Raw genomic sequence first — 487,685 nt, forward strand, 5'->3', positions numbered from 1 at the left:
TATACTGATAAATATATTAGAGACAGATGCTCTTCCAAAGAATACAATAAAGTTTAAAACAACACAGCACTTAGAGCCCTTTGTTACACGCCTTCAAAAATCTGTAAAAATCTGTCTGAATAAATAAGTCTTCATTTACCAATGGAAAGACAGCAATGAAGGGGCCATTCTAGCTTCCTTGGGGAAGGAGTTCCAAAACACAGAGGCGGTCACTGAGTGTCTTTCAGAAACACTGGCTCCGCATAGACCAGCACTTTGTGCCAGCCTGTGGCTGCAGTCAGGGCGCAGCGTCCTGATGCTGGACACCTTGACTCTGCCCCCAGGGTGTCATGATGCTGTGCACCATTCCAGACGGCGTGTGGCATCAGGGCACAAATCCAGTGCTGTATCCAGATGATGCAGCGCTGAAGGGTGCCATACAGCCACAGTGCTATGGCTATGGTGCCATTTGGAATTTTTTGTGACTCCATTTTGCACCCTCCAGAGGCCAGATCCATGTCACGATGTGAGGTTACCATGGTCCCGATCCAGCCAGGAAAGAGGCAGCTGCAGATCGCCCTTTGGTGCAGTCTGTATAGCCCCTCTGTCTCTAGGGTTCTCTGTAACTGTACCTGTGAGAGTGAAGGGACCGGGATGAAAGCCTCTTTCAGGGGCTGGGCAAGCACTATTGGGAGACACTGTCTGTCAAATAGACTGGACCAAAACCATATAAGGATTTACAGATAATAACCAGTACTTGGAATTGTGCCCAGAAATAGACCAGCAGCCAGTGGAACTGTGGAAGCAGAGTTGTATGATATATGTAACCAGCCCCAGTTAACACTCTATCTGCAACTCTTTATACCAAGTGAAGTTTACAAACATTGTTCAAAGGCAGCTCCACATAGACCATGTAACAGTAATCCAAACAGGATGTAACCAAGATATGTATCACTGTGGGTACAGATGGTGCACAGACTTTAAGTGTGCAAAATCACTTCTGGCCACTATGAAAACCTGGCCTTCCAGATTCAAGGTTGAATCTAAGAGTATGCCCAGATTTCAAACTTGAGTCTTCAAGGGGACTGTGACTCCATGCAACATAGACTGTATTCCCCTGATCTGCCTTTTGACTGACCAGGAGTACTGCTGTCTTGTCTGGATAGATCTTGAACTTGTTTGCCATCATCCAACCCATTACTGATGCCAGACACCAGTTTAGAACAGAAACAATTTACTTGGAGTTAGGGGGAAAAGAGAAATAGAGTATCATCAGCATACTAGTAGCATAGAATCCCAGACCTCTGGACAAACTCTCCCAATGGTTACATACAGATATTGAATAGCATAGGGGACAGAACTCAGCCGTGAGGGTCCCCCACATACCAAAGACCAAGGACTCAAACAGGAGTCCGCCAGCACTTGTTACTGGGTTTGCCCTTCCAGAAAGGTATAGAGCCTCTGGAAAATAATGCCTTCAAGTAGGGCTGCCATAATTGTCCACTTTTACCAGGGACAAAATGTAGGACAAATTCAAGACCAAACTGTAGGGCAACTGCAGGACAAAACTCAGCTCAAAATGTAGGACATTTAAGGTCCACCATTTTTCTTCAATGTCCTACATTTTGGGCTGAGTTTTGTCCTGCAGTTGTCCTACAGTTTGGTCTTGAATTTGTTCCACATTTTGTCCCTGGTAAAAGTGGACAATTATGGCAACCCTACCTTCAAGTACCAACCAAGCAAGGCAGACCAGAAGGATACAGTATTCAATTGTATCAAAAGCCATTAAAAGATCCAGCAGAAGCAATGGAGACACACTTCCTCATATTTCTTGGTGTAGGTCATCTCCCAAAGCTGTCTGTGTCCCATAACCAGGCCTAAAATCAGAATGGCATGGATCAAGACATGAATCTGTTTCAACCAGGAATCGCTGGAGCTGGGAGGTATGCTTCTTAGATTCCAGATGAGAACTTAAAGTACCACCCAGGAATGTTTCTTCAATTGACAGACATGTCAAGCATACCTTCCAGCCATGCACACAGATGGATCCATATGACATGAGTCCATTGATATAATAGAAGAATTCCCATCCCTAAAAGATGTCCTGAAACAATACAACAGAGACAGAACAAGATTGTGTGCTACAAGAAGGTTTTTTTTTTTAAAAAAAAAATGTTTAGGACGTTGACCACTTCACAAGACACAAGTATCACCACATGTTGTCCCATATTACTATGGAGGGATGTATTATGTACACAGAATGGAATGTTTTTTAAGGGAGGCAAGGTACTACTTCCAGCAGCTCTGAGGTGTGATATTATTAACCAGCTCCACACTTCACATCTGGGCATAGAATCATGCCTAAGATGACCACAGGAATGCATCTTCCAGCCAGGGATGAATATCACTTGGGAACATTTTGGAGTCATGTGAGGTAAGCAAAGAATACAGTGATAAACAGGATTAAGGGACATTGAACCCACATGGCATTCCCTCCCAGCCTTGGAAGAAGGTACGAACTAACTTATTCAACATCAAGGAAAGAAGTTATGTGATCAATTTAGACAATTGCTCTACTTTTTGGGAGGCAGCTCACCTTAAAGCCAGCCAGACAATCATAGCAACCAGGAAGCTAAAGGTCCTTTTTGCAAGACAATCAAATATCAGATACCAGATATTCTGATTTCAAATAATGGCCCACAATATATCTTGAAAGAATTCAAATAATTGTGCACTAAAGTGGGGAATTCAGCACAAGAGGTCATCCCCATAGTATCCCCAACGGAACGGCAAGACTAAATTCTAGAACCATAGACTCACAGAGTGGAAGGGGCCCTATGGGCCTAGAATCCAACCCATTGCTCACTGAAGGATCCACAGCCTCTTTTTGAAGCTGATCAGAGAAGCAGACCATCACTCTAGACAATTGGTTCCATTGCAATATCAATCAGCAGTGAAGACAGCCAAAAAAGTGTTGAAGAGAAATAAGACTGAAAGGGGATTTGTACCCAACTTTTTATATTATAGCAATATACTCTTGCAATAAATGGACAACAGTTAAAACAAGTTACACAGGGTGTTAAAAGTGCCAGAGTTCTGAGACCACTCTGTAAAGCAGATAAGAGCTGGGTAAAAATTATCAACTTTACATGTAAAAGAATGGCAAATGGCCTCAGTTCAGAATACAGTCACAATCAAACCCTATAAAGCTGTTACAGATAATGGATAGTAACTGAGATGTAACTGAAGGCAACTGCAGAAGTGGGCAAAAGAGAAACAGAGGTGGGATACAGACTACCCAAAAAAGGCAGTCTGCTGCTGCCCTGGTTTGCTGTGTGAGGGAGCCGCAGCGGACAAACCACATGGCTCCCTCACGCAGCAAAAAGAACCTGCAAAAAGCAGGTTCTTTCTGTGGTGCCATTATGATGCCGCAAGGTGCCAATGGCACACTTGCGGCATCACAAAAGCGCCGGCACATGCAGATGCTATGCGTCTGTCATGTCAAAATGGCGGCGCCCCCGTATGTACAGGGCGCCGCCATTTTGACACCCTCGTCACGTGCGAGGAGCAAGTCATGTTTGGAAGCGCCGCCCCTCACACGTCACGACGGTGCCCCGTAGGGCCCCTCTATCCAGCGCCAGAGTTGCACAAACAGACTTAGGACAAAGACAGAGATAACTTTGACAACTGGCCATCTGCCTGTGAATCCCACATGGGAGAAGAAGATACCAGAAACTGCACAAAAAGCGAGAGAGATCAGCAGAGTTCAGCCTACAAAAATGTTGCTAACAGTATAGAAGAAAGCATAACATCCAGAACAACAAAACAAAAATGAGCAGGAGGCTGATACAACAGCCAGCATGGATAATAATAAACCCTACAAGGTCCCCCATGGTATTCTTGCAAACATGCTAGTAAAATGTGGGCTAGACAATACAACTGTTAGGTGGATTTGTAATTGGTTGACCAGCCGACCCCAAAGTGTGCTCAACAATGGCTCCTCTTAATCCTGGAAAGAAGTGACCAGTGGGGCCCACAGGGTTATGTCCTGGGCCCAGTGCTATTCAACATCTTTCTCAATGACTTGGATGAAGGAATAGAGGGCAAGCTTATCAAATTTGCAGATGACACCAAATTAAGAGGAATAGCTAATACCCCAGAGGACAAAATCAAAATTCAAAATGACCTTAATAGATTGGAAAGCTGGGCCGAAACTAATAAAACGAACTTCAACAGGGAGAAATATAAGATACTGCACTTAGATAGAAAAAAGAAAATGCATAGATATAGGATCGGGGACACCTGGCTGAATGAGACTACATGTGAAAGGGATCTAGGAATCCTAGTAGACCACAAGTTGAACATGAGTCAACAGTGTGATGTGACTGCTAAAATGGCTAAGGCTATTTTAGACTGCATCAATAGAGATCAAAGAAAGTAATAATGCCACTCTATTCTGCTTTCGTCAGGTCTCACTTGGAATATTGTGCCCACTTCTGGACACCACAATTCAAAAAGGATGTTGACAAGCTGGAGCTTGTCCAAAGGAGGGTCATCAAAATGATGAAGGGTCTGGAAGCCATGCCTTAAGAGAAAACACATAGGGATATGGGTATGTTTAGCCTGGAAAAGAGACAGTTAAAAGGTGAAATTATAGCTCTGCTTAAGGATTTGAAGGGATGTCGCATTGAGGATGGAGCAAGTTTGTTTTCTGCTGCTCCAGAGGCTAGAACATGGAACAATGGATGCAAGCTCCAGGAAAAGAAATTCCACCTTAACATTAGGAGGAACTTTCTGACAGTAAGAGCTGTTTGACAGTGGAACACACTCCCTCAGAGTGTTGTGGGGTCTCCTCTTTGGAGGTCTTTAAACAGAGGCTGGATGTCCATCTCTCAGGGATGCTTTGACTGTGAGTTCCTGCATGGTAGGGGGTTGGACTGGATGGCCCTTGTGATCTCTTCCAACTCTATGATTCTATGATTCCATACAAAGATATAAGCCTTAAACGCTTTATAGAAATTGTAGCCTCAATTGCCAAATGATATTTTTTGTTAGAAGCCACTGAAAGGAAATGTCTAATAATATATAAAGGCCTCAGAAGTAAAAGCAACAGTATCAGGGACATGGAAATTGAAGGAGAATCCAGAGGAACAGCCACTCAGAGTGTGGATGCATGGTTAGGCAGGGAGAAAATAACAGTCCCTGTAACTGCTCTGAAAGACTTATAAATAAAGCACATAGTTTACATTAACTTGAGAATTGTGCTTCTGTTATACAACAGTGTCACATGAAACAGTGCATACTATTCTGAACTGTCCTGGTTCCATCCCAGATCATTTCTCTATAAAATAGGCTGATAACCCCAGCATTCAATCTCAGGAGAGTTTGTTTGTTTGTTTTTCTAAGCTGAGCATGTTCTGACTGCCATCTGTGAACAGTTTAAGGCAGCAATTACAATATTGTCTTACTTTTGCCAAAAGAAGCACAATGTTTGTAAATAACAAAATATTTGGTCAAAAGAGTTTATCTAGAATTTAGCTGTCTAGTTATTAAAAAATCCCAAAGGGACACATGGCTGAAAGCATCTCTTGCTACTTTCAGTATCAGTGATGAGAGCAATACAAGAAGCTCTTATAAGCCAAGTATATCTAAGGAGATTATCACATTAGCTTTGCTGCCAGGATTGACTTGGGATGTAACTTTCTTAAGGCAGATTTCATTGCATTCTCCCATTGCCAGGCAGTATGCAGCTCATTCTTGAAAAGATGCAGGACAAGCTGAGAGAAGCCTGGGTTGCATACGGGCTGCATACTGTCTGGTGAGGGGTGGATGCAATAAGTTCTGCCTTACAAAAGTTACATCCCAGGTCTATCCCAGCAGTGAAGCTAATGCAATAATCTCCTAAAACAGGTTTTCTAACATTAAATTGCCTGTGCATCAAATTTATTTAAGAAAAGCAGGGCAACCATCACACCAGTCCTCCTGAGAAGCCCACTTCATTGCACTCTGCCTCTCCCATAACTGTTGTAGTAAACATTCAATCAATTTGAAGTTGAAGGCTTTCATGGCCGGCATCCATAGTTTTTTGTGGGTTTTTCAGGCTATGTGGCCATGTTCTAGAGGAGTTTATTCCTGACATTTCGCCAGCATCTGTGGCTGGCATCTTCAGAGAATGTTCACATTCTCTGTACAGCCACTTACAGTTAGTTGGACTACTGTAATTCCCTCTATGGCAGCATCCACACTGTAGAAATAATCCAGTTTGACCCCACTTTAACTGCCATGGCTCAATGCTATGGAAATTCTGGGAATTATAGTTTTGTGAGACATGTAATCTTCTCTGTCAGAGAGCTCTGGTGCTACAATAAACTTCAATTCCCAGAATTTTCATAGCATTGAGCCATGGCAGTTAAAGTGGGGTCAAACTGGATTATTTCTGCAGTGTGGATGCTGCCATAGAGGGAATTACAGTAGTCCAACTAACTAACTAAGTGGCTGTACAGACAGTCCTGTAAGGGACAGCTCTATGCCGCCCCTGCAAGTGCTGGACTAGGGCCCCAATCCGGCATTTTTCCAGGCCAAGGAGAAGCAGCAAAATTACGCTTCTCCTTGGCCCAGAAAAGGGGTGCCCTTACACTTCATGCCCCCACTGGACCCCAACACAAAGGAGGAGAAAGGAGCTGCTCCTTTCCCCTCCAGATTGTTGGCGTGGCCATTGCTACACCAATGATTAGCAGGCAGGAAGAAGCTGCCTAGAGCAGCTTTTTCCTTGCGACATCATAAGGGCTGCGTTACAGCCCTATGACGCTGCTTCCTCTGTGTGACGTGCCAATGCTGTGTGTCACGTATGTCACCATCGTAGCCCCGATGTGGACAGGAGGCTGCCATAATGATGGCAGTGGCACGTTCTAGGGTTCTGGACTGAGCAGTTGCTGCATGGCCCGGAACTCTAGAATTGGCACCACCATGCCGCTTCCTGCCCATATGTATCGTGCCTAAGGCATGAATGGGGAAAAGTGAGGCTAAATTATCACTGAAGCCTGACAATATTTATGAACACCTATTTTTCTTCATCTGTGTATCTGTTGTCCAGCACCTATGAAACCTGGTTTATCAGAAACAACCAATAATTTACAAAATAGTCCACAAGTTTGATTCTTCTTTTAACTGGATGTTGTGTTAAACAAGAATAGGAAATGGAAGTGGTGTATGGCAGAAATGTCCCAGTGTCAGATGTGAACCTATTTCTTTATCCCATTAGGCTATTTTTGTACTAAGATATACAGAAAATGTAATAGAAAATACAGAAAACTTTGTTTTCTGAGTCACAAAACTGGGATGGGATTGTAGGATGTGCAAGGAGAAAAAAGCAGGACTATAAACATCTATACACCCTCCAACTTTGCTGTTTGTGCCCTGGTTTTGTTGCATTTTCCAAAACATGCAAAAGGACAGGCCTTGGAAATATTACTTTTTTTGGATTACAACTCACAAAATCCCCCAATCAGCATATGTGTAATCTAAAAAAATAACATTTTCTGAACTCAGAACAACTGTGATGCAAGGCTGGATGACACAAAAGTGGCAGTATCTACACCATTAAATTAACATGTAACTTGGGCCTTAGAACTGAAGCCTGACACTCCTTAAGCATAAAATATTGATGGCTCATAGTTTTGTTTTGTTTGATTTTGTCTTTTGTTGTTACCACGAGGAGAAAGTTCAAAGCTAGGCATCTGTATGGCATATTGGACAGCTGTGTCCTAGTATTGCATATTTAAAGTTAGAAGATCCATATGGGGAGATACTTCAGTTTCATTTAAAAAAAATGAATGGGAAAGCATAAATAGTCTGTTCCTTCTCTGTAATGTTAAATGTTCTAGCAAGAGTGAGGCAGCCCTAGAACCACCCCAGCTCTCTAAGGCTTTTTGCAGAACTCAAATTACCCCAACCATTTTTTACTCTGAAAAAAAATGTTCCACTACCTATACTTATGGAGCTTCCTAGAGCAGCCACTTGGCTTTTGAATACATTGCATGACCTTCCTGAACTGTTTAATATTTCAAATAAAATACACAGTTCAGAAGTGGACTTTGGGCCATTTCTACTTTTCAGTGGGGAGGCAATTTTTGCAGCCTCTGAGACTGCCATAGCTTCTTGGAACAGAATGTTGGCCCTTAGATCTGTCAAAGCTTCCCAACCACAAGTAAGACCTTTCTGCAATCAAAGAGAAGACACTGGACTTGAAGGTCTATACAACTGAAGGAAGAATGTTGACAAATTGAACTGTTGATACTGGATGTGATAATAAAAATCCAAAAAAGGGGAGGAAAAAGAAGAAAGAAGAAAAACAACTGAAAAAACTAATAGCTATGGAATGTGAAATCGTGTACTATTGCTGTAATATCGTTGTATATATGGAATCACAATAAAAATTATGATTAAAAATTAAATAAAATAATAAAAAAAGAACTGACCCTGTATGGTTCCTGTTATGTCACAGCTTTTCAAGAACCTCTTTCAAGTGGTTTCAGGATTCTCTTTTTGAAAAGCATGGTGTCATGAGCATTTTTGTTGCTGTTAAGGTAGTGTTCATCTTTGAATCATAGCAGGCAGGCACTTAAAAATGAATTCCTAAAGCAATAAAGATAGCCACTGGCAAAGGTGAGGCATCAGTGAAGCTGATCATAGCCTTGCTTCCTGTTCTCATATAGAAGTGTTCTGAGTAAAGTGACACACCCAGCTGTAACTGCTGAACTTTTTATTTATCTTCCAAAGGGGAAAAAAGTCTTCCTTCCTCTGGGTTTCCCCTCTTCTCATTCGCCCCCTTAATCTTACCCTGCCCTGTCTGGTACGTGGGCTTCTTGATTGTTTTTTGTTCTGTTTCATTTTTTTAAAATAACAAATATAAGTTATGTTATTACCTCTGATGACTTATCCGACACCTCACCGTGCTACTGGATTCTGATTGCTATAATGGGTTCTGTGTCACCAACTGGCTGGGAGCCAAACCACCGGATGTTGTTATGGGTTTTTTTTAAAATGGAATTGCATTCCCCAGAATTTCCTCTTTAGTTTTCATGAGAGAGGGACTTGGTGGTTGGTACTTCAAGCAAGAAAAATGTACTATATTTACTCTTCTTCTGCATCACACCATGTCATATACAGGATACAGACTGATAAAGCAGTGGGCTCCCTGCTGTAAAGAAAAGCAGGCAACACAGAAGTCTTCCTAGACATTTCCAGGGCTGATAAACTACAGTGTCATCATAACTTTCTGCTGTCCAGACTTATGAAACATTGGGCACAGGCCCAGCTTCCTGCTAAGACCAACTAGTTCATGACCTCAGATGCACCACAGACATAGTATTTAAAGGGATAGTAAACTTTATTTATTTGTTTCCTTTCAAATAGTATATAACCATAAAACTGCATTCTGAATACCTTTGCCCATACTGAGTTGGCTTGCATCCTTCCGAGGTCGCTAAAATGAGTACCCAGACTGTTGGGGGCAAATTAGCTTATTTGCTAATTAGCTTACTTGCTGTTCACCGCTATGATCTTTGGAATAGCGGTATATAAATAAAACAAATTATTATTATTATTATTATTATTATTATTATGTCAAGTGACCTACTGAAATCTATAGGAATTTAGTAACTCATGGGTAAAACACCATGGAATTGATAGGGTCCATTCTAACTATGACGGAGGCCTAGATCCCATATAATTTTAGAGTAGTATCCCCCATTTGCACAACTGACTGTGCATAGTATTGAGCCCACACATTGGGGAAAAGATAATTAACTTTCCACCCACCAAATAAAAAATGAAAGAAAGCTGTGTGTGTGCATGCAAAATGATTGACTATGGGACTTGACAGACGGGCAGCGTGAAGCTGCATCAAAGGCATGCTGCAGCACTGACACACTGCAAAAAAGAAGCTGCCTAGAGCAGCTTCTTTTTTTTTTTGCAGAGCCGCAAACAGGAAGGGTCGCTGCCATGACACCTCCTCCTGCCAGTGGCTTCTGGATTCTGCACGGTGCTTGCATCATCATGGTGCCCCCCATGTGGATGGGAGGCCACCATTATGGTGCCGCTGCACACTAGGGTTTGGGAGTGTGCAGTTGCTGCGCACACCCGAACCCTAATTTTGGCCCAACAACCGGGACTTTGGTAGACAGCACCCAGAGCCTCTGTGAATCCATTTCCCATCATGCACTGCAGAGCACTGAGAGTAGGAGACATGATGCTGGCCTCCATGGTAAGAGGCCAACATAAATATATCACAGCACACTGTGCTGTGACTGAGAACATAAGGGGTGGAGACAGGAAAGAGTTTATAGGTTCCTACCACCACCTACCCACCCTCTTTGCTTGAACCTGATCAACCCATCCTTCTGCCTCTGATACAGTATAAGCTTTGCTGATCACTATGGGGTTGGATAGTAATTTCCCCCCTTTCTGCAGGTGTTTTTCTACCCTACCATCCCCTATTTGGGGATTGTGGCAATTAGCTTGTGGTGGTCACCTGGCAGGTAGTGTGAGGGAGATGAGTAGGAATTTGGTGAACATCTATGGCACCCATTTGGTGAAGGGGAGGGCTCTGGAACTGCTTCTTTAGATCATGCAGCAAGGTGGTGGAGAAGGAGGCTTCCCTTGGGGCTGGCTTGAGGGATGCACCCTCACTTAAGTCATGTCTCTTTTCCAGTTCTAAGCTGGTTGAGAAGTAACCCGAGTTTTTGTGTTCCCCTAGTTACTCAGGTGTTTCACCAAGGAGGAGCTTGGGAGTAGGTCTGGGGGAGACCACTGGCCTCAACTGCTCCCACACTATATTGCTCCCCCCTCTTTGCATCTCTCAGGGGCCAAAGTTTGAACAGATTGTTAGTTAAAATAAAGTGGCCCTTTACAACCCAATCTCTGCTGGTCTCATTATTTCCATGTTTTTTAAAATAATTTTTTATTGATTTATAAAACATGAAAAACAATCTTTCAAATCTAAACAGATAAATCACAGAGTATATAAATCATATCAGATATAAAATATAATATTAATCTAGTTCTCCAGGTGTTTTGGTCTTCAACATTCAAACAGTCTGACTAGTGATCAGGGATTCTGGGAGCTGACGTCCAAAACACCCAGAGGAGCACTGCTTGAGAATTACTGTGGAGCATGCACAAACTTTATGTCAATAAGGAGAGGAACACTAATTCCATGGTAATTTGGCATGCATTTCATTTCATTTCTTGGAATCTTCAGTAGAGATGGGTGAGGGATGGGATCATACTGTAAATGATGAGGAAGATCATTGCCTCCTGAGACTTTGGAGTCTCTGGGACCCTTCACACTATACAATTGTAGCACTATGATTCCACTGCCATAACAACATGCTTTGGAACTCTCGGATTTGCAGTTTAGGGAAGGTTATTAAAAATTCTAGACCCAGTATGGTTTAATTATTTGAGTGATGCTCAATAACTTAAGTAAACGTATTTAGCATTCTTTCATTAACATGAAAGAGATGTCTCTGTCTTGGGATGATTGGATATGTGACTTTTATATCAAATAATATTTTCTACCTTTTGTGCTTCCATTGGTCCCTGACCAACCAGATTCCTCTGGGGCTATCCCTGACACACCACTTCATCTCTGGTTCTACCCACCATTGTTTCTGCTTCTCCTTAGTGCTACAGAGAGAGTGCAACATTTTTTTTAAAACAAAAACAAGAAACTCTTGGAGTCATTGTCAAAACAGTAGCATCACCACTAGAGATAGTAAAAAGAGAAGAAATGTGAAACAGTGAGTTGCAAACCCCAAAGTGAGATGTAGATTAGCAAATTACATAAAAGAATAAAAGAAAAAGAGCCATCAATTGGAATGATCCATCTTGTTCCACAGACAGTTTGTGAAATATGTTGGAGGCATGTGTTGGCCATATGTTCCGATGTATCAGTCCCTCCTTTTTGGTTAGATTTTGAACAAATGTGGCTCTTTACAATAATAAAAGGTGCCAGTTCTGAGTCATATTTAACTCACTTCTTGTTGAGGCAAATATAGGTTGACTAAGATCCATCCAAGGTCTTTAGAGTAGTAGTATCACACTGTGACGAGTCACTGAAAAGTTCAGACATCCACTCCACCCAATGCTCCAAGATGAGCAACAGCTCTCCCAGCTCCTGATGAGCAAAAGCCCCCTCTATTGTCTAACTCTTGGAAGCACAGCTTTTAGATTGATCGTGAAATGTTAGGGGTTATTCAGATGATGAAAATAATCCAAGTAAAATCTGGATTGAATCTTTGCTGTCCACATGTATTTTGAATGCATCCGATTAAGTGAGAGGAAGGGGGCTGCCCAAAATCCACTTAACTCAGGATAGTAGAGAGATCTTGTAGCATTTTTGAGACTAACTGAAAAAAGAAAAATCGATCTTGGGTATTTCCCCCGAGTTTTTAAAAAGATTTCCATTGTCGGCTGTGTGAATAGCCAATGCTAATAGACCTGGGATAAACCAGGATAAAACTCTGCATGCCTTGAAAATGCTTGAAATACATCTACATCATCAACTTCATCTTTATTATAGTGCTGTCACATGTGAGCAACCATTCCTTCCAGCCTTGGCTAGCTAGATGGTCTAGGTAGAAGATTTGTGTCTGTCATGATGTGGGAAAGACCATGTCATAGGTTAAAGCTGTACCCCAGACAAAATCCTCCACTAACATCAGTTCCTACAACATGGACCCTCCCACAACTATGTAACTATGGTATTTATCACACTATACTCGTATAGTGCTACTATTCCACTTTAACTGCTCTAGCTGCCTCCTGTTGCATTCTGGTATTGGCAGTTTTAAGGAGGGGCATTTAGAATTCTCAGGCAGAGAACTCTGCCTGAGAATTCTAAATACCCCTCCTTAAAACTGCAAATCCCAGAATGCAACAGGAGGCAGCTAGAGCAGTCAAAGTGGAATAGTAGCACTATAAGAGTATAGTGTGATAAACACCTATGTTTAAAAACCTGTGGCTTTAATATCACTCTATCAGGGCATATCAAGAAATCGATTGATATCCATGAAAACTCATGATGACATAAAGCACTTAGCCCTGTAGATTCAACTCTCCTTTCCCTATCCCCCCTTTTTTTCTCCAGTCCTGTGGCCATGTGTGATGTCATTCAGGGGCTATACACACCTGCAGCTGCCCCTTTTAGCACCAGACTATGGCGCGGCTTCCCTCCGGAAGAAAAAGAACCCAGAAAAACTGGGTTCCTTCTGCGCCGCAGGCCAGGCGTCACAAGTGTGTCAATAACGTACTCATGATGTGAGTGACATGCAGCACCGTATGGATGCTGCACGGCACATGTCACAATGGCGGCGCTTGTGTACATGGGACATTGCCATTGTTATGCCACTGCACTGTGCTAGGGTTAGGGACCTAGTATTTCCGGGAGTACAGCGCTTTTGGGGGGGTCTGTACCACGCCTATATTTCAGTGGAAGGAACAAGCAAACCATCTCTGAATATTTCTTGTCTAAGAAAACCCTATGAAATTCCTGAGATCACCATAAATTGACAGGTGACTTGAAGGCACAATATAGCACCAAGACCTTAAGGATTAAAGTAGTCATCTGACTTGCTGGCTTCGGTTGTGTACATACACAATTCATATATACTGAAAAATAATCAAATAAATAAATAGTTGTGTTACATATACCAAAGCACTGACTTCCTGAAGAGTCTGAAATACAGTAGAAGGGGCTAAACCTTCAAAGAACATTCAGAGCAGCAACTATTCAGTTTAATTGTTTTGCAAGATTTTATTTTTATTTTATTTTTATCTTTTAGTTTCCATAAAAATGTGATCATGCAACAATTACATATAGGGACACGTGAAGCAAAAAGTCTGCATATAATGTGCCACCTGTGAATACGTTAAACACACCAGCTGAACCCTGAATACCTTTGTGTTTTTCTTCTTTCTGGACACAGATATTTCCTGCATTACTACTGCCGTTTTAAGAGCCAGTAAATTTTTGTTGTGTCTAGTAATGCTTCTTGGATGACTTTTTGGCTCTCATTTATTTTCTATATCTTTGGCATAGATCGCACTTGATATTTTGGACGTGAGCGGAACCCGGAAAGTCATTAAGTTATAGAGCAAAATAAATAACATAAGAGCCAGCCCATGGTGTGATTTCCCATCCCATCCCAGCTTGGCCTTGGATTGAGGTTATTGGAGGGTCAATGGGCAAGGCCTCCCAACCTGTGGAGTGCATGAGAGGGAAAAGGGAGAGACAGAAAGAGAGAATCTGTGCATAAAGACACAACCAAATGGAATATAGCCTACAGACTGGGGATTTCACTGGCTTTGTTATGTAATAACAAGCCACTGAGTAATAAACATATTTACTCTGGAAAAGAATGCAAAAGAAGGATGGACTATGAACAATGCCTTACATAGCTGACCTTATGTAAATGCTAAAACTCAAGAGGAAAGAGCTGTAAATCAGGGTTTTATTTTGTTTTGGTTTTCTCTACTCCTCTTTCCCATTAGACAATAAGAGAGCTTAGAAATGGCCTTGCTGGCTGGGGTATAGAGGCAGCCTGGGATCTGTCACACAGAAAAGTAATTTTTCCAACCTGCAGCAGGAATAATCTTATTCACACCCCTCGGGGTTGATGTTCTGTATGTTTTTCTTTCATTTCACTGGACAAAGATCCAGGGGTCATCCTGACTGTGAAATTTTGTGAGAAGTGCTGGAATCAATATTGGCATGTTGTACCTGACAGTGACCAATTTTCTCAACCACTGTCCAATCAGACCATGTGAATTCCAGTGTCTCCTGCTCCATTTTGTCACTGGTTATAACTGAGTTTTTGACTTCCAGAAATGTGTACAGACCCATTCATCCCAATTTATTTTTCATTCGGGGCAGAATTGTCCCAGACCTCACCCACTGCCACACCAGAGGTCTGCTGGCCCAGGAGGGCCCAGGAAGGAGTCATTATAGTTTATCGCACAGCTCCCTGGAAGGAGCCTGGCACATTACAAAAGGGGGCGGGATGGAAATGGAAGGCAGCATAAGATGCAGTTTATCGCACAGGAGAACGCCGACACCAGAAGTTCTAAACAATTCCCGAAATTAAACACTTTGAAACAGTTCCTGAAAACTGCCTCCAGGGGGACGCATCTGGAATGGAATGGGAAGTTCTGGTGGCAGTGGCAGCATTCTCCTGTGTGGTAAACTGCATTCTATGCCACCTTCTGTTCACATCCCTCCTCCTTTGGTAACGTGCCAGACCTGTTCCAGGGCCTGTGCGATAAACTCCATTGAGAGGATGGAATGGAGGGCACTGGGTCATCTCCACCCCCTGCCACCACACCAACAGAACACCCACTGTTCCCATCCTCACTGAGCAGTGCAGCCAGAAGGCTGTAGCTGCATGAAAGAAACTAAAGTAGGGAGGACACGAGGGGAGGAAGAACAAAAGGAAAGACAAAAAGACAGACAGACTGGTGGCAAATGAAGGATCAGAGGGAAAATAAGAAGCGGGAGAGAGATTTGAGGTTTCAGGTTGGGGAAGCAACTAATCATAGAACAATGAGATTGATGAAACAGAGTAACAGCTACTGGGCAGTAATAGTGGTGGTGGGTGCCACTGATGTGAAAGAACAGCAGTAACATCATAGCTCACACACATTAGCACTGTGTGCAGGGAGGTAAAGGTGAATCTTCTTGTGATGCCTTCTAACCAAGAAATTCTTGTGTTGAGACAATCCCAAATGTAACAAAAGGCAGGACTCGAATACAAACTGTGAGATAGAAAAGAACATCAGTGGGCAATCACAATAGACATATGAGCAAGAGCATATGTGAGGGAGTGAACCACTGGATCCCTTTCCCACCACCATTCTCTTCTCTTTTTGTGTTGTGTCTTTTAGATTGTAAGCCTGAGAACAGGGAACCGTCTAATTAAAAATAATAATTGTAAGCCACTCTGATATAGCCTTTAGGGCTGAAGGACAGGGTATAAATACCATAGATAGATAGATGATAGATAGATAGATAGATAGATAGATAGATAGATAGATAGATAGACTCAAAAGATGGGAAGATAAACAGCAGACATGTTCAACAATGCACATGTTGTCTGAAACAGCACTACATACATTGTAGGAATGTGGAATGTGATAAGCGTGAGCCAGGGAAAGCTAGAAATAGTTTAAAAAAGGAAATGGAAGACATAAACATAGCAATGCTAGAGGTGAGCGAGCAAAAATCTATAGGAATGGATCACTTTGATTACATAGTATTCTACTAAGGAAATTTAAAGTCATGAAGAAGCAAATGGCCTTCATACTAAGGAGAGATGTGACAAAAGTGATCAAAGGATGCAATGCAAAGTTGAACTGAATCATGTCAATAAGGCTTCGGGCAAAATCTATAAATATCTCCATTATCGAAGTATATGTGCCAACCACAGAGGCAGAGGAAGAAGAAATTGAGAGATATTGTGTAGGAGTACAGGAGGAAATTGGCAACACACCAACGCAGGATTTCAAGCTAATCATAGATAACTGGAATGCTTAAGTAGGCAGTAAAGAAGAATAAAAAACAGTAGGAAGATTCAGACAAAGTATAAGAAATGAAGCTGGTGGGCATCTGATAGAATTTTGTTAGGCTAACAACCTATTCATTGCAAAGACCTATTTCATACAACCAGAGAGAAAATTATATCCATGGACATCACCAGAAAGCCAATACAAAAATAAGAGAGATCATATGATTGGAAGCAGAAGATGGAGAAGCTCCATTTTGGCTGCTAAACTAGACCAGGTGCTGACTTTGGTACAGATCATGAACTACTTATAGAATAAAGCTGAAGAAGAAAACAAAACCAGTCATTATACCAAAATATGATCTGCACAATATCTCAGCAGCATTTACTGACAAAGTAAGAAATAGATTTGTGTTATTAAGGATAATTGACTGAGAACCAGAATTTGGGGGTAAGATTGCTGCCTATGCATATAAAACTGTTGTTCTATCGATAAGTGAACCATTTCATGATTTATGAATTATTTAGGACAGTTGCTAAAAAAACAAACCTGGTTTGCTAAATATGCATATTTCAAAATTTGTATTTTTAAATGTATTATTGTTCAAAATATGGATTTAAAAATGTACTTTTTATGGGATAGGCAAGCCCATTCAAGATACATCAAAGGCTGGAGAATATCTAACTTCCAGTCTACAAGTTGATATGGAAGACGTGGGGCTTTCTAGGGCTGAGAATGTGTGACTGACCCAAGATCACCCAGTGGGTTTCCATGACTGAACAGGGAACTGAAGCCTGATCTCCAAGCTACAATATTTCCAAATAGTTTGTTATTTTGAGAAGATAGATAGATAGATAGATAGATAGATAGATAGATAGATATTTTGAAAAATCAATGCTTTTGTCCTTGTTTGCCCCAAGTAACAACTATTTAATTGGTAATATATTTGAATTATTATTTATTATTATTTATTCCCATCTCTGTCCTGATCATTTGAGAAAAGAATAGGTACTTCCATGCCACCAACATTTCCACTTTCCATCTTGAAAGTCCTGAAATGTAGAGAATATTTGGAATGCATACTTTTGCAGTGAAAGATAGCAAACAGTAATGATGGCTTGAAAGGAAAGGGTTGCCAAATTTGGTGCTTGTGTGGGCCCATTACCAGAGAATCTGAGATTCTCACAACAGTAGCAAGTTCATCCTACAAACACTCCACAGAGGCAGTAAAGTATTATTACCCCATTTTCAAGTGCTTTGCCAAAAATGACAGAACGCTGAAACAAAACTGGGAACAGAACCAATCCATCCTGAAGTCTAGTTTAATGTTTCTGGTAACCACAACTCCCTCTTTTCCCATGTTTGGTCTGGACACCTGTTCTTTGGACTAAGTTTGGCCACTATATGTCTGAATTGCATTTGCATCAACAGAGATGGAAGGCTATATATTCCATTACCAGACCCTCCAGAGACAAAGTGCTAATCAATGCAAATATGAGCTGGTAATTCCACCAGCTTTAAATCACTAGGATTCAGCGCATAATGCAATACAGTAATGGGGCTTTCTTTCCTTTCCCTTTTGTTTCTTTTCCTTTTACTTCCTTTCCTTTTTCTTTTCTTTCCTTCTTTTTTCTAAAGGGAACTTTAGAAAATCAACTGCAAGGATATGACCGAAGTTTAAATGTCAGCTGAAAAAACCAGCTGCTATTTAAAAAAAAAATCCTATTCCAATGAGCCAAAAAGTTGGGTTGGGAGGAAGTTGAAATGAAAGATGTTTAGCTCTTTAATGCTCCCGTGTGAGGATAAAAGGGCGAGACGGAGGGAATCTTCTTTGGCATGAGGTTGTTCAAATACTCCGTGCATTCTAGAATTTTTTGTCCTGCAAAATCCACTCTCTCCATATGGCAGATCTGTGTGAGGAAAGTGGTCCAAGCATATGTGGCAGTGATGTAACAAGGCTAAGAGCTCAGGCACCTGTGACTCTACAGTCATTAAACTCTCCAGAAGATGCTTTGTGAGTTGCCAGAGCACAGTTTTCCATCACAGATGTGTAAAACATTGTAGCAAATATGGATTTCCTGGCCTGTTCCAGTGACTCTCTCCTTCCCTCTCTCTCTCCTTCCCTCCCTTCTTCTCTTTCTGTGTGTGAATATGGAAATTAAATTGCTTCTGAAATGGAGCTTGTTTTCTGCTTTAGAAGTTACCATTCACTGTTCTTTAATTCAGTGCCACATGTCAGTTGTCAGCTCAGAGATCGTTGTTGTCAGCTCTCTTTTTGGCAGTCTGAGTTAAACAGCAAGCAAAACAACAAAGAGATCAATGGTACCTTAAAGACTATTACATTTACATTTACATTTGCTTTTGTAAACTGCATCCTGCTTCATGTGATCAGTGATAGAACATACAGATCCCTATGAAAGCTGAAGGATCATTCATATATATATATATATATATATATAGAGAGAGAGAGAGAGAGAGAGAGAGTAAGCCCTTTTTTGTTTTTGCATGGTTGCAATAAAATGGTACTTCATAATTCAGCAAAAGTAACAGCTAACAGTTCTGAGCTTCAGATAATTCATTTATGCTGTAAATGAGGGGGAGGCAACAAAAGGCTAACATGATGCATTCTGCCTGCTGATGCTTTTTCTCTGCTATATGGAAGCTTATTCACTAGGGGAAAGAAGAGAAAAATGTTCCTTGAAGGAAAGCAATTTATTGATGTGCTGCACATTACCTGAAGAAAGCTGGAGGCTGATCAGCTTCTCCCTCCAGCTGCAGCTCAAGCTGAAAGGCATAAGAGATCATGACTTCCCTGTTTTTGATTAGATTTAGGTGAGCAAAGGACAAGAATTGCTGGATATAAAAGGCTACAACAACATCCCTCCAAATGTCCAAATTGGCAGGAACAATCTCAATAAACCATCTGCCATCCCACTTTTAAAATGTCCTAATTTTTTTCCCTTAGGCCCTCCTGGCTCCATATCCAACAAATTACCTGATTTGTGACCCAACTAGTATGGTCAGGAGAAACCCCTAGATCCTTGACTATACTTGAACAAATGTACACTGTCCCAGGTCCACCAGTGAAGGGAGGGTCAGTTGCATTGCATAACTGGATAGTTGAAAACGCCTATGGGAGGGGTACTTTCCTAAAACAGGATGGAAGTTGGATATACATTTGGTTATTTCAGATGTCGAATGGCAACATATGTGATCATATCCTCCTTATATGTCCAAACCATTTGTCCTATGGGAAAACACATTGAAGGTGGTATACAGATGGTACCTGAACCCTGTTCAGCTAGCACAAATGACAAGGAAGACATCTCCTTTGTGCTGGAGGGGTTATGAGGCAAAAGGTACATATCTACACATGTGGTTGGGGTGCCCACATGTTCAACAATTCTGGACACAGATTGTTCAATTGATTTCAAACATTCCTAAACCAAAGGTCCAGTCCACCCCAGAGTTCCTTCACTTATCAATATACCAATCTAATAAATTTCTCCATCACAAAGAAATCATAGCTTTTTAGTTGCTACAGCTAGACTAGTCATTGCCAGGAACTGGAAACTTGGAGGCTGTGCAGACCGCCCCTTGAAGGCTGCGCTGGATTGGGTCCATGACAACCACATGCCACATGCCCCAATCTCTTCTCTCCATGGTGAAAAAAGGAGCCACAAAAAGCCATGCCCCTGGAAAGGGTGTGATAGCCACGGCGCCATGACTTTAAGGTGCTCCTTTGGCGCTGCATCATGTGGATGCAGTGCCAGAGGAATGCCGTGATGCCACATGTTGTGTGGAGTGGCGCATGGCATCACACCTTAATGCCAGTGTGCACAGCCCGTAAGTAATGTATCCATGGATCAATGGTAGTTGAAGTTCTAGGAAGGATGGTTAATGGAGAAGCTTACAGATGATGTGAGGAGAACCTCTGAGGCAAGGGACTATAGGCAGTTAAAGGGAAAGTGACTGCCTCTTATAGAATATATAAACTTCAACTGTCATGCTCAAGTCCCACAACAGCATCATAGGAGATTTTGGTCTGGAGTTCTGAATTTTTGTAAATTTGTATTTTACAATTTTGTAAATTTGTACATTTGTGTTTTAGTTTGTGGTTTTTAAAGCAGAATGGTGATTTAATTGTGTTTTATCTTTTGTAAACAATAAATATTTTTTTTAAAAAAATGTCCTGGTTTTTCACTCTTCCCTCTTCTCATCTTACTTCAGTTGCTACAGACTGAATTTGAAGTGAAAAAGTAGTACGCATTCGATTAACTCAGGTGGGGAAAGGAAGGTAGAATCTTGTCCTTCCCAATAGGCTCAGTCCAAAGCAAATTAGCTTAGCTTTTTCTTCATTAATATATGTGTCCCGACCCCTTCCAACTCTATGATTCTATGATTCTGTCCACCAGCCATGCTAAGTCAGGGGCTGTACAAACAGCCCATAAGGAGTGGCTCTATGCCACCACTAGAAGTACTGGATTGGGGACACGGCAACCACATGCCACGCCCCCAACCTGATACAAAATGGGGCTGTGAAATGCGGCTCCTATTTCTGCCGCTACAGGGGTGCCATAAGCATCGCAGCATTGCCTTATGAAGCCCCTTGTGCACAGTGCTGTTTGGACACTGTGAACGAGCAACGTCATCATGGCATGCACCGTCTGGACGTGTGTGTGCCAAAATCGCACCCGGTGCCACCACAAAGGCTTTCAGCATGTAAACTCTCAGCCCTCGTTCAGGTCCAGGCTGGCACAAAGTGCCAGTCTGCACACCCTCTCAGTGAACCAGATGCATCTCTAGGCCGGGGGGGGGGGGGGGGATACTTTTTATACCTACAATTCCCAGAGTCCTCCAATAGTGAGGGACATCTTCAAAGAAATACCATATATTTTATTTGTTTATTTATTTTATTTATGGTATTTATACCCCACCTTTCAGTCCTAAAGGCTCTCAGAGTGGCTTACAGTTATTATTATTTTTAATTAGATGGTTCCCTGCCCTCAAGATTATAATCTAAAAATGCATGAACATAGTAAGCTCAGTTTAAATATTATGCCCCACTGCATGGAGTGCCATCATAAATTATGTTCTTGGAAGGCTCCATGTAAAATAAAGAAAATAGAATCTGGATCAACCATTATGCTTAGATTTTTAAAAAGAAATACCTGTTTAGACATTTCAAGAAGCACTGTGCATCTTTCTGCCTATTGATAGCCTCAACTAAATCACCTGCTGTTTGAGAAAAATGTGTGCATTTAATGTGTTTCTATTCAGAGAGAGAGAGAACCTAGATCAGATGTCCCCTACAGTGTGCAACTGCTGGGGAAAATCCTCAGCCCATGCTTAGCTCCAGATCCAACAAGTACTGAAAGAGTGGGCACTGTAAAAGAAAGATCCTGTGACTGATACCACATCTGCTTAGCTGGGACAAGTTGTCTTTTAACATGCCAGTGCAAAGGTCCATTAACCTCCACTGACTCAGAGCTCTGAGTGGCACTCATTCAACATTATCCCTAACTCCTGTTACAACTAAAAATAACCATCTGAGTTCAAATGCCCCCTGCAAAAAGTCATCTTCTTTCTGTCCTATTTGAGTTCCATCTTTATCAGTGTAAGTGTATACCTACAGTTAAACTGATATTACATCAGCCCCGTGGCTCCATCCTGCAGGATCCTGGGATTTATAGGCAAGGGAGATATTTTGAATTGTCTCTGCTAGAGAGCTCAAGTGTATCCTTTAGAATACAGCAGAAACTCTGAAATATAGCAGACAAACTTCAGATCCCAGGATTCCATAGGAGGGAGCCAAAGCAGTTAGAGTAATATCAAACTGCTGCTAACTATGAGCATAGAGAACACTCCTTTCAATTTAAAATATGTCTAAATCAAAACCTGATACAGTGGATTAAGGATCGAGGCCCTCCTAATGTTTTCCCCATATGACTTTCTGGACACATGGACAAACATACATGAAATGAAAAGCAAAGGGAGGGAGGATTTTCAGTGGAGAAACAGCTGGTAGAGAAAAATCTAAGAAGTTTTCTCTCACTGTACCAGTCCTCAATTAACCCTGAAGCCAGTCAGGCTGAACTGTATTTTAAATACACCACCACCTTTGGAGAACTGCAGGACTTCATATAATTTAATAATAATGCATTAAGTACACAATTAATTACTGCCAAAAATGGAAAGTCATTGCCTGCTCTGTGTTTCATATTAATTTGAATAAGGGCTTAGCAGGGCATAGAATTGCTTTAAAGTGAAATTTTTCTCTTTTTAAGATGAGTTGGGGATTCTGCAGCACAGTCAGTGGTTACATCAATGGGCTTCCTAAGGGAAGAATCAAGTTCCCATCTCTGCAGCTGCTGCAGGTTAAGAGCAGCCCTATCTGCATCAAAAGGACATTTTATTAACCGCCGACCTTTCATTCATATATATATATATATATATATATTCTAATGTTTTATACATTTATCCTCAGAGCTCCCAGACAATGCCATTTAACACAGGATGGTTGCCTCAACAATTTCCTAAGCAATGCATCCCACCTGCATATGTTTGTGTATAGCTTCACAACAGCCCTATATCTTTGTGGATTCCAATGTGTATTGATCTGCTCTGGGCCTCCTGGACTAGTCTGCAGGTCAGAAGATAGTTCCCTACCAGCTTTCATGCTTCCCAAATGTCGCAGTACTATTCGTGGCTCAAAACATAGTACGATGTGTTCTTAAAAATAAGGTAGAAATGCAGATTTTCAGTGTGCAATGAAAGGTACATATTAAAAAGAAATAGACTGGAATTAGACTGTTTCATCCTGGTCAGTAGGAATCTCATTGCCAACAGTCATTGTTCCTTTCTTTCCCTCCTGCATGCCTGTCTTTGGCATTGGTCATTGGAAAAGTTGTAGTCCAAAACACTCTTTCACATTCTGCTGTGCTTGTTGATATAGTGCTATAAAAATCTATTTTTCACTGTTAAGGAGAAAATGTGCACTTCTGACCTTACACTTGATTGGGAGAGTATTATTATTATTATTATTATTATTATTATTAACCTTTATTTATAAAGCACTGTAAATTTACACAGATTTATGATCTCATCATAGCACTGAGAATACCGGAAACTTACATTTTGCAATAACTTCCAGAAGGACTCTGTGACTGTTCTGTCTGGGAGATTCTGGGAGTTGTAATCAAAAAGAGAACTTTCCAAAGCTCTGTCAGTGCTACTGAGTTTAGGCAGAATGGCAGAGTGGGATGTTCAGAAGAGCTGATGATCAAGGAGCTCTACATTCTTGTTTGTCAAGTCCAGTCATTCCAGAGCAGAAAGGCTCCTTCCTTTTTCATACCATATATAGGCAAGTTGGTCAATTCCTGTGTCATACCTTGCATGACTATGTTTTGAAGCACATCCCTCTTGATGACATCAAAATACTTTGTGTGAGTGCAGGATCTAGACACTGGAAGAGCTGTTGGCGGTTCAGCACAAAGGAAAGTTTACTGACATTTGACATTGTTTGTGGCCACACCAGCAGGGAATCATAAGTGGATCCTATCAAGGCTAGCTATTTGTGTGTTAATGAGTCACATTAAGGCCCAGTGCATAATGGCCAGATGTCCCAGTTGACCCAGACAAGGCGCTCAGACAGATCCCACGCGTTTCATGTGTCAGTTGTCCCCATTCATAAAAACAGCTCCCTCCTCAGATCTAATTCGTTGGTAATGCACAAGAGCATTGTGCAATTTTCAAGTCTCCTTTCCATTGATTTCCTGGTTGACCTCTCCCTCTCTGCCCCCCCTCTTTGACGTCCACACAAATTATCATGTGGTTAATAAAAAGGGAGGGGCAGGAAATATTGTCCGTCAGAGAAAGAAATTCCAAAAGAACAAGTAGAGCATCTTGGAAAAAATAACATTATTCTGTGCTCTTATGAGTGTGTTACAGCTATAGAAACAATCTCCTCGACAAAGTCAGACAGATGTTTTTCCTTTTTTCCCCCCTCCTCCACTCCTCCTTCTCCCTTTCAAAAGAGTTTCTCAATAGCACAGCTGAAAAACTTTTGGGGAAAACACACACAGAGAGAGACTCGGGTGTTGGAGGTGTCTGGGGTGGAGGATTACAGAAGTTCAAGCTGGCTCTCCATGTCAAAATTACAGCTGCACAAAAGATGGTACAGTATCTCAGCCCAGAGCTCAAAAAGACTTTTCCGGTTCTCAGGAACGAAACAGGCCAGTCTTGAAAAAAAGCAGCTGTTCTCTGCTCATTCAGGTTCTTTTGGCTGAACCAAGATGTTTCTTTGCTCTCTGCTGCATATTCTGAAGGATGCCAACCTGTTCAGAGCCCAGATGGCAAAACATTACTTGTCCTCAAGATAAGCTTACTAATAGGACCTTGCCTTCAGATAGTTTGAAACAAGATGAGAGCCTGCTAAAATGACCCTTTCATGCTTGGTTTCCCTGAGTCCAACAGCCAACAGTGGCCATATTGGCTGAGGAATGTTGGAGTGTATACTAAAACATTACCTTTTCCTGCATCTGATCATGATCAGTGAGCATGATATTTTGTAGAGTAACAATAGCAGAAAGAGCTGACCCCTGCCTTGAAATAGCTTACACTCCAAATCTTGATAGTAGTAAAGGACAATGGGAAGAAGAGAGAAAGCAAAAGGGGAATGGCGAAGGTATGAATCCAGCCTGTCTAGCACCCACAGTATCTCTCTTTGACAATTTGAGGCATTTTTAAAGAGGTATGACTGCTTCTGGTTTATGCGCTGAACACCTTCTCTTCACTTCCAGTAAAAACAAAAATTCTCAGGTTTTTGCACTGCTTCAAAGTCCTTCATAAGCATATCGCTACCAACAGAAATTAGACAACAAGAGCAGACTCTGTGCATATATAACCTAACCAGATTGTGATTTAAGCACATGCATTAACCCATTTGATGACAGCAGACTTTCTTAATCTCTCCTCCCTCAGTACCTTTTCCAGACCTTCCAAAGTGCTGCACTGCAGGCCAGGGAACTCTTGAATGGAGTACACTGTAGAGGAATGGAGTATATCAGAAGATGAGGGAAAAGGGATTTTTTTTATTAATGCAGCCTTTCCATCCATAGCTAACAGATCCTAGATCCAGTCCTATGTGCAGTCATGGACTCTGTTTCTTGCCTTGTGTAGCCACAATATGTCTATTCATACATTGTACAATATCAGTATGCAAAGGGATCTTGTAGCACCTGAGGAAGTAGACCAAGGGAATGTAATCTTATCCTACAACTTATTTTGCTCAGTTAGGGGCTGTGTAGACCACCACTAAGGGTCATCCTGCAGCCGCCTTCAGCTGCGCCTGATTTTTGTGCCCTGGAAGGGATGCAATAGCCATGGCGCTGCAGCTTTAAAGAGCTCCTTTGGTGCTACATGTGGATGCAGTGGCAGAGGAGCGCTGTGCAAATGCGTGCCATATGGAGCAGCGTGTGGCATCACGCCACCCTGGAGGTGGAGTCAGGGCATATGTCATGTGGACACCACACCCAACTCCACCCCCAGACTGGCTTTTATGGCCGGTGTGCACAGCCCCTAAGTCTCAAAGGTGGTACACGATCCCTTTGCATACTGATATTCCAGACAATATATTAGGGATGTAATTCTTCACTGATTTTCTTCTTGAAGGAAGCAACAAGTAATTTTGGCATTTTTCTTCCAACTGCAGGAAGGTCTCCAAAAGCTTTGCATTCTTCAAAATCCATTCACAAATTCAGGACATATTCTGTGCAAAATGTGCTTGGCCCATGTGTGGATTTTCTCATAACTCCCAGTTACAGCATTTTCTGCACAGAAAATAATATTTATGTGTAGTACCAGTTTGTGAGAGAAGGAAATTTGATAGAGACATTGGTTGTCATACTCATATCTTTTGTACCAGTATGATGACTGAACAGGTTCCCTAACATGACAAAACCCTGCAAAACCTATTTGACCTGAGACAATGGCCTGGTACAGACCTGTGAGAAGCACCGTCCCCAGGCCGAAACTATGGTTCAGGAGTGTGCAGCGATCACACGCTCCTGAACCCTAGCACATAATGACAGTGCCATAATGGTGGCTTCCCATCCACATGGGGGCCACCATCATGATGTACGCAACATACAGCATCATGAATGCATGACAGTGAGCCAATGGCAGACTCATGGCATCCAGCACACGCAATAAAAATTACTACGGAGACCACACCATTTGGCTGCTGCAGCCTCCATCAGGAGTAAAAATGGGTGGCTCCAGTCTACCCTTTTGGGGCAGTCTGCCAAGCCCCAATGGTTACAATATAGAAATATTGTGACGTTCCTTAAAGTAATGTTCCTTCTGGCACACCTCATTCAGTTCTCTGAGATATGCAGTAATCTTTCTGCAACTGTACTTTACACTGACCTTTTTTATTGTTGACAGATGTGGACTAAAGTTACATGTCCACATTCTTTAACACTGCATTTATTTACATAGTATTCACATGCACATAGATAATGTGCATTGCTCTTGTTCTTTTTCTTCTGAGTATTGCAACATAATTCCTTTTAGCAATACCTCCGCCATATCTTTGTTTCTCATCCAGATGAAGGAAGTGGGTTAGAATTGGTAGGTCTTCATCTGAGGTGTCATTTTAACAACACAAAGAGGTTTCAGGGCTATTGTTCTCATCCACACTCCTCCATCCCTGCAAGTAACCCTGTTAATCTCAAACTGCAGTGCTTGGGCAGGTGATGACTGTTAAGGGACTCCCTTTATAAACTGCACCATACCACAGCTTGGTGGCTGCCTGTTTTGCCTGTTGCAGTTAGCTTGGATCTCCAATATGTCACTTTCAGATATAAGAACATTCACAAGTTGAAGGCAGGTGACTACACTTTCAATTATTACAGTCACTTTTCCTGACAGCTGGTGTAATGTAGTCACTAAAGAGTGAGCTAGAAAATCTCCAGTTTCAGTCTCACTGCAATCATGAACTTTTTAGGTGGCCTTGGAAAAGCTGCCACTCAACTGTCCTTTAGTCCCCACCTCATCGGTGACCCCTTCCATCTATTTGCTTTCAAAGGCCTGTTACAGACTGCCCAAATAAAGCTGCTTTGGGTCTCTTTGGAGGTATGCTGCTTAAATGATGCATGCATCCTAAGAATCCGGAAGCTGCACCAAAGCTGCACTCCAGTGCTTAGGAATGGAGTGTGGCTTTGGCGCGACCTTCAGACTCTTAGGACCCATGCATCATTTAAATAGCATACCTCCAAAGAGACCCGAAGCAGCTTTATTTTGGCAGTCTGTAACAGGCCAATGAGATCCAAACTGGTGTGTAGGATGTAGTGTGCTAGAACCATATGAGAAAGATTCATGCTGAGATCTCCACCAAGCCATAAAGTTTCTTTCAAGCTGCATCTACACTGCAGAATTAATGCAATTTGACAGTGCTTTAACTTCACTGACGCAATGCTATGGAATCTTGGGTTTTGTAATTTGTTTTGGCAACAGAGCTCTCTGATAGAGAATGCTAAATGTATCACAAAACTAGAAATCCCAGTAATCCATAGCAGTGAGCCATGCAGTGTAGATGCATTGCAGCCTGAGAGAAATAGACTGAGGGCCCGAACAGACAGGCCAAAATAAAGCTGCTTCAAATGACATTGAAGGTATGCTGTTTAAATGCTGTGTGCATCCTAAGAGGTCGGAAGCCACGCTAAAGCCACGCTCCAGTCCTAAGGACTGAAGTGCAGCTTTGGCACAGCTTTTGGCTTTTTAAAATGTGCGTGTCATTTAAACAGCATACCTCCAAAGTGATCTGAAGCAGCTTTATTTTGGCCTGTCTGTTCAGGCCCTAAGTTTATGGGTTGGTGGAGATCTGAGCATGAGTCTTCTGGGTATTGTTCTAGCACACTACCCCCTACACACCAACCTGATCTCTTTGAACACAAGTAGACAGAAGGGAGACTCAGCCTAAAGTACCAGATAGTGCTGACAAAATTTTAAAAATCCATTTGCTGCTGTTGTTTTGGTGAAACCAATATTATAGACTACAGCTCCCCAGAAACATTAGCCAGTATGACTAAAGATAAGGGATTATCAGAGTTTTAGTCCAAACTGTCTGGGCAGCTAAAGGCTCCCCTTCTCTCAAGCAGAGGGAAAGACCACATCTGCTAATCTATTCCTGTCAGGGAGAATACAATAAAATATAATTAATAAATTAAACTGACAGTGGAATAAAAGTGCTTTGAATCTGTTAAAGGCATGCTATTACTGTTCAATTTTAGAAGCACTGATGCTGTCCCTCATCTCTCTAATTTTGTTTGGTAAGAGCTGTAAGGAAATTCCTTTTCATAATCATATTTGCTCTTATGATGCCAATGAAAATAAGAGTCAGTTTTCCTGGCTTCTCACTATTTTTATGATGGCCTTGGGATCATCTTTTTAAGTTCCTTGTTTGGTAGTTTGTGTCAATGGTTGACAATTGACTTTCATATCTATTTATTTAATATAAAAGTAACAACATAAAAACAGCGGAGCATTACAAATAAAATGTATCACATCAAGCTACTAAAGGGTTGTTTTAATCACCATATTCCAATGTTCTTTCTATGCATAAAGATGAATGATGAACATCATCAAAAAAGGAACTTCAGCTTTTTCCTCCCAAATTTCAAAATCTTTGATGAAGGGCCATGTGGAGAAAATTATGTTCCAGCAAACACAATAAAGGGATTCCACATATCCAGAAAAATGAAATTAATCATGAACATTATTTAAAAAATGATTAAAATACTTATATTTAAAAGTTTACACACAACTCTACACACTGCAATTCCATAGTTAAAATTCAAAAGCCTGCTTAAATAAAAATGTCTTCACCTGCCGGGGGAAAGACAGGAGGGAAGGAACAAAGCAGACCTCTGCTGGAAGGGAGTTCCACTGCCTAGGAGCAGCCATGCAGAAGGCATTCTCCTGAGGCTGTGCCTGCGAAATGGTGGGACTGCGAGAAAGCCCTCCCCTGCAGGTCTTATAGAATCATAGAAGCATAGAGTTGGAAGAGACCACAAGGGCCATCCAGTCCAACCCCCTGCCATGCAGGAACTCACAATCAAAGCATCCCCGACAGATGGACATCCAGCTCTGTTTAAAGACCTCTAAGGAAGGAGACTCCACTACACTCCAAGCGAGTGTGTTCCACTGTCAAACAGCCCTTACTGTTAGAAAGTTGCTCCTAATGTTGTAGTGGAATGTCTTTTCCTGTAGCTTGCATCCATTGTTCCATGTTCTAGTCTCTGAAGCAGCAGAAAACAAGCTAGCTGCCACCTCAATATGACATCCTTTTAAATATTTAAATAGGGCTATCATATCACCTCTTAACATTCTCTTCTCCAGACTAAACATCTCCAGCTCCCTGAATCATTCCTCATAGGGAATGATTTCCAGACCCTTCCCCATTTTAGTCACCCTCTGGACACGCTCCAGTTTCTCAACATCCTTTTTGAATTGTGGTGCCCAGAACTGGACACAATATTCCAGGTGATTATGTGGTGTATAACGAGGTACAGTCTTCAAAATAGTCTAGAACCAAAATTAAAGAAATCAGCCAGTCTAAAATCCCATCTATTCCTGGCTAAAGACATTCAGCCTTTGTTACCTGACCAGATAGCTCATTATTTGGGGCTGGTTTTAAGGTATATATATGGTCCCAAAATGTAACTGCTGTGCAGACAGCTGGAATAGACACCCACACTCTGTGTATGTTCTGTGTCACCCTCAGACCTCCCAGTCTGAATGACTTTCAGCAGTCTTCTCATTGGTCAGGTAATTATAACACCTCTGCAAACCCCTAAAAATTCCGCTATCCAATTTCCATATTTCCATTTTGGTTAGCTCTGTATGCTGTGTCTGTTTGAATTGCTATCTTGTGTGTATGATTACACTTTGCATTTTTCTAAATGAAACCTTCTTAATTCACCCAAGACCTGCGTGCACTGGTATAAACTGGTGCACATGGTCCAAAGGTTACCCAAGCTCCTTGCAAAAGCCAATTTCCCCAACATTTGAAGTAACACTGACAGTTGGTGGGGACTCCCAAGTTCCCCCATCTATTCTTTGGGTAACACTATCCTGTCAGGGCCATCCACTTTCAAGTATATGTACACACATTCAAACCCAGCAGACTATGAGATGTGGCACCTGGTGAGGGAGATGAACTCCTTATAGACCACTGCAACTTCACCTTTCCATCTGCCAGGCCTCACCTACTGCTCCACAAAAAAACAGGTGGACAAAGCTGGGAGATGTTAACCACCCCCCAGCTTCATCCAGCCAGGTCTCTGTGATGGAGACAAGGTCAGCATGTTCCTCCAAGATCAACTTCTGAATCAGGGATATTTTTCCATTGACTGACCCAGCATTAAGAAGCAGCATTTTCAGCCCAAACATACATTTGAACATATGCACACACGCACACATATGCATACATTTTCCAGAGAAAATAAATAAACGTAGGGCCTGTACAGATGGATGTTTTGCGCCAGCCTGGGCCAGAACTAGGGGTGCACGGGGGCTCAGCAATGCTACCACGCACCCTGGCCACCATCATGATGCGCACCCATCCATACAGGGCACGCCATGATGACGTTTATGTGGTGCAGCACCCAAACATTGACACGCCATGTGGACATAATCATGGTGCATGAGCGTGTGAATGGCATGGAAGTGCATGAATGGTGCCCCGCACGTGGGGAGCAGGTTCTTTTTAGGCCTCCTGCAGGCCACCTGTTTGGTTGCCACAGTGTCCATCTGGTCTCCATTTCTGCCAATCTGTCCATCTGCTAAGTCTTCTTTGTAAAACAGATAAAAATATATTTAATTACAAATTGGTTGTATATAGTCAAACACAGAGTATAATGGAGGAAGGTGAGGGAGAGAAAAAGGCTGTAACTTAGAGTGAAACATTAAGAGAGTGGGTGTGGATAAGCAAACAGGAAGTCGCCATAATGTAAATTATCAGTTAGTGATCGTAGGCATGCAAAAGTTGTTAACTCCAACACCAGTTGGAGAGTCACCACAAGGAGAGTTTGTTTTCAGTCAGGATCTCTGATTCATCTGTCATAATGATTCACAGTTCTTTTAACATTTGTGAAGTTCTTCTCCCAGCCACATGGGGGAGGAGGGGGAAGGTGTCTGTGGGCCCAAGGCTTTACTCAGGTTCATTCTAGCACGCTGATATAACATCAATCCACAATAGAGTTATATGAGAACTAGCCCATGTATGTACTGCCTCCTCCATGTTTGAGATTACATAGCAATAAAATATAATTTGCAGTTGAATAATCACAAAACAATTACGTGTGTCAATTCAAATAACTAAAAAGTATGAGACAATAAACGGATCTAGCAGTTTTCTACTCTAAAAATTGATTACAAAGAACAAGTTCTTATCTAATAGACCAGGCTTACATGTACAGAGATGTAGATGCACACTCATCATCATCATCATGTTCATCATCATCATCTCTGATATTTTCCTAATGAGATGGTCCCTATTTTGAACTTGTCTCCAGTATGACCTCATTAGGTCATGTCAGGTGAGCCACTGTTAGGCTCAGCGGTGATAATAATAATAATAATAATAATAATAATAATAGTTTTATTTGTATACCGCCCTTCCATAAGATCAGGGCGGTTTACAGCAGTTAAAATACACAACACAATATTCAATTAAAACCAAACCAAAATTACATAAATCATACAGTAAAACGAAATCAAAACAAAAACAAATAATGATTTTACTTTACAATGTGGTTGAAAAGATTGCAACAAGAAAGTGTATGCAAGTATTTTTGAACATTCACAGTGCTACATAAATGTGAAATAGTGGTGCAAACCTTTTTAAATATCAGTTTCTCAGGTACGACTGAAGAATTATCTCATGCTTCTACAGGAAAATCATCAAAAATTGCACAGTTTTCAGACTATTCACAGTTCAGGACATATTCTGTGCAGAAAAAAAGTGTAGGAATTTTTTAAAGAAGAAATACAATAAATATTATTTATTTTATTTCATTTCTATGCTGCCCCCACCCAAAAGGAACCCAAGGCAGCTCACAAATAAAACCATTTTAAAACTTTACAATAAAAAATTCAAAAGACAATTAAAGTCAAAAACAGTATAAAATTAATAAAAATATAAAAGTTAAAGATATTGGAATGAAATTAAATTAAATGCATATAAGTGGAGGAAGGAGAAATGATGATCATAAGGAAATCAATGCATTCCATATGATGTCTCACTTAGCCTGCAATCCTGTAAACATTTGCCTGGGAGTAACTCCCACTAAACCAATTGGAGCTTTCATCTGAGAAGGTGTGCATGTGATTGTATTGTTAATGTAATTTCCTCCTTTTCACTCCATCACAGAGATACAGAAACACACACACATACTTGTTGCCCAGATGCACTCACACATATCCCATTGCTCCCCCTCTCCATACACAGGGACACAGAGATATAGATTTCTCATTTCTCTCTAACACCCACATACACAAAACATATCCCATCTCTCCTCCTCATCATCACACACACAGGTACACACATACTCAAACATATACCTTTCCTATTCTCTCACATGCAGAAGCATGCACACACACAAAGGGATACACAAACATAAACATATACATACATACATACATTCCCATACATATAGATGCATACATACACAGACACACGCACAGACACATGCACATACCTTCTCTCAAAGAGTTACACACAAAGACATTATTTCTCTCTCTGTCACACAAATGCAGACACTCTCCCCCAGCTTTCACACTGACACATGATAAACACTGAGAAGAAAAACGTTCAACTGCTCCTTGGTCCCCATCCCCACTCAATCTATTCCCCCCCCCCTTTCCCATCTTTGAATCAGCTAAGGCAACAGGAAATAGAGACTGCCAAGACCTATCCATTTTTGACTGGTTTCTGTGGAAGTCCCTGAGCGAAACTATCTCTTACCCACCTTTTGGGGCACCTCAAGGAGCATTCAGTAGTTTCAATGGCAGTGATGGTGGGTGGGTAGATGGGAACTCACACTGGAGTTCTGGATTCATTAACCAACTAGGACAGACAATATATGGAGAGCCCTTTGGATTCTCAGGGGCATTCCTGTACCTTTCGGGACACTTATAGGGTATGTCCTTTACTGTACCAGAGCTGTTGGGGAGCTGTTGCTGCTGTTTTGTGTCTTCTGACTTATGGCAACCTGAAGGCAAACCTACCATAGGGTTTTCATGTCAATATTTTTTCAGAGGGGATTTGCCTTTGCCTTAAAGCATGCTAATAGTGTGATCGGAGGAAAGATTATCACACTCCCGCATGCTTATCCTTCCTTCTGCTGTCCAAAAAGAATAATGGAGCCATCATTGGGTATTAACAGGAGTTCTTGTTAATACCCAATGATGGCTCCATTACTCTTTCCAGAGAGCAGAAGGACAGGATAAGCACATGGTGTGTGTGATACTTTTCCCCCCGATTGTGCTATTAGCACACTTTAAGACTGGAGCAAACCGTTTTGGTCCCATCTGATAATTTCCATAGTCCAATCAAACCTTGGTCTTCAAAGTTGTAGACTAAACATAGAATCATAGAATTCATAGAATCATCGAATTAGAAGAGACCACAAGGGTCATCCAGTCCAATCTCCTGCCATGCAGAAATTCTCAATCAAAGCATACTCAACAGATAATAATAATATTATATATATAATATGTATATAATTATATACATATATATTATATATATATATATATATTAATATTATATAATAATATTATTATAGATGACCATCCAGCCTCTGTTTAAAGGCCTCCAAGGAAGGTCTCTCAGAGCACGTGGGAAGATTCAACAACAGAATCTACAGAATAGTAGACTGAATAAACCTTTTGCTTGATCTAGCATGGCTTCTCTTATGTGAGTTGGTTCTTACTGAGAGATATTGAGCTGCCCAGTGAGCTCCATGATTAAGGATTGGGGAAATTTCTTTCAGTCCACATTTTAGTGTGAACTTACCCAATTTTGCAGGTGCAAGGCAAGATACAGACTGAAATGTCATTATCTTTTGAAATTTTCACTTCCCTGAAGCTGTCCAAATAAAAATGTATACAAAAATGGGCACATAATGGGAAAGTATGCATAAAGTTCATATATTCATGATAATATTTTTTAAAAATATATTATTTTCAGAAAACATGTACCTATCATTGTTTAAATTATTTGAATTATGTCTGATTGCTTTTAGATTGTGCCTTCACTGTGAGTTCTGCTATTATTGAGTAAGTTAGACATATTTAGATGAGTGAGGTTGAAGGCACATACACAAGAGTGGTGAAACTTCATACAAAAAAATGCAAGTATTGAATTAAATGTGCACAAAAATGAATGTATACTTTTATGCAAACATTTTTAAAAATGCAAAAGTTCAAACCGTCAGTCTTAAAATGGGGTGGATTCAGTACTTAGACAACATCCAGAAAAATGCAAAAGAGAGAGAAACTACAGCTTACAGAGCTATCCCTCCCTATTCATAGCCAAGCAAGAATCTGAAATCAAAGATCTCCCCAGGACTAAATCCACTGAATAAATTTGACTGCAGTTCTAGGTACACTTAAAATTAAGGGGAAAACAGAAAGGTATTCTAAACTGCTTTCTAATTCAATGGTATTTTAATGTTATAATTTGTTTAATTATGGCCCATTACAAACAGGCAGGAAAGTACCTGCTCAGCACGTACTAGAGTTAGAAAGGGGCGTCTCTTCCAGATGCCCCTAACCCTAGTACGGACTGAGTCTGTACAAAATGGCAGTGGCCGTTCCACACTGCTGCCGCCATTGTGACGTAGCGGACGTGCTGCGTCCGCACGTCGCGCCCCGGAAATGACGCTGCGAGTGCGCACTTCGGCACTTGTGGCGTCTCTTCCGGGGTGCAGGAAGGAGCGCAATTTTCGCGCTCCTTCTTTGCAGCTTCCGGGAACCGCGCCATTTGGCTGCTGTGGTTACCAGACGCTGCAACCGGCGGTGGCAGCAGACAGCCGCTTTTCAGCGGTCTCTAACCCGCCTATGTTTTAACATAAGTTTGCGTCCATGTTTAGCTATATGTTCCTAGCTGTTTTTTAATCTCTGCCTATTATAAGTGGAAGCTGCTTATTTACTGTAACAAATATATTTGTACCTTTAATGCATAATCACATACAATATAATGCTCGTCTCTTCTAGCTAACTATTTTTCTTAGTAAGAAGGTCCTGAAGTATTTTGTTTTTCCTAGAGCTATTAGCCAGCTATAGAGGTACTATGTACACATGGGAGCCATATATGTGATGAACTGCAGAACTGTAGGATAAACTGTATTTAGTTTGCTCTTTTCAGTTCCTCATTTGACCTCTGCCCACTCCACTACATCCCCAGGCATTCTTTCTAACATTCCAATCCCTGGGGTGGTTTGGAGCAGCTACACTTAAAAACACACATCATCATCAGAGCAATGTTTCCTGCTTGAGCCGATTTTAATGGAAAGCAAGGCACTTTAGGGTGGTTTTGTCCTGCTTGGTGGGGAAAAAATAGTTTTTGAAATCTGAAGATGTCTGTCTGTCTGAATATTTCTTTTGCTGTTAAGGAACAACACCAGTTGGCAAGTTTTAAATGATATATTTACATTCTAAGCCTTGAATTCAGCACACTATGTGGCACAAATGACTTCCCCACTTCCAGTTGTATGATCTCTGAAAATCAGTTTGAGTTGTTTCTGTGTCACTTCCAAAATTCTAGCCAGTGTGGTGTAGTGGTTTGAGAGCCGGACTTAAACTCTGGAGATTAGAGTTCAATTCCCAGTTCATCTATGAAACCCACTGGGTGATCTTGGACAAGTCACACTCTCTCAGCTTCAGGGGAGGGGAATGGCAAACCTCTTCTGAACAAATCATGCCAAGAAAACCCCATGATAGGGCTGCTTGAGGGTCACCATAAGTTGGAAACAACTTGAAGGCCCATAACAGCAACAGTCCCTAGGTGTATGGGCCTCAGTCTATGGTTTCTTCAAGTCTCTGACAAGACCATCAGCTGTCATTTTTCATTTTTTCTGTACCACATCTGTGTTCTTGGTCTATGCCTAAGATTTCTTATAAGGATTTTTAATTCTGGCTTACATGAGAAATGAAAAAAAAAAATAGTGTTTGTTTTTCCCCCGATTTCATTGTAAGGTGCCACAAGATTTTTGGTGTTGCCTTTTGCCTCAAAGAAAATATGTGCATTTTCACTAGTGTTTTTTGTTTATTTATGTAAAAGTGAGTATTGGAGAATGAAACAATTTCTACTGTCTAGTAAAAGCAGTAGCATTTGATGGTTTGCTTGTGTCTTTGTGACCAAGTAGCTTGTCCTCTTACATGTGCCAATGTGCTTTGTTTGAGAAAGGGAACATACACTTGTTATGCACAGTGTCAGAAGCAAAGTAATTTTTTGGCCAAATTATGGAAACTTCACTGGGGAAAAATATTTGTCATCTTGGTCTCAAACTGGAACAAGGCGCTCAAAAAGGCAGTGGAGCATCCTTCACTTGCCATGCTTAGATGGCAAGTCGCAATTACAATCATGATAATGTCAAAATCTTACCACATCCCTACTGCTAATGTCCATGCATCTCCCTTTATGGTCACATATGTTTGAATTACAGCAGCCATTTTAATTCCTCCACATTGGCATTGATTTTTTTAGACCCTAAATACCACTGCAAACTCTGAGTTTCTTTACACAGTATGTGCCTAGGGAAAAAAGTGTGTTCAACTTGAATTAAATTGCTGTGTAGTAGCCCAGAGTCTTCTGCATTTTGAAGATGATAATAATAGTAATAATAATAATAATAATAATAATAATAAGTTTTATTTTTATCCGGGCCTCTCCCATTGGATCGAGACGGGTTACAACAGTGATACATAAATAGAAAACATAAATACATACATAAATGAACACATAATCCTCTTCTCCCCATTCTTAAAACTAAACCACATAATTATAAAACAACAACATTGTAAAATACAGACAAAGGCGGGTTGCAGACCGCCGAAAAGCGGCGGCCTGTACCTGCCCCTTTCCCCGCCAGACGGGGCCTCAGTGGCCAGAGTGGCAGCTGCTGAGGCCCCGATCCGCTGCTTTCCAGGCTGTGGGGAACCAGGAAAAGGCCCCTTCCCCGCAGCCTGGAAAGAGGTGTCCTTGGGGCCCAAGGACACCCCGCGGCGGCAGGGAGGAGGAGAAAGGGGCTGCTTGGCCCCTTTCTCCTCTGCGTCGCTGGGCACAGCCATCTGAAGGCTGCGCCCAGTGACGCAAACAGCAAAAGGAGCTCCATTTCGGAGCTCCTTTTGCAGCCGGGGAAGGGGCGCTCTATGCGCCCTGGTGTGGCGTGATGATGTCATGTCCGCGTCGCCCTGTATAGAGGCGGCGCGGTCGTGACGTCGTAATGGCGGCGGCCGTGTGGTTGGCCGCCGCCATTTTGTGTGCGCTCTGCGTGTGCTAGGGTTGGGGGCGTCCAGAAAGGATGCCCCTTTCTAACCCTAGCACGCGCAGAGTGCGCACTTTAAGGCCCGTTTGTAATGGGCCAAAATCACTTTAAAATAGTCATAACTGGAGGGAGACACCATGAGGCAGACATCGGGCAATCCATATCAGTGGATTGCCCAATGAGTGAGGGAAGGCCTGTCAGAAGAGATCTGTCTTGACAGCCTTTTTGAAGCCGTCAAGATTGGTGATATGTTGGATCTTTTCTGGCAGGCCATTCCATAATTTAGGAGTGGCAGATGAAAAAGCCTTCTGGGTAACTGCAGCCAGCCTGGTCTTCATTGGCTGCAATAAATTTTTCCCAGAGGACCTGAGTGTGCGGGATGAATTGTATGGAAGGAGGTGTTCCCACAGGTAAACTGGACCCAAGCCATGAAGGGCATTAAAGGTTATTGCCAGCACCTTGTACTGTGCCAGGTAACTAATAGGCAGCCAGGGAAAAGATTTTAAAATCAGTTTTATGTGGTCGCCTCTAGATTTTCTGGTGACCAATCTGGCTACCATATTTTGAACTAACTGAAGTTTCCGAACTAGGCACAAGAGTAGCCCCATGTAGAATGCATTGCAGAAGTCAAGTTGTGAGGTTACCAGCGCATGTACTAGCATTTCTAGGTCCCTTAACTCCAGGAAGGGTCGCAGCTGGCATATCAGCCGAAGCTGATAACAAGTTCTCCTGGCTGTTTACGAGTACCTACATCTTATCTAGATTCAGTTTTAATCTGTTTTTCCTCATCCAGTCCATTACCGCTTTAAGACATTCATTCAGAGGAGAAATGCCATCCTTAGTCACTGTCGCAGTCCGAGGCATGGAGAAATATATTTGGTTGTCATCAGCATACCCCATGTCTCCGGATGATCTCTTCCAGCAGCTTCATGAAATTATTAAATTGCGTTGGAGACAGAGTGGCACCCTGAGGGATACCAGGGTCCCCAAGCATCTGTTCCCAAGCATCATCATCTGGAGTCTGCCAGGATTGAAACTACTGCAATGCGGTGTCCCTGACTCTCAACTCTCCCAGGCATTCCAGAAGGATACCATGGTCGATGGTATCGAAGAGTACCAACAGGGTCACACTTACCTGTCGATACCCAGACAGAGATCATCAACTAAGGTGACCATAGCAGTCTCAACTCCATATCCTGCCCCAAAGCCATTTTGAAATGGATCCAGATAATCTTTCATCTAAGACTCCTTGGAGTTGAAAGGCTCTCTCTCTCACCTTGCTCAGGAACGGGAGGTATGAAACTGACCTTTAGTTATTTTTGTCCAGTGAATCTAGGGAAGGCTTTTTCAGAAGTGGCTTCACTGTTGCTTATTTTAAGCAAGCTGGAAATCGGCCTTCCCTAAGAGCTGCATTAATAATATATCTTAAAAACATCATTATTGTATCTCCACCCTGGTCAGCCAGCCATGATGGGCAAGGATCGAGGGGGCAAGTTGTCTTTTTCACTCTGCCAAGGAGCTTGTCCATGTCCTTGGTACTCACAAACTCCAACTGATCCAGTATAAAGTTGTTCACGGAGTTGCCGGACACCTCACCTATCACTTCTGCATTAATGCCAGCATCCAAGTTGGCTCCTATTTGAGAGATTTTATCTGCAAAATGGTTGTTAAATGCATCACAGCAAGCTATAGTAGAATCTAATAAGGGTTTCTGGGTGGCAGGTTAGATCCCTTACGAACCTGAATAGCTCTGCTGGGTATGAATTCGCAGATGTAATGCGTAATGATTTATTCGGTGCACGTATTGCCACTCCATAGGAATCACGAAAATTCCTATGTGTGTCTTGTCAGATATGAGTGGAGTTTTTCACCAGTGACGCTCTAGTCGTTGTCCAGTCCGCTTCATATTTGTAAGATCTTCTGTCTACCAAGGTTTACAGTTTGAAGTGGGCTGGAAAGGACGCATGGGAGTGATTGTGTCTATAGCCTTGGTAAGGTCACTATTCCAGGTGTTAACCAGGGCCTCAACAGAATCACCGGTGTTACCAACCATTAAACCCTCTAGGGTTTTTTGGAACCTTACAGGTACCATCAGCCTTCGTGGATGGACCATTCTAATGGGTCCTCCACCCCTGACAGGATGAACAGTGGCCTTCAGTCTGGTCTTGACCAGGAAATGATCCGTCCATGACAATGCAGTGATATTAACTAACTCCACCGATGGCTGTACCTGTTCCATACTAAAGACCACATTAAGGGTATGACCTGTACAATGTGTAGGCCCAGAGACTAATTGGGATAGGCCCATGTTTATCATGGAACCCATGAACTCCCGAGTTGCACCCTTTAGATTTGTTGAACTGGCCTTGAGTGGGATGTGGAAGTCACCCAGGACTAAAAGCCTGGGCGACCCCAGCACCAACTCAGAGCCCAGTTGTGTCAGCTCAGCTAGGGAATCTGTTAGACAACGGGGTGGATGGTTTACCAACAGAATCCCCAGATTATCCTTAGTCTTCAAGCTTAGGTAAGTGTGGTCTAAAGTCGAAGGCTTTCATGGCCGGCATCCAAACCGACGAAGAAAATCCAGCAAATGCTTCGCTCAGCCAAGGACCAGAGAGACCCTCTCACAGCTGCAGGAGTTTACCGCATACCATGCAGCTGCGGACAAGTCTACATAGGGACCACCAAACGCAATGTGCAAACAAGAATCAAGGAACACGAGAGACACTGCAGACTGGGCCAGCCAGAAAAATCAGCAGTAGCAGAACATGCCACTAACCATCCTGGGCATAAAATACTGCTTGAAAACACTGAAGTTCTGGACCATGCCAACCACTACCATGTCAGGATGCCCAAGGAAGCCATTGAAATCCACAAACACCTGGACAACCTTTAAAATGAACAAAATTTGGCTACCAGTCCTGAGGAATAGCAAAATAAGGACTCAGCAAATGCAAATAGGAAACCAGGGGCTTTCCCAGCAGATAATGATCACCAATTATCCAACATTAATCTGCTTTTGCATTAGCCTCCCAGCCTAAGGCCAGCCATCAGCACATAACAATACACATGCAAATCACTCCTGCATTCCCAGGCTCACACAGTATATATACACCCAATTTTTCCAGGCAAAGCATTCTCTGAAGATGCCAGCCACAGATGCTGGTGAAACATCAGGAAGAAACTTTTCTGGAACATGGCCATGTAGCCCGAAAAACCCACAAAAAACTATAAATGTGGTCTGTTTCAGGACACGTATCCTGACCAAAGTAAAATTATTTTTTATGGACTAAGGCCACTCCCTCCCGCTCGCTCACTTCCCCTTACCTGCTTATTGATGGAATACCCAGCTGGTAGGGACTGGGTCCAAGTAATAGTACTATCATCCCCCAGCCAGGTTTCTTTAAACATTCCTGGTCAGCTTCTTCTCCAATCAAAAGTTAGTATATGCTATGAGTTTTATTTTGAACCGACCTGGCATTGCACAGGAGCAGGGAAAAGTTCTCTGGATGGATTGGCTCACTCTCCAGTTCTCTTGGGGTAACAGGGTGAATGGAAAGTGAGATAGATTTCAAACATTGATCTCTAAGGGCTGGAATGACTGAATTCTCACATTCTAAGCAAAATGTGTGTGTGTGTGTGGGGGGGGGGGGATCAAGTGAAAAGGGTGATGGGAAAATTAGGCATCGTATTGATAGAGCTGCTGAGTGCAACTGAGAATATCCCTCAGCTGGAAGGTCCAAGTGTGCAAGAAGCTTGTCAGTACATTTTTTACATGCTACTCTCTGTGGTTTTGGAAGAATTACAAATGTTTTCTGTGATGACATTTTCATTAATGAGCTTCCATTTTGCTCATAAGGGAATATAAACTAGTTGTCTCCAGTGGAACACACACACATACACACAGAGAAAAAGAGAGCAAGGAAAGGCTATGAGCCATTTTTGCAAGTAATTCTTACAATTCAGTCCTCCAAACAGTTTGCATGGAAATAATGCTCCTTTTGTTTAATGGCTCTTCCCCCATCATTGCACAGGGCTGAAGTTTACATATCATTTTGCATTCTCAACACAATATTATTTCAAGTGGAATACATACATTTGTTAACATGTCATCGCAATATAAATATGTTTTATCAAACAGATATTTCACAGCTTTTATTTTTAACTTAAGGAAGAAAAGCCTAGACAATTGTCCAGTGCTAAACCCATATTTAATTATAAATAAATATTGTTGAACCTATATTTAAATACTACAGTTAACAACCATGATAATAATATGTTTTGCTTGTATGCCACTTTAAAAAGTTTGTTGTTGTTGTTGTTGTTGTTGTTGTTGTGTGCCTTCAAGTCATTTCCAATTTATGGTGACCCTAAGGTGATGGATGCTATCTCAGGTTTTCTTGGCAAGATTTGTTTTTTGGGAGGTGTGAGTGTGGTTTGCTCAAGATCAGCTGGTAGGTTTCCATAGCTGAGTACTGGTCTCCGGAGTTTTAGTCCAATATTTAAACCAGTCCAATAACTACCACCAAGTTAATAGAAAAGGTGCACAAAGAGACCAAAAAGGTGCACAAAAAGAGAGACCCCCCCCAAAAAAAGATGGTAATTCAGACATCCAAAAAAGGATGTCTGAATTACCATCTAAGGGTTAGCTAATAGTTATTAGGATGGTCGTTCCCCATAGCCTAATCTTTTGTTTCACCTCAAAACTCTTTCTCCACAAGAGGCCAAAAACAGGTACTTAGCAGGGGGAGACAGACAAGCTCTTATGGATGGATGGAATGGGCTCACAGTTTTTTGTGATAAAGAAAAGAACTGGGCTCATGAGATGTGAGGTTTGCATATACACATCTAGCTACAATCATCATTAAAGCTGTGCTATAGTATCAGCAGGTAAAACTACTGTGTCTGTATTTAATAAATATGGGCAGGGGGAATGAGAAGCAAGGTTTAACCCCCTTCGCTTGCCATTGGTGCCTTAGAACATTCCACCACTGTAACGAAGGAGTTATCATCGCCTCCATTTTTGTATGGACTTGGAATCTTTTAGAAAGTGGATGCCTGACAGGCTTTCGAAATCCCAACTCCTGACAATATCTCTTCAAGAGGAAATATAATAGATCCCACTTAGGTTCTAAAATGTGTGGGTAGAAACACTTTATCTTATGATTCATACAATAAAGAACCAAGGAATGCATTTTGTCTTTGCTTGGATACTGTTGATAAAAGTGACAGAATCAAAACATCACTGTTTTACACTGGGGTGAGAATTGGGTGGCCCACAGGTACATGTGGCCTGTGATGGGCTGAGTAGTCCTTGGTTCCCTAGCCTCTGAATTTGTTCTCAGTCAAAATGCCCCCTTCAAAACACTTTGGGTCATGAAAAAATAAAAACTCCAGGAGGCCATTTTTGCTTGCAAATGTTCTTTTCAGCCCACCTTCACTCTGAAACACACACATGTATGCACAACCCTAAAATGGTTAAACATAATAATAATAATATAATATGTTTTATTTATAGACCACTATTCTGCAATGATCATAGCGGTGTACAGTAAAAATCTTAATGCAATACAAAATACAAGGTGACAAAGGAGGGAGAAGTCTCGTCCTTCAGGCAGTCCCTGATGTTGCTGGGTCTGCCTGATCGCTCCCTCTGAGGCCAAGATGACAGTTGAGGAGGGAGGGGCCTCTTCCTTCAGACAGTCCCTGATGTTGCTGGGTCTGCCTGATGACTCCCTCTGAGGCCAAGATGACAGTTGAAGAGGGAGAGGCCTCTTCCTTCAGGCAGTCCCTGATGTTACTGGGTCTGCCTGATTGCTCCCTCTGAGGCCGAGATGACAGTTTAGGAGGGAGGGGCCTCTTCCTTCAGACAGTCCCTGATGTTGCTGGGTCTGCCTGATGACTCCCTCTGAGGCCAAGATGACAGTTGAGGAGGGAGGGGCCTCTTCCTTCAGGCAGTCCCTGATGTTGCTGGGTCTGCCTGATCTCTCCCTCTGAGGCCAAGATGACAGTTGAGGAGGGAGGGGCCTCTTCCTTCAGGCAGTCCCTGATGTTGCTGGGTCTGCCTGATGACTCCCTCTGAGGCCAAGATGACATGACATCCAGTCACCTGAAATGTCACTTCTGTTTATGGCCAAGTGCCCCAGTTGACATCACCAAAGACAAGAAGGTGCCAAAATTGGTATTGGGCAAAATTTCCTTCCTATTTTAAGTCCATGGTCCTTTCATCTGGGCTCAAGGGACTCAGAGAGAAACTAGATTATACATGTAGCACTTTTTCTTTTTTCTTTTTTGGAGAGGTACACTTCCAGATGGAGAATGACATAGTCACAGTACAGGATTTTCCTCACCTGTGTATTATATTTAGCTTGCTTTGTTAAGATATTGGTCATTGGAAGTTTAATACAGATTTAATTCTTCTTCCACAAGTCTGTTGAGGCACATATCTCTAAGAAAATTCTATTGGGGAAAGGGAAATGGATTGTAGCATTAGTATTAGAAAAAAATTAACAGGAACAAGTTAAGATAGCAACGTTTCTCTGACAATTCTGACTAATGCAGAATAATAAAGTATATAAACGAAACCTGCTTATATTCTAGAGGCTGACTAAAGTACAAATGAGAATGCTGGAGGCAGAGGTGTTTTGCTGCTTTTTTTTTTCATTTGGGGGTGGTCTGACTAAGACATGACTAAGATTAATAAAGGAGAAAGTATAGTAAGCAGAAGCATACCCAAGTGTTTCTGCAAACAACTGGCACAATATAACTTTTAGAAAGTCAAGTGACTAATATAGACATCACTAACAACTTTGCGTGGCATGGATTTTCCAGGTCTTTTTTCACACTTACGTATATATACAGTGTGTAGGCTTAAGATGATGAAAAATTCTATGAAAAGCTAGCTGCTGAGTGAACCGAGGATGCATGGGCGAAGGTAGCACTAAAAGTTTAGTCAAAAAGGCATGAGAGATAGTGAAGTAATTCTCCATCATCCTTTACAAGGATTTTCTGCTGTCATAAAATGAAAATGTTCTACAGGTTGTCTTCACCCATACTAGGAGGGAGGGCACATGAGCTTACTTATCCTCCTCCATCTTGTGTCAGTCAAGTCTCTGTGTAAGACTCTGTGAGCTGGCACAAAAGATAATTAAAAATGGGCAATATGCCACAGAAACTAAGCTAAAGAAGCCAGTTTACATGGTGCCTCTTCCTTCCAAGCTTAGCTATAATCACTATAATATCTGGAAAATATCTTCAGTGCCTTAAAGAGCTCCTATAAAGTACAGATTCATTCCTGAAGCAGATCTACTGTCTCCACTGATAAAGAAGCCATCAAGTGCCTCGGGAGTTAGGATGGAGAACTGAGTTTCCAATAAACAGTTTCTTGCTGCGAGCTATTCGTATTGGAATGCAAAGTATTTTTTGGATAGCCTGATCCTGAATGGACAACTGAGACCCATTAGCCTTACTAAAGACCAAGAGTTAGTGGAAATTTCAAGCCTTGATTTGATGGTACACATAGAGACATCTGACTGCATTTTTGGACTTTACTTTGGACATAGCTTTGGGGACTACCAGGTCAACCATCTAACTTTAACATTTATTCCATGTCTGAATGACAACACTTTTTGATCAGTAGAAGGTTGCCAAATAAAATGGCATCTCCATCTTAAAGCCTTCTTCAGCTTTGTCATTATCTACAGTAAAACCTGAGTGTGTCATACTGATATTCATACCCCACCCACCCACTTCACATGGTTACTTGCTTGTTGTGGAGGGAAGAAATACTGTGATGGCAGATGATGGGGATGTTTTAGTTAGTACTACAAGGGAGAAGGTGATATGAGGCAACTTTTTCATGGTGGGTTCATGTTTCTCATAACACTGAGGATCAGTTCTTAGTGCGGTTAAAAGTCTGTGAGGCAAGTTGTCATGCTTCAGAGGCCTTCCTTTCAAAGTTTTTTTTTGTTTAGGCAGCACAGCAGAGTAGTATGAAGCAAATGGCTCACTCAGCAAATGCCAGATGAAAGGCACTCTTTTCCAGGTTCAAGTCTCTGTTTTCCATGTTCCAATTTTTGCTTATGACTTGAGAGAAACCACACATTTAACTAGAATAAAGCTACACATATATCATCTTCAAACACAAAAAACCTAGATATATCTGTGAGATCATTCCCATGTTATGCATGCTTGTGTGCCACCTGTAAACTGTTCAGCTATATCTCTCTATGTCTTCGACTGTTACAGTGACTAGGGATGGCACCTCTCCTCTGGATGCCTGCCTTGGGTCAGTAATGGGTTTGATGAGGGAAAACAAACTCAAGTTGAATCCAGAGAAAACGGAGGTACTAGCGATAGGCACCCTAGATCCAGGGATGGAGATTTGTCAGTCAGTCCTGGATGGGGTCACACTTCCCCTACAGGACGAAGTCCGCAGTATGGGAGTACTCCTGGATCCATCACTACAGTTGACATTTCAAGTAGATGTGATGGCCAGGAGTGCTTGGTACCAACTTCGATTGATGTGCCAACTTTGTCCCTACCTGGGCCAAAAGGACCTTGAAGCACTGGTACATGCACTGGTAATCTCTTGTCTAGATTTCTGTAATGTGCTCTACTTGGGGCTACCCTTGGACCACGTTCAGAAGCTTCAATTGGTTCAAAATGCTGCAGCCAGATTGGTCACTAATACATCTAGGTCTGACCATATAACACCAGCGCTAAAAGCCTTTCACTGGCTGCCAATCAGCTTCCAGGCGCAGTGCAAGGTGTTGGTTATTACCTTTAAAGCCCTACATGGCTCGGGCCCGAGTTACTTGCGGGAACGCCTCTCCCTAGACAATCCTCCCCGCACACTCAGAACATCTGGGAAGAACTTAATGGAACACTATAACACCAGGTTAATAACAACTTCCCATAGAGCATTTACAGTTGCAGCCCCTAAATTGTGGAATAGTCTACTGGTAGAGATCCGTCTTATTACCACCTTAGATGACTTTAAGAAGGCACTTAAGACGGATCTCTTCCGGCGAGCATATCTACCTGATTCTGTATAAGACAATGATAAATGTTCCAATCTTGATGATGATTGTAGGATTACTTAATGATTAGATATTTTAAGGAACTAATAGGAATGCTGTAATTCAGTATTAGTATTTTATAGTTGCATCTGTACTGTGTTGTATTTTTAATGATGTAATCCCACTTCGATCCTTGGGAGAAGCGGGAAATATAAATAAAATTATTATTATTATTATTATTATTATTATTATTATCATTATCATTATCATTATTATTATTCAATAAGTTGCTGTAACCCAAGAACAGGAAGTCCCTGGGGCTGGACTAGATTGATCTAGGAAGGTTTTACTGTCCAGAACAGATGGGAAAGTATTCTTGGATACAGTGAATTATAGCTTCACTTCCACTCATGTAATTGAGAGTAGTTTTCATTCTGACAAAAGTTTCTTCCATTACTTATTTTGAGTGTCTTATCTCGGATGCTTACTGTAAGTTTGGTTCACTTTATTTTAGATTGATATATTTTCCCAAGAAATTTCATAGGTGGAGATGGGGGGGGGGGTGATCCATTCCCTCTCCCATTACTGTCACTCCTATCCCTACATTTTTCCATCTCCCTAGCTGCACCTCCCTTTCATTCCCCCCTCACTCCCCCATGCCTTCTGGTGCTCGCCAAATGTGTAGGGTGGACAAGTGCAAGAATGTCTTCTGCATTAACTAGAGGGGGTGTGGTGACATTTAAAGTTGCAAGAGCATAACCTTTGGATGGTGATAAATTAATCTGCTTAACTGACGTAGGAGAAGATTCCTGGGTGATAATTAAAGCACGTTAAACATGCTTGCATGTTTCCAGCCTGTTAGATGATATGTGTATTCAAATGCACATCCAATTGACATTCCCCTCCTCCCCCTCCCCTGTCTTCCAAAGAACAGATCATCTTCTGGGTTAGAGTAATATGGACTTTCCAAAACATGCAGTAAATGCAACAGAAATTGGATAGATTTTAAAGATTCAAATCTGAAGAGGAAAAAAACCTGACTGATTCATTTATTCAGGCAGTAGGGATTGGGCTTTGAGCTCTTAAAAATCTGCCTTTGGATTCCTGTATGTTCAGCTGTATTTGCTACCCAAACCCAGAATAATGAGACCAGACAATGAACTGGGATAAAACAGGGCCATTTTTTGACCTGTTTATTAAATTCGTAACGGAACTGCAACTAATTTCTAAAAACAACCAAGTGTGGGAGAAACTGCATCCAGTGTCTTTCTCCAGACCACCTTTGCAGCTTATCTGGATGATAACACCTGAGCCTTCAACAACAACCCAAAAGCTGGGCTATTCACTAGCTGGCCTGCATCAGGAAGTCTAACAGAAAGCCCTCATCCCAATCCATGAAGATTAACTATGGGTTTATTTTTCAAGCCAGACCTAAGGGCAATTTCTTTCTGGCACCTCCCAGGTCTCAAGGCTTATAGAGATGATTCTAGAAATGTCCCTTCCATCCAAATAGTGTCCAAGGTGCTCGCCGAAATATAATCCAAATATTTATGCCACAGATAAAGGCAAGCATCTACTTAGCCCCTATCTCCCACTTCAGCACTGAGCACCTCTTTAATACCTTGCTGCAGATTTGTTAAGAATATTGCATTACCTGTGTCAGAACGATGGATGCCGTTTGCCCTGTAGAGCTCCAGCCTCTAGAATACAATCTGAGGGTGGGTCAGATAGTAGCCTAGCCTGGCCTCAAGGGCCTTTTAAATTTCTCTATTAGCTCACTTTTGTGCTGTATCAATGGCTACTAGGTCACCACCACATTTCCACTCAAGCTGGAAGAGCATGGCAGATCAAACAATATGTACATTTGGCCAAGACTGCTTGATAAGGCAAAACACATGCAGGACCTGCAAAATAAGTGCCCTACCCTTCAAGAGCCCTAAATAATTGCCACACAGGTGAACCACCAACACCTGGGGTGGAGGCCCACAGCGCTCCTTGAACAACGGCAACAAGCCATGCCAACAAAGACCCCACTTGCCCAACCAATGCAAACAAGCAACATCACTAAGCCCCAAGTGAGTACCAAAGTGCTGCAATCTTTTATATCTCCTATTTTGTTGATGAGGATGTATATTGATCATTTCTAATTTGTTGGCATTGTTTTGTTTTCTATATCTGTTGATATATGTTGGTTAGTACTGCTGTTGATTCTGTTACAGTGGATTGAAGCAATTCAAGTGGAATATCATCTGTTCCTGGTGATTTATTTTTTCCCATTTCTCTAATTGCAACTTCCATCTCTGTTTTTAGAATTAGGCATTCATCTTCATATGGCTCTTTGATCCATATGTCCTTCATTTTGTTATCCTTTTTATATAACTCTTCGGTATACTGCATCCAGAGTCTTTTTATTCCTTCCTGATCTTGAATTGTGTTGTTTTTGTAGTCATAGTCTCCCAGTCCTTGGTTTGAATTTCCCTTTGATTTCCTGGATCATTTGGAATAGATCTCTTGTTCTTCCTTTTTTGTTGTTGTCCTTTCTCTTCTGCATTAATCATTGTAGTATTTGTTTTTATCTATTCACACCATTTGTTGAACTGTAGCATTCATGGTTCTAAGTTTGTTCCTGTCTCCCTTTTATTTTGCTTCTCTTCTTTCCTTTACTGCTTGTAGCATTTTATCTGACATCCATGGTTTCTTCTCTTTCTTTTTGACTACTGTAAGTGTCTGTCTGCATTCTTCTTTTATTATGTCCCTGGCTTCTGACCATAGTTAAATCCTAGCTGACATGAAACAGCAAGACAACTTTTTTTTTATGAACTGGGCTAATGACACTGTCTAATAAAGAACTGGAATAAAAAGATTTCATCATCACTTTGTTTTTTGTATAGCATATATCATCCCATTACAAATTTAAAATACTGCCTTTTCATAGTAATATAGTGAAATATAGACTCCTAAAATCTGCATCCTTAGTTTATTGCATTATAATTATAATCCAACAGTGCCATCCACTGCCTCTCTAAATAAACTTTCCTTAAAATACCCTCCAGTAATATCTTCTATGACAACTCAGCCACAGAATTTATACATTTTTGGCTTATAGAGATTTCTTTTTTCCTGATCAACTAGGCAAAAATATAACATTGGGATTATTGGACAGAAGTGTCCAACAGTCAGACTTCTTCCTAATGTAGAGCATGGAATGGCACGGAGAGAAACCCTATATGTTAGTCTTCATATATATGATCCTTTGTCCTTGTGAATCTTCTGACCTCTATGGTACCTCTCCATGGTGGGAGAGGGAGGGGAGAAGTTATCAGGTCTTGCAGGTATCTTTTCTGGTATGTAGTTGCAAGATGTCCAGTGACATTTGTAATGAACGAAATGACTGGAAAACTGACATGACCAGAACTACCTCCTGAGTGGGCTTAACTGTACTGGGAGGCTGACGGGAAGGTTCATCACAGGCAGTTGGTTCATGGGATCATAAAAAGCCAGCACTGAACTAGCTGGTCAATGCATTTTTATTTTATTTTTACAAATAGGGGATTGTCAGAGCTTGCAAAAGGTTTTTTTCAGTAGGGTGGTTAGACAATACTTTTCACAGTATCCCAAAATCTCATGTCCATGCTAGCTAGCAGGATTTAGAAACCGTAGTTTAAAAAAACACCTTTATCCCCTGGTTTTCTACCTCATGTTACAAAATTGATTGATTACCTTGAGGGAAAGATGATGGTAAGAACAGTTTGATAGTGGAACAGACTACCTCTGAAGATGGTGGACTCCACAACAAGTTAGGTATCCACCTCTCAGGATGCTTTACCAATGGATTTCTGCACTGTCACGAGATTGGGGCTCTTGAGGTTACTTCGAACTCTGTGATTCCATGACTCCTTTGTAACTTGACGGAAAGGAGCACCTTTTGCTGCTCTAGTATCAAAATGTCTTGGACTTGCCCTGTTCTGAAGCAGTCCTGTTGATGGTCACAAAGGAGGGTCTATGCATGCACCCTCATATCATTATTTTTGAGAAGTATAGAATGACCAGAATCCTGTTGGTGACATATGCAGACATGCATTGCATGACTTCCTCCCACCCCCCTACAAATGAGGAATAGATGTATCTATCTGATGGCAGTGCACATGGACTTCTACATGTTGCAGATGAGCAATATGGCACTATTTATGAACTGGGCATTGTTCATTACAAAATTGTGCAAGGATGTGGCAGTTGTATGCAGTCACCATTTCTCATGAATTATGTTACATTGGTATGTAGAATAGAGATTGCAAAGTGCTATTGTACTTTGCAATCTCTATTCTATTCCTCCAGTGGATTTTTGTGCTATGTCAGAGGTGGATTTGCCAGTTCCTTCTTCTGAAATATAGCGTACAACACCTTGTATTCATTTCCATGTAAATATGCATATACCCATAGTAGGGTAAAAGCCTACAATTATTCTTGTTATATGACTTCAAGTTGATTTCAACTTCTGGCAACCTAGTGATAGAGTTTTCTTGGCAAGATTTATTCAGAGGAGGCTTATCATTGCTTTCCTCTTTGGCTGAGAGAGCATGACTTGCCCAATGTTATTCACTGGGTTTCTGTGGCCAAGTGCAAATCCTGGTGTCCCGGAGTCTGAGTACAATGCTCAAACCACTATACCCAATGGTCCCTCAGTAAAGAAAGATTATTTTAATGGGTTTAGCTCAGCCTTAAAACAGAACAGAATAAAAACATGCCTAACCAAATGTCTACACACAAATTGTAAATATTTAGAGAGTATTCTACAATATTCTACAATATGCAGAAAATTATTAGTTAATGGTAAGAGAATAAAAAATTTTTCAGAATGCCTTGTGAATTATTTTGGTTTGGCTCTCAAGTGCATGGCTTATTAAAATACCGTACTTAACCTCCTTGTTTTCAGGTGTACCAAAGCAAAATGTGTAGGTTGTGATCTTCTTACCCAGGCATATGCAGGATGAAAGACTTCTACATTTATATGTAAAGGAGTACAAAAGAATTCAGGAGCCGGCAATCTTTCTTTTAATTAAAAATATTCTATTTATAACAGTGCTGCCTCTTCCAGCTCTACCTCCCACTACAGTGAATTTATCTAACCCTTGAATCATCACCATCATAAGCACCAACTAGCAACACCTTCCTGGCGGCCTTTCAGCTCTCCAGAAAAAAAAGTGTATGGACTGTTGTATCCTCTGTCTTAATGAACAAGCATTTTAGTTAGTCACTTTATTTATAGCTGTAGTAAATGAAAAATATGTAATCCTCACTTCAGTTAGCAAAAGGAATTCTGGAAAAGTCTGAGTTTATTCTATATCTGACCTCTTCATTTTCCACAGAAATTAATTTAAAAGAATGATTATGAGTAAAATGTGTGGCAAAATAAAAGGAACAACTGTGGTGGAGTGTGTAAGTGATTTGGGCTGCTGCCATGCTGCAAAATTAATGCAGCTTGACACTGCTTTGTCATGCCTCCATCCTATTGAATCCTGGGACTTGTTTGTTATGGCACCAGAGCTCTTTGACACAGAAGGTTAACTATCTCACAAAATTACAAATTCCAGAATTCCAAAGCTATACCACATGGCCCACAGTACAGTGGGCCCTTGTTATACGCCGGGGTTTGGCTCCAAGATCCCCCGTATATAACAAAATCCACGGATGCACAAGTTCCATTAAATATAATGACATAGCAAAATGGTGTCCCTTATAAAAATGGAAAATCAAGGTTTGATATTTGAAATTTATACTTTGACTGAACATTTTCAAACCATGGATGCTTGAATCCATGTATAAAAAATCTGTGTATAAGAAGGGCCAACTGTAATTCATTGTTGGGTATAGCTTTTTTATGAATATGTGAAAAATGTCATATGTAATGTACAATCAATGAGGAAAATAGATGTTCACAAAGCCAGAGGAGAAACAAAATGGCTGGTTAGTTATTTTCTCTTCCTTCTCCTGGCTACAGTGCTTCTCTACTCTACTGGCTGCACCTGTCAGCACATAATTTAACAACCTTTTAAAAATGTCACTTTCCCATCAAATTCCTCAGTCACATCTGGATATCCCTTGCACTCTTTGGGTTCCAGACTCAGGATCCACATGAGCTGGACACACCTATTTTCTGAACCCCAAATCCAAAATATTTCCAGGGACCTCAAAGGACATCTATGGTAGTTCAAAGAAAATAATGTTTACTTGGCTTCTGAATAAAGAATTCCATCTGTGTATGGCATGCCAAAAAACGATCATAAATATTCAAAACATTTCTAGGGACTTTTGACATTTTTTGGCCATACAACCACTTTATTTTCCCAACTGTTCTGATTCTGCAATGAATTTAGCTTGTTAGTAGCTGCTGTATCCCTGCTAAGTACAGAGCAGGTGGCTTCTTTAGCTGGCAATCACTTGTGTAGATTCCCTCCTTCCCCACATTCCAAAGTCTCCAACGTCCATGCAATTTGGATTCCAATCATTTAAGCAGAATAGAAAATTCAGGAACACTGCCAGTAAGTTGTTAGTATGAATATGTCTGAGGCATTGTTTGTAATTTCACTGTGTGTGTGTGTGTGTGTGTGTGTAAAGTTCTCATTGTTTTCCCTCCACTTCAGTTGTTTGAGCTTAAATGCCAGCTGGTGGATTCAGGGTCAGCCTTCCACCTTGTTTTCACAGCAAACTTTGTTTTAGGAGTAGCCAAGGCTGGCTACTCTGGTGTTTGCGATCAAAGAAATTGTATTCCTCTCAGTCTGTGTCCCTTCTTGAGATTTTGTGTCCTTCCAAACGGGGGCAATTGGAGGGTGTGCTGCTTGTATTTTTGCTTTAGCAGGTGGATTTCTAGTATGCTTGCATACTGACAGCTGTTACCACTACCAAACAAAATGCATACCTTGCCCTCCATAAAGGACTTTCTTTGGTAAGAAAATACAGTGGAAGAAGTGGTGGCCAAAAAAGGGGGGGTTACAAATGGAAGACAGTTAAGTTTATCACACAGTCCCCTGGAACGGGCCTGGCGTGTTATGAAAGGGAGCGGGATGGGAATGGGAGACGGCATAGAATGCAGTTTACCGCACAGGAGAACGCCGCCACCGGAAGTTCCCATTCCATTCCAGATGCATTCTCCAGGGGCCGATTTTCAGGAACTATTTAGAAGCATTCCCAAAAATCAGTCCTTGGCGAACACATCCAGAATGGAATGGGAACTTCCGGCGGCGGCTTTCTCCTGTGCAGTAAACTGCATTCTATGCTGCCTTCTGTTCCCTTTCTTAATGCATCAGGCCCGTTCCAGGGCCTGTGTGATAAACTATTACAGATTCCTTTCTGGACCCTACCATAAAACTCCCCGAATGAGGCAGTGTGATTGTGCAATAAAAACCTTGTCTGGAAGCACCACTAGGGAGGAGGCAAAATCAAACCAGAGTTTAAAATGTTTAATTCTTTTCATTTCAATGTGCTTAACAATGTAGGGCTGTCAATATAGGTTTCCTCAAATTTTGCTGCCATGAGGAAAACAGACAGAATTCCTACCTGGATGTTAGACTTTTGAAACTCACTTGTTTCTGGGTTAAATATCTTTAAAGTGCTTTAAGGTGATAACCCTAAAGTAAACAAATATAACAAATAAGCAAGCATAAGAAAAAAAAATAGAGCTCCGATCAAGCAATTGTGTCAATCCACAATTAGCAACTTAGGTTCCATTGATTTCAATGGGGCTGGAGTAAGCTGAACTTTGAATAGTGCCCAATGTCCGCTGACTTTAGACAGTATGAGAAGCAGTGGCTCAGACTTTTTTTTAAATACATGGAACAGTTGGAAATGTTTACAATAGCTCAAATATTTGTGTGTTTATGTGATCTTCTCTGGATTCAAACTCACTAAGGAATTCAGCTGAAAAGAAAGAAGAGGATAATTATTGCTGATGTGCTATCACAGGATATTATCTGTCTGGGGTGACCATCCCAGAAGGCAGGAAAACAAGGCAGAAAATAAGAACTGGCAAGATGTTGAGCCAAATGTGTCTCTGTGGCTAGATTCTCAATAAGCTATGCATGATCTGGCATGCCAACATTCGCACGAGAAGCAATTTCTGAAGTAAGAATGAAAAACTTTGGCCTACACCCTCAGTGTTTCTCACCTCATAAACAGATGCTGTGGGGAATCATAATCCTATCAGAACATGCTGGGCAGCATGACATTTAAGCCTCTTTGAGAGCAAGTTAATAAAAAGTTTAAAGAAGAAATCTACATTCCAATCATAATAGAAATGCAGATCAGTGCGTGGCTGAGATAGGTACACATTTGTTCATTATTTAAGTGAAACATCTCACATCAACGTTGACATGAGATCTTGAATAACAATGAACTCAAATGGACAGCCATGTTGACTATTCCATGCAGAAGAGTCCTTTCACATCCACAATGACTGAGAAGTTAACATCAAAATGTAGATCATTCTTGGTAGACGCCGGTATTTCTGGTAGGTGGAGCAGCTGGAATTTTCTTCATCCAAGGATTTTTGCTTTCCTGCTTTACGAAGCCCAGAGACACAGAGCTCAGGGTTTTGGTTTGGGTTGTTGTTGTTGTTGTTGTTTGTCATTCAATGTCATGGTTTTCAAACTTTTCACTTTCAGGGATATCTTTCCATCTCGCTTCATCAGCATCTGCCACACAGCCTCTGCCTGCTGTTGGGCCTGAGTGAGAATTTTGTTATAGTTTGTTTTTGATAAGAATTTGCCAAACTTTGCAAACTTTGTTTCTGATAAGAATTTACTATGCAACATTCTTCATATTTGAGACAAAAAGAGCCTGAACATAGGAAAAACTAAAACATAAATTCATCCTTTGATGCCTAGGAGTTTGAATACTTACCTTTGAAAGAACTGGATTTGAATTCTGTGTTTTCAAGTATGTTAGTACCAAGTTAAGTTTGCCATGTCTTTAAAAAGCTCCCCACCTTAGTATTTATAAGACTGACAAGCATAACATGATCCTCTTTATGGTGAGTACAACTATACCTACTGAATTTGTCTAGTGTGGGTGAGTAAGAATTATGTTTCATATTCATTGAAGAATTTACCCAGATTCATTTTTTTTATACTTTTGATGGAAACAATTTTGGCTTTAAAAAATTGATGGGGAATAAACTGCAACCGACAGTATCTTCCATTCCTATTTTTTTGCAGGTTTTCTGAGTTGTTATTGCTGCTGCTACTGCTGCTGTTGTTGTGTGCCTTCAGGTCATTTCCAACATAAGTAGACTCTAAAGTGAACCTGTGGGATGTGGTGGCGTAGTGGTTAAGATGTTAATTCTGACTATCGGAAGATCAAATGGTTGGCAGTTCAAGGCCTGAGTGCTGCATGATGGGGTGAGTTCCTGTCACTAGTCCCAGCTTATGCCAACCTAGCAATTCGAAAGCATGCAAATGTAAATAGATAAATAGGTACAACTTCAGTGGGAAGTGGTACGACCTTTAACTTTACCTTTAAAGTGAACCTATCATGGTGGTTTCAGCAAGATTTATTCAGAAAAAATCGGCCTTTGTCTTCCTCTGAGGGTGGGAGACTGTGTCCCAGTTCTGGGGAAAAGACAAGGTATAAGTAATGTTCAGAGGCAGCACATGAGACATGTCATTGGTGTGCATGCCATCTAAATGCATGCACCTCCAAAGTGGCGCGAAGAGAATGCAGAGCATGTGGACGCTCTGCACTCCCCAGTCCTCATTTTGGCCCCAGGCTGCCACAAAGTGGTGGTCTGTAACAGGCCAAACTTATTTGGCAAACCCCTCTGAACAAATCTTGTCAAGAACACCCTGTGATAGGGTTGCTTTAGGGTCGCCACAAGTTGGAAACAACTTGAAGATACACAACAACAACAAACCTTATTAAAAGAATACCTTATAAAACACAAGCTCTTTGTTATTACACAGAAGGCCACAGAGGGAACAAGAAGAGTCTCCACAGGAATTGGTTCCAGAGTAAGGGTACAACTACCTAATAAACTCCATAGTACCAACAAGTTGGAACTTTGGGACTCATGGGACATGTAAGAAATCCCCTGTTGATGCCCTTCACAATGCACAGGTTCATACAAAAGACATTCAGGCATCTTGGGGCCCCACCATAAATGGCTTTCAAGATAATCACCAACACTTTTAATTAAACCTGGAGACAAGCCAGAAGCCAGTATGGCTGTTACAGTAAGTGAGTTATAAGCACTCAATAGGTAGCTTGCATAATAACTTTAGCTGCCTTACACCAGACAACTGAGATTTTCCAGACACTTTTCAAAAGCAGCCCAACATTGCTAGATAATACAAATGGGATGTAACTCAGGCATGTGTTACTATGGCCAAATCTACAGTCTGTAGGAAAGGGCATACCTGTGACATCAACCAAAGCTGAGCAAAGTTATTTCTGGCCACTACTCTCCCCTGAACTCATTGAGATAGGATTGAGTCCATGGGAATGGAGACTTTGAGGTTTAACTGTATTTATTTTTTAAGAAAGTGTAGTCCAAAGGAAGCCGAATCCTTATTCTCCAGTTATGAGTGCAGCTGGCCTGGAGTGTCTCAGTCATGCCTGACTTAATTCACCCCCAGATAGTCTTGAATGAAATTAATTACTTAGATACAAAATTGGGTATGAAGTATTTCTCTTTTAGCTTCCAGGTAGCCAGTTGTGATTTCTATCAGGATAACACAACCCCCCTCCAGTTTCCAGTTTTCTTCCAACAGAAGTCATTATTTTGGGTCCATGCTTAGTTTTCCTTGGGCTGTTTTGAGGGTGCCATCATCTCACCCTAAACCTGTAGATATTTCCCTCTTGTGCACGGCTGGTAACATTTTGTCTGCTGAAGTGATAGAAAAGGAAATACAGTCTGAAAATATATTTTTTAAAAATGTCTGAAGAACAGGTTTTTGAGTGTTGGGAAAGGCTGGTGAAAAGAATCAGATGAGAAACTTTACAGTTTGGGACATGTACATGAGTGCAGAATTGCACAGTAAGTGGCATTTTCAGCAGAGAAAATGGGAGGGGGGAGGTTTCAGAAAAATAGGTATTTTCTGTGCAGTAAATGTTGTTTACTTCACAAGGAACTTGTTTTCTATACAGAAATGTTCAGTAAAGAAAATACTATTTTCAGCATAGAAGGCCACATGCATTTTTTGCACAAACTCAGTCCAAAGCGCAAATAGTCTTCAAATATCCTACTGGTGACTTTCTTGCAGCGAGGAGAAATGGGATAAAATTATTCCTTCTTGCCTGCAAGAACAAAATTTGCAAAATTTGTCAAACAGAGTCACCAAAAGGACTTCTGGCAGATAGGATGCTTCTTCTTTTGCACTTATTAGTAGCAGCAGTGGTTACTGGTGTCCAATGAAACTGGCAGGGCAGAAAAGGAAGAGCCACACCAGTAATAAATGAAGGCACTGCCAAATGTTAAAGGGCCTTGCAAAGCCTACTTCTGCCAGCTTTGCAGAGCTGGCTTCTGTCCTCGTTCTACAGGGAAGGCCAGGACCAACTTTTGCATACTGCCTCTTCAGGGTATGCTGTGTGCAGCACTCAAAAGAGCTGTCTTCTGCCAGTCCTGGATTTTCATACAATTCAAAAGTAATCCAAAATTCCTGAGCAAAAGAAGAGGATGAAGGTTACAGCCATCAATGGCCACAGATTTTCTAGTGGCATTTTTTTAGTGGTTTCAATATGCTTCTTCTCCATCCTTCCAGGTAGCCTGATGAAAGCCCCCCTCCCATTGCATTTCAGTTCTTCTAACCAGTGAGAGGCACATTCTTTGGCATCTGATGAAGGACCAGTAGAAATTTTGGTTGAGTAAGGCATGGCCCTACTCACTGCTCCAGTGGATATTACAGTGGACCCTTGGTATCCACTGGAGTTTGGTTCCAGAACCCCTCATGGATAACAAAATCTGTGGATGCTCAAGTCCCATTAAATACAATGGCATAGCAAAATGGTGTCTCTTATATAAAATGGAAAATCACAGTTTGCTATTCGGAATTTATACTTTTTAAAAATATTTTCAAGCTGTGGATGCTTGAATCCATGGATAAAAGTCCATGGATAAGAAGGGTCGACTGTAGTTATAACAATAGCAATAGCACTTTGCATTTCTATAATCCTTCATAGTAAGCTAAGCACTATCTAAGTGGTTTACAATGTGTAAACTAATTGCTCCCAATACTCATTTTACCAGCCTACAAAAGGATGGAAATTTGAGTCAGCCTGTAGCCCTGGGTTCAAACTTACAACGTTGTGGCTGCAGTACTAGGATTTAATCATTGCACCACCAGAGCTCCATATTTACGTTGGCCTGATTCATCTCCTCAGACTATATCAGGATCAAAGATGAAAAGTGGCTGGTTGCTCGTCTTCACTGCCTCTAGAATACATTTAGAGTAATCTAACATTCTTAGTATGTGTATATACAGCACTTGCCCAAAACATAATGGCAATTGTTGCACTCAGTGCCAGAAACACTAGAGCATTGAACTAGCCATTCCCTATCAGTGAATCCCAGGTGGCAGTAATAGTCACCATAGAGGAGGGTGGGGGAGAGAGAAGATGAGGTGGAGAAAAGGCGCAGTGGGAAATTGTAGAATGGCACCCCTACTATCCGAGCAAACAACTCTCCTTACACAGGTGGGGTGCCTTGAAGAAGGATCTAATTAATTTCATAGATCAAATTCAGTAATACATTATTTCAAGTTAAAGGTTTGAACTAAGGATGTATGTAAGTTTAAAACTTTGTGGGATGGCATGGGGGAATGAATAAGTTATGATGAAATTCAGGACTCAAACCCCCATTCTAGTCAGATGAATTTTTTTAAAAAATGAACTCAAAAATCATAAGCCTTTTTATCATATTCAACAGCAATACTGCCAGAAATGTCTTGGAAATTAACACAATAGAATCCTGCTCCAGTAGGAATCCAAACTCAATGGTCTATGTATTTCATAGATAGGTGAACATAGAGATGAATTCCACATATGGCTCCATGGTGACAGCTTAAGATGCCAGACAGGACTGATGAACTGAGTTCTTGTTTGGCCTCCATCTGGATAAACCCAGAGACATTTCCTTATGTGAAGCCAATTGTTCAAAATGATATAGCTGAACTGCATATGACATCACTGAAGCATCAGAAAGAAGAAAAGTCATACTGTTGGGATTACTGCCATGTTTGAAACTGTACAGAAGAGAAGAGTGTCAAGGTTGTTGTTTTCTTGAAGAAGAAGAAAAAGTATCTCCAGCACTGAAATTGTTTTATTTATGCATGCCTCCTTTTTCTCAATTTCATTCCTGTACAAAGTGTTCTGTGTTTAATGGACAGTTTGGGTGCTCGTTCAGTGCATTAGGCAAATATTCGAACCATGTGTTAACTTCCTGCCTCAGAATTAAACATTTTTGGGTGACCTTGTGCAAGTAGCATTCCCTAAACTAACTGCGTTGCCAACATTCCTTCAACCTGAAAAACTGGAAATGGCTAGCACAAATAAAGCCACCCAATGAGAAACCAAGGAGGGAGAAAGGATACAGTATCTCTTGTTCTTTCTGACTGCCAGCTGCAATGATTTGTAATATTTTTAATTAATAGAACTATTTTACAGAAAAATAAGTAAATAGAAGAACAAAGTAGCAAAGTGAGGAAGTGCATAAAATGTATTACATGAGATTTCTCATTCTGCAATAATATATGTTATTATTATTATTATTATGTAATTGTGACCTCTCTCATATCCATCATAAATGAATAAATTTAGTCATAACAGTGATATTTCACACTCTGTAAAGCTGACTGAAATAGGAAATCTTGCTCTTCTAGTTACTGTCAAAGAGCTGAGAGTCAGTGTGCTGCTGAGGCTAGAGTCAGGATATTGCATCTATGATTGGAGAAACCAAAGCCAAAACCCTTACTAAGGTATGAATCACTGAATGACGACCTTGTGTCAGTCACTATTTCTCAGCCCTACCTGACAGGGTTGCTGTGGGCATGTGTTTGTAATTCTCAGTAGAGTAACTTTTCTGATTGTGGGTGATATACAGGCAAAGTAAGACATCTATTAACAGGATGGTTGTACAGTATCAATTATTTTGGTGGAAGCCCAAGATTTGCTGCAATGCTACATATGACAGCGAAGCTGTCTGTCTGTCTCTCTGTCTAGCAATTATCATCTATCTATCTATCTATCTATCTATCTATCTATCTATCTATCTATCTCATTGTTGATATATACTTCTTCTTCTTCTTCTTCTTGGCTTTACTTCGCGAACGAAGATTCAGGAAGGACTCATCCGTGCTTTCTACAAGCGCGTTGGTGACGTTGGATGTATCCTTTGAGCCTGTGCAATGGATTTTTCTGGTTAAGTGCAGTGTGCACAGAACTGGCCTCACCCTTTAAACCAGAGGTTCATCTGCTGAGGCCTTGACAAGGATGGACAGTGACAGCAAGGTCATCGGGTCGTAGGTTTGATTAGAGTTTCCTTCTCTTAGATGGTTGACCTTACAGGGTTAGAAGAGCACCATCTGCCCGGGTTTGGGATTAGAGTTTTCCTTCTCCTAGGATGGTTGCCATAAGGCTAGAGAGCCCATCCTGCCCTTTGGCGCTCTTGGTCAGACGCTGTCTGGCATGGGAGGCCCTACCGGTGGCTATGATACCACTGCCAGCATAGCTCACAACTTCATTAGGGTATGCAAGCCTCTCCCCCACAAAGTCAGAGCATAGCTGGAGGGGAATTGGAGGCCGGAAGATGACAGTTCAGGAGGGAGGAGTCTCTTTCTTCAGGCTAGCCCTGATGGAGCTGGGTCTGCCTGATCACTCCCTCTCAGGCCGGAAGATATATACTAATTAGCAACTAAATAACAATTCTTTATGCTGCAATGTTATGTTGCTGGTTCCACCAGTTTGTCACAATTTCCATATTCAAAGTACATACAAGGTCTTTCTCTATCCACTGTTTGCATTGGTGACATTGTGGTTAAATGCCTGTGTTGCAGCCACTCACTCACAAACCAGAAGGTTGTGAGTTCAGTACCAGCCAGGGTTCAAGCTCGTCTCAGGCTTGCATCCTTTTGAGTACCCAGCTTGTTGAGGGCAATTAGCTTACAGTTGTAAACCACTTAGAGATTTCTTAGGTGGTATATAAATGAAGCTGCTATTGCTATTGCTATTGCACATGGTTGGCATTTGCAATATTATTAACACCATTGGCTGGTGGTTCATGTCTCTTCTTAAACTTAAACAGCATGTGGAAGTTACAGGCCTGTAAAAAGTTTCAGATGGTGAAGCTTTAAGGGAGGGAGTCAGTGTGGTGTAGTGGTTTCAGTGTTGGACTAGACCAGGGGTTCCCAACCTATTTGACCTAAGGGCTCCACAGAGCACAGGTTGGGAGCTAGATTACAGGAGAGCAGACTTTGAATCCCTGTTCAGTCAGGAAAACCAATTAGGTGACTTTAGGCAAGTCACACTCTCTCAGCCTTGGAGGAAGGTAATGGCAAACCTCCTCTGGATAGATTTGTAAAGAAAACCCTGTGATATGTTGCCTTATGTCAGAATCAACTTGAAGGTAGATAATACAGTCAGCCCTCAGTATTGGCAGGCTAGTCATCCATGGATTAGAGCATCCACAGATGGTCCCACTCCATTATTATCAATGGCAGTGTATGCACACAGCCATGCCAGTGAGGTTGTGTGCACATCACATGTTCATTAGCAATAAAGAGACTTGAGGTTCTGCATTTTTCCTATCCATGTGGAGTGGATGAAATAGATATGGAAGGTCAACTGTAAAACAAAAACAAACACTTGAAGACATCACAAGGTAATACAAAAAAGGGGAGGGCTAGATTAAATTACTCCTGTTGGAGGCATTATTTCAGTCATGAGTTATACAGCACCATCAATATATTTAACACCTTGAGACAGTTAGGGCCTCTACAGACATTCAAGAAATGCTGGCATCAAGGTAGAATGGGTGGGTGGGTGATGACATTTGCCTCATTCCATGGTGACAGACGGTGGAAGGCCCTACCTGTTCTGCAAGCTGTATCTCTCGGACCTGTCAGCCATTTTTTCTGCAAGTTGTATCTCTCAGACCAATTGGTCACTATTTCATTGACTATGTAAATAAGGCAACAGAGAGGTCATATAAGTATTGAAAGTGTGTAGGAAGAGGAGAGGGAAAGGGTTTTCTCCTGTCTCCTATATTGCCTGGACTAACCAAATGAAGCTGCTTGGTAGAAAATTCAGAATAAAAAGTGGTATTTTCTGACAAAGCACATAGTTAAAATATGGGTTTTGTTTCATGGGATGTTGTGATGGCTGCCAGCCATCACAACATGAACTTGTCTAGGAAACTAGGCATCGAAGATAAGATTCTGTATAGCTACTGACTATTATGGCTTCACATAAAAAGATGTATCAAATTCAAAAGGCTGGAGAAGAGAAGCAACTAGCTGGTTCTTTACTATATGACAAGAATACTGGACCAGAGAGGCCTTTTGTCTGATCTAGCAGGCTCTTCCTATCCATTTTGGTGTAGAGACCATCTGGTTTACACCACCTTTAATTTTAGTACAATAAAATAATGGTCTCAGATTTAGATTTGTGGTCTGAGATTTCTTCACTGTTTTGCACTGAAGAATGTCTTTCCTTTTTTGGCACAGAACTTCATAAACATGAAATCTTCTTAAAACAAAACAAAAAAAATGCTGTTGTTGACATCTCTGTATTTGTGGTTAAGGAATTCTTGAGGAATTACTTGTTTGTTTCTTTTTCAGTGTGCCAACTTGAGTCAGCATTTTGTTTGATAATCTCCTGGATAGTTACACCTGGGTGGAAACAATCATCAGGAGTTATATTCCAGTTTAGAATCCTTGCACATGTGTTCTCAGTCATTGTCTGTTTTTCATTTTAAGCTGCTGGGCTGGCTATTTGTATGAAGATGGCAAAGATCTTTCAGTAAACAAAAGAAAGTGTAATCTAAAGTTTCTTGGCTGAAAGTTGCCATTGCAGAGCTTTGAAATGTACTTTTGAAAAGAATGGAAATGCTGTAGTGATATTCTGAAGCTAGCTATAACTGAGCTATGGCTGTACCCTGTGGCTAAGAACATCATTATCAAAAACTTCAACATGTCATTATAGTCATTCCCAAATATTAACATGCAGGTAAATATAATAGATTAATTGAATCTACTCTAGGCAGGGCTAACAATAAGTTGGAGGCCACAGTGTTGTAACTGTTCAGCATGAAAAGGTCCTAGACTGTATCTTGAACCACAGCTCACCTGTTCAGCAGAATCTATGGGCCTGAACAGACAGGCCAAAATCAAGCTGTTTCGGGTCACTTTGGAGGTATGCTGTTTAAATGCTGCATGTATCCTAAGAGGCTGGACTAGAGTGCAGCTTCTGGCCTCTTAAGATATGTGTGTCATTTAAACAGCATACCTCCAAAGTGACCTGAAGCAGGTTTATTTTGTCCTGTCTGATCAGGCCCTATGTGTAGTATTTTCAGGGACATAGAACAGCTGTCTTGAGAAGAAGTGGTAGAAAAGTGCACATCTGCCAGCCCAGTTGCATGTCCCTTAATGTGGATTCAACCCGTTGTCAAGAAATGGCTTTCTTTAGCATTAGCTGGCATAGTGCATGTCATTATAGAAAAACAAGATGGAAAACTCCATAAATGGTATGAGGGAAGGACTGAACTAAATAGTCTCAGCAGTTAACATTTTTGGCTTCTCCAGGTCTGCATGACACATATTATATTATCAACATTGTACATTGTCCTTTAAATTAAACCTACAGTAGGTGTTTTGTATTTAATTTCCTTGCCATTACCCCCACCCCTATGGAAGGAAAGAGAATGGGAGAGATTCATGGAAGGTTATAAAACACACATTGTGTATGTGAGAGACTGGGGCAGCTCTTTTGGAGCCTTTGCAGTCTCCTGGGAAACTACGTAATTAGGCAGTTTTTTAAACATGTGTATTATGTACTGAATTACATGTATTTATACGTTTCTCAAAGGAGTATTGCTTACACAATAGCCTGGAGCAAGTCTTTTGGAACTGTTTGGGTCTATCATATAATTATATACTTAAGACCCATTTATAGAAAATGTTGTCATGCCCACATAGGAGCAGGCCTTTTAAAAGGGTAAACTTCAGTGTTTTTTGAAAGGTGCTACAGTGACAAACCCAGAGACAGAAGTCTTCTGATTTTTGCATAGAACAGGTACTTCATGAGTAGAAATGGTAGAAGCCCTACCACCCTCACCCCTGATAGGTACATTTAAAATATCTCACTCCTCAAACGAATGAGAATATCCACTGTGGGTGAGATCATTCCTACTATTCATAGCATATGGTTGTGGTAATAACAGGGTTTTGTAATATCAAATAGAACACAAACTGAGTACTATCAATCTTTAGCACTCAACAAAAGCTTGAAATGGATTTGGTGTTGTTGTTTTCTTTGCTTTTGGACTATATGCCCTGATTCAGACAGCCAACATGGTCTAGAGACATACTGCCATTCCCTTCTCCTTTTGTGTCATATCTTTTTAGATTATAAGTCTGAGGGCAAGGAACTGTCTAATTAAAAATTTGTAAGCTGCTCTGAGAGCCTTTTTGGTTGTAGAGTGGGGTATAAATATTCCAAATAAACAAGTAAATAAATAAATATTCTTAGTTTGTAAAAGACTTTGTTGTTGCTGTTGTTGTTGTTGTTGTTGTTGTGTGCCTTCAAGTAATTTCTGGTTTATGGTGACCTTAAGACAAACATAACACAGGGTTTTTCTTGGCAAGATTTGTTCAGAGAAGGTTTGCCATTGCTTTTCCCTGAAGCTGAGAGAGTGTGCCTTGTCCAAGCTCACCCAGTGGGTTTCATGGCCAAGCTGGGAATCAAACCCTGGTCTTCAGAGTCATAGTCCAGCGTTCAAACCACTATGCCATCCTGGCTTTAAAAGACAAATCAAGGCAACACATTACGTGTCTATACAAGACTGTCTCCCCAGAGCTAAGGCTAGACTTATAAAGCAGATGGGGAACCTCCTGATTCTTAAGTCTCAGCAAGACATGATGATCAGTATGTTCTGAACTGCCTTCTCCTTAGCAAGATGATCCATTCTGCCACAGTAGCCCTTTGACATTACTGACACTAGGATGTGTCATAGTAATAATGATTATAATTATTATTTTCATTAATATTATTAAATATTATTAAATCACTCAATTATTCTCATTACTATTATTGCTGTTGAATCAAGCACCAAATAAATTGGGCGCCACATATTAAGTAAATGCAGATGACGGCGCTGCCCACAGGTATATAATCTAAAATCAGGCAAAAGAGAGGAATAAAACTGAAAGATCAGAGAGTTAAGCAATTAAACTTTAAAATACAAAGGAGAAGAAGAAAGAGCCCTCAGGAATTAGGGCAGAAGGAAAATACTAATCATCTATATAGCCGCAAACAGAAATTCAATGTGGAAATCATGTTTGAAAGGTTTTGTTTTAGGGTGATTTTCTTTCTTTTCTTTTTTTAAAGGGAAGCATAACAGCAATATCAATTTAATATGGCAATGAATTACAATGATGTATAGATGCTACATAACCCCAAATAAGCTTTCAAAAATGCTTCATTTTCGAATGTTTCAAGTCAGTCTTGGAAATGTCAAGATAAGAATCATAGAATCATAGAGTTGGAAGAGACCGCAAGGGCCATCCAGTCCAACCCCCTGCCATGCAGGAACTCTCAATCAAAGAATCCCCAACAGATGGCCATCCAGCCTCTGCTTAAAGCCCTCCAAGGAAGGAGTCTCCACTACACTCCGAGGGAGTGTGTTCCACTGTCGAACAGCCCTTACTGTCAGGAAGTTCTTCCTAATGTTGAGGTGGAATCTCTTTTCCTGTAGCTTGCATCCATTGCTCCAGGTCCTGGTCTCTGGAGCAGCTGAAAACAAGTCAGCTCCCTCCTCAGTATGACATCCCTTCAAGTATTTAAACAGAGCTATCATATCACCTCTTAACCTTCTTTTCTCCAGGCTAAACATCCCCAGCTCCTTAAGTCATTTCTCATAGGACATGGTTTCCAGACCTTTCACCATTTTAGTCGCCCTCCTTTGGACACGTTCCAGTTTTTCAACATCCTTTTTTAATTGTGGTGCCCAGAACTGGACACAATATTCCAGGTGGGGGCTGACCAAAGCAGAATAGAGTGGCACTATTATTTCCCTTGATCTAGATACTATACTTTTACTGATGCAGCCTAAAATCGCATTGGCTTTGTTAGCTGCCGCATCAAACTGTTGACTCATGTTCAACTTGTGGTCTACTTGGACTCCCAGATCCCTTTCACACGTAGTCTCATTCAGCCAGGTGTCCCCCATCATATATCTGTGCATTTTATTTTTCCACCCTAAGTACCTTACATTTCTCCCTGTTGAAGTTCATTTCGTTAGCTGTGGCCCAACTTTCTAGTTTATTCAGGTCATTTTGAATTTTGATCCTCTCCTCTGGGGTGTTAGCTGCTCCTCCTAATTTGGTGTCATCTGCAAATTTGATAAGTATGCTCCTAATTCTGTCATCCAAGTCATTGATAAAGATGTTGAATAGCACTGGGCCCAGGACAGAGCCCTGTGGGATCCCACTGGTCACTTCTCTCCAGGATGAAAAAGAGCCATTGTTGATCACCCTTTGGGTCTGGCCAGTCAACCAATTACAAATCCATGTAACAGTTACGTTGTCTAGCCCACATTTCACTAGCTTGTTTGCAAGAATGTCATGGGGACTCCTGTCAAAAATCCTTACTGAAATCGAGATATACTATATCCACAGCATTCCCTTCATCTACCAAGCTGCTAATTTTATCAAAAAAAGAGATTAGATTTGTCTGGCATGACTTCTTTCTCTGAAAACCGTGTTGACTTTTTGTGATTATGGCATTGCTTTCTAGATGTTCACAGACTCTCTGTTTAATGATCTGCTCTAGAATCTTTCCTGGTATTGATGTCAGACTAACTGGACGATAATTGTTGGGATCCTCTTTTTTCCCCTTTTTGAAGATGGGGACAACGTTTGCCCTCCTCCAGTCTGCTGGGACTTCTCCTGTTCTCCAGGAGTTCACAAAGATTATTGCCAATGGCTCCGATATTACTTTTATCAGCTCTTTTCATACCCTTGGATGTAGTTCATCTGGTCCTGGAGATTCATATTTGTCTAGATTAACCATATATTCCTGTACTATCTCTTTACTTATTCTGTGCTGAAATTCCCCTATTCTTTCCTCCACTCCATTATCCTCATGTTGAACACCCTTTTCCTTTCTGAGAAGACTGAGGCAAAGTGTTGAGTAATTCTGTCTTTTTTCATATGTGGTGGACTTATAAGAAGGCAAAAAGTTACTGGTCTAAAATTTACATATTAATTCAAAAAATTCTAAAGGTAAATTTTGTAATGTTACCAAAAATGTTTCTGCTTGGCATTATGGATAAAGAACCAAATAGTAGATATGGATCACTTCTTCGCTATATAACAACAGCAGCAAACTTGGAAACAGACTGAGGCACTGATAATGGAAGAATGGATTGTTAAATCTGCTGAGTTAGCTCAAAACGCCAAATTAATGTGGCTGAAGACTTTTTGAAAGTTCAGAAGCCATTTTTTGATTTTTTGAGCAAAAAAAAGTCTAACGATGTAAAATTCTATGGTTATTAGTAATTTTAGTAGGATTATTTAGATAGTTCTGTAATGGTAGAATAGTATTTTCTCTTGTTTATATTTGTTAGCATTTCAGACAGGATGGGAGTGGGTGGGTCTTACTGCATATTAGGTGTATGTCCTTCTTTATCATCTTCATCCTCATCCTCATCTTCCCTCTCCTCCTCATTTTCTCCCCCTTCTGTTTTTTTTTTATCTTTGATTGCATATTATTTAAATTGTACTTTAAAGTGTTCATTCTGAAAACTAACAAAATTGAATCTACAAAAAATGGCAATGAATTCCACAGGTACAGATTTCTGTCCATTTGGTAAAGAGAACTGAAAATATTCAGCTACAGCCAATGTTCTAGAAAATCCCAAAACCAGATAACTTGAGCCAAGAGACTCTTGCAAATTGTATAGAATGGATGGGGAGTATGTGGCTCTCCAAATGGTTGTTGGGTTGCACCTGCCAATGAATATGGACGGCAAAGTCCAAAAACACCTGGAAGGCCATATGCTATCCAGCCTCACTGTACATTATAACATGATCCCCAGTTCCCTAAATGAAAAAAAAAAAAAGTTCTAGGAGCTCAGTATCCTACATCTGATTTCTGTTAGATAAGTGCACATGGGACACTTAGGGGATTCTAAAATCTCCATAGACATATAAGGAGACAATAGCTGGGATACTGTATAATGCTGGAAAAGTGTAACATTGGGCTAGCATTTCCATTACTAATATATCAAAGGGCCCGAACAGACAGGCCAAAATAAAGCTGCTTCGGGTCACTTTGGAGCTATGATGTTTAAATTTTGCATGTGTCCTAAGAGGCCAGAAGTCACACCAAAACCACGCTCCAATCCTAAGGACTGGACTACAGCTTTGCCACAGCTTCTGGCCTCTTAAGATGCATGTGTCATTTAAACAGCATACCTCCAAAGTGACCCAAAGCAGCTTTATTTTGGCTTGTCTGTTTGGACCCAAAGACTAGCATAATGTGTATACTGGAGATCGTAGTTGTGATGGGTTTGATGTTGCTTCTTCCCCCTCCCTCTTTTGTGGAACTACAACCAGATGCTGCTCAGGCACCCCTCACCCCTCTTTGACCACCGACTGACTGTGGGAGCACACTCCAGTGCTGAAAAGGTCCATTGCAGGGAGGGGGTGATCACTGCACATTTATATTTATTACCTCTTTCCATGATGACTGAAAAAGAACATCAACAACATGAAGCTGGCCAATTAGTATCAACCATAGCTATGAAACCATCAACCCACAATGAAATCCAAAGTCTCTGCATTGAAGGTGCCATCAGCTAATTTGTTGCTCTATCTCTGCATCATGTTTGAAATGAAAAAATGGCTGTTTTAACATGCAGAGTTAAATTTGACAATTTCTCTGTTCCTAACAAAAGAATGAATAAATAGAAGTCATAAAATGTTTTAGATTTTTTTTTAAGAAAACCTTAAAAGACACCATCTGGCATGCTTCTAGTATTTACAAGATTGTAAACCAAATGTAGAGCCAGTGTGGTGCAGTGATTTGAGCACTGGGCTATGACTCTCAAGACTAGAGTTTGAATCCCCACTCAGTCATGGGAACCCACTGGATGACACATTCATCTCAGCCTCAGTGGAAGTTGAAGGCAAACCTCCTCTGAAGAAATTTTGCCAAGTAAGCCCCATGATAGATGCACTTTAGATGTCATCCAAAGTCAGAAATGACTTGAAGGAAACAACAAGCCAGATTTATGATCTCATAATTTGGGGGATTAACATCTACACTTGTTAACATTGCACCTCAAACCTACCTCTTAAGACAGGCAACAGCCCAGCTGAAAGTTTTCTGAGGCACTGCAGATCAGGGCTTTGGGAGATGATGACTATGACACTTTCCTACTTGTGGGTTGCTTTGAGACAAGCAGTTGCAGCAAGGCTCTGAGTGGTTTCTCCAGCTGCCCATTTCCCAGAACCCCATGGGAGCACTACAGTCAGAGCATTACAATTGGGATACATCCTTCTTAAGAGGTAGGTTTGGGGAGGTGGCATCAACAGAAGAAACAATGATGATGGAGCTCTGTCACCACAGTGACATCTGGCAATGCAGGACCTCAGCCTTTCTTTTCTTTTTTTTAAAGCCTTTTTAGAGGGGAAATGACTCTAATTGGTAGCATTGTTTTGTAATAGCATTTTTTTTTATTTTTAAAATTGCTTTCCTATCTTTTAGAGTTCTTGTGTAAACTGATGTGACTAATGATCTTCATCAAGAAAAATGAAGATAATTATAATGAATGAACCAACCACAAAACGTAATTGAAAGTCTTGCAGAGATGCTAAGGACTGGAGTGTGGCTTTGGCGTGGCTTCTGGACTCTTATGCATCATTTAAACAGCATACCTCCAAAGTGACCTGAAGGAGCTTTATTTTGTTCAGGTCCTTAGTTAAAGCTTTACTCTGGCACATAAAACCCCACTTGTTCCCCACCCTCCACATTTCTTTGGATAGAGCATGTACTGTGCAATCACTATGGGCCCTATCACATTATATTTGCACACTCACCTTTTCCTCCTCCAATGGGTGAGAAAACCACAATGAATCTCAGGTCAAAAGCAGTGTGCCGGCACCAATTTTAGGGTTCTGGAGCATGCAGCAACTGCACGTTCTGGAACCCTAGTTTGGGCTGGTGGTGCCATGACTGTGTGGCCCTGCTCACAGAGGGGGCATGTGCACATCCGGGTGCCACACTTGCATCATGGACATGCCACAGCATGCCAATGGTGCACTGATGACGTTGTCCAGGCACACCATAAAGAACCCAGCTTTTTCGGGGGGGGGGGGGCTTGGGATGGAGGGATGGAGTTCGGCTGCTGTGGGGTCCCTCCTGAGGAAAACTGGATGCCTCCAGCCCGCCATTTCGGGGCGGTTTGGAGAGCCCCATAGTTTACACACTTTAAGTCTCCCACTTCAGCTCTTCTTCTCCTTCTTGAGTCTAGCCTGATAGATATTGTGCTAGTGCTGGCAGGAAGGAGAAAGAGTGAAGTCAAGTCCTCAAGCAATTTTTCAGCCTTAGCCCCAACGACATCAGGAAATTTGGCCATGCCCCTTGAGATCATCTGGCCCATAGAGTGATTGGAGAGGAAATCTACCTCCCTACTCCAAGGAAATGATCGCATTAGCTTTGCTGCTGGGATAGACCCAGGATGTAACTTTCTTAAGGCAGATCTTATCACATTCACGCATTGCCAGGAAGTATGCAGCCCATATGCAACTCTGGGTCTGGGTCTATCCTGACAGCAAAGCTAATGCAATAATCTCACAAGTGTTCTCACCCCACATTAATATAGGCTAGTGTAAGAAAGTGAAGAACAGCCACATGTGAACGAGCACAAAGCTATAGGGGGAAACTTGGAGTATCTGTGCTATATCGTATTGAGCACACATAAAACCAAACCTAAAAATGAATGCCAAATAAAATTAATTTAAGAAATCATGATTTTAAACCCAGTATTTCATCATCATAATATTGGGAGACAAATATATCATCTTCAATATTACTAAATTTCTGTGGAATACATTTAGCTGCAGTGGGGGATACATATGTGAAGGGGGGAATACATAACTGTTTCAAGTATAATGGTGCACAGTGTTGGTACACATAAAAATGTATACCTTGTCTAATAGGCTTATTGTTTTATCCTCATAAAAATGATTCTCTCCTCTCAAACCATCTGAAAAGCAATTTCCATAGCAGGATCCTGTTGATTATGTTTTCTTCACAGGAAACATGTGAAGCTTAAATGAAACAAATTAAGCTGGAGGGGGGGAGCAATGTTCCAGAGTCCACTTGGCTTCACCACATAATCTTCACAGGGAGGCATCCCCCCACTGCTGTGGGATGGAGAAATCCTCCTGGTTCCATATTGCAACTTCAAAGGTTGGGATATTGTCCCAGGCTTTAGCATACTTTTTACTCTGCCTGTCATCCAAATTCTCTGAGTTATTCATATTTGGGGTGCCAAAAGAATATCAGCTAAATGAAATAAAACAACACAGCAGTGGGTAGGGCACTGTTTGTTTCACTCTAACCAACTGTGACAGCCTGTATGGAGGCCAGAGCAGGCAGCAATTGCATTGCTCACGCACATCAAGTCATTCATTGCTATTTGGGTACCACAAGTTCTCTCCCAGAATGACTGCAATAGACTGTTTTTGCACTTGCATTCCTCAGCTGGAGTGGAAACACTTATCCCCCTGCAGTGTCAGTTTCTGTTGTCTATGAAGCCATTCCTACCAAGTCCACTATCCTGATGAGATCCACTCCTATGTGGTCCATTTTGAAGTTGAAGCCCCATAATCTGGAGGGGAAATTCTACACAAGCTAGAGATAGGAAGCTAGGGGTAGACACTAAGTCAGATGGCAGCTGAACTACTGGTGATGTGATATTGAAGAGGCAAGCTAGGAGTTTATCGCCAGACCCCTGGAACATTACAAAAAAAGGACATGATGGGAATGGGAGTTTACCGCACAAGAGAATGCCACCATTGGAACTTCTTATTGCGTTCTGGATGCATCCCAGAAGGGGGCGATTTTTAGGAACGCTTCTAAACAGTTCCTGAAAATCACCTCCTGGGGAATGCATCCGGAATGTAATGAGAACTTCCAACGGCAGCGGCTGCGTTCCCCTGTGTGGTAAACTGCTCTCTATGCATTCCCATCATGCCCCCTTTTGTAATGTGACAGGCCCGTTTCGGGGCCTGTGCAATAAACTCCCTAGATTAGAGGGCCTGTGGCACATTGTGTAGCAAACAGAGCTCTGTCTTCCAACAGAAGCGATCCGTTAGAGAGTTCAAGAGCAATACTTGGGAGGCTGCTACTGCTGCCCATGGGAGTCACTTCATCCTGCCTAATGGTAGGGCCAATCATCTGTACGCCAGCACTGCCACACCAACACTCCTCCAGATTTTCATTACTTCATTGTTAGATTTTCCCATCTGTACTTCTGGAGGTGAAACTCCTTTTCACCAAACCAAGATGTTGCAGCTAAAAAAGCCAATGTGATGCTAGGCTGCACCAATAGAAGTACAGTGGTACCCCGGGTTACGAAATTAATTCGTTCCGCCGCCGCTTTCGTAACCCGGAAACTTTCGCTAGCCGAAAAGCCCATAGGCGCTAATAGCGAAAGCCGCGATTTCGTGTGAAATCGCGCCGAAAAGCACCAAAAATTTTCTTCGTAACCCGGAATAACCTTCGTAACCCAGAAACATTTAATTACATGGATTTTTTTCGTAACCCGGAAATTTCGTAAGGCGGCGCATTCGTATCCCGGGGTACCACTGTACAGTGTTTAGATCAAAGGAAGTAATAGTACCACTCTATTCTGCTTTGGTCAGACCTCACTTGGAATAGTGTGTCCGATTCTGGATACCACAATTCAAAAAGGATATTGACAGGCTGGAGCATGTCCATAGAAGGGCGACCAAAATGGTGAAGGGTCTGGAAACCATGCCTTATGAGGAGAACCTTAGGGAGCTGGGTATGTTTAGCCTGGAGAAGAGAAGCTTAAAAAGTCATATGAAAGCCCTGTTTAAATATTTGAAATGGTGTCATACTGAAGATGGAACAAGTTTGTTTTCCACAGCTCCAATAAGTAAGATCCAGAGCAATGGATTCAAACTACAGGGAAAGAAATTCCACCTCAGCATTAGGAATAACTTCCTGACAGTAAGAGCTATTAGACAGTGGAATATGCTGCCTCAGAGTGTGGCGAAGTCTCTTTTTGGAGGTTTTTAAACAGAGGCTGATTGGCCATCTGTTGGGGATGTTTTGATTGTGTATCATTACCATGAACGATTCTAGAGCAGACCATTAAACAAAGAGTGTGTAAAGATCTAGAAGGCAATTCCATAATCACAAAAAGTCAACATGGGTTTCAGAGAAACAAGTCATGCCAGACAAATCTAATCTCTTTTTTGATAAAATTACCAGCTTGGTAGATGAAGGGAATACTGTGAATATAGTATATCTTGATTTCAGCATGGCCCTTGACAGGGCTCCCCATGGCATTCTTGCAAACAAGCTAGTGAAATGTGGGCTTGACAAAGTAACTGTTACATGGCTTTGTAATTGGTTGACTGGCCAAACCCAAAGGGTGCTCAACAATGGCATCTTTTCATCCTGGAGAGACATGACCAGTGGGGTGCCAAAGATTCTGTCCTGGGCCCAGTGCTAGTCAACATCTTTATCAGTGACTTGGATGACAGAATTGGGGACATACTTATCAAATTTGCAGATGACACCAAACTAGGAGGAGTAGCTAATACACCAGAGGAGAGGAGCATTCAAAATGACTTGAATAGACTAGAAAGCTGGGCCAAAACTAATATAATGAACTTCAACAGGGAGAAATATAAGATAATTCACTTAGAAAAAAATGAAATGCATAGATATAGAATGGGGAACACCTGGCTGAACAAGACTACATGTGAAAGGGATCTAGGAATCCTAGTAGACCACAAGTTGAACATGAGTCAACAGTGTGATGTGGCTGCTAAAAAGGCCAAGGCTTTTTTAGACTGCATCAATAGAAGTATAGTGTCTAGGTCAAGGGAAGTAATATTGACGTGGGCGCACTGTACTTGAAGGGATGTCACGTTGAGGAGGGAGCAAGTTTGTTTTCTGCTGCTCCAGAGACCAGGACCCAGAGCAATGGATGCAAGCTACAGTAAAAGAGATTCCAACTCAACATTAGGAGGAACTTCCTGACAGTAAGGGCTGTTTGACATTGAAACAAACTCCCTCGGACTGTACTGGAGTCTCTTTCCTTAGAGTCTTTAAACAGAGGATGGATGGCCATCTGTAGAGGATGCTTTGATTGAGATTTCCTGCATGGCAGAATGTGGTTGGACTGGATGCCCCTTGCATTCTCTTCCAACTATATGATTCTATGATTCTATTCCTGTATGGAAGGGAGTTGGACCTGATGGCCCTTGATGTCTCTTCCAAATCCATGATTCTGTTATTCTAAACCAGTCTTTAAAGATGATCACTTTGGGCTGTACTGGCAGCCCATACATATGGGCCAAAAAAAGTGATGACATGATCAGTGTTGAAGACCTGTCAAGAGATGGGCAGCAGCATTCTACATTAGTTGCAGTTTCTGAATCATCATCTTCAAGATTTGCAATACTATCATTGAAATTCATGCCAGCTCTTCCTCTGATGTCAGCAGTGCATGATAAAACCAGTGCAAGTCTTTATGTACCCAACAAAGCAACTGCCCAGGCAGTGCTTCTTTCATGTGAATCCAAAATGCTTCTAGATATACACTCCTTAATAGTGACATTTGAGCATGTTTGGAAATAAACAATATCCCACACTAGCCTCAGCACTATCACATGATGCACCATGTCAGTGAGGTGCACTCCACCCATCCAAATTGCTAAGTAGTAAAAGATCAATGGCAAACTTTTGTAAAATAAGATCAGATTTTTATGGTTATTTTAGCAACAATAAAGTAGGTGGGATGAGATCAAAAGAAGAACTTGGATGTTTGCCGAATTCCTTGTGTGAAGTTAAGAAAATTGCAATGTAAGACTGAAAATAAATGATGTAAACAGTAGCCATCAGAAGTTGCTACGTCTTTATTCCCCTCCAGAAAATCTGGCATTTAAGTAGATCTAACTGAAATCAAAACTGTACAACTTTAGAACATTGGAAGCTACTTTCAACTAAATCATTAATTTGTCCATTTAGCCTACTACTGTCTATTCCAGGCTTCCCGATTTGGCACTCTCCAGATTGTTGGACTACAACTCCCATTGTTCTCAGTCCTCAACTAACAAGGTAAGTGCAGTCTAGGAAAGATTTGCATTTCAGTTTAGCACATCTGTAGGGTGCCATATTAAAGGAAGCTGTCGAACTCTAACTACCAGTTCTCTTTGGGCAGGTGATTTCCATATCCTCTGCTACATTATTTTATTTCTTTTCACTTTAAGATTCTAGAGATTGAACAGGCTGTGAATAACACACCAGGCAAATATTGTGGTTTAACAGGCTGGCCCTTTGGGGTTTACAGTCCCAGGCAGATAGCAAGAACAAATAACCAAGCTTCCTCTGGATTGTCAGGCACTGCTAACTCCAGAGCTTTATACATAGGGGGGAAAAACAGATGGTAAAATTTCAGCAAACATACAAATTATCCAACAAAAACAAAATTATTATTTTAAACTATCCCTTTTAAAAACATTGTCTAAAAACAGTTACTATATTCCAGTAACATTAATTATATTGGTACCATAATCTAAGATTCCCAGTTTCGTGCCTTCTAGAAACCCAAATGGTGGATTATGAGAGCTGTATTCCCAAACATCTGGAGGCCACCAGACTGAGAAAGGCTGCATAATCCATGTATACGAGAACAATGGAAACACATCAGTTTGAAAAGCACATCTTTCAAGTCTGGAAAATACCTTGCCATTTACCCTCAGATATATATATATATTTCTCTGTGAAACAACAATGTAATCTGAACACAAAGTGAGACAGTGAAGGAATTTATAAATGTCTGAAGGTCAGGCTTCTTTTACACTCCATTCCCGCATGGAATAAATGTCAAAAGTCTGTTTGTTATTTTAGTTTGGGAAGTAGAATAATCCATCTGAAACTGAAAGGTCTTAGGTGTTTTTCCTGTACATAAACTCAGATGTACATGCCAAAATAGATCACTTGTTCACAGTAAAATATAGCTAGTACCATCTTGCCAAAAGGATAATGGGAAATTTTAAAAAAATAAAATAAAGAGGCAATTTGATAATAATCCAATTTTACTGGAATGATGAAACCAGTTTGCAAGAATTTGATAGAGTAATCATTTGTCCTGCACATTTCCATATTCACAAAAGGAAAAATAAAATATAGATTCGATAAGCCAAACTTATGGTTTTGCTATATTAGATTCTGTAGTTGAAAAGATGACAGCACCCCAATGCGATCACAGTTCTGACTCTGGTTTCAGTAGCAAAGTTAAGACTGGAACAATAACTTTTTTTAATTGTCTGTTTGTTCACTGAGAATTCTAACCAGCCATTACCAAAGGAATGCTAGAGTGACTTGCAGTAATGAAGTTTAAATGTATTCAAGAAATAGATCATAGTAAATCATCTTTCAGAGAATCATAAGACTAAAATTAACAAGGCCATACAGCTATGAATAGAAGCAACATGAACAATTCAATATACATAAGCTAATTGATTTGGCAACAAAACAACTGTAGGGCTGGTGCTAGTCACACTTTCGTAGAGACAATGTTCTAATGTTTGGGGGGGGGGGGTGGAACTGGCCGGTCCCTCACAACCTGGCCAGACCAGCCTTCAGAGTCCTATGTGGTGGCTGCCATGTCCGTAGGACTCTGCATGCACTGCTGTCCCCCCCCCCCCCGCCGCCCAATGAGCATTCCAAACCCTACCAGACTCAGAAGTCAGCCAAACCCTCTCCAAAGGCCTTCCAAGTCCAGAGTAGCGGCAACCACCATGCCAAACTCAGAAGGCAGCCCCCTCCCCAGGCATACCTCCCCATTGAATACTGCCCTCTGCGTTGTCACCCAGTGCACTCTGCACCCTCCTAATAATAATAAATAATAATAAAAACTTCTATTTATATCCTGCTTTTATTAAGACAATCAAAGTGGCACCACATCACCAATGGATGGTATGTAGAGAAGATTTCATTCTTCACAGACAGGCAAAATGAATCATAGAATCATAGAGTTGGAAGAGACTGCAAGGGCCATCCAGTCCAACCCCCTGCCATGCAGGAACTCTCAATCAAAGAATCCCCAACAGATGGCCATCCAGCCTCTGCTTAAAGCCCTCCAAGGAAGGAGACTCCACCACTCTCTGAGGAAGTGTGTTCCACTGTTGAACAGCCCTTACCGTCAGGAAGTTCCTCCTAATGTTGAGGTGGAATCTCTTTACCTGTAGCTTGCCTTCATTGTTCCATATCCGGTTCTCTGGAGCAGCAGCAAACAAGCTTGCTCCCTTCTGAATATGACATCCCTTCAAATATTTAAACAGGGCTACCATATCACCTATTAACGTCTCTTCTCCAGGCTAAACATCCCCAGCTCCCTAAGTTGCTCCTCATAGGGCATGTTTCCAGACCCATCACCATTTTGGTCACTCTCTTTTGGATATGCTCCAGTTTCTCAACATCCTTTTTGAATTGTGGTGCCCAGAACTGGACACAATATTCCAGGTGAAGCCTGGCCAAAGCAGAATAGAGTAGCACTATTACTACCCTTGATCTAGTCACTATACTTCTATTCATCCAGCCTAAAATTGCATTGGCCATTTTAGCTGCCACATCACACTATTGACACATGTTCAACTTGTGGCCTACTTGGACTCCCAGATCCCTTTCATATGTAGTCTCATTCAGCCAGGTGTCTCCCATCCTATATCTGTGCATTTCATTTTTCCATCCTAAGTGCAGTACCTTACATTTCTCTGTGTAGAATTTTATTTCATTAGCTTTGGCCCAGCTTTCTAGTCTATTCAGGTCATTTTGAATGTTGATCCTGTCCTCCGGGGTATTAGCTACTCCTCCTAATTTGGTGTCATCTGCAAATTTGATAATTATGCCCCCAACTGTGTCATCCAAGTCATTGATAAAGATGTTAAATAGCACTGGGCCCAGGACAGAGCCCTGTGGGACCCCACTGGTCACTTCTGTCCGGGATGAGGAGGAGCCATTGTTGATCACTCTTTGGGCATGGCCAGACAACCAATTACAAATCTATGTAACAGTTGCCTTGTCTAGCCCACATTTTACAAGCTTGTTTGAAAGAATGTCATGGGGAAACTTGTCAAAGGCCTTACTGAAATCAAGATATGCTATATCCACAGCATTCCCTTCATTTACCAAGCTAATAATTTTATTTTTTAAAAAAAGAGATCAGATTTGTCTGGCATGACTTGTTTCTCTGAAAACCATGTTGACTTTTTGTGATTATGGCATTGTCTTCTAGGTGTTCACAGACTATCTGTTTAATAACCTGGTCAAGAATCTTTCCTGGTATTGATGTCAGACTAACTGGATGATAGTTGTTGGGATGGGAAGGTTATGTCATTGCCTCTGGTCTTCCTTTTTCTCTTTCATTCTTTTTGTTTCCCCATCTGCCGAAGAAGCTGTTTCTGATTAGAGGGAACCCAACAAAGCAGACGGTTTGATATTTCTCAGCCAGTCCTGAAAGAAGACTTCACCTGCCTCCACAGGAGCTTGCTTTTTGATTGGCTGCTCCTTCTCATTCTTCTTTCTGACCCAATGAATTTGCAGGGACTCCTGGTGAAAAGAAGTCTTGCTGCAGTAACATTTTCCCAGCTGAGCTAAGGTCCCTTTGTAGCCCAGTTTGCAAATGGTGATGTCCAAGTAAGTCTGGGCAACCATGCTTTTCAAGGACATCTCTAAATACCAAGCATTAGCTATCAAAACAGAAAATTATCATGGATCACTGTAGCTATGTGAGCCCTGTCCAGGAAAAAATGCAGCTCAGTTATCAGCTAGAGCTATTTTTTTTAAAACTAAACTAAAACTAAAACTAAACCTCTATGCTGTTTTGGCCATGTATATCTCCAAAGCAATGATGAACAAAGAAGGAACTACAGACTACACACCTTCTGCTTCTCTGTTTCTAAGTAAGCTCTGCATCTACAAATTATCTTGCTCAGATAGTCTCTAAAGTCTAAGTTTGCATATATTCTGGAGGCAAATGTTTTAAATAAATTTTAAAAGCTAGAAAGGATTGAAGGAATAGCATAGAACAATTAGCATATTGTTACTGGCTCTGAGCACCTGTAAAAGGATGGGATATAAAGTAAATAATAGAACATCAACATTTTGTGCAAGAGCAAGTGTGGGATAGAGTTAGAGCAGGGGAAGTAGGACTACAGAGATCCAAATTCAAAGTCCCACTCAATTATGGTGTTCACAGAGTGATCATGGTCAGGGTGCTTCTACCAATCTAACTTGCATCATTGAATTGATATGAGAATAAAAAGAGGTGTTGAGAACAATGTTTGCCATAAGATCTGTTTTTCCTGAAAAACAAAGGGTGGCTGGATAGCTTGATGGGTTGATGCATGCTATATTCATTTTTTAAAGACGTAGCCATGTAAGGGTGAATCTACATGGCAGAAAGAGTGCAGTTTGACACCACTTTATGTGCTGTAGTGCTATCCTGATCAGCACATGCTGATTTTCTTTTCAAATTCCTTGGTGCACTCCATTAGCCATCATATATTTGCAGTATGGTCCCTTGTGCCTCTTCCTTTCCTGAACCCCGCCTGGACCTCTGGTATTTCTCTCTCTAAGTATGGCTGAAGTCTATGTTGTAGAATTCTGAGCATAATTTTGCTTGCATGAGATATTAGTGCTATGGTCCAATAGTCGCTGCAGTTTTTTGTGTCTTCTTTTTAGTGGATGGGGATGTACACTGATCATTTCCAGTCTGTTGGCCATTGTTTCATTTTCCGTATCTTTTGACATATGTTATTTAACACTATAGTTCACTCTGTCAATGTGGATTGCAACAGCTCATTTGGAGCATCCTTTGTTCCTGGTGACTTGGTTTTTGCCATTTCTGTTATTGCAGTTTCCACCTCAATTTTTATAATTTGGGGTTCATCTTCATATGGCTCTATGTTCCATGTGTCCTTAATTTTGTCATCTCTTCTATATAGCTCTTCTATGTATTGCATCCAATGTCTTTTTATTCCTTCCTGATCTTGAATAGTGTTATTTTTATTGTCATAGAGCGTCCCAGTTCTTGCTTTGAACTTTCCTTTGATTTCCCTAATCTTGTGGAATAGGTCTCACATTCTTCCCTTTTTGTTGTTGTTTTCTATTTCTTTGCACTGGTCATTGTAATAGTTTTCTTTATCTTTATGCACTAGCCATTGTTCTGTTGCATTCATGGTTTTTAACTTGTTTCTATCTCCTTTTTGTTTTGCTTCTCTTCTTTCCTTTATGGCTTGAAACATTTTATCTGTCATCCATGGTTTCTTCTTCTTCTTTTTGCCTATTGAAAGTGTATGTCTGCATTCCTCTTTTATTGTGTCCTTGGCTTCAGACCAAGGTTCTTCCAGTTCTTGGTCAATTATGCTTAGTAGTGCAAATCTCTTCGTTATGTTATCGATGAATTAAGTGGAAATATTGTTTAGATCATATTTTGGAATGATGACTCGTTTTGTTTTCTTCTTCTGTTTTACCCTTATTTTTGATATGAGTAATTTGTGATCTGTACCACAGTTGGTGCTTGGTCTTGTCTTGGCCACTAATATGGAGTTTCACCATCTTTTGCTTCCAATTATATAATCTATTTGGTTTTTGTGTTAGCTATCTGGTGATGTCCATGTGTATAACCTTTCTGACTGGATGAAAAATGTGTTAGCAATGAATAGGTTCTTGGCTCCACAAAAATCTATCAGACGTTTACCTGCTTCATTTCCTTATGCCTAATCTGAATCTCCCTACTGTTTTTGAATCCTCTTTGCTTCTGATTTTAATGTTCAGATCTCCAATAATCAGCTTGACATTCTGTGCTGGTGTATTGTCAATACGCCTTCATAGAATCTATCCATTTCTTCTTGTTCTGCATCTGTGGTTGGTGCATATACTTAAATTATGGTGATAGTCATAGGTTTTCCATGGAGCCTTATTGAGATGATTCAATATGATTTTGCATTATATCCTCTGACTGCTTTTGCTACATCTTTTCTTAGTATGAAAGCCACCCCGTTTCTTCACATCTTTTCATTCCCTGAGTAGAACACTGTGTAGTTGTCTGATTCAAAGTGGCCCATTCCTGAACATTTTAACTCCCCCAATACTGCTATGTTAATGCATTCCATTGCCATTTTTACTATGTCTAGGTTTTTTTGGCTCATGGTTCTCACATTCCATGTCCCTGGTTTATGTGTGATGTTACTTCAGATTGCATTTGCCTTTCTGAGTGTGTCTACTATTTGTCTTGCCATCTTTATTTTTTCCTAACTCTCTGCTCTGATCCTACCTGTGTCTCATTTGGAATGTCTCATCGTAGGGTTTACTGGGTGAGGGAGTTACGCAAGGAGGGCCACCTTCACCTCCCTGTGCACAGTGCTAACAAGTGTTAGCTATGGTGTCACTGTTGTTATTTTTCTTTAGTGAAACTCATCATTGCGGCTGCTGCCCAGTAGCTGTTTCCTATTACACACACTCCCCTTTGTTGTTGAATTCTTTCTTCCTCTAACCATCTCCTCCTTCCCCCCTTTGTTTCCCTTCTCCCCTCATGTTCTTCTTTCTTTCTTTCTTCAGCTGTCTCCTGGGCTCTTTTTGCATTTCCTCTGGATTTTCTTGTTCTGTCTTGTCTGCATCCCTCCTTTGTCTGTTTCCCTTTCTAATTCTGCTGGTTGTTCCCTTTTCCTTCCATGGGGCTGGGAACACAGCATATGTGCTTACAAAATGGAGGATGTGAAGATTTTAGGCTCCAGGCCATAGAAATGGGGTAGTGTATATTAAATTCCACCTTTTCATTTTTACTCACATTTACTTGAACACAAAGTGAGTGCATTCACACAGAAATTGCTACTCACATTCAAATGAATTTACATATATGACTCCTGTCAAATCCTTCCTGCTCAGGGCATGGAGGTGACAATGAAAGTGGAGTCACTATGCACAGTGCCATCCCTGTCACCACTTTTAACTCTCACACATTCTTCTGAACAAATTATGAGGGAGAGCTAGACAAACAAGTGGACTATTAGACCAAGTGACCTAAATTTCCAAAACATTGATTCTCAGCATAACTGCAGTACTCTCAATGCTTTAAAAATGCAGGCACTGAAAAGGTCTAAAGGGATATGAATCAACAAACCAAAATTCTTTAGAGTATGCTTTGAATAAAGACTTGCAAGTCAGAACTGCCATTTGCTGAAAAGGAAAGAGTTAGTCATGGCTTAAACTACTTAATACTTTAAGCAGTTGAGTAGATAGATGTGCTGTAGCACGAGCTACATCTTTCACCGGAAAGCAAGAAAAAACAAAAAGAAAGCCAGAGCAGTATATTATCATTCTACTGTAGGAAAAATGGCCTGACCTCTTGAGACATATGTTATTTATGCATTTGTTAGAGGCACTAAATAACTTTAATAACCAATATTATGTGGAGGGGGGAAATACAACCATCACTATATAAGAATTACAAAACTGTATCTCCAATTATTTAAAAGAAAGAGGAAGTTTTAAATAACGTTAGTTATAAAATCTGGAAACAACCAAATCCTTTAATTCCATGTACTTTATCCAGATTTCCACTTGATTGCATACCCTGAAGTTAGCAGTATTAATTCTAATACAGGTCATTGCCAATTTTTCTAAGAAATCTTGAGTATCCTGATATTCTGCAAAATAATCAGGGGATAGGGAAAAGGTGGGAATAAGATCAGAAACAAAAAGACAGAATCATCAAAATGCCCAAGGGATCCATAAGTCTTTGGAGAGATTATGAAAGGAAATTCTATACAAATAAAACAATACCTTAAAGGCCAACATATTCTATTTGGTACAAACATCATTGGACTGCAGACCACTTCAAGATATGCTTGGAATGTTAACTGAACAGAGTAGGTATTTTTAGATATGCTTTGGCAGAAGGGAGCTATACAATGAATAGAAATGCAAAAAGTACAATTATCCTAGCAAACTTCCATTGGGAGAAAACAAGGACACTCCCACCAAAGGACTGAAATCCCGTATCTATTACCAACTAGTGTTCCACAGGATCCAGAAGGAGTGAAATGGTCAAACTCTCCTAATTTCTCTCCTGACACAGGACTAGAATGGACCTGTAAATGTGTCTGGCCTTGCTTCATTCTGTTTTCACACTTTTAATTAATCTAGTCCCGAAATGTTCTCCATTGGCAGACAGGAGCCCTTCTCTACTACATAATTATTTTAAATAAAAAAGTGAATTTGGGATTGTTTTGCATGCAATAATGTGGTCTATTCTCAGGAGTGCCCTCTGATCTAGTTGGTAGCTGATGAGTGCAGAGAGCTCCACATCACAGACCATGAGGTTGGTTCCATTCTGCCACTAGGTAGTAAAATGAGCTTGGATCCAGCTTAAGGACTGGAAGCTGCCCTGGGTGTCCCCATGACTTCCATGCTCTGTGGTGATGCTGGGTGGCTGTCCACACACACATCCCACCAAGTTACCCCTGGTGCCACCACTGCTGATGCAATTCACTCCTTCTGAAATGAGAAATAAGACACCCAGTATTGATCACATGGATGGGCACCTTGTAACCTCAGAGGAAAGTGCCAGCAGCAGTGGCACCAGGGGGCACAGTGGAATGCCATACAGCATCACTACAGAGTGCTCCAGGTTTTCCTGCAAAATCTGAAGCAAAAGGTGAGGGTTTTTACACTAGTTTAAGGGATAGAACAGATGGATTTGGTACAGAACTGGCCTCACATTGTGAACAATCTGCACTCAAATCAGGGATTTGCCCTGTGTTGTAATAGACAGGTCACAGCAAAGACAGGGGGAAACCACTTTAATTGGACTGTGTAGTCACACTTAAAAGAGATCTACTGAAATATCTGTACATTTGGTGTCATGGCTTACTTGTCCCATTGGCTCCAATGCATAGCCTCTGAGATTAATAAATCTAGATCCAACTCATAGTGTCTAACTGGATTTGTTTTATAAATGTTCCTCAAAACTAGTGAATAATTGTGACAAAAATAATGGTGAATTCATGTAAAATAAACATTTTCTGAAGCATGAAGGGTCTTAACTACTTGCCCACCTTTGCAGCCCCATTGTGGACCCGTTTTCATCAGAACTTTAGTCAGAAAACAACAATAAGGGAGCATAAGAATATGATTTTGGAGACAAAAGAAAGTCCCCAGTCAGCTGACCAATTGCACCAAGGGAGATGTTAGTAATATTTATTCAAAAAGCACAGCTGAAAAGCTCTTCAGTTTCTCGTATTGCTCCCCATCTGCTTGTCTGCTCTGGCTTTGCCCTGTTTCTAGGTCACTAACAGTATCCGAAGTTTTTCTAAAGACCTCATGTGTGGTAATTCTGTGACGTGGAGCATTTGTCTCCAAATTGCAGCAATATCCTGAGTCATGGCTCCCCCACGTATTGGCCTCTTTCCTAAACCATGGTCATTTAACAAGTGTCAGCGCACAATCAGTGTTGTGTTTGAGGCCTTCTTTCTCATGCGAAGGAACTGGATTTCTGGTTACATTCCAGTTGCTTGCTTTTGGTCATGGCATTGCTACAGAAAACAAATGTCCTCTTTTTGGATGAAAAGTTAATTCCTAGGATAGCTGCTGCCAGAGGAACGCCTGGAAACAAAGACAGAGAGGTGAAGGGTAGTGTTGCACGGTCAAACTGGCACACACCCCAGTGGTTGCTCAGCATTTTTCAGGGATCACCATAGAAAAGCAAACAGTGGGAATGCAATGTCGTCAGTGTGAGGCAGCAATAAACGATCTCGTAAAGGACTGTCTGTGCATGGAGAAACTCAAAACCAACCTGCAAGCTTCTGCTGTCAAAACTAAATTAACTTTTACATCAAAAGCAGTGACCCTATCTAAATTTTTACCTTGTAAAGACTTTGGTCATGATCCAGGACAGCTCACACAGAGGCAGTGAAGTGGAAGCTATTCTGAATGGTATGAAATTGCATTTTCATCCCCTTTCTCTGAAACTACCATTGAGTTTCAATTACATGACAGAGAACTGCAACTCCCAGAATCATGTTGACTGAGGAAGTATGGAAATCTGGGTCAACAATAACATTCCTACGCTCTACATACCTCATGATAGAGTACTATGGTGTAGGCCAACATAATAATTAATTAATAATTTGTTTTATTTATATACCGCTATTCCAAAGATCATAGCGGTGAACAGCAAGTAAGCTAATTAGCAAGGAAGCTAATTTGCCCCCAACAGCCTGGGTACTCATTTTAGCGACCTCGGAAGGATGCAAGCCTGAGTCGAGCTTGGGCCCTTTTGCTGGTCTTGAACTCGCAACCTTGTGGTTTCGAGTGAATGGCTGCAGTACAGGCATTTAACCACTGCGCCACCATAGTTTTATTAAAATTAAATGCACTACTATACAGTGGCATTGCTGGGGGGATGTGGTGGTGCGGCCTACACCGAGTGACACCCCAGAAGAAGGGTGACACTTGATCTGGCCCTCCTCCCATGGGGGGGGGGGGAGGAGTGAGTGTGCCCCTCTTGGTTTTGCCACTGAAGCAATGGCTGCTTCAGGAGTGAGACACGCCAGTGGTTTTATTATGAGTAAGGAGCAGCCCTAGCACTAGCAATAGCAGCTTCATTTATATACTGCTTCATACCACACTAAGCAGTCTCTAAGCAGTTTACAACTGTAAGCTAATTGCTCCCAACAAGTTAGATACAGTCAGCCCTCCTTATAGGTGGGCTTACCCTCTGTGGCTTTGAGCTTACGCGGAAGACAAGCCCAGGCAGAAATAATGGGATGTGTACTCACACTGCATGCCCCGTGCACCACTGCAAGTACGTGCCCCATTATTTCCTATGGGGCTTGAGCATATGCTCTTTTCCCCATATGCGGGAGGGGGGGGTCCGTAATGGATCCCTCGCATATGGGAAGGGCAGACTGTATTTATTTTAGTAACCTTGGAAGGTTGCCAGGTTGAGTTGGCCCTGAGCCCCTGGCTGGGATTGAACTCACAAGCTTGTGTTTTGTGAATGAGTGGCTGCAGTACTGGCATATAACCACTGCACCATGGTGGTTTACCCATGGCTAAGGGGGGTGTCACCTTCCCTATTCACAAATAGACTACTAGGGTTAATCCCTACTCAGGAGTAGACTACCACTGCTGCCCCCTTCACTGTGGGGAAGGAAAAGGGTCCTTTTGGCCATGCCCCACAGCAGCCCCCACCCCAGACTAGGTGACACCAGAGGGTCAACGTCACTGCTACTGTAATAAACAAGTATCATTCATTGTATGATCTGAGTATGTCAGGGCTGGTCCAAGATACTTTGCTGCCCGATGCACATCATCAAATGGTAGTGCAGCCCCACCCAAGCCAAGGTACACAAGTACTCACCCACATTAATTTCCTACAAGAGAAAAAATAAAAGCAGGGAGCAAAACATCTGTGCCAGTAAAACTGCAAGAGTAACAAAGTAAATAACACTATGCAGCCCTCTTAGGATGCCCCAGATTTGCTGTCTGAGAGAGCTTCCCTGGTGTGTGCATGAGAGAGGCAGAGAGACATATACCCAAAGTTTAGAAATGGCTCTGTCGGTTTGGGGAGTTATGGGGGGAAAAAACAAACCTTAAATTCACCTGAGATATGGATCTCTATAGATTTTAAGTTTGTGCTGTGTTTTACACTGTTGTGGGGCAAATTCTGTGAGTGAAACATATGTCTACTGGTATTTCATACAATAAAGAGAATAGGAAGAAATTCCCACAGTTAAGCCCTAATCGAAACCCTCCTCTCTCTCCTCCTCCTAAGACAGACTAAGGGAATGCCCAATGCTTGTACTTAACCTGCCAATTAACTCATTAAGTTATTAATTTGTGAGCATCTTTTAGCAATTTCCTGCAAATTGCTCAATTCCCCATTAAACAGAAAAATATGCTTTTGTGAATTTGGTTGTAAGTATTCATTATACATCATTACGGTGGATGCTTTTCAATCTGTCAAATACAGGAAAACTGGAAGGTGTGCTGCTTCAGGAGAGAAAATATTAGAATTAGAGGAAATTAGTCACATGGCTTTGTTTTTAGGTAGTCTAGTCTCACAGCAGATTTGGGTTTCAGAAAGAATAAAAAAGAATTTGGCGTGGAGTGATTTGTTTGCTTAGCAGGAAACCAAGGCCCTCAAATAGCCAGGGACCTTTCAAGTATCAGGCTTTATATAACTTCCATTTAACAAGGGGGTACATTGAATGTATCATATGTAAAGCAGGGTTAGAGAAAAGAGGCATAAAAATTGGAAGAAGGAACATCAACAATTTAATATATGCAGATGACACCATACTAGTAGCAGAAAATAGCAAAGACTCGGAATAGGTATTTTTTTATTACTTTATTTCACAGTGTAAGACATACCAGATCCTTCAGTTGACATAAGTTCAGTCAAAACAACTTGCTTTAACAGAGAACTTTTAAAAGAACAATTTTTATTTAAGGTAGCAGCCATAACATCTGACTTGGAATAGGTATTGAAGAAAGTCAGTTAAGAAGGTGCAAAGCCAGTTTTACAGCTGAACATTAGGAAAACAAAAAATAATTACTATAGATGATTAGCATAATTTCAAAGTAGATGAAGAAGACATTGAAATAGTTCAAGATTTTCTATCTTTTCTCAATCATTATTCAGAATGGAGACTATAGTCAATAATCAGAAGAAGACTATAACTTGGAAGTGTGACTATGAAGGAACCTGACAAGATCCTAGTATGTAAAGATATAGAATGGACCTTTGGTATTCACTGAGGTTTGGTTCTAGGACACCATGTAGATACCAAAATCAATGGATGTTCAAGTACTATTATATACAGTAGCATAGTAAAATGGTGTCCCTTATGTAAAATGGCAAAACCAAAGTTTGCATTTTGGAATTTATTTTTTAATATTTTCAGAGTGTGGATAGTTGAATCCATGGATACAGAATCTATGAATACAGAGGGCCAATTACACAATTGAATACAGTGTCCCCTTGGTACTAGGAGTACATGGATACCAAATTCCATGGATGCTCAAATCCAATTATATACAATGGCATAGATAATGGTGTCCCCTATATTAAATGACAAATGCAAAGCTTTTCTGGATTTTTTTTAAAAAAATATTTTCAAGTTGTGGATGGTTATATACATGGATGCAGATTCTGTGGATATAGTGGGCCAGTTATACTAAAGTTAGAACTGCCCATGCCATCATATTTCCAGTTTCTATGTACAGATGTGAAAGTTAAACAATGAAGAAAGCTAATAGGAAGAAATGTGGTGCTGGATGAGAGTTCAATAGATACACTGTGGACTGCTAAAAAGACAAATATATGGGTCCTAGAGCAAATCAAGCCTGAACTCTTCCTAGTAGCCAAGGGAACTAAAATGAGACTGTCATACTTTAGACATATCTTGAGAAGACATGACTCAGTATAAAAGACAATAATGCTTGGTAAGATAGAAGCCAGTAGGAAAAGAGGAACACCATTTTACAGATGAATAGACTCAATGAAGGAAACCATGGCCCTGAGAGTGCAAGACCTGAGCAGGGCTTAATGACAGGATATTTGGAGGTCTTTCCGTCATAGTGTTGCTATAAATTGAAATCAACTTGATGACACATAACAAGAACAAATGCTTGGCATTATGGGCTCATGCAGACAGGCCAAAATAAAGCTGCTTTGCATCACTTTGGCGTATGCTGTTTAAATGATGCATTTGTCCTAAGTGGTCAGAAGCCACGCCACAGCCATGCTCCAGTCCTAAAGACGGCAGTGTAGCTTTGATGCAGCTTCTGGCCGCTTGAAATGTGTGTGTCATTTAAACAACATACCTCCAAAGTGACCCGAAGCAGCTTTATTTTGGCCTGTCTGTTTGGTCCCTAGGAATGAATCCTCAATTCTAATGCTCCAGCTCTGAGACTGCAGAGATGCAGGTTCAAATTCTCTAGGAACAGCTAAGCTTGCTGTAAAGATAAAATAGGTGGTAATGTTCTCTGACCTCTCTGAAGGAAGGCTGGGATAAAATTTAATTTAAAAAATCACCTTGAAGTAAATTAAGCCACATTCCTCATAAAGAACCCATCTAGAAAGTCCACCTCATCAGCCAGTTGGAAAATCTCTTTTCTTCTGAAAAAGGGGATTCACGCTGCAGAAAACAGAGCTTTTGTAAAGTGGTTTGTATTGGATCTGTCACAAAAACAATAACCACAAAATATACTCCAGTATAAACCCTTCCATGTCATCAAATTTCTTAATCCCACAACAAAACATTGAAGGGTGGAATCTTGCAAAATCAAGTGGACAAGATGGGTTTAGGCATTTGAATATTAAAAGAAGGAACAGTTGTATGCAGCCTGATACATCCCAGTCATTTGCATCTCTAGACTAAGGTGTAATTGAAAAAGTGAGACCAGGCAGCCAAATTTGGACTTTCCCTTTTTTAAATATTCCATTGCAAAGACTCTACAAATCCAGTAAACTGATCCCCAGCATATACTTGTATACTTGTCTGACTTACCTTATTTCACAGTGTGTCTTAGCCATGGAAAAGTTTGTGTTTTAATATGTTGACTTGGCATGTACATCCCCATTTGCAGTGGTGCCCCATGGGCAACACTGCTTCGATGGTCTTGAAATGAATGCAGATGCTGTGCATCAAACAAAAATTTTCAGCTGCTTCCACAGGGGAATTCACGTATCCATATGACACCAACAGGATATCTGTTTGTTTCCAGTGTTAATGCCTTTGCAAATGCATGCATGACCTGCAGCACTACATATGTGTAAATGTCATCCCATGTTCTGAATGGCTCCAGGTTTAGTGATATGTATTGAGCTTTGGTTCACAAGAGTAGTAGCTAAGTGGCAGGGCTCATCTATTGCACATAAAAGGTCCCAGGTTTGTCTCTAGGTGCCTGCTGAAGACCGGCTGTCATGGCTCTTTCAGCCACACTTGAACATCATGAAAATGTGCTACAGGAAAGTGGCTCTGATATTCTGCAGCTGTCCTTATTCAGCATGAACAGCTCTGACTAACCTTCTGTTGTACCACTTTTTCCCACTGCTTTTAAAATGTCCCAGTTTCTCTCTTCTCCTTCCACTTTCTCTTTTTATCTTAGATTTACTTCAATTGCTGCAAACTGAATTCAAAGTGCAAAAGAAATTTCTACTCAATCAACTCATCAGGGGGAGAGGAGAGGAGAAGGGAAGACGGGGCAGAATCTTGCCCTTCCCAAGAAAACATAGGCAAAAGCAAACTGCTGCAGTGTCTCGTAGCTTGTGTGTTCTTTTTCATTAATAATTCTTGACATCTGGACCACACTCTGATATTGCTTGGATACACATGTACCAGTTTTCATCTGTGAAATGGAGTATATGAGATCTGAAACATTATATTTTCATTGCTGGCCAATGTAACCAAGGTAAGGAAGTTGCTGCATCTTGATTCCACTTCATCAGCTGAGGTCAAGCTCCGAACAACCAGTTCAGGAGGTTATATCACATTTTTCTTCATTCAGTTCTGAAGCGCTTTATGAATATTAAATACTTCACTTCAGTGTTTCCACAATTCTCCTTTGAACATCTGACCCTGCTTTCAGGGAACTCTGTGACCCATGAGATATTTGCAATGAATTCCTTGCAAATCGTTTTGAAACACTATCTGTAAAAGAGCCCCGCAAGTGTAAAACACAGCTAGGTGAATAATTAGTAACATAATATTTATCTGGCAAGTGTCACCTTTTCAGTGCTTGAGAACTGATTGAGACCAGATCGTGGCCTTCTCCAATGTATTCATTATTTTAAGTTATTTGCAGAATCAGCAAATAATGTTGGGTTTGCGGATCACCCGTGAATTGGGAATGTTCATAATTCACACTGTGTTGCTTACCATGGGACTTAGACAAGTTCTGTTTTCTGATTCTAGCCTGGCTGACATACATAATTAGCCACGAATCCTATGCAAATGGCCATTTTGTGAGTAGTGCTTGCTTGCTCTGCTTTGAAGAAGCACGTCTATTTTATGGGGTTTAGTAAGAGGCATAAGAGACTTGTTCATATGGTAAAGGTTTGCTTCACTTCCAGTTTCACATGTTTTCCTGTGAAAGGTTTTGTTAACTGAAGGACTGTCAAGGCCAGGGCTTAGGGGCATCTCTGTAAATAAGGTGACCACAGCGGTTGATGGCCCTGAGAGAAGCTATCCATAAAAAGGGACACCACCACATTCTGGAACAGAAGAAGGTGCTGAGAATGAGGATACTTTTTCTCTAGACTTCCTTAGATGAAGAACCTCAACAGACCATGTTTAGTGTTCCTGAGAATGTCTCTTTGACAGAAATATTTGAGGGGTGTGGAGGAGACCCTGAGATATTCCTGTAACCCAATAACTGCAACCCCCCCAACTCCTGGTGTTTGACATTGTTGTTGTGTGCCTTCAAGCAGGGATATAGCCGGGGGGGTTCATGGGGTCTGGACCCCCCTTCTGTTAGATACAATGAATGGTGTGTGCCGCCGTGCCGCAACACCCAAGCCCCATTATAATGGTGGCACTCAGTCTGGACCTCCCCCCCCCTTCCCAAAATCCTGGCTACATCCCTGCTTCAAGTCATTTCCAACTTATGGTGACCCTAAGGTGAAGCTATCATTTTTTGGGCAAGTTTTTGTTTGTTTGTTTGTTTGTTTTTTATATACCGCTATTCCAAAGATCATAGCAGTGAACAGCAAGTAAGCTAATTAGCAAGTAAGCTAATTTGCCCCCAACAGTCTGGGTACTCATTTTAGCGACCTCGGAAGGATGCAAACCTGAGTCGAGCTTGGGCCCTTTTGCTGGTCTTGAACTCGTAACCTTGTGGTTTTGAGTTAATGGCTGCAGTACAGGCATTTAACCACTGCACCACCAGGGCTCCTGGTGTTTATTCAGAGGGGGTTTGTCATTGCGATCCTTTAAGGCTGAATGATTGCGACTTGGCCAAGGTCACCCAGTGGGTCTACAGGCTGAGCTGAGATTCAAACCCTGGTCTCCAGAGTAATAATCCAATGCTCAAACTACTACTGGTGTAGGAACAGCCTTCTTTCCGCATTTGGCTGACTTGTCTCTCTATTTCATCATAGACCTAGGACAATCTCCCCAGATGACTTCATGCTTTGGTGATCAAAATGGCACTCTGCCATGTGAATAATGTGAGTCATACTTTTTGTATCCCAGTGAGCAACTTGGGTCTGCGTGTTTTCATTTTCTCCCAAAATTTGAATTTTGTGGTGCAGTGTTTTAACCACAGAATAGGTTTGAAGATCTTAGCATTTTCAAGTAGGTTCTGATTCTGGTAGCATTTCTAGCCAAACAACTTCTGGAAGTCTTTCACAATATAGCAACCAAGAAGCTTAGGCTCAGTTTCAGTAAATTAAAGTTTTGGAAACTGTTGTTTCTGACATTTGGATCTGAAACAATTAGACTGAGAATGTTAGGCAACAATTTGCAATCTGAGCATGCATCACTTCTGTGTGTCAATACCAATTTTTAAAATAATGTGATGCCTTCTTTGAGGCCAACTGTTCCATGTTATTCTATACCATCTGAGGATTTCACCAGGATTTAACAGAAGCTTTCTTTCTAAAAAGGCAAACCTTTGGTCCCCTCTTCTGGGACCTCCTCTCTACTGGATTTATAGAAATGTACAACCTACAGTCCTGCAGACAGCATGATCACTAACTATACTAGCTGGAGTACTTTCAAAACAGTCGTTCAAGAAAGTAAGTTTTCCAATAACATTTTAAAAATATTATTATTGTTGTTGCTACTGAGTGGTGAGAATTTTGTTGGGTTCACACTGTGATGCAAGGTTACCCAATTCACATACTCCACTGCCAATGAAACTGAAACTCAATGCAATCTGTGATTCAAAGGGCCCAAACAGACAGGCCAAAATAAAGCTGCTTCAGGTCACTTTGGATGTATGCTGTTTAAATGACACATGTATCTTAAGAGGCCAGAAGCTGTGCCAAAGCTGTGCTTTGGTGTGGCTTCCAGCCTCTTAGAATACATGTATCATTTAAACAACATACCTTCAAAGTGACTCGAAGCAGCTTTATTTTGGCCTGTCTGTTCAGGCCCAATATTCCTTTTCCCTCTCCCAGTTTTTTCAAAAATGGTTGGACTCTTAGTGGATTACAGTTTTATATGTTGGACACAGAGCAGTGCCACTCACTTTTTTGTGGAGATTAGAATTAGTTACCTATTTCACAAACACCAAAACACATACCTTATCTCAGCAGCAGAGCCCCAAATGGAGCTATTCACTGGTTGGTGGAGAGCTTGGGTAGCATCAAACAAGTGGCCAGCTATTTTCCCCATAGCTGGAAAGAGAGCAATTACACCATCTGCAGGGGCCTCCAGATGATTTCCTGAGGTCCCTGCAGTTCCTGTTGCTGTGTGTTCATCTGTAAGAAGATAGCTGGATTGTCTCCAGCCCTCCACTGATCAGGACATTGTTAGGTTTGGGGTGGAGGTTGCCAGTAAGAGAAGGGGGGGGGGGGGGTAGAAAGAAAAGTAAAAGAAAAGAGCTTGCCAGTAAGAAAAGTGCACAGGAAATTGTCATACTTATGTCTTGTAGTTACCTTTCCCAATGGAGGATCTCAACCGATGTTTTGGGAGAAGGTATTTCAATAATGCACACAGAGAAAATTTATTTGGAAAATACACATGAATACTTTATGCAGAAAAAAGTAATTTCTGAGAAACAGGCATTAAATCAGTCCTTTAAAAACATGCACACAGAAATACATGTTAATTTATGGGGAGGGAATTTGTAAATGGATGTGAGTTTTGGGATGGAAATTAGAGACTTCTATGAATTTGACTTTGGCAGATCTACTCATCTCTAATCAATAGGACTAGTATTCAGTATTCTGTATGCCTGTATTACTTAGTCATGATTGTGACACTATTGTCGGCACTGTAGTTCCCCCAACCTATTTACTGGGGAGAAAGGGGTTCTTTCTGCCAGTGACCCCAGCAGGTGGAAGCAGGAGAGATAACTTTAAGTAGCTGATACAGAAGATGCTCTGAACCATAACATGTTCTTCTTGTTGTTCAATGGCAACAGACAGTTGTAGTTAAATATATTAAATATATTTATAGATGATACTTGTAGTTAAGGTGAAATATATCCCCATTGTGTTCTATAGGTTTTCTAGTACCCGCTTCAATTGATGATGAGGGTTGGGCATTTAAATGCTGTGCAATTGTGATGTGAAGGATTATATACAGTTTTAACACACTTTAATATTTTTAACTTTTAAAAATGTTCCATTGGTTTTTAAACTTTATATCTACATTTTAAGACCTTTGTGTTGTTTTTAAGTTGTACTTGTTAGTTTGTTAGTCACCTTCAGTTCCTATATCAGAAGAAAGGTGGGATATAACTAAATAATAATTAACAACAACAACACGTGATCTTGATAGATAACAAGAAAAGTTTTGAAGGAATTACTGCAGGTGATGACTAAGCATTGTCTTTTCTTCTCCAACATTATTTATTTCCACCTCATTGTCTTGCATTTTAGCCCAGCCTCAGACCGGGGGCTTTACCACATGAGCCCCATCGTGTCGGGAGGGGTAATGGAAACATACAATTAAAAGCCTTTTTCAGAATCAAGCATCTGCGACTACTGTCACTATTGCGCTCTCTTCATGAGTCCCCTTTAACCACACCTCCCTGATTCATGCCAGTTATTTATATATTTATTTATTTAAACTCATGCAACTCCAGATCTCTGCTACAGCAGTTAGTTGAAAAGGTTTTTGAAAGAAAGAAAGAAAGAAAGAAAGAAAGAAAGAAAGAAAGAAAAGGGGGTATAATAAGGCTACTTAGGAAAAGCAAGCTAGGAGGGGGGTAGGGGTAGAGGAAGGAACACTGACACTATATGACTGGCAATAACACAACTGCACCAGCAGTGACACTTCACACCTAGGCACTTGTGTTATTAGCAGCTTATCGATGGCTTTCCACCATCAGTGAAAAGGAAAGTGGCATCAGTATCACGCAATAAATATCAGCAAAGCTGATTTTTTTCCAGGCATAACTGTAGTTTAAAAACCATTGCAGTAATCTCCCAGACCTGCCTGAGTGAACTGAATGCATGTGTTCACTGGTCTGTGAGTAACTAATTTCTAATTATTTCAAATGGTGGCTGATGTCAGTGAGAGGCCATACAGACCAGCACTTTGTGCCAGCCTGAGGGTGTACTAGGGCTGAACTAGGGTGGATCATTTACATGCTCTGAGCCCTAGTTCTGCCACCCCACCACCATCATGGCGCGCACCCATCCATACAGCGCATGTCATGATTATGCATGGGTGACACAGCACCCAAATGGCTCTGGCCAGAAGGGGTGTCATCATGGTGCGCAAGCATACTTGTGATGCCCCTTTGAGGAAGCTGCTCAGAGCAGCTTCTTTTGAGCTGTGGGTCGGTGTTGTAGAGCGTGGCTGCTGCAGCACCGATCCGGGGCAAACAGGGACGACATTTAGCTGCCCATCTGTATAGCCCCTGAGACAGAAAATCTTCTCTGGGGTTTAGTCCAGACTTTAAAGGAATACTATACTTCAAACAAGTTCAGTACCATCAGTTCAAACCCAGAGTGATTCAGCACTGCAGTTGCCATTGATAACAGTGAAAAGATAACCACATTATAGTATGACTGTAACTTTTTGACATATATTTTTACACATTTTGTGGTGTAATTGTAAAAGATTAGCTAATGGGGTGTGACTGCACTACATGGCAGAGGAGGAATATTATATGGTTCAAGTGCTTGCTCACGTTCCTGCTTTGTTGTTGGTACTGAGGCAATGCTGAGGTAGACAGAAGAAAGACACGTTTTGCACAACACCGTAGTATTCAGATGTTAACAGTAACTATTTTGAGTTACCTTTGAGAAACTGAAAATATTACTTTGTACAAATTCCCGCTATGGCAGTAATTAAATACTCTTGGGGACTTGTACCTGACTAATGCTTTATATGTGTAACTTTCCACATTTGGGGGTAGGGGTGTGGTTGTGTGAGAGAGGATCTGACTATCAAATGCTTTTGAAAATAATTAACAAAGTATTTAATTATTTAATTAACAAGTGAATATCTTAAGGCCAAATTAGGCCTGGCATCCCATTAAGGAATTTAGTGTAAGAGCCAGCATGGTGCAGTGGTTGAACATTGACTCTGGGGACCTGGCCTCAAATCCCCACTTGGCCATTGAAACCCAGTGGGTGGCCTTTGGCAAGTCACAGTCTCTCAGCCTCAGAGAATGGCAATACAAATGCCCCTCTGAAGAAACTTGCCAAGAAAACCCCATGATAGGATCACCTTAGATAAGCCTGAAATGACTTAAAGGCACACAACAACAACAACAACAACAACAACAACGAAGTCCAACTTATTTTAGGCCCAACTAGGATGTCTCCTTCAGCACATCTAGCTACTGGAAAATATCTGGATGCATCTCTGTTGCTTCCCCTGGTTTCTAAAGACACTTAAATGGACATATTTGTGTGTGGAGGGGTGGTATATTGCTTAAAAGGTGGTGTGGGGTAGCACTGGAAAACATACCTGCAGAGCATAGCTGCATGTCAGATGTAAATCTCCTAATGCAGGTTCTGAGTGATCATCTTAGAGCCTTGTCGTATGAGAAAAGAAAGTCAAAATGAAGAGGGAGAGTAGCAGCTTTCTATGTGCCTCTCTTCATGATGTCGTAGCACTTCCATTCTCTTCCCAAGGTTAACAGTTGTAAAAGTGTGCCTTTTGTCATTCTGGAAAAATCTGTTTGGCAAAAGGCACACTGTTATGAATGCCTCTCTCTGGAAGGAGATCAGAAGTGTTAGGACAGCACATGGAAAGGCACAGAGAAAGCCACTGCTCTCCCACTCCATTTCCGCTTCTTTTCTCATGTAATAAAGCCCTTAGTTAATTAAGTAGTATGCACCTCCTCCATTCTTGAAGTAAGCACACAATGTTGTGATGCTCCTTATGAGGGAACTGAAGTGTTATTAACCACTTCCGAGCAACTTTCTATCTTCTAGCAGCTAGGATGGGAAGAATTAAAGTTCTCCTCTTGGAGCACAGTAGTCACAATTTAATAGCCACTGGGTGTGCTTGTTTATGAATAATAAAAACAGGAGGAGATGCAGGCTATACCATTTGTCTATAGTAGCTTAGTTTAACTCTCAGTCCTTCTCGGCGGACTTCATCACATGGGGAAAATTGGGCAAAATCAGGGGTTTAAACAGCAATTATCTCAGGTAAAACGTGAATTCGCAATTAGGATTTTCAGATGATGTCACTCTTAAAGAGGCAATAAAGAGGCAATAAACAGCAACAAATCATTCACGGGGAAATCCCCAAAGTGATTTGTTGCTATTTATTGCCTCTTTGTTGTCTCTTTATTGCCTCTTTAAGAGTGACATGTTTTGCCTGGGATAATCGCTGTTTAAATCTCCGATTTCCTCCCAATTTCCCCTGTGTGATAAAGTCCAGTGGTGGTACCTGAACAGTTCCGAGGTTAGCAAAAAATAAATCAAGAACCAGATAATTTGTAACTGTTCTGGGTCAGAATTAATAAGCTTGTCTGTGGTGAACACTCCCTACTTAGTCTAGTTGGTTTCTGTCCTCTCAGCTTAGATTGCTTCAGAGAAAAAAGGTGTCTGAGGCTGTGATTCTATTCATTCTCACAGTTGTGTGCTTAAATATGTTTTAATATTACAACTTTTGTGTTTTTAGTTAATCTTGTTGTGAGCCTCTGTGAGTAACTGGAGACAGGTAGGGTTAAATCAAATGAATAAATAACAAAACTGAACAAATTCCATTTAGCCCACTATGAGATCTGTACAGTTCAAATATTTCAGTAACACCGTGGCTAGGAATATATATATATATATATATATATATATATATATATATATATATATGAGGGTCTCTATTTTTGCACCTAATTTTTGTATTGCACTGAACCAAATAAACTATGGAATGAAAATGTCAGCCTTTGTGATCCCTGACAGTTTTTTTTCCTGCAGGCTACTGAAAGCATTATTTTAGAGGGCCTTGAATGAAGCTGAGCATCGTTCTCCTCTATCTTATTTATGTATTCTTCTCTTGGAAATGAGAAAGAAATGGTGTCACTCAAGAAAAACAGCATGAATATTTGTAAATATGACTTTGGAAGCAACATTTTTCAACAATACTTGGTGCCCAGTGTATGACCAGATCATTTTATCTAAAACTGACTTCCAGGCATTCACTCATCCATCTTGGCTGCTCTTCTTGGATTAAAGGTGAATTATGCAATTACCCCTCCCTACTCCATCCCTGGTTCTTTTCTCTTGCCTCTACTCCCCCTCCCCTGGCACTCACTCCAAACTTTTGATGCTTAGAGGCATCTCTCCATCCAGAATCTCATGATGTATTTAGCACATGGGCAAAGTATTGACTCTGGTATTGAGATTGCAATTCAGCTCACACACATGCAGAGAGGGGAAAAAAGATTAGTAGGCAATCTGAAAATGAGAGCATTTAAAAATATACAAAATAGCCTAACAAAAGAAGCCCCTGTCATAAGACTTCAAACACTGGCAGAATTGTCAAGCTCCATTGTGTAATAACCCCCCCCCCCCCCGGAAAGCAATATATATTTGTGAAGTTCAAATCTAACTTGGGGGATGTTGTTTGTTAAACTGGAAACAAAGTGACAGACCACTTATAATGGCAGGCCTGTTTCCGATCCTTTGAGTAAAATGTGGTCATTATTTGTTAAGTGTCAGTTTGGGTTAGTTTTATTTAGTTTCTGAGAGGAGGAGGGCAATACCTCACTTTAACACACATAGAAAGTTCAGAATCTTCTTGCTCAGGATTTACTTTTGATCTAAATTATATGCCTGCGGGATTGAACAATCATGCCCTCTCCCCACCAGGCTTGAAGAAATGCCATATTGCTATGTATACAAAAAGTGGTTCTCCTTTCATGTGTCGCATGCTGTTAATTATGGCCTAGATTCTACTAGCTTTATTCATACAATTAGTAGCTCTTGACATGAATGTCAGATCATGAAATTCATCATTGTGTTTCCAGGGAAAGACACTCTTAAAAATAAGATGAGAGTATGTATGATGGATTGTTTTTGGGGGGTCTTAGTTAAACAAACAAAAAATATGTCGCTGGATGTTATACCTGGTGGCAGATATACATTTTGCCAGTTAGGAATACTCCGACGACAGGCTTCTCTAGCTAAGAATGGGAAACAAGCTTATTTTACACATCCATTTGGAACAGGTATAGATACTGATGTTGAGAAGCACTGAGAATTTGATTTCCCAGGTATCCAGGCAACAATGGATGTTCCACTGAGCCTTCTTGAGAGCATCTGTTGGGTGCTGTCCTTTTGCATCTGGTAATATAATCTGAATTGCAAAAGGACTTAAGCTCTGAATGGTTGCACCTTAAATGATTTATCTGAACTGGATCCAAACTGATCCCAAATTACATCAGTGAGTACAATAGATTCCTAATCATGTAGGTGAGGGGATTCTTATTGTCACTATGCAGAAATTTCTTAAAGCAAGCAAACTTTTGTTCTCATCCAGGAAATATATTCAAGGGCAGCCATGCTGGCCAAGCGGCAAAAACGCAAAACCCACAAAAGAGTGATACCTTTATTGGCCAACCAAAATAAACAAAATACATCATGAAAGTTTTTGAAGCTCCACTGGCTTCTTCATTAGGCAAAAGTTGTTAAAAATCATACTGAAGATGAAAGCGGAGGGGTTGATGGTGTTGGAATCACAGGCCTACATTTTGTTACAAATGTTATTTCTGTCGATGCTCGGTTGATTTGAAGGGTTCTCAGTGCAGGAAGAAGCTACTCCCCTCTTGGCCATGTGGAGACCCAGATAAAAGACAGCAAAATTTAAACTCTTATTAGCAGCAGTAAAGTAACTCCTCTTTGGATCCAGGTTGTCTCTGAAGATTTTCAGACCAGCGATTACCATGGGGTAAGTGCTGGTAAAACTCTGCTAAAACATTTAGGGAGCGTGTGTGTGTGTGAAAGCCTAACATGCTTTCTAAATGACAGGGAATTGTCTGCTCATCTCCAGTGTCCCTGAATTGTTCGGGGAGCAGTCATTTCCCATGAATGGAAACTTTGCATTCATGGGAAATGACTGCTCCCCGAATGATTCAGGGACACAGGAGGTGAGTGGATGATTCCCTGCCATTTAGGAAGCACGTCAGGCTTTCACACACATGTGCTTCTTAAATGGTTTAGCAGGGTTTTACCAGCACTTACTCCATGGTAAGCGTTGGTCTGAAAATCTATTCTGTTTTTGTTTCTTAGGTATCACACTACTGTGGATTTTGTTCTATTGTAGCTCTAGAATCTTCTTCTCACCCTCAGCTGTTTATGTGATGATTTTTAGATGACATGAAGCTGCTGGTGAAATATTCCACAGGCCTGTTACAGACTGCCAAAATAAAGCTGCTTCGGGTCTCTTTGGAGGTATGCTATTTAAATGATGCATGGGTCCTAAGAGTCCGGAGGTTGCACCAAAGCCACACTCCATTCCTAAGCACTGGAGTGCAGCTTTGGTGCAGCTTCCGGATTCTTAGGGTGCATGCATCATTTAAACAGCATACCTCCAAAGAGACCCGAAGCAGCTTTATTTGGGCAGTCTGTAACAGGCCACAGAATGTTTTCATTTCCCACTGTGGTAACTGGTCAGGATTTTACCCATAATTTGTAACTGAAGTCAGCTCTTAAATGTCATTTCCTTATTAAGAAGTCAGAAAAGATTTTCTAAGTCAAATTACTTGAGGGGGGGGGGGAACCTTGCTTTCTGGAAGGTGATGCCACTTGAAAACCTAACAGTATAGGCAATAGAAAATGTGTATATTAATAAAAGAAATCAGCAAAACTGAAGAGCCCTTAGGAAATGAACACCATTAATTTACCAACACCATTCAGTACTTTCCTGGGTTTAAGTGTATGTAAAGAGAGAGGCCACAGATGAGTTTTTACAGCTGCCATCAAATGTAGTGGAAAGAAAATACCACCACAAGCAAACCTGATCTTAGCTAAATTAATCTTATCAGGGTCTCTCTCCTCTCCCCATATAGGTCTGTCTCTCCCTACAGACACACACACACACACACACACACACACACACACACACACACACACGCCACATAATAGATCAACAAAGTTTTTGAACTCCTGGTTCAAATGACTCATGAGGATACCTATTTTTTCAAATCCTTGGCTTTATGCTAAAATGTTTTAACCAGAAAGACACCTTCAAATGTACTGTTCAAATATGACTGTTACCTGTCCATTTTCCTGTGTTTTTGTGGGCATCTAATATTTGGGATTATTACAACCATAATAAAATCATATTCCCTAGAATTATAACTGTTGGGCAGTGTGAACTTTACAAAAATATGTAGTTATGTTTTCATGTAACAAAATCAGATTATTTAAAACCCAGCAGCTTGGTAGATAGATGTTCAGTGTATTTTAAATCATAGCTAAAGTAATATAAAGAAGATTTATCATATTTCTTTCATTAGGTTGTGAAAAGTGAAGAGATAATATCTAGTAGGATTCAAGAAGATTTCCTTTTCATTGCGGATGGGAGCCAAATGCATTCATATGTGTTCATGTTGAGCAACCACTCCAGAGCTAAGTAGTTCTTTTATGTCATCATCCTTGTACCCCAATGTGCCCTTCAGTATCTCCAATGTGTGCTGACCAAGAAGAGGTGGTGGCTTTGGCTCAGAGACGTCAAACTGGCTGTACCTCACAGCTGGCCCTGTCAGAAAAGAAAATAGAACAGTAAGAAATGCTGTGCTCAGCAGCTGCCTCTATCTGGTGTCCCTATGCATAAATGGACTGATGTGTATCATTCACATTGCCTGATCCCCAGCATAGTAATGTCACAGCAGCCCCTTACTGGATCTGGACATTAAAAACTGTCCAGTTATTATGCCCACAGACATAAGTCTATTTATGGAAAAATTAAGGCCCCCAATAGGATTCCAGCCTACATCTAGAGAATTCTTATAGTGCACTATCACTCCAAAATACACTAATTTCAACAATTCACACATCCAGCTGTGACTTAATAAATAATGAGGTACTGTATATCATGTTTATATCAGCCCTAGAAAGCAATGGAAAGTTTCCAGCAACACCACAAAACATGTTGTTTGCCTAATAGTTTTAACCAAGCTAACTTTAATGAAGGATGTCAGTATTTCCTTCTAACAGAATACACAAATAATCAACAAATAGGAAAGCACCTTCCTCTTGGTTGACATTGGCTTTTTGTTTAGATCATCACTGGACAGCGTTAGCTCCAAACCAGACCCATGAAACTATGGAAACACTTCCATAGTTCATGAGTTACACATCCGAGTTTGCTGTGCTTTCATTCCAACCAGATCTTTTCATCTATATTCCAAAAAAGATATTGAATCACAAGAGTGCTTATGTGTGTTTAGAGTGCAAAATGAATAGTCCTAAGTGACCATATATTGAAATGATCTAATCTCTCTTCAATATTTGTTCACAGACCTTTTCAAGCTGATGTACATTATACAAATTCCATAAGGTTTTATCATCTGACATACAATCTCCAAATTGGTCTAGGGACTTGCAGAACTGGGACCAGTAACAAAGCCATTCAGCCTTGGCTATCTGACTGTGGAAATAATTCTGTGGGTTTTTCTGTTTACAATTTTACTTCCATTATTTCCAGCAGGAGTTCCAGGAGGACATTTTGTACACTGATTATAAATCTGATATGCTAAAAGAACAAAAAAGGAGAAATGTATCTATCTACAGACTCGCAGTTTAACATGATGAAATCTTCATGACATAGCCCTTTCTCCTAGCATCTAATCTTGGATTGAAATATTGAGTCTTATCTTCCTCCTGCCTCATCCTCTTCGCTCTGTAACAACATCATAACAGATTAACAGGATGCTGTCATATTTTGTACAAAAATCTTATTTTTGTTTTATTCAAAACTCAATCACAATGTTTTTTGCAAACAAGTCCCAAAATATGAAAAATTATCAAAATGGGCACATAAACTTTTGTAATTTTCCCCAACTGGAGAAAAGGGGGGGGGGGGGAACCCAGCTCCCCATATTTTTCATCTCTGCATGCTAGAACAAAGTAAGTAAAGGTTTATATCCCTCTTGGAAAGTGTCTTGCAAAGTTACTTATGAATGGATTCCTCATGTCACTATATTACTTCATCAACTGCAAAGCTTTTTCAGGCTCTGATCCTTAGAAATTGTCATTGGGTGCCTTCCAAGATTTGGTGGTCTAAGATCTGGTGGCGTCTGGAATAGGCCAGCTCTTAAGTTCAAAAAGTACAGAAACTTTTGGTCTGCAAGAAAGTAGAGTCCACAAGTCACAGATGATGTCTTTTGCATGAGGAGGCTATTGTGCCTGAGAAACAACAATTTATTAAAAATGACTGTATTAAGATTTTGATTTGTGTGTGTGTGTGTGTGTATTCCTCACATAACGTTCTACACATTAATATTCATATTTTGACTTCTTCAGCAAGTTGCTGAGATACATGGTCCAGATAACTCTTTATCATCAAGGTTTCCTACTGCTTCAGATAAACATTATATCAGTTATTCTTAAAGTACCAAATTGTCTCAGAGTTTTCCCTAGTACTTGAACTCCATGTCATCATAATAAATTTTGTTTATTTGGCGCCTTTCTGCCATAACATCCCGGGCGCCAAACAAAGTCATAAAGTTAAGATACAGAACACATTAAAACAGAAGATATAAAAGGCAGATAAGACAGTGGAAGCATCATTTTGCTGCATTGGATCCCAAGAGGATTAAAGGATTCTTTCTTTTTAAAAGGCTATACAGCCCAGAAAATTTTATAGAAGATTTTTGAGATGAAAGAGAGAAATGGCAAAAGCCAGGGACTTTTATTGGCTATTTTTCAAAGACTAAGTAATTCTGATTGCCCAGATTAATTTTGCACTTGTTTGAGTATGTGCCTGAGCATACACTGGATTTCCTGGGGGGGAAAGGGGGGATTGATAGTAGCAACTAAATTCTGTGGTTGTTTTAAAATTATTATTCAGAATCATACCAATTATTATTCATGTTTCTCGTGCTAATTATATATCCCATGCTGACCTAGTTTGGAAATTAGGAACAGGACAATTTAAAAGGCACAACATATCAGTATTCCTTTTACTATTTCATGTACCAGTGAAGATATAAGGCTTTTGTTTTGGCTAAGGAATATATTATTCCCTTTCCCCCCCCCCATTCCTTCCCATTCCACTGCTTTGGAGGGTATAATGAGTAGTTACACCTGTATGAATTGTTCTCTAGACATTTACAAATATCTATGACATGTACACACTTTGGCTGATATCCTACATTGCTCAGTGTAGTGAGAGTTCTACAGGCAGTAATCTGCTAAAGCTCCCCACCCTCAAGATTCATGGTTTTCCTGTGACAGCCCTCCTGAGCAACCATTGCATGACTGCTGGGGAAAGGGGAGGAGGGATCAAAGGACCATCTTGCTGCACCCAATAGTCAGATACTGAGCAATGGCATCCAGAATATCTATTTGGAAGGCCACTGCAACAAATTCATGATTTGGGGGGGGGGGGGTGGTGGTGGTGGTGGTGGCTTAGACTGTTGCAGAGAGGGGAACAGAGCACAGCCCCAAGAGGAGTCTCCTTCCCACACACCCTCCACCACAATGGGCCACCAAGGTATACACCGATCTATAAGCCCCCCCCCCCCCCACTACCTGCCAAGGGAAACCTATTTAATGACACCACCCTGAACCAATTGTCCAGTTCCCAACAGTTACAGTATGGGGTAGGCAAACCCCCCTGGTAATAGGGGGGAAATCCCTACACGGACCATAGATGACGAGCAAAGCTCACACTGCACTGAGGGTAGGAGGGCAGGCGGGTGGGTCGCAAAAGTGGAGAGCTGATATTCTAGGGGGCAACAGACATATTTTTGTGGGTATTTTGGGCTTTCTCTGAAGATGCTGGCGAAACGTCAGGAATAACCTCTTCTAGAACATGGCCACATAGCCCCAAAATACCACAAAACACTATGGATGCCGGCCATGAAAGCATTCTGAGAGTTGTTGTTACTCTCTGGCTTCTCTTCATGGAGGCCAACAAAGAGGCCCCTTCTCCTGCCGCAGATTTACTGCACAGCTCAGGGACCAATTGTATCCAGGCCTCAGGGACCAGGACTGAGTCTGTGATATGTAAAAACAGGAGGACAATAACAACTGGGTAGAAATGTTCCAGTTTCTGGAGGTGACTCCACAGCTTGCACCACCCACATATCTGCATTATCATTTTAATCCCTTATTTGTATTTTTTTTTAAACATATCGTGAATTTATTGAACTCCATAGGCCAAGATCCTGTTCATCAGTTGCACAGAGTAAAAACTAATCTGGAGTTACTGGAGTACTCTTTTGTGCAGAACAGACAGTCAGGCCATCCAGTTCTTCAACCACCATTAAGAGCCACACATATAGAACCCCCTTAACATATTTAGACCTCTCTCTTGCACAACCTCTGAAAAAGTGAAACTGCTTGCAAGCAGCATTTATGTCAGCATAAAGCCACAGCAGGAGTCTTACTATGGATTGCAAGACTAGGCATGAACTATAGTGGGCAGGGGAAAGACAACTTGCATGCCTTTGGCTACTGTTGCATTGTACACCCGCCCCCCCATCCACTCTAGCCAAAATAGGCATTGGTGAGGAAAAATGGGTGCTGCAGTCCCACAGTTTGTGGTGGTCAGTACTGCACATATTGCACGTACTGTAACAATACACAGAGTTCCATATTGTATATATTGCAGTCCAAAAAATGCTCTGCTCAAACTGATGCAGAGACAATGTAGGCATAGCAGAGGCAAACAAAAGAGTTATACAAATAAAATTATATCTCAGTTGTGTTATACAGAGGGCTTTTCAGAAGGGAAGGTCCTGGGAAAAGTTGTACCATCTTTTGAAGTTAGACCACCTGCCCAGAAGGAGGGTGCATTACCAAAAATATTGCCTACAATATGGAGAAGGTAGACATTGAAATGTCAAGCAGAATGATGCTACCTGGCTCTGCCTAACTCTCCATTAGGGTTGCCATAATTGTCCACTTTTACCAGGGACAAAATGTGGAACAAATTCAAGACCAAACTGTAGGACAACTGCAGGACAAAACTCAGCCCAAAATGTAGGACATTGAAGAAAAATGGTGGACCTTAAATGTCCTACATTTTGAGCTGAGTTTTGTCCTGCAGTTGCCCTACAGTTTGGTCTTGAATTTGTCCTACATTTTGTCCCTGGTAAAAGTGGACAATTATGGCAGCCCTACTCTCCATGCCAGTTTAGCTGCTGTAGTGCAATCTGATCTTTACAACTGAAACAGCTGGAATGCCCTAATCAAAATGGCCTCCCATCTGTCAGGCTGCTGCCATTATCCTGCTGCTTCCCATTCCAAACCATCATCTGTTTCATTTTAATGTTAAATTCTTAAAAGAATATTCAGCATTAGGGTTTGGGTAGAAATAAAAGAAGGCAAATTCCACATTCAGACCCCCATTCAGATAAATTTACAAACTGACATTTTGATCAATACCAACTTTATATGAAGGACAAGCAAATGTGCTGACTTTCCATTGTCTGCCGCCAACCCTTGTCATGTAATATGCAGCTCATCTGAGCTGGAAAATATCAAAGCAACATGGGGCCCTTGGTGGAGCCTTTGGTTCAGGTTGTATGGGTGTGCACGGGTGAGCAAACATGGAACGGCTCTCCTTTGTATGTCCAAAACATTTGCCAGTCTCAACAGAGATTTTTCATTCTATTTCATAAAGAGCAAAGAGTTCAGAAATCATCCTTCTTCACCCATAAGGGATAAAGTAAGTCTGAGAAAGTGAAATGCAAGAACCAGACACACCCATGAAAAGGAATGAAGTATAAAGCTAGTAAGTTATGGAAAGCCAGAACATTTACTTGTCTCATACACACACACACACACACACACATTTTGCTTATGAGAGGGAGGGAGGACTTTGCATCCAAAAGAGCAACTAAAAAGCTTGAGAGTATAAATTAGAATCAGATTGGAAGCAATCACACATAAGCAATATTCCATCTCAAATATGCACAGATCAGTTTCATTAAAACAATTCCCCATTTTCCCTGATTTTTTCCACCTCCTGATGCTTTGGACTAGTTCCTTTCGTATTCCCTTTAACTGTGGAGCAAAGTGCTTTAGCTTACTTGGGTTCACAATTGTAATGTTCTAATCATAAGCAGCAGGTGCTTGGTTGAAATAGAATTTTTCCATCATCCACTGTCTGAGAGGATCAGCAGCACCTTCCTCCCACACACCCCATCACCTTTGATCCTTTGCCACTTGCACTTGTGGGTTTCACATTTGACTGATTTTCTTTTCCCTTTTTGGAATGTTTTTCTTTTTCCCCTGCACTGCCTTCAGCCTCCCCAGTTAATGCATCTTCCTTTTGCCACAATAGTTGAATTTAGGCTTTTGCTTGGATAAAATGGTTGAACTCCATTATCTTTAAAGACGTTGTAAACATCAAAAATCCAGAGATTACATAAAATGCCCTTATGGTATGTCAGTCTCTAACCCCAGAAATTGCATTTGTTGCCTTTTAAATGTATTTGTTGTACAATTCCTACTGTCCCTTTGGATAAACTCAAGGCAAGGAATTTTGCATACTGCAGTCCAAAAATAGTAGGTAGGGTAGTTGCTGATCCATGCCCTATATAATGCCCTAGGCTTACCCCATGTTGTGATTTCTTGACTTGTATGGTTTCAGATCCTAGCAATGGCAGTCAGTGCTGTGGGAAAAGGGCTGGGAAAGACTAAATGTGATCATATGACAATACTAGGTTACGTCACACTATATGGAAGACTTTAATAGACAGACAACATTGTTTGCGCTAATGTCTCCCCTAATCTAGGTCTTTCTATGCATATTTACATCTTGTACAAAATCAAAACACAGTAGTAGTTACCAATGAAAAATAGGTTTTGGGTCAGGTATTCAAGAAATGTTATCTACTGTTCACCTATGGGAAGATAAATGAATGTTCAACTGCACATAATAAATAATATATTAAACAACAGGATGGACAGACACAAATAATATGAGTGTTTCTTCAAATATGATTAGTAGTTGCATGATTTCTCATATAAATTGATTACTTTGGCAAAGAATGGCTTAAAATATTAAACCAAAATAATTCTGCACACAGACACTACAAATGGAACTTGTCATTTCTTTCAGGTGCAGAAGGACCATGCATGTTGGAAAGCTCTAATCACAGTGCTATAACTGGCATCACAATGCTACAACTGTGCAGTGTGGATACACTCCATGAGTGTTTTTTGTGAAGATGTAAAATGAGCTCTTGTCAGTTCTGGTTGTCAGAACAAATTCAGAATGCTTTAATTCTAAATGTATTTCTCTTGTGGGACCAGGGTGGTGCAGTGGTTTGGCCACTGGACTATAACTCTGGAGAACAGGGTTCAAGTCCCTGCTTGGCCATGGAAACCCACACAGACTCTGCCCCAGAATTCCCCATGATAAGTTCATCTTAGGGTTGCCATAAGTTGGAAATGACTTGAGAAGGCATACTAAACAACAACAACATTTTGTACTACATTGTATAATATGGTTTTGTGATTCCAGTTTCAAGCAAAAAACTTAAATTGCTGCCCTAAGTCTGAAGGCCACTCATATTCCTCTTATCCAACAGTCCCAAATCACTTGACTAAATGCCAGCTCAGATGTCAAATTCTTCTTCACGTATTCCTACATATGGATTCTAACAGTCTAATTTCTAACATGTAAGTTTATCGCACAGGGCTCCTGGCACGCAAATGGAACAGTGCAAAAGGGGCTGGGAAGGAAATGGAACAGGTGGGGGATGCATTTTACCGCACACTAGAATGCCGCCAAACACCACCCAAAGTCCCCATTCTGTTCCATTCCATTCCCCATTTGGCCCAGAGGAGGCGATTTTTGAGAACTCTTCAGAACAGTACTTAAAAATCACCTCCTCTGGGACGGATGGGGAATGGAATGGGAACTTCCAGCAGCTGCGTTCTGGTGTACGGTAAAATGCATCCCCACCCATTCCATTCCCTTCCTGGCCCCTTTTGTACCGTTCCATTTGCATGCCAGGAAGCCTGTGGGATAAACTTAATGGTATGGAATACCCATGGGCATGTTCTGGTTCTTAGAGCCTGAGGTTCAAGCAAAAAAGCAGGAGATACAAATTTAGATTCTTTGGACTACAATTCCCAAAACACCCAGTAAGACTGGCAACTGGCTTTTCTGGCTGGAGTAATTCTAGAACTGCAGAGAGAAAAGCCACACTCTTCAGAAAATAGTTTCTGCTGTTATGGCAGCAATAAGATCCGAGTCTGGAAATACCACATGTTATCCACATCAATGTGCTCCAAATATTACCAAAGTAGCTAGATCCTGAGGCAAACAGATATCAGCTTCATAAATCTCAAGAAAAACTCACAAAATACAAGATAGTATTTCCTGTCCCAGAACAGGGCATCATTTGTTCTGTAATTCCTCTCCTTTCGAAACAAGATCGACCAATTTTGCTTATAAGCTGCAGTGCATTTGGCCTGTGCCTTGCCTTGCTAACATGTCAGAACTGCAGAATTCTCCAAAATGTGCCCCCAGCTTGCATGTTTCGCATACTCTACCCTTTAGTGTATTGAAAGGGCAAAGCAGTGGTTTCTTTCTGCTGCCATAGAGGTAATAATAATAAATAAAATCTTTATTTATATTTCCTGCCTCTCCCCATGGATCGAGGCGGGAGTACAACACATAAAATCAGCATTACAACAAGCACAAAGAGGTGTCAAAATCCTGAGCTGAACTTTATCATATGCTGGAAGCACTGGAATGTGCCACACACAAAAGACTAGAAATAGCTGGATCTATCTGTCAATTTTGCTTTCTCTCACATTTGAACTTTTAAAATCAGAAGTTCTATCTGTTATATTTATGAATAAATAAATCAAATATTGGTAATATCTAATCAGAAAAGAACTCAATAAAATTCTCATCTAAATTCAACAGGTACAGCTGCTCCCATCACTAAGAGGACCGTGTTGTACACACCTGCCATGGAGTTCTTAAAAGAGAATATTCACATATTTTAACTCATCAAACTAATAATGCTGCCTTAGCCTGTCTGGATTTGGAGGCCAAAGACTGGCTGACTGATCACTTGGGCTGCATCCACACTGCAAAAATACTCCAGTTTGACACCACTTTAACTTCCATGGCTCAGTGTCAGGGAATTCTAGGAAGTGTAGCTTTGTGAGACATTTAGTCTTCTCTGAGAGACAAGGAGAAACAGAGTGGCTTTCATGCTAAGAAAAATGTGGCAACAGAAGTCAGAGAATACAATGCAAAAAATCAGACCAAATCATTTCAGTAAGGATCCATGGTAAACCTATGATTATTGCCACAATTCAAGTATATGCACCAACAACAGAGGCAGAACAGGAAGAAATTGATAAATTCTATGAAGGCGTACAAGAAGAAATTGACAGCACACGTACACAGGATGTCAAGCTGATCATTGGCGATTGGAATGCAAAACTTGGAGACAAATAAGAATCAAACACAGTAGGCAGATTTGGATTAGGCAAAAGAAAGGAAGCAGGTGAACGTCTGATAGATTTTTGTGAAGCCAACAAGTTATTCATTGCAAACACATTTTCCATATACAACCAGAAAGAAGACTATACACATGGACATCACCAGATGGTCAACACAAAAATCAAATAGATTATATAATTGGAAATAAAAGATGGCAGAACTCTATACTGGTAGCCAAGGGAAGACCAAGCGCCAACTGTGGCACAGATCACAAATTACTCATATCAAAAATAAGAGTAAGACTCAAGAAAAAGACAAAACCAGTGATTATACCAAAATATGATCTACATAATATTGCAACATAATTCACTGACAACATAAGAAATAGGTTCGCACTACTAAACATAGTAGACCAAGAACCAAAGAAACTATGGTCTGAAGCCAGGAACATAATAAAATAATGCAGACAGACACTTTTAATAAACAAAAAGGAAAAAAACATGGATAACAGAAAAAAACAGTACAAGCAATAAAGAAAAGAAGAGAAGAAAAACAAAAGGGAGATAGGAACAAACTAAGAATTATGAATGCAACAGTACAACAGCTTGTGCGGAAAGATAAAGAAAATTACTACAATGTCCAATACAGAGAAATAGAAGACAACAACAGAAAGGGAAGAACAAGAGACCTATTTCACAAGATCCAGGAAATCAAAGGAAAATTCAAACCAAGGACTGGTATGCTCTATGACAATAAAAATAACATAATTCAAGACCAGGAGGGAATAAAAAGTCATTGGATGCAATACACAGAAGAATTACATAAAAGAGATGACAAAATGAAGGACACATGGAATGAAGAGCCATATGAAGATGAACCCCAAAATCTAAAAAGTGAGGGGGAAACTGCAATAAGAGAAATAGTGAAAAACAAATCACCACGAACAGATGACATTCCAATTGAACTGCTGAAATCCACATTGACAGAGTCAACTCTAGTGCTAACCAACATATGTCAACAGATATGGAAAACAAAACAATGGCCAACAGATTGGAAGTGATCAATGTATATCCCCATCCAAAAAAAAGGAGACACAAGAGACTGCAGCAACTATAGGACCGTAGCACTGATCTCCCATGCAAGCAAAATCATGCTCAAAATTCTGCAACATAGACTCTGACCATACATTGAGAGAGAAATCCCAGAAGTTCAAACAGAATTCAGCAAAGGAAGAGGCACTAGGGACCACATTGCAAACATAAGATGGCCAATGGAGCCCATCAAAGAATTCCAAAAGAAAATCAGTATGTGCTTTATAGACTATAGCAAAACCTTTGATTGCATAGATCATAAAAGGCTATAGAATGCCCTTAAAGACATAGGTGTGCCAACACATCTTATAGTACTGATGAGGGATCTGTACTCAGGACAAGAGACTACAGTCAGAACAGAACATGGAGAAACAGAATGGTTCCCAATTGGAAAAGGGGCCATTCAAGGCTGTATCCTTTCACCCTATCTGTTCAACTTGTATGCAGAACATATTATAAGAAAAGCAGGATTGGACACAGAAGAAGGAGGAATGAAAATAGGAGGAAAGAATATCAACAATCTAAGATATGCAGATGACACCATAGTACTAGCAGAAAACTTCAAAGACCTGGAACACCTACTAGGGAAGATCAAAGATGAAAGTGAAAAGGTAGGCTTAATATAAAGAAAACAAAAATAATGACCACACAGGACCTTCACAAGTTCAACCTCAACAAAGAAGAAATAGAAATCGTAAAAGAATTTACATACCTGGGATCAAGCATTGATAGAAACTGGGACTGCAGTCTGGAAATCAGAAGATTAAGAATAGGAAGAACTAGAAAAGATTCTAAAATGCAAAGATACAGAACTGAGCACAAAGCTTAGAATCATACAAGCCATTGTATTCCCTGTTACCATATATGGATGTGAGAGCTGGACGGTTAAGAAAGAAGATAGGAATAAAATCCATTCATTTGAGATGTGGTGCTGGCGAAGAATGCTAAGGATCCCAAAAGGACAAATAAATGGGTCCTAGAGCAGATCAAGCTGGAAACCTCTCTGGAAGCCAAGATGACCAAAGTGAGGCTGTTGTACTTCGGACACATCATGAGTAGAAAAGACTCAAGAAAAGACAATAATGTTGGGAAAGGTGGAGGGAAGTAGGAAGAGAGGAAGACCACATGCTAGATGGATGGACTCTATTAAGGAGGTCACAGGTATGGGGTTGCAGGAATTAAGCAGAACAGTGGAGGACAGAGGGCCATGGAGATGTCTCATCAATAGGGTCGCCATGAGTCGAGGTCAACCTGAGGGCAGTTAACAACAACAAAAGAGAGCTCTGGTGTCATAACAAACTAAACTTCCCAGAATTCCATAGCATTGAGCCATGACACTTAAAGTGGTGTCAAACTGGATTATTTTGGCAGTGCGAATGTAGCCCAAGATGCAAATATGATTAAGACCAGGTGCTCACAAGAACAAGTCCCTTGCTCCAGGGACCTATCCAAGGTTCTGAAAGACCTTCTGACCATCTTCTTTTCCTTATTCTGTATTCTCCATCTTTGAATAAAGATGCAGTCTCTCCCTGTTGGTCTCCTGCGCTATGTGTTTCAGTCCTCTCCCAGAATTGCTCCTCCTCATGCCTCCACACAACAATTTTCAACCTAGCAATATATTCAGCTCATAATGCAAAGTAATACAATAACTAGGACGGCAATTCCCCCTCTCAAACTTTTCACATAATTCTCCCTTAAAGTATAGTACTCTGCTTGCAGAAACCTAGATCATTAAGCAGATAACAGAGAAGGGAGGGGGAAGTCCTCAGATTTCACCTATATAAAATGTGCAGAGTTAAGAGCTGTCCTTCTACCCAGCAAGCATACAAAAATGTTTAATGTGAACTTAGATACCTTTCCCAGATTGTTCAGATTCTCATTCTGATTCCTACACCAGCTGTTCTCTGCCAGATTCAATGTGCAGATTTCACTTTAATGCACTAACTATTCCCTAGTGACCTGCCATATAATGGTATCTTACAGGTGGAAGACATGTGTGTAATGGTAGTTCATCCACTTGCAGGAAAATATCATAAAATAAAATATTTTGGGTGGTGTTCCTGGATTCAAATGTGTTTCCCCAAATTTTTCAGATACTGTATCAATTAAAGAATGCCAAGAGTTACTTCATCTCATCTACATGTACCAGTTGGAGAATGTATTTTTTTTTCTTGAAAATCAATTTTTAAACCAGCTGTTATTTCTTTTGTTATGGAAATTTATATTGTTGCTTACGGGGAACTGGTTGCTATCATACGTAAGCATTTCAACCTGGGCTATTTAATTTTATTTTTGTTGCCTCACCATTCTATTTTTGGAGATTCACCCACAAAAATTAAAGCAGATTGTTTGTCCAGTCTCTTTTCAAAATATTCTACAAAATTTATTAAATTTCTTATATTTAATTTGTCTTTGGGGTAGAAATCCACATTGGTCCCTATTAAGCTAACATTTTAGTATATTTTTCAATCTCGATGCTAAAATTGCCACAAAAAATTTATAATCTACATTTAATATGGCTATAGGTCTGTAATTTCTAGGATCATCCATTCCTTTGTTTTGTTTAGGAATTAAGGTGATAAATGATGTTTTCCACGTGTCTGGTATTTTCCCCTCTAATATTTTATTCATTACATTTTGCAGTGGTTTAATTAGATTATTAGTTAGTTTATTGTAATACAAGACGGAGAAATCATCTGGGCCCAGTGCTTTTCCTGATTTAAGGTTTTTGATTGTGTCCATTATTTCTTGTATGGAAATTATTTTGTTTATAGTCTCTTGTTGTTCCTTACTAATTGTTGTTCCTTACTATCTTTGTTTAGAAGGATTTTTTCTATTTCTTTTTTATTTGTTGGTTTTTCCGAAAAAAGGTTTTTAAAATAGTTTTGGAATACCTTTTTAATTTGACTTTTTTTTTTAATTTCTATCTTCTTTTATTTTCCAAATAGTGCTTTTTTCTCAATACTTTTTTAGTTTCCAGGAAAGCCATTTTCCAAATTTATTGGTGGATTGAAAGTATTTTTGCTTTGTGTACCTATTTTTTTTCTCCATTTCATCCACTAGGATCAGTGATCATTGTTTTTGCATTATCTGTATTTCCTCGATTAATTCTTTATTACCGAGTTTCTTTTTTAGTAATTTTTCTTTCTGTCTTATATCCTGTAATACTTTAATCATTTTTAATCCTTGTGCTTTCTTTAATTCTGTAATTTTTTGTCTAAAAAAACCTCTCATTACAGCTTTTGAGGTGTCCCGTACCACCCAGTCTTCTACTTCTTTATTCAAACTCTCTTTAAAAATAAATCTAAGTTTTTTGGGGCTTGTCTCACTACATTCTCATCTTTTAGCAAATTTTCATTTAATCTCCAATTATAATCTTTCTTACCAGATTTAATCTCCATTTAAATTGGGTTATGATCAGACAATATTTTAGGGAATATATCCACTTTGCAAATTTTGGGAGCCATCATCGAGGAAATTAGATACATATCAATTCAGGACAAAGATTTATGGTAAATTGAAAAATATATATAATCTTTTGCATTTCCCATCCTTTCCCACCAGATAGGGCAACCACATACCATGGCCCCAATTTTGCTTTTTGCCAGCCCAAAGGAAGTGCCCATAGTGTGGTCAGCAGCTTCATGGTGGCTTCCTGCCAGATTGAGGGCTTGTGTCATACTCATAGAGGCCAATACAGATTGGTTATTGAATTTAACATTTTGTAATCCATGGACTCCATGAACTTGCCACATTTTGTGGCAAATGATAATCTGCCCACTCCAGATCAAAGAGCATAGTGCTCAAAGGTAGATAAATTATTCTGGGAAGAGGCAGAAAAACCCAGAAGCACTTCTCATGACTTCGACAATAAAAATGCAATGATTACAAGTTAAACAACTAAAAATTTTGAGCCACCTCAGTCTGCCTAATGTCATGTCCATAATGTCATGTCCATTCCTGGCCTGCAGTCTAAATCAATCTGGAGATGCATCTCCAGTGTGGATTGGTACTAGACCCACATCCCATGTTTCTTATAATTGATTCAGTTCCTTAAATTCATTCTACTTGTTGCACCCAAGTTCTCCTTACAGAAGTGCCTTCTACAGGCCACAAAGGCAGTCATCTTGTTTATGAGTTACCGAAATGGAGGTCAAACTTATATCTATATAACTCACTTTATGGTTGTTGTAAAGACTGTAATCCTCTACCAACCATGCAACAATCAAATCCCACCACCTAAGCCACCCACCTTTTAGCTGCTGCAGGCCTGCTGAAATAGCCTTTTACTCAATGGAGCGTTCCTATAACTGGATACGCAGAAACAGGCATTTGCTAGATCTTTCCAAGAGTTCTCCAGAGATCCCAGAGGATGATGTTGTTGTGCATTTAGCTACAGAAACACAGCTGGACACTTTTTTTGCCACTGCCACTACCCACTCTATCAGGCAGTAAATAGCTGTATTGGGAGGGGTCTGCAGCAGCTAAGAGGTGAGTTGGGAAGTAAGGGAGAGAGGTGTGTTGAACTTTATGATACATCTCCCAGTGCAGGATCTTAGCCTATATCTAAATGTATAACTATGAGGTACTATATGTCATGCCAAGCTTGAAAGCTTTCCCAAGGTATTTAGCTGCCAACGACTGGAAACAGAAAATGGCACTTGATTAAGACAAGTAACTTGTCAAAGGCCACATAGGAGCAGGGCTGAGCTAGCAATATATGGTATATGAATTCTAATGTGGAAAGACCTAATTCACACCTAATGTGCAGTAGTTATCCTTTGGATTTCACACTTTCTTGAATTTTGCAGTGCAGTATTTAGCTGGAAAATGTATCAAAATTCATTTTAAAATGCATGTGTGCCTTATAATAAAGTGTATTTCCTAATGTGCAAATTAGGTAAAATATTTTAGGGACATGTTTTTTGAGGAAATATTCAAATTAAAAATCAAAATGTATTTAGGCCCATTAATGTACACATTATAATGCCTGTTGTTGTTGTTGCATGCAACTGTAAAACTAGGATTGAATGGAGTTATGAATGAACATGTAAAACTGATACAGGGTATAAGGAGTCTTGAATAACAAGCACACTTACCACTAGGGGTGTGCACTAATCACATCATTTCCTTTAGTTCGGTTTGACTATGTCTGGATCCAAACTACAGTCTCTAGGGGGATCTGGGATGGAAAAGAATCTCTGAAGAGAGAAAGCATTTTCAGTACATGTGAAGCAGAAGTTTGGTTCCTGGATGAGAATATAAAAAAATTCTGCTGGTCCAAACCAAGGTCCATCCAGTCCAGCATTCCTGTTTCTACCCCTGCACAGCCAGATGCCTCTGGATTCATGGGGCATAGAACTAATAACCCTTCCTCTGTTGTTTGTTATTTCCTCCCAGAAAATGAGGGTATTTGTACAGCTTGTCCTCCTTGAGCCCCCTCTCTCCAGCTGCTCCATTGGCAACAGACATTCAGCTTGTCAGAAAAGGAAGCCATTGCCTTCTCAACAGCACGTATGAGTGCAGCTGTGCCTCGTAGAGCCAAGAAAATGCAGGAACGGGAAGGGAACTTTGGTGCCAAAGCAGGCTGCTAAGGAAGCAGTCTGCTGGAGTGCTCACGCAAGCGCACTCAGCCAGTGCACATCGAAAAGGAACATGTGGGACATTCCATGCCCATGGGAGAAAAAAACAGAGCTGGAAATACTATTTTTAAAATGTAATTACTTACAAATATTCAAAATAAAGGGCCCAAACAGACAGGCCAAAATAAAGCTGCTTTGGGTCACTTTGGAGGTATGCTGTTTAAATGATGCATGTGTCCTAAGAGGCCAGAAGCTGCGGCAAAGCCACACTCTAAGGACTGGAGCGCAGGTTTGGCACAGCTTCTGGCCTCTTAAGATGTGTGTGTCATTTAAACAGCATACCTCCAAAGTGACCCGAAGCAGCTTTATTTTGGCCTGTCTGTTTGGGCCCAAAGACTAGTTAGTTATTGTTATAATTACTTTTGTGAATTAGCTCTTTACTTTTCCTAAAAGGTATTTGGTCTAGTTACATTTGTTACTTGTTTTGAAAGGGGAATGAACTGGTGAGTGCTGGCCTGTGGGATAAAACGCACTTTCCTCCCATTCTCCCTGTTGTCTCCTCTATACCACTCACAGCACCTGAATCATGCCAGATTTCTCTTCCACTATTGAGTGAGGCCACACATACCAAAAGGACCAGTCTAAAACATTACACTACCTGAGATGGAGCAGCAAATGTTACAATCCACCCACCCAGTTTCAATTACAGAGGTGCATAGTCCCCAAAATTCAGACAAATTATTTTGGCTACAGAGACAGAATATCCCATATGTGCCTTTCTCCACCTGCATAGTAAAAAATAATCCTAAGAAATTCAACAGAATCCTACCTTTTCATGATATCTCGAATCTGCTGCCTGAGGCAGCCACTCTTTACTCTACTAACAATAGAGCTGGCTCAGAACAAAAGAAATGAATGTGTACCACAAAGATGAGGCCCACTTATCCTCTTTCTCTTTTGAACAGTTCCCACCACTTCCCCTAATAAAAACTGTGTTTTGTCTCTATATGTTTTGCTGCAGGGACAAGGAAGATGGTGAGAATTTCTACAAGGATCCCTAGGCCTCTGGCAGAAGTCACATCAAATGGGGGCAGAGAGAGGAGGCACAGGTCAAGAGACCAGTTTGGTGGAAGCACATCATCCCCACAGGGACGTAGCCAAGGGGTAGAGGTCCGTGAGGTCGGACCCCCCCTTCCGTTAGATACAATGAATGGTGTGTGCTGCCGCACCACTGCGCCCAAGCCCCATTATAATGGTGGCACTTAGTCTGGACCTCCCCTTCCCAAACTCCTGGCTAAATCCCTGATCCCCAGCAAGATGTTAAAGGAGAAAAAGGATGACTTTAAACACTTCCAAGATCTCGCCCTCCTCTTCTCACCACATCTGAGGTGAAATCCTGCCATCCACTTATAAATACCAATATTTATTTTTCTGAAAATGGCAAATTTTCATGTATGGGGGAGGGAAACTAGGGAGGCAATGCAAACATCTTCTCAGATGAAGCAAAGACTAAATTATTTACATGACAAGTGCCCCCCCCCCATTATTTGACTAGGAACTTTATCGCACTGCGTCCTTCCTGCGTCCTTCCATTCCACGAGTGCAGAACTAGTGGGGGACGGATTTTACCACACACACCCGTCCTTCATTAGTTCTGTTCCCCCTCTCTTCTGTTCTTAATCCGTTCCAGAGGGGGCAATTTTTGAGAACTGTTCTGAACAGTTCTCAAAAAGCATTCCCTCTGGAACAGAATGGGCAGGGAAGAGAGGGGGAACAGAATGAGTGAGGGACGGCTGTGTGCGGTAAAATCCGTCCCCCACTCATTCCGTTTCCTGCCGGGCTGTGCTGATATTGGCCCTCAAGCCCAATGTGATAATCTTCAAAGGCTGCAGTCCTTGACCTTTAAAAATAGTGGAAAGAGGTTGTTGGCTGTGACATGATTCGGAGTCATGTGGGCACCTCAAGCAGCCGATCCAAAAAGACCTGGGCGTAGGGCTCATTGAACAACATGGAATTTACTGCTGAAACAGTATGGCTGGGATGGACTGTCAATGAACCAATTCAACTGCAAGCAAAACGCATGCAAAGCCAATGTGAAGTCGAAGGCTTCCATGGCCGGCATCCATAGTTTTTTGTGTTTTTTTCAGGCTATGTAGCCATGTTCTTATATGACTCATGGATAAGTCAAGGGTAAAACTCAGTGGCATGTAACAAAGGATGTAAAGGATTAACCAAAGGAAAACAATGCTAAAAAATCTTTAAAAACTTTCACAGGCCTAACTCTCTGTGCTCATCCTAAAGGCTGGATGGATGAGAGAGTAGAGGGGGTTGATGCTACTTTTAGGTGCTCCAAGAAGAGATTAAGCTTTCACCGAAGCATGGCTCCCTTTTTGATAAGAGTTAAAATATAGTACTTACATTGACCCGTGGATAAGTCGACCCAGGTGTTTTGGGTCAATTTTTAACTAAAATACCTGGCTTCAGACTATGATTATTAATAGGAGGAACTTCCTAACAGTAAGAGCTATTTGACAGTGGAATGCACTCCCTCGGAGTGTAGTGGAGTTTCCTTCCTTAGAGGTCTTTAAACAGAGGCTGGATGCCCATCTGTCGGGTATGCTTTGATTGTGATTTCCTGCATGGCAGGGGGGTTGGACTGGATGACCCTTGTGGTCTCTTCTAATTCTATGATACTATGATTCTATGAAATCCTAAATAAACGAACTTCTTCTTCTTTTTGTGGAAGTCTTCCAAATTTCACTCAGATAATGTCAAAGGTGATAATAATCATGGTGTAATTGTTTTAATGTTGGCCTGCAACTCTGGGAGACAAGTGTTTTCATCCCAATGCTGTCATGAAAACCCACTGGATGACCTTGTGCAAGTCAAACTCTTCCAGCCTCTGAGGAAGACAATGGGAATGGAACTCTAAGCAAATATGCCAAGACAACCCCATAATAGAATCATCTTAGGGTCATCAAAAGTTATAAATGACTTGAAAGCATAGCAAAAATAATATTAATATAAGGAAAATGGGAGGAAAATGAGAAATATCTTTATTATCTAAGTAAAAATGCAAGTTCATAGATACCAGTCCATATATGAATTGCACATTATGAATTGCACATTTAAGTCAAGGCAAACAAGAAGAATTAAAGGAAAGTCAATTTCCTCTCCACTATTCACTCTCCTTAGTGGCCTAAAGAGTACTTTGAAGTTGGGACCTATCTATAACTTTTAAAAACATACTGTATTTTACAGCATGTACTGTATTTCAAATGCTTTAAAGCAAGCATGAGTAGGTTTAGCTAAAAACTGGTGACCCTTAAAAATGTCAGAACACTCTGAATCCACACTGAAAGATGCGATGCCAACTTAATTTCTAAAGCATGCTTTTTGTGAAGATGCTTTGAAGTTTGACCGCACACAAAACTTAAAGCAGCTTTGGATCAAGAAATGGAATACATTTTTTTCTTTTGAAACAAATAAATAAATTGAATGGCTTTAATGAATCAAAGAGTTTTCACACCTATGGAATCTGTTTTCGTGGCATTTATTGCATTCCTACAATAATGAATGAAACTGTTTTATTTCACTTGGATACAAGGATGTGAGAATAGTGAGAATCATCTGTCCTAATAATAATGTCATTAATTGCTATACTTCCTAGCTTGCTAAGTGTGTTCAATTACCCAAGGAACATTATTTTGGCTTAGCACAGGAATTGTCACATTTGCAGCTGAACAAAAGAGTTGCCATGTTGGGATAGAACAATGACCTATTTCACAAAATCTTCTGTCCACTGACCGTGGCCAACCAAATGCCACAAAGAAGTTCACAAACAGGCCATCTTAGCCCTGAAACCTAGCAGCCAAAGAAATCCAAGCCTGGTTTAGACATAATGCTAAGCCATGACTTAACATTATGTGAATGATCCTAGCCTTGACCCTAGCTGTGCCTCCCAAACTTGTTTATTGACTTAACTATTTATGTACTGCCATTCAGGGTATATTGCTTTTCAAGGCTAACTGAAGGGTAAAAACAATAAAATGTATTTATAACAACCTGAAATGTGTCTATTATAATTCAATGTTTGCTGTGTGTTTGTACTTCAGTATAACTCTACATGCTTGATAGAGTCATCAAATCTGATAAGGATTCTTACAAAATTTAATGGAGAATGTGAATATATGTACAGTGTGTGAATACCAACTATACAGTTGGCCCTTGGTATACGGGGGAGATCCGTTCCGGACCCCCCCATGTATACCAAAATCCTTGTATGCTCAAGTCCCATTGTCCCCAATGGTGGTGCACATGCACGTGTGCCGCCATTGGAGACAAATGTCCCTCTCCTCCCTTCCTCTCCTCCCCACCTCTTTCCCTCCCTCCCTCCCTCCCTCCCTCCTTCCTTAATTCTCTCCCTGCCTCCCTCCCTCGTTCCTTCCCTCTGTACTTATCTCCTCCTCGCTGCCACCGCAGAACCTCCTCCTCATTGCCGCCGCCACCTCGACCTTCAGCAGCAGCACCCAGCCTTTCCACAGTGGTGGCGAGGAGGCCAAGGCAGTGAAGAGGCCTCTGGCGCTGCTGCTCTGCCTCCTCTCCACTGCCACTGTTGCGGAAGGGCCGGGTGGCAGGCTGGTGGCTTCTTGGCCTCCAACATCCTCACCCAGCCTTTCCCCCAGCCATGGCAGCAAGAAGGCGGAGGCAGCGGCGGCGGCAGCAAGGAGGATGTTCCATGGCGGCGGTGAGGAAGAGGTAAGTACAGAGGGAAGGAATGAGGGAGGGAAGCAGGGAAGGAGGGAGAGAAAGAGGAGGGGAGGAGAGGAAGGGAGGAGAGGGACAATGGCCAGGTTTGCCATGTGTGTATGCTCAAATCTGCACATGGCAAATCTGCGTATAAGGAGGGCCCACTGTATACTATAAGCATATAGATCAACTATCTCAGTCTACACGTACCAAGACAGTACCTGTGTTGAACACAGGGATGATAAATCTCAGTTTCGCTAAATCCTGAGAGATGTTGAGAACAATGAAACATATTTTTTTCTCATTTAGCTTTAAGACACTTGGGAATGTGCCCCATGGAATGATGGGAAACTGCAGCTTTGCCAGAAAACTGTACAGTCCTCCAGAAGCAACTCAGCGTCTTCTGAGAGCTACACAGCGTTCCATGAAAACTGCACAGATTTTTGTTATGGAAAGGACAGATTTCAGGCAACCATGTGTGTGTTTTGCACAAGACTGTTTTTTCAAAAAAATAATAAACAGCAATATTGTACAACAGTAAACATTGTAAAATCAAGCACAACAAAACTACGTGTGGCTGCAGCTTCAGTCAGGCCGAGTTTCTTTTCCTGCTGCATAATATTTGGGTTGTGCAACTTTTAAAAATGGCAAACACTGCAGCAACATCAAATTATGTACTGCATTGTTTGAACAATGGTATAGTGCGCAATTTAGTTTTGTATTTTCTGCACTTTTCTGGAGTATATAGCAAAAAATGACTTAAGCAAGTGGAGGGTCTTTTTCTTTGGAAACTGTGCAATTTTTTATGCAAAAGGACTGAGAGGTTCTCAAATTCTTGTGCAGTTCTCAAAAACTGTACCGTTTATGTTGTGCTGGGAACAACAACAACAAAAAGGCCCCACAATGTGTTTCTCTTCCTGCTTAAATTTCTTGTTGGAGTTCCATATTTGACCCTGGGGCAGAACAGACAGGCAGGAAGGAGAGGCCAGAGGCCACTTCTGCCCAGAGCACTGCAGGACCACAGCAACCACATGCTACAGTCCTGATGTCAGCCCTTGTTGCGGTTCCAAATGGACTGTGGCGAAAAGAGCAGAAAAGCTCTGTTCCTTTTGGGGTTGGAGTTTGGCCACCTCAGGTAGCCTGGAAGCAACCTTGGTGTGGCTTCCACACGTTGGGGGCGTGCATCATCTAGATGCCCCACTCCCAAGCCATGCAGAAGCCGGCTTTATATGCCCATCTGTTTTGGGCCCCAGTCAGGTAATTGATGAAGTTCCATTCTATGTGTAAACACTCCTTTGTGTTTTGGACCTGATCTGTCAATTATTTCTAGTATTTTCTAAATAAACTGCAAATTGGGGAGCAGGGTGTTTGTTTTAGAATGCACATTTATGAATAAATTTTGATCAAATTTGAAATTCAGATATAGGTTGGCACTCGTTTTGGGGACAAACAGCAAACATTGGCCTTTTTTTTTAAAAAAAAAAAAGGAGGATTGATGATTTAGTCTGTCTTGTAAAGAACATTGTGGGAAACAAATTTGAAAGACTGTAGCAGCTGACACTCAACCTTCTGTTTTATTCAAATCAAGACTGAAATCATCAACATCACCCTCTGGCACTACTACATAAATTTCTTAACTGCAACAATAACAATAACTGTACTAGTCTTTTATCACTTAAATTAAGAACTATGCTATTAAAGCTTATTTAAAACCAGTGAGGAAGCTAAACATCCCATGGTATGTATGTGGGGCCAACACAAAAAGGCATGCCACCTTGAAAATGCAGTATGCATTTTATATGAGCCCTTCAGTTAACATAATTCTAAGTGATTTAAATTTCAGAAATAACAACCTGCACTTTAAACTGGGCCCATAAATGTATTGGCAACTGGTACAATTGCCAATACCATTGGGGAGGATGTTTCTAGCAAACACAAGTCTGAACTTTATGAATCAGAAGACACCATGGGGTGCTTGGACCTTCAGAGACAGAGGCAGAGAGAGCTACACCCGTAGGAGGAGGAGGCTTGGACCCAGAAGGAAAACCTCCTCTTAGATGAAGAGAATGGCATAGGATTAAAGCACAGCTGGTCTAGAAATTCCTCATCTGCAAAGAATGGCTTCTCAGATCTAGGGGCCTCATTGGTATAAGGTGTCTCCATAACAGAAGGGCCCTTGTGCTTAGGGAGACCTTTGGCTGAAGTACCTCCAGGCAACTTGGCTAAAGAAGCTAGTTCCATGCTGCGAAAGATGCTACAAATAATCTGGACCTGACATTTGTGTCTTCATTCCTTAGGTTTGATCTGCTAGCTCAAGAGTGAAGATTATGGAGCCCTCCGGATATGGCTGGTTTGCAACTCCCATCATTTTCCAGCTATGCAGACCAGAGATGCTGAGAGTTGCATTCCAATCACATTTGGATGGCTGTAGGATTCCCACCTATGTGCTAGATCCTAACCCTGGACTGTGTTTGACTTGACTCCTGGGCTACTCTGTTTGGTTGCTACTTGAGCTTTACTAGTATAAACTCTGGACTACTTCATAGCTCTGGATCATGCCAGTTATCTGGTCTCTGGTAGGATTCAGCTACTTTGACTCCTGTACTTTCTTGAGATCTTCCTTCTGGATTTGTGCTAGATGTCTGTTCACTGTTAAGATTCTACCAGCTTAATTTTGAACTTCTTTTACTTTTATTCCAGAGCCCAGCCAGCCTTGCAACATGATCAGCAGCTGTACAATCTTCATATTTATGTCCTAATTGCCTAGCCCACATAAGTAACTACATAGCTTGCACAATTCCTTGTCCCCAATTCTCTGGCAGAACTGAGGAGGATGTAGGCAGTTTTTCCTCCCATTCCAGATTAAATGGCAGGTGAGAGTGTCATTTGAACTAAAAACTATAGTTTATCTTAACTATAGTCAAATTAAACAAGCCAGCTATGCAGGGTCATTCAGGCATTCCTCTCTCCATTATGTTTGTACAGTTTTCAAGCTACTGATGCTGAATGAGTGCTTGTACCATGGGAACAATTAGTTACTCCCACTAAGAACAGAAATATCTGTACGCAGCTTGTGAATCTCCTCCACCAAAGAAATGTCAAACTGAACTACTGACATAAAAGAAGGCAACATCCTTGGTTTTTGTTACATATATTTTGAGCCAGTATAGTGGACTGATAACTTCCTAATGCAGGTATATTGTCTTCATTTCCTACCAGATAACTTCCATTGCATATTTTAAGATGAAGACCAGAGATAGGTACTTCAGGCAAGGATTTCCTAAGATTATTAAATACGCTGCCCTAATCCTTCACTGCTTTAGCTGACAAATTTAATAAACTACAGGATACAGAACTCTGTAATTCCACTGGGATTTCTTTCTATTTATTTATTTATTGACTTTGCTCAACAATCTTTACAGAGTAACATTTCAGAGACATGTTCAAGTGCTATAAAGCTAATCCATAGCAATTTCCTCTTTCCTCAAATACTCCAAATATCTTATGACTAGTAAGGAGTTTCGTATATCAGAAGAGAATTGCCTTTCTTGTGTATTGGACATTCTTGAGGAAATGCATTTTAATGAAGCTGAAGAAAAAGTGGTGGAGGGACCTGAAATGTTTACAAGAGATTCATTCGACACTCTTCTAATTACATCAACTTGTAATTAGAGTCAGGAAAAGATTAAGTGGTTGAAGATCTGGTTCCTATTTCCATTTTGCTGCAGATTTCTTTGTCACCTTAAACAAATCAAGTCAGGACTGATTTTTAGTGGTGCTAAACATTCAGTATTGCCATGATGTTTTTGGATGTTCTCTCCATTATAAATAACATGAGGAACTTACAACAAAATATTGCAGTGTGGAGTGTGCCTGTTTCGTGTGTGTGTCAACCTTGGGGTTCATCCAAGCATACTGATACCTCCTCCTTGATGCCATTTTGGCTAAATAAACAATGACATTCTCAGCCTAAACATCAGAAATAGAGAATGTGATGGTGCCAATTCCAAGGATTCTCACAGAAAAAAGACAGAAAAAACTAGGACTGATAACCATTTAATAAATTTTATCAATTCAGTTTTATCAGGTTCTATTCTGCTGCCTTCTTGTGGCATGCAGTTGACCCTGGGCTCTTGAAGGCTATTCCAGTGGCGCACAAGATCTGGCAGTTTCTAGCCAGCTGGTAAGGTTTCAAGTATGGGCTTGGCAACAGACCAAATGTCTGCTGTCCGAGGACCAGATTAGCTAGGTACTGAGGGTCATCACAAGGTTATCCACTGAGTAATGAATTTATCAAAACAATAATGAACACCACAACAATATAGAATTGTTGCATTTGCATTTATTGAGGGAACACTGGCACCAATGGAATCAATGATCTTCAAGATACTCGTGGTATAAATTTGGCATCTGCCTTTTCAGTTACCCATGGATTAATGGATATTAAAATTAATGAATTAATTACATCGATGGCATTTGGTTTAATTAATGAATTAATTTCATCAATGGCTTTGTATATTTCCAAAATCCCTTTTTAAAAACAGTTTTGAAATATTCAAGGAAGTATACATTAGTGTATAAATAAAAACTACTAGTAAGCATAATCTAGCTAAAACATCATACTATTGCATGTACTACTACTACTATTACTATTACACACATCATACATGTATGGTCCCTCTGACTTCAGAGGATTTGCACTTGCGTAAACATACTGAGCGAGTCAGAGTGGTGTAGTGGTTTGAGAGTTGGACTAAAACTAGGGATCAGGGTTCAATTCCCTGCTTGGACATGGAAACGCACCGGGTGACCTTGGGTGGATCACACACTCTCAGCCTCAGAAAACTCTGTGATAGGTTCATCTTAAAGTTGCCATAAGCTGGAAATGACTTGAAGGCACACAAAAACAAAACATACTTAATATTATAGTGTAAGCTTCATAGCTTTCTACAGTACCCTGGGAAGGATGGAGAGGTGGAATTTTATATCCCACATTTCTCCTGAATCGGACCAAGGGCAGCAGTATTCCTAATATTTTAAAGGCAGTATAGAAATTATCTAAATGATGGGTGATGAGGCTCCAGTTTGCAGGCCATATTTGGTTTATCCATCTGGTCCCTGTGGTCTATATGTAGTCTTGCCTCTCCAAAGCTCAGTCTCTTCAGAAGAGAGTGAGGCAGAGATTAAGAGAACATAAAAATTACATCTCAATCAGCTGTGCCCTTCATTTTCCATCAAGATCATGGCTGAATCTGTCTCATTTCATTTTTACCTTCCTAGACTGGGGAATATATAGGACAGGAGTATGCAAAGTATAGCCCTGGAATCACATATGGCCCCCAATCTTGATTTTGCAGATTACAACCCCGCTGGACTCACCAGATTGCCCTTTTTCTCCAATCACTAATGAACTGCTCCTTTGTGAAGTCTCTAGAATAGGCTTGTACCTTTTAAATAGGACTCAGAGTTTTATGAAACATAAAAATATATATTCTTCAAAACCTGAAGTGGATTTTGGCCATATCTGGTTTTTCTTTTGGATTGGGGGGCGGGTATTTTTGGTGGATCATGGAGAGTGCTGGGGGCAGAAGATTGCCCCCAAGCATGCTCATCCCAGTGTAGAAGGAATGAAACCAGCTTGAGAGTCAGTCAACACTTGAAGGAATGGGTCCTCCTGGCACCAGTCAATTGCTTTGCTATTATAGCCTCTCTATTAGGATGACAAATGATGACAAATATGGGACCATTTAACACAGTATATAGTGAATGTACTATCACTCTACTTTTGCTCAGGCTGCATCCCACAGAATTGCAGGGTTTTTAGTCTGGGGAGATCCAAGACTACATCCCTAAATTGCAAATGCAGATCCAGGGCTTGAACAGATAGGCCAAAATAAAGCTGCTTCAGGTCACTTTAGAGGTATGCTGTTTAAATGATGCATGCATTCTAAGAGGCTGGAAGATGTACCAAAGCCACACTTCAGTCCTAAGGACTGGAATGCAGTCTTGGGGCAGCTTCTGGCTTCTTAAAATGTGTGTGTCATTTAAACAGCATACCTCCAAAGTGACCCGAAGCACCTTTATTTTGGCCTGTCTGTTTGGGCCCCCAGTGTGGTATAGTGGTTTATGTGTTCAGCTAGGTTTTTGGGAGACCAAATCTAGAATCCCATTCAGCCCCCCCAAAAAAAACCACTGTGGACTTTAGGCAAGTCACACTTTCAGCCCACGAGGAAGGCCATGGAAAACTGAATAAATCTGATTTATTCCTAAGATAGGGTTGCCATAGGCTGTTGTCAGTGTGAAGGCATTTATCAACAACAAATTGCAGATCCAAAGATTCCATAAGATGAAACAATGGCACTTAAAGTGATATCATAATGCTATAATTATGTGGTTGGACATGCAACACAATCAGCTAAGTCCCTTTGCCTGTCACTGGCTGCCTAAAGAGTAATGAGGAGCATTATTAGCAGGCAGTCAAGACCCTTCCTCCATCCACAGGGTGTAATGGGATGAAGAAGGTTCATGATATCATGACTTTGGAAGAAAGACCACAGAGCATCATCTGGCCTGTCAGATGCATCCTAAGAGGCCATTTGGCTTTGTAAGACAATCCAATTCCCTACCTCTGCTTTAATTGAAAAGGCTGGAGTGTGAACAGTAGCAAGCAGAAGGCACTTTTTTGCTGATCAAGCAAGGTAGAAAACAGAGGGTTTGAGTACAAATCATAGGGCCTAAATAGTCAGGCCAAAATAAAGTTGCTTCAGGTCACTTTAGAGGTATGCTGTTTCAATGATGCATGCATCCTAAGAGGCTGGAAGCTGCACCAAAGCCACGCTCCAGTCCTAAGGACTGGCACGCAGCTTTGGCATAGCTTCTGGACTCTTATGATGCGTGTGTCATTTAAACAGCATACCTCCAAAGTGACCAAAAGCAGCTTTATTTTGGCCTGTCTGTTCGGGGCTATAGTTTTGCACACTATCTAGAAATAAGTTTGTTGCTGCCTCTTATATGTGTACTTTCCCCTAATTTGTGAGCAGTCAAAGTTTCAGCTGGAACACATGAGAATAAATTCTTTCTATTTTTTCTCTCCTTCTCCCTCTGTGTGTGTATGAAATTTCTCCTCATCATTTCTAATGTTATTTGACCAGTAAATAACAGAGTTGGGTTTTTCACTCATATTGTTTACAGCTGGAGGAAAATGAAGAACAGTAATTTTCTAGATGTCAAGGCCATTCAAAAACATTCTTTGGAGGCGGAAGAAATTTTTAAAAATGCACTGCCACACAGAATCATAAACAGATTAGAATTTTTAAAATAATTGCAGCCGGGGGGAGGCTTTTCAAGCACTGCATCAGAGGTGCTATTTAAGAGAAAGCAAAAGGGACCACATGTGATTATTGCTCAGGCAGGCCTCTGATTATTGATATAAAAGGTAGGCAGAACAACTTATCTTATACTCTTCAACTATTTAAATCTTGAATCTTTCCAAGAGAAGATCCCTAGGAATACATTTCCTGTCCCTTCAAATCTGATATAGCATGTGTGCATCCCATTTGGAATTTCACAGAAAATTAAGCTTTCATGAGGCTTGATAGAAGTTTATCACCCACTATAACTACCTAGAGATGAAATACAGTCTAATATTCTGCTGCCTTTCTAGCAGAATGATGCATATGGCAGTTCAATGGTGCAAGTGAACACCTGCACACAATTATTTCCATCCTTACCCCACCAGACAGATATTTGGCACCCTCTGAGCTGATCAGTTATCCTTAATGGGCAAATGTTTCTACCTTCTAAATTTGGTGCTAACAACATTTTACAATATGTGTGGTTTGGATACAGCACTAGGAGCCCTGCATGATGAATACATCTGGCATTAGCAGCTGCATGCAACTCACCTTTTTAAATTTATGAAGCCCAATCCAGCAAGTGAAGCACAGTCAGTATATATGCACTGTGCTTTTTGCACTCTCTAAAGGGTGTCACAGCTGCGCCATGATGCCATGTGCTATCTAGAAGGGTGCATGGCATCATGGCATGTTATACTATGGCACTTTGTGCCGGTCTGTACCAGGCCTAGTCATTTTGAGGTAATTTAATAATAATAATAATAATAATAATAATAATGAAATTTATTTATATCCCACCTCTCTGTGCAACACAACCGGGGCAGCTTACACATTAAAACAATACAGACCCATATTCCAAAATCCCACCCTCCTTAAAATACAATTAAACAATTTGAAGTTTAAAACATACCTTAAAATGACAAACAAAATTAACAGTTTAAAGCATTGGCTGTGACAGGTTATCTATTCAGGAAAGGCCTGCCGGAAAAGATCCATCTTAACAGCTTAATGTGTTGGATCTCTTCCAGCGGGCCATTACATAATCTGGGAGCAGTTGCTTAACATGTAGAAGTATTAAGATGTGCATGGTGTGTGCATGGTAATTAGCTTTACTGAGAATATTTATAGGGATGGGCAACTTCTGCAGAAGTTGGCTAATGCCATCCCTCACCACTGCCTAGGGTAGATGGAAATTGTTGTCCAATGACCTACAGAAAGGCAAACATTTCCTGAAATTAATAATTATGCACAAACACAACAAGGAGGACTTGGTTAATGGGGTGCAAGTAGTGGGATCATTAGGTGGAAGTGACCATGTTCTCCTGGAGTTTGTAATACAGTGGAAAGGAGAAGCCAGGCATAGTCAGACACGCATCCTAGACTTTAGGAGAGCGAATTTCAGTAAACTTAGAGAAGTATTGAGGGCGATTCCATGGTCAGAAATACTAAAAGATAAAGGAGTTCAGGATGGATGGGAGGTTCTCAAAAGAGAGATACTGAAGGCACAATTTCAAACAGTTCCAGTGAGAAAGAAAAACGGGAGGTGTCTCAAGAAACCAGGATGGATGACTAAGGAACTTTCAACTGAGCTAAGTTTGAAACGGAACATGTATAAGAAATGGAAAAAGGGGGAAATCACAAAAAAGGAATTCAAAGAAATAGCAGGCATGTGTAGGGGTAAAGTCAGAAAAGCTAAAGCGCAGAATGAACTCAGGCTTGCTAGAGAGGTTAAAGACAACAAAAAGGGCTTTTTGGGATATGTCCGCAGCAAAAGGAAGAAGAAGGAAACAGGAGGGCCACTGCGTGGAGAAGATGGCGAAATGCTAACAGAAGACAGAGAAAAGGCAGAATTACTCAACACCTTCTTTGCCTCAGTCTTCTCAGAAAAGGCAAAGGGTGCTCAACCTGAGGAAAATGGAACAGAGGACAGAATAGGGGAATTTCAACACAGAATAAGTAAAGAGATAGTACAGGAATACCTGTTTAACCTAAATGAATTTAGGTCTCCAGGACCAGATGAGCTACATCTAAGGGTATTAAAATAACTGGCAAATGTAATATCGGAGCCATTGGCAATAATCTTTGAAAACTCCTGCAAAACAGGAGAGATCCCAGCAGACTGGAGGAGGGCAAACGTTGTCCCCATCTTCAAAAAGGGGAAAAAAGAGGATCCCAACAATTATCGTCCAGTTAGTCTGACATCAGTACTAGGGAAGATTCTGGAGCAGATCATTAAACAGAGAGTCTGTGAACATCTAGAAGGCAATGCCATAATCACAAAAAGTCAACATGGGTTTCAGAGAAACAAGTCATGCCAGACAAACCTAATCTCTTTCTTTGATAAAATTACCAGCTTGGTAGATGAAGGGAATGCTGTGGATATAGTATATCTTGATTTCACTAAGGCCTTTGACAAGGTTTCCCATGACATACTTGCAAAAAGGCTTGTAAAATGTGGGCTAGACAAAGGAACTGTTAAATGGATCTGTAATTGGTTGACCGGCCGAACCCAAAGGGTGCTCAACAATGGCTCCTTTTCATCCTGGAGAGAAGTGACCAGTGGGGTCCCACAGGGCTCTGTCCTGGGCCCAGTGCTATTCAACATCTTTATCAATGACCTGGATGACAGAATTGGGAGCATACTTATCAAATTTGCAGATGACACCAAATTAGGGGAAATAGCTAATACCCCAGAGGACAGGATCAAGATTCAAAATGACCTGAATAGACTAGAAAGCTGGGCCAAAGCTAACAAAATGAAATTCAACACAGATAAATGTAAGGTATTGCACTTAGGGCGGAAAAATAAAATGCACAGATATAGGATGGGTGACACCTGGCTGAATGAAACTATGTGTGAAAGGGATCTAGGAGTCCAAGTAGACCACAAGTTGAACATGAGTGAACAGTGTGATGCGGCAGCTAAAAAGGCCAATGCTATTTTAGGCTGCATCAATAGAAGTATAGTGTCTAGATCAAGAGAAGTAATAGTGCCACTGTATTCTGCTCTGGTCAGGCCCCACCTAGAATATTGTGTCCAGTTCTGGGCACCACAATTCAGAAAGGACATTGAGAAACTGGAGCGTGTCCAAAGGAGGGCGACAAAAATGGTGAAGGGTCTGGAAACCATGCCCTATGAGGAACGACTTAGGGAGCTGGGGATGTTTAGCCTGGAGAAAAGAAGGTTAAGAGGTGATATGATAGCACTGTTTAAATATTTGAAAGGATGTCATATTGAGGAGGGAGCAAGCTTGTTTTCTGCTGCTCCAGAGAACAGGACCCGGAACAATGGATGCAAGCTACAGGAAAAGAGATTCCACCTGAACATTAGGAGGAACTTCCTGACAGTAAGGGCTGTTCGACAATGGAATGCACTCCCTCGGAGGGTGATAGAGTCTCCTTCCTTGGAGGTCTTTAAAGAGAGGCTGGATGGCCATCTGTCAGGGATGCTTTGATTTGGATTTCCTGCATGGTAGGGGGTTGGACTGGATGGCCCTAGTGGTCTCTTCCAACTCTACGATTCTATGATTCTATGAAACTTATATGCATGTAAATAGTATTTTAAGCTATTTCCACTGAAAGCATGGACTATATTTGTAGTAATTCAAGCTGCACTTAACACCCCCCCTTTAAGCCCTAGAAAAATGCCAACAATTTCATTTCATAATAGTCAAACCAGTTATGTTAGAGGGAGAAAATGAATCCATTTCTTTTCAAAACCTGAAAATAGGACATATCTGCTTTACATACTATTTTCTATTTTTGGCCCAAAATCCACTTGCTAAAATGTTGAGGAGTTAATTAATTATATTATGTTGAAATTTCAATTACTGTAATTACATTACCTTCAAAATGATCTCTCATAGAATCATAGAGTTGGAAGAGACCACAAGGACCATCCAGTCCAAGCCCCTGCCATGCAGGAACTCTCAGTTCTTATAAATTCTGTTACTTTGATTGGACCATGGCTGAACCCTATCTCCTTTATTCTGGCAATGAAAAATGTGGGATACAATACAGCAAGCAAAAATGCTCTTGTTCCCTGGAACATGCACTAACTTTTATTGGAAGAAAACACATTTTACATTCTGATTTAATCTGCCCCCCCATGTAATTTAATGTACAGTCATCCCTTTGTATCCACTGATTCTTTATCCACAGATTCAGCCATATTTTCATATTTCATATGAAAATATTTCACTTCATATGACATGTTTCATATTTTGAAAACATTCTAAAGATATAAAAATTCCAAAAAGAAAACCTTGGTATTGCAATTATACTTAAGGGACCCAGTTGTACTATACCACTGTATTTAGTGGGACCTGAGCATCCACAGATTTTGGTACCCACACGGGGGCCTCAAATCAATCCCCAGTACTTATTAGTACTTGGTTTACAATCACTAAACATGGTCAAGGAGCAAATAAGAATGAGAGCGAAGACAGCTGGTCCAAAAAAAGTGGCAGCGGGCATGGAGAAAATCATGATTTAATGAAATAAATCATTGTTTGCCTCACTCTCACATGCAAAAATGATTAACATTCTTGTTCTCTCCTTGCCTGTGATGCAGTGATATGTTTTCTGTTGGCAGTAAAACATGGTGAGACTGAATGCTTTTTGAAAACTGTATAAATTAGTGATATTTATAGTATAACAATCCTGCTATTGCACTCCTGTTAGTTACCTATTGATATAATCCAAGAGAGAGGGTTTTTTAATTATGACTCTCATATACTCCCCCATAGCATTCCTTGCAAATATGTACACTTACATACTGCATGTAGGAACCAAAGGAACAATGTAACATACAGATATGGGATCATCTCCTTTTTTCAGCTTCAAAAACTTGTTTTATTTTCTTTGTAAATGAAATGTGAGATATATCTTGACTTAAATTCTCGTAGTGTAAATCTGAAATTTTGGTGCACTCCCTCCCTCCACTTTGCATTAGAAGCCACTGGTGGCTGCTTGAGAACACAGATAGGAACCTATCTTAGGAGCTTAGCACACAGCAAAATAAAGTGACTTACTGCTCCCAAATTCAAGCCAAATTTGGGCTGCCCCTTGGTTTTATCGCATGGCTTTTGCCCCCAAAACTGTCACCCGGGTACAGCCCAGCTCCAATTCTGGTCCTTTAACTCTCTTCAGTAGCCATTTTTCAAAGTCAGAAAGTTCCCAACTTTGAAAAATGGCCACTGAAGATAGTTAAAGGACCAGAATTGGAGTTGGGCTGTACTCAGATGACAGTTTCGGGGGCAAAAGCCATGCGATAAAACCAGGGGGCAGCCCAAAATTGGCTTGAATTCAGGAATGGTAAGTTGCTTTATTTTGCTGTGTGCTAAGCTCCTATTAGTATCCTTGATTTAAATCAATATGATTGTGTAAGTTTGACCTACATAGAATGTAGTTTCTTACAAATTTGCAAGTTCTGACTGCTCCCAGTGATTTTTTTAAATTAACAAATAAAAATACTGGATTCTCATTATCACATAGCTAATAGCATTGTTTTTAAATACAGGACAGAAGAGATGCCGTTTTGAGATTAATAGCAGGAGAAAGAGATAATATAAAAAAGTATCCTGTTCCACCCTTCAGGCCTAATGGTAAAAGAAATGAATTCTGCTGCTATGAAGAGCTTTGTCATCTGCTAAGAAGTTTCTGAACAGTGATGGGGCTCAAGAGTTAACTCACATATCTTGAGACATAAATGAGGCTCTTATCCACCTTCTGGTCCCTTTTGGCAAACATGCTACATCTGTCTCAATGGATATCCCATGCAGCATTATCTGAGTTACTAGAATCCTTCCATTTCCTTCAGGGGTCACTCTAGCATCCCTTTTTATTTCCTTGCATTCAAAAGCTTTGGCCATTTCTAGCTGCTTTCTTGCACATGTTTTTATATTGTTAGTTGGGAAACACAGCACGTGGAACTCAACACATATTAATGGATGGAACAGGATACTCTATTACATGGCCTTGGATCTGGTCTGTTCCTAGGCATCAGTAATAACAACATGCCAACATTTTCATCCTTGGTTTTCAACTGTATTTATGCAGTTTATCATTTTACTATATAAGGCAGATAAAACAGACTATGTATAAATCCAGATATAGTCATACTTAGAAAGGTCTTGCTGAAATCAGTGGAACTTAAATAAATTGTAACCTATCCCCTTGATTTTAATGGACCAAAATAGTTGAAATACTGTATGACTAAGAGCCGGAACAGACTGGCAACAAGAGGGGCTTGAAGCCGTCCCTGCCGAAGATGGATTGGAGTCATGGCAAACACACACCGTGGCCCCAATACACCTTGAATCAGGCCCAAATAGGAGAGGAAAAGATCTGCTCCTATTTGGGCCAGGAAAGAGCCAGCTTTCCTGGCCCTGCCACAACCCAAGATGCTCCTGCAGTGTGTGGCATCTAAATGCTGTGTCACCAGAGTGACTTGAAGCTGCCCATGTCTAGGCAGCCACTCATCTTCTGAGCATCACTGGAGCATGTGGTATGTAAACGCCATGCTCCTTAGACATCTGGAAAGCGCCTTTAATGGGTGATCTGTTCCAGCCCTAAATTTTGATCCAATCCCAATAGTTCAGAGTCAGGTTTTAGTTTTTGTTCTTTTAAACAAAAATTTTTAAATGGGTACTTTTCAGATGATTTGGTGACAAGAAAACTAGTGTTAACTTTTTAATGTAGATGTGTGCTTAGTTTTTAGACACTGTTATCCTGTATAGAATTAATCTACAGGAAGGTAGGACTATATGTGTGCGAATTAGTTTAATTAATTTCAATTTCTAATTTTTCCAGTGTTATGTTTCATTCATTCTAAACTTTGAGAATATGATCCATCTGAAATTCTGCTCATCTCAAAGCATAGATGGAGTCCATAAATCCATTCTAATAGAGAATTAAAAAAACAGTTTTGTGCACATTTCACATGTATACATTCTCTTAATACGTTTTTGTATGCATTTTTTCTAACACACACGTTTATGAAGAATTTTCAAATGCAATGCATTTTTTGTTTATTCGTGTATTTAACCTATAATTAAATATTTAAATAACTAAATAAATACATTTTTGCAGGCACTTTCCTGGCTATATGCATTTTTGTGTACATTAGTCTGTGTGGAGAACTGTATTACAAAATTTGGAGAAGTGTGAAAAATTTAATTTACAATCAAAGTAATATACAATCAAAGATATAGAAACAAAAAGGAGAAATAGAAGTAGAACAAAAACAAGACCAGTCATAAAACTAATACACAGTAGAGCTCTGACACCCCACTCCTGATTGTAATGTAAAGAAAAAAACCCTACCATTATAAATCCAGTCAAATAATCCTTAATTTATTGTTATTATGTTTGCTGTGATTTAATTCACAGGGGGGTTATTTTGTACTTTGTATCTGTATTTTTTGTTACTTTTGCTTGTAATCCGCCTTGATTCCACAAGGAAAAGACAGAATATAAATAGATCAAATCAATCATCCTACTAAAATTACTAATAAGCATTGCCACAGATTACGAAATGGTTAATTTTCTTATTGCTCAGAAATTCCATAAACAGTGTCCAAGCTTTCAAATTATCTTCAAATGGTTTATCTTTTAAAACCAATTTTAATTTGGCCATTTGAGCTACCTCAGCAACACATCAAGAAGTGTGAATTTTGAAGGATAGTGGGATTCTCATTGAACAAATGATTTGAATGTGCAAAATTGAGTAGGTTTACACTAAATTGCAAACTGAAAGAACTACTGCAATATAAGACCATAATATTATAATATTATATTATAATATTATATAATATAATATAATATTATAAGACCATAAGGGAGAAGTTTTCATTCAGGGCCCTGAGTCTGTTCTCAGAAGTGCTGGTGTTATCAAGCCCAAATTATGTAATATAAAGAAAATCTTTCATGAGAGGGAAGCAAATGCTGTGAGATATTTCAAAATTATGTACCATGTGGAAAACAGATAAGAATCTCATGGTAGATGTTAAAAGTGAATTATTAATATCAAACGATATGAGTGCAAGAAGTCACCATCTCTGGCAAACTACTTCCTTTGTGAACATATCAGAGGAATTATATCCCATTTTCCTATTTTCAAAATTGCACATTTAGTTGTTGCCTTACTCAACAGCATGCGTGCCACTGATAACGGTTTCCTCAAAACGCTTAGAACTATTGTAGTTTTTGTTTTTTAAAAGCAAAACACCATGGACCTCAAGTCCTGCCAATTTTCCTTGCTGCCAAGTCCTATTAGCACAAACGAACAGTTTATTTTAAGAAATGTCTGATAAATTACTTTACACAATCAGTAATGAGGGTACAGTCGGCAAAGGAGAATAATTTCCAACATTTACTTGGCACCACTGTGTGGTTTACGCTCACAGCCATATTAAGCGGACTTGCTCCTGCTCTGTTCCACAAATCTGCCTGATCATTTCAGTATAAGAAATGTATTTATTGAAAAGGCACTTTTATTCTGTTCATATTTCTTGGTTTGTCTGCAGGTTTTCTATAAATATAATGGTGCATTTTCCGGCATATAAGACGACTTTTTACCCATGTCTTATATGCCAGATTCTGACCCCAGAGACAGGCGAATGGTGTAGCCACCTCTCTGTCTCTGGGATCCTTGTGGTTCCTTTCCCAGCAGGCACCGTGGCTGGGCTCTCTCTCACTGCCATTGCTGGAAAAGGCGGTGGAGAAGTGGCTCCAGAGCCAGTCAAGCTGAGGGAAAGAGGGAAAAGCTGGCCCCTTATTCCTCGCCGCCGCCGCCACTGCCACCCGGGATACTCCGCTCCTCCAGCGGCTTCTGCGGCATGTCAGAAGTCTGCCACGGAAGCCGCTGGAGCCGCAGAAAGCCACTGAAGTGGCTGTAATGAAACATGCTCATTCCCTCCAAGCTTGTCCTTACTACATAAAGTGACACAACTATTGCAATGATAATAATGGTTTTTCATGATACCTAATAATCAGCTACCTTTCGCCCTACTCTCCCTATTTATTTTATTTTATTTATATCCTCGCTTTCTCTCAAATGTGACTTACAATGTAAGTTTCAAACAGAACACCTAGAACAATATGAAGTACACATGTTTAAATAGCATTAATCCATCAGTTGAATTAAAGCAATACTTTTAAGACATCATCTTAAAAACAGACATGAAATGCATCTTTTAAAAAGCATACCTGCTACATCTTCCTCTAACCTGGTTAGTTCAGGCTGAAGGCCTACTTGAACCTCCAGCAAAAATAAGCAAAGAGGGAGAATGGGATGAGCCAGGGAGGGTAGTGGGAGAGTACTGGGACTGTAAAGTTTTCCATCAAAATCAGAAGACCTGGGTAGTCTCATATGGCAAGATATATGATTATAGACTATCTAGATCTAAACTATACAGGACTTTACAGGTCATGTCCATCACTTTGAACTGAGATCAGAAACAAACTGGCAGCCAGTGCTCTTTCAGCAGGAGAGTTACATGCTTCCTATAACCAGGACTGCTCAGCAGTGTAGCCAGAGAATTTTGGACTGGCTGCAGTTTCCAAACACTTTCCAAATGCAGCCTTATGTAGAGTGTGTTACAGTAATCTAAACTGTGTTTCCTGTTAACAGTATGTAGATTATCATTGGCAGAGAAGAGATATTCTTTCTTTTTTAAAAAAAAAAAAATATTTTTTAAAAGTAGTCAGAAAAGTAATACAGCACACCCTTGCCATCCACGGCAGTTCAGTTCTAGCCCCCCTCCCAATGAATAATGTGCATGCTCAATCCCCATTATGGCCAACGAGAAGCAATGTGTGTGCGGATGCATCACTGTGACCATGTGCATGCACTTCCATTAACAATAATGGGGTGGGGGCAATCTGAAGACACTCAAATCCAGCAATGTCTAGCCTGATAATACTGTGGGCCCACTATCTGAAAGGCATGAACTGATTGTATAAACTAGTATAGACACTAATGGTAACGAAAAGTGCAAAACTTTATGTTCACTCAGAAGTAAGCATATTTCATATGTCTACATAAAGCCGAATGTGTAGTTCACCATTTAAGAGACAGTGTTTATCCAAAGTGAGTCTGGAGGTTTGTGAGCCAGACAAAAGGCATGCAACAAGAAAAGGCCCCACAAAGCTTGTTTTGCTGTGAAAAGATATGCTCTAGTTTTTCCTAAGGGATTAATCATGAATCTCACATTGCTTGTCAACACAGAGAAACTGTAATGTCAAAATCCACACTACCTTTAAGCATTATTGGGGGAGGGAGAGAATTTGAGCAGTCTAATGGATTGACCTGCACGATTCCAGCACAATGATGTTGCAGACTCAGCTCTGCAATCAAAATAAATTCATATTCAGGCATTCACCTTACTGAAGCAATGAGGAAAAGCAGGGATGAGTGTACTTTCCCATTCTTATAGACTCAGAACCCTGATTTTCCAGGGTTCTAAAATAGAAAGGATTCCACAAGTAGAAGAGCCTCCTTACAGCATAGCATTTATGTCAGACCCATGGAGGTTGATGTGAATGGCAATATGGAAAGGTTGGGCAATCACACTCATCCCTACTTTCCTCTCTTGAGTGAATTATTTGAATACATACCTACATATGGGTCTGGTGATGAGTGGTTTCAGAATATGAATTTTGCTTTCTGCATTTGTGGAAAGCTTTGACAGTTTCCTTTAAATATGAAGAAAGAAACCATGTCCTTCACTTATTATACTGTTATTAAAAGAATAGCAGAAAATAATTTTACTTTTTAAAGTAGTGCTATTCCCAGAAATTCTCACCAATATTCAAATTACCCCTCTTCTTTCCAATGCAGAACCCATGCATTTGGAGTCCTCTGCTTCATCGTGTGCGTGTGTGTGTGTGTGTTTTTTTTTTTTTTTTTTTAAAAGCTCTACATTTTATACAGAACTGTGTGCATTATGCAAACAGCTGTACCTTTGGGTTTCTTCAATTCACTCTTTATTACCAAAATACATCTTTGAGCTGATAATACACTGTCAACCCCATCAGTCTTAATGTGTTGCAAAATGCGGTTTATAGTCCTATTAAGACACTTTTTACGTGGTATTTTTACAATGTGCACCACTTTTGTATTGCATACAAAGAATCTTGATGTACATTGGTAATATTAGGGAGCAGGAGGAAACTGAAACAAACTACACATGCTTCCATTCCAGGATCATTCTGAGATTTATTCATTCATTGGTATCTTGCCCAGGAATGCTATAGATCCAGAGGTCCCCAAACTGCGCATCCCAGCACAGGGCACCTCATCAGGCTCACAGGAGCACCACTGAGCAATTTTAGATTGCCATTTCTTGGAGGTGGCCAAACTGGGAGAGAGGCTTCATTGTGTTGGCTTGGTTGCAGCTACTGCCAAGGAAGCATTAGTTTCTAAAGCCCCATGTGACAGTGGTAGCAACAGAACTAGGGCATCCACATTTCAGCTAAAGGGAAGCTGAGCCCTGTGATTAAGGGGAGTGGAAGCAGAGGTTCTGAAATGGAGCAACTATGGCAATTTAATTTTAAAAACTAAAGTTTTAAAGAAGAGCAGAAAGGCAAACCTCACTCTCAGCAAAGGAGGCTTGGGAGAAGTAATGGCAGAGCTCGATTTTCAAGTCTACGTTCTTCTCATCCTTCTCTTCTTCATTAGCCCATCTACACAGAAGTATGGAGAGGGTAGAATTCCATTCCAAAGAAATTAGGGTTAACATGGATTGGGGTTAATGTTCAGATGTTAGGATTTTCAGTACATTTATTTGGGAGATCACTAAGGTAGATTGGTGAGGGGGAGGAGAGGGCATTCAATCCCAAGTACAGTGCGCCAGAGTTTTACGTGGGCGCGCCATATGCAGCTTTCAGCATACGCTGAAAGCCATGCGGGAAAAGCCCCTCACGCGCCCCAGTAGAAGTAATGGAGCACATGCACATGACGCACATGTGCACCGCCGTGCCACTGTGCACCATGGGCGCAAGCTCCATTACTCCCAATGGGGCTTGAGTATACACTGATTTCCCCTTACGAGGAGGGATCCAGAACTGTACTTTGGCAGTGACATGGATTGAGAATAACATCCAGATATTAGTATATTGATTTATGAGACTTCTGTGTGGCGTGGACTAGTCTGGAGGAGAGAGTGAAAGATGGGTCAGGCTGTGTGTGATTCCATTGCAGTGATTATACAGTCTGTAAACTGTCCTGAGTCACTGGTCTAGGAGAAAAATGGGATAAAAATCAGTAAAATGGCAACAATGGAAACACGCATTAAGCTAAATATCCAGATATTGGCTTTTTCAATATACTGATGTGGGAAACTTCTACATGGAGTAGATTGGTGTGGAGAGGGAGAGGAACAGGGAGGAGAAATAAAGGCCTGTTACAGACAGCCAAAATAAAGCTGCTTCGAGTCACAGTGGAGCTATGGTGTTTCAATGATGCATGCGTCCTAAGAGTCCAGAAGTCACACCAAAGCCACGCTCCAGCCCTAAGGACTGGAGAGTGGCTTTGGTGTGGCTTCTGGACTCTTAGGACGCATGCATCATTGAAACACCATAGCTCCACTGTGACTTGAAGCAGCTTTATTTTGGCTGTCTGTAACAGGCCAAAGTTAGCTTGATTCTCAGAAATGGATGTTTTATAGACATAAAATAAATACTCCAGACCTCTGTGACACTCCTCTCCTCCTCCTTCTCCCCTCCTTCTCCTCCTCCTCCTCCATACAAATGTTTTCCCAGAACAGATCCAAGAAAGAGAATTGGGGAGGAGAAATCATAATAAGAATGATACAGGATTCATTGAGGTCAATAGGACTTGCAAAGTAAAAATGATAAGAATCAAACTAATATCATCTCTCTCTCTCCTCCTCCCCCTTCCTCCTCCTATACATTAATCCATCCATGCAGATGTATCCTGAATCATTGTGCTAAAAACCCTAGTATCTGGATCTTAACAAATTGGAGTTAACATCTCTGAAATAACTCCAATTCATATTAATTTACTCTCATGCCCCTCACCAATTTACACCATACAGAGGTCTCCAAGATCAGAGTCCTGAAAACTCTAACACTAGATTCTATTGTTAACCCTAATCCATATTAGACAATCTATGTTTTAGAAAAACACTTGGAAGAAACAAATCACCAGGAACAGGTGATATACCAATATTGCTGCTTCAAGCTACAGAGATAGAATCTATTCCAGTTCTAACTAAAATCTATCAACAAATATGGAAAACAAAACTATTACCCACACAATATGCATTCCAATCCTCAAGAAAGGGGACACCAGGGATCACAGTAACCACAGGACCATTGCATTAAACTTCCATGCAAGCAAAGCTTAAAATTCTACAAGAAAGATTTTAGCTATGTATGGAGCAAGAAACACCAGATGTCCATGGTAGGTGCAGGAAAGGGGCACAAGGCATCATATTGCAAACATATGTTGGATAATGGAGCACACTAAAGAAATTTCAGAAGAAAATCAGCCTGTGCTTTATAGATTACAGCAAAGCCTTTGATTGTGTGGATCATGAAAAATGTTGGATTGCCCATAAAGAAATGAGCATTTTATTGTCCCGAGGCATAACCTGTACTCAGAACAAGAAGCTACTGTTAAGATAGAATACAGAGAGACTGAATGGTTTCCAGTTGGCAAGGGGGTCAGACAAAGCTGCATTTCATCACTCTAGCTGTTTAACTTGTATGGTAAAGATATAATACATAAAGTAGGATTATACTCGGAGGAAAAAGGATTGAATATTGGAGGAATGAACATCAATGATTTAAAATATTCAGCTAACACCATACTACCAGTAGAAAACAGAAAAGACTTGGAAGGACAACTGAAGAAATTCAAGGAAGAAAGTGTAAAGGCAGGTTCACAGTAAACATTAAGAAAAACAAAAATAATGACCAGAGATGATTAACATAACTTTAAAGCAGATTATGAAGACATTGAAATAGTTCAAGATTCTCCACACCGTGGCTCAGTCATACATCAGAATGGAGACGGCAGTCAAGAAACCAGCAAAGGGTTAGGACTTGGAAGGGCAGCTACGAAGGAACCAGAAAAGATCCTGAAGTGCAAAGGTATATCATTGAATAGATGGTCCATGCCATCCTATTTTCAATTTCTATGTATGGTGGTGAAAGCTGGATAGAGAAGAAAGCTGGTAGGAAGAAAATCAACTCATTTTAAATGTGGTGCTAGAGAAGAGTTCTATGAATATTGTGGACTGCTAAAAAGACAAATAAATGGGAACTGGAGTAAATCAAATTCTCCCTAAAGCTGAGATGACTTAACTGAGACTGACATAGTTCAGATATATCATGAGAAGACATGACTCACTAGAAAAGACAAAAATGCTTCGTAAGGTAGAAGGAAAAGAGGAAGACCAAATCAAAGAAGCCATGACCCTGAATGTGCAAGACCTGAGCAGGGCTGCGGATGATCGGGCGGCTTGGAGGTCAGTCATAGGATTACCATAAATCAAAGTTGATTTGATGGTAGTCGCAGCAACAATACATGTTAACCCTAAAATATTTAGATTAGAAATCCCCCCTATTCTGCCATTCTCTCCTTCTCCCCCAATCCTCCTCCAAAACCATCACCACCACCACATTAGTCCATTTCTGCATAATTATCCCAAATAAGTGTAGAGAAAAAACTGACACCTGGAATGTTTATCCCAAACTATGTCAATCCTAATTTTGGGGGGGATATAGTCCCACCACATTTTCTTCTTTCCTCCTCCTCCCCAGTTGCTCTAGTCTACACCACAGGTTCTGCAAGTCAATACACTGAAAACTCTTGCCATAGCTTTTTTTTCTTTCATGCAGTTTTTACATAACCATGGCCTAGTACACACGAGCCATTTGCACCAATACTAGGACTTGATGTGGCTCAGCATCCATATTCACCAAGCCCTAGTATTAGCACCCTTACATCACATGGTTGCAGCCCCATCCACATGGTGTGCAGCCTCGTGACATAAGGGGGCCTGAGCACCCAAATGCCTGTGGACGGAAGAGGTGTTGGAGCAGCTCCTTTTTGACGGCGCGTCTGTGCAGATGCTGCAGCACAGACGCGGGGCTTACAGGGACAGCCTCTAGCCGCCCATCTGTACTGCCCCTATATATACAATGAAAAATACCATTAGCATTTTTCCCTAGAAAGCTGCACATTTTCCCCCTCGCATTGTCAAATTTCTCTGCAGTTCAAAAGTTCATCCCTACTCAAGAGTCATTTTCAGGTTGACCAGTGGAGGAGATGTTGTAATGGATCCGATAACAGGTGGCAGATGAGCAGTGTTTTTGTGTGTTTATGTGCTAAGTGCAGGTTTTGTACCTCATTCCCAAAATAGGGAAAAGGGCTGAACTATTTTTTTTTCTGGTCTCCCGACTTTTTAAAAAAACAAACCTGGCCTATCAAAGTCTTCCTTCTGGTTTCAGGAGTGGGTTGTGCCTTCCTGGATTCCCATCCTTTTTCATTTCCTTGTTGGAATGTATTTCCTTCTAGGTCCACTCCATGTCTTCCTCACCTTTTCCAGCACTTCGGCGCACATCCAAAACAAACAAGCAATGCCTTTGGTCTCAACATTGATCAAGTGAACTAGCTTTCCATCAGTTTTTGGTTTTTCAAAGAGACTTTGCACATGTAACGTTTGAGGTAGAGATCTGAAAACAGAAAAATGTAATTGGGACAGGTGTGTGTGTGTGTGTGTGTGTGTGTTGCTTATCAGCAAAATGTGATGGATTGTAGCTTTTGCTGAGGATAGGTATAGTGCCAAATGTGGTACTGGAGAAGAGTTATACAGCTACCATAATGGCTAAAAAGACCATCAGTCGGTCAGTATGAAAAAGAGGTGATACCTGTCATTTGTGGGATGTAGCAAAAGAGGAAGACTGCACTGCAGATGGATTAATTCAATAAAGGATGCTGCAGTCTAGATACTGCAAGACCCAATTAACTACAGGATCACTTGCAGGTCTCTCATCCACCATATGCTGAATCCAACTTGACAGAACACAAAAACACAAGAACAAACCTACAGTTTTGAGAAGTGGAGATGGATGCTGAAGTCTTTTCAATTCCAACAGTTTTCCCCACTTAATGTTTAAATAGTTATTAACTTGTTTGGACTTAACTACTCAGTAAATGGAATGGTATCTTCTTTATTTCTTTTGGCCTAGGGGAGCAGTTAAAAAGTTACTGAAACACTAAGGCAGCCATGAACCAAAAAAGTTTTGGAACCTTGCTCTAGATGAAGGATGGTTACGAAACATCTAAATTCTCCACAAGGTGGATTTTTTTTAAAAAAAAAACTGGACTGAATGAATTTGTGGGATTTCATTCATTCATTCATTCAAATCATTTTTGTATTGTCTCTTATCCTGATATATTTAAGATTAGCAGTAGAGTTACACGTGGCAGAAAGGTAATTTTACATGTCTTGTATTTCCTGAACCCACTGAGAATTCCAGTGGCTCATCCCAACAACAACAACAACAACAACAGCAGCAGCAGCAGCAGCAGCCCCAAATGAGACCAATATACTGAAGTCCAAAATAGATTACTTGTATTTCACAACCATAAGGTTCACCAAAAAAATGTAATGGGGATTTTTCTCACCTGATACAGTACATCGGTGAGGACAAAAGAAGGAGTGGGGAAGAAGAAAAGGAGGATGTCACAAATAATGTAACAAATTAGCTAGGACAATTTTGATCATACTCCTTTTTGCCTAGAAGAAGATGAAATTGAGGGACACTGTTTACAACTCCTCAAGTGACAATGTTGTAAATGCCTATGAATTCTGTAATTAACTATGACTCAGCTTAGTAAAACCTAGCAAAATGTTCCCTCCAAATGGGTGAGGATTAAAAAGAGAAGCCTGCAACAATATATTGTGGTGCAAGTTCTCTCTATTCCATCTTCACCACCATCCAATCCACTGTTTCTCCTCCAAGTCAATATTTTTTACTAAGTGAAATAATCAGGATGTACTGATAAAATTTTTAGGTTTGATTGCAGTGTACCATTGTTGTTCAAAGAAGATGCAAAAAAGATCTCTGTGGTCACACTCTTTTTCTCTTAGACTTTTTAAATAACTGTCACATGAATCAGTTCAGTACATTTTAGATTTTTTCCTTGTAAACTAGTAATAGTAATAAAATTTATTCGGTCTTTGACCAGTATAAAAACAAAACCACACAAACAGCGTATCAGTATAACAGTAACAGGTTAAAATATAAACTGATAGTAGACTATACATATACAATATCCAAACAGATCTTTCTACACGGTAATAAAATGACCATTTGTCAGTTGAGGGCGCAGTTTACAAACAATGTAACAAAATTTAGCCACCTTATGGGATACTGTAGAATCATTGTTATCCAATAGGAGGCGTAAATAGAAGGAGTCAGTTTTACCTGGGAATTTACTCAGTAGTGGGCTAATCAGTTGGTGATGAATGTCTCTATAGAATTGACAATAAAGGAGAACATGCTCATTGGTTTCAACAGCGCCTGAGCCACATGGGCAAAAACGAAGTTCAAAAGGTGTTTTTTTGAATCTATCTTCCAACATGGCCGTGGGCAACACATTGAAACGTGCCAGAGTTAAAGCCCTTCTAAACTTCAAGAGGGTAACATGGAACAGATATGGAGCTGGGGAGGGGACCAAAGTTTGAACACTGAACATGGCATATTTTGAGAGGGAAGCGAAGTCCATGTATCTTTCTACTTCTAGGATTTTTTGTTTAATAATAGATTTAGCTCTATCAGCATCAAGCTTTAGAATTTCATTTTTGTTGAGACCTAGCTCATTTAATTTCTTGAGAAGAGAAATTTTCCAAGAGGATTTAAAAGAATCCAGAAAAATTAAATTTGTCAGACCTCCAGAAGTTTTGTGCAATTTTTGCCAATAGGTAAGTATACTGATCCACAGACTAGATTTTATTTTAATAGTCCCAGCCTCCCTTCTAAGAACAGCATTCGGAACACAAAATTCTCCTAAGGAACTTAGTTTGCACACGTTCGATTATATGAAAAGCAAATACTAAACAGACTCAACGCTGTTAAATCTATGCTGATGTCCCTATAAGCTAAATGTTACAAAGTGGAAGAGCGCTGCTGGTAGGCAAACTGTGAATCCATTATATCAGGATGTTTAAGGCAAATCTGAGTTTAACGCTAACATTCCACTATCATTACAAGTCACAGCTGCTGTATTTAGAAAAGATTTGAAATCTGAGACCAGAGAAATAAGCCAATACATAATCAAAACTTATATATCTTTCCAAGAGTGTTTAAGCAGTATACAAATTATATATAAAAAAAAACCCTACGGTATTAAATGTAACTGCCAGGCTATCTCTGAATGTGTGACTGGTTACTTTTAAACAACATTTCAATGCAAAATAGACATTGCTCCATTATTAAATGCCAAATATGCAGCTTAGGCATTCAGAGAAAAAAGTATTTTTTTTTGGACTACAACTCCAAGAATCTTCCAGCTAACATGGATGGGATGGGAGAATTCTGGACGCTTGAACCCAAGCATCATCATCATTTTCATCAACCCTTTCCCAAAATCTAGTGTGCACAACCCAGCAAGGAGTTCCTCTCTAGGTTCTCTAAAAACGTCTGCAAAATCCTGTCAAAGTCATGGAAATGTATGGAACACTGAAAAAACCCACATACTGTAGTTGCTGCCAGGGATCCCAAAGAAAAAAGGAGATTTGAAGAGCAGTCTATTGGAAACATGTTTCAGTTTTATAATCTGGCCATGAACAGATCCTACAGCAGAGTTTATCGGGGCTTTGATTTGTGGAGCAAATGAAAGCCAGGAAGTAAGAATTCTCTTTCAGGAATTAAACCACTAAACTTTGACTAGCAAGCTAGGAAAGTAGCAAAAGTAAATATACTGCCACTATTAAATCCTAGTCCTCATCCTTAGCTTCTATATTCCCCAGAGGGACTACAAACACAGAAATTTGAATCTTAGCCAGAATCCCTTCTTTTTCAAACTTATGGAGTCCAAATGTAGCCAGGGATTGGGGGAGGGTGTTATACTTATAATTGTTAAAGACAGATGGTTAAAAAACAGCAACCTGTAGAGCATCTTTCAACAGAATCATTCATTCATTCATTCATTCATTCATTCATTCATTCATTCATTATTCATTTGATGAACAGAAGTTACAGTATAGATGGATACATTACCAGTCCATGTCCCTTTCACATCACTCATACGTGTGTCAATCTATGTCTCCCCCCCCCCAAAAAAAAACAGCATGGAAATTTGTTTGTCAACATGCATTTCTGTATATATACTGATACGTCCCCCCCTCCCAAATATATCTCTGTGTTAAAGCATACAAATACTCTAAATACTCATGTGCTCATGTCAAGCATTTTTATCACAGTAAATGAACAAAAGGCATGTTTTTGTACAGGGGACCCTTGTTATATTCTGGGGTTTGCTTCCAAGATCCCCTGTGGATAACAAAATCTGTGGATGCTCAAGTCCCATTAAATATAATGACATAGCAAAATGGTCTCCCTTATAAAAAAAATGGAAAATCAAGGTTTGATATTTGAAATTTATACTTTTTTAAACGTTTTCAAACTGTGCATGCTTGAATCAGTGTATAAAAAATATGTGTATAAGAAGGGCCGACTGTATCACCCTCGATCTTGCATTATATATTGTTGTCAACACAACAGAAAGGGGTTTGGGGGGAGGTACTGGGGGAGGGGGATTGTTTGTGGCTGTTGTTCTAGACACACTGCACAGATAACTTGCAGGGAGGCTGCAATTAGGTTTCATTTAAATGTGCTGCTAAGGCTTCTGGGAGATGAAATCCAAAATCTCTTAAAGAGCACAGTTTGAGGACCATTGTGTTAGATAGTACAGGGTCTGGCTTATTTTGAATCCTGCTTAGACATTTTAAAAGGCCAGCCATGTAAGTGAACAAGGAAAAGTGGTGAGACTAAAACTTAAAGCCATTGAAACAGCTCACAAAAACACAAAGATTCATGTATTGTAAATGATACTGGGTGATTCTCTTTCTTTGGGGAGAATCTGATGGTATTGAACTCCATTAGGAAGAAATATAGGAAGAGTACATGAAAGAATGCATTTAGCCAGCCTCTAGTTGTCTTTAATACTTGAGCAGAATCATCTAAATATTGAAAACATATTCTTACTTTTAGTGGAATGGAGATTCATTGTAGCCAGTGGAAAACATTTTTTCCTACCCTCTAATTATGAAAAATCATAACGATACTTGAAATTTATGTGTGTTGAAGTAATTTGGTTATTTTACAATGCACATGGGGCCTACATGCATGTTTTACAACAGGCCACAAAGGACTGTCCAACCACCTGGCTGAGCTTGTCACAAGGAAGAAAAGGAAAGCGCTGGATGATACTGTAGAAACAAAGTTAGAAATAAGCAACTTCAGATCTAAGATGAGTTGCGATGGTAGAAATCAGAGCATCACACAGTATATGTATTTGTGGCTAGAAATTGTGGTAACACCTTTGACTACTGCACATGACAGTTGTAATGTAGTGAACCGTACACAGAGTGGGCTTAAAAAACACACAAACGCAACAATAAAATTCAACAGGATTACATGTCACCAATTAGTGCTGCTGACAGTGATGCCAGCACAAATGCTTAGAATCAAGTTGCTGGCCTATTAAAAATATTTACTTCTGGAACAATTGGATTCTGGAGAGTAAACACTTCTATTTAACATGTCCTCTTGTCATGGCCAGCCAAGAGCAGGTCTCGGAGGAGGAGGAGGAGGATGGGGCTCCTCCAGAGCAAGAGGCAATTGAGGCTACACCAGGTGCTCATCCTGCTCTGCCAGAAGCCAGCCCTGATCTCCCAGCCCCAGAGGAGGAGGATCAGCCAGGTCCTAATGCTGATGGGATTCCTCTGGTGACACAGTAGCCTAGTGGTGACTCTGGGGAGGAACCAGGCTTGGAGGTTCCCTCCTTCAGGCAGCGCAGGGCTGAAAGTGCTGGCAGATGCAGGTTCCAGAGAATTGCTGCAAGACAATTAGCTAACCAGCCTCAGGTGGCATGGGGAAGAGTTTCTCTTACTTAATGAACAGAGAGACACCAACTCAGTGCTAGAGTTTATTGCATGATCCTTTGGTGTGACTGCTGCCTGCACTGGCTCCCTTCTACCTTCTGGCTGACCTGACCCTGGACTGGACTGACTATTGTGACCTCTGTTATCCTGGCTTCGGCTTTCAGTTTGCTTTCTCTTTTTCTTCCTGCAAGGTTTGTGGACTACTTCCAGCTCCATAGTTAATTGCCTTCCTTATCGGCATGTGTCTGTGTGTGCTGGCTGCAGTCCAGGACACTTCTTTGGTGGGAATATATCTCAACGTGAATATCTGATAAACAAATCCACGTCCTTCAACTTATTTGCAGGATTTATTTCCAGGATTTTCTGGAAATAAAAATAAAATTTATGAAAATCTAGAACATAGTGATGTTAAAAACAACTCTTCTTTGTTAATTTGCTATCCAAAATATGTTTATACTATAATTCAAACTATTCAGTTAACACGAAGAACATAAATACATTGCTGGTGGAGAAAAATATCACTCTTTGATAATGGAAGGGATTTGTCTTCAAGATAAAGTCATAAATCTGAAGGCAAGCTACTGACTGATTGTAATTATTTTATATATTTTGCAAAAATTAGTTAAGAGGAAAACATACCTTTTCTTTGGCTGCAACTACTGACATAATTGTACAGAGGCAGTAAGATAAAATCCAAACACCGCCCAATTTTTGTGGATGTAAAAATAAGAAAATAAAGTTGTTTACCATATGCTGATCTGTAATTGCTCCAAAATGACCTTCAATGTGGGTTAGGCTGCTTATGCTATCCTATCTAAAGGAAGGGTCATTCCAAAAAAAGGGACCCATTGGAAAGAAGAGAATTATACAAAGCCTTTAAGCATAATGATATAAAGACTGAGAACAGGTTAACCAAAGACTTCCTTTTCACCATGCAATGTATAGCACATCAAGAAAAAAAGATAAAATAAATAAGTTATCTCTGCCTCTGTATGACATGGCTTTCCTCCCATAGTACAAGATGAAGGAGGCTAACTTCGAACATTTAGAACACATGCTGGGGAGGAAGTATAACCCACCTGCATTTTCTTTCTGGGCAGTTGTTTAGAGTGTTCCAAACAGTCTGCAAAGTACTTCTTTCTGGTGATATAAACTTAGACAGAGAATTAACTTTCTCTGCTATACTTTAAAGACTTATTGTCCCTATCACAGCTAAGATTGCCACGGGGCTAAATGAATGGCATGAACCTGGCCCAGGAGCACATTTTTATTAGGCAAATCTATGGTGCAATTTTAAAATGCCTTCCCGTACAGTAAAATCTGTTCTGGTGCCTGGAAATTTTTAAAGACAAAAATAGAAAAGAAAAAGAAAGAGATAAGATATTAACCTCTGACGCAAAGGAGCCAATCCATTGAAATCATCTCTGTCACTAGCCATATTCAAATTTAATTAACTTGTCATTAGGACTACATGTCAGAATTGTTTGTTGTTTGTTGTTAACTGCCCTCAAGCCAACCCCGACTCATAGTGACCCTGTGGATGAAATATCTCCAAAACTCTGTCTTCTACTGCTCTGCTTAGGTTCTGTAATTTCAGGCTTGTGACCTCCCTAATTGAATCTATCCATCTGGATAGATGCCTCTCTTTTTTCTTCTCTTTCTTCCCTTTCTAATGTTCTCTACTTTTCTACTGTCTTTTCTAATGAATTTTACCTTATCACGATGTGGTTGAAATATGACAGCCTCAGTTTAGACATCTTGGCTATTTTTGTCTTTTGGGCTTTCACAGTATCCTCAGCACTCTTTTCCAGCACCACAACTCAAATGAATTGATTCTCTTCTTATTTGCTTTCTTCACTGTCCAGCTCTTGCATCCATATATGCTGATGGGGAATACAGTGATTTGGACAGTCTAACTTTAGTGCTCAGTCATACATTTTTATTTTTTTAATGCTCTTGTCTGGTTCTTTCATAGCTGCCCTTCCCATTCCTAGGCGGGATACAAACGGGCAGGGGAAGACGTCTTGGAGGTGTATTCTGCTGAATACGGAGCCTCCAGACCGCCCGCCCCGGGGGCGTGGCTCAGGAGATGGGGCTTCCACATGGGGGGCAGTGAAGACGCCTCACCTGGGGCCATTTCTGATCCGCAGTTTCCAAACCACCGCCTCGGAGGACGCTGCAAAGAGAGAGGCAGCTTCCTCACGGGTGGCCAAAAACGGGGCTTTTTTTTTTTTCCTTTGCCGGCTGGCGGATGCGCAGCTGCAGCGCTAAGCAGCGGCGGCAGAAAGCCTATGTGCACATTTAAAGTGCCCAAGCCCCTTTAAAACTTTTTTCCCTGCTTTGCCCAAGAACAATGGTGGTCTCCTGCCAGCTGGTGATCAGCTGGTGTTGGCATCCTTGTCCACTTGCACTTTGCCAGTGTCACCAGCATCATGGATGCCTCCTCTCCTTTGGTCCCCGCGCTCTTGCTGAATCTGCAGTGCACAGCCACAGCTGTCGCTGCTGCCACCGCTGTCCCCCTGCCATCCCCCATCACCTTCCTTGTACATATGTAAATATTTACAGTTTTAGCGGTTTTTATTGTTAGGTGAAAATGGCACAGGAATGTGTGTAGGGGCTCACTTTAAAGTCCAAACTTTCCAAGCAGCGCATGCGTACATGTTGCTCTAGGGTTAGGGTTAGGGTTAGGGTTAGGGTTACGAGTCTTAAAATGCGCTGCAGCTGTGCTACAGCTTCCACACCTGCATGGCAGCTGACGCTGCAATTAAAGCCTGACTGCAAACTGCGCATGTTCCAGGACCCCGACTCATTATGCGACGCAGCAGACACGGAGCTTTTAAATGGGCAACTTAAATTAGTGGTGTAGCAATTCTGACGTACCGGTGCAGCAGCTTACAGACGGAGCTGCGCAGCTGCGCATCAAATGGAAAAGAAGCGGAGAAAAGCAGCACCTTTTTAATGCCGCTTCTTCCCGCTTGGGGCATGCAGGGGGCGTGTTCATGGCGGCATTCAGGTAAGGCCCGTCTGAAGGCTCTACCTTCATGACGTCATGAATACACCCCTTTTTGCCCGTCTGTATCCCGCCCTAGTCTTCTGATTCACTGACTGCAGTTTCCATTTTGACCAATGCTTGATCCAAGGTATGGAAACTCTTTAACTATTTCGATTTCCTCATTGTCTAGGCTGAATTTACGTAGTTACTCCATGGTCATTATTTTTGTTTTCTTTACGTTCTGCGTTAAGCCTGCCTTTACACTTTCTTCTTCAACCTTCCTTAGTAATTGTTCCAAGCCTGTGATGCTTTTTGTTAGTAGTATGGTGTCGTCCGCATATCTTAGATTGTTCATGTTCCATCCTCCTATCTTCACTCCTTCTTCTGAGTCTAAACCTGCTCTTCTTATATTATTTTCTGCATACAAATTGAACAAACAGGGTGAAAGAATGCATCTTTGCCTGACTCCTTTGCCAGTAAGAAACCATTCTGTTTTTCCATATTTTGTCCAAACAGTAGTCTCTTGTCCTATGAAGATTTCTCTTCAGGACCAATAAATGTAGTGGCGCTCCCATTTCTTTATGAATTGTACATGCTTCCCAAGTGGTTTAGCTACATATTCATGAAAGCTATTTTTTCATGTACATGGTCATATTGGATGTACATGTGCACATGTAGGGACACTGTGTGCATGCTATTTCTAGGGTCAGATTGTCACACAGAGCACTAGGAATGTGTGAATGGCTTCTCTGTCTAGATGGGAATAGTGCACACAGATGATTAGTACTGTCAGGTATGATAGTTCTGAACATCATCTTTTGGGGAATTTGAACTCAGACTTCCATTCCCTTGTCATGCAAACAAATGATTCATGGTATTAAAGCTGACATTGTTGAATGTAACAATAAACTACAATTAGTTGAAACAGGAAGGAGATGCTCCAATCTGTTCCTCACCACCAGCTGTGGTGGATTAGTGTTAAGTCTGAACAAGGTCAGTATCTGTTTGTGGAGTTTGGTTACTGATTGAAAATGTTTCAGATTAAAATAAATCACAGAAATCAACAGAAATTGTTAGTTACTAACAACAACTTATCCAAGTCCCATTTCCTTCAATCTACTACTATTTTGATTCCAACTTTTGTTTCAGCCCTGGACATTATGTATTCCATATTCAAATACTGCAAGCTTAAAAATATTCATTTTTATTTTTTTTTTTAAAAAAAAACTTGCCTTCTTCTCAACTAAAAGTCCTGAAGCAGCTAAAACATCTATAAAATTTACTTGTGAATAATAAAAGACACAGTTAAAACTACCATCAACCAAAAACAAGCAGAAAACAACATTAAACTTTTAAAAAATACTTAGATTTTTGTCTTCATTTACTCCCTCCCTGCTTCTCTTTTTTTTTTTGGATCTATGATCACTAATCAATGTCAGTAAAGTTATTACATATTTATTAAAGTAGTTCTCCCTATCATCCCCCTCTTCCAGCTTTTAGAGCATTTCCAAATGAGGTGACATGCATCATTTCTGCTGAGTTCCTGAAAAGGCACTGAATTCCTTAAAATTGAACTCAGCCCGGTGAATGTAAAAGACATAAGCAGTCAGCACTGATGACTAAAAAAGATGAATGAAGTAATGGTGATGCTGGTGAGGCTGTTTGTCTCCAATGTGCCATAAATAGTGAAGCAAAATTAAAATTTCTCAAGCAACATCAGCTATGCATGAAAAAAGGAATGTGTGATGAGAAGCAGACAGGATCAGAAGTTCAGGGAGAGGTGCTCACTCTAAATGGAAAGGAATATATCCCCCACCACCCCAAATTCTGTTGTTGTTGTTCCTATTGTGTGAGATCTCCTAGCTGCAGGAAACAATGTCACGCCGTGCCGATTTCCTTAATTTCCTGCAAAATCCCTCAATGGAAGTCAACATTGTTCAAAGAACATTCTTCTCTGTCCATAGATCTAATCCTCCTGGATCTTCTTCCAACCACAACTCTGGCCCCCCACTGCATTGTTAACAGCCAGATAAAGAAGAACTACAGTTAACAAATTATATGTTATTGCACATACACTCGCATTCAGTCAAATGAAAGCCCTACCCCCACCTCCATTTTTAATGACTTTTTCTTTCTGAGAACTAGTAACAAACTATAGCAATCACTTAATAACTTTAATGCACTTCTATGGCCCTGCAAATTTTATCAACATTATGGTTTATTTTTTATTTAGTATTTGTATATATACCACATCTTTCTCCAATGAGATCAAAGTAGCATATATGGATCTTCTTCTCATTATACCCACAAAACAACCCTGTTTAGTTCATCAGACTGAGCTAAGTAATTGGCCATGTGAGAACCTTAAGATGCACTCTAACCACTGACCAACTCCCCCCCCCCCCACTTCCATCTCTCCCTATCTCTGTCCACATGATGGCAAGTCAGACAGATCAGCCGTAGATATAGACAGAATTTTTTACATGCTTCAGTAACTGAATAATGCAGGTAACTAGATTGTGAGCCACGTGCACATTTTGTGCTGTTCAAGGACTGCAGAGAGTATTTCTTGCCAGTTATCTTCTGAGTTTAACAAAATAGTCCAGACCAGAGTTGGGTCCTGACAGACACTCATGGGGGCAAAGCTGATGGACAAAAAGAAGCAGCCAGAAGCTGTTCCCAGCCTGATTGCCCCAGGGCCACAGCAAACACATGTCGCAGCCCTGAGAAAGCCTCCTGCCACAGCCCCAAATGGGAGCGGAAAAGATCTGCTCCTTTGGGTCCAGATTTGGGCTGTCTTAAGTGGCTCCAGAGTGGCCCCTGGGTAGCAACCAGGCATGCAGAGGGCATACATCATGGAAACGCCATGCCCCATGAGCACCTAGAAGCTGCCCCCATCAGCCCGTTTGTTTCACACCATGATTTTATGTGCGAAAGTCTCTATTCTCATAGAGTAGATGGTGAGCACATAGTCATCCAAGTGCTTTTTATGTTGTTTGGAGAAGGAGATGGAACCTCCTTTGGTGTCGTTTTGATTTCTTCCAGTTTTGTTCTCTCTGAATAATGTGAGTAGTAGATTGCTATGGAAGAGGGAGCCCTGCACAATCAGGGATTTATGTAATGTCATCTGAGATCCTACTGGTGGCACTGACAAGAAGCCAACAGATTCCAATTAGTCACCATAAGAGCAACACTTTGGGCTGTATTGCAGTGGAGTCAGTGAAGGTCAGATCCTTTTTCTTTCCTTAGAAAGATCAGTAGCCCATTTCCACCACAGCTTGTCACCATAAGAACTGTATAACATTAAGAATTTAGTTTTCTTATTTTCTGTCATATTTTTTTGTGTTGCACCTTTTTAGACTGTAAGCCTGCGAACAGGGACTGTCTTGATTTTATTGATCTGAAAAATCATACCAGCTGAAAAGCAGCTTACATACGCTTTAAACTGATAATTGACTCAGTGACTGGATCCATTGGAGATTTGCACACAGAGGCTTTCCTGTCTCAGCTGTTTGGGCACTGCAGCATAGGCAACATAGTCTTGCTGAGATAAAGTCATAAACATAATTTGAATAATGACCAGAAAGCCACTAAACAGTGTGACATTTCATTCCTCTTGGACCTTTCAAGGGAAAATGAAATGTAGCTTCAGAACGAGTACTAATATTGCTTCTGGAAGCAGCTCATCTCAAAATCACAGTACTGGAAAGTGCTCAAGGGAGTGAACACTAGAAACTGGTTGAGCAGGGCTCGAAATCTTCCACTGGCAGGGAAATTAACTCATAATCTTGGAACAATCAGAGGAACAAAAGGCTTAGGCAAGTTCATTTTAGTCTGGTATCCTTTTATTTGCTTTGCTAACAAAACGAATCTCCTTATGGACCTCCACAGACAATGACAAAATTTTGGAGGAAAGAATCCTTTTAATAAGCCTATGTTTAAAATAGTCCAAATGCATTTAGGTCTTTTTTCAATATTTCTATAAATATTTTAATTTTAAAAACAAAGCCATAAATTCCATGCATGCTTTCCCTCCGAAAGGGTGCTACTGTAAAAGAGAAAGAGGGATTTCACAGTGCCACCAGCAAATAAAAACCTTGTCAAATGTTTGTTCTTCCTGTAATTCTAAGAAGCACCAACACTGGAACAAAGTGGCAGAAACTGTTTCACTGTCTCCTTCCTTTGTGTTCTTTTAGCAAGTGGTTTTCATTTGCTTCTTAACAGGCCACAATAACAATCCAGAAAGTCCTGTGAACAGGGCTGGTTGTACCATTAAGAAGAATGAGGCAAGTACAAGAGGCAGCAGGAAGATTTGCATTTCCAAAGCACAGTAGGAAGACAGTTGTAATTCCTTTTAGCCTCCTGGGTCTCTCTGTCACACTTCTACATCTTATGGCCAGGCTTGACTCAACTATAGCCTTACTATGGTATGAACAGGCAAAGGGGTAGTCTAAGCACAGAAAGCCTTGCTAAGATGTGTTCCTTCCTCAGCACCAACCCATATTGCAAAATGGCAGCTGGGAATGAGATGGTGAATATATGGGCATTAACTTTTGCTTTTGCTACTCTAGGTCTGCCTCTGGATAATCATGATGCCTCACAACACCTTTACAAAAGGTTACAATCTGTTCAGTCTGGTAAATCCACAGGGAGAGGAGGGAAATATAAATTATTATTATGATGATTATGATTATGATTATTAGAAGTTACAGAAAAATTTGCTGGAAAAGGTTCTTTCTCCTGCTCCATGGACAGAGGGAGACTACTATGCTAATAGCAGTAAAATGAATTAATTCAATGTATAAATTGTTTGATACAACTTTAATGGCCATGGCTTCATTCTATAGAAACCTGGGATTTGTACTTTTGAAGGCACCAGCACCAGCACACTTTGGCAGAGAAGGCTAAAGACATGGTAAAAATACAAATCCTAGGATTTCATAGGCTGGAGTTACAGCATTTACAAACTACAATGTTTCTACAGTGTAGATGGACCCGTAGATAGAGAATGTGGTTTCATGGCCAACTGTCTGAAAAATTTTGTTACAGTCTGCCTTCTTTAGTCTGCCTAAAGAACACCAATTGAAATCAAGGGAGACTGGAGAACAACTTTGCATCCAGCATATATAATAATGGCATTTATATCCAGATTTAGTATGGTAGGCTGGCAAAGGACACATGCAAGCTATCAGCCAATATGAGTATGACTGCTGCCAATAAACTTGCAGACATGAGCATTTAGAGGAATGTGTAAATGGAAAATTCTATCAAAGGGAGCTGATAAGACTATGTGAACTATTTTTGCACTTTATATGCTTGGGACATGACCACACTGGCTCACTGTATTCATGCATATTCAACCCTTCTCAGCCAGGAAAAAAATACCTGTGCTTCTTCTGCACAACTAATAAAAACATTTAGCTGTCTACTTCAGTATAAGCCCTTAACTGAAGCTCATCAGAATGGGACGTCATCAGAGAATAAGACCGTTCATTTTAACCTCACTACACTGTTGCAGATTTTGACTTTTAATAAGTGGATAATAGTGTGGGTGAAAAACCACTTTTCTTCCTATTTTTGCAGTCCTCTTGACAGCCATGGCAACATCCCTTTTCATTCCTTTCCTGTTCTTGCAGTATGATCTTGTCTCACGAGGAGTATCTCTTTTCTCAAAGAGAGACTGTGGGCTGCATGTAACATGAACAGGTTATTGCTACCTGATATTTTCTTCTGAAGGAATCAAGACGTTGTTTGTTTTTGTTTGTGGGGGTTTTTGTTGGGTTTTTTGTTTGTTTTGCTAGTTTGCTTCTTTTTACGCAGTTAAGATGGCAGCTTTTCAAAAGTGACAAATGAAGCTTTCAAATATATTACATGTTTTTGCAGGCAAGGTGATTTCTTATTGAAGTACAACTCTATCCATTTCTAGCCAGAAGGAAGCCCCACTTAGTAAATGTTAATAGGATGCAACTTTATGCTTGGGTGTAAACTATTATTATTCAGTTCAAAAAAAGGAAAATAGATTTGACCTTCACAGTGGATAAAAAGCAAATACCTTTGGAACAGTAGGCCTTATCTTGGGTACCACCACAGAAAAAAGCGGCCGCCCGACTCGGCGGGCAGGCCGCTTTGCCACAAGAGCAGCAGCAATCCACCCCAGAGTTCCTCTGGGGTGATTCCTCCACCCTGATTGGCTTGCAGGGCGGAAGGGAAGGCCCTTCCACCCCGCAATGCTCTAGGACGGGCAGAGCGGAACTCTGTGGTCAGGAGTTCCAGTCCTCCAGAGCAGCTCATTGGTGGAGCTGCTCTGGAGGAGGGACTCCCGAGTCACGTCATCGGCCAGGGCCGGGTGCCTATTTAAGGCGGTGCGTCCCGGTCCCCGGCATCATTTGCAGCTTGGCTCTCCCACCCTCCCACTGCTTGGGTCTGTGGGTTTCTTGTCACAACTATGGTTCAGCAGCATAGGCCATGGATCTGCATGGTGTGGTACCAGGGCTACGGAGTTCTGGTTTGGGAGTCATTCGGGACCCAGGGGCGAATAGGGCAGGCGTTGTGGCCATTGCGGGGGCCATAACGCCGGAGCGCCTCCCGGTGACTAGGGGCTTAAGGAACAAGTGAGCCCATGGTGGCATGGTGGTCATTTGGCGTTCCTTAGCCCCTAGGTCATCCCAATGCCTGGCGGTTACCAGGCTTATTGCTGATCAGACAAACATGGGGTTGTCTGATCTCGCAGATCCTGACCTTATGCTTTGTGCCAACCCTACCAATTGTTTGAGTTTGATCAATACAGTTGTGGCCTTTCCTCCAGCTCTGTGTCTTGGTGGTTATTTACAGCAGCCTCTCAGGCAAAGGTCCTACACTCCCCAGACACTGCTGAACCTCTGAAAGTATGGCAACTCAGAAAATAATATCAATTAACAGAAGTGATCATATGACCAATAAGATATGTTCAAACTACTTCATTACTGTAAGTAATCTGATTCTTGTATTCTGCACTGATGTCTCTGAGTAGTCTTCAGAGGTATCCTCCAATACAGTGGGTCCTTGTTCTCCGCTGGGATTTGGTTCCAGGATCCCCTATGGGTACCAAAATCCATGGATGCTCAAGTCCAAATACAATGACATAGCAAAATGGTGTCCCTTTTATAAAATTGAAAATCAAGGTTTGATATTTGGAATTTATACTTTTTTAGTATTTTCAAACCATGGATGCTTGAATCTGTGGATAAAAAATCTGGGGATAAGGATATATTGATAGAAAATAAATTTGTTAGGTTTGCCTATCTTAACAAAAATATCCCTTTCCCATGGCATAAGCATGACAACAGGGTGGATACGTGCCTCAGAAACTCAAAATCCCCAGGGCTTACAGTAGATTTAAATGAAGAAAAATAACATCACATAACCATATGGACATTTGATAAAAAATGTACACAGCTGAAAAATATGTTTATTTGAAAAATGCACAAAACTGTAAGCTAGAAAAATATGTTTAAAAAAGTGGATGTTGGGAGGAAATGCATACAAAACCTATTGTTATGTGACTTCAAGCTAGCTACAATTCATGGTGACTCTATCCTAGGGATTTCTTGACCAGACTTATTCAGAGAAGTTATGCCATAGTTTTCCACTAAGGCTAAGAGTGTAGATGCTCATGGCTATCCCAGATTCCTCCTTCAGCTCCCAAACCAGCATGCCACACTGTCTCTTTTACTGTATATAAAATGTATGCAGTAGAAAAAATGTTCAAGGAAAATGTATATGTAAATTTCCATGTAAAAATGATGGGAGAGTTCTTGTAACTCGTTACAGAACTGGAATGGATGAAAATGCTGGTGGGATTCTTCAAAATATAACAAAGGTAATTTTTGAGAAATTTAACTTCTTAACTTGATATCAAGGGCTTAAATACCCTAAAGGCACCAGATTCCATATGATCTGGAAGCAAAGCAGGGGTAGCTATGGTTAGTACTTGGATGGGAGACTACCAGTTGCTGTAGGCTATATTTCAGGGGAAGGAACTGGCAAAACCACCTCTGAAGATTCCCTGCCCAAGAAAACCCTATGAAATTTAGGGGATGCCATAAATCAACATGCTACTTCAAGGCACACACAACTTGACGTCATCGGATTAGAAATGTATATCTGATGATGGCATATCAGATTATTTTTAGGATCTATTCTTCAAAAAAATTGAGTCCTGACCAGCAATAGTTTAAATAAGGACTTTATCCCACCAGGCACGTAAGGCACCCCAATTACAGTTAGTCTAGGAAACATAAGCATACCAGGTTGGGGGCAGTCATTATTGCACAGCTCTTCCAAATTGCCATGGTGCTGCTTCCATACCAGCCTCTTTCTTCTGTATGCCAGCATCCATAGCCCCATGTCCCTGCCCTATTACCCTCCTAGCATGCCTTTGGGTCTGTATTTATTAATTTATTATTTCTAATTTTAGTACAATTGCACAATCATGGCAATCCATTAATTAAAAACATAAATAAATAAAAGAAACTGGAAAAAAGAAAAGAAAAACAGCTTGCTTTGGAATAGTGACGGGGAGGGGAGGAGGAACATAACCATGCCCTCTTGCACCATGTATCTGCCTGCACATTGGAACAGCGCTGTGTAAATTTACAGCGCTTTATAAATAAAGGTTAATAAATAATAATAATAATAATAATAATAATAGCTTCAGAAGGATCTTATCACATTCACTCAACAGTGGAAAAGCAGTGCAATTGTGAGTCATTGATAGACTCTGACTATCAATGAAAAAGAGCACCCCAGCAGTGGATGGACTACATACCAACTACTGGACAGATACTGCATCCTGTGATAAGATATGGCTATTAACACTACTATTCTAAATCCACTTTTCAAACTTGGTGTGATAAAGTCCTGAGTACTCTCTTTTTCTTAATGTGCTTCACTCAGTTCAGCATAAAATATGATTATGCAGTCAAAGCTAGTAGAAAGGACTCTATTTGCATCACAAATTACTCCTGCACCACATTTCAAATTTACTTTATGTCTATCTCTAAGTCATCACAAAAAGTAACAATAATTAACTTTCTTTTAAAAAAATTATTCTCAGGAGACTTTCTTTCTTTTTATCATAAGGGAAAATTCCGTCCTTCTGATTCAGCCGTATTTTGCCATTTCATACAAACACATGAGGCCACAATTTATGTAAGGCTCAAGGTAAACCTAAAACAAACACAGATGTGCAAATACACACTGCTTTTTTTCCAGATTAGTCCAACTGACTCCAGGGTAAGCAATTAACTTCAAAGGGACTACTGTGGAATAAATGGTTTGAGGATTGCCATTCATAGATAGTTTAGCAGAAACATTTGTAAAAACAAAGAGTAAGCATTTCATCAAATCTATGCTCAAGATTTTTTCTAGATAAGGGTCCTCAAACTTGTTCAAGAAAGTTTTTCGTAAGCTATGCAAATTGGAAGGACTCCTCTCTTCCCCAGGAACTGGAGAGATATGGTCACAGGAGACAAGGAATGCTATACACTCAAATGAAAAAGAGCTAGATAACTAATGCAGTAATAATGGAATGGCCCTTAATAATTTATGGCGCCTTTGACTGGTGCAAAGCATTGTTAACCACCTCCTGATAAAAACATATGTTACTGGGCAGGGTTTCCAAAATATTCACTGTCTTCCAGGCAGAACGTGAACTGTTCTGACTAGGGGGAAATTCATGTCAACAAAGACTTCCATGTCATAGTCTATGAGTCAGGCCAGGGCAACTAAGGCACAGAGAAACAAAACAGGCCATAATTATTAAATTCCCACTTTCTGGAGGCTTGCTGAACTCAAATCTCATTCAGAAAAGAGCCCCACTGGATCATAGGAAATCATCTGACCAGAAACATGTTTCCCTAAGGAGAGCCCTCTCTCCTTTCGCCGCCTACCTGCCTTACCCTGAGGAGTGACAGGGGGTGCCAAAATATTTCTTACCTAAGATAGCCAAATACCTAGAGCTGGTCCTGCCCTCCCAACCCAAACAGTTGCCCCTAGTCCAAGGCCCACTATCCTCACAGCCCAACAGTATCTTACTGGTTAGCCAGGACTCCATTTACAAAAACATCTCAGAAGAGATAGAATTCAATCAACATGGTGCTCAAAAACAATGTCACCATTCCAGAGCACCAAAGTATTCACTTTCTATCTTGAGAATCTGAATGGTAAGATTACTGATTGCGAGCATATGGAATTTACTGGTATTTGCATGTCAGTCTTATGCCTGTTTAGCTGAAATAATTTTCTAGATATTTCAACATCTATTCCAGAGAAGTACCAGTGCATACTTTCCTAATTCAGAAGTGGGGAATATTTCTAGCCCTAGAGGATTCATGCCATGCTATTTGGCCAGCTGAGGCTATACATAAGCACATATAAATGCACACCAGGATACACACTGTGTGAAACAGTGGGATTGATTCTGCAAGGAAACATGATGCATAAAACTGACTGTCCATTTCCCTTTGCGGTTACAGTGGCAACTACATCAATAGCAGAGTATTCAAGCTGGCCATACCAGTGGTCTTTGAGTGCCACATTTATGTGACAGATTGCCCACTCCTTTCCTAAAAGTTGGCACATCAAAATGGACAATATCAACCAAATATTTTTGAAGATTGGGGATGAAGCTGTATTCAGAATGTGGGAAAGACTTCCTTGCAGTATTTTGGGTTCCACAGGCACAATGGTTTGATTGAAGGTGCAGAGATCCAACTGTTGATGCAGGACATAGAGCACATTCTGTTGCATGCAAGGTATTAGCCTGATTTCAAAAGTGCTTCACTTTAAATCTTAAGAAAACAGACCAACCTGGAACAGCAATCTTCCCTGCAGTTGGATGATTCATCGCCATAACAAGTCCGTTGTGAAGAACCTAAAAAACAACAACATATATAGCATTATAATAATAAGCATCACTGGTTTTTTAGGTGTTACAGTCAGTGATATACAAAGTTCTAAATTAAAAACAACATTCTAACTCCAGTCTCATTAGGTGAGGAAAAAAGGATACATTAGAATTATATGTGCAATACTGGAAGCTGGTGAGTTTTCCATTTTTTTCAAAATTGTTACTGTTCTGTTCAATTATTATATCTCTATTAACTGAAAACAAATGAATACAGATGCAAATATCTTGTCAATGATGGTGAACGATTTCTCTAGAATTTCATGGCTTCATGACAATTAATTTTACTTAACAATTCATATTCCAGATTGTAGTTTTACATTCCCCAGAAGGGAAGTAATGGAACTGTAAACTTTGCTCTTTCCATTTTGCATCGCTATATCAATTTAAAACCTTTAGTTATACAGAATTTTCTTTTAAACATTCCTCCCCTGAAAAAGAAAATGCATCCAAAAAAGTCACAAGTGAAATATTTAAGTGAAATGTAACTACTCAAAAAAAGGGGGAAAAAGAAAAAGAAATCTCTCCCCATCTCTTCAAAAGAGAGCATGCATTAGTTTTATGAAAAATCTATGGAATGACATCATTACGATACATCAGAGGGACATTTCAGTTGTGTTGGCCCATTTATTTCAGGAACTGAAAAAGCCCACCCAAGTGAGAGAACGACTAAACACAAGTACCATTTAGAGAGCGAGAGGAGTCTCTCCCAGTGTAGACCACAGGAAATGGTCATTGCGAATCTCACATATTCTTCACTGGGGTTGGGGAACCTGTGGTACTCGAGGTGTTGCTGGACTTCAAATGGCAAAAGCCCTAGCACCAGAACCAATGGCAAAGAATCCTGGGATTTTTAATTCAAAAACAATGGGAAGAATTTAGACTGCCACATATGCATTATTGCATGCCTCATCCCTGTCCTTTGTATTCTTGATTTGTTTCTGCTGGCTGTAGCCATTCATGCTGTATGACATCATTCACTCTACTATTCAAAATCAGAATATTATATCTTATAATTGTTTGACTGTACTGTTTTTAACTGTTTTAATGCTTGAAAATTATATTTTGTATTCTTGTATCTTATTGTTATTGTTGGGTTGTAATCCCACCTCAATCCACCTGGGAGAGGCGGGAAAATATTATTATTATTATTATTATTATTATTATTATTATTATTATTATATTGAATGCCAGTTTTCTGCTCTTTCAGACTCCCTACCCTTTTTCTAGCCCTCCCAAAAGATGAATTGGCTCTCCTGGAAACCTCTAGAAGCAATGATTCAATTTTTAAGGCACTCCCCTCCACACACACAGTTTCCCATTTCAAAAATACATTTTTTAAAAGTAAAAGCTAATTTGGTGTTTTTTGGCTGTCTGTAGGCAGGGACGTAGCCGGGGGGGGGGGAGGTTTTTGGGGTCTGGACCCCCCCTTCCGTTAGATAAAATGAATGGTGTGTGCTGCTATGCTGCTGTATCCAAGCGCCATTATAATGGCGGCACTTAGTCTGGACCCTCCCCCTCCCAAAATCCTGGCTACGACCCTGCTGTAGGCCATCTAGAGAATCCAAAGGGGAGAAGATTGGCCAGAACTGCCTACCTCTGTCTGTAGGAGCCCTGGTGGTGCAGTGGTTAAATGCCTGTACTGCAGCCACTCACTCACAAACTATAAGGTTGTGAGTTTAATACAGAAATGGCACTATGTCCCAGAAAGAGTAATGGCATGTGCACCCATCCCCCTGCATGCCGCCGTGCCACTGCGCCATCACGCGCACGAGCCCCATTAGCTTTAAGGGGCTTGAGCTTATGCTGCATTTCCCTTACACGGGGGGGAGGGGAGGCCGGAATGAATCCCCCGAGTAAGGTAAGGGACTACTGTACCAGCAAAGGGCTCAAGCTCGACTTAGGTTTGCATCCTTCTGATGTCACTAAAATGAGTACCCAGATTGTTGGGGCCAATTAGCTTACACTTTGTAAACTGCTTAGGCAGTGGATGAAACATCTCCAAGACTCCCTATCCTCCACTGGTCTGCTTAGTTCCTGCAAATTCATATCCGCAATCTCCTTAATAATGTCCAACCATCTAGCATGCAGCCTTCCTCTATTTCTACTTCCCAGCACCTTTCCTAGCATTATTGTGTTTTCCAATGATTCATGCCTTCTCATGATATATGTATACATATATGTAAGTGAATTTGAGGCTGTGCATATGACCTTGTAATTTAAAAGTATCCTTTTGATTTTGCTAGTTGTTTAGGTCACAGCTATTGTAATATACAGTAATTACACTCAGTTAGTACCATGAGTACAAAAAACATACCTAAGGATTCTGTAGTGTGTAATACAGGAGGAGGTCAATGCATGGGTGGGAGGTGACACCATGAGTTACTGCGCTGGGTGACATTAAATCTAGTGATGCCACTGTGACCTGCCAAATGTGTATGTCCTGAAACCATCCAAATAGGCCCATGCTTGGCATGGATATCATGAGCTTCTGAGCTGCACCTGATAGGCTAGTCTCTAGCAGCATGTTGAAGTCACCCAGAAGCAAAAGTCTGAGGGACTCCAACAACAGCTCCAAGACCAGTTCAGGAAGCTATTAGCTCTCTGCTTCTTAACCAACAGACCTCCATTGATTCCAGCAGCTGCTGTGAGCAGGCCAGGCTGGGATTCATTACATAGCAAAAGTTACAGTGCTATATAATCATACAAAATTCCACCTTTCTCTATTTAATATGTGTCCTCTTTTCCTCTCAGACCAGTTGCTTTCAATTCAAGCTTAGGTTTTTCCAGTTGCCTCTTCAGCAGTGTTGAAAACCTTTTTCCCTGCAGTGTGGCTCCACAACACACCAGTAATATTTGTAAGCAAAACAATAAATGGGATTAAACAGCTGTTAAAAACTAAAGAAGCAAACTATAACAATCGTCCTTTAAAATTATTTTAAAATCGTTACCAGCCCTGGAAAGTCTTTTAAATGAAGGCAGGATATAAATAGAATTAATTAAATAAACAGATACAGTTGAAAGCAAACAAATAATAAAGTGAGCATCTGTAATCATTTATGTGCCCAGTTAGCTGCCCCAACCATAAAATTACAAAGGAAAAAAAAAAGATGCTACAGCAAGCAGTGCCTGTTGCAAAAGCTCCTAGCATACTTGTGCAAGAAAAGGTCCTGGTGAAAGGCATGTTTGTTTGAATCTCCATTGTTTTATGTTCTTTGATTGGTCATTTGAGAGCTCTGGCCTTCAGTAGTCTGGGCATCCATCATAAGTTCACCTGTGCATTATCTATCACCTTTAGGTTTCTTCTAAAAAGACTCGGTGGTTAATTTTAACCATTTTCTTCCTGTATTTGAAAACTATACAGTTCTTGAACTCTATTCACAGTTCAGGATTTATTCTGAGCAAAATATGCTTGTAATTATTTAGTGCAGGAAATGGGCTTTGCTGCACCGAAAACAGCTTTTTCTTCTGTGCATAAAATAATATGTCTATGCAGAAATCGTATTTCCTGTGCAGAAAAACTGTTTCCTGTAAAGAATTTTGTGCACAGTAAGTCCCCAATTACAGCATTTTCTGCACAAAAAAACAGCTTTTTCTGCATAGAAAATAATATTTCGGAATTGAAGCCCTGGTGGCGCAGTGGTTAAATGCCTGTACTGCAGCCATTCACTCAAAACCACAAAGTTGCGAGTTCAAGACCAGCAAAAGGGCCCAAGCTCGACTCAGGCTTGCATCCTTCTGAGGTAGCTAAAATGAGTACCCAGACTGTCGGGGGCAAATTAGCTTACTTGTTAATTAGCTTACTTGCTGTTCACTGCTACGATATTTGGAATAGCAGTATATAAATAAAACAAATTATTATTAATTATTATTATTTTCTGCACACACAAAACATGCTGTTTCCTGCACAAAACAACCACCTGTGAATTTTGCATGCATCAGTCCCTGCCCTGCAAATATTCTTGTCAGTCCTGGAGTCTTCTCATCAGAGTTTCTTAACACTCAAAAACATGTTTTTTGACCATTTTTAGAAATATTTTCAAATTGTATTTCAATTCCTAATAAAGTAGAAGCAGAAATTTAAAATATTCCACTGTGCATATTGTCAGCTCTTTCATCATGTCCTCTAGTCTTCTGATGAAAACATCCATAAAGATATATTAATGTAACTGTAATGAAACTAAGTGAGAACAATAAACGAAGATCAATGTTACACACTAATTATACAATTTCTTTGACAAAGTTAATGACTGTATGCTCTTTTTTTAAAATAAATTGCTACAGTTTCTGTTAAGAGTTAAAAGATCTATAGACCTCTAAGCTTTCAACCATGTATAATAAATATTTATTTTAATCCTTGCTGTTCCCCATTTTCTAACCTTTAGAAAACTAACAGTACAAAATAATCCAGAGTGTTAAGTCTAATGTTTGTCATGCATTTGGTAATAATCAATGAACACTCAATGTCTTAAACAAAGACAAGATCTTTAGATGCCTGTGTCTCATTTGCATTTGTTCATTTTATAAATCTGAGATATTTCTTTTTTCAGATAACTATTTGATAACTAATGTCTAAGTCAGATTACTTCAATATGATTTATGTCCTTAATGATGCTTCAGAAATCACAGCTACTACAGAATGTGGCAACCAGACAATTGACCAGAAAGGCAGACCCAGGTTTTCTGAACATAAAGCTCCACTTTGGGCCAACCTCCACTTGTTTCCTTTTTCCTTTCTTTATTTGTGTCATACACTTAACAATTTTGCAATACAGTGAATTGTGCATATTGAAATCATAACAGTTCATCACTCTAGATGAAATTGATATTTATATTTTACTCTCAGTTCCTTCTTTCTAACACATCCATATGATGAGGTCTGACCAATGAGCTTGAGCTCATTCTGCACTTTAGCTTTTCTAACTGCTACCTTAACTATAGATAACCTGGTATGAACTTAGAAATTTTAGCATAAATAGCATATAGTTCCTACATATCCCTAGATGTAAGCCCACCAACTAATACTTTCTATTTACATCCAAAAGTAGGCAGACAAAATGCCATGCCACAACAAAAGTCACTAACGCTATAGAAAAGAAATAAAATTGGAGCCTCATTTCATTGCTAGAAGTTTGTCTGTGTTTTTTCCACAGCATCTTACTCACATGAGCATCTCTTTATGGTTCACATTGTTTCCAATACATTTCTGTGTTTGTACATACAAAAATTATTGCAATCATATGTATCTGAACCTGTGCCCCTTGCTAATACAGAGTAGCCTCGCTTAGCAACATTCTGCTATTATATCTTTCCTGTTAAAGAAATCATGCGCAACCTCTTCTCTATGTATGTCTCCATAGTCAGAAAGTTTTGAACACTCGCAAAGTCACTGCCTAACCTAATAAGCAAGTTAAAAAAACCTACAACGGCATGGTATTATTCATATTTGTATTGCACTCAGTTTTACAGTCCACAGAGGCTTCACCTGTTTCTCTATGCAAGACGTATATCATCAGTATATATTTTCCAACACTGCATGCTGTAGTGAGTTCCCAAGAGCCTTTCTTTAAGTACTACATCCTTCACCTGCCAAGTGTATGTTGAGGCTTGTTTATATATAGTTTTTAACTTGTGTTGAGGTCTTTCTGTCAGTTTCAAGACACCCATTATATGTGGCCAAGTCTGGAGTGAGCAGGAAATCGACAGAAATAAAGAGAGGGATCCAACATGCTGAGTTCCCAGGGACATTTCCTTGTTTCTGAAGTCTCACTTCTCATTGAAGCCCCTCCAAAAACAAAACAAAAGTCATCGCAAAAAGTGTACAGACTCTTTCAATGAACCACTGCAAAATGAGAAACACAGAAAAACCTTAAGATAGAGTGGCCACCAATGCTTTGCCAAACATGAGGCAAAGCATAATCATCATCATCATCATCATCATCATCATCATCATCATCAAAAGAGAGGCATCTGAAGTGCTGATGGGGGCGTGACAAAGGGAGCAGGATGAGAACAGAATGGTTGCTATCAGCCATTTTACTGCACACCGGAACGCCACCGCTGAAAGTTCCCATTGCATTCTTGATCCGTCCCAGAGGAGGCGATTTTCAGGAACTGTTCAGAAGCGCTCCTGAAAATCGCCTCCTGTGGGACGGATCGGGAGAGCAATGCAAACTTCCGGCGGCAGCGTTCCAGCATGCAGTAAAATGGGTAATAGCACCCATTCTGTTCTTATCCCACTCCCTTTCGTCATGCCCCCATCACATCCCCAGGGGCAATGCAGTAAGGTCCAGTGTGTGTGTGCCTTCAAGTCACCAGTCAACTTATGGTGAATGTCACTTTTTCACCATACACCCAGCAAGAAAGGCAATAAGCAAATCAATATACTTGGAGTGGACAAGTCTTCTGCAGGGGCTATGCAACATTTAAAAAAAAATAAATCAAATTTTCTTGGAGCAGTAGTAAGGAAAATTGTTTAAGACACTTTAATAAAAATATATGGCCTTTCAAATGTAAAATATGTCATGCTGTGAAACATGGATACAGACACATTAGTTACTTTCTTGTGCTGTGGTTCCCATATGGGGAATTATAAAATGGGCAGATTATATGTCAGATGTTCAAGATCACATGTTTACCAACTGTTGGAACTGAAGAGCTTGTAAACTTAACTGCCTATTCCTATATATTTATATTATCTACTGGGCAGGAGGGCATGTCTTTACTTTTAGCATCTGGTATACTGTGTATGATAAATATATACCCTAATAATTTCTTATTTATATGTGATGTAGCAAAATTCTGGCCTCTTTTCAGACAAGCCAGGGAAGAAACTTCTTGTGGATTTCTTATTTATCCAAATACAACTGTCTGAAACAATTTTCTTTACTACGGCTCCAAGAAAATTTGCTTCAGTGAATGATTCTGCATAGCGCCTGCAGAACTGCTACATATGACTTGTTCATGCCAAGTATGTTGATTTGCTTATTGCCTTTCTTGTTGGGTGTATACTGAAAAAGTGGCTGCTCCTTTAAAAACAATCCAGGTTGACACCACTTAAGCTGTCAAGGTTCAATGCTACAGAATTCTGGGAACTATAGCTTTCTGAGACATTTAGCCTTCTCTGTCAGAGAGCTCTGGTGCCAACACTAACTGCAAATCCCAGAATTCCATAGCATTGAGCCACGGCAATTAGAGTGATGTCAACCTGGATTATTTCTGCACTGTGGATGTGGCCAATGTTGAAAATATTTTGACAAAGATCCTAAAGCTACTTAAGAGAACTTTACATTCCAGGCTCTTCACTCCAAATAGAATTCACACTGTTTGAATAATGCTGTATAGATAACACAATGTTTGGGTCAAACTAGTGATAGAAACCTTCACCCATATCACTTTTGCCCAGGATAATGAAACATTTCAAAGTATTCTCCCTGTCAAGTAAAAGTACAAGAATGTTTGTGCATTTTTTGATCATTTTTCACACTTATGAGAAATGTTTTCAGCTGGGCATCACCAATGGGATGCAAACCTCACCAAGTGAGACCCCAGAAAGGGGTGTCATTCAGTGGGGTGGTGCACTCAGAGGGACTGACATGGCTACTGGGTAAGTGAGAAAGTGTCCTTTCCCACTTGCACAGCAGCCTCAGAAGACCTTAAACAGGCCATCCGGGGGCCGCAACGCTGCCACCCTCAACTGCTGGGGGCGGGCAGGTGTGCCTTCAGAGTGTAGTGGTGCTGCAGCCATGCCATACCCTGAAGGTCTTGGTGGGGGCAACAGCAGTCTGGATGGCTGATGGAAACCAAGGCAGTTGGCCCCTCCCCTCATCAGGTGATACCAACCTCAGGGACACCACTGGTTTCCAGCAGATTAATCTGTGCAAAGCCATTGTAATTTGTGCAAATCAGATAAAACATTGCAATATGTGTGCAAAAACAACAAAACCCCAAAAAGCTCACTCTTATATAGGAACAAAAATCTTGCAGTGTTTGACAATCTTTTCAATCACATGCTGTGACTGACATCTTTTCTCACTGATGATGAGAAAAATATTCTTTATATCTCTAGGTCAAACAACACTTTACATGAAGTGTGCAGCAAGAAACTACACCTGGGGTTTTAAAAACACAGTGGGCCCTTGTTATCCACCGGGGTTTGGTTCGAGGACTCCCTGTGGATAACAAAATCCATTGATGCTCAAGTTCCATTGAATACACTGGTATAATAAAATAGTGCCCCTTATATCAAATGGAAAATCAAGGTTTTAGAATAGTTTCCAGCCGTGGATATTTGAATCTGTGGATATAAAGTCCGTGGATAAAGAGGGCCAACTATATAGTTAGTACTGATCAAGAGAGAGACTACTGTTTATGAGGAAGGGAGATTTAACCCTTTACCTTCAGGACAGAGGGTTTTCTGCTATGATGAACTGTAACATTGGGAAAGGAGTGTCTATTAATATTGTAGGCTTGTGATGGAAGGATTAAACCTCTCCTTGTCATGTACTAGATTCCTAGTGAAACCAGAAGCCCTGAGTTCAGAATTACACATTTCAATGTAATGTGCAGCTTGACCCTTAGTCTCTGAAATGGCTTTCCATAGTTTGCCCTGGAACCCAGAGGACAGGTAAGAAATGATTGCATTGCTGTAAACTGTCTGGCTATATCCTTTATAGGCTTTTACATAGGGCATCTACCTAATTTTTTTTATTTATAAGCACAACTGTATCTATTTTCTTTGTCATTGCTCCACATTTAATATTTTAACTACTTCAATAAATGAATACCTTCTTTAGTATCTTTGTTTACAGAGGTTTCCATTTTCAAAGGAAATATTCAAATCTTCAATTTTAGATTATGGGATCCAGTTTGGGGGTTTTCATAGTCATTAGCACATTGATTCCTCCAGAGCTCTTCTAGTGGAAGCTTTTCCAAATGTGAATCTTACAAACTGTTCCAAAAAAAAAAAAGGGGGGGGGGAAGCCCCAGAATGTTGGAGCAAGCTTCTGTCAAGGGACAATCACCATAACAGGTACTTAACATCTTTTGAAAAACATCTTTTTTACTAACATGGAGATAGTTTCACTAATTTCTGTGGGATTTGAATCAGAGCCTTCAGGTGTTTAGCCCCTCTTCAAGTTGCTGTTATTCATCAGTAGAGTCAAGCTATGGAAGACACTAGAACTTGATTTGTCATAAGGCAAATGAATTGAGCATATGCTCGACCTATTTATGATATTAAAAAAAATTAATGCACCACGAAATAAAGCCAACAATATGTCAACAAGGATTCACATGCCAAGAAACTCCTGCAAAATTATTCCAGAAGAGAGGAAACAAAATTAAGAATGCTCACTGTCTACTTGTTGATTGATGGTTGCAGAAACAGCAGTAACAATATCTTGGGTTTTTTTTCAGAGTATTTCTCCAGAGATCTCTCAGAGATTAAACTTTTTCGTTTCTGATATATACATTATGTCAGATTGCATACATTTCTGTCAAGAGTTAACATCTGACACTATTCTTGTTAAATACAAAATTAAAGTTTTTTGGGGGGGAACAGATAAGCACATTTATTTTGAATTTATCGGACAAGGCTGGTCAGTTTATTTCACATCCTCTTTTAATGAAACAAAGCCTTTTAAGACATAGAATACAATATTAGAAAAATATTGTTCTCATAAAGTGATTGTTTAAATGGCCACTGGGGCAAACAAAATGGACTCCAAAGTATAAGAATATATAAAACACTGTCCAATTGATATATTCCTTCCCACAGTACAACTGGAAGTGGTGTTCACAAATTTGAACAGAAAGGCAAAATCCCATATCGCTCAAGTAAAATTGCAGTGACCGACTTTCGACAAATGAAATAATAATGATCTCTCTCTCACACACACACACACACACAAATATACACTGGGAGATTTCTGCCTAAGTGGCAGTCTGTAGAGAAATTTCAGTTAAAGAAATATTTAATAGTTGTCAGCATCTAGGTAGAGAATGCATATTTAGTTTGATTCATGAGGCTATAATGAAGAACAAGGATAATTTGGAATGGGAAAGATGAAGTATCTGTAAATGCTTCCTTTTCAAGTGATATATTATGCTTAAGATTAGTCTCTGGCAGAAAGGTTCCTGAAAGCCTTATTGCACTGACTATATAGATCTAGAGCAGAATTAGGCAAAATGCAGTGCAGGGCCCAGATGTAGTGCCCAAGGCTGTTTTTGCAGTGAAATACAAAGTGTTGGTCATTACTTTTAAAGCCCTACATGGCTTGGGTCCGAGTTACTTAAGGGAATGCCTCTCCCTACACAATCCGTCCTGCACTCTTAGATTATCAGGGAAGAAACTACTGGAATACATGAAAATCAGATTATTTACAACTTCTCGTAAAGCTTCTACAGCCGCAGCCCCTGAACTATGGAACAACTTGCCAGAAGAGATCCGCCTTATTACTACACTGGAAGCCTTTAAGAAGGCACTTAAGACGGATCTTTTCCGGCGGGCCTATCCATTTGATCTGCTATAATTGATCCTAAAGAACACCCCCACTTCCGACTCAACAGTATGAGAACAGACGACGACTGGATATTTTAATGATTGGTAGCAGTATTGCTGACTGTTTATTGCAGTGGTTCCCAACCTTCCTAATGCCGTGACCCCTTAATACAGTTCCTCATGTTGTGGTGACCCAAACCCATGAAATTATTTTCATTGCTACTTCATAACTGTAATTAAATAGGTGTTTTCCAATGGTCTGAGGCGACCCCCATGAAAGGGTCATTCGACCCCCAAAGGGGTCCTGACCCACAGGTTGGGAACCACGGGTTTATTGTTGAATTTTTTGCTGTAATCCCACCTTGATCTGCAGGGAGAGGCAGGAAATATAAATAAAACTTATTATTATTATTATTATTATTATTATTATTATTTAACTCCCCCCTCCTGACTCCCAAGCCACCCCCTTTTCTGGCAAAAAACAGGGGGAACTACCTTTAGGAGCTGATCTACAAGGGACATTTTGGGTGCTGTGATATACATGCTCTAAAACTGTTTATAGACATCAAAATAATGAGTGGTTTCACTGGCTAGTAAAAGTGGTGTGTATTATTTCTCTGCAGTTGAATCCACAGTCCCAGTCTCTGTTTTAAATAGCTGGACTCAATCCTGGAAAGTATGAAGTAATAACACGGAAAAGCATGCCTCCAGCAGTGTTAATTCTTCTCATCACTGGGAGACAACACCTATCCCACAAAGGAGACAGAAGGCATCACTGCCAGGCTGGATTAGATCCTGGCACCTCTCCTTTTAGTACTGCCACAAAATAATAAAGGTAGTTCAGCACAACACATTCTAGGTGGGAAGGATGTTCACATGGCAAGCAAATATCACCTTATATTGAACCTCTTCACAAACGATTCTGACAATTGGGTTTTAGACCAGTATTTCATTTTAATTGCACAGGCACTGGATCATAAATTTTCTCTGTATTATTAAGGTTCTCAGTATTCCACCCCATTACAGTTTTTAAAGTCCCGTGAAGCAAATAGTCTAAGGTTTTAAAATATCATTGAGTAAATGGGGATTTCTGAGAAATATAAGGGATCAGCAATCTGTTATAGCCCTTAACAACAATGTTTACAACTACAGTTCTGATAGCTCAGGGCCAAAACAGACCTGCAGTACCTGTATTTTTCTCACAGCAGCAGTAATAAATGTTTTAGAGGAGGGGGCCTTAGATTAGGAAAATGCCATGTGGGAAGCTGTTAAAAATACAAAAAGAAAACTCTTCCCTGAGCCCCACTGCTCTAATCAAAATCAGTACTCCCAGCTCCTGATCAGGGATCTCCCAGTTCACATCTGTTTTGATAATCTGAAGGTCCCCTCAGCACTGGGAAATGTGTCATATTTAGGGTCAGTTCACACATGGAAACCAGCTGCCTAACTTTCCAGGCGATCATTTTTTATATGGGGCTTATGTAAAGAAACCTCAGTGTGACTTGAACTTTACACGGAGCCAGCGCATAACTGTTTCAGGAATCCATTAATGGGATGGCGACAAAAAGTGCACATCAAATTAATGTGGTCTATCTTTATGTACCGAGTTCTTCACACAATTGTATACATGGGAATGGAGGGTGAACCATCCCCTCTTATGTATATATTGTGGCAAGTAATGATGACAAGGGGGTAGTACCGTGTAATTATTTACTTATTTATTTATTATGGAATTTATACCCTGCTCTTCGGCCCTAAAGGCTATCAGAATGGCTTATAATTATTATTTGTAATTAGATGGTTCCATGCCCTCAGGCTTACAATCTAAAAAGACACGACACAAAAGGAGAAGGGAATGGTGGTGGGGAAGAGGATCAGGTCCAGCAGTTCTTCTCTCCCTCTGAGGCTTGGACCATGACAGATGGACTGGAGGGAGAGCTCTTGAGAATAGGCCTGATGGCACCGGGCCTGTCTTTTCACTCCCTCCCAGGCTGGATGGAGGGAGGGCTCTTCTCCTTAAGGATAGGCCCAATGGCGTTAATCAACCAAGCAAAAATAACTTTTACAGATTGACTGTAGGAAAGATACAGAAGTCCTATAGACAGGAACTGTAGGGACAACTAATTATTTAAGATATAAATAAATAACTAGAACACTAAATAACAAGAGATAGTAAGTTGCCCGACAGCTAAATGACCAAATAGTCTAAGGTCCTTTAGGCATTTAAGTCTTTATTGTAACTTGTTTGGTATGCCACTGGTATGCCAAAATAGGGGGAGAGGACAGATTTAAAATTCACATACAGTTTAAGTACACCATTTTGAAATGATCACATTTCCCTACAATATCCATGGTTAAATGTGCCATACGTCACTTTATACATGAGAGGCTAATAGGCAGTTTTGGAACCATAAGTGGCAGAGCAATATATGGAGTACGGCTGTTGTTATGTCATAGATCCGGAGCTACTCTTCTCCTTGTCTTTCAGTGCTGTGCCGCCACTTGCTTCCTGGTTTACTCCACAGAAACATGTAGTAGCAGGTAGATATTGCATAGGTGTATATTATCACATGCACTAGATTAATGTTATACAAAGCTATTTTCTTCAAAGCTCTTACCATTTTACAATGGCAGTGCTGTGTTCAAGGAACTGGGTGTGGGATGGGGCATTACTGCTTTCCATCAATTCCTTTCCTATATTTTCTCACTGATGCTTCTGTCTTATTCTGACCATAGAAAATCTATTAAAGAAAAATGGCAACACTCATTCCTTTTGAGCTTTTGAATTGGTAGCACTTGGAGCCATCCATCTGGAAATGCCTGTCATCTAGACTTAACCCCAAAGCACACTTGCTTTTAAAAAGTTTAGTACTACCGTTTTCTACTTCTATTAGACAACTCTAAGGATATCAGCAAAGCTTACAAAGAAATCCTGGTTGAGTATTGCCCAAAGTTGAGTACCGCACAATATATGCCTGCAAACACCAACACATACCACCGCACGGTCTGGCCAATTCAAGGCATGGCTTTTTAAAAATGTGTGGCACCTAACAAGATCCAGTGTAGGAGAGATGGTGACATTTACAATCAAAAGCAGTGTGCTTTATGACTTGTCATAGCACTGAAATATCACACTATCTGCAAGTTGTGACTGTCATGTGACTGGCTGCAGAGGGAATGGCAATCCTACAATGCACAACTGACCAACAAGATACTAGACCACATCCATCTTTAGAGTCCTACAAACCACAGTACATCTTTCTGAATAAAGACCGGGAAGAAAGGCACAGTGCAAGATCCTAGAGGTTCCCACTACATTCAGTAGTCCTTGATGCTAGGAATATACAGTATTGAGGTATGGATACATAGGATTTCAGCCATAGCTGCTTAAACAAGTGACAGCAACCAAACTTAGTTGGAAAATCCAAAATGTTAGTCTCTTCCCATTTTTCTCCAGACAAGGGAAGCAGGTCAGAAATGCTAACATTTCAGTTCTCAGGAAGGAGAAAAACATATCATTTGATGAATTATGATTTGGGGAATGGCTACAACTGTTTTTTGAAAATGTATATGTTTATACAGGAAACAAAACACTAATACATCAGTTTCATGTTATCCCTCTGTGCTTGTGATGACTTTCACTGGATCTTTTTCTCCTTCTTGTTAATGAATGCCAAAACTTTCAGATGAATTGAAGGCAAGACATAAAACTGTAAATTATTCCTGGAAATACTACAATAGTTACTCATCACATCCTTCCATCCAGAGGCTGAATGGCCATTTGTCGGGAGTGCTTTGATTGTGTCTTCGTCTATGGCAGGGGTCTCTTCCAACGCTAGGACTCTATGGTTCCCCCATTTTAGCTGTATAGTAATCTATATAAAATGCCCCCCCCACAAATCATCATAACAATTTCATAATCCTTGTCTAATGAAGAAGATAAGAGTCATGCATCTAGAAATCTACAATGAAATTGACACTGTGTAGTGAGCAATGAAAGAAGAATTATTAGCAGGGAAATAGCATCCTTACTTAGAGCAGAATTTAATCACAAGTTGTGCATTTAAAAATTAATATTTCAGCCCTCAATCTCAGTTAATAAAAATATAAATGAAATAATGTCTTCATGTGAGCTAGGAAACAAGGAAGAAGCCTTCATTGAACTACAGTTCACCATTACATTCTAACTGGGTAATACAGATAACGGATTCTGAACAGGGCAAGATTATAACCAACTTTAATACTATGAGTCCATACACTGCCTTACTGGGAGACCACTAGCTCTAAATTAGTCTGGAAGTAATGTGTAATATGAATAACCAAATACTAATGGTTTACTTGTGAACTTATTCTCATGAAGGGAGGTGCAAAGCAGCTGCACACATGGATATGAAGATCATTCATAACTTGTAAGTCAGTACTATGAGAGTTGTGATTTATAGAAAAGCATTTAGTTTTAATGTGTGATATTTAATTTTAAGTTCACTGAATAACTGAGGGCCTATACAGATGGGCGGCATCCAGCTGCCCCTGTACTGGCCAGATCAGCGTCTCAGCATCCGTATGCAACAGCACCGATTCGCTCCCTGTAGGGAGCAAAAAGAAGCCGCTACAAGAAGCTTCCTGCAAGGGGCGTCATAAGCACCAAGGCATTGCATCATGACGCCACTTCTGTGCTGTGTCGTTTGGGGGCTGCGCCACCTGTGTATCATCATGGTGTGCCCCATGTGGATGGACGCGTACCAAAATGGTGCACAGGTGGTGTGGTGAGGGCTTGGAGCATGGGGACGCTCAGCCCTCACCCTGCACACAGGCTGAGGCTTTTTGCTGGTCTGTCGAGCCCCTAAAATAAAAGTTCTAGTTATTTTTAAAGCAATATGAATGTAGCAAGCAGTTGGTCTGTGCTACAAAATGCCCTCTCATTTCTACCAACACAGTTGTCATCTTTGCACCTCAAACAAACATAATTATCACCTTGGCACCTCAAACAATTACATCTGAAACATGTAATATTACTCCTCCATCATTTAGTGAGGCCATAATAGCATAACTACAACAGTAACTTAAAAGTTGCATTGCAAAAGGAGTGAAGTTAAGTTATTGTTTAGTCGTGATCGTGATGTAGTTATTCCTTCATTGTTGGAAACATGAATTAATGGCTAGTGATTTCCAAGCCCTGGAAGGTAAAAAATAATTAACTTTGGTCCAAAACACACTGCAGAAATAATCCAGTTCGAGACTACTTTAACTGCCCTGGCTCAGTGCTATGGATTTCTGGGAACTGGAGTTTTGTGAGATATTTAGCCTTCCTTGTCACAGAGCTCTAGTGCCACAATAAACTACAATTCCCAGGATTCCCTAGCACTGAGCCAAAGTAGTTAAAGCAACCTCAAACTAGCTTATTTCTGCAATGTGTTTTGGACTTTTATTTTATTTAATTCTGCTGCATTCTTATATACATTTCCTGGGACCCCACTGATATTACTCTAGTGGTTAGGTTTTTCAAGTAGACATTCATAAGACTTTACAGTTATTTGTACTCCTTTATCAACTTGTGCATGGCAAATTCTAGCATGATTGTTTCTTCTCACAAGCAAATTGATTAAGGCTTTACAGAAGTTTTTGTGCTGGTTGCCGTCCCCTCCTCTCACCTATTAAGAAGTGCCCCCTGTCGCCTTGATCTAAAGATGCCTAAAATATGTGCAAACTAAGGGGCTGGACAGATTGGGGAAAAGGGGCAGTGAGATGCCACCCCTTTCTGCCCCGGATGGAGACCGCAGAAACTGAACATTGTGGCCTCTGGGAGGCCTAAAAAGAATCTGCTCCTGGTGGGTTTTTTTTAGGCTGTGCACGGGGTGCCATTGGTGCACCCGCGTGCCATGATGATGTTCACATAACACGGTGCTGTTTGTGTACTGTGCCACGTGGACGTCATCATGGCATGCCCTGCATGGATGGGCACACACCATGATGGCAACCAGAGTGTGTGGTAGGGTTGCTGAGCATGTAAATGCTCAGTCCCCACACACCCCTAGTTTGGACCCAGGCCGGTGCAAAGAGCCCGTCTGTACACACCCTACATCCCACATCAGGACTACTCAAATTGGTGGTTCCTGGACCTGCGCCGGTCTCTGAGCCACTAGCTGCTGATCCCTGGGAAATTTCCAGGCAGGAGAGAAACAATCTACCCAGCGGGCCCAAATATAGTGACAGCCCCTGGTAAAGTGGTAAAAAAAATAGCTGGCCTCCCTCATCACATAGTCTGAGAAGAACTGCCCTATTTAACAGACCAGTTGTTTAAAACATCACCTTATTCCCACCACAAGTAGAAGCCCACCATCTTCAAAAAATAACAACAACAACAACAACAACCTCTTTACCCTAAATATAGTACTAAATAGTACTAAAAACATTAGCAATTATTTACCAAATTAATTAAAAATTAAAATAAATCTTAAATTCAATATAAGCTTGATTTAAAGAACAGTTAGATCTTCAAAAATTTCTAGCAAAAAGAAGGAGAATGAAAAGAAAAGAATGGTGATGTTTACAGAACATGCCAAATTTGTCCTACAATTGCCAGAAAGAGATTTTATATACTTTAAAATGTACATCTTCAGTTTTTAAAATTGGTGTTTCCCACTGTTAGACTTTCAGTAGACAGTATGGTGTTTTCATTAGATTGTCTAAACACTAAATAAGAGATAAGGTTAATCACAAAACCTAATAAAGTATCAAAACACACAAGAGTAAAATAATAAGAAGAAAAGGGGATAACGATGCTGGTTAAATGCTGAACAATTCCTTGCCAACCATGTACACATTATACATTTGTTCTCTATTTTACTGCAAGAAAACCAGGCTTTGCTCTAAGACTGTTGACATTTTTCAGCAGGAAAGAAGATTCTATGGCTACTCAGTAAACAAAATGTTACAAGGTGGAAAACCTTTTTGACAGTTGAATACTGCCATCTCCTGAGCATCCAACAGCAGTATGGTTCAGCCAGACTTGATACCCTGGTGATATGATAGGCTCCCAACACTCAACTATCAGTTCATCAAAGAAGTACATAAATATAATGGTCTATCATCTTATTTGGACATAGTAAAAACTTGGTATGAAGAATTCCACTTGTCCAAGTCATGAGGCCATGTTGCATTAGTATTTAACAATGTGTCATATGGAACAGGCCCTTCTACACAGTGTCTTATTATTATTATTATTATTATTATTATTATTATTATTTTAGAGACAGACAGCTTAAGTAAGTATGGTTTGTTCCTTTGTATTTAAATTTGCATTCCAATTTGCTGGCATGACAATCCTCCTCAACAATTTAATTACAATGAAATAATTCAAATAATGCACCCAGGTTTACAAGAACATCCTTAAAATTATTATTATTATTATTATTATTATTAACTTTATTTATAAAGCGCCATAAATCTACATGGTACTGTACAAAACCAAGTAAAATCAAGACTATAAAAGCCTGCCTATGGCGTACAATCTAAAAGTTAAAACAACAAATTAAAAACATCATATGAAACAAGTTAAAACAGCAATCTCGACTATTGAGTCAAGCATCTGAACAACCAGGACACAATCACAAACTCCCTGGGAACGCTTCCCTAAACAATATGGTCTTAACTCGGCTTTGAAGCTGGTTAGAGACGTGTTGAGTCGTGCTTGTAAGGGGAGGAGGTTCCACGAGTGAGGGGCGGCCAGCGAGAAGGGACAAATCCGGGATGGAGCAGTGGAAATCCTGGGCTGGGACAGGAGACCTTGGCTACCAGAACGGAGGGAACGAGTGGGGATGTAGAGAGAAAGTAGTTCAGAGAGATAGGGAAGGGCCAGCCCATGCAGGGCTTTAAAGGTGAGCAGGAAAAGCTTGTACCGAATGCGGAAGGGAAAGGGGAGCCAGTGAAGGGATGACAACAGAGGGGAGACATGGTCATACTTGAGAGCGAATGAGATAATACGAGCAGCTGAGTGCTGAACAGAAATCAATGGGTGGAAGTGAGAGAAAGGAAGTCCTGCCAAGAGAAGGTTGCAGTAGTCAAGTCGAGAGACCACTAGAGCATGGACCAAAGTCTTTGCAGTAGAAGCAGAGAGATATGGATGGGTTTTGGAAATATTATAGAGGAAAAATCTACAGACCTTGGCTGTGGCCTGAATCTGAGGGATAAATGACAGAGAGGAGTCGAAAATGAAACCAAGACTGCGGGCTTCCTGAACCGGCTGAATAGAGATGTTGTTGACAGAGATAGAAAAGGAATATTGATGGGTGGGCTTAGGAGGGAAGACAAAAAGCTCCCTCTTAGACATGTTGAGCTTCAAACGCCGATGGCGCATCCAGTGAGAGACAGCTGTCAGACAAGATGAAACTTGCTGCTCAAGCCCTGGCGAAAGGTCAGGGGTGGAAAGATACAACTGGGTATCATCGGCGTACAGATGATAAGAGAAACCGAAAGAGCTGATGAGTTTACCAAGAGACAGTGTGTATTGAGAGAACAAGAGGGGACCCAAAACAGAACCCTGAGGAACTCCAACAGATAGGGGAACAGAAGACAAAGTCTGGCCACCCGAGACCACTGCAAAAGATCTATCTGACAGGTAAGATTTAAACCAATCGAGAACAGAACCTGAGAAGCCAAGGTCAGAAAGTAAGTCAACTAAAAGACAGTGGTCCATGGTGTCGAAGGCCGCAGACAGGTCAAGGAGGACAAGGATGGAGTAAAGGTCATTCGCCTTGGCCCGCAGGAGATCATTCAAGATCTTGGTGAGCGCTGTCTCTGTGGAGTACCATGGGCGGAAACCAGACTGGAAAGGGTCCAAAATGGAGTTGGTTTCAAGAAACTCAAGACAGCAAGAGTAGATGACTCATTCCAGAACCTTAGAAAGAAAAGGAAGAAGGGAAATCGGATGATAGTTAGACAAGGAAGAAGGGTTGAGAGAAGGTTTTTTTCAAAATAGGGGAAACTAAAGCGTGTTTAAAGACCGAGGGGAAGGAGCCAGATGAAAGAGAGAGGTTAAAGATGTGGAGGAGGGAGGGCAAAAAAGAAGGAGCTATGGAGATTAGAAGACGAGAAGGGATTGGGTCAAGAGAACAGGTTGTGGGTTTGGAAGAGTTCAGCAGCGCAGAAAGTTCATCCAGAGAAATGGGAGAAAACACAGAGAATTTGTTAGTAGGAGGAGTCAGGAGAATAGTGGGGGGAACCAAATCAGAAAGAGTCAACTCCAACCGAATGGTAGTGATCTTTGTAATGAAATAATTAGCAAAATCGGAAGGAGAAAATAATGAAGAAACAGGAGGAACAGAAGGTTTTAGTAGTGTGTTGAAACAAGAGAACAAACACTGCGGGCACCTCTCGTTGGCACAGATCAATAGTTTATAATAATTCTGTTTTGCCATAGCTAAGGTGCATTTTGCCATAGCTAAGACTTGGACAACTGTTCCATAATACAACACCAACATCAAAAAGTTCTACTCTTAGTAGGGGTGGATTTCTAACCACCCAACAGAAGCATATGCTTTTGAGATAGCAACAGAACCACAAACCGGGTAGGGAAGGGAAGGAAAAGGGCCAGTGCCCCATCCTGTCCCGTCCTGTCCCTGCAAGGCTTGACTCTCAAGGCTAGCAAGGAAGGGAGGGAAGAAAAGGCCCAGTGCCCCTGTGCCATCCCTGTGAGGCTTGACTCTCAAGTCTGGCAGGGAAAGGAGCAAAAAGGCCGGCACACCCATCCTTGTGCAGCACAGGTTTACTTTAGAGTAAAACCATGAGAAGTAGGGACGGGGTTGCCGTGCCCTCTCCCTCCCTGCCCCGTGCAGCTTTACTAAAGCCATGCAGGGCAGGGAAGGAGGAACCTCTTTTGGCTCCACCCCAAGCCCTATCCCCAAAGCCCCCCTCCGCACTCAATGTGGGACGCCACTGCCATAGATGTACTTGAATTGTATACACTTATGGATAGAGTAATAATCTTATAGAAGACATTCCCTCATGGTTCCCTGGTGGCGCAGTGATTAAATGCCTATACTGCAGCCACTCACTCACAAATCGTAAGGTTGCAAGTTAAATACCAGCAAAGGGCTCAAGCTCGACTCAGGCTTGCATCCTTCCAAGGTCGCTAAAATGAACACCCAGATTGGTGGGGGCAATTAGCTTACACTTTGTAAACTGCTTAGGGAGTGCTTAAGTGCACTGATAAGTGGTATAGAAATGTACTTGCAATTGCTATTGTCCATGGGTAAGAAGCAAAGGAAGCACAAAGGAAACAGTGGCGGGATACAAACCGCCACTTTGCGGCGCTTCCCCGCCGCCGCCGTTTGCTCCGCGCGGGAGCTGCAGCAGCCAAACCGTGCGGCTCCCGCGCGGAGCAAAAAAGAAGCTCCAAAATGGAGCTTCTTCTTGAGTCGCGTTTGTGACGTAGCGAGGCGCCAGGGGCGCACTCGCTACGTCACAACACCCGCGACACGTACGGACGCTCAGCGTCCGATACGTAAAGATGGCAGCGCCCATGTAGAAGGGGCGCCACCATCTTGTACGTCTAGGATACGTACTAGGGTTAGGGGGGTGCGGAAGCACCGCCCCTTCCTAACCCTAGTACGTATCCTATACGTACTATATGGCAGTATGTATCCCGCCAGTATTTGCCTTTTGCAGTTTTGCTAAGCATTTGTATTAAAAATAATATATTTTAGCACCCACTGTCTAATCAATTAATGGCACCTTTGCACTTCATTAAAGTTTTTAAAATCACTCTAGCTGATCAGCTGATCATCCACTGCAAGCCTAGGCAGGCTACAGACTCTTTTAATAAAAAAAAATCAGGTGGTATTACAGAGCCAATTTGGCCTATCAACTCTATTAATGTGTTTTGCAGAGGGTTGTCAACTTTTATTTCTATTTAAAAAAAACTTGCAAAAATACAGTTCACAAGAGAAGCCAGTGAAACACAAGATATTCCTCAGATGAGCAGAGATTTGCAGCAGCAAGGAATGACATCAACTGCAACATGTAACGATAGGACTGACATCATTGCTTTTAAAAAGTAATGTCGTGACTGCTAATGTCATTAAAGTTTAGTGTACCCACAGAACTTTATTTTATTTTTATTTATTCATTGGATTAATACCCCGCTCTTCTCCTACAACAGGATCAACTCCCATCTTGGGAGAAATGGTATTTACTTATTACTCATAAAATGCAACTTTTGAGTGATCATTTTGGGGGATTTTGGTCATTTCCATTTTTAAATGCTGTTGTGATCCTACAGTAGACCTATCTTGGGGGGCCTGGGGGGGATCCTCAGAGGGGATTTGCCATTGTCTTCCTCTGAGATTGAGAAAGTGTGACTTATCCATGGGGGAGTTTCCATGGAAAAGTGGAGATTTATACCCAGGTCTAAATCTGTCTTATTTTGAAGTGTACTTTAACAAAGAAAAGGACAGCAATTAGCAAATAGTACAATAGCAATGATTAACTTAACAAGTGATTTTCCTACTAACAAGCAATAATGATGACCTTTTTTAAAGTAACAAATAACTAATTCTAAAAAACAACATTCTGTGCTCTGTAAAGAAGAAGGGGAAACCATTGTCTGTAACAAAGCCCAATGTGCATGGTAGGGCCTGAACAGGTAGGCCAAAATTAAGCTGCTTCGGGTCACTTTGGAGGTATCCTGTTTAAATGACACACACATCTTAAGAGGCCAGAAGTTGCGCCAAAGCTGCGCTTCAGTCCTTAGGACTGGAGCATGGCTTTGGTGTAGCTTCTGGCTTCTTAAGACACATGTGTCATTTAGACAGCACACTTCCAAAGTGGCCTGAAGCAGCTTTATTTTAGCCTGACTGTTTGGGCCCATAGAAAGGAATGGCCATTTTGCTTCGTTATCACATTAGTTCAGTGTTGCCCTTGGCTAGCACTGTGTCTACACTGTATTTATAACATTTTGATATTTGGCTATCATGGTTCTATCCTATGGAATCCTAGGACGTGTAGTTTGGTGAGATACTTAGGATTCTGTGCTAGAGAGCTCTAACATACTCCCCTGAAATACAGCACTAAGAATTCCAAGTACATCAACAAACAACCAGTCCTAGGATTTTATATGAAGTAGCCAGAGCAGCTAAATTATCAAACTGCTACAACTGTGTAGCACAGGTCCACTCTGAATGTTAAGAACCAGAGATCCTTTCACACTAAGGGATTGTAGCACTATGATTCCACTTTAACTAGCTTAGGGCCAGAACAGATAGGCCAGATTAAAGTGCTTTGGTTCACTTTGAAGGTATGCTCTTTAAATGCTGCATGCATTCTAAGAGTCCAGAAGCTGTGCCAAAGCCACAATCCAGTCCTTAGAACTGGAGCGCAGCTTTGGTGCATCTTCTTGACTCTTAAAATGTGTGTGTCATTTAAACAGCATACCTCCAAAGTGACCCGAAGCAGCTTTATTTTGGCCTGGCACTTGCCATTTTTGGAGCGGCATTTAGAATTGTCAGCCAGAGAGTTCTAGTGCCTCACCAAACTACATACCCCAGGATTCCAGAGGATATGGTCATGGCAATTAAAATATATCTATTATGCCACAACCGTGTAGTGTGAAAGCACTCAGATCTACTCTTCTTTATTCTATTCCATATATGAACACCTTCAAATGTTACAAAATATGCACATGCTTCTATGTTGCTTCTAGTGTAAAGTCCAAAATCACAGTCACCTATCCATTCTTGTCATTGTTTAGAGCACATAGATCTTTCAGTGAGTGAGATCCAAGAGAATCAGTCATGATGCTCTAATGGGGAAAGTAGAAATATGAATGGTCCGTATCTTCTTGCTCTACTTAGTAGTCATGCATGAACTACTACTGTCATAAACAACAAAGGGTATGGCAGATGTCCTGTTAGCATACATTTGTGTTGATATTATTAACATAATGTTAACACTGTGGGTATAAGGAATATTTCAAGATGACCTGCTATTTGAATCCGTCAAACCTACTGCTTGAGATCCATAGCATCCAAATATAGTTGCTCAACAACTTCCAACAGAAAGCTCTCATGAAGTTTCATCATTATTTTCAGCATGTGTAAAAGTAACACTATATGGCGAGGGAATGTTTTATTCTTGTTCGGGTGATCTAATTCTATGAATTTAAGCAAAATCCTTTAAATACTAGAGAAGAGATGAAAAAGAAAGTTTAAGGGAGAAAACAGGCACATGGTTTTCATTTTTGTTTTTCCAGAATCTGCTATGAAATTTACTTTAGTGCTTCAGGCAATACTGATGGATTAAACAAAAACTATACAAACCTTAGTGTATAGTTTATAAAGAGTGCTCAGTCTATAAAATGTTCTCATAACACCTTTTTCCATAATGAAGTTTAACTAAATTCTGTCAGCAAGGGAAGTCATTCACATGTTTTAAGATGTGTCTTGCTTTTATAAATCCAGAAGCCTTTCCTCATATTGTTCCATTCAGCTTTCATTGAATACGGTCAAGGAACTGGCTGATAAAGAAAACAATTCACCTTCCAAAGTCTTTATGGCTCCCAGCCATAGACTTTTAGAAATGTATAGTAAAATAATTATTTACATCAACTTGTCATATTCATCCTAACTTTGCACCTATTACTCTCAGTTTGTAATTAATACTGTACACCATTAACTGTCTGTGGATATCCTCATAATAGTATATACCTCATGTCAGGTTTATGTGGTTTGCTAAACTACTGTGTGTATAAATGACCACTTTCCTCATTTAACAGTACAAAACATACTGAAGCATTTCATGATCTCAGCAGTATTAAAATGTATTAGGCAATATTTTCTAGCTGTTCTTTAGCTGTGGCTCAGATATGGAACAAAGCCTTTATAGATGTGGTCCTGCTCAATGGTTCTTCAAACCTCTCTTATTTATTTATTGCAAAGATTGCAAATGCCACTGCCCTTGTGTACAGAGAGAAAGAAGAAAGTTCTGCTATTATAAAACCTACTGAATATGACCCCATGTATCTCTCCTGTCTCATACTGTCTCAGAGTGCAGGGCAATACGGAGTTGTGTCCTCCTGCCCCTATCCATGGTAAGGGTTCTTCTTGCTTGTAGTAGTGGCAGTCAATCTTGACTTGTGCAACCTAACCACTGCCAGTATGCCCTTACTCTGCCATTATGAATTGACATCTGTATTTAAATTTAGGATAGTCATATGAAAAAGAGGGCAGGGCTCCTATACCTTTAATAGTTGCAGGGAAGAGGGAATTTCAGCAGGTATACCTTGTCATACCTTGTGTTAAAAGTACAAAACCCATGTTCTCTCTCTTCTTCTTTTCTCCTATGTGGCTATCTCCTTTAAAAAAAAAACCTTTGCAACTTAATCATCTATTGTGGGGCATAGTATGCTACTACTTTCCTAAACCATACCATGTATAGAGGTTGTGTTCTGAAGTACCACATTAGTTCTCACTGATAGATATCACATAGGCATCCTGCTACCTCTAATTTTGCAGAACAAAATAGATAGAAACTGTTGTGTAAATTGGCTACTTTGTATGAAAAAAGGCTGCTGGATGTACACTGAAAGGAATGGTTCACATCATACTTTAGTTATTACTAGCAATTGGAGGGAGGGATAATGGGTTTTATTGAGTTTATTGGATATTTTATTATATTCTGCATTGTATTTTATTCTTACTGGAAGCCATCTCAATCCAACCAGAGAGATGATGATGATGATGATGATGATGATGATGATGATGATGATGATGATTACTAGTAGTGGTGGTGGTAGTAGTACTACATCTAAAAGACTTGCTTGCAATATCCTTTTCACCATATATTTTCTAGTCTGTTTTAGTCCCAGCAGTACCAATTCATGCAAGGAATATCTACAGTATTCAAATATAATTTACAAGCGAACACTGGCACCTTCTCAGGTGCCCCAAGCAATTTAATTATCAGAATAAGAGTCAAGTAACACTGCAGATCCAAGGGGACTTATATCCCATGTAATTGATAGAAAACAGGAAGAAATAACTGTGATTAGCTGGGGGAAAGTGGTCTGAATTTGGTTTTGTAAAGAAAGAAATGCAACACCTCTGACCACTTTTGGACCAATTCTTCACAAAGCCTATTAACACATTTATTGGTTTGAGTGGTAATTGGATTTGGCTCTAAATCACTATGAAAATGCTTAGACCACTGAAATCAAAGGTTTGGATGTCTGCAATAAAAGCTACTCTATATTTTAAAAGCCTATATTTAGACTTCCAAATAATTAGCCTAATTTTCAAGCACTCTTAAGTGCTTAGCAACTTTGAATAAAGTGGATGGATTTTCCCCCTGACACCTTTATTCATTATTTGTTAAGTGTCAAAACTGTACCCACAAGGCTTTTTCTTTCTCAGTTCTTCTTCGTCAGCAATATTATCCACTTTAAAAAGGTTTTGGCCTTTTTGATGTTTCTCCATATATGTTTGGACAGTTCTCCTGAACATGCCTCAGTGTGTGTGATGATTGAGTAGACAAGCTCGTGGTCGCTGCAGATAAGGGTAACCTGAAGGTAAGCTGAATTTTTCCGGTCAGTGTAGACATACCCTTTGTTGCAAACCTTCTGTTTTCTCAACCTCCGGCTCTGTCCTTACGGCCTTCATGGTAATAGCCTTGGCACTTCAGAGCTAACCATGCACTTTCTAGCATAAGACCAGGCCCATTCTCTTGACCTTTCTCAGCTTCTTGCCTCTTCCTTCTCAAACACTTTTTACCATCTGTTCTTTCCATTGTCTCATTTAGTGTATTCATTGACCCTATATACCTTCCATCAAGTTCCCAGTTTTTAACCATTCTTAACTTTTTTTATTAACATGTGGCTCTATCTTTCTACAGTTCTTTTAGAACTGTACACTTGGCTTTCCTTTGACATATTGCTCTGTTTTTGGACCCCACTGGCACTCTCAGCTCACATTTCATATGCATATGTAGACTGGCTCTCGTTACTGAAATAAATGGGATTTTTCTGGATGACTAACATTTATTAAAGAGCTAGGGTGTAACTTGTTTTCTAACAAATTAATTTGTTACTAGTCACTTTACAGTAATTAGCTGGAATGTAATTACAGTGGGCCCTCCCCTTACGAAGGAGATTCATTCTGGGAAATGGATATGGGGAAATCAGTATATGTTTGTGCCCCATTGAAAACAAAGGGGCGGATGCTTGCGATCAGGGTGGCGCACACACCATTACTTTCATTGCAGCGCAGCTTATGCATAAGCTGGAAGCCACATATATTGTGCCCACGTATGGTGTGGGCACAATGTACTACTGTGTGTAATGGTCATACCTATAACTCACTGTTTTTCAATGAAAGGGGTTGTTACTCATTACTGGGTTATGTGCTGACTTGATCCAAAAAATTGGGGGGGGGGGGGGGGAGGTTGGAAGGATTCATGATAACTGTCCCTGACTGCACCCAGGAAGATTTGTAACAGTTGTTTTGCTGTTGGGAACCTTCAAGTCATTTTCGACACATGGCAACCCTGTCGCGGGGTTGTCTTGGCAAGATTTATTTAGAGTGGGCTTGCCTATAGTCTTCTTCTGAAGCCAAGAAAGTATGACTTGTCCAAGGCCACTCAGCAGGTTTCCTAGGCCAAGCAGGGATTTGAACTCTGGCTTCCAGTCATAGGAGTTTATCACACGAGAGGAATTTCTCTTAATTTCAAATGAAAAGAAATTAGGGCCAGAACGCATTCATGTGAATTCGCTGGTTCAGTGAATTTACGTGAATTCGAATTGAGTTCGAACTGATTTCCCATTGCCCGAAAATGTCTTGCCATTGCCCAAAATTGTGTGTGATCTCCTCTCACGCAATAACATGAAACCCTATGATTGCGTTTGGATTGCCATTGGATTATACTTCCAATTTCCCTTGTCTGATAACGTCCATAGTGCCAACACTGAGATCACCACACCATGCTGGGTAGGAAAGTTTGTAATGCCTTTTGCATTTTCTTCAGAATTTCAAAGCAACAAAATGAGAACTGGCCCATTGGGGAAACTATAAAGCATTTTCTGTATCTGTGAAGCCATACTTGAGAGAAAAAATAAAAATAGGCTCCCTATTTGTCCCCCTTCGCACCTGCCCTGGAGCCACCCTGTTTTATCTGCAACACTTGTCTGTACCACTGTTTCTGTGGTCCACTATCTGCTCTTGCCCACCACCACTGCTTTTTCCCTAGCATGCAGAACCAGATTGCTGCCTGGCTGGGGACACAATTTACCTTCCCCATGTAGAACGACATTAAAATAAAGATTTTCCTGCTTATGAAGTGGGAGTGCTCACTGTAATCTCAGAGGATGCCACTAGGAGTGGCATGGAGGAGGGAAATCCACCCAGAATGATTTTTTTCCTTTCCCACACAACTCTTGACTGTGGACTTTGAGGTTAAAATGAGGCATCTCACAAGCAGGAAAAATCTTTAACTGAACACCATTCTGGGTGGGGAAGATAAATGGCAACCCCTGCCAGGTGATCTATCTTTCTTCCCCTCTCCAAATCCAGCATGAATTGATGGGATTCACACAGAAAACATCTGAGTTTCCTGTAAACTTCGCAAAAAAGGAAAGTTGAGCATTAAGGCATTTCACTCCAAGTTTGCTGCTGATTGGGCCCTGCCTGGTGTGACTTGATTGTGCCAGATTCAGAGAAAATGCCATGCAGTGTTTGCCCTGATCAGCACAGATTCGGGGGGAAATTGTTTTTAGCCTTTGTGTAGACTTGGCCTAATACTTCAAATGTCAAAAGTAGCTGCTTGCATTGTATCTAGAAACTAAATGGTTGGTAGTAAAGATCTTCCATCACCAAAATAAAATACTAAGTATGGCAAATTGTGGATAGTAGCTGGACTCCATTCAGCTGTTTCAGTTTTTCAAAACATTTTCCAAAGACAGCTCTACAGAAAATACAGCACAATGATCCAATCTGGATGTTACCACAGCATGCATTACACTGGCAAGCTCCTTTATGATTCTCAGCACTCACATTTATTTCCCTAAACTTCACAAAACTACTTGGTTTGTTGTATCAGTCAATGGGGTTAGAATTATAAATATTTCTTCACATAGGACTGAAATATTGTATGTATTCTGAGGAACCCTTGTAGTACCACAAACCCTTTAGTGTAAATACTGTCCCTTCAGGACACTATCAAAGTTTTTCTCACTGTCACTTCTGCCTTTCTCTGCACCAAGACCCCAAAACATATTTTAAGGCTTCTGACAGAGGTTTCTGTTTCTTGGTTGCAGTGCCTAGAATACCTTTGAGTCATGAGAATAACAAGCCACTCTGATGTCCTTTCCTGGATCCCATTGAAAGCAAACAATATGAGAACATATGAAATAAGTATGAATGAAATTACGTATACACACACATACCACCACTGCAGGTTTTGTAAAGAACACTAAAGTAACTTATTACAATGGTACCTTTCCCTTCTAAGTTAGCTATCATAAAGGAAATCTGTTGCAGAACTCGTCTTAGACCTTAAAACTCAATACTGGCCCTCATATCTTTCTCATCATTCCTTGAATTATTTTCAGTAACATAGTGAATGTTAATCCACACTAAAACCACATTAGTGCTGCATGCCAGTCTCCCACCCAGCTGTAATAGACAGCCCTCCAGCTCTAAAACCATGTCAGATGGCACTTTTTCAAATAATTGTGTTCAGAAAGACCTTTCAATTAATTATCCCTCTTACATTCCAAGTTCTTTTTTGCTAATTGATAATTACATGCTCATTTTCTATACAAAGCTTGAGGCAAAGTGGATAATTTTAGAATTTGTATAATTTCTCTTTGCTCATAAGTTAAATGTGGGATTTTTTTTCTTTTTCCATTTCAGAAAAGCAAGGTTCTCAGCAACCACCATTTCTCTTCTGTAATATTTTTTGAACAAATATAAATGAATGGTTTTACTGGAAAGTATGTTGTCATCACAGAAAGTTGGAACAGTATTGCTTATGGCCAAAGTTATGTTTCTGTCCAATTAATAAATATAATCTGAATAAATATGTGATGGATCCAAACCATGTTGTTTGTACTTGGGTTGCTTATAGCTAGAAACTAACTACTATCTTGTGCGTGGGATGACAACGACTTTTTAAGATACCTGAAACAAACAAACAAACAAATAAAACTGTAGTATAAGGCTTTCATGGCTGGCACCCATATTTTTTTTTGGGGGGGGGGGGGGAAGGTTTCAGGCTATATGGCCATGCTCTAGAAGATGCCACATGCTTCTGAAGATGCCAGCCGCAGATGCTGGTGAAACATCAGGAATAAACTCTTCTAGAACATGGCCACATAGCCCGAAAAACCCACAAAAAACTATAAACAAGCAGCTCTAGCAGCCATTGTTACCTGATGGATACCAGCTATGACCCTTGTGCACATACTTTCCTAAGGAAAGTGCCAGCTCCAACCTTTGCAATCACAAGGTAGGGCTGGGAGAGACCACAATCTGAAATCCAAAGAGCTCCTGCCATTAGTGAGCTAGCTGGACCGATGGTCTGAAATGGCATAAGATAGTTCCATATGTTCCCACAGATAAGAAATATTAACTGTGGGAAATTTCTGGTGTAAAACAGTGCAAAGCTGTTGGCTGAAGCTAGATTCAGGATATGTACAGATCATCATGTTCATCATACAGTGTTGGTTCACATCATTAGTCTCCCAGCTAGGGTTGTGCTCTAAAATTCAGAGTTTAGAGGAACATGTTATATTGAAATTGGTATCCTGAAATGGGGAGGGTGACAGAGGTTTCTGTCCAGATGAATCACTTGGAGGTGGTCAGGAAGCTTAAAACCAGTGTTGCATAATTAATCAATCACCCATCAGCCTTTCTCTCCTAAAAGAATTACCTTGTTTGATGTTGGTTGTATGTATTCAGGACATCCTTGGCCATTAGTTTGTAATTTTTCAGAATACACTGGTGAATTGGACATTGCAAAGTGCCACTGAGATTCCTTATGATCTCTTCTATAGTGTTGCAGAAACAGCTACCAAACCTCAGCAAGAACATCAAAGGCCTTTGCTGGATAGTGGACTTTTTCCTGGCCCTCGCCCATTTTTAAGCATGCTTCTTTGCTGCCAGTTAGTTGCAAGTTTTGTGATTTTTAACCATTTTTTCACTTCAGGGCTTTTTGAGGGGGGAAATTGTTCATGCAAAAAAGCAAAGGAAAGCGATGTTTTGTACAAAGCCAAACATTTTTTGCAGAAAGTATATTTTATGAAAAATAACACTGCTTACTGCACTTAAGTTGAGTCTTGCACAAAGAAAATCGCACAAAAGTCCATTTGGCAAATACAATTTTCACAAAAAGTTATTAAATATAATATATCTCATGGCAGTTGTCTGTTTTCTCAACCAGGAATCTGGATTTATTAAGATACCCTTTTTCATTAAGGATGAGAAAATTTGAAAATCTCTTTTATATCCCCAATCCTGCAAGATTTTATTTTATTTTATTTTTGCTTTTGTGACATTTTTTTAAAATGTTATATATTTTGGGAGGAAATGTTCAATATATGGAGGGGATGTGCAAATTCTTTATTTAAGATACAGTGGTCTTAATCCTAGATCCCCTCAGCATAGCGTAAATATTAGCATGTGGGCCTAGGAAAAGGAACACAAACCTCACAGCAACCTCAAAAAAGGACATTTGCATGTATTAAGGGAAACTACAGGTATGGATGTACCTAACAGATTTCTGTACAGTAGCTGTTGTTTTAAAACCAGAAGCACAGGGTGCATTGCTTGTGTCTTTTTGATGCATCGTCCAGTTCTTCTGTGCTTGCTTGGCAAAGGGAAAAGGTAATAATTTTTCTTCAGAAGCACTTTTTTTGTGCACTTTATAGATGACTGAATGCAAAGCTAGGGACTTTTTTGTCTGTTTCTCATATTGGAAACAAGAACACCCACAAAAGCCATTTCTCAACATCCTATCTTGGCAAGTGAAGACAGCCTCTCTCGTTGAGAACGAGAAACTGTGCAAATATTCTACACATCCCTAAGTCAAAATGGGGCAGATATAATGCAGCTTATTTCTGTTCTGATCTACTCCAGACATTTGTTTCATTTATGGTAGCTTCTTCTTAGTTTTTTGTCTTCTTATAACTCATTTTATAGGAAATGTTTAAAAAGTACAATTTTCTCCTTTCGTAATTTGATTCTATAAAACACTGCAATAAAGTAAGTAAACAATTGAAAGTGGGCACAATGACCTTGTAGTCTGTTCCAACTATATGATTCCAGGACAAACTGACCTGTAATTTTATTTATAATAAAATCTAATAAAGTACAAGAGTCTGGAAGTATTCTAGGAACACAAAGACAGTTGACCATGTTTACCATGAATACATACAAACACTACTTGTTTCTAAGATAATTAAAGTTTTTGGATTAGATTAATTTTCTTATTTGCATTGCTTGTGCCCTTATTTTAAAGGTCATCTCTTAAACTGGGGAATACCTTCTTCTGTGTAAATATTTTGGCTATAATTTGCAAAGATTGTCTACACATCCAGAAAAGGGACCAGAAGGTACATGGAATAGTTGGGTAGGTCCCAGGGCTTCCAAATCACGTCTGAAGGGTGACTTTTGACCTGCAGGCAACAATTTGCCCATTCCTTCAATAAAGGATGTCCATCTTCTTTCAAGACCTTTCCTCTAACTTTTTAACTACAATTCTCAGAGTCCCCTGTCAGCATGGATATGCTGGAAAGGGAATTCTTGGAGTACCTTTTCCATAGAGCTAGACTGTCAGTCCTGCTCCAGACTTGAAATCCAGATTGAGCATGGACATATAAGGATGAGAGGCCTATGCATGTGGATCTCTGCATGTTTTGGCTTCTGTGGAAGCAGAAACCATATTGTCCTGGGTTCTAGTAGATTCTATATAGAGTTATATTATGAATAGGATTCAGGATTCCCCTGTTCAGTACATGAGCCAGAGTGGGTAGGATGAAGACAGCCATATAGCATTGGTTCAAGACCACCACTAAAGCTGTGCTGCGCTTTTCAAAGCACAGAGTGCCCTCAAAGCAGGGTCTAATCCAGAGAATCACAGTCACCTTGAGTTCTATTTTCTCTTTATGATTTCTGGGGAATGTGTGATCCTACAGATATCGTCCCACTGCAAGTCCAATGATTCCATACCATTGAGTATCTACATAGGGATGATGAGAATTGCTTTCCAGAAACCACCAGAATACCACAAATTCCCCACCCCCTGCTTTAGAGACATACACTTTCCCGCCTGTTCTAAGTGGATTCCTATTATGCTCTTTTGGGGTTTTCATAGGAATGAAAGGAGAAATACTCTAAAGGATAAAACTGTGACTTAATAAAAAGTTAATTTGCCCAAGGATGTAAAAAAAAAAATCCGTATTTTTGGATGGACCAGTTTTGCTTCCAAAACACCCATGTTTGCTATCAATATTACATAAATGGCACTGTGAATGCCCTTTACATGTGCATTGCACTGATTTAATTGCCTAATAGGAGGTCCATGACTTAGGCCCGGTACAGATTGGCACAAAGCGCCAGCCTGGGGCCAATTTTAGAGCTCAGGAGGCAGAATGTCTGCATCCTGAGCCCTACCACACCATAACAGCTCACCCCCATCCACATGGGGGCCACCATGATGACATACATGCAGCACAGCATCCAAATGGCACTGTGTGAACATCAGCAGCATGTGTGAGGGCACCGATGGCACCCCATGCATGCCCTAAGAAGTACCCGCCAATAGCAGGTTCTTTTTAGAGCTCCCAGAGGCCACACAGTTTGGTTGCTGCGGCCTCCGTCCCAATCTGTATCCCCCCTATATCACCCAATAAGAGACCTGGAGGAGAGCTGCAATTTTAAGCAGAGTAAGAATCCGGGGGCAGGGGCATCTCATCCTACTCTTCCCCTGCCCCCAGCTATTAGCTGTGCTCTGGAAAAATACAGATATCTACATATGTAGGGAGACAGTAAGCAACTGTAGACTTCCAGATGTTTTGGACTGCGATCTGCCCACCCCTCCTATAAACTACTGCTTGATCAAGATTGAAATGCACAACATACACATACACCCTGTGGCTGCTTAATGAGTCACAAGTCACCCCAGAAATCACTTAGTTCAGTAGGAGTGCTTCCAGATAAGTGGAGACAAGGACTGTAACCTTCAAGTTTTTTGCGGAGTTTTTTTAAGTTGGGAGAATTTTGGATCTAAGCTTAATTAAAGCTGGAAACAAGTTTCCATGAATAAACGCAGACACACAAACAAGAAGGAAAAAAGAAGAAAGCAATTCAACTGGCACTAAGCAAATTATGCAAGGTTTACATTGGAATATTAGTCCAAGTCCTCAGCACTACCTTTAATCAACTCCCTCTCCTCTACGGCATCACAACCATCAAAAAACAAACAATTCTCTAAGGCGCTTGAGCAATGGAGCTGAACATATGGGCCTGCGCTGTCTTACAGTTATGTGCACTCAAAATGCTTGTGCTGTTGCAGGGCAGGGCCTTAATTGCTTCTCATTTTAGCTGCTGCCCAGCATGGAGTTACTGGAAACAGTAATGAAGTGATGATTCTGTAGACTTCCCTGTGCTAGAGGTTTTCCAGCCCCGGACAGGTAACTGCAATATCCATCACATCAGGACAATTACTTTTCAGAACGGAAGGAACTTTCTCCCTCCTGCTTTTCCCTTACCCTTCCTAGCTTAGTTTGCATGTTACAATCCAGAAAATTTTCAGATAATACGCTGACTGTGATTCTCGACATAACTGGTGCTACAGGAAATTGAACTGCAAGACAGCAAAGTATTTTTTTAAAGAAAACTATTCGCAAAGCTCGGTCTGGGAAACAGATCATGGAAAATGTTATGAATAAACTTTTAGTTCTTTATGTTTTGAGTGGGGAGATGGTACTCTGGTCCCCAAAGAATAAGCTTTCAGAAACAGTCCTCAAGGCATGTTTAAAAATTAGGGTTTAAATGTAATATCTACACACATCCCTCGCAAATAGGGAGTGAAGGAGGGGGTGTAGAGTGAGGTGCACACAGCACATGCAGAGATGGAAACGAAAAAGACTGAACAAGAAAGAATAACTTAAATATACACTGAAAATCACCAGGATATACCACAGTTTTCATGCCTGCAACATTTTCAAATCAAATTGAACTTTTATTTTCAATTATCAGAGATTGCATTTGCCATTACAATACATTATACTTAGGCCTGTCACAGACTGCCAAAATAAAGCTGCTTCGGGCCTCTTTGGAGGTATGCTGTTTAAATGATGCATGCACCCTAAGAATCCGGAAGCTGCACCAAAAGCTGCACTCCAGTACTTAGGAACGGAGTGTGGCTTTGGTGCGACCTCTGGACTCTTAGGACCCATGCATCATTTAAACAGCATACCTCCAAAGAGACCTGAAGCAGCTTTATTTTGGCAGTCTGTAACAGGCCTTATTCTTTATTATGTTGCTTATTGAACACATAAGAAGTCACTTGTAGTGAATTCCTTTTTCAATAAGAAATGTATAACTACATATCATTGCAGTTATAAATTAATGGTGGATAAGTCAAAGCTTGACAATAGCTAATTACATACCTATAACAAGTAATGAATTCATTTTCCTGTAATGAAGGTAGAATTAAGTTACATTGTGGTTGTAACTCAGTAAGGCATAACTGATAAGTGGTAACATTATTTTTAAAGTCAATAGCTTACCATCACTAAATTACAGAGGAAGAATATCACATGCTTCAAGCACTGTTTCATGCTGTGTCTTGTGCCAGTGCATTCATTAAAAAAAAAAAAATACCTATTTTAATTAGTTCTGAGAAGCAGGGGGATTTTTTTTTGTTCAAAGTTAACTATAATGGGTCCTAGAACCATAACTACAAATATGTATTTTTCCAAACTGATTTTCCAAGCTCTGGGAAAACTGCACTCCATGCATTGTTACTGTAACATTTAGAATTACAAGACTGTGTCCTCACTAAATTATGGAGGAAGAATATCACATGCTTCAAATGCTGGCTGGTACTGTGCTTCATACTTTGTTGAACATGATGAGATGACACTGAGGTATGAGCCTTCATGGTGCAGTGGATAAATGCCTGTACTGCAGCCATTCACTCACAAGCCACAAGGTTGTGAGTTCAGTACCAGCCAGGAGCTCTGGGTTAACTCAGTCTGGCATCCTCCAGGGGTTGCTAAAATGAGTACCCAGCTTGTTGGGGGCAATTAGCTCGCACATTGTAAATGGCTTAAGTAGTACTTAAGTGCACTGATAAGCAGTATAGAAATGTTCTTGCTATTACAATTGAGGTGAATGGAAGGAGGGTGTGTTTTGTAGCACAGGCTAATAGCTTGAAGCATTGAAGTTCTTAAAAGTAAGTAAAGTAACAATTTTAATTACTTCTTTAAAACAAAATCCAAATAAGTAAACCATTGCTTTTTCAAAATTGTAATTGCAATAGTAACAAACTATCATTATCAACTATAACATAGGGCCGGAACAGACAGACCAAAATAAAGCTGCTTCGGTTCACTTTGGAGGTATGCTGTTTAACAGATGCATGCGTCCTAAGAGACTGGAAGCCACGCCAAAGCCACACTCCAGTCCTAAGGACTGGAGCATAGCTTTGGTCCAGCTTCTGGCCTCTTAAGATGCATGTATCATTTAAGCAGCATACCTCCAATGTGACCCGAAGAAGCTTTATTTTGGCCTGTCTGTTTGGGCCCCTAGCCAAATACTTTTTAAAATTATTTTGTATGTTCATTTCTATCCTCCCTTATCCACCTGCACGGAGCAGATCATAATATGACATAGTTGTATAATTAACAAATAAACATTTTTTTAAAAAAAAGCACAAAATGTTGGTTCATGTGACTGTTTCCACTAAAGAAAATCATTCCCAACTTGTAAATCTGGTGCACATATGGCATTAATGAAGCTCAAACCAGGGGGTACTTACATGCTTCCACCACAGGATGCTGGACAAAATGCTGCTACAATTGCAGATATCATGTTTGGAAATATCCATGTTCACACTACAGTACTTATTTGTTGTATAATTGGAAGCACACAAACCTCCAAGCAGAAGTTAAATGTAAGAACTATGTGGTTTTTTCCCCCCTTGAAGCCTTTTCTTGAAGCCATTTGTAGTCATCTTTAGGCTGAATTTACTGTCAATACTGTAAAATGTATTTAGATGTAATGATGAAAAAGGTGGCAGCTGTAATTAAAGGATTTTGGTGTGAGAACAGCTGGACTGGGTTCAATTTGACTCAGTTCATTATCCAACATGGAAAGGGGATGGCCAGTTTTCAGAAATTCTGCCACCACTTCTTCGCAGGCAGGCAGCTCTGTATAAAGCCCACCTAACATACTGCCATTTTTGGTATAGACAGAATCTGGCACCTGAATGTGTGATCAACAAGGGGGTCCCTCTACCCGGATGCATCCTGGGTCAAAACCTTGCTCAGCCAGCCAATTTTTGAAGTTGGAAGCTCCCCAACTTCAAAAAAGTGCTGGCTGAGTGAGGCTTTGGCCCAGGATGCATCCGGACAGTGGCATCCCATGTTGATAGCAGCAATTTAGGTATGATAACATCTGGGGGCATCCCAGATCCTGAATTCAAGTCAGAAGAGGTAAACTTTCTTATTTGTTCATGTGATAAACTTAATGCCATAAATGGTCTTACATAGTGGTGTATTGGTAAGTTTTTATTTTAAGACACTCAGCATGACACTTCCCATAGCCATATCTCCAACAAATTCTAAAGTGAAGGGCACTGTGTGAATTCACACAAGGATCAAGTCATCTGTAAAGTCTGTGAGTCGTAATTATCCACTCAAGACAAAGTATCCCAACATACTTCGCATAACAGCATACCTCAAAACAATGCATAATAGAAAGGATAACTGGGGTAATTCATTCACATGTACAGACACACATACCCAGCTAATATGTGAATTACGGCTCCGTTCAGAAGGAACTCTGAGGCCAGGAGTGGATGGTATCATCCCTGCCAATCAAAAACTCTCCCAGCCATGGAAGCCTTGTACCACTGTTCTTGCAGTCCATTTAGTTTCTACAAGGCATGCCACAAACATCCACTGCAATTTCTTCATCCAATTTATTAAACCAATCTCAAAATTAAGCCCTTTTCTTCGTCTTCACTTTTCACTTAAGGAAGCAAGTTAGAGGAGGAGAGCCAGCATGGTGTAGTGGTTTGAGTGTTGGACTATGACTCTGGAGATCAAGCCTTGATTCCTTTATTAGCATAAAAACCCACTGGGTGACCTTGGGCAAATCACACTCTCTCAGCCTCAGAGTATGGCACTGGCAACCCCCACTGCAGAAACTTGCCAAGGAATCCATCAGAAATAAATAAATAAATAAATAAATAAATAAATAAATAAAATTAATCACTTAGAAGCACACAACAACAACAAGCAGCAAGTTATACTGAAGGCAGCACTTGTAATAATAGTGCAAGGCTACTACATTATTCCTAGAAAAACCTATTGTTAATAGCACAGTGCATTAATTAATTTTGAGACAAATAGCAAAGAAGGGGGGGGGGAGATTGCAGCCCTTCAGATGACAGCAAACATTTTTGGAAAATGAGCCAGTATCCTTCCTAGCCTGGTGCTCTCTCTTGCCTGAGACAGATGGGTGGAAAGGGGCATGTCCGCACCAATTTAAGGGTTTGGAAGCATGCAGCAACCACACGCTCCTGAACCCAAGTCTGTATGGATGCTGCCATCATGGCAACCTCCCGTCCATCCAGGGGCCACCATGATGATGCAAACACGGCGCCGTGTCTGCACATTGGGGTGCCACACTTGTGTCTTTGACATGACACAGTGCACAATGGCTCACTTATGGCAGTGCCTGAATGTGCCAAAAAGAACCTGCGCGGTTTGGTTGCTGCGGGCTCCCTCCGGAGGGAAAACCAGAAGCTCCAGATCGCCCCTTTGGGGGCGGTCTGTTGAGCCCCTCTCTCTCACTTTCTCTGTCACACACACCTTGTGTCATATGGAGGGATGGGAAAAGAGAGCCAAGAGATGATGGTAAAAGGCTATAGTTTCCCTCACCCCCTGCCATGCAATACCCAGAGGCTGAGAGGGAAATCAGATAATGATCAGGATGGCGACTGACTACCACAGTCTCCTCCTGCTCCCATGTGATATTGGGAGGGTGAAGGATCTACCTCCCACAGTTTTCTCTTAGATCCTGTCTGCCTGACTCCCATGCAGCTTCAGGGCAGGGGAAATCCAAATGAGGATCAGGGAGGCTAGAGCTTTGCCTCTTGTATTTGGACTTTGTCATCATGTGCCAACTATTGTGGGGGGGGGGGGGGGGAGAAGCTCCCAATAATCCTCCTTGTTAGGCTGCCATGCACTTGCCGCCTTGAGGAGACAAACAATAGGTGAGATTCAAACCTAATCAAAAGCTGGGGGAGGGGGAAACTTAATACTTAATGTAATACTTAATACTTAATACTTAATACTTAAAACGCAATACTTGGATACTTAAAAAACACTTTCCTTTTCTTTTTCCCTTGAATATTCAAACATACTTTCCATCTGGCTCCATTCTCCTTCCTTCCCAAGAGCATTTACAAGAATTTTTGTTGCTGTTCACCTGTCTGAAAAATGTGTGCGCATTTGGGAAATGTGGTAGATCTCTAGGTGTGAAACTTTTTCCAGAAACAAGGAATAACACAAAAGAAATAACGCCAGCGGTACCAAAAACCGAAAACATATGGAACTGTAAATACCCACTACTAATACATGCAATTTATATAAATATAATGTATTCAAAACTTATAATAATATATGGAATAATATATTCAAAAAGATATATACAAAAGTGTACAATAAAAGGCATCTGAGACCAACTGCAGTCACTGATTAACTTGATGGTGGCATGTAAGCTGTTGATCCATTTAACAATATCTGAAAACTTGCTACTTCTCATAAAATTAGAAAGATATAATCAACAAAGTGACAATAACTACATATATGTGCAGGAAAGGGATTGGAATAGGATGAAAAATATACTTATCTTCAAAATCAGTGATGAATAAATTGTCTATATTGGGAGATATATTATTATATATTAAATAACAAATGGGTATAAACATACAGTGGACACTTGGTATCTGCTGTAGTTTTGGTTCCAGGACCCACCCACTCCCACCCCTACTCCTGAATTGAATGAGACTGCAACAGAGATTGAGATGGAGGTGGGGTAAAAAGGGGACAAAGGTGGGATACAGAACACCCAAAAAGGGCGGTCTCCCACTGCCTTGGTTTGCTCCGTGAGGGAGCCGCAGCAGACAAACCGCGCAGCTCCGTCACAGAGCAAAAAGAATCCGCAAAAGCGGGTTCTTCTTGTGGGGCCTTTGTGACGCCACAAGGTGCCAATGGTGCAGCGTCACAAAGGCGCCAGGAAGTGTGGACGCTATGCACCTTCAAATCAAAATGGCGACACCCATATGTACAGGGCGACGCCATTTTGACACCCTTGTCACATGTGAGGGGCGAGTCACGTCTGGAAGCGCCACCCCTCACACATAACAACGGCACCCTTAGGGCCCGTCTGTACAGCGCCAAAATTACACATAGTATAAAGAAGGGTTTAAACATATAAGTGTCAACTGTGAATATTAATGGCTATGTGGATGTTTCTTAATTTTTCCTAAATTGATTAATTGTATAAGGTATTGAAAAAATAGAATTTTCTTTTCTTTTTCTTTCCTTCTCTCTTGCACCCCTTCCTTTCTGAAGCAAACTTAAAGTGGAAATGAATAGACTTGAAGAAGGGGGGGTGAACAATAAATATTAAAAAATTGTTCAATCCATATGTATATTAGCTTTTTGAGCCTCTGTTAAAATCAAAAATATATTGGATATAAACTGCAAAGCCGAAACTAACAAATATAAGTGTTTAAAGAGTTGATATAATTATTAGAACCAATTGTTAAATAATTGCTTAAGAATACAAAAGGATTAGTTATGACTATTGTTTGAAAAATATATTTTGAGATCTTGTGCTATATAACTTATATATAGATGGTATATATAAGGTAGGAGGATATGCAAAGAGGGTTAGCATCTGTTTAATTAGTGATCATTGTCTGCTGGGAAAACCCCTGACCATGGGTGGTTTTCATTCACATTTTACTGGGTTTTGATTTTAATGTTTTTCAGAACTGGTAGCCAAAGTTTGGCTCGGTACAGACTGCCAGAAAGCCACGGTCTGAGGCCAATTTTAAGGCTCAGGAGTGCAGAGTTACCACATGCCCCTGAGCCCTACTACGCGCCAGCAGTGCCATCATGGCTCAGCTCTGTCCACATGGGGCCTGCCATGATGACACAAGCACGGTGCACTGTCTAAAGGTCACTGTGTCATCGCTACGTACAAGTATGCCATTGGCGCACTCATGACACCCACTGTTCAGACTGAAAAGAACCTGCTTTCAGCAGGTTACTTTTAGTCCTAATGAAGGTCATGGTGTTTGGTTGCTGCAGCCTCTGTCAGAAGTAAAAACAGGCGGCTCCAACCAACCCTATTGGGGTGGGCTGTCAGGCCGCTTTGCTAACTTTAGGGGTTTCTTCTTTCCTGTTAAAATTGTCTTGGTTTTTGTGGATTTCAGTGGGTTCCCTATGCATTCAGACCTGAAAGCTGTTGGCATGGTCAACCGAAACTAATCCTCTTTGCTTATCCTCCCATCCTGAGGCCTTGCCATTCAACAACAGAACAATACACAGATTAACATGGAAATCACTCCTCCCTAACCAGGGTAACACAGCATGTGTGTGTTGTGTGTGTGTTGTGTGTGTGTGTGCGTGTGTGTGTGTGTGTATACCCCACTCTCTTCCATGCCAGCATTCTCTGGAGATGCCAGCCACAGACGCTGGCAAAACGTCAGGAATAAACTCTTCTTGAACATAGTCACATCACCCAAAAAACCCACGAAAAACTGTAAAAATGGGAAAACTCAGAATGAACTAAAAGAAGAGGGATTTGATATAAATTGGTTCCCAAATTTGCAAAAGATACAAAATGGATAATAAATTATTTGGATTTGAAAACAAGGACTCGGAAATTGGCAAAATGTTAAACGGAGATCCAAAAAAACTAATAGGGAAATTTTTACAGTGCTTTATTGAGGATAGAAATGGAAGTAGTAGTGAAGGAAGAGATGCTTAAGTGGGCCAGAAACGTGGGATATCTGATACAATTAAAATTATACATTTAAATTAAAATATCATATGCACAGCCTAAATGTATTTACATATACATAGTTTCATGTGCTTAAAGTGAAAAATTGATTTAAAAAATTGATGTTTTTAAAGAAAAATTAAAAAATTAAAATTAAATTAAAAATTAAATTAAAATTTTATTTTAAAAAAACAAACCTGGGGCTTCTCCTTTCTTCTCCCACTGAGCCTCACCCCACTTGCACCATCTCTATGGTGTTTTAATGGGACACAAGTGAATGCCACAGCCTCTTTCTGCCATTAGGTAGATGTTTGAGGAACAGTGGTGTCACCTCCTCCTAAGGTATCACCTGGTGTGGTCCACAACTCTTGCACCCTCCTAATGACACCACTGATACAAGTAGCAACAACCAAAAGTCAGAAGAGTTAGAGAAGACTCTTCTAAATACATAAGTTGAAGTGACTATGGATGAAACAGTCAAAAGTTATTATAAATCAGTATAAATACACCAGAATACATTAGACACAATAAATGCTATTGACTCAGTTTCTGAGAAAGTGACTGTCTAGATCCATGATAAAATCAAGGTTGCACAGTAGAACTGAAATTTAGTTTGCATTTAACAAGCTTCATTCATTCCCTGAAAGCACTTTAGCATGACCAATTATATATCAACCAAAAAGAATAAATAGAACAAATATATCAACAAAAAGGAGGAATAGAGAGAAGAGAGACTTGATATATGTTGATTTATATTTTTGGATTGAAAAACAGAAGTAGTTTCATAGTTTTTTGTGGGTTTTTCAGGCTATGTGGCCATGTTCTGTAAGAGTTTATTCCTGACGTTTTGCCAGCATCTGTGGCTGGCATCTTCAGAGAATGATAACCTGGAAGTAATTTCTATAATTTCATTAAAAATGCATCTCAACTGTGTGACGAAGACTTTGTCAAGGTGGTGCTGCAGTATTAGACAACTACAAGCTCCCTGCTCTGCTTCCTTTTGGCTTTTTATATTTAAAGTGGACTTGGGACCCGTTAATATTACATAATTTTGGAGCTATATTCCATTTTAATTTCCATGATTCCATTTTATGGTATCCTTGGATATTCTGAAGTTTAAACATCAGAATGTCATTGGATCATAGAATCATAGAGTTGGAAGAGACCGCACGGGCCATCCAGTCCAACCCCCTGCCATGCAGGAAATCCAAATCAAAGCATCCCCAGCAGATGGTCATCTAGCCTCTGCTTAAAGACCTCCAAGGAAGGATCTCCAAGGATGTGGCCATGGCAGTTAAAACAGAAACATAATGCTATGTGTGTGTGATGTGAATTGGCCTTTGGACTGAACCACTCTCCAAGCAGAGGAGGACACCTTCAAATAATTACTATCTTCTATGGCAACCCTAAGTCAGCTATAAAAGTATACCTTCTTTCATCATGTATGTTACATTGTCAACTGGTTAGCTGTCACAATCCTCACAAACATGCCACAAGAAAGCTCCCACTTCCCCATACATGATATTCTACTATAGTTTAATATCATCAAACTAATGGCCAGGGCTAGAATATAAAATAGCATGCTCTTGAGCAGCACATACTCCATCTTCTCATCTAGGTGACAAGAAAGAATATAAGACTAATGAGGCAGAAAGAAGAGCCTGACTTGTTCTGAGAGAAACCTGCTCTTCTTCAAGTATGCCAGTTTTCTACTGCATGACTAATTTTGGCACCTTTGTACACTCTCATCATCAATGGGATTAAACATATTCCTAACCTTTTTTTGTGAATTAAAAAAATTGCTAGATTATGCATAGATCTTTTAAATGGCAACGGATAATTTAAAATATGGGCACTGTTCTTCATTTAGTAAAAACAAAAATTCGATCCAACAGTGAACTTGAAGGTCAAAGCTTCAGAAGAATATCACAGATAGCGATGAAAGGTTCATGTGCTGGATTTCACATTTGGACTTTTGAATAAGCTGAAATATGTGTAACAATCACATGGAGATCAATAGCTCCCCAATGTCTGCACATCTGACAAGTCTCCTGTGCACTGTTTATTCCAGCAAGCACTACATATGGAATGTATCACACTGTTCCAAGCCCTCTAATAATTTCTACAAGGACTGTAAGGGGCTAACTGAAAGAGGGTTGAGCACAATGAAAATCTTATTAAGTACACTGGATCACAAGTCTGACGTAGAAAGCTGGAATGTTGATCTGAAACTGGCCATTTAGAAGGGATGAAAAATCTAGTGGTGTCAAATTTCTGACTGAAATCCTATCATTTATTTCCCCATAAATAAGGGATATGAAATCAGCATAAGATTTGAAAAATAAACCATTGTGTTGCAACAGTGAAAGTTAGTCATTTCAGCTATATGGTTCCTATATGAAGTGTTCTGACTTAATGTGAAAGATCCAATCAAGATCAGATTTCAGAAGGAAGAAAGAAGCTTTCCACCTAGTATTAGCTAGACACTTTCTTTGACACATTTAACAAAAGGAAGAAGTTGAAACCCAACATGTAACGAGGACCATCATTCAAATGAATGGTGTTCAGCCAAATGTAACATCGCAAACAGAGAAAATCTTAAGTTACACATATTTCCAGAAGGAATAAACCCGTGTCTGGCAAAGTTGTATAAATCAAAAATTGTGAGCATCTGTTGATGTGCCAAGTGTGTTTGGGCGCCTCTTGTCTGATCAAGACTGTCGCCTCTTCTGTCCTTAGGGTGAAGACAACTGCCAAGCCATACAATAGGCGACATTTAATCAGACAAGGTGTGGAACCAAGTCTATTAATAATCGTTAAAGAATAAGAAATAGTATGTTTGCTGAAGTTTGGACGCTTCAATAAGCTTAGATGCTTAATAGAAACAATATGGATAAGGCAGGGTCAATGTCTGAGGAGGATATTATGTAACGATGCAAAAATAAATGTACTAAATAAAGTACAAAATATTTAAAAAGAACTATCATGTGTGTTCAGTCACTTTGAAAAAAAGACTTTACAGACTTTAGTTTCACAATACATTAATCTGTCTAAATTTTGTTACCACTGTATCCATGCAAAACACTAAAACACAACAAGAAGGGCATTGCACCAACATGGAAGGAAATAGTGGGGAATTGTATTAAAAATTTACAACTCAGCAAGTTGACAAAATTAAGCATTGCACACACATAACTAAACCTGGGATGTTTTACTTTTGGTCACCCAATATGACTCTTGAATGTAGCCAAATGTCCTACTAAAAATAAGCAACAGAAATGTTGGCACAAATTGCATTCTGGTGCTTATGTGCAGTGAAACAAAAATAATTCTGAGCTGTTACCTTAAATTAAATCATAATGAATTACATGGAACACTTTACCAATCCAGGTTCAGTACAGGGTATACTTGATATTGAAATAAACAGTAGCACTTAACTGTGTGAGACAGGTCAGATGCTAGTAAATCATGTGTAAACTCAGTCTGGTGAACACTGCTTGTACCGATGGCACCTGAGAATTAAAGTAAATTATCACACTGCCAAGCTCTGATCTATCTCATTCATATACACAGAGTGGTCAGATCTGTGTTTCACAGCAAAGAGGAGAAGAGATTAGAAGTCTTCCACAGCCTTGTTCAGTTTACCAACCCTTTGTCTGTCTCCCTATGCAGTTGTCTCCTCATCCTACAAACTGTTTCAAAGACAAGAAGCTAATACGTTTGAAAATGTTGAAGAGTGTTGTGGGTTCTAATTTCAACCTTATTAACAATGCTGAAACTTAATGAGTCTTTTAATGGATTGTTGCCAGCAATTCAAAGCGGTAAGTGCTACTGAATTGGGTTGTGGGGAATGCCAACATCTTTATAAAAATCATAATGAAAAGTCCAAAAAATACTCTTGCCGTGCTCCATTTAAGGAATTAGGAGCTGATAAATTGTTCTATTAACTTGATTTATAAGACATATAAAAAAGAAATGTGTCAATAAAATTAAGTTGGTTAAACAAACAAAAGGCCAATGGAAACAATGATCTAGGGAGAAAGATAATAATTAAATGGAGCACAGCAGAGGTATGACGTATCAGACTCACACATACACAGAAATTACATCCATGTCGCTCTGTCTCAACACACAACAAACAGATGTCTGGCTTTTTCTTCTTCTTCTTTAGTTCCCCCAAAAGAAGTTTTATCTTATTGTTTGCATGCATATGGTGGGTGGGAAAGTTCACTGCATAAAGGGCTGCAGTGTGGAAAGACAGGTTATCATTAAAAGAAATTATAATAAAGATTTTGGGGGGAAGTATTCCATGGAATTAATCAGCCCATTTTTATGCTAAGATGTAAAAAGTTTTTTTAAAAAAACCCTCAGTTTCTTGCTTACATTCTAACATGAAAAATTAAATATTGTCACAATTAAATATTATGGCTCCCGCAAACAAGCAAGACTATAAACCCATTCTTCCAAAGAAAACAGAAAAGAAAAAAAGAATTGCATAGGTAATATGGGGACCATTTTTTTACACCCATCTTCAACAACACCCCTCCCAACACAAAACAAAATATTCATTTCCTTTTTCTGTTTCCATTTCTGACATAACAAATTGTCCTTATTAAATGATAATTTACTATGCGAACTTACTGCTCAGACCTGAAATAACTAGAGTTTATGGATGCAATCCTACATTCAGTTACTCAGCCTTAAATGCCATTGAAGTCAGATGGACTAACGTTTGAGTAAGCATGCATAGGAATGGGCTGAAATAATGCAAGTCTCTTCAAAGTGCTAGGATCCCAAGCAAAGTAGCCTATTCAGATAATCCTAACCATTTTATATATTTGGCTTTCTCTTTCTCCCACCTTTACTCCTCAAGGGCAGATAGCAGTCATTGTGCTATATAGCTAATGAGTCTGATTATATGATTATAAGTGCCCTCCTTTTTGAAGGACTGGTGGAATAAAATATTTTCCATGCAGCAACGTCCATTTTATTTATGCTTTCCGCAGACAAGCTACACATTATATGGTACACTGGCTGCCCAGTACAAGGTGCTGGTGATCACCTTTAAAGCCCTCAATGGCTTGGGTCCAACCTATCTTCAGGACCACCTCCTTCCATATAATCCTCCCCACACACTTAGATCCTTGGGGAAAAATTTGTTACAGCCTTGTAAAACAAGGCTGTCTACGACCTCCCAGAGGACCTTCTCAGCTGTTGCTCCCAGACTGTGGAATGGCCTGTCGGATGAGATCCGTCACATTGCCACTCTAAATAGCTTTTTAAAAGCTATAAAGACGGATCTCTTCCGGCAGGCCTTTCCTGAATAGTTCTCCGGCTATCAGAAGGAAAATCTAATTGCTGACCTCTGACTTCACCACAGCTATTGTTTCGTTTTTAAATATGTTTTATGTTTAAATTCTACATTGCTTAATTGTGTTTTAAGGGGGGTGGGTTGAGGGTTTGGTCTGTATATTTTAATCTTGTAAGCCGCATCGATTGCATTTTGTAGAGAGGCGGGATATAAATAAATTTTATTATTATTATTATTACTTTTGAAAAAAGTAGCACAGTGTTGAATCCTACATCTTTGTTCCTCAGAAGCACAACTATTCCTCCAACTTCATTTTACTTCCAATTTATCCAGCCAATGCTAACAAGGAAAAATTGTTAGGAGGAGGAGGGGGATGCAAGAGAGAGAGAGTGAGCACCCTAGGTCTAAGACCATGACACACAGGAGATTAGTGCACTTTCTTTTAACATGCCTTATCCCTGATGTTTACATCCTGGATGCCAGCCAGGCTTATCCTGCACATTTTCATGAAAGGGAAAATCCCATTCTTGAAAAGCTGCAGAATAAGCCCACCTGGTATTTGGGATGCATATGGGATGCATTCGCCTAGCTACAGGTGAATGCGATAAAACTTGTTTTAAAAATAGATGCACCTTTATCCTGTCAAGTTAAAAGAAAGTACACTAATCTCCATAGACATTTTAAATATACCATGCAATATAAGGAGTATACACAAGTCTATAAAGGTAGATAATGGAGAATGTTAAATGCACCCCTGTGTTTAAAGCCTGAAAATCCAACTTGAGTCACTAGATGGAGAATTTTCTTGACAAATACAGTGCGCCTGCATCATATGCAGGTGCCCCATACTCAGCTTTCAGCTTATGCTGAAAGCCATGTGACATAAAGGAAATGGTGCCCGCACCCATGGTGGGTATGCTATACACAGCTTCCATCTTACGCAGAAACCATGCAGTAGTAGAGGCAATGGCATGCGTGCGCACTGCCAGGCCCCATTGTTTCCAATGGGGCATGAGCATACGTGGATTTCCCCTTACACGGGGGGATCTGGAAAGGGTCCCCTGCATAAGGGGAGGGCCCACTCTATAAATATCTATCACAGGCATCCATTACCATCATAATGGGAAACATATCTATTTGTTGTTGTGTGGTTTAAAGTTATTTCTGACTTATGCCAACCCTAAGGCGATCCTATTACAGAATTTTCTAGGGATGAGAGTGTGTGGCTCACTCAAGGTCACCTAGCTGATCAAACCCTGATCTCCAGAGTTATAGTCCAATGCTCAAATAACTACATAACGCTTGCTCTATTTAGCATAGCCAAATTGGAAGGAAAGATTATCTCTTGTCAGCATGGCTGGTTTTTATCAGTCAAGAACAGTGCTATCTGCTCAGGCTGCCTAACAGCCATATCTGTGTAGGAGGTAGACACTTGGTTGACTCCGATCTGTCTTCTCTCAGCTTGCATTGTATTTTTCCTGGCCAAGGCTCTGTCTGTAATGGAACAGGGCAGCCCAGAGTATCCTGGTCCTAGAGCTGCCCTGATACAATGCAAGCTGAGAGAAGACAGATAGGAGTCAACCAACCATCTACCTCCTACACATAGTAAAACCCTCTGTGAACTCATGCACATTCCACTCAGTCGCCATACACATCCTCTGCAGGAGCCCTGATGGTGCAGTGGTTAAATGCCTGTACTATAGCCACTCACTACCACTCAAAACCAGCCAAGGGGCTCAAGCTTGACTCAGGCTTGGATCTTTCTGAGGTCGCTAAAATGAATACCCAGTTTGTTGGGGGCAATTAGCTCACACATTGTAAACTGCTTAGGGAGTGCTCAAGTGCACTGATAAGTGGTATAGAAATGTACTTGCTATTGCTATTAGGCTGCTTCACTCTGAGGTCAGAATGAGATAGCTGCATTGCTGAGCCCCTTGTTCTGCTCACAAAAAAGTGGAGGTGCTGGGCAGCTGAGTGGGATACATTTCAAACAGCTGCTCAGAATCTTCCAGGAAGATCCAGAATAGCTGGTGAGTTTTTTAAATGCAGGATAAGTGGGGTAAAACCTGTTTCTGGTGCTAAATGAGACAGACATCATCCAGTCTGTTCACCCCATAATCAAATTTTGGGTAAGTCATCATCCAGTCTCTCAACCTAGGGAGGGCCATTGTACTTGGTCATGCAGATAAGGCTCTAATCAGCTGAGAGATCTTGTCCAATAAGATAAGAACCACTTCCTGTTCCCTGTTTATGTAAACTCTTAGACTTGTCTCTAGAGCCGATATAACTCACCTCACACAGTTGATTGCCATCACATCACAGCAGCATCTGATTGCATCCGATTCCATAACTTGTTCCCTTTAATGCAACACATGTCTAGAAGCTTATCTACATGTCAGCTTTTGCAGCACATTGATGTGAATATTCTCTTTATACATTCCACATTTGCTGTTCACACATTCCCCCCCCCCCCCGATGTACATTTATGTGCATCTCTGTGAGTTCTGTTGCTCACATTTATCACTATTTTTCAAATAAAGATGGAGTGTGTGATGTGGATGTGGTTGAAACATTTGTGCCACACACATTGTTCCGGTGCAAATAATTTGGGAGGGGCTGCTTATCAGATGATGCTTCTTTTTGTCACAAAATCCCCTCTCTTCTCTCCATGTGCTCTGAGAATCGGCCATTGGCCTTTAATTTAAAGGTGACTGAAAACAACAATCCCCACATGGCAAGAGAGAAATAGGAACTAGAATCAAAGAAAGGAAAATCAACACAGGACACTTAGGAGAATAAGGATTTGCAGAGGAAGGATATGAAATGCTTTAGAAGCAAGCAACGGTCGCCCGCCTCGCTGGGCAGACCGTTTTGCCGCTAGACGCGGCTGGACTACAAGCCCCAGAGTGCTCTGGGGCTTGTCCGGCTCCCTATTGGTGCGCGGGGGCGAAAGGGGCGGCCCTTCTGCTCCGCGATGCTCTGGGAGCCGGTCTCATTGGTGCGGGGCTTCTGGTCCTCCAAGGCTGCCCATTGGTGGGCTGGGCCTTGGAGGCAGGGCCCCGCACAGCACGCAGGGAGGGAGGGGCCTAGGCCTATATAAGGCCGTGCTGCTGGCTCCTTCCTTCAGTCGGTTGCTTGGCTTCGAGCAGAGCGGAGCCAAGCTGTGGAAGGGAGCAAGTCTTGGTGCTTCTCCCGCCCGCCCACCGCTGTTGTTAGGTGGTTTTTAATCACAACTTGGCGGCAGCATAGGCCAGGATCTGCACGTTGTGGTACCAGGGCTATGGAGCTCTGGTTTGGGAGTCAATAGGTACCCGGGGGCAAATAGGGCAGGCGTTTGGCCATTGCGGGGGCCAGAACACAGGAGCGCCTCCCGGTGACTAGGGGCTTTGTGAATTGGTGAACGCAAGACAAGGTTTGCGGTCAAGTTGTGTTCCTTAGCCCCTAGGTCATCCCAAGCACCGGGTGGGTGCCCGGTTTGGATAATCAGACTACATCGGGTGGTTTGATTGCACAGATCCTGACCTTATGCTTTGTGCCAACCCTACCATAGTGACCAACCAAATATTTTGAGGACACTCACAAGTGGGGCATTAAGGTTACAGCCCTCGTCTGTCTTGTTTGGAAGCCAAGTATGGGAATCCTGCAGCCCCTCTAATGCTGATGAAAAGGAAGTCCCATCAGCCCTTGTCTGCATAGCTAAAAACTGCTGGGAGCTGTAGTTCACATCAAGAGATTTGCAAGATTTTCAATCTTGTTTGAATGTGAAAGGCTGCTTTTTCTGGCCCCCAGGGTGTCAGATGTTCAGCAGTCTTCCACCTTCAGCAGTGGTAAATCTGAAAGCATAGCAATATGGGGGTAGCTGTGAAAGAGGGATGGCACTCAGTGAGTTTCAGCAAGATACAATCTGCCTCTTATCCCTTGAAGTCTTGTAGCCCTTGTTTTAAAGGCATCTAAGCTTCTCTCTGTTTTGTGGCAGTGACTGTCCTGGGAGGAATGAAGATCCCCGGTATGAAGTTTCCACTTAATGTCAGTTCCATCTTTCTCATAAAATGTAATTTTGCCCATACACTTTCTCCTACCATACCTATATTTCACTTTTCTCATTGCTGTCTGAAAGACTGTTTATTCTCTTTTTCCTAGCAAATCTCTATTTTTCCTCTAACTGGAGACATACCACAGACATAAGAAATTATTTATTCACCAATCTGCTCCCACCCTGTGCTACCCTCAGACACAATTCACTATTTGGGGGCATGTCTCTTTATTCAAGTGCACATCTGAAGTTTCACTTCTGATAATGATGCTTAAACTAGCTGTAACTGGATTTTCAATCACATTGTATGCTGAAAATGAATACAAACAAGAAAAAATGTATCATAGATTGATGGAATATGTATTAAAATGATTCACAGCCTTAAAAGCTACAATGAGTTTTAAAGAAAATTTGGATTTCAGCACTATGCAATAAAAGCAACTTTTTCCTCTTTCCCTGGTTGCCAACACACACATAAAACAGATTCCATGGGCAAAAAGTCAGTTTTACTGCACTTCAGACTAACCATTTAATGAATTCCTTCTCCGAAAAAAAAATGTTATAATTATCACATCATATCATTCTGGTTAGTTTCTAATTTTATTCTAAAGGGTTCAGCCTGCAGGATATTTTTTTAAAATATATATATATATAATAGTAACACTAAATTCTCCAGAAATAATCCAATTTAGGGTTTAATTCAATTAAAGCAAAACTTTGTTCTTCCACATGTAAAAATTCATAATGAAGAATTTCACTCAAACCCTCTGTTTTTGTTTTAAATCTTTCATTATGCTGGTTCTTGGCCTACCTTCTTTATCCAGCAAAGGATGTCTATTAATAGCAAAGGAGTGAACAGATCAAATAAATTGGGGGGGATGGGGAATATGTACTTTATTGTGGCCTAACAGGCATATTCAGAAATAAAAGACAATAGAAATCCTGTGTCTAACAAGACCTGGAATAAAATATCTAAGTCAGGTGGTGCCCACTGTTATTTTCAAATATAACTAATATTTATTTACTATCATTGAGAAAATGTTCATCATTATGATGACAGTAAGAGCCATTTGCTAATGGAACCAATTACCTAGAGAGATGGTGGGATCTCTTTCTCTGGGTGTCTTCAAAAAGAGTCTGGGCAACTACATGCGGGAGATGTTGTAGTTCCTCCATGTTTGACTCTATGGCCTATGGGTCCCCCTCCAACTCCATGGTTCCATGAATCTATAGGGCTCGACAGATGGGAAGAAAGGGGCGGTGGGATGCTGCCGCTTTCTGCCCTGGAAAGAGGCTGCAGCAACCAAATGGTGCAGCCTCCAGGAGCCCTAAAAAGAACCCGCTCTTTTTAGGGCATGTGCGTGGTGCCATTGGTGCTGTTTGGGCACTGTGCTGTGCAGATGTCATTGTGTTGTGTGTCCCATCTGTATGGGGGCACACAAAGATGGCACCTGTGGCACACGGTTGGGCTTGGGAGCGTGCGGATGCTCCAATCTCCTGAGCCCTAAAATCAGCCCCAGGCTGACGCAAGGTGCCAGCCTTTACTGGGGCTAAGATACTAAGTAGAAGGGGAGCAGTGTTCCACCATCACATCAGTCCACCAAAAAAAATATTACTTAAGTTCCTGCTACAAGTTATTTCCTGTCCTCCCATTGCAGGGGAAGGGATGAAAATTCCCACGAACTGGTTGCCTACCCAATCAACTAATTAATAATAATAAAATGTGGACAGTTTGCATATGTCTGTTACACTACACAAGAAATCCTAATTGTAAAAATATTGGCACATGTCTTCATAGTACGGATAGATGGGAATTCTCTTTCAGAACAAAATTCATCAAATTTTGCAAAGGCTGAATATGGGAAAAAGTGAAAGTGATAGAACTTCCTGAAGTTGTTCAGTTTTTCTAGGGAGCTCAGTATCGGACCGGAATAGGGAATTCCAGCTTCACATCCCCAATCATCGATGAAACTCACTGATAACCTTGGACAAATTGCATTCTTTCAGTCTGACCTAACTCACAGGGTTGTTGTGACTTGTGAGGGTGAAGAAAAACCACGTGTGCTGCCTGGAGTTCAATGGAAGAAAGTCAAGATAAACATGAAACAAACAAATTCTTGTAAAAGAAATATAGTCATCTGTGTTAAAGAAACATGCTTTAAAATAGAATAGCTGCATATGGTTCTATTGAACGTATGGTTCTATTGAATGCCCTTTTCTTTTCCAAGAGTTACAACTCTCTTTGTTCATAGTGCTAAGTAATACATTCCTACATTTGCAGCTAAAACTATTAATTCTACTGCTTCAGAATGTCTGAATGTAGAAGAAAAAGTCACATCTAGATGAAATACCATTTCTTCTTAACAGTGTTTGTAAACAACAGATAACACATTTTTAAAACAACCTACAACTTTATCTTTCAGTGTTTGGATGACTTTTAGATATTTTCAAGGCAAACACACTAGCAAATGCTTTAAAATCTTTTCTGTATTTATTTAGTATCTGTGTAAAATATATCTTCAGAACATTTGGCCTCCACATGCACAGAGCTGTGATTTAAAACTGGCTAAATCCATCAGACAGTTTTCTCACTTAACATACATTGGAATGGGAAGATTAGAGAGAAATGTAAGTACTCCTTTCTGCTGCAGCTTTTTGAATTGAGGGGCAAAACAGACTGGCAAACTCAGGGGCAAAACAGACTGGCAGTAACAGCTGGGTTGGGGGCAGTGTCTGAGCATGGTCTGACGCCACTCCCATGCCACCAGGAAGCTGCACGGCTGGTCACATGTATGGCGGCTTCACAGCATTTCAGTGGCATGGTGTTTACATGCACTGTGCCACCACAATGCCGAAAAGCTGTGGCAAGGGCACTTTTTTTCTGCCCCCAAAAGGAGCTATATTTTGCCGCTCCTTTTGGGCTGGAAAAATGCCATATCAGGGCGATGGTATGCATTTGCCGCGACCCTGATTCATCGCTCAAGGGGGTAGCGTGACACAGCCCTTTTAGAGCCGTCTGTTTCACCCCTCAGTATTTCTTTATTGGCCATGCTGAATTGTGCTTTTTGTAAAGAACCAAATAAAGCATATGCCTAGTTAAAGCTCAAAATTCTAATAATCAGCCTAGTCAAGGAAATGCCACCAATGAAGACCAGCATTCTAAATGCATTTTGATTCAAATGTTATGGGCAAGCCCTAGTAGTGTAATATCTTAAATACCAATTTAGCAAACTCTCTTTCATTATTTGTTACATCATCTTGTTAGATTAGCCCCAAAGATCAGATGACATATCTCCCTAAGGTTACATTCTTGCAGGAAATTATGTTCAGAATGTAGGCAAAACCATTTCCCTCACCTCCACCTAACCTTCAAACTGGCAACAATCTGTTCCAAACTCTTATACAGGCCTTGGTCCCACGTAGAATAATTTTTTACCAAAAAAATCAGAGTGAATGTCCAAGTGTGGTGTTGGTTGGCATTCTCAGAAAGATGTGGTGAATGGCTGAATGCTCAGTGACATACCAGTGGTTATTTATGTATTTATTTATTTTCATCTTTATACTGTCTTTCTCCCAGAAAAGGATCTAAGTCAGCTCACAAAGAAAAACATTTGTAAACTTTACAATAAAAACAATTAAAAATATCCGATAACAACAGTATAAAATTGCAAATGTTAAAAACTACAGTGCACACCCCATATAACAAATGCACCATATAAAAGCCATCTCCATGATTATGTATTAAAAGCTTGCCTAAATAAAATAGTTTTTGCTTGCTGGCAAAAGACAAGCAGGGAGGGGACCAGTCTAGCCTCCTGTGAAAGGGAGTTCCAGAGGGTGGGAGCAGCCACTGATGTCCTCACCAGGTGAGCCTGTGATGGTGGTGGGACAGAGAGAAAGCCTTGCCCTTAAGATCTTAAGGCTCTGGTATGGGGAAATACAGGCCCGGGACAGATTCAACCTTACACTCCGGAACCCTAGAACATACTGCCACTGCCACCATGCCGGCCTCCCGTCCACATGGGGGCCACTATCTTGACGTAAGTGACACACAGCATATAGATGTCATTGTGCATTGCTTACATCACGAGTGCACCAATGGCGCATTTGTGACGTGTGTGCGGCATTCGAAAAAGAACCCAGTTTTTCACGGGTTCTTTTCGGGGCAGAGGGACACCGGGCAGTTTGGCTGCTGCAGCATCCCTCCACAGTAAAACCAGCTGCTGCCAGCCCAGACTTTTAGGGTGGTCTGTTTCGCACCACAGTCACTCAAATGGTCTGGACCTAACTGTTTACAGTTTTATAGGTCACAACCAGCATATTGAGGAAACAAACTGGTAGCCAGTGAAGATGTTTCAACAAGGGAGTTATACGCTCCCTATAACTGGCCCCAGTCAGCATTCTAGCTGCAGCATTTTGAACCCGCTAATGAATGAAAAATAGTTCTGATTACTAATTGTGAGTAGGGTGGCATACTGGAAAAACATCTCAGTTGCTCAATTGCTAGCATTTACAGATGAATGCTGACATTCACCAAGAGTTAGACACTTATTCTAATCCAGTATGGCTCACTTCTTTTTAACTCATCCTGGGCTGCTTGTCTGAAATGTGATGCAAAGTTAATTGAAGGAAAGGAAGGGGCCAGACTCATGGCTATTGAAGGTCACCACATAGAGGGACAAAAAAGACAGTGGAGAGGGAAGTGGATATCCTTCTCGCTACACACATCACATGTTTTCCAGGAAAAGGCAAGCACCTATTCAGCCTTTGGCACCCTCCCAATATTATTTGTCTCAGATGTGTTCCAGACTCTTGTGCAAAACAGCAAAACCTATGCAGCAATTTGCACACATGTGGGAAGGTTGCATAGGAATGAAAGGCACAATGGTGAGATGTGAGTTGGGTCCCCCCCCCCTTTCTTTTTTCTTGCATGAATGTGAATTGTTGGCTATGTCTGCTTTCGGTTGGAATTATCTGATCTGTATCGCAGTCAGCTAATAATATTACATTAAATTTGGCAAACAGATTGAATTTGTAATCAATCACTCTTTAAAGAGATTGCTGTAGGCAGACAATTGTTGCCATGGAGAATGCCCCCCATCCCCACCTCCCTATCTATGTCTGAGTGTAGCTCAGAAATACTTTCTTGTTTTCCCAAAATCCCCAAGGGTTCACTCCACCCTACCTCTATGACCTCATGTTCACCTATTTCTCCGCTAATTCTGCATTTCCAGTCTTGGCCTCCTCTCTCTTTTCTCCCTCTGGCCTTTCGCAGTTGGGTGTCGCTCTCATGCTCATGTTGTTCCATCCATCTGGAACGCTCCCCTGAACCACTGAGTCACTTCCTCTCTTTCAATCTCACCTTAAAATCTTCCTATTTTCTTTAGCTTAGGACTGGGGTGTTTCATGATCTTTTGCACTAAAAAATGTTGTATATAGAAAACACATGAATTGCATAACTGTCCATAAAGATTTGTGGGTAAAAGTATAACGGACAAATAGAAGGGTTGCAAACTCGCAGGTGTCCTTTTGCAGTCACATGTCACATAATAAATGTGCACATTTTAACCTGAAACACTTTTTTAAAAAATTACATATGGCTCATCAGGGGACGACACTTGTCAGAGAGCCTATAATATCAATTACAGATATCTAGAAAGATGAATGATTTCCATTGGCAAAAGCAAAGTAAGTTTTTTGAGACCTAACTTAATTTTGAGGGAAAGGAATGCTTACAGATCAACATTTAGTCTGTAACCTCACTTTGATCCACTGGGAGAGGCGGGGAAACATAAATAAAATTTATTATTATTATTATTATTATTATTATTATTATTATTATTATTATTTTCTGGAACCATGATGCCCACATGGACACACAGGCAGACACACATTTAGAGGTTAAATGAAAAGTAATTTTCCAAATTTTAAAATTCTTTTCCCAAGACAGTTTGTAATTACCTGTTGAAGAGTAAAGTAACATTTTCTCTTGAAAAATGCATTGCTTAGCAAGAGTGACTGCTTCAGAGAGAATCTTTTCTCACACTATACAAGCTACAGAAATACACAGCTTACTTCAGAGCATGAGCAGTGTTGCCACAACTCATTTCCTCTACTGATATACAAAACTGTAAAGGGGCAGTTATTATCTGCTAATTAAGATACTATAAAACTCTTTATATATGTAGTACAGATATATGTATGTGCATGCATGTGTGAATACATACACATGTACAAACTCACACAAAGATAGAGTCTTTCCAAGTAAGAAGAGCACTTTAAACTATGCTCAGAAAAGAACTAGGGGCCAGGGCAGATTAAACAGGTTTGGAGTAACACGCACTGAAAAATGGGTTTCAGAAACTACTCTAGCTGTCACATTTTGCACCAGCTGAAGTTTCCAAACACACTTAAAAACAACCCTTTAAAAGCAGAATGACATCACTTCCATCCTGGTCACTACATGGCTCATCTTTCTCTCTTCCCCCAAGTATCATGGTATTTTGCACTATACAAACCGTTCATCTTTTCTTGCCTACTTAACTCTTCTGGTACCATGCTAGATCTGCTTCCTAAATCCAGGAAGACACCTTCAGTGTGCACTTCTGGAGTGTGCATGTGTGCACATGAGCACATGTGCATACTTTATATGGAATCAATAAACAACTGACAGCATGTACAATAACATACAGAAGATGAATGATTCCAGCCTTTTCAAAATATTCCCTTAACCCAAACCTTCAGTTGCAGGTGCACACAGCACAGTTCTGTTATGACAAGGGCAGTGTATCTCTGTATGCAGTGCTTCACGTAATGATGTGTGAAATAAAACTAACTGGGGGGAAAAGGAACAATAGCCAAGAAAATCCCAGATGAGATTTATGTATAGAAAAGGGACTAATGCATGTAAGGTAGAGGGGGGAAAGGGGAAGTCCTGTTGTTTGCTGTCTGTGGGAACTTGTGACATTTTTTCCTTTCTTTCCCCACCCCTAGAAGTGTTTTGTTAACAGGATGTTAACAGGAGCATGAGCTGCACATAAATAGGATTTCCAGTTCACAAAGCTGAGCTTTGGGTGTTTGTTACCTACCCATCAGGGAAACTAGTTGAGGAATTGCTAAGCAGGAAGTGACTCCAGAGATTTGGGAAAGAAAGAGAACACACACAGGCAGAAATGCCTTGAGGACAGCTGGGATACACACCGAAGAGCACAAATTACTCAAACAATTTCCAAGTATCCAAATTTTGAAAAGCCTGCATATTGCTCCAAGCAAGAGTTCACTAGACATTTGGATGAGCTAACACCTTTGAGATTTCTCCACTATTTTCCTTTCTTATTCAGGAATCTAAACTAAAGAAGATAAAAAAAACTTCTACATAACCTAGGAACACATTCGGGAATTACAGCTAGGAAGCAAAGATGTGTAATGCACCATTACTGCTGCCACTTTGGGGGGCATTTCTTTCCTGCACTTCCTACAAAGAGCAGACTCAAGCTGAAATTAACAGGTACAAGTTCCATTTTGTATTCAAGTCAGTCACAGGGAGTTTAAGAAGCACTGTTTCCATATTCCATATTATTTACTTGGCATCTCTCAATATGGAAAAATGATTTTACCTAAACATTAGGAAGAACTTCCTGACAGTAAAAGCTGTTCAACAGTGGAACATGCTGCCTCTTAGTGTGGTGGAATCTCCTTCTTTGGAGTATCTTTTAAAGATCTGTTGGGAATGCTTTAATTGTGTATTCCTGCGTGGCACAGGGGATAGACTGGATAGCCCTTGTCGTCTCTTGCCAACTATATAATTCTATGATTCTGTATGACCAAAGCTAATTTTTAAAAGTAGCTTCTCTCTCTCTCTCTCTCTCTCTCTCTCTCTCTCTCTCTCTCTCTCTCTCTGTAGTTTCCTTGCAGCTCCCCATAGCTGGGGCTGGGAATTTTAGGAATAAGAATCTGGATGCAGAATTCTTTCATTGCATCGAGCCACAACTACAGTTCCACTTCTTTTGAGAAACCCTCTGGTCATTTCCATTTAATAGAAGGACCAACCCTATTACCAGTGAAGCAGAGTAAATCAATCCCTTCATGTAGCAAGTTCTAGAGGTGAAATTTTCTCAGGTGTTCCTCCTGAACTCCCTGGATGGCCTATTCTGAGTGTAGATAGAGTGGTATTGGCTGCACAAGGTATTCTGGGACCCCTAAATTAGCTGTGTGTAGTGGGGAACACAGTCCCCTTACTAGTAATGAAGTAAGGGCCAACTGTCAAGCCAACTGGTTTCTGTATGGGAAATGGGGAAAGCCTTTTTGTCCTGAGTTGGGGCATTTTAAAATGCTACCTTAAATCAGCAACAACACCAGCATGGGCAGGGATCACCCAAGAAGCTCTGGGTGTCACGTTGGGATTTCTTTGCCCCTCTTGAGTTCATCATTCAAAAGGCCCTTCTAAGGGCTCTGTAGAAGCAGCCCACTTGGGGCACAGGGGCCATATTACTGGATGCAGTTAAGCTGGGTGCACATGCATAGCATTAGGGGACAGCTTCACTGTGGGGGCTTGGGAAATTACAACCATCCCACAAGTAGCAGGAGAACCAGATAGCTGGCACAGCCAGGTATTAGATTGCATGTAGGGTGGCATTCTTGTTTTTTCTTCTTCTTCTTCTTCTTAAATGATTGGCATAGCTGACACCCTAAAGGATTTTTAGCCACTTTTTTATCAACTGGCAAATAAAAAGGAGCAAGTTAGTTTTTATTTTAATTGTCTTGCATACTTCCCTGTTGTTGCTAATAACCTGGGTTCAAGAGTTATTTGCTGATATCCACTTTTCATTTAATAGCCCGGGTAACCTTCTGGGAGGATATTTCTTTTGGTTCTAATCCAGTAATATGCCACCTAAGAACAAGAAGGACCAGCCTCAGTCACATCAATTACTCCCGAGGACCAGAGGGCAGGCAGGTCAAGCAAGGAAATCATGGACTGAGCTGTCCATGACTATAGCCAAGAAAAAAGCCAACAAGCCCCATGAGTAGGGATGCCATATCCCGGTGGCCCCCGGGACAAACCCGCTTTTGGGGCCCCCCTGCCTGCCCCGGTCTGGTTCCCCCCAACCCCAGCCTTTGTCCCGGCTCCGGGCCCCTGCTCATGCGGCTGGCCGCCAACCCACCTCCTCCTCCTCCTCTTCTTGGGCAGCGCCACCTTCCTGCTCCTGGGCAGCGCCGCCTTCCTCCTCCTCGCCACCGCCGCCACCGCCACCACTGCGCCACCCGCGGTGGGGCTTTCCCGCCTGTGCGCGGGGCTATAACGGAGGAGCTTGTCCCCTTGGGCCAGCCGGCCATTGGCCAGCTGGCCCAAGGAGACGGGCCCCTCTTCCCCTGAGCGCGCTGCCCCGGCTGCAGCATGGGCCACTCAGTGCGCGCGCATCCCCCACTTGTGGACCCTCACGTGGGGCTTCCCAAGGAGCCCTTGCGCCGAGGAGGAGGGGGAGGATGAAGAGGAGGAGATGGGGAGGATGAAGAAGAGGAGGAGGTGGAAAAGTGAGTCAGTGGCCATTTCAGGTCTGCCTTGGGTTTGTTTGTTTTTAAATTAATTTTTAAAAATATAAAATACTCATTTTTTGTTTTTTTTAATTTTATTAATTTTTATTATTGCTTTTTTATTTTATTTTATTTCATTGATTTTTATTATTGCTTGTTTTTTATTTTATTACATTAATTTTTATTATTAAATATATACACCTCTGCCTTGTTTTTTATTTTTTTTTATTTTTTTTATTATTAAATATATGCAAGTACATTTTCTGTGTATTTATGGCGCTTTGAATGCTAACAAGTCTGCCTTTCTTGGACAATTATAGTGATGATGATGATGATGGTGATATTGATATCAACAAGCCTCTGAGGCACGGCCAATGTAACTTGCTGTGATTTTTACAAACTCATGCGCAGTGAAGAAAAACCACAGTCCCTTGCCCAAGTACATACTTCTGAGAAGTACAGTTGAACCCAAGGGCAAGTACATTTCTGCCATCTGTCTAGGAATAATGCCAAAATGTCCTCCATTTTGGTCATGCCTAAAAAACATGCATTTATATTAACATTTTTAAAAAAATCCTCAAATTTTTTCGTGTCCTCCATTTTTTATAAAAATGTGTCCTACATTTGAAAATGTTGCCCTACATTTGTCCTACATTTGTCCCGGTTTGGAGGTCCTGACCCATGGCAACCCTACCCATGAGCCAAATTCTAGGAAGGAGAATAAGCCAATAAAATACAACAACATTGCCTTCAAAGGCCTTTCATATACACTGGAAAAACTGGTGGAGTGGTGGAGCAGTTGGAGTCTCAGGCTGCAGCTTCAAGGTTTCATGAAGAGGCAGGCAGTGACTACCAGTGGCATAGAGGCAGCCTGACAGGGAGCACCCAAAGCCACATATACCTTCCAGCAGCAAATATGCCAGTTTATCAAGCCAGAAGGAGGAGGCCAGCAGCAATCGAACAGCCAAGAAAAAGAAAACGAATGGTGAAGGACAGCTCACTCTCAGGAGGACTTAGATGGCATTAAAACCTCAGGTGACTCTTCAGATGGGGAGGAGAGAGAGGAATACTGGGGGTGGGGGGGTGGCTGCATATGTCCTGGATCTTCCAGAAAGGGGTATTAGAAGGCAAAAAGGGAACCAAACAGCTACTTCCAAGGCCTGCATGAGAAGAGGGGAGTGAGGCCAATGGAGCATCCAAGCTTTTCACTTTCAAAGATCATGAGGATCCTCTAAGACTAGGTATTCACCTGCCTGAAAAGCTTTGAGAGCAGATTTTTGATGAGTACCATGTTGATGTTTTCTCACTACTAAAACCTTATAGCAGGTAAGAAAGGAAACCCAAAGAAGGTGGAAAGGACCAAAAAAAAAAAAAAAAGGTGGGGGATAGCAGTGGGTCATTCCTTTAATAATTGGCTGGGAGATGACATCATCTTTATTCAGGTGGTAGAGACAGCATACCCAGAACAGAATGGCATCTTTCAAGCCATCTTGAGAAAGAGTTGAAGGCTTGGGCCCTAGCAGGAAGATTGGCAGCTTTCAAATATGATACTACCTTCCATGAGAAGGCATTACAGAGTGAGTGGGTCAGGTGGGACCCTATTAATGACAAGCTCTGTTTAGTCCTGGTAGGCCCACATACGAGGCAAAAAGTAGAGGCCCTAAGCCCTTTCACTGGAGCGGGAAAAAACATTGTAGGCGATAGGTCTGCTGTGAGTTTAACAAGGGGAATGCCAACAGGCCCACGGCAAATTTAAACATAACTGTGATGCTTGCCTCATCTCACATCCCAGGATCTTGTGTACATGCCCCTCAAGCAGCCAATAGCCCTTTCAGCACAGCCACCCCGTTGCTAACACCAGAAGAGAAGGTGGAGCCATCTCAGGGTGAGCTGGCCCCACTCCAAAGAATAAATAGTGAATCAGGGTAAGGGCTACTTGGGAGAGGCCTGGTATGCACAGCAGGGCACTTAGTAGCCATGCTTCCCCTCCTGGACCAGCACCCAGACAGAAAGGCTACCCAGTACATTAAGGACACTGAATTTCATATACCATATCGTGGTCCACACATTGCTTTTGTCTTGGGCAATTTAAAATCAGCAAGGGGTCTTTTGGAGGTGGTGGCCCAACAAATAGAGATGGAGTGCAAGATCAGTTGAGTAGTGGGGTCTATTCGATCAACCCCTAATCAGGAATTTATGTGTCCTCATTGAAGATTGTTCCAAAGAAAGCTTCTGGGGAATATAAACTTATGCTAAACTATTTATCTTACCCGAAAGGGTCTTAAGCCCTATGAGCCCGAACAGAGAGGCCAAAATAAAGATGCTTTGGGCCACTTTGGAGGTATCTGTTTAAATGACACATGCATTTTAAGAGGCCAAAAGCTGCACCAAAGCTGTGCTCCAGTCCTTAGCACTGGGGTGTGGCTTTGGCACAGCTTCCGGCCTCTTAGGACACATGCAGCATTTAAACAGCATACCTCCAAAGTGACCCGAAGCAGCTTTATTTTGGCCTGTCCGTTTGGACCGTTTATCATCCTTTTGGAATGTTGTTCAGTTAGGCATGCTTCATTTGACCAAGCAGTGCAGCTGGTATGCACATGTGGCTCAGGAGCACTGATGTGGAAATGTGACATTTAGTTGGCATTTCACTTGCTGCCAGTTCATCTGAACAATTACTGTCTTTGGGTTTTAAATTCAAGGTGTGGTGGTATGTCGACAGAAGAGATGCCTATGGGGTGTTTGGTCTGCTGGATCCCTGGTCCATTTGGGTATTCAGCTTGATTCTGTACAGGAAGATTAACTGCCCTAAGGGAGTGATCAGCCACACTACTACAAAAGTGTAAGGCAAACCTGAGGGGGGCACAGGTCAAGCTAGGATTTCATAAGCAGAGCTGTGTTACTAGACAGGGAACTTTTGAGCTTGCCTGGCTAGAATCACTATGGGAGCTGATGCCCCATTTCATTGTATCCGAATCTCTAACAGATTGAGGGAGGATTTTCACATCTGGGCAGAATACTATTAAGTATCTCTCTGGCAAGACTCATTGGAGCCTGGGGAGGGCTTACAGATACAGTCAGTCATATTGGGTAGTATTGGGTTCAGGGTGTATTTCCAGGGAAAGTGATGCAACATTGACTAGTCCATAATCTCACCTTTTTTAAAATTCTTTTCCATTTCAGTGACAGTATCCAGAAGGCATTTTTGATTAAAAGGGTTCATTTCTGGTGTGATAACCAGGCAATGGTCAATGCTATTAACAAGCAGTCATTACATTCTGATAGGGTGATGAGACTGGTTTGTTGTTTTGTCCTTCTGTATCTTTAATTTAACATAACATTTTCAGACTGTTATTTTTCAGGACTTGAAAATGCAATTATGGTTGCATTGTCTTGGTTTCAAGATGACAGGTTTTGGTACCTGGTGCCAGAAGCAGACCTACACTCAGCTGCTATTGCACACCTACAGGAGAGCAGTGGAAAGTTCTTTGCTTTTTCCACCCAGGACAGCAGCTTGGCCATGTCTGTGCAGGTGATGTTAAAACACCTGCCTTTCCTCAGGGATCAAGGCATTGCCTCATGGAGCATGGCAGTACACCTTGCCATAATAACTTTCTTTATCTGCAGGTTTTTATAGGCTGAGTATCCCTTATCTGGAATTCTGACTGAAATACTCCATAATCCAGAATTGCCCAGATGAGTGGCTGAGATACTGACATCTTTACTCTGTGATGGTTCAGTGTACACAAACTTGGTTTCATGCACAAAATTATTGAAAATATTATGTATAAAATTACCTTTGGGCTATGTTTATAAGGTCCAAAGGAGATCCATCAAGCTCCAAGTGTGCAAGTCCAAAGCAGATCAGCTGGGCCATGGATCCATGCTCATTATACATGGCTTGAACAATCAGGGCACTACAGAAATTTGTGAACATCCATCCTACTGGGATTGGGTTGCTCTTTGTCCATGCTGACCAGTCCCTCTTTCTCAGTTCCAATTTATGTTGGTTTTCAGGGTTTGCCTGAAAGCTTTGGGGTTTTCAGTAGCTAAGTTTGGCGGTCACTCTGTTAGAAGACTGTAGACAACCTCCTTCCCTCTAAAATTCCTTGCTCTTCTATGGATGGAAAGAAGGGATGGTGGTCTTCTACCTACCATCTGACTAATAGCATGGTGCCAGATTTGCAAGTCAGGGGCAGAACATTATTAATACATTATTATGGTATGGATTTTCAAAAGGAGCCTACAGAATAAGATACAAGTCCACCTCTTATACCAGGAGGAGATTGTGTGATCAGTAAGGGGCACCTAGACTGAAAATAGGGAGCATTCTTTTGTCCCTACATCACCCCAATAAGCTGCACAAATGCAAACATAAATATAAATGTAGTTTTGTCCATATATATATATATATATAGTGATCAAATAAAGTCCAAACACCTTTGGTCTGTCTATTTTTGCATTGGTTTGGGCAAGCTGAGAGTAATTTTTGGCCTCTACTAGAGAATTTGAGGGGTTTGGGGTGACCTCAGGGACTTGGGAGGTTAGAAGAAGAGATTGAGGAACTGAACTTGGCACAGAGTCCACATTTCCTACAAGAGTATCAGCAGAATAACTTGAGTTTCCACAGGACAACTTTACTTGTGCCATGTTACATAAGATTTTGCATAAGTGTTTAACCTTAAGTGTTCACAACTTTTAGTTCATAACTCTTGGTATGTTGTTTCAAAAAAACCAAACGAAAGAGTTACTTCATTTCATTAAATGCTCTCAGTGGCCATACAACACAGAGACACATTTTTATTTGAATGTGATTTCACTCTTTTCCACCCAGTGGTTCAAACATTTGGTTCATTTTCAAACTTAAAATGTGTCCTACAAGTTTGTTATTAAGTAGGAAACATTTTAGTTTTCCTGGTGATGATCACTATATAACCTACAGCGTATACTCTTGGAATATGAAGTTCATGCTTGCGGCATTAAACTGTGGCTCTTTCAAAATAGGTTTAGTGTTACACATGCACTTCTCCTTCACTCTCAACTTTTTCTTTTATTAGATTAATACAAAGAAAGCTATTCATGAATCCCTAACTCTGTGTTTTGGATATGTTTCTTCAGAATATGACATCTTCCCAGACATCATCTAAAAGGTGCACTCAAAGGGGTAAACAGAAAAGGAATAGAAAGATGACATTTAAATTGCTTTCTGGAACACCAGATGTTGAAAGCCATCGAAGCGAAACAATGAATTTGAATTATCAAAAGAAATGGGCTGTTTGTCCACATTTTTAAATACTCATGGGATATTTTTAGGCACTTAGTTGTGGTCTTTCTGTGTGCGAAGAACATAGCAAACGCCCTTATAGAACTGATACTTAAATGACATGCACGACATGGGAACTGCTTGATGTGGTTCAGCATTTGCTCTTGTTACACTCTGTTCTGACTATAAACATTCCAGCTGTGTGAATAATGTAAAAACTATGCATGATCTTTTGCCACTCCTTCTGCTGAATTTCTGACTTCTATAAACTTGTAATGGATGCATTTTGAGATAAAAAATGAAAATTACACTACTGTACAGCACAGTTCCAAAGGCAGATGTGAACAGCTGATGATTTCACATTGTAAGGATTTAGGCGGTTCATGCAACTTCCTAAACTAAAAGAACTTTTACTGAGCGCTTAATGTTTTATTTAAAACTTATGTGAACAGAATTGATTAACATATTTTCATCAATGAGGGAAAATCATTCACACAGTGGTGTTATAATGGCGGCTGCTATGCTGATTGCAAACACACAATCCACACAATCATACATTCACTCATATTATTTATTGTTGCTAATTAAATTAACATATCCTACAAACACACTGTATATGAATCTATGCTTGTATGACCAAGAGTATAATTCTAACCATTCTGTTCAGCTAGGTCACCTCCCAGTAAATACATTTGGCCTCATCTCCTGAAGAATTCATGTCACTATTCAAAAGATAATTGCATCATAAATATAAATGCACAATTCTGGATCTACAGATAGCATGGCTCTGTAGCATTCTCTGTAGTAGATCAGCATCAGAGAACCAGTGAACCACTAAGAAGCAGAAACTGTTTCAAAGCTGTGTTCCAACCCTAAAAAAAGGGCTGCTTCAAGTTATAACCACAGAACTCTTCCATACATATACATACCAGCCCACGGTGCTCCAATGTTGTCCCTTTCACCAATCCAGTCACTGCCCCAAAGTCCCTTACCAAATTTTGTAAGCAAAATTACTAATATTGGCAAAATATTCTAACTGATGAATTTATAGTTTCTCAGGGATAACTCTGAAGGTGGAGAGAAGGGGGGAACTTTCTAGGGAACACACTCTTGTTTTCAATATGCCCTTTAGCTTTGTAGATTTAACAACTGGTTCACAGTGGATTCAGGTCTGTCACTGGATTTGATAATGTAACGTTCTGGATTTGATACTCTCTCCAAAGCAAGATGTTGGCTCACTGAAAGAATGTGAAAAATGATGAGAGGTAAAAGGTGTACAGTAATCAAAAAACATAAGTAGAAACATATTCACTTAGCAATTGTGTGCATGTTCAAAAAACATTTGCTTTGCATATGTTGAAGCAAGGCCATACTCTGATATTTAGAATCTTCAGATATAACTGTAAAGAATAATCTGCCTAAGTTTAAAATGCTCAGACTCAGTTGCCAAGATTTTTTAAAAAGTAAAGTAGTTAATAGAGCACATTTGATCTGGAAAGTGCTAGAAAACAAACAAGTTATTATTACAATGTGTGGTAAGTTTTAATTTAATGAAACTTGTGATGCAACATTTTGAAAGATGAAACAACACTGTAGAAAGTATTATCCTACTTGTTGGATGTTTTAGTTCATTTACATGAAAATAATCTTTGTTTCATTGGAGATTGCATGCTACTTATATGCCAACTGTTTGTGTTTGTGGAATATTTGTGGTGGAGGATTAGTACTTCAGACAAGAGAATAAAAGAAGGAGCAGATCACTCTTAACAAATAAAAGGTTATTTTCAAAGCAAGTGCCCTACCTTAAAGACAAAGAGAAAAAGATAAACAGACATACAACAGACAACACAAGCATAAAGAACATGGCTTTCATTTATAGAATTCTATAGGTTGTGTATTTACAGAGAAAGAATGGCACCCTCACGCCTCCTTATATAAGGCAAATATAAGCTTGGAGTACAAATAGCATCAGAAGATTCTTTTAAGCAGATTCACCACATTTGATATACAGTGTCCATACTGGGTCTGACACCTTGTATTGAATATTTAGGAGGATAAATATTGATTGCTCTTCAACTACAGAAGATTTGGTGAGGTTTCTAAGAGACATATCCATAGACCCATTGGTTTTCTACCTTTCTCCATATGGAACCAACAAGAGCTTGCAACACAGATTTAAAACAAAATACAGCTTTAAAAAAATCACTGTAATTGAAAAAAGATTTTAAAACTATTAAACTATCCTATTAAAAACAGCACTAATTTAAAACAGTTTAAAAGGATTTAAAACATAACAATGAAAATAAAAGTACAGCACGCTCCATTAAAAAAAAAAAAACTTTCTACAGTTGAACATCTCTAAGGTCCCAAACTGTGATGCTTATCAGAGCTGTGAGTTTATTCACTGGCTAAACCACCTGAAAGGCAATAGCAGATTTGTTCTTGAAAAACATTTGGGCAGAGTAGTCAGGAGAGCCTGCATGGTGCAGTGGTCTGAGTGTTGGACTACAATTTTGAAGACCAGGGTTCGATTCCCCGATTTGCCATGAAACCCAGTGGGTGACCTTGGGCAAGTAAGCCACATGCTTTCAGCCTCAGGAGAAGGCCTTGGTAAACCTCCTCTAAAGAAATCTTGCCAAGAAAAACCCATGATAGGGTCGCCATAAGTAAAGTTGGAAAGGACTTGAAGGCAAATAACAAGAGTAGAGAGGGTGTGTTTTGCCCAGCATGTAGACTTCTAAAAAGGCAAGAGCAGGGGTGGGAACTGAGGAGCCCCCTATTTATTCTTGCTGTGAAACTCCCATCAGTGCAACTGTTGCAACTCTCAACAGTGTCTGTGCTGGCTAAGGAGCAAAGCAGACAGCCAGAAAGGAGCAGTCTCTGGCCATGATCAGGTCACGATCGGGTCGCATTTGGCCCAAAACTGCAGTGACCGCACAGCCTGCTCCAAAAGCAGATGCTACCTTTGGTCTCAAGCCACACTAACCAGGAGTCAATTTAAACTTACTCCTTTTTATCGTGGCTTTGGGCTCTGTTCTGCAGCATCAGAGTAGCTTCCAGCCGCTTTGGGGATGTGTAACTCCAGCCCTCAAAGCGGCCAGAAGCCGCTTCTTTTGGCCTGTGTATTTCGGGGCTACATTTGCAGGCTTACACTACTTTAAAAGCAACTTGAGCAACAACAGTTGAGAATCCAAACCAATTTGTGCTGTAAATGGGCACCAGGAAAGGTGGGGAGGAAAGGGCTAGTCCTCCCTGCAGGTGCAATGTCTCCCAAATCAGACTCTGCAATTACTATTTTGGGGAGACAGGTTTCTATAGGTGGCTATGGAACCTTTATTTTCCTTCTAAATATAACATCAGCTTGTGGCGGGCAAGTCTGATGAAGAAAAGGAGGAAGTGATACAAAGAGAGAAATTGAACAGGGGCCTCTATGTGTCTCCATATGTGTGTGTGAGAGAGAGAGAGACAGAGACAGACACAGAGACTCTGGGTGGTTGTGACTGTTCCTTTGCCACAATCCACCATATTTAGGGTTGCCAAGGTGAAAACGAGAGACAACTCCAGAATATGTGAAAGAGGGAATTTCTGCAAATCTTACCAAGGCTGCATCTTCACTACAGAAATAATCCAATTTGACATTACTTTAACCGTCAGGGCTCCATGCTATGAATTCTGGAACTATGGCAATTAAAGTGATACCAAACCAGATTATTTATGCAGTGCAGATGCAGCTTTTGTTACCTGGGTCAGTGACAAGCACTTGCTGCAATTCCCTTGTCCGATCATTCAAGTTATAGAATCCCTTTCCAGTTTTCAGTCTTGAGGGGGGAATATGGTCTTGACAAGGGGGGAATTCTTTTTTGTTCTAAGGGAACTCATGTTTTACACAAAGCTTAAGATATTTTATATTGAAGGTGCACATTGGTATGCTGGACCTTAACTGTTGTCCTTGGTCGAAAGAATTTATGATTAACTAAAGTAAGAGAAATCTCAGTATTTACTACCAATTAAGATCCTTTACATATCAAAATTTATCTGCACTTTCCCAAACTTTATGAGAAATGATTTCTTCCTAACAACCATGGTACCAATTTTCATAGTAAAAAGTTAAATACCCACTTTTCTGACAGGAATATAAACTTTGGCTTAGGTTTCTAGATATCATAATCGGGTAAATCCTTTATTAATCTTTATTTTGAAAGTTATATTTACACAGGCCTAATCCAAACATCACAGAATATGCTGTATCAGAGTGTCTGGAATCTCCGACATTCCAGGGGGAAAATACTTTAATTAATCTGCTGATTAAAATATTATTAATTTGGCAATAAGGTCTTCCTTTTTTTAAACTGCCAGCGGGGAAAGGACTTTTATATAAAATAGTTTTGTACATTTATCTCCAGAGCTGTAGTATACAGGTGACCTGTATAGACTGGTCAGGCAAATAGGATTAAATCAACAAGCTTTTCACTTTAAAGTACTGGATTCCGCAAGATGAAAGGGTGCAGTCCCAACACTTTGCTGTGCTACTGGCTCAGGTTTAAAGAAACTATGCAACCTAGGATTTATTATCACATTCTAATCTGTGAGACTGACATGGAGGTGAAAGGCAAAGTCTTTGAAAGTGATACATCTGTGTGATGTATCTGTGTGATGTAAACCTGGAGAGCTCTTAACAAATGAGAGTGAGAAATGGATAGATACAGAGATAAAAGCAAATCTCCACAATGTATATACATTTCTATGCCATCAGCTGTAACTTGTGGCTTTAAGAAAAAGTGAGCTAGCATAAGATAAATTGACAGTGATGTTTGGAGAGCACTTAGTACCTTCTTGTTTCTGTAAAGTAGCCCCCATCTCCCTCATGCCCTTGTATTTACCAGAGCCAAAACATGGAACTGTGAAATTGTGCATTATAAATGATCTTCATTGTCTATTCAAATCCTGTGACATTCTCTTTGTTTTGGCATTTGATTTTTCTTCTAGATTTATTCAGATGGTTTGCATTTATGATCTGGTATCTGTATTACTTGTGGCCTTGGTCCAATTGCTACTCTCTACTTTAGTAGATCTAGTGAAGCAATTGGATTGCATAAGTTTTTACTTACAAATTCAATATTTGATCCAATGAATTTTGGCTCTCTCGTTAGGATTAGCAATTGCATTTAGGCTAATATATTAACAAACAATTATTGCCATCATTCTTTATTGTAATAAATTCTCTTCCATGAAGTGTGTTCCTTGCAATCTTGTAGTCACAGAAACATTAAAAAGTAATCCATATAGTACAGAAATAAAACATTTCCAAATTCATTATGAGATTTCTATTAAATTCCAGCATGAGTTTGAGAGTCTTCTAGGAGAGATAATACAGAAAGTTTGTTGAACTTCAGATGTCACTGAACTACAACTCTTCTCATCCCTCATCAAAAAAAGTCAACAAATATGAATGAGTGAATTCTGGAGAGCCATAAACTGTTCACCCCTGCTGTAAAGACAGATACTGTTTAAATATGTGAAAGAGTGTTTAAACAGTGAAAAGTGGCAGTGGAAATAAAGGCGGGATACAAACGGGCAGGGGAAGACGTCTTGGAGGTGTATTCTGCTGAATACGGAGCCTCCAGACCGCCCGCCCTGGGGGCGTGGCTCAGGTGATGGGGCTTCCACATGGGGGGCAGTGAAGACGCCTCACCTGGGTCCATTTCAGACCCACAGTTTCCAAACCGCCGCCTCGGAGGACGCTGCAAAGAGAGAGGCAGCTTCCTCACGGGCGGCCAAAAACGGGGCTTTTTTTTCCCTTTGCTGGCTGGCGGATGCGCAGCTGCGCAGCTGCAGCGCTAAGCAGCGGCGGCAGAAAGCCTATGGGCACATTTAAAGTGCCCAAGCCCCTTTAAAACATTTCCCCCCGCTCTGCCCAAGAACAATGGTGGTCTCCTGCCAGCTGGTGATCAGCTGGTGTTGGCATCCTTGTCCGCTTGCACGTTGCCAATGTCACCAGCATCATGGATGCCTCCTCTCCTTTGGTCCCCGCGCTCTTGCTGAATCTGCAATGCACAGCCACAGCTGTTGCCGCTGCCACCGCTGTCCCCCTGCCACCCCCCATCACCTCCCTTGTACATATGTAAATATTTAAAGTTTTAGGGGTTTTTTATTGTTAGGTGAAAATGGCACAGGAATGTGTGTAGGGGCTCACTTTAAAGTCCAAACTTTCCAAGCAGCGCATGCATACATGTTGCTCTAGGGTTAGGGTTAGGGTTAGGGTTACGAGTCTTAAAATGCGCTGCAGCTGTGCTGCAGCTTCCACACCTGCATGGCAGCTGATGCTGCAATTAAAGCCTGACTGCAAACTGCGCATGTTCCAGGACCCCGACTCATTATGTGACGCAGCTGACTCGGAGCTTTTAAATGGGCAACTTAAATTAGCGGCGTAGCAATTCTGGCGTACTGGTGCAGCAGCTTACAGACGGAGCTGCGCAGCTGCGCATCAAACGGAAAAGAAGAGGAGAAAAGCAGCACCTTTTTAATGCCGCCTCTTCCCGCTTGGGGCGTGCGGGGAGCGTGTTCATGGCGGCATTCAGGTAAGGCCCGTCTGAAGGCTCTACCTTCATGACGTCATGAATACACCCCTTTTTGCCCGTCTGTATCCCTCCAAAGACTCCATGGGCTCATTCCCACTATGGAAAAAAAAAAGGAATTGTCAATCGAATTATATGACCCTCGTTCCCATTTGAAACCGGTTCTGCTCCTGGTGCGATCGATTGCAATTGCGATGAACTGAGGCAAATGCAAAAAACCTCAGTTTTTCCAGACAATAGTTTGCAAGAGGTTCTTTTGAAAAAATCGATTTAGCAAGTGGGAATGACATAACAGAATTGCATCATTCTGGAGGGGAGGGACTAACGGCAGAGGGGTGTTTACCATCCCGCCTCAGTTTTTGGAAGATCCACCATCCCCCCCCCCCCTTCAGCGCTGCCTTTGTGCTTGTGGTGCGACCAATGGGTGTTTTTGTTTTTTTTTAAATTAAGTTCATAGAAAATTGGATTTATTGATGTTGCAACTAGTTGCAAAACCAATGAATCAATTTTTCTATAATTTTTTTTTAAAAAAACAACCCCTGCCATGCCTGGATTGGGTGGTCCAGGGATGGCAGGGGTCTAGATGGGACTTGTGGGTGCCCCCTCGCCATGCTTGGATCAGGTGATCCAGGGATGGCAGGAGTCTGGATGGAACCCATGGGTTTCCCCCTCTGCCATGCTTGGATCAGGACCTATGGGGGTGGGTCTTTCTACCCCATGTCATGCCTGGATCGGGAGGAGGAAGACCCCCATGGGTCCCATCTAGACCTCAGCCATCCCTGGATCACCCAATCCAGGCATGGCAGGGGTCTTTTTTAAAAAAAAATCAAAGAAAATTTTATTCTTTGCCTTTGCAAGTAGTTGCAACATCAATGAATTGAATTTTCTATGATTTTTTTTTAATTATATATATAATCATTCCCAAGCTGGGTTGCCCAGGCTGCTGCTTATGTCACCGATGACGCACAGATAATTGACATGCATTTTGAAGTGGTGCAAACTAGTGGGGATGACAATTGTGCCAAAAAAAAAAAAGCAATTATGGGGGGGGGGGGTATGAAATGATCCACTTTCATAGTGGGAACGACAGACCTTTTGGAATCGATTTACCAAGACAGAGTGAACACAAATCGCACACAGATTTAAACATAAGTGGGAATGAGCCCCATGACTGGCTGGGGAGAGGAAAGAAGACAGTAGCCATAGTGATAGGTGGTCCAACACATGACAGGTAGAAATGTGACCCACTGTCTGAACCATGTGGTTTGTGATAGGAAATGCCTTGCAATTATTAGCATATTTGAAATCAGTTACCAGAATATTTGTTTATTTGTATAATCCAAATACAGTTTAGGGAGTTTACTGTATTCAGTCTTGGACTGTATTTTTTAAGATAAAGATCACAGTAGTAGACTCCAACACCGCCACATTTGCAGCATTCATACATTAATTGTCATATATGTGCATGGAAAGTATAGAAATATTCTCATATATGTTTGTCCTTGTTAACTGCTGTCAAGTCGACTTTGACTTATGGCAATGCTATGAATGAGAGACCTCCAAGTCATGCTATCATCACCAGCCATATTCAGGTCTTGCAGACTCAAGGTTGTGGCTTCCTTGATATTATTATTATTATTATTATTATTATTATTATTAACCTTTATTTATAAAGCGCTGTAAATGTACACAGTGCTGTACATACAATCTTTTTAATTAGACAGTTCCCTGCCCTCAGGCTTACAATCTAAAAAGACATGACATAAAAGGACAAGGGAAAGGTGGTGGGGCTAGTAGGCTAATACATATAAAGTACATAGCAATACAGGAAATGGTTCGATAAAACAGGCACCAAAAGAACATCAAATAGCAAGCGACAATTATGCAATGCCTGGGAACACTTCTCTGAACAGGATGGTCTTCAACTCTGTTTTGAAGCTGATTGAGTCTATCCATCCGGAATGTGGTCTTTTTCCTGCTGCTTTCTATCTTACCAAGCATTGCTGTCTTTTCTAGTGAGGCATGTCTTCTCATGATATGACCAAAGTACAATGGTGTCAATTTAGTCATCTTGGCTTCTAAGGAAAGTTCAGGCTTAATTTTCTCTACAACCCATTTATTTATCTTTTTAGCAGTCCACAGTATCCATAGAACTCTTCTCCATTACCACGTTTCAAATGAGTTGATTTTCTTTCTATTTGCTTTCTTCACTGCCCAGCTTTCACAACCATACATAGAAATGGGAAATATGATGCCATGAACAATCCTAACTTTAGTATTTAATGATACATCTTTACCCTTCAGGATCGTGTCTAGTTCCTTCATAGCCACCCTTCCATGTTCTAGTTTTCAGATTTCTTAACTGCAGTCTCTATTCTGATTAATGATTGAGCCAAGGTATGGAAAATCTTAAATTATTTCAATGTCTTCATAAACTATTTTAAAGTTATAAAAAGAATCTGTGGTCATTATTTTTGTTTTCTTAATGTTCAACTGTCAACTTGCTTTTGCATCTTCCTTCTTGACTTTCCTCAGTAATTGCTACAAGTCTTTGCTATTTTCTGCTAGTAGTAGGGTGACATCTATCATCTTAAATTGCTGATGTTCCTTCCTCCAATTTTCACACCTCCTTCCTCCAAGTCAAACCCTGATATATGTATGATATGTTCAGTATACAAGTTAAACAGTGTTCAGTGTTCAGTTAAACAGGGTGATATAGTGCAACCTTGCCATCTCTCTGGCAATTGGACCATTCCATTTCTCTGTATTCTGTCCTGACATTAGCATCTTGTCTGTTGTGGAATACCCATTTATTTTAGAGTAATCCAAAAGTTTTCAATCAAAGGCTTTGCTGTAATCTAGAAAAGACATGCTGATTTTTTCTGAAATTATTTGGTGCGCTCTGTTATCCAACATATATTTGCAATATGATCCCTCATGTCTATTCCTTTCCTGAAATCAGCTTGAACATCTGGGATGTCTTGCTTCATATATGCCAAAAGTCTTTATTATAGAGTTTTGAGCATGAGTTTGCTTGCACAGGAAATTAATGTAATGGTCCTGTGGTTACTGCAATTCCTGACGTCCCCTTTTTGAAGACTGGAATGTATATTGAATGCTTCCAGTTTGTGGGATATTCTTTTGTTTCCCATAATTGTTGTCAGATGTTAGTTAGAACTAGAGTAGAGTATATCTTGGTAGCCTGAAGCAGCTCTATTGGTATGCCATGTGTTCCTGGTGATTTATTTCTCCCAAGTGCCTTGAGTGCAGGTTCAACTTCACTTTCTAAAATTGTAGGGTCATCTTCAATTTTTTGTTGAGTAAATCTGTAATCCTTTAATCTATTTTATAGAGTTCTTAAGGGTACTGTTTCCATCATCTTTTTATTTGTACCAGTTGAGTCACCCTTAACTAGAATCCCAAAATCTGAAATACTCCAAATTACAAAATTATCTACATTGGTAGGTAACATAGTGGCCCTGTATAGATGGGCCTTTAAGTATGTCCTCGCGACATACTAGGGTTGCCTCGGAGCATTGCTTATATATGCTCCACAACCCTAGTACATCACCAGGACGTCAAAATGGCAGCACCCTGTCTACATGGGTGCTGCCATTTTGACGTAATGGCCGTGTCGTGTCCAAATGGCGCAGCACGGCTGTTATGTCTTGGCATTGCTGCAGGGTGCTTGTGGCACCCTTTCAGCGGCGCCGGAAGGAGCTCTGTTTTGGAGCTCCGTTTTGGAGCTCCTTTAGCCATTTGTGTTGCTGGCACAGCTTTTACATGGCTGCGCCAGCGACACAAAAAAGAAAGGGGCCAAGCGGCCCCTTTCTTTCTTTCCTTGCTGCTGTTGGGGTGTCCTTGGGGCATGAAGCCCCAAGGACACCCCTTTCCAGGCTGAGGGGAAGCGGCATTTTGCCGCTTCCCCGCAGCCTGGAAAAGTGGTGGATCGGGGCCTCCGGGGGCTGCCGCTGTGGCAGCTCAGGCCCCGATCCATCAGGGAAAGGGGCTGGGTCTGTATCCAGCCAATGATACCTTTACTTTCTGACGGTTCAGTGTACACAAACTTTGTTTCATGCACACAATTGTTTAAAAATATTGCATAAAACTACCTTCAGGCTATGTGTATAAGTCATATATAAAATATACATAAATTTTGTGGAATTCAAATATATAGTTGTGTTAGTCTGGAAAATCAGTATGAAAAGGGATCATGTAGCACCTTTGAGACTAACTGAAAGAAAGAAGCTGGTAGCATGACTATGGTGGGTTACAGATCGCCAAAATGCTGTGGTCTCCTGCCGCTGCCACTTGCAGCATCTGGGAGCCGCAGCGGCCAAACCGCGCAGCTCCCAGACGCTCCGAGGAAGGAGCGTGGAAATCGCGCTCCTTCCTGGGCCCCAGAAAATACGTCGCAAGGCGCTAGTTGCGCACTTGCGGCGTCACTTCTGGGGCGCTGTGTGGAAAGGCTGCCACCATTTGTTACAGACTCTATCCATAATAGGAGTAGGGGCGTCTGGAAGAGACGCCCCTTTTTCAAAATGGGACGTCCTAAGGACGTCCCTTATGGCGGTCTGTAACCCGTCAAAGAGTCTGAAGAAGTAAACTCAAATCTACAAAAGCTTGTGAATTTCTGTACATACCTGGAAATACATGTATTCGGATTGAAAAAACAAAACAAAGGAAAAATAAAAACAAATCAACACACATCTGGTCCCAAGCATTTCGGATAAGGGAGACTCAACCTGTATTTGGTCATGTAATGTGTTCCCCGGATGATTAAGGACTATCCTTACCCTTTAACTTTCCCTTTGACTTCTTGGATCTTGAGGTAAAGATCTTTTCTTTGTTTGTTTTTTTCCTTTTGATTGTCAACTTTTATCTCTGTTCATTGATTATTGTAGTAGTACTATTTGTTCCTGTGCACAAGTCACTGAACAGTTGCATTTGACACAATTTCTGATCCTTTTTAATTTTGCTCCTCATCTGTCCTTAATTTCTTGAAGAGTTTCACCTTTTATCCATGCAGGATTCTCTGGCTTCAGTCGAGAGTTCTTCAAGCTCCCAGTCAACTAATCTTAATAGTTTAAGTTATTTTTTTACATTATCTTTAAATTCTAAAATTCTTTAGCGTTACTCTGATTTTTTTTATATTAACAGGTCATGTACTTCTCGTCTTCTCGTGGTCTTGGGTTTTGCGAAGAAAATGGAACTTTTCCATCTTCTGCTTCTCATTATATAGATTATCTGGTTTCTATACTAGCTATCTGGTGATGTCCACATACACAGTCATTTCTTTGGTTGCTTGAAGAATGTGTTTGCAATGAAAGATATTCACAAGTGGTTTACAGGTTTTTTTTCTGCATCGTACTAACAAGAGTGAGTTACCTTGTGTGAGGTGGGAGCAGAGGATTTGGGTGTGCGCTGCTCACCAGGAGCACAAGGGAGTAATCAGCAGTGCAAAGAACACCCCAGGACCAACTAATTGAGATTGAGAGAGAAGTAAGTAGGAGGCCTCTCGGACATTGGGGACCCACAGGTGCAAACAGTGGGCAGGCCCAATGAGGCCCAATGAGGAAGGAGAAAGAGGTAGAATGGGGGGGGGGGGGGAAGCAGGGCCTAAGGGAAATAAGAGGTGAAGGGGGAGGATGCAGAAGAGGACACTGAGGAGGACACTGTGGAGGATGCTTAGGCAGAGAAGTGAGGGTGGACAAACAGCTTCATTTATATACCGCTTTATACCTAACTAACAGTGTCTAAGCAGTTTACAACTGTAATCAAATTTACAACTGGACGAAACAATGTGGAGAAGGGAGAAGAGCTGTGAGTGGGCTGAGAGAAACTGACTGGAGAACAGAAAGCTGAGATGAGGTGGAGCCTCTTGCTTAAAGGAAGATGGAAGCCAGAGGACGTACCAAACCCAGACTCACACACGCCCGCCGGGGATGAGGGCACACCACTGTGTCACTGCCATTAGCTCTAAAAGGTCACCCAGTATTGTGACCTCCCAATAGTGTTGCTACCTAGTAGCTTCTCTTCTGGAGCTCTTCTGCCACCCTCACCATCAGAACTATCATTTCTCTTCTGCTTATGAAACTGTCACTCCCTGAAAAGGATGGATGCATCATAGTCTCCACTTTGAGCATTCTGCCTGGGTGATCCTACTAGGGGTCGAGGCTCTAGACACAGTCTAGCATCCTGAGTGACTCAGCTTCCCTGAACGCTCAAATAATCTATGTGTATCCAATAGAAAAGGGCTTCCTCTCTGGCTGCTTCTTCTTGACATAAATAGCAGTTCTGACAATGCCTCCGTTCAAGAAAGGAGAAAACTTATTTTCCTCTGCACACATTTTAAATGTAGAGACCTTCACGAAGAATAAAGCTATCAACTATAGGCTAGTTACAAGGTCAGAGGCAGCATGCCTCTGAATAACATTTGATGAATACCAGATGCTGAATATCAGCTGTAGAGGCTTCATGTCCTGCTTGTGGACTTCCCATTCAGAGAGGCAGTTGGTTGGCTACTCTGACAAACAGATTGCTAGACTAAATAGGCCTTTCATCTAATCCAGCAGAATTCATAAGAACATAACCTTATGTTCTTATGAATTCTCAGTTCCTTATATTGCAGTAGTTTCTTTAAGTCTTGCCAAATTAAAGTGTATAAGGCTTTATTAAACTTTTGCATGTCTCTGGCTGTGAGAAATAGTCAAAGAAAAATTAACACCACATGCATTGGAACAACAGTGGAGACTTGAAATATTTATATATTTGGAGTTTATAAACCATGCCTTCATCACAAAATGGATTTTAGGATACATAAAAAACACTGTAATATTAAAATATGATATGAAAATGTAAAGCTATAAACAAAAGAATAAAACGTAGGGAAAAAACTACAATAAGAATAAAACATGGTTAAACATAAGCAGTCCCTGTAGTGCTTGATCAAGTGCTAGGCAAACAGCTACGATTGCTGGTTCTCTTTAAGAAGATGGGGTGGGGAGTGATTCTAGTTTTTTATGCCTCTCTGGTTTGCCATAGTTTGAGTTGCTTTGGCAAAAGCTTCAAATCTAACCACATCAGTTAAAAAAAGAAAAATATACTGTACAATGAAATATACAAATGTTAGAAATATATACAACAAGAACAACAACACAAAACACCCCAAATCCAGTACATCCTGATGAGACAGCTTTTCTCTCTCTCTCTCTCTTTCCGCCCTTGAATATTCTAGTAATGTAAAACCACTGCTAAGGTAGAAAATCATTTTTCAATTTCAGGAAACATCATTACTAGCTGCCAAGAGGCGAGCTATATAATAACAACTATTTGTTAAAACTGAACACCTGCAATTTTATAGAAGGCCTCTCAGGACAGCTGCAAGTAAGTACCCCAGTCTACTGATAAAGCAGCCAATCAAAGCCTTAATCTTTTGTCAAAGAAAATAATACATTTTGCTGGCTGAGGATGTACACTATAAAGGGGGGAGGGGGGCTCCAAACCTTTATTTCATAAGTAACTGACAACCACCGGATGGGGTCCTAGGCTGACAATGTGGTTTCCTGCAGTGGTGGGAAGACTTTTGAAAGCATCCCAGAATACTAGGATTTTGTATCAAACTAAGAACATTACACAGACTCCCACTGCTAAATCAGATTGTGATTATTTCAAACGGATCAGTTGAAATTCATCTGCCTCTCCCCAGGACACCCAAGCATACATGCAGTCACTCTGCTTAATTGCCCTGCTGAGACTTGAGCCATTAAGATCCTTCCAAGTCTATTAGCAGGACTATTTGTCATACATGTATGTGGAACATAGAGTGGAGTCATTATCTGCCGCCAGATTTTGATCCCTGGGAATCTCTGTCTTAATTTTCCTTTTTCAAAAATGAAAATGCGTGGCAGAGACATGTGTCTTTTTGGTAACAGAGATATCCCCATTTCTGAGAGGTAACCTTTCTCCAAGAACTCCCAAAGAATCTCATATCATCTCTCCTTTTCCATTTATTGTCATTTCCTTACATGTAATATCCTCCTGCCTCCATGCTGTTAATGATTATATCTAGCTAACTGTCTCCACACACATGGAAAGATATCAAAGTTATCAATTTTGGGGAGGAGGGAGGAGACATATGTTCTACCAACTGCCTTAAAATATACTACAGAATAAATGATATTGACATAGAATCTAGTACTCAGAGCAATGATTTTGAATTTCTGCATGTAGAGAGATCTTGTAGCACCTTTGAGACAAACTAAAGAAAGAAGTTGCCAGCATGAGCTTTTGGAGACTTTCCAAATGCATCTGAGGAAGTAGACTGAAGGGCCTGAACAGACAGTCCAAATTAAAGCTGCTTCGGGTCACTCTGGAGGTATGCTATTTAAATGATGCATGTGTCCTCCTAAGAGGCCAGAAGCCGTGCCAAAGCCACGCTCCAGTCCTTGGTGCACCTTCTGGACTCTTAAGATGTGTGTGTGATTTAAACAGCATACCTCCAAAGTGACCCAAAGCAGCTTTATTTTGGCCTGTCTGTTTGGACCCTTAAATCTACAAAATCTCGTGCTGCCAACTTCTTTCTTTAGTTACCAGTAGTCTTGTCAGCATTGTTGTGAATTAAATAATGAGGAAGGAAGCATTATTGCATAATTTGAAGACAGATAATGTTCACAGTAAGATCCTACAAAATACAGCCAAAAATTAGGGCACAGCTATGGGAAGGTAAACATCTTTTTCCCCTTCCACTTGCAGAAAGAAGCTGCACAACAAATGCAACACATTTAATCAATACACTAGTCCTATTCCGTCATTTCTCTCTTCCCGGGATTAGTAACAGCATCAGGAACATCATGTCCTTGGCAGTCCCACTTCAGTAGTGTCTATGCGTAGGCTCTTCTATGATAATAACATATTGATTATGAGATGGCATAACAGATGTGACTAAGCTGTTTTAAGAAAATCAAAAGCACATTTTTGAGAGGACAAGCAGGATTTCTCAATATTTCTCGTGGAGGAAAAGAATCTTTATTCCAACAATTTATTTTGAGAACTTGGAGGACAGTAGCATAACCTGTGTGCCTCCTCACTGCCAGCAACACACAGTTCATCCATCCATCATGGTTAGTATGTTTCCAGTGTCACTGCCTTCTAAACTGGAGCGCATGACATTAGATCCTGGGATTATAATCTAGCTCACTGTAATTCCAAGATGACCACACCCCTTTCCCACAGCATCATCATATGGTGGCCCTCACTTTTTGTACAGTGTTTCCAACAGTCAAAAAGGGTGAAATGCCTCTCCTAAGGTATAATTTTTATGGTATGAATTTTGGGCTTATATCATGACAGTGTTTTGGTCCCACCTTTTTGTCTTTCAGTACAACCACCAATAGAACATGACCATGGTAACTTATCTGAAATTAAATCAACTCTCAAGTTGAAAAAGGGCTGACTTAGGTAAACTGCACAACTAGTAAGTAGCTTTTATGGAAACAATTTTTAAATAACTGCTTTGATTGTGATTGAGATCTTGTTACAGAAAAGGAAATCTGACATTTGGACCAACATAATTGGAAGAAGCCATGTGCATACAGATCATAAACAGAGAACGGAGGAATTTCATATCATATAAATTTCCTGAAGCTATAACAAAATATTTGGAGCTTTCCTAACAGCCAATATTGTACACATGAATTTTTGAAAAGCCTCTGATAGTAGTATTTGGGTTATATAAACTACTTATGTGGAAATGCAATTCTCTACTTAGCTGCCATCTATAATAATAAAAGAGAATTTGGATCCATGTGTCTGCTTATCCCTTCTGTAGCTTCAAGAACTGTGACACCTAGACACCTGAAGCTTAGCATGGATATTAAGATGTTCCTGGAGGTGTAGGCTTCAAGGATACATTATTTTGTTTTCTAAGGGCCTGAACAGACAGGCCAAAATAACGCTGCTTTGGGTCACTTTGGATGTGTGTTGTTTAAATGATGCATGCGTCCTAAGAGGCTGGAAGCCATGCCAAAGCCTCTCTCCAGTCCTAAGATGTGTGTGTCATTTAAACAGCATATCTCCCAAGTGACCCAAAGCAGCTTTATTTTGGCCTATCTGTTCAGGCCCTAAATTAATTAAATTTAGTTAAAACGTCTATAGTGTGCAATACCAACTTAAGTCACTATGCAGTGGTGACACAGGGGAGGAGCAGATCACACTGGATGACACCCCAGAGGGGGGTATCACCTGGTCACACCCCATCCCCCTCCTTGCCACGGGTCCATTCTCCTCAGAGAAAGGGGCCATGGCAAGGAGCCAGGCTGAGTGCTCACACCCTCCTTGCACCCCCATTCTCCTCTACAGAAAATGAAGCCACGGCAAAGAGGTGCATGGGGCGTTCACACTTGGCCAGCCTGCTTGCCACTGCTCATTATTCTCTGAGGAGAATGGAGCCATGGCAAGGAGGTGTGGAGGTGTGCACACACTCAGTCTGGCTGGGCATGCCCCCCACCTTCTTGAGGAATCACACACACAAACACACACACTCACACACTCACACACACACACACACACACCAGGTGACACCAGGGGCAGGGACACAACTATCACTATCTGGTAATCTTCTTTCACCTTTCCTGGAGACAAAGCTGTAGTAAGGTCTGGGATTTTCATTTCTATGTGATACTTCTATTTGCAGAATCCCCAAATTCGTCAAACAGCAAGAGAGAAGATTCCACTGCCTGGTACCAAAGAGAAGGGAAAGAGAGTGAGGTGAAGCAGAGACCAGTGTTTTACACTCTTATTTTCTTCTGTGCTTTAAGTACGTTTTGAAGCCTAAGTGCAAACAGTCCCTAGCAGTGTATTGGGTAGCTTCCAACCTCGTACCATGAGGCTACTTGATGATGTCTAACTGTTCCATTGAAAGACTATTATAGCAAGAACTTGAAAAAATTAGGGAGGTGTGATCCAAAAAAGTAACACCACCAAATTCTGTGCTGTAGGGATGAGGGATCCCACACAGGACATCTACAACTGATGCTCTAATACAGTATGAACCAGGCTTCAAAGAACATAGTTCTGAGGCATAGGAGGCAGGATGCTCTTCGCATAAGTTTCCCAGCTTTTGCAGCAATCATGTACTGAGCAGCTCACCCAACACAGCTAGTGTAAACTCAGCTGTAGATTACTTCATGTTCTTTTAGGAAACCAGTGCTCTCATTGGGACAAAACAATAATACTAGAGTTGTTCTTTCATCTGTGAAGGCACTGCACCACATTCTAATGAAAACTGCAATAATCTTTTGGAAAAAGCATGCACAAAATCCCACCAGAGGTACTGTTTGGGGGTCTGTGGTGTACACTAATTTGATACATGTCTTCCTTATAAGTCTGAATGGAATTAGTTCCTGTCCTGAAGTTTTCCACATACACAGCATACAATAAAAGAGAAAGCAATGGAAAGGCAAATAATGGGCTTTTCTTTAAAAGATTAAGCAAGAATGTTGGTGGACGAAGGCAAATAAATCACAAAGTCACAATATGTGGAACTTATTTTCCACAGTTATCGGAACTTTGCCTGTAACATGTACTATCAGAGGAGACACTGTACCTTCACCAAATATATATATAATCCACCCTTCCTAGAAAATATATTGAGCAAATGAGATTCATAGGCAAATCCAAGAGAAAAATGGAAATCTGTGCATGTGTACACATTGAACAATAGTAACTGACTGTCTAAACCATAAAGAAAGCCAGCTAATTAAGTGCTAAGATTGGCAAAACCCCAAGTACACAAAAAATATCCAGAAAGACTTAAGATAAAAAACATTTCATACTGAATGGATAGGTTTGTTCAATTATATTTTACCATCTGATATTTATTAATATTCCACTATGAAAACAGAAAACATGTTTCATTCCCCCACCCCTCCAAAATCCAGTTCTGAAGTCATAGCTACTGCTTTGCACACAAAGAGTTCCAGTCCTGGCTGAATGGCCTGACTGAAGGGAGAGTGGGAACAAATTCTGAAATTTTTGTTTTAAAGCTGTTTTGCTTGCTAAATCTCAAGTGTTGTGCTAGGAAAGGTGAGTTGTTTAAAATTTATTTATAGAAAAATGATGTCCATGTTCAGCACTTTGTGTTCTGTCTCATTGTGTGCTGGTGGATTTTCTTCAAAGAGTGTTACTGAAGACTATTCATTTGTCTTTGGACAGACCCAAAATAGCACAATTATGTCTTTGAGAGCCAATAGCCAAAGAATACACCATTTAATTTGGCTCTGGCAAAAAGGGCAAAGTCCAGCAGGCTGTAACTCTGCAGTGCCTGCTTTTAAAACATTTCCCCACCAGAAGCAGCACAATAGTGGTCAATAATATTATGGAAACTATGGTGGGGTACAAACCGCCAGAAAGAGGCGCGTCTCCAGCGCCTCTCTTTGCTCCGCAGGAGCGCCGCAGCAACCAAATTGCACGGCGCTCCTGCGGAGCAAAAAGGGAGCACCGGGAAGCAGCTCCTTTCTTGCGTCACACTTCCACGCCCTAAAGCACCAGCAATACTGCAGTGACATCACAACTGTGCCGCTCCGTTTGGAGGTGGTGCAGCTGCGACATCACTAGTACGCGGCGCATCTGGTGGGCGCGCTGCAGCTACGACACCCTCATCATGTGTGAGGGCTGCTGGGCATGTAGGCACTCCGCCCACCAGGCAGCCCTCGCATGTGACGAGGGCACCTCAAAGGCCCATCTGTTCCGGGCCTTTCTTAACAAAATACAAAGATTAAAAAAACGCATACTATGAGCTTCACAAAGGTCCATTCATCTGTATGATTTTATTCTCAGTGCCACGCATTAAGAATAACTTTCAGACACTGATATAAACTAAACTAGGGGCCCATACAGACAGACCAAAATAAAGCTGCTTCGAGTCACTTTGGAGGTGTGCTGTTTAAATGATGCGTGCGTCCTAAGAGGCCAGAAGCCGCTCCAAAGCCATGCTCCAGTCCTAAGGACTGGAGCACAGTTTTGGTGCAGCTTCTGGCCTCTTAAGATGCATGTGTCATTTAAACAGCATACCTCCAAAGTGACCCAAAGCAGCTTTATTTTGGCCTCTCTCTTTGGGCCCTAGGACTCTTTATGTCAGCAAGTTATTGGTCACAAAAATGTGCTGGGCAGAAATCAGAAGAAGAATCATTCAAACTTGCCAGGTTTCTTATCACAGTTTACATTTAAATAATAGAAAAGATGGAATGAAAACACATTGATTATCATTCTCCCAGATTGCATCCACACTGCAGAAATAATCCAGGTTGACACTACTTTAGCCACCATGGCTCAATGTAATGGAACTCTGGGATTTGCATTTTGGTGTGGCACCAGCACTCTCTGAAAAAAGAAGGCTAAATGTCTCACAAAACTACAATTCCCAGAATGTCAAGCCATTACATCATTTTTTTTAGAGAAGCCTCCATGCTTTTGCATTAGGAAATGTTTAGGTTCTGTTTTGGTACAACATGTCAAATGTAGTCCCAACTTTTTTGAAAAACATTTTATCTTTGTTAGAGGTAGAAACCTCAAATAGTAAAGTCCCAGTCTCTTTAGGATTGCCCTATAGCAAATAATATGTATGTTATATTTTGTGCATTTTGGTTGGTCAAATGAAAATATCACTGTTTTGTGGATTTTTGGATGTTGTTGTACTTATAAGAGTTTTGTAACAATTTATGATAATTATCATAATCCATGGCTGTGGTTTAAGTAGTGGTCATGCATGATTTCTGTTTTAGTGAGGTAGTGAAGCTGTTCCAGGTGTTTGCCTTTACTTTAAAGGAGTTATTCATGGTGCAGAATCCAATCCTAAAGAGAAGTACCGCCCCTTGGCTAGCATCTTTAGTTTGGACTACGACATAGAAGCCACTGGCTATCACTGAAATACAACCTGTATGTTATCATCTGATTCTGTTAATACTAAAGTAGACCTTGGACAAAGTTCTTGACATGACTATATGGATTATCTGTTCTGTGTGATATATAAACAAAGATTATACAATAGGCTATGTTAGCCTCAGCGAGGAAAAAAAACTAGTAGCATGAATGCAGGTTAAGTCAACCAGAAAGAAAATATATGGAACATACCACAACCTGGGTCTCTAAGGAGAACCATATTTCAAGTTTTTGAATTTGAAAGGCAACAGCACCCCATCTCTTCACATTAATTAACATCACTAAATAAACATCATCCTAAAAGACCTGGCCCGATTTGGCACAGCACAGGAGCATGTGGCTAATTTATACATCATGCAAGTACTCTGTAATTTCAAATTTATAATGCTCAGACCCTCACAGGATTGAGTCTATGGTGAATAAAAAGTTACTGAAACACAGTTGAACTGAACAGCTGTTTGGAATATGGACAATGTTCACAGACACTTTCCAACCAGTAATAGTTTAGACAAAAGCCCTTTTACTCATATCATTAAGAAAATTTATGATAGTCACTGTTCTTTAGAAATTTATTGCAGTTCCTTCAACATACTTTCCCCCTTTCAAAACAAGTATGAATCCTGCATAGTTGCAAATACCTATTAACATATATGAGACCATGTATTGTCTCAGTCACTCATGTTTTATCAGAAAATATATGTATGATTTCCATCAGATGCTGCAGGGCTCTAACCAAGATCCCTGTGGACTAAGACACTGGCTCCTTGCTTCCTCCATTATTGAGCCAGCTGTCCAGGAAAAATAACTGCTGGCAGTTTCAGTTGGGAAACTTGCTCAGAATCCCACAATCCTTCTGGCTCAAGGAATCAGGGGACATCAGAGAAATGATGGTGTCAATGGCAGTTCCTTAATCATAGAATCACAGAGTTGGAAGAGACCACAAGAGCCATCCAGTCCAGCCCCCTACCATGCAGGAATACACAATCAAAGCACTCGCGATAGATGGCCATCCACCTCTGTTTAAAAACCTCCAAAGAAGGAGACTCCACCACTCTCCAAGGCACCATATTCCACTGTCAAACAGCTCCTAACACCAGGAATTTCTTCCTCGTGTTTAGGTGGTATCTCTTTTCCTGTAGTTTGATTCCATTGCTCCATGTCCTAGTCTCTGTAGCAGCAGAAAACAAGCTTGTTCCATTCTTATGACACTCCTTCAAATAGCTATCATGATACCCCTCAACCTTCTCTTCTCCATGCTAGACATACCTATAATCTGCCATCTTACCTCTCTCTGGGCAACCTTTCCCAGGGAAAGTCCCTGAACTTCATCATAAGGCTTAATGTTCTTTGGTCTGGTCATGGCACTTAGATAACTCACAGACTTCAGTCTCTCTACCACTTCCTTTCTTGTCAGCCATGCATGTTCTTACTCAATTGTGTGTGCTCCTATAGTGTAAGTAGTATTAATAGAAGCAATTTTTGACAAGCAACTTTAAATTAATTACAGCCCTTTTGCTGAGCCTTCTTCATTTACACATCACTGACCCAGCAGATCACAATGCCTTTCAAATGATTCTTAGGGCCTGTACAGACAGGCTAAAATAAAGCTACTTTGGGTCACTTTGGAGGTAGGCTGTTTAAATAATGCATGTGTCCTAAGAGGCCAGAAGACACGCCAAAGCCACACTCCAGTCCTAAAGACTGGAGCACAACTTTGGTGCAGCTTCTGACCTCTTAAGATGCATTTGTCATTTAAACAGCATACCTCCAAAGTGACCTGAAGCAGCTTTATTTTGGATAGAAGAGGGTTTTGGAGGTTTTAAAACAGGTTGGATGACCATCTGTCAAGAGTGTTTTGGTTGTACCTCCCTGGATGGCAGGGGGTTGGACTGGATGGCCCTTGTGGTATCTTCCAACTCTACCATTCTATGTTTCCAAGACAACAACAACAACAAAAGAAGAATGAGAGACCTCTTCCACAAAATCCAAGAACTCAAAGGGGCGTTCAAACCAAGAGCCAGAGTGGTCTATGACAAGAAAAGGAACATACTACAAGATCAAGAAACAATTAAAAAATGGATGCAATACACAGAAGATTTATATAAAAGAGATCAAAAAAATGAATTGCACATGGAGCAAAGGACCATACAAAGATTAACCCCACATTCTAAAAAAATGAAATGGAAGCTGCAATAAGAGAATTGAGAAAAATAAATCACCAGGAACAGCTGCTATTCCAATTGAACTGCTACAATGCACACAAACAGAAACAACTCTAATGCTGACCAATATATATCAACATATAGGGAAAACAAAATGGTGGGCAACAAATTGGAAATGATCCATATACATCCCCATCCCCAAAAAATGAGATATAAAAGACCACGGCAATTATAGGACCATAGCATAAATCTCCCATACAAGCAAAATTAAGCTTAAACTTCTGCAGTGTAAGTGCCAATCATACATGGAGGGAGAAATTCCAAAGATGCAATCAGGGTTCAGGAAAGAAAAGGGCACTAGGAACCACATTACAAACATAAAATGGCTAACTGGGCATAGAAAGGAATTCCAAGGGGGAAGATCAGCATGTGTTTTATAGAGTATAGCAAAGCATTTGACTGTATAGACCACTAAAAGATGTGGATGGCTCTTAAGGGTATCAGAGGACCACTACATCTGATACTGCTGATGAGAAATCTGTACTCAGGTCATGAGGTGATTGTTAGAATAGAATTGAGAGAAAAAGAATGGTTCCCAATTGGCAAGGGGGTCAGAGAAGGATGCATTCTATTACCCTATTTGTTCAATCTGTATGCAGAAAATATCATAAGAAAAGATGGCTTAGACTCAGAAGAAAGAGGAGTGAAGACAGGAGGAAGGAACACCAACAATCTAAGATATGTAGATGACACCATACTATTTGTGAAAAACATCACAGACTTGGAACAATTACTAAGGAAGGTCACAGATGAAATTGCACAGACAGGCATAATGCTAAACATAAAGAAAATAACAATAATGATGTTCAAAGAAGAAATCCATAAATTCAACCTAGACAATAAAGACATCAAAATAGTTTAAAAGTTCCCAGACCTTGGATCAAACATTGGTCAGAATGGTGACTGAAGTCACAGAATTAGAAGAAGACTAGGAAGTGTAGGTATGAAAGCACTAGAAAAATCCTAAAGAGTAAAGATATACAACTAAGCACTAAAGTCAGAATCATCCAAGCCTTTGTATTTCCCATCACCATGTAGGGATGTGAAAGCAAAGAAAGTGGATAAAAAGAAAACCAACTCATTTGAGATGTGGTGCTGGAGAAGAGTACTGAAGATACCACAGACAGCCAAAAAGATAAACATATGAGCCCTTGAACAGATCAGGCCTGAAATTTCTTTGGAAGCAAAGATGATCAAAATGAGGCTTTTATACTTTGGCCACATCATGAGAAGACATGACTCATTAGAAAAGACAGTAATGCTAGGAAAGTTAGAGGGCAGTAGAAAGAGAGGAAGGCTGTGTGTCAGATGGATACACTCAATCAGGGAGGTCAAGGGACTGAATTTGCAGGACCTAAACAAAGCAATAGAGGATAGGGAGTCTTGGAAATGTCTCATCCACAGTCTTGCCATGAGTTACGGTCAACTCAAGGACAGTTAACAATAAAGAAAGCATGCACAGAACAAAATAAATGTGAGAACTAGATACTGAAGTACAGAGACAAATTAACAGTTTAAGGATTACAAGAAGGGCTGGCAATAAAGTTGCTGAGTAAAGCTTTTCTCTTTAGGCTTTTAATAATCTTCAAGGATACTCCATTCCAATTCCTTAAAACATTTTTTTTGTTTCCTGCTAGCAGCTAGTCAACATGCCACACTCACTTTGAGCATGCTTCATCCTCAGTGGGCAGGATTTGGGATGAGAATGTTCTCCCTATACAGTTCACCTCCACCCGATCTCACAGTCTGCATTTCAGCACACCTTGAGTTTTTCCCCTGGTGACACTGATCTCTTGTGAGTAGATTGTATTGTAAGTATATTGTATTGTGAATACATTGTATTGTAAAATGAGTTTGAAAAGTAAACAATATTTCAGCCTGTTATGGTGGTTTTTTAAAAATCTCAGTATGAAGATCTTATTTCAGCATTTAATTCTATCTGCCTACAACAACGAAGCCAGGTAAAACATGCTACAATTATATGTACAATCATGAGTCATGAAATGGTTTTCTTTATAAATTAGCAGTTTCTATTATCATGATAATGAATTATAATTATTTTAGAGTATTGATGTCATAATGTAATTATATGTTTACGTTCCATGTTATGTCTCTGTGTCTGGGAGGGGGGGCTCTTTGCTATATATGGTGTACATTCTGATCTGAATTAAATTGGTTCTAATTTTTAAAAGTAGCTGATGTAATTTTAAGTGCAGGCTCCACTTTGGCTAAAAGGTAAAGGTAGTCCCTTGGCATGAATCTTTAGTTGTAACTGACTGTAGGGGGCAGTGCCCATCTCCATTATTAAGCCAAAGAGCCAGCATTGTCTGAAGACTGCTCTGATGGTCATGTGGCCAGCATAACTGCACCAAACACTGTTACCTTGCCACCAATGTGGTACCTATTTATCTACTCGCATTTGCATGCTTTTGAACTGCTAGGCTGGCAGAAGCTGGCGCTAGTGACAGGAGCTCACCCCATCATGCAGCACTTGAGCTTCAAATTGCCAACCTTCTGATCTTCTGATCATCAGAACTGGCATCTTAACCACTAAGCCACCACACGAGATGCCCTCAATGAGCTTCCTCCACTTCCTCACTTTTCCTCCTGCTGCCAGTTCACTTGTTCACCCCTCATTCTACAGTGTGGAAAAGTTTCAGACTATAATATTCACAGTGCACACTACCACAATCATTCATGGGGATTCTGAAGGTTGTAGTCCAAAGAAGGAACTTTTTCAAGTTTTGCTCCACACCTAATTGCCCAGAAGGAGCATACAAGGCAGGTGAAGGATGCTAGTATGCCTCCTGGTTCTGCTCCCTGTAGGCTTCAAAGGTGAGTGAACAGAAAGTGGTTTTAAGAAGAGGAAGTAGGCAGGCCAACTGTCTCCAAAGATTGGCGGTGGGCATCTTACAATGGTGAGTGCCTCCAGCATTGGCTTGCACAATCGATACCTTAATGCTGGCCTCGCTAACTGTTCTCAGTGCCAATGCCTTTTTGGGGAGCAAGGGGGAAATGCAAGAAATGGCTTGAAAATTCACAGAAAAATCCAGAACAATGCAGTGCATGGAATATTTAGCTATAAAAGTATTGGATAATTTCCCTGGAAAACTCAAGTTTTTAGTTTGGGGGTACTTCTGGACTAAGCACTGAACCTGGAAACCCAGGTATCGGCAGTAACCAGGAGTGCCTTTGCACAGCTAAAACTTGTGCACCAACTGCGCCCGTTCCTAGATAAGTCAGACCTGGCTACGATGGTACATGCCTTGGTTACATCCTGTTTCGATTACTGTAATCCACTCTATGTGGGGCTGCCTTTTAAAAGTGCTCAGAAACTTCAGCTGGTTCAAAGAGCTGCAGCCAGGCTGTTAACTGGAGCTGGCTACAGGGAACATACAACCCTTGTTGCAGCAGCTCCATTGGCTGCCAGTCCATTTCCGGACACAATTCACAGTGCTGGTTTTGACCTATGAAGCCCTAAACGACTTGGGTCCAAGCTATTTGAAGGACCATATCTCCCTGTATGAACCCCCGAGAATATTGAGGGCATCAAGAGAGGCCCTTCTTTCTGTCCCACCACCCACTCAGGCATATTTGGTGGGAACAAGAGAAAGAGCCTTTGCAGTGCTGCTTCCAAGTTCTGGAACTCCCTCCCTAAGGAGGCCAGGATGGCTCCATCCCTGCTGTCTTTCTGGCATCAGATAAAGATATTTCTATGCTGCTAGGCTTTCACATGACAGGGATGCTGTTTTGTTTTTGTTTTAAAGAGTTTTAAACTTTAACTTTTAATAATGTAATGTTTTTAATTGTTTTTTAAACTTGTATTTTGCATGTTTTATAGTGTTTTAACGTGGACTGTTTTAGATTTGTAAGCTGCCTTGAGTCCCTGACTGGGAGGAAGGTGGGATAGAAATAAACATTTTTAAAAATCCTATTTCAAATATTCAAGAAAACTGAATTGTATTGTTTCCTAACAGACATCATTTCCAAAGTGTGTTGAAAGAAGCATCTGTTTTCTCTCTCTCTCTCTCTCAATTTCTCTGACACACACACATTTTGGAAAAGGCCAAACCAATTCTTTAGTTGCTTCCCAATAAAAATAACTGAAAGGTCATGCATTTATTTTTTAATGTTTAATACTAATTTGGAACAAAGCTCAGTGTAGCAATATACAGCTTGATTACAGCTCAATGTAGCAACATACATGTGAACAAACACACACATGTACACCCACCCACAGTCACACAGATTATGACCAACTATTTGAGAAGCAGAAGAGAGAATGAATCGTTTTCCTCTTTCCCTTTGCCTTTGTTGCTATGGCTTGATGCTGATTACCTCGTGATACATGAAATGGTGTCTCCACAGTGCCAAGCAAGCATTTGCAGTGCAGTCTGTCTCTTCTGTTATGTAAAGCACGATCTGGCACTGCTAGAGCTCCTTTGCCAAAGAGCTATTCTCTGCTCCCCTGTCCTTAAGCTCAGCTACCCTTTGGTCCCATGCCTGCCTATTGCTGCATTCTTAACAGCTGCCTAATTATTCCAACTAAAGCAAAGCAATGGCATTTTTAGAACACTGAGAAATGAGGAAAGATACAAAAGAATTGATTGACCAGAAAAAAAGAAGTGACATTTTCCTGAAATAATTTCATATTGACAAAACACATGACAGCTTGTTAGATTCACATTTACTCATGTGCAACTAGACTGGCAGGGGCAGACTTCCCAGCTCCCTCCTAACCATGGCAGCATCTCTAGCACACACATACACCCCTCAAAATGCTACACAAAGAACTAGGGGATCCTGCTAAATTGACACAGAACCTTATCTCACTAGAACAGGACCTTATCACACTAAATCTCAGGATTTCAGTTAGAATTAAATTAGAAAAAACCCGCAAGATGTTACTGCCAAAGTGAAACAACACAAAGATAAAGTGAAGGCAAAAGGGACAAAAATGGCAGCTTTTTACTTTCAGAACTTCCCAAAAGTAAAAGGCTACCGTTTTTGTCCCTTTTGCCTTTGCTTTATCTTCGCGTTATATCACTTTGGCAGTAACGTCATGTGAAAAATTTCCTACATTCACAGTTTTTTTCTAATTTAATTCTAATTTAAATCTAGTTTCTGTTTGGGATTCCATGAGTGTGATAAGGCTAACAGAAGGGTGTCCCAAAAAGGCACTTTCTATGAATCATAGAATCATAGAGTTGGAAAAGACCACAAGAGCCATGCAGGAACTCTCAATCAAAGCATACCCGACAAATGGCCATCCAGCCTCTGTTTAAAGACTTCCAAGGAGGGGACTGCACCACTCTATGGGGGGATGTGTTCCTCAGAAGTCCTCAGAAATATTGCCTCTGTACAATCTTCTGTGCAATCTACACATTCACAGGAATTAGCTAGTGGTTAAAACTGCTACTCCCAGGATGAACAAGATTATGTTGATAATTGTTTATCCCTCATATTTATCCTTGGAGTAACTACAGAATTTTAAAATTATAACAGAAAAACACAATAGAGCTATTCACCACTTTAAAATGGAATAACAGCACTGGTGGAGAACCACCTAAAGAGGTAGTTTAGTCCACAGACGTTTTATCTTTATCCCAATAAGACATATATAAGAGTGTATATCTCACCAGTGGATCTGGATTATGCCTCTTTCTACTACATCTTTCAAAAACTCTAGTTGTCGGCCACTTGAAAGTGAAAGTGTATATACCTGTGATGGATAGATGTGAATGCAGTGATGGACTTTTTCTAGAAAAATAATACATACTTATTGGAGATGTTTTGTATTGCACAAAGTAAAATTATTTGAATGGTATAATTTATGGAACTGTACATTTTGAAGCTTTATTTTCATCCCTCTCAGAAGTCCTGAGCAGATAGTCAGGATATCAGGGGCCAAGCCTGTGGCATCCTGCCACTGGTTTTGACCCCAGACAGTCCCCAGCCTGGGTAGTGATGGGCAGGTGTAATATACCTGCCCAGTGTCACGTCATGGACTCACTGCCAGGACCCTTACTTGTCTCCACCATCTCTGCGTTGTCTTCCCTGAAGTCCATCACAGTCATTGGGGTGGAAATGGGGTGCCTGGCTACAACTATGTGGGCAGGTAACCCCTTCCAATGTCAGATGCTGTGGCAGGGGACTTCAGGGAAGACATGATGGTGGCAGCAGGTGAGGGGTGCACAGGGCCATCCGGTCTGCTGGTTATTGTGGCAGAGTTTTCTGGAAGCTCCATGGCAAACAGCCAGTCTTTGGAGGTGAGATTAAAGCCCCTTTGGGCTGTGATCGGTCCGGCATCTTTGGATCAGTTTCCAGACTGGCTGATCTTCACCCATGGCTAAGGGCCTGCATTGTCCGGAAAAGATGACAGCAGACTGAGGAGAACACAGGCCTTTTGCCTCATGCGTACAGGCCGATAGTCATCTATAGAAGGTAGCAACATTCTTAGAATACTGTACATTTTGAACCTTTATTTTCATATGTGTGTTAATATAACACAAGTTAACTTTATAATGCAATGTGGGCACATAAAATCACTTGAATGAAATACAATTTGCTAGAAATTAAAATTAACCCTATTATTACTTTGAAGAAAAGTCTAAAAAGACTGTTTTTAGGTTGCCAGTACAAAATAGACTTTTTATTATATTATATGCTCTCCAAGGTAAAGTGTTTTGCCTCAAAACATATGGGCACTGAAATTGTTCAGTGGCTATAAAACTACTTGAAATTCAAGCTATTCATAAAAAGGTTCATACAACAGGGTTGATCGTTTGATTTGGTTTAGTTTGGTTTGGTTTTGTAAAGAGAATACTGTACATTTTGGCTGTCCACAGTATCCTCAGCACTGTTCTCCAGCCTACATTTCAAATGAGTTGATTTTCTTCTCTACTTTCTTCAATGTTCAGCTTTTACATTTGTACATTTGATGCAAAATACAACGGATCAGATTATTCTAACTTTAGTGCTCAGTTGTGTATCTTTACTCTTTAGGATCTTGTCTAGTTCTTTCATAGATGCCCTTCCAATTCTTGGTTTTCTAATTTTTTGACTGTGTTCTCCATTCTGATCAATGTTTAATCCAAGGTACAGAAACTCCTAAACTATTTCAATTTCCTCATTGACTAGGTTGAATTTATGTAATTCCTCTATGGTCTTCATTTTTGTTTTCTTTATGTTCAGCAGCTAGCTTGCCTTTGGATTTTCTTCTTTAACTTTCCTTTGTAATTGTTCCAAGTCTGTAATGTTTTCTGTTAGTAGCATGGCATCATCTGTGTATCTTCTATTGTTGGTGTTCCTTCCTCCTATCTTCACTCCTCTTTCTTCTGAATCTAGACCTGCTCTTCAAATGATATTTTCTGCTTACAAGTTATACAAATAGGGGATAGAATGAATCCTTGCCTGATTCCTTTGCCAATTGTGAACAATTCTGTTTTTCCATATTTTTTTCTAACAGTAGCTTCTTGTCCTAAGTACAGTTTCTCATCAGGACTATCAGGTGTAGTGGCACTCCCATGTCCTTAAGAGCCATCCATAGTTTTTTGTGATATATCCTTTGATGTTTTTGCCACATCTCTCCTTAGTATGAAGGCTACCCATTTCTTCTTGTCTTTTCATTTCCTGAGTAAAACACTGTGTAGATGTCTGCATCAAAGTGAGCCATTCCTGCCCATTTTAGCTTGCTCACCCCTAATATTGCTACGTTTATATGTTCTGTTTCCATTTTTACTAGTCCTAGCTTCACCTTTGTCATGTTTCTCACATTCCATAGTCCTGTACTATGTATAGTGTGGCTTTGGACAGTGTTCACATTGTTGAACCTGTCTACTGTTTGTCTTTCCATCTTTTGAGTTTTTCTGTGCTGATGTTCATCTGTCTATTGTGATTTTCCACTGCTGTTCCTTTCTCTCTCTTATTAAAACTTTTCCTGGACTGATATTTCCAAAGGTACATGTGTGGCAGTTACATGGGCAATTGTTCTGCCAAGGGAGAAGACCCTGCATACAGAAAACGCATTTTGCTCCGAAGATGAGAATCAGTTCTTCTTGTTGACATTCTGTTGTTCCAAATACGGGGAAGACTCCCCACGTCCCAAGGCACAGCAATGAAACATGGAGTCTTTCTTTGTCTTTTCAGCCCTTGCACAGGATTAAAACCAAGTAATGACAGGAATATTCTCATTATTTCAAAACAAACTCTAATTCGTTGGTGGAACATTGGTAGTTATCTGCCCATGATGTGAATCCTACACTACTGTATGAATATGCGAATATAGAAAGTATCAAAAATTGCAAAGAGAATTATACTGGGCCATTGGAATATGTCTACTCTCCACCTTCATCTGTTCAACTGTAGATTGAAGAACTATTAATTCTAGCAGCATTGAATTATTTGTTGTTATTAGGGAGGCATTTACCTGAGCTATATTCGATCAGCTTGATACTATGGAAAGATATGGGAGATTTAAAGGCATCCCTTATAATGAGTGAACCTGTATCTGTGGACACCATAAAATGGAGGATATAGCACATATACTATTTAAGTGCAAATTGTATCAGCAGGCAAGAGATTTGTATCTTGGACCCTGTATTAGACAAACAATGCACTGGGATACACATATTAGAACAACATACTTTATGAATGGTCAAGATTCAAAAATTTCTTTCATTACAGCTCAGTATTTAAGCAAAACATTACATCTGAGATCTACTTAGGTGGGACTGATTGGTGTAAATAGCAGAGGTGATGAAGAATTTACCCCTACAATAAATTTACCTTTACTATAACTACTTAATGTATTGTTGACTATTGTATTTATATTTTTACTCATTCATTTTTATATTCTTTTTATTTAACCTTTTATACAGAGTTTTTATACAGAGTGTTATACAAGTTTTGCTGTATTGTATTCTTACTCTTATACATTTTATTTTTATGTTCTTTTTTTAACGTTTTATATAGAGATGTTATATAGAGTTCTGTTTAGCTTTGTGGTATTTTGAGATGGCCCATTGGCTAATTAATAAACATTGATTGATTGACTGTTGTTATTAGGGCCACATTAAGGTGTTTGTAGGCATTAGGTACTCCTGTATTTGACTCCTTGCCTCCCCTCAACTATGGACAGAAATCATCATTCCAAAAACTGTCCTATGAACCTCAATTGGTGCATTACGTTATTCAGCATTGGTTGTGTTCTGTGGTTATAATTAAAGGGATCACTGCAGTTGGACATCAATCAAAAGTCAATCACATCTGCTAACTAAAATTAATAAATACTTAACTATTTTTTAACCTGTCACTGACTGCAGCCAAGCCAAGACGTGGGTCTCAGGGTAGTGGCAAAGGCCATGACACAAAGGCCTGGGCACCCAGCACACATTACTCCTCCTTCAGCTGCCATGGTGACTCCTTTTTACTTCAAATGGCAGAAGCTGTAGCAGCATGCTCCCACTAGCAAGCAGCAAAATGCACGCCTGAAGATCGTGGCTTGCCTGCTCCTGCTGCCTATGCAGATCAAGTGTGGGTGACTGCACCAGTGGGAAGATCTGATCAAAGTGACTGGATGAAAGGGGGAGTGGGAAACAGATCAGATAAAAGGAGAAAATAAAAAATGCTGCAAAGTAAACATAGGGCCGAAACAAACAGTCCAAAATAAAGCTGCTTCGGGACACTTTGGAGGTATGCTGTTTAAATGATGCATGTATCCAAAGAGGCTGGAAGCCACACTAAAGCCATGCTCCAGTCCTAAGGACTGGAGTGCAGCTTTGGCACAGCTTTTGGCCTCGTAAAATGCCTGTGTCATTTAATCAATATACCACCAAAGTGACCCGAAGCAGCTTTATTTTGGCTTGTCTGTACAGGCCCATAACAAGCCATTTTATGTTTTGAATGTGATTTTTATATAACAAATGTGATTCATAATAATTTATGTTTTCAAGAATTGTTTTTCTAAACCCATTTCTATTTTTCTATTTCAGTTTTTTAAAATTCTAATTTTTGTTACTGAAAACAGAAAATATCTTTGTTTTAAAATTTTGTTTTCCTTCCCAGTTCCTGCAAACATTCTTGTTAATTCTCTTCTTGCAGGCTCTAACATTTTTGTATGCTTTAAGACATTGTGCCTAAAGTGCCTAATAGGTAAGGATGCCATCTCATTGACGCTGACCCCATGAATGAGAGACCTCCATGTCATCAACAGCCTTGCTCAGATCTTGCAGACTCAGGGCCATGGCTTCCTTGAATGAGTCTATCCATTTGGATGCAGCCTTCCTCTTTTCCTATTGCCTTCTACCTTATGTCTTCTCATGATATGCTCAACATACAACAGTCTCTTTTTAATAATCTTGGCTAAGCAGAGTTCAGGCCTGATCTGCTCTATGGCAGTTATTTGTGTTCTTAGCAGTCAACAGTAACCCTCTGATTTCTTCTAATTTTTTGATTGCAGGCTCCATTCAGATTAATGACTAACAACATAATTGCTACTTCAAACACAAACTGTTGCAAAGTGGGCAATCGTACTTCAGCTTAATACAATGAGAGGTTTACAGGCATATATACAGCTTTTCTACTTCTCTCTTTGCAAAGTCCTCCTCAAAGCCAGGAAGTCTCTAATTAACCACATTTTCCCTTTTCATCCAAATTGGGAAACTATAGCTACCAGCTATGGAACAAGCCAGGACTTTAAATCACAGCTCAGCACAGTTCTATGCCTTGTTCTGAATCTAGTAAGCATAGTTTTCCAATCTGGATGAAATGGGAAGTTGTGGTTAATTAAAAACTTCCTGGCTAGGCACACCAAAAGGGAAACTACAAAGGGTCTGCATGCCCAAGCAATAACAAGAAGAGATATAGTCACCCCAATGTGACCACTGTGTGGAATCCTAACCATGGCAACAAGCCATTTAACCATGCCAGCAAAAAGAAAAAGCGAAGTAAAAGAAGCCTTACACTAGTATAGTCACATCTGTGTGTAAAGGCAAGTTTTAAAATGGAAGCCTCCATTTACATTATGAGCAATCAAACAACTTGGAGAGGAGACACACATGTCCCAGAGAGAGAAGCAGCTGCACAAAAACTTTGTCTACATAAAATATCATGGCTTGACTTTTGACAGCAGCAATTATAACATGAAAATGGGTCACTGAAAATCAAGTTCATTGATTCACTGATCAAAACTGATTAGATCTTATCTCCAGCTGCTCAGTGCAAAATTATTGTCTTAGACAAAGGAAAGGATGGGCTGCAGCTCAGTGGTCTGACATACAAAAGGTGCCAGGTTTAATCTCTGTCATCTCCAAGGTTGGAAAGAAACCTCATAAAGTTGCTCTCAGGCTGTGTAAAGAGTGCTGGAACAGATGGACCAATGATCTGAGTGTAAATGAATGAGCCTCTGCTTATCTTCCAGGAAATATAGATCACTACACAGTCCTACCACTCAAGACCCCTTTTATGAAGTACTAACTCATATATTCCTTGGCATTTTTATTATTTTGATCAATTTCTTATTATCTAGAATGAAACAAATGTCTAGATAGTCCACAGAGTTCTACTCTTTCTCTCCTTCCTTTTGCTACATGAATAATTTCTCCATTGCCAAAGTGTGGATGCTTGGCTGATCTTTCAGCAATAGCAGCAACACTTACTTAGCAGCCCAGTAGCCAGCATTGCTACCTACATGCTGATTTTAGCAAGACTTGGAAAGGCTGTAATCTGCTACTGAAATTTAAGCTCAACACAATGGGAGACAGCAGTTAAAATGTCATTTCCCCCTTTAACACTCACTCTCTTTCCCTGTTCTTTCCTGAAACACTATCTTCTTAACAGTTTTCTAACTGTGTTTTACAGGTTGAGTCTCCCTTATCCTAAATGCTTGTGTTTGGGATTTTGGATTTTTTTAAATTTTATTTTGGAATGCCTGTATTTGCACATACATACAAAATGAGATATCTTGGGAGATAGGATCCAGACCTAAACACAAAATTCATTTATGTTTCATATACACAATGTACACCTATCCCAAAGGTAATTTTATACAATATTTTAATACTTTGTGCATGAAACAAATTGACCCATCAGAAAGCAAAAGACCCAGCCACCGATAGAAAAAAAATGGTTTTTGGAATATTTTGGATTTCTGGATAAGGGAGACTCAACCTATACTTCGTTTTGCTTCTGTGGCTATTAAAGCCAGCTATAAATGGGTTTCAGTCATTGGAATCTGACAGCAGTACTGCTAAACAGAAACCTTTCCCCCAAAAAAACAACAATCACTCTCTGGGGACATTCTTTTTTCAAACACTGCAAAGAGCCACATACCTGTTTTTCAGATAACGCACAGTGGAAAACCTATCAACATTACGATAAGCCAAGTCTATGTGTCAACCACAGAGGAAAAGGAAGAGGAACAGGAAGAAGATATTCTGTGATGGATTCCAAGAAGAAATTGATAACACAGCAAAACAGGAGTTCCTGTTTATCATAGGCAATTGGAATGCAAAAGTAGGAAGCAGAGAAGAATCAAAGATTGTAGGAAAAAATTGGACTAGGATCAAGAAATGAAGCAGGAGAGTGACTGACAGATTTTTGCAAGGCCAGCAATCTATTAATCACAAATCATACAACCTGAGAGGAGACTGTACACATGGACATCACCAGATGGCCCATACAAAAACCAGATGTGCTGCATAACTGGGAGGAGATGATGTGAAAGCTCTGTTCTCACAGCAAAAAAGATACAGTACTAGGTGCAGACTATGGCATATACCATGAACAAGTAACATATAAAAAAAGAATAAAGCTAAAGAAGTATACTAAACCAACCATCATACAAAAAACAAAACCAGAAAATCATCCCAGCAGAATTTTAAAACAATGTGAAAAATATATAAGCCTAACTGACTGGGAACCAGAAGAGTTATAGACAGAAGCCAGGAACATAGACAAGGAGGAAAGCAGAAAGATACTATTTCTAGCCAAAAAGAAAGAGAAGAATCAATGGATGACAGACAAAATGCTTCAGGCAGTAAAGGACAGATGAGAAGCAAAAAGAAAGACAAGCAGAAACAGAGCCAGAATCATAAATGTAATGATTTAATGACTAGTGTGCAAGGATAAAGAAAATTACTGTAATAATCACTGTAGAGAAATAGAAGCAGAGAGTGAAAAAAGAGATGTCTTCCACAAGATCTGCAAAACCAAAAGCAAATTTAAACCAAAGGTGGGGATGCACTATGATAAGGAGAGGAATACTACATGACCAAGAGGAAATAAAAAGATGATGGAAACAATACACAGAAGAGTTATATAAAAGAGACAAAAAGAATGGATGACACGTGGGAAGAAGAATCATATGAACATGAACCCCAAATTTTGAAAAGTGAAGCTGCACTCGGAGCAATTGGGGGGAGAGTATAAATCACCAGTAACTGATGACACACCAATAGAACTGCTGCAATCTAGACAAACACAATTTACTTCAGTTCTAACTAAAATCTACTAACAAATATGGAAAACAAAACAATGGCCCACAGATTAGAAACTATCAATATACATTCCTATCCCCACAAAAGGAGACACAATAGATTGCATTAACTACAAAACCACTGCATTAATTCTCCATGCAAACAAAGTCATGTTCAAAATTTTACAGTAAAGATTCCTATCACATATGGTGCGAGAAATTCCAGAAGTGCAAGATGGGTTCAGGAAAGAGGTACTAGGGATCACAGTGCAAACATACATTGGATAATGGATAATGGAGCACACACCACAGAATTCCAGAAGAAAATCAGCACATGTTTTATAGACTAAAGCAAAGCTTTGACTTCATAGAACACAAAATACTATGGTTTACTGTTTACTGTAAACTATAGTTTACTGTTAAAAAATTGGGTATGCCCCTACATTTTATTGTCCTAATGAGTAACCTGTACTAAAAACAAGTGGATACCATTAGAACATAATACAGAGAGACAGAATGGAAAGGGGATCAGGCAAGGCTGAATTCTGTAACACTATCTGTTCAACTTATATGCAGAAAATATGATTGTGAGAGCACATTTAGACTCAAGGGGGGAAAGTAGCATGAAGCTTAAAGGAAGGGATATCAACAATCTAAGATATGCAGATGACACCATACTATTAGGAGAAAGTAACAAAGACTTGGAACAATTACTAAGGACAGTCAAAGTGCTTAGGCAAGCTTATTGTGAACTTTAAGAAAATAAAAATAATGACCATAAAATAAATAATAATAATAAAATTTTATTTATATACCGCCTTTCCAAAGATCTTGATCAAGATCAAGACCATGAGTGAGTTACATAAATTTAATGCAGATGAAGAAATTGACATTGTTAAAGATTCCCAATACCTTGCATCAATCACTGATTAGAATGGAGATTGTAGTCAAGAAATCAGAAGAAGACTAGGCTGTGGAAGGACAGCTTTGAGAAAACTAGATAAGGTCCTGAAGTGCAAAGATACAACTGAACACTAAAGTTAGGATTGTGCATATCACTATATTTCTCATCACTATGTGTGGCTATCAGAGCTGGGCAGTGAGGAAAACAGAATGAAAATCAACTAATTTGAGATGTGGAACTGGAGAAGAGTTCTGTGGATATCATAGATGGCTAGGAAGACAAACAAATGAGTCCTAGAACAAATCATGCCTGGACTCTCACAAGAAGCCAAGATAACTAAATTAAGGCTGTCATACTTTGATCATATAATGAGAAAGCATGACTCACTAAAAAGATGATAATGTTTGCGAAGGTACAAGGCAATAGGAAGACAGGAATACCACATACCAGATGGATAATCAAGGAAGACATGGCCCTGAACCCGCAAAACCTAAAGAGAGCTATTTGCTGAAATATTTATTTCTTAAACTAATTATTACAAAGAACAGTTGAAGGTAATAAATGCCAAAATATATGAGGTTTTATTGAGATTGTTTAAATAATAATAACAACAACAACAACAACAACAACAACAACTTTATTTTTATCCCGCCTCTCTGTCAAAAGACAATCGTGGCGGCTTACAGTTAAACGGATCCACACAGTACCCAGTATCCCTCCCCTAAAATATCCATTAAACACAAATAACCATTAAAACAATCTATTAAAATAATAAGAGATGGGCGGCTGGGGCTATAGAGTGCTCATTGAGATGGTGGATTCAGTTGGTGGCCAAGTTTGCTATTCAGGAAATAATGCTCTTGGTGTTAAAGATTTTTTTAACAGATGAAATGATAAGCACATATAAAATGAGATTACAACATACAATACACAAGTAGACTGGGTCAGATTATCAGATGTTCATCTGGTGCAAGTAATCTAGGCCCCAGTGTTTTGGTGAACCCTAGAAGGGTAGTGGTTTGGATGTTGGATTAAGACTCCAGGAGACCAGGTTTCAAATTTTCCATCAACCCTGGAAACCCACTGGGTGACAAGTTGCACTCTCTCATTCTTATAGGAAGGCAAACCTCCTTTGAATAAATTTTGCCATGAAATCAAGCCTATAATATGGTCACCATAAGTGGGAATTGACATGAAGTATAGGAAAATGAGGGTGTATTTGCCATGCAGGGCAGCAACTATTGCAGAGAGCAATTGCTGGTTGCTGGAGCTGTTTCATTTCTTGTTTCATTTCTCTTTCTCTCTTCACCTTCTCATGAAACAACGCGAAAACTTAAAAGGGTAATGACAGTAATCTGTCAAGTGGGGATGTATGATTCAAGAAGCGCGGATTGAGAAAGTAGGCTGAAGCAAATTGCTCCTCTTTCTTTCTTTCTTTCTTTTCTTTCTTTCTTTTTTCTTTTTTTTTTTGGGGGGGGGGGGCAATATTTGTCTTGTCCCAATTCCATCCTCATCATCTCACACCAAAGAGCCTGTGTGAATGGATGTGTGTATGTACCAAGAAGAAGCAGTGTTTCCTGCATCATTTCACTTCCTTTGATCCCCACCATCCACCCTCATCTGTTTGGGCTGGGAAATGGAAAGAGAAAGAGCCTAGGTAAGAAAAAGCAGATCACAACAAAAGGAGGAAAGGGAGTTAGAAAGACAGAAGAGAGAGAAATCACGCAAATTTGGAAACAAGGCTAGACCATTAGATGTTACAATCCAACAACATATATAGTTTAATAATCACAACATTAGTCATAAAAACAAGCAAACTCTAAATCCCTGGATTACAGAATATAGAATATCTTCTTGCTTCTACAACAGAGTTTACAAAAGGAGGGGACTCTAGTCAAAATGGCCAACTGGAAGCAGCATGAACTGGTAGTGGCATAATGCTCCTGACTTTGCAGGATTTGTTACAGTATTACCTTTAACTAGATAAAGATACAGAAGGATTCCACAAGGGCAGAAGTGCAATCACGAAGATAATGCACCAACTCAAAAGTGTGCTAGGGAACTATCTGGTAGAGAGTCACGTGACCTGGAAATTACAACATTCCACACTGCAAAGTGGAAAAATCACCAAGATTCATTAAGGTTGGCTGGCAGAAGGTTCTCCATTGATTTATATTATTACCAAAGGACCTTGGATGACCTATACTGAACAGAGATGGGGAAATCCTGTGCTCAGTTGGTGATTTATTATGCTTTAGTGAGTGCAGTTTGCATTGTAAATATTCAGATATAATCTCCATAGTCAAAGTACTTAAAAGTGAAAAAGTGAAACCAAGTATTGGGAGAGAGAGCAGATTGCTCAAAAATTGGAGATTAAATTAAGTGGCAATTTAAAATTAAAATAAGAAATAGATTTGGCACCTCTGAGATTTAAACAATTAAAAGATATACATGGAAGCCATATTTCAGAAAGGGAGAGAAAAATAGTGTCTCCGACACCAGATTCTAACAGAGAGTGATTTATATGGCCAACAGAAAAAGTTCCAGAGGTGGCTAGATTAGAATGTCTCTGCCAAGCCTCCATATACAAGTTTCTAACCAAATTTTAAATTGAATAAATGTGTAACAGAAAGCAATGTGAATTTAGAGAAGAAATTGGATTTGCTAAGATTAGATATTACAGGACAAGTACATCATTTTAAAGAGCTTCCTGAAAAAAAACAGTGAAAAGAGATCACAGCATCAGTCCAGAATCTCACAACCATTACAAATAAACACGAACATGAGACCTCTGATCATTCAATGGGAATTGACATTTTATAGCAGGATTTGGAAAAGGCACAGGATAGAATTATAATGACAGAGTTAAAATTAAAGTAATCACAGATTAAGTTGAGTGCTGTTCCAGAAGAGCTGACTGATTTAAAACAGATGGTTTAAAAAACTTTTGAGGGTCTGAAGGACTTGACAAGAAGACTCTTATAAAAGAAAGAATGGGTTAAAAATTGGAGATGGCTGCTTTATGATGATCTTTTATGTCTTGAACAAGACAGGTGGAAATTCAAATCAAAAGACATGATTCTTAAGGAAAGCAAAGATCTTAACTAGTTTGATTATTTACAATATAAGGACAGATTCAATCAAGACAACAGAAAAGCAGCCATAGAGGTTAGAGAATATGATTTTTATTCAAAGTTGTGTAAAGATGATGAGCATGTAATTTAAAAAGTGTACATATACAGAGCTTTTGAAATTAGAGATTAGATGAGTCTATAAAGGAGTACATGATAAGGTGGGTCCAAAATTTTGGGTATAATGTTAATGTCAATGTATGTGAAACAATGAGGTCCAAAGATTTATAATTTACTCTTTGTGAAAACTTAAAAGAAAATCTGTATATAATGATATACAGATGTTACCTAAGGGGTTGTTCACATGGGCTGAAAGAAATGGCACCAGCCCATTTTGGAACTCACCTGTTTAGATTATGCATGTGGCCAAAACTACAGAGAAATGGACCCATGCTGTACTATGGGGCTTAACCCACTGGAGCAAAATAAATCCCAGTTTTCTCTAGTTCAAGCTAGAAAGAGCATACTATTGCATAGGAGTGTGGACAATGTGCCTGTGCAAAAGCAGTCAAAAATCACCCTAGGCTGGGTGAGCCACCAGCACCATTGCTAGCCATAATGTTGTTGTCACCTGCTCATCAATTACACAAGAGAATGAATGGGCAGCTGTATCATCGACCCTTTAATTTTTAAGGGACTCTGATATGTGGTTCATGATTATTCCATCCTTCCCACTATTTATTCGGTATTGCAGTCATGATTGTATTCAACTTGTAAGTATAGGTGAAGGGGGGAAAATCCAAAAACAAGGATTGTCAAGCCGCATCTGAATTTCTTATTGCACAACATCTCTCTAAATGGCATAATAAATATGAAGACCCCACATGGCTACACCCAGAAGGAAGGCAGTGATATCCACTGTATGTGTTGTTCCACAGACAGCAGTCCTAGCTGAAAGTGTTGTACTGGTTCAACAAACTAATCTGGGTCATTGCACTGACCTTCTGTCCTCCAATGCCCTGTGTTTTTTTTTGTTGTGTGATTCGAGCATATATTCAGTCTTATGATTCACTTCCAGATCTCAATAATACCAACTTTAGAAAAGAAGATGGAAGGGACAGGAGGATTTATTACTTTCCCCCCAGTTAAGTAATAGAATGGCCAAACCGTCTGGAGGATTCTGTAAGTCCAGAAAAGTAAAATGTCCAGGTTCTGGAATTTTAACCCACATGAGATGGAAACACCAGAACTTTCTACACTCAAAATAATCTGTTAAATCGCAACAGCACTAGATCATATAGGGAATTTCTTGGATCTATTTGCTCTTGCTGATCTGTGTTGCTGCAAAACCAAAAAGGCAGAAGCAGCAAAGCACTGTAACTCTGACAGAGTGAATAAAGTTCATTGAGCCAAGCACATTTGCAGAATAATAATGCTCAATGACCTGTAATTATTAGAAACAAGGGAGGAAATAAGTGATGGGATAAAATCACGTCCAATTTCTTATCAGATTCCCCAAGGTCAAGTTTATGGGAAATTTGGCCCTATTTCCTTGAGGCTTTAAAACATTTGGTTTTTCAGCCTTATCTCAGGCTGAACAAGGCCTGCCCACAGTCATCTCAATCTTGTCCTCACTCTCCCAAACATCCTTATAAAGTTTATGAGTCTGCTATTCCAGTTTACCTGTAACTTGGCTCACATTTTAATTTTCCACATCTGCTTTGGCTCAGTGACATGACTGAGAGATAGTGGCTTTAGCATCAAGGAGTTTAATAGAAAGGGGGGGATACAAGCAAAATAGGGGGAAATAAAATCAGAATTGTTTTTATTTTAAAGGCTAAAGACTGCTTCAGCTTATACAATTCAGTCACAAATCTGATTTCTGTGCAATTCAGAGTTGCACAGTTCTACATATTCTGTATATAGTGGTACAGTTGCACATTCTGGAATGAGTTTTCAAACAGAGCAGTTTTACACACTGAAACAGTTTCAGCACATAATTTGCATTCAGTAAAGTATGCTAGATACTAGAAATATACTTCAGATTTGGATAAATACCAAATGAATTTTTTCTAATACAGGAAGGTTCAGGGTTTATCTAAAGCAGACTGAAGGTCTGAATCACGTGAAGCAATCCAGAATTCTCCTGAGCGATTTAGGGATTCAAGGAGCAAAGGGAGAGGCAGAAAGTATGTATGTTTTCCTTTATGGGAATATGCCAGTGCAGGGAGAGGGAGAAAAGAAAGATAGTGACTGACAGTTCTAGCTTCTAATTATAGAGGAAACATTTTACCAGGGCTCTCTATTCGCCATGTTTAGAGCTAGATCACTGACATGTCAGCTTGCTTTTACTCAGTTCTGTGGTCTTTGCTAGCAGTCAGTTCTTTCTTCTGTGAGGGAATGTTTTGGCTTACTGTATTTACTCATGTATAAGTCTAGAAATTTAGGTCAAAAATTTGACCCAAAAAACTTCAGTCGATTTATCTATGGGTCAATGTAGGTACTGTACTTTAAGTCTCATTTTTGTGAAAGGGAACCATCTCCTGGTGAAAAGAAAGAGTGTGATTTGTCCTGGCAGCACTGACCTCTTCTATTCTCTCACCCACCCAGCCTTTAAAGTGAGCACAAAATTTATGTCTGCTGGAATTTTGTAAGTTCTTTGGCATTGTTTTCCTTTGCTTTCATTTAGAACCTTTGTTACATGCCCCTAAGTTTTACCCTTGACTTATCCACAGGTCATATCAAAATACACAATTTTGGCCCTAAAACCTGCCCTTGACTTATACATGAGATTGACTTATAGTCGAGTATATATGGTATGTATCATACTAACAATCACCATTCATAAATTAGTTTTATTCTTAATTTTAGTCAATCCTTTCCTAAAATTCCTTCCAAATCAGGCCTATCCTGACTTCCTTATCCTTGCTTAAAATAGAATACTGTACTTAGTACTCTGTGTATTCCTGTTGTTCCAAATCTGTTTGGACTGACAGTTGTTATTTCTTAAGTATCAGTTCCCTTATTTCCTAACTCACAGCACGCCACACCAATTTTTGTTCACTTTGTGGAGAATGGATTTTAAGTTCAGTGTCCTCTGTTTCGGTCTGGGATTTTTTTTCCTCCTCTAATTGATGATTGCTGTAATAATTTATTCTCTGTTTGACTCTAAATCTTGTGTGTGAGAGAGAGAGAGAGTGAGTGAGTGAGTGAGTGAGTGAGTGAGTGAGTGAGTGAGTGAGTGAGTGAGTGAGAGGGGAGTATTATAACAAGATCTATTACTGAACACATCCAGTGCTTCAAATTGTACTTTCTTGATTTTACTTCTCAGTTCACAAGGGAAGTAAGTAAATCACTTATTTCATTCTCACAAGAATGAAAACTTTCATGTTTTGATTACAAGAGATTTTGCACATTTTTCAAACTTATCATCTGTGCAAAAAATTGTTTTCTGCAAATATAAAATCCATTTGTGCAAAGATGTTGCATTTTGCATAAAAAAACAATGTCCTGAAATAAAAAAACATAAATCATTTAAGAGTGCATACAACTCTTGTAACATGTTTAGATATGTTGAGACACTTTTTTTCATTACGGACACTTCTTTAGGTACTTCACCGATCCTTCTGATAGCCATGTTAATTCGTATTTCCTATGAGATGTATGTGTACAAACTGTTCACTGAACTAGCAGTGATTCCTATTTTAGCTTCTCCCTACCACCTTTCAAGGGGCTTCGTACATGTGCAAACCTGAGTCTATCCTTTTGGATTCACGTTTGTTTCTTTCCTGAAAGTTTTCCAATCACTTCTGTGCCTGTAGTTATTGTCATGCAAACTGCCCAAAAATACATGCGCAAAGAGAGACAAGAAAACCCCCAAATTGTAAAGACAAATGCATACCTTGCACTTGTCTTTCTGACATTTGAGAGTATACCTGCTTGGTGGATGCATTTATTATGCATGCATGCAGACAAATACACACACACACACACACACACACACAACCGGAGGGGGGTCTTTTTTGCATTCTTCCCTAGTGAAATTTAAACACATCTAGTATTACTCCTACCCTCAAACCCATTCTTCTCTTGCACCAAAACCAAAAGTAAACCTGCACTTTTGTCTGTGTGCTGAAATCTGACATACTTCATCCTTTCAGAAGGGCAACTAGGACAGCAATTTTATTCACGCCTGCCAAGAACTCAAAAACATTATTAGAATATATAAATAAAGGATACTTGCAAAACCCACATCTATTTGTCAGATATTTAGCAGGCTTACTTTCCTTAGAGGAAGCTAGAATGTCTGCAAAATACTACCCAAGTCTGTGAAAAAGAAATATTACATAAAGGCATTAGCTGATTTCTGAAGGATGGCCAAAGAGGATACATGTACCTTTGGATTTCTTGAAGCAAGGTTTAAATACAGACCGAAGTTCATTTTTGCAGCTTCTGAAACTGTCACTGTGTTCAGATCCAAATTTTGTGGTCAGTACACACTTTTCTAAAATTAGACATGCATATCTGCCAGCAGTCTAGGATACTCAAACTTTTTACCCTCGGGATCCCCCTTTACATCTACATGCAGATGTCATGTCCCCCTCCACTTGACTTAGTAAATGAATAAAAATATTCCGTTTATTTAGTGTGTGTATTTTCATTTGTACATTCAGTTATATTCATATTTTAACATTTAATAAGGAAATAACATTATTCAAATTAGAACAGTTTTAAGTAAGTAATTCAATATTTAACTCAGCGTATGTGTAAATTTTACATATTAAAAGGTTTGGAAAGAGGGATCAGACCTCTAAGTTAAGGAATTGTGGTGCTGCAAGAGACATAGCTTTTGAAAGATGCCAATGTGAAAGTATAGCCACAAGAGTGAGCCTGGCTTCTATTTCCTAACAGCAGATGATGGAGAATCCAAAGAAACTGGCAAACCCGCAGCTAAAGAGGCCAAACGCCATAAGTGAAAGCAAAGTAGCTTGAGAGTACAGTTCCTTGCGATGCTACTGCGGCAACAGACAAAAACAAACCAGCAGTTTTACCAGAAAGCCCCTTTAATGGGCATGCTGGAGGTAGGCAGGGATACTGCCAAAATGTGTATACACGATTCTAGAACATTATAGAATGGTGTACACCATTTGTGTGATGCACAGAGACTATGACAAATAAATAAATAAATAACACTTGGTTAAGAAAAATGTGCCAGATTCAGTTCAGCATGATCTACCTTTAAATTCTCCCTCTGCTGTTAAGCTAACTTGGGACTCTTGACCCAACCACTTTCCTTCAGTCAAATTTACTCAACAGTGTTGTTGCAGGAATAAAATCGAGGAAAGATTTTTGTGGGTTTTTCGGGCTATGTGGCTATGTTCCAGAGGTGTTTGTTCTTGATGTTTCGCCAGCATCTGTGGCTGGCATCTTCAGAGAAGAGGAAATAGAGGAACTATCAGATGTGTCACTCTGAACTCCTGGGAGTTAGGACAGGATAAAAATATATAAATGGCAATTAACTTACATAAAAAACAACATGCCACAGAATTCAAGCTAGCAAAATGGACTACAAAGTTAAATGAAGTACCTGAAGTTTTAAGGAATTCATGCAATTATCCACAGTAGCTTAAAAAGCAAAGAGAAGTCATTGACTCTTTTCATTATCTTTGGCTAATACCATTTTCCCATTGTTTTCTTTTCCTTTAAAATTTGTCCATCTGGCATCTGTGTAGAAAAATGCGGCTGCCTGACACCTCGGGCTAGCCGCTTTGCCGCCGGGAGCCGGGGCGGCTCCCTGGCCCCAACTTCCGGTTTGGGAACTGCCTTCAGCCCTGATTGGTAACGTGGTGTGGAAGGGCCCGCCCCTTCCGCCCGCGGTGCTCTAGTAGGGGCCGAAGAAGTCTCTATGGTGCGGCTCCGGTCCTCCAAGGCAGCCCATTGGCTCGGGCTGCCTTGGAGGAGGAGCCTCACCTTGGCCTATATATTGGCCACGAGGCCAGGCCCCGCAGCCATTTGCCGCTCAGCTCTCCCACCCACCCTCCACTTGGGTGCTTGGGGTTTTTATTGTCACAACTTGGGGCAGCAGCATAGGCCAGGATCTGGTTGGTTTGGTTACCAGGGCTATGGAGCACTGGTTTGGGAGTCAATAGGGACCCGGGGGCAAGCTGTGCAAGCGTTGTGGCCATTGAGGGGGCCACAACATGGTAAGCCACCCGGTGACTAGGGGCTTTGAGAACTAGAGAGCACCTGGTGTGTTGGCGGCCAGTTGGCGTTCCTTAGCCCCTAGGTCATCCCAATGCCTGGCGGTCACCAGGCATGCTGCTTATCGATTAACCGTGGGGTTAGTCGATGCTTCAGATCCTGACCTTATGCTTTGTGCCAACCCTTCTGTTTTGGTTTGCTGTTGCTAATAAAGTTTCATCCAACATGGTGTTATGTGGTTTTTTAGCACCGGCCTCCCAGGCAAACACATTACACCTCCTAAATCACAAGAACTTTCTCTTCTTTGGTTGGAAGTAGCTCCTTATCAACCAAAGCAGAGGAAGTTCTAGATTTTAGCATGTGCTCCATTAATTTTTTTAACCTTTTTTTAAAAAAAAGCAAACCTATAAATTGTCAAGTATCCAATATTCTTCCATAATAACTATAATGAAGTTTGGTTATCCACCAGGTCTAGAAATGTAATCACCTATTCTGGTGTCTCGATACATTGGATTTAGCTCATAATTTTGTGTGTGTGTGTGTGCGCGCGCGCCAAGGATTATTATTTTAAAAATCTATAAATATAGTAATACAAAGATTATATTCAACTTGATGAAATCAGGATAGTATTTTGTTCATCTAACAAAACAACAGACAGCTCCACACTTTCAATGTCTTTTTGGGCAAAGCAGGGTTGTCAGAGAAAGCCTAAGGTGAACTTAATGGAAACCAATGTTATATATCCTTTAAAAGAACGATTATTTTAAAACCAGGGATACTTTTCGCCCTGGTAGGCTTGTTCCTGGCCCTGCAAGCTGCCAAAGAGGTCACACAGGAACATTTGGCCATTTTTTCTTCTTTTCTTTGCAAAATAACAGAAGTGATGATGACCAGACATGTATCAAACTCTTAGGAAGGGAACACAGCTGAAACCCCCTCCACAGGGATTCTGGGTTTTCCAGTATTATTTTTTTAAGCGACTATTTGTAACTAACGTACTCTGTTTCCTCCTGTGAAAATTACCATAGTTCTATTGTTCAAAAAGAGAGGATGAAAATATTAAATTGTTCTGTGAGAAGAGAAAAGGAAAATGTTGCAGCCCAATTACTGAAAATACAACAGATCACAGAGTTGGAAGGAAAACAGTGGATCATGTACTCCATCTCTCCTGCCATGAGACAGGACATTCTATACCTAATGCATCCCTGACAGATCCAAGTCCAACCTTTTCTTTCAAATCTCTAAGGAAGGGAAATCCACAACTTCTCTTGGCAGCTTATTTCAGCAAGAAATTGCTTCAGAACTTGTGGGGAGGGGGGAAATCCTTCTAACATTCAACTCTAATTATGTGCAGTTACAAACCATTGCTCTATTCAAAAAGCACTTTGAAAAGTATTCAGAAAGACACACAAATTACATAATGCACATCATCGTGGACCTGAGCTGCATACGTTTAAAATATTTACTTTTGAAAGACATGTTACACTTTTAATACCTTTTTAAAATTTCCAGAAATTTAACTGGGTTTGCATTTTAGGACTGGGGTCTGATTCTGTACCTTTTTGCTGCAAATTCCTAGCCCTATCTTTGGATAAGATGGCTCTTAGCTATTTGGAGAGATAATGATGCCTTTAAACTCATCCAGTTTCTCAAGTGGTTTCTTGTCGGGAAAGTTTGCACTTTATAATATTTGCTCACCTTCTAAAAGAACTGAAGGAAACCCAATGAATCAGTGGGAGATTTGATCAAATTGGCTGCATTATTCTGAAAGATTTGTGTCTTATATTGAGGATAGCAAGATATTATATATGTAAGACACTAGAAATATCTCATTGTTTTACTGTCTTTCTCTAACAGGAGGAAAAGATCATGAAATTCAAACTTTCACAGTTTTGGAAGTTTCTCCCAAAGCTAGAGAAATGAATTATTAGGGCTGAGCAGATGGGCCAGGATAGCAAGGGGTCATCCCATGCTATCCTGACCCTGGTGCTCATCTGGGTCATTCCCCATGTCATGATGAAGACTGACAGGTGTTTACACTCCCATTCCCACCCTGACCTGGCATGCTCCTTACCTTGCCACTCCATTGCTCTTATTCAATAGCTCTTTGTCGCCATGTCTGTTGCAAAAACAGGGCACCTGGCTGCACCCATGTGGCCAGGTGCCCCATTTGTGCATCAGACACAGCAATGGGGAACTTCTGAGTAATAGTGATGGTGAAGCACAGTAAGGAGCATGGTGTGTGTAAATAGACATGGTTTGCCATGGAATTTCCAGGAAACCCTACAGAAACCAAAGGGTAAATTAACCAGGGTATCAAGTATTTACCCTGGGATCAAGCCAGATCCTCTGGATCTGCATCTGGTTTGATAGGACTGGACCCAATACTGCCCCTGGGCTTTTGGCTTGTGTCATTTGATATAGATGGGGGGAGACCCAGATCTTTTGGCCCGTGCAGACAACCCCATTGTTAAGTGATATACAGTGGTCTCTTCTTTTACCCAGGCAAGTCGTTCTGTCCCCCCCTCCCCGCATAAAAGAAATTGTGTGTATGCTTGAGCCCCATTAGAAGTAATGGGGCTCATGCTCATGGCAACGTGGCAGCGCACATCGCCGCTTTCAGCATATGCTGACACACTGTACTTTTATTGATCTTTTGTGGAATAATCACATCCAGATATTACACATTACAAGCGGTATCATAAAGGCTTAATTTATAGCATAGGCAAACACATAAAATCATGTAAAAATAATAAGCTTAATGGTAATTTGAATTTCAGTGATTGAACCAATCAGCAGACTTCACATTCAACCATCTGTATTAATTAATGTGAGAAGAGTAAAATTCAAAAATGAAAACATCAAACTTTTAGGGAGCAAACCTAAGGTCAATCAGGCCAATAGATGGAACGAGCCAACTTTGAGAGCTCTGTTTCAGACCAAGCCCTGTGAAGTATTGGCAGAACCATTTTTGTCCATTTTCTCTTCCATGCAATCTTCCCCCATCTTTCAGCAATAAACTCCCACACTATAAGTATTGGGAGGTAAGTGGGTTGAATGTACCCCAACACATGCTAAATATTCATTCTGTCTTGGAATCACAGTTAGGAAGTCCTTTAAATTTCCTAGATCTAGGTCCTTTCCTTCCTTACCTACCACAGAACCCTCAACATGTTCCATGTTCAGGAACATGATGGGGAGCCAGGTAGGTTAGATAATCTCCAACAACTTCTGGAGGACAGAGGTGTGAATTTATAAATCAGCAGCTTAATGCAGCTGCTGCTTAATTAATTGCTGCTTCCTATAAATCCTCTGAGACCTCCTCAAGCCCTCCATTTGTTGTTTCTACTCAGGAAACATAGGTATGGGTAAGTTGTCCTGTATCTGAATGGGCAGGACTCTCTGCCAGAGCTGGTACTGCAGTCTGGTCTGCCTCTATAATCCAAGTTTACATCAGACAAAACTGAAGCTGAAACAGTGGGACAAACTGAGACATCATAGTTGAATAAAACTTTAGCAATTAAAATTATACGCCTTTGCGAGCTTTGCAATTTGTTTCAAACCATCTCAACTGGGCTATCAAGTCTTTTAATTTAATAATTTAATTTGTTTTATTTATATACCGCTATTCCAAAGATCATAGCGGTGAACAGCAAGTAAGCTAATTAGCAAGTAAGCTAATTTGCCCCCAACAGTCTGGGTATTCATTTTAGCGACCTCGGAAGGATGCAAGCCTGAGTCGAGCTTGGGCCCTTTTGCTGGTCTTGAACTCGCAACCTTGTGGTTTCGAGTGAATGGCTGCAGTACAGGCATTTAACCACTGCGTCACCAGTGGTTGTTATAACATTTTAAATGCATTAGCAAAGATAAAATGTTTAGACTATCTAAGGCTATTTTGTATATAAATGTGACATCAGAGGGAGTGGGAATCCCATAGTTAGAATACTACATGCCTGGTTAGAAAATTCATACAAATCTAAACCCGAATTCACTCCAGAAACTGTGGCTAAATTATAATATTCTGCAAGGTTTATTTTTTTCCCCTTTCTCTTTGGCATATTTCCACATTTAAAATAGAAAATCCTTTTGTGCAAAACAACACTACCCTCAAATCCTTTGTTAAGCTAGCCATTATTTGTTTGATAAAATAAAATGAAATAGAAAATTGTGTGATTTTTGAGACAGATAAATTTGTATAAGGGGTCTTCCCCAAATCTACAAAACAAATTAGAGATCAAGTTGGAAACAATATGCAGCATTGGGTTCACTGCTCTACTTGCGGATTCTTTGAACCTGGCCAACATTAGGATAGGTTTCTCATATTTCAAGCATTTCAGTAATTTAAACTGAATGTCAAGAGCTGTTAACAATATTTTAGACACCATAAAAGCATCTGTCATGGTAGAATGAAATGAACATACCATGTTACAATGACATCATACTGGTAGCAGTTTTAAAACCAGGACAGAAATGTATCATAATTATGATTAATTTGTATATTTATGAATATTCTCTGCTTTCAAATGGTAAGAGTGCCATTAATCTGCTTTACTGTTTATATAATCCTTGAATCACTATTGTGAGGAATGAAAAAAGGACCAAGAAATTAAAGACAAAATCTGTGTACTACGTTTGTATGCTAACAATGTAGGTTTGCCTATTCCCTATCTAATAGGATCAATTGGTGATACAATACTATATATGACTACTTATGATTACTCAGAAGCAATTTCCACTGAGCTGAATCCAGCACTAGACATCTGCTCATAGAAAAACCATAACTGAGCAGGTCACAATGCCTCCTTGTCACTGCAGCCCCAAAAGCTTCTCAAAATGGCTAGAAAACACTTTGAGGCACATTTTTAGAGCCAGAGGGGGCTACAAGGTTGACAAGTAAGGCAAATCTTGATGCTACTCCACTGTGTTCAATGGATCTAATTTTAAATATGCATACACAGAACTGCAGCTTCACACTCTAATGGGAAAAAAGGAGAATTTGAAACACTAGCACTAAGTTTAGATACAAATTAAGATAAGGGAATTCACAGACATTATTATAAACCAAGAAGCAAAAGGCCAAAGAAAAGTGAGATTTGATTACGGTTTAAAAGAGAAAATTGATATAATTTATAGAGTAAAATAAATACAGTGGACCCTTGTTATATGCTGGGGTTTGGTTCCAGGATCCCCCGTGTATAACAAAATCCATGTATGTTCAAGCCCCATTAAATATAATGACATAGCAAGATGGCATCCCTTATAAAAAAAATGGAAAATCAAGTTTTGATATTTGAAATTTATACTTTTTTTGTACAATTTCAAATCGTGGATGCTTAAATCCATGTATAAAAAATCCATGTATAAGAAGGGCCGAATGTAGTATAAAATGTACTGATGCAGCACTCTCAAAGCTAGAGAGCATGGTTCTGCAGTATGAGGATGAGCTATAATGAGGCTTCTGCTTTTTTTCTTTCCCAGTCCCTTTCTCCTCTCTCCTGACATGACCACAAGGAGATCTGAAGCCTCTGTTTCTATTTTAGTATTAGTATTACATCTGAATTAGTTTTGTTATTATTGCTTCAGCTTGTATTTATTACTTCAAGCTTCAGAGGAGGAAGTGCTAGCATATGAACACAAGGCTTCCAAATTCTTTTAAGGTTAAACTAGATTTACCAACTATAGTACACTAGCATTATGTGTACTAAAAAGGGGGTATTAAAAAGAAAAGGGGCATATTCTACATCCCATTGCTGCTCATTGAGCACTCAAAAAACCTCTTCCAGCGGCTCTCCAAGACAGGTTTAGAGGAAGCTCCAAGGGTTTTGTGGTGGATGGTGGTGGGAGATCAATCACATTGGTTTTGCAGCACCAGCACGATACTGGATTTAGATCTATGCTGGAAATGTGGGTGAGATGTACAAACACCCATGTCTAAATTTTTAGTGGCTAAGTCCTAGGGTAGTTACGCTATGAATGAATAGCACTGTCTTTGCTAGATATGATTTGTATCATTTCCTTTTTTTTTTTTACTACCACAAAAAAAAACTCTGAAGCAAAATCATGGGGACTGAAATATTCTCTAATTACCTTGACAATTATATTCTATATTAAACTGTGTATAAATCACCTCAATTCCATCTCACATTTTCATATAGAGAAGGGTTTCCTCCCAACAATTTGCCATTACATATTTCAGTCATGTTGCAAAGGCCTGCAAGTTTTTGCAAGAGCAGAGGCTACTATCTAGAAACCATCTCATGCCAGAAAAGGTTCTAAACAATTCCTGTGAAGTCTAGGAGAGCACTTGAGGACAGCTTGATCTTCAAGCGGTTTTGTTTAACCCAAAAAGCTTAGTTCCCTTCATGGATTAGGTTCTTTATGCTATTAGCTAAATTTTGATCACGCCTAAGGACTCATTCCTTTGGCACTGCATTTTCATATCCTGTTTGGTTTAATTTTTCACATTTTTTGTAAAGTACTACAAGATGTTTGCAAAAGGGCATTCGGTAAGTGTGAATCCTTTGAAAACACACTTTCTGACCAAATGTCCAAGGCACACACTTGCACAGATTATACATTACCCCAAAATATGGGACAATTACCAGAATATAGAATAGTTCATAGAATGCCTTATTACTTATACACACCCCACAGAGTGGTATGAAAAAAGAGAATATAGAAGTGTTTGAATTAAACTACTACAAGTGAAAGAAAAACATCCCAGCAAGAAAGAAGTCCCTTCTGCTTCCAGGTCTCCCAAGAGAGTAGCCAATGGATCCTGAACTACTTTATTTTTAAAGTATAGTTTCCTCATTGTTAACAGCTGTTCATTGGTCAGCATTGCACAACTAGCCAGGTGCATAATGTAGGGAGTGAGTCTGGAGAAGAGAATTTCCTCTTCAGTGTCAGATCCAGTAATGAGACTCCTTTAATACATCAGTCACTCACTGGCTTACAACTTGGGCTCTATCTCGACCATGTTCAAAAGAAAGCTCAACTAAATATGTTGTTTTAAAGCAAGAGTGGGCAACACTGATAGCCACTCTGATTGTGTATAACAGAGAAGCAGGATAGAAATTATTATTATTATTATTATTATTATTATTATTATTATTATTGGCTATGCTGTCTAGGTCTGCTGGGACTCGTTGCCCAACAACATCAGGAGGGCCACATTTGCCTATATTCAAGATGTGTGTTTGTTGTGTGCCTTCAACTCATTTTCAACTTATGGCGACCCTAAGATAAGCCTATCATAAGGTTGGTTCAGAGGGAGTTTGCCCTTGCTATCCTATGAGGCTGAGAAAGTGTGATTTGCCCAAGGTCACCCAGTGGGTTTCCATGGCCAAAAAAGGATTCAAATCTTAGTCTCCAGCATCCTAGTCCAACACTCAAACCAGTATGCCAGGAGATTACAATTCAAGAGCTCCCATCATTTTGCCATAAAATTCAAGTTCTAAAAGAAATTGCTGGTTTTGTAAATGACTGTGTGAAATTTATTTGAAAGATTCATTTCAAATCTCTCCATTATGTTTGGGGGCTACTCCAAACCACATTAATGAAAGTTATGGGTTAAAACACACACGCAAAATATAGATGTTTCAAACTGCTTTGAAGGTATGACATTTAGATGATGCACACTTCCAAAGTGGGTGGAAACTGAATTGAAGCGGCACTTCAGGGCTAAAAACTGGAGCAAAAAGACCAAACTTCCAAGGCATACATTATGACTTAGCCCAGTGCTAAAATATTCCAGCTTCGCCTGGAAAATGTGCACCTTTGACCCTGCATATAAATGCCCTGATGCACCACGGGCACACACACCATTGTTTCTTCCGGCGCACAGCACCGCTTCTTTCGACCCTGCTTTCAGCGTATGACGCGGGCACTGTATGTCACTTTGATTGTCCAAACAAAAAGTGGGATATAAATAAAAAGTTTATTATTTATTATTTATTTAAATAAAAGTGGTCTGAAATTTTACATATTGGGACAGCTGTGGGTGTATAATGCCCTCTAGGGCTGCCCACTATGGTAAAAGAGGTATGGTGGAAGAGAGATTCGTCACAGCAGCAGTGCAAAAAAGTAAATATATTACACCTCCAATGCATGTAATTACAACATATACAAACCAGGCAGGGGGAAGGGGGAAGCATTTTGGGGGAAAGCATTTTGGGGGAGGTTGCATGCTTGTGCATTGCCAGTGTTTTATTTGGCACACTGATGCTCCAATGCCCTGTACTGGTGGAGGGTTGAAGGTGCGACTTTGTGGACAATCAAATCGGGTGGCCATCTAGTTGGATAGCATCTAGGCAGGAGGAGGCGGTTGCTGGCGGTGTGTTTGTGCAATGGTGCATGTGCATGATGGAGAGATGACAAAAAAATTACCCAGTAGTGCAACTTAATGCCACACCATGGGGTCAGACCATGTGCATTTGGGCTGTCTCGGCACCAGCTGATGCAAACAGTGGAAGTTCAAACCACTTTTGGAAAAACAGTTCGAGCCACTTTTTCCTGCCTGTTAGCATGACTACCAGAGGTTAGGAAAGAGAAAGACAAAGTATAAAAAGACAACCATGTGGCTGACAATTATTGTGAAGATTAAAAAAAAAAGATTTCCTTCAGAAACTGGAAGTCTTGTTCAAATCACATGAAATTAAAATAAATGCAGGTTTTTGCTCTGGTGAATGCCCCCCACCCCCGTTTACCAAATCAATGGTGAGACTCAGAGTGGTAAAGCGGTTTGAGCATTGGACAATGACTCTAAAGTCCAGGGTTGAATCCCAGCTCAGCCATGGAAACCCACTGGGAGATCTTAGGCAATTCTAATTCAGCCTCAAAAGACCCCATGACAGACTCACCTTAGCTTCACCAGAAGTGACTTCAAGGCACACAACCTGGGCTGTTGTGAGAATGGCTGGCTCCTGCTCTTCCTACTCTGACTGGATCAAAATATATATACTGCTCTGCTCCAAAGAAGAATATGTATTTGACATAGTGGGCCCTTGGGGACCTGCCAGACTGCCAAGCCTTTGTAATTTGTATAAACTTCCCCCACCTTCTCAACCCTGAATGTGTGTGTGTGTACATGTGTGTGTGAGAGAGAGAGAGAGTTCAAGCACATGCCTTCAAGTTGCCTGCTGACTTACTACAACCTCATGAATTTCATAGGGTTTTAGGTAAGGAATATCAGGGGTGATTTTGCCAGTTCCTTCCTCGGAAATATAGCCTACAGCACCTGGTATTCATTGCCAGTCTCAGTTCCAAATACTGAACAGAGCTGATCCTGCTTGGTTTCCAAGATGTAAAAAGGGACTTAGAGGAGCATCATTTTATGAAGAGTAACAATCAGGATTTTTCAAAAGTCTTCAAAAGCAGGAAAATAACCAGGGAAGCAGTTGGGCTGATGGATAATGGAATTAGAAGGGATTCTTTTTAAAGAAGGATAAAGAGACCACAGAGTAGCTGAATGAATTCTTTTCTTCTGTCTTTACTACAGAAGATATAGGACAAATAATTGCACTTGAACAGATGTTTCTAGAAGGGGAGGAGCGGAAACAACTAGTGGTGACTGAAGAGGAAGTTCTAAACTTTACAGAAAAATTACAGAGGGGAAAAATATCTGTGAACAAATTATTGATCTTTTAACTAAAACATGCAACCTGGCCATAAAATTAGCCTCTGTACCAAATGAGTGGAGAGTATCCAATATATCAGAATTCTTAAGTAAAGGGATTGAAGAGATCCAGGAAATGATAGATCAGTCACTTTAATGTCTGTTGCTGGTAAACTGATGGAAAGCATTATAAAAGTTTTTAGAAGAGAAATTTTTTGTTAGAATCAAGGAGGCTTGCACAGATTAACTCCTCCTGTCTCACAGAACTTTACAAGTCCTTTGAAAGTGTCATTTAGCAATTGGACAGAAGCAAACTGACATTTACATTGTCATACAAAAAATAAGACAAAATCCCTTACCAAAGATTCCAGAGCAAACTTTGCTATCATGGAATAAGAGCTCTTCTTATGAACTGAAAACAGGTTAAAGAACAGGAAGCAAAGAGCAGAAAGAAATTATTAGTTCTCTCAGTGGAGAGATGTTAGCAATGGCCTCCCTCGGACAACTGTACTAAATCTTTTGTTTTTTTTAAAATTTGTTCATTAATACTTTGATTTGAGGTGAGTAGTGAGATGGCCAGGTTCGCTAATAATTATTAATAATTATTTAGAGTGGTGAGAACAAAAACAGATTGCAAAAAGTACCAAAGGAATCTCTCTAGATTAGAAAAATGCTCAATAAAATTATAAATAAGCTTGAATATAAGCAAGTATAAAGTGATGAATACTGGGGCAAAAATATCTCAGCCTCACATATGCATAGATGGGATCTTTTGAATGTGGAAGGCAAATTAATGTAAAACAAATAAAGCTGCCAATATTGTACTGTCCTTGTATTATCCTAACATAGGCGCGTTACAGACCGCCCGTTTGGTCCAGCCTGTAACCGGCCCTTTCCCCGCTGGATCAGGACCTCAGCTGCCACAACGGCAGCCTCCGAGGCCTCGATCCTCTGCTTTCCAGGCCGCGGGGAAGCTGCAAAAGGCCGCTTCCCCGCGGCCTGAAAAGGGGTGTCCTCAGGGCTTCAAGCCTGAAAAGGGGTGTCCTTGGGGCTCCTCCCCGATGGCGGCAGGGAGGAGGAGAAAGGGGCCGCTTGGGCCCTTTCTCCTCTGCGCCGCTGGCGCAGCCATGTAAAGACTGTGCCCAGCGACGCAAACCCCAGAAGGAGCTCGTTTGGAGGCAGCGCGGTGGTGACGTCGTAATGGTGGCCCCCGTGTGGAACAGACGCCGCCATTTTGTATGGACTGGGTCTGTACTAGGGTTAGGGGCGTCAAGAAGTGTAGTCTGGTTACCATATCTGAATAAAATGTATAGCTGGTAAAGGTACAGAAATGATTAAATGGAGCAATACTGCCTTTAGGAAAGATCATAAGTTATGGGGCTATTTTGCTTTTTAAAAAATGATAATATATAAGCCAATATATAAAATTATGCATAGTTTACAGAAAGTAGATAGGGTGAGGCTGGCATGAGGCAACTGGTTTACCATTGTCTGGATAGAATGTTGCACTTGATAGGCCTTCTTCTGACCTGATCCTGTATGACTCTGCCAATACTGTATATGAAATGAAGTCTGTCAATTCAAGGCAACAACTGCTTATTGGAGTGATTTAGTGGGGAGCATGTGGCTTTTCAGAGGATGCTGGTCTACAACTCCCACTATTCCTTACCATTGGCAATACTGACTTACAACTCTGTAAGTTGCAACAACATTTGGAAGGCTGCACAATTCTCACTGCACTGCACAAAGGGAGGCAAAGGCGAGAACCTCTCAACCCCAAACGAAACAACTAGAACACAAGCAGAGAGATAGAACAGTGCAACAGTAAGACATCACAACAGAGTTGATGAAGGACATAGGGGAACTCAAAGATGAGAGGTCAAACATCAGATGTGGTTGACAATGCAAAGTCCAAAGCACCACTACAGATATTATAGGAATATGGAAAGTAAAGAAACATGATCAGGGGAAACTAGATTTAGTAAAAAGAAAGAAAGAAAGAAAGAAAGAAAAGAAATGGCACACATATAAATACTAGGGGTAAGAGGGGCTACAAGGGACAGGAATTTATCATTTTGACTTAGATAACTACACACTTAAAAATGATACTTAAAAATGGGATGGCTTTCATACTAAGAAAACATATCGGAAAAGCAGCCAAAGGATACAACACAAAGTCGGACCAAATCATGTCAATCAGGCTTCAGAGAAAACCTATGAATATCATGATAATCCAAGTATATGTACCAACTACAGAGGCAAAAGAAGAAGAAATTGAGAGATTCCATGAAAGTGCCTAGGAAGACTTCAAACTAATCATAGACTTCAAACTAACTATAGACTAGTGCTAAAATAGGCAACAAAGAAAATGCAAACACAGTAAGTAGATTCAGACTAGGCATAAGAAAGAAAGCAGGAGAGTGATTGGTAGAATTTTGTGAGGCCAAAAATCTATTCATTGCAAATACCTTCTTCATGCAGCCAAAAAGGAGACTATACATATGGACATCATCAGATCGGCAATACAAAAATAAGATAGATTATAAAATCAGAAGGGGAAGATGGAGAAGCTCTATTCTTTCAGCCAAAACTAGATCAGGTGCTGACTGTGGTATCAAAAATTAGAGCAAAGCTGAAGAAGAAAGTGAAACAGCCATCATATCAAGATACAAAATGAATAATATCACCTCAGAATTTAGCGACAATGTAAGAAATAGATTTGCACTACTAAGCATAATCAACTAAGAAGCAGAACTATGGTCAGGAGTCAAGGAAGAATGTAGAAAGACACTAATAGTGACCAAGAAGAAACAATGGATAACAGAGGAAACAAGGGAGGCAAAAGAAAAGGAAGATAAGAACAAAACCAGAACCATGAATGCAACTGTACGGCGATTAGTGAACCAGGATAAAGATAAGTACTATAAAGATTAATGTAGAGAAACAGAAAAAAGCAACAAAAAAGGAAGAATGAGTGACCACTCCTACAAGATTTGGGAACTCAAAGGGAAGTTCAAACCAAGGGCTGGGACACTCTATGACAAGAAGAAGAACATACTATAAGATCAAAAAGAAATAAAAAGACGTTGGATGCAATACACAGAAGAGTTATATAAAAAGATTTTTTTTAAAATGAATGATACATGGAGTGAAGAATCATATGAAAATTGACACCAAATTTTAAAAAGTGAAGAGGAATCTGGAATAAGAGAAATTTTGAAAAATAAATCACCAGGAACAGATGATATTCCAATGGACCTCATACAATGTACACAGACAGAAATAACTCTAATGCTAATATATGTCAACAAATATGGAAAACAAAACAGGTGAACAGGCGGGAAACAATGAATATATATCCCAATCCACAAAAAAAGGAGACACAGAAGATTGCAGTAATTACAGAACCATAGCATTAATTTCCCATGCATACAAAACTGTGCTCAAAATTCTGCAACATAGACTCCAATCAGACATGGAGAGAGAAATCCCAAAGGTGCAAGTGGGGTTCAGGAAAGGAAGAGGCACTAAGGACCATATCACAAAAAAACAATGGTTAATGGATCACACTATTAGGAACCCTGGTGGCACAGTGGTTAAATGCCAGTCTGCAGCCACTCACTCACAAACCACAAGGTTGTGAGTTCAATCCCAGCCAGGGGTTCAGGGTCGATTGAGCCTAGCATCCTTCTGAGGTGGCTAAAATGAGTACCCAGCTTGTTGGAGGCAATTCACTTACAGTTGTAAACCACTTAGTGACTGCTTAGTACAGTATGAAGCAGTATATAAAAGAAGAGCAGGTTTAGACTTAGAAGGGGGAGGAGTGAAGATAAGAAGAATGAACATCAGCAATCTAAGATATGCAGATGACACTGTGCTACTAATGGAAACATCACCTTACTATGGAAGATCAAAGAATAAAGTGCAAAGGCAGGCTTCTAGCTGCACATAAAGAAAAGAAAAATAATGACCATGCTATATCTACATAAATTCAACCTAGACAATAAGGAAATCAAAACATTTAAAGATTTTTTCATACCTTGGATCAAACATGGATCAGAATGGATACTGCAGCCAAAAAAAAAGAAGATTATGAATGGGTAGGGTAGCTGTGAGGGAATTAGAAAAGATTTTAAAGAATACAGATATGCAACTGAACACTAATGTTAGAATCTCCCAGTCCATTGTATTCTCCATTACCATGTGCGGATGTGAGAGTGGGACAGTGAAGAAGGAAGACAGGAGAAAAATCAACTCATTTGAGATGGTGCTGTACAAGAGTGCTGGCAATACTGTGGATAGCCAAAAAGACAAACAAATAGGTCCTTGAACAGATCAAGCCTGAGATCTCCCTGGAAGCCAAGATGATCAGTTGATGCTGTCATACTTTGGCCACATCAAAAGAAGGCACAACTCATTAAAAAGGCAGTAATGCTGGGAAAGGTAGAGCATAGTAGCAAAATGCAATGACCGCATGCCAGATGGATAGACTCAATCAGGGAGGCCACAGGCCTAAATCTACGAGACTTAAGCATAGCAGTAGAGGATAGGGAGGTTTGGGGATGTCTCAATCACAGGGATACCACGAGTTGTGGTTAATATGAGGGCAATTAACAACAACAACAACAAACAAACAGTTATCACCCTTGATTTTAAAAAGTATATACTGGAAAAAGATGTAAAACTATTTAAAACAGATTTTTGAGGCAAAGAAAAAGATTCAGTATTTCTATTAGCACTGAAAAATCATTTACTGGGTGGGTTTAAAACCCCTATCAAAATGCTACGGCATTTGTTACTGCTGTTGGCCATTAAATTATGTTTTAAAATGTAGACACTGAATTTGCAGTTTGATTGCTGAGTCAACCCTATTAAACATGTTTAACTTTCCCTTTTAGTTCTTGTGGTGTGTTTTATGGCCTTAGGTTCATTTACTTCTGTTATTTGTTGGGATCATGAAAGTGCTTTAACAGCTCTCCCTTTCTCTTTCAATTCCAGCCTTATGCCTGATGAAGTCCCATATTACTAAATAGCAGAACAGGCTCAGTTTTCTTTGATCACACCTTTCATGACAGACCTCTTCTTTAGAGCGAAAATGCTCAAGTGGAGATACTAGGAACCAGCATGAGCAAACCAGTAAATGGAAAAGCAGGGAAAGACTAATAATGCTTGTCCCATGAATCTGCAGGAGTGACACAGGACAGAAAGGTTATATACTTCAGGATATAATACATCTTCTTCTCATTATTTCTGTTTGTGAAGGACGTCAAGAAACTTTACATCTGATATCATCCAAACTCCACCTTTCATCTAGAGGGTAATAAATAATATGAGGATGCTACAAAACACACACTGTGTGTTAAAACTACTTTGGGGGATTTATTATATTGTTCACTAGACCACCTATGTTGTGTTACAAAGTTTCATGTAATTAACAGAGACCACAAACTAGGACTTCTATTCTACACTCACTTACCTTGAAAAGAGCCTCACTGAGCCAAACAGAATTTACTTCTCAGTTGTGCTGAGAGTTCGGTTATTGGTTAAGAGCTTTTGTGTGTGGCATAAATATTTTTTGCATCATATCTGAGTACAGTTCACTCAAACTATAGTTATTACAAACAATTAACTTTGAAGATAATCTAATGATCCCTTTGCCACATCTAGAGACAACTCAACAGTTTCCAAAACATAAAATTAGAAAAAAGAAATAAAAGCAATGCCCGGCTTGTTATAATTTGTTTTTTTTTTAAAAAAGACTGCAAGCAGTATTCACCATCACAAAGAAGAATTCAGCATAACATACTGTCTCTGAATTCAGGTACACTATTCTAAAACAAATTGTAAACAGAACGCCACATTAGTTCTAGGGAAATATGTATCAGATGAAGGATCTACCTGCATATGCAATGCAAGTATTTGAGATGTCTGAAGAGTTCATTATTAAATTATTCCAAACTAGTTTCCATGAAAAATTCTGCTTGGGTGCTGCAACATGTACAAAAAGCCCTTTAGTTGTATTCTAGCAAATGTGACTGTTCTAGCAATTAAGGAGTAACAAGAAAGTGAAAGGAATTCTGAGATACTAGAATGTCTAAGGACAAAAAAAATCAGGCTTCAGAATTCAGCAAACTAAAGAGATGGAGAAATAACTACCGTAAGTATAATTGCTATGTCTTTCAATTATGAGATAGCTGTGGATGTTGCATTTACTATAAGATGCCAGTGCTTTGTAACTTTACAGGTAAATGAAACTTCCACTGTACATTCCCACATTTCCACATTGTTCTGAGTTCATCTAAATGCGTCATGTGATCCTCTGCAATGAACTTAGAAGAACATTCCAACCCCCGTGCTCAGTGAAGCTTTAGTAAATCTACCTCGAGGTTGCAGTCATAGATATCTGCAGGATTGTCACTTAAAATGTTCTTCATGATTGCATTTTATTCTGGTGTTGTTCAGTAAGTTCTACACTGAGGTGCTAGCCTAAGTGAAATGTTTTTTGTTTTGTATTTTGATCATTAATAACCCCAATGCTATTCCTCAAAGTTTTGAGTCTTGTAACAGCCAACTCTACTCTATAAATTATGACGTTCAGCTACTGCCAATTTTCCACTCCATAAACCACAATGCTGCGGCTATCATGCCCTTTCCAGGATGCAAAAAAGAGCTACTTTTTGCTGCTCCTTTCCACTCCCTGGAAATGGTAGATTGGGGCCGCGGCGTGCATTTGGTTGTAAAAGGAGCAACTGGAGGCTGCCCCTTAGGGGCTCTCTGCACAGCACCCCAATCTTTTGTTGCTGTTGTTAACTGCTGTCAAGTTGGCATTAGCTTATGACAACCCTATCAATAAGAGACTTCAAATCACCCTGTTATCAACACCCTGCTCAGGTCTTGCAAACCCAGACCTGTGGCTTCCTTGCTTGAGTTTATCCATCTGTAATGGGTGCTTCCTTTTTTCCCTACTGCCTTCTAGTTTCCCAAGCATTATTGTATTTTTTAAATAAGTCATGTCTTCCCATGATATACAGCCTCAGTTTAGTCATCTTGGCTTTTAGGGAGAGTTGAGGTTTGGTTTGCTATTGGACCCAATTAATTTTCTTTTGTTTTCCATATTGGTTGGCAGATTTTAGTTAGAACTTGAGAGGGTTATTTCTCTGTAACATGAAGCAGCTCAGTTGAGGTTTCATCTGTTTCTGATTATTTATTTCTACCAAATGCCCTGAGTACAGCTTTCACTTCACTTTCCAAAATTGTCGGTTCATCTTCAAATGGGTCTTCATTGAATTAATCTGTCATCCTTTCATCTCTTTTATAGAGTTCTTCAATGTATTGTCTTTGTGGAGGTCTTTAAGCAGAGGCTGGAGGGCAATCTGTCGGGGATGCTTTGCCTGAGAGTTCCTTCATGGTAGGGGGTTGGACTGGATGGCCCTTACAGTCTCTTCCAACTCTATGATTCTATGATTATATGATGGTTTTTATTTCTTCTTTCCCATGGAGTGTGTTCCCCTGCTAATCATGCAACATTACCACTCTTGGGGTCTAAATTTCTCTTCGATTTCTCAGACCTTGTAGAAGAGGTCTCTTTTTCTGTCTTTTTTGTTCTATTTCTATGCATTGACTGTTATAGTAGTTGTAATACAAGTTGCTGACCAGGTGCATTTAAGGTTTTGACCCTGTTTCTGTCAACCTTTACTTATGCTTCTTGCCTGTCCTTAACTGCTTGAAGAGTTTCACCTGTCACCCAGTGAAGCTCTTCTTTCTTTTTGGCATCAGATATTGTCTTTTTGCAATCTTCCTTCATAATGCCCCTGGTTTTGGTCCAGTGTTCTTCTGGCTCCTGGTCAATTAGGCTTAATAGTGGGGGGGGGAAACTATATTTACATGGTCTTTAAATTTTGCAAGGCTATTCTTCACGTTCTGCATTGTTATGATTATCAATTTATTGTTCTTCTTTAGCTTTATTCTATTTTTTATATATATTAGCAGTTTATGGTCTATGCCACAATCTGCTCCTGGTCTTGTTTTTTGTTTTTTTTTTTTTTCCAGAGAGAATGGATCTTTGCCATCTTCTGCTTCCATTTATGTAGTCTATTTGATTTCTGTATTGGCCATCAGGTGACATCCATGTATACATACATCTCTTTGGTCACCTGAAAAGTGTACTTTCAATGAACAAATTATTGGCTTCACAAAAGTAAATCAGTCACGTTTGGTATTGTATCTGAAGAAGTGAGTTTATTTCCACAAAAGCTCATGCTAAAATAAAAACCAGTTCATCTTAAAAATACTGCCACATTTTTCCTCTCCCTTACTTCCTCCTTTCTTACCCTCCTGCTTCATTTCTTGATCCTAGGCCAAGTTCCCCAACGATATTTGGTTCTGTTCTGTTTCTTATCTTTGCATTCCAATTGTCTATGATTATTAACATGTCCTATTTTGATATTGATCAATTTTCTCTTCGTCTCTAGCATAAAAACTTCCAGTTTCTTCTTCTTCTGCCTCTGTCGTTGGAGCAAAAACTTGGATTATATTCATGACTTTTTGCTGAAGTCTTATTGATATTATTCAGACCGACTTTGCAAAGTATTGCAATCTTTATTGATTCCATTTCTTTTTTACAGTGTCTACCTTCCCATGATTCATGATTCATACATTCCATGTTCCTACAATGTGCATTATGCAGCTTTGGACTTTCATTTCTGAGAACATTCACAGCTGAACATCTTTTCACCTTTAGTCCAGTTAGGTTATTAGCTACAGTACTATTTGTACCTTTCTTCTGCTCTTCCCCAGTAGCTGGTTGAGTGCCTCTCAAGCTTGGAAAGTCATCTTCCAGCACTAGCTCTTGTTTCTTTTTTAATTGTCTCATCATAGAGTCTTCATGGTTTTCATAGTAAAAGACATCCAAAAGTGGTTTAGCAGTGCCTCCTTCTGCGCAGTACTAACAAGTGTTAGCTATGGTGCAGCTGCTTTTGTTTCTGAGAGATCCTCTGTCAGTGTGTCTCTCTTTCACACATGCACACCACCACTATTGCTGCCCAGTAGTTGTTTGGCACGTTTAGCAAAAGCGTGTCTGACATGGGAGCCTTAACAGCAGCAGTGCTGCCAGCACCAAAGCCTCTTGCCTCACGGAGCACCTAATTCCACTACCACAGAAAGACAATGCCATGGTGGAGCCTAAACTATTACTTTCACTATATTTGGATATAGTACCACACAATATTGTGACACATAAATGACTTATCAAAATACAGCAATGCTCTAAACTGTTGCCTGCACTAGATTTCATAATCCATGTGCCACAATACCACATCCAACTGCTCCCCATTGCACATGCAGACCAGGCCTCATAAAGCCATCCTGACACAGTTATTGTGCTATTTCCAATGACAGCCAATGTGACGAAAGGCAAAACTTATGCTTAGATGTCTGAGTTCTAAAAGTAGAAGAAGCCAACATGCTACATTAGCAATTTCTGTAATTTCACCAATTAGCATCTTGGAAGCATAATAATTACAACCTGGCCAAGAAACAAACAGTAACAAATGGTGGTGCTGAATCATTTCATCTTTAAAAATGTGAAAGAACAACAGCTAAGAACTAGCCTACCTTTCTTCTTCCAGTAGTTTTTTTTTTAAAAAAAAAATATCAAACCGGTATATGATTTTCCAGAAAATAATAACAAGCGACAGAGCCCAAAGAGTTAATTTAGGATCTTCTTTTCTCAGTCAAAAGTTCTGCTCTGAGGACTTATTTAAAAGCTTTCACTTTAAGGAGTTGGCAGAACAGCCATGCTTTGGTGTTTATAGGAACAATACAAAACAGGATTCTGTTCAATGTATATATTATGCCAGATCAAAAAATATCTGTATCCATTCTAATCTTTGAAAGCAAAGAAATTATCTGATTTATGTGTTTTTTTCTATGATCTTTCTTAGCTATGACGTTTTGTTTTTAAAAAAATGAAGGTGAAAGAGTGGAGTGGAGTTGGGGCCTTGGAAAGAAGGGATAGAATCATAATAAATAATAAATAAAATCTTTATTTATATCCCGCCCTTCCAAAAAGATCAGGGCGGCTTACAAATGCAAACAGTGCACAAATACAGGTTAAAAACATACAACAGCAGCATCAATACCAATACAAAGAAGAACAATAAAAAGCCCCATTAGCCCATCCTCATGGCCACGGAAGAGGAGGGAGGCCCACAGGATGCTTAGTCGGGGAATGCCTGCTTAAATAGGAAGGTCTTGAGGTCCTTCCTAAATTGGGCCAGGGTAGTAGATGAGCGGAGCTCAGTGGGCAGCGTGTTCCAGAGGGCAGGGGCAGCTGTGGAAAAGGCTTTTCTAGAGGTAGAAGCTAGCCTAGCCCCTGGCACCTTCAGCAATTGCTGCCCAGATGTTCTGAGGGTGCGAGGCGGATTGTACGGGGAGAGGCGGTCCTTCAGAAATCCTGGGCCCAAGCCATTTAGGGCTTTGTAGGTGATAACCAACGCCTTATATTGAGCTCGGAAGCGAATAGGCAGCCAATGAAGATCTTTAAGTATAGGTGTTATATGGCTGGTCCTGGTAGCACCCGTGACCAGCCGGGCTGCCATATTCTGTACCAATTGAAGCTTCCGAGTTTGGTATAAGGGTTGCCCCATGTAGAGTACATTGCAGAAGTCCAGTCTCGAAGTTACCAGGGCGTGTACAACAGTTTCTAGGTCCCTCCGGTCCAGGTATGGGCGCAGCTGGCGGATCAGCCGAAGCTGATAACAGGTGCTCTTGACCGTCGCATCATAAAGTTGGAAGAGACCACAATAATAATGATGATGATGATGATGATGATGATGATGATGATGATGATGATGGTGGGTTACACACCGCCATTAAAGTACGCGCAGAGTGCGTACTAGGGTTAGGGAGGTGCGGTGCTTCCGCACCTCCCTAACCCTAATACGCGCTCTGCGCGTAAAAAATGACGGCGGCCGTTCCAGACGGCCGCCACCATGAGGACATCACGGCCGCACTGCCTCTATACGGGGCAGTGCGGACATGACGTCCTCGCTCCGCACCAGGGCGCCTAGTGCGCCCTTATCGCGGACCAGGAAGGAGCTCCATTTCAGAGCTCCTTCCTGGTTTGCGGCGCCGCTTTGCATCGCTGGGCGCAGCCTTCAGACGGCTGCGCCCAGCGAAGCAAGGGAGAAAGGGGCCAAGCGGCCCTTTTCTCCTTCTCCCCACCGCCGCGGGGTGTCCTTGGGGCTTGAAGCCCCAAGGACACCCCTTTTCAGGCTGCGGGGAAGTGGTGTTTTGCCGCTTTCCCGCAGCCTGAAAAGCGGCGGATCGGGGCCTCAGCAGCTGCCGTTCTGGCAGCTGAGGCCCCAATACACCAGGGAAAGGGGCGGGTACACCCACCAATAATACTTTATTTATATCCCACCTCTTCATCAGGGCAATCCAGTCCAACCTCCTGCCATCCAGTCCAAGGTCCAACCAGTCCAACTGCCTGCCATGCAGGAATACACAGTCAAAGCACTCCTAACAGATGGTCATCCAGCTTCAGTCTAAAAACCTCCATAGAAGGAGACTCCACTACACTCTGGGACATCCTACTGTTGGACAACTTTTACCATCAGAAACTTTTTCCTAATGTTTGGGTGGAATCTCTTTTCCTGTCATTTGAATCCATTGCTCTGTTTCTAGTGTCTGGAACAGAAAACAGAGTTGCTCCATCTTCAGTATGAAATCCAATATTTAAACATGGCTATCATGTCATTTCTTAACCTTCTATTTTCCAGACTAAACATAGCCAGGTCCCTAAGATGTTCCTCATACAGCATGGTTTCCAGACCTTTTAGTATTTTGGTCACCTTCCTCTGAACACATTCTAGTTTTTCAATATCCTTCTTGAATTGTGATACCCAGACTTAGACTCAGTATTCCAAGTAATGTCTGACCAAAGCAGAATAAAAGGGCATGGGAACATTCTGTTACCATACAATAGTTCTAGCAATTCAAAATGACAACAATGTATTTTTTAAAACCCAGAAGAACAGCAAAGAATGTTCCACTGTTGTTATTCAAGGGGTGTTAAGACATACATAAAGTATGGTCATATAACACAACTAAGAAAGCCATTCACAATATAAACATGAATGAAAACAACCTTTTATGAGCAATAATCACATTTCAGAACAAAACACATGGCGGCTGCCAATGGATGAGCACATATCACCTGCTAGAGCAATGTTGTATAATGTGTCTTTCAGTTTCAGCCATTTGATAATAAAAGATTTAAGAACTTCTTTGTTCTAATCCAAAAGACATTTTTAAAAGGAAGCAGAATATGAACTATACTTTTTATATACTTCTGAGAGATTAGTTTTTCCATAAATATATGCCATGCTTAATCTATGGACACATAGTTGTGAGATTATGGACACAATCCACTGTCTTAGTGAATACAGACTTCCTGTTGTAGTCCCCAAAGTGAACTGCTCTGTGGCTATGCAGAATTTCCTATTGTGACCCTAGAGATGGAACAGAAGAAAATAAGAAACAGACTCTGAAAAAGAAATGATCTGCTTGTGAGAATGAGAAATGCAGGATATGTATCTTGTCAAGAGAACTAGATGTTGTTGAGACTGTCTGCTCAGGTTAAGAAAAATCTAGTGTCCTTTTCAGATACTGTCATTGTATTACCTCTCTCTTGGTAACATACTTCTAGGGCAAGAGAAGGGCTATCCCACAGTAGCTACAAAAGCACAACAAGCAAATGAAAGCAACAAGAAGACTGGGGAGAAGTCCTCCACCAGCAACCTCCTCCACTTAGAGTTCTGAGAGGCAGGAGCCACTGAGACTTATAGAACTTAAACATGACTAGATATAAAGCTCCAGTTGACCAAATATTGCCCCATTTTATTATACAGTTTTCTTTGGTCAAGACATGATAATAAAATAATGTACAGTCCAACCCCTATATTTGCAGGATTGATAACTGGGGTGGGGAGATCTTTCTGGGCATCTGGAGGTCCTCCAGCATGATCCTACGTCATCTTCTGCCGGAAAATAGTGTTTGCTGTTAACCATGGTTTTCGCTTATCCACCATAACCATGGGAATGGATTGCTCATGGATATGGGGAGTCAGCCTGTATATACAAATTCTAAATGATTAAATATCTCACTGCAGAGCAACTGTCTACCTAGATGTGACCCCCATATCCACACCAAAGAAATGGCAGGACGGGGTAAACAAGAACTGCTGGGAATCCCATCTTGTCCTGGTTGACTGATGGAGAATTAAGGCAGAGCTTTGAAATTTTGCGTTTGCAGTCTAGAGTTCCCATAATCTGCTAGGCCAGCATTTTAGAAATACTAAAGATGGCTACAAAGGAGGAAAGGCTCCAGACAGATATATTACAAGTGGTGACAAATGTGAGTGGACAGCTCTCTTCCTGCTGCTACTGTTCTCCTGTTCTCTTTGTGCAACTGGAAATATTCACACATAAGTATTGAAATGGTCCTTTTAAGGCCACCAAATAAAAACAGCAAACCTGCATTGGTTGTAGTAGCACTTTCGACTAGAATGTGTTACAGTAGAAATGCCATTTCTACTGCAGGTTCTTGGTGATCCATTACTGATGTTTGGTGGTCTTGATATGAATCCCATCATCTTTCAAGAGGCACTGCCACACCTAACAAAACCTCCCTCTGCTTTATGAAACATTATTACATCATAGGGTACAGACCTCAGAACCCAGTTTAAGAGTACTACATCCAATACTCATATATTAATTATTTATTTTGTAAAGATAATGGCAGCATCTTTTGCCTGAACACATTTCATTGAGGTAGATGAGATTATTTATGTGCACAAAGCTGTTCCAGATGTGGAAGCATCAGCACACTAAAAATAGAGTGTCTTGCAGATCTTCCTATTGAAACAGGAGCTCTGCAGCTCATTTCCTCACAGTAGTCCCTTTCAGAAGACATATCCCTCCTGACAGAAGGGGAATATGTGACCTGTGATTCCCCTTTCCAAGACAAGCCAAAAAGGTCTCCACCCAGAGGATAACAAAAAACAAAAACAAAAACCCTAAGGGAACTACCAGTGGGTTTACCAGATTTCATATGGCTTTGCTTAAGTGAGTAAGTAAGTTGGCAGAAAGAATATTTTGGCACCACACCCACTGATGCACTTTGTTATTTGGAAGAAGAAGTAAGAAGCAATTGACAATCTCTGACAACACTAGATAAGAAGAAGAGAATGACCAACAGCCAGGTTCCAGTGAGAATCCCAAGGAGGTAGCATGGGAGGCCTGCAAGAGCAAAGGAATAGATATCCTGTTTGGCCATGGAAACACTCTCCTTGACCTCAGAGGGAGACAAATGAATCTTGCCAAGAAAACTCCATGACTGGTTCGTCTTAGGCTTACCATAAGTTGGAAATGACATGAAGTCACATACCAACAAACAACACCATCCTGAGGCAGGGGGCAATTTCATCATATTTTGGGCCATTTTAGGTCATTTTTTATTATATAGAAAATTTTATTATTAAAAAACATATAAGTTATTTACATACAAAAAAAATCAAAACAAAACAAAAAGACAACAAATCAATATGTAAACAAAACACACACACACACATAAAAAACCCCACATCTTAATCCAATTCTTCCCAATGCTTTCATTGTTCTCTTTCTTCTCTCTCTTTTCTTTATTCTCAGTAATTAAAATTTCTTTCTTTATATAGTACATCGACTATATTCTACATTTTATTGTATAATAACGATAAGTAAATACTGTATTGTATAAATTGTTTCCCATTAAATGTTCTCATTCCCTTCATCTTTTTGTTATATAACATATACTATATATCATATATCATATAACACATGGTATGTTCTCATAATTCTCTTTCTCACCCTGTTATTATTACATTCAGTCTTACAGGTTTATTTCTCATTTAATCAAACATCAAACACACATACTCCACATTCAGTCAAATACATACACATTTAAATTTGGCCTTATTCTACAGATTTCTTTATAGATCTATTGATTACTTGTCTCTCACTTTCATATACGCTTTTATCTTCATTGCTTTGAGAAGCTTCATTTTATATTTGTCTCTCATGGGCCATTTTAGGTCTAAGAGGGGGGTAAAACAAGAAAGGAATCGTAAGTGATTCTGTGTCACTCCCTGCTGTTAAAAAAGGTGGGGAGGGTTCTCTTGGCCCTGAAAATGGTCAGGGAGCAAAAACCATAGCAAAAATGTCCCCATATTCCCTAGAGGGCATTCAGAGAATTTGGGGGGCATTTTTTTTCCAGAGATGCAACAGAGTGTGCAATGTCTAAGGTCTCCTGGGGCCTCTACAGCCCCCTAAGCTTCAATAGCAGCTCCCACTTACTCTAAGGCACAAAGATAATTGGCCAGAATGAAGTTTTTACTATTATTTTAAGCCACTGGGAAGCTCAAGGCCCATGCTTTGTCTTCCTAAAAAGCTAGCTGACAGCTACAAATATTTATCATGTTGGAGAAAACTGAAGATGCATGCTTGGGAAGACACTTTAATCTGAAGTTCGGATAGCTTACTGCATGGGACAGTGGCACAGACAGCCGCGGTTTCCTTGTTTTGTTCCTTGTAGTTCTTGACTTGGGAGGATATCAGATGGAGGGTTCTTCATGCTATCCACTGGAAGGCATTGTACAGCTATTCTGTCTTTTTCTCCCTAACAATGTTGTGTGGTAAGGGGCAAAGGTGAAAGTAGTGATGGAAAAACAAGGGAAGAATTACAAGTAGAGAACAAGATTGCTTGAAGCCTCTGTAAATTTTGTTGAATCGGGCAGGGTGATGGTAATAAAGTCCTCACTTTGAACTGCTCCAATTACTTATAAATTCACTAACTCATACTGCAATTTGCTCCTTTAGTTATGAATCCAATGTTTTAAGCCGAGCCAATACTTTTCTATTTTTATATGATTACAAAGTAATAACAAATCTAAACTTAAAATAATAAGAAGTGTTATAAGGACTTTAACCTGATTGAAAGTCTCATTCAAAACTCATTCTTCTTTATTCACTTCTTGTATCTAGGGATGGGAGGGACAAAAATATCCAAGAGGTCAGGCACTTACACACATGCATACACATATAGTACCGTGAAACATTACATTATTGGTATATTAGCTTTATACTAAAGCTATATAATATACACTACATAGTATTTTGTAGGATGGATATAATTTTGGCCTTAAAACCTGTCTTCGACTTATACCTGGGGTTCACTTATAGTCGAGTATATATGGTAAGTCAAGCCAAGAGAGCCAGCATAGTGTAGTAGTTTGGCCATTGGACTAAAACTCTGGAAACCAGAGTTTGAAACCACGCTCAGTCATGGAAATCCACTGCTTGATCTTGGGCATGTCACATTCTCTCAGACTGAAAAGAAGACAAAGGCAAAGCCCCTCTGAACAAATCTTGTCAAGAAGACTCTGTGATAGGTTCACCTTAGGGTCTCCATAAGTCAGAAATGACTAGAAGGGACACAAGAAGTCAGGTCTCATTATATATGTGAAAACAATGAATATAACAGAGCTCAGGTTTGAACTGAATAGTTTCAGTGGCACCATTATCTCTCCCCCCATCTCCCCCCCCCCAAAAAAAAATCTGTGTGGTTCAATTCTATGTTTGACATATAGAGTCCTGGAGCAAAAACATGCATGTTTGGCTAGTAGCCACAATTATGATTCTGATTTCTCACATGTAAATTTTGCTTATTTTACAGTTTTATCCAATCTAGCATTCTAAAATTCATAGCAGCTTAGTTGATATGTTAAAAAGAATTGGTTACAGAGCTTAACTCCTCACTTCTGTTCCTGTTATTAGGCAAATACATAATTGTGGATTGTTCAAATGGTACAACAACAGTAGATTACTTCTTGTACTAAGAGAAAAAGTATGCATTACCCTGGAAGATTGCATCACTATATCTATGCTCTTCAAATTAGAGAATAATATTATGTTTTAAGCAGAACCAATTTCTTGCTGGACATTTTCTAGTAAAACAGCACAGTTCTCCCTCACTTTTCTATTTATGATACAAAAGAAGATAAACCAGATGAAGGGGATCTTAACTAATATATGACCTTACCAGATGTAATCCAAGATGATTTTCACTACATTATCTTAAGGATGCTTATGCGACTGCATAGCACATCCACTGAGAGACAAAACAATGGACTTTTAAAAAGTTTTATTTATTGCTAGTTCTCAAAACATTCAACTGGCATCGTAAATTAGATTGGGGGGTAGTCAAATCTAAATTAGAGAGTTTCAAAAAGGAGAAAGAAAAAAATTCTTTGGGGGGAACATTAGAGCTCTATAGAGAGGTGTTAGCTTAAGAAGATGGAGCACCTGGCAGCAAACCAAATTGCCTGCAAATCCAGTCAAGAGAACCCATAAGGAGAGTTTTTAGATCATAAGTGGTACAAGAGAAATGGTGAAAATCCCTTCTCCTCCCTATCTAGCCTTGATTCTGACATCAGAAATTCAACAGCACTTGTTGTCATTAGCAGATCATAGCAAATTCCACCAAAATCTAAACAATTTTTACAACCTCTAATCACTTCCTTATTTATTCATGTTTATATTCATGTTTATCCTTCCCCTTTCAGCTGGCTTCTAGTCTGATATTACAGAGCATTCCAAAGACCTCTTTGCTGCCCATTAATTGCCCAGAAGTGGTGCATAACTCAACACTTCCTAAAACCAAAGGAAATGCAATAAATTCCACTATGGCTTGGAATCTGGAGCCATATTTGGGCTAGTTAAACATAAAACTTAAGAACGCAATAGTGGATACATTTTCTCTGTTCTTGATGGAACATAAAACTGACTTAAACCAAGCCACATGAGTGGTCTGTGTAATTCTGCCCAGGCCTTAGCTCTCCAAAGGTTCAGACAAGCTTTGCTACTGGAGATCTTTTCACTGGAGATGCAAGAATTTAAGCCTGGGGATCCTACAAGAGAGCTGCTAGTATTTCAACCAAATGTTTTAAGAAACCAGCTCCTGTTTTCTTTTACCTAGGATAAAAGAAAATGTGGTCTGCAGTTCCCTTTCCATGATAAACCAAAGATAAAAGAAAATCTAGGATATTTTAGAGGTTAAATCAGCCCTACTGCACACCCTTCAACTGTCCAGATTTGGCAATTAATCTTCTGTTGTCCAACTTTTCCAGCTACTTTTAAAAGTTTCCAATATCTCTCTCATCCCCACTTCTTCCTTTTTGATCATGACTTGTCCCATTTTCATCTGTGAAATGTTGGACAGTATGTTACAGGTCTGACCATACTGAGTCCAAACATCTGAGTCATTATGTCTTCCAAATTTAAGAAAAAGCAGTCTGTCTGAACCTTCAAAATATATGTGATTTGGCCACAAACCCACTTCTGACAATTCCAATTACAGTTGGTTTCAGTTAATGGTAGCAGTAGTTGCAACTATGTTTCTTGATATGCAACAGAATCTACTAGCTCACCTGCAGGTCTCAGGTGTTAATTGCTAAAAGTCCTATGGGTTGAGCTTCTGCCACCAGACAGATGGGTTGTTTGAGGGTCCTTGTAAGCATCATGGCCAAACATAAACATTTATCTGCAGATGCAGAAAAAGTTGGCACTCTTTGTATTACTTATTTGATATTTTTGGCATTAGCTTCGCAATCTGAAACTGGGAAAAGATATGAAGGCTGAGAATGGTCTTGGGGATTGGATTTTCCTCTGTTACTAACCTGCTTGCACAGTTCTCATAGCTAATGTAGGGAGGGGGGAAATGGGTCACACTTATGAATTTTGGTTTTCTTTGCTTTTGTGCTATACAACCCTTGGGAGTCTATTTCTCATGAGCCTTGCCCTTAAGGGGTTCATACTTTCTCAGAGGCTCCCCAGCAATGGGGAACTGGTTTGCTGATCAAGGATGGTCTGGGTAGAAATAGTTCTTTAGTAGCTCAGTTCTACCAATGGCTATGGGAGCTGGAATGCTTCCTGCTATTATTATTATTATTATTATTATTATTATTATTATTATTTATCCGCCTTGCCCCATGGATCTAGGTGGGAGACAATAATTAACAAACAAACAACATCAGTTAAAACACACATTATCTGCTGCATCATTTACCACCAATAAACCTTATCTTACAGCAGTAACATGTGTCAGTGTTCAGCACCAAAATGGTGCTGGGAAGGACTGGAACTACATCCATCTCTGCAACAGAGCATGAAGGATCAATTTCAATTCCATCAAACTTTTTAGCATGCTCCAATACAACTTGCAATTATGTCGTGGACTGAGAGCTTTCTTTTTCAAAATAAATAAATAAATAAATAAATAAATAAATAAAATCCTCATCTTTTCTTTAAGACAAGGGCCTGCCGCCACCACACCTCCACAAATGCACACATTCAAGCTCACTTGGCAGGCTCTTACCTTAAAGAAAAGTTCTGATGAGTGGCCAAAACAGAGTTTGAAAGAATGACTTCTTTGGATGACAATGCCTGCTGGCCATGCTTAGGGGATTCTGAGAGTTTTAGGAGATTATCACATGGGAAAACAGGCACATTTTACATATGGGTTTGTATGTGTTCCCACTGGATCTTACCACACTGCCCTATGCCTGGGCAGTAGGCAGCCCATATGCAACCCGGGCTTGAAAACTCCCATTCTTGAACAGCTGCAGGAGAAGCCCGGGTTGCATACAGGCTGTCTACTGCCCTGGCATGGGGCAGTACAATAAGATCTGTCAGAGAAGGATGCAAACTGCATGTAAACTGCACCTGTTTTCTTGTGCAGTAATCTCCATAGTTCACAAAAGTCATGTTTTTCAGTTCTAAATAGAACACAGTTATGAACCACTGATCTGAGGGACACAGTATGGTGAGAAGGATGGCTACCTCAATGGGGAGATCGTCAAGTACCAGAAGCTCTTTCGCTTTCCCTGCAGGATTTGACTTGGGCTGCCTGTGAAAGTCAACTCAAGCTATTTGCTCTCCAAGCACCTTTTAGCCTCTGCTCTTGCTAACTGTAGATTACTGTGCTCTAGCATGATGAAGTAGTCATGACTGTGGAAATCTGAGTACAGATTTCTTATTCACCCACAAAGCTCACTAGCTGACCTTTGGATAGCCGTTGTCTCTCAGCATAACCTGCTGCAAGAGTTTATTGTGATGTTTAAAACTGGGACCGGGGGAAAGAAATATGTATACCTCCCTAAGGCCTCTGAAGGAAGGACAAAATATAAATGTACTATATGAGTATATAAGTAAATAGCATAAGCTGCACTGGGGAAGGTTGGTGAATACCTACAAACAGATGGATTGAGTGAACTTTTGATACCTCTCTAAATATGAATTTTTGTAAATATCACGGAGAATAAAGGCATCATGAAGCAACCGTTATATCTTTTTCTTAATATCTTAGATAATACTGCCTTCATGTCCTGCTTGTGGGGTTACCATAGGCATCTGATTTGCCACTGTGGGAAACAAAATGCTGGACTAGACATGCTCATGGTCTGAGTGCAGGGCTCTTTATATGATCTCATGTTCTTAACCTCCATACAGGAGATGAGCTCACTATGTCATCCACAAATCACTGAGAGACTGGCATGCGGAGAAAAAGCTCTGAACTAAACCACTGGCAGAGGAAAATGTGAGGAAACATAAATCATGATAGATGTGGGCAGTGACATATGAAGCCACTAAAAGAACCTCAAATCATTCTGATGAAGTGTGGTAGGATATGGGGGGGACACAACAGGCAGTACAAGGCAATGAGGCAATGTCTGGAAGTTTGGCAGACACATGACTTAAAAAAAAAATCTCTTTAAGCATTAGACTATTTGGTTGGAAGAAGGAAGGGAAGGATAGTGCAAAAGCAATATGACTGAAATCTTGCCCAAGGGATGTCACTTGGCATACTAAAACTTCAGCTGAGCCAGGAATTCACTCTAGGCCTTACAGCTAAGAGTGAAGTTCTAGGTGATTCTTTGTATATCTTACCACACTTTGAATCATTCAGCCATAATGACAACAGGGATAAATTAAGCAAGCATAAAAAAGCCCTCTCTCCCCCCAAAAATTCTAAGTATCATGGATGACCAACAGACTGAACACTTTCACCTGGATAGAAGTGTCATGTCTCTATTGTGTGATGTATTGGCAAAAGACCAAGATTGAGATTTGAATTTCCATATGTCTGGTTTAAAATATGCAACCACACACACTATTTAAGCAATAGGTTGAGGTAATCAGAGCAATAATCAGTTGGAAAATTGGAGCCTGTCCTCCCCAAATCCATATCACTATCTTGAAAGAAAATAAAAGATCTCAAATACTTCAATTTTAGTGGATGCTACTTGGCTTCCAGTCACATATTAGGGAACACCTTTGACATGCAAAGCCCCATAGGTAACTTGTGGACCACCAGATATTGTTGGACTGCAGTTCCCATCATCCACCCCTCACCATGTGTTATACTGTTGTGTTAGGGCTGAGGTTCTGTTAAATTGTGGGCCGTTTTGAGTCCCAATTTTGGGAAAGGCGGATATAAATATATTTGTCCCTCCATATTTGTGGCTTTGACTTTTGCGGATTTGATTATTCATGGATTTTATTAATATGTTCTCTCTAGGAATATCTAGGTCCTCCAGTGCAACTCTATGGTTAACATTAACCAAAAGTTGCACTGAAGGATCTAAAGATTCCTAGAGAGAACACTCCACTAGCATCATTGTAGCATCTCCAGCTCAATTCTATGGTCAGTGTCTGGTAGATGTTGACCCCACAGTTGCACTGGAGGACCTGGGGATTCCTAGAGGGGTGTTTTTGTTATCTGCAGTTTTTCCACATTTATGGGGGTCCTGTGTCCCTAACCTCAATGAATGTGGATGGACAAGTGTATGATAATATCTCTCTGGACAGGGGTGGGCAACTGTGTAAGGCTTGGGGCTATATTAATCCCCCTTGGAGGGATGTATGCACACTCCACCACACCAACCACAAAAAAAATGGTAGAACTGATTGTATAACAGGTGAACTCAGGGCTTAGTGTCCACTGCATGATTGGTTGCGCTATGCTGAGCTCCAGCAAAACCACACTGGTGTATATTTACACAACACTACCATTGTACAGGATTTGGACCTTAGAGCAAAAGTGAGGGTGAAAATGTTGTTCCCATTGTTCACCCAAATACAGACAGAGCCCTGAGTTAGAATTAGAGGTTTATTAGACCCAAAGGAGTTCTAACAGCCAAGTTGGTTGAGATATATCACTGAAAGGGGCAGTGGGAAGGGGTTTGAGTACCCAGGTTGACCTAAAAAGAGGTCAAGTGTGGAAAGTGGTGTGGCTGGAAATGGCGTAAAGTAGCAACAGAGTTTTAAATTCTGAGTCTTGTCAAAAGCCATATGTGAAACTGTAACTGTTTAAGCAGATAAACATGGTATCAATTCTAAATCACCAAAGGTAGATACTGTAACCAACTATCTTGTAAATGAAGTTTTCAACATGTGATCGCTTGAGGTATTTTAAGAAACTATAAGCCAAACGCTACCAGGGGTTAATAATACTTTTATTGCTCAGAACATTCAAAATAGTGAGTGTCCTGATATCCCATAGAGTGGACCAGAGGTAAAGGAAAAGTGTGGGTGTCATTCAAGTGATGGATCGGAGTTCGAGAGTTTCGTGCAATTTGGTGGCAGCTAGGGAGATTGCCATCATGTATTGGTAGCAGTAGTGAGATAAAAAGACCCATTGTGCTGCCATCCAATAAAAATAGTTTGGTGAGTGAGTCTCACCTTCACACATAGGTTGAATATGTGTTGTTCACATTAATTTCGGATGCATCCCATTAAGGTTGGGAGAGGGCTACCAAAACCCAAGATAATCGATTGGGGGGATTTGGTAAGATTTGCATTGTCAGCTGGGCGAAAAACCAGCACAGATAGACCGAGGATAGACAGGAATAAAATGTCTTGAACATGTTTCAAATGCATCTGCATCACTAAGTCCATCTTTATTTGCAGTGCTGACACGTGTGGGCAACAGAACTCAAAGAGATGCATATAGATGTGATTCTGATTTAAAAAATAGTGTGAACAACAAATTGGGAATGTGCGAGTGAGATTATCCACATAGTCGTATTGCAAAAAAAATATGTGTAGCTAACCCCAAAGTAGACCGCAGTTTCTAACTGCTTTTTTTTTTAAAGCATACTTTACTGGTGCCTAGCATGAACATTCCTGAAGCTATCAATCTGAATTTTGCTTGGTTAATCTTTCCTTTAGGGAGCTAGTGTGGTGTAGTGGTCTGACTGTTGGACTAGGATTCCAGGACACCAAGGTTCAAATCCCTGCTCGGCCGTAGAAAACCATTGGGACATCTTGGAGAAATCATGCTGTCTCAGCCTCTGAGGAAGGCATTCACAAACCTCTTCCAAATAAATCTTGCCAAGAAAACCCTATAAAAAGGTGAACATGAGTTGGAAGAGACTACAAGGCACATAACAATCTTTTCTTTAGGGGATGCCATATGTTCAAATTTTATGCAGGTTCATGGAAAAAAAAAATCTACTGAGGTTTTGACTTCCCAATGGAAGTCAATGGCAATCAATTGAATTCCAATATCTGGATAAATCTGGAGCAAATTGGCTTCAGGTCCAAAGAGCAAAATCAAGTTCTGATCCACTTAACCTGTTCACAAGTAACATAACTGTGGACCCCTAGGTACAGCCCTAATAAGCAGAGCTTGAAAAAGCTGTCAGCTGGTTGTGAGTGATGCTGTCCAAAATGTCAGGTTTCAAAGCGCCGGCATCTAAACTGGTGCTGTCCTGCTCACAAGTAACATAACTTATCAGGGAATGAGGATACATAACAAATGAGGCCTTGTGCCATCTTGTCCAGTTTGTAGATTTACTTGTGGCACATGCCCAGCCTCTGATGGTAAACAATTGGATGCCTAGGTATGCTCACTGCCTAAGTGAAAAGGACACTTGTTAATGTAAGCACATTATTTTTTCCAATCCTGCTGACCTTTTCTATGTGAGTGGTGAACCCAGGGCACAACTAGTTCAGTTTAACAAATAGAGATTCACTGGTGAATTCAAACATCCTGGTTCATTTTTCATTTGCCCTGGTCAGCCTAAACTACCTGACAAAGCTGTTATGAGTCTAAAAGCAGATAACACCCATGTACACTCGTTTCCTATAAAGACGAGATTAAAATGTAGTAAATGCAAAAATTAAAGGAATTGTAGATTTGACTGGGGGGGGGGCTATACAGACTGCCCTAAAAGGGCAGTCTGCAGCTGCCCTTTTACTGGCCGGATTGGGGCCACAGCAACCTCATGCCATGGCCCTGATCTTGTCTCCGGAGAGTGCAAAAAGGAACCGCAAAAAGCAGCTCCTTTTTGTGTCCTCCTCCAAGGGACACAATAGCTGAAGCAGCATGGCGTTATAACACCCAGCACCAGAGGGGCATCATGACGGCATGTGCCATGAAGATTGGCGCACACCAAAATGGCACCTTGGGGGCAGGGTTAGGGCATCCAGCATGTGGACGCTGCACCCTAACTCTGCCCACAGGCCGGCACAAATCTAATAAAAGAGCAATGACCTCTTGTCTATGCGCTTATATTAATCCAGGGTTTCAATTGCCATCCAATGATTACAAGAATAGGGCAGGATATAAAAGGACCCTGAACAGCTGCTGGATATTTCTTGAGTCAAAATGTTGCTTTGAAAGTCTGTCCCTGTAACTCCAAGAAAACTGTCAGGGAACTTGTCCTCTAAAAATGAGTGACTGAGTAGGTTTCCAGATTGGCAGCCTCATATAAAATAGAATAAAATATTATTTTTAAAATAAAGGGTAAAAGGCAGCCAAAATTTTTGTTGTTCAGTTTCCTGCAAGCTGTGTGTATTTTGCAACAAGGAAAGACTTCTCAGAACAAAGCTTCTGTTTGAGAATAACCAACATAATTACATAAAGATGCAATCATGTTAATCATTCTAGTGACATATCACCATTTTAAGTTTATGAGTGCTGGCCTCTGAGAGACAAGAGAAAGAAGAACAATTTTCTTTTTTAAAAAAACAGCTAAAGATGTTTCTTAAGGCATGGAATTCTTGTGCATTCTTAACACTAGCCAATTTAGCTAGCCGGCTTGTTTACAGCTGAGGTTGGTGCAATCAACATTTTACACCTCAAGGGAATACAGTCACATGCATCTGTGTACATTTTTAGACGTACACACTGAGCCAGAGAGCAAATCCAGTGGATATTTTTGCCATGTATTTACTCGCTTGTTGTAAGCACCATTCCTAAAAACAGGCCATGTCTCCCTTGTTAGATGAAAACCATCTGTTTTACTCTACCTTCTGCATTTGAGGGCTTTGCTTATGTCTTCCTCCACCCCCAAATTAAAAAAAAACCCACATTACTAGCACTGAGCTGGACTTATTTCCTCCGTGAAAACTATTGGCTACTAACTTAGCAAATACAAATGCACTTGTCCCTAAAATGTGCAGGTAATCATCTTAACACCATATGTCTGTAATAAGGCTGAGAAGGACAGAGCAAGTTTCATCTGCAACTGGAATGCATCCTGCAGTTAAATGAGTTTGTTTACCCAAGGAACTCAGAATTATGTCACTTTTGTTACAGGGGGGGATAAAACACAACAGCTTTGAAGAGGTAGTTACTTAATGTGCAACTTGTCACCACTCGAATCTCGGTCAAAATGAAAGACATGTGGAAAATCCCTTGCAGCCAGCCTTCTGCAAAGCAGATCCTTCTCTAGACTGGGTTGCAGGGTATGTCTCTAATATATATTTGCCTTTCACATGCTTACTTGCTGCAGAAAGTTCTCTGTAATTTGCCTGCTTTATGCATTTTCTTAACTATGTAAAGGCCCATAATAGATAGAAAAACACAACTGTGACACTGGATACATCTACACTGTAGAAATAATGCAGTTTGACACCACTTTAAGTGCTGTACCTCCCTCTTATGGAATCCAGGGACTTGTAGTTTTACAAGATTTTTCGTTTCTCTGCCAAAGAGTGCTAGTGCCTCACAAAACTACAAATCCCAGGATTCTGTAAGCTGGACCCAAGGCAGTTAAATTGACACCAGACTGTATAATGCCTTCAGTGTCACTGCAATCACTGTTATACACACTATACCAACTTCTCAAAAATCTCATAGTACATTTAACACTGCCAACGTTGCAAGGATGGAACAGGGATCTAGTTGCAACACATCATTCCTTTTATTTAGTGATATTTTAGCCCTGTTTTAACTAAGTAACAGAATGATGGTGTACAAAGTTTCCCATGTGATCTTCTATCCCATTAATGGTAAAAACAAAACCTGCTTACCTCCAGCAAAATGGCTGTATCATATGCCTTTAGATTACACTTGCATGGTGAAGTATTAATCTCTTCAAGCGAAATTGATGAGAAGGGGGAGGAGACCAAAATAATCCCTTCCACAAGCAGCATGAAGTCCTGAAATTTTCAACACTTCTGGGTGAGTGCTCTAGCAAGTGTTATATCAGGAAATCCAAAAAGTCAGGGAAGAACCTTTGGGACGAGCGACATCATGTCAGGCATCATATCATGACACCCTTGTTTCTTGTACAAATATCAGTCCCTCTCAGTGTGAATAATATGGAGAATTCTGCAAACTTTAAAATGTAGTAAAGGGGTACATCCAAAATATACCACTTATACAGGATCTTAATATGGCAGCAAAGTAGATCCTTATGATGTGCTAATACTTCTAATGCCTAGGAGCATGCCGTTTAAATAATTAGCATCCACCCTTTGGAGTTTTTAAAGTGAAGAATTGTTCTTGTCTATACTGATAAGGTTAGAATTGGTCTGCCTGAAACTCAATGCTTGAAATTTGAATTTGACAATTACTATAAATTACAGTAGATTGTATTTTTTTTTAAAAAAAAAAAAAGGGGGCAACCGAACATATATGCAGCCTACATATCAAATCACAGATTACATGAAATGGATTTATTTGACACAAATGGATTTTTAAAAAACTGTTGGCAAATGGTAGGTACAGATAGCCATACATAATGGAAATTCATTTATGATAGAAAAACAATTAATTGTGAGTACAATGTTAAAAGAATAAATTCATGAATTAATATACTGTTGCTCATTGACACAAAGAACACTAATAAGACATTTAAAAGCAATGTGATGCATCAGCTATGAAAGCCAATACAATCTAGGCTGCATAAATGTTTGGTGTCTAGATCAAGAGAAGTAAAAGTACTACTTTATTGGCTTTAGTTAGACCTCACCTGTAATACTGTGTCCAGTTCTGGACACCACAATTAAAGAAGGATGTGGAGAAGCTGGAGCGTGTCCAGAAAAGGGCAACCAAAATGGTGAAAAGTCTGGAAATAATGCCCTATGAGGAATATGTCTTCCCATTATTAAAACATACTGAGATTAAAGATCACATTTTGCCCTATGAGGACTAGTTTAAGGAACTGGTTATGTTTAGCCTGGAAAAGAAAAAGTTAAGAGCTGACATGATCCCCACTAGGAATGCCACTGTCTTAAATTAAACTTTTAAATATATGAAGAGATGTCATATTGAGGATGGAGGAAGCTTGTTTTCTGCTGCTCTTGAGATTTCAACATGGAACAATGGATTCAAGCTACAGGAAAAGAGATTTGACCTAAACATTAGGAAGAACTTCCTGATGGTAAGAGCTGTTTGACAGTGGGACATGCTGTTTTGGAAAGTGGTGGATTCTCCTTCTATGGAGGTTTTTAGACAGAGACTGGATGGCCATCTGTCAGGAGTTCTTTGGTTGTATATTCCTGCATGGCAGGGCATTGGACTGGACAGCCCTAGTGGTCTTTTCCAGCTGTCTGATTTTAGGATTCTATGAACTCTCACTAGAAGCTAAAAATGACTAACCCGAGGCTATCATACTTTGGACACATCATGAGATGACATGATTGATTGGAAAAAAACCAGTATGTCTGGGGAAAGTAGAATGGAGTAAAAAAAGGGGGGGAGGCCATATTACAGTTGAATTGATTCAATGAAGCAAGCCACAGACCTGAATTTGTAAGACCTAACAAGGGCTGTCGATGACCAGATGTCTTGAAGTTCTCTCACTCACAGGGTTGCATTATGCTCAAGCCAACTTGATTGAAAATATGTTGTGTCTTCCCATTATTAAAACATACTGAGATTAATGATCATATAAATGTGTTTGTTGTCAGGAGACAGATTTAGAATTTCACAATGTCTTAATCAGTGGCGCCACTGAGGGTGCAGGGGTGTTGACCATAATGGGTGACATCTGAGAGGAGGGGTGACACCCGGTTGGGCCCACTGTGGGGGTGTGGTGCTGCTGCCTGTCTTTTTTCTGCTGCTCTGGCTCTCTCAGCCAAGGGAAACAAGGCAACAGAGGAGAGGAAAGTGCACATGTGCCTGCCCCTCCTCCTTCCGTAGTGCCTTGGCTAGCTCACCCAAGCCAGCCAAGGCATCAAGCAAAGAGAGGCAAGTGCTTGTGCACCTCCTCCCTGCTCCTGGGGGGGGGGGGGTAGGGCAGGACATGGCAAGCCGCCGCCGCCGCCATCACTCTCCTGGCACTCGCACCCGGTGACACCAACACTAGGAACGCGACTGTCTTAAATTAAAGCATTTAATGAAGATGACATTCAAAAATACTTCTGACAGTTTTCCAAATGTTACAGAAAGGATTTGAGTATTTTAACTGCTCTGAGAAAATGGACAGATCTGATTTCATTGAAACAGCTTGTAAGAAATTATGGGGCTTGTCAAAGGGCGGTCTGGAGCTGCCGATTTTTCCTCTGGAGGGAGCCCACAGCAACCAAACTGTGCAGGCTCCCTCCACTCTAAAAAGCACCCACTAAAAGTGAGATTGGGGGGGGGGGTGCAGGTGCCATCAGTGCACCATTAGTGCACTGTGGCACATCCATGATGCAAGCGCAGTGCAGCAACATATGGACGCTGCACAGCACTTGTGTCATGGACATGCACCCTGTGTGGGTAGGGCCATGCAGTCATGGCAACGCCTGTACATACTAGGGTTCAGGAGCATGTGGTTGGTGTGCGCTCCCAAACTCTAGTATTGCCTCCAGGACACTACTTCCTGCTGGTGTGTACTGGGCCTACGTCTAGGGCAGTCAGGCCCCAACCCTTTTTAGTTATCAGGATGGTCTAAGGATAGATTTTAATATTTTTGCTGCTGCTCTTCTACTACTACTACTTTGATTCCTCTGAGATCTGATTTCTAGTCTCCAGCCCTGCAACAGAAAATTCTGATATTGATATGTAATATTCTATTCCATTTAGGTCCAATATTCAAAATGTTTTGAAGCATCCTAGGCTTCAGTTAGTGGGAACCAACAACTCAGGCTCTTGGATATGTTGAGATTAATGTTTTCCTTCAGCTAGGCATAGAACAAATCAGATGTTGATGGGAAACAACAGCTGAAAATATTTTAGCCCAGAGCTAGTGGAAAAGTTATTGCCATTCACATCAGAATCTGCTATGAAATACGTGAATAATGAAACAATGCAATTAAAGATGTGAAGAGTGAATGTCCACCGGGATCCATAACAGAGCGAGACCAGGATTCTCTATTTTTCCACAATCAAATCTCTGAAGCATAGCCTTCTATGGAAAAAGGCTTGCAACTAGTGCCGGCAATTCTCCACAAAGAAAAGATTTAATACATTCCGGTTTCGCATTTGTTTGCTCAAGTGTAATGTGTTGGGGAAGAGAGTTCATTTTCCAACAAAAGTACATTCATCCACTTGCACTAAGCAGCTTTTCAAAGCCTTTTTACATTATTTAATTGCTTACAGAAAGAAATTAAAAGATGATTTTCCAAACCCATCCTCCTACAATAAATAAATAAATAAATAAATAAATAAATAAATATGTTGCACAAATGACACAATTAAAACTCAGTAATAACAGCATTTTATGGAATGTCACTTCTGTGAGACAGAATACCTGCCCATTGGTTCAAAGCAGGGTTTAGTTTCATTTGTTTTTGAAGCAATGGCTAGGTGAGCTTCCAGCAACTTCTTCAGATAAGCAGAATTCCCCTCCTCGCTTGTCAGACAAGATTATCAAAACCAATTGAAACTCAATAGCCAGCAGATTGCTCAAACTCGCACACCCTTATTTGCCACCACAGTTGCCTCCTCTCTGAAGGCTTCTGCCATCGCTTGTGATAATCTCTGAGTATTCCTTGCCCAAGAAAACCCTTTGAAATTCATAGGGTTAACATAAATTGTCAGGTAACTTTAAGGCACATTGTGTTATGGCAATGACTTTAAAATTCAGCTTAACTTTACCAATCCATAAATGATGAAATTATGGCAATTTTGACCATATACTGTATATACTCGTGTATAAATCTAGAAATTTTACTCAAAAAATTGAGCCCCAAAACCTGGATCGACTTATCCACAGGTCAATACAAGTCCTGTACTTTAATGCCTACAAAAAAGGGAACCATCCCCTGCTTAAAGGCAAGAGCATAATCTGTCCTGGATACACTGATGGCTCATTCATTCAACCTTTAGTGTGGTCACAAACAGTGATGCCTGCTGAAATTTTCTAAGTTCTTTGGCATTGTTTTCCTTTGCTTCATTTTTTGGGTCCTTTGTTACACGCCACTAAGTTTTACCCTCAACTTATCCATGGGTCAAATAAAAATCCATCATTCTGGCCCCAAAATTTGCCCTTGACTTATACATGAGATTGACTTATAGTCATGTATATTTGATATATGAGGTTTGATCCAGACGTAGACATATTTACAATAGACTCACTTAAATTGACAGGACTTATGTTAGCCAATAAGGCACAAGTAGGAATCATTTGGCCCTCTAGATGTTTGAAACTCCCAGCAGCCATAGCCATTATAACCAATGGTAAGAAATGGTGAAAACTGTAGCAAACAACATCTGGAGCACTTCACCAGCTCCACAATAAGACCTAGTCCAAGCAATTTCAATAGATCTACTTTAAGTGAAACTAATTCAGGATCCAACCCATGTTATACAAACTTCAATGGACAGCTCAAAAGCACAGTTTCAGTGTGTGCAGTGAAGTTCAATTAACTTCCACCATGATGAGTTGTTCTTTTTCCCATCTTTCTTTGAGGAGGGAGTGTTGGCTTTTACCCACAACTGCCATGCTGAAAACTGAACGTTATTTAAAACAGCTGTGACACCTTTTCCAAATTTCCTGTATTGTGAAATGACAGCAGTGTCTGATTTGGTGAAATCCACTCAACATTGTCTCCTAGTCAACTTATAAGGAAATAAACCATCCCCATATGCTTTATTTGATGTTTGTTTTTCCGTCAGCTGCCCATAATGAGAGGTAGAGAAAGTTTGCAGAATGAAAGTAAGAGTGTCTGTGTTTAGCTCCAGTGGCACAGGATGACTGAATGAACAGCTAAGAGCACTGTCGGGGAGCTCTCACAAAAGAGCCAACAATTTGCTACTATTTTCTTTTAACTGTAAGCTGACACATGCAGAGGGCCACACACTTTCTTCATTAGAAGATTCTTGTTATTGCTGTGCCTTTGATTTCAATGGGATAATCTCCGTTTCCTTGATCACAAACTGGGACACCCCCCCCTTTTTTTTTTTAGAAACATCTTGAAGAGAGCTTATTTACCCACTAGAGACATGAACAATTACTATACTGAGAACCAACTATTTTAAACTTTCACAGTATGACATCTGAGTCCCACATCCCTTTAATTCACTTCAGGTGCTTTTATAACCAATACCATTTGTAGCTTAGACTAATTGGTAGGTGTTTGCAAGACTGTGTGGAGAACAGGTAGTTCAAGGAGGCATTGGGCTTAAGTATATCTCTTATTTGTTATAGACATCAAAACAAAGAACACACATGCATATCCCAATACATCATCACAGTAAAACAGGTGTGCGCAAGCCCTTTATAAAAATAATATATTAACTAGTATTTTCTCTCCCAACCTTTTGAGTCTTGTGGCTATTGCTCCAAAATACAGGTTGTGGTACTTATTCATTTTACTTTCTAGTGTGAACAGGCTTATTTCTCCACTGGTTCTTTTCTTTAGATTTCCAGAGAGGCATTTATTCACTCTTCTATGAAGGAGTAAGAAAATATAACAGTCAGATAATGGCAATTCATTGTTTTCTAGGTTGTCCCTCATGTGTTTTCTCCAGTGCTTGGAAGTGACTTTTCTGGACTAGAGGTCCCAAAATCACCCAGCCAGCATGGTCACTGGCTATCATGTCCACTTTTCACGTTCTCTCTTTCTCAAACTTAGGGCCTGAACAGACAGGCCAAAATAAAGACGGTTTGGATCGCTTTGGAGGCATGCTGTTTAAATGCTGCATGCATCCTAAGAGGCCTGAAGTCACACCAAAGCTACACTCCAGTCCTAAGGACTGGAGCGCACCTTTTGCACAGCTTCTGGCCTTTTAAGATGTATGTGTCATTTAAACAGCATACCTCCAAAGTGACCCGAAGCAGCTTTATTTTGGCCTGTCTGTTCGGGCCCTTACTTTGTGACAATTGGTTTTTGTTGCAGCATTGTAAAACAACTGCAGCACTAGCTTTATGGAAAGGTGTGATATTCTGAGTTCATGTTCTTTTAAAGCAGAGCTGAAGAAAATGAAGTCTGTGTGCTGCATGCAGTCCCATTTTATGTCCCACAAAGCCCTCCAGGAGACCTTTACACCAGCCAATTAATTTTACACCTCAAATTAACTTTTCCCCCTCAGGTTACTTTCCACTCTAAAACAGCAAAATGCATCACTTTTGCGCCTCAACCTCCCAATAATCCCAAAATGGGGTGAAATGGCTGCAAAGTGACTGGGGAAAAAACTGGAAATGATGTGGCATTTCCACATGGGAAAATAGCCAACAACCTCTTTACAGTTTGCTCATCATTGCTTCAGAATATCCAGCTTGCAGTACATCCTGGTAAATGGAGCTGGGTTATTAGTAAGGATTAATTGACCAAATGCCAGTTTCTGTTTCCAGAATTAGGGAAGAAATTTTTGTTGTTGTGTGCTTCCAAGTCATATTTGACTTATGGTGACCCTAAGGGAACCTAACCTAGGATTTTCTTTTCAAGTTTCTTCAGAGTGGGTTTGCCATTGCCATTCTCTAAGGCTGAGAAAATGTGACTTGCTCAAGGTCACCCAATGGGTTCGAAACCCCTACTCAAGTGGGGATTTGAACCCTTTTCTCCACAGTCGTAGTTCAACATTCGAACCACTACACCACTCTACTATTCATTGTATTGTTGCTGTTTTCATGGTTATAGCAAACTGGCACTATTTCACTAAAAAAAGTAAGAGGAAAACATAAATGGGGAAAACATTAACCTCTCCAACAAAGAATAGGGCAATTATTTACATATTAATGTATTACATTTATATGCCTGGTTTCCTCTATTTGAGTTCAAAGGTTTCCTCACTTTTATCCTCAACAAATCTTATAAGAATTCAGAGACTTATGGTGTTAGTCTGGATTGGTATGCAAATGGGTCTTGTAGCACCTTTGAGATGGGTACTTCAAGATCCTGTTGCATGACAATCTTGTAAGGTTAAGCTGAGTGACAGTGACTGAACCAAGGGCCAGAACAGACTGGCAAAATAAGGTGGCTTGGGGCCATGGTATATGCACAACGCATGCCCCCAAGCTGGCGGGAAGCTGCTGTGAAGCTGCCTGGCCATTTCTATGGTGGCAGGCTTTCAGTGCTCTGGCGGTACAGTGTTTCGACATCAACACCACAAGAGCACCAAAAAGCCACAGCGGCGGTAGAAAGCGCAAAAAGGAGTGGCATGTTGCTGCTTCTTTTTACATTGGAAGAAAGCCAGACCAGGGCCATGGAGTGCAGTTGCCATGCTCCCGATCTGGCACTCAAAGGGGCGACATGACGCTGCCCCTTTAGGCTGGTCTGTTTCAGGAAACAATCACATGTAAGAAACCACATGCAGGAAACAAAACACCTAGCAGATTCTGCACCTCTCCCCCCCCCCCTTTTTTTTTTTTTTCAAATTACAGGGCATCTCCTGTGTCCCATTTCAAACACTGATCGAGATAGTTTTTTAAATTATGAATCATACATCTTTTCTTATTTTTAAGGATTAAAAAATTGGACTTCCAAGCACAGTTGATACCACAAACATACAATTAATAAAGACTTGCGTAAACAAAAATAGTATAATGAGCACATCTGTCCCCTTCTCCCAAAGTATGGGAATCTAAACTGCATCCATTTCAATACAGACCTACCAAGGGAGCTTATGGAAGTTGGAGGGAGAAGAACTAACATGTGATTAGTGGTGTTGATATCTAGAAGGCTACAGGACAATGGCTGCCTCTTAATCCTTTGTTACACAATTTTATATGGTACCTGGTTTCTCTGCCTATATGCACGTTTTCAGCAAGGTCTTGTTTTCTCCTTACTTAAAATCTGCTAGGATTGCTACTGAAACAAATACTTGTTCACACAACAAGCACTTATTGAGGTCCCTTTTCAAGGGGGGGGGGTGTACTCCCTCCTCAAAAAAGCCCTGATGAAGATACTATTTAATGTTTTTGTCACAGCTCAGCTGCTGAATTTTACTCTGTTAACTGTATGTCATAGGCCCAAAACAGATGGGCAAAAAGCGCTGCCTTCAGGCTGATCTGAGGGCATGATGTACACATGGCACATACCCCCAGATCAGCCAGAAGCCATGTCAAGGCCGGCTAATGCAGCCCAAAGCCATCCACAAAGGGAGCACGGGAAAACTGCTCCTTGCTGGCAGTCCATTCTGCATGCTGCAGCAGCCAGCATCTGGACTGCGGCATCTGATCAAGGGTTGATCAGGGCTGGAGTGGGCTCTTGCCGCTCCAAGCTGCTGGTCTGTTTGACCCCATAGATTGGTAGCCTGAAAAAGTGCTCTCTTCCAATTTACAAGAGTTTATCCTGCCTGGTTGTCTGAGGCAGATACAAATTTCCATAGTTGCTACACTATATACTACAGTATATACTGGGATTTGCATTGATGTAAGCATACCAGCAACCTGCATGAACAAATATGCTTAATGAGACTGCCTGCCAGATGTAATCACACCAGGAACTAATATCCTGATATATTAGGATTGCTCCAGATGGGTGAACAAAGCTGGGTGAGTCCATTTCTGGATGTATCTATTTTTTAAAGTCAAATACCAGTCATTGGGGCACAGAGGGAAGAGGATAACCCTTTCTCTAGATGCCATTATACTGCTGCCGCTCCTCCCTTGAAGCTGCTATATACTTCAGGAAGTAAAAAAAGACCACGAAAATATAATTTTCCTACTAGAGCAAATATTTGCTTTGGGAAAGGGGAATGATTTTGATCAAGAAAATACAATGGCAAGAAAGGGTCACTACCCCTATCACCCACACACATACACCATGGATTTATTTCCTCCTTGAATAAAAAGACTGAATGCGTTCACACATCTTTGCTATCTCATCTGCTCTGGCCGACACAAAGGCTATTGAAAGAGATGTCAAGCAGAAATGCAATATTGTATTTGGGTGAAATCTGCAGGTTACATATAACTGGAAGGTACCAAAATGTAAGAGATTATCAGACTAGGGCTAATTCCACAACAATCGTGGTATTGAAAGATAATGGAAGCATAGCACTATGGCGATCAATATTTTCACACAGTTGCACAATCTCGTGATAATGAAAATGTATCAACCCTGAAAAGGGAGAGGTGGGATACAAATAAATAAATAAATATATTATTATTATTATTATTATTATTATTATTATTATTATATAAAAATGAAAGAGAAATGCAATTGCATTCCACATACATCCATTCGAATATCATTAGTATATCATTATTGAATGTTTCACACATGCACCGTTTTGGCATGACTGCACATGTCTAAAAATCATGGTTCCATCCCGAACACAACAAAATAAAATTTATATATTTCACAACACAATTTTTATCCAGTTGAAACAAAACCATGCCTTACACGGAAATAAGACAAAAATCCATTCCAAAAACTGTCCTAGCAATGAGAACCAATTGTCTGTAACGAAATGCAATCTGGGAAAAGGTCCTGGATTGCTCCAAGATAGCACGAATGGAACATTATTGGCTTCTGCACCTTTGCGATAGCGCAATTGAAGCGCTATCAGCAAACCATTCACAGGGTTTCCCATTTATTAGAAGTTACAGGAACATTCAAAGTTATTGATGGGAGAAGTACTGGACGAGAGTGACATTATATGAAAATCTTCCCACGATCATGACAAGAGCATTCTATTTTTCTCCCATTTCTTAACCCTGTGTGATAATCCCCAGAGAGTCTTTTCTAATATAGAAAAGCAAATGTTACAGTCCAGACCATGTATTATACAGGGGGAGGTTAAAATGTGCATTATATCAGGTACATTGAAGCATCACACATCACACACAAGTACACACAACAACAACACAACATAAGAACCTCCATCCTCAAAATCTGCCACATGAGGTCAGGAGAAATTTCACAACAGCTTTCTATGGGAAGAGGGAGAAAGTTCTGTTACAGAAGTATAATTTATCCATGGCCACTAATTAATCTGATCAAAGGGGGAGAAATGTATCATCCCTTCTGTCCACATGCAACTGGCCCTCCACATTTGTGGCTTTGCTTTTTGTAGATTTGATTATTCAGTTTTGACTAATGTGTTCTCACTAGTCATCTCTAGATCCTCCAACATAACTCTTCCGGATGTAGACCTAGAGTCACACTGGAGTAGCTAGAGATTCTTAGAGAAAACCCTTCCCTAAGCATTTGTAGATCCTCCAGCACAATTCTATGGTCTACTTCCACCTGATATTGATCACAGATTTGCACTGGAGGATCCAGAAATTTCCAGAGGGGTGCTCTGTCAGGTTAAAAAAAGGTTTTATTTGCTATTTTCCCACTTTCATGTGGGTCCCACCTCCCAAACCCAGTGAATGTGGAGGGCCCTCTGTATATGGAAAGACTTCAAACACAGAATGTGAGTAAAAAGAATGGGTTGGGTACAAAAGAGTGTAGTTTAGGCATCCAAAGAAAAGGGACAAGCCAAGTTGCCAGGGAATACAAACGTAGCTGTTTGCATAGAAATTTCAGGAAAGAAGATTTTTTTTTCTTTAGGTAGGGCAGAAGGCTTATTTGTCCCCCTCCAGTAGCTATACCCCTGGTTTGATACAGACCAAACTAGACGAAGACATTCAAAGGCAATGGTCAAGATCATCTACTTTTCTCCCTGTTATGGTGCATGGAGTAGAACCTAGATCTTATTTCATTCCTGCTATCGTGACAGTATCTTCTGGTACATCTGGCTCATTTGGGAAGATCAGGACAGCTCTGCCCTCCAAAAGAAGAGAATATACAGGGAGAAGCTGGGGTACCACCACCACTGCCACTCAGCATCTGCCACTTGAGGCTATTGACTCACTCTGCCTTCCAAGAGAGAACATTCTGGATCCAAACTTACTAGTAAGTACAGGTGGCCCTTCATATCCACAGCAGTTCTGTTCTGAACCACCTCATGGATGCCAAAAGCCACAGGACCTCAAGTCTCATTAGTTTTAATGGTGGCATGCTGTGTGCATGGCTGTAGCAGAACAGCTACATGCATGCACTGCCATGCACTGTAATGATTAACAAGTATATTTACTTCAGTGAGTCTAATCTAATATTTTATTTTATTCGCTGCTTTTGCTAAGTGTTTTGGCTGGTTTACCTCTGCACTTGCGTGATCTTATTGTATTTCAATAGTGTTTTATTGGAGCATGATGAGTTCTGTTTTATCATGAACCACTTTGAAAGCCCTTTTTAATTCCCAAACATGTGATCCTTGTGCTGGTCATGGACCAAATAAAATCTATGTATGTATGTAAACATCTGATCCAAATGATGTTATAAATAAAAACAAAATGAAAGAAAATAAAATTGATTGGTTGAGACTAAATATTTCAATAAAATCACCTTTATTTAAGGGGAAAGTATACTGATCTAAACCCAATTGCTAGTTCCAGGTAGAATAGAATTGTTTAATCAGTGGCTGAATGGTTCATCAACACAAGTAAATCTCAGTGATTCAATGCATCTACTCTAATTGAATTAGCAATTGGACTTAGACCATTGTCTTTGGTTCACTTAAAATGAATTCCAGAGGTATAATGTATTGATTTTTACACACAAACACACACATGCAGATACTCATATTTTTCTAAGGAACTCAGGACAGTGTACAAGATATCCCTCCCTGATGATAACTGCCTCCCCACAGTCACCCAGCCAGCTTCATAGTTGACCTTGGTCTTGAATCCAGGTCTCCACAAGCCATGTCTACCAGTTCTGCCCACTACAATGAATAGGCCCTGCATTATAACTATTATTTCCAACAACAAGTGACTAAACAAATGTTTGGACAGTATGGCATGTCTGTCTCCAAAACAAGATCCCACCTAAATGGCTTTGAAAAGCTTCACTGTAATTTCTAGCTCTGGAGCCAAATTAAAAAATGCCAAGACATTTTTCCCCCAAAAAGACCACTTAGAAGCTTTTCATTCTGATCCAGAGAAGCGAACATGTCATGTAAACTTTGGAAAGCTTCCTGGCAGGCACTCATTTTTATTTGAAGGTTTGGTAATACAAAATGTCTTTCGTGTCCCCCTCAGAGAAATATGATAAATATGCTTCAAAGAGTCAAGTTTTTTAAATGAAGGAAATTTATAAACTATTTTTTTAAAGCAGAGATACTGGGAATGACTTTAATTAACCAAAGATTGACTTCTTTGTAAAAAAAAAAAAGACAAAAATCAAGTGTTTAATTTGTCAAACTGTGAAATTTTATTTTGTTAACAATGACAAGTAATATAGTAACTGAAAACATTCACACACAAAAACTGAACATATGTGCTTTCTTTGAGCTACACATACTGTTTAGTTCAGCAGTATATTTACTCTTCTTAAAATATAAACAGCAGTATGTCATATGCAAGTTACCTAATTGATTGATTTTAAGAACACAAACTATGGCACCCACTAATGGGTGGGCAAAGTGTGGCCTGTGGGCCTCATATGGCCACCCTGGGCTGGTTTGCCTCAAAATATTCTAGAAGATTTTAGAAGAACCTAGGAGCAGTATTAAAAATACTAATGAAATGCTATCTGAATTTGAGGAAATTCAGAAATTTGACGGCACCAGAGAGATGTTTGGTGGCACAATCGGCCAAGTGTCTGGCAGAGGTGACCTGTTGGGAGGCCAGAGAGTGTGCCTCTGAATAGATCGTCACTGCTAGGCATTTCTTTTCCTCTGAGAGGTCATCATAGAGGGGAAGGGCATATTCCCACAAGTGTTGTTGATATGTGGTGATGCAGGCCGCGTAGTTTGCAACCTTCAGGTCCAGGATCACTGAGGCATAGGCCCTTCAAGCCATTGTGTCCAGTTTGCAGCCCTCCTTGTCATTAGGGGATGCTGCTGCCTTTGGCATGTGGGAAGCCTTGACAATGACAGAGTTTGGACGAGGGTGCTCAAAGAGTCAGGAGTCTCTGACAGAGTGATCCAATACAAATTGTCCAACTTCTTGGAGACAGGTTGAAAAGAGGGTGGGAGGCCCCAAGAGCACTTGACAATCTTCAACATGGAGGGGAGAAATGGGATCAAAGGTGGGGTTGGAACCTTGCCCTGGACGCGCTCATCAATAGGATCGAGAGCCTCTGAATCTGTGTGGAGGACTTCAATGCAGATCCGGATCATTAGCTCAGCAAATGACTTAATGTCATCAGAGGGGGAGGCCGCCTCATGGATCGTGAGGGCTTGGCTCTGATGGACATGGGTGTAGTCTGATTCAGAGTAGTTAGCTGATACAGACGAAACTGAAGGAGTTCTGGGATGGACCCTCGAATGCAAGGAAGAGGCCTGAGAAAGAGGAGACCAAGGACGGGCTCAAGGAATGGCTTTGGAGACCAGAGGGGCCAGTTGGAGCAGAGCAGAAGATGTAGACAGGAGGGCTCACAGCTGGTCAGCATGTGAGGTAGTGGAAGGAAGTCGTGAAAGAGAGGCTAACACCGAAGCCGAGGCCTTGCGAGAGGGCAAGCTGGACTCTTCAGCATGGAAGGTCTGAACAAAGCGTCCAGTTCGTACTTCTGAAGGGTTGAGTGGGCTGGTAATAGATGCCCATTTCATCATCAAAAATGAGGTGTCGGCTCAAGAGCTCTGGGAAGCTGCAGGAGAGATCTTCCTCTGGCTCGTCTTCAAAGTATATGACCTCGGAGAGATGGTCGGCCAGGATGCGTTGAGATGAAGTCAAATCCGGGTCTGGGAACTGGTGAGGAGAGACTTCTAGCTCAGCTCTGGAGAGATGGTAAGGCTCAGGAAGGCCTGGAGAATGGGGAAATATTCAGCTTAGGGTGCAGAGCGAAGATCATCCCGAGATGCTGGAAGAGGTGTCTCGGTCTGGATGGGCATTTGGCCACACAGTCCCGAGCCTGAGTCCATGTCAATGGGCACAGAGGGTTCCTCGGTACGGGACCGACAGTCAGCCTCAGAGGCTGCTAGTGGGTGAGATTTTTTATCCTTGTGGTGGGAAGAATCTCTGCCCTTGTCCTTAGAAGACTTGTACTTCTTTTTATTGGACTTGGAGCCATCTGAGGATTTTTTTCTGCTTGGGGGAAGGCAGGTGGCCAGACCCCTCATCATTGGTCTTTTTCAGTTTTTTTCTGGAGTAGGAGACCATGGAACCTCAGAGGAGGGTTTGCCCTGGGCAGAAGTAGCTTTGGAAGGGACCCTAGAAGCAGAGGGAGACTTGAGAATCTGCGCATAGAGCAGAGAACGAAGGCACATCTCCCTGATTTTCCTGGCCTGAGGTATAAAGGCCTTGCAATGAAGGCAGATGGAGATGTTGTGACCCTAGCCCAGACAAAAGAGGCACACAGAGTGGCCATCCTTGCTGGGAATTTTGCCTCTGCACTCAGTGCACCTCTTAAAAGAGTGTGAGGACATTGTTGAAAAAGCCGAAGGGACAAGGTGAGAGAATGGTCAAACAAGCCATATAATACTAATAATAATAATAATCAGAGTCCAAAACAAGCCAAATCACTATCCAAAGAGGAGTCAAAGCCAAAATGTGGTCAAAAGCGAAAATGAAAGGAAGAAGAGAATTCCAAGCAAGGTTCCCTGTGCTGCTCACGAGGCAGACAAAAGGAACTGAGAAAGGGTGGAAAGACACTGAGCCTATATAGAGGGTGGGCAGAGCTACCACCAAAAAGTCTTCCCTAGCGATTCCAATAGGATCCGAAATTGCTGCACAGGCACAGAATAACCCATTTGTGTGTTTTGCAGAGACCACGAAGAAGAAGATCTTACTCTTTGATTTACTGGCTCATCCTGCTGAGTTGTGCCTAAGGTTCCTGGGGTGGCTGGTGGGATGTTCAGGGTTACAGGTATATATTTGTAGTGTTATGTTTTATTGTCTTTGTCTCTGACTGTATGTGTTTGATGTTCTACCCTTTCATGAAAAGGGTATTATAAAATTCATCATCATCATCATCATCATCATCATCACCACCACCAAACTAAGTTTTATGTAACTCTCAAAAGAAAAAAAAAATCAGAACTGAAAAGAGGAGAAAAAGATATCATATTTTAAGAAAATCAGAAGTAGGACAGGGGGAATCTCTATGTCTGTGAAAAAGAACAGCTGGTGCCAGGTTTTGAGGTACAGTAATCCAAATGTATCTCTTCAAGGAAAACCCCTCTTAATTGGCATCTTTTGTTAACTCATCCTTTGATATCTATGGAGACAATCAGTTACAATTGAAGTTGTGCATGTTTCTAAAACTAAATTTAGAAAAATGTAAGATTCTTTGCCTTGGAATAAACAATGTGAATCATGCAAGATACCCTTGTATAATTCCATGGATGGATGAAGTGGGTGATGAAACTAATGGGACAACCAGCATATGTGGACATATTATTTACTCCTCTTGACAAAGACCACAGAAGAGTTGCTTGTAAAATGCAGGTACACACATCAATTATTCGGAAAAATGACAAATTCTCATTCAGATATGCAACATATGAGAACAGAAATGACTATTAAAAATTATCCAAATGAAAAAGTAAACCAAAAATACAACATACAAAATTCATTTGAACATGTCAGTATCCATATTTTATAGCAGCTGATACCACTCTAGGCATTTTCTAAGTCACTATCTTGCTCTTTTGCCATTTACTAATCAGCAAGCTTTATGACTGATAGACTTACTGGTGTTTTTATCAACAACAGAAGCCAAGAGGTGGAGAACAGGACCAAAAAGTCAATCATTTGTTAGGAAAAATGGTTAGAACAAGAATAAAATGTTCCAAATAGAGACAGGCAGCCAATCAGTCCCTCTGGGATTAATCTGAGAGTCTATTTTAGTCTGTGTTTTTATTAATGACTTGGCATGGGAAACAGGAGAATGTTGATAAAATCTGTAGATGACCCCAAGTTAGAAAAAAATGGTTAATACAAAGAGGAATCAAAATTATGTGGGATATATTGAATGATCTCATCAACTGGAGTAATGGAAATAGAATGAAATTCTCAGTAGTACAAACTTCAAGTTCATGGATTTGGAGAAAGTGAGCATATAAAACAGAGTGTGCAGATACACACAGATGCTATTTGGGCAGTTGGCCAGGGTGTATTTGAAATTCTACCTTTAGGAACAACTCTATAGCATTTTGACAAAGAAAAACTAACTGTATTCAATTTTCAACCATATCTAGCATGTGTAAGATGAAGCAAACTGCAGGGTCTCTCCAACAAAACATGAAAGCCAACAAGAATGCACTAGAAATAGGCCTGGCTGAAGAGGGAGAGACATTTAATAGGTGAAGAGTTGGTGTAGTGTCAAGGTCATTTCCATCCAGTCTTAACAATTTATCTGATTTACACACACACACACACCCATTTTTCTCAGGACTGAGACTCAAGGCAGCATTCTATCAAAAATATCACCAGTTGCTCTCAATCTTAATCTAAGAATGAGCAGCTCTCTTGTCACCATTCTTTTGTTCATAAAGAAAGAGGAGATGGCTGAAGGATTACAAGCCTGATCACTCAGGAAAATGCCCATCTGATGGGTTGTCTGCATGGGCCTGTGTTTCCCCCAGCTTTGAGCCATCCTTCAGAGTTCCAGCATGGCAGGGGGTTCGACTGGATGGCCCTTGTGGTCTCTTCCAACTCTACGATTCTATGATTCTATGACACAGGCCATTAGCCCTGAGCTGGGATCGAGCCAAACCAGATACGCACCCAGTGGATCCAGTCTGATCCCAGGTCAAACGGGCCTTAGTGTGGGTTCAAAATGAAACTCTAAAACTTATGGCATAGGAATAGGTGCACATGTAAATACCTGCCCATCCTCACCCAAGCCCAGGATTGAGACCTGAGCCAAGATAGCATGGGTCTGACCCATGCTATCATGGCCCATCTGCTCACGAACTGAGAAGGCTGATAACATAGCAGAGTCTATAGACAGGAACTGAGTCTTCTGGTGTGACTGCCCAGGGGATATGACACCAGTGATATATGAGAGAAAAGAAGGTGAAATACAGTCATGCTTTTTCTTTGCATTGCTTCCCCACACATGTGAACTATTCACATAGCTCGGTTTATACAGGGAAATGCCCACAAAGATATACAGTGAATATAGAGATGAAAAGAACATAGAAAAAATTATACTGATACTTCCACCTTAAAATACTGTTTAAAAATAAAGTTAGAACTTAAATATTAATTTTTGTTGTCCAGTTTCACAACATGTCTGCAATTGTTGTAATACAACATCTTTCTGTATATGAAAAATATGTGTAGACCTTACCTCTGACCTGACTTTCCCCTAACTGGTGTGTAGAGTATGAATGTATTCATTTAGAAATTACTACCTGTGTCCTTCTGCTTTTGGAAACGTTGCATGCCAAAGATTCCTGGCATGGTTTTAGAGGAAAACATAATTTCACTTGACTTGGCTGAGAGTCAACTAACTTTTACTAATCACAAGGATGCAAAGCATAGTCTCTAATTCCACAAACAGAGTAATGGGTCTGATGTTTTGTAGCTGTCACAATATACCCAGTGAAAATTTAAAATGTATGCAAATGAAATAATTTCACATACTGAAGAATGTGAAAGCACTTTTAAATACAGGAAATTGATTTATACTGAGAAAAACAATTGGTCTAGTAAGGTCAAAATTGTTGTTCTGACTGACAACAGTTCTTTGGCAAGGATCTTTTCTAGTTTTGACTGGAGATGCCAAGGTTTTGGACCTTATGAATGCAAAGCATGTGTTGCTGAGTCACACCAAAGAAGATCTCTTAAAGACAAATTAACATAAATTAGTTGGCCTGGGCAAGAAACTCTGTGCCTTCTCTGCTGTGTGCCACTTTATTGTGGAAGGTCATCCCCTTACAGATCTGATTGGCACTGACAATTGGGTGCCCAGGAAGACTGGCCACCAAGTAAAAACTTGCCTGTTCACCAATGCTTGTGTGATCAGTGACCATGGCTGTTAGAATCCTGTAGTATTCTACCAGATGTATTCTAACTGTGGATGCTGGGGGGATGGGTTGCGCTTCGCATAGCTTGTAGAGATGGTGATATGAAGTACTAGGCTGGACCAGGTGTGAGTTATCTAGTGTCCTTGAGAGGCTGGCCTGTAGAGACTTGGAATGCAGTTTCGTTTCTCAGGGGATAGGGATGGAGGATGGGAACTAGTGCTGGGAAGGAGGGGTCCTGTTGCGCAGGCTTTTGCTAGGGGTGGAGTGCTTTGGATTCGGAGGGAACTTATGCATTGCTTTGGCTGGGAGGGGTCAGTCTCGGCTTAGAAGCTGAGTGATGCGACATCGCTGATTTTGGAGCCTTCAATAAAGTTCAGTTGTTTCAATAAACAAGCTGACTGATTGATTGTCCAGGATTCTGGTCTGCACTCTGACAATGGCTTACCTCTAGCTTGTTAGGCTGTAAATCTTGTCTTCTGCTTCATTCAGTCTCATTTCTTTTTTTAAAAAATAATTCTTTTAAAGTATCCTTTATCATCTTCCCTGCAAGCCCCCCCTCCAAAATCTTCACATACAAAGCTAGACATAAATATTTTAATATAAATAAATAAGTTAAGTAAGAAGAAGTGTCCATTTTCTGTTTCCTTCCTCCATTGATGCATGCTACTCCATGCCATACCATGATGTTTTATATTATTTCCAATGTCACAAGTGGTCTACCTCTCAATATCATTTATTAGGAAACACTAATGGCAAGGTGCTTCCCACAGGCATCTATTTGACCACTGTGGAAACTGGACTAGACAAGCCTTTGGTCCAATTTAGTATGGCTCTTTTTATGTCTGCAGCTGTCATTTAGGCCTGTTACAGACTGCCAAAATAAAGCTGCTTCGGGTCTCTTTGGAGGTATGCTGTTTAAATGATGCATGCATCCTAAGAATCCGGAAGCTGCACCAAAGCTGCACTCCAGTGCTTAGGAATGGAGTGTGGCTTTGGCGTGACCTCTGGACTCTTAGGACCCATGCATCATTTAAACAGCATACCTCCAAAGAGACCCCAAGCAGCTTTATTTTGGCAGTCTGTAACAGGCCACATTTTAGGTGTAAGAGCCCATGTTGTTTTCCTCCACATGCCCAATGAAGGCATCTGTGGGACCAGAAAAGTCTGTACAGTTGTGATGTTTGGCTTTGCACTGACAGAATATGGGACTGACAGAGACAGACATTGGTGAAGTGACAGAAGCTGCCTGACCTTTCCAAAGCTACTTCCCATGTTTTGCATCTGCATGGGCAGCTGCCATACAGATGTGCCCTCACAAAGAACAGGTGATTCATAGAAGGTAACAAAGCCAAAAAATAATCCTCCATAACTTCCCAGGAATAACACAAGATGAAAATAAGGAGATGCTTTTCTGTATTAAAACAATGTACCATTTCAGCTGTGTGTTTATTTCTGGAGTATATTTATCCTCTTTGGAAGAGTGGCTAAAAGGAACTGAACTAGACTTCAGGGAGAGGAAGAAAAGGTTCCTGTTTTGTTTTGTTTTTTAAAATTAAAATTAATTTTTATGGCAATGTGAAGTCGGGGAAGTGTTATTAAGGGCTGGCCGCCTGCCACAGGGTGGAGTTTTGTTTTGGTATCCTTTTAGAGCTTGCAGGTGTTTGGCATGAACTCGAATCAAGGACAGCTGTGATAGTTCAGATCTGCTATTTCCCTCCCAATATTTCTCAGAAGTGATGCAGTGTGGTGATGTCTTACACCTGATATTCTCTACTTGTGTGGCATGTCTAACTGTACTGTTACCAAAAAAAAAGCCTCCTCTACTTTATGGCTTTTTAAAAACGTGCAGCTCACAGCAGTAGGCTGGCAAAGACTGTCTCAAAACACACTACTCAAACTGTATCAGTCTGTTTAGATCAAAATGAGACCCTGTCAATCTATCTTGTGTTGTTTTAGTTTATTTTCCATAGTCTCTTCCAAAATACACAAGATTATAGACTGGAATGCAAAAAGAACCTACTTCTATGAAGATCAAAACATCTGTCTACATTCCACATACTCAAAAATTAAACATCTTGATACTGCAATACCTGCTTTTCTTTTTTTGTTTAGTTTTCATTTTGTTGCATCTTTTAGAAAAAGCAGAATGGTGTCTATTTTATACTAAGTTTAAAAACACAACCCCCCAAGTTTATTTATGCTTCAGAAAACCTGCATTCCTGATTATATGTCATGCACAAGTTCCCAAGAGTATATGGACCATATTGAGATCATCTAGTGAGTGTTTAAAAGTTATTGGGAATTCCTTTAATACAGTGCATAATCTTGGCCTCATTAAAAGGACATTTTTTTAAAAAAAAAATGAAAGTTTGGAAACTGTCTGTTATAAAAAGCTGCATTCAAATGGCCAGCATTTCTGTAATTTTCCAGGCTGCAAAATGTTGTACAAACATAGGGTCTTGTTTATATGTTAACCAAAAAAATAAATTCTGCTCCTCAAATATGTTGACTGTTTCTTTGCTATTTTCCCCAAACTATTGGATCTCCGCTGGAAAAAAAGGCCTTTAAAAATGTCAGAACTCAGCAGAGACATTCAGAACTGGTTGAAATGTAGGTAATCCTCCCAGAATTGTACTGTTTCAAGATGTAGGTTGGAGGTTTCATGCATAAATGCTCCCTCTGTAGAAGATACCCATCATACATAGAAAACCAATACAGCAGTAGAAAAAAAAACCTGTATCATGGAGTCTCAACAGACCACCCCAAAAGGGCAGTCTAGAGCTGCCTTAGTTAACATGTTTTTGAGGCTGTTTATTTATCATTAATTGTGTTTAGTCCTACATTTTCATATTTTACTTTTAGTTGTATTTTATGTTGTTGATCATGTTGAAGGCTCTTTGGGCTGAAGAGAAGCCTATACATGTTAATATAAATACAGTTAAAGGGAACATTTTTGCTTCTATTTTTTAAATATATATATTTATAACGACAGTTTGATGAAGTATCTGAGCTGGGAAGGGGACACTTTTATTTCAAATAACGAACTGTAGAAATTTGGTTATTTTATTTGGATAATCTGGTGGACATTTGTTTCCTTGTCACAGTGAGCAAATGTAGCCATAAAAATATACATTATCGCTTGTTTTTTGTGTCAGAAATCCTTAGGATTAATATTTTCTGATGTGAAAAAGGGAGAATGATGGGGATGAAGTAAAGAGACCTTAATATAAAAACAAGAAGGTAATGAAAAGCCTAAATGCTGATAAAGACCACAACAAAAGGAAGCCAGTACAGAAAGTTAATATGTTTTGCATAACCATTTATCATGGGAAATCTTGAAACTTCACTTTAAAAACCCAGCCCTCCTCCCAGTATAATCTTTAAATATCATCTTCCACAGTGTTAGAAATGTTTACATTTTGTACTCCCTTTGAACATATCTGTTATCACTCTTTTAGTACCACCGTGTGTATAAGCCACTAATAAAACACTTATAAAACCAACTTCTTTTCTACTGACGGCAGGCAATGCCATTGCTCTGTTGTTACTTTCCATGAATTTGGGGTGTTGAGCAGAAAGAATGGGGAAAGCAGTTTACCTTCAGGGTTTCCTGATTTGCAAAGGAGAACCGCTGACCACACGGCTGGCTCCCACAACAGGCTGAACATCCATTGGCGCACTGCACCTCACCTCCCTCCAACTGCAAGGATGGATCCACCAAAAAGGGGCATTTGCAGGTACAAGCTGCATTGCCCCATTGTTTTTTTTCTCTTCTGCCTTGAGCACATGTGCACATGTGCATGGAAGTTCTGCCAACAGTCACCAATTACCTGTCTCGTCCCACCCAGTCTATCCAATGCCCTGTCCAACTGGCCATGTGACAGCTCACTCCAATACCCCACCAGCAATCAACCACCCATACAGTGCATCAGTGCACCCCGTGATACATTGGCACAGCACAATCATGGAGCCTTCCCCCTGTACATGCCCCTTCTCCCTGTTGCCCCTTGGCCCCCTGTTGGACCAGCCAATTTGTTAATGTTATGATTAAATCTATTATTTTGTTGGCGACACACTGCGTTGGTCATAATTTCACTTCATGGTGTGTGCAATGGGTGTATGGTACAGCTGACCAGTCATGCACATGTGTGGTCGATTTGGGGGTGGGCGACAAAAAACACCTATGGGAAGTAATGCTTCCAGTGGCTCACCGGCCCCTTCCCCGATCTCCACACCAGTGCACTGTCGAACACCAGTGTGATTGTTCAAACTTTTCAGCTTGAACCAGAGAAAATTGGGTTATTTTACTCCAGGATTCAGCTCGAGAGCATGGCTTCAGGCAAGATTCCTCCTCTGTTGGCCACGTACTACCTAAATAGGTAGGTTTCAAAATGGGGTGAAACCATGCTTTATAGCTCATGCGGACAGCCTCATAGTGTGTTGTCTATAACATTTCCATTTCAATGTTTTACTGACTAAACATTTGTGCATTTTCAGCATACATTTCTTTATTGTCCTTCCAAACATATGCATAGCACACAGGCAAAGACAGCCCAGAGTATCATTGTATTGCTTCTTAGTAATGAATGGCTTCAGCATTTCATTACAGTTATTTAATCTTCAAAAATGCTATATTCTGTGGTCAAAATGGAATAACTTAGCATCAAACTCATGATGCAATTCATCATACAACAAAAAGCATGCCAGTTTTTAGGATAGCTAAAAATGCTTGTTGATGCTATTTTATGTCAAAACTATTGACTTCTTGTACTCTTTTTTGCAAGATCTTCACAGATAACGTTTCATAGTTAAATGCTGATCATTAGTTCCCACTAGGGCCAATACCCTGAAAACATATCTCGCAGAACTATCAGTTTTAGATTTAGAGACGCTAAGTCATTCCAGAAATTGCAAAGGATAGTCCTATTCTTCGTAGGGTGGGTAAACTGTAAGCAGAATATGATTCAAGACCCGACTGTGACAAACCATGTGAACACAATAAAAGAATCAACTCTTTTCAAGATATGACATTGGAAATGCCAACAGTGAGCTATCTTTGGACTATACTCTGCTACTTGTTTTATTATAATCAATGGTCAAAATTATATACATGGCAACATCTACACAGATTGGATGTATGGAATACGTGTAATAGCTTCAGTATCTTTAAATAAGCACTATCCTAGAGGATTTACCTGAGGATCTGAGAACACCTGCTTCATGCTGTTAATTGGGCCATATGGAACACCGCTACCTTCAAAGAGTTCTAGCCATTTGGTGGTCTCTTCTTCCAAGAACCTAAGGATAAATAAAGAAGCATATGGCTTGAACTATCCATTACAGCCAATGAATTATAAAAAAGTCAATTTCTATCCAAGCAGTCAGTAATGTAGTAAAAATGTTCTGCACATGTTCCTCAGAAAACCAGAGAGCATGCCTTAGGGCAAAATCATGGTTGTAGACGTACAATTCTATCTGATTTTCTGATGCAATCCAGCAGTGATGCAAACCAAAATTATCAGTAGTTTCAAATATATGTCAGTACATTTCCTTCCATTCTTAATTACAATAATGAGCTTCACGTTTTTTATTTCATGTCTTTTTTCATGACAAAAAGATAGATGTGATGTGGTTATGAGCCTCATTCATGAAAAAAAAGTTCAATTTTTAAACACAAAGATCCAATTCAAAGCTCTGCAAACTTTTCTCTTCTGTTACATCTGAAACACATGTCCCAATTAACAACCGCAATTGTTGTTCAGATAACAACATTGATTACATGTTTATGTGTTGTGTGATTGCAATATCTGTCCCCAGATCATCCGGTTTTGCATTTGATACACTATCTTTATCCTGTGCAAACCAAAATTCCTTGGTTTACTTGCTTGCCTCCTTGAGACCATTTATTGAATTGTACTTTATTCTCATATTCCCATCATTAGATACATATTTCCTGTTGTTTGTTAGTACAATGTTACTTCCTCTGTGCTGAGTCACATTACTTAGAAGCAGTACTTACAGATTTCTGAACAAATGCAAACAAGAATCAACATTTAATCTGCACTCCAATATACACTATTTTGGGTATATAAATCCCATTGACCTCAATGGAGTTTACTTCAGAAGAGACCTGTACAAGCACTCAGTGCAAAGAAGGGGTGGGAATCATACATCTTCTAGATGTTTTGGGATGGCAATCCCAGCAGTCAATGGTGAAGAATACTTGGAGTTCCAAACTAACAAAATCTGGGGAGCTGCATGTTTTCTACCCTTGCCATAAAGCATACATTTATATTGGCATTTTTGATGCCCCAATACAAAGGCCAAACTGCCTATTACTGTTTTCCCCACTGTGTTTCAGCCAAAGACAGAGACAAAAGGAACCCTTGGAAATATGTGTTTGTAAGCTTTTGCATTCATTATTGTACAATAAAGCAATGAATTGGTGTGCTACATGCAGACACATACAATATTGAAGATATTAAAAGTTCTTTGGCACAAGTAATTTTTTACAGGTTGGAGTCTTAACTACCTTGACACATTTTAAAGGACAACAACGTGGATATATTTCTGCTGAAACAATAATAATAATAATAATAAAATTTGTTTTTATCCCACCCCTCTCTGTAACACAACCGGGTCAGCTTACAACATTAAAACATATATTCCCGTATACCAAAATCCCACCCACCCCCCTAAAATACAATTAAACGATTTACAATTTAATACATATAGACAAGAAAACAAACAATAACTGCAGCAGAAGTCAGGGTATAGCAGGTTAGGTCTTTTTGGTGGCCGGGAATCTATTCAGGAAAGGCCTGCCAGAAGAGATCCATCTTAACAGCTTTTTTAAAGCTATTCAAGGTGGTAATGTGACGGATCTCATCCGGCAGGCCGTTCCATAATCTGGGAGTGGTAGCGGTAAAGGTCATCTGGGTGGTAGCAGACAACCTCATTTTAATAGGTTGCAGCAAATTCCTCCCAGAGGACTTGAGTGCACAGGGTGGATTATATGGAAGGAGGTGATCCTGAAGATAGGTTGGACCCAAGCCATTTAGGGTGATAACAAACACCTTGTACTGGGCCCGGAAACTGATAGGTAGCCAGTGAAGCGAGCTCAAAATCGGTGTTATATGGTCTCTTCTTGTTGTACCTGAGACCAGCCTGGCTGCCATGTTCTGTACTAATTGGAGTTTCCGAACCAAGCACAAGGATAGCCCCATGTAGAGTGCATTACAGAAATCAAGATGGGAGGTTACCAGTGCATGCACCACATTTTCAAGGTCCCAGGAAAGGGCACAGCTGCCATATCAGCCGATTATTATACATCGAAAGGAACTGTCCATACAAACTGTGAATGTGCTACTAAAAATAACAAAAAATGTAGAAACTATATGTCCAACCTTAGCAACAGCTGACCCCCCCCCCCCCCAAAAAAAAGTACTTTGAACTTTATCTGTGGAAAGAACTGCAGCCTCCAGCTCAATGCATGATTTGCTTAATAGTCCAAATACACATTTGTTGTAATCTGCTGCTACAGGTTACAACAAATGATCCACAACTCTTTGCTATGATCACTGGACAATACAAATTATCATCAGAAAATGCAGGAGCTAGTCCTTTATGCTCCACCACGATTGCCCTAAAGTCCTTATTGTTATTATAAACTATTTTACATTGATGTTGCCTGATTGTTTTGTACAATGTGGATTTGGGTCACAGTACACCAGTACTGAATATAAATTGAGTCCATCCGTCATTGCTATAGTATATTGGCCCTCTTGACTGATCATTTGAAGAAGTGCTGTTCAGTCAGAAAAACACATAAGTATTGCAGTGTACAAAAGTATAATTGGGGGGGGGGGATTCAATGCAAATACTAACATAATGCCAGATAAATGTTAGTCTTGTTATAGAAATGATGGCCTTATTTAGCTTGGCCTTTCCGATGTTGTAAGAATTACATGCCAGTCTTGGCAATTTAACGTATTTTCCACAAGAAGCTCTGCCAGATACATACCCCATGAAGGATATTTTATATTAATCCACTCAGCTGCTTTCTTCTTTTGACAGATTATTTGTTCTCCACAATGTTTTTGTTACAAAGACTCTGAGGAATATTTTTTCCTACCACCAAAAAATAGTAACAAGCCCCCTGTAACCTGTCCTTCAAAATTTACCATACAAAATGTGATCGCTCTACAAATGATGGCTGTTAGCAAATACAAGCCAAATTACAAGGTATGGGAATGGAAACATATGACTCCAAGATCCTGGACCAAGATTCATGTTACAGTTGGTCTTCCTTTATTGGGTGCCAGGTTCATTCAAACTAACATGACACTTAATAAATTATGCTCTTCCATTAGCATATGAAGTATAGAATGGGTCTGTAAATGCAGCATCTGTGGTTCCCCAGGGATTTCAGGGAAGCTCTGAAAACATAGCATGATATCTTTGACAAACAAGCTGAAGAAAAGAACCAGAGACAGCAAGAGGGACAACCATGTAACAGCCAGCAAACAGAAGGTTGTCTTTCAGTAAATCTCAAGATGGGAGTTTGTAAAAGGAGTAAGTGAACCTGCACCACTCTCCATAGAAATTAGAAAACATGAAGTAAAATTGGAAAGGTCATGCATATCTGGGAGATGAGACAGTCTTCAACAGAGAAGATAACCCAATAGCCACTGAGAACTTTTAAGAAGTTCTAGTAATATAAGAAACTTTTCCGAACAAGAGGTTCCACCACTGAAGACTTGGGCTTCTGATGCAGAATAGAAAATGTCTACATCGATAACCAAAACACATTGATGTACATGGAGTGTTCCAAGCTGCCTCACTGAAGAGCATTTACTTCCAGTCATTAAAAATTGTCTTGCTGACAAATAAGTGCTTAGAAATGTAAGGAGTGAGCTGCATACTACTACAAATTGAGTATCTCTTATCCAAAATGCTTGGGACCAGAAGTATTCTGTATTTTATTTTATTTTATTTTTTTCATATTTTAGAATACCTATATTTGCATATTACAATAAGACATAATAAGGCTGGGGAAAGACTGAGGATCTGTGAAACAATGGGAATCCAAATGTAATGCCGGACATGAATCCACATCTTCTGCCATTTCACAGATCTTTGGGTTTCTCTCCAGTCCTTGCATCTGAAGAAATAGATTAATTCTATGAAAGTTTATGCTACAATTTCTTTCTCTCAGATAATCTCAAAAGTGCTACACAATCCCTTTGCATATTGAAAATCCAGACTAGCACAGTTATTTCTCTGAGTAACCATGGGGATGTTTGAGGAGTTGGTCTTAGGCTAATTCCTATCAGAACATAGCTACCACTTGATTATTATTTTAAAAATATTACAACACAGTTTTTGGCAGATTCCACATTATCAAAATACAAATGATATGAAAAGGCTTTTTACAAAACTGTAGATTAATGTAGACAATGAATGAAATGAGTAAAAAATGGAAAAATAGCATAGGCCAAAAGTATAGGTAAAAAGAAGCATACGTAATGTTGCCCAAGACAATATTTTTTCATTAAAAGTTTTGGGGAAATACTTATGTCTTATGTTTTGATTAAGAAATGCAGCACCATATAATTCATGATACATTTTAATGACATAATATGCTCATTTAAAAAAAAACACTATAGACATACACATTCAAGAACATCAAAGTTCTCCAAACTCATTTACAAAAATCAATATCGTAAACTGAAATATACCTGGCTGACAAAATTCCAATCAGTTCTTCCCTATTTAGCACTCGCTGCTGATTGTTTTTGTATTTGGGATGATGGCTGATTTCAGACAAACCCAAGATCTAAATGAAATGAAATGAAATGCATTAAGCAACCTACTAATAACTGAAATTTGTGGGAACTAATCAGTAGAAAAGATTCAGCTATACTCTAAACATCCTAATAAATAAAAGCCATACAGGGCACCAATGGCATCAGTAGGGGGTGCGGGGTGTGTGGGCCGCACCAGGTGACATCCTAAAGAGGGTGTGACACCACTGATTCTCAAACATTGTATATTGGCAGGAACAGGCTGTGGCATTTGCCTGTATCTCTTTAGAATGCTGAAGAGATGGTGTGAGTGGGTGAGAGTCATTGGGAGGAGAAAGGAGTGGCCCCAGTTTTTTTAAAAAAAATAAAATTTCAAGTTTCAAATTTTTAATTAAAAATAAAATTTTAATTTTTTTAAACAAAATTTTTTAAAATGTCACATTTTACCAACTTTTCACTTTAATTATATGAAATTACGTACATGTAAACACATTTATTCGGTGCATATGATATTATAATTTAACGATAGTTTTAATTTCGCCAGTTGTTTAGTCACAACTATTACCATTAGTTTCAGTGATGTGTGGAAATGACAATTTATGAGTAAATACAGTCCGGCACAACTAGACAATCTTGTCAAGGGAAGACCTTACCTTTACCATACTAGTACAAAAAAACATTAACAAGGATTCTGTATGGGTGTAGTATGAGAGGAGGTCAATGGTGGGGGTGACACCATGAATTACCACACTGGATCACACCAACCCTTTCATGCATAGGTAAGTCATGAAGAGTAATGTTACTGTCCATAGCAACTCTTCATACAAAAAGTCAGGAGCTCAACAATATCCAGTAATTGGGATGTTAGTAAAGGAAGAGTATAGTCAGACTTACTCTCATCTTTTATAACCTACTAGTGGATGGACTTCTTCTGGTCTAGATCTGCAGTTAGCTGATGATCCATCACCTGAACAATTTTCTACTCCCCTTTGCACATAGTGTCTCTAATATGCAATGTATGTCCACATGCCTAAAACACTACTATAATTTATATTATTCAAAATCCAAGGAAAATAGAAACAATGATCAAAATATTAACAGCATTTCAGAAAAAGCTCCATGCTGTTTATTTAATAAAACTCTTATTCTGTCACAATCCTAAGCACATGAGGTTTTTGAGTTGGCCTGCAATCCATTACAAAACTCTTCAGAATACAGTTGGATGTATTTGCATAAAACGATAAGCCAGACTTTTTGAGAACTACCATGAGCAGATTGCACACTGGTACACATTGCCTGTTTGTGTCTGCTTTACCCCTTCCTTCTATGGTCTTTATTATAAAAACCAGGAATCATTTCTTTAATGTACCATCAGAAGCAGGAATCATAGATTGTTGTTCCCAAATGTGTGTGTGTATCTATGCATATGCCTTCAAGTCACCTGATGACTTATGTCAACTCCATCAATTTCACAGGGTTTCTTATGCAATGAATACAGACAGAGGTGGCCAATTCCTTCCTCTGAAATATAACCTACAGCACTTGGGATTCACTGGCAGTCTCACATCCAAGTACTAACCAGAGCTGATCTTTCTTAGCTTCCAGGATCGAATGGGATCTGGTGCCTTTAGGGCATTTAGGCCCCTTTGCACCCAAATGGGATAGCATTTTTATACAAAGAACAAAACCATGTAAAACCCACAGCTAATAATGTTCTAAAAGATCTCTGAAACTGATCGCAAACAATTTTGATAATGTTTTACTTTAAAACAAATTGTTATATAGCCAGATAACATGATTTCATAACAGTCACCAGCATTATTACCTTGCAAACAGTGGCAAATTGTTGATCATTTCCAGCTCCCACCACAATATAGCCATCCTTTGTTTTGAAAGCCTAGAAAACAGCAATGAACCATTTATTATGATACCATTTTCACAATCCCCTACTCCCACCACCACCAATCATTTCTCAGTGTTACTTTCCCTCAAAGGTAATCTATGTTCATATGAAAATGTTGAAAATAATCTTTTAAAAGAGACTGGACAGCTATCTGCTGGAGATATTTTAGTTGGAGTTTCTGTACTGAGCAGAGGGTTGGACATGAGGCCCCTTCCAACTCTGTGATTCTATGACTCTATAATTCTAAAAGAACAGCCCCAAAATATAAGTTAACCTTGACATCGAATGTTCCAAAATCATTTGACAATTTAATCTTCCCTTCAGATTACAGATCGCATGTATATACCACACTCAGCTTACATCAGTAGTATGCCAAGTAATTTATTTGGCATCGTCATGATTGTTGATGATTGTTGATTTGATTGCCTAAAATTTGATCCACACAAAATGCCTTGCAAAATGTACCCAAAACAGCAGTTTTATCTCAAGAACAAAGTTTCTTGATTGGTCATCCTAAGTCTGAATATCAGGTTTGATACCAGATCTGATTATTTTAAACATGCCTTTCAGACATTTTTATTACAATGACAGTTGGTGCAAATATGTGAATGTGTTTATGAACTATATTCTATGGGTCCAGAAAGCATCAGGCCTAATAAATGTGGCCTATGTGTTCAAGTGCAGCACTTAATAACAACACTGTTGAGATAGTATGTGTGGGCGACTGAGCCATCAGAGACCAGATTATTTATTTATTCATTTCATTTCATTTATATCCCGCCTTTCTCCCCAGAGGGACCTAAGGCAGTTCACAGATAAAACCTTTAAAATTACAATTGAATTCAAACAATGAAAAAGTCTATATATAAAATCACAAAATATACACAATATAAAATATAACATAAAATCACATAAAATATACACAAGTTAAAAACAGACTTAAAAAAACCCTGCTCCATAAAAAAAACTGTTATGCATTACATACAGAAAGCCTGCCGGCATAAAAATGTTTTTACATACAAAGGCCAGCAGGGAAGCCAGAAGTCAGAAGCCAGAGAGCGACTGGCCAAGTGGGTAAGGGAGGGACTGCAGCAACGGAGGTTTCCATCTTGTCTAAAGGAGATTGCGTTGAGGCTGTTACTGAAAAAGACCACCCTGGATCCCACTATTTCAGATAACTATAGGCCAATCTCTAAGAAGCCAGAGAGGGCAGGGATCTTATATGCATATGGTGGCCCTCACTTCTCCAAGAATCCTGTCCACATCCAACAATTCAGGACAATCAAGCACCAAGTCAACTATACCATCCAAGTCAGAGCAAATCCAAGTAATTTTGTCTGCAAAGTGTCTCACAAATTCACAGCTAAGTGCTAAATGGTCTTTGTTTTGTTCTTGGATGCCAAAATGTAGAAGGCCCCTGACCACTTAGAAGTGTAATTCCTTCGCTGACCCCATTGCCTTGGCATAGGCCTTCCGATGGGCCCTAGCCCAATTTTGGTTGGACTCACTCTGAGTCTTTTGCTATTGTCGCTCTAGCCTCAGTCCCACTTGTTTCATCACTGTCAGCTCCCTAGTGAACCAGGGGGCATGTTTGGCTCCACTTCGTGAAAAGGAACACTTAGGATCAATCGTGTCCACTGCCCTGGCCATTTCCCTATTCCAGAGATCAGCCTGGGCTTTGACAGGATCACCTGCCAAGGCAACAGGAAACTCCTCAAGAGTCATCAGGAATCTATCTGCATCTATAAGCCTACTGGGGTGGACCATCTTAATCATTCCCCCACCCCTGCAGAACCTCTGAGTCCCAGTGAGTCCAAACCCTACCAGGTAGTGATCAGTCCATGACAACAGAACTACACAGAGTTCCTCCACTCCCAAATCACTGTCGTTCTTCCCAGAACAGAAGACCAGATCCAGAGTGTGTCTGCAGCATGGGTGGCCCCAGATATTACTTGGGACAGCCCCATGATTGTCATGGTGGACAAGAAATCCTGAGCCGCTCTTAATAGAGCAGTCTCTGCATGGATGTTGAAGTCCCCCAGGACAACAAGCTGAGAGGACTCCAGCACCACTACAATAGCAATAACAAGCACATTTCTATACCGCCTATCAGTGCACTTAAGCACTCCCTAGGCAGTTTACAATGTGTAAGCTAATTGCCCCCAATAATCTGGGTACTCATTTTAGAAACCTTGGAAGGATGCAAGTCTGAGTCAAGCTTGAGCCCTTGCAGTTTGTGAGTGAGTGGCTGCAGTACAGGCTTTTAACCACTCCGCCATCAGCTCAGGTAGGGAGACTGTTGGTGGACAGTACACCAACAGAATCCCTATTCTGTCCCAGCCACTCATCTTTAGGTAAACACACTCATACCCAGTAGACTCTAAGAGACAGCTGAAGGCTGGAAGAGGGCAGAGAGGAGACGCAAAGGGCATGCACATGCCTGTTCCTGCTTCTCCCTGACCTGTGCCTGGTGAAATTGCATCGAGTGCCACCCGTGGCATGCATGCCATAAATTCTCCGTCACTGGATTAGCCTCTCCAGCTTCATCCAACCACATTTCCATAATACATGCCAGATTGGCATGCTCATCCAAGATCAGGTCCTGAATCAAAGATGTTTTTCCATTTACTGAACTGGCATTGAGCAGCAGCATTTTCAGCCCAGGGGGCCTGAATAGGACTTACATATCAGTTAATATGCAATATTTTTCCATGCTGTTACCTCACAGAATAGTGTACGTTATTATGCACCTGTCCAATCCTGGGAAGCAAGCATTCACCCTCTTTCCTACCAAAAAAAATCCTGTCTAATTTTCTTCAGATTGCCCTTATAGTGCTGATCCGTTTCAGTGGCTATTTAATGGCACTGAAATGTGTACCTGGTTTATACTCCCATCATACTCTGAAAGACCCTTCATCGTAATCTCTGGGTGCACATTTTAAATTATTAGAGTTTAAGATTCTCTCATCTTGAGACAGACTATATTTTTAAAGCCTTAAAACAAAATGAATAAAGTTTTTTCCCATGGTTTAAAAATGCATTCTTTTGTTCCACTGTGGTCAAACACACTTGCAGGGTTTTTGAAACAATACAAAAATCTGCCAAATTTGTTTACCAGAATGTAAAGTGGGATGAGCAGACAAACTGAGCAAAACTTCTTTTTACACACTGCCTTCAGCATTGTTTCTTACAAAGAAACCCAATTCTTTTTTCCAGGAAACCATAAGTAAGACACACTCAAAACAAACATAGCTTTTCAACCTTAGATCAATTCTGCATCACAGCACACGCTTTCAGTCATTAAAAATGAAATGCTGAAGACACATAGAGATAAGGCTTCTGTACATTCTTTTCAATATCCTTGATTATCCCATTAAGGCAAATATATGTGCAATTGTGTGTTTGTTGTCAATTACTACTCTGCAAATGCAGGACAGACCACACAGCAGCATCCAACTTATGTTCATCCTCTTAAGCTGCCAATGCTGGAGTCACTATACATTTAAGGACCCAGTCATTAATGTTTTTGCTTCACTGGCTTTGGGATATGTGTGGGAAAAAGGATGAAATGCTAAAATATAATTAGAAAACCCAGCAGCCATGCCCTCTTTAGTCAATGGTAGTATCAGAATAAATGCAGCAGTGTCTCTCAGTATGAAATTCACCCCTTTCTGCAGCAAAGCAGCTATTCCAGTCTTCCCAGCACAAAAACAGCTGATTATTTGCTAGTCATTGTTGCTGACAATGCAGAAACTTTCAGCTATTATTAGCACAGCAACGGCAACATTGAAGAATGCCAACAACGGTTTCATTCATGGCCCTTGGATGTACACACACACTGTAGGTTACTACAGGTTACCACTCAGTCACAGAAAGTTCCACTATCTTACTATACAAAGGAGACGGAGGGCAAAGTGCAGACGGGTTTTAATGAGATTTTGTTTTGATAAACTGTTGCCATTGCAGTGAATCAGTTTGAATTAGTGCAATAACATCTACTTCATATAAGGCAAAAGTACGTTCTGTGTGTGGCTTTTGTCTGCAGAAAATGAACACTTATGATAGGAGATCCAGGAACATGACATAAATTACATGCAAAATAGCACACAACGTTGGTGTCCTGAACTCTGGGGCTTAAGAGTAAGTGAAGACAAAAAGGAACAGACCAGGAAATAATTGCAGAGCTTTTTAGGGGGAGATGAAAGATGCATCATCCCCATACGCTGTTCTGTAAATGACTAGAAAGACTTGAAGGGGGTGGGGGGGTTCAGCCGAAACATTCCAAATAGAAAGTATGTAAATAAATCCAGAATAATAAACAAAGGAAACTGCCTAATGAGGACTTGGGGATGTGGCCAACTCAGATCAATACTGTGTGTCATAGCAGAATGGAAGTCAGCCAGTCCCTAGCCTAAGGAATTCATCTGGACCAAAAGTAAGATGAAAATCAAACAAATAAATATATAAATTTATGAGAGTAATCATCATTATCATTATCAGATTATGGTAAGAGCTGTGCTCCAAAATGAGCTGGTCAGGCACGCTTAGGAAGTGCATATTCCTTTAAGCTTTTCAAGCATGTGTTGGATCCAGGATCACAGTGAAGAAGTTTTTATCAGAGGAGAGGTTCCCCAGAATGCCTTTAAAGTTCATGGGTACCCTTTTGTTTAGAGATACTCAATGGTCTACTGTTGCGCCACAACTACTCAGTAGCAGATCACTGGGAATGTGACTTTTCACTTCTATCCTTATATTGTAATTCCCAAACCACAGACTCTTGACAACCAGTTCACACAAATAGGGGAACATTCTGTGCACTGTGGATGAACATGTCATTACAAAGGGGGGAAAGGTTCCTATCTAGGGCATGGATACTTTATAAAAATGTAAAAGAAATTTACTTCTGGTATAGTTGCTGAAACACTCACAAAAGCTGTGCTATTAATGGAAAGGAAGGTAACGTAGGAATTAATTTTAAAAGTAGGTAAGAAACAGAAAAGCCTTGTATTCAAAAAATACTAAAATCATCCTTTCAAACCTGAGATCCTGAATGGATTATCTACAGCTGGCTTCATAATATGGGAATTTATAGTGTAATTTTGAAAATCTATATATCAGTACATTTAAAATCTTGGTTGAAACAGAACTCTGCCGTCCTATGCAAAAACCATCTTAAACCTACAACAAGGAAAGGATCATATGTCCATCCAGACATTTTTGGACTGTAGCTATCACCACCCATTACTATGCTGGAGAGCACTGATGGTAGTTGCAATGCAGCAACATTTGACAGGTTACATGATCCTCCATATCTCCCCTTTAAGAATTGACAAAACTGCTCTGAATAACATTTTAGATTGTTTTAAATTAAAGGATATATGAAATAATTCAGATACAATTAAAATATTCCCCTTTAAAAACCTAATGACCTCCAGCTCTTTTAGGCAATGACTTTGGAATAGCAATAGCAATAGCAAGTACATTTCTATACTGTTTATCAGTGCACTTAAGCACTCCCTAAGCAGTTTACAATGTGTAAAGTAATTGCCCCCAACAATCTGGGTACTCATTTTAGCGACATACAGAAAGATGCAAGGGTGAGTGGGCCTTCTCTCATGCAGTCCTTCATGCCCTGCACTTGCTGCTGGCATTTCCACCAGTCTTGAAAATTGCAAGAAGGAACACCAACAATTTAAGACATGAAAATGATACCCTACTACTAACAGAAGATAGCAAAGACTTGGAATGATTACTGAAAAAAGTCAAAAAGAAAATGGAAGGGCAGATTTACAGTTGAAAATTAAGAAAATAAAATAATGACCACATATAATTTATATAACTTTGAAATACACCATGAAGACACAAATCATTCAAGATTTTCCACATCTTGGTTCAGTCATCAGTCAAAAGTAACAGTGCAGTCCAGGAATCAGAAGACAGCTAGGACTTGGAGGGGCAGCTACAAAGAAATTGTAGAAGATCCTAAAGTGTAAAGAAATACTAAAGTTAGGTTGGCCCATACCATTGTATTTCCAATTTCTATGTGAACTTGCAAAAGCTGGACAGTAAAGAATGCTGATAGGAAGAAAATCTACTCATCAGAAAGGTGGTGCTGGAGAAGAGTTCTAAAAAGATAAATAAATGGGTCCTACAGAAAATCAAGCCTGAATTCTCCCTAGAAGCCAAGATAACTAAACTGAGAAAGACATATTTTGGACATATCATGAGAAGACATGATTTAGTAGAAAGGACAATAATGGTAAGGCAGAAAGCAGTAGAAAAAGAGGAAGATCTCATTATAAATGGAGGGATTCATCAAAGGAAGCCATCAAGAGTCTACAAGATCTGAGCAGGGCTATTGATAACATGGTAACTGGGAGGTCTCTTATTCATAAAGATAAAAGCTAAAGGTTTTCCCTTTGACATGATTGTCAAATTGTGTCCAACTGTAGGGGTGGTGCTCATCTCTGTTACTAAACCGATTGAGCCAACGTTGTCAAAGATGACTCTGTGGTCATGTGGCCAGCATGACTGCATGGAACACTGTTACCTTTCCAATAAAGTGGTACCTAATTATCTACTTGCACTTTTATATGCTTTCAAACTGCTAGGTTGGCAGAAGCTGGAACTAGGGACACTAAGTCACACGGTGCTTGGGCCTCAAACTGCCAACCTGCTGACCTTGCAATCATCAGACTCAACATCTTAACCATTAAGCCACTGCAGCCTCTCATTATAAATTGAAGTCAACCTGATGGTATTAATAACAAACATAGAGATGAGTGCACTTTTGGTAAATTCTGAATTTTAAAACACTTGTCCAATGTAGCCTGTAAAAACCACCATAATCCAAATCAATCTGACCTATTCCTTCCTTGTTGGAGTAATCTTCCATTTGTAGGAAGAACAAGTATTAGCAAAAAGGAAAACTGGAAATTTCAGGACATGAAACACTGTTGGAGGATATTGGGAAGTACTGCCATAGTAATTAATGCTCAACCTCAAATAGAAATATGATCTGGTAGTATGTCTGGTGGTCTGATTATGACTATGAAGTTCCAGGCTCAAGCTTTCACTGAGCTATAAAGCTTGCAACTCACCCTTGGACCAGTCACCAACTCATAGAATAAAGTGAAGTGCATGTCCCTTATAGAAGGGTTGGATTAAAAAATTATACACACACACACACACACACAGAGAGAGAGAGAGAGAGAGAGAGAGAGAGTTGTCCCTCCATATTCGCTAGGGTTAGGGGAACAAGACCCCCGTGAATATGGAAAAAACGTAAATAACAAAAACACTGTTTTTACCTGAGAGGACACCTCTCTAGGAATCTCTAGGTCCTCCAGTGCAACTTTGTGGTCAATGTCTAACATACACTGACCATAGAATGGCACTGGAGTAGCTACAAATGGTCTTTCAGTGCAACTTTTAAAGTTGACCACAGAGTTGCACTGGAGGACCTAGACAGTCCTAGAGAGAACATATTAATGAAATCAGTGAATAATCAAATCCACAAATATCAAAGCCGCAAATATGGAAGGATGACTGTATGTATATATATAGATAGATATATACACATACACACACACACACACACACACACACACACACACACACACACAGAGTATATCATGGTAGCCCGAGTATACCTCTTGTCACTCTCCCACTACTTTGAAGGACATTCAAAACCTTGGAGGAAAGTAGGCCTATTTCTGCCCCATGGCAGGTAACCCACTCAATATTCCTGATCAACTATATGCAATTGGTCATCAGCTTTCTCCGTGTGTCAACCGGGACCTTCACAGTTGTGACCTTCAGATTCCTATCTTCTACTGCAACTGATCACATCCTACAACATATGGTCAATTCTTAGTCCAAGTGAGTAGGACTAAGACAAAAGGCAAGCAGTGTGTGGATGTGGATGTGTGTAAACCACACCTGTGCCGTATTACTTTATCTCCCTTACTTCAATTTCCAGAACACTCTTGCAATTTTGCGTTTTCTTTACAGAAATGGCATCAGATTCAAACACAGCAAAACAAACCACTGCAAGAGCATCTAGTGCAGGTAGCCAAAGTGCAGCCTTTCAGAGGTTATCAGTTTATAACTCCCAGCATTCCTCCCCATTGGTTCCATGGGCTAGGGCTGACAGAAGTCCAACAACATGTGAAGGGCTGTATTTTTCCTACATCACCTCCAGCTGCATGACCTCAAAAATCTAATTTGTGAACAGGAGGGGTCAACATAACTGCAAAGCATACACAAGTCACTGAAACAGTGCATGCATTATGGAAAAACAAAACAGAGGATGGAAAGAATTTTCATGTGAAAAGAATTTTAGATTTTACACACAAATAAAAGGGCTTATTGGCCATGTGTGTGTATGTGTTTTCATGTCACCTGTTGACTTACAGTGACCCCATGAATTTCATAGGCTTTTCTTAGAAAAGGAATACTTAAAGGTGGTTTTGCCAGTTCCTTCCTCTGAAATACCTGGTCTTCATTGGCAATCTCCCATTCAACTACTGACCAGGGCTGACCCTGCTGAGCTTCCAAGATCAGATCAGATCTGGTGCCTTTAACACATGTAAAAATAAAAAATAAAAAATGTAGGCCCTACCATCTACTACATATTATTCACTACTCTCCACACTAATAAGCCTGTTAGCAAATTCTGTTTACTAATTCTTTTGTGAGAATATTTCTGAGGCACAATAAACTGCCTTAGATCCCATACTGGGAGAAACGTGAGATAGAAATAAAAAATTAAAATAAAATAAATACTGATGCATTCAGTTTAGCTGCCAAAATCAGTATTCACCTATCCACATGTATATTGATAATAGGCACAACCCATTTACTTCCATGCAAAGCAGATGAAGAACAAACCACTTGCCCTCTTTTTCTTTCTTACTTTGGTTTAAAAATGAGTTGTTCGTGGAACTTTACCAGAAAATAGAATTATTTAGCTTTGGCAAAATGTGAAAAATAATCACAAAATGCACAAAATCGTGCATCACCTCATCCAATAGGGATAAAGCATTTGAAATTTAACATTCTTATATGTGAGAATGGGATAAGTAAAACGATATATCCCTAATGGTAACTCATCTGTGGATTGGTAATATATTTGACATAGTCCATTTCCTGAACCTTCATTTTGTATCTTGGCAGAAGGTTCTGTTTTTTAAAAATCCCATAGTCCTACACCCTGCCCATGCCTAATCTAGCTATTCCTTCTCTCAGCAAACCTACTTTAACTAGTGTTTTACTAAAAGTTGTAAATGATACCTAATAACATTGGATTGTTCATGTTAGAAAGCATTAGAACATGGTTCATCAAGCTTTCTAATACCTAAATAATGTTTCACAGTATTAAAATAATAAGCAGGATTCAAATGCTTTCATTAAAATATTAATACAAAAAAACCTTGGTTTAAACCCCCAAGAGTGGTTTAAACAACAACAAAACAAAAAAATCTCTGGGTTTGGGCTTTTAAAAAATGGGTATTTCCTAACCCTGACAATTTTTTTAGGCATGCATCTCTTTTGTACTGTTTTCACAGATCTGCATCTATGAGGGAGAAGCAAGGTACACTATTAAAAACGGACAGGTGCTTTTAATTCTTCTTCCACTTCTGTCAAATGCATTGGCACCATCTTTTTAAAAACCCAACAACCCCAAAACTTTGAGCAATCATGTTGTATTCACACTCATTACTAATTGATCTTTAACAATTTACCAAGCCACTGCCTCAATTTTCACCAAAAGGCAGATGCTGCAGTGCTATGCACATTGCCTATAAATCTATTATTCCACTAGTTCCAACAAAAACATAAAAAATATAAGTTATCAGTTTCATATCAGATAACAGATGATCCAAACTGTGCTGTCCTTTTAGACAGGAAGAGATATCTGTTACATCTAGCAGCAGTCTGTATGTCTGTGTGAACAAAAGCTTTTTCTTTTTATTTCCATGGAAAGAGTGCTACCAAACAGTATGAAATTATTATTTGTCTTAAAGCTGATTTACATGTTACCAGATTTAGAAACATACTATATTAAATTGCATGAATAAAGGTTAATGTTCTATTGTGCCTTTGCTGGGACTGTTGCCACGTGTAATGGTTAAACTGTATAGAGCAAGATGTTTTGCTTTCTGAGTTAAAGGACAAGAAGAACCCATCTCTGCAGGGCACATACAGAAGATGAATGAACTGGCAATCAGACATAGTTCACCACCACAGCTGGAGTCAGCAGACTACTTCGGAGGGTATAGGACAGTCTGTGTGGAACCCACAACTTCATCACCATTTCCTTCTAGCATGGGCCATCTTGCTTTGTCCAATGGTGGAGCTGGCTCAGGGAGACACAGACCAAACCTGCGTACCTTTCATAGTGTGGCCAATGCTGATGCTTCTATATGAATTTATGATTTACTTATTATTTCAAAGATTTATATCTCCCCTTTTTCCCCACTGGGATTCAAGGTGGGTTACAATAATTTAAAAAGGCAGAAGTGCAAAAATTTAAAAATGATTAAACGTAAGTTAAAAACCACATAGTTAAAACTAGTAGAAACTGTAAAAACCATTTACAGCACACTGCACAACAGAAGTGAATGTGAAGCCAAGTTATATGAAGCCAAGAAAACCTATGCTCACTAATTTCCATGCTTTTCTAGACTCAGGTGTGGTACAGATCGCCCCTTTGGGGTGGCCTGCATCTGCCTCTTTCCATGGAGGATTGGGGCCAGGGCAGCCATACCGGCAGCCCAGAGGCCCAATCCAGCACTTTTCCAGGCCATGGAGAAGCAATAAAATGCTGCTTCCCCGTTGCCTGGAAAAGGGGTGTCCTTGGGGTTTCATGCCCCTAGACACTGTGGGAGCCAGAGCCGTTTAGTGGCTGCGAGAATGAGGCATGCTCCCAGAAGGAACTCCATTTCAGAGCTCCTTCTAGTGTCACAACCAAGCCGCCATAAGTGGCCTGAGGCAGTGCGAACATGTCACACCCGCACTGCACTGTTTGGACGTGGTGCGTGTGTGGCGTCATAATGGGGGTACCCGTGTACACAAGGCGCCACCATTATGCCACTGCCAGCATGTACTAGGGTTAAGGAGCGTGTACATGGTGTGCACTCCCTAACCCCAATACCAGCGCTAGTACACCACTTTTTGGCAATCTGTACTGCGCCTTTATCACATGAACCTTGCTCTCACTTTGCTCTTGCTGTAATCACATTATTTAAAGAGAACAGAAACATACCAGTTTGGGAGCTTTTAGTATGCCACATCTCTTCAATAGCATGATTGGGGCTTTTTGTGCCACTGACAGCCCCATGTGCTCTCTTTTGCATTCCCCTTTAATGCCACCTTCCTGCCCTCTGCCTTAGCCAGCATGCCAGTATCTTGATAGAGCAATCAAGATCAGTAATCTCTTCATTAATAGGAGTGATGGTGGGTGATAGACCAGGTGTTTGCAAATGAACAAAAGTCCAAGTACACTTCCCTCTAGAGGTGATACTCCATTGTTCACAGACATTTGTACTGATTATCCATTTTACAAGTTCCCTTTTCATTCTTCTTTCATTGAAACTTCATTTTAATCCCAAAATCTGCCCTGGGATACATTTTGCTCTATAAATATGTCTGCCAAGTCACCCTCAATTTGGTCTCACTTGAGATTCAGATAGACACTTTGTCAATTTTCTTGCTCGACTCCCTAGTATTGCTGGCAGCTGCTAAGCCATTTCACTTCACAGGATCCTCCGGTTGGAGCCCTGCTTCTGGAATCGGTACAGTATTACCATCTGCAATCCCTAAAGTCACTATCTGCTACTGCCGTTTATATCGTTACTTCTTGTAAGTGTGTGTGAGCATGCTTTTGTGTGAGTGGTGATTCCCTTTTACAAATAAAACTGCACATGAACCTTCCATGCTGGAGTTCTGTTTCTCAGAAACAGTATATAGAGGCTTGATCCCTGCTTTTAGTTGCCAAAGCCCTTTCAGCAGTTTTATTTCAGTTAATAAAATTTCCCTATTAAATAGTGATTGCGAGTGCCCTTTTGGAAGGCTGGCATTATAACTCTGAGGTACATTAGCATGAGGATTAATGACTGTCCCTCAGTCATCCACTGAGCAGGGATTTCAATCTGATATTTTCAATCCTAGAAAAGCTAATTTTGCTTCACTGTATCCTGAACTGGGATGGGGGGGGGGGTCTATTCATCTTAGTTCATGCAATCATTGGGCCCGAACAGACAGGCCAAAGTAAAGCTGCTTCGGGTCACTTTGCAGATATGCTGTTTAAATTATGCATGTGTCTTAAGAGGCTGGAAGCTGCGCCAAAGTCACACTCCAGTCCTAAGGATTGGAGTGCACCTTTGGTACAGCTTCTGGCTTCTTAAGATGTGTGTGTCATTTAAACGGCATACCTCCAAAGTGACCTCAAGCAGCTTTATTTTGGCCTGTCTGTTTGGGCCCTATGTTAATTATTTTAGACTATGGATATATCACCCGTTTCCAAGGTAAAATTGTAAGCAATTGTAAAAGCAAACTTTAATGTTTTGACCTCTTCAAACACATTATTTTAAAAAGGTATAATAATAGTCCATGTGGTTGATGACTAGAAGCAAGAAGTGTTATAACTTGGTAACCTTGTTATTCTGCTCACCTGAACCAAGTACTTCTTGACATTATTTCAAGCATCCTTCTGCTTGGTGATCCAACAGAGTACTGAATTATAGTGTACTTTGAATACATTTAGTACAATACCAGCAGTGCAGATGGAATAATTAGACACTTTACCAACCTACTAGGATGCTTGTGTAAAGAAGGCAGACTGAGGCAGAACTGTGGAATGAGTGCTCTATTTTTCCCTTTCGGTTTAAAAATGATGTTTCAAACCCTCAATTTTCACTTTATGTTTTTTTTTAATTTATTAGTTCACTGTGTTCCAATGTTGCTTCATTATAAGCAAAACTTGGAAAAGTTACTTTTTGAATTATACCTCCTCAAATTCCCCAGGCAAGATATCTACAGATCATCTTGACTATTGAATTCTGGGAATGTAGCCCAAAAATCAACTTTTCCAGGTTCGGAGTATTAACACAGTCTGACTTATTTATGCTCTGGGCTACTTACTGAGAAACATGGGCTCTAGTCCTCCCTTCCTCATTTCATGAACCGTACAGTTTCTTACAAGAATATTTTCCCCCTTTCTAGCTAATTCTCATAGGATCTCATTATTAGCGAGGAATTTTAAAGGCTAAGATTGTAATCCACGCCAAGAGATAGCTATAATAAAGCTCTGTTGCTTTCCATGGGGCTGAAGCACCTGCAATTGTGGGCTTAATTGCACAGTTTAAAAACAACAACAATATTTTCCACTTTAGGCTTTCCTTTCCCTTCCTGTCCCTCATGCTTGAATACCTGGTTCAATCCATTTGAAACTTAAGTGTCTTTGCTGTGATGCAAATGGATGTTAAATTTCCTGGACTTTGAAAATCTCCCAGTTGCCACAAGGCCAGGAGAAGGAGGGCCAGCCTGCAAGATATGCCCCTCCATAGCATCTTAACTAAGAAGAGAAACAGCAACATGTATATTGTGCATTTTGGCTGGCCAATAAATATATCACTGTTCAGTGCATTTTTGATTGGATTTGTTAAATTGTATAATTTTACAGCCTCGACATTAATCCGCTGCCAACTTGTTTTCTTGTTTTGGCTAAAAGTATAATATTTTAGTACTTCAATTTACAGTCCAACAAAATTTACAATGTAACAACCAATGAGCCAAAATATTATGGAAATAAGACATTCTACTGATCCCTGCAGTTTCCTTCTATGACCCTTCACACTTAAAATATTGCATTGCGTGTTACAGTACAAATAGTGCAGTTTTCCCATGCTATTTACTAATTTTTTTTCTCATTGTCCTGAATGACTTGTGTTCTGCTTCATCAGAAATGAAAGCACACCAATCAGGATACCTTCCTATATGACATAAATAGATTTGCTCCTTTCCATAAAAATGTCCATAAAAGAAATGCAAGCAAACTATAAAAAGGAATAGTATTACCAATGGCTACTAGTCATAATGGTTATCTTGTGACCAGAATCAAAGGCACTGGGGGGGGGGGGGTGAGAGTAAGAGAATGCTATGGACATTTTGGTTGTTTACTTCCCATTGGTATCTTAGGGCCACAGTGAAAACATAATTCTGGAGGTCTTTGGCCAGATCCAGCATGACATTTATGTTTTTATGTTAATACCAGAAGCATTCTTCTAAAGCATATTTAGCCCTCTCATTCAATCGATTGCCATAAGTAGAAGTTGACTTGATGTCAATTAACAACAACAACCACAACAACAACATGAGGCTGCCATTGAATAGAGTTCAGAAGCTACAGCTAGTGCAAAATGCAGCAATCAGACTGTTGTTGGTGTGCATTTTAGAGACCACATAATATAGGGCCCGAACAGACAAGCCAAAATAAAGCTGCTTCAGGTCACTTTGGAGGTATGCTGTTTAAATGATGCATGCATCCTAAGACGCTGGAAGCCACACCAAAGCCACTCTCCAGTCCTAAAGACTGGGCACAGCTTTGGCACAGCTTCTGGACTCTTAAGATGTGTGGGTCATTTAAACAGCATACCTTCAAAATGACCCGAAGCAGCTTTATTTTGGCCTGTCTGTCTGGGCCATAGCCTTACAGGAACTGTACTGGCTTCCAGTTTTGCTTCCAAGCAAAAGTCATGGTGCTGGATTTGATCTACAACACCCCAAATGGCTTGGTGCTAAAATATCTGAAGCACTGCCTATTTCCATATGAGCCTGTTTGAAATTTAATATCTACCACAGTACAGTGAAATGCATTGTGACAAACAACTGCCTTAAATAAATTTAGTAAATATTTTACAAAACAGCCACATAAATTCAGCCGAATAGCACAAATTAAAATGTGGGCACCTATGACAATTTCACAGAAATTACAACTGTCCCAATATAACTATACTGTTTTTCAGCTAAAATACACAAATACTGGAATTACATACCTGGAGTTCTGCAATAAAATTATAAAACATTATACACTGGAATATATATTCCTCCATGGTCATATCATTTTCCACTAGCTTTCCTATACAACATTACACACACACACACACACAAAACATACACATGCACACACAGTCACATACACTGTACATTGCTATGCAAAACAAACAAACTTTAAACACAGTATCATGCTGGAGCCAGTATAATTAAGGTTGTGTCAGTGTTTCCATTTAGACCTCTATGTTCAGGAGGTTTATGACCAGATCATAAAAATTCAGTTCCACTGAAAAATTAAGCAAACAAAGTGGTATACAGTAAGCAATATTTCAGAAGAAAAGCATGCCCACACAGCACAGACATTTGCTACTTACAGGAGAGGCACAATAAGAGTTTATGGGTTTTAAAGGGCACCACTGAACTATTTTTAAAACATTTTCCCCTCCAGTATTCATAACAATGTATTGAAAGTTTGAAACCAAACTTTGTTTCTTTATCCTTTTATCTTTATACAGGAGTTATGGTAACAGCTCTCACGACTGGAGACTGCTGGCATTGTGTTTGTGTCGCTTTGAAAGAAGAAAAGGCAATATTCATTCCCACTGGAAAATTAAATGCACACTATAAACCCCAACACTATCGGCCAGTGACCATATGCTATAGAAACTGTAACAATTGTCAAACCCTACAAACTTTATGGTTGAATTTGGCTGGCCATATTTGGGCAGTATAACCATATTCCCCTTCCAGCCACACTGGTGTAAGACTGGTATACTTTCATAAATGTTAGTTCAGACGGATTATAATGGTTTGGATAGTGTGGTCTTGACCATTGCTTAAGTATCCCTGTTTTGGGGAGTTGTGGAATAGCTTAGAATATTATTTTTAATTCACTCCTGGAGTCAGTTTTCAGTGCCTTTCCAAGCATCCTTATGCGGTATATCAGGGCTGATTTCAAGAAGAGAAATAGTGCTATCCAGAGTATGTGCTCCAAAACATCACAGCCATCCGGTGTATCCAAGAACAAGCCCCTGCTCTAAATTTATGAACATGCAAGTTATACTTTGCTAACTTTGGGAAGAAACATTTGAAGGGGGCAGGCAGTGATCTCAGAAATTTAACTCACATCACTTTCAAGGCAAGCACATTATGTGTAAAATACTCAGAGTTTGGGAAAGCTATTTTGTTGAACTGCAAATTCCAGAATTTCCCCAGCCAGCATGGCACGATTCTTGGAATTGTAGTTTTTAAAAAAAAATCCAAGTCATTACTATATTATTTTTAGTTCAACCTTCAATGAGCTCAGGTAAATTCTTGATAGAGTAACTGCCTGAAGACTCTGGCGTTATAACTAGTTGTGCCATAAAATAAGGAAAATACTAGATACGGAGGACAGCATGACAACAGACAGCTATCCCTGGATTCTAGTCCTTCTTTTAACCTTACTGAATGTCTCAACACTGTAACATCTTCTGATTCTAGAATTTCGTAAGGACCTTATCATGAAAGAAACCTCAAACTTATAGACACAGCCTGGCATTTCTACTGCAAAAAAAGGACAGAAAAGAAACCATGGATATGCCAAAGTTTATTTAGCCACTTGTCCTTGTAGAAGTCAAGCAAGAATGATCTGGCAGCAATGCCAGTATGTATGTATGTATGTGTGTGTGTATATATATAATAAAAGACGTCTGGCTTATTCTATGTGAATAGGAACAGTTTCTCTCACAGGAGGGGGGGACTGAAACAAAGGTAAATTAAACCCATCTATTTTGAGAACCATTTCTTCATTTGAAATAATTGGATTCTACTGGATTGTTGAGCAGTTTCTGTTTTCAAATTAAAATCCCCCAAGAGATCTACTGCCCTCTTTGCTTGCTCATCATAAACTGCTGATGTCAGCAAAGAAAAATCAAGACTAAATTTTTGTTTCAAAATATTCCAAGAATTACATGTGTTTTTACTGACTTCAAGATTCTTGGATGCTGATTTATATAGCTTGCTTTTAAAACCATAACAAATCAGTTAAATCACTACCTGCCTTCCTATATGGTTTATACAAGCCACACAAAGAGGTTAATTTTGTTGCATTATAATATTGAATAAGAATCAGACTCCAAGACCTGTTTTTTCTGCATAGGCTCTAAAGCTGAGGCTGCTTCGAGAACTGTTAAACTAGCCACATTATCACACTACACTCTTATAGTGCTGCTATTCCACTTTTACTGCTCTGGCTGCTTCCTGTTGCATTCTGGGGTTTGGAGTTCAGTGAGGCCTTAGAGCTCTCTGGCTGGGAGTTCTAAATGTCCCTCCTGTAACTGCAAATCCCAGAATGCAACAGGAGGCAGCCAGAGCAGTTAAAGTGGAATAGTAGCACTATAAGAGTGTAGTGTGGTAATCTGCAAGATCAATTTTGCTAGCAGTCAATAACTGGAGTATCTACCAGTTTGTAATTCATTGTTAAATTAATATTAAAAATAATATTGCCAGTACACTATGTTCATTGCAACAACTGCCACTCAACCAACCAAAAATGTACAAAATGTGACTCATTGACTAAGGGCTGAAAAAGATGGGCAAGAAGATGAGGCCAGAAGCCACTCCTAGCCCGATCGCTCCGAGGCCACAGTGAATACATGCCGTGGCTCCAAGGGCATCTCCTGCCACAGCCCCAAATAGGAGTGGAATAGATCCACTCCTATTGCAGCTGGTTTTGGACCACTTTAGGCAGCCCTGGGGCAACCCCAGGGTGGCTTCTGGGGACTCCATGGATGTGCGTCATGTAAACAGTATGCTCCCGGACCATCTGGAAGTCAAAAAGTTGACCCCAAAAACCTGGGTTGACATATCCACAGCTCAATGTATGTACTGTACTTTAACTCTTGTTTTAAAAAAAAGATCCATCCCCTGGTGAAAAGCAAGAGCATACTCTGTACTAGAAGCACTGACTCCTTTCTATTCTCTCATCCATCCAGCTTTTAGAATGAGTGCCAAGAGTTATACCTGCTGGAATTTTTAAAAGTTCTTTGGCAATGTTTTTCTTAGCTTCATCCTTTAGATCCTTTGCTACATGCCCCTAAGTTTTAGCCTCGACTTATCCTCAGGTCATAGCAAAATCCATAATTTTTGCCCCAAAACTTGCCTTCGACTTATACATGAAGTTGACTTACAGTCAAGTATATACAGTAATTTTGTATGATTATAATCTACAAGGGTCTTCTATGGATTCTAGGCTTTCTAGAAGATACATGGCTACATATTTAATTTGGGTGTTCTTCCATGTATTACCACCCCATGGGCTAAATTATTAAGATTAACATTCAAATCAGCTTTGATTAATTTTGATTTACAAAGATTTTCTTTGTTAAATTAAATTGATCAAAAGGCCTGTACAGACTGGGGGGGGAAAGGCAGACGATGCACCTGGGAAAAGGAGCCGCAAAACACGGCTCCTTTCTCCACTGCTGCACCGCCCCACCATTAGTGCCTTGGAGAGTCACGGTGATGTCCCTTGTGTGCCGCGCCATTTGGACACAGTGCACAAGGCACATCATCTAAATGACAGCGTGCCAAGATGGTGCCTACGGCACGCGGTAGAGCTCAGGAGCATGCAGACACTCCGCTCTCCCGAGTCCTACTTTCGGCCCCAGGCCAGCGCAAAGTGCCCATCTGTACTAGGCCTAAGATACTTAAAACAATTGTCCCAGATGAGTGAAAGGCAATGCAATGCAATGGCATTTGTATACAAAATATAGCTATATCCAAGGACAGATCTGGACACCATGGTAATAATAATAATAATAATAATAATAATAATAATAATAATTTGTTTTATTTATATACCGCTATTCCAAAGATCATAGCGGTGAACAGTAAGTAAGCTAATTAGCAAGTAAGCTAATTTGTCCCCAACAGTCTGGGTACTCATTTTAGCGACCTCGGAAGGATGCAAGCCTGAGTCGAGCTTGGGCCCTTTTGCTGGTCTTGAACTCGCAACCTTGTGGTTTTGAGTGAATGGCTGCAGTACAGGCATTTAACCACTGCGCCACCAGGTAATTACCTCAAGATTAAACTACTCTAATATGCTGTATCATGAGGCTACCATTGCAATATCTTCAGAAGGTATAGTTGTGCAAAATGAAACTACAGTGGACCCTTGTTATACGCTGGGGTTTGGTTCCAGGATCCCCCGTCTATAACAAAATCCATGTATGTTCAAGTCCCATTAAATATAATGTCATAGCAAAATGGTGTCCCTTATAAAAAAAATGGAAAATCAAGGTTTGATATTTGAAATTTATACTTTTTTTGAACATTTTCAAACTGTGGATGCTTGAATCCTTGTATAAAAAATCCGTGTATAAGAAAGGCCGACTGTACACTTTTATTAGATGTGCCCGGATACAGTAGGGTTGCCGTATCACCCAGACTGCTGGGTTTTACCTGCATTCTAGGCATGCCACCCAGTGCCTGCTTTGTCCATCATTTGGGCCAGATTCCAAGCTTTTTTTTCTTTCTTTTTAAAGGAAGACTCTAGCCCTTGTAGAAGTTGAGATAGTGGGCAAAACATTGAGACATTCTTCTGTTAAATTATTCTGCCAGAAACAAGTATACTTGTAATAGTGAGCAGTGAGTGTGATGGATCACAAAAAGGAAACACTGTGAGGGCATAATAATAATAATAATAATAATAATAATAATAATAATAATAATAATAATAATATCAATTTCTTATCCACCTCTCCCCATGGATCAAGGCAAGGAACAACAATAGTGAACAGATAAACAACATCCGTAAAAAGACATCAGTTAAAATGCACATCAATTTAAAATAACAATAACAAATACACATATTAAAACAATCCTTGTTTAAAATTAATAATTTTTAACATTCACAATTTAAAAATCAATGGATAAGCTGCCAGAAGAGATTGGTCTTCAATGCTGTTTTAAATTTGGATAACATATTTAGCTGTTGAATTTCTTCTAGCAGTTCATTCCACAGTCTAGGAGCAGCTGAAGAAAAAGTCCTCTGGCAGACGGTTATCAACCTAGTTGGTTATCAACCTAGTCAGAGGACTTGAACATATCAGGCAGATTGTATGGGAGGAGGTGATCCTGTAGGTAACCTGGATCCAAACCATATAGGGCTTTAAAGATAATAACACTTTGGCAAAGCAGAGATTCAAACCTTGGTCTCCAGAGTCATCATCCAACGCTCAAACCACTACACCAAGCTGGCTCACCTCTTATTCTGGGGAAACTTATTGAAAACCCAGCAGCCCTGCACAATAGCCTAGATTATGTGTTTTGTGGACCTAATTATCATGAATAAAAACCATTCACTTCTATTTGAAACAACTGCTCTGACTATATCAATTTAGCTTTCTTGTGTGAACAAATGGTAATGTGATCAATGAAATTCCAGGTGATAAATGTCAATGTATTTTCATTCCATTCCTCTATCATGCCATTTCAAATGCCAAAAGCACTGGCATTTTCATTGCTGTATTTGATAATCATGTCATACAGTGCGCCCTCCCCTTACATGGGAATCCATTCCAGATCCCTCCACATAAGGGATAATTACTTGCTAATTAGCTTACTTGCTGTTCACCGCTATGATCTTTGGAATAGCGGTATATAAATAAAAAAACAAAACAAAACAAAAAAATAAGGGGAATTCTGTGTTTGCTGGAGCCTCGTTGGAAGTAATGGGACTCACGCCCATGGTGCACAGCCCATTACTTCTTCTGGGGCATGTGACAGGCTCTTCTGGTGTGGCTTTCAGTGTATGCTGAAAGCCATGTATGGCGCGCCCGCGTAAAACACAAGCGCGCTGTATTTGGAAACTGGAGCTTTCATATGGAAACTGGGCAGCTTGTGTTCAAAGGTGAAATCTTCTTTCAGTTGGGAGAATCCTAATGTCATTTCTGCCTCCTTTATAAAATTCATACCATCTATATTTGTTAAATATGAAGTCTCCATTAATATTGAAGGGACATGTTGAATGGTCAACACTTCAGAAAAATTCCTTACCATGTGGCCAACAGGTTTTCTTTTTTAAAAAAAGCTTTTCAAAAATGTTACCTGAAACAGGTTCAGGGAGTAACTTAGATTGCCAAATGAGATTCTCCAGCTACTGCCTGACACACTTTTTAAATCCCTGCCAGCAAAAGTTATGGTCTGTATGAATCCTGTCTGGAGGCTTTTGATGTAACTTGCTCGAGGGCATCCCCAGGGTCACTCGGGACTATCTTGGTGAGAGAAAGAGGACAACCTTTTGACTTTTTGTCATAAACACACACTGAGTGAGAGAATGGAAGAAGATAGACTACATTGCCAAACCAATTTTGCATTAATCCTGGGCTGTTCTTCATGAAAGATCCATAATTCTATAACAACAGTCATATCCTTCAGTCCACAAACCTATTTCTTCTGTAACTATATAGAGGTTTCTCATCCTATATGTTTTGACTTACATTATACATTATTAAGTCTGGGTTATTTGGTCACTGCAATTCATTTTGTGTGTTGACACACACATGATGGCCACAATCCCCACAGGGGTGTGTGGATGGAAGCACCTGGGCTTTCCCCTCATCCTTTTCCCCCCCTTATTTTGGTGTGTCTATATTTCCTTCAACAGCTCTCCTTGCCAAACTTCTTTCTATGCTTGAGGTAGTTTTAAAAGTGGTTTTGTTTGTGGTTTGGCTAGTAAAGCAGTTGAAAAAACTTGGATGCACATATCCATTCTCTCAGGGGCAAACATTTATTCTGCCCTGAGAAACTGTAGAAATATAAATCACTTTACCCCAATAGTTTTAGCCACATGTTTATGTAGTTTGGTGCAAATGAGGGTGATCTTCTTACCGTCAGAAACATAACTGACCAATATATCATACCTGCACCTGTGATGCAAAGCTGTATGTTTATTCTTGCTCTTAGGATGACATGGGTTGGGGAAAGGAGGTGGTTGTATATGAACTAGGTGTAAATCTGTGCCAGAACTAGCCATTTCTGATTGCTAGAAAGACAAGATTTGCTTGTAAAGAATCCACATAATTATATGTACTAAGAGAGAAATATAAATCAAGTTTTACCTTGGAAATGAATCTGTGGGACTGGTTAAAAGTCCTCTGTTTCACTTCATGCCCCCATCAATACTTCTAAAGCAATTGTTAAAAATAAATCAAATGTATTTACTGGCACTCTACACCTCCTTATAGGCCAGCATAAGCCTGCGTGATTCTACTTTGTGGTAGGACTGGTTGGCTTTTTGGGCTCTTCTGCTATAGTTTAGGCATGGTATTGGCCAACTGGATTTATGCTTCACTGAACTGACTCCGAAAAAGATTATCATGAAGGAAACAAAGACATGATTGGAAATTACTTAATATAGCCATGTGGAGCCCAGGGAAAACAAACCCTTTGGGAAATGTACATTTCTCTTACTATAGCCTTCTTTTTCTAAGTGTTCATGCTGCCACAGTCATATCAGAAAGTAAAGCTGTGCTTCAATTTGTTTAAACAAATCCAGACTTTAAAATGTTATGAGTAAATCTTTTAGTGACACCTTCAGTCAGGCTGAATTGTAAAAGATTTATCACTGAACACATGTTTTCTCTCTTTCTCTGGCTATAATTTCAGAGCAAAGGGTCAGAGACATTTTTACAGCAATGCAACACTCGAGAGGCTAGTATATTGTGAATTTGAGTGTCTTATACCGGCAAGAATCTGGTATACACAGATAGTATTGCCCCTATTCTTGGGAGAGTTCAAGCTATCATATAAGACTCTAGAAGTCTCACCTCCATCTATGGCAGAGGTGAGTAAAACGTAATGTAAGTGATCTGTCCTATCATTTCTCTTGCAATGCAAAGCGTATCTTCACTGTTTCAATGCGATGTGACGGTATCATTCAAATGGACTTTTTTAGCTATCTGTTGTTGTTTTTTCCAGCTATCTAAGTTCCTGAATCAAACAACATCTACCAATTAACTCCGACATGAACCACACGCATAAGACAATGTTGCAATCCCTTATGTGAGTAAGCCAGTTGACCCGTACAAAAGAAAGGGATATCATGAGCTGTAGGATCCATCAGGGAACTTGTCTGTAACTGAGCCCATGTCTGTTTATACACTCTAGTTTTCATAGAGGGATAAGACTGTAGAGCACCAAATATCTAGAACTTACGTAGGCAGCATTATATTTTACTGTCTTGTCTAATGGCCAGAAAATCTCTGTTCAGGAGAAATCATGTCCATATCCCAGAAATTAAATAGCAGAGGCAACTGGCCCCATGGCCCTGTTTGTCACTTATCACCTCTCTATCAGAAATCTCATGACCCCAGAGGGAATCTGGGGGCAGAGTGGGGAGAGATGGACATTTCTCACTCATTTTTCACCTACCCGTTTTCCTCTCCCCTGATTTTCTACCAGATGATTCACTCGAAGCTAAAGTAATGTACTGGTAGTACAATTTCAGTGGAAATACGTTTACTCTCTACGTTTTAAGAATGACTCCATGTTTCCAGGTTGACAAACCAATTCTGTCTATTTCAGACATGTGGACAGCCAGTATCAGTTACTACCTCCACCTGTCCAAGGCAGCAACATGCTTCAAAGACTTGCCTGAATTGGCCTTGCCTCTTTTCATTGTCACAGCAAATAAAAAATTTAAGTCCTGCTGCAAAGGATAAAGACAAAGCACCACTCTTCCTGAGGCAACACAGGACTTACTGAGAAAGCTCAATTTATGAATTGACTTTTTCCACCACCCATGCACACCGTCAGCAACACAACCTTCACCTGCTTCAAAGCAAGGCTAGTAGCGGTAAACAGAATCCCTCAGAAACTGTCAGGGCTCATGTAGAATTCAACCACGCTTGAGACTTAAGACTGGAAAATCCCCTTGAGTGTTCCAACTGTTTGGGAGAAGGGAATGTATCCCTACTCACTTCTTGCTGTCGCTCCACCCCTTATTCACTCCCTCCAGGGTATGTTCTCCTAGCAGCAGTAAAGCCTGGGAAGTAGATAATCTCAAGTACACAACTCTCCTTCCATCTGGACAAGACACATCAGTCTTTCTGCCTGAGTAGAGCAATTTAGAATGTACAGGGCTGGAGTGTGGACATTTCTTTGGATGGTGTAATATTTATTGTTCACTTTGGTCCTTAAATCTTAACTTGACTGATACAAGACACAAGCAGGCTAAAACCTTGATGCAAATTACACTGGAAAACCCAAAATCCTTATGCTGGGGTCAGATGCAAACAAAATCAGGAAAGGTTAACTTAACCTCAGAGATGTCAAATCTTTAATTTATAGGCCTAGAAACACAGCTGTAGCTATTCCACTTTGTAGTCTTCTGTAAACAGGAGATGTTATTCCTTGGCAGGTCAAGATTGCATTTCTAAGCAGCAAAAACCTTACCCTGACTTGACCTGGGGATTGGCAGCCCTGGAAGAACTGTCAATCCTTTGTTTTCTAATCCTTGCTGCAGTGTCCTCAGGGTACATTCCCCAATACAATACAAACGCTACTGCCAATTCGCCACTGTATTTTGATTGTCTACGTTGGCACAGCAATAGACATATCATTCCTGCTATCCTCATTACATTTACTAAGAACTGGATTATTTTTCAGACACAACATTTTAAGTAATAGTTGGGTAGGATGTCAATGGAGTAAAGTCTTCTTTGAGACACTTGTGGAGCTTCCATTAACTTGAAGCAGCAGGAATTCAAGTTTCTCAGTTTACAGATGTGTTTTTTGCCTATTCTTGGTCTATTTGGAGCACCAAAATTATCTGTAAATTGCTCCAAATTTCTGTGAGCTCATTAATTCCAGCCTTTACCATGGCTACCCTTCAGAAACTTCCTCCTAGCATTATGACAAAACCATGTATACTTGAAGGCTGCATCATTTATTAGGGATGTGTTTCATTTTGACTGGCAAAAGACCCAAAGGAAACAATTAAAATAATCCCAAAAGCAGTTTTTCACCAAAGGCAACAGTAAAATAGAGTTATTGTTCTGGCTGAGGCTCACAAAAGTAATAAAATTCTGAGTTTCAGAATCAAACCTCCAATATCATCTCACAATAGGGTGCAGTTGTGTAAAATTAAGGTTGGCATGACATTGTGCTTAGATATTTGAGGTTTGGATTCTTTGCTTTGAATTTCCTTTCCCTTATGATCTCAGGCCAAAGAACAATTGTTTGATTTTAATCTTGCCTTCAGTGAATTTACTTGGGCTTTTCTTTGAATGTTTACATAAAACCACACAGCAGCGAGTGACAGAACTAAGTAACACATCATCGACTAATTCCATCTGTTTACCACACATGCTATGATATCATTCTAAGCTGAATAATCAAAGTTTCATATGGAATGACAACACAAAAATCTGCAGCAAAGAAGTGAATTTCCTTCTCTTTATTTAATGTGACCCACACTATTGCCGGCAGCCTGTACCAGAAGACACTGCATTAAAAGCTTTGTCAATATTGTTATGGGCACAACATTCTGCCTCACCAAGAGAAAAAAAAAAGATAGCTATCTCTTCTTAGGCCTTTGTATAGAATGTCACTGAGGGTAAACAAAATGTGTTACCTGAATGGTACCAGAGATGATTAAATTAAGGGGAGACAGGATATGTGTCATCAAGTTTCTGAATGGCTGTCATGGAGAAGCAGTGGCCAACTAGTTCTATATGGCTTCACAGGACTAGAACAAAATGGAAGCACTTTGCAAAGAAGCAAAAAACATTAGGAGGTATCAGCTGAACATTAGGAACCTGCTAAAGATAACAGCTTCTTGGCAGTGAAACTTATTTGGAGAGATATGGGGAGGGGGAGAGAGATTCTTGAAAATGATGGCTAAAAAGAACTGTTCGTGAACTTTTCCAGAAAAGGCAGTATAATGTACATCTTAGAGTGGATTGGAAAACATGTTTGGAGAACTGAAGTGATACATTTTCAGGATAGGAATGATCAAGCAATAGCAGCTACATTTCTATACCGCTTCATATTGCACTAAGCAGTCTCTAAGCAAGTAAATTAATTCTCCCCAACAAGCTGGGTACTCATTTTAGTGACTTCAGAAGGATGCCAGTCTGAGTCGATCCTGGAGCCCCTGGCTGGGATCGAACTCAAAGTCTTGTGACTAGAGTGACTGGCTGCAGTACCAGCATTTAACCACAGTGCCACCAGGGCTCCCTTACCTGTATCTACCTGTGTTACCAGTTACATTCCATAATATTTCTTAGGCCCAGTTTTTATTGTGTGGTTCCTGTCTTAGGTAGATCCCTCCCTGTAGTAGAGAATGTATTTGAGGGGATGCATTGCAATGTGAGTTGTCAGTTAACTCAGTCATTGTTCTTCAAGGGACAGCTTGATACCTAGGACCTAAACTTCCAGGTCACACTAAGGTGTTTATCACACTATACTCTTATAGTGCTACTATTCCACTTTGACTGCTCTAGCTGCCTCCTGTTGCATTCTGGGATTTGCAGTTTTAAGGAGGGGTATTTAGAATTCTCAGGCAGAGAACTCTGCCTGAGAATTCTAAATACCCCTCCTTAAAACTGCCAATACCAGAATGCAACAGGAGGCAGCTAGAGCAGTCAAAGTGGAATAGTAGCACTATAAGAGTATAGTGTGATAAACATCAAAGTGATAAGATGAACTTGCAGAGCTTGGGGGGCGGGGGGAGAATGATTGCAGGGAGCTCACAACGTCCAAAATCCCCAGCACAACCACTGACAGGATAGCTGGAGTATTTAGGGAGATGTAGTGCAAAAAATAACTTTTCTAGGATCTGTGAAAATGCATGGCATGCCCTCCAGCATGTCACAGATGAAAACTGGGGCACATCAGATCAAGCAACATCAGACCATGATCAAGATGGAAAAAAATACTAGTGAAGGAAAATGCACAAACCAGGAGAGGTTGGTTTAAAAGACACACATCTTACAAGCTTTGTGATAAATTGAAGAGCCAGCTTCTTGATATCTGTTTTAAAATTCTGTGTTTTATATCATACAGATTTTCAGATTTCTCCAGGGATCACATTTTATATCCAGATTAATAAGGGCTAAATAAGTAAGTAGGTAAGGCCCTAGCCTCCATACAGGCCTCACCCCTAGCACGTGACGAGGGCGTAAAGATGGCGGCGCCCTATACACACGGGCGCCGCCATCTTTACGTGCTGGATGCATAGCATCTGCACATCGCACCCTGAATGTGACGCTGCAAGTGCGCAAGTAGCACCTTGCGGCGTCTCATCCGGGGTGGAAAAAGAAGCGCCATTTTGGGGCTTCTTTTTGCTCCGCGAGGGAGCCACGCGGTTTGGCTGCTGCGGCTCCCTCGCGGAGCAACCGGCAGTGGCGTGAGACTGCCCCTTCTGGGCGGTCTGTAACGCTCCTACATAAGCTAATTGCTGTTGAGGTAGATTTCATTTCTCTTTCCCTGTTCAGTTTTCTTGTGATTACTAAACTATGATCTAGAGAATTTACTCTGTTCAGAACCCCATCTCTAGTTGAAAGCAAATGAAAATGAATGGAAACAAATGGGAAAAAATTAAATGGATTTTATTGCTACTGCCATTGGTGTTTCTCTTTTCTCTTTCTTTTCATTATAAAAATAAATAAAATGAATGGTAGACTGTTATGCTACATCTTCATTATATAGGTTTTGTTCTGCTTTAAATTCTAGTTAGCCCATATGCCTTTTCAGAAATAGTCTGCATAAATCATCATAGCACTCATGAAACTGCAGGCAAAGGTCACTGATCATGCAAAGGGATGCCTATTGGGACAAAATAAATCCCAACTTCATATACAGATTGGTGGGATGTAGGCTGGCAGGAACTGACTAAGAAAGGGATCTTTGGGTGTGTGTGTGTGTGTGTGTGTGTGTGTGCCTTAATTATCTTGAAGCAAATTTCATTTTGAAAAAATGAAGAAGACAGCAGACTGTGCTATAAATATTGATATACTCACTTCATGCTGATTCAAGGGTTCATGGTTCTGAATAGTATGTACAAATTCCAAGCAGTCTGCACTTAGCACCAGAACAATGGAGAGGACTGATCAGATGCACAGGGTAGAGCTAGCACATTGCTGGAGGCATGGGATTAATGCTGAAAACAGTAGCTCTATGCCTCTCTCTTCTGTAACATCTAGGTATATGCACAACATGTGGCCTGACAGATTTAATATTATTTAATGTGCACAATAAAGAAAAGGAGAAAAGTTACAGCTATGTCCGTTAAGTCTGCCATATAGTTAATGGTTTGTTAGCATTTCTCTCATAAATTTTTATTTTCAGAGGTCTGTTTCTTGGCCATGAATGTGAAACTAGGTACTCCTCCAGGAAGAAGTCATTCTAGGGCACATCACACCTGCCAAGTTTACAGAAAAATGATTTATCATGCTTAACAGTTATTTCTCCACTTTTCATTAAGGTATAATTTAGGTTACATTGCATGAAAAGAATGGGGAAACGTGGCGTGAAATAATGTCATGTCACATTTTGGGTATCTCTGAACATGCAGAAGATGAGTAGAATGAAAAACACACTTTGGATGACAACCCCTTAATGTCTAATTCCTAAGAAGACTTTTCTTGTGGATGGGAGAAGAGAGGAGATGAGGGAAATAATATATCCCCATCAACTCTGGAGAAAGAGAAGAGGAAAGACTGTTCTCTAGAGGCAAGTGAAGAAGCAGAACATTCAGATGCAGATTCTTTTTTATCCTGACAATTTAGGTATAAATGATACATCGACAAAGAGAGGGAAAATAACAGTAAAACATGATAAATTTTATTTCTATAACCTTGGGAGGTGAGATGTATGCCAAGAACGACTTCCTTCTTGAGGTATACCTAGTTTCATGCTCATGGCCAAGAAGCAGGCCTCTGAAAATAAAATTTTATGAGGAAAATGCTAACAAACCATTAACTTTGTGGTAGATTTAGCAGATATCATTATAATATTTCCCTTTTTCTTTATTACATACATTAAATAAAATTAACTGTGATCTTTATACTATTCTAAGAGCAGGTATGATGGATGAGGTATCAGTTTCCTTATTCTTGGCAATTCCTACAAATTTGGAATCAGATTAATGGTGCTCTCTTTCTTTCCAAAGAACTGAGAAAGACATCTATTTATAACACAAGCACAATTTCTATAACAAAAAACTAACCAAAGTGATTTAAGTGATAAATCATTGGCTTCTTATATTGTGTACCATCTCAATGAAATCAATGGCTTCAGTCCTACCTTTCCATGGCCATCCTGAATCTTGTATAGATTCTTGTACTACTGAATGTTAAAACTGACCTGTACTTTCCAAGGATAAAGAAACATAATTTATACCTGTAATGCAGGTAATGGAAAACAGAAAATGTTGCCATCAAACTGTTTCTTTCCAGTGTGACTATGTTCTCCCACCTTTCATTAAATCTTATTTGTGGTGATTTAAAAAACAACAACCTTAAAATGTAACTGCACTGCAGGTCTGCACAGTGCTATTATGGTGTCAGCTACCAGCCATTTTAGCAGTTTGTTCCTTTTCACACAACTATAGTCATCACCATCATCCACATGATCATCAGCTTGTAAGTATCCAAACATCCATCTAGTTTGACACACCAGCTTTTCATGGACCCTTTTCTTCTAGACAGGTAGCTATTACCTCATCCAACCCTAAAATTCTGCTTCCCCCTTTCATTTTTCTATTTCAATTAGCTCTATATGCTGATTATTTTAATGGGTTGTCTTTGTGTATGTGATCTTTTATATTTCCTTTCATAAAAGTTCACGTTGTTCCCCATGCCTGGAGTCTCTGTCAGTTATTACCAAGATAGCTGGTGCTTTCATCCTGCATATGTTACCTCCTCTTGCAAAGCCAGACTAAATATTCCCCAAATTAATTAGATTGCAACTGTTAGTGGAGGCTCTGCCAGCCCCACACATTTAGGGGAACAAGCTAACAACTCAATGGCTGCATTTGTTCCACGGCATTGAAAGAAGACAGAGAAGTATCCTCTAGCTCATAATATTCTCCTGAGTCAGGAAGCGGCTTGGAGTAACAATGCCTATAGCAAGCCTACACCTCATTTGTAATTATTTTTAATCTGTCATTTTTATTATTATTTATCTGCATTTTTCTCATTTCATTAGCTACTGCATTATATAAACTAAGTAACTGAGCTATTTTGGCAACAAATTCCTGCTCAGTTCTTCCAGCACCTCCTGAGTACACTGGGCTCCAGCCTTAGAAATGTCTTCTTTATTTAGTTATAGATTTCATATTATATATATACATCATGCATATATATATACATATAGATAAACCCAGCTCCGGTGCTTTAAAACCAGGCAAATTTGTGAATAGGAGGCACATACTTGCCTCCACCACTTTCCATCATTCCACCTGTCTCCCTTATCAAATGGAGGATGCTCTTCTGAGATAGCTTCTTCTAGGTCTAGAAATATTCCTTATGAATGGGAGCCCCAAGTTTTGTCCTTCCTTCTGGAAAGACACATTCTGGTTTCCAAGTCTGCAGAATTCTGTGGTTCCCTCTGATGCAGTGAGAACTCTGGGGACCCTGCTACACTATTGCGTTTGAGGTTTTGGATCATTGCCATTGGTTTTGAATTAGGGCCACCAAATTTGAGTGGTGCCTATGTAGTTCCCAGCAGATTTTGAGTAGACCAAGTGCTCCCTCACCACCACAAGAATGTTGTCTATCCCAGCTATTATATATCCAAGGAACAAATTATCAAAGAGGCTGAAGCCAATGAACAGTACACTCTTTCCATGTTTGCTAACCCACCCACTTCAAATCAAGTTCTCTTAATGATCACCTTCTCCATTCCTAACATCACACTATAAATCAGATGTTAAACAAATTTCAGGCCATTCATAACATGACCTAAGTTCAGCATTGAAGCCCTCAGACATCCTAGCACACCCTTCTGGTTTTCTATTTATCACAATCAAAAATTTATGTAAACAACTGCTGCTAGTCAGACCCATGCCCTGCCCCAAAATGCTGTTATTTGATATGGCTGTTTTCCCACACACCCTTTCAAACCAAATTAAACAAAGAAAAGATTTCAATAAGAGGGCGATCAACATCTTGCCAATCATTTCTAATCTAACTCAGCCTCTCTTGCTAAAAGCCACTTCAGGAAAAGCTTTGTTCAGTCATTATTCCTAACAGGCATGACCAATGTTACATGTGGTAATTAAAAAAAGAACTGGCAGGGAGGCCTGAAACTCATTTGCTTTAACTGAGATAAATGGCTCCATGAAAGCCTGGTGGTCAGAATGAAGGGGAAATACCTAAGGAAAGAAGTCACTTCCATTTTATTTTATTTATGTTTTGCTTTTTTTAAAAAAAAATAATCATGTTTTATGGCAGAGATATTGCATTATGTCTTCTGTACTTCTTGCCCAAACAACCATTCAAAACATCCTTTTAGAAAACTTTGTGTGGCCTTAGTATATATATATTATCCAAAAAGGCTAAAAAGCCTTCTGGAAGCCAGCCACTCCAGTATTTAACTATGGGTCAGAGGTTTGGCTACTACAAACAGGCATTATTCCATTGGCTGTAGTGGTAGTGAAGCCGAAGGCTTTCATGGCCAGCATCAATAGTTTTTTGTGGGTTTTTCAGGCTATGTGGCCATGTTCCAGAAGAGTTTATTCCTGATGTTTTGCCTGCATCTGAAGAGGCCAGCCACAGATGCAGGTGAAACATCAGGAATAAACTCTTCTAGAACATGGCCACATAGCCCAAACCCCCCCCCCCAAAAAAAAAAAACTATATAGTGATTGTATTCCAGTTTCCATTAACTAAAATCTCTGAGTTCTTCAGACAGGATGTTAGTAGCAATATTGATTCATCTACAATTATTTTTAATTGATGGATGGATCCTCAGCCTGAATCCTACAGCTAAAACCCAACTAGAGCTGACCCACTGAAACAATGGCTGCATAGTGAGTTAATTTATTTCCATATACTATTGATTCAATATTTTAGTTCAGTGGTTCCTAGCCAGGGATATGCAGCAGGACATTAAGGAGTATGCAAAAAATAATGTAATGGTGGAATATTCAGTGACCACTGAGCCCACTTTCCCATTGTGCTCTGGCCACCTCTTTCCCCCTCATGGCTGGAGTGGGGATGATGACACTGACTGATGGAGTGAAGGATGAAAGGAAGAGAAGCAGGCAAAAGGAGCTTGGGGAGGACAGCTCTCCATGGGGCTTGATGCCAACTTGTCTGCACATGTGCCTGTCTTCCTTGCAAGGGGTGATGAAAGAGGCACTGAAGGTGAGAAGCAGAGGGAAAAAGACACAATGAAGGCAAGCAGGAGGGGAAGAAAGAGCTGACAAAGGCAAAAGAGAGAGGGGAGAAAGATGGGGAAGGCAAGCAGGAGGGAGGAGAAAGGTGTCAAAGGGCCCATACAGACAGACCAAAATAAAGCTGCTTCAGATCACTTTGGAGGTATGCTGTTTAAATGACACATGCATCTTAAGAGACCAGAAGCTGCGCTCTAGCCCTTAGGACTGGAGTGTGGCTTTTGTGCGGCTTCCGGCCTCTTAGGACGCATGCAGCATTTAAACAGCATACCTCCAAAGTGACCCAAAGCAACTTTATTTTGGCCTGTCTGTTCAGGCCCAAAAGTAAGCAAGGAATAGGCTCCTTTTTGTTCTCCATTCTTGAAGCTAAAGGTTTCTGTGTTAATGGGCATACAAGAATCTCCAGCTTCGAAAGTGAGGAGTAGGCTCCTTCTGGCTCCCTACTTCTAAACTGGAGACACATTCATGACCAATGGCATAAAGGCCTCCAACTTCAGGAACAGGGAGCAAGAAGGAGCCTATTCTCCATTTCCAAAGCTGATGCAAGACCACAAGCTAAACATGAGTTTACGGTGTGATACAGCAGACAAATATGCCAATGCAAATCTAGGCTACATTAACAGGACTACTGTCCAGATTGGAAGAAAGAGAAATCCCACTCTCTTCTGTTCTAAGCATCACAGTAGTCCTGATCGCTGACATTTCACCATGTAAAATTCATCCCACCTTCTCCTCGCAATATTCCCATTTCTCCCCCAAAATGTATGGTAACTCTAAGGTGACCTTATCATGGGGTTTTCTTGGCAAGATGTATTCAGAGAGGGTTTGTTTTCTGAAGCTGAGAGAGAGTGACGTGCCCAAGCTTTAGTGCCACATAAATGAGATTCAGGTCTTCCAGGCCTTCTCTATGTCTCTTCTCTTTGTCATCATTTTAAATTTTAAATTGATTTTTCATTTTGTGTATTATCAGATATGGATCAGTGATTGGAAACCAGCTCAGTAAAAAAGCTGAAATATGATATGATATTTCAGCAGGCATTTATCAGGAAAGGTATAACACTTAAGTAGTGGAAAACAGCAAAAAAGCACTGTCTTAATTTCTTTGAACAGGCAAAAAGAGAAAAACATGAAGTATGGATTTTCATATATAGGCGATGAGGACTGTCCTAAGCCCCAATGAGTCTATGGGGAAGTATTATCCAATAGTCACGTGAAACCTTCTTTACTCTTACAACATTTACAAACAAAACTTTCCAGCTATATAAAACAAGGAATGCTGAATTTTTCCCACCTGTTAGTGAGACATCAGAATATGACATCATTTTTGTTGTCAATTAATGAAGATAATGAAAATATGCTTCAAGCTTCCTATCTTATTAGTTATTATATTGTGAAGTCGAAGGCTTTCATGGCCGGCATCCATAGTTTTTGGTGGGGTTTTCAGGCTATGTTGCCATGTTCTTATATAGTTATTATATTGCTAGATATGGTAAGAATAACTGAAATTTAATTTCTTCTTGTGTAAAAGATGCTGTTTTGTGTATACTTGGGTAAGAAATAAACAATATCCCTCCTTGAATACATCTCAAAGAATTCAGGATATGTCCAACGATGTTGAGGTGACGGCAATACATATAATTAAAAATAGTAAATTCTTTGCTATCCAAGTTGATGAAAGCACAGATGTTGCTTATTTCACTGTTTTGCTTGTTACTGTGAGGTATTTGAAAAGCAATGCCATTGGAAAAAAAACTTTTGCCTTTCATCCCTGTCAAAGAAACAAGAGAGGAGGATATATTTAATACTATGGATTGTTATTTCAAAGAAAAGCACATTACTTGGTCTAATTGCTGTGGGCTATGTACTGATGGGAGACAAGTCTATGGCCCTGTACAGACAGGCCAAAATAAAGCTGCTTCGGGTCACTTTGGAAGTATGCTATTTAAATTATGCATGTGTCCTAAGAGTCTGGAAGCTGCACCAAAGCCACACTCCAGTCCTAAGGACTGGCTTTGGTGGGGTTTCCAGACTCATAGGGCGTGTGCATCATTTAAATAGCATACCTCCAAAGTGACCCGAAGCAGCTTTATTTTGGCCTGTCTGTACGGGCCCTATGTTAGGTATTTACTCCAGTCTTTGCAGTCATGTCTTGAAGGCAGCCCCCAATATAACCTGGAGTCACTGCTGCATCCACAGGAATCTAAGCACCTCCTGGTGAATTATAAGTTGTTCTTGCTGAAGCTATTAAACTGGTTGTAGGGGTTACATGAGAGAAGGCAGGCCAGGAAGTTTGACTACATGCCTGTCATATCCTTTTCAGTTCTGAATAGCAATATAAAAAAGCACTATAGGGTGATCCAAAGCAGGATGGGGACATGTACACTACCTAAAGGACCACCATGGAATTAAGTAGTATATAGGAAGTATATTTGTGACTTTTGTTGCATTATTATGAAAAACACTGAGTCAGTTGTTCTTGGCCATGGCAGTGGCTGCTAACCTCATGATTCAAAAACATGGTACGTGTCTCATATGAAACACATTTTAATCTAAGATAAATTTAAAATGTGTTTCATCCAGTTATACACAAACTGTTCCTATGTAATAATTGCCCTTTAGTATTCCGAAGGTTTTCTCCTCAGGAAATATGGAGATTTTTTCTTAATTGCTGGATTAGGGTGTGGCGTGCTCCAGCTGAAATATTTGGTACTCTTTGTTCACTAAAAAGAAGTGCAAACAGTTTTGGGCCCACCCAGATTTGCACATTTGTACTCTCCTTTGAAGGAAAATGTGCAGGGTGTTGCTCTCCTCTCCTCTTGCCCCCTTTGAATGTGTGTTGGATACTTGGATATTAAAAAGGAATGGGAATTGCTCAACTAAAAGTAAAATAAACTCTCCACAGCTGCTGCAAACCAGTGTGTAATACATACAAACTTGTTCTCTCTGTGCAGATCTTTCCTGCAATTATTTCCATTGACTTCTCATGCACAGCTTCTAAATCGTTACTTCCAGTAATGTGGTGGCTCAAACAAGCTGATGTTCCTGAGAAAAAGTTTATTTCCCATACTCACTTCTGCATTTCTGAGAAAATGTCACAAATTCAAACAGAATAGTGGGGATAGACAGGAGGGTTAAACAAATAAGCAAAGGTTCTATCCAAACTTCTTACACTGTGTTTAGATTCAAGAGAGTCAATCCAGACTTAATTCTACTTAGAGCAGACCCACTAAAGTTGATGGTACTTACATTAGACATGACTAGCTCCTACTCGATTACTTTGAGCAAGTTTACTCTAAGATGATAAAGTCTGTATGCAAATATACATATAACCATATCTGCGGCATCACATAAAAACCATGTCACACCAGTCTTGAAGAAGTTGAAATGGCTACCAAACCCCATTAGCATTAATTTCAAGCTTCTGGTGATGACATTAAAAGCCCTAAATGTCTTGGAACATCAGCAACTGAAAGAGTACCTCTACATATATATCCCCAAGGACTGAGCCGCTTTGGGTCCCTTTCTGGGAGAAAGGCAGCATAGAAATTAAATAAATAAATAGATAAAAATAGGAAGTGGCCTTCTCTATGGTGCGAGACAGACGAGAAGAATTCTGTGGATCAGGATTGCTGCTGGGGATGCAGAATAAAAGAAGGTAATGGTAAAAACAAGAGAAAAACAAGATAAAAACCAGGTAGAAACTATTTTCTTTTAAAATCCAGCATGGCAGGGCAAGATTAATACTAGCCCACTGTGGAAGTCATTGCCTGATGGATTTCAACCATAGCTGCACAGAATCTTCCAAGGTTCTATGTCAGTGATGGCAAACCTATGGCATGTGTGTCAGATATGGCACTCACAGCCCTCTCTCTGGGCACATGTGCCGTCATCCCAGCACAGAGTTTGCCAGAGTTTGTTACTAGAAAGCCAGAGAGACATGGCACTTTGCAATAAATAAGTGGGTTTTGGGTTGCAGTTTGGGCACTCGGCCTCTAAAAGGTTCACCATCACTGTTCTATGTTATATCTGGATTGGTGTCCGAAAGCAGCAAGGAAGTGTAGAATTGACTGGTGTGTCCTTGGTGTTTATACGACAGAGGTGAGATAAGGCTGAGGCGAATGTCCCTGTAGTATAAGCACTGGAGTAAATTGTGCTCTGTTGTTTGGCCAGAGTCATAGGGGCATAGTCTGTCTGAGAAGAAGATCTTCTTATATTGCCCTTCAAGAACAGCTGAGGGGAGGGCATGGCATCATGCCAAAGTAAAGGTTCTCCAGTGTTTAGGTACTTCGAGTTTTACTATATATGCCATATAGGTGATGCCAAATATCTATTGCAGTCACTGACAATAAAAATTGGGCGCTAACTAGGTCTAGCTGTCACTCTATATCTATCACCTGTTGTTTGATGGTCGTTTTAGCCTTTTCATACCCATGCTGAGCAAAAGATATTGAGAAAAACCCAGTGGAGAAATTTTACTTATCACCATCTGTTTCCACATAGACTGGAATGCATCAGTCAGGGTAAGTGGAGCAAGACCAGTGGGAAAGAAGGATAGTCTGAGCCAGTAGCTGAGTATAGTCACCCACGCTCTGGCCTCCATTTTCATAAAGCCTGACTCCAGTCTCAGAATTGCATTAGAGACACACTTTGGAGCTTGAATTGCTGATTTTAGGAATTAGGATTGCATAAGTTCTAATGGTGCAGAGTTGGGGATGGGTCCCAGCTGGGATCCATAAAGCAGTTGTACAACCAATTTGGCTTCAAAGAATTTGAGTGCCGCCAGGATATAATGGCCTCCTCTTGTCATAGGAAATGTGAGGATGGCTGTTAAGCTCTTCTGCACATTATCAGCAGCATAGTCCCCATGAGCTTTCCTGCTACAAGTAGCGTGAAAGATTACTCCCAGATATTTGAAGCAGGATACCTGTTTGATCTTTTGACCTTCGATAATCCAGTTTCAGTTCTTGAGCATTTCAGCAAATGCCATGATTTTAGTTTTTTGGTAGTTAAGTTCTAGCTGATTCTCTTTTCAATACTCTGTTAAAGTTCTTAGTGCTGTTTTAGACCAATAGGTTCTTACTGATGCATCATCAGCATAAAGCACAGCAGAGATACATCTTGCCTCTACCTTTGGAGGATGGAAGTTGGTGTTGTCGAGATGACCCACCGTGTCATTGATGGAAAAGTTGAACAGGAGCGAAGCTAGAATGCAGTCTTATTTTCCTTATTTTCTCCCTGTTCCCAGGAGTTTATATTTGGACTTTGAAAAATTGGGGAGGCTGTTTTAGTTAGAACAGATTTCTGTAATGAATTAGTGAGTGGAGAAGGATCTATCATTGCAAATTTGTTACTTACAAAGTGTGTAGTCTCTGCTGCCACAAACCGTGAGTCAATCTTCATCTGCTTCTCTGCTTTAAAGGAGTCCTGGTTTTCAGTCTTCATTGTAAGGTCTGGTCCAGTTTTTCTTTCTGCCTTTGGGTGGCATTTTTCATTGTTTAGAGGTGATAAAAACCATATAATGTTGGGAGGCTAATTTAGAAGTTGTTAGTCTTTCACCATCTTGCCCTGCCTCATTAAAGGAGCCTTATCTTTTAAAAGGCCCTTTTCTCCTGGGGGATACTTCCTGATTTAAGAGAGACCAAGCACTGGCAAATGAAAGTGATTAATCTGCCACCGATTAATCTACTTTGGTCAACTCAAGAATCCCTGTGTCCCTGATCACTAGCAGGCAAAAGGTAGGCAACACCTAAAGCCTGTCCATAGAACATCCAGTTTCTGGATTAAAGCAGAACTGATTTACTGTACTGCAAATGCTAGCACCACAGAAGTGTCAAAGGTGGTCATTTACTGAGGTTTTGCATATATGAAAAGAAACACCTGCCAAATGATCTCCCACTAAGAGAACAACAGAAAGGGAGCAACATTATGTGATAAGTCCCAGCAAAAGATGCTATTAACCAGCTGTTATTGTGGTTTATTAACTCATATGATAAAGTCCTACATCTGCACATACGTTGTGGTTTCACACTGCTTTAACACTAGCATTTATATCCTGGAAGCAGGGATTAGACTAAAATATATTATATGCCATTATTATACAGCAAGACTTCAGAAAGAAAGAAAGAAAGAAAGAGAGAAAGAAAGAAAGAAAGAAAGAAAGAAAGAAAGAACGCACTTTGTCCCTTTCTCACTAGCTGGAACCCATCACTTTGTTAACCCTGAACCTGAGCCCTTCAAGCACCACTGAGCATAGGAAGGTAGCAAGACAATAAGGAAGGGAGGAAAGCCCATCCTTATTTCAATATACATTCAATTCACATTCTATTGGAAATTTGATCTGAACAAAGCTTACTACCAGAAGCAAGCATTGCCACCCAGTTTTAGGTATCCTCATTTTAAATCTCACAACAATGGCATGAGCTCAAATAATAATAATAATAATAATAATAATAATAATAATAATAATAATGTTAGTGAAGTTGAAAAACTAATAATAATGTTTATTTATAACACCCTTTCCACTGAAGGACAGAACATCGAACATACATGAGCAAAAACAGACAAGTAGTCAATAAAAATGCTAAAATGCTAAAATAACATGCTAATATACTAAAACAACTCTTTATTGTCCATAAGTTGATCAAATATGATCAACCGAAGGTGTTGACTTGAGATGGAACTACAACTTGTGCAACAACCTAGGTCTTTTTCAGTTTGGGAAGTTTGGCATCACTTTAAATGCCATGGCTATATCATATGGAATCTGGGATCGGTAGTTTGTCATTCTCTGATAGATGCATCAAGGGCTATAGTAGAGGGGGAATAAACAAAATCCCTCTAGCATACAATTTTAAGTACTGATCAAAGTGTTATAATTGTGTAATATGACAGAGATCCTGAAACTGCATGACAAAATTACTGTGCTTTAAAGCAACAACCATTCAGACACCACAACTATATGAATCTCAGAAAAGAATGTGTGCTTAGTGTGACCGAACGTTGATTTATTTGCTCCTTTGACCATTTATACTTTTACCACTCTGTCACAAATCAACAGGGAAGGAAAATGATGCAGAATTTAATAGCAGCCAAGGACTCAGTCAGGACAAATGGCAAAGGAAACAATGAAAGATGAGGAAGACTGAATCCAGACCACACTGTTTTAATTATTTTGTGTGTGTGTTTGTGCACTTCTTGGAGCTATTTTGGAACAAATGTATCAGACAGTGGCAGCTAGTCACTTCCCTTTCAATGGGCCATTGGATCCATTTCCAAGTTTTAGGGAGTCAGCCCTCCCTATTTGTGACTTTGACTTTCACAGATTTGATTATTTGTTGATTTGATTAACAGGTTCTCTCTAGGAATCTTTAGGTCCTCCACTGCAACTCTGTCAGAGATTGACTATAGAGTCACAATGAAGAGCCTAGAGATTCCTAGAGAAAACACTTCTCTAGGCATTTGTAGATACTTCCGCATAATTTTTGGTCAACTTCCAGCAGATGTTGACCACCAAGTTGCACTGGAGGACCTAGAGAAGTATTGTCTCAGATTAAAGGGACAGGGGTTTGCATTTTTCCCATTTTCATGAAGGCCCTGCATCCCTAACCCTGGTGAATATGGAGAACCCTCTGTATGAACTTTAAAGGAACTCTTCAAACTGTTCAACCTTGTTAGGGGATAGGGTTCAGCACTTTGCAGAAGTAATTTACAGTTCAGCCATCACAGATATCAAGGTTATTTTGGTCTGATTCACTAGCAATATTCTTTGTGCCAAGCTGTTCTGAAGAAACACGTTGAACGTTGTGGAGTATGCAGCTTCAGGAGAGAGGGTTAAACCAAAAGAGTGAATCCATATGTGTGACTATCTTTCACTAAAGCCAAGAATCTGTGTGGGAGCATAGAGGTGCTTGATAGAATTAAACACAGAAAGGCAGAGAAAGCAGTACAAGGCAAGAAATAGTGATAAGAGGATGTGGGTGTTAAAAAGTCAGTATATAGTCAGGTAGCCCTCCCTCTATAACCTGCAAAATAGTTGAAAATTCCGAGAAAATCAATTGGATGGGGAAAACCCTGTTCTATCAAATATGTTCTCCTACAATTAATATTACAGCACAACATTATACAACAACACATGAAAACAACATGGCTACTTGGTGATTTCTCTGCTTTTAACATGCTTGATGTTGTATCAAAAGCTTTTAACCAAGAGTGAATCACTAACTGGCAATATGTATTTAAGAAGGAAAGTCTAGAACTGGCAAGCAGATTGCAAAGGAAAATACATTTTCCTGGCTCTAATAACTATGAGTTAAACTTATGTTTCCAAAAGTATCATCATACTATGTGGGAGGCTGTGGTCTGGAAATAGGAGCTCCTTCTTCACAGTGTCCAGTTTGAGCCACTGCAGGTGCATCCTTTTATGACAGTCCTTTAACTGTATAGAGATATAAAAATTCCTAAAACGTTGTGGTACAAAGCAAAAATAAATAAATAACCAAGACATTCTCCACAAACACACAGTGTTTGCTACAGTGGAGTAGATTTAAAAACTGAGCAGGGAGGTAAGCAATGTACAGCATTTCACTGTACTATCGGTGCCAAACTGAAATTTTGATTCAGGAATAAACCATGCAACAACATTGGTATTGATTGTATAGTCAGTTTGTCCATCTGCTTAACAGGAAGCTTATATTATAAAGAATGAAGTGCAAGGGAGCTGTCTGTGTAAATGTATAGAAGTATACTTCCTTGCCCTATCCTTCCAAAAGCAACCTCTCTTGCTCCCTGGTAATGTTATAGACAGAGTCAGTGGCACCTGTTTTGCTGTCACAGGTGATCATGATGGGAGGGTAAACCATCAAAATCAGGCACGAACAAAAAAGGGGGTGCTTTCTGTGAGTAGAATTATTCTTTGAATAGAAATGAATCCAACTCAAAGTCTCTACTGAAAATAACTGTCCTTAAAGAGGTTCGTTCAAAGCATGTAAGCTTCTCCCTCATCCACAAATATGCATCAGCAGCACACTCAGGGAGCATATGAAAGAGTCTTGCATGTAAAGATAGATAAATCTTTCATTTCTGTTTCTCCTAATCTTTGTCTGTTTAGGCCCTTTACAGACCAGATATTGTTTTAGCAACAGACAAGCTAGGGGGAATTGCAGCAGTTTGCTTTTGCCTTGGCCTACTGGGAAAGGTAAGATACCACCTCCTCCTTTCCTTTCCCCACTGCTGAGTTTATTGAGTACCAACTACTTTTGCACTTTCAACTCAGTTTGCACTATTTGAAAAAAGATGAGGGTAAAAGTTGAAAGAAGAAAGAATAGAAAGAAACTGGGACCATTTAAAAGCAACTAACAAAGTGGAACAACGGATGATTATCTGGGACTGTCATTGACAAACTGGGACAGTTGAAGCATATACACCACAAACATGGCTGAATAAAAAGAAATTCAAAACCAGTCTTTTAAGATCTATGCAATTCCTCTACCTGGATGGATTTAACTTTTTTGATGACTCCTGCACTGATTTACCCAAATAAAAACAAAAACAAAACCCACAGTCTTTCCATCCCACTTATGAACAAATGTGCAAACCTTCACATTATCTTATCATAAAATCAACTGAATTATTTCTCACCAGTTGCTCATCAAATGATTGGTTTCTCATCAGTCCCTTACCTACATACAAATGGATGTACACAGAATGTCTCCACATACATGGGGGACATGGATCAATCAAGATTTGCCCTCACAGGTAGGGCCTCGTTGCATAGACTCCTGTCATGGACTGCCTTGGGCCTGACTTAGAGGCACAGTCAAAGGACTCAGACTGAAGACATGGAGAAGGCTGCGACAGGGACAGATCTGGGGCTGCATGGATCAGCAGTCCCAGAGCAGGCTCAGGAAGCTGCAGAGGGAGAAAGACTCTATGGACTCTAGGCTGCAGGTGCTGTGGAGCGAAGACAGGTCAAGGAGTCTTTGAGGCATTCTTCCAGGCTAGAAGCCAAGAGGAGAGCTAATAGGTTTACCAAATACAGACTTTATTGCAGCCATCAGGCCAGCACAATTACAAATAGGTTTCAGCTTAGAGTAGCAGAGGCCTTTTAAAAGACCTCTGGCTGCAAGGGTTCTTTGCAGCCAACAATCAGTCTTGCAGCCTTGCTGTTCCTGTGTTCCTTGCTCTTGATTCATGACTCTGGTTATCTGACCCCTGGACTTGCCTTGTGACTATGCTCTTGCCTCTGCCCTTTGCTGTGACTGACTGGTTGGTATTGTGTGACCTTTGGACTGGACTCTGGACTATTCCTTGTATGTTCACCTGCTGTTCTGCTCTCAGTAGAAGTAAGCAGAACAACTCCAAATGTGCAGCCAGCAGCGCTAGGTGTAGACAGCATGATCATGTGATCTACAGATACACATGCCCATACTTCCAGTGTGTGTGGGTCTGAGTTAACCTCTTGTTAAGTCTCCTTTCTCTTCCATAATGTCTAGCTCAACTTACTCCATTCATTAAAATCAATAGGGGATACACTTGTCTGTGAGCCAACATGAAATGGAGGAGCGAAGGCTGTCATGTATTAAACCTCCTTGCATTTTTTGATCTTGTTGTGTAGCCTGTTGTTTTTGTCTCTGCTGCTTCTAATTAAATGTGGTCTTATACTGCTTTTGTTTCATTTACATGGACTTTGGTATCATATAATCATCACATTCCAAGTTTGTTAAAAGTGCAAACTTTACTCTGATTTTATGTGGGAAAAATGCTTGACTGAGTTTATAAAAATCAAAAACACACCATATATGCATACAAGTCAATGATGCACAGATTCAGGCCATTAATAGCTGGATTTGGAATGGGAGGGAGCTCTGAGAGAAAGACTGAACAGGGCTGGCCTGAAATATATCAGATATTTTTGGCTGGAAATCCAAACCATCTATTCACATTAGATGATCAGATGGGACTTGTGATGTTAAGCATAACACTGTATCACCCTGAACATACTTGCTGTTCTCTGATCTTTGAAGCTTCAGTGGGATCAAGCCTAGTTAGCACTTGGATGTGAGGCCACCGTGGAATACCAGGGTTTTCCGTGCAGGGTAGGAAACTTTCCTCTTTGAAATGCTGTTAAGGTACTGCCAGTCAGATTTGACAGTACTGAACTAGATGGACCAATCGTCTACTCAGTCGAAGACAGCTGTCTGTTCTTTAGTATTTTTAAGTACTGTATTTTCTGGCATATAAGACTACTTTTTAACCCAGGAAAATCTTCCCAAAAGTTAAGGGTCGTCTTATGCGCCGGGTGTCGTCTTATAGGGCAGACTGGAAAATCTGAGGTTGCCGCATATGGTGGGGGAGCTCAAAAACGGCCGCAGGCACATCCCCGCCGTATGTGGCGATCGTATGAAAGCAGCTACCACTCTGATACTCTTGGAGACAGGGAGGGCTGGGCAGGCAGGAAGAGCTGACCAGTCCAAGCAGGCTTTGTATACAACAAGGTTTCCTGCTAAGGACCTGCATGTCATAAGCATTTGAATTAAAATTACCATATTGAAATCAAATCTGATGTTCTTTAATTTTTTATTTGGTGTGCCTTGGAAGAGGAGTAGTCTTATACGGCGAGTATATCCCAAACTCTATATTTTAACTGGAAAAGTTGGGGGTCGTCTTATACGCCCAGTCGTCTTATACGCCGGAAAATACGGTACTATTTAACAATACCCCTTTGGTGTTTTTAAAAAGAAAAATGCAATGGGGATTGAAAATTTCATTGCAGCAGTGGCTCTTTAACATTTCTAAGATTAGTCACCCTCTAGCAAGGGCGCACAGCTGTATGGATGTTGGAGGTCAATTTCCTCAACCCTCCCATTGCCAGCTATTACCCCCCCCCCCTAAGCACATCAAAATGCCGAATTTCTCTCCATTTCCCTGCCAAGATGACAACTGACAGGAATGTCACATGGCTTCCTGTCATAATTTTGAAAGAGAAATGGAGGGGAAAGGGGGGATTAGGACGTGGTTTTCATATGATTTTCATCCCATTTGCATGAAATATTTACCCAATTTTCTTGCTGATTTCTTTTTTTAAAAGATATTGCAGTATCAATGGGGCTTTAGAGGCCGCAACAATGGGGCCCTGAGCCACATTTTCCCACTCCTGCTCTTTATCTACAGTCGGCCCTTCTTATACACGGATTTTTTATACACGGATTCAAGCATACACGGTTTGAAAATGTTCCCAAAAAGTATAAATTTACCTTGATGTTCCATTTTTTATTAGGGACACCATTTTGCTATGTCATTATATTTAATGGGACTTGAGCATACACGGATTTTGTTATACATGGGGGATCTTGGAACCAAACCCCAGCGTATAACAAGGGTCCACTGTAATAGCTTTCAGGGCAATATACAGCAAGAAAGACAATATCAAAATCCATATAAATAAAACAAACAGAACATAATAACATGATTTCATTTAAAACAACAGAGACTAAACAACACCTAAAGATTTAAAAGAATCACAGAAATAAAACTATTTAAGAACGTAATAAAGAGAAGAAGAAAAAGAGGGTTGAAGGTGCCAAGTAGAGATCTCTGGGGAGGGAACACTATAATATGGGAGAAGGGATATTCAGTGGCATCATTCAGAGGATGTGGAGGGTGCCAGCTTCACCAGGTGGCACCCTAAGAAGCAGTGACACACTGCTCCTCAAGCATCTGTCTTTTGGCAGAAACAGTCTGTGACATTCACCAGTGTCCCTTTAAAATGCTGAAGAAATGGTGTGAGTGGGGTGAGGCTTAGTGGGAAGAGAAAGGAGAGGGCCCAGGCTTTTTTTTTTTAAATTAAATTTTCAAATTTCAAAATTGTTTTAATTTTTTTAAAAAAAATTAAATGCTTTTATTATTTTACTTTTAAAAACACTTTTTACCAAATTTTCACATTAAGCACATAAAATTATGTATATGCACATATACATGGGCTGTGCATATAATATTGTAATTTACAAGTATAATTTTAATTGTGCTAGTTGTTTATGCCACAACTATTACCATAAAATTCAGTGATATACAGGAATTACAATTTATGAGTAACATTAGTACAAAAAAAATTACTAAGGATTCCATATGGTGTGGTATGTTTTGTTGTTAGGTTTCCTGAAGTCAGCTCTGACTCATGGTGACCCTGTGGATGGGACACCTCCGAGACTCCCTATCATCCAATGTTCTACTCAGGCATTGCAAAATCCGTCCATCTGGCATGTGGTCTTCCCCTCTTTCTTCTACTCTCTACCTTTCCAGCATTATTGTTTGCTTTAGTCATCCATGCATTCTCATGATGTGGCCAAAGTATGACAGCTTCAAATTGATCATCTTGACTTCCAATGAGAGTTCTGGTTTGATCTGTTCAAGGGCCCATCTGTTTGCATTTTTGGCTATCCACAGTATCCTAAGCACTCTTCTCCAGCACCATATCTCGATTACGTTGCTTTTCTTTCAGTCTGCTTACTTTACTGTCCAGCTCTCACATCTATACATGATGATGAAGAATACAACGGCTTGGACAATTCTAACTTTAGTACTCAGTTGTATATCTTTACTCTTTAGGATCTTTTCTACTTCCTTCACAGCTGTCCTACCCATTCCTAGTCTTCTTATTATTGTGTGGCATAGAATGAGGTCAATGGGCATGACACCATGAGTTATCGCACAGGGTAACATCAACCCTAGTGATGCCACTGTTACAAGTAAGGTCTACTCCCAAGTAATCACATGTTGAACGTTAGTGTTTAGAGCTGTTCAGAGCAGTGTTTCTGACCTCAGGGATACATGGGAGCCAGTACACAAGTAATCATACTCTATCAAGCATACTCTGCTTGACTACATTTTTAATTCTTGTATGTTTCTTGAGCAAGCTGTTTCTCAGAGGAAAAAAGCCGATATCCTTTCAGAAAATAAAGCTTAAGTACTATAATATTAAGTCAGCAATGCTATGTAATGGATCTCTTCCTGTAACACATGTCCTGAAATCTGACAAAGTAAAGGGCCAAAATCAAGACAGCATCTTCAGATGCAGAAAAGGGCTTTTCAATCATTTTTGTATTTTGGGTAACAGAATATATAATACAGTATTGAGTTCCAAATGTTAATCTGATCTGAACTTCAGATATCCACCCTCCACCCCCCCCCTCTCTCTATATACACACACACACACACACACACACACACACACACACACACACGCTTTGATTTGTCAGCAGTGTACCATATTTAACTGAGTGTCATTGTAATGTACTTTATCACAGGGTTAGACTAGATGCAGCTTTACACGCAGCTTCAGTTCATGCTGACAAGATTTTATTTCTTGGTGAACAAAACTTGCATGGGACTCTTTAATTCTGGACAAAACAGCTTTAATTTCTTGGCTTATTCACATCCTTTATATTCTGCCAGGTCAGCGGCTAAAGCAACTTGTACTTTTGTCCAAAACGAAATAAAAGAATGGAAAATGACAGCAAAGAAAAAAATGTAATGCATTAAAAACATATTCTATAAATGTAGCACTGTCCAAAGGGAAATGGAAATTTGAGTATGAAAAATACAGACCTTGAAGGAGAGGAGCAATAGAAAAGAAGTATGCTGGAAAAAATTAATAACTTTGAGTTATATAGATTGATAGAACAAATAAAAGTTTTGGGAACTCGATTATTGTTTGGGTGACAGCTTTGCAATATAGTTTTCTTTGAATTATAAGTAAATGGTTGAAGATAATCTGAGGTCTCAGGTGCAAACTCTGATGTTCTCACCTCAGTCATTAAAAGACAGTAGACATCATCACTAAAACCACACATAATTTACAAAGTTGGCAGTTCATGCTCAAAAGAGACCAGGATTTAAGCTGTATGGAAAGTGAACTTCCTCTCACCCTGAAAAGGGTGCATCCTGTTGAATGAGACTAAGTGAAAGTGAAGAATTTTACAGATGATGTTTCTTTTTAAAGAATTGACTTTTATTTCCAGCTCTGCTACTCTCATTTCCACAGCCATTTACAATTTTAATTAATAAACCACATATGGTTTTTCTACTAAGATATATATATGTGTGTGTGATCCCTGCCTGTTTATATGGGCCAAGAATCTGGAACATGAAAACACAATTCCTAACGGAAGTGAAACCATACCTAGGTTTATAGTATATACCCCATTCTGTTTTCCATGATTCATTATTCTGGTCATACTGCTGCAAAAACACAGGCAGGTTCTGTTACTGCTCTTTGAACTTCACTAGACCATGATTACTATTGAATATTGTGTGTAGTAGGGGAGTGTTGATTTAGACCTTTATTGGAAAACAACCCAATTTGGATCATATTGATCTGGAGGCTGACAGCCCAGTTCAACTCAGGTTCACGTATTCTTCTTCTTCCTATTTATTTTTTATTATGCAAAAGTTTTATTAGAAAAGAGGATAAAGGGGGAAGAAAAAATAACAAAATAACAAAAAAAAAATACTGCAATAAAAACCCAAACCCAAATCTATACATAGAGTTCAACAACAGATAACCATATGTCAGAATAAGGGCCTATAGAGATATATCTCAATTAACAAAGTAGATACAATGGAGTCTCGCCTTACGTGGGGGATCTGTTCTGGACCACCACCATCCCCCGTAAGGCAAAGCCCATCTAAGATCAATATAATGGGGGCTCGTGCTTGCGGCGGCACGGCTCATGTGAGCGGTGGGCACACACCATTCATTTAATGGTGACACGATGGCTGCATAAACAGGAAATCATATATGGTGTGCCCGTGTATGGAGTGGGCACACAGTATGTTGCTAAGCATTAATTCTTTAACATTTGGCACTGGATGCAGAAATAACCTTATGGTTCTTATGCCACAAAAAAGGAAGGGAAGTTCTATGTGTTTCAGCAAAGTTTTTAATTCAAATCTAACAATATTCACACATGAAATGAAACATTCAGGCTAGGTAAACTCTGGCACAGAAAAAGAAAATAATTTTGAACATTTTAGAGATTATTTGAAAGCTTCTTCCAAAGTGCATCCAGGGATGACATTTTCTTTCACCAACCTCCGCTTTTCTGATGATTTCCATCAGAGTGGCCAAAACCTATAGATCTATGCTTTTTTATAGTCAGTTAGGCACACTTGTTGGTTTCTCCTTTTCTTTCTGTTCTGTGGTTCATGCATACTTAGTAAGGGATTCTGAAAGCAGCTGCTGTTTACTTTGCCTATTTTGTCAGGCACACACAGCTACAATAGGATTATCTAGGACAGAAACCTGCTCTCTCCAAAACCAAGCTTTATTGCACTGTTTGCTGTGGTAAAACTGCAGTAACTCAACACCAAATATCTGTATTTCTCCAGACCTCTTTCACCATCCTCCTAATGCTGATTAGCTGAAAGGTTTCCAGTCAGACAAAGGACGAAAAGTGCGGACTTGGTGGGCATAACAAGACAAAAAAGAGCTTCTTTCTCAGGCTTTGTTAACTGAGGTATGCCTGTACACAAACGATGTCTGTATGACACTTATTCAAATGGTGAAAGCACTGTAAAATGCTCTACTGGATACTATGAGGTACCTATTTATTTTTTCTTTCTACTGTTGCAGTATAAGTCTTTTAGGCAGGTTACAGACCGCAGGGACGTAGCCAGGATTTTAGGAAGGGGGGGCCAGACTAAGTGCCACCATTATAATGGGGCTTGGGCGCGGCGGTGCAGCAGCATGTACCATTCATTTTTCTAATGGAAGGGGGGGCGCATCCCAAGAACCCCCCCTTGGCTATGTCCCTGCAGACCGCCTGTTTGGGGTGGGCTGTACCCGCCCCTTTCCCCGGTGTATTGGGGCCTCACTGGTCAGAATGGCAGCCGCTGAGGCCCTGATCCGCCGCTTTTCAGGCTGCGGGGAAGCGGCAAAAGGCCTCTTCCCCGCAGCCTGAAAAGGGGTGTCCCTGGGGCTTCAAGCCCCAAGGACACCCTGCGGCGGCGGGGAGGAGGAGAAAGGGGTCGTTTGGCCCCTTTCTCCTTTGGTCTGCTGGGCGCAGCTGTGTGAAGGCTGCGCCCATCGGACCAAACCAGGAAGGAGCTCCGAAACGGAGCTCCTTCCTGCTCCGCGCTAAGGGCCCTGGCGCGGAGTGAGGACGTCACGTCACTGTCCCGTATAGAGGCAGCACGGTCGTGATGTCCTCATGGCGGCGGCTGTGTGGAACGGCTGCCACTGTTTTGTGCGCGCAGAGCGCACACTAGGGTTAGGGGGTGCGGAAGCACCGCACCTTTCTAACCCTAGTACGCACTCAGCGCGTACTTTCTGGCCCGTATGTAATGGGCCTTAGACACCAATGTGAATTTTGATTTGGAAATCCAAATACCCCTATTTCCCCTTAAGTGGAAATCTACAAACAGATATAATTTTTCCTGCTTGTCAGAACTGGATGAGGTCAACAGGCATCTACCAAATCTCAGAAAAATACCTGCAGCTGAAGGGGTTTGTGCTACACCTTTAAATCTCGAATGTTCTCCTTTTTTAAAGGAAGATTGTTAATGCGGTAACTTATTTCTTGGCAGAACTGATTGAAATTAGCAGAAAGTTATCCTTTCTGAGGGAATTGAGCTGGTCAGGTTTCAGATGAATAAATGCAGAAGTTACAACAGCAGTCTTTATGGTTTGTGACCTTCCCCAAAAGACAGATTTGCTTCCCTAGGTTTTAGGAAGCAATTGGTAGGAAAATAACTTTACAGAACAGAGGTAGCCCTAGTTAAGAAATCTGGAAAAGTTCAAGATAGGCACAGAGTTTTGGGGAAAATATCAGAGTTAACATTCCAGAAAATCTGCTTGCCTCTACCTCTATCTCAGGTTTGGAAGGAATTCATACTCATTGTTATGCAGTATTGTGGTGTTCCTACTAGGGCTGTGCAACTGATTTGATCAAATTCTAGAATAAAGAAGTGAATCAGTATGATTTGGACTGATTTATACCAACTCCAAAGGATATTGGATTGGCCCAATTCAGTTCTGGGGTGGAGTATCGCCATTCAAAACAAACTAATCTGGAGATCTGGACAACACAAATAAGTAGGGAAAAGGTTAGATAGTGTGTCTACAGAACGGCAATACAAGAAAGACACCAAGGCAGTGTGATTTCATGGGAAAGAAAATTAGCTAGGCTAGGAAAGAACATAAATATCAAATTATGTAGTAAAAACAACGAAAACAAAGAATTTAAGCACAAACTGCTATTGCCAAGCATCTAACTATACTTTTGGAAACCCTATCCCTACCTAGCATTACAACTTTCATTTCTTATGAAGATTAATCATCATCTTTGCAAGAAACTGAAGACTAATTTTCATTGAAGAGGTAAATATCTGTCTGGACTGTACTACTGCAGACTGACTATCCCACCACACAAAACATTAGATGACAGGAACAAAGGAACAAACCTAGACTTCTTCCTGACATCTAGTTTTCTATATGAAAGGGCTTATTCATTTTTTAAAGGAAAAGCTAATTTAATGACACGAGCCTCTCATCTGCAGACTAGATAGAGATTTACCACCTCAGAGACAATCAGGCCTTTGTTAAAGCCATTTATTGCTTTAGGAAATAATCTGAGTAATTTTTTGAGGATTTAAATTCAGTATGGTAACACTATTAAAAGAGCTCTGAGGGAAGTCAGGAGAGTTACTACACTTGATCTTAGCCAAAAGGCCGAGAAGCGATACAGGAGAGTTATATTGCTTTAGACTACAACTCTACAGCCATTTACTTCAGAGTAAGCACCACTGAACTTAATGGTATTCGCTTCTGCGTAATTATTAACATGATATCCCCCCCCCCACCAGTAAATGCAGAAATTGGCTTGTTGATTTTAGTGTGTGATATTCTTGTTTATGCCTGGGGATTACTTTTATCTTTTACTGAAGATCCAGTCAGGAACTTACTGTACAAAAAGATTGTACAAGGCTAAGATAATCATGAATTGCATTTCTGCTCATTTCATATCCTCCAACTGTCCTTATTTGGTAGGAACAGTCCTGATAAATCTTCTCTGGTTTCACTTTTTGGGCTGCTTTTTAAATTCCTGACTTTCTGTTTTCTCCTCCTGCTTTCCCCCTTTGTCCTTAGCTTACTTCCACTGCTGCAAACTGAGGAATTTTTCCCACAGCTAAAAACCCCAGCTTACCTTACCCGGTTTGAATCCTCTTTCAGGATGCAGCCAAGTATTGTTGCTCGCATTTTGCCAGCAATGCCACCTCCCACCTTAAATCCACCTAAATCCTTGCTCCCAGCCATGCTCAGCCAGCTGAATTGCAAAGTTGGGAGCTTCCCGGCTTTGCAAATCAGCCAGCTGAGCACAGCTCAGCTGGGTTTTAGGTGAGTTTTAGGTGGGAGATGCCATCGGCAGCAAAATGCAAGCGATAATATCCGGCTGCATCCTGGAAGAGAATTCAAACTGGGAAAGGTAAGCCAGGTTTTTTAGCTGTGCGAAAAACTCCTGAGTTCCAAGTGCTAAAGTAGTTTGCACTCAAGTTAATTTACCAGGGGGGGAGAAAAGAGGAGACTGCAGTCAACCTCTTCCCAGTAGGCTCAGGCCGAAGCAAGTAACTTTTGCCATCTTGACCACTCTGAATTTTCTTGGCCACATATGTCCCAATTTGAATCTGTGAAATATTGGAGACTGTGACCATGGCCTATGCTCCGAGGCTATCCTTTTACCCCAGAAACATCCCTGGGCTCTTTGGTCTTGACACTTGCCCATCTTCTACCCTTATTATATTTCCTTTTAAATGAATTAGAGTTGGACTCTCCAGTGTCCTTCTCTTATATGTGTTTTGTCTTTGGTAGCATGTTATCTGTGTCATTATTCTTGTACATTCATTCATCCAATACTCCTTTTTGAAACAAGTAAACTTTAATGTGAAGTCGAAGGCTTTCAAGACCAGCAGCCATAGTTTTCTGTGGGTTTTTCAGGCTATGTGGCCATGTTCTGGAAGTGTTTATTCCTGACGTTTCACCAGCATCTGTGACTGGCATCTTCAGAGAATGCATTCTCTGAAGATGCCAGCCACAGATGCTGGTGAAAGATCAGGAATAAACTCTTCTAGAATATGGCCACATAGCCCGAAAAACCTACAGAAAACTAAGGGAACTTTAACTTTATTTACAAGCATGTGTTAAAATTGTTGTTCCCCACTTGGTTTTTTTTTTTTAATTCAGATATAATATAAACTACAATTAGCACAAACTCTGCTTTGTAAACCAGCTTCTAGGCTTTGTTTAATTTCCATACCTGTCACTTCTTGCAAACCACACCTTGTGAACTGAGAGGTTTGGATGTAAAAAGGAAACAGAATTTGGCTTTACAAATGGCTCTGCATCACTTATGAACTAACAAAAAAGCTGAGACAGAACAGAGCCTCCTGCCTTCTTTCCTTCTAATTCCTTCTTAGCAAAAATGGCCATTGTATTTTCTAAACTACACCATTTACTAGTTACAAAACATCTCATAGCTGTTATAGAATAAAAGCATCAATTTTTATTCTAACAGAGGGAAAAGGAATTTCAAAGGACCCAGAGCATCCAGTGTTGGAAACATAATGACCCCTAACAAAGCTATGTTTTTGGTTGACTGCCTCATTTCCTTAGCTTGGACTAAGAGGATGTCCACACAAGTGAAAAGAAGTGGTTTAACCTCGTGTTGAACCTTACCTGTTCAAACCACATACATGACCCAAATGGCAGGAAACTGGAATGAAGCCATGCTCCACAGTTAAACTTCTGGTTTGCTCCAGGTCAATCCAGCACATGTGTGTGCATGCATTTGGGGCAGAATAGAAAAAAATAATGGCACAGTGCAGCTTGTTCCCACAAATGCCCCATTTTGGTCAGTGTGATCTTGCAGAAGAGGGGGGTCAGGGCAGACTACCCATCAGTGTTCAGCCTGTTGTGTGAGTTGGTGGTGTGGTCAGTGGGTTCTCAGGAAACCCTGAGAACCAGCTGTCCAGTATAGAACTGGACATCTAGAACTGGGCATCAGTGTAATCAGAATTCCTGAACAACAGCAAAAGCTGTTTTGAAATCAGCTTCACAAATGACATTGTGTCACACTGAACTGTCATTAAGCCTTCCGCATGAGGAACAGATGTGTATGCAAATCCAGCCTTTCCCCCTCAGGAGGAGCAAGAAAGCTGCTGATGTTCTAAAGAGAATGTTAACTACTTTGCACTCTTGTCTAGGAAATAGCCACTGCCAAGGAGAGACTCAGGGAGCAAAAGCCAAGTATAGCATCCAAAATGTTAGCGGATGGAATGGTGAAACCACATCCTGTATGCAGCACATGAGGCTATAAAACCTGTTTCTCCCTTGTAGAAGTGAGTCCCAAACTAGCAGTCGTCATATTTGATTTCATTTCGTCATGTTTTTAGCACAGTTCACACAGCCATGTACAGTCAATTCATTCTGAACTACTTCTTGTAGATTCTATAAAGCAGAACTTCTATAAAGTGACTTTGGGGGACTCTGATTCATAGAATCAGGGGGAATTCTGAAAGCTGCAACAAAAAAATTACTTTTCATAGCTCTAGTGTGAAGTCAAAAAGGACAGGACATTTGCCTCACCTGCCTTCATTACAGTTCATAGAGAAGACGTATTATTTCCATTAACACAGATATGAGAAAATGTATGTGACAGGAAAAAGAGTAAAGTGAATAGAGATTGTTGCAGGAAAAGGAGTAAAGCAATTAGAGATTGGAGATTATCTCTAACGCTTCATCCCGTTGTTTTCCCGACGAGATACACATGCACTTAACTTCAAAGATGGGTCTTACTGCATTCTCCCATCATCGTATGATGAATTTTAAATGTAGATTGTTTTAATACGTATGTGTCTTGTTTGTTCTTTTAAATTGATGTATGTTTTAACTGTTCTTGTGTTTTTAACTAATGTACACAGTGTGCCCATGCCATATGCAGGCTTGCCATATGCTGATTTTAGTGTACGTGGACGGCAAGCCTGGGAATGAGCCCCCATAGAAAATAATAGGGTTAAAGCTTATGCGCTTTTCCCCACATGTGGGGTGGTGGTGTCTGGAACATATCCCCTGCATATAGGAAGGGTCTGCTGGATTTGCTGGTCTGTTGCTGTTCCCCACCTCAATCCATGGGGTAAGAAATCATTTTTGTTGTTGTTATTTGTAAGCTCTGAACAGCTTGGAAACATCTACTTTACAGCAATTTGGGGAAGAATACCCACAATCCCTCGGGTAATAGGGCAAGAAAAGAACTTTTCCATGATGTGATTAAGACATTTGCTGTGTGTGTCTTGATCTTTCAAGGAGGCCTTGCTTCCGTTTCTCTTTAACAAGTAAGAACTATGTTGAGGATCTTCTCAGTAATGATGTTGCACTAAGCCATGCTGGGGGAGATTTCACAGGGCCAGCCCATTCCTGGCTATGGAGTTATAAAGATCATTCTTTTAAAAAGGTGGCTTGTCACATTAGGAAATGGCTGATAATAGGAATTACTGGTGCTCGAGCTGATGTTTAGTATTAGTAATCTCTGCTAGAGTTTTAGTGCTTTCAACAATTGTCTATGATTCATGTAATTTTATTGTTTTTAATATGTTTCACAGATTTTTGAAAGTTGCTTTTGAAATGTTGGTTGGAAAGCAAGGAAAAGCCCTGGAAAAATAGATACAATATTGCAAATTCTGAATTTTGTATTTATCTGACAGTTCTTGACTTGCAGGCCGAAAAAACAAATAGCAAACTCAGCTAGTATAAAAATTATTTCACAAATGTTCTAATGACAAACATTTTAATTAGGGTTATAAAAACATGCCCTCATATAATTTCAGATGAATGAAGCTGCCATGCAGTAGAAAAAAACCCTCTCCCCTCCATGAGCAATAAGTCTATAAAAGCACTCACATGATTCCATCTCTATCACATTTCCTTTGTGTTGTTCTGCAAAACATTGCAGCTGTTATTTTTTATTAAAAATCAGAATCTATTTTAAAGCAAATGCAGTTTTGTATATTCCCATAATATGAATCAAATTATGATTCTTATTTAGAAAGTCTCTCATCATATTAACCATGATTGATTTCCTGATATGTGGCCAATGAAAGGCTAAAAAAACCCTAAAATTAAAAAGCCATAAAATTATTCTTAAAATTATGTCTTTTATTACTCCAAATATTAGCCAAACTCTTAGCATCAAAGGAAGCTAATCTCTGATGGCAAGCCAAGTGTACTGAATGTCCTTAGACTCAGTAATGAAAACCATAATGTAAAATTCTTTGTTATTAATGGATACGAAATACAAATCACAAATCACAATGATAGGTTGACCAAGCCCTTTATTAATGCTGCAAACAAATGAACTCTGTTAAAAACAAAGAGCACGTTTCCTAAATGTAAATGTTTGGCTTTGATATGTTTGGTTTAGACTATGATGGGGGAGGAGGGATGCAGATATGCAAGATGTCCAGATCATACTTTGGAGGACTTCATTCCCACTCAAAGATACATAGATGGGGAGACAGGCTGTGGGCAAGGTGATCTCCACCAGATGTTAGTGAGTTACAGCTCTCAGTATTCTTTAGCACTGACTTTGTTGTCTAAGGCTCATGGAAGCTGCAATTCAGCAGCACCTGCAAGTCCAAAAAATCTCCACTCCTATATAGGCATAAACCCAGCTCATGCTCTGGTAATATGGGAAACTATAAAAGCAGGTGTAGGAATCATGTGGCTACAACTTCCAGCAGCTGAAACCATAGGGAAAAGACCTGAGACTTGCAGCCACACTTTGCCCACTCTGGTATAGATGAGGTGACAAGAACCCACCACATGGCTGTGTTTCATACATGAAAACAATCATTTTCAACAGATCTTTTAATTAAATGTCAAGTCTCTGTATTAAAATGAGATAGGAGCTCAACAGACCGCCCCTTTCCTAGTTGGATCAGGGCCGTGGCAACCTCATGCTACAGCCCCAATCCAACCTTTCAATGGCACAAAAAATGGCTCCTTTTTGCACCCTCAAAAGGACGCCATAGCTGCGGCAGGCCAACTATATGTTGCTCCTTCGGCGCTGCATCATATGTTCATAGCACCAGAGGAGCGTCATGACACTGTGCGCCATGTGGAGGAGCACATGGTGTCATGGCACCCTGGGGGCAGACTCAGGGTGTGCATCATCTGGATACAACACCCTGACTCCATCCCCAGGCCTGCCTTTCAGGCCAGTCTGTACAGGGCCGTGTATAGTGGTTGTTTTGGAGAACAGGTTGCTTTTATAATGATGTGTTGCATACTGTCACTCACCCTCATATCCTTTTACAATGAAGGGTGAGATATAAATGCTACAGATGCATGTTTCTGACCCAAATGAAAATACATTTTTAAACAAGATGAACAATTATGAACTTTTAAATCAACAATCAAATAAACCAATCCATTAGTGATATTTCAACTTCTGAATCCGTTAACTGTTAATAAACTTAACATTTTTGATGGCTATGTGGCCATGTTCTAGAAGAGTTTATTCCTAACGTTTCATCAACATCTGTGGCTGGCATCTTCAGAGAAAAAACTTAACATTTATTTCCCATTTATTGTTCTCCAGAATTATGGGAAGCTAAAATTAAACAGAGCTGGTCAAACCCATAAATCCCAGTTCAAGGGAACAATGATTCACTAAAACCTTTGAACGTACAAGGGTCAGAAATGAATTACAGTGGTGACCAAGATATACAGTTTTCTTCCCCATTTCCCCCAGTTATTCAGTTCACGGCTTTTAACCATAATCTAGACAAGTGTTTACCATGACAACATCTTTCAAAGGATTTGACTTCACAGGTACATACATATGTTAGCAATACTAGGGCCTTCCAGCATAACTTTATGCATGCTTACCTGGAGGTTTTAAGTCTTGCTGTGTTGAATGGGGCCTATTCCCAGGACAGTATATGCAGATTGGAACAATATAGAGCAATTCCTTCTATTCTACAGCAAAATTATATGTGTTGTCACTGCATCATCCAGTTGTTATGGTTAAGAAATGAGAAGAAGAAGAAAAAAGCTTTCCAGATCGAACACATTATTCCAAATTAGGCAACTGTTGTTACTAAATTTAGATAATTATACTGTCTTTGACAGCATACATTTTTATTTTATCTTACACTAATCATGAGCTGTAGTAGTTTTATTCTTCAGAATGAGTTATTAATCAATACCATTCTGAAACGTAGCACATTGCTCCTGCTCTTGCTGCTATGACTATTGTGATGGGCATCCTCATCTAATTTAATTTGTAACAGTGGCTAATCCCACTGAAGAATAATTTGTCCCATACAAGACCAATTGTCTCATTACAGTGTGTCATGAGTTGTTACTAGACACACAAGCGGATGGCATGCTTTACACGTGTCCACTACAACTGCTTTAAAGGACAGCAATTATTCATCACAAACCACACTTTCAGAAGTTTGCAAGTCAGCCATTTTTTTTTATAAAAGAGCACTTTCAACTCCTTTCAAAAGACTTAGCCTCAAAACATTTTTTGTTTAACTTGGTTTAACTTAAACTCTTTTAAAGTTGTAACACAGAAAACATAACAAGCCTTGTGGTTTGTGTTCTGGTTGCTGTTGTAATTTAGGAACAGCTTTTCATAACAAAAGCTACAGGAAGAGTGAACATAAAAGTAATGTAATAATCAGTATTGCCATTCTTGTGCCAAATTATAGTTAAAATGAATTTGCTTCCATACTTCCTCTGTATAGAGCTATAATACTAAATACTTTCCAGGCATGAGAATATTTGCTGACACTTGATGTCTGCCAATATTTGGATCACTAAGCAGCCAATATTATTTAGTATTTAGCATCCACACCTGAAAACACAATATTACATAATCATGGTTTTCAAGCTTTCCACAGTGGGGTAAGAATTTTAACATCTTTTTATTTCCTAAGAACCCCTGCAGGTTCTGAGACATAGGCTATCTAGATAGCCATAGTAGACAAATTCATTCAAGCTGCTTATGTGAATTTCCACAGATTCAAACTTCTTAGGCAAGGAAACAAAACAATTTGAAGTTGTTTGCTGATAATGATGCTTTCCCAAGGTTGGCAAATGAGCTCACTGCACATATGAATGAAAACTGCACACAGGATTTCTATATTAAAGATATGCAGTAAATTACATTTATGGAAAATATCTCTTCTTCCAGTTGAAGGGTATGGCCCAGGAAAGAAGAGGAAAATAGTGAAGGTGAACAACTGGCTCTGCAGATGGTGGTGATGGAAACATTTTTGCTTTTTGGACGACAGTGTGTGGTTTCATGAAGACGGGGATCTAGCAAGGAGTGAGTTGCACCTCAAAACCGGGGGCAGGAATGTTTTGCTAAGGAAATCTTTAAACTGAGTTATGTGGCAGAGGGAGACAGTATTGTTGAGAACAGGAGTTCATCAGGTGCTGAATATAATAACCTGACTGTTATAGAGAAAACAAGGCCTTTAACATGGGTCCTCCATGATATCCTTCCAAAAAACCCTAGTAAAATGTGGGCTAGACAATGCAACTGTTGGGTGGATTTGTAGTTGGGTTAACTGACTGAACCCAAAGGAAAGTCACTATGGCCCCTCTTCATCCTGGAGAGAAGTGACTGAGTGTCACAAGGTTCTGTCCTGGGCCAAGTGCTATTCAACATCTTTATCAGTGACTAAGATGATGGAATAATTTGCAGATGACAAATTTGGCTACTCAAATTAGAAGGTATAGCCAATGCCCCAGAAGACAGGATCAGAATTCAAAATGGCCTTAACAGAATAAAAAGTTGGAGCAGAACTAACAAAATAAATTTCAAAGGGACAATACAGTATAAAAATATAGTCAACAAAATGCTTACATTAGTACAATAAAATAGCTAGACCATCATCTAATCATACAATAATCATACAATCATAGTCCGAAGTGGAGCATTTCATTTTAATAATCTCCTATATAAGATCGGGTTGGTAAGCCCACCGGAAGAGATCCGTCTTAAGTGCCTTCTTAAAGGCATCTAAGGTGGTAATAAGACGGATCTCCTCCGGTAGGCTATTCCACAATTTAGGGTCCATAGCAGTGAATGCTCTATGGGAAGTTATCATTAACCTGGTCTTATGGTATTCTACTAAATACTTCCCGGTTGTTCTGAGAGTGCGGGATGGATCGTGTAGGGAGAGGCGCTCCCGCAAGTAACTCAGGCCCAAGCCATGTAGAGCTTTAAAGGTATTAACCAGCACCTTGTACTGCGCCCGGAAGCTGATTGGCAGCCAGTGAAGAGACTTTAGTACAGGTATTATATGGTCAGACCTAGGTGTACCAATGACCAGTCTGGCTGCCACATTTTGAACCAATAGAAGTTTCTGAACTTGGTATGAGGGTAGCCCTGTGTAGAGCACATTACAGAAATCTAAACAAGATATTACCAGTGTATGTACCACTACTTCGAGGTCCTTTTGGTCCAAATAGGGATGCAGTTGGCATATCAACCGAAGTTGGTACCAAGCACTCCTGGCCGTTGCATCTATTTGAGATGACAACTGTAGGGATGAGTCCAGGAGTACTCCCAAACTTCAAACTTCGTCCTTTAGGGGAAGTATAACACCATCCAGGACTGGTTGACAAATCTCCATTCCCGGACTTAGAGTACCAATTGCAAGTACCTCCATTTTCTCTGGATTCAACTTGAGTTTGTTTTCCCTCATACAGCCCATTACTGACCCAAGGCAGGCATCCAGAGGAGAGATGCCATCCTTAGTCACTGTAACAGTCAGAGACTGTATGTTGACCTGAACTCTTGTGATAAAGAATGGGGGATGAGGCTTAGGACTGAAGTTGATTTATTTGAATTAGACAAGTGCCTATATAATGATAAATGATTTTCTTGAGTCTTGGCAGCCTCTCTGTTATGACATGAATGCTCACACAAGGAAGGCCTCTCAAGACATCATGTCAGGTCCATGCATCACTGCCTCTACCCCCTTCAGTAAAGAATCACATACCAATAGCACATGTCACTTTGTCATCAGAGAAGTGGCAGGACCCTGGAATTCACATAACTTTATATGACCAGATCCATGACTGCTATACCTGTGGTCCAGAAGCACTAGCTGGGGTGGGGGTGGGGGCTTAGAATTCATTGTGAGGCTGTTAAAACACAGCACAATTCCTGCTAGTCCTGCTTCTCTGTGTCAAATTGCCTATTACATTTGATAATATTTCTTCTGCCTTTTTCATTCTTCATGACAGTCCGCTCTGCTCTAGCCTAATCTTCATCTTCATCTTCCCTGATTAGTCAACAGATATACTTCAGGCTGTTGGACCTTTCACATCCAGCAGGGCAAACAGTGCACTGGTTGCAAGTATAGCTTTCTACATCATCAGGCAGGAGAACAAAGGTGGCATAGATGTTGCAGGTCACTGCAGCAGTTCTCTCACCATCTATGTCTCTATAAAGATGGTGGCACAGCCCTCCAAGTCACTGCCTTGAACACCCACAAAAAGCATCCTTGCTCCCTGTTTAAAGGTGCCAGATACTGCAAAGGTATTTATACAGAAAGCATAGTTCCATGAAATCAGTGACTCACTTCATTTCTCAATTCACATTTTATAACCCAAAAGATATAAACTCGTCTTGCTTTGTCTCTGTCACCAGATCTATGCAAAACATAGGTTTGCATGGTCTGTTCATAAAACTCCTATCATGAACTCACTAAGTCAGTGAGGGTAGTTGTATAATGATAATAGTAGATATTTCATCACAGCCATATTTTAATCCCTTGGTAATAAAGTAATCTACTGTATATACTCACGTACAAGTCTAGAAATTTGGGTCAAAAAATTGACTCCCAAAAACTGACTCGACTTATCCATGGGTCAATGTAAATACTGTATCTTAACTCTTATTTAAAAGGAGGAACCATCTCCTGATGAAAAGCAAGAATATAATATGTGAAGCACCAGCCCCTTCTACTCTCTCATCCATCCAGTCTTAAGAGTAAGCACATAGAGCTCATTTTATAAATTCTTTGACATTGTTTTGCTTTGCTTTGTCCTTTAGATCCTTTGCTATATGCTCTTAAGTTTTACCCTCAACTTATCCATGGGTCATAGCAAAATCCATAATTTTGGCCCCAAAACTTGCCCTTGACTTAGACATGAGGTCGACTTACAGTTGAGTATATACAGTATGTATATCTCTCAGAGAACAATCTCACTTGGGGGATATCCATTTGAATAAATTTCCTTATGTTTTCATTGTAAGATATGTGCATGATCATTCTTAGTTTCTACAATTAATGTGTGTCAGGATTGCTGAAAAATGTCATTCTTAGAAGTCATAATCACCAATATGGAATGTTCCAGATGGATGAAGGGGTGTGAAAGGTAAAGGAGAACTTTTAATTCATTCATTTATGAATATTGAGGTGCAAAGAAAATATATACATGAAAGAAAGCATACTGGGTCTTCAGTATCCATGAGGATTTAGTTGCAGGAAGCAGGAAGAATGGAGGCAATAAGCAATAGCAAGTACATTTCTATATCATTTATCAGTGCACTTAAGCACTTCCTAAGCAGTTTACAAAGTGTAAGCTAATTGCCCCCAACAATCTGGGTACTCATTTTATCAACCTCGGAAGGATGCAAGCCTGAGTCGAGCTTAAGCTTGAGCCCCCTGGCTGAGATTGAACTTGCAACCTTATGGTTTGTGAGTGAGTGGCTGCAGTACAGGCATTTAACCACTGAGCTACCAGGGCTTACCTCCCCCTCCCTCCTCACTGGTTGAAATCAATTGCAGGCAGGAGTTAACTTAGGCACGTTACAGACCACCCAAAACAGGCAGTCTCATGCCGCTGCCGGTTGCTGCGTCTGGGAACCACAGTGGCCAAACCGCGCGGTTCCTGGGCGCAGCAAGAAAGAAGCGCCAAAATGGAGCTTCTTTCTGCAGCCTGGAAGTGGCGCTGTGATGTGCTAGTCACACACTCACGGCGTCACTTCTGCCGCACGACATCCGGATGCTACGCGTCCACGACGTCAAAATGGCAGCCCCCGCGTGGATGTGCACCACCATTTTGTACGGACTCAATCCATACTAGGGTTGAGGGGCATCTGGAAGGGACGCCCCTTCTCAACCCTACCACACCCCTTCCTAACCCTAAAACGCCCCTTTGGCGCATCTGTAACACGCCTAAGTCAAGCAGAAGCAGACAAGTGTTTGAATCTTGGCGGTTGGGTTTGCTGATGCTGCTTTCCATTCCCACACTCTTCCGCCTGATGTCTCATTAAAATCAATCCCAGGCGAGAATTAACTAAGGCAGGCAGAAGCAATAAGTGCCTGAATCTCGGAGGTTGGGTTTGCTAATGATGCCTTACACTCCCCTAATGTTTCTGCCTGCCTTAGGAGTTTATCACACTAGCAAGCTCCCACAGGAAAATGGGAGTTAAATGCAATATAATGCAAAGATAACCAGGAAATGCTCAAAGTTTATCATACAACGTCGCAGTTAACGTGAATTAACGTGAAGTTAATCCGCAGTTAAAGCGGAGGAAACCAGCTGCTTTTTAAATTCAGAACAAACCGAATTTTAAAAGCTGCTGGTTTCTTCCGCTTTCACTGTGGATTAACTTCGCGTTATTTCACTTTAGCAGCAATTACTGTGATAAACTTTCCGAATTTGCAAATTTGGGTTAAATTCAAATGTAACTCAACTCTCGTTTAACTCCTGTTTTTCCCGCGGGATCGCGCTAGTGTGATAAATTCCATAGTTAACTCCTGCCTGGGATTGATTTCAATCAGCAAGGAGGGAGGGGACGGCAAGCCACACACACACACACACCATGCCTCCCTACCTTCTGCTTCCTGGGAACATAGTAGGTGCCCCTTAGGAGCCAAATCACAGAAGTAGAAAGAATGTGTCCCCGGTGCCTGGAGCCTCCCGCTTTAGTCTCCCTTCCTGCCCTGAGACTGCTTCTCAGCCTGGCTGCCACCAATCACAGGTTTAAAAAAGTTAAATGTTTCTTTATTTCAGTCCGCGGATGCTGAAATCCACATACACCAAATCTGCAGATAGCAAAGGCCCACTGTACTCACAAATTAATTACAAAAGAATTGGTCTCTGTAATACAAAACTAAAAATGCATAATGTTAAAACTGCATTAGCCTGTGCAGCTGCACATCTGTAATTGCATATGTTAACATCTGTTTATCTTCCCCTGCCGATTAGTTATCAATTAAACAATGAAACGTGCTGAGTTATTTTAATCTAAACTTTTAAAAATAACACTTGGCTGCCTCATCATCCCCAGTCCAATGCCAAATTATTCTTGCATGTGGCAGTTTCCTTGGCTTCTAGGAATGGTATATGTATCCAAGAAGGAAACAAAACAAAACATTCTTTAAGGAGAGATCATGAGGTTGCATAATTTGGACCATAAAATGATAAATGTAACTAGACCTGTTATTCTAATGTGCAGCAGTTTAAAAATTATTAGATTAGGGTGACTTTGCAAGCAGGTGTTTCTGCTAGTTTTACTAGCTAGAAGAGTAAAGTTAAAAGATGATGAAATCTAAAAGATTATTTACACATTCAAATCAAGCTAGATTGAAAAAAAATATCATCTTATGATAAAGGAAGGGATCTATGGTTGTTTAAACAGGGAGCTTACTCAACTGCCTCCCCCCCTGTAGTACTGTACTGTACTGTAGTCCTCCTCTTTTCCTGCTGCCTTCCTAATTTACATCTTTTCATGTTCTTTCACAATATGCTTAAAGTATCATAGGCTCAGTTCATTCCTTTCGTCTTCTAGGAAGAGTTCAAACTTAATCTGTTGATGGGCATATTTGTTGGTCTTTTTGGTGATCTGTAATATCTACAGCGATGGGTGGCTTAGTGGTTAAGACACAAGTTCTGATGATCGGAAGATCAAAAGGTTGGCAGTTTGAAGCCTGAGTGCTGCATGATGGGGTGTGACTAGTCCCAGCTTCTGCCAGCCTAGCAGTTCGAAAGCATGCAAATGCAAGTAAATAGATAGGAACCAATTCTCAGTGGGAAGGTAACAGCATTTGGTGCAGTCATGCTGGCCACATGACCAGCAGAGCTATCCTCGGACAATGCTGGCTCTTCGGCTTAGAAATGGAGATGAGCACCGCCCCCTACAGTCACTTACAACTAGACATTCACATCAAGGGACTACCTTTACCTTTACCTTTAAGATCTACAGAACGTTCCTTCAATATCATATTTCAAATCAATTTGTTTTCTTCCTGTCAGCCTTCTCCACAGTCCAGCTTTCATAACCATAAAAAGTCATGATTACTATTGTCAGGAATTATTCTGATTTGGAATTGAATGATGTATCTTTAGACTTGATTATCCTATTTAGTTGTGTCAGAGCTACCCTTCTTCTTCTTCCACTTCGATTTCTTGACTACAGTCTCTATTTTAATTTTTATCAAGGTATAGAAAATTTGTAATTATTTTGATATCAGCCTTATCCTCCAGTACTTGTTGAAATCACATTGATGAAGTGGGTAATCATCACTACTTATTTAACAAAGGATGTCATGGTTTTAACTATGTGAACTATACACTTCCTCCCATTTGTCCTGCCTATCCCAAGATTCTCTTTTGTTGGATGATTTTGGGTTCAAGAATTATGAGAGATAATCCATTTCCATTCAATTTCTCTAAAACAAGCATAATGTTATACACTTCAATAATGTTCTCCTTTATTACCTTTTATCCTAAACTAAAATGTTAAAAAAATTCATAACCTCTCCTTGCAGGAAAGTTACTTTAGACTTTAGGACTATTCACTGTATCTTTCTGCACTTTTTCCACCTCCATTGTTCCAAATATGATTGCATCACAGGTTCACAGGAAGGCATTATAATATTGGCAGTTTTATTTTCATCCTTTTCATAATGCTGCTCTATGTACAATGACAGATACTTCATCTACAAGTATAGATCATGCAGAAAAAGGGGAGAAGAAGTGAAGTGATCTTCAAAGTGCTAATTTAGAGCAGGCAAGGGAATTTCTGCTATCTCTGGTCATTAACTGGAGGTGGTGCACACTTTTCCTATAAGCCAAGAAATGGTGTGTGGAGTCAGACCCACAAAGGGCCATATTAGCCCCACAGGCCAGAGTTCCAACAACCTATGTAAAGAACATATGAAACATTACTTGAGGCTGACAAGAAACAAATTTCTGCCTACAATGCAGCCTTCCCCAACATGATACCCTACATATTCTTTTGTGTTTAACTCCCAAAATCTGTTCTGTCAAGAGTCATACATTCTCTGGTGGAAACTGTCTACTAAACAGATGCAATAGTATTTCTACTGCTTTGCCACAAACAAATTCAGACAAAATTAGCAGTGAAGAGAAAAGAGCCCTTGACATATGGCTAGATATCAAAAAGATAGCTCAGAATCTTTTTTTTTTTTTAAAGGACAGCAGCTTGGAAAGATAAATGTTTGGCGAGTCATAGCAATGGATAAATTAAGACTTTGATGTTAAAAAAGGAAACCACAAATTCTGCTTGATTGCCATGAAATATTATACAAAGGGTAGAAATGGCCTGGCCAGACACAAAACAATTTGAAACAACATTAAAATTAATGACTTTGTATTTCATTTAAGTATCAACAATATCCATATTACTCAAACTTGGAGGGTATGTATTCCATTTCCTATTCATACTTTATTCATAGTAGACTGCACTCCTAACCTACTGCATTGACAACAATGCTGTGTTGGCAACCAAAGCTTGACCCAGCAAATACACTGGCTACCAGCCATCAGAATGATGTTATTAGCAAGGGTCAGTAGAACTCACTTTGCTGTTGCCTCAAACCGTCATTGGGATGAGGGCCATTATGCTCATTGTTAATACAATTTTACTGTCATTTTTTGTTCTCTTCCTTCCCCAGCAGTAATTACAAAATAAACCTAGGAGAATAAATTTAGGAGGGAGGAGAGGCAGTTTCTGGGATATTATTACAGTAACCCAGGGGTACTGCTATGGGGTGGGAATGGCCACATGACCCCCAAATAAGAATTATTCATTTTCAAATAAGAATTATGCTCCCCTCCCATAGGTGTTAAGAGCAGTGCAATAAGGGTGAGTTTTACTAGGCACTAACTCTCTTCAGGATGCTGAAGGTTTTAAAAATGAACAATTAACCAAAGTGACTCCAAATAAAAAAGAGATAGGAGGACAGGCTGATTCTACAGCAATTTTATTTTATTAAAATGACAGGAAAAGATAGCAGCACAAACTAGAGCAGACTATACCCAATGCAAGCTGTTTCTCAAAATAAAAGAGGGGAAAGTCAGCATGGAAGCTAGCAAACCATCTTCTAACCAGACTAAAATACACAGATACAGTAATTATTATTATTATTATTATTATTATTATTATTCTGCTTAATCTTGAGGAATCTAAGCGGATTACAGCAGTAAAACAAGATACAATTAAAAGAAAAAAACATTAAAAGTTCCAAGATCCCCATTCCTCCCCCCAGTCATAAAAACATGATAAACACTAAAAAGAGATTAAACTAAAAAGGGGTTAAAAACAATGGTGTACAATAAAACAAACAAACAAACAAACAAGCTTCATTTATATACTACTTCATACCGACTAAGCAGTGTCTAAGCGGTTTACAACTGTAAGCTAATTTGCCCCCAACAATCTGGGTACTCATTTTAGCGACCTCGGAAGGATGCAAGCCTGAGTTAAGCTTGAGCCCTTTTGCTGGTCTTGAACTCACAACCTTGTGGTTTTGAGTGAGTGGCTGCAGTACAGGCATTTAACCACTGTCCCACCAGGGCTCCAATAGCAATTAAAATGAGATATAGCAATGTAGGAAACTGCCTTTATACAAAGTCATCAGTCTTGTGGCAGATGCTTTCCAGTGTTTGGTTGGGACAAATGGGTTTTGTCACCTTCTGATGTTAAGAAGATGACTGCAGACTGGAGGAGGGAAGTAGGTCTAAGAGAGGAGAACAGGTGAAAAAAAGATGCAGTCAAAAAGAGAAGTATGTGTCGCTGTATTTTAAAAGGTCTTCCTAACGTTGGGGCTAGTCTTCTAAGAACATCTCTGGATGAAGCAAAAAATCAATGTTGTTCAAGAAACCAAAAACATGTGCTTACAAAAGGTCATAGGTGAACTGCCGTTCAAGTACTGATAATAGTTTGAACATCAGAAACAATGGGTTGCATACACCAGACAAAGCCAATCAATTATAGACAGTTCCCCACTTTGAAATCCAGATAGGTTTCTCAACTTCTCTGCAACTGCACAATATGCACAACGGGGGGGGGGGGGGGGGGGGTATCAGTCTGAGCCAGTCTGGCAGATCTCCATTCTGGAGGTAAACAAGATAGTTAAGACCTGATTGCTTTAATCAAGAAACCATTTTCTTGTCCGCAGAATGTGGGAATTTCCAGTTTAAAGTTTAGAATAAGGCTTGGCTTTTTGATATGGACAAGGTCTAGGCCAACATCAGTCCTAGTTGTCCACCATGAATTTTTAACAATTCGTACAGATTCTGCCAGCAAAAAGCTTTCCTGTCTTATGCATCAATGTCTAATATTCATATTTGTTGAACATAACATGGAAAAAATTCCTTCAGTTCCTAAATTTCTACAATTACACAGAGTGAGACGTTGAAAATTGTTCACCCCTAGGCTATTGTGTTTCCATTCTCTTTGTAAATTTGCTTGCCCCTTTTCTTTTGGGTCCCTGAACTGTATTTCTAAAATTAAGTTTTATTTCTGACATATTAAGTTTTAATTTACTGAGGCAATTATCTAATTTTGCCCTCCTCCCCTTAGCTACACTCCTGTATTAACTACCAGCAAGATTGCTTTAGGATTATATGTGCGCATGGATGATGGAATGTCAAAGAATAATCTTGGTGAGTACTCTTAAAACGATTGGGGTATATCCTGAGGAAACCTTTGAATGTAATCTGATAGAGAATATTTCACAGAAAATATTTGGTCATTAAAAGCATTCTCTGTTACTAAGGGGAAAAAATTGCATGCAGAAAATCCCAGATTCAACCTATAGCCTTTCTCAGCAGGGCAAGAGAAAGAGTCCCAGCCAAACACTGGAAAGCATCTGCCACTGAGTGTAGACAAAAGCAAGACTGATGACTTTGTGTAAGGGCAGATTCCTGCATTGCTATACACAAATTAAGTTTGCTACATTAGCCACAATTCAGTTTAAACTGGCACTGCAATTGTTTAGATTTTTTAAAATTCTTATTTGGAAAAAAATATTGCATGCGCAGACTTTAAACACAGAAGTGTTACGAGAAAGGCAGAAAAAGTAATCACAAATTGTTGTTGTCGTTGTGTGCCTTCACATCCTTTCTGACTTATGGTGACCCTAAGGCAATCCTATGAGAGCCAGTGTGGTGTATGAGTGTTGGACTAAGACTCTGGAGACCAGGGCTCAGTTCCCAGCATGGCTATGAAACTCACTGGGTGACCTTGGGCAAGTCATATGCTCAGCCTTAGGGAAAGGTAGTGGCAAACCTCCTCGGAACAAATCTTGCTAAGAAAACCCAATGATATGGTTACCTTAAGGTTGCCATAAATCTGAAATTACTTAAAGGCAAACAACAACAACGGTAACCCTATCATGGGTTTTTCTTGGCAAGATTTGATGAGTGGGGTTTTCATATTGCCTAAAATGTAGGCCTGTAACTCTAACATCATAAAATTTCTTCTCCTAGTCATAGATTTTTAACAATTTTGCCTGATGAAGAAGCCAGTGAAGCTTCAAAAGCATGCATGTTGTATTTTATGCATTTTGGTTAGCTAATAAAGATATCATACTTCTGCGCATTTTGGATTTTGTTTAATTTTGCTGCATGGCCAACATAGCTAAACCAAATATGTTTGTGATCCAGTTGAAACATTTACACTTATGAAGTGTTTATTCTGATGTTTTCTGCTGGGAAAGGTAATTAGTTGGACCCAAACTTAGTCATACTTTAAGCAGACATACTGAAAACAATAGGATGAAGGCTATAACTAATTTAAGTCTCATTGATTTTAACTGGTCTATTTAAACATGATTTTGGAGCTGGCCCAAAATGTTAAGGGAAAGAAGGTAACATGGAGCTACTATTTTGGGCAGCAACCCCATGTTGAGTTAAACAACTATCTACTTCTATCCACATGGGAAGTAAGACCTCTTTTTCTTAGTGCACATGAAGGAAAATAACAAAAACTTATTTTTACAGTTAACATTATTATAAAAATCTGATGTAATGCACCCTTCCCTCTCTCTCTTACACACACTTATTCAAAGCAAATTTTCCAGTAATGCTCTTTCCCCATACATCTATTCTGTTATCCTACATTACTTTAAACATGCACCTACAAGCAAATAACCACTTTTCCTGTTTACTTAAAATAATTGCAAGGAGGTTTCTCCAAAAATGTGATTTTCAAAGCAAGAACAAACTGATCTGAAGATTTTTTTTCCATTTCTTTTAAGACAGGAAATACAGTGGTTTTCATTGTTAAATGATTTTATAGTAATAAAATTTGGGAGCCGTTATCTTTGATGGGTCTCTAACAGTTAGGAAGCTGGGAGTGGGACTGGATGTGGAATGAACACGCAAACAAGTCCTGAGCTGCTGAAAATATCTTTTAGAAATGTTAGCTTTAATGACTCTCTGGTGCATGTCTGGGATTTCTCTGTAATCCTGGCAACAATCCAAACATGCACATTTAACCAGAGGTAACGCAACGAATACCTATAAAACAAATTTTCTGTCTTAACTATTATTGTTTATTTTATGAAATTTTAAATGGAAGGAAAACTTTGTTTTCTTTTAACATCATCTTGTTTCTACTTCCCATACATGTTACACAGATTTGTTGTGTTTCCGCAATTGCTTTTACCTGATCTAACCAATTACTGTACATGTGCTGGCCAGCTGTGAAATGAGGAAGAGACCAAGAGAGGGAGGATGAGAAGAGGGGCAAAGAAAATGAACCAGAATTTTAGAGCGTGGAAAGCAGAATTTCCTAGTTCACCCCCTTGGACCATTTAATACACACAATTAGATGCTCAGAAGAGGCAAGGATATTACACAGGAGTATTACACTAAACAGCAAGTGAGAGATTACATCCATACAGCATTCCAGGCCCTTTGGCAGGTCAAGGCGGCAGTGATTTAGAACCACACTCTACCTCAACAAGGCTTCTCATTCTTAGTCCTTCCTGTGGTTTCTGACTATGGAGATTTGAGTATTAGGACAGTAGCCTTCAGAAAAACACTCCATTGGAGTAAAGCGATATTCTCAATTTCACAGATTAGGAAACTGACACCTGAGATTTAACAAATATAACACTGACCTCCAAACAAAGACCTTTCTCTCCCCCTCGCCTGGCTGCCTCAATATTATTTATTTTTATTACATTATTCAGCCTCCTGTATATACTCATGTATAAGTCTAGAAATGTAGTAAAAATTGACCCTAAAAACATGAGCCAACTTACCCATGGGTTAATGTAAGTATTGTATCTTAACTCTTATTTAAAAGAAGGAACCATCTCCTGATGAAAAGCAAGACTATAATATGTGAAGCACTGGCCCCCTCTACTCTCTCATCCATACAGTCTTAAGAGTAAGCAGAAAGAGTTATTGACATTGTTTTGCTTTGCTTCATCTTTTCGATCCTTTGCTACATGCCCCTAAATTTTATCCTTGACTTATCCATGGGTCATAGCAAAATCCATAATTTTGGCCCCAAAACCTGCCCTTGACTTGTACATGAGGTCGATTTATAGTTGAGTATATACGGTATACAATCTCTGGGTGGTTTATATTAAAATTATGCATGTACATATGTCTGAGCATTTGCCTGGTTCAAATATACAATTCCTTGTTATGCCATAGTTTAGGAACTACAAATGAGCAATGGGACCTATAGCCCTTCCTTCTTTCCCTTCCTCAACACTTACATTATGGGTTAATTAATATCCATTAAATATGACACAAGGAACTGAAAAAGAGTCAGATGGAGCCATTCACACCTTCCTCTTCATCGCTGCTGCTGCCACAGCCACCCAGCTGCTCTCAACAAGAGGAAGAGCGAGGCACATTCAGAGAAGGGGAGCCTTGTCATCCTTGGCAGTGAGGACATCAGGTCACCATGGTTATGGGGTTGGACCCAAGTTTCAAAGTTTGGGGCTCCATCCCCTTCATACACCTGTCAGTGTTTTCCCCACTCTCACAACCATCATTTAAATGGAAAGGCTGGGGAAATGACTCCAGGTCAGGGTGACCAGAAATTGTCCTCCTTTCCCAGGGCACACCCTCCATTTGCACCTTCTGTCCAGGAGGAATTACAAAGGGTCCTTGGAACAGGACTAAGAAGCATGAACTGACATTTATATATGAGTGCTTTAAGCACCGGAGCCCTTATGCTCGCATTTAAGGCTGGCATCACATGAAGTCACTGGAAACCCAATGGCAGGGGATTTGGGCCACTGAGGAGCCACCAAGGGAGGGAGGGAGGGAGGGGAGAGATGACAGAGAGAGAGAGAGAGAGAGAGAGAGAGAGAGAGAGAGAGAGAGAGAGAAGAGTGGATTTCTTTTCCCAGCCAAACCTTCAACTCAAATGGAGGACCTGCCAGCAAAAATAGGGGGCATAACATACACATACATACACATACCCCAAAGCTAAAAACATGCATATAAATTCATGCTTCCTAGTCATGTTCAGAATGGAAGACATTTTGATATTCCTCCTGGACAGAAGGTTGGAATATAGGAAGGGTCCTGGGAAAGGAAGACAACCCTAAGGCAACCTTATTGCAGAGTTTTCTTGGCCAGTTTTTTCAGAGGAGGGTGTGCCATTGCTGTCCTATGAGGCTGAGAGAGTGGAACTTGCCCAAGGTCACCCAGTGGGTTTCCATGACTCAGTGGGGATTCACAACCTGGTCTCTAAAGTCCTAGTCCAACGCTCAAGGCACTACACGAACTTGGCTCTCTACTCAGATATAAATTCCCCTATTGCAATGGCACACACAGAGAGAGACATATATGTTATATAGGAACCCAGAACTCACAGAGGAGGTTTCCCCAGGTAAGCAGGGATTTTAACGCTGGGCCCTTTGCTGGCTCTCTACTCAGATGTAAATCTCCCTATTGCAATGGCACTTATATTAATTATATTATATTATATTATATTATATTATATTATATTATATTATATTATATCGGAACCCAGAGCTCACAGAGGGGGTCTCCCTAGGTAAGCTGAGATTTGAACCCTGGGTCCTTTGCTGTAACCCTGGGTCTTCTGATGTAAACCCCTATTGCAATGGCACTTACTCATGAGTAAGTGGCTATTAGGACTACAGTGTTTGATTCTATAGGAACCTAGAGCTCACAGAGGGGTATCCCTAGCTAAGCAGGGATTTGAACCCCTGGGTCCTTTGCTGGCCAGACCTTCAAGTTGCTCCAGAGCCCAGGGAAAGGGCAAACAAATGCCCTCACTGCAAAGGTGGACATGGCACGGCCAAATGAAGGACCTGCCAGCAAATATGGGGGACATATCTCTCTGACACACACACAAAAGCCAAAAATACAGCATATAAATTCATACTTCTTAGTCATGCTCAGAATGGAGGATGGTTTCAAATTCCCAGAATGTTGGAATGTAGGATGGGTCCTGGGAAAGGAGAGGTGAAAAATGGTGGATTTCCCAAAAACCAGGGGCAGCCCTCTGCCATTAGTCCCTCCCCTCCAGTGTGCTTCAGGTCCATCGTTCCCACTTGCTGAATATGCTTGCTAATCAATTCTTTTTAAAAGAACCACTTTTTGATCCATCTTCAAAAAACGCGATTTTTCTGCATTTGCATCACTTTGCAGCAGTTCAAACCAAGTGCAGTTGGTTCTGAAACTGCTTCAAGCATAATTCAGAGTAACCACACCAATTCAAACTGTCATCTTTACTATTGGAATCAAATAAATACAGTCTCATCTATCAAAACAGAATTTTTGTGATTATGGCTTTCTATTTTTCTTTAATAGAATTTAGAATGAGAATGAAGATTCCCATTATATTTTGTTTTTCCTGTCAATCATGAGACACATATGCAATACCAAACTTCACATTATCAATTAAATCATCCAAATAATCATTTAAAGCCAATTCAGCATCCACCTTGTACAGTTTTGACCACCCAGTCTCAAAGCTTCAAAAATGAGTTTGTTCTGTATCTCCAGCTCCAAAGCCTAACAGTTTCTTCTGGGAGATGATTGAATTTTGCAAAATTCTAGTGTTGAGATTCAGAAGTCAACAGTAGATTAACCTACATTTAATGACAATAACATTTCATATTCCCAACATGTATATATACTGTAAACCAAAAATAAAAAAAATCTGGTAATTTTGACATTGTCCTGATTAAAAAAACAAAACTCAGTCCAGAAATGCATGATGTAGCTTTACCAGATTACATGAATGACATCTAGTGGGCAGATTGCTTCATGACAATTTAAGTACTTTAACAATTGCTTCGTGACAATCTAAAATGAGAAAGTTTTCAAAGAAGTAGCCATGTTAGTCTCTTTCAACATAAAAAGGAAGACAAAAGTAGGCAATAAATGCTCAGTTACAAAGCATATTTACACAGTTGTGGGAGTGGGATGGATGGTAACAGGATCCAGAAAAATGGAAATCATGATCATTGCCCTACATTTTCAAAGGGCTGTGTAATGTGATACAGGTCTTTCAGATCTTTATAGTAGTCAGTTAGTATTGATGCCTTCACACATCAACACTAACTGACCACTATAAAGATCTGAAAGACCTGTATCAAATTACACTGTGCTTTATATCAGAGTATTTATTATCACTCTGTACTGCATCCAAAAAAGTGGGTTTCTAACCATGATTTTTGCTGGAGTGAAAACAAGTTACTCTTTAAAGGTGTCATCACATTTCCTTTTTTTCCCCTCCTTAAAATGATATTGTCAATTTCGAGAAGAGGTTAAGAGGTGATATGATAGCCCTGTTTAAATATTTGAAGGGATGTCATACTGAGGAGGGAACAAGCTTGTTTTCTGTTGCTCCAGAGAACAGGACCAGGAACAATGGATGCAAGCTACAGGAAAAGAGATTCCACCTCAACATTAGGAAGAACTTCCTGACAGTAAGGGCTGTTCGACAGTGGAACAAACTCCCTCGGAGTGTAGTGGAGTCTCCTTCCTTGGAGGTCTTTAAACAGAGGATGGATGGCCATCTGTCAGGGATGCTTTGATTGTGATTTCCTGCATGGCAGGGTTTTGGACTGGATGGCTTTTGCGGTCTCTTCCAACTCTATGATTCTATGGTTTGGTTAAACATATTTGACTATTTTATCTGGTGCAGAAAACTATCTCTGTTCTTTCCATGTCATTCCTCCCTCTGGAACCAAATTTTCAGTTAAAGTAGTAAAGCCAGGAACACATAGACTTAATTAACTGAGGTATACCACTACTTACCTGTGGTCAAAGTAAGTCAAACAGTGGAAATCAGAGTTGGAGGGGAGATTTAAAAAGGGAAACCAAGATAGCAACCAAAGTCAAAGACATCTCTAACATTATTGTGTGTGAAAACAACACTTCTGTATTTCCATACCAAGACACGGATCCTCTCATGACTTTAAACTCTAGGTGGGTTTAAAAAAATACCTTGTAAATGGCTCTACAAGGAGAACAATCTCACTGCTAGCATGATGGGGGAATAATAGAGGAATACAGGATTGCATTCATCTACAGCATTGATCAGCATGGGGATTGCAGTCAAGAAATCAGAAGAAGATTAGGCTTGCGAAGGGCAGCTAGGAAAGAACTAGACAAGATACTAAAGCGCAAAGATCTAATGCTGAACACCAAAGTTAGGGTCTTCCAAGCCATCGTATTTCCCACCTCTGTGTACAGATGTGAAAGCTGGACAGTAAAGAAAATCAACAGAAAGAAAATCAATTCATCTGAGAGGTGGTGCTGGAGAAGAATGTTAAGGATATCATGGACAGCCAAAAAGACAAACAAATGGATTCTAAAAAGATCAAGCCTGAACTCTCCTTGGAAGCCAAGATGACTAAAGCGAGGCTGTCATACTTCAGATACATTATGAGAAGGCAGGAAATGTAAGGGCAGGAGAAAGAAAAGTAGATCACACACCAGATGGATAGACTCAATCAGGGAAAACATGGCCCTGAGCCTGCAGAACCTGAACAGAGCAAATGAGGACAGGGAGACTTGAAGGACAGTGAGACTATCTGGCCTTGTCTGCACTGCCCTGGATACTCTGGGCAAGGCCTGGATTATCCTGGCCCCACAGCTGCCTTGACCTGTCCCTGTTACCATTCCCATGCCTCAGGAGCTGTCCACACAAGCATCCCACTGCACCACCCAATGTATCTGCCACCTCCACAAGTTGCTCACTTCTAAGGTCAGTATGAAAAATGGAGTAAGTGCAATACTCTGACTTTCATGAGGGCCTATTCTGGCTAGACACACTTATTTGGAAGTAAGTCCCACTGATCTCAATGGGGCTTACCTCTGAGTAGACACATATAGAACCAAACTGTAAATCTTGGTCAGAAACTAAATGCACCATTTTGCAGGATCCAGCTCACATGGTGTTCCAATAAACTTTTCCAGTTGAGTGGAACTTGATTCATTTCACATATAAAACTGAATGCATCCAACAAGATTAAGTATAATTAGGAGAAACACGTTTGCTGATTACAAGCACATTTTAAACAGTAAACAAATAAATGACTGTAGTGGTCACTTTTTGAATGATTCCGTTCAGAATTGTGTCATGCAAAAGCCCCAGATGTTGAAATTATTGACTTCTTTAAAACTCAACATCTGTTTAAAAGAGATTCCCAAAGGTTACTTAATCCTCCATGATTTAATAACATTCTGACATTCTTAGAGTACCATAGCAAAATTCACTGCTTTCCATAATTGTAATTTAAAGCTTTTCTGAACACAAGTTCACACCAAATTTTAGTCAAAAGTAAAAAACAACAACTAAAAATTTCTTCTGAATTTTTAAGATTCAAAACCAACTCATCAAAGGTCTGATTCACATAATTTTATTAACGTTATTTCACACTATATTTAACCATTGCAAAAAGTTCAAAAACAAATGACTCAGTAGAAGAATATATTTTTAGTCTTTATATCACATTTCAGGAAACAAAAGCCTAGTGTATCCTATCTTTGGGGATTATAACTTAAACATTCTTGCATTTGTATTCCAGAAGACTAGCTTCATGCTTTTTTTGGTCACAAAGTCAATGAACTTCAACTTATTAATTTGGTAAAAGAATGCCCTGAAGCTCTACTATGGGCAGAATTTCAGCAATTTTACCTATGTGCATTCCACTGTGAACCGACCTGATCCACATCTTCCAAACTAATGAATTGACATAGCCGTCCTTCAGGATTTCACATTTCTCTGAATTTTGTAATGTCAAAAATGCATTGGAGTATGTATGATTTTGAATAAAATGCATTTGGAACTACAGACTCTGGGAGAAATTACATTTAGCAGTGCCCAACTTTTTATGCTTATTTTTTTAATGCAGCAAATATGGAATGGGACAGACACAAACACAGGCAAGTAACATGGACCCAAAATAGACTGACCCATCCATCCATAGTAACAGCCAACATTTGGATTTTCAAAAATGGAGATCAGCCACTGCTTATTTTCCCAGAATCTTACATGCAACCTGGTACCCACCGCACTAAGCAGTGACTAATTCATTCCATTTTCAAGTCTAAAATCAAAATCACAAGGCCAGCAAAAAAAGGAATTATCTCACAGTCAGACTACTGTTTCTCCCATCCCCTGGTATTGGGGGGGGGGGGGTTGGGGGGGAGTACAATCTAGACTAATAAAGAGTTCTAGAGAATTCAAAAACTCACATACTTTTTGTGACTTTTTGACTAATCCTAATAAAGGTAGAGTCCAACTATGGATTTCCAATTTTATTTTCTCATGAGCTAAGGGTCACCCTTAGCAAGAGAAAGTAAGCATCTGCAATCCCCCCCAACTTTCTTTTCATTTTTGTACCAATATAGTCCTACCTGTCTGACAGTCTGCACTGCTTGAAACTAATAGGCTCATTGAGCTACAGTATTCCATGTGTGCCCATCCTAGTTTTACACAAACATTTCCTGGTTGCATCTGTTTTATGTTCTTCTGAAGCCAGGACATTCTTCTGCAGTACTTTCCTTATACTTTGGCATTTCCATTTGCTGTAAGACACATTCTTCTTTAGGATTAATTTAAAAGAATTAGTGAGAACTGGTGAACAATTTTTATACTTCTGCTTTAAAAAAAAAAACCTCTTTGCAAGAATATATCCAGATTATCTATGGGCTACCCAAAGGCACTTCCAGCGTATTCTTTACTTTTAACACTGCCGCCACCTCCATATTCTATTGCTTAAGATGACTACCTTAATGAAGCTCTGATGGCACAGTGGTTAAATGTCAGTATTGCAACCAGTATTGCAGCCACAAGGTTGTGAATTCGATCCCAGGACTCCAAAGTTGAGGCACCCTTGCATCCTATCATAGGTTACTAAAATGAGTACCCAGCTTGTTGGGGCAATCAACTTACATGTTTTAAACTACTTAGAGACTCCATGGTTCAGTATGAAGAAATTAGAAATGTAAATGTTAAATGATAAATGCTACCTTACTTTGCCTAAGGGCAGGACTGAGCTTAGCTACTAATACAAAGAGTTTGGAACTTTTAAACAGTTTCAACACATTTTATGATCATGGGTGCTCTTGATGAAAACAACATCTCAGCAAGACAAGAAGCTTAGTTACTATTTTAAACAACTTAGAATACCCCCAAGACCTTCCTCCATATTTTACAATAAAACTAACTCAGTGTTTTTTTTAAGTGCTGTGGAATGCACACCTTGTTCACTAAAATGAGGTTTAGTTGTTCAGCTCAAGCACAAAACAATAGTAAAGTTATCCCACGAGAACTAAAACTCTGATCCATTCAAATCTAATTTTTGTTACTAACTTGTTGGTGATGAATACATACTTCAAAAGACCCTGTTTGTAGGTGGTGTGATGCAAATACTTACAGCTCTCCCAAACAATAATGGCAACTATCAGGCATGAATCCAGTTTATACATTCTTAAATAATCACAACCATTTTATAAATGAGAAGCATTTCAGCATAAAACACCAGTTCCAGACAGTAATTGATTACTAATGCTGTCAGGGATGAATACATATGTAACATATATGGTAGTACTGTATGCCGAAAATGAACAAAACTAACCATATACCTAGAAGAGTTCAGAAAATAGTAGAAACTGTATGGTGAAAATGAACAAAACTAACCATATACCTAGAAGAGTTCAGAAAATAGTAGAAACTATAGAAACAAAAGGCATTTCCCAATTTCAAAGCCATCATAAACCATAAAATCAGAAAAACACACATGCTTTCCCAGTATCTTACCTGGTAAGGAACAATACTTGCATGTGCAGTGCCCCATCGTTTGGTTTCTGTTTTGCAGTTTAGGAAATTGCTTGCTATATAGGTAAGGCAGGCAACCTGCAAAGATATGAAAAGGCAGAAATGTTATCACCTGACATATATGTAAGTCTGATTCCTTTACTAAATAGTATCTTTATTCAAAGTTGCATTTAGACTACAAATAAAAAAAACATAAACTGCTACTAATTACTAAATTGAGGAACCAAAGATAGGTGGTGACCACGAATGGAAAACTAGATCACATATTCAAAAAACACTATCACTCAAACATTTTCATAAATTCTGGCTGATGTGGCTCTAATATAGCTCCTACTTGTTCCTGTTACACATTGTTGTCTTACTACAAATGGTTCTATGTCAAGCTTTACTCTTTTCTTTGGCAACATCTTGGCTCAGTCTGGATCCCTAACAGGGGTGACTATTTTTCTTCTAGACTCCCTGTTGCTTCTTCTTCCAGCTCCCATGCAGCTATTCCTCTGCCTCTCCAAGCGCTGTCCAACTCTTAGCTCAGGCCTAGGCCTGGAAATAAACTCTGCCTATGTCTGAAGACCATTCTCCATCATTCTGCTACACAGAGACGGAAGTGTGATTTTGGTTTCATCATCGTCTTATTTTCAACCATTGGCTGGGGAATGGTGGGATAAACTAGAAAAACCACTTTGGAGTTTGTCTGAGGTCTTCATCCCACCAATTTTCAGGCACCTTCTCCTTAGAAGTGAATTGGTCTGGGAGCTTTGGGGTTTGGTGGCCGCAAAAGAGGATTGCCACTGCATGCAGCCCATGCACCATCTTTTCTTTTTGAAAAATAATTTTTATTAGACATTTTAAAATCTTTTTTAAAAAAAATCATACATCATGTATTATCCTAATCATACGATCGCAACTTTACACAAACACAAATATATATTTTCGAACATACATAGCACTGTCTATATTATTTTACAATTGTAGCTTGTTGTTTAAAATATTTGACATTGATGGCCTTCAGCTATTGTTTCTAAAGCCCTCTACTTCGAACCCTCCTTTCCCCCTCTCTTTTGATCCATAATTCTTCCCACCTTTGCTTCCCTTAACTTCCTTAACATTCCTTAATTTTCTTTTCCTTCTTTCCCCTTCTTCTTCTTTCTTATATCTCATTCTTTCTTATTATTTTCTTATTTCTCTATCTTCCCTGACCTTATCAAATTTCAGATTCCCTTCACTCACCATCTATTCACATATTCTTACCTTCAAATACTTTCTTACTTGCACCATATTTTCCACAACCCTGCTCTAAATCAAGGGTCCTAAAACTGGGTTGGATCCATGAAAGCTTATTTGCAAACAAGACTGACAATGGTAGATGTGCACTTAAAAGACAGTTTGTCCTTTGTGAAGTCGAAGGCTTTCATGCCCGGCATCCCAAGGTCACACAGTATATATATACCCACTCTCTTCCAGGACAGCATTCTCTGAAGATGCCAGCCACAGATGCTGGTGAAACATCAGAAATAAACTCTTCTAGAACATGGCCACATAGCCCCAAAAAACCCACAAAAAACTATAGCTTGTCCTTTGTAACTAAAATTACCTGTACTGCACAACACCACAGGAACGTCCTGGAAACTCATTCTTCATTTACCAAAACAGACCTGGTGCACACTTATACACCCACAAAGACTTCATACAAACTGAGAGGAAAACCTAAATTATACCAGCATATTTTTCAACACAGTGTTTCTTCAAAAGAAATGCAGAAAATCCCTCGAAAACCGATTATCATATAAAAGGACTTCCTGAGTTCAAAACGATATTTTAAAATGCCATTGTTTTCGTTACAATTCTTTCGTTTCTTATTGTTTCTGTGCCTTTCATGTGTAGTTTATAAGAAAACCGTTATTTGTGGAAGCAACATTTGCTGTTCTTTAAAAAATAGTTTCCCTGTGTTTAGATTACCAAATCCAGTGTTAGCAACTTCCTCTTGCCATTGTCGAAAAAACAAACCGACAACACTGACACTCATCAGTGCTTCCAAATGCTTTGCAAAACTCCCTCGGGAAGGAAGACAAAATAATACATCTTATTACCAAACATTATTTAGTCTGTAGGTTACAGTGTTTTCTTTAAAGTCTAGAGGCCATGTTTTGTTTCCATTTTAAGAAACAAAACCGACAAGGGTGGCCTTTAGACATTAAAGCAGATGTTCCAAAAGATACAATTTCAGTATTCATTCATTCATTTGCACAGACAGATCTACCTGCTGTACGCATATATCTTTATGTTTGTCTACATTTGCCATTTACCTTTCTCATTTGATTTATGAGTACACACATACACTTTTATTCCTTTTTTGTTCATACCACAAAAGATGACCACGTCACATGTTGAGTTTTATATATCTACCAATATCGAGAAAAATTGAAATTCCACAATACAGTGATTAACATGCTACTCAGCTAAAACTAAAAATCAGACAGTTAGGGAGACAAACTATTAAGTGCCAGAGGAAGGTTCAGATAGCAAGGAGCAAATAGTTTTTCAAGATGCTTTTAGAAAACACACAAAAAGCATCATACTTTAACCCAGCTGACAGAACTGAACTAATATACATTCAGCCTCCCAAATATGTATGCATAATAAAAGGAAGCTGAGAAGGCAGATAATGGGCAAGCTGCATCTTCCTGTGTTCCTCTTACATTATTTTACCCCCAAATTTTGTTTCTTCCCAGCCAGTCAAAGGAAGAAATGTTTACAGTGCAAGTTTTCATAAACAACGGCATCATGTATATTACAGATTTTCCCATATGTTCAGAAGATAATTATATATTCAAAATTTCAATATATTTTAGTGTGTAAACAATAATCTTTATTGTTCTCTAATTCATTTTTAGTGTTGTACAGTGGCAAGCCACCACTGCCACCCTTGTCACACACCAGTATCATATTCTGGCCTGATCAGTTTTTGCCATGGAGTATTCTAGAATGGTAAACAGTGAATTGCAAGGTTGGAGGGGACACAACCTGGTCCCATCAAGCAAACAAATTGCTCTCTCAAACTGCCATAGAAAGGCAGGAAATGTATGGAAGAGAATGACAGCTCTGTCAATATGTGTATTTGCTGTTTGCTTCTCACATTCTAGTACACGCATCCCTCCATATTTGCAGCTTTGATATTTGCGAATTTGATTATTCACGGATTTGATTAACATGTTCTCTCTAGGAATCTCTAGGTCCTCCAGTGCAACTCTATGGTCAACTTTAAGTAAAAGTTGCTCTGAAAGACCTAGAGATTCCTAGAGAGTATACTCTACTAAGCATTTGTAGCTCCTCCATGACCTCCAGTGCAGTTCTATGGCCAGTGTCTGTTGGACATTGACCACAAAGTTTCACTGGAGGGCCTAGAGATTCCTAGAGAGGTGTCCTCTCAGCTAAAAACATGGTGTTTTTGTTATCTGCGGTTTTTCCACATTCACGGGGGTCTTGTGCCCTTAATCCTAGCGGATATGTAGCGGCAAGTGTAATTCTAGTATCAAACTTCTAGGATTATGAAAACCAGGATTCTAGTACTATGAGAGAAAACATTCTTTTCCACTCTCTGCACTCCACACATAATTTTATTTTATATATCTCTCAAACCTCAAGCACAATTTTAATTTTATACACCTCTCTCATCTCATACTTGTATTCCTGCCCCAGCTCCCAGTGGACTTTTATAACTTCAGTCTAAAACAAATATATAGATAGCACTGGGCAGCACAGAGAAGTGTGCATTTGTATTTACAGGGGGAATACAAACAAGAAGTAAAAAATAGTAGCAATAAACATTTATTATATTCAAACTTTATGTGTAACCTCTTTTAAAATGTGACTAACATTTCTACAGCACACAGGTGCGACAGTGCAAGGATTTTTGCTTTATTTCCATTAATCCGAGAATGTCTTTAATAGCTGAGAAAAGGCAGTACCTCCAAAGAATGCTGTTTAAAGGAAATATTTCAAAAGCACTTCTAAAGGCATTCCTGCTTTCAGCTATCTATACCACAGTCTACAGTACTACGAACTCTTGCTTCACATGACAGAGAGATCAAGAAACTACAAGGCAGTGAGACAGTCCTACATTGTATTAGCTGAATGAACAATAAAGTGGTTTTAAGGCTAAAAAGACACTTGAAAGTTGCCTATTATTAAGTACCTATGTCCTACTGAGCTGTGAGGTAACATACAAAACAAATCTGTGGAGGTGAGTAGAACGTTTGAAATAGAACATGTTTTTAAAGGGCTTTACATCTTTGTAGGACAGATGAACACCCACTGTTCACCCACCTATTTCATATTCCTTTGAAGACTTTGTGATACCTTCACTACAAATGTATGTTCAGACATTCAGATGTCAGAAGACAGCAGAACTCAAAGAATGTGTAATTTAAAATTCTGTTTGATTTGGAAGATCACTGCATTAGTATTCCTCTACTATGCATACCAAGTCAAAAATATATGCGCGTTTCCATCTCCAGTTACATCCATCTACTCAAAAATCTCCACATTATCAGGAACAGAAGACCAAAAATATTTTCAAATTCATGTTGATTTTGCATTTCTAAACAAATTATTTGCCAAAATATTCTTCAGCTGAAAAGATATTTCTGATTGGGGTAAAGGGACCCCTTGCTACTTCATTGACAACACCACAGAACTTGACATATGCATCTGTAATTCTTGTTGTGTTTAGCTTCCCTCAAATCAACTCAACGCATGGTGACCCTGTGGATAGAATATCTCCAAGCCCCCTGTATCCTTCACTGCACTGCTTAGGTCTTGTAGATTCAGGCCTATGGCCTCCCTAATTGAGTCTAAACATCTGGTATGTGGTCTTCCTCTCTTCCTCTGCTATCTTCTACTGTTATTAGAGTCTAATGTGTCATGCCGTCTCATGATGTGGTCAAACTGTTATTAGAGTCTAATGTGTCATGCCGTCTCATGATGTGGTCAAAGTATGACAGCCTCAATTCAGTCTTCATGGCTTCTAGGGAGAGTTCAGGCTTGATCAGTTCAAGGATCCATCTGTTTGTCTTTTTGGCTGTCCACAGATTTCTGAGCACTCTTCCCCAACACCACAGCTCAAAAGAGTTGATTTTATTTTTACCCACTTTCTTCACTGTCCAGCTCTCACATCCATGCATGGTCATTGGAAATACAACGGCTTGGACAATTCTGACTTTAGTGCTCAGTCTTTACTCTTTACGGTCCTGTCTAGTTCTTTCATGAATGCCCTTCCCATTCCTAGTCTTCTTACTTCTTGACTGCACTTCCTTTCTGATCAATGTTTGATCCAAGATATGGGAAATCTTTAACTATTTTGATATCTTCATTGTCTAAATTGAATTTATGTAGATCCTCTGTGGTCATTACTTTTGTCTTCTTTAAGTTCAGCAGTAAACCTGCCTTTACACTTTCATCCTTTACGTTCCTTAGTAATTGTTCCAAGTCCATGATGTTTTCAGCTAGTAGTATAGTGTCATCTGCATATCTTAGACTATTGATGTTTCCTCCTCCTATCTCAACTTCTCCTTCTTCTAAGTCTGAATCTGCTCTTTATATGATATTTTCTGTATACAAGTTGAACAAATAGGGTGATAATATGTAGCCTTGCTTGACCCATTTGCCAACTGAAAACCATTCTGTTTCTCCATACTCTGCCACTTGTTCTAAGTGCAGATTTCTCATCAGGATCATCAAGCGTAGTGGCACTCCCATGTCTTTAAGAGCGTTCCATAGCTTTTTGGGCAGGGAACCGTCCAATTAAAAAGATTGTATGTACAGCGCTGTGTAAATTTACAGTGCTTTATAAATAAAGCATAATAATAATAATAATAATAATAATAATAATAATAATCAAAGGTTTTGCTATCATCTATAAACCACATGATGGTTTTCTTTTGGAATTTCTTGGTGCCCTCCATTAGCTATCGTAGGTTTGCAATATGGTCCCTAGTGCCCCTGCCTTTCCTGCACTGCATTTGTGCCTCTGGGATTTCTCTCTCCATATATGATTGGAGTCAATGTTTCAGAATTTTAATCATAATTTTGCTTCTGTGGGATATTAATGCTATGATCCTTTCGTTGTTGCAGTCTTTTGTGTCTCCTTTTTTCTGGCTGGGAATGAATATTGAACATAAATCTACTTCTGCATTTTTCTTGATTAGACTAAAACAGTCTTGGTAACTGAACAGAGAAAATGGTATCATGCCCATATTCTGATTAACAAACACCAAAATCTCTCATGCAGGGATAAAAAAATGTCTATTTATTTATGATTATTAAGAGCCATAAACTCAGGTAGAGAAAATGATGGACTTATGTTCAAATCTCTTTGAGACTGGGACTCACTGGAAGAACCGCAGCAAGCCATGTGTTCCCTTTCAGTGGAGCAGGAATAATAGCAAGGGCAAGCGATCTAGCAGAGAACTTTGTTTCTTCTTAAATGAGGGACTGTTTTATTTGTCAACGCTTACAGTTTTTCCATTTCTACCACTTGGACTTTGATGGCAAATTCTTAAAAGTGTCATGGCCTGGCTTTGTTCGGTTTGTACCTACAAAATTTAATTCCTAGTGAAAACTGCAATTCATTTACCAAGCTGCTTAGAGGATATTTCTGCAAAACCTTTTTTCATTATGGAGTGACATTATAGCTGTGCTGGTTGAAATTCTCTCTTCTTCAGAAACATTTGAGATTTCTCCTCCTTTGTAGCCAAAACAGGTGATAGTGATACCAGTAATTTTCCCCCAAAGGGAAAAAGAATGGTGAGGTAACAGAAGTGAGAGAATCAGGAGACCTGGAAAGTAGACTGATAGGCTGCAGAGTAAAAAGAAGAAATGAATATTCATATGATAAAGAACGGCTCTATTACAAAGGGTTGTGGATGTGGATATATATGTAATCATATACATGCACCGACCGGGAAATGTGGATGCATGCATTCATAGATGTGTCACAGGATTCTGTTAAACAACAGAAAGAAAGGCATAGCTGAAAGGAAAGCAGAACAAATGGCTGGGAATAACCCTCTAAATTGGAAAAGAGACAATGAAGTCAAATAGATTAACATAATTCTATTAATATCTTCTACAGAAAGTCTGTAGGTAATTCTGTTGATCTGGGTCCTTTTTAATGTCTAGCTCCAACCTAAGTCAGCTGCACCAAAGTAATACATTTTGCTTGGCTGATAGGCCAGAATGCATTATTGGCTATTCTAGAACATCTACATTTATTTACACTGCAGCAACTGGCTAATCACTTGCAGTACAAACTGAAAATTATTTAAAATATCTTTAACTAGTTGCCTAGACAGGGCACAATAAATTGTTAGAATTTCTCAGCATTATTATACAGTTAGAATTATATGGTGGACATTTTTACCCACAGAAATGTTGTATTTCATAATTAGAAGCAGAGAAGAAGTTTACTAGTAATCATGTAATAAAAACAGTGCAGATCACAGGCAAAAGTGTACATACTTAGACCAAACAAAGCTTATGTCCCAGGGACACTGACATTTTTTTACCTTTTTAAACAACATTCTACATACTTCTTGTGTATGAATTGCATACTTCTTTTGAAAGTCTTCTGTTTCTCAAGCAGTTCAAACTACTTGGTGGGGGTGTGAATGGTCACCTAATGGTTAAACCTGCCACTCTCCAAATCAAAGCAAGATTTATTTATTTTTGTCTGCAGAAGTTGAAATAAAATGTTGAATTCTATTGAAGTGTAGAATTTCTTGCTTCATGAGGCAGAATTTTAAATCACTTTGGGTCTCTTTTGTTGTTGTTTTTTCCTTAACTGGTTGTAATTAAATGCAGGAATATTAAAAACTTCAAGAGATATTTTCAAGCCACAACAGGAAACATAGATCATATTCATCACTGTAAACAAGTCCAAAAACCACTTCCATTTTACTTACTGTCAGCTAAAGAATACTATTTAGATGCCAATGCAAGGAGGACCATAGCTGACAGTCAAAAGTCAGATAACTGGAAGTTCAAAGGAATTTTATCTTATAAGTTCATGAGAAGAGACTGAAATGTTGGTAAGTCCTGAACTCCATTATCCATTACACAAGTTCTACTTTCTTTGAGAAAAACTATGATTTCATTTTCTTCCAGGTAAGGCATTGATCCTAATTAGCGTACATGTTTGTATGTGCCTTCAAGTTGCCTGTCAACTTATGGTGACCCCATGATTTTGACAAGGTTTTCTTAGGCAAGGAATTCAGTCTAAAGCATTAAGGAGATATTATAGTAGCATTGTTTTCACACAACAAAATGACAAAACAGTGATGCATATAATACATCATGCAACCTTTCGAAATTCTACTGGCTTCTTCCTCAGACAAAAGATATTTAAAAATCATACAAGAGAAAAAAGTGATGATCTTAGAGTGACAGGCCTACATTCTCTATCAGATGTTTGTGCTGTAGTTAAGTTGATATCTCTCCCCCTATACACTGCAAACTGTCCCCCTCTTCCCACATTGGAAGCAGCCTTTTTCCACTATTGATTTCAGTCTTTTAAAGACATAAATGGAAGTGTTTAAAAGCCTAATTGAAAGAGGATCTTGGAGAGTGGAGGGCTACAGCATTGGGGAGGGGGAAATTCCCCAATACATTCCTCCACCACCTCTTCCTGAAAAGACCTCCTCTCACTACTATCACATTTTTAAAAGCCACCACTGACATGAACTGAAGATTTCTTTTTAAAAGTCTCACTGAAGAAAGGGGAGGGGAAAACACTTATCTCCAGTCATTAAGGCCAGTAGGAGGCTGGCAGACCATACCTATACTAAAGATTTATCTTAAGAAAATGATAGTCCGACATGCAGTTCTAGACTTTAAGAAAGCTGATTACAGTAAAGTTAGGAAAATAGTGATAGCAACCCCATGGTCAGGAATACCAATAGAGAAGGAGGTTCATGAGGGGTGGCAATTTCTTGGAAGTGAGATAGTGAGTGCACAATTTCAAACAGTTCCAATGAGGAAAAATGGGAGATGTCTAGAGAAACCAGGATGGATTCTAACGAATGTTCAACTGAGCTAAGACTCGAAAGGGACATGTACAAGAAATGAAAAAAGGGAGAAATCACCAAAGAATAAATCAAACAAATAGATAGCTCATGTAGGGAGAAAGTCAGAAAAGCTAAAGCACAAAGCAAGCATAGGCTTGCTAGAGCGATTAAATACAATTTTTAAAAAGGCTTTTTTTAAAATGTCCAAAAGGAAGAACAAGGAAATGGTAGAGCCACTGCCTGGAGAAGATGGCAAAATGCTAATAGGGAACAGAGAAAAGGCAGAACTACCCAACACCTTCTTTGCCTCAGTCTTCTCTCAAAAGGAGAACAATCCTCACCTCAGGGAAATAGAGCAGATAATGCAGTAGAGGAAATGCAGAAGAGAATAGGTAAAGAGGCTATACAGGAATACCTGGCCAGTATTAATGAATTCATATCTCCGGGTCAAGATGAAGTACATCCAAGGGTATTAAAAGAACTAGCAGAAGTAATCTCACAACCACTGTCAATAATTTTTGAGGTCCTAGCATCTTGGAGGAGGGCAAATATTTTTCCTATCTTCAAAAGAGGGGGGGGGGGGGGGAGAGGACCCAAATAATTACCATGTAGTTAGCCTGACATCAGTACCAAGGAAGATTCTAGTGAAGCTCATTGAACAGACAGTCTATAAGTACTTAGAAAGGAATGCTGTGATTACTAAAGTCAACATGGGTTTCTGAGAAACAGCTCGTACCAGACTAATCTTATCTCTGTTTTGATACAGTCACAAGCTTGGTAGATAAAGGGAATGCTGCAAATGTATTGTATCTTGAGTTCAGTAAGGCCTTTGACAAGATTCCTCATATCCTTCCAACAAAGCTAATAAAATGTGGTCTGGACAGTGCAACAGTTAGGTGGATTCGGTTGACCAACTGTACCCAAAGGGTAATCAACAATAGCCCTTTCTCACCCTAGAGAGATGTGAGTAGCAAGGTGCCACAGGTTCTTTTCTGGGGCCAGTGTTATTCAACATCTTTACCAATGATTTGGATGATGGAATGAGAGCATGCTTATCAAATCTGCATATAACACCAAATTAGGAGGGGTAGCTAATACCCCAGAGAACAGGATCAGAATTCAAAATAACTTTAATAGATTAGAACCCTGGACCAAAACTAACAAAATGAATTTCAATAGTGAGAAATGTAGGATACTACATTTGGGCAGTAGAAATGAAATGCACAGATATAGGATGGGTGATACTTGGCTTGATAACAATACATGTGAAAGGTATCCAAGAATGTATTGGACCACAAGCTGAACATGAGCCAGCAATGTGATGATGCAGCAACCAAGGGCCAAAACAGACCAGCAAAGAACACCAGCTTCGGGTGACGTGAGGGCAGCAGCCTCAATCCAGTGTTTTTGGGCCATCTGTTTTGGCCCTAAGAAAGTCAATGCAATTCTAGACTGCATCAATAGGAGTATAGTGTCTACATTGAGGGAAATAACAGTACCACTCTATTCTGCTTTGGTTAGACATCACCTGAATACTGTGTCCATGTTCGGGCACCACAATTCAAGAAGGAGCACATCCAAGGAGGACAAACAAAATGGTGAAAAGTCTAAAAACTATGCTCCATGAGGAGCAGCTTAAGGAACTGTTTAGTATTGAGAAGAGACAGTTAAAGGGTGGCATGATAGCCATGTTTAAATATTTGAAGTGATGTCATATTGAGGATATTGCCAGCTTGTTTTCTGCAGCTCTAGAGACTAGGACACAAAGCAATGGATTCAAGCTACAGGAAAAGATTCCACCTAAATATTGGGAAGAATTTCCTAACAGTAAGAGCTGTTTAACAGTGGAATACGCTTTTTGGAGAGTGTTGGAGTCTCCTTCTTTGGAGGTTTTTAGAGGCTGGATGGCCATCTGTTGGGAGTGCTTTGATTGCTTTTTGTGGGGGTTTTTTGGGCTATGAGGCCATGTTCTAGAAGAGCTTATTCCTGACGTTTTACCAGAAGTTGTGGCTGGCATCTTCAGAGAATGCTGGCATGGAAGAGAGTGGGGTATATATACTGTTATATAAACATCAGGAATAACATTGCCTCATAGCTCGAAAACCCCACAAAGAATTATGGATGCCGGCTGTGAACGCCTTCGATTTCACAGTACTTTGATTGTGTATTCCTGCATAGAAGGGGGTTGGATTGGATGGCCCTTGTGGTCTCTTCCAACTCTGTGAGCCTATTGTTTCTTTACAAGAAGCCACATTATTTAACAATCTCAGATTAGCATCAATTCCGTGGATATAGTAACTGTCATAAAATGCAACTCAATCATTTATTTCAACCCTTTTTTCCTACTTTATGTACCATTGCATGGGATCAATAAGTTGAAGCTCTGTGTATGTTCAGCATACAAATCTGGCACACACAATAAAGCAGCCATAGCCATTCTCTGTTTTCCAAAAGGCCAGTATCAAAAGGCAGATTTGGACATTGCAATATTTGAAGTCCTACATTAATAGAAAGCTGCATTATACTGATATAATGATCAGTCCATGTAACTCAGCACTGTTTACACGAGTGGTTCTCAACCTTCCTAATGCTGTGACTCTTTAATACAGTTCCTCATGTTGTGGTGACCCCCAATCATACAATTATTTTCATTGCTACATGCAAATATGTGTTTTCCGATGGTCTTAGGAGATCCCTGTGAAAGGGTCATTCGACCCCCAAAGGGGTCCCGATCCACAGATTGGGAATCACTGGTTTACACCAAGCGGCAGCAACTCTCAGGAGTTTAAACAGAAGTCTTAGCAATGGATTCCAAGGACTAAATCTGGTATCATTTCCATGCAAAGTACATGTTCTCCCCATGAGTGATGATCTTTTCCATTTGTTGAGTATTCTGCTGTCTGGATTCCTTCAAAATTCCCTTTACTTCTCTCCCCAAGTTTTCAATATTAACATAACCACTTGACTCAAACTTCTATGAAAGTTTCAACACACATTTGCAGACACTCTCAGTGCTGGGCTTCTCGCAATATCTTTTGCCAATATAATTAAATTTTTGAACTGATTGTGCAAGCACAGCAAAATAAGCATGTATCTATGTAATTGCTCAGAGACCTCAAAGTGAGGAAGCATTTGCATGTTGATAAATCACAATTCACATTTAAGATGAAACAATGAAGGCTTTCTAAAACAAAAATGCAAAAGATTAGATGAATCATTACTTTTGGCAATCATAAACTGAAACATAGCTAATAACGTTGTTTGGCTAGAAAATTCCTCGCCTTATATTTAAAAGCCTAGACGAGCTGCTGAGAGGAAAGGAAGGAAGAAAGGAAGGAAGGAAGGAAGGAAGGAAGGAAGGAAGGAAGGACTGTTTCTGTAACTATGAAGTGTTGTCTCCCATGGGATTAGATAGAGGTTCAGTGGACAGCAGACAATTAGACATAATACAGAAGGAGGACTGAAAAGGAAGGGAAAAGAAACCACTAGGAAAAGACTGTGGAGGAAAGAAGCAACAGCCATTTTCTGCCCTCACAAGCCTGAGACTTTGAACACTCACAGGCCCTTAACTCAGTAATTGGATTCTACTGAGAGACTTATCTTTGCAACTGTTTACTCATCATAATTTTCTTGTTATCAATTTCCCTTAAGATAAATCTTTGTTCTCACTTTCTCCTGTTTTAATAAGTTGCCCACTGCTTGCTCCTCTTATTCCTGTCTAGGAAACCAGAACCCTGGAATTCTTCCCATTCAGGCATCTCATAATTGACTGTACCCAAACCCCAGGGTTTAATAGTAAGGAATTACAAATACCATTATTTACAGCTTAAAGAAATTCAGGCTGCAATTATATGTCAATTACCTGTACATAAACCCCACTGAATTCAGGGCTTATGCCTGGTGAACACTTGCACAGGACTTTAGCAACCTGATCCATCCAGGCACTCAGAGTAAGCACGTGAGAATAAATAATATACAAAGAATGGGGAAAGGGATAGCTTCTTCCCAAACTTTGGTCTCACACTTCACAATTATAGCACTATTGTTCCACTTTACCTGCCATGGTTCCATTGTACAGAATCCTGGGTTTTGCATTTTAGGGTGAAATATTTAGAATTCTCAGCCAAAGAGCTGTAATGCCCACCAAACTACAAAGCCCATAATTCCATGGGATACCACCATGGAAGCGCAATCATAGGGCTGTAATTGTGTAATCTAACCCCCTCAATTTCATGTGCTTGCAGTGTTTCCTTCACTCCTAACCTTTCCGCATTCAGCATGAAATTATTGCATATTCCAACTATATTCGGCCAAAAGCATTTAGAAGCTTTCCCACAAATGGGGATGTCTAAATAAGGCAAATATTACACTGTTAAAGACTGGTAATCATTAAGCCTATCTTTGACTATTGCCTAATAATATTCTCAAAAGTTCATACTTAGAGCAATAAATTCCACACCTCATAAAATAACCTACCATGTAATTTATACAAAGGCTGAAGAGTTTGTTTGATTTTCTTTCGGTTAACCATTATGCATATAAATACTTCTCTTGAGAAAGTCACCATGCAAGCCATACTGCAGAGATTAATAAGAAAAGGAATCTTGTTCTTATTATCCACGCAGCTAGGTATGTCCTTACTTGAGATGATAGCAAATTGCAGTCCACATGCATTCCCTTCCCTGTTTTCTGTCGCTGAAGAAGTGCAGCCATAATCGCTCCATATGCATACAGTCCTGTGGCAAGGTCAGTCATAGCAACTCCTGGCCTAACTGGCTCACCCCCCTAAAAAGAAAAGAAAAGAAGGGAAGGAGGCTTGACTTTTCAGCATCATATGCTACATACCACTACCATTTTCTTTCCTTCAGAGTTGCACGAGCTACTCTGAAGGATTCTTCTTTAGAAACCAGCTAGCAAGATCCCACTTTCAGTTTCAAGCATTATAAAACCTATAAAACTGCCACAAAGGACCCAAAATGATCCACCTGTGATCTGCAATAAGATTTGGAATAATCTGTAACACTCTGCCATGTTTCAATGAAAAGGAACTACCTGCTTGCTTACAATATTTATCATTACAGACAATGGCTTTAATCATGACATTTATGACAAAAGGGAGTGCCTCATATATTCTGACTTGCCTCTCCACAGCTGTGTCCAGGACTGAACAGAGTTGTGTGAATATGTGGGCAGGGTGAATAGTAATCCACAATGGTCCTGTCCTTACATGCCAGTTTGTGACTGTCCCTGTCCCTCAGTTCAGACTTTGCCATGCTGAGTAGCAAGATGTAAAGGGGAGTAAAGGTCCAGAGACAAATTTCATGACACGTGGAAGAAGAAGTTTGATTTTTGTATGTCAGTTGGCTTTAAACTCTAGCACCAATTTTCACCCATTCCCAGCAAGCACCAAGGTTCTTGGCTTAGCGCAAAGCTGTTCTTATGCATTTGTACAACATCAGTGTAACAACAACAAACAAGATGAAGAAAATGAGAACAGAAATGTTGGATGAATGCACTTGGGACCATTGTGTTGTTTCGCAAAACAAGGGAATAGAGTATCAACACTGCAGCTGATAAGGTCTCTTGTCATATACTCTTATAAGCCCTCTTTGTCTCAAGAAATTTACAATTTAAATCTTCACAGTGAAAAGAGGTAACAAAGAAAGGTAAAGAAAGGAATGGATAGGTTTGTGGCTTTAATCCTCTACATACATAGCTTGGACTGAGCCCCACTGACTTCAATGTGGCTTATTCTTGAGTAGATGGGCAGTGAAAATGCAGTTACATGCAGTGGAACCTTCCTATATGCGGGGGATCCATTCCAGACCCCCCGCATGTGAGAAAAACCGTATAAGGTTAAATCCCTTTATTTCCTATGGTGGTGTGCTCCTGTGTGCAGTGCCATGTGGGCGCCTATGGCGCCAGCACCATTTTGTCCTCCCAGGCTTGCCGTATACATAAGCATACGGCCAGCCCATGTATAGCACGGGCACACTGTATATTTAAAGCTTCATATGGGACTGAACCATATATTTTTCTGATCTTAATTTCTTCATCTCACCAGTACCTCTTCATATAAGAAGTCAAATTCAGATGCCAATGTCTTATTCATTGCAGCCTTCTCTCCGCTAATCAACATATGGCAGCAGAGCCCAATGCATCATGGGAAGTCGTGATACTTTGCAAAGGACCCTTCAAAATTACTTCCAGCATGGAGGACCGTTTCAGGTAAATTATTTTTAAATGGCCAGGTGCCAAAGCCACCTTCATCAGTTATATGAATATCTTCATAATTCAACAAAACAAGATCCTTAAAAATAGATAGTGCTATGTGAACATTTAAAGCTGGTTAGGAACCCCATGGAGTTAATTTTTACAAGCTAATATTGCTCATGCAATAAAATACTATAACAACAACATTGCAACAAATTAAAAGAACCTGGGAGAAAAACCACAGAACATCCTTGGAAACTGTTAGTGATTTTCTCTTCAGGATTTATTTTCTGAATATACCACCATTTTTCTTATTCAAGCATTTTAGGCCCTACTGCTCTTGGCTTTAATCTGTTTCCAAATGTGTTGGCTGGAGATCAAAGCTTCACAGGAAAGTCTGATAACCAAATGATATTACCAGATGCAACATCATCATATTTTATCTAAGAGTCTGATCCAACGCAATAGGAATCAATTCAAGCTGGAATACGTTTGGAATAGCCTCCAAATTTTAGCCATTTAGGAAAGTTCCCTGCCCTGGCAAGATTACAATGTACATGGATAAGATATTTAGGATTTAGAAGAAACACATTGTTTTGCCTTAGTTATCATAGCTGCAAATATTCTACAGTAGTAGCTTCTGTTTTACTATTTTTTAATATTACTTCTTACACCATCAAAAGCCCAAAAGTTCATTTTTTTTCTTAAAGATAAAATATGAGGATATGTCACTATTTAGAATTCCAGATAGTTTAGTTAAAAATATAAATCATCACCACTAATCACTCTGTACATAAATGTGTTACACTTTTAAATTTTTATTTATTAATTTTTTCAAGTTTGAATAAAAATCAAAGAAAGAAAAAATATTTTCATAAATAAACCAGACTTTCATTTAAAATAAAAAAAGGTTTGTCAAACCAAAATTGCAAGCCATAGCACACAAATGCTATCTCTCACAAGCATATTTATTAAAACAAAAAGACTAGCTACTGAAATCTTCTGAAGCTATTACTATGAAATATTATTAAAACACTCCTGTGTATTAAAAAAAGATAATATTTCCAACAATCCTGTAAAGCAGGGATTGCCAGCATTTAGTCTTTCAGATATTGAGAAATCCCAAGCTAAGATGGTCAATGGTTAGGGATTCTGGGCACTGAAGTCCAAAACATCTGGAGAATCAAAGGTTTACAACACCTTCTGCAAAATATTTGCCATACTGCAAACTGAAGCTGAGAGACAATGCCTTGATTAAGACCACTAAGGCTGCATCCACACTGCAGAAATAATCCAACTTGACACCACTTCTACTGCCATGGCTCAATACTATGGGATTCTGGGGATTGTAGTTCGCTGTGGCACCAGAGCTCTGCTACTAGGGAGCTGGCTTATTCCTGAGCTTTATTTTGTGCAAGTCTGTGAATTTTTTACTATTTTAAATGTTAGGAGGGTTTGGTGTTCTTGTGGAGAGAGCTGGGGTTAGTTGGTGAGGTCTTTTGTTGGGGAGAGGTTGCCTAGTGGTTTATTGAAACCAATTTCAAATAAATGCAACATTTTCGACTTCAAGTGGCCTTAAAGCATACCAAGGCCTGTTACAGACTGCCAAAATAAAGCTGCTTCAGGTCTCTTTGGAGGTATGCTATTTAAATAATGCATGCACCCTAAGAATCCGGAAGCTGCACCAAAGCTGCACTCCAGTGCTTAGGAATGGAGTGTGGCTTTGGCGCGACCTCCGGGCTCTTAAGACCCATGCATCATTTAAATAGCATACCTCCAAAGAGACCTGAAGCAGCTTTATTTTGGCAGTCTGTAACAGGCCCAAGACTCTTTTTATCCAACAAATAATGTAATTTTACTCATCATGTGCAACAGTAAACTTTTTATTTTTTTTTTTTTTTTTTTTTTTAAAGTTTATTGAAAATTAAAAACACACAACAACAATAACAGAGGTGTCTCGGTACAGACTCACTAGTCCTTGTATCGAGTTATACATCAAGAAGGAGTTTAACAAAGCAGATTTCAGAGAGGGTTACCTAACCCAGAAGGGAAGGTGTGTATATATCGATGTATATGCATATATATATTTACATATTGGAGAAGTAGGTCTTTCTCTGTTCCCATAAAGTTTAGGTATTATGTCCTATCTTCTTCCTTAGTGCTTTGTTTCCCCTTTACCTCTTTCCTTCCCATATATCCCTTCTTGTTCCTTCTGTTTGAGTTGAACTCCTTCCTACAGTGACCTTCTACTTTTCCCATCCTCTCCTTAAATCCCTTCCTCTCTTCCTCTCTACTAATTATTTTCTCCCTTCCTCCGCTCTCCTTTCTTTACTACATACACTCTCCTTCCACACATACTTTACCTTCATTCACTCTTTCTTCCTCTTCCCTCTTCCATTCCTCCACTTTCCTCTTCCCATTCTTACCAGACTTCTCTCTCTGATCCTGTTGGGTATATTTGTTTATTTTCCCACCCTTTTAACCTTACTTCAAGTTTATAGTGTCGTCATTGTTTTCTTTTCAATAGTCCATCCACAGTGATAGTATATTTTCTAAGTCTTCTCTTTCTGCTTTTTCAAGATCTTACTGCTCTCTATTTGTTGATCCTATACGTAATTCTTTAAAACTCCTCTAATTGCTATGTTATTTTGAGTCATCGAGATTCTACCTTGCTTCTTAACTCTCCAACTTTTTAAAATTACAACAGAAACATTCTCCTGCACTTGTAATAACGTACCTCAGTCCCTGTAATGTGCAAGAGGCCAGAGACGGCAGCTGCAACAGAGTCATACCCGGCTCGTTGAAACTTCGGACCAGTTTGTCCATAGCCTTAAAACGGAAGGATAAGTAATTAAAACAAAATATGCAGAACAGTACTGGCTAGTCCTTCGGCAAGGGTGCTATGTTTAAAGCAAGGCTGAACCCCCCTAAATGAAAAAGAGACCCATGTCAATCAAGTCTCCCATTCTGAAATTCATGTAGTTTCCTGAACAAGGATACATCACAATTGATTGTTACACCACTTAAATCGAATGGATTTGTAATTAAATAGAGACTTTATGCAAATACAGTACAAACCTTAGTCCATTCTGCCTGCATTCCTTTTAGGCTGCATCATTATATCTACTTAGATGAGGGGTAGACCAAGTGCAGCACACAAGCTGTATATGGCTATTTTTGTGAGCCCCAGGGATCAAAATTTCATAACACACACACACACTGTATACACTCAACTATAAGTCGATCTCATGTATAAGTCAAGGGCAGGTTTTGGGGCCAAAATGATGGATTTTGATATGCCCCATAGATAATCAAGGGTAAAACTTGTACTCATCCTAAAAGCTGGATGGATGAGAGAATAGAGGAAGGTCGGTGCTTTCAGGGCAGACTATACGTTGCCTTCTACCAGTGCATGGTTACTTTTTTAAAATAAGAGTTATTTAAGTTAAGAGTTAAAGTACAGTACTAACATTGACCCATGGATAAGTCGATCTCTGTTTTTGGGGTCAATTTTTTTACTAAAATTTATAGATTTATACATGAGTACATACAGTATATATATCTTGCCCTCCAGAATACCCCAAATGCACTTTAGGGTATGTGGAGGGCATTCACACTATGCTTGGATGCTTCCTGCCCCACAGGGGTCATTCTCTGTGCCGAAATACTCCAAAATGTCCACTAGGAGCCATGGGAGTGCATTTCTCCTCATTCTGCAGGCCTTTTGGGCCAGTATAAATCCAGCAGAGGCTTCCTTTGAAACCCAAAACAGGGTGAAAATGCCTTCATACCCGTAGAGGCATATTGGAGCATTGCTGCTGGGTTTTTTATTTGTTTTGTTTTGTATTGGTTTGGGGTTTTTGGAGGCGTGGCCCTCCATGTTCTCCTAAGGGGCTAATGCGCCCTCCTTGCCTTCCACAGTTGCCCACCTTTACCTTTTGCTTTCTTGTTTGGAAATATGTCCCATTGAATAAGGTTGGACTAAAGTTCTTGCAGCTGTGTGCCTTCAAGTCATTTCCAGTTTAAGGAGACCCTAAGGCAACCCTATTACAGGGTTTTCTTCGCAAGATTTGTTCAGAGGCTTGCCACTGCCTTCCCATGAGCCTCAGAGAGCATGACTTCTCCAAGGTCACCCAGTGTGTTTCATAGCAAAGCTGAGAATTGAAACTCACTCTTCAGAGTACAAAGTAAAGTACAAAGCAGCAAATGGTAACATCCCCCACATGTTTTATGCTCTAGTACATACAACAAATACCAATAGTTTCACAAGGAGCTGCTTTTATACTCCAATACAACAAAAGTATATCTTGTGTTTGCAGATACAGTATTTCTACAAGCAGATGCTGGGTATCACTACAGAGATAATCCAGATAACTGGATATCCCTGTTTAATGACAAATTAATAAGAACCGCCTTCAGATGTCTTGTTCTGCCACATATCAGACTTATCTATTATGACCAAGCAACATCTTTCTTCAATAAAGATTTACGAACAAGCAAAGAAACATAGACACTTTATGAGAAAAACCAAGTGAGGCACTGTATGAGCATAACTATAGTACTGCCAAGTGTACAAAAATGAAAAATTACTTCTAGAAAACAGCTGTCACTTCTTAATCTGTATAAGGAAAAGTAGTTTATTCCAGATAGGCTACTCCAGAAAAGTAGCTTATTCTATATAGCTACTGCAGAATATATATATACACACACACACACACACACACACATTAAACGCAAGCCAAATTACTGGCACTTCAGTGACAACTTGCAGCACAGTCACAGATTATTTAATTCAGGCTTCCTTTCCATCTTGGTTCAGTTCTGGATCTCTTTTGAATGCTAGGCCCACAGGATTTTAGGATTATTTATAATCAGAGGGGTTTATTTATGAAGCAATGTCACCCTTACAAACAAGCCATTCTAGTATTAATTGCTTAATTTTTTCTAATCAGTTACTATAACTATACAAACATTCATCTTATAGAAACTTATTCCTCCCACTATACAACCTCTCTATAGTCTTTAAAGCAGCATTTGATTCTATGCCTTGAGCCAAATTGTGGGGAAAATTGGAGGCCTAATAAATTAATCAATGACTACTCCATTTAATACACATGTTGTACAAAGGGACTTCACTCAAAGTAAGATGTAACCCTCAGGGCCCGCTTACCAATGTCACTGAGACTGAGAAAGGCGTTAAGCTTGCTTTATATATATTAAACTGTATATTCACTCTACTCTTTTTTTCAATTCTATGTTAACGCAATTGTGGGCCACCTTTAGGTCACAAAGTTTCTCTCCCTAAACTGGCAGGGAGGTATATATCTATTCCGCTTTATTCAGATGATGCAGCAATACTTTCAAGAACACCTATTGGCCTCAAAAGAGCACTGAGAGCACCAATCCAGTACTGCAAGAAAGACCAGTTAGAATTAAATGATCAGAAAACTAAAATCATGGCATTTGCCAAAAGACTAAAGGGTTAATTGTGGAGTACAGATGGCCATAAGATTGAGCAGGTCTGCTGTTTTGAATATCTGGGGCAGTCTTCCATTGGAGTGGTAGATGGAAAACCCATGGGAACTATGTTGTTGCTAATGCACAGTGGAGCACAACAGCCATTCTTAAATTCTTTAAGTCAAGAGGAGGATACTATATATCTGCAGCTCTTAAACTATCTGAACCCAAATCAATAGCAAACTTCTTTTCCACTTAGGATCATTAGAATTGGTACAATCTAAATTTCTAGTTCTATAATGTGTCTCCAATTGCTATTTTGCAATTTGGAGTCAGGCTTTACAAAAGCAGAGGATATCATGTGGATGAACATATTTCACTGGTTTAGGCTATCTTTTATTCCCATTGGATTTGCTCCACTAACTTTCATTGATGATTTCCAACCTACAGTTGGCCCTCCTTACAGGCGGGCTTGCCTTCTGCAGCTTTGAGCTTATGCGGAAGGCAAGCCCCAGCAGAAATAATGGGGCATGTATTCACACCGTGCATCCCTGCATCGCTGCGACCACACACCCCATTATTTTCTATGGGGCTTGAGCATATGCTTTTTTCCCCATACTTGGGGAGGGAGTCCAGAATGGATCCCCCACATATGGGTAGGGCAGACTGTATGTGGAAACAAGCAGTGGTAAATAAAATCTCATCACCTGAGCTTTTCTTCAGACTTTCTGCCCATATCAGATATGATCAAGCCAAAACAGCCATCATATAATATGTAGCAGTCACAGAGTCTCAATCGGATCTAGTTCAGATTCCAACGTTTATTATTAGTGAGTGAGTTAGTGAGTACTTCGCCTCCTCTATGGCATATTTAATTAATTAGAAACACCTGAAAATTTGAGGGCCTTCATTCTCTCACAATGTCATGCTCTCCCCTCAGCTGTCCTTGAAGACAGAAAGATCCCTTGGCCTGTTACAGACAGCCAAAATAAAGCTGCTTCGAGTCACAGTAGAGGTATGGTGTTTCAATGATGCATGCGTCCTAAGAGTCCAGAAATCGCACCAAAGCCACGCTCCAGCCCTAAGGACTGGAGCGTGGCTTTGGTGTGGCTTCTGGACTCATGCATCATTGAAACACCATACCTCCACTGTGACTTGAAGCAGCTTTATTTTGGCTGTCTGTAACAGGCCCTTGTTAATCAAGATAATGTCTCTATGAGTCTGGTCATATAAAGACAATGGAGCATGTGTTACTCCAATGTTTGTACTATAGAGACATCTGCATTAGCCTCATTTCACCCTTATTGAATAAACATCCAGGATGCACAGGACAGTTTTATACTTTCAGATATTAATCCTGGTATAACATATAATGTTACCTGGTATAACATATAATGTCAAACATTATTGCTGGTATAATCTCTCATCTTGATTTCTGTAATGCGCTCTACATGGGGCTACCCTTGTACCAGGTTCGGAAGCTTCAACTAGTGCAAAATGCGGCAGCCAGGTTGGTCACTAGCTCTTTGAGGCTTGACCATATAACACCTATCTTGAAAGATCTACACTGGCTCACAATTAGCTTCTGGGCACAGTACAAGATGTTGGTTATCACCTTTAAAGCCCTACATGGATTGGGCCCAGGTTACTTATGGGAACACATCTCCCTATACAATCCGCCCCGCACTCTTAGAACAAGTGGGAAGAACTTGTTAGAGATATCAACATCCAGACAAGTTTCCACTTCCCAAAGAGCATTCAGTATAGCTACCCCTAGACTATGGAACGGACTCCCAGAGGAGATTTGCCTTGTCACATCTTTGGAAATTTTCAAGAAGGCAGTAAAGACAGAGCTCTTTCACCACGCATACCCTCCTGACCTCCTATGAAGACCATTGGAATGGAACGAGAGCATCTGACCCTGTGATTCATTGACAATGTTTGATGTCTTACACTTGATGTTTTATGTTTTTAGCTGTGGTTTTTAATTGCGCGGTAACTAATGTTGGAATATGGTAACTGTTTTTTAAATCTGTTGTGATCCCGCCTCGATCCATTGGGAGAGGTAGGAAGATATAAATAAAAACTATTATTATTATTATTATTATTATTATTATTATTATTATATTGCTAGCATCTGTGCTTCAAATTTGTCAGACCAGACCTAATGAATATTGCTCTATAAACAGATGGTTAGGGCACTCTATGTATTAATGTTTTTAATATTTTTTCTATATCAATTTTATGTTTTGAACAGATTTATATTTTAGCTTTATGTTTTTGATGAAACATTCCCCACTCTCTTGTGCTGGTCTACGACCAGTAATAAATATTTATTCTATTCTCTTTTTTTTTTTTTAGGTTATAATCTTATCATAACTGTAGCACAAAAATAATGCAACTAAGAATGGCTTTTTAGTGTACATTTACATAATATATCTATGTATCTAGGTAGCTGTCTATTTGGGATTGTTTTAGACACCTGATGCTTCTTCGCATAAGCCCTTAGAGCAAATCTTGAAGAAGAAAAAGGAGGAGGAGGAGGAGCGAATATAAAGAGTATGAAATGACCAGAATTAGTATTAAAAAGAAACCATCTCCAAAAGACATACTGAAAACACAGCCAGCTAACTCATATTTCTCTTGGGTAGACAGGATAAATAAAACTTTTATTTATATCCTGCTTTTTGTGGGGAAAAATCAAAGCAGCGTACAGCATATTAAAAACATACAATATATACATAATATCCCCCTTAAAAAAGAATTAAACTAGTTAAGATAAAAAAATTACATAATAAACAATTAAAAACACATTAACAATGGGCAGAACCAAACGTAGTCCATAATGAGTCCATGGTATATGGGAGTGGTCGCTATATGGCCGAGTACTTCATTCCGGAAAGTCCTGCCGGGAGAGATCAGTCTTGACAGCTTTCTTGAAGCTGTCTAAGTTGGTAATTTGACAGATCTCGTCTGGCAGGCCATTCCACAATGTCTGTGGGGACACTGGAGAGGAATACCTCCTCTCCAATGTCCCCACAGAGATGGCCCACCATCATCCAGCCAACCAGCTCCTGATGGCCTGGTGGTTAAGAGGGCCACACCAGGAACCTATTTGCCAGGATGACTCTTGAAAAGAAGCCTGTGATGCCAGGAGAATGGCGGTTACCTACACCACCCACAGTCAGCAAATGGGGACCCAGGAATTTCTCTCCGACACATGCTTAACAATTATTGTACCCCTTTGGAGTCAATTCTGACTCCAAATATACATCCTTAGATGTCTAGGTGCTGAGCAATAAATAAAATTCCCTTCTTTTCTGGCATAAAGGACAGTTCCTTTGGTGTTAATGTGTAACAAACTTTAACATGACCTTTTTTTTTAATTCTGTCTAAGGTCTTTATAAAAACCATTCTTAACACTTGGCCAAAAAATGAAAATTTTATTGGTGAACACCTGAAATACATCATAAAAGATGGAAGAATGCTTCTCAGCTGCTTTTCAGGTCACCTCTTATACGCATACATCAGAAACTGATTCTGCTTATCATCAGAAATATCAAAGCACATTTGGTTTCTAGTAACCCTCAGAAAAAGCATCTATATTAAAATCCACTGCCGCATGCCAAGCAAGTTAGCTCCTTCCCAGAACAGGAATGTTGTTTATCTCTTGCTGCCAATATACATTACCAGATGTACAGTTTCATTAAACACTGGAAAAGGAGCAAATCAATACAAGAAACAAAAGCATGAGGGTATTGTTCAAAGTTCATTCGGCTTTCATTCCCATACCATCCCGACTTGCTTACAATAACAATCTGTATGGTGTTTATTTCAAATTTAGAAGTGCATGCCCTCTAAATTCTTCAAGATAAACTAAAGTTTTTGTATCCTTCAGTTGTCAAATGCATAATTCTCCATCGTTTGAGAAATTGACAAATACAGCCTCTTTTCCATTACCTCTTGGGCCTATTTGTGAATAAAGTACTAGTTTAATTCTTCAACATATAGACTTTAAACTACTATAGAAACCTTCTTTATATACAGAAAACAATGCTTTTGTTTTTTTTAAAAAACAACACAATTTCCCACATGCAAATTCTGGAAATAATTCTTTGTCGGGCTAATGGCTTTCAAGGTGATTGCTTAGAATCTCATGAATGGAATAATAGGAGGTGCTCTCTTGCTAATTGTGAATTTCCCCTGTTATTTGAAGTCTGGAAATAGAGCAGGTGTGGATTGGACCAGTTGGGTCAGTACCCATGGCCCAAATGTCCTTCACCTGGTCATGCAATGTGTGGAGGATCATTTGTACTGGTAATTACCATTAAACTCATTCTCTAGCAAAGGTAATTCAACTCTCTTGGGCCTGTCATGCGTTGATAGAGTGTGGGATGCTTATCAAAAACAGTGGAGCCTTTCCTTATGCACGGGATCTGTTCCCCCTCCCCCCAATGCCAGGCAAATTCCGCATAAGCTCGAGGCCCATTCAACAGAATGGCACTTGTGCTCACAGAGGTGCAGTGCGCATGCACCACGGGCACACACGCCATTCATTCAATTACAGGGCAGATTCTGCGTAAACTGGAAGCCACATATCGTGCGCCAGCATATGGAGCGGGCACACTGTATTAGTACAGTGTGCCTGCATCTTACGCAGGGACACTAAACGCAGCTTTTACCCTATGCTGAAGCTGCACAACAAAAGAATAAATGGTGCGTGTGCCCTCATGAGCATGAGCCCCATTATATTCAACGGGGCTCGCGCATATGCATTTTTCGCCTTACATGGGGGGTCCAGAATGGATCCCTACATAAGGTAAGGGTCCACTTTGTTACCAGTATATATTTATCTATATACTGGTGAAATACCCATTTAATTAAATAGAATTGTCTACTTGTCCATGAATTTCAGTTGGTCAACCAACTGCTTTTTCAGTAATAATTAAACCAGATTCAAGTTTGTTACAGTCCCTAGCTATGAAAAGAATAATAGAAGAGAACATCATAGTATAATGTTAACAAATAAGAATTACACAATATATTTCCAAAACGGAAATCCAAAATTTAAAAAAAAAACTCAGTAAGACGTAAATTATACCTAAAACACATGGGATGACGTGACGTTTAGTTATGTTTTTGCCAAAGGCTAGACAAAAATAGATGTTGCTTAACCCTTTTATTTTCATCGAAAAATGTAAACAGTCTTTTTTTAACATTTCCCCAGTGATTATGACCTTTTAACATCTGGTGAATAAACTCGTTGTGAAGAAATATTTATTTTCTTATGAGGCAACAGCATATCTAAGAAGATATCTATCTTATTAATGTCTCCATTAGCCATAGTTACAAAAACAGAAGCTGGATAGCATATCACCTTTCAAGAACAGCAGAAGACATTAGATTAAATCTGAAAAGACAAAGGGCAAATACTTTTTTCATTACGAAATCACACCGGATATTTTTCAAAGATGCATTGATATTCTAATATGAAATACCAAGAAGCAATAGCAGCATTGCCAAAATCATCATTTACAATGCATACAATTTTTAGCCTTTAAAAAAAAAAGTTTTGCAACACCAGGGCCAGAAAAATAACCGAGAAGGGGTTTTTTTAACTTTAAAAAAGCTTAATAAGACTGAATTATTTGCCTGCTAAAACCAAACAATTTGATGAGCTGGTCTAAATAATTCAATTAGGCAGATTTGGGAGAATCTGTTTCTGGATAAGGTCAGTTGTTTGATTTAATTAACTGAAATATCTTTCATCTGGGCAGCACAACTTTTTTTTCATGAAGAAAAATAAATAGACTGAATGCACTTGGGTTTCCATTTTTGTTTTAATTTTTGCTTCTTGTCTCAAAAGCTGCGACCAGTATCTTTGTTACCGTACCTATTTTCCATTGCCAACTCTTTCTCTATGCTGGGATAAGGAATCTGTGAATTGTAACCATCTTCAGATTGTCTACCACTGTCCATCACACCATGGACTTGCTTTAGAAATTCCATCAAACTTTGATGAACATGTAGCCATCATCTTTTCCTTCTGCCCACTGAAAACAATTGACTGTTAGCACTATATCAGCCACTGCACCTTTTGCCTCTCCAACAATTACCTTAACAATTTTCTTTCTTTCTTTCTTTCTTTCTTTCTTTCTTTCTTTCTTTCTTTCTCCTTCCCTCTCTGCACAATAGGCAGTTGGTAGTCATGTTGTTGCCCTTGTTAATGCAGGTGTGAAATAGGAGCTGATAAATAAAATGTAAATGCACCAGGTGGAAGAGATTGGGTTGAGAAGATTGAAAAGGAGGGGCAGGATGGCATGAAATAGGGATTCTACAGTAAATGTGAATTAAAAGGAAAAATAGCATTTCTTCCCAAAATTATTTTAATAGAAACATCATCATTTGAAGTGTTCCACTTTAGGCTATTCCCCTTTAAGTAAAGGAATCTACTCAAGTAAACCAGTCCAAGCCAGCTATCAGTGAAAGCTGATTCTCCACTGACCATCTTTGCTTTAGTTAAACTGGCCATACATAATAAACCTAAACCAACCTCAACAACCAAGCTGTCAGAAGAGTTTAAACTAACACTACGTCTAAAATTACCCTCATCTTGCATTGTGAGCAAGAACAGGCAGCTGGAGCATTGAGAATATTCACAAAGTAACAAAAATGTTAGGATGGATCATGGCAATTCTAGCATCAGAGCAATCATCCAGTGCAAGAGGCTATGTATATTCAATCAAGCTTGTTTAGCAAAGAAATCCAAGTTCAGTAATCAACCATTCCAAAAGGAATTCATATTTGGGTTACATACAAATCAGTTATTTCCCCATATGCAACCTCTGCATTCTGGAATAGAACTTAAACTTTTAGGTTGTCAACAACTACCACCTCAACTCTTCCAGAGCAAAAAGACTACTGCTTTGCTATGGCTCTGACCTCAATCCAAGGTAATTAGGTTATGTTTATTAAAGCTATTGCTCATTTCTAAAATAAATACAATTTAGAGAGTCATAGAATCATAGAACTGTAGAATTGGAAGAGACCACAAGAGCCATCCAGTCCAGCTCCCTGCTGTGCAGGAACTCTCAATCAAGTTATTAAAAGAATAAGAGATCTTTTTAAAAGATAGATAGATAGATAGATAGATAGATAGATAGATAGAGAGAGATTCTCAACATGAGTCTTTGTCAAAGACTAAGGATTTTCTTTTGTGGGGCCAAGTGTCTTTCCCTCTCTGAAAGGCCTGGGTCTAAAACCAACCCAAGGCACACAGCCTTGTTTTGCAGATGGCAAAGACCCTTTAACACAAAATTATTATATTTTAACATTTTCCCCTACAGCCAATGCTAGTGAATGCCCCCAGGTTTTTCCCCCACTCTTTTATTTAGGGTTAAGATGACAGAAACAGGCTCCGCAATTTCTTGTTTCCTCACCCCAGGATTCCTTTTATGTGCAAATTCCACATGCTAGAGTTAACCCAGGTTAAGAAGTAGGTGAAGACTAATGATAACCGTGGTTGTTGCTGGCAAAGGTGATTCTTTAACTAGAATTTGAAAGCAGTTCCTCAGCTGTCGCTTCTCGTTTCTCTCACCAAGCAGCCCTTTTTCCAAGGTTCTTCTGAAATCTCACAGCCCTATCTCCAACAGTTAAATAAATAAAAATAAATAAATATTATTATTAGTTGCCTTCACCCACATGAGTCATATTATACGGGTGGCATGCCCTTTTCCCCAGCCCTCTCTCTGCAATTAAGGCTTTTTCCTCTTGACTCACCACTTGTTCCATTTTCTTTGTTCTTACCTCCTGTTTCCCATTATTTAAACTAATTCTTTCAACAAGGCTTTGTTTTGCCACATTTTATTTATTTGTTGCAGTTCTCCCCAACATGAGACTCAAGGTAGCTCGCAGTAACACTGAACAGAAAGTGAAATTCAAACACAAAACTGTTTAAAACAATTAATAACACAGTCCTAACACTCATTGCTGAGAAAAATACAGCAAACAACTGGTAACAGGCCCTTTCCTAGAAACCGGACAACTGACACAAATTGTCTGAATGTAAAGTTTTTGCCTGTCATTGGAAGGACAAGAGAGAGGGGCCTTGCCTCTCTTAGGAGAGAGTTCTGGATCAGAGGAGAAGCTAGGTCTCAAGAGACTGCAAGGGCCATCCAGTCAAACCCGCTGGCATTTTTTGCTAAAAGCCTGATGTCTGGGTATACACACACACACACACACGTGGGAGCAGAGTCCTAAATTCTCCCTGGTCACAGATTCCTGGAAAGGAGAATCTCAAGGAGAAAATCTCTAGCCTTTTGTTACTGTGAAGCTTTAAGGAAAGTGTGCACAAGTGTGGAAACCCTTAGGTGCGGTACAGAGTGCCAGGAATAGGCAGCCGGGAACTGCCTCTCTTTGCTGCATAGTCACGCTACGGCAACCAAATCGTGTGATGCGGCTACTTGAGAAAAAAATGAGTGTTAAATGCAGCTCCTTTTTGCACCGCCGCAAACAGCTGGCGGTGGCGTGAGCATGTTGCTGCTGCATGGCTCCATTTGGAGGCTGTGCAGCAGTGATGTCATCGTTACACATGCTGTCTATTCAGTGCCGCGCAGCAAGGACACCCTTGTCATGTGTGAGGGGCGAGGGGCTAAATGTAGAAACTTGCCAAGCTGGGAGCATGCATACCTACAACTACACTGCTGGGTTAAAATTTAAAGAGGCCTTTCGTGAAGCCCTTTAAAACTGGGGTGGGAATCACATGGCCCTTTGGGGGTACAGTGTGGCCTCTGCACTCCCACAATCCCCTCCAAACCCAATGGTATGCTCCAATTTTTTTCTGGGCCCATTCCCACTTACTGGAAAATCCGTTTCCTGAACAGATTCCTGAAACCGGTTCTGAAAAACATAGTTCACACTATGTTTGCACCGGTTTCAGGAATTAGTTCAGGAATCAGCAAGTGGCGGGGGTAGCTTGATTGCCCAGTCTGTCTCTGACCTCTCCTGGCCCCAAAATCCCCAGCCCACCCTCCTTACCATCTTCTTTGGCTGCTGACCGGGTTCCCTGCTGCCTTTTGAAAAATTTCTTGCAGCTGGGGAGGCCAGAAGGAGGTCACAGAGAAGCCAGGGGAAAGCTGGGAAGCAGGTGGCAAGGCTTCCAGCTTCTCTGCGACCTCCTTCTGGCCTCCCTGGCTATGGGAAATTAAAAAGGCACAGGGAAGCCGATCGGCGGCCAAAGAAGCCGGTAAGGAAGTTGAGCTGAGGATTTTGGGGCCAGGAGAGGCTGGGCCATGCCAGATGCCCTCCCCCAGGGCAGGCTGCCAGTGGGAACCAGGCCAAATTCGATTCCGACTCGAATCTGCCTGGTTTCCACTTGGACTGAATCGATTTATTTAAACGTAGTGGGAACACGGCCTATGTTTCAGCCAGGAAAAACAACCTCATGGGGCATATTCCACTTTCTAAATTTATCTAGAAGGTCTTCCCAAATAAGCAAAACAGAAAAAGACTAAAGACTTCAAAAGTTACTTGTGTGATGTCAGTATCAGTTCCAGTCACCCAAAATGCTTTCCTTGGAAATGAGGTGCAACTGGCAAGTGCATAGTCTAACATATAGACCACATGCACTTCTCCCTATCTTACCATTAGCTATGTCATCCAAAAATCAGCTGTCTTCATACAAGTAGGCAGACTGCAGGCAAATAACTGAAAATAGGATTTATTGTACATGGGCGTATGCTTTGATTTTTTTTTTTGCATGCTCACAAATTACTCAGATTTTCTCACTGCCGCATGAAGAATCCTGTTCTAATAGAAAGAATCCTTTGGGTTGGCTGGGTCTCTTGGGACAACCGCAACCTTTGAGACACATTAGCAACAGCTGGACTAGACTTTTAGGCACCAACTATTATCCCCCCACTTGTATATCCCAGAGTCACTAACTATCCAAGATCCAAAGCTGAAAAAATGAACAACAGATATGCAACAACTCTATATACAAATGGGAAAAAACGGCCAGACTGAAGATATATGCCAGAGAAGATACACTATTGCTATAACAAAAATTTCTGGTTTTATACACTAATGAATCCCTCTGGCTAACACCAAGTTTTGTGAAGCACCAAGCAGGCCATATGAACCCAGAAGCCCAGTAAGTGTGTGGTGTTTTAAAAAGTATCATATAACACATAAACTAAAAGCAGCAAGGAAAAAGGGAAACAATGAGCACTATCCTAGCTTTGTTCATCTGCCATTGATGTTGAAGGTCTAGATCCAGTAAGGGGATAATAGTAAAGGTAGTCGCTTGACATGAATGCCTAGTCATAACTGACTGTAGGGGGCCGTGCTCGTCTCCATTACTAAATCAAAGAGCCAGCGTTGTCCAAGGACTACTCTGGTGGTCATGTGGCCAGATTGAGTGTACCAAACGTTGTTACCTTCCCATCAAAGTGATACCTTTCTATCAACTTGCATTTGCATGGTTTCAAATTGCTAGATTGGCAGAAGCTGGGATGAAATGACAGGAGAAAACCCCATCATGTAGCACTCAGGTCTTGAACTGCCAACCTTCTTGTTTTCCAGTTGTCAGAATTGGTGTCTTAACCGCTAATCCACTGCATTCCATAAGAAGCAACTAGCCCCAAATGTGAAAGAAAAAGGAAGAAGCAATAGGTTCTTACACACATAATTAGGTTTTAGCTTCCCACAGATCCGCAGAATTGTATACATACACATGCTGAAAATTAAACAAGTATTTATTCATCTGGGCCAAAGATTGTAGTTAGAGAGCAACAGTGCATGAACTATTGTGCATTTAGTTAACAACTGAAATAATAGCTCCTTTAAATATTAGTAATTGTTTTGAATCATTAGCTTCATCTATTAATTTTTTGTTAAATATTACACTACTTTTTCTCAGGACAATCGTTTATTGATATGAAGGCAGAAATGGTTGAATTCATGCAGATCAGGCTCCTCACATTAGTATCTCAGGACGGCTGTAGCTATTTCTAGCAATAGCTACATTCACATTGGAGACTACTTACAGCATGTAGCAATTGGCAATGATCAGAGCAACTAAGAAGATCTTGGCAGGGCTGCATACAACCTCAACACAGAGGCACCAGTTCTTACATTGACACCTTAGCATGCATGCTGTCTGTTAGTAGCCTCAGCATTAGTGATTTAGAAATCAAGCATAACCCAAACACTACGAATTTCAACAGGTCATGGGCTCTTATGCATTTAGTCACCCACAAAGTGGGGAGATGAATAAGGATGTGTCCAGCATCTGGCTATCTGGATCTCAGTCAATATTTTCCATAAGCATAGAAATAAATATCTTCAAATTATGAAGGCAGTGAACCTCCACACCTGGTCATAGATACTCCTGAGACAAGAATGCCACTCCTTTGGAACAGGGAAAATATAGCATTAGCAGATTCCATAGTTAACTGTTGTCCTCAGCACATCCCAACACAATTGTGTGGAATGCCTGATTTGGGCTTTGTCCAAATCTTTGGGCTTTATCACAAGAGACAGGTAAATCACAATTATACCAGAATAATATTGTCTTTGGTTGGGGCTTATCCCATACCATTTTCTGCAGCTGTTCTCCTGTGGGAAACCATTTTGAAAGCATATTTAACACACACACACACAAAATCATTAATGAGCCCCTTTCCTGCTGCTATACTACTACAATTTCCAATGAGAAGGTTTAGTTGCACTTTAATGCCAATTTGGGGTGGTCAGTGGGCATGCTTTTGGTTCTTTGGGTATGGCTTAGGTGCCCTGTGATTAGGTAGAAGGAAAAGAGGTAGAAATTTCAATTTGATTTGATTTGATTTTCTTTTTTTCTTTTTTTCCTTTTTATGAAATGTTACAAACATTCTTCAGATGTCTTTCATTATATGTAGCATATACACTGTAATAACAAAACAAGTAACATTTCTTATTAAATAAGATATAAAGTTTGGTCATGTTTATCCATCTTATTCTACTTTAATCCTTTACCCTTGTTGTAAATCTGTATTTTATATCTCATAAAAAAAAATCTGACTTCCCACTCATTAGTTTGAACTTTTTTATAGGTCATTTTCCCTTGTATTTCTAAATCTGTTTTTCCTTTTCATGGTGTTTCTAAAGGCTATCTGAATTCTTACTCCATTTAGTTGAGAATGGTTAGTCTTCTTTCTTTGTTAGACTTTCTGAAATTGTAATAGTCTCTGAGTGTCAAAGAACTCTCTTTATTAACTTCATCCTCATTTTTTATGCTTCATTGGCCTGTCCTAATTTGATTTTCTTTCAACTGGCAATTGAAATCATTAAAACATTCATGACAGGGCTGCATGGGGTGAGAAACTCTTAAACTTTATTTTCTGTATAGAAAAAAAAAAATCCATTGAGGCTTGTCAGAGAAACCAAAACTTTGCTAACTGCCTCCCATCCTGCTTTGTAGTCCCATTCCAGCTCTCTCTCTCTCTGTGTGTGTCTCATACACACACGTCCACAGGTATGTGGACACATGCCTAGAAATATAAGTGGAACAGCATCTCACAGTTTTAAAAAGCATTTATTTCATTAACCTTCTATCTCTCTCTTGCTGCTTGTTTTAGCTACGGACTTAACTAATCACCAGTAGATGAGATCGAGGTTTTGGATAGATCAGACAAATAGATCAACAGCTGCTGGCTTTTATCTGCCAGAAATTAGTTAAGTCTGAAGCTAATCATAATAATCGTTATTATTATTATTATTATTATTATTATTATTATTATTAATTCCCCACCTCTCTCTATGGATTGAGGTGGCTTACATACATAAAAACATATAACATGTTACATAATACATAAAGCCCTCCCTCCATGCCAGCTCTCATCATCCGGCCTGGCAGGGAGTGAAAAGGCAGGGCCAGCTCCATCGGACCTGGCCTCGATTAAGAAGAAGAGCCCTTCCTCCAGTCCATATGCCTTGCTCCTGGCTGCAGAGGGAGAGAAGAACTGCTGGACCTGATCCCCTTCCCCACCACCATTCCCTTCCCCTTTTGTGTTATGTCTTTTTAGATTGTAAGGTTGAGGACAGGGAACCATCTAATTAAAAATAATATTAACTGTAAGCTGCTCTGAGAGCCTTTAGGGCTGAAGGGCAGGGTATAAATACTGTTAAATAAATAAATAATATTCATAAAATAACAAATAACATAAATTAAAACCCACTATCCCTATATCCAAATAAACCATAAACTTAAAATTTTATGAAACTTAACATAATAACAACATTAACCTTTAAAATGAATTAAAATCATTAAAACATTCATGACAGGGCTACATGGGGTATGGTCAGGGCCAACCACATATTGAAATTCTAAAAACATAGGAGCAAAACAATCCATCAGGGAAACCTTGAAAAACCTTGAAAACCTTGAACTATTTCAATGCCTTCATCCTCTGCTTTAAAGTTATGTAAACAATCTGTGGTCAGTTTTTTCGTTTTCTTAAAGTTCAGTGATAAACCTGCCTTTGCACTTTATTCCTTGGCTTTCTTCAGTAACCGCTCCATGTCTTTGCTTTTTTCTACTAGTTGTATGGTGTCATCTGCTAGAAGTCTGATCCATCCGGATCAGGAAGCCCCCCTGCCTGGGGAAAAAGGTCATTTTTAAAAGTAAGACTGTTTTCATTTATATTTCAAAGGGGCATCTGTGTTTGCAAGCACATGTGTGCCAAACTAGAGAACAGGGTGGAAATGTCTTCGAGGAAGTACTGGGTAGGCAGTCCAAATGCTGTGTATGATATGGTTTTAGCTCAAACAAAATTGCAATCCTGGAAAGGTTCCCTAAAGGACAATAGGAAAGAGAGCATAGTGATTGCTTAACTACAGAAACAACAGTATTTTAACAGGAGAAGAACCTTATGTGATAAAGCGCTTTTCTTGAGATAATATTGTTTGTATATAGCACAGTATCACAACAAAAGAAGAATGTTCCTGTTATCCCTTACAAGGTGATTTCAGGCGTGGTCTCACCAGATTCCAACCTTGGCCTAAATCTGGAGTAAGAGGGGGAAATACATTTAACCATCATCATCTACCCCACACCTGTTTTACTGAGAGCAGGAATGGAATACAGTACAACCTCATTTTTCATAACCACCACCCTACCAAGCAGCATAAAATAAAAAGAAAGCACATTTGTAAAAGGCACACCTTCAATTTGAAAAAATAACCAGACAGCACAAAGAAGAGCACTAAATATTTTAATCACTAAGCCACAGCACACATTTAGATACCTGTTATTGAACAGTAAACAATCTGAGGAGCAATCTTGTTAATGTCTTCATAACCCAGGCCCATCGCAGCCAGTTTTCCAGGGATGTAGTTTTCCACAAGAATATCAGAGACAGCTGAAAGCTGAAATAAAAAGTGAAGATGAGTCAGACTCTTAATGAACTTCCATAAATTCAGCAACTCAACTCCTAATTTAATTTAGAATTTCAATAAACTAGTTAATCTAAAAATTACACTTAAAAAGACAGTTCTGGCACTGTTGCAGTTCACACATCATACATCAAATGTGCCTTGCTACATTAAATTTTACACTGCTGAATAAATTATTTTACACCATAGAGTCATCATGTCTGCCTTGGAGGAGAACATCATGTCTGCCTTAGAGGAGGATCCCTTAGTAAATCTTCTGATATACTGTCATAATGTTACAATGTGGTAGTCATCCCTGCTGGTTCTGCTGGATCTGCCAGCAGCTTTTAGTACCATCAACCACTGTATCCTTCTGGGCTGATTCTCTGGGATGGGACTTGAGGTAACTGTTATTCAGTGGTTCCAATCTTTCTTGGAGGGGCAAACTCAGAAGCTGGTGCTAGAAGACTACTGTTCAATGGCCTGGCTGTTGGCCTGTGGGTTCCCTAAGGGTTCTATTTTGTCCCCCATGATGTTTTAACATCTACATGAAACCATTGGGAGAGGTCATCTGGAGCTTGGGATTCTTATGTCATCAATATGCTGATGACACCCAACTTTCCTTCCCATCTGGTTTCAAGGAAATTATTGACCCAATATCTGTTACCAGTAATGGACTGGTTGCAGGCAAACAAATTGAATCCAGACAAAACAGAGATGCTCCTGGTCAAAAGGCAGATCAGGAAATAGGGACTCCACCTGTGTTGGATGGGGTGACACGCCCCTGAAATCTCAGGCACGCAGCTTGGGTATTCTCCTGGACAAAGCTCTGAGCCTGGATGCCCTGGTTTTAGCAGTGGCCAGGAGAGCATTTGCACAGCTAAAACTAGCGTGCCAATTATGCCCATTCCTTGAAACCTCAGATCTGGCTACAGTGACATATGCCTTGATTACATCCCACAGGGACGTAGCCGGGGGGGGGGGGAGGGGGTTCTTGGGATCCAGACCCCCCCCCTTCCATTAGAAAAATGAATGGTGTGTGCTGCTGCGCTGCCACACCCAAGCCCCATTATAATGGTGGCACTTAGTCTGGACCCCCCCTTCCTAAAATCCTAGCTGCGTCCCTGCATCCCATTTGGACTACTGTAATGCTCTCTAAATGGGGCTGCCTTTGGAAACTGTTTGGAAACTTCATCAGGTCCAAAATGCCGTGACCAGAATGCTGACTGAGACCAGTTAGAGGGAGCATATAACTCACTTGTTAAAACAGCTTCATTGGTTATCTGTTTGTTTCCAGACACAATTCAAAGGGCTAGTCATGACCTAAAAATCCCCATGCAGTTTAGTTCCAGACTATCTGAAATACTGTTTTTCTTCGTACAAATCTGACAGAGTTCTAAGATCTACAGGAAGAACTTTCTCTCGGTCCCACCACCATCACAGCTCTCACTTGGTTAGGACACAAGAGAAAGGCTTTTCAGTGGCTGCTCTCACCCTCTGCAACACTCTTCTGTGGGGGGCTAGGCTAGCCTCTCCCTCCATTTCTTTTTGCCAATGGATAAAGCCGTTTTGTATTTAAATAGACTTTTAATATTTTTAATGCAGAATATCTTCTTATTGGGATGTTTGATCCATCTTTTTAACTTTTGTGTGCTTTTAAAATGATTTTATACTCTTTATGTAGTGATTTAAATTGTTTTTAAATTTTATTGTGAAGATTTTTACATTGACTCTGTCTAGAAGCTGCCTTGGTTCCCACTCTGGGTAGCATACAAATGAAATGAAATAAATAAATAAATAAATAATGTATAGAGCATGGGAAAGAATGTATATTTTTTAAGTTCACATTAAGTCTTAGGGTGCATCTACACTGGAGAAGTAATACAGTTTGATACCATCTTAACTGTCATGGCTCGATCCTACAGAATCCTGCAATTTCTAGTTTTGTGAGGCACCAGTTTCTTTGGCACAGAAGGTTAAAGACCTTGTAAAATTGCAAACCACAGGATTCCATACGATGGAGCTATAGCACTTAAAAGTGGCATCAAATTGCATTATTTCTACAGTGTACATACATCCCAATTGAGACTGAAATAGAATACTCAAACATACTTACAGCTAAAACTGGGGACAAGGACCTATGTAGCAAAAAAGCACTGCCCCCATCTCTGAGTACCCAGATATAAATCGAATAAGTTTGTCTTCTGGACCATGGGAGTTCAGTCCCTGTTTGCCAGTTCACAAGTACATTCTCCCTTCTGCATAGGTATATGTGCACATACTATTTTGTTTACAAGTGACCTGTTTTGGATTAGTTTAAACTGGCCAAGAAATCATTTTCTGAAAATATCATATATCTGGGCTGATTAGCATGAATACACTGGAACAAGTTTCTGTAAACTTGTGTCATCATATCAGCCATCACAAGCATTATTGCTCTCGCTTGTGGGTTGTTTTGTTTCACTTAAGACTAAAAAAGAAGCCAGGAAAACCCATATTCAAAAGGACAGCTGGAAACTAAAACAACAATAATGCATAACATTTATGAATAGCTTAGTTAGAAATATAGATTATATCTGCAAATGCATAACATAACCAGGGAATATTTTAATGATGTGAACGTTGCTTGAAAGAACACCATCATATGCAAGCACAGAATGGAGACAGTAGGTAATTACTCCCATATTATGAGAAAATTTGCTACAACAACATTTTGAAGTTTCTATTTGATTCTTAACATTCTGTATGTTGAACTAATCAAAATATTGTACTGCAGGGCTAAAACAGTGAAGGAGAACAAAATGAATACAAATCTTAGAGACGAGAAGGGAGCCTAAGGAATATTTGGCTGTATATTTAGTTTTTACTTCTTGGAAATCCACACTTTAATGATTTGATCATTATGGTATTTACTTGCGTTAGTCAGTCTATTCTCATTTGGATTATTCCACTTATTCTGAAGGACAACTTGGATATCTTTTGATACTGAAAGGCCATGATTGTCCACTGAGATTGCATTGGCTGCCCCACTTGTCTGTATCAGATCAGCAGACAAGTGGAATCAACAACTAAAAAATATCCCCACATGTGACAAGGCTTTGGAGCATCTTCAAGTATTTCAACTGAGGTGGAGAAAGCTTTCTCATTACCCAAAGAGTGAGCAGCCTATAGATAAACAGGTGGACAGAGACCAACAACAAGAACAATGCATACTATTTCTTTGGCTCCTGAACTATCTTCTTCTGCCTGACCCCTGAGAGAGTCAAAGAGTGATAATTCTACTTCCTTCTAGTCTTCAGACTTTACAGCAGTAGACAAATTCTGTATAGCAATTAACCATTCTTTAGGAAAACCTTATTATAGTAGTACTGGCTCCAACATGAAGCAGCTAAATTAAGGAGAGAGAGAAATCCATCATGCAGTGTGCCATTCGAATACATGTCAAAACAACAGAATAGGGTTTTGTTTTGTTTTTAATTTAAATCCATACTGCTTAATTATAACCACTTGCAATGGGTATGAGACATTTTGGAATGTACTTCTCATAATCTCTTGCCACTGACCAAAGTGCTTGAGTGGCTGGGGTTAATAGGAGCTGAAATCTAAAATATCCAGAAGACTAAAGGTTGCCTTTATTTACAGAGAATACATTCAAGCTCTTACAACCGGGGGTGGAAATGGTGCAGCCCTTATGCCATGTGCAACCTGGGGAGGAGATCCTCAGTCTCCTCACCTGCCCATATTTTTTTGGGTTAAAAACCGTGGATCGTTGCTCCAGAGGCTTCCAACAGGCAAATTTAATTACTGTTGTGGAGAACCTTTCCGCAGTTGAAAATGTCCCAAATAGACATTTTAAAAACAAACAGTGTTACAACTGGTTTAAGAAAGATGGCAAGGTGTCTTCCACAGGGTCATGGAAAGCTTCCGGGCCCTTCATGATGGTCCTTTTTTTAAAAGACCTGAACTATGCACATCATTCCACACTGGATCTGCAGAAGAGCAACCCAAAGGATCAAGTCATGGCAGCTTCCCCACAATGGATGAGTTAGAGAGAAGAATCTTACCAAAATCCTGACAAAAAAATTCACAATATGAAAACCATTTCGTCTTTATAGGCCCTTAAGCTGCAAACAAGACGTATCAATAGGATATATGTATTTAAAACATACCTCTTTAATGATCTTCACTCCCTTTGGATTCTTCAGATCAACAGCAATGCTCTAAATAATGATGAGAAAATGCAATACAATATTATAACACATTCCTGTTTATTTATTACTGTTAAAAACTCACTACACCAGCACCTGTTTACAGAATTGCTGCATCCCATATTTAATTTCTCTTAATATCAGTGTTATATGCCCATGTAAAAAGCAGGGCATCCTTTTTACCTTTTTATTTCTGTTTACACTGAGAAAATAAACGCTTTCATTTCCAACGAAAGGTGGTCCCCACGATCTTGTATCATCCCCAGTTCCTGTAAATGATAATGGCCTATGTAAGTATACTTTCAGCAGTGTCCTGTATGGCACTCCAAACTCTGTTATATATCATTTATGTATTTCCAGTTCACTTCCTCAGATCGTCATTATCAAGGATTCCGATTTAATTTGTCACAGAAAACTGATATAATTCAATGGAGACACATACTGTTAAGTCAAATAGGGGTACGGCTCCTCCTTTCTTACACAAACATTGGAAGAGTAAAGAAATTTCTATTTCCAATTTCTATGTATAATTTTGACAGCAGGACAGTGACGAAAGGTGATAGGAAGAAAATCAACTCATCTGAAATGTGGTGCTGGACAAGAGTTGTACAGATACTGTGGACTGTTAAAAAGATCAGTAAATTAGTCCTAGAGCAAATCAAGTCTGAACTCTTCTTGGAAGCCAAGATGACTAAACTAAGACTGTCATACTTTGAATATATCATGAGAAAACATGACTCACTACAAAAGGCAAGAATGCTTTATAAGGTAGAAGACAGTAGGAAAAGAGGAAGACTATATTCCAGATGGATAGACTGAATGAAGGAGGCCATGGTCCCGAGTCTGCAAGACCTGAGCAGGGCTGTTGAGGATAGGGTCCCTTGAGGGTCTCTCATTCATAAGGTCGCCATATGACAAAGTCTACTTTAAAGGAGTTAACAACAACAACATGAGTTTTTTAAAGCTTTATCTGTTTTATCCTAGTTGTAAGCTGCCCTGGGTCCCATGTCAGGAGAAGAGATAAACACACACACACACACACACACACACACACTTTTCTCCTGAGAAGAAATATTTAAAATTTAAAAATAAATAAATAATCAATAAATAATCAAACTGGGCTAATTATAACGGACACTTGATCTGAGCCCAACCATAACCAAACCTAAATGGTTAGACTTTTAAAAAAGAAAACTCCTGCTTGGAAGAAGTTGGTAATTTGTTTGTTTGTTTGTTTGTTTGTTTTTGCTTATCATCCAATGTGATTTAAACCATACTATGTCAACAATGCCCTTCAACACTCTGCATTGGGCTAACAGGCCACTCCCTGCATCAGAGGATAAATGGACACAAATCAGACATTAAGAATGGAAATACACAAAAGCCAGTTGCAGAACACTTCAGTCTCATTGGGCATTCCATCTCAGATCTCAGAACAGCAACCCTTGAACAAAAGAATTACAAAGGAAAATTGTAAGGAGAAATAGCAGAATTTGAATCTATCCATACACTACAGTCCATTAACAATGGGATGAACAGATATATTGATTTACTGGCACACTATACACATTCCAACACTATCTAACCCCCCTCCTCATAAGAGCGGTGTTGACCAGTTCATTACACACACACACCTCTGTTTCTCACTCTATATTCTAATACTCATTCATACAGCTATCTATTCCTGTTGCTCACACAAACAGCTGATATAGATTCTCCATTCTAAACATGCATCTGAGGAAGCAGGCTCAAGTCTATGAAAGCTCATGCTACCAACTTTCTTTCAGTTAGTCTCAAAGGTGCTATAAGATTTCTTTCGTAGGCTAACAGTTAACACTCTTAACTGTTAAACTGTACTAACTCAGTCAGGCCATATGCTTTTTGCATAAATATTCTCAGGGATGAAACACAGTGGTAGACAAACAGTGTAGTAATGAATGCAATTCCATTGCATAATGTTATAATTTGCATATTGTTTCATTTGCATATGATACAGATTATATAATATGCCGATTATGTTATCCAGATTTGAAAAACTGAAAATGAAGAATTTTGTCTATCTCTAAAACAAAAAGAGTGTTACAGCATCAAAACAAGTCACACTGTAAAATAAAAGATATTGGTCACAGCCGAAATAGTTAAGTGTGTTTAATGCTAAATATCTCAGGGCCAGAGCAGATAGGCAAGGTAAGCATGCGCCAAGCCCATGCTTTCCTGGCCCGGTGCTCATGTGGTTTGATCCCTGGGTCAGTGTAGGGATGGGTAGCTGTTCAGAAAACCATCCCCATGCTGATCCAGGGACCTAGGATTGGTGTGCCACTCCTTACCTTGACTGCTGATCCATCTGACAAGCCCCCAGTCTGTATCTGATGTGGAAATGGGGCATCTGTCTGCTTCAGACATGTCAACTGGGCGGCTTCTCAGATACTCACCAACCATTAAAGAAAGGAGCGCCAGTGGGGAAATAAACAGCTCAATTTTGCAGCAGAGTTTCAAGGAAACTCTGCGCAGAACCAGATCTTTTTTATCCTAGGGTAAAGGCTATTTACCCCGGGATCAGGCCAGATCCTCCAAATCTATTCTAAACAAGCAAGAGAGGCCTGCTCCTGCCACTGATGTCTTGGCCTGCATTATCTAAACTAGACGTGAGGCCTGGGTGAAGTTGGGCTATTTAGCCCTTGAGGACAACCCTTAAACAAGCTTAACACTGTGTTGGACTGTAGCCATTATGTGTCTTATACAGTGCGCCCACATCATACGTGGGCGCACCTTTCGCAGCTTTCAGCATACACTGAAAGCTGCACTGGGAGAAGGGGCAATGTGTCCCATAAGGAATAATGGGGTGCATGCCCATGGTGCATGTGCACCGCCGCACTGCCACGCCACTGCATGCATGAGCCCATTCATTTAAATGGTGCTCAAGCATAGGCGGAATTCCCTTTATGCTGAGGGGGGGTCCAGAACAGATCCCTCGCATAAAGAAAGGGCGGACTGTATGTCTGTCTGAGAGGAACATGAGAATGCCAGGAAGACTAGGCATACAAATGCACACAGCAAAATCGGTTTACCTGGTTTTTCCACTTTAATTACTTCACCTCCAAGGTCTCCTAGATTCATAGTAGCAAATGGTCCAGCAAGTACTCTGTAAAGTTAAAAAGTAAAAAAATAATTGTCCCAAACTAAGTATTTTTTTTAACTACAGTTTTAGAACAATTGCGAACTGTTACTTCCTTGGTCACTTTCAAGGCTGAACTGAAGACAACTTTGTTTACGGAGGCATTCCATATTACTGATTGTTAATTGGTTGTGATGCTTATGTTTTGATTGTATGCCTGCTATATTATTTTAGTGATGTTTTAATTTTGTAATATTGATATTTTAGACTGTACATCATTTCGCAGGTTTTTATTCTTATTTCATCTTGATTTCTACTATGTAAAGTGCTCTGCAAATCCTACAGCACTCTATAAATAAATGTTAACAACAACAACAACAACCACAGACAAAGAAAAGACAAACCTTGTTAGGTCAAGGATCCGTATGCCCTCCAGTGGCTTCCCAATATTGGCACCTGTGCAAAAGCAAAATAATAATAATAATAATAATAATAATAATAATAATAATAATATAATATCATCAGTCCTTAAGAAGATGCATTGTTTGTTATGGAAGTAATTCCTGCTCACCTTCAAGCAAACTTCCCTCAATGTATAGAACAGATCAACAGAGAAACTATATCAATGATATGACAGATGACATTATCAGTGATGAAAACTCTATACTGTATAGCAGACTTGTTTCTTCTACAAGTGGTCTTGCTTCCCTCCTATGGAAATAGAGGGGTTTTTTTAAATAAATAATAATTCTGCCATCCTTTGGAACAATGTTTTTGTTACACATGTTAATGTTAACCCACTATTAGAATATACTTTGCATAAAGCTGCCACAAAAACTATGAAATGAGAAAAATCTTTCTTCCTTATCCAAAGAAATAGAGCTGAAAGTGTACAGTTGCTCCCTCTTTCAAAACAAAAAAACAACTTAAAAATGTGATATCTTCCACGGAAAAAGGTAGCACTGTAACTGTGTGAGCATGCCTGTTTTAAGTTAGCACAACCAGAGGCAAAAGAAGCAGGATTCCTGCACTTACCTTTACTTATGGTGTAGAAAGTCCCATTCCCCCCCCCCGCCCCATTAAATGTGCTAGAACCCTTCCCTCTTTTATATCTGGCCACTCTCTGTAGTACTGGAATATTCACTCATCAACTGACAATGGCCATGTGCTGATGATGCTACGATACTGTAAACTCTTACTTAGGAACAAGACCCATTCAACTAAATGGTACTTGCTGCTGAGTATTGAGAATACTATCTGGTAGTACACTTGAACTAATTTTCCAACTCAAGTAAGAGTTAATAGGGACTTAGGAGATCTAGGTTCTAGTCCCCACTGAGTCACGAAACTCATGGGGTGAATTTCCACCTCTCCTAGCCTGATCCGCCTCATAAGAGTATAGTGAGGGTTTTTTAAAAAGTTTTTAAAATGAATTTTAAAAAATAATGTAAAGGAAGAAAAGGGCGCAAGAAAAAAGGCAGGTAAGAGAAATGCATAAGGTGCTATTGTAGGCTATGGCTATACATTAATATAAATTGAGCATAGGTCCAAAAAATGTTTACTTGTCAAGCTTTGTGTGGGGCTAAAGCAAAAGTGGGAATTGTACAGCCCTCCAGATGATGTTGAACCGCTGCTCCTTGCATTCCTCGGCTGGAGTCCCGTATGGAAGTTATGTCTTCATAAGTAGATTTACAGAAGTGGAAATTAGAATTGGGCAGTTTCATAATATCCATATCCACTAGAGGGCTGCTGTTACATTTGCAAAACCAGCAAGGTAGCTGATACACAACAAGATCAATGCAAAATGGGATAGATACACAGTGGGCACCAGTGGGCATTGAGCACCAATGCGCATTGATCTTGTGCATCATTCACCAATGTACATAGGGCACTCTTACCACTCCACAAATCTACGCAAATCACTAACAGGGCTTTTTAGCTCCTCTCCTGCTTTGCTAAATATACATAAATTTGTTGTTGTTGTTGTTGTTGTTGTTGTTGTGTGCTTTCAAGTCATTTCCAATTTATGACAACCCTAAGGTGAAACCTATTATGGGGTTTTCTGTGGCTAAGAGTGTGCATGACATGCCCAACAGTTTCCATGGCCAAGCAGTGAATTAGACACTGATCTCCAGAGTCATAGTCCAGTATTAAATCACTACACCATGTTGGCTCTACACAGTAAGTAGAAAGTGGTATAGGATCCCTGCATTCATAACTGCCTATACTGGATAAGGTTGCTGGGAGAAGCATTCATCAGAACCTGGACACAATCCCCACACCTGGGACAATGCAATAAAATCTCCCTACCAGCAAAAGAAAGATGATGAAATCTGTCTTTCTGACTTTGGAGTATGAGACTTTTCACTAAAGTAATAGTATGCAGGATCCAACCATCAGTTACATTCCAACTTGCAGAAATGTAATGTAAAATTAAAATATCACTGATTTTTCCAATACAAAATTAACATGCAGCAATAACCCAATTTAGGAGTAACCACTAGACATGTCCACATCTAAATCTCTAAAGATACATTACCTGCGTTACTGATTATCTGTATCTGCAACAATTAGCTGGAGCAGCCTATTTCTTTCTTTGAAAAGGCATACAGGTGTCTAATATGCTGAAAACATTGCTTTTTTCTGAACCATTGCAATTTTCAAACTAAAAAATGGCTAAAACCGTTTCTATTGGTTGGTTAGCTCAAGACAATCTAACTATCTCTACTACATTATAGTCACTTGGTGGGTATGTGGGGTTTGGACTGCACCAGGTGACAACCTAAAAGGGGGGGGGGGGGTGACACTGCTGCTTCTCAAATGGCTGCATTTTAACAGAAATGGGATGTGACATTCGCCTGTATCTCTTTAAAATGTTGAAGAGATGGTGTGAGTGAGGTGAGGCTGAGTGGAGGGAGAGAAAAAAAGGCCCCATTTAAAAAAAATTAAAATGTAATTTAAAAAATATTTTTAATTAAATATTTCTTTAAAAACATCACATTTTACCAAATTTTCACTTCAGCCACATGTAACTATGTATATGTAAACACATTTATTCTGCGCATACGATAATGTAATGTAAAGGTATAATTTTAATTTTACTATTTGTTTATGTTGTCACAACTGTTACCATTACATTCAGTGATATATGGAAATTATGATTTATGAGTAAATTAGTACAAAAAGTATTACTAAGGATTGGGTATGGTGTGGTATGGAAGGTGGTCAATGGAGGGGGGTGACACCAGGAGTTGCCACACCAGATGACACCAACCCTAGTGATGCCACTGACTGCAGTTTTAACATCAAATTCACTTTTTTCCAACATTTGTAAACTTCACTTTCTGGTATCACTTTCTCTAAGGAAGCAGTTAGTACCTCCAAGTCAGCATAATAGCTGTTGAGGCACTCAAAGCTGATGAACCATATTTTCACCTCACTAACAGTGATTTTTGCCTGGTTTAGGAATAATTAGAGATAAAAGCTTTACAAAAGGAAGTTGGAAAAGAGTCAGACTCAAAAAACGATTAGATACAGAGAGAAAAGCCTAGGAACCAACTCTAAACATGATTCATGAATTTCATACCAGTTGTCTGGAAAACCACCTGTAGCTTGGTCTTTTCCATCTTTTATGGGCCTGTTACGGACTGCCAAAATAAAGCTGCTTCGGGTCTCTTTGGAGGCATGCTGTTTAAATGATGCATGGGTCCTAAGAGTCCGGAGGTCGCGCCAAAGCCACACTCCATTCCTAAGCACTGGAGTGCAGCTTTAGTGCAGCTTCCAGATTCTTAGGATGCATGCATCATTTAAACAGCATACCTCCAAAGAGACCCGAAGCAGCTTTATTTTGGCAGTCTATAACGGGCCATGGTTTCATTAACTAACTGAAAAGCAGTCTTAATCTATTCCATTTTTGAGAGATTGACTTAATACAGGTTTTGCTGTTCTTTCCAAGACTTTCTTCTGTCAAATTCTCAGTTTCTTCTCACAAGAGGCATAAGCTATAATTTTCCTCTTCATGTATATTTTACATTAGGTGTGGGATAATTGTGCCATGTGGGCCACATGCAACTCACCAAGTGTTTTTTGAAGCCCACTCAAGACTCCATCTTGCATTTCCATTTTTTAAAAAGAAAGTTTTGTGGTAAAGATAACAATTAAGAAAAGCCTTAAAGGGTAATTGGCAAAAGCAACTGGTTAAGTGTCTCCTGCTCCAAAATACGCATGACAAAATTCACAACAGAGGTTACTTCTGTTTGCAAGTTTGCACAAATGTTTCACTAAAAATGTGGCAACGTGGCCTTGCTGTGGGTGTGGGAGCTAAAATTGGGCTCAGTCACATTATCCACCTCTACTTTACATGCATCCCACTTGAAGCACATTAAAAGTATGGATCTGCATAGTTAATATAATCGTCTTGGGGTTCAGACTGTTTAATTTAATTATTAATTAAATGAATTAAAAATAAGATGTAATTCGCTTGTATAACAGGACAAGAGTGACCAATGCACACTTGCGCACTCGTGTGCTTTGCAAAACAATGTGTATCGGAACATTTTGCCAACTTTGATACATAGCAATGTAACAATAGCCATCTATTGGATATGGACATTGTGCATATATTGATGCATATATAAATCCTCTTAAGGATTCTACAACAGGATTCCAGTGAAAAAATCTACCTAATAATGCTGCAATGACTTGTTGTCAGTGGTACTTGAGCTTATTTTCCATACGTATACATTTGGCCAGCAGCCTTTTAGTGACATTTGTAAGTGCAAGTCCATTTTGTGCTTATGTATTTGTTTGGTCATTGCATATGCTGGTATTCTCTTCCTCTCTCTGGAATGTCCAAAGCCCATTCATGATATATTGTGCCGCAATAGCCATTGCCACCACTCAGCCATTACATTGCTGGTAGAGAGCAGCGGGGATTGGAGAAGCATCTGCCTATAGCCAGATGAAACAGTCTGTGGAGACTTTGGAATATCCCAGGGAGGATATAGCAAATATTCTCTAATCTCGCCAAAGCTCACTCTCTTCCTGCAACAGAATAGCTGTGGGGGTGGCTATCAATTGAATTGTCATCAACTGTACTTTTACATTTTCCACTTCTAAAATCACATATATCAAAGATGGAGAAGGTGTGATGCTGAGCATGTTGCTAAATTACAGATTCCATCATTCCTGAAGACGGATCATGCTGGCTGGATTTCTGGGAATAGCTCCAACGTCTGAACAACCACACATTTCCCACACCTGATGCATACAGCAATAGCAATACCAACAGCAGCTTCATTTATATATTGCTTCATACTGCACTAAGCAGTCTCTAAGCAGTTTACAATGTGTAAGCTAACGGCCCTCAACAAGCTGCGGACTCATTTTAGCAACCTTGGAAGGATGCAAGCTGAGTCAACCCATAGGCCCTGGCTGGAATTGAATTCACAACCTTGTGGTTTGTGAGTGGCTGCAGTACTGCACCACCAGGTATATAGTACATAATCCCCATATATGTAACTGTGAAAAGTTATCTAATAGATTTGTTCATCTTTAAGGTACTACAAGGGTTTTTTTTGTTTTTGTTTCTACTGCAACAAAACAGTGCAGCTACCTCTTTGGAAATTGTGAGATGGTAGTTACATTTTACCTCAGTTAGCAGGCTATCTGAAAAAAGACACAGATTAAGAATTAGCCAATGTGGTTGAAAAGTAATGCTTTTATTGCTAGCAGGTTAATATACACACACTCATTTCCCCCTCAGTTAGAAATAGTCTCACTCCTGAAAACTGCAAGATGTCCTGCTGACTTCTTGTGAACTGCAGAGAAAACGTGAAGAAAATAAAGCAAACAGTAAAAACTAATAGAGAAAAGAGAAGACTATAACTAGATTTAAGCCAAGGAATATGGGTTCGTAGCACCACAAGACACACATAAAGGGGAGAGGGAGGCTCTAGGACAATGGTTCCCAAACTTTGGTCCTGTGTGTTTTGGACTCCAGCTCCCAGAACCCCCAGACCAATGGCCAGCATTCAGAAATTATGGGAGCTGAACTCCAAAACATTTTTGGAAGACTAGAGTTTGGGAAGCACTGCTCTAGGACATAAAAGAGAGAGGAGAGAGGGACGAATGGCAAATCCACAGACTCAAGCAATTAAGTTGCCTGTACTTACAACTACAGCCAGAGTGGTACTGTATAGTGGTTTGGGCATGGGACTACGGTTTAGGAGATCAGGATAGTCACACTCTATTAGCCTCAGACGATAAGGACAAATTCCGCCAAGAAAACCCTGTGATAGGTTTGCCTGAAGGCTGCCGTAAGCCTGAAATGATTTGAAGGAACATAGCAAACTTACAACCTCCAGTATTCCAGTAGCATTGTGAACATGCTGGTAGGTCTGCAATTAAAAGGTATACTTGTCCCTCCATATTCACTAGGGTTAGGTGCACAAGACCCCCATGAATATGGAAAAACCACAGATAACAAAAATGCTACATTTCTACCTGGGAGAACACCTCTCTAGGAATCTCTAGGTCCTCTAGTGCAACTCTGTGAACACCTGCCAGATATGGGCCAAAGAATTGTGCTGGAGGAGCTACCAGTGCCTACTAGAGTATTCTCTCTAGGAATCTCTGGCCTGTTACAGACTGCCAAAATAAAGCTGCTTGGGGTCTCTTTGGAGGTATGCTGTTTAAATGATGCATGCATCCTAAGAATCCGGAAGCTGCACCAAAGCTGCACTCCAGTGCTTAGGAATGGAGTGTGGCTTTGGCGCGACCTCCGGACTCTTAAGACCCAGGCATCATTTAAATAGCATACCTCCAAAGAGACCCCAAGCAGTTTTATTTTGGCAGTCTGTAACAGGCCTCTAGGTCTTTCAGTGCAACATTTACTTAAAGTTGACCATAGAGTTGCACTGGAGGACCTAGAGATTCTTAGAGAGAAAATATTAATCAAATCCGTGAATAATCAAAGCCGCAAATATGGAGGGATGAATGTACTTGGAAAGCGTTTACCACTTGTAATCTCAGAAGTCCTACGGATTGCCAACAGTATGCAATATCTATATAGACTCAAGATAGATCAGATTCAGTATAAAGTATGTGTATGTATTCTTATTAATAACCATAGGCCAATTAAGCAGTTGATGTCTTTAATAATTAGCATCCCTGTCTGTGGACAGGTGGGAGATATACACCTACAAAATGTGGAGGTCTAAATCTGCATCAGGATTCTTTTGTAACGTATGGCTTTACATTTCCGTTCCAGCCCCATTCACCATTGAATACATATTAATTAATTGAATTAATTTGTTTTATTTATATACCGCTATTCCAAAGATCATAGCGGTGAACAGCAAGTAAGCTAATTAGCAAGTAAGCTAATTTGCCCCCAACAGTCTGGGTACTCATATTCTATAATGCTTCTGAGAATCCTAACTTGGAAACAAATCTAAGGTTCAACTATAAGCCCTGTGGCATAAATCTGGATTTCAGATAAGACATGTGTAGTTTGGGGTGGAAACACATAATTGGTGTGATGCATTTTTATTTGGAAAGCGGGGAATGATGATACCTAAAATTTCTTAGTACGTTGCTCAACATAACATCCTGGAACATGTATCACTGCACCGTAGTTAGTATGAAAGACACTGTAATAGTCTTTTTCTTATAGATTTGGAAATTCTTTGTATGTAAACACAATCTGAAACACAATTATTGGGGGAAGTAAGGCCCCACACAGACAGGCCAAAATAAAGCTGCTTCGGGACACTTTGGAGGTATGCTGTTTAAATGATGGCACATGTCTTAAGAGTCCAGAAGCTGCACCAAAGCTGTGCTCCAGTCCTTAGGATTGGATTGTGGCTTTGGTGTGGCTTCTGGTCTCTTAGGGCGCATGCATCATTTAAATAGCATACCTCCAAAGTGGCCCGAATCAGCTTTATTTTGGCCTGTCTGTATGGGACCAAAGTCTGAAGGGGACATGGTTTTTTTAAAAAAGGTTGAGAAAGGTCCAAAACACACTGCATAAATAATCCGGTTTGAGCCTGTTTTAACTGCCCTGGATCATTGCTAGGGAATTCTGGGAATTGTAGTCTACTTTGGCCCCAGAGCCCTCTAACAGAGAAGGCTAAGCGTCTAACAAACCTACAGCTCTCAGGACTCCCTAACATTGAGCCAAGGCAGGCTAAGCGGTCTCAGGACTGGATTGTTTCCGCAGTGTGTTTTGGACCAAAGGCTGCTCAGAGGATAAAGTCACAATTCTTTCTTAGGTACCAGTTCCAGAAACAAACCCACCTCAAGTTACAGGACTTTGTGTGTCCTTTGTGTATTAAGCAGAGAGTGTGGGACTTCTCTTAAAAACTGCATTCATTATGTGAGGGCAAAGAGAGCACTCTGACTCTATACATGTGTGTGTATGTATATATGTAAATATGTGTGTGTGTGTGTGTATATATTTGTTTATGTGTGTGTGTGTGTGTATGTATATAGGTGTATATATATATATATATATATCTGTGTGTGTGCATGTATGTGTATGTATATGTCTGTGTGTTTGTATGTATATATATGTGTGTGTATGTATATATGTAAATATATGTGTGCGTGTATATATATTTGTTTATGTGTGTGTGTGTATGTATATGTGTGTGTGTGCGTGCATGTATGTGTATGTATATGTGTGTGTATATGTGTGTTTGTATGTATATATATGTGTATGTATATGTCTGTGTATGTATATGTGTATGTACGTATGTATATAGGTGTATATGTATGTGTGTGTATGTATATGTGCATGCATGCATGTATGTGTATGTATATGTGTGTGTATATGTGTGTTTGTATGTATATATATGTGTATGTATATGTCTGTGTATGTATATATGTGTGTACGTATGTATATAGGTGTATATGTATGTGTGTGTGTATGTATATGTGTGTGCGTGCGTGCATGTATGTGTATGTGTGTGTATATATGTGTGTTTGTATGTATATATATGTGTGTGTATATGTCTGTGTATGTATATGTGTGTGTACGTATGTATATAGGTGTATATGTGTGTGTGTGTGTGTGTGTGGACATACTGTCTATGCATATATGTGTGTGTATATGTGTGTCTCTGTGTGTGTCCTCAAGTGTCGCCTGGTGCCAAATTTCTTTCGGTTTTCTGAGACAAGGAAAAGAGGGTCTCTTGCCAGCTCCTTCCTCTGAGAAACAGCACCGACCATTCACTGGCGGTCTCCCACCCAAGTCCTAACCAGGGCCGACCCTGCTTAGCTTTCCAAGATCAGATGGAGTTTGTTGTCTTGAGGCCTTAAAAGGAGATCCGCGGTGACCGTTTCCTCCCCTCAGGCGACATCTGCACTCCAGAAATAACCCGGTTTGACGCTTCTTTAAACGGGCATGACTACGTGCTATGGAATTCTGGGAATGGTAGTTCCGCTCCGGTGCCAAAGCAAACTACCATTCCCAGAATTCCGTAGCACGGAGCCATGCCCGTTAAAATCGGTGTCAAACCGGATTATTTGTACATGCCAAACCAGAGTGTGCGTGCCTTCTGGACTACACCTCCCACAACCCCTCAGTCACAAGCCACGCTGACAAGGAGGATTCTGGGACCTGTAGTCCAAAACAAATCCCTCTCCTCAGCCTGCCTTGCGAAGGAAAGACGGCAAAAGCGGCTACCTGGAGGGGGGCCCCCGGAGATGCCAGCCCAGGGAGGGAGCCCCGGGGCCCGAGGGGAGCGCAGGGGGACCGGGGAGGGACGGAAGCCTCCCTTGAGGCGGAAAACGCCGCCGCTGCTCCTTCCCAGCATCCCTGAAGCCCTGACCGAAGGCGGCAGAGCCACGCCCACCCGCCCTTTTGGACTACGGTCCAAATTCCCCCCCACCGCCTCCGCTACGCATGCGCAGCACTCCGCTCCTCGCTGAGATGCCGGAGGGAAAGACTACGCAGGCGCAGGATTGAAGCCCCAGCAGGAGAGGAGGAGGAGCTTACACTTGGCCACGCCCCCTATTATGAGCTTCTCCGGCAAATTCCCCCACCTCCTCCTCCTCTTCTCCGCGCATGCGCAGCACCCCACTCCTCCGCTTTTAACACTTGAGAAGGGATGCCAGAGAGAAAGACTGCGCAGGCGCATGGTTCAAGTCCTAGCCGGGCAGGAGGAGGAGCTTACGCTTGGCCACGCCCTCCATTATGAGCTTCTCCGCCGAACGCGTGACGTAAGGCGTTGTTTAGAATCTTGGTCCAACCGCCGCCAGAGAGAGAGGGGCCTTGAGTGCCGTCGTCTTCCTTGGAGGCCGCCATGTATCGCCAGAGCTACTGGCCGCCCACTCCTCCCTACTCCGCCTGCGCTGGGTTTCGGAGCCCTTCCCCCGGAGGCGCAATGCCGACGGCCTCCCCGCAGTTCGGGCCCCGAAGCCCCCGCCACACGCCGCCTTACGGGCAGCGCTCCAGGCCTTACGACGTCCCCAGCCGCTCCCCGCGCTTCCCTTCTCCGCCGGAGGGGCCCCACACGCCGCGAAGGCCCCACAGCGCCAGCCCCCGATACGCCGGTCCCAGAGGCAGAGGATGGTCCCCCGGCGGCGGCGGCGGCGGCGGCAGCGGAGGCTCCCATCACCAGCAGCAGCAGCAGCCCTTCAAGCAGCCCTTGTCGGGGGGCTACCAGAGATACAGCCAGGTAAGAGCCCTGACCAGCTCGAGGGGCTTGGACCTGTTCAAGGAAGAGAACGCAAAACACATTGGTTCCTATGCCTCTCTCTAGGAATGTCTAGAGCAGAGGTTCTTTTGGACTTCAGCACCCAGAAGCCTTTGCCAGCACGGCCAACGGCGAGGGAACCTGGGAGATGGAGTCAAAAGTATCTGGAGGACCAGAGAGAGAGAGACACCAGAAACTGACCATAGAGTTGAATGGGGAAGTTCCTAGAGGGGAAACGCCGCTCTAGGCATTTGTGCGCCCTCCAGCCTGACTCTATGGTCAGCTTTTGGCAGATGTTGGCCATAGAGTCGCACTGGAGATTCCTAGAGAGGTCTTCTCCCTGGTGAAAAGAGTACAGTTGTCCCTCCATATTCGCTAGGGTTAGTTAGGGGAACAAGACCCCCGTGAAGATGGAAGAACCGCAAATAACAAAAACACTGTTTTTACCTGAGAGGACACCTCTCTAGGAATCTCTAGGTCCTCCAGTGCAACTCTGTGGTCAATGTTCAACATACACTGACCATAGAATGGCACTGGAGGAGCTACAAATGGTTTTTCAATGCAACGTTTAGTTAAAGTTGACCACAGAGTTGCCCTGGAGGACCTAGACAGTCCTAGAGAGAACATATTAATGAAATCCGCAAATATCAAAGCCACAAATATGGAGGGATGGCTGTAGTGGTATTTTTGTTGTTTTGTTGTTGTTGTTGTTTGCAGTTCACGGGGTCCCTTCACCCCTGACCCCAGTGAATGTGGAGGGACCGCTGCAGATGGTTTACTACAGTTCCCTAAAGTTGCCAAGCCCTGAACTGAAAGTACAACGAAAGCCCTACGCCGAAAGCTGTGGGCGATGCACCTTTCTCTGAACCTCTTGATGTGTGCCGTCAAGTCTTACTTATGGCGACCCTGTTATGGGCTTTTCTTAGCAAGATTGGTTTGGGAGAAGGTCTGCCTTTGCTTTCCTCCGAGGCTGAGAGAGTGTGACTCGGCCAAGTTCGACAAACGGCTGAGCTGAGATTCGAACCCTGGTCTACAGAGCCTTGGTCCAAGGCTCAAAGCACTATGCCACGCTCTTGAGCAATTCCTGCTCATTTCAGTGAGGCAACACTGAAGACTTCCACATCCAGCACTCAAACAGCCACTGTCTTGAGCTGCAAGATCTGGTAGACTGAGGAGGTTACCACACTACACTCCTATAGTGCTGCTGTTCCACTTTGACTGCTCTGGCTGCCTCCTGTTGCATTCTGGGGTTTGCAGTTTGAGGAGGGGCCTTTAGAATTCTCAGCCAGAGAGCTCTTAGGCCTCACTGGACTACAAACCCCAGAATGCAACAGGAGGCAGCCAGAGCAGTCAAAGTGGACTCTAAGGGTGTAGTGCGGTAACCTCCTTAGTAGTTAAAACTGTCTGCTTAATATTTTTTGTCACTTTATTCATTAACACGCACTCCTTATTGTATTATTTTGATTATGTTATGGTCTGTATTCTATTTCCTCTTACTGTAACCTGCCTTGATCCGTAGGGAGAGGCAGGATAAAAATAAATTATTATTATTATTATTATTAAGCACATTGACTAGGGAGCAGAACGCATTTCTTGCCTTGGCTTCTAATTCTGCTGTCGCTGTGGACAATTGCTTTTATTAGTACACTTAGATATTGAGACATCAACAAGCTGTTAGCTTAAACATCATGCACATTTAGCACTAAGAAAAGCGTTCTTATTTTCTAAACCAGGAATGGATTTCTGGGCCCTTTTGGTCCTATTTTGGGGGTTCAAAAGTCACTAGGAAATTTTGTGAGGTGCTTGAGGCTCATAGGAACAGCCTGGATGACCAGATTTGCACCTGGTTCAGATCTTAAGAAAATATCAAGGTACTGATATTTCTTTATATAGATATTTTGGCTCTTCAGTTTGGCTTGCATGTGTTTTGTTGATTTTGGGAAGCAGTCCATCCTTTTTAAAATATGTCCATATAATAACAAAGCATTTTAGAAGAATGAGGGGTCTTTGGGTGGAAAATAGCTTTATTTTGTGCGGCAAGGTGCAAGCAGAGCAACTACAGTAGGTGACTTGGTCAGCTGTTACTGTATCAGTCACCTGTTGGCCCCATAAACCTCATAGGATTCTCATAGGGAAGAGGGTGACCAGTTCCTTCTTCTGAAATACAAACTACAGCGCCTGGTATTTATTGGCAGTCGCCCATCCAAGTAGAAACCAGGGCTGACCCTGCTTAGCTTCCAAGGTCAGACTGCATCAGGTGTATTCACTTTCCTTCTGCCAGGGAGAGAACTGGTGGATTTGAGTGACCTGCCAAAATTCTCAGCTTCAAAATGCAACAAGGTTTTGTGATTCTTGGTGTATGTCTTTGAGTCATTAAAGGCATACTTATCGAATTTGCAGATGAGACCAAATTAGGAACTATAGCTAATACCCAAAAGGACAGGATCAAAATGTCCTTTATAGATTAGAAAGCTGGGCCAAAGCTAACACAATGAAATTCAACACAGAGAAATGTAAGGTATTGCACTTAGGGCAGAAACATGAAATGCACAGATATAGAATGGGGGACACCTGGCTGAACAAGACTACATGTGAATGGGATCTAGGACTCCAAGTAGACCACAAGTTGAACATGAGTCAACAGTGTCATGCAGCAGCTAAAAAGGCCAATGCAATTTTAGGCCGCATCAATAGAAGTATAGTGTCTAGATCAAGAGAAGTAATAGTGCCACTCTATTCTGCTTTGGTCATACCCCATCTGGAATACTGTGTCCAGTTCTGGACACCACAATTCAAAAAGGACATTGAGAAACTGGAATGTGTCCAAAGGAGGGTGACTAAAATGGTGAAGGGCCTGGAAACCATGTCCTATGAGGATCGACTTAGGGAGCTGGGGATGTTTAGCCTGGAGAAGAGATGGTTAAGAGGTGATATGATAGCCCTGTTTAGATATTTGAAGGGGTGTCATATTGAGGATGGAAAAAGCTTGTTTTCTGCTGCTCCAGAGATTAGGACCTGGAGCAATGTATGCAATCTACAGGAAAAGAGATTCCACCTCAACATTAGGAGGAACTTTCTGACAGTAAGGTCTATTCGACAAGCCAAAATGAAGAACCAAAATATCTATATCAAGAAACTGTAAGGCTGGGGTATAAAGTTGTGTCTTTTCTTGGAAGTCAGAGAAATCCGAGAAGTCATCTGAGAGGCAATCCCTCTGTGACAACCAGTCATGTATATTATCCAGATGAGCCTAGTGGGTTGGCTGTTGATACTTGCCATAATGACCCAGAGGAATGTTTAAGGCTAATGTTCTTCTGCAACCCGTTTTGCATCTCACCAAACCACTTCATCCTTAGAGCAGCATGAAGTGGAAACTGGAGCACCCTAATGTGAAATTTTGTTTTGAAGGTGAGAAGATCTTTTGTTTACTATAGACCTCCTTTAGGCCTTTGTCATCTTGTCTTTTTTCTTGATTTTTGCACTCATTTTAGCAAAATTCTAATTACACCTTTAAATTGAAGCATGAGGTTTTTGTACATGGATAGCTAGTAATTAACTTCTGCAGCCAAGCATTGTCCAGCAGTGCTGGGCAATAACTCAGTACTTGAACATTGGCTATACTGACTAGGGATGAAAGGAGTTGTAGTTGTAAAGGTACCAGGTTGGGGAGGTCTGAATTTACCTTTGCAGATAAAAGTTTTAAGAAAGAAAAACATATATGAGTTCAAAACATCTGAGCACAAAAGGTAAAGGTAAAAGCTTGCATTTTAATTTAGACTATTTTCTTATCTTTTGTCTCATGGCTTTATTTCTTAAAGGGTTCACCGAGGACATCTACTCCCTTTGGTATGCGGCACGGCAGAGAGAAAAGAGTGCCCAATGATGATGTGGAAAACTATTACAAACCTTCAATGCTTGAGGACCCATGGGCAGGCCTAGAGCCGATATCTGTTACAGATGTTAACCAGCAATTCAGCAGTAAGCAAACAACGTACACTGGTAAAAAGGGACGATATTTCAGTTAATTTTTCTATAAGTGGAATAACAAGCTTTGAAAAACTGGGACATGTTTTAAATCTTCATATTTAAAATAAAGAACAATGAAGGACATGGGTATACTTCTATTTCAATTACCCATAATTTTTATCCACCCATTTTTACTGCATCATCTATTTTTATATGGGGAAAAAAGGAAAGAGAACGTAATACTCCTGTCTAAGTAGAACGGAGCTTCCAGCAATGAAGAAGAAAGTATTCTTTAGTCACCAGCGCATTAATTTGTGACAGTTTCTGATATTTACTTCTTCTATGCAACATTACGTAATGTTTACTGTTGTAAATTTATTGAGAAAGTGGTATCTTTTATGTTAGAATGTTTTTAGAACAAAGACAGATTTGAACTGAAGTAAATGCTTTGTAACACTTACACATAATTATCATAGGGACAATACAGACGGTGCCAAAGGAGCAGCTTCTGGCCGCCCCCGATCCAACATTTTTCTAGCTCAAAAAGAAGAGGCAGAAAGCCACTCCTTTTTGAACTGGGGAAAAGGCAGCTTTGCCGCCACTGCTTTTCAGCGTTTCTGGGTGCAGTGCATATAAACTGTAGTCTGAATTACAGCTCTTACTGCTGGTCTGTTTTGCTCCATACTTCACTTAATACAGTTGAAATTCCATGTTTCCTGTGGTTACTTGTAGGCTATACAAGTTTTTTGTATGCTATCTTGTTTGTATACAAAACGAGAAATGAATTCAGCAGGTTTGATATGTTCTCTTCAGAAAGTGATTTGTAACTACTTTCATGTTTTAAGCATTCCTTTTAGAAACTAAACCTTAATAGTTTTGCGCCAAAAGACCACCTTTTACACTGAAGTTGACCCCATAAACAAAAATCACTTATTTAAAGTTAAAAGAAAACTCTTTAATAAGGAACAGTGTGTACCTAGTGGCAAGTCTATAATTTTGTATGTCATAATTCATTACCTCTCTGGATTTATTAAACGACACTTTTTATTAAAGCAATTTAAGAATTTAATATGACAAAATTCAAGCTTCCTTTTATCAGTAAAAAGTATCAGTAAAATTATTGCTCAGGGAATTAATCTTGAACTCTCGGATTGTTTTTTTCACTACATTTCAAAAAGGGGATTAAAACTCTTTATAAGAAAGATAGTAAGTTAAAGAAAAATTCATCTATTTCATTTAATGGGGAAAATGCTGAAGAATAAATTTAGTATTTTTAGCTAAACCTAATGACTTGTTATGTTTGGACTTATGAATCTTCAGTTAACTAGAACTGTAATTTTTAATAATAATAATAATAATAATAATAATAATAATAATAATAATATATCCCACCCCTCTACAAGATGCAATCAGGGTGGCTTAAGAGTTTTTTAAAAAATACATAAAAATAAAACAAATTTAAAATATATATACATACATACAGCAAACTATAGACCGTGACTAAAGTGCGGTCGGAGATCTTAGAGTTCTTCTGATGGCCGGAGAAATTATTCGGGAAAAGCCTGTCGGAAGAGATCCATCTTTATAGCTTTTTTAAAGCTGTTTAGGGTGGTAATTTGATGGATCTCACCTGGAAGGCCATTCCACAGTCTGGGCGTGACAGCTGAGAAAGTCCTTTGGGAGGTTGTGGACAGCCTTGTTTTATAAGGCTGTAGCAAATTCCTCCCTGAGGATCTAAGTGTGTGGGGAGGATTATATGGAAGGAAATGGTCCTGAAGATAGGTTGGACCTAAGCAATTTAGGGCTTTAAAGGTGATAACCAACACCTTGTACTGGGCCTGAAAGCTAATAGGCAGCCAGTGAAGTGATTTTAAGATCAGTGTTATATGGTCTCTTCTGGATGTACCAGAGACCAGTCTGGCTTCCATGTTTTGAACTAATTAAAGTTTCTGGACCAAGCATGAGGGTAGCCCCATGTAGAGTGCATTACAGAAATCAAGGTGTGAGGTTACCAGTGCATGTCTCAAGGTCCCTGACTTCCAGGAAAGGAAGCTGATAACAGGCACTCCTGACCGTTGCATTCACCTGGTTTGTCATGTGAAGCGACGGATCTAGGAGCAACCCCAGACTGCGAACACAGTCCTTTGAAGGGAGTGTGACCCCTTCCAGGACTGGAGGTTGTATCCCAATACCAGGGTTTGGAGCTGATACTGTAAGTACCTCCGTTTTGTCTGGATTCAGCTTCAATTTGTTTTCCCTCATCCAGTCCATTACTGCCTTAAGACAGTCACTGAGAGGAGAGACGCCGTCTAAAGTCAAAGCCAATGACTGAGACACGGAGAAATATATCTGAGTGTCATCAGCGTGCTGATAACACCCTGCCCCATGTCTCCGGATAATCTCTCCCAGAGGCTTCATGTATATGTTAAAAAGCATCGGTGACAGGATGGCACCTTGTGGGACGCCACAATTAAGCTCTTTCCTTGCAGAGCAACTGTCCCCAAGCATCATCTGGAATCTGCCTGAGAGGAAGGAACGGAACCACTGCAATGCAATGCCGCCAATCCCTAGCCCTCCCAGGCGACTCAAGAGGATGTCATGGTCTATTGTGTCAAAAGCCACTGAGAGGTCCAGTAACACCAACAGGGCCACACTACCCCTGTCGATGCCCAGGTGAAGATCATCAGCCAGAACAACCATGGCAGTCTCAATTCCAAATCCCGTCCTAAAGCCAGTTTGAAATGGATCTAGATAATCAGTTTCATCCAAGACAGCTTGGAGTTGAAGAGCAACTGCTCTCTCAGTCACGTTGCTCAGAAATGGCAATAAAGAGACTGGTCTGTAGTTCTTCATATCCAGGGGGTCAAGGGAAGGTTTTTTCAGAAGTGGCCTAACCACCGCTTACTTCAAACAAGATGGAACATGACCCTACCTAAGGGATGCATTGATGCTGTCCTTTAAGAACATCCTCAGGGCATCATCCCCCTGGATGGCTAGCCACAAAGGGCAAGGGTCGAGAAGGCAAGTTGTTTTCCTCACTTTACCAAGGAGCTTGTCCACTTCATCAGTACTTACAGATTGCAATTGATCCAGTATAACCACATCAGCGGAGTTGCTGGACACCTCATCAATTGATTCTGTTGTAACTCTGGCTTCCAAGTCGACTCTTATCTGAGAGATTTTATTTGCAAAGTAGTTGTTAAATGCATGCAGCAGGCCATTGTCGGGTTAAGTAAAGGTGGAACCTGTGTCATTTACCTCACCACCCTAAACAGCTCTGCTGGACGAGACACTGCAGACACAATACGTGCAGAGGAGAAGGCTCTCTGCGCTGCACGCATTGTCTCTATAGGAACGAAGGAAATTCCTATGACAAGTCCTGACAGATAAGATTTGAGTTTTTCGCCAGATGCGCTCTAGTCGTTGTCCAACTCGCTTCATCTTTCTGAGTTCTGTATACCATGGTCGGTGGTTTGAAGCAGGCTGGCAAGGATGCTTGGGAGCAATCATGTCGATAGCCTTGGTAAGATCGTTATTCCAGGTATTAACCAAAGCTTCAACAGAATCATTGGCATTACCAACCAATGAACCCTCCAAGGCTTTCTGGAATCCAGTTGGTTCCATTAGCCTTCGAGGGCGGACCTTTCTAATGTGTCCTCCACCCCCGACGGGATGGACAGTGGCTCTCAGTTCAGCCTTGATCAGGAAATGATCCGTCCATGACAATGGGGAGGTTTTCGTTCCTCCACTCACGAACATTCCTGTTCCGTACTAAAGACCGCATCGAGTGTATGACCCGCACAATGAGTAGGCCTGCTGACCAATTGGGATAGGCCCATGTTTGTCATGGATTCCATGAACTCCCCAGCCGCACCTGTAAGATTTAATAGACTGGTCTCGAGTGGGATGTTGAAGTTGCCCAGAATTAGAAGTTTGGGTGACTCCAACAGCAACTCTGAGACCAGCTGAATCAGCTCGGTTAGGGAGTCTGTTAGACAACAGGGTGGACGGTATACTAACAGAATCCCCAAACTATCCTTGGTCTTCAAGCTTAGGTACATACACTCAAAGTGGACCCGTTTTCTGTTTTTAAACATAATGACGGAAGGAAATGAATGCTGAATTTATAATTGTAGATATATCCATACCATAACTGAATTTTTTTTTTGCCTCATGCACAAATGCCATTACTTTTTAAAAAATATGTAAAGGTTTGTTGAAAGACGTGTTTGGGAAAACTCCAATGCAATGGTATCCACTTCTTGCAGTCTCAGGTGTGACAAAGACATAAGCCTAAAACAGGCTCTGCACCACCCCTTTGCTCGCTGGATCGGGGCTGTGGCAATCACACACCGTGTACCTGATCCAGCAGTTTTTAGTCCCAAAAGAAGCAGCAAAATGCCACTCCTTTTTGGAGCAGAAAAAAGCTGCCACGGTGGCTCTTCTGGATTTCTTTGCTGTGGCGTGTATAAACGTTGTGCCGCAGAAACGTAACACCGCATACCCCCACTCCACCCCAACACCTGCGTTTCTTGCCAGTCTGTACAGCTCCATAGTCTGTTAGTTTCTGTACGTAACTCATTGTACCTATACAGGTACTGTTTTTGTTGTCCCTGGGAGAACCTGGAAGTAAATGTTCCAGTTTTTAAAATTGTTTTACACATAAAATCAATATAAACCAGCAAATAAAAGACAGAAATAAAACTTGCTTCCACTCTGTTTCAGTAAGAAAGAGAAAGACAATTACAATCAAGAATGTTTACCATTAATATTATTATATGGTACAAATATCAGGCCTTAAGTTTTTACATATTAAATCAGCTCCTTCCTTTTTTTTGGGCGGGGGGGGGGGGGGAATAATATAAAATCTACTGATGTATCTTTCCAAAATTCCAAATGCTGTTTTGTAGAATGACTGAAGATGTTCTGTATTCATAAATGAAATAAAAAGAAACCAGCTCTTCAGAATTATGTGTCTCTTTTCACATATATTGATTTATGGTTTTTCCTTCTCCTTGAGGGGGTCATAGATTATATGTGCTTTGTTTTTATCTGGCCAGGCATTACATAAGAGTAAGATGAGATTTTGTGTGTGGCGTAGGTCACTCTCGAAGTTCCCTGGTCTAGCAGGATGGCTGGAAGGTGCCATACATATTAAACATCTTTCTCTCCTTCCTCCGTAAAAGCACCCAAAATGCTGGGGTCCTGGGAGGGCACCCATAAAATAATATGTTTTAGGGAATTTTAATAGCTCAATTTATATTTTGGCTGGGGCAACAATTAGCCTTAGGATCTTAACCTGATTTATAATGGATCCAAATCACACAGAAATCCAAAGGCAATTCCAAATAGGTTAAGTAGCTTTATTAAGAAAAATAATATCGCACACTCACACACATACACAAGAACTGGAGAAGCAAAGGTGGGAGAAGTTGAATGCTGGAGGCCTTGCTAATGGTGATATGTTACTGATCTTGAAACATGGTTCAAAGCGATGTGTGTCCGTAACGGAGAGGGCTTAATAGCCACTAAGGCAAGAGGGGTGGACAGCTTATTGAGGTACCTAATAGAAGCAGCAGTGTGCGCCTAGTTACAAACTAGACCAAATTGCTATTGTCTTCTAGGTGGTGGTATGTATACTCAAAATCATATCTTGGGGCAGTAATCAAGATTAACTCTCTGCTAGATAGTTTTCCAGGAGAAAAGAATGATCAGGAGATGGAGTACATGTTCAGGTGACTGGCGTGAATATCTCAGACAAAGGAAAACCTCTTGCCGCTGGAGAAGCGTCCTTTGTCTGTGTATGCACAGTATCTTTCTTTGGCCAGAATCCTATCATCGCCCTCCATAAACAAAAGGGGTTATACTGATGCCTTGGGTGTTCTCATTGTCATGGGTGCCTTGCTTACCCCCTTGCTAGAGCCAACTGAATTTCCAAATATGGTATGGTCATGCTTCTGCAGTGGGGTCACCTTTCCACATCACTCACCAATCACTCCCTTCCATATCCCTTTTAATATTAAAGTGATATGAAATATGAGGGGTGGTACAGGTTGGTCCTGCTGAGCCAATCTGCTGTGAAGTCAAGAACACCTTGGAGGCGTTCTATTTCAATAAAACAAAAGACGGTTCTCTGCCAGTCAAAGAAAAGCTCTGTCTCTTTCATTAGAAAGTGAGATCTGGTGTCCTCTTCATGGTTTATGGCTGAGACTGAGTCTATATGTATGAGAACAGCCCTTCCTTTTAGTAGGTCTTTGAATACTAATAGAGCCAGTCTGATTGCTCTCAGCTCCAGTCAATTGATATTGTGTTCAGCTTTCTGCGTCTCATTCTATGCTAGGCAAGACCCAAAGCAGGCTCCCCCAGCCTCATGGTATCCATCATGACTTTAAAAAATAATTTAAAAATCAAGATATGCAAATAAAGCCTCTGTCAAATCAAGAGAGGCCAGGAAGTCACCCTGCTGAATTGTCTGAAGCAATGCCTTTTAGTGTTAACATCTGGAGTCACCACATCTTGACAGGTTCAGGATTGCACACTTTTTAAGAACCAGAAAAAATAAAGGAGTACTATCCCTTGAAGTATTGTGAACTCAGTACTTCTGTCATCCCTATTTGAGCTAGCTGGGTGAGTCAATGAAGACATATGGAAGATGCTGGGTGAATTTGATCTTGTAGCACTGATGGATGGCATTCAGCACCTAGTGGCCTGAGGAGATCTGCTCCTGTGTTCTTGGAAACTGCTGGAGTCTGCCTTCCACCAGGGCCTGGCATCATTCCTGTGGGTTTTTGTGCTGCTCCTTGTCTGTTGCAACTGCACTAGGCCTTACTGGGTAATGCTGCTGTCTGGGCTAGTGTCTCTCCCCCTTCCGCCCTGTTACTTGTATACCCAAACTCCTTGAATCATTCATAGGAATGGAGGTGGGATGAGAA

General features: G+C 40.2%; 2 protein-coding genes and 1 pseudogene across 3 annotated transcripts; 1 reads left to right on the forward strand and 2 right to left on the reverse strand.

Moving 5' to 3' along the window:
- Nucleotides 1-102,331: 102,331 nt before the first annotated feature.
- Nucleotides 102,332-476,352, reverse strand: SUGCT (succinyl-CoA:glutarate-CoA transferase). 2 transcript variants are annotated; one of them, XM_089532567.1, is made up of 14 exons: nucleotides 476,266-476,352; nucleotides 466,492-466,543; nucleotides 466,041-466,114; nucleotides 463,156-463,241; nucleotides 462,934-462,984; nucleotides 458,638-458,758; nucleotides 441,633-441,724; nucleotides 437,324-437,467; nucleotides 423,606-423,701; nucleotides 344,475-344,546; nucleotides 342,584-342,681; nucleotides 338,039-338,141; nucleotides 166,147-166,210; nucleotides 102,332-103,497 (listed from the first exon to the last, which is right to left on the reverse strand). In XM_089532567.1, the coding sequence occupies exons 1-14, from the start codon at nucleotides 476,282-476,284 to the stop codon at nucleotides 103,334-103,336; spliced, it is 1,236 nt and encodes a 411-aa protein (XP_089388693.1). In that variant the 5' UTR covers nucleotides 476,285-476,352; the 3' UTR covers nucleotides 102,332-103,333. The 2 variants fall into 2 exon arrangements, with proteins under 2 accessions (XP_089388693.1, XP_089388692.1); XM_089532566.1 differs by lacking the exon at nucleotides 476,266-476,352 and adding an exon at nucleotides 475,776-475,907.
- Nucleotides 395,584-395,731, reverse strand: LOC149309495 (U2 spliceosomal RNA; annotated as a pseudogene).
- On the forward strand, nucleotides 476,194-482,035 carry MPLKIP (M-phase specific PLK1 interacting protein). The gene is made up of 2 exons (XM_089532568.1): nucleotides 476,194-476,769; nucleotides 480,606-482,035. The coding sequence occupies exons 1-2, from the start codon at nucleotides 476,395-476,397 to the stop codon at nucleotides 480,810-480,812; spliced, it is 582 nt and encodes a 193-aa protein (XP_089388694.1). The 5' UTR covers nucleotides 476,194-476,394; the 3' UTR covers nucleotides 480,813-482,035.
- Nucleotides 482,036-487,685: the final 5,650 nt, after the last annotated feature.

This window comes from Sceloporus occidentalis, unplaced genomic scaffold (assembly GCF_023333645.1).
Source record: "Sceloporus occidentalis isolate IW3139 unplaced genomic scaffold, rSceOcc1.0.p SCAF_7, whole genome shotgun sequence".
Classification (NCBI taxonomy): Eukaryota; Metazoa; Chordata; class Lepidosauria; order Squamata; family Phrynosomatidae; genus Sceloporus; species Sceloporus occidentalis.

What these genes read in the sequence shown, in the direction of transcription:
- MPLKIP (XM_089532568.1), top strand. Translation starts at nt 476,395, where the DNA reads ATGTATCGCCAGAGCTACTGGCCGCCCACTCCTCCCTACTCCGCCTGC. An exon ending in GCTACCAGAGATACAGCCAG is followed by an intron (nt 476,770 to 480,605) that starts GTAAGAGCCCTG and finishes TATTTCTTAAAG; the next exon opens with GGTTCACCGAGGACATCTAC.
- SUGCT (XM_089532566.1), bottom strand. Translation starts at nt 475,905, where the DNA reads ATGCTGGGAAGGAGCAGCGGCGGCGTTTTCCGCCTCAAGGGAGGCTTC. An exon ending in TGCACATTACAGGGACTGAG is followed by an intron (nt 437,468 to 441,632) that starts GTACGTTATTAC and finishes TTTTCTTTTTAG; the next exon opens with GGGGGTGAGCCAGTTAGGCC. An exon ending in AGGTGTTCTCAGATCCTCAG is followed by an intron (nt 166,211 to 338,038) that starts GTAAATCCTCTA and finishes GTTGTTTTTTAG; the next exon opens with GTTCTTCACAACGGACTTGT.